The 522,598-nt window shown below is 45.8% G+C and overlaps 3 protein-coding genes and 2 long non-coding RNA genes across 6 annotated transcripts; 4 read left to right on the forward strand and 1 right to left on the reverse strand.

The window, feature by feature from the left end:
* The first annotated feature begins 23,851 nt into the window (after window positions 1-23,851).
* Window positions 23,852-219,532, forward strand: HLCS (holocarboxylase synthetase). 2 transcript variants are annotated; one of them, XM_022552978.3, is made up of 11 exons: window positions 23,852-24,166; window positions 28,380-28,517; window positions 41,437-41,599; window positions 43,173-44,119; window positions 49,100-49,282; window positions 78,837-79,108; window positions 206,165-206,232; window positions 207,712-207,872; window positions 213,365-213,479; window positions 215,643-215,856; window positions 217,756-219,532. In XM_022552978.3, the coding sequence occupies exons 1-11, from the start codon at window positions 23,972-23,974 to the stop codon at window positions 217,925-217,927; spliced, it is 2,628 nt and encodes an 875-aa protein (XP_022408686.2). In that variant the 5' UTR covers window positions 23,852-23,971; the 3' UTR covers window positions 217,928-219,532. The 2 variants fall into 2 exon arrangements, with proteins under 2 accessions (XP_022408686.2, XP_022408688.2); XM_022552980.3 differs by having other exon boundaries at window positions 43,173-43,957.
* Window positions 219,533-220,493: 961 nt separating this feature from the next.
* On the reverse strand, window positions 220,494-270,889 carry SIM2 (SIM bHLH transcription factor 2). Its single transcript, XM_022552922.3, has 12 exons — window positions 270,120-270,889; window positions 268,644-269,282; window positions 260,218-260,300; window positions 257,124-257,213; window positions 250,049-250,157; window positions 246,624-246,709; window positions 244,392-244,591; window positions 239,764-239,870; window positions 229,482-229,629; window positions 227,974-228,142; window positions 227,028-227,436; window positions 220,494-224,802 (listed from the first exon to the last, which is right to left on the reverse strand). Exons 2-12 carry the CDS (start codon window positions 268,816-268,818, stop codon window positions 224,363-224,365), a joined length of 2,016 nt encoding a protein of 671 aa, XP_022408630.2. The 5' UTR covers window positions 268,819-269,282; window positions 270,120-270,889; the 3' UTR covers window positions 220,494-224,362.
* Window positions 269,367-290,285, forward strand: LOC115802348 (uncharacterized). The gene is made up of 3 exons (XR_004022805.2): window positions 269,367-269,669; window positions 288,298-288,406; window positions 289,446-290,285. It is a non-coding gene; the product is annotated as an uncharacterized LOC115802348 (long non-coding RNA).
* A 30-nt stretch (window positions 290,286-290,315) lies between these two features.
* LOC149749267 (uncharacterized) lies at window positions 290,316-337,345 on the forward strand. The gene is made up of 3 exons (XR_016392949.1): window positions 290,316-300,065; window positions 305,700-323,898; window positions 328,526-337,345. It is a non-coding gene; the product is annotated as an uncharacterized LOC149749267 (long non-coding RNA).
* A 146,735-nt stretch (window positions 337,346-484,080) lies between these two features.
* CLDN14 (claudin 14) lies at window positions 484,081-484,871 on the forward strand. The gene has a single exon (XM_022553065.2). It carries the CDS (start codon window positions 484,125-484,127, stop codon window positions 484,833-484,835), a length of 711 nt encoding a protein of 236 aa, XP_022408773.1. The 5' UTR covers window positions 484,081-484,124; the 3' UTR covers window positions 484,836-484,871.
* The last annotated feature ends 37,727 nt before the right edge of the window (window positions 484,872-522,598 follow it).

The following is a 522,598-nucleotide window of genomic DNA, read 5'->3' on the forward strand; positions in this document are numbered from 1 at the left end:
GGGGACCAGGTCACATCACTTCCTTTGCAGCTGTGGCAGGTGGAGTTTTTTCTCACACTCCCTTTGTGTCTGATACATGTGTATCACTGTGGCACCTCAATATCACAGTCTTTCCTCAACTGTCAGCATACAGGTGACTATGTATCGATATGTAACAACAAAGTGGTCACTTAAAAGTTCTCTCTCTATGCCTTTTAAACAGGTAGGTCTTAAAAATTGAAGGGCCTTTTTTTCTTATTTTTATTTATATATTTATTTATTTAGGCCACACTGAGTGGCACACGGGTTCTTATTTCCCCGATCAGGGATCGAACCCGTACCCCTTGCATTGGAAGCATGGACTCTTAACCATTGGACAGCCAGGAAAGTCCCAAAGGGCCTTTTTCTCTAAAGTTTATTTTTGAAAATAAACTATATTTTTAGAATAGTTTTAGATTTACAGGAAATTTGCAAGATAGTGCAGTGTTCCTTTAACCAGTTTCCCGTTATTATTTTCTATTGAGGTATAATTGATGGTTAATGTTGTATTAGTTTCAGGTGTATTACATAACGAGTCATTATTTGTATACACCAGTTTCTCATTACTAATATCTTACATAAGTATGGTATGTTTGTTGCAATTAATAAAACCATATTGATACATTTTTTAAAGCTATAGTCCATGCTGTATTTAGATTTCCTGTTTTCTCTAATGTCCTTTCTCTATCCCAGGATTCCATCTAGATACCACATTAAATTTAACCATTTCCGTCCTCTTGGCTGTGAAGTTCTCAGATTCTGCTTCTTATGGATGACCTCGACAATTAGAATTTGGCTAACGTTTTCCTCATGATTAACGGGTTAAGGGTTTGCGGGAATGCGGTACAATAAAAAATATATTTGGTCTTTGCCCCCAATTCCTGGTACTGATCTCCTAAAGTCCTGGGAATTCCCTGAGTGATAAGAGCGTCTTTGTGATTCATAATAAGCCCCTTTCAATGGAATCTGAGTTTATGCTAATGAGGTGATAATTGGTGAACCCCTAGCTGGCTTAGGTTGGGGGCTGGTAGCCAGAGGAGCCAAGCGTGTGAAGGTTTGGCCCTTTCCCCGGCCCGCGTAAAGAAACCTCCCAAAAAACCTTGAAACAAAGGGGTTCAGAGGTCAGTGCTGTCAGGGTGGCCCCCGGGGGAGTGCGCGGAACCTCTGTGTCCCCCACCTCCTTCTGTGCATCGCAAACCGGAAACAGTAAGTACAGCGCTTTGCTGAGTTCTCTGTGTTCTGGGGGATTATCGAACCTGAAGGGTTCGGTGGTGGGAAACCTTGCGTTTGTAGTCGGCCGGGCTTTAGAAATGCGGGTAGCCTGGGTACCGTACCATTCGTGGCTGGCGTCTGAAGTGGAGGGAGAGTATTGGAGAACTGGTTGTTGGTGTTGGAAAGGACACCATGTATTTGGTGTGTGTACGGGGTGAGACTAGAGAAGGCAAGCGGAGGGCCTATATTTTTGCTGAGCATCTTGAGATAAGGATTTATAAAGCTGGAATAAGGGGGTGAGAGACTGGAGGGCTGCAGGAAGGAGGGTTAGAAAAATAAAAGGTCCACAAGGGGCACGTGGTGGGGAGAGAAAACTCATGGAAGAGAAGCCTCGGTGGGCCTTCTGTCTCCCCTGAGTGTGGTCCCAGCATCTAACGCTAGAGAAGGCTCCGGGCGCCGCCGAAATCCGGGTGTTTGCAAGCCTTCCCTGTGGCCCCAGCCCGCGCTGTGGTCGGGCGGCCACGAGGGGGCGCAGCGCGGGGCGGGGACACGAGGACGAACCCCGGGCGGAGGAGCCGGCCGGCCTTCCCTCAGAAGTATTCCGGCCGCCGCGTGGGTCACGGCGGGGGTCGGGGTCGGATGGGACACGCTGAGCGCCGAACCGCGGATGGCCGTGTCGTTGGTCACGGCCGCGGCTTTACAGCGCAGAAGGCCTGCCGACCAGCTCCAGCCAGCGAGAGGGGGTGGGGCTTCCGGAAAGGCCGGGAAGGGATACTAAGAGGACCAACAGCGCCGACGCACTCACGCGCCTCCCCTCTGGACCCCGGCGGGTTCGGCCCTCCCTAGTCAGTGCGCATGCGCGGCCGAGGCTGCCTGCGTGCCTTCATTCCAGCCCCCGCCCCCGGCCCCGCCGGGCTCCTGGACCCGCCCCCGGCCCTGCCGGGCTCCGGGCCCCGCCCACGGCCCCGCCGGGCTCTTGGACCCGTCCCAGGCGCAGTATCCCAAATGCGAGTATTAGGACAGGGCAACTAGCTGTCAGAAAACGTGGGCGAATTCTTACGTAACCTGGGTGTGGGCAGTGGCTTTCTAATGACCCAGTATCCAGATGCAAGGAAGAAAAAAACCAGACATTGCTACGTTAGAGTACATTGAAGAACAAAAGCGTGTAGCCAAGCTGAAACCGCACTCCTCAGACGGGCCTCTAACCCAGCCAAAACTCAGGTTGGGACTCCAACCCACAATCCCTGGCTTAGGAGGGACTAGAACCCACTGTCATTTAATGGAAACCACTCACCTGGTGTCAGGACTTACTGAAGCTCATGTTCTTTTGTCTCGTTGCAGAAAGAATTAAGCTTGAGGCAAAGCGATGGGCAAAGAGTGAGTTTATTAGCATAGGAGCTTGTGAGAGATACCAGCGGGCCGGCAATGGGTCACAGCCCTGAGAACAAAGAGGGCTACATTAAAAAAAAAAAAATTATTTTATGTATTTGGCTTTGCCAGGTCTTAGTTGCATTATGCGAACTCTTAGCTGCGGCACGCATGTGGGATCTAGTTCCCCAACCAGGGCTCGAACCCGCGCCCCCTGCACTGGGAGTGGAGTCTTAGCCACTGGACCACCAGGGAAGTCCAGAGGGCTACATTTTTATAATCAACGAAAAAGTGGGGAGGAGACAAGACCATCTTTTTCCTCATTTTTGGGCCGATGTCAAGGCTTACATCATTAGTTCCTCCCTTGACCCTATATGGTATAACTGGGACTCTCACGGCACTATTTAAATCATATGTATGTTAGCAAAAGGGTGGTGACAAATACTAAAATATGGTAATTCATCTCAGGTTTTGTATAATGTCCCCTTTCACCTAATTTCTTTGCCCTTTCACCGATATTCCTGTCTTGGCTACATGTATAAACGCTATTCTTCAAGGGCCATAAACTCCCTGACTTCATGTAACAGGATTTGGACCCCATATCTATTGTCTTGTGTTTTAACTAGCACAAGACTTGTGGCTTGAGTGTGCCTGGCACTTGAATGTGCCTGGTCTTCCTTCAGGGTAGTCTAGATTGTTGCTAGGTTACTGGATTCTTTTCTTGTGGTCATTAGCTTACAGCAGTCTCCCAAACTGCCTTAAAATTCCCTTTTTGTCTTTAATCCCCTAGTGGGATTTCTAAACTATTTAATTATTCTACTCTATCCGTATCAAAACCAACCAACAGACTCATACCATATATAAAGTAAAAGCCTGGCAACATATGTCACAGGTAAAGGGTTAATATCCAAATATGTAAATAACTCAAAGATTGAGGGAACCAAAGACCAAAATCCAATTTTTAAAAAGGCAAGAGACAGGAATGGGCATTCTGCAAAAAAATATTTGTGAGGCCATAAAATAATATCCCTTAAACAAATGAAAAGATGTTTAATTCCTCTCCTAATGAGGGAAATGCTCATTACTCTGAGATATCACTTCTAACCTACCCAACTTGCAAACAGCCAAAGCAACAGGACAGACTGTGGGAAAACAGGCATTCTGCTATATTGCTGGTGAGAATGCAAGATGGTTCAACTCCGATAAAGGGGAATTTGGAAATACCTAACAAAACTTAAAGTGCATTTACCCTTGACCTGGCAATTTCACAGGTAGGAACTTAGCTGAAGAAACACCTACACCCACATAGAAGTATATATATGTACAAGGCTATGTATCACAGCACTGTGTGCAATGACAAAATTTTGGAAACAGCCTCAGTGACAATACATCAGCAATTGGTTGAATAAACCCTGGTACACTGACACAATGGAGTACTATGCAGTTGTAAAAAAGAGCAAGGAAGATCTTCTATGAATGGATATGGAGTGATTCTAGGATATACTGAAAAGTGAAAAAGGTAAATACAAGAGGATACAAATATTATGCCGTTTTTTTGTGTAAAACAAGGGGAAATAGTAAAATACTGAAGTATTTTCCTATTTTTGCAAAGAAAAAAAAACCCAAACAAACCCATGGGGAAGAGTAAACTAGAAACTAATAAATTGGCTACTTACAGTGAATGGGTAGGAATGGGGTGAAAGGCTAGGAGAAATGACAATTATTCGAGCATACTTTTTTTTTTCTTTTTTGGTAGTTTTGACTTTTAGAGACGTGAATGTTTTAATATTAAAAAAATAAAATTTAATTCAACAAAGATGGGGGAAAAGAAACCTAAAACTGAATATAAAAAGTAAACAAATGAACTAAACTGCATAGTAAATTAACCACAGGGAAGAAAAGTAAACCCAAATTACTTTTAAACAGAGCTCTTTTTTTTTTTTTTTTTTTTTTTGCGGTACGCGGGACTATCACTGTTGTGGCCTCTCCTGTTGCGGAGCACAGGCTGTGGACGCGAAGGCTCAGCGACCATGGCTCACGGACCTAGCCGCTCCGCGGGATGTGGGATCTTCCTGGACTGGGGCACGAACCCGTGTCCCCTGCATCGGCAAGCGGACTCTCAACCACTGTGCCACCAGGGAAGCCCTCTTTTCTTTCTCTAATTGAAATATAGTTGATTTACAAAGTTGTGTTAGTTTCAGGTGTACAGAAAAAGTGATTCGGTTGTACATATATATTTATATTCTTTTTCAGATTAAAAAAAATTTATTGGAGTATAGTTGATTTACAATGTAGTGTTGTTTTATTTTATTTTTTGCGGTACGCGGGCCTCTCACTGTTGTGACCTTTCCCGTTGCGGAGCACAGGCTCCAGACGCGCAGGCTCAGCGGCCTTGGCTCACGGGCCCAGCCACTCCGCGGCATGTGGGATCTTCCCGGACCGGGGCACAAACCCGTGTCGCCTGCATTGGCAGGCGGACTCTCAACCACTGTGCCACCAGGGAAGCCCCTTGTTTTATTTAAAAAAATATATTTATTTATTTATTTATTTAGGCTGCGCTGGGTCTTAGTTGTGGCACCCAGGATCTTCGTTGCGGCATGTGGGATCTTTAGTTGCATAGTTGCAGCATGCGGGATCTTTAGTTGCAGCATGCGGGATCTTTAGTTGCAGCATGCATGTGGGATCTTGTTCCCTGACCAGGGCCCCCTGCATTGTAAGCGTGGAGTCTTACCCACTGGCCCACCAGGGAAGTCCCTTGTTTTTCAGATTCTTTCCATTAGAGGTTATTATAAGATAGTGAATATAGTTCCGTGTGCTATACAGTTTATCTGTTTTATATACAGTGTGTATATGTTAATCCTAAACTCCCAGTTTATCCCTCCCCCCACTTTCCCCTTTGGTAACCATAAGTTTGTTTTCTGTGTCTATGTTGAACAGAACTCTTGACTATATGCTTTCTGTGTGTAAGCTAGCAAATAAAACTACAAAGAAATTTCGAACTTCACTTAGTTGGTACTAGTCTGTCCTAGCAGTTCTGAAACTACTTTCTGTGTACTGTGGGATTAAGCAAGTTAGTAACTATCATGGTATTGCTGGGAGTGAAGATTCTCACTGTGGGTGAAGGGTGATACAAATCTGGAGGGAGGGAACGCAAGGAAGAGCTCTGTGGATTGGACTCTATTTCCTAGATCTGTCTGCTGAAAGAGCCTTGGGAGGGCCACCCCAGTAGCCCATTCCCAGTGTTCATATTTTGGTTTCTAAATCCCATTCTCCAGAGTTGCTTGGAGAAATAACTCACTCAGGAGGGGCAGGGCAAGTGAAAGATGAGCCAGGAATAGCTTGTGGTGCCAGCTGAAAGCAAGGAGGTGCTCAAAGAATGATGGGGACGTCAAACAGTGATGAGGACCCAGGGGCCAGCTCGACAACGCTTCCAGTGGACAAATTTGTAACAATTTGAGCATCAAAATGAGTAATGACAATAATGAATTCTCACATTAAATAAAAAGAATCCATGTATATTAACACATATATGTGGAATCTAGAAAAATGGTATAGATGATCTTTTTTGCAAAGCAGATATAGAGACACAGACATAGAGAACAAATGTATGGATACCAAAGGGGAAGGGGGGGGATGAATTGGGAGATGGGATTGACATATATACACTACTATGTATAAAACAGAAAACTAATGAGAACCTACTGTATAGCACAGGGAACTCTACTCAATGTTCTGTGGTGACCTAAATGGGAAGGAAATCCAAAAAAGGGGATACATGTATATGTATAGCTGATTCACTTTGCTGTATAGCAGAAACTAACACAACATTGTAAAGCAACTATACTCCAATAAAAATTAATAAAAAATAAAAGTAGAACAAAAAGAAACCATGAATCCAGAGGGATACTAAAAAGCAAATAAACTTATAAACAAATAGAGGTAAAAGAGACAGTTCTTTACCGTAATATGTCAACTAATAAATGCTGAAGAAACAAAGAGTTAGAAAAGTCACCTCATTGCAACTATTATAACAGTAGCTGATCCAGGCAGGATACTAAAACCACTGGTGGAAGCTTGTTGGGGAATAAGATATTACACAGTCTCAAAGGATCACTCCATAGATTATTTATTTATTATAAAGGTAAAAACGGAAGCTTTATAGTGGGAAAATCTGGTGGATACCACCTTAACCACATGACCAAAATCAGCATGATGCAGAATGACGTCATGTGCCAACAATGCATTACATCCAGCAAACTTAAATTGAGAGACAGGCTACAAAATAATGGTCCTGACTCTTAAAAAATGTCGAAGTCACGAAAGACAAAGACTAAGGGACTGTTCCAGATTAAAGATGAATAAAGAGACATGACAACTAAGTGAAAGGTGTGACTTTGAATTGGGAAAAATAATATTGCATAAAGGATGTTATTGGGACAATTGGCCAAATGTGAATATGGACTCTGTTGTACATATTAGCATTGGATCAATGTTAATTTTTCTGAATTCGATCACTGCAGTGTGGTTACCTAAGAGAGCCTTCCCGTTCTTGGGAAATAATCCCTGAAGTACTTAGGGGTGCAGAGTCATGATTTCTGCAACTTAATCTCAAATGGTTCAGGGATGAAAAAAAGTCTCTGTTATGCTTTGTACCACTGAGTACATATTCCACAATTTGCACTATATGTTCCCTATTGTTGAACAGTTTTCCAGTTTAAAAAATCACTCTTACAATGTTGCTATTAACATCTTTACAAATATAATTTCTTCTTTATTTTAAATTTTATTTTTATTTATTTATTTTTGGCTGCATTGGGTCTTTGTTGCTGCACGTGGGCTTTCTCTAGTTGCAGCGAGCGGGGGCTACTCTTTGTTGTGGTGCGCGGGCTTCTCATTGCGGTGGCTTCTCTTGTTGCGGAGCACAGGCTCTAGGCGCGCGGGCTTCAGTTGTTGTGTCACGTAGGCTCAGTAGTTGTGGCTCGCGGGCTCTAGAGCGCAGGCTCAGTAGTTGTGGTGCACGGGCTTAGTTGTTTGGCGGCATGTGGGATCTTCCTGGACCAGGGCTCTAACCCATGTCCCCTGTGTTGGCAGGCAGGCTCTTAACCACCGCACCACCAGGGAAGCCCTCTTTCTTCTTTTGTTACCATTTTTAGGATAAATGCTCAGAATTATGAATACCAAATCAAAGAGTGTAAATGTTTGGATGGCCTTTAAGTAGAGAGTAGTAATTTAAGATTCCAAGAGTGGCTGATTTAAATAGAAGTTTGTATGTAAAATGGGAGGAGAACACAGAGCTACAAATAGCAGGACATTCTGAAAGCAGCTGCTCATGCAAAGGACTCTCTCCCATTGCTGGAAAACTCCCCACACCATGCTTACAAAAGACTTTTTAGTTAGTAACACCCCTGCCGTCGTCCTGGGATCCATGGGTCTAATACAAGCCACCATGGCCTAAATTTAGACATTGGACAATAAGGGATTTGTGATTAGCTGACTCAATTGTTTCTGGAGGATTCTGCTGATCAAGAACCACAATGTGATGTTTTGTGTTCAAGAACCTCATGATTCTCCAAGACAGTTGTGAAAATCGGTATAAATCTAAAATAAAAAGAAAGAGCATTTGGCCTAAAAGATACTGAGTTGAAACAAAAACCACTGGTAATGGGAATGTAAATTGCTATAACTACTTTGGAAAACAGTTTAGTATTATCTTTTAACACTGAACATTAACTCGATCCAGTAATTCCTGTCCTAGGTCTGTTCCCAGAGAAACACTTGCCCATGGGCCCTGCAGACAAGTAAGGGGATGCTCGGAGCAGCATTGTTTGTCAGAGTGAACAAGCTGGAAATAACCCAGTGTCCATCAATAGGACAATGGCTAACCAAATTATGGTACAGTCATATAGCACGATATTATATCGAAGTGAAAATGAATACACACAGTTATATGTGTGAATCTTAGAAACAATGATCGGAAAAAATGCAAGGCTCAGAAGTTTACTTTTTGAATAATATTATTTTTATAAAGCTAAAAAACCCACAATGTACGTGTAGGGATGTATTCATTTGTATTAAGACATTTTTATTTTTTGGCTGCTCCAAGTGGCATTTAGGAACTTAGTTCCCCGACCAGGGATTGAACCCACACCCCCTGCAGTGGAAGCATGGAGTCTTAACCACTGGACCCCCAGGGAAGTCCCTGTATTAAGATTTATTTTTTAAAGCATGGGAATTAAAAATGTAAAATTGAGGAAAGGGAGGCAGGGGGATGGGGTAGACAAGAAGTACAGAGTTATTGGCATTATTCTAGTTTTTTCCTTTCTCCCTTCCTTTCTTTTCTTTTTTAAATGTGCACTGTAAAGTGTTCAAGAGGGATATCCAGGATGGAGTATTCATCAAAGAGTTTATCACTTGATTTGATTTGATTTCCAAGCTTCTCCAGGGGAGATGCTGCCTTTCATGGGTGATGTAAATCTAGGAGGGTAGCTTAATAGTTAGGATGGCAGATCCCAGCTGGCTGGATCCAAGGGGTGCAGTCAACAGGATACACTTTAACAGGAATCAACATGTTGACATTGGTTTTAAATATCAGCAGCAGAAGTATAGATAGAATTAGGATTCGTGAGTTTTAGAAAAAAGAAAGTTTTTAGGATTTTATATGAATGCAAGTTCATAAGCTATCAAGCACATTTGGCGATATTCTAGTTCTTACGTTGAGGGGTAGGTACACAATGTTCATCTTATTACTAGACTTTGTACCTTACATATGTTACAGAAATTCTATTGAATGTGTTGAATAACAGGTTAAAATTTAAAACATCACTGGTATCTACTGTTTTTGTATGTCGAATTTGAAAATAGCAATGTAGATAAAATCAGGAAACTTATAATTTTATAATTGGAAGAGGCCTTCAAGATGATGGTCTAATCCGAAATGTAACCATTTAAAAATTATAAGTACTAGGGAATGTTTATAGGTTGGGAAATTGGGGAGGACTCTCTAAACATCAAAACAATGGAAAAAGTCATGAAAAAATTGAGGTTTTATTTAATTAAAATGTAAAAATGGTACATTAAAAATCATCTTAAATAAAATTAAAAGGCAAATGACAAACTGGGTTAAATATATGCCACAAGTGGGACTTCCCTGGTGGTGCAGTGGTTAAGAATCTGCCTGCTAATGCAGAGGACACAGGTTCAAGCCCTGGTCCGGGAAGATCCCACGTGCCATGGAGCAACTAAGCCTGTGTGCCACAACTACTGAGCCTGCGCTCTAGAGCCCATTAGCCACAATTACTGAGCCCATGTGCCACAACTACTGAGCCCATGTGCCACAACTACTGAAGCCCACATGCCTAGAGCCTGTGCTCCACAACAAGAGAAGCCACCACAATGAGAAGTCTGCGCACCACAACGAATAGTAGCCCCCGCTCGCTGCAACTAGAGAAAACCCATGCACAGCCAAGAAAAAGAGACCCAACACAGCCAAAAAAAAAGACCCAACACAGCTAAAAAAGAAAAAAAAATGCCACAAGTATTTGCCAGCCTAGAGTTAATGTCCTTAATATATAAAGAACCCATAAAGTCAACAAGAAACACACCAAAATTGAAAAATGGCAATGGACTTTAGCACAATGAAGGAAACTTATCAGCAAAACAAGAAAGTAGCCTACAGAATGGGGGAAGATATTTGCAAGCAATATGTCTGATTAGGAGTTAATATCCAACAGAGGTAAACAGCTCATAGAACTCAACATCAAAAAAACGAACAACCAAGGACTCCCCTGGCGGTCCAGTGGTTAAGACTCTGTGCTCCCAATGCAGGGGGCACAGTCAGGGAACTAAGTTCCCACATGCCGCTCAGCCAAAACAAAAACAAACAACCTGATTCAAAAATGGGCAGAGGACTTGAATAGACTTTTTTCCAAAGAAGACATACAGATGGCCAACAGACATATGAAAAGATGTTCTACATCACTAATCATCAGGGAATTATAAATCAAAACCACAGTGAGATATCACCTCATACCTGTCAGAAAGACTATCATAAAAAAGACAATAAGTAAGCATTAGTGGAGATGTGGAGAAAAGGGAACTCGTACTCTACACTGTTGGTGGGGATGAAAATTGGTGCAGCTACTATGGAAAACAGCATGGAGGTGTCTCAAAAAACTAAAAATAGAACTACTGTATGATCCAGCGATTCCACTGGAGTATTTACCTGAGGGAAACAAATACACTAATTTGAAAAGATATATGCATGCCAATGTTCATTGCAGTACTATTTACAACAGCCAATATATGGAAGCAACCTAAGTGTCCATCATTAGATGAATGGATAAAGAAGATATGGTATATATATATATATATATATATATATATACACACACACATACACACAATGGAATATTACAGGCATTAGAAAGAGAAATCTTGCCATTTGGGACAACATGGATGGAGCTAGAGGGTATTACACTAAGTGAAGTAAGTCAGACAAAGAAAGACAAATACCGAATGATCTCATATATGTGGAATCTAAAAAACAAAACAAAATGAGAAAAGACTCATGGATACAGCAAACAAATGGGGGGGGTGGGGCAAAATAGGTCAAGGGGATTAAGAGGTACAAACCTCCGGTTATGAAATAAGTAAGCCAATGGGACGTAATATATAGCATAAGAAATATGGTCAGTAATTTTGCAATAACTTTCTATGAGGATAGATGGTTACTAGACTTATACTGGGATCATTTCATAATGTATGCAAATATCAAATCATATGTAGTACACCTGAGGCTAACATAATATTGTATGTCAACTATATTTCAATAACAAAAGAAAAAATGGCAATGGATATGAACAGATAATTCATAAAGAAATCCAATGACCAGAGAAAAACAAATACCGTATGCTAACACATATATATGGAATCTAAAAAACAATGGTTATGGGCTTCCCTGGTGGCACAGTGGTTGAGAGTCCGCCTGCCGATGCAGGGGACACGGGTTCGTGCCCCGGTCCGGGAGGATCCCGCATGCCGCGGAGCGGCTGGGCCCGTGAACCATGGTCGCTGGACCTGCCCGTCCGGAGCCTGTGCTCCGCAGCGGGAGAGGCCACGGCAGTGAGAGGCCCGCGTACGGAAAGAAAAAAAAAAAAAAAGGTTTTTCGAGCTTCCCTGGTGGCGCAGCAGTTGAGAGTCCGCCTGCTGATGCAGGGGACACGGGTTCGTGCCCCGGTCCGGGAGGATCCCACATGCCGCGGAGCGGCTAGGCCCGTGAGCCATGGCCACTGAGCCTGCACGTCCCGAGCCTGTGCTCCGCAACGGGAGAGGCCACAACAGTGAGAGGCCCATGTACCGCAAAAAACAAACAAAGAAACAAAAAACAATGGTTATGAAGAACCTAGGGGCAGGACAGGAATACAGACGCAGATGTAGAGAATGGACTTGAGGACACCGGGAGGGGGAAGGGTAAGTTGGGATGAAGTGAGAGAGTGGTATGGACTTATATATACACTACCAAATGTAAAATAGATAGCTTGAAGCAGCTGCATAGCACAGGGAGATCAGCTCGGTGCTTTGTGATCACCTGGAGGGGTGGGATAGGGAGGGTGGGAGGGAGGGAGACGCAAGAGGGAAGAGATATGGGGATATACGTATATGTATAGCTGATTCACTTTGTTATAAAGCAGAAACTAACACACCATTGTAAAGCAACTATAATTACTCCAATAAAGATGTTAAAAAAAAAAAAGAAATCCAATGACCAGTAAAACAATGGAAAAAACAAGTTTTTCTAATAAAACAAACAAGTGTATATAACAAAACATAGACTCATAGAGAATAAACTAGTGGTTTACTAGTGGGGAGAGGAAACGGGGGGCAGGATAGGGGTAGGAGATACAAACTATAAAATACATAAGCAAGAAGGATGTGTTGTACAGCACAGCGAAATATAGCCATCATTTTGTAATAACTTTAGGTGGAGTATAATCTATTAAAAATATGAATTGCTATGTTGTACACCTGAAACAAATATATTGTAAGTCAACTATACTTCAAACAAAACTAACATAAAAAGGTTTTTCTGGGGCTTCCCTGGTGGCGCAGTGGTTGGGAGTCCGCCTGCCGATGCAGGGGACACGGGTTCGTGCCCCGGTCCGGGAGGATCCCGCATGCCGCGGAGCGGCTGGGCCCGTGAACCATGGTCGCTGGACCTGCCCGTCCGGAGCCTGTGCTCCGCAGCGGGAGAGGCCACGGCAGTGAGAGGCCCGCGTACGGAAAGAAAAAAAAAAAAAAGGTTTTTCGAGCTTCCCTGGTGGTGCAGCAGTTGAGAGTCCGCCTGCTGATGCAGGGGACACGGGTTCGTGCCCCGGTCCGGGAGGATCCCACATGCCGCGGAGCGGCTAGGCCCGTGAGCCATGGCCACTGAGCCTGCACGTCCCGAGCCTGTGCTCCACAACGGGAGAGGCCACAGCAGTGAGAGCCTCGCGTACTGCAAAAAAAAAAAAAAAAAAAAGGTTTTTCTAGTAATTCAAAAGGAAAGAAAAACTAATCTTTTAAAGAGATAGTTTTCATTAATCAAAATAGCAAAGATTTAAAAAAACTTGTATTAGAGCACTTGATATTGACAAAGGGTGTGCTAAAATAAGCCCTCAGTCTTTTATTACAAGATAAAATTATACAGCATTTGAGGTAAGAAGTTTGGCTTTATATTTCAATAGTCTTAGAAAGGTTCATATCCTCTGACCCAATAAAGTTACTTATAGGATCACAGGAATATATCCTAAACAATTACCAGAGAGGTGGCTTTAAAGTTTTGTACAGGACTGTTCTAAAACAGTCCCAACAACATAAGAATGGCTACACAAATCATGGACACCCAAACGTGGAATATTTCGTAGCTGTCAAAAATCATGTCATTTGGGGCTTCCCTGGTGGCGCAGTGGTTGAGAGTCTGCCTGCCGATGCAGGGGACACAGGTTCGTGCCCCGGTCCAGGAAGATCCCACATGCCGCGGAGCGGCTGGGCCTGCGCGTCCGGAGCCTGTGCTCCGCAACGGGAGAGGCCACAGCAGTGAGAGGCCCGCATACTGCAAAAAAAAAAAAAAAAAAAAAAAAAAAAATCATGTGATTTGAAGATGTTGATTCTGATTACCCCTGAATTTCAGCCCTCTTATTTATCAGCAGTGATGGAGATTTTAAATTGAGGTTTTTCTCTGAGCTGGAGTTATTCCGTGGACCATCCATAAGCACACGATTCTTTTCCCTTTTGGGGGAGTATTCTAATTGATACCATGCATCAGTCTGCGCTCCACCACAGAATCATGAATTCCCTATTCCCCAGCAGAGGAAACCTTAAGTCCTTGCTTGAAATTGCTGTGTTGGAAGTGAAGAATTCAGGGTTCAAATGGCAGAGTCCCTCATCCCTAGGGCAGCAGTGGAAATCCGGTGTTGCTTTTACTTAGTAAAGGAAAAGGAAGAGTTAAATCCAGCTCTCAGTCGCTCCTGTAATGAAGGAAGGAGTAACACCGGGAAGAGAAATCCACTGAGTCAACAATTCAAGCCCCATCCTCTGCCCCTTCCTCAGCAAACATCCTACCGAGAGTAGTCCAATTTGGCTACTTTTCTCTCTCACTCAGTAAGCAAAACCTTCAGCCACCTTCACTTAAGAGCTGGGAATCCAGCCAGATCCGGCCCCTGCCCCCCAGGGTTTCCAGCCTCCAGGGCAAGGCAGACCCTTTGTATCAGCAGTGCAAGGTGGCTGAGCGTTGTTACAGGGCAGTGTGGAAGGGGGCCTTCCGCCACCCCCAGGAGGTGACATTTTGACATTTAAGGCAAGACCTAATGTTTCAGTTGTTCAGGTAGGAGGATGTTGGGGAAGGCGAGGCGCAGTGTTCCAAGCCGCCCAGTAGAGGAGAGAGCAGCGGGAAGGGTGCTCTGGAACAGACAGAAGCCCACGCCAGGGTGGCCAGCGGTGGCCGGAGCGGGCTGGGGAGCGGTCAGTATTTGGGGTTGTGCCGCGGCAGCGGGGCCCCACCGAGGGGGGTATCCCGACCCGGCCTTTCCCACCGTCTGCTTCCCACGCCCCCGCTGCCACCTGCTCTGTCCTTAGTGTTGAAGCCTCTGCCCTCCTCGGGTACATTTCGGCGGCGGCCTCCCACTCCGTCGGCCGCGCTGCACCGCGGGGCGCAGGTGCTGGGGCCCGGAGGCCTGGAGAGCACCCGCGGGGTCCCGAGCTCGGCCCACGGGCACGTGCTCCCTGGGCTCCCTCCTGCCAGGTAAAGGGCTGGGGCGCCGGGGGCCGAGGGGCACGCTGGTGGGTGGGTTCCCCGAGAAAGGGCTCGGGTTTCCTGCCTTGATCATGCTGTTTATGCCCTTAGAGGGAGTTCTTTATAGAAAGGAGTAGTTTAATCACGGCTTGCTCTTCTGCTTTTGCTCTTTTCATTTTCAAGATGCCTGATGGGGGCTGGATGCAGTCAGCTTTCCAGAGCTGGAATCTTGTTCACTGCGGGCTGCTTAAAGCTGTTCCAATTCGGCTGCATCACCTGCTCTTGGCTTCTCCAGGAGACGGCTCTTTCTCTGTTCAGGGCTTTACAAGCATTTTATAAACACAGAACATAGCAGCCCTGTGGTTACTGAGATGCTTCTTCCTTTTCTACAGTCTGAATTTCTCTTTTTATTCCACCAGATTTACTGTTATTTTATTATAAACTTTTAGCTTTGGGGGCTAAGAAGCAGGGTCTGCATAAAGGCCTTTTAAAAATCAAAGGTTGACTGCAAAGCAAGGGACATCAACAAGGGGCACTGCAGCTTCGCCTCTATGGAGACTGGATAGTGGTGCTTCTATGGAAACATAAATTCAGTGAAAACAAGGAAGCAAAGCCCAGGTTGGGAATGTAAGGGGTTGTATGAATGCTCCCAGTTTCCCATTGATTCTTTCCATGAAACTTCCCTTTCCAGACCCATGAAATTTCCAGTAGGCAAAGGTTTATAATAGGTATGACTTTTTTTTTTCACTGTTTGGTTTTCTCTAATCACCGAAGTTTCAGCTCCTAGGGGAAAATGTTCAGGTTGGCTGAGAGCAAAGAGAAAATTATTATGTGACTCATCAGTCCCTTTCTGTGGAGCTTTCAGCCACAAGGAGAGGACGTATCTGTCCTTGGTGTTACTGCAGTATCCACCATTTCAGGCTGAGTCTGCTTTTTGAATCAGTCTTTTTCACCTGTGCTTTGCTGGGTGACACGCACACTCACAGGGCACTCTGGTTTAGGACCCTTTTAGTTTTTGATCCTTCAGTTCCTTTACTTTCCTAGTTCTCCCTTGATGTCCCTCTGCTTGTCCCTTTGTTCTTCCTTGCCCCCTTCTCAGGGCTCAGATATGCCCTGTCTGGGATGCTCACACAGGCTCAGCCCTAGGCTGCTGCGGGGGTGCGCTGCTAACGATGATTTGCATTTTAATTGTAAACGTTTTAGTCATCTTCCCCATTCATTCCTTTGACCTTAGTAACTGGCCCTTTATTTTATTTATTAAAAAAATTTTTTTGGCCGCGCCTCAAGGCTTATGGGATTTTAGTTCCCCCACCAGGGATTGAACCTGCACAGTGAAAGCGTGGAGTCCCAACCACTGGACCGTCAGGTAATCCCCCAACTGGCCCTTTCCAAGAGAGATCTTTGTTCAGAAAATGGGACAGGTTGCTAGGAAGACAAACTCTCCTCTAAGGATGGGGTTTCACCTGTTTGCTGTTCATTCTCCCATCTGCTGAGGTGGTTTAGACTTCATTTGCTTGTGAATGTGTGTGTGGCGTTTTCTGGCCTTCTGGAAACTTAAGGTACTAGTCACCCTAACTGCAGGTCCTATCTGACGGGCAGGTAATTGCTCACAGATGGTGACTCCCCTCCCCAATGAGGAAAACCTTTACGTGCCTGGGATGTAAAGGACCACTCCCCTCTGCTGGATGAAGATAAATTTGCTTTCTGCGGAGAAAATTTTGAGTACTTCGCTCTGTAGTGGCCAACTGGGTAAAAGAGTTAACAGTTGTACTTCACGCTACAGATACTAGAGGTATGAGCCAGTTTAGCTTCAAGAAACTTTTATGCAGCACCTACTGTGCTATACCGCAGTGCTGAATGCTGGGCATGTGGAGGTGAATGAGGTCACTGCAAATCAAATCCTTGCAAACTGAATCATGGTGTAAATGTATTAGGATCTGAGAATTTCAGAGCTTGAAGGGGAAGTTAGAGATGATCTGGTTTGTGTCCCTCCTACTTTTTAAAATAGTTGAAAAACTGGGGTCCAGAGAGATGAAATGATGTGCTTAATTAAGACCACATGGCTAGGGACTTCCCTGGTGGTCCAGTGGTTAAGACTCCACACTCCCAATGCAGGGAACCCTGGTTGGATCCCAGGTCAGGGAACTAAATCCCACATGCCTCAGCTAAGGCCCAGGGCAGCCAAATAAATATTAAAAAAAAAAAAAAAAAAAAAAAAAAGACCACATAACCAGTTAGGGACAAGGGAAAAAATGCCATTGAAATTCTGTGGAAGGTCACCGTTTAATTTTCATAACTTATTTTGAAATACTTTTGGACTTACAAACAGGTTGCAAAAATAGTACAGAGTTCTTTTACCTAGCTTCCTCCAGTGTTGATATCTTATACAACCATGGATTTATCAAAACACACAGGATAAACAACAAGGTGCTACTGTTCCTACAGGGAACCATGCTCAATCTCCTGGGATAAACCATAATGGAAAAGAATATAAAAAAGAATGTATACATGTGTGTAACTGAGTCACTTTGCTATACAGCAGAGACTGGTACAACACTGTAAATCAACTATAGTTCAATAAAAAAAAGCCACCAAAAACCAAAACAGAAACCTCATAACATTAACATTATTAGTACAATACTATTAACTAAACTACAGACTTCAGATTTCACCAGTTTTTCCACTACAGTCCTTTTGCTGTTCCAGGATCCAATTCAGGATACCACATTGCATTTATTTATTTACTTACTTACCACATTGCATTTAGACTCGAGTTTTTAACTCTGGATTTTCCTATACTTAAAACAGTAATGAATTAGTGACATTCAGCTGTTGTACAGAAACTGTATCAGAAGCCCCCTGTGTCTACTGACGTATGCTTTGTGTTTCCAGAATCAGCTGTTTGCCCTGGTGCTCCTGATGAAATCCCACAGCAGCTTTGTGCGTGTGTCTAAACTCTGGACAGTTCCAGCCTATCTGATCTGGGTACCAAAGGCGGTCTTCAGGGCTCCCAGTGGCACACCCTGAACCTTCTGCCACCCGTTCCCTCCTGGATCTTGAGTCCCATTTCTGTTTATTGATCATTGTGCATATGGCATTCTTTGCTCCCGGTTTGCCCAGTTTATCAAGTAAGACTTTGGAGCCAGAAAGTCATAAATTCAGCCCCCAGCTTCCCAAATATCCAGTAGTTGTGAGACCTTAAGCAAGTCACTTAATTGCTCTAAAATTCAATTTCCTCCTCTGCAAGATGGGGACAGCAGCGCCCATACAGAGAGGGTTAAATGGAGGGACATGCACAGTGGCAAGCAGTGCTGGGTGCGCAGTAGATGTGAAATAAGGGAATGGATGGCACTAAGGGGGGTCCTGAGTACCAGGCAGGAGCCCCTGCACTTGCTGGTGGTGAGGGGCGGGCACTGAAGGGTTTGAGAAGGGGAGTGGCGGCACTGGGGCTGCACTGGAGAAAGTCAAATGGAGGAGTGCCGGTGTAAGCAGGGCAGCGGGAAACAAGAGGCCTGCAGGGAATTAGCGAGGAGGCTATCATGCTCGTTCCCGTGGAGCAGAATGGGGGCCTGGAGTGGAGACTCCTGAGACAGTGTGTGGTGGTACCATCAACTGAAACAGAAATAAACAGGATGCAGGAATGGAGAGGAGTAGGGACTCCAAGATGACTAAGTTCTAGGTCCAGGTGAAAAGGAGAATGTGATGTCATTAACAGAGGCAGAGAAATCAAGATGAAGAGGGAATCTGTGGGAGAAAAATGCATTTGGTTTTATTCCTGTTGCTCCTGAGATACCAAGAGACCATCCACATAGAGATATGCAGAAGCAATAATTGTGGCACTGGAGCCTGGGAGAGGCCAGAGGATCTGAGCAATGTGGCCAGAGCGGTGGCCACTGAAACCAAGAGCAAATGGGACCACCAAGGAAGAGAACGTAGGTGAGGCCAGAAGTTGGGGGCAAAGACTCACTTGTGCCCGATGGTTCAAAGAAGGGTAAGAGAGACAGAAGAGTTACTGAGAGCTACGATGTATGAGTCAGCTCTGGCTGCTGTAACAAAGTACCACAGACTGGCTTAAACAACAGAAATTGATTTCCTCACAGTCTGGAGGCCAGAAGTCCAAGGTTAAGGTGTTCACAGAGTTGGTTTCTTCTGAGGACTCCCTCCTTGGCCTGTGGATGGCCTTTTTCTCACTGTATCTTCACATGGTCTTCCCTCTGTGTCCTAATCTCTTAAAGGATTCTAGTCATACTGGACCAGGGCCCACCCATATGACCTCATCTTACTTGAATCATCACTTTAAAGGCCCTATCTCCAAAAAGAGTCACATTCTGAGGTACTAAGGTTCATGACCTCAATGTAAGAATTTTTGTCATCGGGGCATGGGGGTCGCCACAAATCAGCCCATACATAACACAGTTACAAACAGAAAATGAGTGGTCCCTCCCCACTCCCCCATCCCCACCAAGTGAATTTTGAAAGAGCTCCAGGAAAGGGTTTCAGAAAGGATGGGGACTGGCTACTTGCCTGTTTTCTCTCAGATCCCCTCCCACCCTCTGCAAGGAGTCCCCTCTCTCCAGTGATTCCCAAGGAAGGAGGTTCTTTGATGCTCCTTGCTGTGTGGCTTCCAGAGAGGTTCAGCCACGGGACAGCAGAAGCCAGAGGAATGGAGAAGCCGGTGGAACTTCCCCTTCTCTCCAGCTCCGGCAGCATCCACGGCAGCAGCTGTTTTTTCCCTGTGGCTCCATCTGGCTTCCCCCAGGCACTCCTGCCTCCTGGGCTGAGGTCACCCCACCTTCCTGCAGGCGGGTAGCAGCTTTCTGCTGTTTCTGTTCTCTCCATCGCCTCCCTGTCCGTGTTTGGTGAGTCAGCACCTTCAGAGTGTCTGTAGCCAACTCTCGGTATTAAATCCTCCATCAGTGGTTTCTATTTCCCTGACTGGTAGAGACAGAGACACCATTAGCCAGGGAGGCAAATGGTGCGGAAAAATGGGCGGGATGAAAACTGAGAATGGTTAGATCTTTGAGCAATGAGGGGAGAAGCCACGGTTTTAGGTATTAAGAAGGGAATCTCTGCCAGTCTGTTGGGCATATACCAATTCCCGTTGAGGTTTTAATTTGCAGGTGCTTTGGAGATTGAGCACCTTTTCACGTTTATCTGCCAAATGGTTTTTTTAAAAAATAAATTTATTTATTTACTTATTTATTTTTGGCTGCATTGGGTCTTCGCTGCTGTGCGCAGGCTTTCTCTAGTTGTGGTGAGCGGGGTCTACTCTTCGTTGCGGTGCGCGGGCTTCTCGTTGCGGAGGCTTCTCTTGTTGCAGAGCTTGGGCTCTAGGCACGTGGGCTTCAGTAGTTGTGGCATGCTGGATTATTTGGTACAAAATTAATTTTTGACCAAGGGTAGCGGTGGTGGTGGTTGGTTTGATCCCTGCCTTTATAGGGCCTGGGCATTTGCTAATCAGCAAGATTTAAATAACAATTGTTTCCCTCTGAGGCCCTGATCCCGGCCCAAGCCTCTGATCTATTCTTTGGCTAGTAGCTTATTTCTATCTATACGTTTTCCTTTTTGAGTGTAAACCAATAATAAAAAGGACTATTGGTTTAAAAAGTTTAATTCACTTGATTTTTAACTGCATATGTGTATGCAGATAACCATACTGACATTTTCCAGACAGTCAAATATTCAAAGAAAAGCTCTTCACATTTTATACTTTTTACCAACAAAACCTCAGGATTTAAATTAAATATCTGGGGAATTCCCTGGTGGTCCAGTGGTTAAGGCTCTGTTTTTTCACTGCTGAGGGCTCAGGTTCAATCCCTCGTTGGGGAACTAATATCCCGCAAGTCCCAGGGCATGGCAGGCGGGAAAAAAATCAAGTATCTATTTATTTTTTTGGAGGCCAACTTTTCAAATAGATGGCCATTCTTGACTCTGGGGATCTCTGAACATCATTTGTTTTTAGCAGTCCAACACTGTTGTGGAGGGAACAGTTTTCTTTTATCTACAAAATAGAGACTATGTACTTTAACTGCTAAAAGTGAACTGTTTACAGTTCAGCTACTTATTTATTTTGGCTGCACCGGGTCTTAGTTGTGGCACTCGGGACCTTTGGTTGCGGCATGCGGGCTCATAGTTGCGGCACGTATGCCGGATCTAGTTCCGTGAGCTGGGATCAAACCTGGGCCCCCCTGCATTGGGATCAAGGAGTCTTACCCACTGGACCACCAGGGAAGTCCCTACAGTTCGGCTATTTAAATTTCAGTGTCTACTCAAGTTTCCTACTAGACTCGGGTTATTTCAAAAACAAACTATCCTTCCCAGCTCTGGTCATTTGACTTATTAGCGTTCTGAATGCTTTCCAAGTTCAGACAGAGCTGATGTCAGTATAACAGGCTTCCCCTGGGGAGGAGCAGTCATCTATTTAATGGGGGCAGGACAGCTTTCCCTAGAGGAGTAATATTCTTTTGGCTTACACTCTGCCCTGTCCCCAAACCATCATTTCCAGGGCATGTCTCCTAAGGGCTGGAGACTAGAGACCGATTATGGGAAAGTAGTTGTTCTTTTTTGGTGGTGCTGCATGACATGCCTGATCTAGTTCCCCGACCTGGGATCGAACCCGTGCCCCCTGCAGTAGAAATGTGGAGTCCTAACCACTGGACCACCAGTTTAGTCCCAGGGAAGGCTGTTGTTAGAGAAAGCCAATCATTCTGACGGATTACTACTGAGGTGGTCTTCAGTCATTTGGCTGTCAAGCAGTGCCTTCCTTCCTGTAGTGACGTTCCTATGAATCACAGAGTCTTGCTTTTAAATTCCTACTCTGGTCTTTTTCTCTGCAACAATTTGGAAGAGGCTTGTTACGAGTCTAGAGCAACCCAGATGCAGGGAATGACAGAGGTGACTTTAGCACTGCTTCTTGAACTTTGTGAATCACCTGGGCATTTTGTTAAAGTGCAGGTACTGATTTGGTGGTTCCGGGGTGGGGCACGGGATCCTGCATTTCTAGCAAGTCCCCAGGTGATCCCAATACATCCAAGGACCAAATTTTGAGTAGTGACGGACTACAGGATGTGAATCAGGGACATCTACAGTAAGATCCCCTGATGTCTTATTTTTACATCTTTCCCCTTTGCTATCTGGGGATGATGAACCTAAGCTCCATCCCTGAGCCTTTTCACATCATTTTATGTGGGATCATAAACAGGGCCTACTGTGTGACTTCTCTTATTCCTCTCCTTCTACCTGCCTTACTGTATTCCTTCCTGGGCGTAAATGGTATCAGTGTTCCTCAATCCAAGGGTCCGGAAGGGACCTTACCCCCTTCTCAGTTCATACTGACCCACTATGGTCCCCATCCTTTGTAACCGAGAACTGGTTGATCCTCACGTTTTCCCATGATGTTTTCTGAGACCATGACATCCTGAAGCATCTAAGGGCAAACCTGGAAAGTTCCCATCTGGCCAGATGGAGTTATGGTGTCTGTGGGAAGTAGAGGGTGCAAAGCTCTTAAGGAACTTGGAAAAACTAGGGATGCTTGTCTCCTTCAGGTAGAAGAGATGACCTCTCCATTCCTAGCTGGGCGGGGAGGAGAGGCTGGTCCTTAGAGCCATAATTTAGCAAACTCCAAGAAGGCTATGTGAAGTGCTCTTCCAGGAGAACATTAGGGTGAATCACTCTGTTAAGCCTTTTCATTTTCTCAATTCCTGACTGCTTAGCCCTGTGTTATCGTGGATGGGAGGAGTCCCTCCTCAGATGAGACTCTTGCTCATTTTTTCCTCCAGTGACACAATTTTAGGTCTTGTTACTGCGCCAGAATCTACTTCCCAACTGCTGCTGCCCTGCAGGCACATGTAGGATGTGGCTTCAGCCCTGCTCATCGCTTCCTGTCTTTTTACAATTTTTGGTCCACTTGATGCTTATCTTGTTTTTGAGTCCAGTTATTTCCTTTTGGTTTCTCTCTCTTTTTAAATGTATTGTTGGTATATGCAACGAGAAGAATTTTCTGTGTCATCTGAGAGGAAGCCTGAGGGTCTGAAAGTGGGCTTCCTATACTGCTGTTTTAAAGCAGATGAATAAATGGTCAGGGTACTTAAAAATCAGCCCTGGGATTAAGAAAGACTTGGGAGTGGCCTCCCTGACTGCTTTTACTGCAGTATGCCATCCACTTACATCGAATGCCAGAACAGGAAGCAACCTAGGGAAAACCTCTGCTCTGCGTCAGAGCTGCTGAGGACCCTGTTCTTTACCTACTGCCTTTAAAAAAAAAAATGAGGTTCCGGGGAGAAACCTCTGTCAGCATGAGGAATCATGATGCCTCTTTCAGGGGACAAGAACACTGAATCCTGTTTCACTTTCTCTACTGATCTTAGGATATCACAGTGAAACTGGTGACCCGTGTATTCAAGAGCACCAGGCCGCCTTTTCAGTGCTCCTCTGTCTTCAACTTGTTCCCTGTCCTTACTTTAAGAGTCCAGAAATACACTTATTATTGCACTGTATGAATTTATGTCATTTATCTTAAAGTCCTTTTTGCATGAAGGCCTAGTATAACCTAATAAAAACAGCCTCACCTCATCTTCCCACTTGGACTGGGCAGCGGTTGTGTGTATCGGCACACTTTGGCTCCTGGTACGGTGCTGGCTGGCTAATGTCGGCTGCTGACGTTATAAACATATACACGACCCCTTCCTCATTCCGCCTCCCACCCCTCAAGCAAAGGAGGCCAGACTCTGGCTTAAGCGGGCTACCGGGCTTACCCCCCAGGTCCCCAACCTACCTCACCGCCCGCCTTCTCCCTCCATCACGTTACCTCCACCCTCCACCCTGAGTGGCCTCCCCGATCCCCTCCCACTCACCTCCCCGGGCACGGCCTCTCTTCTCCCTCCATCACCTCCCTTCCCCACACCCCTCCCTCCAGTCCAGGCCTCCCATCTCCCTCCATACAAACGTCCCCCTCCCCCGCCACCCCGCGGCCTTCTCCAGCCGGCGCGGCCTCTCCCCGGCGGCGCGGCCTCTTCCGGCCGGCGGGAGGGCGGGGCCGAGCGCTCTGGCGGGCCGGCCGGTGGTGCGAGCGTCCCGGGCTCGCGCTCCGCCGCCGGCCGGCCGGCCATGCTCATCACGCTGTGCTACCTGTACCTGTGGGCGCGCTGGGGGCGCGGGCCCGCCGCGCTAGTGCGCACCACGGTGCAGCAGCTGCGGGCCTCGCGCTGCTCCTTCACCTTCTGCCGCGCGGCCGCGCAGCCCCGGGGCGCCCGCGTGTGCCTGAGCCGCGGCGGCCGCGTCTTCTGCGTCGGCGAGAGCCAGGTGGGCGGGCGAGCGCGGGCGCCGGGGGGCGCGGAAGGCGGGGCCGGACGGGGCGGGGGCGCGGCCTCGGGGTCTGCCCGGTGCCGGAAGCGCCCCCGGGACCCCGCGCTCCGCCCTGGGCTGTGCAGCCCGGGGGCACCCTCTGCGCCGCCGGGAGGTCGCGAGCGTGGGGTCTGGGGAGCGGCAGGCTCCGGGGCTCCACTGCACGCGATGCCCATGGAAGCCTGGATGAGACCGAAACTGTGACAGGCGATCTGGTCTCCTCTCCACGGGGTGCCGGCGCGAGCGTATGGTCGCCTGGCTCTTGGCGGTGCAAAGTAGGCTTGTGCCTGTGTGCCTGTGCGAAGTCGATTAGCACCTGAGCAGTGCCCACCTAGAGCCCCTTTCCTGACATCCTCTCCCGCCTACCCTGTGGGCTGGAGTTTGGTTGAACCTGATTTCAGAGAAAGACAGCAAATCCTCAGCTTTCTGTCAGGTGTTCCCGAGGTGACAAAAACTGCCCTGTCCCCGGCTCCTGTCAGCTGCGTCATTTACCAGTCGGGCACCTACTGATTATCTCTGAATCTTTTTAGTTTCGGTTTGCACACAATCTTGTCTTTTGGCCCAATACTTAGCCTGGTGGCTATAAGGCTGTAAGTTCAACCGGCTCTGTCACCCCCAGTGTGACCTGGGGCTGCCGTTTGATCTCTGCAAAACCTCAGCTCTCTTACTGTGAATGGGAACAATAGTTCTTCCCACTCAGCTATCAGAAATGGGCTTCACAGTGCAGTTCTGTGCAAATTTCCATTGACTTCACCCACTTTGTCATTAACATTTAAAAGTGTTTTGCTTTTGATGGGTTTCTTGTCCTTTCCTCTTCCTTCTGGAAAGTTCGATCACTTATAGCATTAAAATGAGATTTTCTTTGTGTGTAAAACCATACACCATGTGGGAATTAACTTATCTCAGGTTTGAATATTTTGTTGAGGTTATGCTTAGACATGGGATTATACTTTGATGCTACAAATCAAAAATACCCATCTGGGACTTCCCTGGTGACGCAGTGGTTAAGAATCTGCCTGACAATGCAGGGGACATAGGTTCGAGCCCCAGTCCGGGAGGACCCCGCATGCTGAGGAGCAACTAAGCCCGCGCGCCACAACTACTGAAGCCTGCGCGCCTAGAGCCCGTGCTCCGCAACAAGAGAAGCCACCGCAATGAGAAGCCCGCGCACTGCGACGAAGTGTAGCCCCTGCTCGCCGCAACTAGAAAAAGTCCGCAAAAGCCCGCGGGCAGCAACGAAGACCCAACGCAACCAAAAATAAAAAAATAAATAAATTTATTTATTTATTTATTTATTTTTAAAAAATACCCATCCTTGTTGGTATACTGTATAACACAGAATATGATAAGTTCTAAGAGAGTGCATATGTAATATCGCCTAGGTGTTCATTCATTACATACAATGGACTCCTGAGGGAAGGAGGGCTTAATTCTTGTTAGGAACCCTGACTGAGAAAGATAATAAAATGAGGAAAAATTGAGGGGTGGATTTTTTTATAGTAGTGGTTTCCAAACTGGATTCATTTACTTAAAAAATAACCTCTAGGGACTTTCCTGGTGGGGCAGTGGTTAAGAATCTGCCTGCCAATGCAGGGAACACGGGTTCGATCCCTGATCGGGGAAGATCCCACATGCCACGGAGCAACTAAGCCCATGCGTCACAACTACTGAGCCTGCGCTTTAGAGCCCGCGAGCCACAACTGCCAAAGTCCCCACGCCTAGAGCCCGTGCTCCACAACAGGAGAGGCCACCTTGATGAGAAGCCCACACAGCTCAAGGAAGAGCAGCCCCCCCCGCTGGCTGCAACCAGAGAAAGCCCGCACGCGCAACGAAGACCCAACGCAGCCAATCAATCAATCAATTTATTTAAAAAAAAACACCTCTAAGAGATTTAGATTAGAATAGAAATAATGAACATCCAAAAAATAATGAGATGCAAATGTCTTTAATTCTCTTGGGAGACAGTTTTACTTTTGCACATCTCCATGACTTTATTGGGCTTCTGTTAGCTTTGATAACTGTAACTAATGCTCTTCAGCCCTTGCTGACTGCTCCAGCAGGGTGTAGGGACACCTGGGCCAAACCGGCTTTGGGCTTTCGGGGTTTTTGTAACTTGCTGTCCTCCTTAGAGCTTTGCCCAGAAATCACTGTCTCACAGAGATGTCCCTGAGTTTCCAGACTAGATGTGACCAGCCAGCTCTGTATCCTCATAGACTTTAAATTGCACTTCATATTTCCAGTTTTTATTTTTTTTATTGTGACATTATTTTTTTTCACTTTTTAAATTGAAGTATAGTTGATTTACAATGTTGTGCTAATTTCTGCTGTACAGCAGAGTGGTTCAGTTATGTGTATATATATATATATATATATATTCTTTTCCATTATGTCCGGTTTTTATCCTTTTCTCCCTAGGAACTGGGTCTGTTTAGCTAAGCAGCTTGACCTGTAGTAGTTACTCAGTATTTCAGCAAATGAAGTAGTGGTTGTTGAGTTTAAGCTCTGATGTTCGAGGCCTACAATTGGAAAGTTTGACTATTTGTGATTAGCTACTGTTACTTAAGATTGCAGATATCGTGGGGCTGGTGATTTGGTTCGGTATATACCTATTGTTAGTCTACCTGGGCTGAAGTAACTTTATAGAACTGAATCTTATGCCTTTGCTGTCTCCATACCTTATGTACTTAAAATCATATGCAGAAGTACTGAAAGTGTATGTTTATATAATTGAAGGTCCCCCAAGAACTGGTATCACCAAAGAGAGTTTATACAAACTGGAAATTTTAAGCTTTTTGTTTAATATACACATTTTCTATGAGTCAAGTGGACAGTCTGTTTTTTGTTTTTAACTATTATATCGATAATTATGTTTACCCACAGGAGGGGGTTTGTTCTCCCTCATTTTCCTTCATTAATTGGTTCAGCAGATATTTGTTAAGCTTCTGCTTTGTGCCAGGTTGCTAGGCCTGGTGAGAATACTTTCTGATCTTCCCATCAAGGGCAGATTTGAACTGATAAGCAACTATGGAGCTTGACCCAAATGCCTTTTTTTCTTGCGGGGGCAGGGTGATGATAAGCCCCTCCCCCACGGGCAGCCCTAGATTTCAGCTTTTTCTGCTAAGGATGTGTGCTGTTTTTAGTGTAGATTAATGTACAGTCCTTTTAGAGAAATTTCAGGAGAAGAGCAGAGACTAATGGACACATCCAATCTGCTAAACAATCTTTTTTTAAAATTTAAAAAAAAATTAATTTATTTTTGGTTGTGTTGGGTCTTTGTTGCTACGCGAGGGCTTTCTCTAGTTGTGGTGAGCGGGAGCTACTCTCAGTTGCTGTGCGCGGGCTTCTCATTGTGGTGGCTTCTCTTGTTGTGGAGCACGGGTTCTAGGTGCGCGGGCTTCAGTAGTTGTGGCACGTGGGCTCAGTAGTTGTGGCTCGTGGGCTCTAGAGCGCAGGCTCAGTAGTTGTGGTGCACGGGCGTAGTTGCCCTGCGGCATGTGGGATCTTCAGGACCAGGGCTCGCACCCGTGTCCCCTGCATTGGCAGGCGGATTCTTAACCACTGCGCCACCAGGGAAGTCCCTGCTAACCAATCTTGATGCTGTAATGGCTGGAGGAAAAGGAGGAATAGCCCTTCGGGCATCTGTCAGTAACAGGCTTCTGCTGACCATCATGCACTTCTGAGCCACCTCATCTTTTTCTTTCTTTTTGGCCATGCTGAGCAGCATGTGGGATCTTAGTTCCCCGACCAGGGATCAAACCCGTGCCCTCTGCAGTGGAAGCACGGAGTCTTAATCACTGGACCGCCAGGGAAGTCCCTGAGCTGCCTCATCTTTAAATGTGCTTCCAAGTTGTAATTTGGAAGGTTCCTACATGCTCTCAGCAGTAAGGAATGGTGGGAATAAGTTTCAGAATTAATTGCTTGATAAGAAATGTCTAGAGATTTAAAAACTGTCATGAGACATTGAGGGATGTTGCAGCTGTTTAAACAGTCACAGTTAAACAAAAAAATGCAGGGTTAATGTGGTCTATAGGAAAGCATCCAATGACCTTATTTATTTAGATGCCACCTGGAATTGCAGAGGCGGGGTTGTCCTGGCTGTTGATATAAATAGCAGTTGTGGTTCGAAGTCATATTGAATCCTTCCTTTTTGTGTTTCTTTCCCTCTATCCAGTCCATTGATGACTTGAACAAATGGGCCCTGTTTCTGGTTTCTCCTTTTATACTTGAAGCAGAACACATAGCATTTGTGACAGAGAGCATTTGGGTGCAAGGTGACACTTTACAGAGACCGTCGTCCTCTTCGGAAACTGTGAGTACCGTGTTTTTCATTTGTGTATCATAATCAAAACTAATTTGGTATTTTTATGAGTGCTCTTTCCTGGCCTTTGTGATTGATTCCCTTTCTTTTCTGATATTTTGGGTTAAATAAAAATATATTGGTAGGGAATTCCCGGTGGTTAGGATTCGGCACTCTCACTTTCTCACTGCTGGGCCCAAGTTTACTCCCTGGTCAGGGAACTAAGATCCCGCAGGCTGTGTAGCACGGCCGGGGGAAAAAAAATTATAATATGTATGTATGTAAAATTACTTTCACCTGTTTCTTTTTATCTTTTTTTTTTTTTTTTCCGTACGCGGGCCTCTCACTGCTGTGGCCTCTCCCGTTGCGGAGCACAGGCCCTGGACGCACAGGCCCAGCAGCCACTGCCCACGGGCCCAGCTGCTCCGCGGCACGCGGGACCCTCCCGGACCAGGGCATGAACGCGCGTCCCCTGAGTCGGCAGGCGGACTCTCAACCACCGCGCCACCAGGGAAGCCCTCTTTTTATCTTTTTAATGTGACTGCTAGATTTAAACCTACCTGTGTTTTGGGACTTCCCTGGCAGTCCAGTGGTTAAGACCCTGTGCTTCCACTCTACACTGCAGGGGGCACGGGTTTGATCCCTGGTTGGTGAACTAAGATCCTGCATGCAATGCGGTGCAGCCAAAAAAGAAAAAGAGAAAAGCTGCCTGTGTTTTAAGTTGTTTTGTGGCTTGAGGTATGTTATTGCGCAGTGCTGCTCAAGTCTCTCCGCAGGTCATAGGCTCCCGCCCCACAACTTATTGCTTCCAAAATCAGATGGTTTATATTGCCGCGTACTTCCTGGAGATTTCACCCCAAGTATTCTGAAAGCACTTCAAACTCAGTAATGTGTCCCACACTGGTTGTTTATATTCCTCTGCTGGAAAAAAAGAAAATCTCAGGTGAACACCCCAAACTGTGCTTCCTTTCACCCCCTCCTGCATCCTTCCTGCCATTCGGTTAGGAGTTCTACTAATTCCACTCCCCAGGTGTCCCCAGGCTTTACTCCTTCACTTCCCTCCCTCCTCATTCCATTCTCTTCTTCATTATCTTTTTGTTGAAACTGTGAAGATGTCATCCCATCTTGGGTGCCTTCAGTGCGGTTTCCTCTGGATGGCCAGTTATCTTTCTAGACACACATCCAGTGGGGTTGTACTCTGGCGTAAGCTCTCCATGGATGCCTTCTGACCAAAGCCAGCACCTCTCAGGTTCATGGAAATCTGACCCTAACCCCCCTTGTGTGCTGCTTCTGCTCGGGTGTCTGTGATGAGTCCTTTCTGCCTTCACTCACCCACCGGATGTTCCCCGCCTGCCGCGTTCATAGTCCAGGAGGGGTTTTGCTGATGACAGAAAGCCATAGTCACTGGACCTCCATCTCACAAACACTGTCTTTAAGACATTGTATTGGGGACTTCCCTGGTAGTCCATTGGTAAAGAATCCGCCTTACAGTGCAGGGGACGAGGGTTCGACCCCTGGTCAGGGAACTGAGATCCCACATGCCGCGGGGCAACTGAGCCCGTGTGCCACAACTACTGAGCTCGCGTGCCACAACTACGGAGCTCGCCTGCCTCAGCTGGAGCCCAGGCATCACAGCTACAGAGTCCCCGCGCCCTGGAGCCTGTGCGACACAACTAGAAATAGAAAAACCGCTCGCCACAACTAGAGAAGCCTGTGCGCCTCATCGAAGATCCTGAGTACCACAACTAAGACCCGACGCAGCCAAAAATAAATTAATTAAATATTAAAAAAAAAAAAGACATTGGATTTGGATGAACAAAAAGGAAGAGAGGAATAAGACTGGAAATAATTGACTACAACTCAAGGTGGATAGAAATGAGAGTTAGGAGATAGGTGAAGTAAAGGAGAGCAGGAAACTCTCCTTTGTTTGGGGCTCGGGAGGGGGCGTAGGATTTGGCAGGTAGCCTGAGAATAGCCTAGTATGCTACGACATTATGTTTTCTCCTGCAGGTTCCTACTGTTTTATTAACCTTATATATACTTATGATAATAATGATAAAATTTATTGAGCCCCTGCTTGGCATGTATATGTATTACCTGTAATGCTTACAATTCTACAAGATATTATTGTAATTTGTTTTTTTTTTTTTGGCTGTGGTGTGTGGCATGTGGGATCTTAGTTCCCCAGCCAGAGATCGAACCCGTGCCCCCTTCAGTGGAATCGTGGAGTCTTAACCACTGGACTGCCAGGAAAGTCCATTATTGTCATTTTTAAAGATAAGAAAACTGAAGTTATCAGATTAAAAGTTGAAGTTTTCTTTTTTAAAAAAAATTTATTTATTTATTTATTTATTTTTGGCTGCGTTGGGTCTTTGTTGCTGTGTGTGGGCTTTCTCTAGTTGTGGCGAGCGGGGGCTACTCTTTGTTGCCGTGCGCGGGTTTCTCATTGCGGTGGCTTCTCTTGCGGAGCATGGACCCTAGGCGTACGGGCTTCAGTAGTTGTGGTGCAGGGGCTTAGTTGCTCTGCGGCATGTGGGATCTTTCTGGACCAGGGCTCAAACCCGTGTCCCCTGCATTGGCAGGCGGATTCTCAACCACTGTGCCACCAGGGAAGCCCTTGAAGTTTTCTTATATATTCTAATGCTATATATATTTAGTAAGATTTCAATTTAAAATGAGGGCCAGAACTTCTAAAATATTGCAATTACATAAAATATTAAATATGCACGGATTCCTTTTTAACACAAAAATATGACTGCTGTGCTCTTAATTTCCTAAATTGTTGTTACTTAGTGTATATCTTTATACACATAGCATTTAAAATATTTTATTTATTTATTTATTGTTTTGGCCATGCTTTGTGGCACGTGGGATCTTAGTTCCCCGACCGGGGATCGAATCCTTCGGTGGAAGCACGGAGTCTTAACCACTGGACTGCCAGGGAAGTCCGCACATAGCATCTTAAGCAGCACAGTTACTGTATTATGTAACGTACAGGCTAAGCTGTTGTAACAAGTGATACCCAGCCCACAGTGGTTCAGAGAAGAAGTTTACTCATCTCTGAAGGCGTGGTCTTGCTCTGGAAGGCCATCCAGGGACCCAGCTCCCTTCTATCTTGTTGCTCTGTTGTCTCCCCTCTGCCATCCTTCTTCTCTCTCTTGGTGGAGGCTGGTTCCTGCTACCCCCCCCCCGCCCCCCTACTGACAACCTCATCCACATCCCAGCCCTCAGAATGGGGAACGAAGAAGGACGGTAGGGACCAATCAGGTTCCTCTTTAAAACTGTGATCTAGAACTTTCACTTGTCGCTTCTGCTCCCATCACTTAGCTGCAGGGGAGGCTGAGAAATGCAGTCCATAGCTGGACAGCCATGGATTCGGTAGAAACCTGGAGTTCTGTTATTACAAGGGAGAAAAAAAGGCTAGATATTGGCAGATAATTAGCATTTCTGTCACAGTTATTTAATTTACCTTCTAAGGGTAATTTAATTAAGATCTCGCTTAATGGCGGTTACTTAATTCTTAATTTTCTGGGGGTAAAAGGATGCCTACCCACCAAGGGTACTATCCGGTTAACTCATCTTTTTTGTGATCAGAGGGTTTGGTGGGTCTTGCAGCCAGGAGCTGGAGATGTCTAGAGCCATATGTTGGACCACTCTGGCTATTACACAGAGCTCCATTTTGTAAACTGGGCTTCAGATATTTTTAAAAAAAATAAATTTATTTTTATTTATTTATTTCTGGCTGCATTGGGTCTTCGTTGCTGTGCAAGGGCTTTCTCTAGTTGCGGTGAGCGGGGGCTACTCTTCATTGCAGTGTGCGGGCTTCTCGTTGCGGTGGCTTCTCCTGTTGCGGAGCACGGTCTCTAGGTCCGCGGGCTTCAGTAGCTGTGGCACGTGGGCTCAGTAGTTGTGACTCGTGAGCTCTAGAGCACAGGCTCAGTAGTTGTGGCACACGGGCTTAGTTGCTCCGCGGCATGTGGGATCTTCCCGGACCAGGGCACGAACCCGTGTCCCCTGCATTGGCGGGCAGATTCTTAACTACTGCACCCCAGGGAAGTCCCTGGGCTTCAGATCTTAAAAAGGAGTTGATTTCACAGGTCTCTGCCTTCTCGGTCTGCTGTTACCCTTCAGGTTGATTGTTTGATGGGATTTTGCAGCTTGGGGGCTCTTATGACTCTATGTATTTTTCACTTAACTCTAAAGTCATTTGAATTTGACAGGATCCTAAGATATTTAACAGCAAATACATTATGGAGGAAAGACTTTTGAACTTGTTGAGACCTTACATTCTTTCCCATTTTTAGGATTGTACAATACCATGCTTACAGATGCAATACCGTTCTTACAGATGTCAGAAAATGACATCTTTTGAAAACTTTGGATATCTCAGATGGCTTGCATCTGTGGTTTTTCTACACACCCCCAACAGCAAATGAATGAATCTCAGGAATTAAGTTTAAAAAATGTAGCATTCACATATTCCTATTTTCACTTAGTCATTCTTTCACTAACAGATATTTATTGCACAGCAGACTGTGTTCTAATTATTTTGTTAGGTGCCATAGTAGATACCAATGGGCTGTGGCAGATTCAGCTCAATTTTCAGTATCTTCTGTGCTTACATTAGCAGTCCCGTTCTGTACGAATCTCTGACCCAAAGAACTTATACAGTTCTCTTATTGCAGAAAATTCACTCATGTCCCTATTGTTCTATCAAGGCCTTCATTCATTCCTCCATCCAGGGTTTACTGAGTGCCTATTATGTGCCAGATTGTGTACTAGGGCTGGAGGTATGTTGTATGGAGATGAAAGATGCATTTAGAGACGACAGTCACGGTCATCTTAAGGAGCTCACAGTGTCAGGGAGAAGACAGCTAAGGAAAGGGACAATTAAAGTTCATTGTGGGGCTTCCCTGGTGGCGCAGTGGTTGAGAGTCCGCCTGCCGATGCAGGGGACACGGGTTCATGCCCCGGTCGCGGAAGATCCCACATGCCGCGGAGTGGCTGGGCCCGTGAGCCATGGCCACTGAGCCTGCGCTTCCGGAGCCTGTGCTCTGCAACGGGAGAGGCCACAACAGTGAGGGGCCTGCGTGCCGGAAAAAAAAAAAAAAGTTCATGTGAAAAGTGCTCTGGGAAAGCAAGTATGGGGGTGATGGTGAATCTATCCAGATGTGGTGGCGTCAGGAAGGATGTTCCAGGGGCGGGAAGTAATATCTGAGTTAAAAAAAATTTTTTTTTTGCGGTACGCGCGGGCCTCTCACTGTTGTGGCCTCTCCCGTTGCAGAGCACAGATTTTAAAAGTTACAGATTGTAAAAGTTTTCTTTGCACTAATTAGGAATTTGGACTTTATCCTATGGACAGTAGGCTAAAACATTTTTCTTTTCTTTTTTAAAAAAATTATTATTCTTTTTTGGTTTTCTTTTCCCTTTAAAAAAATTTTTTTTAGCAGAATTAGCAGATTTGTATGTTAGAAAGATCACAATTCAGGCAGATTGGAGACCGGATTGGAGGGAGGCAAACCTGGAACAGATTGTACTCCATGTGGGAACGGAGACGAGCCTCACAGAGTATTGGTAATAGGAAGGGGAGACGGGGACAGATGTAGGAACTTTTTATGAGATGATGAGGGATTTGGGGGTGGATGGTGGGTCATTCCTGGAGACAGGGAATATGGCAGGAGGGGCTGGTGGAGGGACCCCTGTAAAGAATGCAGTTTTGCACATTGTTTTAGTCAGCTTTGCTGAAATAACAGGTGACCTCAGAATTTCAGTGGCTTCTAACAGCAAATCTTTGTTTTTGCTCATGTCACACGTAGGCTGAGCAGGTTTGCTGCTGCTGTTTCAAGCTGCGACTTCTCTAGGCTCTGCTCCACACACCTTTCCCTTGCAGGGACCAGACCAGAGGAGAATGTCCGTCTCACACAGAGTGGAGGAGTGAGAGAGCTGGCTGAAACTCAGTGTAGTGGGTTTAAGATGGCTGCAAATTCCTGTCTCTTATTGAGAGGCCGAGTCTTATACCCCTCTCTTGAATCTAGGCTGACCTTGGTGATTTGTTTATCTAATAGGATGTGGTAGAAGAGACATTCTGGGGCCTCCAAGGCTAGATCATAAGAAACCTTGCAGCTTCCACCTGGGTTCTTGGAACCCAGCTCCCATGCTGTGAGGAAGCTCAAGCTGCCCTGTGGCAAGGTTCCCATGAAGAAGAACTGAGGTCCTCAGTGGACCGTCCTAGTTGAGTTCCCAGCTGGCAGGCGGCTCCAGCTTGCCAGCTGTGTGAGGAAGCCACCTTGGAAGTGGATCGTCCAGGCCCAGTTGAACCATCCTAGCTGATGCCCTGTGGAGCAGAGTTGAGCCGTCCTTGTTAAGCTCTGCCCACATTGAGATCTGTGAGCAAAATAAATGATGAGTGTAAGCCACTAAATTTTGGGGTGGTTTGTTACCAGCAGTGGATAACCAGAACACTTGGGATGTCTGTTAAAACTTCTCCTCTTCCTCGGGTTACCAACATAAGTGGGGCAGGGATATAAAGTGAACAATTGGGGATGCTAGTGCAGTACACTGTAGACATTGGGTCTCAGGTGCTTATGGAGCATCTAAAGAACACACATGATAGGGACTTCCCTGGCAGTCCAGTGGTTAGTGCTTCCATTGCAGGGGGCATGGGTTCGATCCCTGGTCTGGGAACTAAGACCCTGTGAGCTGCGTGGCCAAAAAGAAAAAAGTTAAAAAAAAAAGAAGAACACACATAATAGAAAAAGGTTATGACAACAAGGGTATTTCTATTATTTTCTGATTAGCTCTCATTTATTCAGAAAATTAGAACACCTAGACCACCCTTTTTCTTGAGTTTCTGGTCAGTTACGGTTTTGCAGAACCACCTTAAGTCTCACCTGGGTCACTTTATTATTTCAGCTCTTGCTTGCTGTGGACTTGTCATATCCCTTACACTGTCACTTGATTTTCCAACACCCTTCTCTTAAGAGCACCATGGGGCATAGTATCTTTTTAAATAATAGAGTGAAAATGAATTTTGTAGTACTCCTGTATCCTTTCTGTTTTCAAACCCAAAAGGCATTGAGAATAACCGAAAGTAAGAAATAACCTCTTCCCCTTACTCCCCTGGTTTCAGATTCTTCACATCTCTGAGTGTCTAGCCTTCCTTCATTCAATTCATTACTAGATGTTTAAAAACCTAGCATGTAATTACACTGATTTGTAAGAGGAGAAACAAAGAGCCAGAAAATTAGCAGTGTCGATGCTGTGACATTGATCTTATTCAGGGTAACTGATTGTAACTTGTATTTATCTGGGTTCTCTTGAGAAACAGAATAGGGTGTGTGTGTGTGTGTGCGTGTGCATGCATTATACATACACACATACATATACATATATGTGTACATATATAGGGAGAGAGAGGGAGGAAGTGGCGGGGGAGAGAAACAGAAAGAAAGAGATTATTTTAAGGAATTGGCTCATGTGATTGTGGTGTCAAATCTGCAGGGCAGGCGGGAGGCTGGAAACTCAGGGGAGATAGATGTTGCAGCTTGAGTGTGAAGGCAGTCTAGAGGCAGAATTCCCTCTTCCCCTGGGAACCTCAGTCTTTTTCTTGTAAGGCCTTCAACTGATTAGATGCGGCTCATCCACATTACAGAGGATAATCTACTCAAAGCTGACTCATTTTAAATGTGAACCACATCTAAAAAATATCTTCACAGTCACCTCTGGACTGATGTTTGGCCAAATGTCCAGGTACCGTGGCCTAGCTGAGTTGGCACATAGATTAACCATCACCTAACTGGTTGTTGGGATTCCCATTGCCCGATTAGCTGCAGAACTTCAGCTCCACACCTGCTGCAGGCGGCCTTGGGAAGGGCAATTTGTTGTAGAGAGTTTAACCCCATCCCGTTGGTCCCTGGATCCCCTTCCTGGTGCACGTGTGTGTTGAGTTGAGTAGAGTGGGCACATCAGTGTAGTCACTGCAGCCTCAAGTCCAAAGCTCGGGTTATGGAAGGGCTTTCTGCAGGCTGCACAGGAGAGGAGGACATCCCCTTGTTTAGGGATGACCAGGGCTTCTTTGCCTTTGATCTTGGGGAGTAAGCCTTTTGCTTGACTTCCCCTTTCTTCCTCTGTCCCTTTGTCTCCAGTTGGAAGTGCATATGGGAAGTGGCCTGTTTGCTTTTAGCCACCGGGCGGATGGCAGACACCCTGGATGAGTCCCGGTGACACTGCGGCTTTGCTTTGATCGGGGCCGCAGCGCTGCTTGGAGGAGTTTGCATGGTCTGTGGTTCACGGACCACGTTCCTAGAAAAAGGAAATGCACTGAGGTGAGGAAACAGCCGGCCTAGTTGAGAAACTTGATCAGGGACGTGTGTATATATTGTTCTCTGGCTGCTTCCTGTCCTTCCCCCCTTGCTTTATCTCCTGCGTCTCTCCTGGGTGTGAGGATTTCATTGTTGGCTCCTTTTACAGGAAGTGCTTACTTTGAGGCACAGCTCCACGCCAGTGCCCGCTGCAGCAGGGTGCTACATCAACGTCTGAACAACTAAATTCTGGGCTGTATCTCCACTGGCTGAGTATTTGTCCTTATTCTCTGCCAGCGATAGCGCTGAGAACAAAGCTGCTTTTAGCCTCATGCAGGAGGTTGCATTGCTTCTTTTCATGTTTCCCATTCACCCTCATCTGAAAAGTCAGCTCTTGCCAAGGCGATACTTTATCTTCTCATCCTCCTGAGCTGACATCCTTCCTGCATTCTCAAAGCTGGGAATCAACTAAATATTTGTCTGAATTGTAGACTTCAACTCTTCACCCTGGATCAAAGGTGTCCTATTTGAAACGCAGAGTCCAACGGAAGCGTTGGTCAGGCTGGCCCCTCCAGGTGAATCCTCCTCACTCTGGCTGGATGTCTGGGAGGAGGTGGGAGAAGTAGGTGGTAAAAGGGAGGGAAAGCTACATGTAGAGCTAAGAACTCTGAGGTTTCTCTTTCTCGAAACAGGCTAGACTGATTAGTGAGTTTCGACCTTTTGACCATAAAGGCTTGCATTTATTATTTTTCCCTCGAAGACACTGTTTCTCAACTTTAAAAATTATTGTTTGCCTAAGGAGAAAAGTTAAATTCAGTTTGAATTCTCTTTAAGGAGAAAAATGAAATACTAAGGCATAATGATTCCGTGGGGTAGTGTTGAACCTTGGAGGACTCCAGACTCTTTTCTTTTTCCTTTTAAAATTGAGATACAATTCACATACCATGAATTTCATCCTTTTAAAGTGTATAATTACAATTCAGTAGTTGTGCAGTCATCACCACCATCTAATTCTGGAACATATTTATCACCCCCGCCCAAAAAAAAATGTGTATCTATTTGCAGTCACTCTCCAGTGGTCCTGTCCCTGGGAGCCACTAATCTACTTTCCATCTCTACAGATTTGTCTGATTTGAATATTTCACATAAATAGAATCATATAATATGTGACCTTTAGTGATTGGCTTCCTAGACTTAGCATAATGTATTCTAGATTCAGCTACATTGTAACATGTATCAGTACTTCATTCCCTTTCATGGCTGAATAATATCCCATTGTATGGATATATACATTTTATTTATCCATTTATCTGTTGATGGACATTTGGGGTATTTCTACTCTTCGGCTATTATGAATAATACTGCTATGAACACTTGTGTACCTGTGTTGTGTGTAGATGTATATTTTTAGTTCTCTTAGGTATATACCTAGGAGTGGAATTTCTGGGTCCTTTGGAAACTCTGTTTAGCTTTTTGAGGAACTGATGAACTCTTCCAAGGAGGGTGCAGCCTGTTACATTTCTACCAGCAGTGTACTGGGGTTCTGATTTCTCAACATCCTCAACATTTGTTATTGTCCATCTTTTTTTTTTTTTGGCCATGCTTCATGGCATGTGAGATATTAGTTCCCTGACAGGGACTGAACCAGATTGGCAGTGAAAGCGTGGAGTCCTAACCACTGGACCACCAGGGAATTCCCTATTGTCCATCTTTTTGATTTTAGCCATCCTAGTAGAGGATGAAGTATCTCATTGTAGTGTTTTGTTTTGTTTTGTTTTTTTAATTTATTTTTGACTGCGTTGGGTCTTCGTTGCTGCACACGGGCTTTCTCTAGTTGCGATGAGCGGGGGCTACTCTTTGTTGCGGTGCACAGTCTTCTTATTGTGGTGGCTTCTCTTATTGCGGATCACGGGCTCTAGGCACATGGGCTTCAGTAGTTGTGGCTCTTGGGCTCTAGAGCGTAGGCTCAGTAGTTGTGGTGCACGGGCTTAGTTGCTCTGTGGCATGTGGGATCTTCCTGGACCAGGGCTCTAACCCGTGTCGCCTGCATTGGCAGGAGGATTCTTAACCACTGTGCCGCCAGGGAAGTCCCACTCAAAAATTTTGATGAAGTCCAATTTATTTATTTTTTTCTTTTGTTGCTTGTACTTTTGGTGTCTTATCTGAGAAACCAGTGCCTGATCCAAGGTCATGACGATTTACATCTATGTTTTCTTCAAATAGTTTTGTAGTTTTAGCTCTTACATTGAGGATTTGATCCATTTTCAGTTAATTTTGTACCTGGTAATACATGTTATGAGATAGGGGTACATCTTCATTCTTCTGCATGTGGATATCTGGTTGTACCAGCATAGTTGTTGAAAAGATGATTCTTTCCCTTTGAGTTGTCTTGGGAACCTTGTCCAAAACCAATTGTCTACAAATGTATATGTTTATTTCTATACTCTCAGTTCTATTCCATTGATCTATATGTTTATCTTGATGCCAGTTGTACCCTGACTTTAATTAATTAATTAATTAATTTATGGGCCCTGACTTTTAAATCCCAGGTTTCCTGGATAAGAAGTAACCTCAGGGCCAAAGTTCCTTGGCTTGTGGGAATTCCTCTTACCTCTGTAGGTTCAGGATTTACCCTGGCATTTGGCCCGGAAGTTCTTCATTATCTAGTCAATTGTCCAGTGCTTTTAAAATGATGTTTTCTTTATTTATCCAGCATTTACTTATTTATTTATTTATTGCTGAGTCGGGTCTTAGTTGTGGCACTTGGGCTCTGTAGTTGTGGCACGGACTCAGTAATTGCAGCACGAGGGCTTAGTTGCCCCGTGACATGTGGGATCTTGGTTCCCTGATCAGGGATTGAATCTGCGTCCTCTGCATTGGAAGGCAGATTCTTAACCACTGGACCACCAGGGAAGTCCATATCCAGCATTTTAAAATTGTTTTCAGCAAGAGTTAGTTCTAAAAACCTAACCTAACAATATAAAAAATGGAATTCAAAAGTATATATCTCTGATCATGAAATTTGGGGCAGGACATCCCTGAGAAGATTTTGGGAAGTAGGGAAATTATTCATGGCATCTTGGAAAAGGACCACTATATTCAATATTGCTTTTAAAGCCACACTCTAATAATAGCAGTTTCCATTAATTAAACACTTTTTCTGTCCCAAGCTTTCTACTGGGGGCATTACATAAACTTTTAAATTTCATTAACATAACAAACCTATACAATGATGGGTACTATCATTATTCCTGTTTTATGAAATGAAGAAGCTGAGACTTGAGAGGTTCTGAGACGATTAGCAGAGTTTGACCCAGACCCAGATCTAGGGCTCCAGAGCCAGGCTCCCAACCCCAAGGGGCTCCCCTTCTTGTCCCAGTCTCAAATGTTTTCATAAACACCGGAAGGCTTAAAGCAGGGGCTCCCAACCCTTGGGCCACGGACCGGTACTGGTCCATTGCCTGTTAGGAACCAGGCCACACAGCAGGAGGTGAGCGAGCGGTGGATGGGCGAGTGAAGCTTCATCTGTATTTATAGCCGCTCCCCGCCGCTTGCATTACTGCCTGAGCTCCGCCTCCTGTCAGCATTAGGGTGAGTTGTATAATTATCTCATTATCTATTACCGTGTAATAATAATAGAAATAAAGTGCACAATAACTGTAATGTGCTTCAGTCATCCCGAAACCATCCCCCCTACTCCGGTCCGTGGAAAAATTGTCTTCCACGAAACTGGTCCCTGGTGCCAAAAAGTTTGGGGACCGCTGGCTTAAAGGACTGAGCTTTGTCTACTCTCATTTTCCCTGTCCCCCTTGTGGTGGAAATGTGAACTGCGACAGGCCGGAGCTCTCTGGAGACAGTTGCTCTCACATTCAGGAATCAATGGGAAGCATGTTTAAACTTCTGATTCCTGGGCTGCAACTCCAGAGAGTCTGAAGCACCAGCCAGAGAGTAGTGCCCAGAAACATGAAGTTTTCATCTGCTCCCGGGGAGTTCTGTTGTAGTGGGTCTTGGACCGCACTTTGAGAAAAGCTGATCTAAGGGTGAATGAATATCCACGAATCATTGGATATTGCGGGTTTGTTCTTTCCTATTTCCTGTTAGTGAAGGGCAAGTTTATGTCTTTCCAGTATGTAGGGAATGGCCCTTTCCCCTTTTAGTCCCTTGAAAAGCAGTTAAGACTTCAATTACTTTTACTTTTTTTTTTTGTGGTACGCCGGCCTCTCACCGTTGTGGCCTCTTCCCGTTGCAGAGCACAGGCTCCAGATGCGCAGGCTCAGTGGCCATGGCTCACTGGCCTAGCTGCTCTGCGGCATGTGGGATCTTCCCGGACCGGGGCACGAACCCGTGTCCCCTGCATCGGCAGGCGGACTCTCAACCACTGCGCCACCAGGGAAGCCCTTCAATTACTTTTAAATGAGAGAGTACATCTAGTGCTTTGTAAGCCCTGTTAAGTAGAAATGAGAATGTTTGAACCAGGACATCTTTGATGTTAAAATGTACTATCCAGTAATTCATTGTTTGACTGTAATATAGTGGTGGGAGTTGAAGGGAAAAGTAAAGTATCTGGTTATTTTAGAGAAGAAAAATCTCATCCTGCCTTTCTTCCTCCTCCCTCACCCACTTCTTCTCAGATTGTGAAGTGGTCGGATTGTTGCTTGCCGTTAGCTTGCAGACCTGGGGATCCTTATCAGTTAATCGCCAAAGCAAGTGTGGATGACTTCAGCAAGCTGGGAGTGGCGTTCCTTGAAGATAGACTCCAGGTGGCTAATGGACTGATACCCCAAAAGATCGTTTGTAAGTCTTCTTAGGAAATGTTTTCATCATAGCAGTATGCCATTAGTTATGAGCTTAAGGACTGTTGTTTGGTATGACTTAAGGGCAATGCTTATGTGCAGCTTAATTCAGCCAGCAGTTTGCATAGAACCATAATAGTATAACATTCATACATGTGTCAGTTTTTTTTTTGAGGTGCTTATCCCTGACTATATCATTAGTGCTTTTCAAATTCTTAAACAAGGATTTCCCATAATTGCATTGTTCATGAAATGGCATGCAAATTTAGAACCCATATAATATTTATTTCACACATTCTAATACAGTATAACTGGTTTCTAGACCATAGTTCAACTGAATGGAAGGCATAGCCAGTGTTACTATGAAGTTCTAAATCTAACAGTTTTTTTAACTTAAAACATATATACTACATCATTTTGGGACACATCTTTTTTCAGGAAACACGCAAAATTTTCTTCCTTAATTAGGCTTAAAAGTAGGCTTTCCATGTCCATGTAAGTCTTTTTTATGTATATGTATACACATATATAATTTTAATTAATTAATTAATCAATTAATTTCACTCCCGGTGGCGTTGGGTCTTCGTTGCTGCGCACAGGCTTTCTCCAGTTGCGGAGAGCAGGGGCCACTCCCCACTGCGGTGCACGGGCCCCTCACTGTGGTGGTCCCCCCACCATTGCGGAGCACGGGGTTCAGGCACATGGGCCCCAGCGGTTGTGGAACGCAGGCTCAGTAGTTGTGGCTCGCGGGCTCTAGAGCGCAGGCTCAGTAGTTGTGGCTCATGGGCTTAGTTGCTCCATGGCATGTGGGATCCTCCCGGACCAGGGCTCAAACCCATGTCCCCTGCACTGACAGGTGGACTCCCAACCACTGCACCCCCAGGGAAGCCAATGTACACATATACTTTTAAAATTTTATTTTATTGAAGTATAATTGACTTACAAGGAAGTTTTCATTTGTATCTTGAGCCAATGAGTGTCACCAGCTCTGGAAATTTGAGAAAATCACTTCATTTCCCCATTGGCCATGTGCATGTGCCTAATACCATGCCAGATGTTTAGCAAGTGCTCAGTTAATGTTTTTTGAATCAGTGATTGTAAACTTATATTCCATACCTGGGTCAAGATACTGGCAAGATCCTTCTCCCCGGTTGATCCAATGAAGTGTCCTGAGAGTGGCTTTTTCCTGGGGCATGCGTGGATAGACTCTAGCTATGTGCCTTGTTTTTGAGTTTCATTATCATATAGGAGATTGATAGCCACAAAATTGAATCTATAAGCAAGTGGACAGAATCACCTCTCCGAATCTCACTTTCTTCACCAGACAATAAGGGGGTCTGAGGTTTTCCGGTCTGTACAGGAAAGGTGTGGAAACGTGCGAGTTTACTCGGGATTGTCAGGGGCACTCTCCTAGCAGGTGGGAGCAGTTACGTGGTTCCCAAAGGAGGCCTCAGAGTTGGGGGTGGGGGGAATGAGGGCTGCCCTGGAATGTAGGTCGTGCAGCGCAGAGAGCGCTCTGAGGTTCTGAGCTGAGCTGCGGAGGGTTAATGGATTGTCTTCTCTGTTCTCTTTAGCTGTCCACTTGCACGACTCTGCTCTGAAGGAACTTAAGGATCAGGCCTCAGACACGCCAGCCCAGCTCCTAGAGCCCCAGCCTGAACCTTCTGTTGAGAGCAAGCCTGAGCTGGAGGCTATGGAGCACGTTGGTAGAGAGGACCACCAGGTTCTGGGTTCCGCACCCACGCAGGGGCAAGGCGGGGCCCTTGGGGGCGAGCCTGCCGGGGAGAGCGACAGAGGCGTGGGCTCCGTCGAGCACTGTCACCTCCATCTTTCTAGCTGCCACGAGTGTTTGGAGCTTGAGAACAGCACCATCGAATCCGTCAAGTTTGCCTCTGCAGAGAACATTCCAGATCTTCCCTACGACTACAGCAGTGGTTTGGAGGGTATCGCGTATGACCTCTGCCCCAAGAGAGAACAGAGGAGGGTCAACCTCACGGGAAAGGCACCCAACATCCTTCTCTACGTGGGGTCTGACTCCCAGGACGCCCTGGACCGGCTCCAGCAAGTCCGGTCAGCTCTGGCCGACTGCGTGGACACCAACTGTTACACTCTCTACCACCTGCCGCTGGAAAGTGCTCTCAGGGACCCATGGCCAGACAACTGCCTGTTGGTGGTCATTGCCACGAGGGAGTCCGTCCCTGAGGACCTGTCCCGGAGGTTCATGGCCTATCTTTCTCAGGGAGGGAAGGTCCTGGGCCTGTCATCGCCCTTCACGCTTGCTGGCTTCCAGGTGACCAGGAAGGCCGCACTGCAGGACACAGTCCAGAGCTTGGTTTTCTGCAAGGCGGACTGGAGCCAGGTGAGGCTCAGCGTGCTGAGCAGCGGCTGCGTTTACGAGGGGGGCCCCGGGGAGCCGCTCAGCCTGGGCAAGCTCCAGGGCCACCTGGACAACAAGGACGAGGACAGGATGATTGTGCAGGTGCCTTTCGGAACCCGTGGAGGAGAAGCTGTTCTTTGCCAGGTACGCAGGCCGGCATCCGTGTCAGGATCTTTGGGTCTCTTTGATTGGGTACGCTCTCGAAGGACGGACTTTGCAAGGTTGGAGAGTCTGTGTGCTGGGGGGGTACTTCTGGCTTTTGGCTGGGAATTTCTGCTGCTGGTGAGTAGCAGGCTTTCCTGTGGATATCCTGCTTCACCAAAATACTTGTGATGGAGGAACGAGGCAGAAGGTATTATGGCTAATTAAAGATTGCTGGTTAACCAAGAATTAGCCAAAACTTGTTTCTTGTCTTGATCTATACACTGGTAATACTCTTTCTAAAATCCATCAGTCCCCACTCTCTTGCCTCAAAGCACACTTGAGTTAATATAATCGAACTGTTATTTAATGAAGGGAATTGAGTGCCTTGGGGTGGTAATTGCAAACAGTAGTAACTATCGCATTAAAATATTGTCAGCGGTTTCTCTGAATGCTCGCCAGCTGCTGGGATAGAGAGAGTGGAAAACACCTTCAGGTCCTCAATTCCTTTATGATTTGTCAGCCTTAAAATCTAAGTGCTGAGAGCAGTTTCAAAGAAGAGAATATTGAAGTGATTTCGATTTATAGCAAATGAATACGTAGGTAAGAAAAAATGGAAACAGAGATAAAAGGAAAATCTTACTTCCCTTCCCCTGCTAAGGGGGCTCCTTTGGTTCATCTGCTGTTTCTCTCTCCCCCCACCCCCACCCCGCCTTCTTTTTCTTTTGAGCTTTCTGTTTGTTTAAGCAAATGGTAGCAGGATAGACTACTTCAGAATTCTTGATCATTTACTGCAAATCTTTTAATGCCTTTGGGCAAAAGTTTTTTTTTTTCCTTTTTGAATATTTACTTATTTAGCTGCTCTGGGTCTTAGTTGTGGCATGCAGGATCTTTTAGTGGTGGCATGCGGGATATAGTTCCCTGACCAGGGGTTGAACCTGGGCCCCCTGAATTGGGAGTGCGGAGTCCCTGACGATCTGATGAGAAGACTAAGAAGATGTGGATAGTTTGCCCAGGATGGCTTCCAGGATGAGTGTAACGGATTTTATTTTGTTATAGGGATCTTTTTATTGAGTTAGCGAATTGTTTCCTTTTTTTTTTTTTTTTTTTTTGGTATGGTTTCATTTCATATGCTGTACGTCTCTCCAGCCCTCCTAGAAATTAAGTCTCTTGGGTTTTCTGACCAAACATTCTTTAAGGGGGCATGAACATGTTCGCAGATGAACACGTACAACGCAAGCAGGTTTCATATGGGCTGCAAACTACATGAATTAGTTTTTGGAGGCCTAATAAAGTTCCTCTTATCTTTTTGTCTGCAAATATGGTAACTATACTAACTCAGAAAATCCACTTAAAAACCTGACTTCCTAGAGCCGCATTTCAGCTTTCAGCAGTGAATTTTACCACCCCTGTGCACAGACTTGTACTAGAAAATTGATTCGGCACTGTTGGCGATCCATTTCTCTGAGTTACACAGCAAATCTGCTTGCTGTGCCATTTAAATTGACCCCGTTACTGTCATAAAATTTGATATGCATGCATTGCCCTAGGATAAAAGGCAATATGATGCAGCTTCAAAAATCAGATGCAGGGGATTAGAATGTCATTTTTGATTTTAAATGACTTCCAGTCTCTGTGTGACAGGGTCACTGTTTTCTCCTCAGGCCTGTGTCACTACCATACCTTGCTGCCGAGATCAACCAATAAATATTAGCACAGGCTGGTTAGTTTCCTCTTTCCCTGTTCAATTTCATAGTCTTCATTTTTGTAATAAATGGGGCAATGATGTAACCCAGTAAGAGGACGACTTCAAGGACAAAACAAACCACAGCTGCTCAGTAGGTGGCGGTCTCACAGCCAGGGAGCTGACACTGAGACCTTAGGCAAGGCATTCATTGTCGTACAGAAAGAGGAAATTCTGATGGACTGTTCCGCTGATCAGATTTGCAGGGAAAGTTTAAGGCTGTGGGTTAATGCTGACATTCGATTTATCAAATGGACCAGGAGTTTGGCATGAAGTTGTGCAAATAGAGCCTGTGAAATGGATTTGAAATATTTTGTGTTCTTAATTAGCTTAGCACATAGCAGAAGTGGTTCTACTTTTATAGCAGAGTTTCTCAACCATGGCACTGTTGAGATTTCGGACCGGTTCCTTCTTTGTTGTGGGGTCGTTGGCAGCACTGCCTGCTAGACGCCAGTAGCACCCGCCATCCTGCCTGTGACTGGAGACGTTTTTAGTTTTGGCTTTGGGGCTTGTCTAAATGCCTTAATTTTAGACGAAGCCAAGTTACAGAAATGGGCTTATCACTATGGTAACAGCATCACAGCCAGAGGACCAGGAGGGTGGGTGTGGCACACACATGCGCTGGTGGCCGTTTTTTTTAAGAAGATGTAGGGGGTAGGAGTTTATTAATTTTATTTATTTATTTTTGCTGTGTTGGGTCTTCGTTTCTGTGCGAGGGCTTTCTCTAGTTGTGGCAAGCGGGGGCCACTCTTCATCGCGGTGCGTGGGCCTCTCTTGTTGAGGAGCACAGGCTCCAGACGCGCAGGCTCAGTAGTTGTGGCTCACGGGCCTAGTTGCTCTGCGGCATGTGGGATCCTCCCAGACCAGAGCTCGATCCCGTGTCCCCTGCATTAGCAGGCAGATTCTCAACCACTGCGCCACCAGGCAAGCCCTGGTGGCCGTTTTGAGGTGCAGAGCCAGACGGCCTCTCTTCTCGCTGCTGTTGTAGAAGCACCTAACCTTGAAAACGACAATCACACTTCGCCCACAATGTCGACAGCTGTGCTTTCTCTCACCTCCTGGAATCCGGAGGCCTGCTCGTAGCGGGAGCTCTCCTTTTCATCCTCGGCATCTCTCACTTGTGACAGGGACTTCTGTAGCACCCTACCCTGGGTGTATTCACTCAGCCCAGGGAGTACATTGGCCATTAACCACACTCACCCCCCTCCTTAGGCCCAGGTGGGGACAGAACTTGGCTCTTTTGACTTCTGCCACATGTAAGAGGTAATCTCCGGACAGTCACGTGCTCAGGTGAATTAAACGTGACCCGTTGCCATGCTGACCGTCTGTCCCAGCACTGGCTTTGACCCCTGGAGATGAGAGGCACACGTTTTGGATAAGAATGCACGGTAGAAGGACACACAGTAGGATTCATATACCTTAAAGGAGTTCGCTTTTATGCCTCCTTCCTTTTCTAGGGCTGTTTAGAGGACAGACTCCCCTGCTGCTCGTGGGCAACAGGCTCAGTTGTGGGTGAAGCAGGCAGCCCTCAGCTGGCCCGCTGGAATGTGGGGACTCTGCTGGACAGTCCTCTGCAAACTTTTCAGATTGGCTTCAACTTTCAACAATCGGACTGTTTTAGACAGTATATTTGGGCAGTATTTTTGTTTTGGTTAAGGCTTGAGTGGGAATTGAGAGATTTTAAGTTGCCTGAAGGCTGGCACTATACTTTTTATAAAAAATTAATTAATTAATTAATTAATTGTTGGCTGCATTAGGTCTTTGGTGCTGCGCGCGGGCTTTTCTTTAGTTGTGTCGAGCGGGGGCTACTCTTCGTTGCAGTGCATGGGCTTCTCATCGCGGTGGCTTCTCTTGTTGTGGAGCACGGGCTCTAGGTGCGCGGGCTTCAGTAGTTGTGGCTCACGGGCTCTAGAACGCAGGCTCAGTAGTTGTGACGCACGGGCTTAGTTGCTCCGCGGCATGTGGGATCTTCCCGGACCAGGGCTCAAGCCCCTGTCCCCTGCATTGGCAGGTGGATTCCTAACCACTGCACCATCAGGGAAGCCCCTAGCACTATACTTTTCATTTTATTATAATGTTCTTATAACGTCAGCCGGGTGCTCTGCAGGCAGTAGAATCCCACAGCTGACCCCTGGCAAAAGTGAAGTAAAACAAAACATGGTCAGTTTGCCCTTCTGAGTACTGAGTATTCTGGCATCCTCCAGGCGCTAATGCCCAGTTAAAATCTCATCTCAACAGAGCCAAAAGTTCTAGTACCTTCCTTCGTACCAAAACACAGACCATTGATAGGAAGGTTCTAGTTTGAGTCAGCTAGAAGTTCTGGTATGTTGGGATCTTAGTTCCCTGGCCAGGGATCGAACCCACGCCCCCTGCAGTGGAAGTGTGGAGTCTTAATCACTGGACTGCCAGGGAAGTCCCAGAACTACTCTAATTTTAACTGTACAGCAAAGCCTGAACTAAATACATGAAATTCCAAGTCTTATCAGGTGAAGGAGGGAGGTGGGGCAGCCCTTTCTCGAGTCCGCCAAACCCCACTCCTCTATGTGTATTCCTGCAAACACTCTTAAAGTGGTGACTAAGGCCACTCCTGTCCCCAGGAGTTATGACCAGTAGGTGGAATAGAAGCTTCGAGCATGACGCACTGTGCCTCCCCCAGTTCAGCAGCAACTGTACTTGGGTGCTCAGCACAACCATGTTCCTAAACGTTTGTTGTCGTATAACCGCGTTAAGTGACTCGCCCAAGGTCCCATGACTGATTAGTGATAAAATTCGGGACCTGGAAAGTTACTATCCGGGGTCATTTCCACCAGACCTTTTCAGCCATGATTTTAATGGGCTCCCTCGATTTTTTTTTTTTTTTTTTTTTTTTTTGCGGTACGCGGGCCTCTCACTGTTGTGGCCTCTCCCTTTGCGGAGCACAGGCTCCGGGCGCGCAGGCTCAGCGGCCACAGCTCACGGGCCCAGCCGCTCCGCGGCATGTGGGATCTTCCCGGACCGGGCCACGAACCCGCATCCCCTGCATCGGCAGGTGGACTCTCAACCACTGCGCCACCAGGGAAGCCCCCCTCGAATCTTTTTATTGCTTGTTGTTCCTTACCAAATATTCAGGTTCCAGGTTTATATACTGTTGATAATTAGAAGGATTCATGTTCAAGTTTTCAGAAAAAGTAGTAAAGCCACTGCTTTTCTTTATGTCGCTAAGTGCCTCTGATTTACATCGTGGTGTCTTTTTCCCTCAGGTGCACCTGGAACTACCTCCCAGCTCTCCAGTAGTGCAAACACAGGAGGATTTTAACCTGCTCAAATCAAGCAATTTTAGAAGATACGAAGTCCTTAAGGAGATCCTGACGACGCTTGGCCTAAGCTGTGACGCAAAACATGTTCCTGCCTTAACGCCTCTTTACTTGCTGTCGGCAGCTGAGGTGAGTGTATGCTCGGCTGGGAAGGGACCTCCTCAGGTGCCCGTCTTCAGAACGGTGACCCCTCAGTCGTTGCCTTGCAGTGGATTTCAGTTTTGTTTTCTGTTTTGATTTTCCATTTCTATTTTGACTTCAGGTTTTGAAACCGTCTTAAAGTTGTCCAAGTAGAACTAATTTCTTTGGTGTTTTATGTAAGGGAGGGAGAGAAGAACATTGGAGTTTAGAGGGAGTTGTGTCTTAAAGTTATGTGGCCCTTTCCACTTGAGGGGGGAAAAGGTCACTCTTCTATGTGTCAAGAGTGTATTTGGAAACCGCAGTTTATTCAGTTGGGATTAAAAGCCTTTGTTTTGATTTGGACCTTCCTCGGGGAATCTTTGGATGGGGAAATCACAACTTTTGTTTCTTTTGTGCTGAAGTCTGCCATCTTGTGGCAAAAGGGGCTCTGGATTTCAGTTGATATCTTTTACTTTTGTGTAAAGGGAAAATGTCATGGAGTTGGGATCCCATGTATTCAGGAATTTTCCTGGCCTTTTGTCTGCATTTGATGCCTGTGGCTGCTACCTGGTTGGGCAGGTTGCCACATTCTCCAGGTGTGTCTTCTCAATCTTTTTGCTTTGCCAAGCTGTCAAATTCTTGTTGATTGTGGCAAATTATTTTGTGGGACTATCTCTGTTTGTCTCCCCTAAATGGGGAAATTTGTGAGTTTAGTGACGTAACTGTATAGTTTCAGCAAATACCTAATAGTCCAGGTGACTCTAAACACCAAACTTCCCTGCTTTACCTGGAAAAGAACAAATTATACCCTCTATCCGAACCGTTTTAAAAGAGGAGGAATTCTCTTTTGGGTTATTCTCTGTCCCTTGGCAAACTTACTTTTCAGAAGAGACTAGGGCTATGAGTTCTCTGCGTGGGATGTGCTCACTTGGGGAAGACATATAGAATCTGAGAGCGTTTAGGATTTGGATACCTTACAGAATTATTTGACGACTAGATGAAAATGTATATATGGAAGTTCTGTGTAAATTGTATTATTTAAACCTTAGTCCAGGGACTTCCCTGGTGGTGCAGTGGCTAAGAATCTGCCTGCCAATGCAGGAGACATGGGTTCAATCCTTGGTCCAGGAATATCCCACATGCCACAAAGCAACTAAGCCCGTGCGCCACAACTACTGAGCCTGCGCTCTGGAGCCCATGAGCCACAACTACTGAGCCCACGTGCCACAACTACTGAAGCCCGTGTGCCTAGAGCCCGTGCTCTGCAACAGGAGAAGCCACTGCAATGAGAAGGCCACGCACCGCAACGAAGAGTATCCCCCGCTCGCTGCAACTAGAGAAAGCCAGTGCACGGCAACAAAGACCCAACACGGCCACAAACAAACAAACAAACAAAAAACCCCATTAAACACCTTAGTGCAATTATTATTATTATGTTATTGGTGTTGTTGGGAGATTGAATAAGTTAAAAGTGTATAATGTGCCTAATAACGGTCTGGTGCCTGGTCTAAAACGACTAAGTAATTTTTGCTAAATTTTTAAATTTTATTTTACTTATTTTATCTTTGGCTATGTTGGGTCTTCGTTGCTGTGCGTGGGCTTTTCTCTGGTTGCAGCGAGCGGGGGCTACTCTTCGTTGCTGTGCGCAGGCTTCTCATTGCGGTGGCTTCTCTTGTTGTGGAGCACGGGCTCTAGGCGCACGGGTTTCAGTAGTTGTGGCACGTGGGCTCAGTAGCTGTGGCTTGTGGGCTCTAGAGCGCAGGCTCAGTAGTTGTGGCACACGGGCTTAGTTGCTCTGCGGCATGTGGGATCTTCCCGGACCAGGGCTTGAACCCATGTCCCCTGCATTGGCAGGCGGATTCTTAACGACTGCGCCACCAGCGAAGCCCTGCCCTCTTCTTAATGGATGTTCTTGGGGATTAATGGTATGACTTTTGTTTGCACCTTCATCTCAGGTCTCAAAGCTCCACATCATTTATCTCTGTTTTATGTGTTAATAGAAGGAGAAGCAACAGCTCTGTTCTATGACTTATTAAAAAGTATCAAAATAAAGCCAGTCCTCAGAGTTTCAACACTTAAAGAGGACCCATTTATAGACCCCCCCCCCACCTTGGAGGGATGGGGCAGAGCCTTTAGGGTGAGGGTTTCTGGTCCCTAGGGGAGGTGGCTGTCACTCTCCTAGACCTTCTCTCTCCCTCCTTTCCTGAGCGTGGAGGGCTGAGGCTGGACTTGTGAGGGGTGCCTGCCTGCTCCAAGGTCAGGGAGCAGGCTAGACCCAGGCTCACCCCTGGCAGCGCTCCCTGACCTTTCCCGTGAGTTCTTGTCATCATGCTGGTCTTGGGACTTGGGCCTCCTGACTCTTGGACGTCGCAATGGAGAGGAAAGAGTGACCTGCTCTCTTGTTATTGTCCTGTGAGCAGAGGCTTGGAATTCTAGGTTTTTCCATCTCCTTTAGAATGGGCATAACCTGAAATACCTAAGGCTTTGTATTGTGTGTCTGTGTATATTACCATACACAGTAGATGCTTCATATTTTTGTCCTTCTGGCTCTTTAAACTGCCTGGGGGTGGGAGGATACATTTTCTCCTATTCATTGGTAACCCCCATTCACAAACCATGGGAATGCAAAGCTTGAACAATATTAAAGCAAATATTTATTCTATATACACATACACAAACACGCCACACAGACCCCAAGCCGACCAAGCCCTTTATTATATAAACACTTTGGAAAAGTGTAATTTTGAGCGATGTTCACTTCTCATTTTGGGCCCTCCATTTGGTCTGGTTGATCTTAGGTATCCATCCTATGGACTACTTTCCCTCCCAACTGCTTCTCTCTGAATTCTGCTTTACTGTGGGAGCCCAAGGAACTGAGTGCGTGAATGAAAGTATGATTGTTACATATGTATGTCCTTATTTCTTAATGTTTATTAACTCCTCTTAGAAGACCCTGAATCTGCTGTAGAAGGAAGTGCAAGAATTCAGGGTTTTAGAAGTGTGTTTTCCTGGAATACAAGTGCTCTGAAGGATTATTGTGCAAGTGTAAAGGTGGCCACTCACCAGCTGTGCTGGTCTTTCTGGAGGCAGCTGGGCGAGTCCTCCACGTCTTTCTGATGCCGAGACATTTCGGAACACCTTCTCGTCATTGTGCTGGTGGCTGAGTATTATAGATACGGATGCCAGATTGGGAATGGAATTGGATCGTGCTTTCTATTCTGAGCCTTCTTAATCGATCTCTTTGCTCCCCATGGAATTAAGTTACACGGAGAGGATCCTGGCATCCCGTCACCTGTTACATGCGGCCCATCTTTAGGTTTCTCACCTGCCTTTTGGATTAGATGCCTGTGCTGGCTGTTCTTTTTCTTTCTTTTTTTTCCTCACATCTTTATTGGAGTATAATTACAATGGTGTGTTAGTTTCTGCTGTATAACAAAGTGAATCAGCTATACATATACATATATCCCCATATCTCCTCTCTCTTGCGTCTCCCTCCCTCCCACCCTATCCCACCCCTCTAGGTGGTCACAAAGCACCGAGCTGATCTCCCTGTGCTATGAGGCTGCTTCCCACTAGCTATCTATTTTACGTTTGGTAGTGTATATATGTCCATGCCACTCTCATTTCATCCCAGCTTACCCTCCCTCCCCCACCCCACCTCGTGCCCTCAAGTCCATTCTCTACGTCTGCGTCTTTATTCCTGTTCTGCCCCTAGGTTCTTCAGAACCATTTTTTTTAATTCCATATATATGCGTTAGCATATGGTATTTGTTTTTCTCTTTCTGACTTAATTCATCTGTGTGACAGATTCTAGGTCCATCCACCTCCCTGGCTCTCTGCTTCTTGCTTCCTGTAAAATACTCTGTGCTTTTGGGGATCAGAGATCTCTCACCACACGGTGTCGCTGCTGAGCCAGGCTGCCCGGTGAGCATGCAGAACTATATCCTAGAACTATAAAGTAGCTCTTCAGAGACTTGCTTTTTTTTCCTCTATACGTCAGTTTTGCATAGTATAATTTAGTAATTTTCCATTATATCGGTGGCACTTTTCCTGGGCCTGTAGAAATTATTTCATAGTCACAGTTAATAACATTCATCTTTCATTAAACATTTACTGTGTACTAGGTACTATTATAGGATAGACTGTGGAAGAACAAAATAAACACTAGTTATCTAAATAGTTTTACTGCATACCAGCTGTGTTTATACAGTTTGGTGCCTGGAGACTCGCTCTTTATACCAAATAGCACAGAAGATTTATGAGGCATCTATGTGCTTCCATATTACAGCGATATAAATGGAAAAAAGATAGCATGTGATCCAAGTAGAAAAAAAAATATTCACCCAAAGTACAGTCAGCCCTTGGCATTTGCTGGAGGTGTGTTTCTGAGACCTTCGCTGACACCCAGGCACCACAGGAGCATGTGATTTCGCTATAAAATCCAGTCACATGTGACTTCATAAGTGTCACCGTGCATGACACCATGGGGAAACAAGGCTCCACTGAGGTGCAGACGCTGGGCGGCCCAGCTGGACTTCTCTGACCGAGGTCTTCCCATTTAATCGAATCTCCCAGGGGCAGGACTGAAATTCAGGCTTCCACAAAATTATGATATGCTGTAAACCATAAAATGCATGAGCACACATACACCACACACATATGTCCATAGAAAAAAGACTGGAAGGAAATACAGTATATATGGGGGATATATTTCAACAGGCTCTGAATATCTGATTTCCTATCTATTCCACTGTGGTCTGGGTTTCCTTTGGTGAGATTCAGGCTCAAGTTTTAGCAAAATGTCAGCAGTCTATGGTGACACATCAGCCTCATTTACGAAAAGGAGATACTAAAACAGTGACAGTATTTTTTTTCTAAGCTCTTTTACAAATTCATGGTTTTTTTTTTTTTTGCGGTACGCAGGCCTCTCACTGTTGTGGGCTCTCCCGTTGCGGAGCACAGGCTCCGGATGCGCAGGCTCAGCGGCCATGGCTCACGGGCCCAGCCGCTCCGGGGCATGAACCCCTGCATCGGCAGGCGGACTCTCAACCACTGCGCCACCAGGGAAACCCCAAATTTATGTTTTTTTGTTGTTTTTTTTTTGTTTTTTATGAAATGAGCTCTTTGAGAAATGTAACCTCATCCCTGCAGTTTTCTTCTAAGTGTATTCATTTGGGAGCAAACTGCAGTCACTCACAGGAGTCCCATTTGATGTCAGGAGGCATCACTTTAAACCTTCTGATGCCATGGACAGGTCCATCTGTCTCGTCAAAAGTTGGATGCTAAGTGCATAACTTACACAAGGAAGTGTATGTAACCTTTGTTGATTTGCCTAACCATAAAATCTTGTTGCTATTTTGTAGCAACAAAATAGCATTAAATCTTGGAGACTTAACGGTGATTTTATTAAATTTTAAAAATTTCTTTGTACTTTCCAAATACTCTGTTATGAACATGTATTAATTTTATAATGAGCAAAACCAGTTATTAAAAATTAAAAAACAAATTACTGTATGTCATTGGACTTTGAAGGCATCCCATAAATGGTCAAAACTTGAATGTTAAAAGGCAAGGACCCTCGTGTAGATATTGATATTTTATTTAATATTTGACACCTATATTAATTATTTTAAAAGGGTTGGCTTTGTTAGTAAATGGCTTTACTCTGGCTATGACTATTAGGTTTACTTTTGAGCCCTCAGGTCGGCATGTGTGCGTCTCAGGGCCTCAGCCGTCCATTCGCTCCCGCAGCTGGAAGGTGGCTACTGGTGGTTGTTCCTAATTCTAGCGTCCCCACCCCTGCTTGGATGTAGCACTTTCTTGACTATCGAACTATTTTGAACCGTTTGTCAAAGGAGACCATGTATGTATGCTGACATCTCCGGGGTGAGCGCTTTCAAACAGATAACTTCCTTTCTGGAGGTGTGACTAGAGCCAGAGACTCAAGAGCCACTCAGGGGCCCCAGGGTCTGTGGAGCGGGATTGCTGGGCGGCCACTACTCCCTCCCACCATCGGTGGTGACCGTAAGTTAGGAAGGATACACCTTTCCTGCGGGGGACACCTGCGTGTTTGTGAGCGATGCTGATTTTATAGAAAAGCCACAGTTCTTCCCCTGGCAGAACCTAAAGTCCAGCTGGTCCAGAAACTCACCCTCTTGTTTCCGTTTCTCTGGGCTCTGTTGCTATTTTTATCTCAGCCAGGGAAATGGCAGAAAGAAGGAGGCTGGTCACAGGGGTTTGTGCCGAGAGGGGCAGCTGGTGGATTTGGGCAGGCTGGGACAGAGCCGAGGCACCCCTCCACCCCACCCACTGCCAGCGGGTCCCTTTCCACCCCCCGGGGCAGGAGGAGGGGCCGCTGTGCACAGCCCTCTGCTGAGGCCACCAGCGGGGGGACTGGGCCTTCCCTCTTATCCTGGGGCATCGCCGCTTGGGTCTGGGGGACACAGGCTTCTTTCTGAAGCAGTAAAGCTGGGATTCTTTTGGGCGTTCCTCACAGCTCGTAGCTAGTGGCATGGAGGAGACCTGAGCGTCCGAAGCCAGCAGGACATAGTCAGGGAATCCTGCCAGAGGGTGTGTGGTTCCTTTGCCTCGGGGTCAAGATGGAACCATAATAAGAAGTGACAACTGGGTTTGTTATTAAAGAAACTGGGCAGAAATCACCACGTTGTGTGTGTGTGTGATTTTGGTGGTGTGGAACTGTGGGGCGGATCGTGTATGCTTAAAAACAAAACCTGGTGCAACATTTCATTTTGAGTCAACCCCAAATTATTTGTTGTGAAACTTTTCCCACCCTGCCCAAACAGGTTTTTTGTTTGTTTGTTTGTTTCCAGGGAGGATTTTCTTTTTTGAATTTTATTTTATTTTATATAGCAGGTTCTTATTAGAAGGCGGGGGGCGGGTGGTGGTGGGATGAACTGGGAGACTGGGACTGACATGTATACACTGATATGTATAAAGTAGATAACTAACCAAACAGGTATTGTTGATAAGGATAGTTTTGATATCTGCAAATGTGTCGAAAACTGTATTGTCCCTTCCCCCTAGGGAATTACTTTTTCGATGTTGGTTGCTTTATGAAGAAACTTAGACGAAGTCATACCACATGATGCTTACCCTTCCTTCTCTAGCCGACCACTTCATTTAGCAAACATCCGAGCGCCTGCTAAGTGTGAGACCTTGCTGTGGAAGTTTCTGGAAAACAAGAGACGATTTCTCATCTTGCTCACACGCTCTATAGTTAACCAAGGGCCTTCCCAGGTGTCAGGATCTCATCTGAGTCTCAAGTGGTCCTGCCAGTGCGGGGAGGGTAGGGAGGGGGTCCTTGCCCCTCAGAGGAGCAAACTGGATTGTGGAGCAGTGAAGGGTCTCATGTATTTTTCTGAGTCAATTAGACTTCTCCAATTAAGAAAAAAAATCTTTGCTTTCCTTTGTTTTAGCATAGTTATTTGGCACGGAATCTTCCCTCCCTCCACCTTTAATCCTCGTTCTGAATCTTGAATGTACAGCGAGGCAGAAACTTCTAGTGTTCCTCTAGAATACAGCTTAAAACATAGTTTTTAGAGATCCGAATTAGAGAGAAACCCAGGTGTGCCCTGAATAGCTTTTTTTTTTTTTTTTTGCCCAGGAAGAGGGAATATTTACTTTCTTTCTTACTTACATACAGCCATCAGTATTTTTGTCTGTGGGGTGTAGGCTCTGATCCAGTTTTTGTTTTTCAAGTAACAGAGTCTTTTTCTTTAGCAAGAATATGAGGAAGTAACTTACATCGTTATTTATTAAAATATACAGATTTTCCAAACGTATGCCCTTTCTCCTCTTGGCAATTCCCACCCACCACTCAATAAAATCATCTTTCAAAGGTCATTGTTTGTTATTTTCTTCTTTTAAACACACTATTCAGAGAAAAAAAATCACCGGGGATTCACATTATTCAAAACAATATATGAGGAAGTCTGTCTGGTTGTATTTCCCAGTAGAAAGGACTGGGGCATTATTAAATGATTTGTTATTGTTTTCTTCTGTAGACATCAAAAGATGAGACAGAAAAATCAAAGTTAATTAAGTAAAAGCAATCAAGTTTTTTTTTTATGGCAGTATTTACTTTATTTCAGTGGTCTAGAACAAAACCTACACTATCTCCAAGGTATGCCTATACATTAAATGTGTACAATTTTCTGTATGTCAATTATACCTCTGTAGAGCTAAAAAAAAAAAGTCAATAAAAGAATTGAAAGAGAAAAAAAATAGAGGTTAACAGACTGTGTCTCTACAGAAATGAGTATCTCTTCCTATACCTCCACACTGTTCAACAAATATTTATAGAATAGTATAGGCACTATGGTAAGGGCCGAGAGAGTGGCATGGACATATATACACTACCAAACGTAAAATAGGTAGCTAGTGGGAAGTAGCCGCATAGCACAGGGAGATCAGCTAGGTGGTTTGTGACCACCTAGAGGGGTGGGATAGGGAGAGCGGGAGGGAGGGAGACGCAAGAGGGAAGAGATATGGGAACATATGTATATGTATAATTGATTCACTTTGTTATACAGCAGAAACTAACACGCCATTATAAAGCAATTATACTCCAATAAAGATGTTAAAAAAAAGAGACTTTGGACTTAGCCTTGCTTTACCATTGGCATGACATGGCTGTTCTCCACAGACCTCATTATTCTTCTAATAGCATCAGCGTCAGTATCCACGAGTTACTCATCTGTGGATTCAACCAACCATGGATGGATTCAGAACTTGCAGGTACAGCTACTGGACCACACCATTTTATATAAGGGACTTGAATATACATAGATTTTAGTATCCTGGGCGTCCTGGAACTGATCCCCCATGGATACCGAGGGATGACTGTAGTTTTCTAAAGGATTCCATTAAGCCATAAATTCTTTCTTAACAAAAACCAGGGTGTTCCTGAGTTAAGGGTATACCTCCTTTTTTCCTCATACTTCAACACCGGCTTGAATGTACTTTGTGAGGCTTTCCATGTATCGTTTCTCATAAACCCAATCACTGCCATCTTTATGAGTCTATCAAATTTTGTTCATTCTAATAGGGCATTACGGATCATCAGACCAGATGTTTACTGATCTGTCTCTCTAATAGACTGTCTGAGCAATTCTTGTTGGGAGAGAATGGTTTCTTCAGTCCTGAATAGATTTTGACTTGTGGCTGACGCGGTGTCGGGGGCAGCTGTTTTACAATACGGCACCAGCTAAAGAGCAGATGGCAGATTAAAGCAAACATTTAAAAGCTTTTATAGCTATGAAGGCTTTTAAGGGTCTTTCATATACCTCTTTCTCTCCTTTCTTTCTTCCTTTGCCCTTCACCTAAACTAGAAATTTTTGCTTCATTTTAACCGACTTCCTGTTATCAAACATAATACCTATGGCAAAGGTGACATGATGAGCTTGATGTTGAAATGCAAAAGAAATAATACTTGGAATGTTTTCCTTTGCTGCCTTCATTTTATTTTATTTTATTTTATTTTTTGTGGGTGGGGAGAGGCTTTTCAGCTACTGTACGTGCTGTATTTTTACTTGAATCTCGGTTGCACAAGAAAGTTTCAAGGTTGCTCTGGGGTGAATGCTTCTGGCTACAATCAAGGCAGAGACTGATAATGCACTGGGGGAAATGCAGACAGATACAAATTTGGTTGCTCTCTGCTTTTAATTGGCGTTGTCACGGTTTGGGTTTTCTCTGTGCTGCAGCTCTTGCTGACTGACCTGGGGAAGGGGTAGCGCCTTGGAAGGAGCATCTCCTCTGCAGTTTCCTTCTGGGGATGGGAAGTACCCTGTTGAGAGAGGGTGGTTTTATTTCCTCAGACTATTTATATCCACTGCTTATGCAGTCACAGATTTGTGGATGGGAAACAGGCTCTTTTGGAATAAAAAATCCTCCCAGACCAAATGCTTTTTGTCTTCTATACCAGCTCCCTAATAGCTGCCATGTGTGAGGGGGTATGGATTATGGCGTTACCTCCTGGGGAAGTCGATTGAAGCTGTCTCTAGGAAGGCTTGCAACATTCTTTAGAACAGATTTTGGTCTCCCAGGTCTAAAAAATACATCCCAGGGAATAAGCCCACACTGGTACCGGGTTTGGGGGCACAGTCAAAGGCCCCTTGTGATCAGGTTCCGAGCCAAGGCCGGGATGAAATGGGCACGGCGGCAAGGCGGCCCGTGGTCACAGCAGATCCATCGGTTTGTGGCTCTCCCAGCTGCTGAGCCGGCAGTCAGGCCAGGAATGTGGGGTTCTGAGGCCTGAATCCTGTTTGATAAATGTTCTAGTTCAGTTTTCTGGGATGTGAATTATAGCCGGGGAACTGGTTTTGTTTCCGTTCATGCTAATAATCTGAGAATGTTGCTCCGAGGGTTGTGCAGAAAATGTTTGAGAAAATGTTTATAGTATTTCAGGATTTCAAAACTGACATGCAGTTTGTGGACCCAAATGGTGTTTAATCCTCCGTTTCCCCTGCCCGAGCGGGAAGGGTTCAGCGTCGCTGTGTTCCTGTGTCGGATCTCAGCAGGGAGGCTGGGTCAGTACAGGGCAACCTTTCTTTGGCCAAATTGGCAACAGGAAAGCTCGGCCAAGGTTAGTCTGTCTGTCTGTCCATCAGTCACTTTCTCTTGGAGATAAGGAGGGAATGCTGATCACTTACTTGGTTGTGGTCCTGTTTCGGCCCCTCAGTGGCTGCCTGTGAGTAGGTGCATCTTTCTAGGCACTGCTGTGTCACCCACAGCTTTCTAGATCTTGTATGTTTCTAAGACTTTCAGTTCTGTATGATCCCTCTGCTTGCTTTGTCAGTATTTTTCTTTCCTAAAGTGTTTTCAGGCTTTGTTTTATTAATAATATATTTAATAATATAATCATTGGAAGAAATACTGGCATGTGGACTATAATTTTGTTCTTATTAATTGTTGGAGATACTATCCCTCATAGAGAATTCTAGAGATCAAACCCCATTAGATCAGTTGAGGAACATGGCTTTAAATGAAATAATTTAGTCATTAGAATATTCGTTTTAACTGATTTTCTAGTGGCATTCAAGTCTTTACAATTTTAAGCATAGTGAATTACTTTCACTGAACCTTTAAGAGAAAACGCTTTAAGATTGCTGAATTAGGACCTTTCTTGACGGAGAGGTGTTTTCCCCATTTACCCCCGAGGATGAGAGAAGACTTAGGTTATAATACCTAGACATTTCTGCTAAAAATGAAATGTTCTTTCCCATTGACACATGGAGATTTACAACATCATTTTGTTGTGTCTCCTGTGTGTATGTCCAAGTGTGGAGAGGTAGGGGTTATTGGCAAAGAGAAGGATTGTGTTAGTCAGCTCCTGTACCTCCAAGATTTAAATTCGGATTCCCAATAGAATCTCTTTCAAAGGAGGAGTGCCATCCACCATCACCAGTCAGCAGGATTGCCCAGTTCTGAATGGACACGTTGCCAAGCCATTAGTCAGTATCACTTACCACGAGCCTTTCCTGAGCCCTGAACTGTAAAAACTGTTAGTTTAAATCTACTTGACTTCTGCAGGCAAAGTAAAAGTTTGAAAAATTAAAATTAAAAGTGAATTTTCTTCTAAGAATACTTGTAAAGGTTTGCTTTTCTTTGCCGTAGGAAAGTATTTGACAGTTTGTTTTCTGGTCTTTGAGGAAAAGTGAATCCTACACACAGCAGTTACTAGGGAGTAACTGAACGATGGCACCACTAATGCCCCTTCCTGTTTTGAACCTCAGTAAATAAGGAAAGACATCTTTTAAAAGAAAACATCAAATTGTGGTTTCATACATTTAAAAATGATGGTTCATTTTTGTGGAGGTGGGGGGGTGGTGAGTGGGGAATGCCCAGGCTCTCTCTGCCCAGAATTGCCTAGATTATTACTCTAGATTGTTGCCTTCCAGAGACAGCTTTGAGATATGCGATGATTTAAGTTTTTCTGTGGCTTTTCAGCCCGTAAAATGCTTTAAATGTCAAAGGTCCGTACTTTTGAAGCGTCTCCTCTTTGTATTTTCCCTTCTTGGTGATGGGATTAGGTCTGGTGTCTCAGACTGGCCAAGTGAGTTTGTCACAGAAGATGGCTTTTTAAAGGACACCGAATTCTCATTACCAAACCCCCTCTATTCTGTCTGGGGAGGGTAGATGAAATGACCTTTCACATCCTTTCTAGGGCTCTGTAGTATTTATGCTGGTCCCAGCAAAGCAATTGGATGTGGAAAAATAAATTGTTTTTTTAAAACTTTTAAAGCAGTTCCTTTGAATGCATTCTTTTGTAAGAATTTGTGACTATTACCATTTCAACTTTATACTAGAACAATATGAAGTCATTGATAGATACTTTTTCATAGTTAATTTAAGCACAGTGAAAGAATGTTTTGCTTTCTGCTTTATGTATTTGAGACTCTCAAATTAATTTTCCTGTTAGTTTAAGAACTAACAATGCAATATATAGGAGCCTCAAATTTACAAACAAGTTGTGTTTTCAAAGTCTGTGTGCTAAATTGGCTGTTTTCAAAATATGGTCCCCGTTATTTATGTCAGCTGGGTTTTCTTACTAGTTCATGTATGTCCTTATACTCCATAATGCAGTTAAACTGTGGAATGCCATCTAGTGGTACCGTTTTGGTCAGATTCTGGCTTGGTGGGTCATGAACTCAGTGGGGACACACTAAACATCTCTTTCTATTTCTCCAGTGTCAACTCAGAATGAATTTAACAGCTTTATTTCAGGCATTGCTCGAAAACAGCCATGCTGGAGACCTAGTAATACCGTGGTGTATGGATATCCTTATGGAGAATTAATGAATTTGTACTGGTAGGTTAATACTTTCCTTATATTTAAGAAAACATTTTTTTCTTTCGTAGCAACTGTTGAACCGTGCATACAAGTAAAAGAAAATATTTTGTAGAAATTTTCAAATATACAAAAGTAAACAAAATAATGTAATGAACCCCATATGAATTCATCAGTCTGCTTCACAGTTTTCCATTCTGGTCAATCTCATTTTATCTGTTCCTACCCATGCCTCCTCCTGTATTATTTTGAAGCAAATCCCAGATCAGATCTCTCATCTGTAAATATTTCAGTATGTGTCTCTGAGATAAGAACTCTGTTTAAAAATATAAGCAGTGGGATTTCACTGTCACACCTACAATAAAACAATTTCCTTCATATAATCTCTTAGTCAGTGTTCCAGTTACTAAATAGACATTTAAAGATGTGTTATATTATCCATGCATTGTGTATAAGCCTGTTGGTTCTTTTACAAAACAAATGCAAGAAGGAAGCAACTAGATATAAACTGTTGTAACTTTTTGGGGGAAGTGATCTGAAAGTTGATTTCTGTATGTTTTGAAGGCCATATTTTAGCTCCTGTTCCGAAAATAGTGGCAAATAACCATTCGTAATAACATGCAAAACAGCCCTTATGAGATACGAGTTTGCTGCCCTTTCCCGGGTTTCTTTAGCAGGGACGGTATTGATTTTTGCTCGTATGCTTTCGGTTCGGGTTGATGTTTAGCCTTTGACCCAGCCACTTTCTTACAATAAACAGTTTGTTGATGAGAGCAGCTGCCCAGCAGATTGTTTCCAGATTGTTCTCTCCTGGCTGAGGACGGAGTGCACCTTACGAAAAAGTCGGCTTGAAGCTTGCGGCTTCTACTTCCTATGGCTGTCTGCCTTTGAAGCCAACTGTCAGCCTCTGAACATTCTTCTATTTATAGCCAGTGAAGTGGGTGAATCTGTGGCACTGGAAATGAGGCTTCACTTACTATCTTGACTATTTTATTCCCTGAATGAATATAGCAGCCTCTTCTAGAAGTTTCTGCCATATGAGCAATTCCTGATATTACAGTAGGAATTCCCAGCGTTGGGTATGTGGAAATGAGTGTACTGGGTGGTGCTGTGTAGGGAAGTAGACAGAACATGCTTTATGTTGTGTAGGAATCCATGCTCCTGGAATATTTAAAGATTTCCTACATAATTAAGGAGTGAGGTAACTTTCAAACCAAGGTAAGTATTATCTGCCTCGTGTTATTATCTTGGCCTTTTAAAATAAATTTTCATATTTATCCTCCTTTCAAAAGACTACTTCTTTTTGTTGTTATTCTTTTTTTTTTTTAAGATGCTGGGGGTAGGAATTTATTTATTTATTTATTTTTGGCTGTGTTGGGTCTTCGTTTCTGTGCGAGGGCTTTCTCTAGCTGCGGCCAGCGGGGGCCACTCTTCATCGTGGTGCGCGGGCCTCCCACCATCGCGGCCTCTCTTGTTGCAGAGCACAGGCTCCAGACGTGCAGGCTCAGTAATTGTGGCTCACGGGCCTAGTTGCTCTGCAGCATGTGGGATCCTCCCAGACCAGGGCTCGAACCCGTGTCCCCTGCACTAGCAGGCAGACTCTCAACCACTGCGCCACCAGGGAAGCCCAGTTGTTGTTATTCTTAATGCAAGTGACTGGTACCCTAAGGATTTGGCAATTTATGTGACTCAAAGGCGCACCTTGGTTTGGATTTTTGCTGCTTCCCTAATCACCGCCCCGTTGTTACCTAGAATGGCCTGTCTGCTTGCAGCAACCTTCATTAAGGCAAGGTCGGAACTTTCCGCATCAGAGCCAACACTTTTTACTCAACTGGCCACCAGGGGCTGCTGTCAGAATGGTGCGGCTGAGCTCACCTCCCTAGAGGCAAGTTTACTTTTTCTACAACCAGTAAATTTTGTTAAGCTACCAATCCTGGTTTCAAAACTCAGGTCTCACTACACAGCCTCCAGTTACCAAACATGCTTATGGCTGTATCCCTTCCAGCCAGTTATTACGTAGAACCTGGACCCGATTCAAGACCTAAGATTAAGATTTGTGTGTTTTTCATTCAGTGCCAATAAGCTGTTATTAATACACTGATTCCACGTAGACTGAAAAACTCCATGAAACGCACTGGCGTTTGTGCTCAGGGAAGAATGTCCTGCGTTTGGACTGTTCGAGATCGGGGCCTCTGGAGGCACGGCCTGTGACAATTAAAATCGGGTTTTTGAGGGTGGTGTTCTTGCCTGAAATGACCTTCATTACCCTAGTGCAGGCAGCATGAAGGGTTGTGCTGATTCAACTAAGATGTGAATGCTAGAAGGTATTCTTGGTAGTAGTCATTTGGTTTTTCTTTTCTTTTTTTTAAACAAAGGCTGCATCTTTGATGATTCCAGGATTAACGGCAGAACAAAAATATCCAGTGAATGTTGGAGCTGGCAGAGGCCTTAGAGAGCTTCTGGAGCAAATCCCTTCGTTTCTCCTCAACTTTTTATTAAAAAAAATTAAAACCTAAGCAAGGGTGAAAGAATAGCACACAACCCCCATGTAGCCTTCACCTGGATTCACCACTGGTTAACGTTTTACCACAATTTGATAAAGAGGGTTTGTTTTTTTCAAAAGATGTGTATGCTACTGTCTTCAAGTAAAACACAAAGCACAGAACTTATTGTAAGTTATTTATGAGAGTATGAGTCTTCCACATTTTTGTTTCTAGGAGTTGGCAAGAGAGTGGCACTAGTTTCCACTTGGCCCTGGGCTCGTTTTCTTTATTTGAAGTAAAACCAGTAGCCTACTGGTTTGTAATGGTTCTGGATAGCTGGTTGTCACCCTACTGGGCTGTGGGCACATTCCATCTTCACATGGGCCAGCATGTGTAAAATTCTTAGAATATATCTTAAAAGTCCTAAATTTTAGAACATAAAACATCTTAGATCCACATGCTATGAGGACAACTAGTTGATCTTTTATGCCCAACAAAGGAATTCTACCAACCCTGATTTAGGAAAATTCCACTGATGACCATGTTATGTATATAGGATTTACAATTTTTCTTTCAGTTTTCCAACCCAAGTATTGTGACTTGGAACCTTAGACCTGACTGGTTACTTTTATATGAACGTTAAAAAACATTTTTTTTTTTTAGGGTTTCCCTGGTGGCACAGTGGTTGGGAGTCTGCCTGCCGATGCCGGGGACACGGGTTCGTGCCCCGGTCCGGGAGGATCCCACATGCCGCGGAGCGGCTGGGCCCGTGGGCCATGGCCGCTGGGCCTGCGCGTCCGGAGCCTGTGCTCCACAGCGGGAGAGGCCACAACAGTGAGAGGCCCGCATACTGCAAAAAAAAAAAAAAAATTTTTTTTTTTGTAAAATAGTGTACAAATGCTGTTGTATTATGTGAATATCTGCCTACCCCATTAAACTGTAATACAAGATCATCTGAAGGCAAGGAACATATGTTGTTAATACTTGTATCCCTTTTCCAGTATTTTGCCTATAGTAGGCGTTTAGTAAGTGTGTTTTGTTCGAAAACTTAAAAACATTTTGGCATTTCCCACTCAAGTATTGTGAAACGCTTCCTCCATTCCTCTGTCTGGGAGACTTGAGGGGCCTCAGGGGACGGGCCAGTAGTAAACAGCCCATGGGGCTTCGACTGGCTGCCCAGTCCAATCTAGCTGTCACCCTTTATCTAGCTGTCACCCTTTATAACGGGGTTTCGTAAACATCATGTTAGACATTTTAAAAGAATCAGCTGTTGATGTACCCGAGGAAAAGTGACAAGATGGAGCTTCATAAAAAAGTTGGAATAGTTTTGCAGAGCTGCCCTCTCCTTGTAGGACAGGTCAAGGGGACACCGTCGCTTCTCTAGACTATTGGAAAGCTTTCTGCCTTCCCTGAATCCTCCTCGTAGTGGCCACCTCTCTCTTTGCAGGTAACATGTATATCTTAATTTTGGAATCCTAGAGATGATGTTACAGTTTTAACTGAGCATTTTAGCATTTGGGATGAAGCACCGAATCTTGAATGTTAAAGCTAAAAGGAGGATTTGCAGTTTTCTCGGTTTTTATTTATTTTTTAATTTAATTATTTTTGGCTGCGTTGTGTCTTTGTTGCTTTGCGCGGGCTTTTTCTAGTTGTGGCGAGCAGGGGCCACTCTTCGTTGCAGTGCACGGGCTTCTCATTGCAATGGCTTCTATTGTTGTGGAGCACAGGCTGTAGGCGCACGGGCTTCAGTAGTTGTGGCTCGTGGGTTCTAGAGCGCAGGCTCTGTAGTTGTGGTGCCCGGGTTTAGCTGCTCCGCGGCACGTGGGATCTTCCTGGACCTGGGCTTGAACCCTTGTGCCCTGCATTGGCAGGCGGATTCTTAAACCACTGCGCCACCAGGCAAGTCCCAGTTTTCTCTTTTTTAAAAATGAGGACTAGGCAGGGCCTCCCCGCTAGTTGGGAGCAGAGCTGTTGACCAGATTCTGTGCTGGCGTCTCCTGCCCCCACGCTCCAGAGTGGCCAAGGCCAGGCTGCGGATGACACAGGTACTTAGTTTAGGATGGGTGGGGCCTTCTGACGACAAAAAGCTGAGCGCTCCAAGCCTGCGGCTGGCTCAGCATGGCGGACGGTCACATCTGTGCGTGCGCATGCGTGCGTGCGTGTGCTTGCGTGCGTGTGCTTGCGTGCCTGCGTGAGTGTGCGCCAGCCAGGACGTGCCCCCTCAGGGTGAGGCGCACCGGGCTGCCCCGCAAGCGCTCCCACTGGAGCGCTGCGCTCACCGCCCAGAGCTTTCTTGGCTTCGCAGCCTACGCTCTTCACTCCGGCAGGAACCTGTTTGTGTTGGCCTCCGACAAATGGAGGGCGTTTTACACGGGCAGGCTTAATGAAAGCCCTGGAGACTTCTACGGATGTTGAACCCAAACCCACAGGCCCTGTCAGTGTAAGTTAGCGCCTCTCGAGTAGGAGCGATGGTTGAGCTCCGACCCGGAATGCCTCCCTTTCTTTTAGAGCTGGCCATGGCTCTACTTTTGGTCTCCGCCCTTGCAGAATAGATTTCATCTCTAAAATGAGCCCATTTGGCCCAGCGGATTACCTCTGTTTTACGGGTCCACCCCAGCCTTTTGTGGTCTTCGCTAGTTGGCAGGTAACAAAAAATGCAGTAAATCGTGGCTTTTCAAAGCCGGAGCCTGAGGGAAACCTTTACATAATAAAAGGAATACAGTTTAACAGACATTTATTGAGTGCCTACTGTGTCCCAGGCATTGGGGACTGGAAATGACTGACAAGTTCAGCTGGGGGGGGGGGGTGGGCGGGGAACCTCCCATTCCTGGGGTTTAGATATCGGATGCCTTTTGTCATAAATCCTTTGGAGTTGCGGAGTTACCATTCCAAGTTTGGTCTGATCACTATGAAAGATCAGGATGTGTGGAAGTTCATCTTGTTGCTGGGCATAGGTTGTGCCCCAGGGCAGAGATGTGAGAGGCAGTCACATCAGAGCGGGACCCCCCCTTCCCCTTGGGTCCTCCCTGAGCAGTTGTGTCGGGCACTGTCCACTTTACCCTGTGCCCTTGTTCTCTGCCCCTTCCCAGGCTCTGGTTACGCTGGCAGGAGGTGAGAGAGGTGGACGAATTTCCTCTCCACCCTCTCTGCTTACAGCCCCTGTGGGTAGCTCTGTCCTCTTGCTCCTCCAAGCTGGTTGCTGGTCCAGGTGCTTCCCCACCCCTGCTCATTAATTCTCTTAACTCTGCTCACAGTTCCTTAAGTAGCCCTTCCGTTGAAGTTTTTTTTTTGTTTGTTTGTTTTTTGCTGCGGTACGCGGGCCTCTCACTGCTGCGGCCTCTCCCGCTGCGGAGCACAGGCTCTGGACACGCAGGCCCAGCGGCCATGGCTCACGGGCCCAGCCGCTCCGCGGCATGCGGGATCCTCCCGGACCGGGACATGAACCCATGTCCCCTGCGTCGGCAGGCGGACTCTCAACTACTGCGCCACCAGGGAAGCCCCCATTGAAGTCTTGAATATGCCGTCTCTTTCTGGCTGAAACCGGAGAGAGGTGAACGGTAACTCACTTAAAATGATAAAAATTCACTTATTTGTGAAAAATGTCTTCGTCTGGGCTTGCCTAAGTAGAACACAGTTGATAGTAGTAGACCCAAGCTTCAGATTTCAGTTTCTCTTACCAAAGTTGAGAAACTTTGCCCACTACCTCTCTTTCTGCAACCCCACCCCAGCTCCAAGCCGCGTGGATCTATTTTATCACTATTTCATAGTTGCGTATCATATATTGAGTTTATACCTTTCTTTGTGTTGCCTTAGGCATTTTGATAACAGTAAACAGGCTTTTCCTATGTTGCTGCATTTTGGGTTAGCTTCTCTAGCTGAGGACCGTGGGATAGGAATTAGAGCAAGGATTTGGGACCCAGACAGATTTGGTTTCGTGGGTTCAAATTCCAGCTCTGCAACTTACTGTCTGTGTGGTTTGGGCATCATTAACGCTGTCTTGTTCCGTTTCTTCTTCTGTAGATGGTGATGACAGTTCTGTGGAATTGCTGTGTGAGGGATGGGGTCCTGGTCTAAAGCACGAGTGTTCCACATGGAGTGAGTGTGCAATAAATGGTAGCGTTCATACCGTGGATGTAGCCTAGTGCCTGATGGAAACAACTTAAAATCATTTATAAAGAGACATTGCCAGCTATTTGTCCGCCTAGGTGGAAAGTCACTTGGGAAAAGTCTTGTTGTGAGAAGTCACCTTAGTAGCTTCCCTTGGTGATTTGCAGGTAAGTCAGGGAGGTATGCTGGGAAAAGCGTAGTCAGGCCCCGTGGTTAATGTGCCGGCTGCCCCTCCACTTCCTCTATGTATGCGGGGTGATTCGGCAGGGGGCTAGTGGCCTGATTGCAGAGAGAACAGGGAGCCTCTGGGGAGGAAACAGCTTGAGATTTTGAGCCCCCTCTCTTTTTTTTAAAGTGAAATTAATTTCATTCACAATGTTGTGCAACCACACCACTGTCTATTTCCAAAACTTTTTCATCACCCCAAACAGAAACTCTATACCCGATAATCAGTAACTTCTCATTCTCTCCCTCATCAGCTCCTGGTAACCTCTATTCTACTTTCTGTTTCTGTGAATTTACTTATTCTAGATATTTCACGTAAGTGGAATCATACAGCATTTGTCCTTTTGAGTCTGGCTTCTTTCACTTGGCATAATGTTTTCAAGGTTCATTTTTGTCATAGCATCTTTCAGAACTTTATTTCTTTTTATGCTTGAATAATATTCCATTGTATATATATACCACATTTTGTTTAACCATTCATCTGTCCGTTCATCTGTCGACTGACGTGCGTTATTTCCAGCTCTTGGCTGTTGTGAACAATGTTGTTCTGAACATTGGTGTTCAAGTACCTGTTCCTGTTTTCAGCTCTTTTGGGTATATACCAGGGAATCGCTGGGTTATGTGTTAATTCACTTTTTTGAGGAACTGCCAAATTGAACCCCTTGTTTTTTGTGTTTTTTTTTTGCGGTACGCGGGCCTCTCACTGTTGTGGCCTCTCCTGTTGCGGAGCACAGGCTCCGGACGCGCAGGCTCAGCGGCCATGGCTCACGGGCCCAGCCGCTCCGCGGCATGTGGGATCTTCCCGGACCGGGTCACGAATCCATGTCCCCCGCGTCGGCAGGCGGACTCTCAACCACTGCGCCACCAGGGAAGCCCGAACCCCTTGTATTTTTGAGAGTCAGCGTCACCAGGCTCACTCTGATGAATTAATATGGACCTAACTGGAAAGAAGCATCCTCAAGGGCCCCATGGGAGATCTTGCTGGCTTGGTGCCAGACTTGATACGGGGTCCAGCATGGGTGGTCTCAATCCCAGATGCCTAGGAGCAGAGAGGTGGTACACAAGAGTCCAGCTGGAGAGTCTGTCCCCGTATAGTGAGGGTCGTGCTTCTTGGCCCAGCCAGTTATTGCCATGTGGGAAGGAGTTTCTGTTTCTTCAAAAGAAGCAGGATGTGAAATATCCTGATTTTTAAGTGTTAGCAACTAGTTCAAAATGGGTGGGCCAAGTAGAACATTTCTCTGGGTTCATTTTGGCCCTTGGGTATCTGTTGGTGACAGTTGACCTGGATATTTGTGGGGATGGACTGCTTTTAGCAGTGTGTCATCACTGAACCTAGAAGCCCCTCTAGGTCCATTCATTCCAGAGTGAGAGTGCTTGGGATCAGTGGCTGAGCATATTTGGGGAAGCAGGAAGGCAGGGGCCTTGGGAATCCATGCTGGGGTGCAGTACCATCCAAGGAGGAATCTGGACAAGTTAGGCAAGGGTTGATCAGACTGCAGTGGGTCCATTGGAACTGAGACAGAAGTGTCTGCATGGGGAACCAATCAGAACACACTCATCTCAGACCCTGCCTGAGGCTCTGCTCTGCTTGGTTCTGGTGCTCAGAATAAAAGTTCACCCTGAAGGCTGCCGCATGAACAATCCCAGCCTTAAATGAGGTCAGGACCAAAAACAGTCCCGCTCTTTCAGGAGTGTCATCTTTTGATTGTAAAGATCTGCTGTGCTATGTGCCTTCATCACTTCCTTGAAGACACTGAGTGAATGTGAAATTGGTTGTGAATATTTTGTTTGTAAAATACCAGTAGTAAGAACTTTTTTTTTTTTGGTATAAATTTTCATATAAATTCTTCTACTCCTGTTTCCTCTCATATTTAACTGAGATGAAAACACCCATAAAAAGAGCTTGTATTCTATGTCTTTGTAGATTCATTTTCTGATTTACCCACTTGTAAACTTATAATGTTGCCTAGAAACTTATAATGTTATGACTGAAGCGCAACTCATCTGATTATTTACAATGAGGCAAATGTGTCTCTGAGATGGAAAACCTTTAAAAGTTATGATCAATTATTTGGTGTTTCTTGGGAAAAGGAGCACCAAAACACAAACAGAGTTGGCAATAAATATTTTGAATCCAATGCTGAATCAGAGGTATGGCTATGTTTCACCCATTGAATCTTGTTTAGATGGATAAAATTTAGCAGATAAGACAAGTGATGGGGTGGAATGGCTCTAATGTGACTGGACATAGCATACTGTACATCTCTGTACGTCTGCTACACTCCCCGTATGACATGTTAACTAACCATGGAGTAGCCACTTGTGTGTATTTGCACTAAATATAAATTTAAGCATGAATTTCTTCAGAAGTAGGGACACTGGCGTTCTTTTTGGACATTAGTGGATATAGAGTCTCCTGGACTTCGGTCATTGTTTAGTGTTGCACAAGATTGTTGCTATTTGCTTTAAAAAATCAACTTTGGGATGACATATTCAAGAAAATGCACTTAATTATGTGTAGGGTTTGATAAACATATACGCTGGAGTAACCGTCGTTGCTATCAAGATAGAGACCATTTGCAGAATCCCACAAAATTCTCTTACTCTGTTTCTCATTCAGTCCTCATCCACTCTCCCACCCCCATGCTCATCCTTGGGCAATCACTGATCTGCATTCTATCATTATAGATTAGGTTGGTCTTTTCTGGAACTTCATCTAAATGGAATCATACAGTACATACTCTTCTGTCTTTTTAAATTTTATTTTATTTATTAAATTTAAAAAAAATTTATTTTAATCAGCCTTGTGTTTTTAAGATTCATTCATTTTGTTGCCTATATGGGTAGTTAATTCCTTTTTTATTGCCAAGTAGTGTTCCATTGTATAGCTATGCCATAACTTACCTATTCTCCTGTTAGTGGGCATTGGGTTGTTTGCATTTTTTGGATATTATGAGTAAAGTTTGTACGACCATTCGTGTATAAGTCTTTGTTTGGATGTGTGTTTTCGTTTCTCTTGGTTAAATACCTAGGAATAGAATTGCTGGGTCATGTGGCAAGTGTATGTTTAATTTGATAAGAAACTGCCAAACTGTCTTCCAGAATTGTTGCACCATTTTATGTTCCCACCAGTGATGTATGAGAGCTCCAGCTACTTCACATCTTTGCAACACTAGATATTGTCAGAATTCAGAAATTTGTTCTTCTCTTTCTGGCTTACTTCACTCTGTATGACAGACTCATACAGAGTGAAGTAAGCCGGAAAGAGAAAAACTAATATCGTATATTAACTCATATATGTGGAATCTAGAAACATGGTACAGATGAACCCGTTTGCAAGGCAGAAATAGAGACACAGATGTAGAGAACAAACGTATGGACGTATGGGGGGAAAGCAGGGAAGGGGATGGTGGTGGTCGTGGGATGAATTGGGAGGTTGGGATTGACATATATACAGTAATATGTATAAAATAGATAACTAATAAGAATCTGCTGTATAAAAAAATAAATAAATTTAATTTAAAAAAAGAATGAAAAACTTAACCATTCTAACAGGTGTGTTTTCATTTCTATTTCCCTGGTGACAAATGATGTTGAGCACTTTTCATGTGCTTATTGGCCATCTGATGTTTTCATTTGGCCATATCTTCTTGCTGATGTTCTAAGTTGAATTGTTTTCTTATAATTACGTTTTAAGAGTTTTTTTTTTTTCTTCATTCTGGATACAAGTCCTTTGTCAGATATGTGTATTAAGAATAGTTTCTCTCAGTTTGTTGTCTTTTCATTTTCATTAACATTAACCCTTGAAGAGCAGCAGTTCTTAGAGTTCTTAATTTTTATAATGTCCAGCTTATCATTTTTTAAAAAAATAAATTTATTTATTTATTTATTTTTGGCTGTGTTGGGTCTTCGTTTCTGTGCGAGAACTTTCTCTAGTTGTGGCGAGCCGGGGCCACTCTTCATCGCGGTGCGCAGGCCTCTCACTGTCGCGGCCTCTTGTTGCAGAGCACAGGCTCCAAACGCGCAGGCTCAGTAGTTGTGGCTCATGGGCCCAGTTGCTCCGTGGCCTGTGGGATCTTCCCAGACCAGGGCTCGAACCCACGTCCCCTGCATTGGCAGGCAGATTCTCAACCACTGCGCCACCAGGAAAGCCCTATCATTTTTTTTAATTTGATGGTTCATGTTTCTTTTGTTGTATCTGAGAAAAGATTTACCTATCCTAAGATCAGAAAGTTTTTCTCCTGTATTTTATTTTAGAAGTTTTATATTTTTACATTTAGGTCTGTGATTCATTTCAAGTTACTTTTGGTATACATGTAAGGGTCAAGGTGTTTTGGGTTTTTTTTTGTTTTTTTGCCTATGTGTGTCCCATTTTTTCAGCACCATGTATTGAAAAGAAGATTTTTTTCAGGTGAATTACCTTGTTGAAAATCAACTGAACATATATGTGTGGCACTATTTCTGGACTCTGTTCTGTTTTTAGAAATATATGTCTGTCTGTAAGGAAATACCATACTGTCTTGATCCCTGCAGCTTTATAATAAATCTTGAAGTCAGATAAGGTAAATCTTCCAACTTTTTTCTTCCCGAAATTGTTTTGGTCATTCTAGGCCTATTCTATATCTATGTAAGTTTTAGAAGGAGCTTGCTAGGATTTTGATTCGAATTGCATCGATTCCATAGATCAATTTGGAGAAGAATTGACGTCAATAATATTGAGTGTTCTGATCCATGAACATGGTATATCTCTTCAGTTATTTAGGACTTCTTTAATTTTAAATTCAGTAGTGTTTGTAGTTTTCAGTGTACAGTTCTGGCACATACTTTCTTTAATTTATTCCTAAATGTTTCAGATCTATTGATGCCATTGAAAATGGTATTTAAAAAAATTCAGACTCCAGATATTCATGGCTAGAAATAAACCCAGTTTTTGTATATTGACCTTGTATTTTGCAACCTTGCTAAAAGTACTAGTTCTAGTACTTTTTTGGTGGATTCCTTGGGGTTTTCATGTTGTGTGCAACATGTCCCAATAGGAAACAAAGGCACATTCACTTTCCTTGAGAATAGCTAGTGTTTCCCTAGTGCTGTGGCTGGTTCAAAGGGGCCAACATTTATGTGACTATAAAATGTTGTTTTTGGTTCCACCTAAATTGTATTTAATTAGCCTGAAATCTTAGAGAAAGGTAAGTACTAAATTCTTGAAGTTCAAATGTTTAAAAAAATAACATTAATTAGAAGGTTTTAATGAATTTCATTGGAGTGGAATTTGATAGCAGTTGTCTTATTTTCAACAGGACTGATTTGACTTTAACGATTTCATATTTCTTTTTGATGCTGTGTATCCATTTCAAGGCCATCTCTTAGTTTGCCTTTTCTGGGCTTTCCCTCTTGATATACCTAGTTATGTTTCTTACTTGTGGGATGTGTTTGGTAAGGAATTTAATATGCATTTATATGATGAACGCTTATTAAGCATGCAGCATTTGCCAGACTTGGTACCGGGTGCCATGGATACAGTGTGAGCCAGACAGAAGCGTGCATTTGCTGTCTTTATGGAGCTTACATTCTAGCAAGACAGTGGGACATTGAGTAAATGATTATGCAAACTATGGAATTACAATTTGAAAAGTGCTATAAAGCCACTAAGTTTATGAAAGAGAGTCCTAACTTAGACTGGGACAGGCTGTGGGTCGGAGAAATCTTTCCTGAAGCAGTGACATTTTTGCATGCTCCGATAGTTGTGTTTATAGAGTTAGGTAGACTTGAGAGTAGGGGGTTGGTAATACTACTTATGCCAACCCATTTACCTTGATATATATGCTCCAAACTTTTTTCTTCACTAGCATTTCTACACCGCCTTAGTGGTCATTGGTAGAGTTAAACCAAGAATCAAGAATTAATTCCTTTTACTTTTATGATAGCAGCTAATTCTGTAGCTCTGAAGTCATCATTGTAACTTAAGTCCATTTGAGAGGACATACAAGGCAGATTTGCATCAAACAGGTAGTAATTTTGATACTTCTTGTGACCAGAGTTTTATTCTCCTGTCTAGGGATAACGGGGATGGGCGACCCATGTGTACTCGGTTTTACTTGACGGCTTACAGTTGCATTTGACTATTGAGAATATAAATATTTAGGAGAATTATAGGTGGTATACAGTTATATTTCTTAATAAGTTCCATGCCTTGTTTTATATCTTTTTAGATTCTCTTTTTTCTGAATAACTTACTTGGCTCTGATTAAGTCCTGAAAGATTATATGAAAGAAGTATTAAAAAAAAAAACTCTCATATACCTTGCTTACATCAATTTTAATTTATTTTGCATATTTGTGCATCTCTAAGTGTTGCTTTCAAAAACAAACAATTTATTAGTTGAATGATATATAGATGGCCAGTTGGATAATTTGCTCCATAGGAAATTCCCTGCTTTATTCCTGTCTGAAAGGTCTACCTGGTGCTAGCTGTTTCTTTTTGGTTTTATCTTGATTTTCATAGACTTTGAATGGGGGATTCACATTGCCTACGCCTGCTGAATAACTGTTTAACTCTTGCTTTAATGTTAGTGAAAACTGTTAATGAAACAGTTAATGAGTTAATGAAAACTCTTAATGAAACAGTTAATGAGTTAATGAAAACTGAAGTTAGTTAAGAAGTGTTTATTGTTCAGAGTATTTCCCTCTCTTTTTTTATGATTTAACCTATTCCCTGATGTATCTTTAGCCTGTGCAGTGCCCTTGTGAAATCCAGCTGTCCTGGGGAATGTGATGAAGGAAATTTGGATTTGTTCGCTTTATACTTTAAGGGCATTGACTAAAGTTTAAGGAGCAGAGTTGGTTATAACTAATGGCCAGGTTTGAGGTTTGGGGGTGTCTTAGTCAATACAGGCTGCTAAAACAGGATAGCATAGACTGGGCAGCTTATAAACAACAGACACTTATTTTTCATACTTTTGGTGGCTGGAGGTCTGAGATCAGTGTGCCAGCATGGTTGTTCTGGTGAGGGCCCTCTCCCAGGTTGCAGGCAAACATCTTTTTGCTATGTCCTCACTTGGTGGAGAGGGTGAAGGATCTCTCTGGGATTGCCTTTTTTTCAAAAAAATAAATTTATTTATTTATGGCTGCGTTGGGTCTTCGTTGCTGCATGCAGGCTTTCTCTAGTTTCGGTGAGCGGGGCTACTCTTCGTTGCGGCGTGTGGGCTTCTCATTGCAGTCGCTTCTCTTGTTGTGGAGCACGGGCTCTAGGTGCACGGGCTTCAGTAGTTGTGGCTCGCGGGCTACAGAGCGCAGGCTCAGTAGTTGTGGCGCACGGGTTTAGTTGTCCTGCGGCATGTGGGATCTTCCCGGGCCAGGGCTTGAACGTGTGTCCCCTGCATTGGCAGGCGTATTCTTAACCACTGCGCCACTAGGGAAGTCCTGGGATTGGTTTTTATTTTATTTTATTTTTATTTATTTATTTTTTTTGTGGTACGCGGGCTTCTCACTGTTGTGACCTCTCCCGTTGTGGAGCACAGGCTCCGGACGCGCAGGCTCAGCGGCCATGGCTCACGGGCCTAGCCGCTCTGCGGCATGTGGGATCCTCCCGGACCTGGGCACGAACCCGTGTCCCCTGCATCGGCAGGCGGACTCTCAACCACTGCGCCACCAGGGAAGCCCCCTGGGATTGGTTTTTTAAAGGTACTATCCCATTCATGAGGGCTCCACCCTCATGACTTAATCATACCCAAAGGCCCCACCTCCAAATACCATCGCCTTGGGGATTAATTAGAATTTCAACACATGGATTTTTGGGATACAAACATTCAGCACATAATAGGGGGTTACTTTTATAATTTATTCATTTTTATTCTTACTCCAGTAGAGTGTATATTAAAGAATTAATGGTGAACAGGGAATATTCCATTTAAAATTTTTCTTGGTTCTTTGTGCAAGGATGGAAAGTTAGTGCTGTAACTCCTGGTGGCTCACTTCAGCTTGACCTCTTCCAATGACTTTTCTGGTGCTCGTTCAAGCAGGATCACCCCTGTGCCTGTCTCATATAGCATGTAGCTGTGTGTGGCTGCAGAAAAGCAGAAAATCATGCCGACTGCTCACTCTGAATTCAGAAGCACTAACCTTAGATGAACCTTGAATGCTTCTGCTTGCGCATACGATTTTCCCTGCTTCCTTCATTTTCTCACTCTCCTTTCTCAAACCTCCAGCACCTCCTTCCTCCTTTTCACTCTTGGCTGAGCCTCTTTCTTCCTATTTATAGAGAAGATAGAAGGAATCAGAAGATGATATCACCAGCACCCAGCGCCAGGACTCCCAACTGTGGGTGGCTTTGGAGCAGGGTGGTGGCAGTGTAGATCAATTCCCAGGGCTGGCTGTGTAGCCAGCAAGGGGTGAGGGAGGGCTGCGATCCAGTGGGGAAGCTGGGCTGATGTCCCCAGAGGTGATATGAATCCTGCCCATCCCAATGGATAAAGAGCTCTGCTTTCAAGGCCGACCTCTCAGCTTGATCATTAGGCCCCACCCCTTACCTGTTTACCTGTTTTCTTTTCTCCATAGGATCGCTCACACTGTCATAAAAAAAAAAAAAAATCGTGCTGTTATTTCTCTCGTTTAATAACCAAACAAAACCTGTTTTGACTTCATTCCTCCCTGTAGCCACTGTCCCATTCTTCCTTTTCCTTGAGAGGAAATTCCTTGGCAGTGTTTTGTCCTCGGGGTCTACAGTTTCTCTCCTTCCCCAGAGAGGCTGTTGGTTACTTCTCAGTCCTCTTTTTACTGCCCTGTCATCCTCTTCTGCCTCCTTGCCGCCTGCAGAAGTGGACTCCCAGGACTGACTGGACGCTCTGCGCCAGCACGTGCGTGTGTGTGCGTGCACACACACACACACACTTGAAGATTCTTGTGCTGTAATATGTCTCACCCTCTGGGTTTCTTCTGATCACTTCCTTTGAAGCCATTTAACTTGTTCCTCTAACCTGTGTATTTTCTGCAAATTGGAAGTGAATTTTAAAGCTTCATTAATAGAATTTAGCTAAATGACATTTCATCTTTGAAGCTGCTTCTCTTAGGCACGTGGAGCTTTGGGACAGACTCCTGATATTAACAGAAGGACCCATCTCCTCTTTGGAAGTGCCTGGCATTTGCATGAAGGTGGCCCAGGAGTCCAGATCAGCATTTACTGTGACTGACAGATTCTAGTATGTTTTGCTCTGGCCTCTCAGGATGCTGACTCCCCCCAACCCCCTGATGCTCCACCCCAGGAGGAGGCCCCTGGGGCTTTCAGGGTGCAAGAGGAAGTTGCAGCCTCTTGGGAGGGTGGGTAGAGAGCTCTGTACTAGGTTAGATAATATCTCCTGTAGTTCTGCCCTCCCCTCCTTGGGGAGGCAAAGAGAAAAGCCTCTTTGGGTACCCCGTTACTTTCACTGTTGGTAACCCGTCAGTGGCTGGTGATGGTCAGCTTGTCTATGAGAGGAGGTGGAGGTCCTGCAGAGGCTGAGAGCGAATTCTCTAGTATCTTAGTACTTTGTCTTCTGTGACTTTTCACCTAGGTTTTTATTTCCCCAGATGAGATAATGAATTTCCTTGAGGGTGGAAATATAAAGTTATAAATTTTCTGTAAAATTCATAGAGGACTAGAGAATCACTAATGAACTCTAGAACTGGAGAGGACTTTTGAGAATTTAGGATATAGTTAGTGTAGGATAGAAATGTACTTATTTCCCTGGATCTTGGTTTCTGAATAGTTTAATTTTATAATATAGGTATATTTAGTTACTTATTGTCTATTGTATAATAGTTTATATGTTCAGACTATGTTAATCTAGCTTTTATTGGTCATGAATTAGGACGTTCTTATATTACCAAAATGGCATTTTAAGGAAAAGCTACCATCGTCTAACATAATGCCAAATTACGACCTTTCCATTTCTTTCTTTATGACACAGGAAATCCGGGATCCTCTTATGCAGTGGCTGGGGAAACATGTGGATGCTGAAGGAGTAATAAAATCTAGCAAGCTCTCCCTTAAATTCGTTTCATCCTACACGTTTGAAATAGAAATCACCCCATCTGCTATACCTGTGGTGACTGACATAGAGACCTTCTCATCAGAAAATTTTAACTTTGAGATCTACCAACAAAATTTGCAGACAAAGAAACTTGGAAAAGTAATTCTGTTTGCTGAAGTGACAACCACCACAATGAGTCTTCTGGACGGGTAAGTTCTGGCCAGGCTGGCTTCTCTACCTGCTTGGAGGAATCCAGTTATGTTGATCGTTCTCTCTAACCAGTGCTGGGTGAGAGGGATAGAGATTTAGAACGATAACTCTTAATAAAGCGCTAGCAAGATGGGAGTACCCTGTCCTAGAGGAGTTAAAATGTAGGAAAAGAAATTAAAGTTCTTTGGTCAAAGATTTGTGTTTTAAAGAATGGGGGATTTTTGTGCCTTGTGACTCTCTTCCTTTAATCTGGCCTTTCAGAATGTCTTTGGAAAGAAGAACATTAGGAAAAAAGATGTTTAGCAGGTGGCACGGGTGTTCATGTTACCGCTTTACATTTGTGTTGTTATAATCAGTGTTAAGATGTTATAACCAGTTTAAGATGTTTTGCAGGAGCATTAGGATAGCAAATTTGAATGACATGTAAGCTGTGTTAAATTAAATAAATTAGAGCTTTGTACTTTGAAAACCTGTTTTGGTATGTTCCTATCCAATGCATTTTTAAAGCGCTCTGTAATCCCATTTGGATGTTCAAAATTTACTCTTATTGCAACTTTTCCTTTTTATTCCTTCTGTTTCATGGACTTTGATTAAAGGTTTAAAAATGGAAAACAGATGAAAGGAATTTTTAAACTCCAAATTAGTCAGTATTAGGTAATACTCTTATGTTGAGATAGATAGTTTAAAAAGGAGGGTTATAGAGGGAGTGAATAAGAAAAGCATCTTCCTTCAACATGGGACTAATATTTAAGGAATGTAAGACTCCACCCCCCCAGCCCCCCATTTAGTTTCTAGACACTTCCACCTGCGGGACTGCACAATTAGACAGATACATAGTTCAACATATGGAACGTGTGGAAGTATTTTGGCTTCTTAACAATAATTTCTGGATTTGCTAGTATGTTGATAGAAACTGATGAGATCATTTTAGGATTTCATGACTGTCATACTCACAGTCATGGAAATGGCAATTTTAGTGTACGTATAGGATGTAGGAAAAGCATTAGTATTATGGGGGAATTAGCAGAGTGAGGAGGTGAAGTAAGAAGGGGAATGTGAGCAATGGTAATGAACAGTTCTTGTTGCCCGAGTTGTGTCGTGTTGTCATAGGTACTTTTTTTTTTTTCCAGTGTTCCCATCCTCTCCTGCCTCTACTCCCCTCCCCCTGCCAATCCCTTGAATCCCTGTAGAGAAGAAAACACCTGTATTTGTATGGAGCAGTTATTACTCGCTTGTACAAATTCTGTGATAATCTTTTGTTACTGCAGTGAACTATATCGAAAAGGTGACCCATTATAATCATATTTTCCAAATAAAAAATGAGACACAATATTTAACAAGAGATTTTGGGAGGTGAAATTCAGATGGAAAAGCGTTGGCGCTTCCAGACCATTTTGGCTGTTTTTGTGGACAACAGTGAAGAATATTTTGTGTTGGGGAAATCTTGAAACTTTGAGATTATCGCTATTGAGTTTGGGCAGTGTATTACCAAGAGGGCTGTGAGTGCCTTGCTAGGGTGGGTAGACCGAGGCTCCTGTGTAATCGTATGGTTGGGTTTCCTTATACCCCGGTGAGGCTGTGTTGTGGGATGGAAAAGAAATGCCGTGTAAATAACAGTTTTATTACGCTTGACTATCTGTAAGTTCAGTTTTGATATTGAACTTTTTTTGAAAAATGAAAATTCCACCTTAAGCAACTTGGGTCTGTAAAAGTGTGCTTGAGCTCGACAATAGTGGAGTTGGGAAACTTCTGTAGGGTTAAAGCTTGTTATTTTTACAAAAGAGAAACATTTCAGCTTTTCCAAAGAGCATTTAGGAATCTTTGTTTCTTTTCTTGTCTAGTCTCCAGAGTGTGGGTGGTAAAATGGCTTTGATGATTACTGATGAAGCTCTGCTTCGCACAGAGCAGGCGGTGAATAAGCAGGCGCCTTCCACCATGACTTAGCATAGATGTCCTCTTCCACCGCACACGTGGGTTCCTTCCTAACACTAAGAGAAAGGTACTCACTGCAGCCTACTGAGTCAGCGAGGCTGGGGAGAGGTTCCTGGGCGGCTGTAGCCTTTTTTACAAGGAACTTGAAGAGGTCACCTTGGTGTCAAAAAGCTCCCAGAATTATCCACAAAGGGGTCAGGAGATAGGTAAATGAAACATTATTATTTTCTAAGAGGAAGAGTGAAGACATTTCTACAGCTAACATTATATTTGATCCTATAAATGAGCTACTCTTATGGAAACAGTATATTGTTGTGGTTATAACAACAATAATAGTAGCTAATAGGTATTGAAAGCTTTTATATTCCATACACTGCTTTTATGTACTTTATATGTATCGACTAATTTCATACATCACACCAGTGTGTAGAATGCTAGGTAACAGAATTTATAGTATGTGGAATTGTTCCTATTTCTGATAAACACTGACATTTTGTTTTCAGAGCTTTTCCCTATGATGATACAGCTTCTAACAGACGTGTGGTCTACCTCCCAAGCTACCGAAGGCCAGGCCTCGATTGAATGCTTTGCTGCTGCATGACAGTGTTCATTAGCGGTGAACCTGTGAGACCCATGTCCTTGCCAGCTGCCCCCGCCCAGATCCCATCTGCATTTTTAGGCCTGTTTCTTATGATGAGCACAAGATCTAAGCCCTAGCACATCCCATTCAGGTACCAATTTCTAGGTCAGTTGGGGTTAGGTTCAGCTGTGTGAGACAGTGATCCCCCAAATTAAAGTGGCTTAAATAGGATTGAAGTTTTTTACTGTATATGAGATGGACTGAGATGGACAGCCTAGGGCCGAGTGTGGCTCACAGTGTCCAGGACCCAGTTGAGTTGCTCTGTCACCCTCAGCAAGTGGTCCAAGAGGCGACCCACTCATTTATATTCCCTCTCATTGTAGCCGGTAAGCAGAAGGAGAGGGGATAGTAGCGTGTGCCCCCATTCTTTTTTTTTTTAATATTTTTTAAAAATTTATTTTTTATTTATTTTTGGCCACATTGGGTCTTCGTTGCTGCACACGGTCTTTCTCTAGTTGTGGCCAGCGCAGGCTACTCTTCGTTGTGGAGCACTGGCTTCTCACTGCAGTGGCTTCTCTTGTTGTGGAGCACGGGCTTTAGGCACGGGCTTCAGTAGTTGTGGCACGCAGGCTCAGTAGTTGTGGTTCGTGGGCTCTAGAGCACAGGCTCAGTAGTTGTGGCGCACGGGCTTAGTTGCTCCGCCGCATGTGGGATCTTCCCGGACCAGGGCTCGAACCCGTGTCCCCTGCATTGGCAGGCAGATTCTTAACCACTTTGCCACCAGGGAAACCCACCCCCATTCTTTATGGACTCTTTCAGAAGTTGCTCATGATATTTTTGTTTATATCCCAGGGCTAGAACCTAGTTACATGACCATATTAACCTACAAAGAAGGCTAAGAAATAACTGTGGTCTTTATACTTGGCACCCATGAATCCACTGGATATTAGGGTTCTGTTACCAAGGAGGAGAGGAGGTAGGTAGTAGAGGATGCTTAGAAGTCTTTGAAACAAGCATGTACTTTCTGTGTGTTGGACTCCTAAAAAAATAGCAGGAGGCCTTTAGGTAGCATATACATTATGATGGCCCCAATGCTTGCAAAATTTAAAATCATAGGTAGAAATAATTATTTGACAGGTAACTCTGGTTTTATTTCACTGCTTGTTCAGTGCCATTACAGGTCTTTTTCTTGTGTTATTATAAATCCAGGAGGATTTGGAAATTTTTCTTTTAACAAATTATTGGAGGATATATTTTCTTCTTTGACCACAAACCCAGCTTAAACTACTGTGGCACTGAGGTGGCATTGAAAGCTTTCATTTGATCTCTGGATAAGGGAGCGTGCTGGTCTTGAAGACATGAACCACCACTACCATCACCTCCTGCCCCACCCTGTGAATTTTAAAGCTATGTTAGTGGTTCTGTGGAGGGGAAAGAGCTCTGGTGGGGAGGAGTGGTGGAAGGAAGTACGGGAGTTGCTTGCCGATTACGTCAAGGTACTGTGGACTCCCCCTCCAAAAATAAAAAGCGAAAACCATGTGAATGAGTGATGTTTCCTCGATAGTCTGACTTGGCTGTGCCACCCAACCAAGTCTGGTTGGAAGAGGTAATTTTACCCTGTATCCCGCATCCCAGTCCTTTTTTCTGACACATATTTCTGACCATGAAATGCATTTTCTACTCTGTTGTCAGGGTAACACCTTTTGGATGAAATGCTGGTTTTGATTGACTTAGGCGGTCTTTCTTTTTTTTCCTCCTGTGTTATTTCCTGGTAGGTTTCCCTCTGACCAGTTAGCTCAGCTGGCTGGTAGAGACCCAGGGGTATGGGTTTAGTACACTGTCTGGACCAGTGAACTTTACTGTGTTCCATGGTCAGTCCTATAGCTACAGACCCAGGAAGCCATTTGAAACTGTGAGCTGTTGTTGGTCGGGCCTTCCAGACAAGGGGGTGTGGATGGGCCACTGCTCATCCCTCGTCACTCCTGGACAAGCACCTCCAGGTGCCCCCTGCCCTGGTTTGGTCAGGAGTGCTGCACATCTTGTTCAATCTCCTGATGAGTGATGATTGGCCCTCATCTGTGGGGAAGGCGGGAAGGGGGAAAGCTAGACCTTGGAGCACTGGGTTTAGGGTAACTGAGTCATTGTGACAGTTGTGGAATCGTCTTTTATTTGACTGATAGTATCTTTTTTTTTTTTCGGTACGCGGGCCTCTCACTGTTGTGGCCTCTCCCGTTGCGGAGCACAGGCTCCGGACATGCAGGCTCAGCAGCCATGGCTGGCGGGCCCAGCCGCTCCGCGGCATGTGGGATCTTCCCGGACCGGGGCACGAACCCGTGTCCCCTGCATCGGCAGGCGGACTCTCAACCACTGCGCCACCGGGGAAGCCCAATAGCGTCTTTTTTGACGACTTGCACCAAGCCTCTGTCGGGTATCGAAGCAACTTATGTGTGAAGCCACAGTGTGTGGTGAGCCAGATGAACACAAACTTGTTTATACTGATTCCCTTTGCATACTTGTACATCCCGACTAAACTGGCCACGGATGGGCTACTTTTTATTTGTAAAGAGTAACTTAGATTCCTTTATTACGGAAGTTTATCTTCTAACCATTGTTTTAAGTCCTTTGATTTTTCAGGCTTAAGTTTGCCTTCATCATACATGGAATAAGCATTTACGGAGCGCCTGCCGTACGCCAGGCACTGTGTTAGGCACTGGAGAGAGAATGATGGGGAGTGTACTGTCCTTGCCTCACAGTACGTTGGAAGATGCAGATCCCAGTGCACAGTGAGTTCATACAGGTCTCTGCACCCTTGGTCTGAGCCTGGTAGTTCGGGCAGAAAGAGAGAAGTAGGCACAGCAGAGAGCACGTTGCTGGGAGAGAAGTAGACTGATCAGTGAAGTTTTTGGAGCAGTTACTGTGTCAGGCATTGTCCCTAATGCCTAAAGCTCACAGTCTGGTAGGGAAATGCTGGAACTTAAGACTTTATCACCAACTATCTATGTAACCTTGACAGTCTCAGCCTCCTGGGCCTTGCTTTTCTTAACTGTGAGACCTGGGCGCTAGACACACCCCAGGCCCTTTGATCAAATGATCCTGGAGTCAGAATTCTATACCCCGCCAAGCCTTTCTGGCTCTCAGTAGCCTCCAGTGCCTTTAGAGGGCTGAAATGGTTTTGTGAACTAGCTTCATGTTAGTTGAGGAAAACTTGCTTTGGAAACAGTTGACTTTCTACAAGCAAAGGGAAAGAAATGGAAAGCAGTCCCATAAAGTCATTAAAAATATATTCGGGGGAAATTGCACTGGGGAGAATAGCCAGCATCATTTAAGAGAGACGGTATTTTTGTTTCACAATTTGGGGCCAGTCCCAGGTTTTCACCTCTATGCATACGTGTCTAGTCAGTCCCAAACATCTCTTTCTGCCTTTCTTCCCTTCTGATTCTGCTCCCCTAACTCGCTCTACTGTGCACCCTCCTCCCCAGAAGTTGAGGCCTGAGAGGACAGAAATTGGACTGGAACTAATTTAATGGCTGAGTGACCTCACAGTAGAGAAACAGCCGGATCCTAATAGGGGTCTTTGTCTACATTTCCACCCTGGCTGGTAGCATGCCAGTCAAGAGTCAAGCTGGAGACACAGGTGGAAGCGATTAGACCTGTCATAAGGTTTGAAAAATTGATTCTGGAGGCGGAGTGAGTAGATTGAACTTGACAGTGTTGTCCTAGAGATTCTAAGGGAAAATTCTGTAGTTTAATTTGAAATCCCTTGATTATTCATTAGCTTTCCAGATGGCTTTTGTTGATGTTTTACATATTAATGCCTGTATTGTGTTATTGGTGCACTCTTAATGTGCACATAGGTAATGAGCAAAGAATAAATACATTGGTAAGTGTCCCAAATTAATGGGATGTTAGCCTAATTGTGAAATAAAGGGTTTTTAAGAAGTTGATTGCTTTGGAATAATTAGTGTGAGCTTTTTATAGGCCAATTTGGTACTTTTAAAGTGAAAATTATTGGAGAGTTTTAAAGAAACCTTCATTTTAATGTTTACTTCTAAATTAAGGTTTAGAATATAACTCCAGCCTTTGACTCTAGTGGTCATGACTAAAGAGTTATTCTGGCCAGTTCTCTATCAAATGCTTTTTTTTGGTCTCAATTCCACACCTGAATAAGTTAACCTTTCACATGCCAAGCTCCTGGAATTGAATTATAAAATGGCCTGTTATTTTCCTGAAATGTCTCCATATTACTTTTTAGTGTTCTAGGATGTTTATTTTTACATTTTTGTAACTAATTTTTTTTAAGTAAGGCAAACATTATGATGCTTGCCGTTTTGTGATGGCTAACAGTGTGTTCTATTAAGATAGCATCTTCATTAGAATTGGACCTTCTTTCTGTCTTTCTCTCAATGTTGAACAACGTTTAACAACCTGAAAGGTCCCAAGTTTTACGGTACGGAAGAGTGAGACCGAATGTGACCATCAAGCTGATGCCGTGCGGGTGATGAAACCCTTCAGGGGCACTTGGACAAGCCACCCAGCCATCGTTCTGGTTCTCCTGTGGTCCGGAACACAGTGGAAGCCCTTCCCCTGGAACCGTTCTCCAAACTCCCAGCACAGTCTTTTGCACGTTCTCAGTGGTGGGTGACTGTCTTAATCTTTCAAGGGTATACCAGACTTTTAGGTAAAAAATAGATCCTATGGTAGGGTATCCATTGTGGGAGGTATTTGTAGAAACTGCGTAGTTCCCCACGTTCACTCGTTTCACATGACTGAGGATGAAGTATCTTGGTTTGACCTAGGGGCTTAGAGCTTAGGATGGAGTATTGCTGCCCTGGATTGGAATCCCAGTTCCACCTTTTACTGCATGAATAACCTTGGGCAAATCAGTAACCTTTCAAGCTTCCATTTCCTTATCTGTATGAAGTAGCTGGCAATAGTCTCAGCTTTTTAATTTTCTTTCCTTTCCAAGTTCAGTCACTCTGCTAATTTCTCTTCAGCACCAGCTATGTGCAGGACTCTGCACTAGGCCCTGGCACCCAGTGGGGATACAGTAGATGTGGGACCTTCCCTCCAGAAGCCTGCATTCCACTCCAGGATAGGGTGAGGCTGTACTGAAATACATCTGCAAAGCTCTTAGAGCATAGCTCATATTTATTGATCTCTCTTTATTATTTAAGCTTTAGATACTATTCTTTTTTTCTTTTTGACCTTTTTTGACCAATGCATTGTTCCAGTGGCGGTGCTGTGAGCACCCGTGAAACAAATCAGTGTCAACTTGGCTCAAGAGCGTGATGTGCGTTTTCTTGGGGTTGAGCTTTTGTTGAAGATTTTGACAATTTTTTCTCATCATACTAGCAGCACAATGGCTCATCACTGGTTATTGTTTTGGGAAAAATGTTTTGTTTGAGTCCAGCTTTTCTTGAAAGATCAGAAAACATAGTTGACTGTCTCTGTGTTTCCCTTAAAATATGTGCAGCCAGTTCTCTCTCTCTCTTTTTTTAACCTAACTTTTTATTTAGAACTTAATATTTTATCATTTTCATAGGTAACAAGTGTCAGCTCAAAAGAGCCAAAACTTCAGCAATTTGAATGTAATTATCAGTCCCATGGGTATGCCTTGTGCATTACCTATATCTTCCTCGAGAGCCCTAAACCTTTTGTGTCAGTCAGAACGCATGGATTTGATATTGTTTCATTCTCTTGAATTTCCTTAAACATCTCTGATATTTATTACTCTGTAGGAGTGCTTGATTTTATATTTGATATAGTCTAAATGTCTCTGTTATAGTTAAACAGTAATAAAAGACCACAAAAGGTAATGCAAGGTAAAGCAAGGTCTGTGGCTAGAAAAGGCAGTCAATAAAGATGGCGACAGGCAAGTTTCTTTTCCTCAGTCTGGATTTATCTTAGGGAGAAAGCCAAGACTATTAACTATAGTTTAGAAGGGAGTTGAGTCTTCTGATGGGTGGGGCGTTTTCTGCTGCAGTTGTAGAGTGCAAAGGAGTTATTTCTTAGCCACAGGGCCATTTAAATGACGTTGGGGTACCCAGAGTGAGCTTCTTAGAATATGCCTTACACTGGGCGGGCCAGCATGGGCTGCTGACAGCAGCACAGGCCTTGGCTACTGGCCTGGACGAATTTCATGACTTCTTATCTTAAAATGTATAAACTGTAGTGATGCCCATTCAGGGGTGCCACTCATGTCGCAGGGGTCAAAGGGAATAGTGAAGTGTAAAGCCTGTCGAACAGCTTCTGACATGGACTGGGTGGGTGGTCAGCAAGTGCTGGTTTAATCTCCCCTTTGCCTACCGACTAAGATGGGCGCTTTTCCCGTATGGAGACTGCTGATGGCCACCTGTTTGGAAATAGCAAAAATGAAGACTGAGAATATGTTCCAAGGTTCTAACGCAGCAAGAGATGTACGACAAGAAAACAGCATTTTAAAAACTTGGTTCGATGACAATATGGCTAGACCTTGAGGACATTATGCTAAGTGAGGTCAGTCAGACAGAGGAAGTCAAGTACTGTATGATATCACTTATATGTGGAATCTAAAAAAGCCAAACTCATAAGAACAGAGAGTAAAGTGGTGGTTACCAGGAGCTGGAGGGTGGGGGGCTGTAGAGTGGATGCTTCTTAAGGATATAGACTTGCACCGAGTAGAGGTCTAACGCACAGTATAGTAGATGTAGACAACAATATTGTATTATAATCATCAAACTTGCAAGAGACCAGAACCTAATTATTCCAGTCGCTAAAAAGAAATGATAATTAGGTAACATGATAGAGGTGCTAATAATTGCTACAATGGCAGTGATACTACAATATATAAATGTGTCAAATTAACATGTACACCTTGATTTTACACAGTGTTATGTCTCAAATATATATCAATTAAAAATTAAACACTTTGCTAAACACAGAAAAAACCCAAAAACTCAGTTTATGAATTAACATTAATTTATATGTGGAAAAAAATTTAAATATTATTAGAATTTAATGTTCAAGATAATTCAAGTCTGCCTGCTCACTGGTATACATGTGGTGAGAAGATGGAGGCTGAGCTCTGGGTTAAAAAATGTATCTTGGTAAAAATCTGTAAATGTGTTAGACAATCAAGCAGCTATCTCTTTGCCCCTATTCAGCATCCCTCTCCCCTATTACCATTTCTCCCCTGACTTTGCTTTGTGATTTACTTAGAAGAACTTCTGTTTTTCTTTCAAATAAAACACTTACCTGTTTTCGAGGTGAGGGTTGATTTGCGTTCATCTGCTCCTTTAAAATCTTTTGCACACCTACCATTTGGCCAGACATACTTGAAGCTCTGAAACACCCTTGTTTTTGCTTTTTTTGTTTTGGGTAGAAGCATGTTCTGTTTCTGCATGAGGGGTATTCCATCACGTTGAGATCCCAAACACCACATTTTTTCTGCATTGCACAGGGAGTCATTCATCATTTTCATTTTTTGTTTGGCTCTGCCACAAGAGTATTCAAATTAGTGAGAAGGAAAGTGATGAAGTCATCGCCTGGCAGGGAAGTATTTCCTTGAGATGTGCGAAGGGTAGGGGAGACAAGAGAAGGGGAAGGAATTATGGTGAGGTCTGCACCTACCTTTTTCCAGAGGTCACCTGGGTGCTAATGTAGTTTTCACAGTTTAAAATTGGATAATATGAGTATATAGAATTTACTTAAAAATGAAACTACACAGTAGGATGGCAGTGTCAACAACCCTGGAAACTTAGGCTGTAACTTTGTCATTTTGACGCACCAGCTTTGTGACGTTGGGTGGAGCACTCAACCTCTCTGGGCCTCTGTAAAATGGGAGGGTTGTACTAGATCCATGGCTTAATTTTCTTTTCAAAGCAATAAAGCCCCTTTCAAATGAAATACCCTGCTGTGCAAATGGGGCTGGGGAGCCTAGGTTCCTTAGGGCATGGGTGTCAAGACCACTGGCCAAAGTCCTTAGAACCAACACTCAGGCCCAGCTGACTGGGGAGAGTTATATCTTTTATTTTTCTTAATAGGCATATGCTTTATTTTTTATTTCTTTAATTTTTATTGGAGTATAGTTGCTTTACAATGTTGAGTTAGTTCCTACTGTACAACAAAGTGAATTAGCTATACAGATACATATATCCCCTCTTTTTTGAATTTCCTTCCCATTTAGGTCACCACAGTGCATTGAGTAGAGTTCCTTGTGCGATACAGTAGGTTCTCATTAGTTATCTATTTTATACATAGTATCACTAATGTATATATGTCAATCCCAATCTCCCAATTCATCCCCCTGCCCCCCCTTCCCCCTGGTATCCATTCGTTTGTTCTCTGTGTCTGGAGTTATATCTTAATGGCAGGCCGACTGGTTGGTCTTCTTATACCCTGCCTCATTCCCAAAGGATTTAAGGCAGGGGGGACTTAAGTTTATCTCTCATGAGATAAGTTCTTTATGCTTTCTGTAGGAGTACCGTGCAGTCAAATGGATTACACCATGTTTCTTTGGTTGTTAGGTGTCACGTCAAAGTATATGTGTATTATTCATAAAACTCAGCATCATTCAGAATTTCAAGACTTCTCCAGACTAATAATTGTGGTGACTGAGTAACTGTGGTTCCCTTCTGGAACCCAGAGAAACCTGGGTGGGTTCCATACGCTTGTTAAACTAAGCAGCTTTTGTCGTGGGGGGGGGTGATCATCCAGGTGGTTATTCAAATGTCTCCAATTAGAGATGAGCAGTATTTGAGAGGAAAAATCTCTGCTGGGATTGCTTCCATTTCAAACACCTAGAATCTAAGAGCCAGATGACACCATGGAATGAAGAACTCAGCTGTGATGAATGCCCCTCTGTTCACCAAAGCCTTAGGTGTGCTTGGGGAGGTGCAGTGGGTGGAGCGGCAGTGGTGGGCGTGGCAGAGGAGGAGTTGGACAGGTATGTAGTTGTCCCGGATGAGGTCTTGGCCAACATTTTAGATTTTGAAGTTTCTTGAAAGCTTGCTTGGCTCATTAATAGAGAGAGTGTAGAATCTGCCCTGGAAGGGAAGTATGGACCACCTTTGCTTGAACGACCGTGGGGGGTCTGAGGTGGAGGATTTATACAAGCTGTGGCTTTCTCCCAGCTTTCCTGGAGTTTTAAATTTGTAATCTTTAGTGCCCATCCTACTTCTGAAAATATGTTACGGCACCTTCTCGTTTTAGAATTTAAACAAAATGAAATGTAATTTGATTTTTGACATTCTGTGTTACTTGTGGAGGTAATACAAGAAACCTGGATGTTGCCAACCAGGCTTGTGAATGTAGTATGTGGAGCTTGTCTTACAGGAAATTGGTTTTTGTTTTTGCTTAGAAGCTCAATTAAAATGCCCCCTGTAGTTCTTAGTTCACGTTTTGTTTGTTCCTCTGTTCCCTTGCCTTGTCTTCTCTTCTCTTCTTTTTGATGCAAAGCATAAGTACCTCCCAAGTGTTTAAGGTCCTTAGAGATCTTCTTGGAGCACTCCCTCCAGGTCCTTGTAAGATTATAGGCAGTTTCACTTTTTTACTGTGGCACCTGGAAAACTGCCACGAAACAGGAAAACATTTTCCAGCACGATATTGTCATAATTGGGATAGAATGAAGATTTGACACCAACTAAGCCTGAAATCAGACCAAGAGTGTATCACAAAACTCTTAGAACTGGGAGGTGCCTGAAAGGCCAGTCTCTCCTTCCTGCCCAGAGGCCCTCTTCGGGGATGTCTGAGCACCCTGATGGTGAGCAGATTGCTGCCATTCATTTCAGTTAATGAATATGTATTGGTCTCTTATAACTTGAGGCAGCTCATTCCAGTCACCATAGGATAGTGCTATCTCCCAGGAAGGGTCCTTTTAAACCCATCTTATTACAAACAAAAAGGAAATCTGGCCATGGATCCAGATAGAGAAAACTTACATTTCTCCCGGATGACAGTTAAGATATTTGTTAATTAGTTAAGATAGTTTAAGATATTTATAGATAGCTATTATGGCCTTCCTTATTTCCATGCCATCTTTTTTCTAAGCATCTTCAGTAATAAACATTTCTTTATATCTCCATGGTGGAGATCAAAATTTTAGGTTTGAAGGACCAGAAACCTTGATAGAAAGCCAGTCACGATGCATAAAACTACTCAAATTTATTTTTCTCAAAATATTTTTCAACTATAAAAGAATTCTTTTTCATTATAGAAAACTTAGAAATATAATAACTTATAATAAGGGGATGAAAATTATCTGTAACCTCACCACCTATAAGAGATCATATTAGGACTTCCCTGGTGGTGCAGTGGTTAAGAATCCGCCTGCCAATGCAGGGGACATGGGTTCAATCCCTGGTCCGGGAAGATCCCACATGCCGCGGAGCAACTAAGCCTGTGTGCCACAACTACTGAGCCTGCTCTCCAGAGCCTGTGAGCCACAACTACTGAGCTCACGTGCCACAACTACTGAAGCCCACGTGTCTGGAGCCTGTGCTCCGCAACAGGAGAAGCCATTGCAATGAGAAGCCCGTGCACTGCCATGAAGAGTAGCCCCCGCTCACTGCAACTAGAGAAAGCCCATGTGCAAAAATGAAGGCCCAATGTAGACATAAATAAATAAATTCATTAAAAAAAGAGATCATATTAATCTTTTGCTGTATTTCATAGTAGTCTTTTATCCTCCTACACACATATGTAAAATCGTGATTATATTGTATATGAAATAAGCATTTCTCATTCAATCAAATGGTTTGCTGAAAACATGTCTTTCACTGGGTGCATATAGTTTGACCGTAATTTATTTAATCAATCTCCTATGAATGCATTCCTGTTATTTCCAGTGTTTTCCTATTATAAATAATAAGCATATTTCTTTTTGAGCCAACAGTTCTGTATAAATCTTTAGTGATTCCATTACAATATTTCTTTTCTAGAAGAAAGTTGGAAAAAATTGGAAAATTGAACAGGATGAGGCTAATAATATTATTATTTATAGTATTTCATTATGTTATATAATTATTTTACATTTATTTCATCTTTGTCCACAGAGATGTTGTAATAATACCTAACATTAATATGGCATTTACTACATGGCAGGTACTGTGCATTTTTCCTATTCAGTCCTTACCAAAACCCTATGAGATATACATATGTTATAGTTTCCATTTTAAGAGGTGAGGGAGCTATTGCTTAGAGAATTTAAATGGCTTGGCCAGAGCCACAAAAAGTGTTAAATGGCAGAAGCAGCATTTAAAAGATTTGTCTCAAGAGCCTTAAGTCTTAGCCCCAAATACTATACCTCCAACAGATACTGCTGAAATCCTAATATACTAGCTCCCCCGTACTTCTGACATCTACGTATATACTAATGGTGTTAAAAAAAGAAATCAGACTGGCTGACATGTTAATTCTTAGTGATTTTCTAAGAAAAATTGTAAATGAGATGTACGGTGGAAAGTGCTGTAATAGGAGTCCTAAGTTCAAGTTTTTGAGCTTACTAGTGAGACCGCTTACTTAACTTGGTTGTTCCTCTGTACTATTAAAATATGGGCAATAATACCTGTATGAATGAGTTGTGATCTGGATTAAATTAAATGGTATATATGAAAATGCCAGTGTAGTTCCTTACTATACTGGTGTCAATAGTAGTAATATGTGCTCAACCATAGTAATTTCCGTATTTCCTTGAATTTCATCTGGTATATAGGTCATCTCTCATTAGTACAGTTTCCTTTGAAGATTAGACTGGCATGTCTCTTTTAGGTTTTGTCTAGTTTGCAATAACCCATCAAAGATGGCCATAATAAATTTAATTATATATTCCCCATGTTCTCAGGTTCTCTGAACTTGAAAATAGAACAGTAATAATTATCCAATTTGAAGAAGAGAGAAAAAGATTGAAGAAAAATAAGCTGAGCCTCAGGAACCTGTGGGATGAGATCAAAATGTCTAGTATATGTGTAATTGGACTTCCAGAAGGAGAAAAATGACAGAACGGGGCAGAAAAAAATATTTGAGGAAATAATGGCTAAATGATCCCCCAGTTTGGTGAAAGACATTATAAATTGACAGGTTCAAGAAGTTCAGCAAACCCCAAGGAGGATAAATATGATGAAAATAGACCTATTTACATCATTAGACAAACCACTAAAGGCCAAAGATAAAGGGAACATACTGAAAGCAATCTGAGGAAAGTGACACTTTACATTCAGAGGAACAATAATTTGAATGTTCGTGGATTTCTCTTTAGAAAGTATGGATACCAGAAGAGAGTGGAACAATGTTTTTAAAGCGCACAAAGGAAAAAAACCATGCCAACCCAGAGTTCTGTACCCAGCAAAAATATGCTTCAACAATGAAGGCAAAATACATTTTCAGATAAAAGAATGCTAATACAATTTGTAATAGTGAAGGTCTGCTGGAAAGAAATGCCAAAGGGCGGGCGTTCCAGACGGTGAAGGGAAATACAGCAAATGGAATGTTGTACCTTCAGGAAGGAATGAAGTGGCAAATATCTGAATAAATTTAAAATACTTTTTTATACTTAATTTCTTTAAAATATATATGACTGTTTAAAGTGGAAATTATAACATCACCCTGCATAATCTTGTGTTATATTGATGTCATCATATGACAAGTCTAGCATAAAGGACAGGGAGGGGTGGTAAATGGACCTATGTAATTGCAACATTACTGCATCGAACGTGAAATAGTATAATACAGGGGTCCCCATCCCGTCTTAGGAACTGGGCTGCACAGGAGGAGGTGAGCAGCAGGCGAGCGAGCGAAGCTTCATCTGCTGCTCCCCATCGCTCACATCACCGCCCGAACCATCCCCCACCCCCACCCCCGTCCATGCAAAAATTGTCTTCCACGAAACCAGCCCCTGGTGCCAAAAAGGTTGGGGACCGCTGGCATAATATATACTTGGCAGATACATAAATTAAGTACATATATTTTAATCTTTAGAATAACCACTAAAAACATGGCAAAGAGTTATATTTAAGAAGCCAATAGATAAAATATCCAAATAATCTAAAAGAAGGCAGCAAAAAAGAAGAAAGAAAAAGGAATAGAGAAACAAAAAAATAGAAGGGAAAAAACAAAAATGTACAAAATGGTAGACCATCATTAAATGGTAATGGACTAAGTTAGAATGGATTTTAAAGGAAAAAGCAAGACCTGAGTATATGTTCTCTTTAAGAAACACTTTAATTATAAAGACAGGTTAAAAGTAAAAGGATAGGAAAAGATATAGCATGCCAACACTAAGGTTATGAAGGCTGGAGTGACTTCATTAATTTCCAATAAAACAGACTTCAAGACAGAATTAGGAAAGCTAAAGAGGGATATTTCTTTTTTTTTAAATTAAATTAAATTTTTTTATACAGCAGGTTCTTATTAGTTATCTGTTTTATACATATTAGTGTATGTATGTCAGTCTCAATCTCCCAATTCATCTCTCCCCCTTCTCCCCCCCCACCGCTTTCCCCCCTTGGTGTCCATATGTTTATTCTCTACATCTGTGTCTCTCTTTCTGCCTTGCAAACCGGTTCATCTGTACCATTTTTCTAGATTACACATATATGCGTTAATATATGATTTTTGTTTTTCTCTTTCTGGCTTACTTCACTCTGTATGACAGTCTAGGTCCATCCACGTCTCTACAAATGACTGAATTTCGTTCCTTTTTATGGCTGAGTAATATTCCGTCATATATATATATACCACATCTTCTTTATCCATTTGTCTGTCGATGGGCATTTAGGTTACTTCCATGACCTGGCTATTGTAAATAGTGCTGCTGCAATAAACATTGGGGTGCATGTGTCTTTTTGAATTATGGTTTTCTCTGGGTATATGCCCAGGTGTGGGATTGCTGGGTTGTATGGTAGTTCTATTTTTAGTTTTTTAAGGAACCTCTATACTGTTCTCCATAGTGGCTGTATCAATTTACATTGCCACCAACGGTACAAGAGGGTTCCCTTTTCTCCACACCCTCTCCAGCATTTGTTGTTTGTAGATTTTCTGATGATGCCCATTCTAACTGGTGTGAGGTGATACCTCGTGGTAGTTTTGATTTGCATTTCTCTAATAATTAGTGATGTTGAGCAACTTTTCACGTGCTTCTTGGCCATCTGTATGTCTTCTTTGGAGAAATGTCTATTTAGGTCTTCTGCCCATTTTTTGATTGGGGTGTTTGTTTTTTAAATATTGAGCTGCATGAGCTGTTTATATATTTTGGAGATTAATCCTTTGTCCGTTGATTCGTTTGCAAATATTTTCTCCCATTCTGAGGGTTGTCTTTTCGTCTTGTTTATAGTTTCCTTTGCTGTGCAAAAGCTTTGAAGTTTCATTAGGTCCCATTTGTTTATTTTTGTTTTTATTTCCATTTCTCTAGGAGGTGGGTCAAAAAAGATCTTGCTGTGATTTACGTCAAAGAGTATTCTTCCTATGTTTTCCTCTAAGAGTTTTATAGTGTCCGGTCTTATATTTATGTCTTTAATCCATTTTGAGTTTATTTTTGTGTATGGAGTTTGGGAGTGTTCTAATTTCATTCTTTTACATTAGCTGTCCAGTTTTCCCAGTGCCACTTATTGAAAGAGGCTGTCTTTTCTCCATTGCATATCCTCGCTTCCTTGTCATAGATGAGGTGACCAAAGGTCATGGGTTTATCTCTGGGCTTTCTATCCTGTTCCATTGATCTATATATCTGTTTTTGTGCCAGTACCATATTGTCTTGATTACTGTAGCTTTGTAGTATAGTCTGAAGTCAGGGAGCCTGATTCCTGCAGCTCCATTTTTTTTTTTTTCCATCAAGATTGCTTTGGCCATTCGGGGTCCTTTGTGTCTCCATACAAATATTAAGATTTTTTGTTCTAGTTCTGTAAAAATTGCCATTGGTAGTTTGATAGGGATTGCATTGAATCTGTAGATTGCTTTGGGTGATATAGTCATTTTCACAATAAGGAGTCTTCCAAACCAAGAACATGGTGTATCTCTCCATCTGTTTGGTTCATCTTTGATTCTTTCATCAGTGTCTTATGGTTTTCTCACCATGCACTATAAAGAGGGATATTTCATAATGATAAAACGGTCAAGTCATTGACTAGACATAACAGTGTGTGTTTACCTAATAAGAGCTTCAAAATACATGAAGCAAAAATTGACAGAGTTAAAAGAGAAAAATAGACAAGTCCACAGTCATAGTTGAGAAATTTAACACCACTTTTAACAGGTGATGGAACAGCTAAGCAAAAATCATGAAAGACAAAAAGGATCTGAATAACACTATCCACCACTTGCACCTAATTGATGTATAGAACACTATACCTAGTTGAATGCATGTTCTTTTCAGGTTCATATTCACCTAGGGAGACTGTATGCTGGGACATAAAACAAGCCTCTGTAAAAATACAGTGAAATCACATAGAGTATATTCTCTATCCACAACAGAATTAAATTAGAAATTAGTAACAAAAAATGTATCTAGGAAGATCACAAATATTTCAAAATTAAAGAACACACATCTAAATAATCTATGGGTCAAGGAAGAAATCACAAGAGAAATTAGAAAGTATTTTGAGATTAAGGAAAATCTCAATAAATAAAGATACCATGGTCATGTATCAGAAGTTGTTAAGGTTCCAGTTTGCTTTAAATTGATTTATGAATTCAGTGCAAATTTAAGAAAAATCACAGCAGTAGTATCAGTAGAAATGTATGAACTCCTTATAAAATTGACATATAAGAGTTCTACAATTGAAAATAACTTTGAACAAGAACAAAGTTGAAGGACTTCCCTGGTGGTGTAGTGGTTAAGAATCCGCCTGTCAATGCAGGGGATATGGGTTCAATCCCTGGTCTGAGAAGATCCCACATGCCGTGGGACAACTAAGCCTGTGTGCCACAACTACTGAGCCTACGTTCTAGAGCCCACGAGCTACAACTACTGAACCCACGTGCCACAACTACTGAAGTTCGTGCGCCTAGAGCCCGTGCTCCGCAACAAGAGAAGTCACTGTAGTGAGAAGCCCATGCACAGCAACAAAGAGTAGCCCCCGCTTGCTGCAACTAGAGGAAGTCCACAAGAAGCAATGAAGACCCAACACAGCCAAAAAATTGAAAAAAAAAACAAAGTTGAAGTCACATTATCTGACTTTTAAAATTTACTGTAAATCTGTGATAAGCAAAGCTGGGTGGTATTGGCATTAATAAAAAGAATAGATCAGTAGAACAGAATACCCCAGGAATAGACCTGCCCTTAATTGGCCGTTTGATTTTTGACACAGATGTCAAAGCAGTCCAATGGAGAATGGAAAGTCTTTTCAAGAAACAGTGCTGGCATAATTAGATATAAGCTCATATAGGAAAATAAATGAGTCTTGATCCCTACCTTACATCATACATTAAAATTGGCTTGAGATGGATCATAGACCTTAATACAAAGCAAAAATTATAAAGCTTGTAAAGGAAAATAGAAATCTTCATGACCTGGGGGTGGTCAGAGGTTTCAAACACTGGTTAGAGAATGCAGTAACCATAGAAGAAAAAAATTGACAAATTAGTCTTCACAAAAATGAAAATATTCTGCTCATCAGAAGATACTGATTAAAAATGAATAGACAAGTCACACTGGGAGATAATATTTTCAAAACATATATCTTACAAAAACTGGTATATGTAATATATAAAGAACTTCTGCAACTCAATAATAAAATGACAAACAGCCCAATTAAAATATTTCAACAACACTTCACAAAATAAGAATGCCAGCAGCCAAATAAGCACATGAAAAGATCCTCGACATTTTCTGTCTTCAGAAAAATGCAAATTAAAATCACGAGATATGCATACCCACCAGAGTAGCTAAGAATAAAAAGATTAACCACACCAAATAATGGCAAGGCTGTGGAATAACTCAAAATTTCCAAATATCACATCACTGGTGAGAATGTAAAATGGTATGACCACTTTGACGAAACGGTATGTCAGTTTGTTTTCTAAAAGCAAACATGTACTTTTCCTTCTGACCCAACAGTCCTACTCCTAGTTATTTGCTTAAATGAAAATATGTGTCTACACAAAGACTTGTACATCATTATTCATGGCAGCTTTATTTGTAATAGCTAAAAATCTGGAACAACCCAAAAGTCCATCAACAGATGAATGGACAGGATACACTGTAGCAGATTCGTACAATTGAATACCACTACACAACAAAAAAGAACAGACTACTGATACGTGCATCAACTTGCACGAATTTCAGAAGTTTTATGCGTAGTAAAGGAACCCTTCCACAAAATAGTACCTGCTGTATGTCTGTGTGTTATGAAGTTCTAGAACAGGCAAGTTTAATACCTCGTGGGAGGAAATCAGGAGAGTGATTGTCTCTGGCGGGGTAGGGGTGGAAATCAACTGGGAAAAGCCCTGGGCAGCCCCGTGAGTGATGGTAGTGTTTCTTATTTTACCAAAACGGGTAAAACAGGTGTAGACATTTGTCAAACCCCAGCAGATCTTATAATAAACACCACTCCAGGTAAATTTTATATAAAAACTAAAATATAGAGCTCTAGTTAAATGCTGGCTTAAGTATCAACAGGGAATATCTGCAGTTCATGTTGAAATGCATAAAGTAATAAGTGGGTGGATAGAATATTAATGGTAGAATCTAGCTGATGTGTATATGAGCGTTGACTCTAAAATTTCATCCTTGCTATAATGTATCAGTATTTTTCAAATTTTTAATTTCAGTGTAGTCGATTTACAATGTCGTGTTAGTTTCTGCTCTACAGTAAAGTGAATACAGCCATATACATATATCCACTCTCTTCTAAATTCCATTCCCATACAGGTCATTAGAGAGCACAGAATAGAGTTCCCTGTGCTATACAGTAGGTTCTTATTAGTTATCTTTTATATACAGTAGCGTGTATGTGTCAATCCAGTCTCCCAATTTATCATCCCCCCCTTCCCTCTTGGTAACCATAAGTTTGTTTTCTACATCTGTGACTCAATTTCTGTTTTGTAAATAGGTTCACTTGTACCATTTTTTTAGATTCCACATATAAGCGATATCATACGATATTTGTCTTTCTCTGACTTTCTTCACTCAGTATGACAATCTCTAGGTCCATCCATGTTGCTGCAGATGGCATTATTAATATTCCACGGTATATATGTACGACATGTTTTTTTTTAACTTTTTATTTTATATTGGACTATAGTTGATTAACAATGTGGTGTTAGTTTCAGGTGTACAGCAAAGTGATTTCAGTTATACATGCCTCCATTCTTTTTCAAATTATTTTCCCATTTAGGTTTTTACATAATATTGAGCAGATTCCCTGTGCTGTACAGTAGGTCCTGGTTGGTTATCCGTTTTAAATATAGCAGTGTGTACATGTCTATCCCAAACTCCCTAACTATCCCCCCCCACCCATCCCCCTGGTAACCGTAAATTCCTCGTCTAAATCTGTGAGTCTGTTTTGTAAATAAGTTCATTTGTATCCTTTTTTTAAAAAAGATTCTGCATATAAGCGATATCATACGATATTTCTCCTTCTTTGTCTGACTTACCTCACTCAGTATGACAATTTCTAGGTCCATCCATGTTGCTGCAAATGGCATTATTTCATTCTTTTTAATAGCTGGGTAATATTCCATTGTATATATGTACCACATCTTCTTTATCCGTTCCTCCGTCGATGGACACTTAGGTTGCTTCCATGTCCTGGCTATTGTAAATAGTGCTGCAGTGAACATTGGGGTACATGTATCCTTTCGAATTATGGTTTTCTCCAGATATATGCCCAGGAGTGGGATTGCTGGATCATATGGTAGCTCTATTTTTAGTTTTTTAAGGAGCCTCCATACTGTTCTCCATAGCTGCTGTACCAATTTACATTCCCACCAACAGTGTAGGAGGGTTCCCCTTTCTCCACACGCTCTCCAGGGTAGATTTTTTTTTTTATTGGAGTATAATTGCTTTACAATATTGTGTTATTTTCTGCTATACAATGAAGTGAATCAGCTATATGTGATAAGTAATTCAGGATACCTATATCCCCTCCCTCTTGGACCCCCCCCCCATCCCACCCATCTAGGTCATCACAGAGCACCAAGCCGAGCTCCCTGTGCTTTATAGCATGTTTCCACTAGCTAGCTGTTTTACACATAGTAGTGTATACATGTCAATCCTGATCTCCCAGTTCGTCCCACCCTCCCCTTCCCTCCTGTGTCCACATATCTGTTCTCTATGTCTGCGTCTCTATTCCTGCCCTGGAAGTAGGTTCATCTGTACCATTTTTCTAGATTCCACATATATGTGTTAATATACAATATTTGTTTTACTCTTTCTGGCTTTCTTCACTCTGCATGACAGACTTTAGGTGCATACACATCTCTACAAATGACCCAATTTTGTTCCTTTTTATGGCTGAGTAATATTCCATTGTACATATGTACCACATCTTCTTTATCCATTCATCTGTGGTTGGACGTTTAGGTTTTTGATGATGGCTATTGTGATTGGTGTGAGGTGATACCTCATTGTAGTTTTTTTTTTTCTTAATTTTTTATTGGGCTATAGGAGATGTGTTGGGAACTCATTGTAGTTTTGATGTGTATTTCTCTAATAATTAGTGTTGTTGAACATCTTTTCATGTGCCTCTTGGCCATCTGTATGTCTTCTTTGGAGAAATGTCTGTTTAGATCTTCTGCCCTTTTTAAAAAAAATAAATTTATTTACTTGTTTGTTTATTTTTGGCTGGGTTGAGGCTTGGTTGCTGAGCGGGGGCTATTCTTCGTTGCAGTGCTCAGGCTTCTCATTGTGGTGGCTTCTCTTTGTTGCAGAGCACAGCCTCTAGGCGTGCAGATTCAGTAGTTTTGGCACGCTGGCTCAGCAGCGTGGCTCGTGGACTCTAGAGGACAGGCTCAGTAGTTGTGGTGCTCGGGCTTACTTGCTCCCCAGCATGTGGGATCTTCCTGGACCAGGGCTCGAATCCATGTCCCCTGCACTGTCAGGCGGATTCTTAACCACTGCACCACCAGCGCAGTCCCTTTTGCCCATTTTTTGATTGGTTTTTTTTTTTGATATTCAGCTGCATGAGCTGTTATCAATATTTTTATAAGTAAATTACTGTGGAAGATTTTTAAAAACATCCATGATAGTATATTTAAAATGAATTTAAATTCATAAAAACTGGGTTTATGTAACCTCTTGGTATCCCCAATTGTATGTCAAGCCCGCCTCATAAAAGGAAATATATGTTTTCCTACATTCATACATTTTTCTTTGTCTTCTTTCTCCTACTTAAATCCACAAAAATTTCCCCCTTGAACAAAATAGCTTAAGGTATATGAAATGTATGCAATTAAAATTAAAGTGTTACTTTTTGTGACTAGCTGGATTATTTACTCCTTTGGTATTGGGTATTCTCAGTACTAAAATGTAAAACAAAAATCACAGTCTGTATTCTCATTTTCTGAAATCCCAGTGGTCTAATTTCTTTCTATTTATGCCCCTAGTGAAAATATTAAAAAAATCTTAATTTGTCTGCACATAAAGTTTTCATTTCTCACACCTCCTATCACCCAGCCTGCTGTCATGGCCATTCCGAGTGTGTGAGGAGTAGGCGGCTCCCTGCTGAGCACGCTGGGAGTCTCAGGCTTGCCGTCAAGTGTTTGACTTCCTGTTAAACAGGGAAGATATAATTAGCTGTGTTCTCATTATTTAAAATATTCTCATTAATGTATATTCTGATGTAAGTTTACTCCATAATTGCTCAAAAGATACTCTCCAAGGCTCTAGGCAGGGGTGGGGTGGGCGGGGTCGGTGTCAGTTTCTCTCCCTAAGATGCTATTTTCCAGACCATTCTGCCCGGCTCGTTTAAAACCGTCGTAGTGAGCCCGTGAGGAGTTAGCTTTCTTCTCTTAGTGTTTGGATTTTAGTCTTCTTTATCTCTAGCTCATAATTTTATTGAAAAGTCTTCTTGTTATCCAGTCATTAAGATATTTTCCCCAACGTGATGTTTTGTCCTAAGCCCCTCTTTAAGATTTTCCGCTTATTTTTAGGGATACTTTCAGCTATGATTCCTTAACAGTGACCTCTCGTATGGGAACTGAGGTAAAAACCCTCATATCTCCAAATTTACCAATAACTGATGGAATGGTAACATAGGTAGTAATGCAGTTTCTTTCTACTTACTGATAATCTAGTTTTAAAATTAATAGTTAATTATTATCTGGGTAGATATTTTAAGAAATGGGAAGGGAAAGCTTGCTCATAGGTGAAAATCACTGCTAATGATAACTAATAAAAATAATGAGTTAATAGCTGCTAACCATTGGAGAGTAACTATTGCATTTGCTAAGTCTGTGTATGGTGCCCAGTGATAAGAACTTTCTGTATATTAGCTTTTACCCTTCCCCGCGCCCATCTGTGGTAATAAGGACCCTGATGTGCATCCAGGGAGGCTCAGCGATCCAGGTGCTGGCTCCTGGCGGCCGCGGGTTTCGAGTGCTGGCCCGTGGTGGCCAGAGGCTGTGCTCCTTACTGCAGTACTGGCGAGGAAAACAAAAGCCGCCAGATCTTGCCACTGACCCAGTCTTTCAGTATCAATTTCTGGCGTCTCTTAAATGAAAAACACACATGCTTCATTGTGGAATTACTTTTAAAATTGTGGCAGACAACTTTTATTCTTCAGATTCTGTGCAATTTGAGCATGTCATGAATAGGGTTCACAGGTTTTCTTTAAAGGTGGTTGTCCGCTGTCCTATTCTTGTTGCACTCCTAAAAGATTCCAAAACAGCAGTCTAGGGGTAACCCAGAAGTTAAGTTCCCTTATTGTTCATGAAATGATCCTAGCTGGGATGACCTCCCTCCTTTTTTAAAAAAATGAAGGCATTGGATTTGATCCCTGGGGTACTGCTGAAGTTCTGAGAGCTGTGGATTTTACTCGGGTGATATAAACACAAGATTAAGGATGTCAGCAAGTTTAAAGTGAAGGATTCACAAAATGAGGATATGGTGTATCAGAGAGCAACATTCTCATCGGCTGGATAATTTCATAGGACTAAGTGAGTCTGGTAAATATGAGAATTATTGAAGGTAGAATTTTGTTTCCTCTGAGTTTTATGAAACTTCTTAAGCATGTCTTATGTTCTCATATTGCTTTTTTTTAAATCAAAGGACATTTTGGAAATACAAAATGCAGTTAGTGTGGGTAATCCTTAGGAAAGAAATAAGATTGAAAATGAAAATTTCTTTTCTGGCATATAATGATATGGCTGAAAGAAACTCATGTAAAATTCATTATTTTTCCCTTAATAAATTGACTCAGATCATTAAAAAAAAAAAGTTGTAATTTTCCCCTTAGAACATTCCAGCTGAGGCTTGAATCCAAGGAGTTAGAGCTCAGGTACAACCTATACAGTTTCTCGATTTTCCATGGGAAGAAACTGCAGCCTAGAGAGAGGAAGCACTGCTCCAAAACTCACGACTCTCAGGAGGCAGAAGGGGACATCCTTCGTTCTTCACCCCAACTGCTGCCTAGTCTAGTGCTCTCCTGGCCTGTGGGGGAGGCTGCCCCTGGGTTCTGGAGGTCCTGAAGTGGAGGTACACTGTCAAGGCTCACGTGGTAGCCTGGGGGAAGAACACATGTACAGGACACACTCCTTCAAGACAAAGTTCTCTGGTTGCACCAGCCAGTTGTTTTGTATCCCTGTGAAGGTGTGGGTGGCAGGCAAACAATGTTTTTTATTTATTTATTTGGTTGTGTGGGGTCTTAGTTGCGGCTCGCTGTCTCCTTATTTGAGGGACGCGAACTCTTAGTTGCGACACGCAAACTCCTAGTTGTGGCATGCATGTGGAATCTAGTTCCCTGACCAGGGATCGAACCCGGGTCCCCTGCATTGGGCGTGTGCAGTCTTATCCACTGCGCCACCAGGGAAGTCCCAAACAATGTTTTCTTGATGCTTTTTCTCCATTATAATTTGTACTTTGGTCATCATTTATTTCTACTTTGTGGAAGGATGTATTTCCTGGAATTAAATTAGAATCAAAATACGAGCTCAGTGCAAAATTTAGAAGAAAACTGGAATTGGTATTTAAAATCATAAAATCCTATACAGATCTACCTCGACTTACAATGGGGTTATACATCCTGATAAACCCACTGTAAGCTGAAAGTGTCGTTAAATCGAAAATGCAGTTAATACACCTAACCTACCAAACATCCTAGCTTACCCTAGCCTACCTTCACTGTGCTCAGAAGACTTACATTAGCCTACCACTGGGCAAAATCATCTAACGCAAAGCCTATTTTGTAATAAAGTGTTGAATTTCTCATGTAATTTGTTGAATACTGATAGTGTAAAAAAGAATGGTTGTCTGGGTACAGAATGGTTGTACGTGTCTTGGCTGTTTACCCTCATGATCGTGTGAGTGACAGGGAGCTGTGGTTTATTGCTGCTTCCCAGTATCACAAGAGAATATTGTACTGCATATTGCTGGCCTGGGAAAGGGTAAAAGTTCAAAATCTGAAGTATGGCTTCTGCTGAGTGCATATTGCTTTTGCACCATTGTAAAGTCAAAACAATTGTAAGTTGAACGAACCATCCTAAGTCGGGGACCATCTATAGATTGTTATCAGTTATACAGGTAACACGTGAATATTTTTTGCTTTCATAAAATTAAAAATTACAACTAATATTAACATTCACCCCAGTTCTATTTGTCTCCTTTACCTCCACCCTCCCATTCCTCATTGCCACCTCTTTAATCACTGTTGGGAGGTTGATTTGTTTTTTTCTAGGACTTTTAAATATAATATTATTTAAAGATACCTTACTGTATCTTTTTTTCTACATTGGGATAAAAGATTAAGTTGCTAAATAGCAAGAGACCAAATAATAATTTGGCTTTAAGAGAAAAGCATTCAGTTCTACCTCATGTGACAGTCCAGGATAAGTAGTCTAGGTCTTTGGGCTGCAGTGTTCCATGAGGTCATTTGAGGTCCCAGGCTGACAGTGGCTTGGCATCTTTAACATGTCGCTTCCTAGGTCAGTCTGGTCATTGCTATTCCAGCCAGCAAGGAGGACAACAGGGTGGAAAGAGTGGGCCAGAGATTTTCTCCTTAACAGGTGCGGGTGCAGTGGTACACTCTCACCTTACGTTGTCAGAAGCATGCGCCCAGCCAGCCCACCTAAGAGGAGGAGGGCGAGGAGATGCATGACATAGCCAAGAAGGGGAGAGCAGATCTGGGTGGGCTGCTGTCTGTCTTTGCTACTGCATTTTTCTGTCATTCAGCTGTGCATCTCGGAGACTTCCTGTTACCGCAAATTGATATAGTTCATTCCTTTTAACAACTGCATAATATCCCACAGCAGGAGCATACCACTCTATTTAGCAATTTCCTTCTTAATGGATAGCTAACTGGTTTCCACCGTTTGCTACTAGAATCGGTGTTGTAAATGCCTATGTGGCACACTGCTCACTGCGGACATGTGTGGTGTTTCTCTTCTATGGGAAATGGGTCATCACGGATGTGTCTTTAGTTTGGATAGCCATTGTTAAACTACCTGCCAACCTAGCGGATATACCCAACTTCACTTGGGGTTTGAGAGAACCTGTTTCCCTACAATGGTTGGGGGGCTGATTCTTGCATCTTAATTTGACAGTAAGGGAGAGTAACCACCACCACCATCGCCCCCCCCCCAAAAAAAAAGAGAAACGAAGAATGAAACACTATAATGTAAGTTCTTTGGAGAAATGTGTATTACTGAGTACATTCATTAGAGCAGAACACTTTTTAAAAAAAACTACTCAAGTTCTTGGCTTTGTTTTATAGCCAGCATCTAATACTACTTTATTTCTACTTAGTTACCCAATTGAGTAACAGTTTAAAAATCTGTGGTTGAAGATGATGGTTAAAGATGAAACAAAATTATTTATAGGAAATGAAAGTTACCTTTTGATTTAGAACCAGCTGCCTTAGTGCAAGATTGCTTTTGAGGAATTTATGATGGAAGGAATGTGATCCCCATGTTTCTGCTATGGATTTGCTCAAATCATGAAAACAGTCATCTAAATTACAGGGACTCCACCTTTCATTGACTAGAAGGGGAGACCTAGTGCTAATGCAACAACTTATATTTAGTCAGATACACGATTACAAATTTGAACTTGCAAAAATCTGTACCATTTTGGTAGACACACTTTTACACCAATGTCATATAAAGTGTAGTAACGTGGTTGAAATGGTTATTTCTTTAATTATAAGACAATGTTTATAATCATCTATGTGTTAGTATATTTATTTCTGAGTGTATCTCCTTTTAAATCATGTTTCATTTTTGAAAAGAGATGAATTTATCCAAGTCATGGGTTATTGATTTAATTTTAAGCATTTCTGCCCTTCCCTTTACCATTCCCTTCCCCCAACCATTATCCAGAAACTTCAATGTACTTTTACTTTGCACTACTAAGCAAACTAGTTTTGTCCAGATTGAAAGGTTATAAAATTTATACAATTCAGGCTCACAAAATAAGACAGCACATGTGAATTCAAGAAGCTGTTAGTTATGAAGCGCTTTTCCTTTCTGAAAGGAAAGTAGTTTTAAGCTTCATTGAACGGATCTATGAAAAAGTTTGAGTATTATTTTACAATAATTTTAGACTTTCATGACTGGAAATTAAATACAGCAGTTTTAGAGGTATATTTTACTTGAACGTTTACAAGCTTAGGCCATGTTTTTATTAAAAAATCGGACTCAGCACCTTATATGGAGTACAATACCAGATGTGAGATATAGGAGAGATTGCTGGGGCCACCTGCTTACTGTGTATTAAAAACTTGTGTGGTAGCTGATGTCATATAAAGTGCATATGATAGGGAATAATTTTGAGTTATTAGACCATATCGGAATAGTAAGGATCAATGGTGGTGGAATGTTTCAAAATTTCTAACACATTTTACTGTTTGTTTGGAAAAGCTTGGGTTGAAATGATAGCCCTTTGCTTTGAAAACAGCAACAGCAAAAAACAAGTGCAAAAACAGAAGAGATTCTATGGATGCTTCTAGGGAGAAGCAAGAGCTGGGAAGAAGCTAGTTGAAAAAATAAACTTAATTTGATGGACTTGGTGTGGCAAGGGTTCTAATTTGCAGATCTTTTCTCTATTAACCTTTTTCTTTTTCTAACATTTTCCATCCTTTCTCACCTTTGCTTCATTCTTGCTTTCCTGTCCTTTCTTGGTTTTGATAGGGACAAAGCTTCCAGTTCAAGGTTTAAGCAGAGTGGAAGACCCAGGAATCTGCAGGTATGTGCCTTGGAGCACTGGTCTTTAAACTGGGGGTTGCATTTTGGGGTACATGTGGGGGACGGTTTAGTTTTCAGACCCTCAGCTTGTATAGGGGCACTTTCCTGAAATTGTTTGCCTGAGGAAATGCCTGTGGTGGGGTATCAAGCCTGTTTTATTCTCCCACCCTCCATAATGCCCTGTATAATTGCCCTTTTCACCCGTCCATAATCTTATTATGGATGGAGCCTTGTCTGAGATGGAGCAACCTCTGGAGTGGCAAACAAAAGGATGGTGTGAAATATTGTTGTGAGAAAGCAAATGACACTGGGCAGCAATTCCTTTTGCATGTCAGGTGGTTTCCAATTCTTTAGACTGAGTTGAAGAAAGGTCTAACATCTGTCAGCTGAAGGATCATTAAAAATTACTTTTGATGATAGATACGGGTGTGGTTTTTGACAAATATGTTGGAAGGAATTTAAGGAATTGAGTGACAGTGCTGTAATAAAAACTCCTGCTATTGCCTTGTACTTATGTATGTGAATGAGGTTTCCTAGTGTTTACATCTAAAAAATGGAAAGTAGGAATAGAATTGATATTGGCCCCTGTCTCATTCTAACAATAAGTAATATTCATTTATGAATACCATTTTAAAAAAAGGACCTATTCATCTCTTTAAGAGCTATATTTCCAATGGATTTCAAGTTTATATGTGTAATATTTTTATTAAAATTTGAAACAGTTGTATTTTGGTCAGTTCTTTACTAGTGATAATTCTAACTGTAAATCAGTCCACAAGAAAAACATTTTAGTACTTAGAGCCTTATGGTCATAGGAAATAAAACGATTAAAAATGTCAATTTTTACATACTTTTAAATTTGTAAACAAGTAAATCAGGGAGGTTAAGACTTTCAGACAAAATGATTGTTAGGGTGAAATTTTGGGGATGAAGTGACATTTTGTTGAAGGAGAAAAGGAATGAAATTTTTTGACTAAAGAAGTTTATTCAGGTACGTTTAAAATTAATGATGGTGGGTAACACATTTATATGGTACTTCAATTCCTTTGAATACATTTTTAAAAAGAGCAATGTAATAGTTTTTTTTTTAATTAATTAATTTTATTTATTTATTTTTGGCCGCGTTGGGTCTTCGTTGCTGTGCATGGGCTTTCTCTAGTTGCGGTGAGCAGGGGCTACTCTTTGTTGCCATGCGTGGGCTTCTCACTGCAGTGGCTTCTCTTGTTGTGGAGCACAGGCTCTAGGCACGCGGGCTTCACTAGTTGTGGCACACGGGCTTCGTTGCTCCGCGGCATGTGGGATCTTCCGGGACCAGGGCTCGAACCCGTGTCCCCTGCATTGGCAGGCGGATTCTTAACCACTGTGCCACCAGGCAAGCCCGAGCAATGTAATAGTTTTATTTAAAATATCAATGTCTGCCCCAAGCCAGAAATTCCATCCTTTGCAACTATCCAAATTTATATGCCAACTTAAAAATATGCAAGGCTTTCATAGTTTTTTTGCAGTTCATTTAGGCGGTATGCAAGACCTAGGTTTGAAGACCACTGCTTTGGGGCACACAGCAGAGTTCCACATGATATGGTAACGCTTTTTAACCCCATCATAGGGGGTTCAGATGGGCTCTTGGGCCTTGAGCAGCAAAAGTTCCCTCAGAAGAAATAGTACAGTGAGAATCTTGAGCAAGTTTCAGTGTTGTTTTATAGTAGTTTTCAATTTTCATAACTTGCTGGAAAAAATCTATCTGTATGATGTTCAGGGACACTGTCACTTGGGTGAGCTCTTTAAGTGCACATCTGATCACGTCCCTTTTTATCTCAAAAGCTCACAGGTTTTACATTTCCTAATCTAGACAGTCCCAGCCCTTAGCATGCCAGAGAAGACAACCACTTGGCTCTAACCTTTTTTTCCCAGCCTTGGGTCTGCCTGTGACCCTGATCCTTTTTGTTTCAGTTTCACCGCACACCTTCTATGAAGTGGAACTTTGAATGCGCTGCTCCCACTGCCTGAGTATTTTGCCCACCATTTTCCATCTGATTCATTCCCACTGGGTAGTCTTGGTGAGTTCTGTCCTCTGGACACCTCATTCATGTCTTCAGGTAGAGTCAGTAGCTCTCTACCTGCATCGCTCTGGTGCTTGTGTGTGCCATGTCTCCCCACTGGCTGTGCATACCCAGAGGCCTGCAGGATTATTGTTTTGTTTGTGCCATGCCATGCTGGGCACATGAGAAGAGTGGGCACGCATATTTATGATTGCACGTACATTGTTGGCTCATGTGGGATTTGGGGAATTTGTGGCAGTTAAGAAATGGCAAGTGTTGAATTAGGGGCATGGCATGGCTTAGTGGAAAGAATAGTCCAGAGACCTTGGGGCTCCATTTCAGCCATCACTGAATGGCTTTCACTTTGGCAAGCCACCGGGCCTTTCCCGTGCTTCCTTCTCTGGTCTGTCAAACTTATAAGTACTGGATTAGAGGTTCTTTCATCCCCTTCCAGGCCTGGAAGCTGAGCTATAGGCTCTGTAGGGCTAGTCAGCATCAGTGAATGGGACGGTCACCCAGGCAGGCACACCACAGGGAACAAGAGGGTGAGAGGAGCAGATGCCAAGCGTTTCTGAACTGGTAGGGCAGAATGTGAAATTTGAAAGAACATTTTGTGAGGGAAAACAGATGTGCTCATAAAGCACATGAAAAGATGCCCAACATCAGCCATCAGGGAAATGCGAATCAAAACCACAACAAATTACTACCTCCTACACATTAAGATGGCTATGAAGGAAAAGACACAGTAATAATTGTTGTTGAAGATACGGAGAAATTGGAACCCTCTTATACTGCTGATGGCAATGTAACATGGTGCAACAGCTTTGGAAGACTGGAGTTTTCTCAAAAGGTTAAATAAACATAGAGTTACTATATGACCCATCATTTCTACTTCTAGGTATCAACCCTGGAGAAGTGAAACATATGTCCACATACAAACTTGTGCGTGGACATTTGTAGCAGCATTATTCATGGTAGCCAAAAGGAGAGAGCAGCCCAATAGATGAATGGGTCAACAAAATGTGGTCTGTCCATACAATGGAGTAGTATTCAGCCATAGAAAGAAATGAGGCACTCATATGTGATCCAGCATCGGTGAACCTTGAAAACATTATGCTAAGCAAAAGAAGCCTGTCACAGAAGACTGCGTATTATATGATTTCGTTTATACGAAATGCCCAGAATAGGCTAATCTATAGAGACACAAAGTAAGATTGGTAGTTGCCAGGGGGTGGCAGTTGGGGGAGATGGGGATTGATGGATAATGGGTAGGGGGTTATTTTGGGAGGAGTTGATAAAAATGTTCAACTTTGAGAATATACTATAGCTAACTAGTGTGTGTACACACATAACAACTTATCGGTGTTATTTTCCAAATGCTTGAATGCATTAATTGGTTCTAGTTTTCCTTTCCAGCAGCCATCTTCTAGGCCTGGAGCACCACTGTCATTTGGAATGTCCCCTTAGCCACCATCCTGGGACAGTACTGTCTCTTTTGTTGTGTTCCCTCTTCACGGATGCCTTGGCATCCTCCGTTTTGGCTTACTCCCTAGTTTTGCAGGAGTTAGCCAGCTAAAAGATATCTATTGAGCACTTTGTACCAAGGGCCTTTCCCACACCTCCTCTCTCCCCCTTCTTGTGCAAGTGAAGAAAATGAAGCCAGAGAAGCTTCATTTCTTACAATTAATTATTATGCCTCCCCAGTTTCTACCCTCCTACCATAGGGCACAGAGCCCATCCAGAGATGCAGTTCTCAGTCTCCAGATATGGGCCCTCTGCACTGACCTGGCGAAACAGCATCCCTGCCCAGCCCCATCTCCTCCTCTGTCAGGGTCTGCGGGTGGGTCACGCCTTCTCCTGGATGGCCACCAGGGCCTTCTCTAACATCTGGTGTGGGTTCGCATGGCAGCAACCTCATGTCTCTTACTCCCTTTTGTCTTGGACACTTTTAATTCTTCATTGCGTGGCTCTGTGTTCTCACATACTACCCCAGCTCCATCTGGTCTTGGGCAGGCTGTCCGTCCCCCAATGCTCTGTCTTGCTCTTGCTGCTGTGCAGGGGACTGCTGTTAGTATGACTCTACAGTTAGGCTGTCATGGGCGGCAGGCTAATCTTCTTGAGGATTTCATTGCTTCCCATTTTCCATTTCCATTTCGCAATAGTTGTAGCAATCCTTTAAACTTTGATTTTGAAATAAAGATGAATATAAAAACTGACCTAACAGTTTGCTACATTTAGTTTTTCTCTCTCACTCAGTGAAGAAATTAATATACACATACACACATATGTTGTGTGTATGTGTATATTTTGAGCCATTTGACTCAGTTGCAGCCATCATGCCCCCATGGCCCTCAGCGCTAATAAGACCTTCTCTTATGTAACTTCAGCACAATTATAAAATTTAGCCAGTTTAACATTGGCATAATGCCGTTACCTAACAATGGATATTTACATGTTGCCAGTTGTCCTGATCATGTTCGCTGTGGTCCTTTCCCCCTGTTCCAAGATGGCCCAATTGCATTTACTTGTCATGCCCCCGGAATCTCCTTTAACCTGGAGCATTACCCCAGCCTGCCTTCGCCATAGATGGCATTGCCATTTTGAGGAATACTGGATTTGATTCAGGCAGTTTGGGGCAGGAACTTAGCACGTGGGATGTTGTGTCCTCAGAGCAGTGCATCAGGAGGCTCAGAATGTCAGTTGTCCTGTACCTGCAGGGTTAACATTTATCACTTGGTGAAGGTGGGGTACAGAGATCACCATTTTCCTTTTGTACCAAATAAGTAATCTATGGGGAGATACTTTGAGGCTAGTTTCAAACTTTCACCCAATAGTTTTATTATGACTCTTGCATGAATCAGGTGGCAAAATAGCGAGCTTCTAACTCATTTCTTTAACATTTATCTGTTGACATTCTGTGTAAGAAATAGCTTTCCTTTCTCATTCTTTATTTATGTCAGTACAAATGTGTGGATTTTTGTTTTATTCAATGGTTTATAATGTATTGATGCTAGATGTCATTATTTATTTTTGTGCTCAAAGTATCCCAGATTTTCCCAGTGGCAGCCCCTGCAGGGTAATTCCCATCTCCTTTTGACAGACCACAGCATTTCTTGAACCATTGCTCATTTTCTGGCACAACAAGAATCAACTCCTCTTTATAAATATGTTGTCTTGTTTTATGTTACTGCCTATCCCAGTATGATGTAGCATCTTTTTTTTTTTGCCGCACGCGGGCCTCTCACTGTTGCGGCCTCTCCCGTTGCGGAGCACAGGCTCCGGACGCGCAGGCTCAGCGGCCATGGCTCACGGGCCCAGCCGCTCCGCGGCATGTGGGATCCTCCCGGACCGGGGCACGAACCCGCGTCCCCTGCATCGACAGGCGGACTCTCAACTACTGCGCCACCAGGGAAGCCCGGTGTAGCATCTTTATGAGCTCTGTTGGTTTATACTTCATTTTTCCATCATTAGTTTCAGACAGAAAGTTTTACTGGTACAGGGGTAGCGCTATTATCCACAGTTGAAGTGTGATCACTGAAGCTTGTGAGACCCATTAAGTCGACGTAACTTTTCGAAAACCTGCTTCCCCCACAGTCATGGCTGTGGTATTACCCCAAACTACCTGCTTCCCCCACAGTCATGGCTGTGGTATTACCCCAAACTACCTGCTTCCCCCACAGTCATGGCTGTGGTATTACCCCAAACTACCTGCTTCCCCCACAGTCATGGCTGTGGTATTACCCCAAACTATTTCTCCACGGCCTTCTGGGGAAAGCGACTGATGGGTGAGAAACCTGTGAGGGGCAAAGAAGAGTTGTTATTTTTATAACTGATTGTTTTTCTTGGGAAGGGAGAATTCTTAGGAATTTTATTTTTATTCTTTATGCTTCTCTGTTTTTTCCAAATTTTGTACCAAATTCTCCACGTGAATTACTTGTGGAGTAAGAAAAAGTAATTAACCTTTGAAACCAATTTTTTTTAACATAGTTACAGGTTATGCAAAAATAGAATTTCTGTAAAATTTCCACCCAGCTTCCCCTTATGTTAAATCTGACACAGTTACAGTACATTTATCAAAAGCAAGAAATTAACTTTGGTACAATTATTGTATTGGGGGTCTCCAAGACCACCCTCAGATTCACTGATTTATTAGGGGGACCCACAGGACATGTAGTCGTACTCATGGCTGTGACTTATTACAACAGAAGGATACAAAGCAAAATCAGCAAAGGAAAAAGGCACAGGGTGAAGCCTGGAGGAAATCGGGTGCATGCTTCCGAGACTCTTCTCCCTGTGGTTCACACTTAATTCCCCCAGCAATGAGCAGTGGCAACAGATACAAAGTGCTGTCTACCAGGGAAGCTCACTCAGGACACAGTGCCCAGGGTTTTTATTGGGGGCTGATCATGTAGGCACCCACTGCCTAGCCCATGCCAAAATTTTAGACTGCCAGAAGGAAAGTGATGCTCAGCATACACATTGAACAGACAGTGTAGGCACAGTGCGCCCCCCTCATCAGTTAGGAAATGATGAGAATATTCCTAGTACCCAGTTCCCAGAAGCCAGTCACGGAACACCTCGCAGCAGGTCTTTCTAAGGATAAGCACAAGGGCCACTGTGGTAACTCTTTCCTGCACAACTGTTAACCAAATCTGCAGAACTTATTTGGTTTTACTAGTCTTTTCACAGATGTCATTTTTCTGTTTGAGATCCAGTCCAGGATATCACCTTGCAATTATTTGTCATGTTTCCTTCCAGGCTGTGACAATTCCTCTGTCTATCCTTGTCTTTTATGACCTTGACACTTTTGAAGAGTACTGGTCAGGTATTTTGTAGAATGTCCCTTACTTTGAGTCTGTCTGATGTTTTCTCATGATTACATTGAGCTTGTGTGTTTTGGGGATGAATACCACAGAGGTGATAGGCTCTTCTTGTTGCACCATCTCGGGGGTACATGATATTAACCTTGACTCGGGGGGCGGGGGCTACATGATGTTAATCCTAGGCTAGGGTAGTGTCTGCCAGGATTCTCCACTGTAAACTTAGTATTTCCCTTTTTGTAATTAGTAAATATTTTGAGGGAGATAGTTTGAGACTGTAATTTACTTTTTAGTATAGAAAATCTCAGATCTATATATAGAGGTTGACAGAATATTACAGGGGATGCTCAGGTATTTATCAGTTACCATCAACAGTTACCAGATTCTGGCTAATCTTATTTCATTTACAGTCTCACTCCCTTTCCAACCTCCATTCTATAGTTTTTTGAAGGAAATCCCAAAGAAGATGAGCTTTTTGGATGCTGAGAAAGGATTGGAGAATTACCCCTCTCTGTGCATCTTGCATTTTCACTCCTGGATGTCCCTGTTTCCATCTCTTTAACAGCAAAGTTGCATCTGGTTCCTGGAATTAGCAGTAGGTGTCAGTGGCTCATTCATTCCTTGGAGTTTGGCTGCTCGGCTGTGACAGACTGACTTCACTCCCTAGGCAGAGTGCAGGAGTATCTAACTTCACTGAGCTTCAGTTTTCTTGATTGTAGATTAGAAAAAGAATACCTAATTTACAGTTGTTGTATAGGTTAAATGAGCTATGTGAAGCTCCAGGACAATACCAGGCAAACTGTCCATTCTCAGCTTAAGTATTACACAGAAGGCACCATGGAGAAAAAGTTTGTTCTTTACTTCATAGGAAGATCACAACCAATATTTCAAATCATTTTAAGTACCTAACTGTACAAATGTACGTCTTTATTCCTTCATACAAGCAGAGACGGTATTGCTTTGGTGGGGAAGCAATTGAGTCAGGAGGCTGGGCATGAGCTTTTGGAGCTTGGAGGGAGCCCTTGCACCCTCCAGCAGCACAGACCTTCCTTCCTTTCTCCGCTGCAGCAGGGCACGATGATACTGACCGCTTTAAAGATGAGTGGTACCCACAGGGGGATCCACGTCAGCCCCGCTGGAACAGCCAAAACAAAAGAGATAGGTGATGGGAAGTGCTGGTGAGGATGCAGAGAAATTAGAACCCTCATACCTTGATGGTGGGAATGTAAAATGGTGCAGCCACTTTGGAAACAATCTGTTAGCTTCAAAAGGTCAGACATGGAGTTACCATGCTCTTCAGCAAGCCTACTCCCAGATATCTACCCAAGAGAAATGGAACACATGTCCACACAAAAACTTGTGCACACACCTCACTATTCACAGTAGCCAAACAACCCAAGTGTGCATCAGTGGATGAATGGATAGATAAAAATGTGGTCTGTTTGTACAATGGAATATTATTAAGCCATAAAAAGGAATGAAGTACTGATACGTGGTACAACATGGATGAACCATGAAAACGTTATGCTAAGTGGAAGAAGCCAGACCCAAAAGACCACATATTGTATGGTTTCATTTATACGAAATGCCCAGAACAGACAAATCCACAGAGATACAGAGTAAGTGAGTGGTTGCCTGGAATGGGGTGGGGAATTGGGGAGGGATTACTAATGGGTAAGTGGCTTCTTTTTGGGGTGATGAAGATGTTCTGGAATTAGATAGTGATGCTGGTTGTATAACTGTGAATACACTAAGACGACTGAATCTTACAGTTTAAAAGGGTGAACTTATGGTATTTGGGTCATAACTCAATAAAGCTGTTGTTAAAAAGATAGGTGGTACAGAAATTTAGAAATGCATGTCAGAAGTAGGTAGGTAGTGTTTAAAAATAAAATGTAATAAACATCTCTTGATGAAAAGGTATTTCCTCATCTGGAAGCAGCTGAGTAGCTCGACAAACCACATAGAATAGCAGCTCTAACCAAACACAGGTAAATTATGTGGGCAAAGTGCAGAGGGTTTTGAGTTGGGGGCAGAAAGAGGGAGTTGTTGAGATTGGTGGGTCGAGAATTTCCCTATATTCGCCTTCATTTGGGCTATAGGGACATAGCCCGTGTTGTAAGGTAGGTTATATGTGCTTTTTAATGACCGGAGACCACATTTCATTCCTCTTTGTCATATCCTGTCCCTGAGCCCTTAGCACAGAACCTGGTTAGCATTCCACAAATGTCAGTTGGAATAAAATGAAGTAATTTTTCTGTCAACATATCCACCATTGGGAGAGGTGAAAAATTGAGAAAATGAATAGAATGTGTTTAACTTATTTTCACACTCGCTTTATTGAAGCTCTCTGTAAAAATAAACTCATGTGGATGGTAATTGATTGAGTGCTAATCTCTAAGTAGCAGAGTGTTAAAGTAGATAAGTGCCTCCTACTGTGGAGAAATGGGCAAAGTCTGAACCGCTGAGGTGTTTATTTAACACTGGGAAACATTCATTACTCTACACTTGTTTCCATTCACACACAGCATCTATCATACCAGATGTGCCATGTCTAAACTAGACATGGTTTGAAAAATGCAGTAATCCCTGTATCAGGTGAATTTCTAAGAGAAATAATTTTTCCTTTTTATTTATTGCCTGTTTCTTCAGCCTCTTTTCCTTGTAAAATAAAGCTGAAGTTGTAATTTGACTTGGTGTATTTGACTTACATGATAATGCTTATGTTAATTTTTGTGTATTTTTCTCAATTAAAAAAAGCTTACAATTAAAATTGGAATATCTCCAAATAACACTTGAACTTGGGGTCTAATTAACAGTGAGACATCAGCAGCTTTCCCTGCACATTGGTCTGACTCGTCCTTCCCACTTCATTGATTCAAACTTTGTCTTAGGTGGCCAGTTTGGGGAAGGAGCATGGCTTCCGGGAGGGCGTGGCTTTGGAGTCTGATGAACCTGGCTTGAGTCCTGCTTCACCAGTTACTACCTGAGTGACCCTGAGGAAGTTATATGACTCCTCTCTGTTTAGTTCCCTCATCTGAAAAATCAGGACTAATTATGCCTACTCAGAATAAGATGAGATCCAAAAACTAAATTCGATACCAGGGAGAGAGCGGGTGCTCAGTGAAAGCCCCTCCCCCTACAGGTATTACATACAAGGCACATGTGTGCATGAACGCAAGGACACTCATGCATTCTTGCCCTGCTCCTTCTGACCTGGAACCTGCCATATAGTGGCAATAAAGTTCAAGCCACAAACTGCATGGGAACTTCAGCAGATCACAGCCTGCTGCAGGCACTCGGAGCCAGGCAAAGGTCATCGGAGAGGAGGGGTCTCGAGCAGGCTCACTCGGGAAGTGGGTGTTTTATAGACCTTTGTTGTGTGCTCTGTACGCTGTCCCTTCACTGGAAGGCCCTGCCCTGCACGTGTGCATGGTCTTCCTTTGCACCCCTGCTTGGATGTCCCCATGGCGGACGTCCCCATGGCAGGGTCGGCTCCTACCATTGTGACACACCCTCTGTCCACACCTCTTCCTGGCCTGGATTTTGTTTGTGGAAACTCAAACTTAACAAAGTCAGCAACTTGTTTACTGCTGTGTCCCTTGAGCCTGGGCGAGGCAGGGGCTTAGTAAATAAATGTTTGTTGAAAGACTGGATGCATTGAGAAGACACATTTAAGGCTGTTTTGATTGTTTCCCCTCAATCCTCTGTTTTTTATTAGAGACTGATCTTTCCAACCTCACTTTCGCCAGTTGTGGTTCCACTTAGAGACGAAGCTTGGTGGTTAGGGAAAGAGTTCCAACTTTATATTTCAAGTAATGCTTAGCCAGTAGTTACTTTTGGTCTTTTGGAGATGTATCAGAAATTCCAGATGGATTAAAGAATTAAATATAAAAACATGAAAAAGGAGAAGACAGGAAGTGGAGATTTAGCCATGCTTTTGATGAGATAAGAATTCATAAGTTTAAGGGCAATGAGTGAGATTTTTATGTAAGCTTTTAATGACTTTAGATATTTAATGAAAATATTTAAAATAATTAATAAATTAAGAAAAACCAAGGCCCCCAAAATAAATGACAACCAGCTAAGAACTGGGATTTCCAGAAAAAACAAGACCACCCTGACGTACAATGGAGTACTACTCAGCCATAAAAAGGATGAAATAATACAATTTGCAACAACATGGATGCAACTAGAGATTATCACATTAAGTGAAGTAAGTCAGAAAGAAAAAGACAAATAGCATATGATATCACTTATATGTGGAGTCTAAAATATGACACAAATGAACCTATCTAGGAAACAGAAACAGACTCACAGACATAGAGAACAGACTTGTGGTTGCCAAGGGAGAGTGGACTGGGGGAGGGAAGGAATGAGAGTTTGGGATTAGCAGGTGCAAAGTATTATATGTAGAATGGATAAACAAGGTCCTACTGTATAGCAGTATATACAGGGAACTATATTCAATATCCTGTGATAAACCATATTGGAAAAGAATATTTGAAAAAATGTATGTGTGTAACTGAGTCACTTTGCTGTACAGTGGAGACTGGTACAACATTGTAAATCAACTATAGTTCAATAAAAAATTCAATTAAATAAAAAAAAAAAAACAGGCCCACTCTACTTTGACTAGGGGAACTTGAACTTGTATGAAGCAACCAGAAGGCGGGCCCCTGAGATGCCAGTGTGGGGTGGGAGCTCTGAGAAGCCAGGGCGCCCCAGGAGGTTCTGGGTGGGCGAGCAAAGGAGGGTTGATGCTGGGGCTTTGGCGCTACGGCTCATTGTTTTTCCAAGGCCTCACCCAGGCTGGCTGGCCTCCCTCAAGTACACACAGATAAAAGTACAAACAACGTGAATCATTGCAGGCTTCTGCGGAACAGGGCTGGTGTGATGAGAGGGCATAGTAAGGAGATGGCGGTTCTTTGTATTTCTCCCGCCCCACCTCTGCCTTCTGTCTTCCAGCCTCCAGCTTTGGGATTGGGTGGGACAGGAAGAAAGGTTAAAGAAAAGGAAGGAGAAAATATCTCGAGGATTGTTCATTGTCCCATTCTGGAGTACCGCTGAAGCACCAGTGTGGAACTGGAATAGCTCGTGTGCCTGGGGTATGAAATGGCAGTTTGGAACAAGAGGTAAACCATCCTGGACGAGGCTTTAAGTGAAGTCCCATATTAGTGTGAAGACTTTTAAAAACATCGCTTGGGTCATTTGTAGAGACGTGGATTGATCTAGAGACTGTCATACAGAGTGAAGTAAGTCAGAAAGAGAAAAACAAATATCGTATATTAACGCATATATGTGGAACCTAGAAAAATGGTGCAGATGAACCGGTTTGCAGGGCAGAAATTGAGACAACAGATGTAGAGGACTAACATATGGACACCAAGGGGGGAAAGTGGCGGCGGTGGTGGTGGTAGTGTGATGAATTGGGAGATTGGGATTGATGTGTATACAACAATATGTATTAAATGGCCAAGTGACCTCACTTGGCATGGTTTGTGAGGACGCGGTTCCCACATGGATGAATTTCAGTTAACATGGTACCATGCAAAGTGGAAATGGCCTATATTAATAAATTAATAAATTTAAGGTAATCAAAGTATGCTACCACCAGGAAAACGTGCATGGGGTGTGTCTGCATGCGTGCGTGTGTGTGTCTGCGTGCGTGTGTGGTTTCAGTGCAAAGCAGAGCTCCTTTGCACTGCTTTTCTGATTTCAAAATACATCAGCCACTTCATGCTCTGGCTCATACCCACCTCATAACTAGAGGTAAGGGAACATGATCCCTAGATGTGGTTTTCTCTTAACTAGGTGATTATTGGTGGTGGGTGCTATTTGGGCATTCATGTATTTTTTTCCTTCTGTTTTTGTTTTTGTTGCCCTGGGGACTGTGTTACGGTGCCTGATGATATACTTCCTAGAGCGGGTTATGTTTTAATGCTTTTTCAGTGTGTTAATTGGGTCTGGAGTGTTTCAAAGGACTACTATTGGTATAGCATATGTTATTTATGTCTTTCTGACCCATAGAAGCCATGGTATTTACTTGTAATCTGAGACAGAGTTCTATTTTAGAAAGTCTCACCTAAGATTATTGCCATTTGTACGTCTTTTAAAACTAAAGCCATCCACAGCCTAGATGCCAGAAGTGCCCTGTCACTTCCCAGCACCGTCTGACACTGCAGGAGTCCCACCAGGATGTTCTGGCCTGCCTTTCCTTCCGTGTGAGTGCCTCGGAATAGAGTAGTGGTTTCCAAGCAGATTAGACCCATACTTCTCTCTTTTTCTTTAAACAGCTTTTTTTTGAGATACAATTTGCATCCTATACAATTCAACACTTGAAGTGTACAATTAATTCAGTGGGTTTTCGAATATTCACACTTGTGCAACCATCACTACAGTCAAATGTACAGCATTTTCATCACCCCAGAGAGAAACCCTGCACCCATTAGCAGTCACTCCTTCCCCCCCGACACCCCGTGTCCCCTGCCCCCTCCCCCCAACCCCTATTCTAGCCCTAAGCAACCACTATCTACTTTTTTCCCTCTTTAGATTTGCCTAATCTGGACATGTCACATAAATGGAATCATATCACGTGGCCTTTTTTGGTCTGGTTTCTCTCACTTAGTATAAGTGAAAGGTTCATTCATGTTGTGCCATGTCCGTACCTCTTTTTATAACAAATATTTTGTAATACCATCTTTTTTTTTTTTTTTTTTTTTTTTTTTTTTGCGGTACACGGGCCTCTCACCGCTGCGGCCTCTCCCGTTGCGGAGCACAGGCTCTGGACGCGCAGGCTCAGCGGCCATGGCTCAGGGGCCCAGCCGCTCCGCGGCATGTGGGATCTTCCCGGACCGGGGCACGAACCCGTGTCCCCTGCATCGGCAGGCGAACTCTCAACCACTGTGCCACCAGGGAAGCCCTGTAATGCCATCTTTAACCTCTTGAAGTTAAATTCATAGACTATATAAGCAAGCTTCAGATGTAGTTTAAAGAAATCGATATAATATTCCAAGCATAATAAAAAGGAGAAATAAAAAGAAAGGCAAAATATTATGCATCTTAATATGTGTTCATATCTGACTGTTCAGGAAAACATGAAGTATTTATTTATTTACATTACAAATTCTTTTTTTAAGATTTGTTTTTTTGATGTGGACCGTTTTTAAAGTCTTCATTGAATTTGTTACAGTATTGCTTCTGTTTTATGTTTTGGTTTTTTGGCTGCGAGGCATGTGGGATCTTAGCTCCCAGACCAGGGATCGAACCTGCACCCCCTGCATTGGAAGGCGAAGTCTTAACCACGGGGCCGCCAGGGAAGTCCCCATATGAAGTATTTAGATGTTTGTACCTGTACGTGAATATGATGGCTGCTGGATAGACTAATAAAGATGTGTTGCATTGGATAATTCAGACAGCATGAGTGCTGTTGCCTTGGATGACACGATTTTTGATAATGGGAAACAGCTATGTACTTTGTTTGTACTTTACCCATCCTCCGTTGATTTACATGGCAGTAACATCCTTGGAATAATAAAACTGTACAGAAAGTGCTTTTTGTTTTTATGTAAAAATAAAATTAGATTCTCATGTCAGATAATTATGAACAGGTTTCACATCTACATGAGTGACCAGAGGGGCATTAAAAATTTGTTTCAGTGGGTGGGAGAGTAGTTGCTCATTGTAGGACAGCATGAGGCCCTGGGCCCTCTGAGAGCTAAATTCTAGCCATTGTGACAAGCAAAAAAAAAAAAAAAAAGTTCTGAGATGTCCCCTGCGGGCAGTCCTGCACCCATAGATGACCTCTTCTCTGGGGTCTACCTTGTGACATTGGCTTCATCGATGCAATATCTCTTACGAAGCTTTCTTTTCCCTCCTTGAACTGTTCAAATTATTGGCCGTATTCTCATAGACAGGAAGGAAGCTGGTACCTTCTTCATGCATGGGGAGAAAGGGCTACTACTCTTGGTCTGATTCTCCGCGCCCACCCCGACCCTGCAATCCCCTACGCCCCAAGATCCTGCTTAAGTTCCACTTCTGTCCTGAGATGTTGCGTTATCCGAGCGATCCCAAGACGTCACTGCTTCTGCAGACCTCTGAGGCTTTTTTTTTTTTTTTTACTGTCGTCAGTGTTTGGCATTACTCTTTGTTACCCCTGTGGAAGGTTTTTTGTTTTTTGTTTGTTTGTGTTTTTTTTGCGGTACGCGGGCCTCTCACTGTTGTGGCCTCTCCCGTTGCGGAGCACAGGCTCCGGACGCGCAGACTCAGCGGCCATGGCTCACGGGCCTAGCCGCTCCGCGGCATGTGGGATCTTCCCGGACCGGGGCACGAACCCGTGTCCCCTGCATCGGCAGGCGGACTCTCAACCACTGCGCCACCAGGGAAGCCCCACTATGGAAGGTTTTTACATTCTGGGCTGTGCTACAGTTAGACCCAAGGAGGGTAAGAGATATTTCTTTTTTTGTCATGTTGGGAGGGAGGCAGGCATTTCAGGGGAGGTTTAAACGTAGAGCTTGTGTGTGCCCAGACCTCCAAGCCCATTGTGAAATAGACGTGTCTTAGGAAAGAACGCATATGGAAAGTTGAAGCTCTGGGGATTGTTTTCTCTTAGAACTGTTCCTGCTTACATGCCCTCTTGGAAAGACGTTTTGCCCTAGTTAGAAGATGGCTGTATTTTAGGACATTTTCAATTCTCATTAACCATGAGAATCTTGCAGCGATGGTGTGCACTGTGTCCTAGAGAGCCAAAGGATGTTTAAGAAAGTTGTGCTTGCATTTGAAAGTTAGAGAATTCGTGCTTTTCCTCTCTTCCTTTCTTTCCCTCCCTTTCTTCTGCCTTTCTCTGTTCCAGAAGTTATTTAAGGCAGTTTTTAAGTATGTTAATCAGTGTATGCAGTAGAATCTATCAGCTTCTGAATTAAAATTGGGAGGGACAAAAGGAGAAGCAATGGTAGAGATAGAGTGGCTGGGGAAAAATATTGAAAGCAGTGGTAGGAATGAATAAAAATGATGCACAAAATAAAGACTTAGATGTCTGTGACTGAGGTTGGCCCCTTTGTAGAAGGCACTTCTTGTGTACCAGGACTTGGATGGGGTCTCAAGGCCACAGGGGATGACTTAAGAAACAGGTTGTAGAGGGAAACTTAACCAGCTGAAGTTCAGGTCCCCCATCCGTCTGGTACTTGTTAGGGAGGTGTCCCTGGCACCGTGCTGGAAGGCAGTGGGTATATGTCCTGGGGAAGGACTCTTGTTTCCCTCTTGCTTATTACTGCGTAAAGACAAGTGAAAGCCCTTGTCAGTGGGACAGCAGATAGCCTGCCACCGAGCAGCAGGACGGCGTTTATGGCTATTTACAGGTGTTGTCTCAGGCGCAAAGGAGGCTGGGGTGACCCTTTCCACCAGGAGAGGAGTCCTCTGGTTTCAGAGGAAGCTGAAAGAAGGGATGAACCCCCCCCGCATCCCATGTGACTTGTAGCCCAGATAATCCAGAGGAACTCATGGGTAATTTCCTGTTAACCCTATTTGTCCCAGTTATAAAGTTTTTCCTTAGAATGACTAACAGCAAAGGGTAAAATCTGCTCTGTTGAACTAGTTGCAGATGAAAAGTGGAAACGCTTAGAGTAAATAGAATTATTCTTCTGATCTTCATAAAAGAAAGCTGTGTGAGGGTGAACAGCAGCCCCAGGAGCATCTTCACTTAGGAGCGCTGACAAGTTTCCTGGGCTGGCACTGTAGTATATACTGTTAGCTTCAAAAACTCTTCGAAATTCACCTAGGAATCAATACCAAAAAGTGTAGTGAATCTAGTTTTACCTTTTCTACTTTTTAATTTTTCACATACATGTTTCTGAAATGCAGAAGGCTCTTAACCTAATTGTTGAAATAGCTTGCTTGACTCCGTAGCAGGTTTTCTTTTACGGAGGGTGGGGGTGAGGTGTGGTACAAAAAGGCTTTTGCTAAGAGAAAATACAGCCAGTTTCAGGGCACCTGGTTCCCAGCCCACCCACCCATCACCCCCGGCCATAGGACTGTACCCCTCAGTGTCCACACGTCCCCTCTGGGAAGAGAGCAGTGGGGGACCTGCCGACACCCGGATGTGCTGGGAGGGGTGTCCTGAGAAGTCACCTTTTGCCCATTCCCCTGATTCCTGGCCAGCCTGGGGAATCTGAGCACCCCACGCTGGGGGACTCCTCATTGGAGTTGGGGGTGAAGGGATATAGAAAACACAGTAAGAACATTTGAGGGTGAGCATGCAAACACGACTTTCATAGTTGTTGACCGATGGCGCCCTGCTGTTCCCCAGTCCCAAAATCTCCAGAGGTGGCTACAGACAAAACCCACCCCAAGGGCATCTGTCCCTTTTCTGTGCCCTTCCATGAGGAAGGGAGCTGGGAGGACCCGGGACCTAAAGGCTCAGTGTGCTGAGGAGAGGCATGCGCACGTGTCCCCTCTCTTGTGCAGCATGGACCTTCCTGAGTTCATGCTCAGTCTCTGGGAGGGGGCTTCCTGGGTCACCCCTGCAAGCCTGGTGAGGGTCAGGAGTGCTGAGGTTCATGATGGAGAGCAGTCGCCTCTATTTTCCCCAACTGCTCGGCTAGGGCAGAGTTTCTGCAGCACAGAGCCTCCACCTGTGCTACAGTCTGCTAAATGCTAAAGGGAAGGTCCCACGGAGGGGTGAGCTGACCTGGGTCACCACTGCATCATCCTTTTGCCCACTCTTTTCTCCAAGTCCCTTCATTGCCCTGAGAGAGAATACATAGGTATTGAAATGTACACAAGAATGTTAAGGTGCAAATCCACATCTGACTCACTTTTTAATATATTTATAGGAAGAAAAAAGTTAAGCCTCTAACAGTGATGCTACTGGAGAGCTGCTGCCACCATATAAATATTTTCTGAAAAGTAATAGGAAATTGACCAATTTCCCCATTTTCTTCCCATCTCTGGTCTCCCCACCTCATCTCTCCCACTAGACCCATTTTAGGGATGGGTGTTGAGCATGAAGAGAAGAAAGTGAAAGGAACAAAATTTAGGTGTAAAACCGTGTGAGATGTACTGGGAAAGAAAGAGCTGAAAAAAGGTAGCTTTTTCATAGGGTAAGCAAACTTCAGGGCTACGGACATTTTGCATCAAAGCCAGCTCTCCCTGAGTTTTAATTTTTACTTTGTGTCAGAAACTACTGAGTTTTTTACATGTCAAGACTTATGTGACTTGAGCAGAGAAGAAATGTGTTGGAGGCTGATGTTGGGTAACTCAGAGAATTAAGGAGAAGGTTGGAGGATGGAGCTGGGAAAGCTAGTTAGAGAGTGAAGGCAGGCAGAGCCAGGTGTAGTCTCAGGTAGAGTCTGGGGAGACGCTGCTGGGCACCCCCTACCCCGCACTCCCCGTGGGCGCAGGGGTTCTAGCCTGTTGGTCTGGGCAAGTCTCTGGCTTCCTCCCACCCAGGTGCCCCCAGGGGTTCCATCTCCACCCACTGGAAGGAGGTGCAGAGGCTTGGCCAAAAGCTGCCAAACTCATTCTTTTCTGTTGGACCCTGATGAGATTCTGATTATGTTTAATGAGTAGAAAAATGAACCAAATTTAACAGATTTTTAAAACTTTTTGAAATAAGTAAAACTTATGTGAACATGCACATATGTTCCTATATGATCTCTTTATAAACAATGTACGCATTAGCCTATTGGCACATAATTATTGATTAATTGGCCTCAGACAAAAAGGTCTTTTCCAGGTATGTTACTGAGACCCTGTGGTTCTCTAAGTGGGTATTATCCTCCCCAAACTGGGCACATAACAAACTACTTTATAGTTCCAACATTTTCTGGGTCGTTGTTAGAATAACATCGCTTAAATGGAATTTATTCACAGTGCTGTTATATCAATATGTGCTTTATTATTTTAGGGTTAAATTTCCGCGTATAACAAGAATGTTGTTATTGTCTTCAGAGGGGATTTTATTATTACCATTCTAGAATGGACCTTTTATTCCTTCACCATCTCCATTTTCTCCTTCATTAACTAAGAAGCAAATTAGACTTGCATTTAGCCGATGTCTGCCAAATGTTATTTTTAGAAGCCTTCTCACTTCTTTCTCACTCCCTCGAGATTTCTTCTTTCTTTCCTTAACTGTGTTTTGCCCTCTCAATCATTGCAATCAAAATCAGTGCTCTCCCAATATTAGTTCAATATGTAAAACCTATTGTTTATTTGCTTTTGGCCTAGGAAAGGCCTTGCTAGCCTAAAAATCCAAGGAAAAATGCTAAAAGAAAAAGATAGGTTTCTGTAGAATAATAAATTTCTGTATGTCAAGAAACACTGTGAAATAGTCAGGTGACCAATGGAGAAAAAATATTTGGAACAATAAATAGGAAGCAAAGGGTTAATATTTTCAATACACAAAAAGTTTTACGTTGAAAAATGGGTAAAGGAAGTGAGCAGTCCGTTCCCAATGGAAGCAGTCAGGTGACCAGTAAAAGTGTGGGAAAACATCTGAATATCATTATTAATAAAAGTGGGAAAATATATAATTTTTTGCACCCTAAATTGTGAGCAAAGGTGTGGGTTAAAGGGTATTCTCACACTGCTGGCACAGAATTAATACAACCTTTCTGGCGTGAATTGTGTGACACATGATTTAAAATGTGCATCTATTTTGATACGATCATTCAGTTTGTAGGAATTTGAACCAAGAAGACACAGTGGGCACAAAGATATGTATATCTGCATGTTCACTGCTCCACTGTGTAAAATACAGAAAAACAGAGACTGTTTCAGTGCCTAATAATAGGAAGTTAAACTTTATATCCATTTGATTAACTGTACAGTTGTTAGAACTATTTGTATATCTATTAAAAACAATAAACCCCATAAAAACAGATGAAAAAACAATACCCCAAGTATGACCCAATTTTTGTTTTAAAAAAGTAAAGAAATCAGCTTTGTGCGTACATTGAAAGAAGGCGAGAAAAGTTCACCAGAATATATTCAAGGCAGTGCTCTGTGGGGAATGGAATTACAGGAGGACTCCCACCCCACCCCAGCCCCACCTTGTGATTTTTCTGAATTTTAAAGAATTTCTTCTTTGAATATGTATCGCTGCTGTCAACAGGGAAAAAAAACAAATCCTACTGAAAGAACTAGAGTGTCCGTGCTTTAGCATATGGAATATTAGGAAGAGGATTCTCTTTATGCTGGTTTTTTCTTTCTAGCTCAGTGATATTTCAGCTCTTTGGAGTTTCAAGCCAAGGGTTATTTTGGTTTTACAGTTTACCATATGCAATATCTTAAAGAAAAATTACTTTTGAGACATTAAAAAATTGAGGTACTTTAGATATCAGTTACTTAGCTTAATATGCAATTCTAGCAAATTGAGAGCCACCAGTAGGATAGTGAATAAGATGCTGTTTATACTTACCAGAAGAAAGTATAAATATATATGAGAGAGATAGATAGATATTGGTATTTACTGTTAATGCTTACTGTAACTTTCTGTGCTGATGTTGTTAGCACGATGAAATTCCTTTTAAATGATTCCTAGAAATGAGTTTGTACTAGATCTTGATTTCAGTGTGCTGCGATGATACCAGCTCTTATTTCTTTATTGGTCACTTTTTATTCTATATGTCCTATGCTAAACCCTTGAGTTTTTCGAAAAAGGAAATTTTGCCCTCCAAACTTTTATTTTGATATTAAAAAGATTTTCAGCATCTGGTGCTGTTTGTATATTATGAACCCCAGGTAGTTTTTCTTAAGGTTTCTGCCTGAAGTTTTTCAATCATAAAACGATGGTAATTTGTTGCAAATGAGAAAAATACAATCATTTTATATTGTGGCAGTGGCGGTGTTCCCAACGTCACTATTTACAAAAGGGAGATTTTAAAATTAGTTTAAGCTGGGTAGTTGAAACAGTGAGCCAAATGAATTAGATTTCTGTGTTTTTGAAAAGGCTGCAAAGATCGTGAGAGCTGTTCTTATAATGGCCTTTTGAAAATCCCCTTGCGTGCTGGACGAGGGATGAGCGGACAGCTCTAAATCTGGCATTGTTGGACCAGTCGAGCAAAGACGGGTTTATTGACAGGAACGTTGCTGAAGAACCACATGAGTTGAGCTGTTTGCTTTCAGATTTAGCCGTTGTTTAGACAAGCAGAACTCTTTATTCTTGCTCAGACCTGAGTGAGCTGAGCCTCAAGGTTGAAAAGTAAAAAGGGAACATAAGAAAGAGTTCTTTCTTAACTTAGATTTCTGTGTGTTATATTGACTTTCCTTCAGAATTTTCTTCGTTCTTAGTATTATTTCTTCCATCCTGCTCCCAAAAGGATTTCTTTTCTTAGAACTTAAAGTGCATACTTTCGTTATCCACTCTCTTTTTTGTTTTACTAAAAACAAAGCAAGGACAACATCAACAGCTCTAAAACTGAATAGACCTTCCCCCAAATAAACAAACAAATAGAAACTCAAGAGAACTGTGTCTCCCCGAACCCCCTCCTTAGGAACACAGCTCAAAGCCCCTAGGAGTGTCTTGGTGGAGAGCCTGCAGGTCTCAGAAGAAGGTCAGAAACTCAGCATTTACTGACTGCCTACTATGTGTCAACATTTAACGCTTTGGAAGGTGGCAGTATTCCCATTTTATAGATGAGGAAACAAACCCTGAGGTCCCTCAGCTAGCAAGTACAGAATTTGAATTTGAACCTAGGTCTGCCTAAGCTTGCTTTTTTTGGTCTCTCTGTCTCTCTCTCTATATATAAAGAGAATAAAACAGTGGTGTGGGCCACCAAAAAATTTGCCATCTCTCTGAGCTCGTGGGATAGAAGGTAGGTCAGGTTTATTTCTTATTCCCATCAAAGCAGGCCATTTTGGGGCTTCTTGGACATTTATATCTACTTAGTGACCCTAAAAATCAAGCTATTAAGCTTTCAGCTTAAAAAAAAATTACCGGGCTTCCCTGGTGGCGCAGTGGTTGAGAGTCCGCCTGCCGATGCAGGGGACGCGGGGTTTGTGCCCCGGTCCGGGGGGATCCCGCGTGCCGCGGAGCGGCTGGGCCCGTGAGCCATGGCCGCTGAGCCTGCGCGTCCGGAGCCTGTGCTCCGCGGCGGGAGAGGCCACAGCAGTGAGAGGCCCGCGTACCGCAAAAAAAAAAAATTACCTGTTAATGTTTGGGGTGGAAACCCTGCCTGTTCTCTGACCTTGCACCTCCCTCTGAGTCTCACTCCACCCCGTGCCAGCCTTTAAGCAGGAAACCAGCCTTGGTCTTTGAAGCACTGCCTAGAATTTCCTGGGAGGGCCTTCCTCATGTTATCTCTGACTGGCGTGAGCTTTTCTTCCCGAGGGACAATTAAGGGTGGTGAAGATGCCTACAGTAGAAATAGCAAATTCTCCTGGTTGCAATGTCAGCGACGCTCAGACCACTGTTAAATCACAGATCATAGTAGTGACCCTTCTGGAGGTGATGCTTGCCCTTGTTCATTCTGGTTATCGGTTGCCTCCCTGGGAACCTGCAGCAGTGTGGACCCCCTTTGCAGGGAGCCGAGCAGCAGGCGGTGAGGATGGAGGGGGAGGGGGGGACACCCAACGGGTCATCATGAAAGAAGAGGTGTGCAGTCAGTGCCTTGAACAGAAAGTTTGTTGCAAGTTTAAAAAAAATCACAATCAAAATGGGCAAAAGTTGTTATTAAACCCATTTCCTGTGTTTAAAAAAAAAATTGTGGTTGAAGAAAATAGAAGCATAAAAAATCAAGTCCATGTAAGCTTGAAAAGAAACCTGCAGTGGTGGATTTGCACATCGGCCTTAATTGGCCCAATTGACCTTCTCTGCTGTATTTACAATTGCCTTAAAATTGTAAGCAGATGTTTGAAACCCCTTCTTTAATAGGTCTGCAACATCTGTTTCACCAACGCTGCTGCCCACCAAAGCAGTCGTAATTAGGGAGCACCTAATGCATACATCTTTCCTTATGGACCCAATCGATCGGATTTCTCCCTGAGGTATTAAAGTCAACCCTTATTCTTGCTTTTATTTGAATACACTTTGTATTATATTTTCTTACACAGAAGAGCAGTATGCCAGCCCAGTTAAAACAAAAAACAAAAAAACAAAACTAAGATAGTTATTCTCCATAATGAATTTTTAAAATTGTGTCTATATAGTTACTAGTAATGGGTGAAAAATGTTTGAGTATTTAATTGTAAACCCTTGAAAATGTATGAAAGCTTTGGTCCTTTCCTGCTGCTTTTGTGTTCTCAAATGGGTGTTTCCTGCAAAACCAGCAAAGTGAAATGTGGCAATCTTAAAAGCTGGGAAGGACCATTATTTATTTATTTTTATTTTTTAATTAATAGCCTTCAATTCTTAGAGCAGCTTTAGGTTTATAGAAACATTGAGTAGAAGGTACAGCGTTCCCATAATATTCCTTCTCCTGCCTGTCCTAGTTCTCCTGTGATTCATATCGTGGTGTGCTACGTTTGTTACAGCTGATGAACCTGTATCTATTGATACATTATTGTAGTTACAAGTGCATCATTTACATTAGGGTTCACTCTTTGTGTTGTACATTCTGTGGGTTTGGACAAATCTCTCATGACGTGTATCTACCATCACAGTATCTTACAGAATAGTTTCACTGCCTTAAAAAATCCCCTGTGTTCCACTGATGGGAGGGAGTATCACTGACTGAAATATTCTTTTATGATGATATGTTTACTTTAAAAAGAAATTATTTCTCATGTATAATGGTCCAGAGAAACAGTCATTTTGATGTCTTAAAATTGAATGTACAAAATTTCAGAGAACAATTTTTTTATGTGCTTTATTTTTAAAATAATATTTCAGATACCTTATAAATTTTACTAAGGTTGATATGGTATGATGTACACCTGATAATTAGAAAATCCTATAAATTGCTAACGTTCATTTCAGTTGCTTGCAAATAAATGATTCTTTTACGGGTTAATTTCTTTAAAATTGTATCTTTAATGTGGACACTTATTTTAAATGACTTGCCTGAGGTAAGATATGTTTACTGGAAAGAGTTCGATGTCAGTAAGTTCATTTCAGCTGTTTCCTGAAGTATGTGTTTTACCTGAAGATTCCTCCCATATAGATGATAGCCAAAGTCTAGAAGAGAAGAGCTATGCCAGGGAAAAGCACCCAGTTTCAAACATGTGAAAAGCAACAGAGAAATGCCAGCCTTAGCACTGAGTGAAGAAATCATGGGTGGGAGAGAGAGTTGCATCTGACCCATGTACCCCCTTGACAAGTGGTTAGGCTGATACAGGTCTGTGGCCTTCAGGGCCAGGGATTAGAGTGGTTGGGCTGTCCTGGGTACATGGCCTTGGGCAGGGCGCAGACTTTTTGTTTTTGTCAGCAGTAGAGGTCGATTTTTTAAAAAAAGTTTTAGTGAAGTATAATATGTGTACAGGAAAGTGTATATATCCTAAGGGTGCAGCATTTGAATTTTTACAGATTAAACTAGTACATGTAACCAGATCAAGAAATACAGCCATCTTGTACCCCAGAGTCACCTATTATGGTCCCTTCTGGTCACTGTCCTCCTCTGAGGGGCACTATCCTGACTTCTAGCACCATCTCAGTTTTGCCTGTTACCGTACTTGATAGAAATGGAAACATATACGATGGACTCTTGTGTCCATCCGCGTCACTGCATGGGTGAGTTTGTTCATCCTTAATACTCCATCTGATGAATACTCCACAATTTGCTTGTCTGTTCTAGTATTGATAAGCATTCAGGTTGTCTCTGGTTTGGGGCTTTTATGAATAGTGCTGTTATCAACAGTCTGGTTCTTTTGGTGAACATATGTAATCATTTCTGTAGAATATATTCCTAGGAGCCCACTTGCTGTGTTGTAAGGTACGCATATGTCAACCCGAGTAGAGTTTTACTCAGCCTGACAAACTGATTTCCAACCAGCCATGTATGAGAGTTCGGGGTCAGCAGACTTTCAAGAACGGCACTCACATTCTTCCTTGATGACCCAGTGTTATCAACAACAAGCATTTCTAGGGTGCCTAGCCTAACCTGTAGCTATGGAACAGAGCCAAGGCAACTAAGGGGCACAACTAACATTTGTAATTGCCCACCCTGGGCCAGGCATTGTGCCTGTTGCTTTCACGTGGCTTAGTGCACAAGAACCATACATTGTATTATCCCCACTTTACAGATGAGAAGACTGCAACTAAGATGATGTAATTTGTGCAAGGTCTTAAAGGCAGTAGTAGATTTGGGTTTACTAAAGATAGGCCCCAAACCAGAGCCCTGTGTTCTTAGCTGCCACATTGTATAGCCCTTGCCTTTGTATTTAGGCACTGACTAAATCCTCTTGATTTCCAGAGAAGCTGCATCCTATGACTTCTAGATAACGTGATGGAGGCCATTAACTTTATCCCCCTCCATAACATTTTACTGTTACTGTAAATAATCCTAATGGTAAATAATGTACTGATGGTTTGAGACTATTTATTATCAAACTTTAGTGAACTCTAGATCTTTACACACATTATAAATTGTTCCTAATATTTGGACAGTGGCTTATTTTTTTGTTTGTTTTGTTTGTAGATGGAACAATGACAGCAAAAGCCAACAGAATACGCTTTGTTGATGCATCCAGTCCATTAAAATTTAAGTGTAAGCCAACTGAGTAAATATTTTTGGCAAATTAAGAAACACCTTTAATTTAAGGCAGTATGATGGGCTATAAATAAATGCCTCCCAGACTTTTTTTGTGGTGTGTGCCCAAGTCTTTCTCACTTTTTTACTGAGATATAATTCACATACTATAAAATTAACCCTCCTTAAACAGTTTTATCTTTCTGTTGCTTCCCCATCCCTCTCTGAAAATGAAAATCTTAATGGATTTTTAAAAATGAAATTACAAATTTAATCTAAAAGCAATATTGTAATTTAGCCTATATTTCTTTCTCATCATTTAGGAGCACTATTTTATAACCTCCTCCTATCTTTACCATGATGACAAGTCATTACTTTTTTTAAAAACATAATTAATAAATTAATTTACTTATTTACGGCTACGTCGGGTCTTAGTTGAGGCACGTGGGATCTTTCGTTGTGGTGCGCAGGCTCAGTAATTGTGGCGCGTGGGCTCTCTAGTTGTGGTGCACAGGCTCAGTAGTTGCAGCAAGCGGGCTTAGTCGCCCTGCAGCACGTGGGATCTTAGTTCCCTGACCAGGGATGGAACCTGCGTCCCCGGCATTGGAAGGCAGATTCTTAACCACTGGACCACCAGGGAAGTCCCACCACTTAGTGTTAATTTTAAAATATATGAGACATTTATCATTTCTGCATATCATAATTCCACTGTATGCAATCTAAAAATACTTTAAAGGAAATTATCAATATTAATCAATTATATCTTAATATGCTAATATTCAGATGAAAAAAATGTTTGATATTAGAATATTTTTCCATGGAGAGTATTTTTCAAGTTTTCATCAATAGTTATGGAAGCAATACTGATTCAACAGTAAAGGTAGACTGAATTTATTTTTAATATCTACCCATTTCTTCTAGAGATAGGTAATTTTTATATTTGGGACTAGTAATTTTTACCTTAAACCAAATGTAAGTGTTGGACAATGTGCCTACCTCAGTTCTATGATTATGTAAAGGTTAGTGATGAAATTTATACTAGGGTAAGTAAATCTATAAGATTTTACAGGTTTCTTAAATCAATCCAGGCATATTTCTCTGTTTATGAGCTATTTAAGATCCATCCTTAACCTTTTACAGTAATGGAGTCTTATTGAAGACGAGAGTTTGTTTATATGTTGAGTGTTTTTTTCCCCCCCTTGAAAGCACTTCTAAAGTTGTGCTAGCAAATTACAAGTGGACCATTTATAAGCTAAAGAACACTTTTGGTCTTCAGTAGTCTTGGCATTCAGTTAAATAAATGTTACTTTTACAATTCATCATTCAAGTTAGTAAGCATTTTGAGGTTTACTTGTGTTAATGTAGTTAGGTTGGAAGACACACTTATGTTGCAGAACATCCTTACAGGTCAGTATTTGGGTATGAGGAGTCTCCTTGTATCTTAAAACATTGTGAAAATTTGAAAAACATGCACGTGAGATATTAATAGTGAACTGTACCATCTTCCTGTGAACTTCTGACTTAGGTCTTTTCCGTGATGTGTCTATTAATTTCCTTTGCCCACATTTTGAGCATTGTCTTTGAAGATCTTCTGTCTTGTCATGCACGTCCTGTCCTCTTAGGCGTTCAGTGGTCCCCCGCTGCCATCTGTTCTCTTACAGTTCTTTCTTCCCAGAGCAGCTACCTATCTCTTCTACCCCCTTTTTAAAAAACTGAAGTATAGTTGATTTATAATGTGTTAGTTTCAGGTTGGAACATAGTGATTCAGTGTTTTTACGGATTATACTCCATTAAAAGTTATTACAAGATAATGGCTACAGTTTCCTGTGCTATACAATATATCTTTGTTGCTTATCTTTTTTATACGTAGTTGTTTGTATCTCTTAATCCCATACCCCTAATTTTCCCCTCTCCCCTTTGGTAACCACTAGTTTGTTTTCTATATCTGTGAGTCTGGTTTTTCTTTTACGTCCTTTTGAGAATTACACTCTATAATAAAGCTGAAGTGTGGTTGTATTTCTGTATAGGAAGGAAAGCAAATTCTCACAAAATAATGAGTCATTAAAATGTGTGAGAGAGATTTTAGAGCCAGGCATCTTCCCAACCTGCTTCCTAACATGTGAATCTAAGGAAGATGGTCAACAATTTCAGATTTATTTCTGAAAGAGCCATCTGCCTTTGACTGAAACAAGCTTTCTCCCTTTTAATCCATATTTACTAAAGCAATACTGAAAAATGTCTTTTTTTTCTTTTTCTTGAAGTGAACATGCTAATTCTGTCCATCAGCCTCTTGTGTCGTTTCTATGGGTATTTGCACGGTATTGAATATGTGAAGCAGTGCCTGTGTTCAGTCTTATTTAACATAACTATAGAGACCAAATGCTTAGATTGCTCTAAAGATGTGACGTTGGTCCCGTTACTGTTCACGTAATGTTAGAAATGAGAATACTTTATCTGTGTATCTGGAATGTATTAGTTTCCTGTGGCTGCTGAAACCAATGACCACAAACTGGGTGGCTTAAAACAATAGAAAATTATTCTCTCACAGTTCTGGAGGCCAGACGTCCATCATCAGGGTGTCGGCAGGGCCACGCTTCCTCTGGAGGTTCTGGGGGAGGATCTTTGCATCTTCCAGCCTCTGGTAGTTCCTGGCGTTCTGTGGCTTGTAGAGGTATCGTTCCAGTCTCTGCCTTTGTCTTCACGTGACCTTCTCCTCTGTGTCTGTATCTTCTTCCGTCTGTCTCAAAAGGACATATATCATTGGATTTAGAGCCCACCCTGGGAATCATACCTCAAGACCTTTAATTACATCTCCAAAGACCCTTTTTCCAAGTAAGAAAACATTCCCAAGGTCTGGGTATCAGGACATGGACATATATTTGCGGGGAGGGAGGACCATTATTAACCCACTACCAAAGGAAGGAAAACTTGTGTTACCAAGAAGCTGACAGCAGGAAGGGAGATGGAATATCACTGGCCAGTTTCCTGGGAGGGCGGAGGCTTGCATCCTGGCACTGGTGCGCGGAGAACTCAGGCATGTCTTCCACTGCAGCTTTGAAATGAAACTACCGCCTAGGTTACACAAGTCAACTAAAAATGGGATGAAATGACCTAAAAATAGTTCTGAGTAATCTCTGGCTTTAAAATTGGACCAGATCTCCATGTTACTTAAAAAGGGTGGAAAGAAAAACTTGGAAAACTGTCAGCTGCATAAATGGTCATTACCTAAGGATTATTCAGATTTTGGCTTTGTTTCAGGAAACATATTCATTTTGTTTTCAATTTATATTTTTTTGCTGTTCCCTCACCCCAACCCCACACCCCCAGTGTAAGAGATTGGTTAGCTGCACAGCATGTCAGGGTTTTAACAGGGGCTGGGCTGCACTGAGCCCATGAAGACAAAAGGGGCTTTTTCATTATCGAGCTTGACACAAGGTTCCTGATCGCAGCTGACTCACACATTTCTCTAAAATTATACTTTTATGAAAAACCAACTCTTCCAGTGTGTAAAAATTACCGCTCATTTCTTCCCATTTGACCGCTGTGGATCTTACCAATGTTTGCTCTTCTATGGAGTAACATTACTGGGAAAGAATTTTTTTTTTTTTAAAGAAAAACAAGTATCATTCCATTTCTGCTGATACTTTTGTGTGTTTGAGAGTAAGGAGTTGTGATACTAGCACCCACTAGATAAGTTAAACATTAATGCCCTCTTGATTAATAGAGTTTTGTGGGGTTTTTTGCTGGGATTTTTAATTCAGCTTCAGCCTCTTTCATTCCGTTTGGACTTTTCCTGACGTGGACATGGCCAAGATGCTGTCTTTGTGTTGTATTTTTAAATGTCTAAAGTTTGTTACAGTTTGTATTTGGGTGGATTTTGAGTTATGTACCAGAGGTTTCTATTTACAAAAGATCCTCAGATTATAAAAACTTGTGTAACATAGTGCACAGTTTTTGTAATGCTTTAGGTCTTCACAAAACCTTTATTCTTTTATTTTTTATTATTTATTTATTTTTTTATGGCTGTGTTGGGTCTTCGTTGCTGCTTCTCTTGTTGCAGAGCACGGGCTCTAGGCACGCAGGCTTCAGTAGTTGTCGCACGTGGGCTCAGTAGTTGTGGCTTGTGAGCTCTAGAGTGCAGGCTCAGTAGTTGTGGCGCACGGGCTTAGTTGCTCCGTGGCATGTGGGATATTCCCGGACCAGGGCTTGAACCCGTGTCCCCTGCATTGGCAGGCGGATTCTTAACCACCGCGCCACCAGGGAAGCCCACAAAACCTTTATAAATAGCTTTCTGAACAATAAGCATAGCAAATCCCAGTGCTAAGAACTTCGAGGTCCATCCAGTTTGTGTATGTTTATCACCATTCCACAAACATTTTTGGTATAGTGCCTACTACTTGAGGGAAAAAATGCTTACTTAGCTCATTCCTTAACACTTAATGCCATTTTTTTCTTTCTTTTTTTTTTTAGCACCTGGATTTTCGCTGAACTAGTAAGCAAAATAGTAATCTTAGCCTCAGGGTGAGCATAGTTCTTGATCCTGTTTTGCAATGGGAGAAGCAGATTAATTTGCCTGGATAGAAGGCTTGCCTGTGGAGAACTGTCAGCCCCTCTGAGCTTGGAGCAGGGCTGTGTTCCAGAAAAATCTTGTGATAGTGGCTAGGAGGAGTGGTGGATTGACTTGAGGGTTTTTTGGAGACTGTGTCACTAATCCAAGCAAACCATAGTAAGGATGGGAATTCAGACAGTGGCACTGGGATTAGGAGTCAGGAAGAGGTCACGGGCATATTTGCATGGCATTACTGAGTAAGAAGACTAGTTAGATGTGGGCATGGTCAGCTAGCAGATGAATATAAGCCAGGTGACTTCTGGTTGGATTAAAAAATAAATGGGAATCAGCTCTTTGTGGCAGTGACTGAAGCACGAGCGGCACACAGAAAGAGGGCGCCACCTCTGAAGGGATATTTTCATGTCTAAAAATGACTTGGTACTGACTATTGCTGGCAAAATATGATACCCTTATAGCGGCTAATTAGACCACTCCAGGGGCATGTCTGCCCTTTAACAGCTGATGCAGGGCATGCAGGAGCACAGTACTCCTGTGACACCTGATCCCGGCCCTGGACTGGGAGACACGCCCAGGTCCATAAACAGGCGGGAGCAGGGAGCCCTGGCGTAGCCCTGCTGGGGGAGTGGGACCCCAGAGAAAGGAGCACGTCCCCAGGGTCTTGCACTGAGCAGGATAGCACCCGCATTGAGTGGGATATCACCCTGTAGTTCAGAGAGACTGTCTGAACTATATTTGGATTTATGGGCTAGGGAGGGGCCGAGTTATAAAATTACTGCTTCCAGCTGTAATCTAGAGAAATTATGACTTTACAGCTTTGACATATGCTCTGGATTTGATCTTACTGCTAATAAAATATGTTTTCGTTGTCAGTTGGTTTTAATCAAAATTTTGACCCAAAAGGTGATAGCTATGATTGCTGCTTTTGCCGTCTGATTTCTGTGGGATTCATATAGGAGTATTCAGTACTGGAAAGCTTCTTGGCGCCATAAAACTCTTGACATAATATGAAATTAAAGTCTTTGTCACAATTTTTAGGAAAGACAAAACTGTAAGTTGCTTTACTGATAATATGAGTCAGACGTCTTGAAATCCCCTGGCTTTAAATCTTGGAAGCAATTGCTTGCTCTGTTGGAAATGGCTTCTCCCCAGCCCTTGGGTTCCCTGTGGGGTTCCATAAGGCCAGGGCACTGAGGATGGGTGAGACAAGGCTGAAGACCTTCATCCAGGTATTGAGGATAGTGGTCTCCTTGAGAAGACTTCCACTGGACAAGGTGGTGCTTCACTGGTCCTTGATCCCAGGCAACTCCTGATGGATAATTACTCTTTTTCAAAGAACTTGTTCTTGTTTCTCAACCTGAAAATTTATTGTTGAACTCAGAACTTAGAAGTATTTGCGGGAAGAGTCTCTTTATACATAGCCACCATCTGCTGGACCACCCAAAGCCCTAGGACATACTGGGTCATGCTTGTGCTTAGCCTCGCTCACGATATTCTCGCGATGGGTCACGCTCGCCCTTGCGTATTCTCGCAGTTAGTCACTCATGCTTGGTCTGTTTTGTGATGGGTCATGCTCGCACTTGGTTGCTCTTACACTCAGTCACTCTTGCAATGGGTCACTCTCTGACTCTTGGTGCCTCCCATAATTGGGCACACCCATGCTCAGTTGCTGTCTTTTTTCTCTCATATACACCCACTCACAACTAGAGAAGAAAACTCACTTCTACATTTGGAACCAGATAACCTCAATGTGAAGAAACTCTGTGACTACTGAGTATTAATGAAGAGCCACAATGTGTCCAAAGATAAATACTAAATACTAGCAAATTCTCTTCGTTCTAGACAGATATGTGAAGGAGACTCTTCTCAAAACTTAAGTCCACAGTTTGTGGGCCAATTTTGATCACTACAAATACTATCAAGATGCAATTATTTCAGTTATGTAAAGCTGCAGTAATTTTGGTGTGGGAGTCTTTGGCACCTATACCACTTTCTTTCTTATTTTGGAATCTTTCCCTTTGTTTTATCTGGTTTATCCTTCTGGCTTGGCTAACGCCCCATCCTCTTCTTTTTACCGTAGGTATTTCCATATCGTGTCCTGCCTTTACTGAGTATTAAAATCTCCATATAGAATCAGTGTCCAAGTCAAATATTTTAAGATAAATTTGTTTCAAAAGGCTTGTCAAAAGGCTTCCTATTTTGGGAGGGTTCTGTGTACCCTCTGTGTCTCATGGTATCCTCCAAGGGGAGAAAGTTCACTTTTTTTTGCTCTTCCAGAAACTGGAAAATAAAGAGCAAACTCCTGTGCTTACTTTAGTCATCCAACTATTGAAACCAAAAATTGGGTGCTAAGAAGGTGGCTGTAAATCTGGTAATGCTTCACAGTCCTTTCAAGGTTCATGCTTCCATGAGGGCTATCTTTTGAGGGAACATGTTTTTTTTCCTACCTACATTTGAGGACATATTCTGTTGACTCTTGAGTTAGCATAGTCTTCATTTCTTAAATGAGAGAAAGCAATTTAAAGGTAATGTTTTGGGAAACAATGAACAAGGAGTTAGGGAACAATTGTCAGTGTTAGGTTTGAGGCTCTGTGTAACTTACTAGCTGTGTGAGTTTGGGCAAGTTACTTAACCTCTCTGTGCCTCATTCTCCTTATCTGCAAAGCAAAGATAATATGAGTATGAAATGAGCAATGGCTGTAAAGTGCTCGGAACTATGCCTGGCATGCACTAATCTATCTGTGGCCACAGGAATCCTTGTCTAGGCTGCAAGGGGGGTTGGGGAGCTCTAGCCATCACTTACTTTGCTGTTTCGTGTTTAACCAACTCTCTTCATACATTAACTGAGTCCGCTGTTAAGGAGAAGAGCTTCGCAGTTGTGTGCTCTATGCTAGATCCTTCATTGGGATTCTCTCGTATGATAGCCTGCCTGCTGGGAGTCCAGTCAAGTAGACGGTAAGGTAAAGCCTTGTGTTCTTTTCTTTCCTTCCTCTTCCTCCTCATCAGGTATTTCTTTCACCTTTTGCACTTTCATTAGGTTACAGCTCTGAGCGCAAAAAAGCCAGACGGCCACTTGCCAAGCAGTAGATTGGACATAGATGAGAGGGGCCGATGCATATGTAGCAGCAGTAACCTGTCTGCCTGGGACTTCCTTGCTTGGCTTTAAAGAACCAGGCCTTCAGTATCTAATTGAGCCTAAATGCCAATTTATGTGCAAGAACACATCTCTTAGGGAATTGCGAGGATTTTCCCCCCCTTCCACTGTGGTGGTAGAAAGGCAGAAAACCTGAGCTGTAAAAGCATGGCTGCATCCTGTATCTTGGGCTGCTTGTCTTATGTCTAATCAATTATCTTGATGCTGTTAGACGAGGGCAAGTCATTGGGGGAGCATTCCTAGTGAGATTCCTGAGAGTTGATGATTCAGAGACCAGTTCTGGAACAGAATGTAAGAAACTGTATCTTATAAAAGTTTAAAATATATTCCCTTCTGGGCTTCCCTGGTGGCGCAGTGGTTGAGAGTCCGCCTGCCGATGCAGGGGACACGGGTTCGTGCCCCGGTACGGGAAGATCCCACGTGCCGCGGAGCGGCTAGGCTCGTGAGCCATGGCCGCTGAGCCTGCGCGTCCGGAGCCTGTGCTCTGCAGCGGGAGGGGCCACAGCAGTGAGAGGCCCGCGTACCACACACACAAACACACACACACACACACACACTATATATATATATATATATATATTCCCTTCTACCTCCTAAGAACATCTGAATCCAAAAAATTCAGTACCTAAATATAACATTTTTCGGTTTCCGGACAAAGTAGTTCTTTTGATAAAAGAACTTTATTTCTTCTTCTTCTTCTTTTTTTAACATCTTTATTGGAGTATAATTGCTTTACAATGGTGTGTTAGTCCTGCTTTATAACATATACATATGTTCCCGTATCTCTTCCCTCTTGCATCTCCCTCCCTCCCACCCTCCCTATTCCACCCCTCTAGGTGGTCACAAAACACCAAGCTGATCTCCCTGTGCTATGCGGCTGCTCCCCACTAGCTATTTACCTTACATTTGGTAGTGTATATATGTCCATGCCACTCTCTCATTTTGTCCCAGCTCACCCTTCCCCCTCCCCGTGTCCTCAAGTCCATTCACTAGTAGGTCTGTGTCTTTATTCCCGTCCTGCCCCTAGGTTCTTCATGACCACTTTTTTTTGGATTCCATATGTATATGTTAGCATACGGTATTTGTTTTTCTCTTTCTGACTTACTTCACTCTGTATGACAGAGTCTAGGTCCATCCACCTCAGAACTTTATTTCTATATGCTGAAAGTTTTGACTTCTTTCCTACCCTTAGGCTGTCCTCAAAGATTTCTATTTCTTCAATTTTCCTTAAAAATTTTCAGTAGAGCTTGTAAAAAGTTTTGAAAAGGAAGTTTTGTAGAACTTGTCATGTGTTCATTTAGCTATGTGAGAATGTTAATTGTAGTTAACTCTGGGTCTCTTATTCGATATCAGGAAACAATATTCAAGAAAAACTATTGGCACCTCTAGTTTAAGATGGCAGTCTGCACACCTGTTCATCTTTTCCCTTCTTGAGCCCCCATTAAAATGACTGTATGAGAGTAAGAGTTAAATATCTACAACATCAAAGAAAGTAGGAGATGGTTATCACCAGATGATAATTAAGCCATTTTCTGGAAGATGGAAAACAGATGGAGGAATCATGGCTGGTGCAGCCTAGGGTACACACGGAGCTCTGAAGTTATGGAGGGAGACTCAGCAGAATCCTTACAGGCTCTGAACTTAGGATGTATCTATCGTGGAGGGCTGAAAACATAGGGCCCGGTTACATGCTTAGGTCGTTTTACCCAAGTAAAATATTTATCTTTAAAGAAAGAAGTTAGTGTGGTACTGGTACCTCAAAGAAGCATATGTCTATATATAGATATAGACATATTTTGACAAGAAACACGAAATTTCTGAATCGGAGAACAGACCTCGTGTTACTTGCAGAGCTTCATAGTGCTCACTCCCCGTGGGATGATGCAGTAAGAGGCTGATGGTACCCTGTGTATTAGTTTGCCAGGGCTACCATAACGAGGTATCACTGGCTAGGTGGCTTAAACAACAGAAATTTATTTTCTCACAGTTTTGCAGCCTGGAAGTCTGAGATCAAGGTGTGGGCAGGGCTGGTTCCTTTTGAAAGCCATGAGGGAAGGCCTCTCCCTATGGCTTGTAGATGCTCATCTTCTCCCTGTGTCTTCCTGTTGCCTTCCCTCTGTATGTGTGTGTCCAGATTTCCTCTTCTTATAAGGACACCAGTCATACTGGATTAAGGCCCATCCTAATGACCTTATTTTAACTTAATCACATCTGTAAAAACCTTGTCTCCAAATATAGTCGCATTCTAAGATACTGGGGGTTGCGATTTCAACATTACGAAAACAGATGGTCCAGGGAGATACATCTACATCTCTCTGGAGCAATGTACATACCACCTCTAGCTTCCAAGGCATACTTTCTTTTTCCCTTTTTACTTTATTTATTTATTATTTTTTTATTGAGGTGTAGCTGCTGTACACCAAGGCATATTTTCTAGTCCGTCATCCTTTAATCAAATTGGCTAGTGCTCTTCGCTGTGAATGCCTGGATTGTGCAAAAATGTGAAAATATTCCTGGAGAATTGTGTCCCAACACTCATCAATCTTTATATTACCACTTGAATATGAATGGAAAGCCAGGCATTACCAAGAATGTTATTAAAACTTACAATGAAAAAGGCCAAGATAAACAGGAAAACTGACGACCAAGGAAAAACAGCTAATTCAAGGAAATGAATAGAATTGAAAACATCTAATTAGGATGTGAATCTGCAGTCACGAATATTTCCTTCTTAAAACAAGAATAAGATTCTATTAGTTACAGGGAATTCCCTGGCAGTCAAGTAGTTAGGACTCGGAGCTTTCACTGCTGGGACCCGGGTTCTATATCTGGTCGGGGAACTGAGATCCTGCAAGCCGAGTGGCGTTGCCATGGGGGAAAAAAAAGTGTTACAATATTGAAAATATATGATTGCCAAATTTTAAAAAAATTAATAAAGAGGCTAGATAAAGATATAGCCAAGAAAATGTTTTAGCTAAGGACTAAAAATATACAAGTATGGGGAATATGGGAGAAGAGAAGTCCTAAAGGTCTAACTGACCTCCCTAGCTGCATATGGGCATTTAATTTAAATTAATAAAAATGAAATTAAAAATTCAGTTCCTTAGTGACACTAATCCCATTTCAGTTGCTCAGTAGCCATATGTATCTGACAGCTATTGGGCAGTGCAGATATATAGAAAATTTCCATCATTGCCCTGGCAATGTTTGAAGTTGAGATAGCCCTGGCAACTGGTAAGGGAGACTAGAGAAATAGAGGTGGGGGAGGGGAGGGACTGTCCAGATAAATCATACCATGACTCTTGATGTTGAAAGGTCTTACATACAGCCAAGAAGAGTGGATTTTAGGTAGATATATCTAGACATATCCTTGCAACATTCTCTTGGAACCAAGGATAAAGGGAGTATTCTAAAAACTTTAAGAGAGGGATGAATACAGATATCTACGAGGGAAAGAAAATGAGCAGTGTGCTGTATTTCTGAGGGAGGATGATTTTAAGTCTACAGTCGTTTCCACCAAATAATCAGTGATTTGGGGACATTACACTGAAAGTCTCAGAAAGATAGCTTTATGAGTGTCTTTTCTTAGGAAGTTACTTGAGGATACTCTTTGGCCAAATAAGAAAGGAAACCAAGAAAGATGAAAACATGAGATCCAGGAAACAGTGGGTCCAATTTATCGAAGCAGCTAAGGAGGTCCTGAGAAGACAATTAGAAAGGAAGCCTAGATTAACCCATTCCAAGTGGAATGAGACAGAGCACTCCAGGAGGAGAATCTCTGGAAGAGAAAGGAAATTGCTAGTATGTGTACTGCGATTAAGAGCTTAGTAAAACCTGGACATAGATATTAGTTTCCTGTGGCTTTTATAGCTTTTGAGGCCAGAAGTCTGAACTCAAAGTGTCATCAAGGCGGTGTTCCTTCTGGAGCCTCCAGGGGGAGAACACAGTCTCTTTCAGCTTCTGGTGGTGGCCAGCTTCCTTGGCTTGTGGCCTCATCACTCCAGTCTCTGCCTTTATCTTCCTCTGTGTGTGTCTTTTCTTCTTCCTTCTCTTATAAGGGCACTTGTCTTTGGACCTAGGGCCCACCTGGGTAATCCCGGATGATCTCATCTTAAGATCTTTAATTAAATCTGCAAAGAACCTTTTCCAAAGAAGGCAGGATTCCAGGGATTAGGACATGGGCATGTCTTTTGGACAGGCTGCCATTCAACCTACTATATAACTGTATCTGTTAGAGCAGGAAAAAAAGAGTATCTTCTTTATTTATTTTGTGGTACGGGGGCCTCTCACTGTTGTGGCCTCTCCCGTTGCAGAGCACAGGCTCTGGATGCGCAGGCTCAGCGGCCATGGCTCACGGGCCCAGCGGCTCCACAGCATGTGGGATCTTCCTGGACCGGGGCACGAACCCGTGTCCCCTGCATCGGCAGGCGGACTCTCAACCACTGCGCCACCAGGGAAGCCCTCTTCTTTATTTTAATACTAGTAATACTCTCCATTGAATGACACAGTGAACCCATTGAGAAGGAAGTGTAATCCCAGCATACTGTTTGGCTCTGTAATAAATAATATCTCTACAGTTAGTAATGTAATCCGTGTGTCATTAAGTAAAAGTTGGTATGTATCAACTTTTAGAATGAATCTATAGACAATAGAAGATACAACAGTTGCTGCTGAACTGAGTAGAAATGTCCTTAGATTGGATAATGTAATTGGTGGCAGAGGTGGGAGGAGAAGCAGAGGAGAAATGGAATGAAGAGTTGAGTACTGATGTGCTTCTCTCACAAACTGAGCAGCACGACATACTTTCCGGAAGATAAAACAGTCAGTGGGGTTGTTGGTGTGTTATCTGAAGTTTCACAGGCGTTCAGTAGAACTGGCAAAAGATGCATAACTACGAAATGGATGATGGGTGAGTTAGTTAGATCCTCATAGCAGGAAGCCAAAGGAGAACGTACAAAGTTGCCAAACCATAAAAACCAGTCAGGGGCCGTTGGAACCAGTTAAATAAGGCATGCTGCATTTTTGAGAGCATTTTTTGTAGTAGTTGCGGAGCTTGGCTACACCCAAGGAGCTTTTTAATCACATATTTTCTGTGATTAGCAGTATGGTCTGATAATCGCACGTTTGTCTTCCATGAATGTTTCAAAATTTTAAAATAGGCGTATTGTCTTTTTCTGGAAACTAAGTTCCAGAGCAATACTTTTATTACATTTTCTTTTCCAGTAGTTGAGAGTAAAGGAGTGATCCTGAAAATTATGCTTATGGTGGACTTAAGTAAAAAGGATTTATGCAATCAAATTTACAGATTGTTTTTTATTGATCACAACTTTTATGCTAGGGGTCAGTTTTAATCTGCTTGGCATGGTTAATTGCTTATCCACTTAAAAAATTAACTCTGGTGGATGGAAGAGGCCCTACTAATGTGAATTGTTTTTGCTGTTAGTGAAAATATGGTATTATGTTATATGTTATAATTAGAAAAAAAAGAAAAAAAGTGCTGAATAAGCCATTACCCCTTTGTAAAAAAGGAAGAATGAAGGAAAGAGAAGTCCTCCCCTTGAGTGAGTTTTGTCCTGCACATTCTCTAATATTTCCAGGGTGTTGATCCTGCCTACTGTAGTGAAGCATAGCCGTTCATTCATTCCACACACTTCTGAGTCCCATCTACCAAGTGCTGAGCTCTTAGGAGATACAAGTATGAACATTCTTTCAAGAAATTCAGTCTTGCTAGTAATGTTCCACCCCCTTGCTGATATGTTCTATCCTGATTCCTGGTTTTATTCAGTTCCTTCTGAACCTACTGAAGGAACATACAACAAAATTTAATCCTTTCTCCAATCCTCAGAACATGGAAAAACTGTAAAAAGATTACTCATCACTGAGTTTCTTTCTGCCTTCGGAATGATGCGCTTCTCCCTTCTAGCAACACAGTATTTTGCATTTCCCAGTTGAGTACACTCATTGAAGAATTCTTGGTGACCTTTAGTACTTTTCTTAAGTTTATGCCTCTCATCCTTTTTTATGCTCAAAACAGACTCAAGTATATGCTCCTCATGGACTCTACGAGGCACCTCCATTCCCAACCTGCCACCGGCCATCTGTATTCTCCCCTCTGAGGTGTCCTTAGTGCACCATCCGTTCTGCCCACAGCCCTCCCTACTACTTGTCTACACTACTGGATCTACTGTTAGAACTCTTTATCCACACATTTGACTATCCTTTTTCTGCTCTTCTTTATTCCTTTTGCCTGTAAACATACCCAAATCATAGTTGTACTTATTAAGCCTACACTGGTCCCTCTGTTGTCTCCATTTCCTACCTTTCTCTCATTTGAATATTTGTCCTATATTCACGATGAAAACTTTTACTGGGAGGCAGTATAGCAGAATGGATTCCCAGTTCTATTGTTAACTGTGTAAAGATGGACAAGCCTCCTCATTGTAAAATGGGAGTAATGATATGTATTTCATTTGTGGTGTTGTGGAAGTTCACCAACAGTGTGTGGCATGGCGTACAACTTGATGTAGCCGTCCAGGAAAATGTCACAACATAGAACATTACTGGTTTACTTAGTACGAGTTGGAGATGAAGGAGGACACACTGTAGGCATGATAGTCAGGGTTTGATTCCAGGTCTTTTGAGCAGAAAGGGGTGAATGTAGGAAATTGGGTACTTGGGAGATCAATGAGAGGGCTGTAGATGCTGACTCTGGGCTGACTTCAAGGATGACCTAGGAAAGCCCTTGAAGTGGCCCACCGATAAGGAAGGGGAAGAGTCAGGGGAGCCACTGGAACTGCTGACTTTAGGAGTGGCTGAGACCAGAGGTCAGGCCGCCACTGCCTTTGCACCTACTTGCAGCACCCAGGAATCTTGGGCCTTGGGATACTCGATCTGCCTGTTCCCACCAGGCTGGGGACTGGACACACAGTGGCCCCAGCAGCAGGAGGGGGGTCTGTGCCTCTCTTCCTTCTTCCAAATTTATGAGTGCATCTAACTGGCCAACTTATGTCAGTTTCCTCCAAAGCCTTACCTTCAGGGAGCCTGGGAATGCTGTTTCTCTACTTGTCATGATCAACTCCTCCTTCCTCTTCCAGCTTCTCACTTCTAGCCCCAAAGTTCATCTTCGCCCCCTCCTGTTGGTCTGTCGCCTCTAGAACCCTCATTTTCATCCTCAACTCTTCTTCTGAGGTAGTTCCTCTGTGAAGTGTCACAGAGATCTTCCAGCCAGCCCTGGACCAAATCCAAGCTCCACTTTTTATTTTTAAAGACTCTTCATGTAGGCACCGGAGATCTATCACTTCCTGTGTTTTTTCCTTCGCGAACTTAGCTCAGCTCTTCCTTTCATCTCAGGCTCAACCACTTAATGACTCTTTCATGTGCCTGCTTGCCGTTGCCTTTGTGTCCTCCTGGAAACAGCGTCATCATGTTCCTGGAATGGTCTTTCCTCATCAGCCCACCAGACAGCCTTTGCAGCTTCTGAGACCCTCTTCTAGGGGAAGACTTTCCATATGAGCACTGCTGTTCTCTTTGTATCACAGTCAGTAAGGACTACATTCCATTTTATATTTTTTTAGTTATATTTTAGTAAATATTTTCCTGCCAAATTATAAACAAACTTGCATGGGGATCCACTTGTTTGTCACTTAAAAAGTTAAAATTGGTGTTTGGCATATGCCTTTGATGTATTGCTATTTGGACAAAACATCCCATCAGCAACATAGTAGAATGGAAAGTAGAGGAATTAAGAAGAAAAACAGACACCAAATGTTAAAGATCAAGAAGGAAAAATTCACTATGTGATAATCAGAGAAGCTCTTTCTGTCATGTGCCCGGCCTCTCTTATTGGAAATATCAACTCCTAGAACATAACAAAAGAATGGAGCAGGGAGATTAAAAGGTTCATCAGGGACTTCCCTGGCAGTCTGCGCGGCCAAAATAATAATTTAAAGGAAAAAAAAAAGGCTCACTCATTGGAAAAAGTACCTAAATCATTAGTAGTAAAGGTGATTATGTATTTTAAATATTGGATTAAAACAAGTGAAATTTTTGTAGGCTTGTCAAGAATTATTTCATAAAGTGTGTAGTGTAATGCAAAGTCATAGTTTTTGATCGATTTCCCATCGTCACTCTTACGTTAGAATCATAGCTCACAGGATGGAAGTTGGTGGGATTCTTTCATTTTTCCTAATATTTTTATATCACTCTATTCTAACTCCTTGTGCCGGGTGAGAACACATCCTCCCCCTTCCAGGTATTTCCAGCCCTCAATTGTTTAGAGAAGATGGCCCTCACCATCTCTGCCGTTTGTTCCCTGTCCCCTCTGAGGTTGTGGGCTGGCAGCCTGCCAGATTTCTAGTTCTCTCTTCATTGTTTAAAGTCACATTTCATCAGTTGGCATCTATTATCCTTGAAATCGTGCTGATTCCACCTTGCCACTTGTTCCCTGGTAGCTACTTCCCCAGGGCTGTGCTGTGGCATCACAGAGGTTACACATGCCGTCTGTGGATGACGGTCAGGGTTGCTGATAGCGCTGTCATTCACACTAGCTGTGCTTGTAGAGGGATGGAATCCTGAGGCTGGGAGGGACCTGCGGACTCCACAGGATCTAGACCAACACTGGTAGAACCGGAACCACCACCTGCATTTTAATTGAATCAAGAAGTCAAACTGATTTGGAAAATGAATGAAGCTCGTCTCCTTAAAAGTCGCTTAGTACTGTATATATGCATATGTTTGTACACATACACACAGACCTGCACACGTGCATGAGAACTAAACCAATCTGAAGAATTGGTTGACACAAAGGCTATCGTTACTTTTTTTTTTTTTTATCGTTACTTTTAATACAAAACTAAAGGAACTTGAAATCTAGGCAGTACAATGTTCAGAGTTTTATCATGGTTGATTACTTATGATTTTTTTTTTTTTACCCTTAAAACAATAGGGTGATTATCAGAAATAGTCATCTTGGAAGCTTTCCAGGATCAGTAAAATTTCAGAATCCTTGAGCTAGACCAGTCTTTAGAGATCCTGGCTGGTTAAAATTTTTAAAGTTTCATACTTATTGTACAAACTGTATTGTAATGAAAATAACATAAAAGACAAAAGCTCCATTATCACATTAAGTTAATATATCAGTTGTTTCCATTTTTGCAGAAGTTTAAAGGCCACGTCCGTAAGCAAAAATCAGTTTATGGTGTTCTCATTTCAGTGTGGAAAGAATTTTGGGTGTTTTTTTTCCACCAAATTTTTTTTTTTTTTTGCGGTACGCGGGCCTCTCACTGTTGTGGCCTCTCCCGTTGCGGAGCACAGGCTCCGGACGCGCAGGCTCAGCGGCCATGGCTCACGGGCCCAGCCGCTCCGCGGCATGTGGGATCTTCCCAGACCGGGTCACGAATCCGTGTCCCCTGCATCGGCAGGCGGACTCTCAACCACTGCGCCACCAGGGAAGCCCATCCACCAAATTTTATACTAGAAGTGTGTTTCAGTGTTGGCATGTCGCCTTTATAGTTTAAAAATTACAGCAAAGATGTATTGGATTCCTCTAGTGCCCACCTTCTCCCCAGGCCCTTGCTTCCGCGGCCAGCTTCATGCAGCTACAGTCTGACTACATCTCCCACAGCTTGCTTTGTGCCTGCTGCTGCCCCACCTCATGCAACGTGGGAGCCTGCTGGCACCCACCTGCCGTTCATACAGGCATGCCTGGGAAGAGAGTTCCCACTGGCCACACCTTGACCAGTAGGGATGGGAGCTAGTGGGTAAACGCTCCCTTGGGCACACAGTCTGAGGCATGTTCTAGAGCACTCCTCTGAAGTCTCCCTAGTTCGCACTCACCTTCATTTTCTAAAATAAGCCATCTGCACTGAAGCTCTCGCCTCAGGCTCCTTTCTTGGAAGAGCTGTGGCTAAGATAGCTGGCAGAGTTGCCAAGTGTGATTTCTCTAGTGGTCTCTGTGCTGTTGGATATTTAGTTCGTTTCAGATTCCTGTGGTTCTGAAGCTACGTTGAATATTTTTATGTGAACTCTTTTCTTTCTTTCGAAAAGAAGTTTTAGGACAAACTCTAAGAGCACGGCCACCAGGTTAAAGACCATAAACTTGTTCACAACTGGCTGTTCATCACTGCTGTGTCGCTTCCCTAAAAGGTTGTGTTAACTTAAAGCACCACCAACGTGTGTGTGTGTGTGTGTGTGTGTGTGTGTGTGTGTGTAATCATTCAACCACCATGTCTTCAGTGATTTAAATCTGGCCCCTTGAATAGGAGGAAAATATGTCACCCTTTATTTTAATTTGTTTCTTTCATGGCTAAGAGGGTTGTGCATGTGTCTTCATTCTCGTTTGCTGTGTTTGTACCTTTTACCTAGGTTTTGCCTTTGGTTCTGTGTCCCCTGTGGAGGAAGTCTCCACATAGCATGGTGCAAGAAAGCCTAGAAGAAGGAGAAATTCTGGATGAGATAACAGAGGTGGCTTTAACCATACTGTATGGCATCCTATAGCATGGCAGGGAAGCCTGGTGAGGAGGGCAGAGGGTCAGCGGTCCATGGGCTGAGATGCCTCTTTGACAGCCTGTTAGTGGGCTTTCATCAATAACTTCCAAGAAGATTTCTCTCTCCACCTGTGTTGCCAGGGAGCCTGCAGGTTTAGTGGCCTGTTTATGGATTTCTGACAACCTGACATCGTCCCTGTTGTTTCTGCTGAGAATTGATGATATGTTAGTACCAGCTCTGTCCATTGTCCTGCATCCTCCTTGTCGATGTTCCAGCAAGCATGGTGTCAGTGCTCTTTTGTTTCTCTTGATGTCATAGTGTTAGATACACAGAGAATTTCTGAAGACAACAAATTGAATTTTGTCCCCTATGGATGGGAGGGGAGAGTAGCTAAATAGGCCTGGTCTTCATAGTTCAAATGCAGAGAAGTGTTTGTCTAGATAATGCAAACACAAAAACCCAGTTAGGTCTAATTTATACTGACTCTGTAAATCTGGTAGTAGGGGACCTATAAAGTAAATTACATAGCACGTGTCTTGCCCTGAAGCACATCTGTGCATACCTGCGCACGTACCATCTCCCTGCCCTATGCAGAGAAAGAGCACATACACATCCTGTACATCTGAAGCTGGTAAATGGACTGTTGTTAGTCTTATCCTAGACGAAGTTCACACATGCACGTATTTGCAAGTCCACAGTACATGAAAGGATTCGATATGTCTTCTTGAATCCTTGAAGGAAGTTAAATTAGTATTTCTAGTTTACGTGGAAGTTGTCATGCATAGTGAAGAGGTATCCAAATGACTGAACTGATTTTTCTTTACAACAAAGGAGAAGGGAGAGGGGTGTCCCAGGTATGGGCAAGTACAGAGGGGAGAGAAGATGGTTTGTCAGCAAACTGCAAGTAATTTCTTGTTAACAGATGAGTGTTACCTTCCAGACCATCCATTGATCCAGTAAATATTTACCTAGTTCTCAGTCTCTGCCTGGCATTGTGCATCATTACCCAAATAGTAGGAAACGTAGTTTTGGTTGTCTTGGGCTTAACTTGATTACTGTTTCATCAGTTCTAAAACACACATTTGAACACCTCTGAAACTGGCGTGTGTACTACGATCAGTGGAATCTCAGATTAGATTAAAAAGCTATTAGTCATTATTGTACTTGGAAGTGCTTTTAAAAAAAAAAAAAAGACAGAGCAATCTAGGCTCACACACAGGTCAAGAAAACCTGCGTGGTTATGTCCTGATCTATAGAACAGGTAAGTCTAGTAAGTGATATGTTAACTTTTACTTGGGTGTTTTCATTTCTTTTAACCTTACTCTGGATTAAGTGCTATTTCTATTGGTAGTTAAAAAAAAAAGTTATCTTTTTAAAAAACTCATTACCCTGCTATGACTAAACATAAACAATTAGATCTTGTCCTGTTATTGTTTTATTTTCTGCACGTTTTCTGGGCATGGATAATTGCCTTATATAACCATATTTTTGTAATACCACAAGAGGTAAAATTCATAGTAGTATCTAGATATTGTATCTACATCCAAGTCTTTATCTATATATCCCCAAACAAGTTGTTGATTGCTTGATTGGAGAGGCCATGTGTAGAAGTGCTGGTGGCCATCACTTGCACTAAGCCCATCACAAAGAAAACCACTGTGGTTGCCATATGTTAAAAAACAATGTAAATATAAAATATTCCAAAATTAAAAATTGATTTTAAAAAAAGCATCATTCAGATGTGCCTTGTGCACTCTGTTGCTTCATCCATTAGATGAGGATTGAACCTTGATCACCACATGATACTTACAAGAAAGATGATATCAGCAGTAGTTAACATCACTTGCACATGGCTTGACATTGCTCACTGGTGGACATGGGTAGGTGAGGACAGCTGGCTTCAGCTCTGTGCTCATCAGGGAGGCCCCTTGATGCTTCTTGTGCTTCTCGTGGGACCCTGCACCCAGGTGCCAGTTTCCCTTCTCCATCTTCTGCCTCCACCTCTCCTCTCCCCTTCCTCTTCTTCCTCTCTCCTCCTTTCTCTTTCCTTATTTCATTTTGGCCACAATTCTAGACTTTGTATCTTAAAACTTATGTCAGTTTTAGTATAATCACTGTTTTTGTACTGAAAACTCAGCAACAAGCCTTAAATCTTCAGATTAAGTACTTGAAGTTTTTTTCTCCCCCTTTAAACAAATGTTTAAATATCATGTAAGACATTAATGAGGTGCTGAGGAGGTGACAGTGTGAAGACTCAGGCTAGAGACGTACTGAAGCCTTGTTTTAAAATCATGACAGCAAGGTCACACTAGAGAAAGATGCTGAACATGAGATTTGGGGAGGAGGGTTCTGCAGAGTTGGCACAGGCCAATTCTTTCTGTCGTTATTTTTTGGTGAGTGTGACAGTGCTCATCTTAGCTGGGGATGCCAGTTAACTGGATGAATGAATGAATGAATGAATGGGTGCATGAGTGTCTACCAATTTAAGTCAACTCACATTTATAAGTCTTCTTGGCAGTGATTTAACAAAACCATTGAAATACAGTTGTTTTCTCTGTTCTTCCTAATGCTCATGAGCTCTTACTATGCACAAAAGGCAGATGGAAATAAAGGCAAATCTGCAGAAGGAAACATTATACAGGATGCAGTGTCCAGCCCACCCCTCACAATGCCACCCTTCCTAAGGTGATATAAAAGCATTGTGAAATAAAACTACCAACACCTGGTGGACTCTATCCTGCGTCACGGTCCTTTGTGCTGTAAGGTGACCATTTGGTTTGTTTCACCCTTTATTGCGTGGGGATTGTGCCTCCCTGAGTGGAATGTACATGACGGATGCCAGATATTTTGGGGTGTAAGGGATTCAGTCTAGTTTCACTCAAATCCTCGTGTGAGGTGGTAGAAGTACTAGTGAATTTTTAAAATTCTGTTACCCATATTTTGTTTTTCTACAATAGACAGCTCTTTTCTTTGTAGAGAATTGGAAAGAGCTTGGATTTTCGAGTCTGACAGACCTCAGTTCACTTCCCTCTCTGGTGCCTGCTAGTTGTGTGACCTTTAACAGTGAACTTGCCCTTTCTGAGTTTCAGGTTTCCATCTGTAAAACAAGGATGCCACCTACCTGAAGGATTGTGAGGATTAAAGATAATTTATGTAAAACAGGTGCTTATTTGAAGCTCTCCATAAATGGTACTATTAGTATCACAGCATGATTATTATTATGTTCAGATGCAACATAGTTTAGACAGATAGATGGTTTATAGTAGGTTTGATTAAATCAGAAAGAAGTAATAGACGCTTATGTGAAAATGAAAGGTCAGAGGAAATGACTATTAATTTCAAATTTTTCAGTGTAATATTTAATTCACACAATAGAATAAATGCAGCACATATGTAAGTTGTGAAGCACAGAAACAAAGTGGATGTGATCACACCTCCATCTGTGCTTTTCCCACCCTCCTACCCACCTACCCCCCCCCCCCCACACACACACACCAGCCTGGCCCACTGAACCTTGTGTGTCATGCCAAGGATGAACTTTTGCAAAACATAAGCCGATTGAGTTGCCATAAATGTCCTGAGCCCAACAGCCAAGTTCAACTCCATTCTTTCGTTAATCATTTAACAAATACTTCTCGTGGAGTCCTCCCATTTCTAGGTGTGCTTTCCTCCTCTGTGTTTTTGTCTTTCAGAGCCCCCTCACCTGCTGCTTCCTTTCAGTTCTGTACTGTCTCAAGTGTTTAATTCTTGGCATTTCTGTTGTTAGAACTGATACTGTTTTGTAATTTGTTGTAGTCATTCTTGAGGGTAGTCCAGTTTTTTCCTATGCATGTTGACAGGGACTAAAAACTAAGTCATCAAGATGTAATTTCTAGTTAGTATTAGGCCCACTGCTAGTAACTATCTTACAGAGATAGTTACAGAGTTTTGCCTGTTAGAAAAGCTGTACTAAATGCCTCTATAAATGCTCAGCCTCAACTACGTCGTGATAAATGGCTAAATTATCTCTTAATTGAGTACAAGCAAAATACAATGGGAGAAAAAGAGAAGTGTTCAAACACTGCAGCTTCTTCAAGGGAAATTGAATAAGTGCTCTTTCACGTCTGATTTTTTAAAAGTGGGTTTAATGATGCTGTTGTGTGGCTAATGCCATGGAAGCACATATCCTCCTCTGAGTGTAGGTGCATAATAACGGTATTTAAGCTAGCCCGTGGAAAAGGCCTTCCCTTTCCATTTCATGTGTTTCCCATGTGATTACTTGGACAACCTAATGTAAAAATATTTTGGCTGCAGGTGTCACAAGTGACACACTGGACCCTTTCTCCCTAATGTGTAGGGACAAAAGCATGTTCTTTGAGACCAGCACTTTTAATGAACCATCTCATTGTAGACACTCAGAATCTAATAGTGTGCCTTTTGGTGAAGTTGTTGAGAATTTTAATGCATTTTAGTTCTCATTCATCACGGCCTATGTGCTCCTAGCGGGAGGGTCTTTAGAAATAGGATTAACTTCTAGAGGAATGCATTAGCCATGCCACAGAAGTAGGCAATGTGCTAACTAGTCTGATAGATTACTCCAACCTTCAAATCCTTCTGGCTACCCCCATCCCCGACTTTCTTCCCTTTATTGACAGCTTCTCATTGAATGGCTGGAAGCATTAGTGTATTTAGGAGTTAGATGTTTTGTATGATCCTAGGCTGATCTCATATTCCCTTTCTGAAATTAATTCGACACTGCTTTACATGTTAATCCGCAAAGGATTGATTTGGAGAAGGTCAGAGCAGTGCAGCCTCAGAAAATGGAAGAAAAGCTCCACTTAGAACAGCTCATTTCAGTTCCCAGACGTAAGCCTAGCTGCCTTTTCATTGTGCCACTTAGACAGCTGTAGGCGCCTTGGACACCTCGCAGAATACATCAAACAGTTGGGTTTGATGTGGGCTGTAGGATCGTTGGGCTAATTAAGTTTAGCTTGGTTAACCAATTGCAGTTTGCAAATTGAACAATTGCACTTTGAAAGCTTCTGACACAATAGGACACAGAATCTTCTTTTTGGGCATAAACATTCCCAATAATGGAGTAGTACTTTTTCAAAGAAGCTTATACCAAATCCACAATTTGGAGGTCTCTAATGTAAAGTTCGTTTCATTGGTAACAAAACTCCAGTCTCCTTTATTCAGGGAATTGTATGATGTCAAATGCAAGAAGCCCCAGTGTAGCGGGTGGGGAAGGAGGTGGAGTGGGGTGAGGGAGAGAAATACCCCGTGGGTGCAGAATAGCTGAGTGTTTGTGAATTAAGAGGTTTAAATTCTTCTTCTTTTATAAAATTTAAAAATCTTGAGCCATAGTCAAAACAAATATTGGAGAACTGATAACAACTATGGTACAAGCAGTGGTTTCTAGTTGAAAACACTATAAACCCAGAAAATCAAATTAAGACAAATGTAGGGTCATTTGGAGAAAAGATTCAATTTTATAGGGAAGGGCAGAGAAACCCCTATTAAGTCCAGACTGAGCAAAGACACAAATACTAAGAGCAGAGTAATTTTAAATGCTAGTAAAAAAGGAAAGTTTAGTGTTTATAATCTACCTTTATATCAAAGGGTTCCATGTTAGTAGTCTTTTCATTTTGAAAATAATATGGTATGTGTTGCATCCTTCTATCCAACGCTTAATCTTTCATTTTAATCTAATCTTTATCTGTATCAAGTGCTTACTCTTTGCTCTGGAAAGTTCCTACAGCAGTCATGGTGTATTGCAGACAAACAAGTTTGCTCTGCATGATTGCCAGGAAAGAGGAAAGCCAGCTTTAATTTTTGCTAATGGAAGTCTTACTGGGATCTGAGCAGTGGCAACAGCTGACTTCTCTGATCCTTTGCTTCGGTAATTAGTATAATTGTCAGAGTTTTGGAAAAAGGTTGCTAATCATGGAAAAGCAAATATTACCACCTATTAAATCTCACATGTGTGGATATAAAACAAAGAGCGTTAAGTGGGGAGCGCTTAGATTACTACTGGCGGCTGTGGCCTTCCTGCCTTTGGCAACGTCATTGTGATACGTGAGAATGTAGTCATGTTCTGACCCTCATCTGGGGTCAGCTAAGGTCCTGGTGCCTCTCTCGAATGCCAGGCCATCCCTTACACCAGTATTAGCTTCCGGGGACGTAGTTAAATTTGAGTTTCAGGTAAATAAGAGAAATTTTTCGTATAAGTATTACTGTGAAATTTGGGACATACTTTACTAATAAATTATCTGTTGTTTATCTGAAATTCACATTTAGCTGGGCATTCTGTATTTTTATTTGCAAAATCTGGCAACCCTAGTTGGAAGAAAATGAAAGTATAACCCTTTTGGGAGGAAAGTGATAGTATACAAGTTAAACAAGTGATTTTAGAGTGGGAGCCTGGAGAGTCACCCATTCACCTTCCTACCTTTGACCTGGCTAATACTTTCAAAGGGATGGGATTTGAGATTTTGAGTGAGAATTCAGCGGCATCATTCCCCTGACCTAGGTTGTGGGTGTGAAGTGTGTTGGGGGCTGGGGAGGACGAGGACAGGGGACATCAAAGAAAACAATACCTTATTCTTTCTGAGCCTCCTAAGACTATCAAAATAAGTCATACTCTGGAAAAACCCACACCAGCCTAGAATTGGGGACACATTTTTCCACTAGGTGGCTTTAGGTGAGGGAGCTGGCAGAGTTGAACAGCAAAATTTGGAAGAGAAAATGCCCTCCATGTGAGTATTTTCATTTATACAGGGTTTGAATCTGGGCTTATTTTAAATATATTATTATATTATTAAAACCGTTAAGTTTTCCTATTCGATGAGGAACGTGAAGTTCTTGTTTATTCGCCTTGTTAGGTGAAGGTATTGCAGGTGTTACTAAAACAGCTTGTGACCTAATGCATGTATTCTTATTGTTAGGTACTTCCAGATGATGGAGTTTGACTCGAATGCCCTAAAGCAATGAATCATAGATTTAAGGTTTCAGTTTGCTTTTTATGCCACTTAGTAAGTTGTACATACACATTCTAAGGGAAATTATGAGCTGCCTCATTCATTACACATTTTTCCAACTTGTAATTGTGTTGGCAATATTTGAAAGAAATTGGCATATTAGTTGATCTTTGTAAATCTCCCAGTGCTTTTAACTAAAAATGGCATTAGAACCATTGTCTTTAAAATTTGTTTTTTTTACATTATCCCTACTTGGGAAGTAAGCAGTGGTGGTAGAATTCTTTCAGGACTCATTCTGTAAGTTCAGCCTTTCCAGAATGGGTCTTCCTGCTATTGGCATACTGACCTGAAAATCATAAATAAAAATGTCTTTGGAACTCAGGCATGAATGAAATTATTACAGGAAATTATGTCATGGAAGAAATGGAAGTTAGAATAATAAAACATTGGTTGTTTGGCAGTGTGTTTGCATTGCTTAGTATCACAAAGTAGGTTGTACAGAGGAATGCTGATGAAATTTATAATCTGGTAAAAGAATATTCCTAGCTGCAACAAAATTATCCATGAGGTTTATGTATTTGCAAATATATGTATTATAATTTTGCCGGAAAACGGAAATTCAAGACTCCTTGTATATCTGATTTTTTTTTTAATTAATTAACTTATTTATTTATTTTTGGCTGTGTTGGGTCTTCGTTTCTGTGCGAGGGCTTTCTCCAGTTGCGGCGAGTGGGGGCTACTCTTCATCGCGGTGCGCGGGCCTCTCACTGTCGCGGCCTCTCTTGTTGCAGAGCACAAGCTCCAGATGCGCAGGCTCAGTAGTTGTGGCTCAGTAGTTGTGCTCTGCGGTGTGTGGGATCCTCCCAGACCAGGGCTCGAACCTGTGTCCCCTGCATTGGCAGGCAGATTCTCAACTACTGCGCCACCAGGGAAGCCCGTTTTTTTTTTTGATTTGTTTTTATTTTTGAGAGAAAGAAAAGTCAAATGAAAATCTTAATGATTTTCTTTCTCCATCTATTCTGTATGGTCTTTCACTTGTATGGTGTTTCACTCTGTATGGTCTTTGGTCTTTCACTCTGTATGGTCTTTCACTTTCACTTTCCTTTTTTTTTTTTTTTTTTTTTTTGCGGTACGCGGGCCTCTCACTGTTGTGGCCTCTCCGGTTGCGGAGCACAGGCTCCGGATGCGCAGGCTCAGCGGCCATGGCTCACGGGCCTAGCCGCTCTGCGGCATGTGGGATCTTTCCGGACCGGGGCACGAACCCGTGTCCCCTGCATCGGCAGGCGGACTCTCAACCACTGCATCACCAGGGAAGCCCTATAATTTCTTATTTTAAACTCACTTATTTGACAAATAGTATTTGTTTGTTGAGGAAATAAATTTCTTAACAATTTAAACAAATATTTGGAGTCAAAATAATGAGAGCTACATTTGGGAGCTTATGAAGCCTCACATCACAATTTTAAAACTTATTTTAATATTTAAAATTGTAAGATATAACTTGGTAGATTTCAGTATTAGGCAGCCTTATTCTGCAACTAATAGTTGATCAAAAATCAAAGTATAAAGTATAGCATGAATGATATAAAGGATATAGAACTTTAAAATGTTGTTAGTTAACATACTCTGTGTGTTATAAAAATTGTAAATAATACCATAGAAGGTAGATGTTTTCTTCCCTCTCTATGAAATACATTAAGAACCCATTACCTCCCAATTTGAGCAGACTTTAAGAAGGTTAGAGGCAGGAGACACCTACTAAGTAGATCTTAGATACAGAGTTGATTGTAAAGGCACTCAGTAGTTTTCACCTTGACCTGACTATGCAAATACCTTGTCCTTTGTAGAAGGACATCTTTCCTTGTGTTCATGAGGCTAGTTTGTGTCCCTTGCAATTTTCTACTTACGCAGAATGATCATAGTAGGGTGGAAGGAGCTGTCCAATGTTCTAGGTGCCCCAGCCATTTCTAGAATAGTAAAGAATCACAGAGTGTCAGAGAAAGAAGGGGCCTTAACAAGCTCTTCCTCAACCCTCTGGTTTTACAGGTTAAGAAACCAAGACTCAGCGGTGTGTAGTCATCTCTCTCTCTACTCACCTGGTTGATAGCCAGTCCACACTAGCTGCATGGCTCCCAAATCCTTGTCTTATGCCTTTTCTGCTATCTCAAACCATCTCATGCTGCTGGGCTTCTTCAGGCATCATGTTCAGGAGTATGTGGGAACACTGAAAGCAAGCATTTTGAAAGTTTAGAGATTAATTATTACTATTTTGATTCATTGGTGTCATAAGTGGGAAAGAGGTCTCTGTAAATTATTTGACTTTTGAACTACATTTCTCTAAGACCACTACAAAATTGATAATATTTTCATACTTAGTTTTATGAGTCAAACCATGTTATCTCCCAATTTCCAGACTGTAAAGCTGAGACTCTGGTTCTCCTAATATTCTAGATGATATGTTCATTATAGAGGCAGTGGGAATGGTATGCTGGCTTAGTAACAATGCTATGTTTGGGCCTTCCTTGCTCCTTAGCCCTTGAGGCACTGTTTCAGCCTACTGAGTGCAGAGGTTTCTGCCTCTCTGGTCTCACCCGACCTGCAGTGGGTTAGTTTTTGAAGATCAATTTCTAAAAATGAGGAGATGCATACTATTCATTGTCCTGCAAGATAAGCAGGTCACTACTAGCTTGAATGGCGATTGACTAGATAATAAAAATTTAAAGGGCTTGGTAGTTATATCATTAAAGGGGTGAAAGTGTGCCCTCCCTGGATAGAATCCCATAAGTCAGGGACTAGATGTTTGGCAGTTGGAAGTGTGAAAACTAGAAAACATTATGAATGGCATTTAAGAGATAATTTGTTAAGATGTAAGACAGTTACATTACACACTCTATGACGTGTACTGTTTTAAAGTCTATCACAAACTGTCTTAAATGGGAGCAATCTGTACCCCATCGCTACCTGGGTCAGCTGTGAAAAGAATATTCAGTTCACAGTCCAAATGTGATTATGTTTATGTTTTTTGTATACATTTAACCAAATTTTTTGGTTTCGAAATTAACATTTGTTCCAGTTATCTATTGCTTCAATTAATAACCACCCCAAACCTTAATGGCTTATAACAGCAACACTTTTATTATATTCTGTAATTTTCTGGGTTAGAAATTTGGTCAAGCCTCAGCTGGGTTATTCTGCTCTGTGCGGTATTCGCTGAGGTCACATGGTGATACTCACTGGTGGATGGGCTGGTCTGAAGAGGCTAAAATGACTTTACTCACATGTCTGTCACCTTGGTGGGGAGGGCTGGAAGGCTGTGCTCAGGTGGAACTATTGGCCTCTCCAGAATGGCGGTCTCAAGGCTCTCAGACTTTTTACATGGCAACTCAAAACTCCCAGAGAAAGTGCCCCAAGAAACAGGCAGTGACAGCCCCCAATCTCTACAGGCTTGGGCCAGGAAATTGTTCCACTGTATTCCACTGGTCATAATATTTACGGAGTCCCCCCAGGTTCATGGGGAGGTGACATAGACGCCTCACCTCTCCATGGAAGGAGTGTTTAGGAATCTCTAGCCATCCTTAATATGCAACAAAGCCTTTAAACATTTTAAATGACAGAATGAGTTGATGGAGCTCTTAGATACGATTAAGGGAAGTCACAAAAATAGAGTACTTACCATCTTCAGGAGTAAGATCTTTTAGGCTTTTTGACTTCTCTTGATGATTGTAATAATAATAATTCTTTAGGATATCGTTCTCCATCTTGATTTCTGGAATCAACCAAAGTTCCCTGGTAGTAAGTAGCCTTCTCAGAATCACAAGAATATCAATTTCTAGCTGGGAGTCATTGTGATATTTGAGTCACATATAATTTAGGGGCACACATTCAGATGTTAACAGTTTGATCTGGTTTCAGGTCTGTAATTGGAAGGCGATAAGGCCAGGGTGAGGAATTTGGAAAGGCCAGGGCTACTGTTGTGTAGACACGGTGTACGGTTTATATTTCATGCATGTATATGTTGTTTTAGTCAACAGATTTAAAAATTGTTTAAATATTGCATAAAATTAATAGTTTAAAATTAATATAAAATATAATTTTTCAAATTATATTGACTCAGGGATGCGTAATTTAAAGGGATCTTATGTCGAGTGTTTGGATTTTGGAATTCTATGTGACTAGAGCATAGGGCTGGAAGCCCACTGGAGATGACAGAGAGAAATGAAGACATACATAAGTAGGCACCTTCTGGGTGAATGTGGGGGATGTTAACACAATCTACCTTTCCTTCCCCTTCTCTACATGGGTCCTTGGGCTTTGCTCACTATTGGCATCCATGAATTCCATCTCATCAGAGTTAATTGTATGTGTATTTAGCTCCCTGCTAGGTTGTGACCAATTTGAAAATAACGACCATATTTGGTTAGCTCTGTATTCCCTGCAATAAATGTTGACTAAATGAATGAACATTGAATTTAGTTAAGGAGACTTTTGTCAGGTTTGCTCTTACACTGGAAGACAATGTACATTCTTTTCCAAAGCCTCTGACTTGGTAAGGAGAGCCCATGATTTGTTACCAAACTCTAGGTAAGAAATGCCATACATCGTGGATATTGATGTGTGGGTGTATATATATATTCTGGTTTGAGGTAAATATACCCTTTCAGTTCTTAAATAGCCTATTTCAAAATAAGAGAATGTGGCCAGGATTGAGCCTTCCGTGTGTAGGTGGGGCCCATGTGTCTTCTCCTTAAGTCTGGGTAGGCTCTGTGACTGCTTGGGCCAGTAAAGTGTGGTAGAAGTGACACGGTACTGGTTTCTGGGCCCAGGCCTCAGCGTATTGGTGGCTTCCACTTCTTGTCTCTCAGAACACTTGCTCTTGAACCTAGTCATCATGCTGTGAGAAAGCCCAGGTGGCTGTATGGAGAAGAGCCGAGTTCCTGGGTCAGCTTCAGGTGAACTCCCAGCTAGCACCAACCGGCCAGCCATGTGCGCTCTCTATCTTGGCAGTAGCTCCTCTATGCCCAGTGGAGCTGCCCCAGCTGACACTACTGCTCACATCTGCCCAGATTGCAAATCTGTGAGCAAATTAAATGACGGGGTATTGAAGTCACTAACCTTTGCAGGTGGTTTGTTGTGCCACACTAGATAATCCGAACTGAGGCCTGTGTGAGCAGCACCGTTATCTGAAGTGCTGGCGGGGACCAGGGAGCGCATGGGTAATGGAGATGTATTTATTTGTTTACTAAACACGGACTGTGCACCTGATATGTGGGCCTGGAACTGCACTGTATCCTGACAGTGGCAGGAAGCTGTCAGTCAACTAGATTTTCTTGCAGGAGATCTGAGTGGTACCTCCCCATGGCTACCACAGTGCTGGTAAGAGGTGCATGCAGAAGAGGTGCATGCTGAATAAATAAATAAATATTTATTCATTCTTTCTCTTTTTCTTTCTTCCTTCCTTCCTTCCTTCCTTCCTTCCTTCCTTCCTCCCTTCCTTCCTTCCTTCCTTCCTTCCTCTCTCTCTCCCCCTCTCTCCCCCTCTCTCCCCCTCTCTCCCCCTCTCTCCCCCTCTCTCCCCCTCTCTCCCCCTCTCTCCCCCTCTCTCCCTTCCTCCCTCCCTCCCTTCCTTCCTTTCTCTTCCCCTGACCCTTCTTGTTTTGCTCTCGAGTTCTCTCCTTGACTCCTGTTTATTCTACTGACTTGTCCTGGCCTGTTTTCTTCTCTCTCTCTGACTACACTGTATTTCCTTGAGGGCTGGGGTATATGTCCAGTGTTTCACCCAGCATCTGACATATTCCAGGCCAATTGGTGAATATTGTGAATATGTGAATTAACAGAATTGAAACCTCACTTTTATCCAGTGATCCCTCCCTCCTCAGAGGTGCTGCATTTTATTTTCCCAGTGTCTTGGGTCAAGAAGTTATTGACTGTACTGAGGGACAGGAATTACCTACCGATCACTCTTCTCTAAGCTGCTTTCAGAGTACACAGTGCCAGTGGTTGGCTTGTCACCTAGATACCATTACAAGATTGACCACAAAAATCACTTTCATCTGAATTGAATCTCACAACCATGTGAAAGAGTGGACTAGAATTTTTCTCCAAATTTTTATTATGAAAAAATTTAAATACACTGGAAAGTTGAAGAAATACAGTGAGTACTGGTATATCCAACATCTACTTTCAGCTATTGTTTATGTTTTGTCCTTTTTTTCTTTATTTGTCTTTTTTCCTTTGGGTGCAACATTTGAAAGTAAGTTGTAGACATCTTTTCACGTCACCCCTAAAGGCTTCAGCATGCGCCTCTTACCAGTAAAGATTTTCTCCTACATAAGCACAATGCCAATATTTCTTATAAACATTAATTCAGTACTATCCATTTTGTATTCAAATCTCCTCAGGTGTCTTGTGTTGCTGCTTATTTCCAACCAGGATGCCGTCACAGTTGTGCATTGTACTTGTTTATTATGTTTCTTTCATCCTCTTAAAAATTACATCAGGGTTTTGGAGCGACCAGGCCAGTTTTCTTAAAGAATGTCCCACATTCTGGATTTGACTATTTTCTCATGGTGACATTTTTGTCCCTCTAGCCCCTGGATTTCTTGTAAATTGGAAGTTAGGTCTAAAAACTTGATTTGATTTAGATTAAACATTTGGGGCAAGAACACTCCATCAGTGATACTGTGTACTTCATATTGCCTCACATCGTATTGACCATTCGTAGAGATGCGAAGTTTGATCCCTTGGCGAGCTGCTCACTTGCCTGCTCTTTCCATCATGAAAGTCTTTTCCTGTAAGTAATCTATGGAGCATTACTTTGGCAACAGGCAATAAATATTCTGTTCTCCAGTAACCTTAGTGATTCTTGCCTGAATCAATTCTCTAAGGTTTGCAAAATGGTGAATTTTCTTTTCTCTTTTTCCTTGTGCGTTTATTAGTTGGCATTATTCTGTAAAGAATCATTTTCAGAGTAGGAAGTTGATATCATAGTCACTCTAGAACAACAGCTGAATGACTTCTCTTTCTTCCTCTCCCTTGCTCTCTCTCAGCCAGCACTATGGATTTATGAATTATTATTTTCTAATCAATTATAGTGCTTATCCTCTGCTATGTTGTCCCAGATTTGGCTAGTGGTATCCCTTCCAAACAGATTTCCATGTCCTTTAGACTCCTGCATCCTCTCATTGTCTTTGAGCGCTTTCTTATTCTCTGGTCCAACAAGATGTCACAGGCACACCTTGTACCTGGCTCTAGAATTGACCATTTTTATATTTTACATTTGTATAAGGAACTCTGGTTCCTTTTGGTGTAGAATGTTATTTAGAAACCAAGATCTTGGGGCTTCCCTGGTGGCGCAGTGGTTAAGAATCCGCCTGCCAATGCGGGGGACACGGGTTCGAGCCCTGGTCTGGAAAGACCCTACATGCCGCGGAGCAACGAAGCCCGTGTGCCACAACTACTGAGCCTGTGTTCTAGAGCCCGTGAGCCACAACTACTGAGCCTGCGTGCCTAGAGCCCATGCTCCACAATGAGAAGCCCGTGCACCGCAACAGAAGAGTAGCCCCCGCTCCCCGCAACTAGAGGAAGCCCGCTCACAGCAACGAAGACCCAAGGCAGCCGTAAATAAATAAATAAATTAATTAATTAAATTTTTTAAGAAAGAAAAACATTTATTAGTATGGGGAAAACACTCCCAGTGCTCTGTTAAGTGGAAAAAGCAGTATATTCAGCTGCTGTCATAGGACAGTTTTTTAAAAATATGATGATACATTCACACTCCCACACAATATAGAAAAAAGGTTAAAGGATATGTACCAAAATGTCTTTTGGTGGTAGAATCATAGGTGACTTCGTGTCTTATTAGTCTTACTTTCTTACATTTCCTATATTTTCTACAGTGAGCATAGTTTATCATAAAATCTATTTTAGCTATTGCTAGTACATAGTCATACAATAACACTTAGTTTTTTTATATTCTCATTGTGTATAGTACTTTACTAAGTTTAATTTTTTTCTAATAGCTTTTCACTGATTTTTTAAAAGCATTTAGTCATGTGATATGTACATAGTACAGCCATTCAGTCTCTTAATGTCTGTCTACCCTAATGCAACAGGGAATCCCCAGGAGCTAGTCATCACCTAGTCACACTGATTGGTGGATCCCTAACTGTGGGAAGTTATGCCTCCTGGTTGACATCCCTGCTTCCTCAGCTATAGAGAAGGTTCATTGTAAGTGTTAAAGGTGATGATGGATATAAAGTCTTGACTCAGTACTTGGCCATTATACACTCTCAACAAATGTTAGTAGTTATTATTGTGAGGATGTGTCTCTTGGTACATACTCTCTTGAAGGGTGCAGAGCTCAGCCCAGGTAGCCACCATAGTCTGTGGGCAGGTCACATGAAAGGAAGAGCCACTGACAGCACCCCAGGCAGCCAGTTCCAGGCAGCTGTGCCTAAAAGCAACATCAGTCCTGCATGTGTGTTCCATTTTCCTTATGTTTACAACTCCACACCTTAGATAAAGATCTCCTCGCTTGTATGAGAATAAGTGATGAATGTGAAGATGACGGTGCTAATGCATAGCCCAGTTGTATAGTCTGAAGAGGCTAACTATGGAAGAACTAATCTCTAGGTTTATCCAAGGAGTAAGGAATCTCTCTGGTAAGCAGCCTTGGGGTGATCCCAGTACCCTCTGCCTTTGGGTGTTCATGCTCTTCCGTAAGCCCCTCTGCTTGAGCATGGGCTGGACCTGATGGCTCGCTTTTAACAAATGGAATATGGCAGAAGTAATGGAATGTCACTTCTGAGCTTAGGTTTCAAAAAAGACCGTGACTTCTGTCCTGCTAGCTTTTTCTCACCCTCTTTGTCTTTTGGAGCCGTCACTGTGGGAGGAGCGAGCTGATGTGCTGGGAGGAGCCCTGTGACAAGGCTCACGTGGCAAGAAGCTATTGTTTGTTTCCATGGGAGGCTGAGGCCTCTTGGCACCCATGTGAGTGAACTTGGAAGTGGACCGTCTCCCAGTCAAGCCTTGAAATGACCATAGCCCCAGCTGACACCTTGCTTGCAACCTGTGGGAGATATTGAGCTAAAAGCGGTCAGCTGTGCCACTCCCAGACTCCTGACCCTCAGAAACTAGGAGACAATAAGTGTGTGCTGTCTTAAGCTGCTCAGTTTGGGTTATTTGCTGTGCAACCATAGGTACCTAATACACTCTTTCAAGCAATTAAGTATCTTTCCTGACTCCTCCCACTTCACACCTCCTTCCACCTTTGGTTCTTGGGGAAATTATTATAGTTTCTCCGCAGCACCCTTTTATTTTTTAAAAAAATATTTATTTTATTTATTTATTTTCCTTATTTATTTATTTATTTTTTTTCACTGCGTTGGGTCTTGGTTGTGGCACACGGGATCTTTGTTGAGGCATGTGGGATCTTCTCATTACGGCGCTCAGTCTGCTCGGGTTTCTCGCGGGTTTTCTCTTCTCTAGTTGTGGGATGCGGGGTCCAGAGCGCCTGGGCTCTATAGTTTGTGGCACATGGGCTCTCTCGTTGAGGCGTACAAGCTCAGTAGTTGTGGCGTGCGGGCTTCGTTGCCCTGCGGCATGTGGGACCTTAGCTCCCCGACCAGGAGTCAAACGTATGTCCCCCACAGTGGAAGGTGGATTCTTTACCACTGGACCACCAGGGAAGTCCCGAGCACCCTTTTATTTTTAAATTTTTTCATCAGGGCATCAAATGCCTTTTCTGCCTATTTCTTCAACTTTCCCTGTGCTTCCAGCCCAGTCACCACTTTTTGATGTGTTAGCGAAAGATGATAAACTGACTATTGCAGTCATTTAATCCTTTTCTTTGGAGACCTCCCCTGTGCCTTTCAAAAATCATAGAGAGATGTGGCTTCATTGTGATGTAGGCTCCAGAGTCATGGTCTGCAGCCTGCTTTCTTTGTCCCTTTGTCACTTCTCAAGGAGTTTGTCACCTTCAAGAGCCACACTTAGAGTTGTTCTCTGTGGGCCAGTGCAGTGAGGCTGTGACCAAGCCCGCTCTCCAGCCTCCTGGCCCCAAGCTCTCTCCATCACCACCTGCTGCAAGTTGACCTCCTGAGATTAAATGGTGGAGAATTCTCTGACCAGAGTGTGCAAAACTGAGGAGCGAGACTCCTGGATTCTGGTCCCACCTGAGCTGCAGCTTTGCTGTGTGAACCAGAACATATCTATCTAGTTTCTATGTCTGGAAAGTCCAGACAATAATAACCACTATTTTCCTCTTATTAAACAGAGCTTTGGGGAAAGACTTCCTCTATAAGTGCTAGAAAATGAGTGTTTAATATTTTAAACCTGAGCAGCATGATTGTACAGTTTGCACACCATAACAGAAGCCTCCATTGTCCCTAGACCTGTGAAGAACTATGGGGAAAAGAGCACCTCTCACCTCAGGAAAATATTTGCCAATTGAAAATTAGTTTCTCAAACATTGCCTCTATTGTTTTAGCTCATACTCAATAAAGTGGACGTTCCGTTATGAACTTCTCAGTGCTCTCCCTGTGGCCATCGGCCTATTCACACCATTCCTGGCTGCACTAAATATCTCCAGTGCAGAGAATTAAGTCGCGGTAAAAGTATACTCTGGATTTTACCAAGAGGTCACGGAGAGCCCCTCTTCCCTTGGCAGTCAGCAACATTGTTATTACACTTCATTTATCTACTTGGGAGGACTCGGGAGGACCAGCTGGGCCCCTGTCTGCACTCATCAAGAGTTAATTTCTGAGTGAGGTGCTGTGGTCATGAACAAGTGAAGAAGGTACCCCGGTGGTCCTGCCAGACAACAGGGGCCCTTAATTAGCAGCAACGTTCAATCAGGCTGCTTAACCTGCCACGGGGCTTAGGTGGTCATGTCCTTCATGCGGCCTCCCATAAACGTAGAACCCACAGCCGGGCTCAGATGTCTTTGTGGCCTGAGATGAGGAAGACAGCACAGACCCGGGCCTGACACAGGTCCAGGGGATACCCAAACATTGCTTTTATTTATGATGGAGTAGTGAAGGTTAACCGAGATATTTTTTTCCCTTTAAAATTTGGAAGCATCTTTTTGTCTTTCCCTCCTTCATATTTCCCAAGCTGGACATCATGCTGACTTTCTTTGGTATTAAAAGCAACCTCTTGTTGCCTTGTTTCTGGCATGGCTGAGGGCTCACAGTGGATGTTGCGATAGATGGTGTGGTTAAAGTCAGAATACCTCACTAGCTCTGAGGCCTGTTTTCATCTCTCCTCATTGTAGTTTGGTCAGCTGCAAAATGGAGGTGGTTCTACCCACCTCCCATATAGAAACAGTTTGTAAACTGTCAAATATTATTCAAATCTTAGGTGATATTATTGAATGTCAGGGTTGGGTTGCTTTTAGTTGACTCTTTCATTCTAACCAAGGTAGGTATTTATTTTAATGGTCACATAGAGAATACCAAAACCTGGTAATGTTGGTAGATGCCTTATATTTTCCTAGAAATTCTATTTAATATTGCCACATTTAATTGGTAGCAAATAAACATAAGTACGTCTTTAAAATCTGGCCAAGAGACTCTAATGCATATTAAGGACCATTTCAGACAGAGGGGGTCAGTGTGGGAGGAGGTGTAGCAGGGGAGGATTTCTTAGCTCAGTGTGAGTTCTCATTTAGTCACGAGACCCTCCAGGCTGGGTTTAAGAAACTGAAGGTGGGCTGTTTCATTTCATCACTTCAGTGGCTCATGGCCAGTAATTTTGGGATGGTCCTCTGAGTCCTCGAGTAGATCCCTTGATTACTTGTGGGCGAGCGAGCCTTGCTTCTGTTGGCTTATGACAAGCCTAGCGTCTTTGCTGACTCAAATGAGTAACTGGATTTACTTACCTCAAGTGGCTTGGAATTCTTTCTGGTGATCAAATAAAATAGCCCACAAAACAAAAGTGGAGGCAGCTCCCCATGCTCTTGTTGGCGATGCAGAGTGTATTGCGGGGTGTTTAAATGGGTGGCAGTTACAGCACCTGCTGGGAGCATTGCACTGAGCTGGGGGACCGCCCAGGAGGAACTAACGGGCCTCGTGGAAGGCCAGTGGAGCCTCAGCCACCGGAAGGGGTCGGTAGAACACACATTCATTTAAGGTGGAAATGCTTCGCATTTTAAATGTTACTGTACATTTTAAGCTGTGTTCTTTATTTACCTGGCAGATTGGAGAGTGCTGTGTCTTGGTGTAATGAAGCATTATGTTGGTATAGCGAAAATGAAACTGCCCTCCTGACAGGAATTCAGTCTCACTAGAAGCCCATGGTCTGGTGCGGGGGATCGCCTGGGAGTGGATGTGTGTATGTGTGTGTGTGCAGGCGTTGTTCCTGATGGGAAAGTCGAGACCAAATTCCCATTACATCGCCTAATTCCACCTGATGTTTTCCTGAAATGAATGTTGGATAGCAAATCCTTCCCTGTTTGTGGGCTTTTTTTTTTAACCTCGGATTTTTTTTTTTTTTTTAACTTGTGGGGTTTTGTTTTGTTTTTTCCCTACTTTTGCTTTGGAAACGTGGAAATGATTTGCGTAGAATTATTTTGATGAAGAGAAAAGAAATTGTGGAGTAAATCAGTCACCAGATAGTTACTGCAGCCAAAACCCATTGGAGCTGAAAGCTGCTGCAGCATCTGGAACCTTGCTCTGGGCCTGGTGGGCATAAACTGGAACCTTGGCAATAAACTTCTGGACACAAGGTCACCCTTTGCCAGGGTTTCTGGAATCCAGATTTAATACTGCACATTCTTCCTTGTTTTGAAAGGAGAAGGCATTACTTTAAACGCTGGGAAAATCTGTTCCATCCTGAACATGGAAATATTGATCCTAGACACAGAATATGGAACAGGAAACTGTGGGCAGTTCATCTGCCTGGCTTCTGGCCAACAAGTATGAATCTAGTTCTCTAAAGTTGTGCTTTGAACTCTTACATCAAGAAGGCCATCTTGTCGTTGGAAGACGGTGTGCCAGATAGCTACCCCTATGGCAAGCTCTGGGTGCCTTGGGCTGAGTGCCTAGCAGTGTGTTCTGACCTGTCTTCAAGTGCCATCCAGCTCGCTGTCGCCATGGCAACCAATGTTAGGTGCGGGATTCACTTTTAGTTAAAGGTATAGTGTTAGGAACTTGACTCTGTTCTTTTTCCACATCATTCATTTTCAATTTAACCATACTTACCCATATCTGTTCCTGTGTCTGGATCTCCAAAATAGGAATTAGAGGTCACATTTTGGGTTCTTTGCCATGTTAATTCCCATTTTATTTTTCAAACACTCCCTGAAATAACTAATACATGACTGCTTACTAGTCAAATGTGGTTTGCTGCTCAAACTGTTCTACTGATTCCACCTTTAAGAATTGTAGGGCTTCCCTGGTGGCGCAGTGGTTGAGAGTCCGCCTGCCGATGCAGGGGACACGGGTTCGTGCCCCGGTCTGGGAAGATCCCACATGCCGCAGAGTGGCTGGGCCCGTGAGCCATGGCCGCTGAGCCTGCGCGTCCGGAGCCTGTGCTCCGCAACGGGAGAGGCCACAACAGTGAGTAGGCCCGCGTACAGCAAAAAAAAAAAAAAAAAAGAATTGTATAGTGATGGTACCTCTTTCATGAGATTATATTATACTGAATTACAGTGAGGTGAAAATGAAAAGGTAACCGAGTTCTGCTGTAAATCTGTTCTATCACGGTTACTCCATTGTTTTGTTTTTGTTTTTTTGAATTTTATTTTTATATAGCAGGTTCTCATTAGTTATCTATTTTATACATATTAGTGTATACACGTCAATCCCAATCCCACAATTCATCCCACCACCACCACCCCTACCCCTGCTTTCCCCGCTTGGTGTCCATACGTTTGTTCTCTACATCTGTGTCTCTATTTCTTTTTTTGTTGTTGTTATTGCAGTACACGGGCCTCTCACTGTTGTGGCCTCTCCCATTGCGGAGCACAGGCTCCGGATGCGCAGGCTCAGCGGCCATGGCTCACGGGCCCAGCCACTCTGCGGCATGTGGGATCTTCCCGGAGCCGGGCACAAACCCGTGTCCCCTGCATCGGCAGGCGGACTCTCAACCACTGCGCCACCAGGGAAGCCCCTGTGTCTCTATTTCTGCCTTGCAAACTGGTTCATCTGTACCATTTTTCTACGTTACACATATATGCATTAATATACGATATTTGTCTTTCTCTTTCTGACTTACTGCACTCTGTATGACAGACTCTAGGTCCATCCACATCTCTACAAATGACCCAGTTTTGTTCCTTTTTTTTTTTAAACATCTTTATTGGAGTATAATTGCTTTACAATGGTATGTTAGTTTCAGCTTCACAACAAAATGAATCAGTTATATATATACATATATTCCCATATCTCTTCCCGCTTGCATCTCCCTCCCTTCCACCCTCCCTATCCCACCCCTCCAGGCGGTCACAAAGCACCGAGCTGATCTCCCTGTGCTATGCGGCTGCTTCCCACTAGCTATCTACCTTACGTTTGGTAGTGTATATATGTCCATGCCTCTCTCTCGCTTTGTCACAGTTTACCCTTCCCCCTCCCCATAGCCTCAAGTCCATTCTCTAGTAAGTCTGTGTCTTTATTCCTGTTTCACCCCTAGGTTCTTCATGACATTTTTTTTTCTTAAATTCCATATATATGTGTTAGCATACGGTATTTGTCTCTCTCTTTCTGACTTACTTCACTCTGTATGACAAACTCTAGGTCTATCCACCTCATTACAAATAGCTCAATTTCGTTTCTTTTTATGGCTGAGTAATATTCCATTGTATATATGTGCCACATCTTCTTTATCCATTCATCCGATGATGGACACTCAGGTTGTTTCCATCTCCGGGCTATTGTAAATAGAGCTGCAATGAACATTTTGGTACATGACTCTTTTTGAATTATGGTTTTCTCAGGGTATATGCCCAGCAGTGGGATTGCTGGGTCATATGGTAGTTCTATTTGTAGTTTTTTTAAGGAACCTCCATACTGTTCTCCACAGTGGCTGTATCAATTTACATTCCCACCAACAGTGCAAGAGGGTTCCGTTTTCTCCACACCCTCTCCAGCATTTATTGTTTCTAGATTTTTTTTTTTTTTTGCGGTATGTGGGCCTCTCACTGATGTGGCCTCTCCCGTTGCGGACCACAGGCTCCAGACACACAGGCCCAGCGGCCATGGCTCATGGGCCTATCCACTCCGCAGCATGTGGGATCTTCCTGGACCGGGGCACGAACCTGTGTCCCCTGCATTGGCAGGCGGACTCTCAACCACTGAGCCACCAGGGAAGCCCTGTTTCTAGATTTTTTGATGATGGCCATTCTGACTGGTGTGAGATGATATCTCATTGTAGTTTTGATTTGCATTTCTCTAATGATTAGTGATGTAGAGCATTCTTTCATGTGTTTGTTGGCAGTCTGTATATCTTCTTTGGAGAAATGTCTATTTAGGTCTTCTGCCCATTTTTGGATTGGGTTGTTTGTTTTTTTGTTATTAAGCTGCATGAGCTGCTTATAAATTTTGGAGATTAATCCTTTGTCAGTTGCTTCATTTGCAAATATTTTCTCCCATTCTGAGGGTTGTCTTTTGGTCTTGTTTATGGTTTCCTTTGCTGCGCAAAAGCTTTTAAGTTTCATTAGGTCCCATTTGTTTATTTTTGTTTTTATTTCCATTTCTCTAGGAGGTGGGTCAAAAAGGACCTTGCTGTGATTTATGTCATAGAGTGTCCTGCCTATGTTTTCCTCTAAGAGTTTGATAGTTTCTGGCCTTACATTTAGGTCTTTAATCCACCTTGAGCTTATCTTTGTGCATGGTGTTAGGGAGTGATCCAATCTCATACTTTTACATGTAGCTGTCCAGTTTTCCCAGCACCACTTATTGAAGAGGCTGTCCTTTCTCCATTGTACATTCCTGCCTCCTTTATCAAAGATAAGGTGACCATATGTGCGTGGGTTTATCTCTGGGCTTTCTATCCTGGTCCATTGATCTATATTTCTGTTTTTGTGCCAGTACCATACTGTCTTGATTACTGTAGCTTTGTAGTATAGTCTGAAGTCAGGAAGCCTGAAGCCTTTTTATGGCTAATATTCCGTTGTATATATATACCACATCTTCTTTATCCATTCATCTGTTGATGGACACTTAGGTTGCTTCCATGACCTGGCTATTGTAAATAGTGCTGCAGTGAACATTGGGGTGCATGTGTCTTTTTGAATTATGGTTTTCTCTGGGTATATGCCCAGTAGTGGGATTGCTGGATCATACGGTAGTTCTATTTTTAGTTTTTTAAGGAAGCTCCATTCTGTTCTCCATAGTGGCTGTATCAATTTACATTCCCACCAACAGTGCAAGAGGGTTCCCTTTTCTCCACACCCTCTCCAGCATTTGTTGTTTGTAGATTTTCTGATGATGCCCATTCTGACTGGTGTGAGGTGATACCTCACTGTAGTTTGATTTGCATTTCTCTAATGATTAGTGATGTTGAGCAGCTTTTCATGTGCTTCTTGGCCATCTGTATGTCCTCTTTGGAGAAATGCGTGTTTAGGTCTTCTGCCCATTTTTTGATTGGGGTGTTTGTATTTTAAATATTGAGCTGCATGAGCTGTTTATATATTTTGGAGATTAATCCTTTGTCCGTTGATCCATTTGCAAATATTTCCTCCCATTCTGAGGGTTGTCTTTCCGTCTTGTTTATAGTTTCCTTTGCTGTGCTGTGTTTTCCTCTAAGAGTTTTTTTTTTTCTTTTCTGGTATGCGGGCCTCTCACTGTTGTGGCCTCTCCGGTTGCGGAGCACAGGCTCCAGACGCGCAGGCTCAGCGGCCATGGCTCACGGGCCCAGCCACTCCGCGGCATGTGGGATCTTCCCAGACCAGGGCACGAACCCGTGTCCCCTGCATCGGCAGGCGGACTCTCAACCACTGCGCCACCAGGGAAGCCCCATCCTCTAAGAGTTTTATAGTGTCCGGTCTTACATTTAGGTCTTTAATCCATTTTGGGTTTGTTTTTGTGTATGGTGTTAGGGAGTGTTCTAATTTAATTCTTTTGCATGAAAGGAACACTCCCAAACTCATTCTTCGAGGCCACCACTACTCCATTGTTCTTAAAGTTTAGTATGATGCAAAGAATAGTGGCACGGCCTTGATTTGCACTTGTGCATTTGCATCCACAGGGCAGGAATGTGTGTGTTTGCTGCATCCCTCACCTGCTTGGAGACTAAATGACTTCTGCAAGCCTCAGTTTCTTCATCTGTAAAATGGCAATAACAATGGCAACTTTTCAACTTACTAGTGATGAGTAAATAAGACATCATCACAAGTGTAATGTAAACATTAGTAAAATACAAGGCAAGTGTTAATTGCATATGTAGAGAATATTTGTGGCAGAGAAAATATTACATGATTCCTAATCCTGTTTCATTTTCCTCCTGGGCACACAGGCCTTCTTTAGCAGCTTGGTTGGTGTTGTGTGGGTGGCCAGTGGATGGGATGGACATGAAGTATGCATGTTCCCTCCAGGCCTGGCCCAGAAGAATCTCCCATTCTCCCTTTCTACTGTTATTTTGGACGTCATGTGGGAAAATGGTGGTGTCAGAAGTTGGAAGAGGCCTGTCCCTGAGTCCCCACTTGGAGGAGAGCCGTCTGACTAGTGCCATTGCACTTGGAGTTGTTTAAGCTAATATTAGCCTACCCGAATTAATCACAATTTTGGAAGAGAATATTATTTGCTACCGTTAACGTATAATTGTATTTTTATGTACCTTGTGTTATATATATTATAAATATAACATTCTGTTGTTTAAGGCTATTTATATCATATATGATATTAGTATGAAAAGTACAAATGAAAACCTATTTGCTATTTTTAATATAGGACATAATTGCTCACAGTGAAGCAAGTCCATATCTTAAGTTTTACTAAATTTTTGTATGTATCTTTTTTTTAATATAAATTTATTTATTTATTTATTTTCGGTGCGTTGGGTCTTCGTCTCTGCGTGCGGGCTCTCTCTAGTTGCAGCAAGCGGGGACTCCTTTTCATTGCAGTGCACAGGTTTCTCATTTCGGTGGCTTCTATTCTTGCAGAGCACAGGCTCTAGGCGCACGGGCTTCGGTAGTTGTGGCACGTGGGCTCAGTAGTTGCGGCTCTCCGGCTCTAAAGCGCAGGCTCAGTAGTTGTGGCGCACGGGCTTAGTTGCTCCGCAGCCTGTGGGATCTTCGTGGACCAGCACTCAAACCCGTGTCCCCTGCATTGGCAGGCGGATTCTTAACCACTGTGCCACCAGGGAAGTCCAATTTTTGTACATATCTTGACCAACAAGGGAAGTTAATAGACCCAGTGAGAGGTGAATTCCTGCTAGAAACATTAATGATAATAAAATAATATTAACTGCCATTGATTAAGCACTTACCGTGTGCAGACATGATAGAAATGTGCCTTGAAATGAGGCTTTTTTTTTTCAAATTATTTTCGTACTTGTTAAGATTGAATTATGAGACTAAAGCTTGTTTTTTCCTTTTCGAGATTGTCATACCCCCTTCCCCATTGTTATAATAGAATGTGGCTCAGATGAATTGAGTTGGGAGCTAATTACATATGAGAAATCTGATTTCTAAGATGTCATAGGGCAGGCAGCTACTAAAATCAGTTTCTAGTAGATTGTTGCAGGTTGAAAAATTACATGTATCTCTGCTGTGAACTGGGTGTGTTTTGGCTGGTGTGCATAACAAGAATAAATATTCAGGGGGCATTCATGGTTTAGCAATGACTTACCAGTGTGTTCTTTAATTTTCTTGTGTAAATATGTCCAGCCAAATATCGTTTCCTGCCTGTTTCGTCCATCTGAATTAAGCATCCAAGCACAATAGCCATAATATAAATTTCCACTGAGGCAAATGCTGCCAGCGATGATATGGCCACAGCAGCTACAAATGCTTTATGATGAACTGATTTCAAGTTTTGAATCTTAACTCTTTCCTTCAGCCATTCTCTACTCCCAAAAGTAATGGACAGAATTCACACCCCAAAGTAAAGAAATTGCAGCCAACACTGAACTTAACATTCTTGGTGGATTCCATTATAACTGGGCTTGTGTTCTGAATTTGTGTGAGTTAGGTGGTATTAAGATGACAAATGATGGAAAAGGAAATTTCAGATAACCGTCTCATACTTGAGGTGAGGGAAGCTTTCTGAAGACAGACATTGTGGCTGGGAACCCCATAGCCAGATCCCTTGGGTTCAGGTCCCAGCCCTGCCACTTACGTGGATCTTTGTTTCCGTATCTGTAAAGTGGAAATAATTTGAGTGCCTTTCTGTCTCTTTGCTCTGCAGTAAAAACGGTATTAATAATCGTACTGCCTCCTAAGATTAATGAGTCATTTCTGTGAAACGCTGAGAATGGTACGTGCAGGGAGTGAGCATTCTGCCGCTCGTGTAATCGTTTTTCTACGACTGCATCTGTTCCATATGCAATGTCAATTTTCACTTTATCAGAAAACTTGATACAGATTCTCTATTTTCTTGGCTTATTATACAAGTATCTATTGTTTTTTGTGTGTCTGTTTGTTCAGAAAGGTACTGTTTATGCAGTACCTGCTCTATGCTAGGTATGTATATACCTGCTGTATGTGCCAGGAGTGTATTCCAGGTATTTCCATGTCTGTATTATCTATTTCCAGTAGGAAGTCCTCTGCTGTGGTGACCTCTGTCACGTCAGCATGGAGTCTTGCTCACCCTTTAGGCACTCACCGTGATCCTCAGTTGATGTAGTCATGGGGTCAATCTGGCCTCAGAGTCTGTGGGGTCATTTGGGCTCAAGATGACCTGTCCAGAAATTGTTAGCATGTGTCCTCCGCAGCTGATACTAAGCACAGTCAGGAAGTATGGAAATGAACTGTATGAAGCTCAGACACCCTTCAGTAGGAGGAAAGATGGCTGTACTTTCCTCATGAGGCTATTTCTAAATGTTTACATTTTATTGTAGTTAGTTGTTCACAAGCAACCCTGTGATTTGGGCTAGTTACTGTACTGCCATGTTTCCAAATTTGAGAGCTGAGACTTTGGAAACTGGAGTGACTTCCTGAGCCTCTGGGCTGAATCTGGGGCTCTGATTCATAGGGTTCAGTTTTTTGGTCCTTGGAAATCTGGCAGCTCCAAATTAGAGTTGTATTGGACCCTGTTGGCACTGCTAGGGATAGGAACCTAACTGCTTACAGATCAGAGAGGTTGGGGAGACTGTACTTTATTAGCACAAGCTGACCAAAGTGTGATAATGGGGACAAACCTTGGGGAATGTCCCCCAATCCCCTGCTTTAAATATCATCTCTAAACAGATGCAAATTTGTATCTCCAATCCCTCCCCTGATCTTCAGATTCTCACATTTATTTGCTGACTGGATATATGAATAAACTAAAATTAGACTTAGATAACTAATTTTTACATTTCCAAGAGACATCTTAAAATTACTTTGCCCCAGTAATCGAGATAGTGTCTGGTGGTATAAGGGTAGAGGTATAGATTAATGGAACAGAGTCCAGAAATAGACTCACATTTATATGGCCAATTGATTTTTTTTTTTTCCCTTTGCGGTATGCGGGCCTCTCACCGCTGTGGCCTCTCCCGCTGTGGAGCACAGGCTCTGGACGCGCAGGCTCAGCGGCCATGGCTCACGGGCCCAGCCGCTCCGCGGCATGTGGGATCTTCCCGGACCGGGGCACGAACCCGTGTCCCCTGCATCGGCAGGCGGACTCTCAACCACTGCGCCACCAGGGAAGCCCTGGCCAACTGATTTTTAATAAAGGTGCCAAGGTCATTCCGTGGGGAAAAGGTAATCATTTTAATAAGTGATGCTCGAACAACTGGATATCTGTATGGAAAAAAGAAACAAATCTCAACTTTTTCCTGATACCATACAGAAGAATTAACTCAAAATGGATCATAGACCTAAATATGAGAGCTAAAACTCTTAAACTTGTAGAAGAAACCATAGGAGAAAAAGTTTATGACTTTGGAGTAGGGAAAGATTTCTTAAATAAGACATAAAAAGCATGAATTGTAAAAGAAAAAATGTGATTAAAATGGGCTTAGTTTCATCAGAAAAACTTTTGTTCTTTATAAGACACAGTTGAGAAAACAGGCAAGCCACAGATGGGGAGAAAATATTTACAAAACATATATCTGACAAAGGACTTGCAGTCAGAATATGTAAAGAACCTTACAACTCAGTATTAAGAAGACAACCCAATTTTTCTTTTTTAAAGGCAGAAGATCTGAAAAGCCACTTCACCAAAGAAAATATATGAATGCCAGGAAGCACATGAGAAGATGCCCAATATCAGTAGTCTTTAGGAAAATTCAAGTTAAATTACAATGAAATATACCATTATGCACCCATTAGTAGGGCTAACCTAGCTACGCATGATACCACGTGTTGGCAGGGGTGCAGAGAAACTGGAACTCTCGTATATTGCTGGCGGGAATGCAAAAGGATACAGCCACTTCTGAAAACATTCTGGCAATATCTTATGAAATTAAATATACACTCACTATACGACCCAGCAACATTACTCCTGGGGATTTGTCCCAGACAAATGAAAACATATGTCCCCACAAAGACTTGTATCCAGATGTTCATAGCAGCTTTATTCATAATAGCTCCAAATGGGAGACAACCCAGATATTCATGAATTTGTCAATTGATAAACAAATTGCTGGAATACTGCTCAGCAAGTTAAAGGTGCAGAATAGTAGTAAATGCAACAACATGAGTGGCCCTCAGAAATATTATGCTAAATGAAAAGTCATGGTTCTTACCTGCCTGGAAGTCCTGCATGATTGTGTGTCCCCCCTGCCCCTTTCTTCCACACATACATGCACATGTGGGTGTCAGGCCTCCGAAATGGCAAGCACATTCCCTACTTCAGGTCCTCCCCTGTCTAGACAGTTCCTCCCCCAGATATCTTTCCCGCTCTCACTTCCTTCAGGTCTCTGCTCACATATGAACTTTTGAGAGAGGCCTTCCCTAGCCATCCTTTATAAAATATAAAACAGCATCCACTACTCCTCCTCTAACCCCCTTACCTAATATATAATGTATTTATTGCATATTTGTTTAGTATCTGCCTCCTTCCAGAATTAAGCCTGTTGTATTTACTGTTGTATTTCTTGGTCCCTAGAAACTAGTGTTAAGTTTATAAATTCTCAATAAAGAATTGCTAAGTAAACAATGTAAATGTACACAATTCAGAATGCAGGCACAAGGATATGATGAGACTTCAGATTTTGTGTGCCCTGTCAAGGATACATGCCACTGCGTTGTGTTAGCAGCTTTCCCTTTGCTTTTTCATTCGTCCATGTGCTGGACAGGCCCTGGCTCTGTTTAGGTTTGGAAAACTGATGAAATGCACACCAGGAATGAGTGCAGGTGCATTTAAGACCTCATTTAATGTGTTAAAATGGGAAATCCTTACATTTTTGCAAAGGTATTAAGATAGAGCTTTTTACACAAGAAACAACTTAAATAATGTATAGCATACTGATTATTAGTTAGTCTTCGTCATGCCCCTGCCCCGTTTATACAAATTAAAATGTAAGGCAAAACTAGGAGAAAATAATTCTACTAATATTTATAAAATGGATTTAAATGCTATTGAAGGGACTGTGTATATAGAACCAATACTGTTTACTGGCATTATTACTCCATTCTGTTGCAGAAGATTTGTTTGTTAGTTTCTTTTAATGCCAGATTAGATGTTAGACATAGCACAAAATACTGCCTTTGAGTGGCACAGCCATAAATTATGTAGGGATAGTGTTAAGAGAGATTGTGATCAAATTGCTGTGGTAATATCTTAAATAGTAAAAAGAAACATGCCTTTGCGAATCAAAAAATTTTATAAATTCAGGAACTTGATCATCTGACTAATAGGTCATTTGGAGAACTGACCTAGATCTACTGACATTTATCATCTATCTCTTCTGTATCTGTTGAGACAGTCACATGATTTTACTCATTTGCCCACTTGTGATGCATTGCATTGACACATTTTTTCTGACATTAAACCATCCTTGCATTTCTGGGATGAACACTACTTGATTATAATGTATTATACATAAGATGCACCATTGAATTCAGTTAGCCAGCATTGCATTTAGGATTTTCACATCTATGTTTATAAATGAAGAGGGCCTATTATTTTGTTTTCTTACTTACTTAGAATTGAGATTATACTAGAATCATGAAACGAATCAGGCAGCTTTTCCTCTTCTTCTCATTTGTGGAACATAATGGAATGTTTCCAGAGTTACAAATTGCAGCTGTTTTGAACCCCAGTTGTGCTTGGTTTACTTAAGCCACCAAAATATTTTTTAAAACCTTGTCCTTAATTAACCTTTTAAATTAAAAAGATACTTTTCTAGTTTCACTGTTTTTCTTTTTTCCAGTGAGTGACCTGAATTAACTGTCCAGTTAATTTTTAATGAATATTTATTTCACTCATTCATTCGACATTCATTTAGATTTATTAGGTATTTGCTCTGCACAGGGCATTATCCCAGGCACTGGGGGAGAAATGAATGGCAAGTGCCATGCCCTCATTTCTTCCAGAAGGGAACCAGAGCTCACTCACAAGTTATTACTACCCCAGGCAGCACATCTCATTCTGTGAAAGGAGGGGGTTGAACCACTTGGGATATCTGTGTCTCATGAAATAGTAATTTTGGATATTTATTGAGCTGTAAAGGAGTCATGGTCCCAAATTTTCTAGTTTCAGTTAGAAATATACATATCATTCATTCATCAGGTGTTTAGAAAGTACCTGCAGTATGCTTGGGAATGTGTGTGGTATAGAAACTGAAATCGACTTCAGTAGTTTGTGTCAAAGGTTGTCAGTACTTTAGAAGATGCATATTGTCATCATTTACTCCCATTTTGAATATGTTAAAAGTGTGTTTGAAGGTATCAGCTGCTCAGGAGGGGACCCCTGTGTTCCCTTGTCCCTTCACCCCCGCTCTGCTCACGAGCATACAGATGTTTGTCATTGAGCACCGTCCATGCCTCTTAGCATAGGAGGAGATGCATTCTATCTTTTTCCCCTGTTTGCAGCTCAGGTGTGATGACATGCCATGGTCACCATGCTTTGTGTTCTTCAAAAAGAAATCAGGGGTCTCTAAATCCTTAACCTGATGCCTTTGCCAGAGAAGCAAAGTCAATTTAATTGGATGTCTTCCCTTCCCTAGACTGACTCTTTCCCCAGCTGACCTTCCATGGCTCTAAGTACCATCTCCATGATAATGGTTTCCAAATGAGGACCTCGCCCAGACCTTCCTCTTAAACTCCAGACTATTGTTTCAATTCACTGGGCTGTCTGGTAGGCAGCTCACACTCGCCACATCCAAACCCAGCACCTGATTCCTCCCTCCACCGGTTCAGATCCTGGCTTCCTCCTTTCAGCAAATGGCACATTTCTTTTTTTCTAGTTGTGCAGGCCAGAAATCTTCTCATCCTTGACCCCTGTCTTTCTTTCAGGAACCCAATCCATCATTGAACCCTGTTGGTTCCACTTTCAGAATATCTAGACTGCATGCACTCCTCCAGCTTCTGACACTGCCCCCCCACTGCCCCCCGCAGTGCATGCACCATGGAGTCTCGTCTGCATCATTGCAGGGCCTCCTAGCTGGTTTCACCCGACCACTGCCCCCAGGCTGTTTTCCATATAACACCATGTGAACCACCTTTAAAAATGCGAAGTCAGGTCGTATCATCCCTCTGCTTAGGATGCCTCAGAATTGCTTCTTTTATTCAGTATAAAATCCAGAATCCAGACCTACAAAGCCCTAAATCTGCCTCCAGCTCACATTCCTGTTCACCCTCCTCCCCCAAACCCCCCCTCCCCGCAATGTACCTAGCCACCTTGGTCACTCTGTTCTTCCTCAAACCCACTCTGCACCTTTGGCCTTTCTGTCCCCCCTGCCTGGAACACTCCTCTCTTAGATACCTCCGTGGCATACTCTCTTACTTCCTTCTGCTCTCTGATCAAACGTATGACCAGAGGGGTCTTCCTTGACCATTCAGCACAAAACCAACACCCCATCCATGTCCCTTCCTTTCCCTGTTACTCTGTTTCATTTTGTTTTTGCCACATTGCCAGTTTCTGTACTTACCCGTTAATTTGCCCCCGCGCCCTGCTGCCCCACCCCAGAATGCTCCCTGGGAGCAAAGACAGAGCATTTTCCCTGTAACAGCCCTAGAGCTTAGATGAGGGCCTGGCACATGGCAGGTGTTCACTGAATTATATGTATCCTGGATGATGCGATCCAAGGAGCTTAAGGAGATCACCCCTTGGGGAAACTTGCTCCAGGGAGTCCGGGGTGTGTGGCCGAGTTTGCATCACCAGCTCATCCTTAGCAGAAGCTCAGACTCCAGGGTGAGTCTGAAAATACGTTCTGTGGAGAAGCATGCTGCTTTTTATACCAGGGTGTCATGGGCTTCTAGGCAGCTGTCCATGTAGATCCTAACTTAGTGGACGCTCATAACAACCCTATGCATGAGGCAGCAATTAGCCCCATTTGATAGCCGAAGTACCTGAGGCTCAGTGAAGTTAAGTAATTGCCCATGGTTCTTGACTGGAAACGTTGGACACAAGAGAGAAACTGACCATCGTGTTCTAGCAGTATCTTTTCTCAGTACGGGCATATTTCTTTGGAGTCCAATTAATCTTTAACATTTTTGCAAATTTTCCATGATTTCTACTCCATAATTCTGGTGTGTATTTGTTTCAATATAGAAATAATAACCTATCTATTTGCTTATTCAGCATTTTTGCTTCTCAGAGTAAAACTATTGCACTAGTGAGGGTGCATCCTGTTATTGTGTTTTTGTGAGCCCTCTGATGGGCATAAGCCTCTGGATGTTCTTACAGCTTGTGAGAAGCAGGGGCCGTAGAGGAGGTAATTGTTCCTAAGGTAATGTCCAGAAGTGAATGGAACATTAGAAAGGATAATTTAAAAAAAAAAACTTTTTTTAATTGAGGTATCGTTGATGTTGAGTTGTATGAGCTGTTTATATATTTTGGATATTACCCCCTTATCCGTCATACCACTTGCAAATATTTTCTCCCATTCAGTAGGTTGTCTTTTTCTTTTGCTTATAGTTTTCCTTTGCTGTGCAGTAGCTTTTAATTAGGTGAAAAGCGCAATTTAAAGATCTCAACACTTTTAACTTTTTATTTACCCAAATAAAGTCAAGGATTCTCTTTGTAGAAACCAACTGAGCCTGTGAACAGGTCATTTAATTAGAGATAAAAATATATTAGGGATTCAAGTTCGACTGTGAAGATTTCTACAAAGATATGTGAGTGCAAAGTTCAATAGTGATGGAATGAAGGGGAATTACTTCACATTTCCCTCCGCTTCCAGTATTGGTAAGCAGACAGGTTCTGGATAGTCTTAGATGCAGTTACTACAAGGTCGTTCAGCATGTGACTTCACAGGAAATAAAAGGATAACCATTATAGTTAGGGTGTAGATAGGATTTTCCGTCTGAGTCATTGTGAGAAGGCTTCTCTTCCCAGAGCACTTCTGCCGTCTTCCTTTTCCTGCCCTTGGCTGCAGTTCCAAGAGGCACCACGGGTCTTCATAGCGCTGTGGTTTTGAGATGAGACGTTGGCTGTTGGTTTCACTATTCGGGAGCAGTTGTTTGTTGTGGGTACCAGACAAGCCTCTTACTAGCTGAGTGACTCTGGATGAGTAACTTCAGTTGCCTCCTCTGCAAGTGGGGTTGTGCTGTTCTCCACCTTGGAGCACTGTCCTGAGGCTTGAGTAAAATCAAAAGCAGGAGGAGCTCACCTGGGCTGACCTAATGAAATCAGCTGGTGATGATTCTCCTCCTCCTTCGTTGGAATCACAGGAAGGTGCCATTTTTGCAGGTCTAAAACAGTGGAATGTCTGTGATTTCCTGTGGTTCCACCTGGTACTTCTGCTCAGACCCTACTACAATGAGCAGTTTGTGAGCAGGTGGCAGCTGGTCCCAAACTGAGCTCGTTCTCCTGCTGTGTAACAGAAGAAAAGGCTGCCTGTCCCCAGGGATTGGCACTGGCAGCCTTCAGAGTGGCTGCCAGGTGATTTAACCGGGATCCTTTTATAGGTTTCACTACTGGCACCTGGTTAATGGGATAGGGATTTAGGGACCTGGTACTGAGATTGTCTTTTCCTGTTCTGTGCAGCAGTGTCCTGAGTGCCGTGACGACAGGCAGCACGTCTGCCCCCTGGGTTTTAAGGCGCGCACTCCTTTCCATGACTGGCCCGTGCCTTACTGGACACTGGTGTTATCTTGCTGCTTTTCCTCCGGGGGTCACAGCAGAAACCTGCTCCATCCATACTAACCGGCCCTTTCTTTCTTTCTTTCTTTTTTTTTTTAAGATAACTAGAGGGATGCTTCTTTTTTTCTTTGGCTGTGTTGGGTCTTCGTTGCCACGTGCAGCCTTTCTCTAGTTGCGGCCAGCAGGGGCTACTCTTCGTTGCGGTGCGCGGGCTTCTCACTGCGGTGGCTTGTTTTTTTTGTGGAGCACGGGCTCTAGGCGTGCAAGCTTCAGTAGTTTGGCACACGGGCTCAGTAGTTGTGACACTCGAGCTCTAGAGCGCAGGCTCAGTAGCTGTGGCACACGGGCTTAGTTGCTCCGCAGCATGTGGGGTCTTCCCGGACCAGGGCTCGAAGCCGTGTCCCCTGCATGGGCAGGCGGATTCTTAACCACTGCACCACCAGGGAAGTCCTCCCTCTAGTAATCAATAGGGAATTTGTGGGAACATACTTCGAGGTTACATAGATATCCTGTTCCTCCATCCATCCTAACTGGCCCTTTGTAAGTGGTGAGAGGACACCGCATTCTAACCTGGGTTTTCTTTTTTCTTATCTTTCCCCCTCTTTTCTTTCCCTTTTCCTCTTCCCTTTGCAAAGATTGTTTTTTGGGGAGGCCTCCCCACAAGGTTTCTAAAGCCACGAAACATAATCCTCGTGCTTCTAGCAAACAGGCCCCTCTGAAACAGACACATTCCACATGGCCCTGTGGCCCCCTGCTTATGTGGCACAGTGAGGGCCCCGCTTTCCAGGGCGCTGGTGCTGGGCTCAGCCCCAGCCTGCCTATTGGCATTTTCCCCGTCACTCTCTATTTGTTTCATATGGTACAAACCCACGTAGAATAGGTTACATTTAATGGGGTGAGAAAAATCCACACTGTAAGAGCAAAGTCACAGGTGAGGTCAAGCTGCTTCCTCCCGTGAGGGAGAATGATTTTCTCCTCTGTGGCTCCCCGTACTGAAAATTCATACAAAGGCGGTCTTTTTATGTTTGATGTATTGCTTTTAGAAAACAAATCCTTCATGTTTTCTCATTTCTGGTTCCTACCTCTTGGCCGACCCAGCAGGAATTTGGCAGTTGAACGTGCTGCTTCTTGCAGAGGCTAAAAGCTGCCTTGCTGAGAGTCACTGGGTGCTGGGAAGACTGGACTCCTGGCAAGGAGGGCGGGGTGAACAGTGGGAGTGGCATTCCCGTTTGTAAAAATTAAAGGGCTTAATCCACTGCTGACGCTGATAGCGTGGAGTGTGGGCTCCTTACACCGTCCTTGCCGGCTGTAAGTATGTTTGGAAGTTTTTATAATCAAAAGTGTTTTTCAGGGTTACCCAAGGCACAGCAAGGTGTGTATGGATTTTGTTTTGGACAAGCCCATACCTTGCTTTTTTCCCAATGTGAAATCTTTTCTATTATGATTCATGTTCCAGAAGATTTTCGATAAGTTATATTTAACCCACTGTAAATATAAGCAAGCTCAAACTAAGGCACACCTTAATTTATTACTTCATTTTATTCTGTTTACAAAGCACATTATCCAACACCTGAATTCTTTCCTTTAAAAAAATCAGAAGCCACACCAGTGCCAAATCAACACGGATAGGCAGTGGTGGTAAACGGAATGACTTAAAATTCTGCTGACTCCATGATTTTTTTTTTAATGGAGAGAACACCAGAATTTGTCATCTCGTGCTTCTGGAAACTCAAGGGCTCTGCAGGCAGACCGAATTGATGGTTTGCCAGAAGGGTTATATAGCGTCGCCTGACCCTCCTTCCAGGGCAGACAGCCCCCCTTGCTTGTCTGAGTCTTGACAGACCAGATTGGAGCATTCCTGCTGCCTTCTGGATCTTTCTCCGTGGATGAACAGAAACATAAGACTCGGAGAAAAGCAGCCAAACACACAATACGTCTTTGTGATTTTTTTTTTTTTTTTGCGGTACGCGGGCCTCTCACTGTTGTGGCCTCTCCTGTTGCGGAGCACAGGCTCCAGACGCGCAGGCTCAGCAGCCATGGCTCACGGGCCCAGCCGCTCCGCGGCACGTGGGATCCTCCCGGACCGGGGCACGAACCCGTGTCCCCTGCATCGGCAGGTGGACTCCCAACCACTGCGCCACCAGGGAAGCCCTGTGATTATTTTTGTCTTTACTCAGAATATAGGAGCCAAGAGGACATCATAGGACAATGATGAATGAATTCACAATTCATTGAGCATCATTTTCACCCACTAAATTAGCCAAAAACCAAACCAAAAATGTTATTTTAACTGCATTTTATTTTATTTGTTGGTTTGTTTGTTTATGGCTGCATTGGGTCTTTGTTGCTGCGCACGGGCTTTCTCTAGTTGTGGCGAGCGGGGGCTACTCTTTTTTGCGGTACGTGGGCTTCTCATTGCGGTGGCTTCTCTTGTGCGCAGCACGAGCTCTAGGCGTGCGGGCTTCAGTAGTTGTGGCTCACGGGCTCTTCTAGAGTGCAGGCTCAATAGCTGTGGTGCACAGGCTTAGTTGCTCCGAGGCATGTGGGATCTTCCTGGACCAGGGCTCGAACCTGTGACCCCTGCATTGGCAGGCAGAATCTTTAACCACTGTGCAACCAGGGAAGCCCCCAAAAACATGTTTTTAAATGATCTCCAAGACGGGGAAGGATATAATAAAACAGATACAGATACTCCTACACCTTGTTTAAATCTTGGTGGGAGTGTAAACTGGAAAACCCTTTTGAAAAGCAATTTGGAAGTAGTTATCAGGAATCATAAGTTCATATCCTTTGACCCAACAATCCTACTTCCAGTAACCTACCCTTAAAAATAATCAGATATATGGGAAAATCTATACTCTGGAAGATTTATAATTAAATACGTTGTATACAATCACTTGGAATACTATCCATCAACAGAAAGACTAACAATATAGAGAAATGGCCAGATCAATTAAAAAAGCAGGTTAAAATAAATTATAGTTAGTAGATTAAAGCCTTTTAAAACGTACATTTAGGGCTTCCCTGGTGGCGCAGTGGTGGAGAGTCCGCCTGCCGATGCAGGGGACGCAGGTTCGTGCCCCGGTCCGGGAAGATCCCACATGCAGTGGAGCGGCTGGGCCCGTGAGCCATGGACGCTGAGCCTGTGCGTCCGGAGCCTGTGCTCCGCAACGGGAGAGGCCACAGCAGTGAGAGGCCCACGTACTGCAAAAAAAATAAACAAAAAAACATACATCTGAGAAGGGAGTAGAAAATATGGAAAAGTGATAATAGTTGTTAGGATGAATGATTAAAGCTTTCATTTCTGGTTTTCAAACTACCTGTATAGTATGATTATTGCTCTCATAAATTAAATATCCTACATACTTCTAACCATGTGTAAAGGAAAACAATCTAACCTCCTTGAATTCAGAATTTATGATTATCTGAACAGAGATAAAATTGGAATTTCCTTTGTTGATGGGCACAAGCAAAATTATAGGCAAAATATTTAAATTACTTTAGTAGTTCAAGCCCAAAGTCATTCTTTAGCATACTTTAATTAATTGAATGCATTTGAAAAAAGTAGAACTGCATTAGAGAACTTTTTTCCCACCACACCAGACTACAGTTGTCAGACTCAAAGATGTCATTCTCTTTGTGACAACTAATTGAGGAGGTGGTGCACACTGTTTAAGAAGCGTAAACAAATTATGTCAGGTGGCTTGTGTGGCTGCAGGAGACGGTTTATTTTGTTGCCTTTTTCTAACAGGATAATCAGTGCACTCATTTGCTAACTGGAGGGACTTTCTCATACCCACTAGAACTTTCTTAATCAAAGAATATATTCCTCGTCTTACACACACACACACACACACACACACACAGTGCCCTACGAAAACAACAAAATCCAACTACTAGCGATTAAAGAACTCCTGCGTATGACTGCACCCCAGGCTATAGGAAATGGGGTGACTGCACTCGGAGCTCCCCCTTGCTCCAGAGTATTATGAATTCTTCATCTTTACGAAAGAACTTATTCATCCTCACTGAAAATCCTCTGAGTTTTTATAACTTCAGGATACCTTTAATAACACACTCATTTTCTATAATGATCTCCGGCTGTAACGCAGTGCATAAACCTCTCTTCCAGACCCCGCCCTCAAGTCTTCCTCTGCCTCATTACAGACAGGGTCTGCAGGAGGAACTTTCATCTTCCTCTTTGCGTTTGCATTTTAATGCTTATTGTAAAAAGCGGTAAGAGAAGTTCCAGGTAGTTTCACTATGTGAAAGCACAGCCAGCAATCGCGATTTCATTAGAATGTTAAGTTCTGTTCACTGTGCTTGGCTTGCTGAGGGTCATTCACTGCGACAGCGTGAGCAGTGGGTCGAAAGGTGTGTCAGTACCCACGTTCCGCAGGAGAATTCACTCTGGTCCCCTGTCCTGCGCTGCTTTGCTCTGCGCACGCGCATGCCCGGCCCAGCTGCATCATGGACCCCGCACACGGGTATGGTGGGTAATCAGCTGTGCCCCTCAGATTTGCTGGCTGCGTGTGTTCCCCAGAGGCATTCTGCTGGGCGCTCCACGGGGCATTTAGTATGGGTGCAAAGGGGATGCGTTCACAGTACAGCTTCTGGAACACAAACTGCTATCTCTAGGATATGCCATGGTTTTATGGGGAATGGTCACCACATGTTTACTAGAGGGAGTTGAGTGAATCCAGCAGAATGGAAACAGAAAGTAAACCTATGACCAAACTCCAGCCAACCCGAGAAATAACAAGTAAAAGAAACAAGCACGAGGCCGCTACATTGCATCAGGAGCCCTGACAACCATTTGGTTGATGGGCCAACAGCAGAGGCATCTTCTGGCCTGGTCATCAGCACAGGTGGTCCGGATCTTTATCAGCCAGGAGACAATAACAACCACCAGCATTACTCAGCACTTGATAGCTTTATCAGGTGTTTTCACAGGTCTTTTAATCTTCCTTACCGTCACGGGAGGTAGAATGGAGACAGACACAAGATGGTTCCTCTTTTTCCAGAATGTCCTTGTGATAGAGCATCTCCAGCTAGGGTGAAGTGTGCCCTGTGTTAATCTGGAGTGCCGGAGTTGCCTCCTGTCCTAGAGGAGATACCGCCCAGGAGCCATCCATCCCTTCCACTGGGTCAGTTAACTAGATGCCGGCAGTGTGCCAGGCACTCTGCTCAGGGTGCCCGTGCAGGGCGACCTGTTTCTTCCTCACGAGGCCCTGTGAGTTTAAGGGGTAGAGTCCAGTTTTATCTACGAAGAGATGGGGCCTTGGCATAGGTAGGTGACCCCCAGAGATGCCCCCAGCAAAGCATCTCCATTGGGTTTTCTCTGACCCCCTGCTGTGGCAGAGGATCCCTGCTCCAGCAGCCCCTCAGTCTGGTGAGACCAAGTGCCTGCTGAATGGTGGCTGTGCTGGAGTTGGAATGGCCCAGGACTCTCCCAAAGATACACACTTAATTGCCAATTTCCTGTTAAGATTAGAGTGGTGCCTCATCCCACCTGGCCCTGGGGGATGCTCTTAGAAGAGCATCCAAAGCTGAGCTACACCAGGACTTGGAGTGGAAGTGACAGTGCCCTAGGCAAACCAAGGCGAGCTTATTTTCCACACGTGTTCACATCTTTAAATGTGATTCGGGTTTGCTCTGCCCTGACCTCTCCCCCTCCCCCGCCACTCTTCCCTGCATGAAGTGCGCTGTTTCCCCCTTAACCCTGACACCTCTTACTGTCCTTATGACTTAGGTGACACACGGGGCCTTGTATTGCTGATTATCCGTACTGTCCTTTCCCCCGGCTTGATCAAACCTTCAGTGAGAATGCACCTTTACTTAAGATTTCTTTGCATATATCTCCCATATATCTAACGTGGCATTTTAATTAATAGGAAATGTATATGTATATTACAGTAAATATATATATTTATTATTAAAAACTCCACCCCCCTGGACTTACTCTGTCCTTGTTTCCAATGGTTCAGGATACCTTAAAACACTTGGGTTTTTTTGAAGGAAAATGAAACAAAAAGCATGGGAAAGATTTATGTATTTACTTGGGGGAGGGGGAAATTAAACTTCTCATAATAGTTTTTAAATTAAATTTCATACTCGTCCAAATTCTTTCCTTCTCCACCCCTTCCTCTGATATTCCCTCACTCATTAAAGCACAGGATTTTGACGGTATTCACAGGGAAGCTCATTTACTGGAATAAAGAAGTTCTTTAAGTTTTAAATTTTGGAACATTACCAGTGGGTCTGAGCCTGGGTTTCAGATTTTACTGGCATTTTGTTGGCAGAGCAGGCTTTGCAGCCCGTCCTTATTTGAGCATGTTTCCTGACACCTTCAGCGGTATGGTCCTATGTTTTTTAGATTAAAAAAAAAAAAAAAAAAGTTTAAATAGAAAAGAATATATAAACATATAAAGAAGATTGATTCTATAACATCGAGCAAAATAAAAGGGCAGTAAAAACTCTCAAAAATTAACAAATGGGAAGCACTTTCTTTTTAAAGAGGCAGGACGAAGACAAAGCTACGAGGAGAGAAATGTTTCAGGAAACCCCAGGAAAAGCTGCCTTTTCCTCTGTGCTCATTCTCCTCTCCACTCACAAGTGTCCTGTTGAAATAGGGTTGAGAATACTGTACTTCCACTGCACTGGGCACATGGTGGGTACCTGAGGTCATCCAACTGAGGTGAAGGGAAAGCTTAGGGAGGCGAGGGCAGGGCGACAGAACCCTACGTGTGGGGTGTCTCCAGAGACTGGCCACAGAGGGAATCCTTTGCCACCTCTGGGTCTGAAGGGGCAAGGGAGGAAATAGTATTTCCCAGAGCCCCCTGGAGGATCTGTGAGAGCAGAAAACAAGGCCCAATGTTGGGAAAGTGAGAGTGATTCTCTGAGACCCAGAGCTAGTGTCCTACTTAATTGGGGAAATCCTAAGAGCATTTCCCGAAGGCTGGGAGCAAGGGCGGGATACTCAGCTTCTGTTTAACATCATCCTAGAACTATTAGCCCATTCAGATAGATAAGAAAAGTCAATTAGAGGCATACAAATTGAAAAAGAAGTAAAACTATCTCCATTTGCGGTTGATATGATGGCACACCTGGGAAATCTTAGAGAATCAAAGATAAAACTAACTGAAACAATAGTGGAATTCAGTAAGGGAGCTGGGTATAAAATGTTCTGCTAGCAGGGAGCCCAACCAGAAGCCGGCCTCAGGGGGTCAACAGAGTTGGGCAGAAAATGGGATTGGGGAGGGAGGATTGGAAAATAACCATCTGAACGAAAATCTGTTCTAGAATTGGATTCTGAACAGGTTTAGTTCATGAGGGCCGTAAACCCAGCATGTCATGGAGCAAAGCCCCGCATTAAAGAAAGAGGCCCCTTGTCCCACTGAGTGAAGATTTCAGCTGGTGCTAAGCTTCCTGGTAGAGCAAGCTCTGGCATGTTGCTTGATCTGTGCCGGGCGGGGCGCAGCGAAGCCACTGGAGAGAGGTCTGAGCCTGAGAGGGAAAGAGGAAGGCTGATATCTAGGGCAGCAAGGTGGTGAAAGAAGCAATGGTTTGGGGGCCAGCTGGTAGGGGTAGGGAATTTTTCCTCATAATTACCCTTGAAATGGCAATGGTATTGGGGTGGAAAAACAGGGCCCGTAAGTGGCAGGGTGGAGCTTCCCTTTCTAGAGGAAGAACTTCATTGCCTTCACAATGCTCTGCCTGTCCAGATGTTTCAGCAGCCACGTGGCTCTGTAGGTAGGGAAACTGCTTATTATAGTATTGATGTTTTATGGAAAATTGGTTAGGAACGACCAGCATATTTGAAACTGAATGTGTATAGAGCAGGGGAAATACCTCTTCAGACATGCAAGGCAGAGGTAATAAACTTTGGGACAAGTGTGGTGGTATTTAATTTTTAAAAGTTTTGGTCAACTCTATTTCCATTCTTATAAAAGTAAGGACCCCATTTCGTCTTACTCTGAGTATAAATTTTCATAACTTTTCAGAAAAAAGTATACTTGAACAAATGTAAGACACTCCTTGCTCATAGATAGGACAACTGAACACCACAAAGATGTCAGTTCTCTCCAAGATAATTTATAAATTATGCACTTTTACTAAAAATGCTTTTTGTTTTTGGTTTTTATTTGGTTTGTTTCTTTTAAGTGCAGGCAGACAAGTAGATGCTAAAATTCATTTGAAAAAATATATATGTGCAAGAAAACAATGAAAAAAAAATATATCCAGGAAACAATGGAAAAGAAGAGCCATGAGGGGGCCCTAGGCTTGATAGATTTTAAACACACTACAAAGCCTCTGTAATTAAAACGGTGCTTTACTGGCACATGAATAAATGGAGAGAGCAGCAGAAAGGAATAGGAAGTACGGAAATAGACCCAAGTACATACAGAAATTTAGTATATAATGAAGGTGGCATCTCAAGTTCCTAGGGCAAAGGTATAATTTTTAACAAATGGTCCTGGGACAGTTTGAGAGACATTTGGGAAAAAAAGATAACATCAGTTCCATACCTTTCACCATATACAAAAATAAGCTCCAAACGGATCAGAGTTCTAAATTTAAAAAGTGAAGCCCTTTAAGTACTAGAAATAAGTGAATGAGTTCCTGCATAACTTGGGTATAGGGAAAGGCTCTGAAGACACAAAAACAAGAGGCAGTAAAAGAAAAAAATCGATACATTTGACTATTTAAAAAGAAAAAGTAAATTGTGGTATGACAAAAACCACCATCAATAAACTCAAAAGACAGTTAACTTGGAGAAAATATTGGCAAGGTAACACAGATAAAGCGTTAATATTTCCTAATATATTAGAAACTCTTAAAAATAGGCAAAAGACACGAACAGGTAATTCACTATACGTGTGTGTGTGTGTGTGTGTGTGTGTAAGTGTAATGAAAACTGCACATACAAGAGAAATGCAGAGTACAACTACAGTGAAACACCACTCTTACATATCAGATTGGCAAAAACTAAAAAGTGTGCTATCACACTCTATGGTAGTATCTCATGAAGTTAAATATGCAGTTACTTATCCTCTGACCCAGAATCGCACTTCTAGGAATTTACCATGAAGATACATTGCCAACAGTACAAAAATACGTGTGAACAAGGGTATACATTATACATACTGTCATTTTTGGAAACTACCTAAATGCACATAGAAGAGTGGTTGAATAAACTATGCTCCATCCATCAATGCGACACAATGCAGCAGCTTTAGAAAAGAACAAGGAATAGCTCTATGAATGTCTAAACAGTGTTTTCAGGTTATATTAAATTAAAAAACCCAAAAGACAGTAGAATACAAAATGGTAACTTTCTGTAAAGAAGCAAGAGAAATGAGAAAATATGCAAGTATCTATGCATTTGTTCAGAAAGAAACACAGGAAGAATAAACCAGAAAGTAGTGAGATTAGTTCAATTGTCAATTATAGAAAAGAGTTTGATGGGGAAACTTAGAAGGGATAAGTGGGGGGAAATGTGACCCTTCTCAGAGTTTACTTTTCTGTACAGTTTTGTTTTTAATAAATTTATTTATTTAATTTATTTTTGGCTGCGTTGGGTCTTCCTTGCTGCGTGTGGGCTTTTCTCTAGTTGCGGCGAGCAAGGGATACTTTTTGTTGTGGTGCGTGGTCATCTCATTGTGGTGGCTTCTCTTGTTGTGGACCCCTGGCTCTGGGCACACGGGCTTCAGTAGTTGTGGCGCGCGGGCTCAGTAACTGTGGCTCGCAGGCTCTAGAGTGCAGGCTCAGTAGTTGTGGTGCACAGGCTTAGTTGTTCCACGGCATGTGGGATCTTTGCGGACCAGGGATTGAACCCGTGTCCCCTGCATTGGCAGGCGGATTCTTTTTCTTTTAAAGATTTTCAAAGTCTTCACTGAATTTGTTACAATATTGCTGCTGTTTTATTTTTTGGGCGTGAGGCATGTGGGATCTTAGCTAACCGACCAGGGATTGAACCTGCACCGCCTGCATTGGAAGGCGAAGACTTAACCACTGGACTGCCAGGGAAGTCCTGGCAGGCGGATTCTTAACCGCTCTGTCATTGGGAAGTCCCTCTGTACGGTTCTGACTCTTGGAACCAAGTTAAAGAATAAGAAACAAGGAGGGAGGGGAGCACGACCCTATAATGGAATACGGAAGTACAGTTAAACCTCACCTTATTTCAGAAGACTAACATAACCACACTCAGGTAAGAGAGAAAAAGAACAAACCCTAAAAACTTTAAAACACAATATTTGACTATATAGCCTTAGGCTAAAGACAGAAAAAAACTATAGATAAATATTGAACCCTAGTTAGTTTGTTTTTCACAGCAGCATGGGTCAGCAATTGTGAAACCACTTTTTGCATGTTAGAGTATTGAGCAAATAAGTCAATATATTTGAGATAATGAGAGCCAGACCTCATTATTGGAGAAGGAAGTTACAAATATAAAAAGGGGGAGAATAAGTGGACCTAGTGCTGTTGGATTGGAACTGGGAGTTTTCAATGAATTCGTGGTTTTTAAGTTGGATGGATGGATGGATGGATAGATGGAAAGAAGGAAGGAAACACACATACTTTATTGTTCTTTCCTAACACCCAGATTTGTTTTTTAAATACCATTCTCCAGGAAAAGGAACCAGAGCTCCTTGGAGAAAAGGCCAATTCCAGGGGCTGGTTCTGAGAAAGTTCAAGATGGTTGTGGAACCTCTTCTTAGGCCAAAAAAGTAAGGAAGTGCTGAAAGATGACAGGCACTTGTCAGTAGGAGACAGACACCAGCTTGAAGGAGCTTCTACTTGCCAAATCTGCCATAATATTAGCATCAGAATAAATAATGATAGGAAATTAAATATTCTCTTGGATAAATAAGGCTCCACAACTCCATTCTGCTGTAAAGAAAGGAAGAAAGAAAAGTAAGTGCGGGGAGAAGAAAAGGCTCTTCCTTATAGTAGCATCCCAACAAGTACACATGGAAGAAATGATGGAATCAGAAGAACCACTCTTCGGCAACCATCAAACAAATAATTGATTCAAGTAAAATCCTCCACAGATGCTAACACTAGTAGATGAAATTTCATGAGGAACATGATATGTATTTTATCTCCCCAGAAGTACTTAATTAACTACAGTGGAAAAACAATAACTTTACAGTGGAAAAGCTAGCACACACCACCCTACCCAAGTGGCTCAAAGTTAACTCACCAATACTGGGACAAGGCAACACTGTGTGCTTCCTGATACCATGCACTGAGAAGGATACACTCTCACTAATGTGTGTTTCTGCCAAAATGCTAATTTGAGTCTAATCATGAGATTTCAGATCATCTAAATTGAAGGACAGGGACTTCCCTGGTGGTCCAGTGGCCAAGACTCCACGCTCCCAATGCAGTGGGCGCGGGTTCAATCCCTGGTTGGGGAACTAGATCCCCCATGCCACAACTAAGAAGTCCGCATGCTGCAACTGAAAAAAAAGATTCCACGTGCCGCAACTAAGACCCGGCACAGCCAAAATAAATAAATACATAAATATTAAACAATAAATAAATACATAAATAAATTGAAGGACATTTCATAAAATAACTGCCTCCACTCTTCAATAAATGTCTAGGTCATGAAAGACAAAATGAAGAACAGAACCAGATTAGAGAGACTAAGGAGACATGGCAACTAAATGCAACACATGATCCTGGATTAGATCCTCAACCAGAAGGCAGATTGTGTGTTACTGTGAAGGGCCTTGTTGGGACAATGGATGAAACTTGACCAAATTCCGTAGATTAGATCATGCGTTGGCAGACTATGGCCTGCTACCAGTTTTTGTACCACCTAAGCACGCAGAATTTTGTTTTTACATTTTTAAATGGTTGGAAAAAAATTTTTTAAAGTAAAATGTCTATGACATCTTGGGAAAGGCAAAACTATAGAGACAGTATAAAGATCAGTGGCTGCCAGGGGTGAGGGAAGGAAAAGAAGGATGAATAGGTGGAGCACAGGGGATTTTTTACGGCAGTGAAACTATTTTATATGATACTGTAGTGGTGGATAGATGTCATTATACATTTGTCAAAAAACCCATGAAACTGTACAATACAAAGAGTGAATCCTACTATTAAACTATGGGCTTTAGTTAATAACAATGTATTAATATACAATTATATCAATTATAGCAAATGTACCACACTAATATAAGATGTCAATTGTAGGGAAACTGGGATGGGGTGGGCGTTGAGGGAGTATATGGGAACCCTGTACATTCTGCTCGGGTTTTCCTTTTCTGGTTTTTTTGGGGGGGCTGTTTGTTTGTTTTGGCCACGCTGCACGGCATGCGCGATCTTAGTTCCCCGACAGGACTCGAGCCATGGCCCCCTGCAGTGGAAGCATGGAGTCCTAACCACTGGACTGCCAGGGAATTCCCTGCTCAGTTTTTCTATAAACCTAAAGCCGCTCAAAAAAGAAAGTCTGTTAATTAAAATAAATTCTGTATTGTGACACATGAGCATTATATGAAATTCAAATTTCTGTGTCTATAAAGTTTTGTTGAAACGCAGCCAGATTTATTTATTTACATATTGTCTACAGTTGCTTTTTTGCTCAGACAGCAGGGTTGAATGGTTGCAACAGAAACCATAGGGCTCACAAAAGACTAAAATATTTACTATCTGGCCTTTACGGAAAAAGTTTGCTGACCCCCGGATTAGATAGCCGTGTTGTATCAATGGTAAGTTCCTGATTTTGATAATTGTACTCTGATTATATAAAACAATACCCTTAATTTTTAGGAAAGACACACTGAAGTATATAGGGATAAAGAGACATTATGGCTGCAACTTACTCTCACATAGTTCAGAAAAAAGAATTATGGACAGGCAGACAGATATGGAGAAGCCTATTCGGTAAAAAGTTAACAGTTGGGAAATCTGGGTGCTGGGTGAAGGGCATGTAGGAATTCTTTAGACTATATCCTTGCAAGTTTTCTGTAAGTCTGATATTATTTCAAAGTAAAAGGTTAAAAACAAAATGAAAAACAAAATATCATCGGTCTTAGAACCAACCAGAGCTTGATTTGAATTCCTGATTTGCTGACTCAGTGGCCTATTTATAGAAGTGGTTTTGCCTTTCCAAGCCTGTGTCCTCATCTGACTTGTAAAGCTTAGATGAGATAATGCATGTAAAGTGCAGAAAATGGGCACTGATTCCAGGTGACCGAGTTGAAACATCTACAGTGCCTTCAGGAAAATGATTCCCAGATGTCTGCTTGGAGACAGACATGGTCAAGATGAGCCAGTGTCCATCTTCTGAAATGGCAGCTGCATTTCAAAACAGAAGGCCCTCTGTTGGGATAAATGAGCCATGGTGATGGCTCCATGGTGGAGCCCCTCCACACCCAGTTGAAGATGATGGACTCTGAGAAGTGGGTTGAGAAGATCCTGTGATCTAGGGACTCCTAGTGGAGGGGTTAGACATGATCTGAGTTCCCAATTTTGGTGGCAAGTTTAACTATGCCGAGGATCTAGGGTCAGGACTGTCTTGTAGGCTTGGCCTCGGAGGTAGCTGTGGGTGCCATAGTTCAGTCTACACAAGTTTAGCTGTCCGTCTGTGAATTCTGCAACAGCACTGGTCTAAGGTAGGAGGTGATGCTCAGACATCCAGTATTTATGGTGCAGTGTCAGGGGTAAGAAACAATAGTTTGTATTCATCTTGAATAATACAGACCAACATCAACAAATGCCTGATGTACTAGCAAGGTGCCTCATTCTGGAAGCTGAACCCACAGGACTCTCTCCCTGTGAGCAGTTAAATGATTTAGCAGTAGTGTAGATGCTGTTCTGTATGATGTTGGAAATGGGGAAGATTAGATGAAAATCTATGAATGATTGGTATGCTAGGAGATATGGAAATCTAACAGAGCATCTGACCCACAGACATCCTTCAGCAGAAATACAGGTGGGGCCTCTGCTTCTGGGGAACACCCAGGGGGAAGGTGGTGATGGTTCTGCTCTTGAGCAGTCCAAATTCCCGCTTCGCCTCTGACTGAAATGCGCATCCTCTTATACAGAAAACACAAAGGAATATGATCTAAAGCTTACTTATTTGACAGCGTTCCAAAAAGGTGGATTGATGACAGGTCACTGTAGTTTTAAGTGTCCAACCCAGAAGCTAATGGAAGAATATATTAGTAAAACTGTTGTGCCGCTGTGTATAAGTGACCAAAGCTATTTGTAAGCAACAACCTAAATAATGTGTTATTTTTAAAAAGCCAGATAGCTAGTTCAACCAACGGTTTATAGCTTTGCTGAGTGGGTTCAGAGACCCTAGAACTGGAAGTGAGGATTCTGCAACCCAGCTGTGTTCATCTAAGAGCTTTTTAGTCCGGGTTCAGATCACGTTAGTGTGTGTGTAGGTAAGAGAGATGGGGGAGGCGGGCGAGAGGTACAGAGAAGAGGCATTTCCTCTAGAATTTGTGAAGGGTCCCGAAACATACACTTTGCACCACTGTTCTCCTCCCCATCTTCTCTCTGACCATCCTTTTTATCTCCAAGAAGAGGAAATTGAAGGCCTTCTGGGATCTACACAACAAAGAGCAGCTGATACATTTAAGCCCCTACCCTGTGTCAAAGCGTCTTGTGTATTCCTTCACGCTCCAATCTTTCGGAGAGCGAGACCATTTCCTAGGTGACTGAAGAGGGGGAGAGACATGCCCCTTAGTCAGTGTTAGCTCGTATCAACAACGGGGTTTGAATTCAGATCTGTCCCATTTCCTGTCTGAGTCATCTCCACCGCAATGTTTCTCAAGTTCCTCTGGAACCTGTCCTTTCCTGCCAGGAGCAATCTCAGCTTTGCCCCCCACATGGCTAGCTCTCCGTTCAGAAGTCACTGGTCGGGGTCCAGCACCTTCCACCCTAGACCACAGCCCCATGCATGGCAGAGCCCTCCCGCCCTCTTTGCTCCAGTCTGCGTGTTCTTGGGAGCAGAAAACACTACTCAGTTACTTTCAGAAAACAATCCTGTGCATTCTTGAATAGAAGGCGACTGTTTAAAAAATTGATTGTACTGTTAGAGTAAGACGCTTTAAAAAATAAAATATCTTTATATTTTAGCTTGTTAACTTTTTAAAAACTGATGCCCAAATATAATAGTTGGTGTTCACAATCTGATACATTTGAAAGAAATAGTTTTTGAAATGAAGTTTAACACAGTTTCCTTTGAACTACACAGAAGTAAATACAGTTATGAATAGTGAGAGTTCATCTTCCAGCTAAGGTTTTCAAAATCAGAAATAAGTTGTTAGCCATCAGTGTGTGACTGCCTGGGTCCTGTTCTCCTTCCACCTCATCCCTACCCCCCGTATTGGGTCTTTTTTTCACATAGAAAACATGGAGGGGTGGGGGATTCTCTGAGAATGTCTTTCTGAAGCCTTGGGAGAGGGAGAGTCTCAACTGAGAAGACTGGGGGGAGACGACAGGGCACAGCACAGGCACCAGCGTGAGTTGATGAAGCTCCTCAGGGCTCCCAGGGTGGAGACCCCCAAGGATGCTGGCAGCCTTCTGCATGCCATCTCCCCAGCTCTGAGGGAGCCTGTGCATGGACGGTGACTGGACCCAGCCTGCCACCTCACACAAGCCACATGCTCCACCAGGGAATGAGTGTGAGGGACAGGCATCGCCGTTCGTGCATTACAGGAGGATTCGTACGGTGAGCCTGGTAAAGCTCAGACAGTGGGCTGCTCTTGCGTTGCAGATCTGCGATCTCTCAGAAAGGAGGAGGTTTTTCTGCTACTGAGCTGTAGGTTAAAGAAAAGTTGGATTTTAATAAATCTTTTCTTTAATAGCATTTTTCCTGATTTTAAAATGAATGCACTCCAAATATAGAAATAGTGGAAAATTCAGAAAAGTATAAAGAAAATAAACACTTGAAATCTTACCACCCAGAGATTACTTAGAATAGCATAATGAAGAAATTTAAATCATCACATAATTGTGCTTCCACTTTCTGGAGATAACCACTGTTAATAGGTGTCCTGTGTTCTTCTATATATGCACGTAGGAATACATAGTTTACATAGATGGGATCATACCATGATGCTATTTTTAAGCCTTTTTTATTATCAACGTAATAAAAATGTGTCCATAACTAAATATCTACATTATTTTAAGAGTTCCAAAATAAGCCATTTTTCCAGTCATCAGGAACTTTTTTTGTAAAATATATCGTGTGCGTGTATAGCATTTTTTAAGGGGAAAAAGTATAGAAGAACATACATTTCTAATGAGAAGAAGGACTTCTTTGGATGACTTTTCTGCTTTGTAGTTTGCTGTATTTTTCCAATAATTACACTCCTTAAAGTAACCACAGCTAATATTTTGGTATATTTCCTAACAATTTTTAAAAGTATATTTTAAAGCATCATTGGAATCGTGCTGTATATAGGATTTTCTACCCTCTTTAAGTCACCTAGTGGTGTTCAATGGACATTTGCCTGTATCACTGGTGGCTATATGATGTTTTTTCATGTGGGGATACTATGATTTTTTTTTTCTTTCCTCTGTCATGGACAGTTTGTACTATTTATGATTTTTTTCACTGTGTAATGCTGTGATGAATAGTTGTGTCCCTGAATTATTTTGTTTCCCTGTCTGAATACTCCTTAGAATTCAATCTTAGGAGTATAGTCACTGAGTCAGAAGGTGTAAAACGTTTAAGGCTCCCATTGCATACGAACAGACTGGCTTTAAGAGTTTCTGCTCATTAATTACTTATCAAATAAGGTCTTGCTCATTGGTTATAATAAAATGTGTGCTGAAGGTGACTGTTATTATCTTATTTTTAAAGCAGATCTTTCAGTCCTATTCATTGAAATATTTACAAATATTATATTTAAACATAAAAACCATGCTTCTTTCCCCCAAATTTTTCAAAAGTATTTTAAAATTAAAGGTAAGCAGTCATCTTAAAGAAAGTTTAAAAAAATAAAGAAAAAAATCATCCTAATGTAGCCACAGTTATTGTTTTGTCAAATCTCCTTCCTCCCTTTTTCTGTGAATTTTACACATTTGGGATAAAAGTATATGTAGTTTTCGTATCCTGCTTTTTAAATTGAACATTCTATTGAAAGCATTTCTTCCGTGTTGCTATGTAGTCTTCATAACTATCATTTTTAATGATTACAAATTATTCCACTGACCTCATGTAATGTAATTTACGTAACCATTCCCTACTGAACTCTTATGTAATTTCCAGTCTTTTACTTTTATAACACAGTGGTGAATGTGGGCTATTTCCTTAGGTTTGAATCCTCAAAGTGGATTGACTGGGTCTGGATTTAAACTTTTGTTCATTCAGAATTTTCACTAACTCATAGTGGCCTGTCTTCTTGGTTAGTTTTTTTAAAAAATAAGTTTATTTATTTATTTTTGGGCTGCATTGGGTCTTTCTTGCTGTGCGCGGGCTTTCTCTAGTTGCGGCGAGCAGGGGCTACTCTTCCTTACAGTGCACGGGCTTCTTATTGCGGTGGCTTCTCTTGGTGTGGAGCACGGGCTCTAGGCGCACGGGCTTCAGTAGTTGTGGCACGTGGGCTCAGTAGTTGTGACTCGCGGGCTCTAGAGCGCAGGCTCAGTGGTTGTGGCGCACAGGCTTAGTTGCTCCACGGCATGTGGGATCTACCCAGACCAAGGCTCGAACCTGTGTGCCCTGCATTGGCAGGCGGATTCTTAACCACTGCACCTCCAGGGAAGTCCCTTGGTTAGTTTTAATTATTGAAACTTAATTCCAACAACAACGTGAAATTCAGGACGTTCAGGTTGGCAGGGAACCCAGTAGGAACTGTGATGTCCTTAGTAACAAAGTGGTCAGGACGCTGTCCTGTTTGCCAAGTGAGCCTTGGGAGCTCTGGATGTTTCAGACCAAAGGGAAGTGTACAAAAACAGAGCACTTTCCTCGCGTGCCCTGTCGGTATACAGTGCATGCCCTCTGCTGCCACTCACAGAAACCATTTATTAAGCAGCCTTTGCCAACAAGGAGAAAAAGCACAGAGGCAGGGAGGTAGTCATTATGTAACCCCCTCCTTTTTTTTTTTATTCTATTTTTCCCTCCTTTTTCTATTTCCTTTTGTGAGAATGACATCAACTCGGGATGGAAATGCATTTATGGTGTCTCCTTTCTGCTAAAGTAACCTAGAGACTTCATCTAGGTTGAGATTTTGCAAACGTTCATAAATACTTCTTTGTTGACCGTGAGCCGTGTGGTTTGGCCCCCAGAGTTATCTTCGATAGCACAAATAAATCTGGCGGCCTCCACTGGCCTCAAACTAAGCATTACACCAACCCCCGTCCCCCGCCCCCCCATTGTCTCCCTCCTTTCAGAATTTCCTCTTGGCCTTCAGCAGCACAAGCTCAGTCTTCTCATCAATTGCCCTGTTAACTGCTGCCAAAGCTCCAGCAGTTTAGCGCATATGTTCCCTTCATCATTTCTCTTTGTTCTAGAAAAGGCTGTGCTTGGTTTCTGAACCTCCCCGCCTCCCCTCGCCTAATTCCACCATCACCACCGCTTCCTAGAGACATGACCTTCTACTGTCTACATGTTCATTTACAGAACATCCTAGATTTCTGCCATGGAGAGAGCCTTCACAATCTGCTCACACGTGCAAAATCATCCCCCGCACCCCTTCCCACAGAAAAATTTGTTAGGCGTCCTCGCCCCAGAGCTCGTGCCGTAGGAGCCCAGGTGAAGGGCTGCTGGGTCTCTCTGGTAAGCAAGAGGCTCCTAGGAGACAATGTTACCTCCCTGCGTAGATAAAGATTCCTTCTTAGGGTTTTCTGCCGCTCCAACGCAAGAAAAGGACGCTTTATTCTTGGAGCCCAACAGTGTATAGGCAGAGTCGATCTCAATGGGTTATTCATGGTGTCCAAGAGAAATACTTCTGGAGCTGTATTTCATGTGAAATGGAAGTGGGCTTGGCACCCAGACAGGGGGGCTGGCTGCTCGCTGGGAATGCCCCGTGGCTGTCAGACCAGCCCGGCCCCTGCCTGATGTGGCCAGGCTCTTCTTAGCAAGTCAAGGGGGCTCCTGGCTCCTCCCCACCGGGCCTGCCTGCGCCCTGCGAGGCTCTGCCAGCCCGCGTGCGTGCGCAGAGACCCCCTGGTTGTTTTGGCCTTTAAGTATTTTCTGTCTCTTACCATGTGTAAAGTTCCACCCCGTTCCCCGAGCCGGGAGGAGAGGATGAAGGGCTATCAGAGCGTGGTCCCTCTCCTCAGCACGGGGGTGCTGTGGAAACCCTGGAATCGTTCGTGGAAACTTTGTTTGTGCAAAATACCACCTCGCTGTCATTCCTGCCCTTGCCACTTCCCTCCCCCAGAAAAGTATTTCAAAGAGGCCTCTGCAGCGGCACTGACCGTGGACAAACCTGATGTTTCGCTTTGTCTGATAAACCTGCTCAGTACCTGGTCAGCAACTCCTGGGAAGGCACAGGAAAACCTTCCTAACGTGGAGTTAAATGTGTAGAATGGAACTGGGAGGAAATTCTCAGAGTGAGGGATTTTTTTCCCTTTCCTTTTCTGGGGAAAAAAGAGAGAAAAGAAAAAAAAGTTAATGTCGACTCATTTGGTGGAGATATAGTGCACTTTTCTAACTATCCCCCAAAGGGAAGTTTGTATTCTTTTAAATAAAACCATTTTAAAAGCAGAACTCAAGCCTAAAAGGATCCAAGGTTCTCCTGAGTTCTCAGAAGGTGTAGATTTATTTACTATAGTTAAAACATAATTAGTTCTCAGGGGATAGTGTGTGTTTTAAACAGCTTTATTGCCACCATATTAGTTTTCTGAATAATCAGAAACTTCTGCTATGATTATGTTCTAGTGTTCAGACAGAAACGCACTGTAAGTAGAAACAAATGTCAGGAATTGCTAGTTGTCATTCGAAGAAGGGACACCACGTCAGCGGGGGAAGAAAGAATTTGATAGGATATTCCAAGGAAATGTAATCTAACAATGTCTTGAATAAACCTAATGACAGCTTGGGCAGGTACACGTGCACACACACTGCCCCCCCCCCAACCATCTTTTTTTATATTAAATGGTGTTTTCTTTGTCCCTTTTCCATCATTCTCACTACAGAGGCTGGGAATGGGGTCAGTATCCCTTGAAACCCGTAAGATGGCTCTTCCTTACTAACACATTCACAAATGAGTGCAAACAGTGTCCCCCACTTTCAGCTCTCGGTTCTCATGTCGTGTCACTGTTCTGGCTGACTGGTCTTTCCCACCATTTGCAGGTTGATGTTTGAGATGCCACAGGAAATGGGTTTAATCGCCATCGCAGTCCACCAAACGCAGGGCAAAGGTCAGTCATCTTTTGTTACTGTTTCTGTGGTTTTTGTTTTCTAAAATCTGTGACTCTCCTGGCCAGAGAGCCAATTGATTGCATGTGCTGATCATCGACATGACTCGAGTCAGAAGTTGTTTTCACACACCCCTAAAATGGAGAAGAGGGAGGAAAATCAATTAGAAGATTGAACCTTAGAAGAATTAAAGCATTCTCTTAAACTGAGATGTTTAATTAATTGACGTCCGCTTGTGATGGTTTTAATGTTCATTTACCTACGTCTTGTAAATTCTTCTTTCTGACACATTCTAGGCATTGCAGTGTGTGAATAATAACTATGTTATAGAGACGTTTATTTTCCTGAAGGTTCTCTGTGAGGTGCCTTCTGTGTCTATACCGAGTGTCTCATGGAGGGGTCTTTCGTCTGCCAGCTGGCACTGGAATTTGCACAGAGTGGGCACTCGATCAACGATCAATGCATATTCACAGAATGACCATAAAGAAGCCAAAGGCTGCCCAGAGCTTCCAACACCTGCTGACTCTCGGAGGCAAGAGCCCACATCCTCCCAGAATCCATCTGGGGTCCAGACGCAAGCAGATTCGTGCTCAGTGGTCATACGGGGAGCGATTGGCCCCTGTCTCTCCCCACCCCCAGCTGGCAGCAGGCCGACCCAAACGTCCTTTTAACTCTCAGAGGCTCTTATGCCTTTCTCAGAAGAAGCAATGAAATAAGAAATCCACTGTTTTCGCTTCTTTCTCTTGAGCATGTCTTTTGAACATAACTCAAAGAGAGAAAAAAATTTATTTTATTCAAGGCTGTGGTGCTCAATAAGGTGGTTTAAAAAAAGACATGGAAGAAGTTTGATTATACCTCTCGTTTTGATTATGTTATTTTCTTGACTTGTATTTTTTAAGAAAAATAACTCAGAGAGTTAATATCAGGGATCATTTTTCAAATTCAGCTTCCTTTAAAAAAAAAAAAAACAACAGCAAGATATAATTCACATACCATACAGTCCCCCAATTTAAAGTGTACCATTCTGTGGTTTTTAATGTATTCACAGCGTTGTGGGACCATCACAGTAGGGATCACTTCTAGCAGATGGCTTCCAGGACCTCTCCTGGACCAGTATAGATTCGGTCCAGTTTCCCCACTGTCTCTGTTTTCACCTGCACATTGCCGTGTGGTGAGAATTAAACAGAGTGATGTTCAGACACTGTGTAAGACTTTATCATCAAAGTATAAATGATATGCTCACAGAGGGAGGACATTATGCTAATTATTGGAAACTTGTTCAGCAACAGAGCTTCAGATTTTAAAAAGCTTCTCTGTTGTTGAGGTAAGCCCAGAATAACCAAGCATGTTCATCCGTCATTCAGGTGGGACAGGTCTTTAGTGTGTGGCTCTGAGGCCTCAGCAGTTTTTCTGGCATTATGTGCATCTGAGTCTGTTCATGGTGCAGAATGGCCGGTTTCCTGATGGCGCTTGTGTTCCAGGGCGGGGAAGGAATGCTTGGCTGAGCCCCGTGGGGAGCGCTCTTTCTACCCTGCTCGTCTCCATCCCACTGAGATCCCAGCTGGGACAGAGGATTCCGTTTGTCCAGCATCTGATGTCTCTGGCTGTCGTGGAGGCTGTAAGGTCCATTCCTGGGTACCAGGTACGTGCAGTTCATCACCGTCACATCCCCACCACGCATGCACATCTCAGTTCAGGTGTGTTTGTAGTACGCGTCTGAATGATTCCTTCATGTGGAGCCTCAGCCTGCTTTTGCAAAGCTGGCAGCAGAATGCTCTTGGAGGTTTAAAAGCACCGTCAGGTTTATAGCTGCCTCAGGCTTGCTGCAAGGTTTATAGCGGCTTCAGGCTTGCTGCAAGGTTTATAGCGGCTTCAGGCTTGCTGCAAGGTTTATAGCTGCTTCAGGCTTGCTGCAAGGTTTATAGCGGCTTCAGGCTTGCTGCAAGGTTTACAGCTGCTTCAGGCTTGCTGCAAGGTTTATAGCGGCTTCAGGCTTGCTGCAAGGTTTATAGCTGCCCAGGCTTGCTGCAAGGTTATAGCGGCTTCAGGCTTGCTGCAAGGTATAGCTGCTCAGGCTTGCTGCAAGGTTTATAGCGGCTTCAGGCTTGCTGCAAGGTTTATAGCGGCTTCAGGCTTGCTGCAAGGTTTATAGCTGCTTCAGGCTTGCTGCAAGGTTTATAGCTGCTTCAGGCTTGCTGCAAGGTTTATAGTGGCTTCAGGCTTGCTGCAAGGTTTATAGCTGCTTCAGGCTTGCTGCAAGGTTTATAGCTGCTTCAGGCTTGCTGCAAGGTTTATAGCTGCTTCAGGCTTGCTGTGATTATTTTCCAGAATTCCCTTCCTGTCCTTTTGTCATATTTGTCAAATGTCCTAGTAAGGGCAAGCCTCTTATTCCTTTCTGCCTCCCTCCCTCCCTCCCTCTCTTTTCTCTCTTTCCTTCCTTGCTTCCTTCCTTCCTTCCTTCCTTCCTTCCTCCCTCCCTCCCTCCCTTCCTTCCTTCCTTTCTTTCTTTCTTATTGAACTGGATGGGTCTATTTATCTGTGGTGCTTTCTGGTGAAAAGGATTATTTTATAGGCCTAAACAAACCTTCTCATTTCCTACCTTCATTTACCACAGGCTGTGCTCAGCAAAGCTATCCCTTGTCTGTGGCTGCCTGAGTTCAATGTGCATGTTCGTTTAGGGCCATTTGCACCCAGCTGTAGGGACAGATGTGCCTGCTACATCAGTACTTTTGAACGCTTTGGTGTCAGTTATTAAGAAGACAAGGAAAAGAGAGCAGTTAACACAGTCATGAAGCCTTTCTCCCATTCCCCAGCCTCCACTTGCTGTATCCCCCTCCTCCTTTTCCTGGAAGAATTTCTTATGGATATAAAAAGGGGGTTCTTGGGACTTCCCTGGTGGCGCAGTGGTTAAGAATACGCCTGCCAATGCAGGGGACGTGGGTTCAAGCCCTGGTCGGGGAAGATCCCACATGCTGCAGAGCAACTAAGCCCATGTGCCACAACTTCTGAGCCTGTGCTCTAGAGCCCGCGAGCCACAACTGCTGAAGCCTGTGCTCCGCAACAAGAGAAGCCACAGCAATGAGAAGACTGCACACCGCAAGGAAGAGCAGCCCCCGCTCGCAGCAACTAGAGAAAGCCTGCGCGCAGCAATGAAGACCCAACGCAGCCAACAATAAATAAATAAATAAAAATTTAAAAAAAAAAGATTCATTCATCTAAAACAATTAAACATATAAAATAAACATAAGGGGGTTCCTTCCCAGCCTCCCTCCCCACCTACAGCTCTTAACGTCAGGCTAAAAACAATTATTGTATTAATTCGTGAAGCAAGATGCTAAGATCATGACTTTGAAAGGGGGTCTGTCATGAGTGCTTCAATGGAGAAGCAGTCCTCTCCACTGCCCCCTAAGCTCCTCCAATGTGGCCATGTCCTCATAGTCATGGTATGTGGGACCAGGGTACATGTTTCCCGTATTACGTCAAGTCATTGGCATGTATGCCGAAGCGTGAGATTTGTTACTGGGCGCTCAGCATCCTTGCTGTGTCTCATGGGCCTGGGCTCATCAGACTGTCACCAGCCTTCACAGGCCCAGCGTGCAGCCCCTGAACTGGACACTTCACCTTGCACTAAGCAGTTGAGAAGATAAAATTCTGTTGTGGGGAAAATATTTTTAACCCTAGCAACAGGTTAATTAGTCTTAGGAAAATAAAGTAAAAATTTAAATTAGTCTGTTTAGCTTTTTCATGGCTTTAACTTTGACCTTGTAGCCTCACTTGTTAACTTAGCAAGCACTTTCTGAGTGCCCGCTGTGCGTGAAGGCTCTGCCAGGTGCTGGGGTAGCGGGTGGGGAGGTGGAAAGCTTGCCCTCAACAATGGACCCGGGGGTGTGTCCCCATTCTCCTTAAGAAGCTCCCACCAAAGTTCCTATCCCATTTCTGCAGCTGTCCAGCTCAGCCTTATCTTCTTTTTTTTTTTTTTGCGGTACATGGGCCTCTCACTGTTGTGGCCTCTCCCGTTGCGGAGCACAGGCTCCGGATGCGCAGGCTCAGCGGCCATGGCTCACGGGCCCAGCCGCTCTGCGGCGTGTGGGATCTTCCCGGACCGGGGCACGAACCCGTGTCCCCTGCATCGGCAGGCGGACTCTCCACCACTGCGCCACCAGGGAAGCCCTATCTTCTTATCTGTATGGTTTTGGATTGGCTTCATTCCTATTTTATCTTCAGTCTTATTGAGATGTAAATGGCATACTGCAGTGTGTAAGTTGAAGGTGTGCAGCGTAATGACTTGACATGCGTATATTGTAAGATGATCTCCACAGGAGGTTTTATTAACATATATCACCTCATATAGTTATTAAAAAAATTTTTTCCCCTGTGATGAGAACTTTTAGGATCTACTCTCTTAGTATTAGGTTGGCCAAAAAGTTCGTTTGTAGCAGCTTACAGAAAAACACGAACGAACTTTTTGGCTAACCGAATATTGATTTATTGATTGATTGCGGTACATGGGCCTCTCATTGTTGCAGCCTCTCCCGTTGCGGAGCACAGGCTCCGGACGCGTAGGCTCAGTGGCCATGGCTCATGGGCCTAGCCGCTCCGCGGCATGTGGGATCTTCCCAGACCAGGGCTCGAACCATGTCCCCTGCATTGGCAGGCAGATTCTGAACCACTGCGCCACCAGGGAGGTCCTGAATATTCATTTTTCACCGAGTCTAATTAGCTTACACACTACAGCTCCAGGGTGGTTGAAATAGGCCCCCCGTTGTGCTGGGTTGGCCTCTCTTCCATCCTGCCCTTCTTGTCCCCGGCCAGATGTCACCATCTGCACACGAACCATACCCAGCCTGGTCGGACCGGGGGCAGTGCGGTGGCCTGTGTGCCGTCCCTTCCGGAACCTGTGCTGGGCTGCCCGCCCTTGCTCCTGCTGCTCTTCTGTCCTCGAGGTCCTGCTGGATGGACTTCTGCAGCCTCCCCCCACCCGTGTATCCCGCTCCTGTTCTCTTCTCTGCACCTCCAGGTCCTATTTGCCCTGAGAGTCCTGGCTCAAATGCCTTTCCTGGAAACTGCTAGCTACAAACTCTCCCTCCTCCGATGCCATGCAGTGCTTTAAAATGTCTAGGCCACTTTTAGGGTACCTCCCATGGATTGCTTGAAGCCGGGTTATTTGTGCTCCGGTTCTAACTCCTACAAAGTAACCAGATCTTGGAACACAGGATTGGTTTTATTTTGGTCTTCAAAGAGCCTAGCGTAGTGCTTTATACCTGGAAGGCCTGTAGTAGCTGTCTGAATAAAAGGTTGAGACAATGAAAAATAAACACCTGGACTTTCTCTTCATCTTGGAATAGATGTCCTGTTCACCTGGGTGAGAACCCAGAATTTCACAGACTGCATCATTAACTAACTAGACCTGAAAATGTGAAGTGAAACAGGAGCCCGAAAGCAGGGGCAGCTCAGAAGTAAGCAGCGGCCCCTGTAGTGGAGAAGCTGTTTCTGAGCTCTGGCCAGGACTGTGCTGGCCACCGTGGGACGTGGGTAGGCAAGAGAGGAGAAAGAAGGGGAATTGCGAGAGTGACCAGGACCGTGGTCTCCAAGGTGCAGATTTTCTAGACCAGCGTTTCTCACTCCCAGCACTGTTAACATCTGGGCCCCTCCATCTTGGTTGTGGGCCCATCCTGGGCATTATGGGCGGTGGCGCAGCATCAGTGGCCTTTCCCCACTAGATGCAAGTAGGATTCCTTCAAGCTGTGACAAGCACAAATGCCTCCCAATATTGCCAGATGTCCCCTGGGGGACAGACTTCCCACCCCACCTCCACCCATCCCCCCGAACCTTATTTTAGTCAGAAAAGTAATATGACGTTTCCCTATCATAGAGCAGATGAGCTTTTAAAGGACAGAAACATGTTCTAACTGGCCAAGGTGAAAAGAAGTCCTGCTGGAGGGAGGGAAGAGGATTGCTAGGAAGCGGCAGGCTGCATAGCATAGGGTTAAGCTCCCAGGGGTTGGTGTCAGAAAGCCCTGGGTGTGTATCCCAGCTCTGCCACTTGCAGGTGGCGCAAACTCAGGCAAGCCAGGCAGTGTCTCTAAGCTTCAGTCCTCCCTTTGTTAAATAGAGATGATACTAGTAGCAACACATGGGCTTGGTATAAGTGACATGCAGGCTAGCACCGAGTTGGGGCTTGGTGCTGTGCCTGCCCCCAGTGAAGAAAGAGCCAGCCCTCTGGGACTGAGGCCATTATCTACTCTCTGGTCTCTTGGTTTTATTTTGCTGAGTGTCTCTCTTCCAGCCTCATGTGTCCAGATGGGCTTCCTTCTACCCACACCTGCCTGCCAGTCCCAGACCCAGGAGCCCTGGCAGTTCTGGTGCCCACTGGGTCTCACCCAGTCTGTGTGCCCCAACTTCACAGTCATGGCAGGAGGTGGGGGTCTGGGTGGCCCAGTTCAAGGCAGTGTCCACCCTTGGCCCGTTCCACTGAGACCAGGCACAGGCAGGGTTGCCCAGGCCACATCCTTCAGGATGGAGAGGCAGCAGGCCACTGGACAAGTCTATTTCTCTTTCCCGAGTTGACTGGTGGCAGTTCATGGAGACCTTCTCTAATAACTCAGTAAAACGAGGTGCTCCTCGGTATCTCCATAGCATTCTGCTGGCACATTTCTCCCTGACTTTTAGGACGTTGGTTAATTCAGGGCCATTCGTCTCTCTCTTGAGCAGAAGCTCCTTAAGGGAAAAGAGCCCTGAGAGTATTATTCTCTCCCTGCCCCCTGTCCCCAGCACACAGTGGTACTCTGTGGTGTGGTTGTTGATATTGGGATAATGAACTTAATTCCCAAGGTAGGTGTCTTCGGAGAGTGTTTTTGATGATGAACAGTGATGGGGGTGGGGAGAATGCTGGGATTCCTGTTGAGTGTGTTCTCTAGGTCTCCTTCCCTCTAGCCCCACCAGGTACTTTAATACTGGATTGTTCCAAAGCGGTGATTAGCTGTCTCAAAAAGAAGAGAGGATGAGACTCCCTGTTCCATTTGTTTCAAGAGTATTCTGTTCATCTTTTTTCTTTTGTTTTATTTTAGCTGGATGACCTCTTCTGGTCCCTTTGTGTCTTCTGACTGCTTGATTAATATGTAGATTTTCCTTTAGGATATCAACTTACGAGTGAAGTGGCCCAACGATATTTATTACAGTGACCTCATGAAGCTTGGTGGAGTTCTGGTTAACTCAACACTTATGGGAGAAACATTTTATATACTTATTGGTAAGTTTTTAAAGCCTTCCCCCAGAATTTTTAGATTAATAAAAATAAAAGTGGTTCACACATGGCTATATTGGGGGGAGTGGATTATCATATGGGATTACTTTTTCTTTGAGTCTTGAGTTATAGAACACAATATGTGTGCACAACAGGCCAGATTGGTAGAAAGCCCTTCAAAGGGTTTAGTGTTCCTATCTATGGCCATGGAAACCACCGAATTGGCATCTCATCAAACAGGCGTTTTCTTATACCTCTCCACACTCCTGCTTCTCAATGAATTAGAAACAGTGAAAGTAAACATTTACTGTATTATTTGGTAATAAGAAAAGAAAGCTAATTTCAAGGATGGGTGTCCTGGCAGTCTTTCTTGTATTCTTAATCTGACCTTCCCAGTCCCTGGAAAAGTTGCCTTCTTTTTGACCTCAGAAGAAACTCCAGGCTGGTCAAGGTGGGGTAAAGAATCCCTGTTTCACATCAGCACATCCGTATCAGGCAAGGAGATGGATCTGAAGTGGCTTCAGAAGTTCCTCGGCACCTGGTCATCTAAGCATCAGCTTCTCCCTAATGCCCAGGAGAGCTTGATTGGTGTTCAGAAATCAGTAACGGAGAGAAAACATGCGATTGTGTGTTAGAAGCGCCAGCCAAAGAATACAAGGTGTATGCTTCCAGCTCTGCTACCAACAGGCAATATTATTCTAGGCAAGCTTCTTCATACCCTCCAAGTTCCGTTTGCCATCTGTAAATGAGTAACTGGGCTAGGTGCAGAGATTCCTAATAGGGCCCACAGATACTGAGGAGGCCCAGTGCTGGGTTTCCTTCGGGGAGCTAGGGAATTTTGTCAGTGTGGGGGGAATGAAACATTTTCCTGCGGGGAGAATCCATAGCCTTCTTCAGGCGTTGGGACGTCGGGGAGGGGGACAGGGGGGCATTTTTGGGGAAAGATTCAAGGTCACCGTCAGGGGTGCTTGCTGGTCTTTAGAAAGACGCAGCCTAAGTTGACAGTAGTTCATGTAGCTATTTTCCCAGCACTTTGGATTTCTGAATACAGGGGAGCTTTTTCAGTGCTATATACACTTAATTGAATGCTTTATATGCCACAGGTGCTTCAGCTATTGTGTATGTTGTCCAATGAAAGAACAAATGAACAACTGCAGATTCTGCCCCTGTTGCTCTAGTTACTTGTTTTTTACATTGCTTTGTATTTTAATAGCCAGTATATTTAAAAAAATAATAATCTGAGGCCAGTCAGCCCTTCCCTTAACACTGAAAGTGGCGCAGAATATTTACCAAAAAGTAGTTATTGTAAATACCGTTGTTCTATCTGAGGCAAGTATTTTGGGAATTTTTTTCCCAGAGGCCCTGAAAAAAACGATAGTCTTTCTGCCTAGTTCTTGCAGTATTTTATTCCTTATTGAAGACCTCTTTGAGGTTGGTTCAGGGCCCTGCTGAAAACCAAGGTCCGGCTTTTCTAAAGTCTCCCCTCTCCTGCAGAGGACAGTGGTGTTAAGTAACAGCAGAGATAAGCCAGAAACTCGCTCTCCTGAAGCCTTGGTTTAGGGGCTTGTGAAAGAGCCACTAAACATGGGTTGGCCTTTTGCCAACAGTGTAACCCTAGCACCAAAGACTTCCAAGGATAAAGCATTAAAAGATGTGTTTTAGGGTTAAGTCATGACCAAGGTTGGAAATCTCTGAATCCAGAGGTTACTTCTTAAGACCTGAATAAAATTCTTTATATGTAAGCATGTGTTCCATTATTTAAATAGAAAAAGAAACAAGAGATTTTATTTTACATCCGGCTCAGTGCAGAGCTCCAATTCTTGGCTAGACCACAGGAGGTGGTCGTTTCAGAAGCAACTCTGTTTTGTCCCATTCGTAGCTTCTGCTTAATTGAATCAAATCTGGCTTGCTTTTTTTCCCCAGCTAATTTGTAATAAATCTGGAATGGTTCTGGTTTGATGGGGATAGTGAGGGAAGGGTGAGAAAGGAAGATGGGCTTAAAGACGTAAGTCTTTCTCTAAGTGGCCAGAGACAATAAACTCAAAATGAGGACAAGGAAGCAGGAAGTTGACAGTAAAAACTGTAACTTTTTCCAGGTGGTTGAGAGAAACGTGTGATGTCGTCAGTAGGTTGAGCTACTCGTGTTTTCAATTGTTTGTTTTTGTCCAGGCTGTGGATTTAACGTGACTAACAGCAACCCTACCATATGCATCAACGATCTCATCACAGAATACAATAAGCAACACGGGGCCGAACTAAAGCCCTTAAGAGCTGACTATCTCATCGCCAGAAGTGTGACTGTGCTGGAGAAGCTGATCGACACATTTCAGGACGAAGGGCCCAATGGCGTTCTTCCTCTCTATTATAAATATTGGCTACACAGGTCAGTGCTGGCTTGTCTTCATTCTTTTAAAATTCCTTTATTAAATCAGTAGTTTAATATCTTAAAACGAGAAACTAAACACTGGTCTAGATCATTATCTTTTACTTTACTGATGGATAAACCTGGTGGATACCACCTTGAGCAAGTTAGCATCTCCAGTCATTGGGACAAACGGGCAGCCCGTGCCTCCTGGTGGGATGCCCTGGGAAAGACACAACATCACTGGAGATTTTCCTGCCCAGCATGTTTAAGCTGAATCTAATTGTGAGGAAACAGGCAAATCTAAAATGTGGAACGTTCTTGATAACAGTCATCTTCAAAGTGAGATCTCCCAGCAGCAGTGGCAGCCTTACCTGAGAACTTGTTAGAAACGCAGATTCTTGACTTCCAACCTGGACTTCCTAAATCAGAAACTCTGAGGCTGGGGCCCAGCATTGTGTTTTAACAAAGGCTCCAGGGGATTCTCAGGCACTTCAATTTGAGAAGCACTGATGTCTACCAATAGGCCTCTACCCTTCAACAATGGCAGTGTCTTAAAGACAAAGAGAAGGTGGGAGTTTTGTGATTAAAGAAGACTAAGGAGGCATGACAGTTAAATGCAATACGTGATTCATAATCAGATCCTGGAAGGGAGGAAATAGCCACAAAGAATATTAATAATTAATATTAATGAGGCAATGGGGACATTTGAACAGGGAGTGTATATTAAACAATGTTATTGTATCAAGATCAAATTTCTTCTTCTTTTTTTTTTTTTTTTTTTTTTTGCGGTACGCGGGCCTCTCACTGTTGTGGCCTCTCCCGTTGCGGAGCGCAGGCTCAGCGGCCATGGCTCATGGGCCCACAATGCCTGCAACTTACTTTTAAATATCAGCAAAAACCACCCCCACAAAACTGTAGGTGTGTGTGTGTGTAAAGAGAGCAAACATGGGAGATGTTACCAGTTGGTGTGAATGTAAGTGAAGGGGGAATATGAGGTTCATTGTACTATTTTTCACCTTTTCTGTAGGTTTGAAATTCTTCAAAATAAAAATTGGGGAGGTACAGAGTCCATACTTTTAAAACTGTTAACAAGGATGTAACTCAACAGTTGCGTTTGGAAACTGTTCTAAAGAAGTAAAATTAGAATGAGTTTAACTTACAATTGATGCTACCCAACTTGATAAAGAGTTTTGAACACAGCCAGAAAGCAGCCAGTGTCAGCCAAAAAACCTAGAGGGTTGCACAGTGTTTCTTTAAAGTAGCTAGAGGGACTTCCCTGGTGGCACAGTGGTTAAGAATCCGCCTACCAATGCAGGGGACACGGGTTCGAGCCCTGGTCTGGGAAGATCCCACATGCCGCAGAGCAGCTAAGCCCGTGTGCCACAACTACTGAGCCTGCACTCTAGAGCCCGCGAGCCACAACTACTGAGCCCGTGTGCCACAACTACTGAAGCCCGCGCGCCTAGAGCCTGTGCTCCGCAACAAGAGAAGCCACAGCAATGAGAAGCCTGCGCACCGCAACAAAGAGTAGCCCCCGCTCGCCACAACCAGAGAAAGCCTGTGTACAGCAACAAAGTCCCAATGCAGCAATAAATAAATAAAAATTAAAGTAGCTAGAGGGTGAGGAAGTGGTGCAAATAATCATTCCAGATGATCAGAATGAGGAGTGACGTCCTTTATAAGGGAAGCAATTCCTAACTCCCTAGTGGACTTTCCTTCGCCCTGGTTATGCGGGTAGTTTTCAGGACAATTCAGGGGAGACCAGTGGAAGTCAGAGCTCAGGCTCAGATTCATTTTAACTATATCCATCCCAGCCCACCCCAGAATCCTTTCGCATAATGCACAATTGCTGAACTAATTGTCTCAAGCAGCAGCATTACATTTCCCTGGTGACTGGGGGCTGTTCTTCATTTTCAGTGCCCAGCAAGTCCGCCTGGGAAGTGCTGAGGGACCAAAGGTGTGGATAGTCGGCCTAGATGATTCCGGGTTCCTTCTGGTTCACCAGGAAAACGGCGAAGTGGTAACTGTGCATCCAGACGGCAACTCCTTCGACATGCTGGGAAACCTCATAATCCCCAAACAGCCGTAGTCCTGTCTGGAGTGTCTGCTGGGCCCCGGGCCACAGCTGGGATGAGCTGGGACAGACGGAAGGGCAGAACGGCCGCAGGAGCGTTGCACGTCGATTTCTGCCGCTTTTCCTAGCCCATGATCTGGAAAACGAATTCGGAGTTGTAGGCAAATGTTTTCTCCCTCCACTTAACCTGTTAATTCTTTAATTTTGTTCTGTTGTCATTTTATTTGGTGTTTGAAGATGCTGGGGGTGGAGGGTTGACAAGTGGAAGATTTAATTCAGGTATAAGCCCTGGCATAGGGTGTGAAATTCTTCTCCCCTCTTGGAATTGGATGCATCTTAATTGGGGAGGGGGGTAGTTTTTACATGGAAACAGCAATGGCGTAATTCAAATGTTTTCCCAGTAGTGGAGGTTTCTACCCCTAGACTATTAAAAACAGATTTTAAAAAAGTTTTCGGGCCCAGACCATTGGTGAGTTAGAGGTATGGTAACACTGTTTACAAGCATCCAGGGAGGTGTTTTCCTACAGGAACATATATTGGCACTTAGTTATCATTTTATTGTTTTATTAGTGAAGAAAAGAGAAGGTAGATTTCTAGTATCAGTGTCATCCTGTGGTTTGTGGTCCAATAACAAAGTCTGAACGGAACAGAGGCCGGTATGCTTGCAGTGACCTTGTAGAGGAAATCAGTTCATTACTTTGACATTAATTAATGAGCTCTCCTTTCATAAGTTTAAATTTACTGCATATGCTGAAGTGATGGGATCAAGTTCAGGGTCCTGAAAACGTTGATCAGGCAGTTACGTGGATGCGAGGTGGATGATTTGGGCCTAACAGCTAGGGATGAAGTCTCTCATTCCACACGCAAAGGAGGATGTGGCGCCTGTAAGCCAGCTTCAGGCTCGCTTCGAAATCCTGCGGAACTGTGCAGTGCACACCCTATAGAAGTACATGGCATTTTATTTGTAAGTCACATTTTTTTGCCCCCTTTTCATATTGCCAAAAAAGAAAATGTTATTGCTACTGAATGCCGTCAGTTAAGAGGATGGGTGTGTGTGTGTGTGTGAGAGAGAGAGAGAAACTTTAAAAGAAGATGTTCCAAATATGATGCCCTAAGAGTCTGCATGGAAGAACAAAAGAAAGGAAGCCTTTTGATATACATTTGCTATTTCCAGATGTATTCCATGCTTTTTCCATGTAACTCCTATCTCTGTTGAACTTGAGAATCATACACATTACTTTTCAGCCTGAAAAGGCCAATTTTTGTCCACTTTTCTCTCTTCCTGCCAATCCCAACTGAAATTAGTGGCAAGAAAACTTGATGAGGCTCTCAGCTTTGAACAAAATCCCCTTATTGTGCGCTAGCACCCTCTTCATCCAGCTTTACCCAGTCAGGCTAACTCCAGAAGCTTGTGGGTTTCAGTATAAAATCTGCCTACCTGTAGCCAGGCACAGGCAGCCACATAGGAAGGAAACAAATAACACGTTTAGTTAAGTCCACTAACCCAATATGTGTGTTTTGGAAATGTAACTTGAAAAGAACTTCAGAAGTAATTTTTGTAAATAAGGCTTCAATTAGAATTATCCTTCAAAAAAAAAAAAGCAAAAACAAAAACACCACTCTCTCCTAAATGCCCAAGTCTAAATACAAGTTTAAAGTCCACAGCACCCCAAAATTACAAAATGGTCTCACCCTTGAGAGGGCATCTGCAAAATATCATCAAGAAGAAAGATCTCAGGCTAATGTTGCAAGTTTCATTTCTCAAACTCTGTAATATAAGGCAAGTCATCTCTCAGAGCTGCCATCATTACTTTTCGAATTTCTTTGGGGGGTTATTTAATGAGAAACATGCTATGATTTGTTTTAAGCTGAAGTCCTATTCTAGACAGTCTGCTTTGGGGGAAAAAAAAATGTTATCATTTAATTTCCTTTTGGTAAATTAAAACTAATGAAGTGTGGCCATGTCAAAGCAGAGGGAGATGTTCCGGGCGTATCACTTTGCCTCTGTGCTTTTAAGACTGTTCTTACTTGTGCCGACACCCAGCTGTCTTGAGGGAGACAACATAGGCTTGGAGCAGATGCTGCGTTTTTCATAAACCTGATTTTGCCTCAGAGGAACCAAAGACTTTTGAAATTCTGCTTCATACAGAACAGCTGAATAAAGGCATTTTCCTTACAGCTGTTAGCACTAGGGAAACTTGCTGTACTGCACTCATCAATTTGGGGCGTTTATGCACCCGGCAATCGATGACCTCAAGGAGCTTTAAAGTCTTGACGGGAACTTTGCATTTTCTTCTTAATCTTTAAAACACGGCACCTAAACTCAGGATTGGCGTGTGCTCTTAGGATATTTGAATTGTGCCCCAGTTCAGAGGCTGCGCATTGAACATCTCTACCAGGTTATGTAAAGGGCAAGATGTCATCCCTTCTGGGCTGGTAGCAAATTTCAGAAGAACTCTTGAGGAAGTGCCCCCTAAAATAGGACACAGCAATACCTGGGCTTCCGGGGCACGCACGCGCGCATGCACACACGCACACACACCCCCCTCAGCAGTGCTCCTCGGCACTGTTCATCCTGGCAGCGTTTACAGCGTGGAGGCAAAGCCGAAAGGATTTGTGTCCGGTGTGGGGCTCGCTGCTGCAGCCCCCTGACTGCTGTGGGTGGGTGCGCAGGCCCAGACCCGCGTAGCATGCAACCGCACCCCTACTCCTACACACACAGGGGGGCTGCATGGCCGCCTCTCAGCCGAGAGTCTGGGAGCCAGGAGAGAAGCAGACTCACCCAACCGTTTCAGAGTGCATAAAGGAGACATTTTAGGCTTACAGTCCATAGATCTGTTTGCTCGTAACAGACAAAGAATGGAGAGTCGGTATTCCTGGGTAACTACTATGCGTATTTGAAATAAAAGAAAGTGTGAAACCTCTGCATTTTTAGCTTTTCAAAGAATCATCTCTGAAAAGGAATTAATTTAAACCAATTACTGTAAAAAGCAAGTCTATCAAAATAAACTTTAAGACTTTCTATATAGTTAGGGCTCATTGTTATTTTTACCACATCTCATTTGTAAAAATAAGCAACTACTTTTGGTTACAGTGTTTTTATTCATATTTAAACATTTTTTAAAAATAGTTTAACATAGGAATATGTATGTATTTCTAAGTATTAAGAAGCTGGTGGCTTTTTAAATGTATTTTTGAAAAATGTATTATGTATCATACAAAAGAGAGATCATATTACTCCAAAGAATGAAAGTCAGCAAACTGAAAAGTTAAAAAAAAAAAAAAAAAAAAACTGAGGTGAGAAATAAATTTACTAATGTCAATTTTTAATTTGAAAATTAATTGAGTATAACAACAAATTTAATATAAGAACAGATTCTGTTGTTGTCGAATTGTTCTCTTTTGTGGAAACTGCTTGACTTTTGTCTCGACAGTTTTTCCCCAAGATTTTAACCGTATTTATCATACTTCAGTTTAGGAAGAGCTTGAGTAACACACCTTAGATAACCCAAGGGCTACTATTCACTAAGATTTTAAGCTACTGTAATTTTATGGAATTTATTTTAAAGTGTTCTTTCATTTGTACCAGCCCCCAAAGTCTACCTTAACTGTCTCACAGTTACAATAAATTACAGTAGACTCGAAACAGGATTCGTTGAAGGATTACACCTCCCCCACCCTTAGGATCCAAAGGAGGAAGGCCTGGCCCATCGAACTTTAAAATGACAAAAGGGGTCGGGGTAAGGGAGCAGAAAATACAGGCTCTTGCAGATTTCCTCCGAGCAGCCCTTCACACCCTGTTCACTTCTCTACAAAGGTATGAGTGGAATGGCTTTTCTAGAAAGGGCTTCAATGAACATAAAGGAATTCCTTTCTCTGGGAGGCCCAGTGGAGGGAGGGCCGAGTCAGTCTTGAACTGGGCTGATCTCTCAAATCCATTTGATCTGGCATTTTTATCAACATGTTAGGACCCACTACAATTTTTTTCTTCTTTTTTTGTGAAAGAGATGCATATTTATTAAAATGCTTCCTCGTCCTCTTCCAGAGCCCCACAGAAGTCAGGAAACGATATCCCCAGCTTAAATGTGCAGACTAAAAGATGGAGGTAATCATATCAGGTTGCCATAGTAACTGCTCTGTTAACTTTTCTCCGAGCTGCTGGCTGCCTGGAAGCCGGCTTGCAGAGGAATCTTCCTTCATGTTCTAGGCTATGAAAACTGTGATGTTTGTTTAGGCAAGGAAGTTTTTCCTAGTACACATTTTATTTTTCAAGTACATATATACACTCATCGTTAAGCCTATTTATGTTCTCATTTATAAATCTATAACGCTCTTCTTTCCTAACAGTAACCTTTGATCTTAAACTGCTCCGAAAGCCTTCGTGGTTTGTATTTATTTATACAGCCCCCAATGGTTAATGACAAGGTAGACACACAAGCATTTTACAGTACTTTATTGAAAAATGTCAGGTGAATCTCCTGCTCATCAAACCTGCACCTTCCTGGAATCATGGTTTAATTACGGGTCTCGACAGCACAAAAATAATACCCCAGGTTTATTTTATGTGTGCACACACAGCACGCTGCTCATGAGGTATGGCTAAGTGCTGTGTAGGGGTGTGTGCCTATAATTCTTCTGACGCTGTCTCTTCACTGCAAGACACATGTTCCTAAATTTGCAAATTGTACCATAAGGCAACTGACACCTACGGAATGAGGCAGGTCCTCATAGTGACACTGGGTGGGCAACAGGTCCTTTCACATTTTAAGAACAGTTGACGTAGGTGCACTTTGATTCTAGAACAGTGAGTTAAAGACATTTGTGAACAACCTTTCCACTCAGAAAGGTGGACATAGTTTCCTAAAAGTAAACCATTTTTGAAAAAGCAGCAAAATGAGGGAGCGTTTATCGTGTGGAGCAGATTGAAAAAAGGGCAGCTCAATGCATTGATCCACTGCAGAACCATGATAGGATTTTTAAATGGTGAAATCTTGAAGCAAAAGTATAAAAATAAAACAAAAATTAATGGAAGTTTATTTTAAAAACACTGCTGGTGCTTTTTTTAAAAAACATTTATTTGGTTGTGCCGGGTCTTAGTTGCTGCACGTGGGCTCCTTAGTTGTGGCATGTGAACTCTTAGTTGCAGCATGCATGTGGGATCTAGTTCCCTGTCCAGGGATTGAACCCCGGGCCCCCTGCATTGGGAGCACGGAGTCTTAGCCACTGCGCCACCAGGGAAGTCCCTGCTGGTTCTTTATAAAAAGATTTCTGTTTACCTGTTATACACATGACATATTCATATGGAGTTTCCTTGCTCTGTATAAAATGCAGAAAACGCTGAAGACAACATGTACATCATTTTCATTACATCCCCTTAGCATGTTTTCTTCCACAAGGCGCAGTCCATTGACAATCTTCCATATTGCACATGCAATGTAACTAACTTTATTAGCACTACTTGTAGCAAACACGAGCCTAGGGAATTACAGGTCTGTGTGGCCAGAGGGATTTTGCCTTGTCATCAAACTTGACAGGGGTAGCCAATCCACTGGGCACCGAAATCATCCACATGTCATTCTCATAAAATATCTGGCTATATATATATATATATATATATATATATATATTTGCATTTAATGCCTATTCCATATATTTCTGAAGGTGCTGTTCTCAAGAGTTCATGGGGTAGGAGGGAATAAGAGCTTGTGAACGCACTCGTGAAGCGCACCCACGTTCACCCCCTTGTCTGGGCTTGTTGATGTTTGTATTAAGGAAAGGGTTAAATTAAAACAACAGCTTTTAATTAGACTCATGAATGACTTTTAAAGACAACGGAGTTGTCCGTTCATGGGACTTAAATCATCGCATTCTGCCTTGACTTAATCTAAAAGGGCTCTGGATACAGGAAGCTTCCAGGTCGGCCACCCACCGGCACCCCTGACTGCATCAGGGGGGGGTTTCCTCCGCAAAGTTGAGGGTATCTGAGGAGCGGAGCCTCCTCCAAGCCCCCAGAGGGACTGTTACTGAACATTGGGGACACGCAAGGCGCGCAAGCCTGATTTCAAGGTGAGGAAACCAAGTCCCCCCAAAGACGGAGTCGTTGAGGCCACACGTGGGCGGTCGGGGACGCTCAGCTACGCCCTTTCAGAAAATCCGGCTCTTGCGGAACAAAGGTCGGGCGATCACGTCTCCCCAACGTCGCCGTGTCTCTGTCCTCTACACGGACGGTTATGGCATCTACGGTAAAAATCTAAAAGTCGGCGGTGGAGTTCTGGTAAAATAGTTGTCTCTGTATAAATTAATTTAAATCGTGCATATACATCTCGTCCCTCTTGACTCGGCTGGACTTGGTAAAATGGGAGCCAAAGAGGCTGGCCTATGGCTTCTCCCCGCGGGCAGCCCCGCGCGAGGCGGGGCGGCCCCAGGACTCCGCGGTCCGGCCCGGGCGGGTCACCTGCCGTTGGTAATGATGACCGAGGCGCCCAGGTAGTGCGGCAGGGGCGCGCCGGGCGGCGAGGCGGCGGCGGCGGGGTCGGGGGCCCGGGGTCGCAGCGCGCCGGCCCCCGCATCGGGGGCGCCGGGGCCGCCGGCGAGGGCGGGGGCGGCGGGCGCAGCGCCCCCCAGCGGCCCGCGGCGGGCCAGCACGCGGTGGTAGTTGAGCAGCACGAAGGGCAGCTGCGCCGGCGTGCCCGGCGGCTCGGGGGCCGGCGGCGCGCAGCACTCGGGGGCCGCGCGGGCCAGCGCCAGCCGCGCCCCGTCGCGGGCGGCCTGGCGGGCGGCCTTGGCCGGGCCCAGCGCCGGCTCCTCGCGGTAGTGCCCGCAGCTCGGGAAGCTCGGCAGCGGTGGCGCGGTGTCCTCGCCGAACCTGCGCGCGGCGGCGGCGGCGGGCGCTGCGGGGACAGGCGACACGTTAGACGCCCGCGCGGGGGAGGAAGGGGACATGCCCAGAGCGACACCAAGCCGGGGGGCCCTGGGGCCGCCACCACCCCTGGGCCACCCCTGCCGCCCGCGCGCTCGAGCCCCGGAGCCGCCCTCGCCCCTTCCCGCGTGCGTGCCGGGCCCGCGAGGTCCAATCACAGGATGCCAGTTGCAGTGTTCTAGCAGCCACAGGAAAAAGTGAAGAGAGACAGATGGAGTTAGTGTTAGTAAGATGCTTAATTTAATGCAGCACAGCTAGACTATTATTTCAGTGTGTAATTAATATAAAAATCGGGGAGAAATTGTATTCTTTGTTTCTGTCTTTGAAATGCAGTGCAGACACTCCGAGCACATCTCATTGCACTGGCCGAACGGGGCTGGTGGCTACCATATTGGACAGCGTTGGTCCAGAGGCTTCCTCGGCCTTAGTGTTAGGTGACCCCAGGCTGCCGTGCGCTTTCTTGCTTTCACCTCAGTGGGGAGGGTGGAGCGGTTATCACCCTGCTCCCTTTAGTCATAATTAAAGTAATGACCATCGTCACTAATTAGATGTCTGCAATCAATTGGCTCCCCTCACCTCTCTTTTTTTTAAATATTTATTTATTTACTTATTTGGTTGCACGGGGTCTTAGTTGTGGCATGCAGGATCTAGTTCCCTGACCTCGGATCGAACCCAGGTCCCCTGCATTGGGAGCGTGGAGTCTGAACCTCTGGACCACCAGGGAAGTCTTTTTTTTTTTTTTTTTTTTTTTTTTTTTTAACCTTAAGACATCCTTCCTCTTCCTTTAATATCAAAAAGTCTAGGAAGTCGATCACAAACTGCCCCCAGTTGGCATCTTTGGTCCGTTTTTTACCAAGTGACTGACAAATGAAGTGGTTATTAAGCTCTTTCACTTTCAAAATAGCAATTTAAAAAATCAAATACTGTGTTATCTCATTGGTCAACTCCCACACACACACAAAAATAATCTTTTCAACTCAGTCTCAAGTGGATAGTATTTTCAGCTGTTATGAAAACCCTTTGCTTTGTTTTTTTCCCTTGGCCCTTCCTTGGTTATTTGAGGGATCCTATGCGCTGATGGGTGCTGGGGATTCAAATCTCTGGACTGCCTGAGGCCAGAAGGCAGAGCTGCACTGCCCTGGCTGCTGGTATGTTCTTTTTTAAACTGGCTACTTTTGAGAAACATGTCCTGTTAATCTCCAAGAAGGTTAGATTTCTCCTGGGATCTAGCCCTCTTCTTGTCTGTGGAGACCAAATTTATCTCACAGGCTTGTAAAGACTGGGTCACAGCACAAAGCAAGAGGTTCACAAAGCAGCCCTAGGAGCAGCAGAGAGCCCCAGCTGCCTGCAAAGAGAGAAAGGTGGGAGGGGGACTCCAGGGAGCTCTCCTTACACAGGTGACTCTTCTCTGGAATTTAGTGGTCCCCGCAGGACATCTGCACAAACCTCGTCTACAGTCTGAGCAGTAGTTAGGTCTGGGTGAAACAGGAACACACCCCGCTGAGCTAACCCTCAATCCCCACCTTCTACCCTCTGCCTGGGATTGTCCCAAGGAGCAGGCAGGAGACTGCTGGGCCTGGGGCAGCTGGTGGCACCTCCACAGAGGACCTCTGCTTGCCTGCCCCCAGGAGGAGCTGGCTGTGGTAGGCAATTGACATGGCCTATGTTCCTGTCTTACAGATGAAGAAACTGAGTCCTGGAGGGTTTGTGCTATTTGCCCCGGGGTGGTGAGTGGCGTTTCCGTCCCTGAGCCTGTGATTTTCCACCACCGCTTCCCACACTTCGAAAACTGGCATGGGAAGAAAACCAATTGTGTTCCATGTTCATTTCTGGGTGGAGTAGAAAGTAATCTTATAAAATAAATATAGCTGGGGGTTCTCAGTACATAGGAAAATCAGTTTGCTTCCCTTTTGGGGAGTAAACGGGGCCAGGATTTTTATGGAGGGTGGCCGAACACCCAGTTTCCTCTGCCCTTTACACTGTCCCTGGTGCCACGAGGCACACCGGCTCAGTTGCCCAGCTTTCAGCACCCTCGTGAAGCGCTCTCAGTGAGGGCAGGAAAGCACAGCCATTCCCACTTAGAAGCAGAAAAAAAGGGAAAGTTTGCCCACAGTGTGAGGGTTCTTTTTCCATCTGCCACCCACCGACAGCGCTGTGCACAGCCCTGCCCCTTTCCCTCGTGCAAACATGACCCACCTTCGTAGTTTGGCACGAGGCTGTGCCGAGCAGGGTTCACCGGCGGCTCGGAAAGGCTTTTAGCTGGAGACTGGCTGCCCGGCACTAGGGGGTTGGCATAGTGCCACTGGCACTCGCCGCTGGCTGGCAGCGTGCTCAGCAGAAAGCGTGCCACCTCGCACGGGGATCCTTGGGGCTGCCCGAACTTGGCCGGCAACATTGGCTTTTTGCTGCTGAAGACGTGAGAGTCCAGAGGGAAGTGTCCGTAATGGTAGGAGAAGGGCAGGCTGTAGGACGGGGCGTACAGAAGGTCGCCGCCTTCTGAATGGAGCTGCTGTTCTGGGGGAACTGGGGTGTGGACGGGGGGGCTGGCTCTCCAGCTTCCGAGCTGGCCGCATTCCAGTTTGTCCATTTGGAACGAGCTGTATTGCTGCCGAGCAAAGAAGACGGATGAAGGGCTCACCGAGGGGCCGGCAGCCAACTGCTTTCCGATCCTGTAGTGCCCGCCCCATCCCAGGGCTGGGCCCACCCCGGCCACCAGCGTGAGGTCCCACCGGGGACAGGTGCCCAGGAGACAGCACCCCAGCGACCCACCCTCTGGGTGGAAAGAGATCTCCTCACCCCAAGTGACAACACACCAGATACATGCAGCCACTTGTGCCTTCTGAGAGCTTGCAAAAGACTTTAAGAGAGAGGGAAGGTTTCCATTAAAATCAAATGCTATGGAAACACGAGGCACCAGTGTTCTGAGCCACGTTTACATGGATTCTAGCTGCTGATCAGCCTCCCCAGTGTAGTCTGTTTCCTAGGTCTGACTCATCCCCCTGGATGTTAGCTCTGCCTGCCTTCCCCAGGCCGCGTCTCCACCCTGTGGGCGGGACATCCCAGGGAAACTCCCGGGCTGGGAGACCCCTGAGTGCGATCAGAGGTGCCCAGGTGCCCCGAGCCCCTGCAGGTGGTGTGTTACCTGTGGGGGGTAAGGGTTTGTTCTCAGCTTTGTCTTCATCTTCGTGTTTTTGGGTTTAGCTAATTTCCTAGTTTCTTGTGAGGTAGACAAGGCGGTCCTCCAGGAGTCCTGGGACTTGGACGTGGACACCTGGTCCAGGGACAACTGCAGTTCCTTGTATTCGATGTCCCTGAGGAACAAAAGAGCGGGACAGGTCATGTCCACGGGCTGTGAGGAAGGGCGGGCTCCGGGACCGTCCCCAGGGCGAGTTCATTCGAGAAGCTCCACTGTGTCGTTTCCACTAAGTGGATGGGGCTGGGGCTCGAGGGACGGCCCACCCTCGTTATAAAAGCCACCCCACAGCCTCGAGCTCAGAGGCCCCGGGAGATGCCGAGTGACGTCAGTGTTCTTCGGCAGGAAGAGAGGGAGCGCAGTATGGCTCTCTCCCACCGCGTGAGCCCCACGCACGTTTCCTGCGGACACCATTCGCCACTAGGCAGGGTGTCAGGGCACAAAGGAAAAGACAGAAATGCTACTGATCAGTGTAAGTGTCTGTGGCCCAGCTGCTTCCCTGTTTAGCTCCAGGGAGGTGTGAGTGGGGACCCTTGGCGGTCCAGGAGCCTGGCTTCCAGCCTTGTCCACTTCCACACCAGGGGCCCATTCCTGCCCTAAAGAGCCAACTCGGCACCGTCAGATTCTCAGGAGGGGAAGTTGCCCAGAGCCCCAGCCCCAGCCCACGTGGGCCTGTTTGCTCAGGTAGAACCATTAAGGGACTAAAAATGCTTTCTCCCGTACAGTTTTGCTAAAATCACTCTAGCCCTAAAAAAAAAACCACCACCTACCTCTCACCCCGCCCCAAACCCCCAGGAACCTGGCACTCACTCTGTGAAAGAACGGAGAGCCTAAAACCTCACTGCATTAGAGAGGACCCTGTTCAGGGTGGGGCTGGGTGCAAAGTGATTTAACACATAATAGCCACGTTGGGTGGAGAGGAACATATGGTCCCAGGTAGACTTAGGTCCTGTTGCTTCTACTGGTCTTAACTGCGACTGAACTTAACGTTCTGGAGTTTTAAAGGCGCTAAATATTCACAATCATTTACAACAGGCTACGTAGGAAGACAAGGAGAAAATGGGAGATAGCCCCTGTCTCAAATGGCAGAAGCAGCAGGATGACCTAAATGTCTGTGGCCCCAAAGAGTATAAATTTGTATTCTTGGTCCGGGATGTGCATCCCCTTTCCATCCTGTTCAAGGTGGGGGGCATCGCCCGCCCGCCCTCTGCCCACTCACCCCCCTCACCCGGGGCCGTCCGATCCCATCCTCAGCCTCGGGGCACACCCGGCCCTCAGTGCTGATACAGGAATCCTTCAGCCCTTCCCAGACAACCAGATTGTTCAGTAAAACAAAACAGGAGACAAATGAACAGTTCCAGAAAGACAGAGGGAGAGAGATATGGTGCTTCTGGGAGCGATCTGATGAGGGCCGGGGAAGGAGAGAGCAAGGAGAGAAACAAATGCGTCTGACTTACGTGAGGACATAATTGACACTCACGATGCAGTGGGGCCGGGACGAGCGGCTGTTGTGCACGACGGTGGCGCAGCTCTGCACCCACACCCAGCCGCCAAGCTTGGACAGCAGCCGGTAGTACTTGGTGGTGACCTGGCCCTTCACCAGCACTGCAAGCACAAGGTGACATGAGTCCTGGGGAACGATTAGGCGGCCCTTCACCCGCCTTGGAGGAGGCTGCCCCCGCGGCTGACCTCCAGCCCAGGTTCTGGACCTTTCTGGGGTCAAGGACACCTTTGAGAACTTGACTAAGGGAGTGGGATTTCTCCACAGGAAGGTGCTCACACGCACGTGCACACACGCAAGATTTTTGCCTACAATTTCGCGGGGTCCATGGAGCAACTTCTCCCCTCCCCTGTGAAGAACTCGAATTTAATTGTCACTGCTTTCACTGGGAGAAGCAATTAGTCCCCAGACAACACTGGCACCTGGCAGAGTGATAATATTGGTTTTGTTTTTTAGTTTCCAAAATGCCATAATTACGTTATAATCCCCCAAACTCATAATAGGTAGAAGGAAGGGTGTGTGTGTGTGTGATGTAGTTATTTAAACCCAATAGTAAGTTAAGTGCATTCAACGGAGTGTCACATTGTTGCTGATTTTTGCCGTTCCCCAGAACATGTGTGTACTCACAGTGAAACTGTTTGTTACTCTATTGCCATTTATACTTCTTCCCATTAACCCTAGTTTTCCCTGGGCCCACGAATTTCCTATGATGCTCACGTAGGAGAGACCTCTACATGGCTATGTAATTTCTGAAAGCTGGGCCTGCAGGCCCATCTTCTATGCAGGGCTACAAACTCTGGACCTCTGGGCAGCCCACTTGCAAAGCCTCCAGGGGCACCTAAACTGCACTGATTCCCCTCAGGGCCTTCGGGAGAGCAGGGGGCGTGCTGTGGGGAGGAAGGTGAATTGGTGAGGTCCTTCTGGATCCACAGCTCATACCCATTGACACACCAATTTCATATCTAGGAGTTACTCCTATGCGAATTATGAGTAATGCAAAGAAAGACTCAAGGGCAAAGAGATTCCTTGAAGTCCTGCTTATAATTCAGGAGAAAAGGAAGGGGAGACTTACCTGTCTAATAATAGGGAAGAGGGTATATAAGTGATGGGGTACCAAGCAGTCACTAACATGATGATTGATAAGAATTTGTAATATGACGGGGAATACATATGACACAACGTTAAATGAAGGAAAGACAAGACTCAACTGCATAACGTATAATCCTAATTATGAAAAAGTGTGCGCGTGCACACACACACACACACACACACACACATATACGCGCCCAACTAACTATGTGATCTTGGACAAGTTACTAACTCCCTGTGCCTCGGTTTCCCCGACTATAACAGGAAGATAATCACAGTCCCTACACCATCGGTTGCTGTGAGGGTTAGAGCGTTCGTGTGAAGATTTAGAACGGTGGCAGACTTGCGCGAAGGACTCGACATACTAGCTGTCGTTTATCAGACTGATGAAATTACAGGTAGTTTTCATTTTCTTTTCTTGATTTTCTGAATTTCCAACAAGGAGGGGGTATTCGTTTTATAATCAGAATGAAATTTTAGTTAATTTTCACATGGGTAAGCAGTCTGTCTGGGAGTGGGAAGTGGAAATACAACGTCTATGAGGCCCCACACCCCCTAGGGACGAAGCCAGGGTCAAACGTGTAACCACCGTCCAGCCCAGACGCCGAGGCCGGGCTCTGGAACAGCGCAGGACCAGATCTTTTCTTCCCAGGCTTACCATCGGCACGTCCCTGGACTCAGCTGGCAGAAGTAAGACCATGCTGAAGAGCGCAGCCCATGCTGGTAGGAGAGAGCCTCTACAGCGCCTCTTTTCCTTGTGAGGATTGCTTTTTTAACAACGAAATACAAGGTTCCTATTTGCAGCTCATTTTCGCATACACTGCCTCATTTACCCCCCTACACGCACCCGTGGCAGGTGGGCATCACCAGGAAAACGGAGCTCGAGGACATGGCTGGGGCCCAAGCCACGTCCGCTGACTCCCATTTCTCAGGGGCCATTGTGTGAGGAGGGGGCAGCGGCCTCTCGAAGTTTCTGTGTAGCTACTTACGGGGGTGGGTGTGGGCCAATGTTTAGGGGAGACCCAGTTAACCAATTTGCTTATGGCCCCCAAAGAGAGGCAACATGATCAAACTGAGGTCCCATCTGTGGATTTCCCGAGATGTCATTCTTTCTTCAACAGAAACACCTGTTAATCTCTTTGGCTTTGATCTCAAGGATCTCTATTCCTTGCAGTGTTCGTAAGGCCCCTGGGACTATGACATTATACTTTTCCTTTTTCTTATACTTCCCCTTATCTCTTACAATATTCCTGAAATCTCTCCATAATCGTCTTAAGCTGACTGCCATGACTACTGGAATATTTTTATCCCAAATATTTTATATCAGGATTCGAATGGCAGGATTTGCAGAGATTTTATTAGCGCTGACCCTCCCTGAGTCTTCTACGATGAAGCTTTAGATACAGAGACCAAACAAACATAGATGTAGTTTTTTGTTTGTTTGCTTGTTTGTTTTGCGGTACGCGGGCCTCTCCCTGTTGTGGCCTCTCCCATTGCGGAGCACAGGCTCCGGACGCGCAGGCCCAGCGGCCATGGCTCACGGGCCCAGCCGCTCCGCGGCATGTGGGATCTTCCCGGACCGGGGCACGAACCCGTGTCCCCCGCATCGGCAGGCGGACTCTCAACCACTGCGCCACCAGGGAAGCCCGATGTAGTTTTTTTTTAATTTTTTGGTTTTTTTTTTTTTTGCTTCTCTGTGACCCATGGCAATAATCAGCATATCAGTCCAAGGTGAAATCCTAGACACTTAGTCACAACATTCTTCGGTTTGCTCTAGCTCCTCATCCCATCTGTTGAATGTAATAATCTGTCTGAAGGATCCCAGGCCAGAGTGCTAAGAAGCAAGGCCCTGCTTGCGGTAGTTAGTGGTGCATGGGGGCAGGGAGGAGATGTTCCCTAAGCTGTCAGCTCCTGCAGGCAGAGGCCCTGCCCTTGCACCTTCCTCTGGGATGCAGCATCTCTGACATCCAGGGGATCCACGCCCAGATGAGAGCCAGTGGTCACAGTTTTCCGAGGCCACTCTGGAATGGAACGTCTACTTCCACAAATACACTATCCAGAAAAATAGATGGCTTTCCTGGTTCTTCCAGAATTCCTCCTGGTTCCAGAATCTTTCCTGGAGGCATAGCCACGTCAACGAGCTGGCCTCTGGAAGGAAAGGAAACTTTGGCCTCAAGCATAATATCCATTTCTGTTTTGAATTTTAAGAGCTGAAAAGGACACCAAAAATGCCTGTCGTGGGTTGAATAGTGTCCCCCCAAAAGACATGTTCTAGATTCTAACCCCTAGAACATGCAAATGTGACCATATTTGGGAAAACGGTCTTTGTAGATGTAATTAAGGATCTCAAGGTGCTATCATTATAATAACAAGTGTCCCTATAAGAGACAGAAAAGGAAAAGACACAGACACACAGAGGGAGATGGAGGCAGAGACCGGGGTTTGTGGCCACAAGCCAAGGACCACTGGCAGTCACCAGAAGCTGGAGGAATCAGGAAGGCTCGTCTCCCAGAAGCTCCATAGGAAGCATGACCCTGCTGACACGTTGACCTCCAGGACTGTGAGCCAGTACACTGCTGCTGTTTCACGCCACTCAGCTTGTGGTATTTGGTTACGGCCGCCACAGGAAACTAACCACCCCTGTGGGGAAGATGTAAGTGCAATCCCCGTGCTCTTCCTGGCTCTCGTCTCTGCCAGCAGAGCCTCAGGGAGAGCACAGTCAGCGAGACTGGAGACAAGCCACGTGGTCCTTTGGGGAGTGGGTCTCGGTGTCCTTGACCCCCCCATGCCCCTGCTCTACACCTGGGGCTGGAGGGAGTTTGGTCACTGAGACCTGGAAAGCCCGGGGGGTGGGGAAGAACTTCCAGGGGGCTGCACTGTGCAACATCTGCAAAGTGACACTGACCACAGAAGATGGGCTCAGCCAGACCCATCAAGCCACACCTATAAATGTCCAAACTGCTCCCAGGGAGCAGGACAGCGTGTAGATCGCACTGTGCTTTCTAGTATCGATTATTTCCCGTTTCATTGCTCATGGCTCCCCCCTTAATGCACAGGCTCCCTGCAACTTCGTCAGGAAGACAAAGCTGCTTCTACCTCCAGACTCTTTCAGAGGGGAGCATCTAGAAAGGATCTGCATATGAATTAAACTCCATCATCCATTTCCAGTCCAGAGGCAAGAGAGGCCAGTGGCGGAAGCCAGCCTTCCTGTGAATGTCAATCAAAACTCCTCACGGTAGATTGGAAACTTCTTTCAACTGTATTTTCTATTTGAAGACCTTTGTCCCTGTTCCACAGTTGTGCTACAGAGTGGTTGCAAGCTGACACCCCATGGACTGCATGTGTCCACAGATGTGCTTTGCTGGTGGCATGGTGTTGCTGTTACCCAGAATGCCTTTGGCTGGGTCATGTGTTCTCCAGTTAGGCACAAGCTCCACCACTCCATATTGCCCCATCTGCACCCACTCATACATTCATGTTACATGTCCGGCCCCATAAACATTTGAGTTTGTGGCCCCTGTACGTCATTTAAAGTGCGTTTTCCACGGGTCTACACCAGCCGTCCTATAATTTTGTTATAACAGTTATTGCTTGAAATATGTGGACCACATATTCAGGCTCCAAAGCCTTTCTGTGACATTGAAATGTTTTCATAGCTGGACACAGCCTGTGTTCTCTTTGGCATTTGGGCTTGGCCCACTCTGGACAGGGTCCTACCTGGAGAACTAGGTGAAATTCATAACTACTTCGGATGAACAGCCGTGCAGACATCATGGTTCTTCTAAAACACTGTTGTCCACAAGAATCCTGCCTGGTGTCCCTGACACACATCTTCAAGTTTACAGATATTGATCCCCTCCCCGGCCTGTGCACCAGGCTGCCCCCTGCCCACCCCGAGGACCTGCAGGTCAAGCCCCCCATATACAAAAGTCTCCCAAATGCTTTGCAAAGGGAGCAGGGAGACAGGGAGGCAGGCCCCAGCTGGGAGGACCTTCCCAAGGCCACGGGACAGGGCTGCTAGGGCCTCCCCTCAGCCACCAGGAGGCAGTGAGCCGGGAACGAGCTGGGAGGGTCCAAGACATCCCCTAGAGGATCCCCTAGAGGATCTCCTTACAGAAGGTTCTGGGGAAAGCCCTGGCACAGACTCACTTGGAGAGCTCAGCTGGGAATGCCCAGGACCTCACTGACCAGAGGCTGAGGTGCCGGGGCCATCCCAGCCCCCATCTAGCTGCCCTGGAAGCCTGTGCTCCCCCAGACCACAAGGGCCAGCCCCACTCCTGTTCACGAGGCTGACTTTCTGGAAGGCGCTGATTCCCTGTCTTGCGGGGCTGAGCTTTCTTCGGACCTCGTGGACGCCTGCTGCCGGTTAAGATAACGTTTTGAAGAATGTGTGGAAACCATATGGCTGACCACGGTCCTGCAGAACCACCACTTGTTACGTCCAATGAGGCCTCTAGCAGAGCCCTTCGCCTGGCTCCTGGGTTTCGGACACCGGTGTGGAGAAAGCGTGGCCCGGGCAAACCGCACAGTGAGCTTCCTTGGGTCCTGGGTGTCGGCAACTGTTCGTTTTCTTCCTGAGCCGAGTTACCTGATCAATTGCCAAGACAGTCGGTCTGTACGTTTCACAGGACCAGGAGGCTCCCTGGGGGCCTTGGAGGCCTGAGGGGCCCAGCGGGTGGGTCACCGTGGCCGCCTTCGGCTGTGGTACATGGAGGGGAAGCAGTCAAAGCCGCGTGGGTGCCCAGGCCCCGGGGGCAGCCCCCAGGCCAGCTCCGGCTGTGGTCGGATTGAAGGACTCGAGGTCCAGTCGCCAGGGGCCACTGCGGGGGCCCGAGGGGAGCCTGCAGGGCGGGAGGCTCGGCCGGGCCCCTGAGCCACCAGAGCAGCCAGCAACAGGACCGAAAAGTCACCTTGTGAAGGGACGCGTCCCACCTTCTCGGTCCCCTCACCTGCCCTCCCCAAGCCGGGATGTCCAGCTAAGCTGTGGGGATGGGACCGTGCCCACCACTCAGGCGAGGCTGAATTACGTCCTCTTCTCAAATTCACATGTTCACATCCCAACCCCAGGACCTCAGGACACGGCTGCGTCTGGAGACGGGGCCTTCAAAGAGGTCATCAGGTGAAATGAAGCCACGTGGGTGGGCCCTGACCCAGTATGACTGTGTCCTTAGAAGAAGAGGAGAATGCGACCCAGACACACACGGAAGGGAGAGCACGTGAGGACACAGGCCGGGCGTCTACACAGCAAGGAGAGCAAAGAAACCAGCCCTGCCGACTTCTTGACCTTAAGCCCGGTCTGTAGCGTTTCGTTCTGCAGCCTGCGCTGACTGGCAGACCGCACAGCACGTGGGCAGCACGAGGGAAAGCGCTGTCCGGAAGCAAGAGGCCGGCCCCGCCTGGGCACCGAGCCGGGGGTGGAAACAGAACCGGACAGAGTGCGGGGCTCGCCTCAGCCCTCACGGGGCGGGAGCTTCAGTGTGGACGACGCTCCGGCCACCCAGCAGGGGCCCTGCACAGTGGGAGCAACAGGCCCCCAGAGAGGGCACAGCCATGCGCGCAAGGACAGGCGAGGGGCAGCCTGTGGAGGGACGGTGCCTCACGGAGCCAGGGAGGGGACGAAGCTGAGGACACGCAGTGAAGAGGTGGACCTTCACTCGGGACTGGCCGCCTCACACCCCTCCCCCCACCACAGATGCCCCAGAAACTTCCAGAGGCCCCACCTCCAGCCCAGGCTCCCCCCACCTGGCCTCAGGCCCCCCAGCCTGGCCTCAGGCCCCCCTCCCCGCTGAGGCCCCATCTCCACCCTGAGGCCCCATCTCCATCCTGAGTCCCCATTTCCACCCTGAGGCCCCACCTCTACCCTGAGGCCCCATCTCCACCCTGAGGCCCCACCTCCACCCTGAGTCCCCATCTCCACCCTGAGGCCCCACATCCACCCTGAGGCCCCGCTTCCCCCCGAGGCTGTTCTTTGGCTGAGCCCCTGGCAGATAAGGGGTACAACACCCCAAGAGCAGCCTCAGCCAATGCCTGGAGTGTATAAATACCCCCACTCCCTCTCTCCTCAGTGCCACAGCTGAGGCGGGTGTCCTGCCTGGCCTCCTAGGGTCCCCGGGGGATTGAGGGCCGGTGGCCTGTGGCAGCAGCCGCCAGACACGCCCCTTCGATGGCTCCCTCCCTTCTGCACCTCACTTCCCATTCGCTGCCCCTGCTTCAGCCACTGTCCAAATAAACTACTGCCCTTGAACCTCAGACTCAGCTCCTGTGTTTTAAGGAAATTAAACAGGTGCCAAGCAGCCCTGGGCGGGGGGAGGCAGGAACGGGAAGCCCGGGAAGGAGAGTGAAGCCACAGGGACCACCGGACAGAGAGATTTCAAAATCTCCCGAACAGCACGCCCTGAAGACCCGCCTCCAAACACCCACCCTGGTTGCAGACTGTCTTCCCTTTCCTCGTCCAGCTCTGGAGGGGAAGTAACGTTCTGGGAAGCGTGTCGGCTGCCCTGAGGGACGTCTGGAGACGGTTCCAAGGCTGGAGCCGAGGCTGAGCTCCGGGAGACCCACTCCCACCCGACGCGTGGGTAGAGGCCTCGGCTGTTTCCGGCTGTCACTCGGCTTTCGTTGACATGGGGGGGGCAGGGAAGCTGGTGGAGGGGAGACGGGTGGAATCCGAGGCCACAGCCGCCGTCCCCTGGCCTCGCCGCCCTGTGCTCTGCACCTGCTGCCCCCGCGGTGGTTTCTCGGCCACAGTGAAGGTCAGAGTCACGGCACAGTAGCAATCATTGCCAAGACTGCTATTTTCTGTTTTCTCTGATTCACCAATTCTAGCTCATCTGGCAAAGCCGTGCTCCCTCTGGTGTGTAAACCCTCCGCCTTTTCTGCGTGTCCCTTGGAAGCCCGTGTGCGCCTTCCCTCTCAGGGACCTTGCAATAATCGCAAAGTCTGGAAATCCCCGATTCCAAATGAAGTGAGGCGAATTCATCACGTGAATCACAGGAGACCTCTCGAATAAACCCCCCCGGCAGGTTTAGGAAGTCAGATGAGCTCAGGAAGACGGGGGCCCCCGGTGGACAAGTTGAAGACCCATCGTGTGGTCAGGACCACTGAAGGCCTGAGCACCCAATGGCCTGTCCCACCCACAGACAGGCCTCTCCACCTCCCAGCCTCACCTGGCCCACCTGGCCCAGCTCCCCTCTGGTTCCTATGCGAAAAGCATCTGGTCCATGTCAGGGACACGGCAGCCTCCCACCGGCCACCACCATGGGCTTCATTACATTTCCAAAACACAAGTTCAATTTGTTCCCCCTGAAAAACCCTGTGCTCCTCTGTTAGCCATGCAATGCAAGAGATGAAAAGTGGTATTTGAAACAAAGACTAGTTCCGTGAGCTTCCTTTCTCTGCGCTTACAGGCTACTTTCCCACAGTGCAGCCCTGCTTTGAAAAATAACTCTCCCTTCGTGTAATTCAAGGGTTTGCATTCAACTCCTGTGCTGGAGAGAGAGGCTCACCGTGCTCCTGCTTCAGGGGACGGGGCTGGGACCCCCAGGGCTGGGGCTTTTCCTCGGACACCCTGACAGTGGCAGGGAGGTGTGGAGCTGTGAAGCCTCCCATTTGCTCCCCTGCCCACGCCCCCCCCCCCACTGCCTGTCCTTCCCTCTAGACTGTTCCGTGGTGCACAGCCTCCAGGAGGTGCCTCTTCCACCCACCTTACTCCAGAGCACACGTTCCCAGCGGCTCCCCTCTACCGCCCGCCCTGCCTTTCAGGTCTCCCGAAGACCTAATTCTGTAATTGACACTTCCTACCCCGTTTACACAAGGAAGATTTCTAGCTCCCGTATCAGCGACCTGACCTACGGAGCCCTTCTAAACACTAGGCAGCTGCTTCCTACCAAACTGGGCTTCGAGAAGGTCAGGGACGTTTACATGAGATCATGATTTGGCCATTTTTTTAAAAAAAGACATAAAAAGCTGCTCACAACTCCACGTATTTCCATGCACAGGGGCTTTTCCATGCTGTTGTGAATTACAAGGAGCAGAAAAAAGCTGATGGCGTCTGCCCAGCCAACCTCCTGGTTGTCACAGGTTTCTGCCCTTAGTGACTCGCGAGGAGAGCGATACCCTAGTAACTGCCGGGCTAACTGAGTCCCAGTTGTCACCAAACGGCCAGGCAGATGGCGTGGCCGAGGATCGAGCAGCCCTGGGACCCGTCGCCCAGCTGCAACCAACACCAGCATCTTGTCCTCTGATGCCTCTTAGTCAACACACAGCAAGAAGGAGGACGTGCCACCCGGGCCACATTGCAGAAGATCTGGCTCCCCCAGCCCCCTGTACCCCGTTAACAAGCACCCCTGGACCGGCCATTAGCATGGTGGGGCTGGACGGCGGGAAGATGAGGTATTCTACTGCATCCCAGTTATTTGCTGCCTCGATTTGGTTCTACAAGAAAAGTGTTACTTCTTTCACCATTTCAGTGACGAGCACCTCCACCCTCCCATCCAGATGTTCCCCAAACTTCCTCTGTTGACAAATGGAATACTGTTGGTTTTCTCTTTCTACGTGGACTTCTCCCATCCTAGAAACCTGTGGTCTCCCTGAGCTTCCCAACCGATGACGGACAGCGGTTGGAGGCCGAATTCACTGGATTCAGCTCCCAGCTATGTCGCCTCCTTGCTGTGTGACCATAGGCAAGTGGCTTAACCTCTCTGAACCTCGGCATCCTCAACAGCAAAGGGAGGATCGTGAACATGAGAACCTCCCTCACTTGGTTGGTAATGGATTTAATCACTTAAACAAACAAGTGCCGGACGTTAGTAAGGGCCCTGTAAGTATCAGTTCTTCTACTGCTGTTGTCGTTATCCACAACTGCTATCCAGACGTCATAGAGAAATTTAGGTTCCAAATCCATAATCTATTGAATAGAATCCAGCAACTTCCACATCATCCCACACCTGCCAGGGTTTCACTGGATAGTTGAGAAGTGGCAATGAGTGCCTGTGCTGAAAGCAAGGGCTACCTGGAGACAGGCTTGATGTTTAAGATTCGTGGGTACACGATGGGTAGTTATTGCATCAAACAAGGGACGCTGCCCCCACTCTGTCCTCGGTGCTCCCTCCCAGGCTGCCAGGGCTCCTGGCCAGGGTGAGCACAGTACTCACAGAGGTGGTGCGCATATCGCAGGTGGAAGACGTCGCAGCCGTGCACGTGATGGTACAGGGTCTTCTCGATCAGGTCCTGTGGCTCGTACCCAGTCAGCTCGGTCACCCTGGGGGAGGGCAGTGGCTCCGTGAATTACAATGCCCTGCAGATTGCATTTCATTTAAACTAACATTGGTTTTTCCAACTAATCAAGTGCTAAAAGGCTTGGGGGGTGGGTGGAGAGAGTGTTGATTTTGGAAACTGAGAATGATCTTTTTTTTACAAGAAAGTCTATGAGCTCCAGCCCAGTGCACGACACAGCACTCGTCATGAGCAGGAATGTCCTTCTGAAGCCACTGGCTGGAAGGTTTGGGATGGCTCAAAACGGTCAATACCTTTTCAAGGTGAAGCCTATCAGAAGATGCTTAAGAGTGGACTTGATACTGATACTGGGAGGAGCTACCAAGGTGAGACAGAGCCCACTCGCTGGGGGTTTTTTGGGGCAAAGTCCGGTGTGAAAGTTTTAAAAATTATTCTGGTAAAATATGCATGACATAAAATTTACCATTTTAACCATTTTAAAGTGTAAAATTCACTTGTATGACCATCACCACTTCCATTTCCAGAACATTTTCATCACCCCGAACAGAAACTCTGCACCCATTAAACAATAACCCCCCCCACTTCCCCCTCCCCAAGTCCCTGGCAACCTACCTCTTCTACATTCTATCTCTAGTAATTTGTGTCCTCTAGATATTTCCTCTGAGTGGAGGGATGCAATATTTGACCTTTTGTGCCTGGCGTCTTTCCCTTAACATGTTCTCAAGGTTCATCCATGTTGTAGCATCTACCAGAATGTCGTTCCTTTTTTATGGCTGCATAATATCCTGTTTTATGTAGATGCCGCATTTTTTTTCATCCTTTCACCTGATGATGAAAACTTGGGTTGGTTCCACATCCTGCCTGTTGTGTGTGCGAACCTGTAACCCTCCATTCCACACTGGACACTGTTACCTGGCACAGTTGGTCTCAGGACGATGCTCTGATGATTGGGTGATTCCTGCAGATGCGATTTAGGGAGTAACTGGAGACATTTAAGACTCCTATCGGTGGAGGACTGTTTTCCCCCAGAAAATAGTATAATGATACCCCAAACTCTTGTGACTGAAGGTAAGGCTTATTGAGCTCGCTGTGGGAATGGAAGCATTCTCCCTGTGCTTATTCACCATTGCCCAGTTTTTATTCTTATCAAGCCCCAGGTGTATTCATTTCCCACTTCAGTTCTTTGAAGAAGAGTGGCTCTCAGCATCCAAGACGGCATCATCGCTAGCATCTGGATCACTCCACCCTTAGGTGAAAATTGCATGTGGCCGTGGTATCGATTCCCAGGCCATGGATAACGGTGCTGGGAGCCACGCCCTCAGAGGAGGTGGCCCTAACATCTTGGTGACAGATATTCAAGAACAGATGAAAGTGGAGACAAGAGGGGATTCCAAAGGAGGTGAGGCCATGGTGAGAAGTCAGTGGGGACTGAGGGTGACAGGGCCTAGGGGCCCTGCTGGCCCAGATCTGAAATGTTAGCTGTAAATTAAAGGGGGAAACTTGACCTCACTTTCATTCCCTAACCCGCTACCCTTTCTGTGGAGCTCTGCACAGGCTTTGGGTCGTAAATCTCCGTGAGCCTCATATTTCCACGGAATCACTCACTATTTGGTGTACACATTTCCATGGTGTTCCTCCAGGGCAGGAAGGAGCTGGGGCTGGAGGTGGGTAGAAAGGGAATTTGCACAGGCCAGAGCCTCTCAGGGCTCGGGGGACCTGTCCAAGGGCCACCTAGAACTTCAGGCCCCACTGGAGTCTAACTCCGTGTGGCAGGAAAATTGAGACGTCTGGCTTCCCCCCAAAAGAAAACCAGGCATCTCTACGGTGTGGGGATGAAAGAGGCTTCCCAGACCCTTTGGACGTAAAGTTTCAGAACAACGGCCCCGAATGTGTAAATGAATCAGAAACACATGTATTAAGTTTCTCATCAAAGTACACACTGGCTTTAAAAATTAAAGGAGAAGGGAAGGGTTTGGCAGGCTGCCCTCTTGTTTTTTTCCAACCCTCTAGTGTCTGAAGACCTGTCAGAGGGATTTGCCAAACCCCAAACATCGCCGGGTTCACCCATCCTTAGCAAAAGCACCAGCTACAGTTTCAAAGTGAAATACCACAAAACCCCCATGAACCAGATTTCAGGTTACGCCGAGTTCAGTTTTGTCTGGGATTATGCTGGCGGGGGGGCACCAGCTGGGCCCTCCTGCCAGGACTCCCACCCTGGCCCCTGTGACTTTGGGGCTGCTGGGCTTCAGGCCAACCCCTTGCCGTGGCTTCTGGGGTTTGGATGTGGGAGTTGACATCACCCTGCCAGGCCTTTCTACTGACCCTCTGGCACTGGGCCAGTTCTGTCCCCCAGCCCAGTGGCCTTTCAAAGACCATCGAGCTGCAACCGACTGCAGACCAGAGTGTGAAGAATTCTTCAGGGCCTCCTAGACGACGGGGGTTCAGAAAAGACCTCAAGGCTTTGCTAAAAGCTTCCTGGTACTTAGTAGGAAGAACTTCACGGGCTTCTGTAGAGACAGGAAGTCCTCCTCGAGATGGCCACCTTGCTTTACTACTCACCTCGGGGGTATGGCCCTTACACCCAGAAGCAGAGGCTCCCTTCAGGAGCAAGCTGGCCTCTGAGCTAAACTCACATAACCTCCTCCGTAAAGCTCCCTGATTTGCCCCTCACGTTTCAAAGCTGAGTGGATTAAACAACTCGAGAAGACCTGAAATCTCTCCTCTGGGGAGATGCCCCTCTTTCCTCTTCTAGAGGATTCACCAAGCCTCAGAGGCTTTTCCCAGGATGGTCAAAGAAAAACTGGGAGATAAAACAAGGGAGAAACCCGTCGTATCCTCCCAAATTTCTAAAATAATGAACATGGACAGTCAGATTTTCTTGCAGTCCACTTTTTTTTTTTTTTTTTTTTGCGGTACGCGGGCCTCTCACTGTTGTGGCCTCTCCCGTTGCGGAGCACAGGCTCCGGACGCACAGGCTCAGCGGCCATGGCTCACGGGCAGCCACTCCGCCACATGTCGGATCTTCCCAGACCGGGGCACGAACCCGTGTTCCCTGCATCGGCAGGCGGACTCTCAACCACTGCGCCACCAGGGAAGAAGCCCCTGCAGTCCACTTTTCGAAGTGGCTCCTAAGTCTGGAGAGAGCTTCTCTGTCCCTGCGTGCTGCAAGGCCTACCCCACGCCCGGCTCTGGAGCAGCTCCCAGCCTCCCAGCTCCTCCCTGCAGGTGCCTCTGTCTTTACTGCAAGAAAACAGCCCTTGCCAGCGTCTGGCCCTCCCAAGAGGTGCTGGCATCTTTCCCCCAAGGGGTTATATTTCCTCTTTGCTTGGAGTTTCTGGGAGCATGATGATGACCCCGTAAGGCCAACCCTTGTCATTTCTCTACCTCTGAATGGTTCTGAGATGCATTCACGATGAGCTAGACTAGTGTCTTCACCTCTTATCCGTAACCAGGTAAGTTTATTTTTATTCCATAAATGGGTAAGAGGATCAATTTTACATCATGTATATTTTACCACAATTTTTAAAAAGTGAAAAAAAATCAATACATCCTAGCTTCAGGACATACAGGAAAATGTGTGTGTGTGTGTGTGTGTGTGTGTAAAACTTTTCTCCCAGAAAGCTCAGCTACACACACCAAAAGTCAGGAGTTGGGTCTCTGAACACTCATTTCCGTCTGTACAGTTGAGGAATCTTGAAGGCCAAGAGGCACAACGACTCACCTTCCAGGTATATTAGGCTTTTCACCTTTACAAATGCTTCCCATCTACTATGTAGCTTCATCTTTCCTAACATCCTTGTGAGTAGCCAAATGGGCAAAGGAAATGGAAGCCCAGGGAGGCCCCGCAGGCCTGCAGCCTGCCTCAGGGGACACACAGACGCCTCCCCAGGCCCAGTGAAACAACAGGTCAGTGCCTCTGCCTCATCCACCCTCCCTCCTCTCTCTGAGAGGAGATTCTCAAATTGCTGGGCCTCGCCAAGTGGGAGACAGTTCTGGGGACGCTGCAGCCTCGCCCTCCCCGTCAGCCGGAGGTGCCCTCCCAGCCCAGCTGCCGACAGGCACCTGTGGGTCCAGCCTTCACCCCAGAGAAGGCCCCCTCTCTGCTCGCTGCCTCAGCCCTGCAGGGACCGCAGAGCTCGGCTTCCCGCCAGCTGGAGCTGGAAGCCCTCGCAGTAACACACACCGCTCAGAGTGGAGACTTTCTGTTTGTTTTAAAGTCCTACCAACTTGACGGAGACACAAGGCAGAATCCTGACCTCATGGGTCTTCAAAAGGCTAACTTTTGCCCACAACATATATTTCCAGTTCAAACTCCAGTGAGACGATGAAAATATAAACAAATAAAACAAGTACCTATAAGCTGGAGAGGCCAGCCACTCCTGGACGATTAAGGTCGATACTAATTCTTTCACTAAATCTCTTTCTAATTCATATTCTTAGTATAGCTTATTGCTTGCTACATGTCGGTTTAATAGTGTAGCTTTCAGGGGCCAGTTTCCACCATCAGAATCTTCCGGAACTCCGCAGCAGCAGGTGCCAAGCTCACCTGGAATCCAGGAATATCAGCTTCAGGTCGAGGCTGGCCCTGAACATGAACATGTTGCTGTGCAGCTTGATCTCAGTGATGGCGCTGGGCGGCAGTGACTGGCCCACGGCCACCAGCCCCACGATCTGGTAGCATGAGTCGTACAGGGACATGTCCAGCATATACTGCCTGATCTTCAGGTAGCCGCTGCAGTGTATGACCTGGGAAAGCACAGGCAGGGTCAGCTGGCGGTGCCCCAGAGGTCAGGCTGGTACCCACCGCTCCTGGCTCTGGGCCTGCTTCTCTTCTGGAACAGGTTGGAATATTCCCCCAGCCCAGCCTCTACTGAGCCGTGCAGCGAACATGCTGACAGACATCTGATTCACTGCTCGGAAGAAATGAACTATGCTTCTTTCTTAGGAAACAATATCGTCATAAAATATAAGAGTTATCTTATGCAATTGACTATGCCCAATAACTCCACAAGTGAAGACTCTCTACTATATAATGGATTTATGCATAATTAACTCATGGCCATTGCAATTAGATGGCACAACAATGGCATTTTGGGGAGCTGAGCATTTGTTCCATAATGTTCACTTCAGTAACTATAAAGCTCATCTCCCAATGAGATTGAATTTCGCAATTGCTAACTTGACATTTAAATAGTTTGACAAGCTGTATCACTCCAGTAAATGAAGAGTTCTTTCAGTACAATCAAAAAAGTCCTCATTTTTTTTTTTCCAGCTGTGAGGCATGCGGGATCTTAGTTCCCCGACCAGGGATCGAACCCGTGCCCCCTGCAGTGGAAGTGTGGAGTCCTAACCACTGGACTGCCAGGGAATTCCCTTAAAAAAAAGTCCTCATTTTGAACGTCTGCTTATTTTATTTTATTTACTTTATTTATAATTCAAGATTTTATCCACTTGTAATAAACAAAAATCCAGCGTGGCTATATAGAAACACTTCTAATTGTTATAGCCAAGAACCATATAGGAGAAAATGTATAGTGTTCCAAATATCAAACGGAAACATTTGTACAGCCCTAAGCTTCAATATTGAAGCATTTACACCAGTTACAGTCAGTAAAATTTTTTTTTTTTTTTTTTTTGCGGTACGCGGGCCTCTCACTGTTGTGGCCTCTCCCGTTGCGGAGCACAGGCTCCGGACGCGCAGGCTCAGCGGCCATGGCTCGTGGGCCCAGCCGCTCTGCGGCATGTGGGATCTTCCCGGACCGGGGCACGAACCTGTGTCCCCTGCATAGGCAGGCGGACTCCCAACCACTGCGCCACCAGGGAAGCCCAGTAAAATCTTTGAAAGGATCACGATCATCATAACAGCAGTGATGAACAGCTAACATCTTAAATCCTCTTTTCAAAAACTTTCCTCAGGATTCCTGAATACACTCACAGTCTTTAGGGCTGGAACAAATCTTAGGATCTTTGGAGTCTATTCTCCCATTTTACTGATGAGGAAACTGAGGACAAGGTAGGTGATGGGTTTTACTTAAGATCAGACAGTTGGATGGTTAGTAAGTGTCAGAAACATCTCAGGACCCAAGTATCCAGAAGAGTATCTACAGGGTGCAGGGTGGTGCTGGAGGCTTCCACCTCTGAGGTTTAGGGTCTGGGACAGCAAATAAGAAAAGTATCTCCCAATCTATGAAACAGAGTGAGGTAATGGTCAAAGGGAAGAGCTGGCATTGAGGCTCAAAGGAGCAGGGCTGAGGAGAGGCTGAGGGAAGGCGGACCCTGGGATGGGTAGGAGGGGGGAGGGGCATTCCAGAAAGACAGGACAAAGAGCAAAGGCACAGGACCCTCCCCTCTCTCTTCACCCCACCCCTCCCTCCTTTTATACAAATTCTCCCGCAAAAAGGCTCCCGTCCGCCTCTAGCCCCAGAGTGGTGGGCTGATGACCCTCTCTCCTCTGAGGCAGGAGGAAGTCGAGGCGCGGCTGCTCCAGCGGTCCTGCCCTGCGTGCAGTGTAGAACCTGAAGGTGCCAAGGTCAAATTCTACCCTTAGCCCCATTGATTCCTGGCCTCAGACAATGAAATCCAGCCTGCCTGGAATATCCCTGTAAGATTCCAGCTCTCACACTTGCCATGAGTAGCGTCCCTAGAAAGTTCTACATTAGGCAGCGGTGCCTTCCTGTCTGCAGACGTTCCTGAACGTGAAGCAAAGCACAAACCACAGCGAAGACCCACCGACCCACCACTGCCCCCTTCCCGCCCGCAAGCCCTTGGCTCCCGGTACCTTGTATCCGCTGCAGGTCAGGCCGGCGTTTCTTTTCGCCAAGACACACTTCATTCGAAGAAAGAACGACCTCTCGATCTCATACTCTGAAAGCAGGCGTGAGGTTAGATTGGCAAACTGTCCCACGATGCTTCCCCTGACTTTATCCCAACACTCCCAATAAACCCTCTGGACCAGATCACGCAGCCAGAGGCCTTGGCCCAGTCCACCCAGAACCCCACCCGGAGAGGCGGTGGCCAGGACCCAGCGCAGCTTCCACGTGCTCCAGAAAGGGGGAGCCCGAAATATGGCTACAGCAAGACCTTGCTAAACGCCAACCTGGGGCCAAGGTGAGGATCCATGCGCAGCAACCCAGCCCTGCTCAACCTGCCGTTGTCCCCTGATGGTGGCCACAGAGAGGCCTGGTGCCAGGAACATCGCCTTGGCCAGCCCTGGGCGGGTGCCGAGCCTGCCAGGAAGCCCAGAAATATCTGATGTCCCCCCTCTGACTGACTGAGTCAGAAGTGCAGGCCTTTCCCTGGCAGAGGGAGCCAGCCCCAGGGCCCCTCGTGCCAGTGCGCCCACTGCCATGGGCACCGAGACTTCCCTGCATCATGGGATGCGGCAAAGGACCCAGCAGACCCACTGGGCCAGATCAAAGCTTTCACCCTCAGTTACAGCCCTGGATGGATGCCCACCCCCCTGCCCCTTTCTCTGGCCCAAAGCATTTCCTTCATTCCCATCGCAGGCCTCACACACGAATCTCCGACCTCACTACTGCAAATGCAAACGTCCCCCAAGGAAACACCCTCTGCTTTAGTGAGCAGACACCAGCTCTCTGGGCACGGATGGCAGACTGTCCTCGCCCCAGGGTGAGAGCGAGGTCATTCCACTCTAAATAAACAGCTCTTTGGTGGTGGTTAATAAATTAATTTTTAAAGAAAGGTTACCACTAGGAATGGAAGCAAGGCCTTCCACCCCTCCCTGAGGGCACTGCCCAGTGGAGATAAGGGCATCACCTCAGAGGCCCCCCTCCCCTAGTTGGAGGGGCTGCCATATTTACCCACAATTTCTCTGCACAGCTGGGGTCTGGAGGCAGAAGGCTTCCCTCTAACATGGTGGCCTGTCTACCCCATTTCCAGAAGAGCACGCTCAGGTGTAAAAACCATCACCCAGTAATTAACTATCCAGTTCTGGGGAGGGCCCACTTCTCACACAATTACCATAAAACAAGGAGGCCAGCTCAGACACAGAAAACCAACTCTGCAGGTGAGGTGAAAACCAGGTGCTGTGAACCTCAGAGCCTGAACACTCGGTTGGCTGTGGAAATGAGTCAGTGGGAGACCCCACGTCTCCCAGACCTTCTCCTCCTGTACTGTTGGCCCACCTTAGACGTGGACCCCGCAGGAAACTGGACGGGTTTCCGGATACTCCCATTTGCTGTCATTTTCTAAATACTTTTTAAAAGGCTAAGACATGGAAGGGTGAAATGAAACCGGAGCTACTGGCAGAAAGCCCATTCCCGTGCAATTAACACACTGTAACTCTTTAAAACAATAACAACACATTCAATATCTTGTAAAAGCCTATAGTGGAAAAGAATCTGACAAAGAATATGTATAAAACCGAATCACTTTGCTGTACACCTGAAACTAATAGAACATTGTGAATCAACTATACTTCAATTAAACACACACACACACACACACACACACACACACACACATACACACCCCACAATGTTCTGAGGAATTCTCTAAGATTCCAGCTGTCTTTGTCCGACTTTAAACAACCCCAAAGTGAAAGCATTAGATTCGGAAGCAATGTGCTCTCCTAGCCCTTATTTTGTTGGAAATTATTTCTTCAGAGTCGTATTCCTGTTCATTTATGCAGCCGGACCATTTCCAAGGACTTAAGCACCACAGGCCATAGCTACAACTAAGCCCCCATCTCATTTCAGAAAGCAACATACCAGTCTCCCTCCTTGGTAGACACATGGTGACTATTTCTGGGGCTAGAACATGGGGGCCACAGAGCTGGATCTGCAAGGTTTTTTTTTTTTTTTTTTTTTTTTTTTGCGGCATGTGAGATCTTCCTGGACCGGGGCACGAACCCGTGTCCCCTGCATCGGCAGGCGGACTCTCAACCACAGCACCACCAAGGAAGCCCTGCAAGGGGTTTTAAAACTGAGTGTGCTATATGTGTTCTCTCCTCCTAGCCTCAGAATGACCCATCTCAGGAGGAAGCAATAAGAATGGAACCCTTTTTTTTTTTTTTTCTGTGGCTGGCTACCCCATTCTCATCACTTTTGACACTTCTTCTTTGGCATTTTGTCTCACTAGGAGATTTTGGCCGAGTTGGGATACCGTAGTCCAAAGCAGACAAGAGACCCTTTGGTCAGCATACTGGTTGGTCTCATTGGGCCATCAGAGGGAGTTAGAAGGCCAGGGCCCCTGGAATAAGTTCTTCTGTGTCCTCCTAGCACACGTGGCAATTGTAAATTAAGGAGTCATTTGTGTGAAGACATGTTCCACACCCTTACTAAACAGCCATGCCACAACTCTTCTAACAGGGTGCTTAAAACAGTGGGGACCACGTTAATACGTGCTAAATGTTGAGACTGTCGAGAGAAAACTCCTGTCGCCAAATGGAGCCAGGTCAGCAAGACGGACCTGCCTCATCCGTCTAGACCAAGGCTTCTTAACTGACTCGTGCTGTGGCACAAAACCTGCAGATCCCCACCAGAATAACGTTTCTGAGCGCATAAAATATATGAGATTACAAAGGGGATCAGCTGTATTGAAAAACATCAAAATATTCCAACAAGTGGTGCTGTGGTTATAAATGTGCTACTTTATTAACACATTAAATAACAAGATCCTGTAGCAGACTCACAGCTCCTGAAATTTCAAAGTAGTGGTGAGCATAACCGATATGTTTAAATACCTGAAACAACCATAAGGTGAAATGAAAATATCTGTGAATCTTGTTGTAGGCAAAGCCACAGGCACTCGTGATAGTAAGATGGCTTACTGTCTACAATCTACAAGCAAAGGAAGTGCTAGATTTCACCTAGAGGGAATAAAGACGTAATTTTCCCCATGCAATTTCATGCCCCGCCCCGAGTTTTATCCTCGGACGCTCTGGTTAAGAAGCCCAGGTCTAGACCTGTGTCGCTGGCATTCTAAACCAAGAGCACCTCGAGGTGGAAGCCTTGGACCACTTTTCTCTGTCTCCTACCGTGCACCTCACACAGTCTCTGGCACGTGAAAGGGGATCAGTAGTTGCTTTAAAGAACAGAAGCATAAAAACAAATCCCCAGTTGGTGGGCCCTGCATGTTTGCTGGAGAGGCCTGGCTGGGCATCATGGGAAACTAAGCCCTAGGGTCACAGCAAAGAGCATCGTCCGGCGTTCATTCTGGTTTCTTTTCGTCTGGAGGAAATACCTTGGAGCAGGTGATGGTGAAGAGGCTGGTGGGCTGTCAGGACAGCAGTCATCTCATCGTGGTCGGAAGGATGGATGTACTCGTAAATGCTGTTGCCCGTGAGCTCCACCTGCCGCGGAAAGGAAGGGAGGGGTCAGGAATCTTCTCTAGGACTTCGGGGAGGTGGAGAGGTGAAGGTGTAAGGTGTATTATAGGTACGCACCTGCCAGGGAGAGACAGGACCTTGATCTCTGTGCACAGCCCACGCCTTACCCTCACACATAAACGTTTGCCTTTTCTCAGTCAGCACCCAGCTGTCTCCAAACAAGGCCAGGGGGGCGTCCTGAGCAGGAGTGAAGTATGGAAAAGGTGCACTGTGGACCGGGGGACCCCCCTGGCCTGGGGAGCATCCTTCACACGGGAGGCGGCTTAAATCAGACTGGAGCCAGCCCCATCCTTCACCTGCTGCCTGTGGGGACTGATGGCCAGGAGGCCAGTGGCCACGTCCACAGCAGGGTCCCTGCAACAGCTCGTGCACACGGAGGCTGAGCACAGGAGCCTCGGGGGCACCCTGTGCTCGAGGAAGACTCGCCCCCAGCAAGGTCCTTTCCTTCGGACCCTGCTGGGCCTTTCACGTGGGCAGAAACCTGTCTGTGGCCTTCCTGGTCCAGGGTGCCTGTGCTAAATCCACGGCTCCCGCCCTTAGGTGCGGCTGGGTGGCTGAGTGACCTCTGGGAGGCTGTGGGTCACTCCAGAGAGCCACATGACCTTGGTGCTGCTCCCCCGACATTCGGACACCACCTACTTCCAGACACACCCCACAGAGGACAGCACGCAGGCCTAGAGGCCATGTCCTTGTTGGACTGGACCCTGCTTTGCAGGCATGGGCGTTTCCAAGAAAGCACCATAGTTACGATCTTTCCACAGAGGTCCCCGGAGACTCAGGTCCTAACCTTGAGAATTTTTGATTGTTCTCCCAAACACAAGTGTCATGATAGGGGATGACAGAGATTCTCAGGACCTGGGCCCCTCACCCATCGGAAGATGGGCAGTGGCATAGAATGTTCCAGAAACTACCACCAACGGTGCAGCCTTCTGAGAAGTGGTGGTGGTGGTGGGGGGATCCTTTTTCAGAGATCAACAGTGCAGACAATGTCAGTGAGTCAGCGTCAGCGCACCTAGAGTACTGGAGGTGGGGGCAGTGATGGTACTCCTACTGCAGCCAGTGAGAGCCCCACAGCCCGGTTCAGGAAGATGCTGAGAGCGTGAGGAACTGCCTTGGCGTGGCACAGAGCCTTGGGTGGGTCTGGGGACTTTCTCAGCCCCGCCCCCAGGGGACAGGGCGAGATCAGAGAGCAAAGCCAGGCTTGTCCCAATCACCCCCTCGTTATTTTTAAGTGTGTCTTGTCGCCTGTTTTTTTGGCTGCTCTCAATCAGAGCAGAGACTCAATCCTCGGTAAAGGGGCAGCCCCGACGGTGCCGTCTCACACAGCAGGGCAGCCCCAGCCAGGCCGTTTAATGGAGAGGTTCTCCCAGGAGCCACCGTTCCAAATCAGCGTCAAGGCCATAATCTCTTTACTCGGGGCCAGGGGGCCGCAGAGAGGTGAAGTCAGTCCCACTCCGCCCAGCCACTTCTCCCAATGTGTTAAGATGTGTGAGTTGCCTTTCAATTCAGGACAAGTTATGTTTCTGGCCTAAGTAATCTTGTCCCTAAAACAGGTTTCACAGTTCTATTTTCTGCATTATTCATGGAATGTTTTTCCCAATATTATACAGAGCAACAGAGAGAATCCTCTTGCAGAAATGTTCCCTCTCTACCTCCCCAGCCTGCCACTTTGCTAATGACCCAAATGGATATTTGTCTATGTAAAAAGTTACTATAGGATTTCATTAAAAATAAAAGAATAAAAACGAAATATCCTTCTTTTAAGTCAGTCCTGTTAATCCTTAAAAAGTTTAAATAAATCAGCAACACTTATGTCAGGCATTTGGGACCGGAACAATCTCCTTTTTCCTGAGGGCAGCCCTAGAGATGCTGTCCGGTGGGGAGTGATAGAGGCTAATAAATAAGGGAGCTATTGTTTAAGTTGATTCACAATTTCAATGGTTTATTTTAAAAACGAAAAAATAAAAAATAGAATTTTTGTGCGTGTTGGCCTATCATTTCTCCCTTACCCAGGTTTTTAGGGAAAAATGACAATTCTGGTTTGCTCCAAGTTCTCTTTGAGAAAAAAGTAACTGATGTCTTTTTAGAGAAACACCTTCGTACATTCGCAAAAAGACTTGCATCTGGGCTCATAGGGATCCGATTTGCGTTTTAATCCCAAAGTAGCTTTATCTGTTTCCAAAGATCCCATTCTCATCACATGCCTTTGGAGAGTGAGAAGAGTGAAGGTCCATGAATTAAAGGCTTGATTTTCTGAATACTCAGGTTAGTGATAAACCTCTAAGGCTGTCTAGCAAGTAAAGTAGTCTTCAAGTAACGGAAATGTTTTTAAAGACAAATTTTGGAATGATAAAACAGCACTGACCTTGACTTAAAATTACGGTTGACATGGTGTTTCCTGTATTGGCATATCTATTCGTGCTTTTGAATGTTGAAAGAAATGTGACTACCTCACCAAAAAAAAAAAAAAAAAAAATTATGGTTGTTGCTATAAAACTCCCCAGCTCCCATACAACAACCTTATTAAAAGAGACCTTCAATGTGATATTTTAGTATCTGTAAAACCCAGCTAACTACAAAATGAATTGCTTTCCTACTAAGAGCTTTTTTATGTTTTGCTGAATAGCTTTTCTTCCTGCCAAGAAAACTACATATAATAAATACAGCACTAAATGGATATATTCTGGGTCAGAAGGGGAAACTCACCCAGTACTCTGGAAACACACATTCCTCTGCTTTGGGTGTTTTGCTGACTATGGTAAATTAACCATTTTAAAAAAAGATGGTTTGGGTTTCAGGGTTCAAGTTATGTCAACAAACATTAAACGCCGGTTCTTTCTCTTTATTTCAAAAGTGAAAGGATTAGGTCTTATGGCCCCAAACAACACCGTGGTTATTTTTACAGTCGTGCTTCCGGCCACACTCTCAAATATTACATTTTCCTTTATGTATCTCGTGAACAGCTATTTCATACATATCTATATTACGTGAGAATGTATACGAGTTACCTAGATGTTATATACCATATGCAACTTCCGGAAGGAAATTTAAACCACAAGGATACTTTAAAATGTTTGAAGAAATACACAGCAGGTATGCAGGGCTTTTTTCCTTCTTCAAATATAAGTTAATGACGTTAACCAAAAAACCATGAAACTAAATCATTTAATAAACTTGGTGGATAAAAAGTGCTTCCCCAACTCTACATCTTCCAAGTAGATGTGGGTCTATATGGATTATTTTGTATTACGCATACGCCAAATAGAATTTTCAAGCAGATGGCTGACTCTTTTCCCAACTTGCACTATGGGCTGAGGAGACAATTAGCATTTTGTGGTTCTCCCTGTCACTTTTTGGTACCAAAGTCTGACAGCCAGGATTGCTGCATTTACTAATTTAAAAGGAAAAATAAATTAATAAACTCTACCATATGAAGTAGACTTCTTATTCCAATACATGCTTTTAAAAAAGTTCAGTAAAAGGCCCTGAATTGGGATGGGCTTATAACACATAAAGAATCGTTTTTATATTCTCAAACAGTTCAGGAAGTTATTTAGATAGTGCAGATTAAAAAAACAAAAAACCACCAGTTTGCTATGAATTATCACACAATTATGGCAAACCTAGGAGCTTAGGTTCCCTAGGAGCTGCTAACATAGAGTTTAACCCCGAATTAATGTGAAAAATGTCGTTACTTAGAGATATCGTTATAGAGAATAATTGAAAGTTCTTGGAACACAGAAGGGCGTTACGTAAATATAAGCTATTACTGCCCTTATTCATCAGAAAACCTGTTTAAAAGGTTACTCTGACTAGTGGGTAAAATTTTATTAACACTTTTATCTCTGGTGATTAAAAAAAATCTTGAAGCCTATTTTAATTAAAGTTTTCATGTTTGATATGTTTGTCTGACTTATACTACTACTAGTAAAAATAATCTAAAAGGTGCAAAAAAATTCTTTTATACAGAAGTTGGGTATTTGACATTCTTTTCAATACCTTATTTTACTATTTAAGAAGACAGAAAAAAATACACATTGTGATTCTGCCTAGGTTTCCTTCTGCAGAGTTAACTGGGAAGAGGAGGCAGATTTGAGGGAAAAGTTTGTTGTTGCTTATTTAAACAGTTCACCATGAAACACTCCCCAGACATCAGCGTGAAGGTGTTTTTGTAGCTGGAGACTGATAGTGAGATAGTCCCGCCAGGAGATCAGAAAAAAATTAGCCGTCCTACACGGACAGGCAGTTTGACTTATTTTAAATTGACACTTCTCCTGGCAACATACAGACAAAAGGCATCTTTACAATTTTTTTGGAAAATACAAAATTATGATATACAAAGTTTTACGTCTGCATTAGGACGAAAAGGAAATATAATTTAAATTCCAATTCTGCTTAAATTTCCTTTCTTGGTCATTTGTAGAGACGTGGATGGATCTAGAGACTGTCACACAGAGTGAAATAAGTCAGAAAGAGAAAAACAAATATCGTGTATTAATGCATATATGTGGAACCTAGAAAAATGGTACAGATGAACCGGTTTGCAGGGCAGAAAGTGAGACACAGATGTAGAGAACAAACGTATGGACACCAAGGGGGGAAAGCTGTGGCGGGGTAGTGGGATGAATTGGGAGATTGGGATTGACATGTATACACTAATATGTATAAAATAGGTAACTAATAAGAACCTGCTGTATAAAAAAATAAATTAAATTCAAAAATCCAAAGAAAAAAAAATTTCCTTTCGTGGTGTTTATCATGAACAGGAGATATATTTGTTACCTATCCAATGTTTTGGTCATTCTTAATTATTGTGTTCAAAAACAATCATTTTTATTTCCCATGTGAAAAGAGAAAAAATGACAGAGAGCGAAAGAGAGATGTAGAATGCCAGACTGAGCAGCCTGACAGAATGAACTGGAAGGTCCTGATATGTGCACAGTGCCTTATGATGTGCCAGAACATTCCCCATAACTAATTATCCCTAATATGTGCCCACCAAAGGATGCTATTTGAAGCGACTTTTGTGCTATTTGAAGTACAGTTCTAATGAAACTTACAATGCCTGGTTTTGTGGAGCTCCCTATAGTTTATAAATCACATGGGCCCCTGGTATGTTTCTCACCATGCTCCTAAAAGAGTAGTAGAGCGGGCATTATTTTCTTATTTAAGTTATGGTACAGAGAGGTCAATTGCCTGCCCGTATCAGACAATGAAAACCATACAACAAAATGCATTTCCCTTTTTGCTTTGACTGCTAGGGAGCTCAGATCTAAATTTAATATTCAGTAAAGGTGACTCTATCAATTTTAAAGTATGTTTGACCAGTCATTTTCTTTTTTGACCAGCCATTTTTAAAGTATGTGAAATGTTTTGTCTTGTTTGTGACATTATTATAAGACTTATCAAGGTTTTATAAGTTACAATTTAAAAAGTTAAGGAATCTGATCAAGGGCACTCAGCCACAAATCAAGTCAGGAGTAGAAACCAGGCTGGGTCTAACTAAAGGGCCTTAAATAATTCTAAATATTCAGAGAATAATAATTTTGGAAAATATAAAAAGAGAAAATTTCATATTTCCAATAGTATTTCCCATTCTACAAGTACACTAATCCCATGAGTCACATAGGTGAAAGAGACAAGCCTTAATAAATCTCATCTGGGAGACCTGGTATCATAAAAGAAGAGAAGAGGAAGAGAACAGAAAACGCCAAACAACTTTAATATGTGATTCGCTTTAGAAGACTTTGCAGAAGAAAACACACAGGCGCAGAAACCCACTTGGACATGGATAAGGATATACATCCATTGAAAAGAAGGTTGTAAACAAATGAAAAGTTTAAAAAAACATCTTGGCAGAAAAAGAAGAGGAATACGCCAGATGCAGGTTTCCAAATTGGTAATTTTGTTTTTCAATGAGAAAGCCCAAGCCACTTTAATTGGCATGTTTTATTTTGGCTTAACTACAGGAGGAGGCTGGTGCAGCACAGATTATTCATGTGCCTCCTGGGAGCCCATTTCCTGGATCTAATTAATTCTAGTGTGTCTTCAGTTGTAATGAAGAAAAGCACTCTGATAATTCACAACGTAAAGAAACATTTAGCCCCTATATGTATAAAACAATGTGACTCTTAGAATCATGATCCATGCTTGTGAAATCAGAAATGTGCAACTATCAGTAGACTCTCCCACCATCCAGACTGGCCACAGCCCGGACAAGTAGCCAAGTCCTCTACCAAACCCTTGGCTTGACAGGCTGGAGAAAACAGTGCACCTCTCTCCTCTAGGGAATGAACCCCTTTTAGAAGACAGTTTCAGAAAAATAGGTAATATTTAAATGTTCTAAAGAAACCAGGACCTTGCTGTGCAAAACAGTAGTAAACTGAGTTTTATGAGTTTCTATCACAAGCATATAAAATGCTTTACTGAAACGACCACTGAACTGGAAAAACTCAGGAAAAATTACCCTGAATTCCATGTGAACACTCATAAATCTACCCCCCCCTTTTCTCTCTCCCCAAAGCACATTCTGCATAAAATCCATGTTCTACATCAGCTTGCCTCTCTTTCATAGCAACTCACAATACCACGTGCAGACCATCAAGCGTGGACTGAAAAATCTCCCTTTGTGAAGCTCTTGTTAGCGGCAGAGAACTTTACTGTATAAGCGGAGTCCAGGCTATTGCACAAGGCTGACTGTTGCAAAGACATTACGAGGCATTAGCCCCAAAGGAAAAAGAAAGTAGAAAAGTGAAACATAACACGGAGAAGAAAAGCCCCGCGGGCCGGCCGAAAAAGACGATTTTGGATTACGTTCAGGCACAAAAGTAGACATTAGGACAGACTCATTTTCAAGTTGGGTAAGGCTGTCAAGATCCGCCAACGCTTAACTTATTATTTTGGTTGTACATAAAATTAGTCAATACCCACCTGGGACAAGCCTAAATGTACAGAAGCTGTTTCCGAAATATACATGATTTTGCCGTCAGATGCTACCACAAAAACAAATCCATCCAAAGTCTGTAAAAGAAAAAGCATCAGGGTAAGAGATAATAGACATTAGAGTTAAATCTGATCATTGTACCGGCACTGGGATGGAGAAATGTATAAAGTATTCAATCAACGTATATTGTTAAATGCAGAAACGGCGCCCCGGGGCCAAGAGAAGGACTATAGGTTTAGTTCCCCAGCCAGGCTCTCAAATGCTTTTAAAGGACTTTAAGAACAGTCTTACATCTACATCACAAAAATCATGCAAAACATTTGAGAATTTCTATCATGCTCAGTTTAAACGTAGTAGCTTTATTGTTGGGGTTATTTTAGCACTTAGCACAAATCCGGAGTTCTATGGTACTTAGGGGAAATCTACCACTGTGTAGACCATTTCATATCATAATTGGCCCCTGTTTATACCACTAGAACATACGCTTCATTTGCCACAATTTTCTAATTATCCCTAAGTACCATTTGAATAATAAATTCCGAACACTACCACTCCCCAGAAAATAAAATACCTGGTTATTTTTAACAGACTATGTCTACAAAATTAATCATTTAGAATCTGCAAGAGATCAAACAACCTTTGCAAAATTCAAGGAGAAAAAGTATCAATTTCTGAAAAATTAAAGCTACCTAAATGATATTCTGATTTTGCCTAACTTGGCTAGCCCTCAAAAAAAAAAGTAAAATTATAAGAGGTAATTAAGTCAAATAAAGGGTAATGATCATATTTATGTGTGACAAGGATAAAAAGACTAAATTATTTTTGAAGAAAGGAAACTGCATTTTATTTACTCATTCATATTTTAGATCCAGAACCAAAGAAAAGCAATAAAGTTGGTGAAAGACCCATACAACCCACAACATTGCCCCCATAAAAAAATATTCCAAATTAATTTCTGGCCACAAATTCTATTTTTACAGCATGTAATTGAAACCAGATTACCTTTGGTTTTTCTAAATCCGCCCCCTCTTTGGAGGGGGGCCTAAAAAGAATGTAGAAGTGAAACCTGAAAGATATCCTTACATTCTGCGTCTCAAATACAGTTTTGCTGCAAAATCTTCTTTGCCAGCTAAGCTATCATTAGCTTTCCCTGTGCTGAGGTTGAAATCAACATCTTGATTATAAGCCCGACTTTCATGTTTCTAACTCAGCTACAAAATATTTCCCCAACTAAACTGCTTTTCAAAGATATAAACTATTCAGCAATTTCTGAAGTTATCCACGTTTTGGCACATTTTGCATTCTTGCTTAACTCTGAAATAATTAAAGAGATACATTTAATGAAATAGTATCAGACAGCCAGCCATATGAGTAAAAGAGAAAAAGTTATCAAAATTAAATTCTGAAGGTTGCCAGTGGTAGCTTAAAAAATAATACTCTTAATGGAAAATGTTGGTTATGCTTTCATAGCTGCAAACGACCTAATGCGCTTGCGAGTATATTAACTGCAAAGCCGCCCATCCACAGACACACTCTGGAATTAAATAAATGTACAGTGGAGAAAACTTGGGGGCATTGACTTTGCCGCCAGGTTTTCACTGGAACTCCCTGGCACTTAGTTGTCTCTGATATTAGTGTCACTTATAATATGTAGGAACATCAAACACTTAAAATACCGCGCACGGAGCTGGACCCGAGCTTGCGGGCAGAGCAAAGGGCGTGCGGGAAGGGCTCCAAGAGCACCATTTCCCGGCCGGCTCCCACACCACTAGCTTTATGTTGTAAAAGCCTCGGGCTTCAAATACATCCCGGGATCTTCTCTTCCCCAGCTCATGCATTTAAAAAAATAAATCACGCTAGGGCATTTGGGGCAAGAGAGTTTTGAAAAGATCTGCTTTTGCGAAGCGCGGAGCCGACTCGCTGACCCAAGACACAGAGTTCCATAGCCAACTTTTTTTTTCCCCCTTATAAAGAAAACACAAAATAGAAGGAGGAAATGCAAAATAGCTCTCGGTAGGCATTTTTCGGTGGCAGAGACAAATGACGGGAGGGGGAATGAATCGGGTCGTTGATGAGGCTCTGTAAAGGGCATTTGAAAGATTCCGAGACACGAGGCGTTTCTGTGCCCACCTAGCGCCAGCCGCGGACTTGGAAGTGGCCGGTCGTGCGCACGGTTACCCCACCCGAGCCCCAGACACCGTGAAGGAAATCCGAGGTCAGGGGCGGTTTAGTAACCGCGGACTGAATGGCTCCGGGCTGGGGCGCTAAGCGGCTGACACAAACCAAGCAAGGACTTCCTCCGTGAGCCAGGTGACCCCGGAGGTCGCACCATGCTGTAAGCTGGACCACTTGAGTTGAACAAGGCTCCACCACTGGCTGTGGAACCTCAGGCATGTTGCTTACCCTTTCTGTGCCTCAACTTCTTGCTCTGAAAAAAATGCAGTTAAAAATAGAACACACTCTAGGTGGCTGGTGAAGAGAGATGATATAGTAAGATTTAGAACAGCTGGTCGGTAGCAAACTCTCAGTAAATGTCAACTGCTAATACTCAATTATTGATGCTGTCTCTCCTCTATTGCAACCTCTCCAGACACACACAATTGTCAGACGCTTTAGGCTCTGCCTCCCTCTGGCTCAGAGCAGCCGGATCACTCCTTCTCTGGCTCCGGCGCCTGGCACAGCATCTGGCACAGAGCAAGAGCTCCATAAAAGTTTGCCAAAGGAAGTAAGGTTGGAGAGGACTGAACCACACCCAGGGGCGCGCTTCGGCCTAGGTCTCGTGGGCTAGAGAGTCCTGGGGCTGGGGCGGGGAAGAGGGTGCCAGGTGTGGGGTTGATGGGGGGCTGGTTGAGCGGAATCCACCCGCAGTCCCGGCCCTCCGAGGGGAGTTGGGGGGAATTGGCCCGAAGTCCGATCGCTGCCTCAGGAGACCTCTACAGCCTGGGGGCGGCTTGTGGATCCGCCCAGGGTTCCTTGAGGAGGGACCCCTGGAGACTGGGACGCTGGGGTCGGAAGGGAGCCCCTACCCGGGCGGGCCAGGGCCGTTGGTGGCGGCTTTTCACCCCGCGGCGGTCCTACTACCTGCAGCAGGTGCGATCCCAGCTCCTTGGCGACGCTGTCCAGGGGCCCCGCGCGGCTCGGCTGTCCCCATGCGTCTCCTAAACCTGGACGGGGGATAAAGCAAACCGGTAAACAGCAGCGCCCAGCTAGGGGCCTCGGCACCCAGCGCCCCGCCGGCCGTCGCCCCTTTGCCTTCGATTAAAAAGGAAAAGGCCAGAGGAGAAATTCCCACCGAGGCCTTGGGTCCAAGCCGGCCAGGCCCACAGCTCCCGTGGGTCGCCCACGTGCTCACGGCTCTGAAATTGCCGCTTTATTTGAAATGCCACAGAGTAATCTAATCTGCTGAAATCGGCCATCCTCGTGGCCAAACGGGGATATCGATTTGACCAGTAAATATTCCCCCCAGGGTCCTTCCTCTCTCCCTTCCCTGCGCCGCCGGCAGCCATGCACTTTCCCAAAGACAGAGAGGCCCGAACGTAAAGCCCTCGCCGTCCTGGAGGCAGCTTTTCCGGCATTAAAACGACAAAACAAACAAACAAACCAAAAAACCAAAACTTTCCCAACCCCCTGTAATCTCTCCCCTCCCCCGCCCCGGACTCTCCAGCCCTCACAGGGGCCCCAGGAGCGCCCACACTCTTCCAATCCAAGAGCTACAGCCTGGGAAGGGGTTACCTGGGGGCTTCCAGAAGGTGAACTCCTAAGTCGCCAGCGGCGGGTGGGGTACGGGCCGAAGGCGGGGAGAGCCGTGTGTATACTAGACGGTAACTGGGAGGTGTTTGTTGGCGCATAATTGGGGTCTCGCAGCCCCTCCGCTTAACTGTCCCTCCAAGGCCTCCGTTGCTCCCCCACCACCTCCCCGAAGGCCACAGGTGTTACAGAAGGCGCACCAGGGCCAAGGCAGCCCAGCTCGAGAGAACATCTCTCTCCTGCGCCCTCGGCTCAGCTGCCGTGTCCCCGGAGATCCCAGGCTTTGCCTGCACGCCCGGGAAGAAGCAGGAAAGCCGGGTGAGATTGCGGCGCTAAACGCCAGCTGGGAGAACCCCAGCCGCTCCCAGGCGTCCTGCTGGCGGCCTGGCCCGAAACCCTCCAGCGAGCGCCGCGGGCCGGGCGCGAGGCCGCAAAGACCGGGGACCGCTGCGCTAGCAACGCGCCCCCCCATCCCCCGCGAAGAACGCCCCCCAGGCTCTAGGCCCCTCGCGCGCCTCCCACCAGGGCTGCGACCCTGCGGGTAAGCTGTGGGTCGCGCGGGCGCGTCCGTCTCCCCTCCCGCCAGAATTGCGGGTCTGACCGGCCCCCTGCCCACTGCTCCGGGAGTGTGCGACCAGGGACCAGAGCGAATCCGAGGCCCACTCCCAAGACCGAAAAGCCCCTCCAAGCATGCGGCAGCGAGTGGGTTTCCGGAGAGGGTCGCGCAGGCACACTGGGTCTCCCCACTGTCCTTGGGGCGCCCGGGGCATCGCGACTTCTGGAACCCTCGATCCTAGCAGGCGGAAAATGCACCTCCAGGCCCAGGGCCCCCACAGAGACATTGGAGACCCTTCTTTCGGCAATTTCTATTATGCAACTAATAAAGGGATGGCCTTTAATTCTTCTCCTGGGCTCTAGAATTAGAGGTTTATCCTGGTCTCCCCATAAGGAAGTGGCTAATTTCCACATATTCTGATCTCCCAAATATGATCGCAGCCCCACACCCCCCAGATTCCAGAACGTGAACGGAGGTGTCTCGTTAACCCCAGGAAATCACTGCCCACCCCACTCTCACTCCCAAGGATGACCACAGTGACCCTATTATAGGGCCGCTGGCTCTCACGGCAGGTCCTTCCTCCCCAGCACCCAAGAGGCTGGCCTACTGGTGGTGGCGTTGACTCCATTTAACCAGAAATGGAAAGAACCAAAATTTAGAAGCCTCCGGGCCCTGAATGGAGAAAAAACATAATAAGGGCCCAGGAATTCTGGTGTCTGAAAACGGACAAAGGCGCCCCTATAACTGTCCTTTACTCTGCTCCTGGGCCCGTCCCCTGGTTTGGGCCAAGCCACCTTTGCCCGGCTTTCTGTTGACAGTGAGCACCGCCTCCAGCCTTGGCTCCTGACAGCACCTGGGGCTGAGTGACCTGGGGGAAATCTGCACCTTCTTTGGGAATGACCCCCAAACCAAACTCCCCTGCCTGGGTCTCCCAAAAGCCTTGTCGAAAGCTCTGGCCTCACATGCAAAAAGTGCATTGGCTGCACAGGACAATTTTTCCGTATGATTCAAAGCCTGTCTCTTACATCATTATAATTTTTCATTTTATTTCTTGATGCCTCCGCTTTGCCAGCGGGGATTTGGACCTGACACAAGGGGGAGCAGATGGTGGGGAGGCTCTCCTTAAGCATCCCTACCCCCACGCCACCTCACAGGGTGATAGTGCTGCCAGCTCTTCCATTAGAAACCTCTATGGGCGAGACTTTTCCCCTGGGCCCATAAAAATCTACTTTGGGCTGAATGCAGAGACTAAATAAAGGAAGGTTTGTAACAAAAAAATCATCTTGTTACTATAAAGCCATACATACTCCTGAAAAAGTGAGGCACTAGGCCTGTGGCCCTTATCTGGACCTCACAAAGGGCTTTATTTGTTAGAAAAATGAGGGCAGGAGTGTAAGAAGAGACTGCGCTAAGCTCCTCCAAGGTTATCAGCCGTTGGTGGTCTGTTTGGCCTGATTCTGGGAAATCCCCACCCCACCCCATCCCAGTGACTGCAGGGGAGCAAGACAGGGGAGGTTCCAACCCTGGCCTGTAGTTTCCGGCCAGGGTTTGGGGTCCTGCTTGCCCTACATGTGTCAATAGGGGAATCAGATGGGCACTCCCTGCTACTGGGAATCCAGCTGGCCAGGTCACTGGGGAGGGGGTCAGCCACTAGGTCAGAGGGAAAGGGAGCCAAGTGCCCCCTTTTCCCCTCTGCCTCCAAGGGTTCGTGGGTGCTTGCACTTGTACCCACACTCGGCGAGCGGGCTGTTTGGTTTAAACCCCGTCAGGCCCTGCCCACCACAGAAGCTATCTAAATATGGTCCCTCCTCTCTGGGTGCTCAGTGAGTCAGTCAACAAACAGCTCTTGGGTGCCTGCTGTACCAGGTCCTCAGCCAGGTGCAGGTCACAGACCATAAACATCAAATCACACAAACGATCTGATTTCCCAGTAAAGGGGACAGTGTGCAGGGGTTCCCTCACTGTGAGATAGGGTCACCCTCTCAGGTGAGGGGGACACACGAGTTGAGACCTGAAGGAGGCAGTTAGGTTCGCTCCTTCCTCTGGACCCGTGAGCAGGACTTACTGTGGCCAGTGACCAATGGGTCCTGCCCCAGAGAAGGGTCTAGACTCGGCTAAGAACTTCCAGGATGGACAGCGGTTCTCACACTTCCCCGAGGGCAACCTTGGGTATCTAAAATGGTGGTAATTCAGTCCTCTTCTGGCTTTGGAATGGTTCGCGGTCACTGGGTCCCTGAAAAGCCCGGCCCTTGCACCCTTTTAGAAACCCACAGCTGCACAGCGGCCCAGAGGGTGTGTGAAGGGGGTGGTAGGTAGAGATGCCCCGACAGGGTTTGGCTCTGGGTGGGGGAAGGGAGGGGATTCCAGCCCGGCCTGCCTGGCCATGGGCCAGTGTTGTACATGCAGAGACCACGGACGACGCAAGCGCCCGGAGACCTGGTCGCCTGATGCTTAGACCTTGCAGGATGGGAGGGTGCCTCGGCCGAGTCCGCGCTCAGGAGCGCGCGTGGCCAGCGCCGCGCCGGCCAGGCTTCAGTCCGCGCCCCGGAGCGCCCCGAGCCGGTCTTGGGCGCTGGCCTCCGGGAGCTGAATCTGCGGCGCCCGCGCTCTACATCCTCGCTCCCACCTCCAGGGCCCCCGCAGTTCTGGGGTTCCCATCGCCACTGCCGAGCTTCCCGCTCCGCCTCTGTGAACTTTCCCTCCCGGACCCGGCGCACAGCCTGGCAGGCTTCCAAGTAGAGACGGGGAGAGGGTTGTAAAAACCCACTTTATTCTAAAAAATAAGTCTACTTAAAAAAAAAAAAACTACATTATTTCGGGCTGCGGCAGGGAAAGGCCTCGGATCTGTGACTCCATGTCGGGTTAGGGCGAGTTTCTCCTCACCAAACCCTCTAAGTCAAAGCGTTTCCATTCCCGACAACAATTTCTAGGACCGCCCTGACCCCCGCACCTCCCCTTGGCACTCAGGGGTGTGTGTGTGTGTGTGTGTGTGTGTGAGCGCGCGCGCGCACGCACACGCGCACTGAGTGGGAAGGACTCTGCCTGAATGTAAACCCAGACAAATCCAGCCACTGGAATAATTCAGGCCTCCAACCCCATTTACTGTGCGTGTGACATGTTCACTTCTTTGCAGTAAAAAGTTGTGGTGAGTGTTGCAGTCCCTGCCTCTCTCTCGCCCACACCTGTCTGGGATCTTGGTGGGAAGCGGGAAGAGGGGCTCTGTTCTCTTCCCACGATCGGCCTCAGCTTCCAGCTCCACTCCTGAGCTGGCACCTGCAGCCAGTCCCTCCTCGAGCCCTTTCGGTACAAATGCCCAGAGGGGAGGCCACCCTCTGCCCCACAGCTGGGCACAGGAACCCCAGCTCCTAGGAAGAGGCCTAACCCTGGTGACTGGCCGGGGAGCTCCTGCAGCTCTGACTCGTACCTCCTGGGGCCCGGCGTGGATCACCAGATGGGGGAGCTTGCCCTGCATCCTGCCCAGCGTGGTCACCACGCAGCTATGGCCAGAGAGCAGCAGACTTCTCCCACCCCGGGTGCTTCTGTGTTTCCACAGTGCCCCCTCTCCAGAAGTGAAGGCCACGCTGCAAAGAGGGCAGGGAGACCCTGGGCCCCAGCGTTTCCCTGAGCCCTGTGAGTAGCAGGCCTTCCCAACCACATTAACTCACCAAGCTTTCAGTTCCGAGTCCACTGCCGGAGCCAGCCTTGCTCTCCTGCCCTCTTCCCTGCCCTTCTACCTTCCACTTCTCAGTTCGCAGTTAAAGGGGAGAAAACGGTGGGAACCCCGAAAACAGCTCAGCTTCCAACTCCAGGCAGTGAGTCCTGGAGATCCACCGAGTGGGGCGCGCCACCGTTAAGGTCGCATCTGGCCCAAGGAAGGCGGCGAGCTCACAGGAAGGACTGACTGGAGTAAGAACACAGTGGATTTCCACCTGCGCCCGCCTGCTTCCTCATACCTGATCCCGGGAGCCCTGCGCAGCGATGGAGTTGCTAATGGGCCCATTTTACATACAAGAAGACCGAGGCCCAGCGGGGCAGCTTGACAGAGCCGAGCCTTGAACCGGCTGTCTGGCTTGCCAGCACCCCCAAGCTTGCGGACTGGCCTCTCCGCGGAGTGTCCACCTGGCTCCAGTCGCCTCTCTGCCCCTGCCCTGGGGCTTCTCCGAGCTCCTCTTTCTCTCCTCCTGCCTGGGGGTCTCGGGATGAAAGGAGCCGAGGCCAGCGGCCTCTCCTGCGCACAGAAGCACAGGCGACACACCGGCCTTCCCGCCTGCCCTGCCCTCGCGGGGGACCTTGAGAAAGGCCCGCCCCTCTCAGGCCTCAATTTCCTCAAATAGTGAGGGTTAGTCTGGCGATTCCTGTGGTTCCTTGGACTGTGCTCTTCGTTTTCTAACTCCCAAAGCCCTAACTTGGCTTCTAGATTCTTCTTCACCCAGGGATCCGGCTTGGCTATCACACAGCGAGGCCGCGCTGGGCACATCGGGTCCGCTCGGTATCTTTCCGTTCGCTGCCGAGAGCCGGATTAGGTCCAGGAGTTCCCGCCGTGGCGCAGGACCGGGTTGGCCGCTAAAGCCTCCCTGACGCCCGCGTCCGGACCCTCGCGGCTCCGCCAGGCCCCGTCCGCCTCCCGCACCGCCTCCCTGGCGCAGTCTCCTGAGAACAGGTTAAATCAGTTTCGGATGCTGCTTCCGCGCTCCCACCGTTCGTCCTTCAGAGCCACGGGAGGGGCGAACGAGTCATTTTGCGTAATTGAGGTCTTTCTAAACGCTTCTTTTCCTCTGCCCCAGGCACCCACCCAGCTCCTCTTCTCTCCGATCGCAGACCGACTGGAGGGGGAAGGTCTGCAGGCCCCAGGCCTCCGAGCTCAGGGAGGCGTCTGGAAGCTGCTGGCCCACCGTGCAGGCGAGCGCCCCTGCTCCCAGCTTCAGCGCTGCAGGAAGCGCTGCGGTCTAGATCACCGCCTGCTCCCCATTTTGGAGGAATCGGGACCCCCTTAGGTTCGGGACTATTTCCAAAACTCTAGGGCCACATAGCTCTCCCCGACCCCGCCTGGAGTTCCAGTCTCAATGGTCACGCCCAGGAGACGCCCAGGCCGCCCCTCAACTAGACCACTAGGAACAAAGCACAGGGGCCTGGTGCTCAAGGGCCAGACCACAGCCAGCGCACCCCTGCAACCTGCTCAGGGCCAAGCAATTCGGGGTCCCAAGGCCTGCAGCCTCGCTTCGCAGCGCTGGAACCTACAGACCCAGTTTAATGTTTGCAGGAGCATATACACGCCACTTTCCAGTTTTTAGCCGCTTTCCTGGAAAGCCCCAAACAACAAGTGGCTAGCAATTAGCCCCTTTCTCCAGGCCTCAATTTCTGGCTCACTTGAAATCATTTAATCTTCTGATCATGTCTTTGTAATTTGTATTTCCAGTGGGGTGGGAGGGGGACAGGAGAGAAGGCTTATGTCCTGTCTGGGCTCCACACCTGCTTTGCAGTATGTGGATTAAGAAACGGTTCACCCGAGCAAACCAGTTACCATCCCTCCTCCCAGGGTTGGAAGGAGACTCGGCTCTTATGAAACCCAATTCTCCTTTAATTTTCACTGAAAACTTCAGTAGGGGAGGAATCATCTCTACGTCGCTGGAGGGCCGACAAATAGCGTCCACTGGGCCGCGGCTCCCAGCGGGACGGGCAGGAGCGGGGAGGGGGGCCCCCTCGGTTGATCGGGCTGGGAAAGGAAAAGAACTTTCCCTTCTAAGAGCTCTGGGCTGTGGCAGCCAGGTCACAGGCTCCTGCTCCAGGGAGGAAAGTGCCCGCCTGGCCGCACAGCGCAGCTGGAAGGCTCCGGCGAGGACAGGCCACCGCTTCTGGCCCCCTCAGCTCCCTGTCCAGTGGCGCTCAGCTCCCCAGCCAGCACACTGCCGAGCTGGAGGCCACGCGGGGGCCGGGCCCCAGGAGCTCCAGCCGGGAGGTGGTGTACAGGGCAGTTTATGGCCCAGAGACGATTACAAATAACGGGCTTAGGGGCGCCCACCGCAAAGAGGGCGAGTTTACTGACTTTAGGTCGATTGCCTGGCCTGGAGCTGCCTTAAGGGAGGTGCCCTGGGCTGGAGAGACACCTGTCGCGGCTCTGCAGCGACCCTCCCCGTGCCCTGTGGCTAAAGTTGTCTCCCTAGTCGTGCACCGGCTTCTGATGCTCCAGAGGCTGCCACAGCTCTAGTGGCTCCTCGGCCTTCAGGTTGGGGGGTACCCATCAGGTGCTGGAGCAGAGGGTCTCAGACAAGCGCCCTAGTCCCTTCCGCCAGGCCGCGGCCAACGTGGCTGGGGACAGAGACATCGGAAGGTGGTCGGTTCAGAACCACCGGGACACCAAAAGGGATGCTGTGGTGATCGGGCCTCCTCCAGCCCTGCTGCTCAGAGGTGCCCGCCTGGCAGCTACTGTCACACACGGGCCGTGTCCTGGCAGGGAATGCCCACCCAGTGCGCCACCACTTCTGACCGCTGAGAGCCTGCTGGGCCTGTGGGTCCTGGCGACCCTTGCCCACTATGGCACCTGCTCCTCCGGGATTATAATCCAATCTAGAAAAGAAGACTATGCTCAGGCCCGCCTGCCATTTCCGAATTAACCGCCTCCCTTTCTCTCCTGCCCCATCTCGGCTCACCTGTTTGAGGTGGGTCTCTCCCACCCGGACCTCCAGAGCCCCAGCCCCAAGAACGGCGAGCAGAGAAGAGGCCACCTGAGAGGCCTGAGTCTGAGGCCCAAGTCCCTGCAAGTGTTCTGCTGGGAGCTGGGGCCTGCAGGACCTGGGCCTCCTGGTGTGCTCCACTCTCTCCCAGGGACCAGCAAGCACCCTCAACCTCCGGCCCGGGTGCGCTGTGCTTCCCCTCCACGGAAAGAAAGTAAGAAGGAAAAGAATAAAAGGGGGAGTTAAAGAAATGAAGAAAGGAAGGAAGGAAAGAAGAAAGACCAGATTGGACTAGTACGCTCATGGAACGATCCCTGGTTCGCCCCCCCACCCCCCAGCCCTGGGCCAGAAGATGGCCTGGTGTCTCTGGCACCAGGGCCCTGGCCCCTCTCTCCAGGAGGAGCCGATGTTCCCGGAGCGACCTCCCCAAGATGTTTTGGCACCAGCTGGAAGGCTCAGGCAGCCCCTCCGGGCCAGCTCTGGCTCCCCGCCTGGGCCCCCTAGCGCTCCCGGCCGCCCACCTGCGGCCTCACCTTCGGGAAAGACAGCGCGCATCTTCAGGTAGCTCGTGGTGAGTCGGATGATGGACGCCTTGTCCAGCTGCGAGGTGATGGCCGAGGGCAGCGGGAGCAGCTTGGCCAGCTCATAAAACTCGCCATTTTCCTTCTCCCTCCTGGTCTTGGCCGCATTCTTCGACTTCTCCTTCATCGCGCCTCGGCTCCGGGCATATTAGACCCGGCCGTGCTCCAGGCCCGCGGAGCTCCGCTCTGGCTGCAGCGGCGGCGATGGGGAAGGGGGCCCCGCAGACCAGGTGAGCGTGGGGCGCCGGCTGCGGGCAGGTGCGTGAGGCCGACCAGGGGCACCAAGGCGCCTTTCTGCAGCCGTGGGCGGGGAGCTGGGCGCAACACGGGGACACCGCCCCGCGCTCCTCCCGCCACCGCCCCGGGCGCAGCCTCCTCCGGGCCGGACTGTCCCGCGGCGACCCAAGCCCTGGCTTCCCGCTCGCTTCGGCTCGCTCTTCCTTCCTCTCTCTTGTCTCCCCTGCCTCGGCTTTCCTTAGGGGTGGAGAGTGGCCGGCGAGGAGGCGGCGGTGCTGTTTAGTCCTTGGCCGGGTGTTCGTACCCGCTGCCGTGAGGCCCCTCCAGGCTGGAGGACGGCACGGGCGGCTGCGGCTGCGGAGCCATGGAGCGGGAGGTGAGCGGACGCGGCTGGGGCCCGGCCCGGGTGCGCTCTCCTGCCCTCCCTGGCGGTTCCCTGTGCCTGGTGATGCGGCGCCCAGAGCCCGCGATCTGTCGCGAGGCGCAGAAGCTCAGCGGTCCACGTGCAACCGAGCCGCGTTTGTTTATGGCGGACCCGCCTTCGGGCGGAGCACTCGGCCGCCGCGGCCCGGGGAGGAGGGGGGGCAGGAAGGGGGGGAGGGACCGCGGCGGGGGCGGGGGCGGGCAACCTCGCCTACCGACCCCACCGCGGCCCCGGAGTCACAGGCGCGCCTCCCTGTCGCTGCCTCCAGGGACTCTCCCGGGCGAGACCCGCGCGCTCCCGGCCTGGAGGAAATCGCGGTGAGTGCACAGGGCGCGCGGCGGGGACCGACTCTGGCGAGCGGGTCGCGGGACCTGGGCGCTAGGAGGAGCGGCGGGGAGGGGCGGAGGAGGAAGCGAGGGAGGAAGCGGTACGGAGACCTCGTCTGTGGCTCCGGCGCAGGTACTGCGCGGGCGCTGCCTGAGTGCCCTGCGGAGGAGGACTGAGTCCTCCGAGCCCGCGCGGGCCCCGAGCCCTCGCTCTCCCCAGTTTGCAGGTCCGAGAGCCGAAAGTGGTGGCGGTGGGGAGGCCAGAGGGGAAGGACCACCCCCTCCCCAGGAAGCGGCGCGAGTAGGGCTCGGAAGTGACCCTTATGCTCTTTCTCTCCTGTAAACAAGAGAGCGAAAGGAGATTGGCGCCTTCCCCGGAGGGGTTGGAGGCCGCGGGGACGCGCGGATCGGACGGAGAGAGGGGCGGGGAGCCGAACCTACCGGTGAGGCCTTGCCCTGGGCAGCGGCGGGTACAGGGCCCAATAGTACCCGCCCCTGCAGCCCGATCCAGTGCGGCAGGAATTTCAAGGAAGCCGGCTGGGGCGGGTGCTTCAGGGCGAGGAGCACCGAGCGAGGATCATCGGACAAGCGTTCGTGGTGGCCAGGGTGATGGGGGCAGGAAGCAGCTGGCGCAGGGAGGCGCAGTCGGAGACTGCGGCCGGCCGTAGGGCGTCCCGGCGCCTTCCCTCAGGGCCACACTGGACCTCGAGTCCTCTTGTGTACCCCACCTCACTGTCGGTGACTGCAACCCCGGAGGATCCTCCTAGCTACCCCGGCCACGAGGTAGCCCCCATCCCTTCCCTTCTAGAAGCCCGAACCCTCCGGACGCGGTGTGGACGCATGCACTGGGAGGACCCCAGCTTCCTGGCGCGCGGGGTCAGAGGGCAGCCGCAGTGGACGCAGGGCGCGGGGTCCTGGGGTCCCTCGGACGTGTGCCGAGGCTGTAGGCTGTGGGGGCCTGATCTGGAGGTCAGCTCGGGAGGGGAGACGCCGGAGCCTTGGGGCCCAGCGCTAGGATCTCCGTTCTAGGTGCCTTCTCTCTCCCCCGGCCCTGGAGGAGCCTGCGGCTCCGCGCGCTCACTGCCATTACAATGACTTGGTGCTCGCCTCCCTCCCCCGCGTCTGGAGGGCAGGGCCTACGGCGACCTCGTCGGCAGCAGGCGCTCCTGACCCCTTTCCAGGGACCTCTTTGAAGGTCAGAAGTTCGATGGCGTTGGAGGCGTCGTAGTTCCCTCTGTGGGCAGGACATCGTGCGCAGACCCGGGCTCGGCCTCACCTGCCCCGGCGCCCTGCGGAACCCACAGCCGTGGCCTTGCTCGAAACCACCGAGCCGCGCGAGCTTCGGAGTTGGTGCCTCCCCACCAAATGCCGGGCGCATGTAGGAACCAGCGCTTTTCCTTGGGGTTTCGGATCCAGGAGCGCTTTCCTTTTTCCAGCCGTGAGCACAGAGGGTCGGGGGTGGGGCGCGCGAGCGGCTCGGGTACGTAGTGGCCAAACGCAAGGCTCCCGGCCCGCTTCCCCGCCCGGAGTCCCGCACCCCGCTGCGGGGACAGCCGTGGTCTCCCGGCTTCCGGGAGAAGGAGCTCCAGGGGGGAAGGGATTGCCGGCTGGGCCCCGCCGCCGCTTGCTCAGGCCGCCCCCGTGTGCGCTCCGGGGCACCTTCCTGGCTTCGGGAGGATTTAAGGCTTCCCTCACCCCCACGATTTCCGATCCTCAATTATGGACCCGGGAGAATTCCTCCTGGGCTTGAAAGGGATTACCCAGATCGCAGAAACATGGTTAAGTGCAAGTGGGAGAAACTCGACAAGTAACAGGAACAGAAACGTTCCTTAAACCAAAGTTCCCGGATTTCACGGGAAATTGTACTTGAGATCTCGATACCCGGTCTTCAGCAGTGGCAGCCGCTGTTGCATCTGCGAGACATGTTCGAATCGCGTGGTGTGAGACGTAGCATAACGGAGCGTTGGAAGATTCGCAGATGTTTGGCTGTGGGGCATTTTAGGGCCCACAGTGTGCTCCAGCAAATGCCCAAGTGGGCCTTTTATCACCTTTCCCCCAACACATTCATTCAACACACACACACAGCGCGCGGAGATGGGCCTGGGCTCCCGCACAGCACCACCGAAAGAACACAAAGTACTTCGGCGCGAACTTCGAGGTTTCCCCAGTTGGGAAGAATAGTGATGTCTGCGTGGAATGGCGAAGGAAGAACCCCTGAGCTTGGATGGGGTCATCCTAGGGCTCTCCCTGCCGAAGGGAAAGCCTGAGGCCCTTAGGACACCCACAGGAGAGAAGCTCTGTGTAAATTGGAAAAAGCACTACACGCGTGCTAATTGGAGTGATCAGAAGCCGGTGGCCGCCGGTTGGGACACCTACTGCGTAGTCCTTGCTCCAGGCTCCTGGTGCAGGGAGTACCTCCTAGTCTATACTTTGAGTCGAAAGTCGAGCGCTTCGCGCAGAGCACGGAGACGGGCCCGCAGGGGAGAAGCATAGGGCAACGAAAGACTTCTCAGCCCCGGACATCACCCAGAAACGGCGGTTCTCCTACTGGCCCGGAAGGAGTTGGCAGAATCTAGAATGACGAGAGGCCGGGGGCAGGAAGAGGGCAGGTGGAAAGAGGGGTCGGACACCGTGAGTCCAATAAGCTTTTGCCGCGCTTGCGGGACACCACCAGCCCCAGTCTGTCCTGCTTCCCAGCGCCTAGGCGCACTCCGAGGCGCACGAGCAAGCTTCCGCATACCCCCCACCTCTTAGAAATCTTCCATTAGGAAACTGATCTGGAAGAAATTGAGGCCCTAAGAGGAAAGGGGCGGGGCCCGGCCGCCCCACATCTGCTTGGATTTTCCGCTTCAGATGTTCCGCAACTGTTTTTCCCCGGGGCCGCCCCCGGCGCCTACCTGAGGCCCATCCTCCGCGGAAACCGACTTTTGCGTGAGATCAAGGGGAAAACGCGCAGATGTTCCACTAGGGATGGGCTGCTGCGGTGCAGAAGGGAATCAGAGACTTTGTCCCTAAGGAGGTGGGGAGGGGAGGACTTCTCCCAGGCCTAGCACTAGATTTGGGGGAAGGGGTTGGAACCTCTGAAGTGGTGTTTAAGGAGAACTTCAACCGCCCAAACAAGCCGAGACAGCAGGAAACCCAGGACTATGGACATGTGAACCTATTCGATTTATAAACTCTTGTCTACACAGGCAATTAGCATGATGTGGTTACTTCAGAAAATCCCGCTTGGGTTCAGTATCACAAATGTGAGTATTTCAAGGCTGGGAGGCGCGTTTGGTCTGAGCTATCTGAAAAGGTACTTCGATTTTTCACTCCTTTCCTTCTGTAAGACCAGTGGAGATATCATCAACTTTTTCTGGGGTCATTGCTACTCCCAGAAAGGCTCGGACAACAGTTAACAATATAACTACCCACTGTATAAAAGTAATTACAGATATCCAGAGCCATTTCGTAATGATTCGTTCCTTGAGAGGTCGAGACAGTAACTCGCTCTGCTCACACGTTCCTAAGTAGTAGAGGGAGAGAAGTTTATTTCTTTTCGTTTTGTTTTGCTTTTAATAAGTTATTTCACTGGAAGTTACCCCTTAGGAGAAAGTGTTTGCTTTTAGGTTGGTCGGCTTCTATCTGATTATTTGATTACATCACAGTAACTAGGGCAGATCCGCCCTCCTGCACAGGGTCCTGGGGTCCCTTGGTGCTTGTGTGTTCGGTCCTCGGCAGGGTGCCCCAAGTGGCTCTGCGGGGGGGGAGGTGGTGCAGGGAGGGGAGGGAAGGAGGCACCACCCAGTGGGGGATCATTCCCACCTCCCAGTCGCCTATCCCGGCCTGCTCGAGGCTGACTCTGCTCCCTGGGGTTCCGAAAAGAGCGCAGTCTTTCTCGGACTTGGTTGTCCGGGACGACTTCGGGTTCTGGGATTGCGGGCTTGAGGGGGCCCGCCGGCGCAGCGCCTCCTATCCGAGGGACAGAGTAGCTACCGCGTACTTCTCTCCCTCACTCAAGGCGATGCATTTAGGGATCAAAATCAGTGTCACCGGTAATTAATTATAGTGATTAGCACAGTCCCCAGCGAGGGCCACAGGGAGCCACTGAAGCCGCGCCAGGTTTGGGGAAACGGCCACACGTTTCTTCTAATTTTACCTGGGGGGCGGGAGGCGGTGGTGAGAGGGCCGCCCTTTCCTCTGCACTCCTTCGCTGTCTCCCAGCCCCGCTTTCTCCTCCGTCTCTGAGAAAGTGCCCGGGACTTTGGCACCCCTCCCCGTTGCACACACATCCAGCGTCCTCCGGAGAGAGCGAGGATTCTATTCTGTTGGAGCGCACGCAGCGCCCGGCGCCCAGGAGCGGCGCTCAGGGACCGGCCAGGGATCCGGGCCGAAGGAGAGGGGAGCCGAGTGTCCTGCGCCGACCTCCTGCGCCCTTTCTACGACCCGGCGGCACGAAGCCTCCGCAGCCCGCTCCCAGAGTGCTCTCGCTCCGGCTTAACAGAAACGTCGCCTCAAAGTCCTGGTTCGGGGAGAGGCAGCCCATCCGCTCCCCGGCAGAACCTCGCTTTTCGCCTCCAGCGAGCCCGCGGTCGTGTCTGGAAACCCTTGAGCTGGAGGAGTCTTTGCAGTCTGGTGTGCGCTGAAATTCCTCAGTGGTTATATCAATGACATGCCGCCTTGAAATCCGAAAACTAATTAGTTCATTAACGACGGCGCTGAAACCGCCTTTCAAAAAACATCAACCAAAACTTTTCCTTAAAAAAAAAATCTACCCACCAGAGACATATTTCTGCACATCAAAGAAAGCACAAACATGATAGGCTTAATTTTCTTTTTCTAGCAGGTAATAATAGTAACAGCCAACCCTTAATGTAAGGCTGACTGTAATATAGGGCTATTACAATGCTTTAAAGACACAAACTCGTTTTATTTAATTAATATAATTATTAATATAATGTTCGCAAAGCAAAGCGAACATTGAGGGAAACCTCCCTAATCTAAACAAATCTGTAGGAAGAGGTACGCTAATTCATTCGCGGTTTAGTAGAGAAAGTTACAGAAAGGCCAGCGGGCAGGCGGGCCGGCTGGATCGGCTCCCTCCAGCCTGGCCTGAGCGCGCGCAGCCGTCCCAACCCGGGGCGTGAGCATCTTCCTGCTTCGCGCAGATTTTTATTTTTTTCTTTAGTTTTAAGGGCTGGCATGGAAGGCGGGTTTCCTGAGAGGTGTGTATCCGGGAACACACTCTTCCATCCGTGGAGAAGGAGGAGACGCCCACAGCAGAGGGCCGTCCCGCGTCAGAGGTTTTGGGCGCGCCAAAGCCAGATTTCAGAGCGACGGGGGACCACGCCGGTAGGGGGACCGCACCCCATCCGGCATGGCACGCAGGCGATGGCGGGGCCCCCTCGCCGGCTCTCCCTGTCCTGGGACGAAATCCGGCTTTGGAACCCGCGGGTCCCACTCGGGGACTCGGGCCGAGCTTCAGGCTTCCCCGTCGCCAGAGGTCTTCTCAATTCCGCAGAAGAGACTCGGGACTCCTACTCCCCGCGCTGGGTGAGGGCCCAGAAGGAGATTGTTTCCGACAGACTTTGCGGTGTGGTTCCCGCCTTTTGCGCTCTGAGTCTCGGGATCGCCCGCGTGGTTAGAAACGCGGCCTGGGCAGGTTGGCGGAAGGGGGCGCAATGCGCACGGCCACTGGAGAGGCTCAGTAAACACGGAGGGGTCAGGGGCCTCGGTGCGCACGGAGCTGGCTTAGTGCAAGAGGGAGTGGGGAACTCGAGAGCACGCGTGCGCGCAGCGTTCACGGGTGGGGCGCAGTGTACACTGGAGAGGGCCTCGGTCCGCACATAGCCAGGCGGGCGGGGAGCTGGAGCGGACGCGGCTGTGCGCGCTGGGAGGTGTGCGGCACGCTCACTTGCGTGAGTGGGGCCGTGCGGACCTCGTCTGGTGCTAGCCGGTCTCCCGTGCTCCCTGTACACGCTCGGCCTCGTCTTCGCTCCTCCCCCCAGATTTTTTCCACGTGGGAAGTAGGGACCAGAGGGACCCGGGGTCCGCGTGAGGTCTGGGGAGTGGGTGAGAGCTGGTGTATGTGGATGAAGGGAAGTCTGGTGGAAATTAAGGGGCCCGTACTTTCATCTTGGCGTCGCCAAAGATCCCTGAGCCGTCCCCAGCTCGCGCGCTCTTAGACCGAATGTGGAGTCGAGTTCTCACGCTGGCGGCTCAGCTTTCTTGGAGGGAGATCCGGCGTGGTTCCCAGATCGAGGGAGAAGGTCCAGCTCCCCTCCGCCGTTCTTCTCCCCCTCTTAACTGCCCCAAGACAGAATTCCTTTTAGGTGCCAGAGCAAATACCCTGGAGGAGGAGGTACGGGGTAGAGCACGTTTTCGTATAAAAGGAGAACTTTAAATTTAACACTTTTCCTCAATTCAAGAATATTTTCCCTGGCAAAAGTATCGGTTAGCTGATAAACTACAGGGTGGATTCAAGCTGTGTGGCTTATGAATATTTTTGGCCCCAACTCCAGCACCGTCTTCATTTTTTAGAGAGCGGAAACAAAATAATCTTGGTTATAGCACCAACGTTCTTTTCGCCCAGCGGGTGTAGACAAAGACATTATTTAATCTGACTACGGAATTCTCTGTACTTCTCTCCCAGAAGCTTTTGAACCAGGCGGGGTGAGCCTTCGGGGTCCGGGCAGATTTTCACGTTCAGGGGCACTTTGTCTTCGCTTTCCATTTTATGGGAGGGGTGGTCAGGGTCACTGCGCGTGGCTTCATGGAGTTGTGCAAATGCTACGCCGTTCCCAAGATCAAAGCTCATTAAACCGCTTTATTATGGTGGTGTGAGACTTAGTTTGAATCTTGCATTTCATTTTGAAGCGTTCCTACCAATTGCCGGGCCCTGAGCAGGGCGTGGGGGGCGGGGGAAGGTGGATGCTTGGAAGAGTTTATTGCGAAATCTAACTTTTGAATAAATAGCAAGACGGCGTGGGGAAAGAAATGGGCGGTGGTGAACGCCGTCGGAGGGGAGTGGCCCGGTGACCTGGCGAGGCAACAGGCGCCAGGTGCCACGTCTTTTGGGGCTCTCAGCACGGTCTGGACGGAAAGCGAGAGCCTCAAACACTTGTTGAACACTTTAAACACGGTAGTGAGCACTGGAAAGCGCCTGTGTGAGTCTGCTTTACTCCCTGGACCGTTGGGGGCCAGGGAGGGAAAAGCCCAGCGCCATGGCTCCCCATGCACAAATAATTTTAGTGTTTATTGATGTCTACTTAAAGTAATTGACCAGAAAATACCTCCCTGTTTAAGCAACATAAAGAGTGCTCCTTTGAAAGCTAATTGACCTATTTATATTTCTGTTTAGCTTGATGTCTACATCGTTATTTTTGCAGAAGCTGTCAACTCTGCCAAAGGAAGGAAAGTGGAAGCCGGGGAAGCTGCACCTGTAGAAAGTTCTAGAATTTCCAGGCTAACCCCGCCCAACTGTCATTTAAGAGTACTTGGACCTTACCTGATTGTTTGAGATCCAGCAGTTGGATTTTCCTAAGTAAATCCCAGAAATGGAAATTTGTGCTCGTTATCGTGCACAAACACTTGAATTTCTGAGTGGCCTGAATGGATCCAGCAGGCAAAGATCCTTCCTGCGGTGGACATAGCAGATCCTGTAAAAGCTGAAAACTTTCAGCCGAGGGTAGAAAGGCAATAATTTAGACACACAGAGAAAATCCCTAGCTAGGAGAAAAGAAAAAATGCTCCAAGTGAAGTTAGAAAATTTATATTTGTACAAAAATCCTTTGAACCTTATTTGACAGTAAATGTATTTTGCTAGTTATGTGGGTGGATCTGGATTTCTCAGCGACCCTTTGCATGTGTGAACCTGAGAGTCACTCTCTGCAAAGACGACTAATGGATCTTTTAGGAATCTATGCCTTGAAGTTGGTTTTCTGCATTGGTTGTGGAAGCAGCTTCACTTTAGATACTTTATGAGATGGTTGTCAAGGGAACCTTGGGTAAAATTTCTCAGGAGTGTCTCTAAAAACCATAATTCATAATTAAAAAGTGACTCATAGAAATCACCAGAAAAATTATGGCAAGCTATGTTCAAAAATATTTTTAGGCCATGTGGAATAAATAAAATCATTAAGGTCTGGTTGGGTAAGACCGCCTCTCAGCCTTCCTCTGACTGTGCCAGGAGGACCTGATATAGTTTCATAGACAGGAGAGCAGCCTGTGGAATGTGGGACAAATGGCATCTGCATTTCCTCCAGGTATTTCCTATATTGATAATACAAGTTATAATTCCATCCCTTTAAAGACCCCTGCATAGTATAGTACAAGAAGTGGGTAAGGTAACACTAAAAGGAGTATCTTTAATAACCGAAGGGTTTGGGTTTTTTTTAAGGGGCAGTAAAGACTGGGGAAAACCCCATGTGCTAGAGTCTGAAAGAACGAACCCATTGGAACATAGACCCACCTGATTACAGGTCAGATGAGGTTGTTTGGCGCCTGAGTGGTGAAATTCTCAAGACAGGCCCTCTTGCCACCAAACTGCTCTGCAGGAAAAAGCAGTTCATTGAGATCCCAAGGTTTTTGCAGTGCAAACCTCTTTAGCTGGTTGTGATATGGGTACAACTGTTTCCTGGTGGAGAAGTAGGGCCGGGCTTGTCAAGGCAACTTCGTGGCCTGCACTGGTTAATACAGCTTCCAGAGGCATTGGGTTTACAGTCTAACTTATTTTGGGCATTGGTGAACTGTGACTGTGTATGTCAGTTGCTAATATTTATATGGAGAATCAGCATTTACTAGGGAAGTTATTAAATAATCCAAACAGAAACAGTTGCACTTGCTAAAAAATGCTCCCACTGAACTACTACCTAATAGATGCAATTTCCAACCCCGTGTGTGGTCACCCAGATGCGCCGTGGTGTGACTTATTAAGTCATTTTTGACCTCCTCGCAGTCAACTAAATCAGGGGACTGTGTGGTGAGTCACCTGGCGTGTGCAGGTGGCTAAAGCAGACAGATGGAGGGCTGCGTGTTCCAGGCGCTCATTATTCTTGTGTAGTCTAGAGCTGGCCTCACTTAGGAGCTTGTACATCATGTATCAAAAGGAGTGCAGTTCTTTGCACTGGGGAGCCCTCCCACTCTCCTGCTCGCAAACACGCTGTTACTCATTCAGGAGATATCCCTGGGTGGCCACAGTGTGCCAGGCGCAGAGCCAGGCATTCGCATGATAAAAGTGAGTCCCTGCCATGGAGGCATTCTCCATCCTGATGATGACCTTGACTGAGAATCTGGCCTTCTAATGTGCATCAAGGTTCTTAGAAATGTCCACAGCTTTTGAGCTAGTAATTCTATTTCTCATCAACTGAGAGATAAGAAACGATGTCCTATGGAAATCATTTCTAATGTGAAAAATGCCTTTTTACACTTAGCATGACGTTTTCACAGCTCATCCATGTTGTGGGATGTATTGGGACTTCATTCCTTTTTACAGCTGAATAATATTCCATTGCATGGATATACCGCATTTTCTTTATCCATTCATTCGTTGATGGTCATTTGAGTTGTTTCCACCTTTTGGCTGTAGTGGATAATATGCCTCCAACTTTTATTTTTGCCTTGCAACAAGTTTATGATAAATATTTAATAAATTTTATAACAAGGAAAATCTGGCCTGGGTAACTAGTACATTTGAGTTTGGCGGTAAGGAGAGGGCAAGAGTGTAGATTTCATCCTTGGATCGGCCAGTTAGCTTAGTACACGTTAAAACTCTGTTCTAAGTCATATTTACGGGCTTCATCTGTACGCCCACGTCCAGCAGACTAGTTTATAAGTAGTGTTCTTGGTCACCAGAAGAATGAGACTATAAGCTCATCTCCACTAGTCAGAAATCAGCTCTGTGGCTGGTAGCACTGATTGTGGTAACCTATCAGAGGCCCTGAGATTTGGGTTTTGGTATTTTCACTTTAAAAATTATATCTACTGGGTGCTGGAAATGTTCTGTATCTTGATCTGGGTTGTGGTTACATGAGATTCATGGGAAAAATTCATCAAGCCCCATACTTAAGATTTGTGTAAGTTACAATATTTAACTATATGAAAGTTACACTCTGGTTAAAGAAAAGAAGAAATGATAACCAAGCCAACTCTCAGATCTCCCTTTCACTCACCCACTCCCAACTGCTGCTTCTTCCTTTCTGGCCATTTCTAAATGACCACAGGCTCATGCCACACAGCTGGTAAGGGACAGAGCTGGGATTTAATCCAGCTCTTACTCACTTGGTGTGGAGTGTTGCTTTCACTAGGAACTCTTCCAGTGCCTAGAATCTACTTGATTTTTGACACTTGGCCCCAAACCACATGGCTAATGAGTACTGAGGCTGGTCTAGGGGGCCAGATCTTCTGGATCTGGGGTGCATGCTTTGTCTGTCCTGTGTACCTCTTTACCCCCAGCACCCGGCATCATACTGGGCATGTAGTGGATGGCCAATAAATATTTGTTGAGTCGGTGTTACCAAAGCAGAGTTATCACCAAAGGCCAAGCAGACTGCCCACTTTGCAGTTGCTGGAAAAACCAAGGCAGGAAATTCAATTCTTATTTTTTCCCCATGGCAACACCAGTGGATGCTGGTCTGTCACAAGCACATGGAAAGTTCCCACTGGAGGTATCAGAGCTCTCTGGCAAGACCCGTGAGTGTTAATTTTAGCTTTCAGTGACTGATGCCCTTGTATAACTTAATGGGTCAGTAGGAACATGAGCTAAAGCCAAGATTAGTTGCTCCGAGAGCTTTCCTTTCAGGTCGAGTACTTGCTGAGTTATTCAGTTTGTAGAAGACTTGCTACAGTTTGTAGAAGACTTGCTACTTGCACATTTATCTGGAGAGAGTTTCTGCTGTTTTGAGTCTAGCCTAATAATTGTAAGCGATTCCTTAAACATATTAGCAATCTATCCTATCTATCAAATTTTCCCCGAGTTCATGCATTAAACATGAGTTCAACTCACAATGTCAAATGCCAAAAGGCTATAGCAATGACCATAAAACAAACAAAATACTTGCATGTCCCTAGATATACTGAGTTGAAAGATACATAGGTTGAATGTCAATTACTTGGACTAAGGAAGTGAATATCCGCAGGGGTCTCCATGTCTACCCAATTTTCCTCCTTGAGTCCCGGTAGGAAGTGAGGACGTTCTATGTAGAGAGGAGACGCCTGTGCTTCCGGAGGGATAATATCTCAGCCGCCATTTGCAGCTGCCCTGAGGTCACTGGGGACAGAAGGACTCTCTAGCTGAGCACAGATGCACGCGTTTGATTTTGTGTATTGTCTGCTCACGTACTGTACGTAAGCCATCACACTGGACCTCAGGTGCGTTAGCTGATGAAGGACCTTTTCTCAACTGTGCCTGGTGGCGGTCCCCGCTGGCCCATAGTGCAGCTTCAGAAGGTTGTGTTCTTTTCTTAGGGTATGATAATGATATTGTAGTTAACCTTGTGAAAAAAAGGTTCTTATCTTTTAGAAAGAGACCAAATTATTTACAAATACCAAACTATTTTTATTTATTTAATTATTAAAATATTTTTTTAATTAGAGTGTAGTTGCTTTACACTGTTGTGTTCGTTTCTGCCGTGCAGCAAAGTGAATCAGCCATACTTACACATATATCCCCTCTTTTTTGGATTTTCTTCCCATTTAGGTCAGAGCACTGAGTAGAGTTCCCTGTGCTATACAGTAGGTTCTCATTAGTTATCTATTTTATACATAGTAGTGTATATATGTCAATCCCAGTTTCGCAGTTCATCCCACCCCAATACCAAACTATTTACAAATTTTAAAATATATCTAAAGGAGAAAGTGTAAGTTAGGATCTTATAAGAATTTTTCTCCAAGGGTACCTCTGCTATTCCAACCTCTCAGGTTTGACCCCAGTGCGTGGTCTCAGGAGTGCATTATAGACGAAAGCCAGGAGCTACAAAGGGGACTCGGCCAGTTCTGTGATCTTCTGACCTACTCAAGAGGACAGCCTCACATGTGTTTCCCTCAGCATCTCCTCTCCCCTCCTCCTCTATTATCACTGAGACTTTACCTGGTCTAAGCTGTGCCTTGAGGTATAAAGGGAAGCAGGGCCATCTACATAATTTGCACGGCACAAGGTAAAATGAAAATGTGAGGTTTCTTCAAAAACAGAAAAAAAAGTGACATCGAAGGTATTAACATATAAAACTTTTCTTTTTTCTGTGGTCTCTCTCTCAACCTGTCATCATGTTTTTGTATTGCTATTTAATGTCACTCCCCGCACCCCAGTCGTGAGGATGCTTTCAAGGTGAGCACAGACCTTCACAGGTGTCCAAGGGCCCCATTGTGGGGCTTAGTGCGCCTGCATGCAGCCCACCAGCTGCTGGTTCCCCCTCCTACCTGCCCCGACACTGATACAGTCTGACCTGGCCAGAGGCAGCTAAGTCAAGCCAGGGATATCTCCTTCCCACAGCCTGTGGGCAGCCCCAAAGAATTATAATCTCTGCTCCAGGACACATCTCTATACCTGCAACAGGGATGGATGAGAGGGCTTTTCTACCAGGTTGTCCAAAGAACATGCCGTGTTGTCTGCAAATAATCACAGTTTTATTTCTTGCTTCACAATCACCGTATCTTTTAGTTTATTTGTTTATTGCCTTATGGTGCTGACTAGACCTCCAATGCAATTTGGAGGAGAAGTCGTTAGAACAGACATCCTTTCCTCATTTCTGATCTCAAGAGGAAAGCTTGATTTCAGCATTAAATATCATGTTTGCTGCAGGGGTTTCTTTTGTTTTTTTTTTTGCGGTACGCGGGCCTCTCACTGTTGTGGCCTCTCCCGTTGCGGAGCACAGGCTCCGGACGCGCAGGCTCAGCGGCCATGGCTCACGGGCCCAGCCGCTCTGCGGCATGTGGGATCTTCCCGGACCGGGGCACGAACCCGCATCCCCTGCATCGGCAGGCGGGCTCTCAACCACTGCGCCACCAGGGAAGCCATGCTGCAGGTTTTTAATAGATACTCCTTTTCCTGCAGACTGAGCAGTTTCCTTCCTATTTCATTGTCTTCTGGCTTCTATTGCTCCTGTTGAGAAGTCAGTTGTTGGTCTCGTTGTTACTCCTTTGAATGTCGTGTATTTTTTCTTTTCTCTAACTGCTTTTAAGATTTTTTTTTGTCTTTGGTTTCCATTAGTTTTACTGATTTGCCTAGAAACAATTTTCTTTGTATGTATCCTGCTTGACTCTGTGGTTTAATGTCTTTTGTCATTTTGGAAAATTCTCAGCTAGTAAATCTTCAAATATCACTTCTTTTGGTTCCCTCCATCATCTTGTCTGCATTCCAGTTATACCTATGTTAGATTTTTACACTAAGTTCCACATGTTTCATATGCATGTTTCTGCATTGTTCACCCTTGAGATTTAGTCTGGTGTTCAGACTCAATCTGATTTCCCTTTCTCTCAGGTCCTGAGATCCTGAGATCCCAGTCAAATGCTTTTGAAGCCTCAAGGCTCCTCCTCTCTGGCAGGCCTTAGATTCTAACTTTTGCATCTCTAGCAGCATGGCTTGTATTAGTTTCCTAGCATTGCCATAACAAATTACCACAAACTTGGTGGCTTAAAAACAACAGAAACTTATTCTCCCATAGCTCTGGAGGTCAGGAATCAAGGTGTCATCAGGGCCATGCTCTCTCTGAAGGCTCTAGGGAAGGATCCTTCCACGCCTCTTCTATCTTCTGGTGACCCCAAGCATTCCTGGATTTGTGGCTGCATCACTCCAGTCTCTGGCTCTGTTGTCATATGGTCTTCCCGTGTGTCTCTGTGTCCTTGTCTCTTCCTTTAAGCATGCCAGTCATTGAATTTAGGGCCCACTCTGAATCAGGATAATTTTATCTCAAGATAACAACTAATTACATATCCAAATAAGGTCACTTGCTGAAGTTCTCGGAATTTGGGGCTATACTATTTGCTGCTCTGATTCTACTGCCCACATATGTCTTTTTTTTCAATTGTTTGTTTTCTACCTATCATGTTAGAGGCCAGGTCATGTTAGAATGCTAGGGAAGAAAAGTCTGTAACATGATGTTAGAGGATGGTGTCTAATATGAAACAGATCATAGAACAAGAACAGAAAGCAAAGCAAACAAGCAAAGACAAGGGAAAGATCTCGGTCTGTCCACAGGTCAGAGAATGGGCCTGATTGGAAGCTCTAAGCAGTTTGGAAGGACGTGTGGGCATCTGGGCTTCCCTGTGGGGTGATTGAGAGGCTATCTGTTTTTTTCACTGGGGTCCCCAACTATGAGTATCTATAAGTGTTTTAACTGGGGCCATTTAGTTTCTTTTTGGTCAAATCCTCCCATTTCTTTCCTGGGGAAAAAACACCTCATTCCAGTGTTCTGGGAAGTGAGTGGGAGAACTTGGCTGCTCAGCATATAGATGTTCACTTAATTCTCCTACTTTCCATCCAGGGTCCTGCTCCCACCTTCTACTCTGCCTGTTGTCTCTGAGTTCAGGGCCTCTATAAATGGAAGATTTGGAGACAAAAGCATTTCGAAAAGAAGCATACTTTAAAAAGATCTGTAGGGCTTCCCTGGTGGCGCAGTGGTTGAGAGTCCGCCTTCTGATGCAGGGGACACGGGTTCGTGCCCTGGTCCAGGAGGATCCCGCATGCCGCGGAGCGGCTGGGCCTGTGAGCCATGGCCGCTGGGCCTGCGCGTCCGGAGCCTGTGCTCCGCGGCGGGAGAGGCCACGGCGGTGAGAGACCCGCGTACCGCAAAAAAAAAAAAAAAAAAAAAAAAAAGAGATCTGTAAAGAGTCTCCAGGGGCTAGAAGGACTAGATCATCAAATAAAAATACAAAAAGGTATCTAAAGGAAAAAGAAATCCACAAAATTACCAAGGTTACTGAGATTACAGTTAAGTCTGTGCATGGCAGAAAACAGCAAATTCATCACGATTGTCATATCCACAAAGGTCCTGGTAAATCTCCAAACAGCAGCATTGCCAAAGTCTGGGATAAAGTTGTTTTTGCTAGGGAGCTAGTAACTTACAGGAAGGGCTCAAGATTTCCTTCATTTTTCTGACCCTGTTTTGTCTGTTTGTCTCAGGTACGATGTTTTTTCCTTTCTGACTACGGGATGAGATGTGCGTGATTACCCAAAATGAGATGCCACTTTGCTTCTACAGTTCCACCTGGTGGTCAAATTTCTGGTCCTGAGGCACATATTTAACCACATGAGTTTGTTTTAATGATTTTTTAATTCAATATTTATTCATTTGATGTTTTGCTTTATTTAATGAGTAGTTTTATCTACATAGGTAAAAAAGAGGTGAATAATAATAACAATACACTCCTTGTGTATGGTTAACAAAACTAGAGTCATATGCTACTAAGACCCAAGAGTTAACTTTGCCTGTGAACTTCCTACTCATTCATGTCTGAATAGTTTATTATTATCAGCTCATCTACTGAGAATAGGAACTAAGAACCAACCATTCATCTTTACCTGGTTTTGCCTGCAACACCTATATCTGTCAGGACATCTCTTACTCAAATTTGTCAATGCCTCGTTGGCCCGTGATTCTGTGAGTTGACTGGGATCGGCTGGGTGGTTCTTCTGCTGCCTGGGGCTGCAGTCATCTTGGGGCTCGACTGGGCTGGGACATCCAAGATAGCTCATCCACCTGTGACAAGAAGCCCCGGGCAAGACTACGTCTGGTGGAGTGCCTCGGGATTGAGAAGGCACGAAGGGCTCTCGTCCTGAGAACCAGGCTCTGGAAGGGGACAGGAGGGAGGCAAAGCCAGAAGCCAGCTCCAGAGTGTTGGGTGGCAGGGACATCTAGACAGCTGGGCTGGCTGGAATGCTGGATAGTGGGGCCTTTCTTCCTCCATCGAGTCCCAGGGCTCCCCTCTCTCTGCTCTGGTTTCTCCATGGGCTCTTTACAGCAGGTAGCTGCATATCTCACGAGGCAGATCAAGGCTCCCAAAAGCATAAAAGCAGAATCTGCCAGGGCTTCCGAAGTCTTAGCCTGGACCTGGCACAGCATCACTCCTGCCATATTCTATTGGTTAAAACAACCACGGGCCAACCCAGATTCCAGAGGAGGGGGGATAAATAACATCTCTTAGTATGGAGAATGGAGAATGCAGAAAAATTTAGAATCATCTGTATTCTACCACACTAAACAAAATCTGTGTCACTTGCCTGGGACTGCTGTAACAAATTACCACAAACTTGGTGGCTTGAAACAACAGAAATTTATTCTCTCACAGGTCTGGAGGACAGAATCCAAAATAAAGGTGTCAGCAGGGCTGCACTCCCTCCAAAGGCTCTAGAGAAGGATCCTTCCTTGCCCCTCCCAGCTTCAGATGGCTCCAGGCATTCCTTGGCTTGTGGCTGCATCCCTCCAATCTCTGCCTCTGTCTTGACATGGCCTTCTTCCCTGTGTCTGTATCACTAATATCTTTCCCCTTTCTCTCTCTCTCTCTTTTCTCCTTTTTCTTTGTAAGACACTAACAATTGAATTTAGGGCCCATCTCAAATTCAGGATGATCTCACTCAAGATTCTTATCTTGGGACTTCCCTGGCACTCAGTGGTTAAGACTCCACGTTTCCTATGCAGGGAGCGAAGGTTCAATCCCTGGTCGGGAAACGAAGATCCCACATGCTGTGTGGCATGGCCTTAAGAAAAAATTCTTAACTTGATTATGTTTGCAAAGACCCTATTTCCAAATAAGGTCATATTCACAGGTACTGGGGTTAGGACTTGGATGTATCTCTTTGAGGGACAAAATTCAACCTGTAATGCAAGCACAACTCTTTTTATTTATCCTGCTTGGAATATGTTGTACTCTCTGGCGATGTGGCTACGTGTTTTAAATAGTTCTGGAAAATTTAGTCATTCTCTTTTAAAATATTACCTTTCTTTCTTTTTCTCCAAATTTTCCTCCTGGGTTCCCAGTCATGTATGTACTAGACCAGGGGTAATTTTTTTTTTTTCTGTAAAAAGCCAGTGAGTAAATATTTTAGGCTTTGGAGGCCATATGGTCTCTGTCACAACTACTCAGCTCTATCGTATTGTAAAAAAAGCCATGGGCAATACACAATCAAATGAGTGTGGTGGTTCCAATAAAACTTTATTTACAAAAACAGGTGGCTGGATGAATTTGACACACAGGCCATAGTTTGCCAAGCTCTTTGCTAGATCTTCTTGTTCTTTTTCCATATCTTTAATACTTTTTCATATCTTTCTCTCTTTCTCTCTGCTGTATTCTGGATACGTTATTCAGATATATTTTCCAGTTCATGAATTCTCTCTTTAACAGTGTAATCTACTGTTTAACTTACCCATTGAGGGTTTTTTTCCATTGGTACAGAAACATTTGTTTTATTAAAAATAATCACAGGGCTTCCCTGGTGGCACAGTGGTTGGGAGTCCACCTGCCGATGCAGGGGACACGGGTTCGTGCCCTGGTCCGGAAGGATCCCACATGCCGCGGAGCGGCTGGGCCCGTGAGCCATGGCCGCTGAGCCTACACTCCGCGATGGGAGAGGCCACAACAGTGAGAGGCCCACGTACCGCAAAAAAAAAAAAAAAAAAAATCAATAATCTGTGTGAATTTTGCAAAGAATATAAAAAAGTGACTGACAAAGTACTAGATGCAAATTTAAATGAGAACTCCCTCCACTGGTGAATAATACATAAAAGGGTGACTTCTTCAGTATTTATATCCATTGCGTTTTTCTCCAACAGTTTTGTTATTAATTTTTAAAAGATCGATTTCTTTTTCTCCCTGATTCTACCAATTGATGCCTAATGTTTTCCTGTTGTTTATTCATACATTATAAGTGTATCCATTCTTTAGATGTTTTATACTTCACAGTTCTGCATGCTGTTGCAACAATAGAAACATCTGTAGTCCTCGGGGGTCTACAGCTGCTGTTTCTTGTTTCTTTTGGCTTTTGTTCATAGTGACTTGCCTTCCCAAGTATTTGTTGATTTTTGTTCGTGAGGTTGTGCTTGATTTTAATTTGTGGGATTCCTGCAAACTAACTTGAGAAGCCTTTCCTCCAAAGAGGGTCTATATCTCCTTTTACCCATAGATGCTAAAGCCCCCTCTTTTCCATACGGTTCACCCCAGAATCCTTCAAAGATATTTTCTTAGAGTAAGAATCTCAGATTTCGGTCCCCCTACGGGATTCTACCTCAGGACAGCCCTACCGCCTCCCTGTTGCCATAGGTTCAGGCCAGTTCCCGCCATGCAGATACCTGGTTACTGCAGCCCTGTCTCCCTCCTGGCCTCTCAGCCAGCTCCTGACCACTCCTGTCCTAGTTCTTGGTGATTCCTGCTCAGCTTCTGGTCAAAGAAACCTGGAGAACCCCACCTCCCTCCTTTCCTCCCTGCCCCCTCTCAGACTCAGCTTTCCTCTGTCTACATGTCTGTCTGTCTATTTTGTGGCCGCTCTGGAGATCTCTTCCATCTCCAGAAATATGTCGTGTCTGAGATCTTGTTGTGAAGCAAGCCAGCCCCAAAGCACTAGTTTCTCAGGGTCTAGAGACAGTTCTTTTGTGAAACTTAACTTGACACAGACATATACACTTTGGTAACTTGTCTGGTGTCACTTTAGGTGGGAACAAACTGACTTATAAATGGAGGAGCTTTGGTGCCTACCCCACAGGTGGATGTGAGGATTAAATGAGATCACCTATAAGGAAGATCGCATCCCTGGACACAAGGTAGGCACTTAATACATTTAGTTCAACTGTAAAATGAGAAGCACAAGGGACCTTCTCAGGGATTCAACCCTGCATGTGATCAGTCACCTTCCCCTTAATCGTGTCTCCCTGTCCCATCCAACGGATTATCCTGCATTCCCACCATAACCCTTGCTCTGAGAAAATGCTAGGATAAATGTATACGTGAACCCTGCTTAAAAGTGTGGCCCCTTCCAGCAATATTAGTGTTTTGACCATGGGCAGGTCCAAAGGAAGGAAGCTCTAATTGTAGAATTTGGGACATTGACCTAGTTGTTTTGCAAGGTCAGAGGGGAGAGGTATTGGGGCTCTAAGCCTTGCTGGCTCCCCTGAAATCACACTAAAAGTGTTCATCGGCCACTTGCTTAATCTGACGGTAGAGACTGCTGCATTTGGAGAAAGGCCTGTAATTATTCCTGGCCTTATTAACATGAACAGCTGAAAGAATATGATGCAAAATCCTCCTACATAGAAAAAACAACCAACTGAAAAAACAACCAACCTACTACACACTCACATTTATTTAAATCTCTGAACAGAGTTGTTCTCTGCCGAGTTATAATGAGGAGTGAGTTTTCCGAGGGTGTGATTTATGAGCCTTTCACAGATGGGTTTTAAATGGGGCCACTGACAGTTCCACTCCAGCTATGGCTGGGCTGGGGGCTTTGGGGCCCAAAGGAGCCAAAAAGAGCTGGCGGGAGGCCAGAGAGGGGCTGGGTGGGCGCGTCCCATTGCCACGGGCCAGGGGCATGCAGCCAACCCCGGCTCTTCCACTTGTGAGCTGTTCCACTCGGCGATGCTGGATTATTCAGTTTTGTTTCTCTCGAGGAAGAAACAACACGTGTTGACATGAAGATTGAAAGTGGGATCTCTCCTGTGCCCCAGTCGGCACCAGAAATGGAAACATTAGCACTTTTTTCCTGCTTATGCTTCTCTCTCCCTAGAACTGTTTGGTGGTAAAGTTAGCGTTTCACTTGATTTTCTTTTTTTTTTCTTTCTCTCTACTGCATATTCCAACCAGGAAAGTGAGGATGGTATGGTCGATTGGAAAGTGCCCGCCCCCCTCAAGATATGTCGACAGCCTAATCCCTGGAACCTGTGAATGAGACCTTGTTTGGAAAAAGGACTTTGCAGATGTGATTAAGTTGGAGATCCTGAGATGAGGCGCTCATCCTGGATTATCCAGGCAGGCCCTAAACACCATCACAGGTGTCCTTTACAGGAGGGATGCAGATGGAGATTAGGCAGATGCACAGAGGAGACGCGATGCAAAGATGGAGGGATGCAGCCACAAGCCAAGGAGCGCAGAGAAGTGCCAGCAGCTACCAGAAGCTAGAAGAGGAAAGGAAGGCTTCTCCCCCAGAGCCTGGGGAGGGAGTGCAGCCCTGCCAGTACCTTGATCTCAGACTTGTGGCCTCCAGAACCGTGAGAGAATAAATTTTGGTTATTTTAAGCCAACCAGTTTGTGGTAATTTGTTACAGCAGTCCTAGGAAACGGATATAACTGACTATGCCTCAAACACCCATTCCAGGGAATGGATAAGATTGTAGTTTACATCCCAGTGTGCAGCCCCTCACTGCTCTGCTGTGGGGTGCCCATCTTCTGGGGCAAGGCTTGTCTGGGAGCCCTAGAAAACGGAGCCTGCAGCAAAGCTTGTGTACTAATACTTTTTTGGGGTGGGGAGTGGTAGTGCAATCCCAAGGAAGCCAGAGTGAGGGAGAAAGGGGAGTAAGGCAGAAAGAGAGGGAAGGAAACACAGACAAATGGCCACAGTTTCTTAGGGGATACGGCTGCGTGGCCCTGTGAGACACCTCAGGAGAGGCCGTATGTAACCACTCTACTTGGAACAGGCTGGGTGGGGGTGGGGGTGGGAGGGGCCAGGAAGGGCAAGCAATTATCTGCTGTTCTCTCCTGGCAAAGATTGCCCTATCCTTCTAGATTGTATCTCCTAGCACTTGCTAGAACCTTCGTGGGTTGGGTCAGGCCAGACCTGGGTGCCGGAGCTATGGCAATTCCTACCTTGGGAGGCACAATGGAGGCTGTGATAGGGTCTCACCCCTGGGGGAGGCTAAGAGGAGCTTGGTGATGGTGGGAACGGCACGAGACCACTCTGGAGCCATTCCAGCTGGGACGGCGGACAGGAGGCTGGCGGGGATGGGTCGATCAGGGGACCATGTAAACTGAGTCAGGTATCACGGAGGCTCTGGGCTGGTGGCCAGCACCAGTGTCCTCTTGCTTTATGGACTTCCAGAAATGGGGGTGACCTAAAGGCTTACACACAGCCTGCCTAGGTCCCCAGTGCCTGTGATTCTGTTTGCCATCAACCTCCCACTCGGTTCATTGTTTCTTCTGCTCCCCTGCTTGTCACCATGACTGCTTGGCCTTTTCTGTTTTCCTCTCATCCTTTTGTCTGCATAGATATCCTCTCCCATCCTGTCTAAATGCGTATCCAACCCTGCTCTCCCTGGGGGTTCAAGCTCTCTCTCCTATTTCGGCGTTTGATCAGACATCGTCAAGAGAAATTCCCTTTAGGTTTACAGCACGTGGATACAGAGTTGGGAAGGAGAAAAAGATTCTTTAACAGACAAAACAGGCACCAGGGACGCTGTTCTCTTTAGACATGACAAGTGGAAGAAAAGACTCATTAGGGAGAACGGACCTTAGGCGGTTGTCAAATTGAATTTTGCTGGATGAGGGATGGATCGAGGTCATGCATGTAGGTAACCCTCGTGCATACAGCCAAGCTGTGGGACCCCTCCTGGGGTCTCATGTTTGGTCCACAAAACCAGACATGAGAAATGGCCTCTTTGTGAAGACAAAACACTGAAGCCTCTAGGATGTGGAGGCGGGCAAGAGAGAAGGTGACCGTGTCCCCGGCCCTGAACGGAGCCCTGGAGTCCCCCTCTGTAGCCCAATGGGGAATGGGTGAGGAGTGAGTATTTCGGTGCCTGGGAAGGAGGTTTGCACAATGCCGGGCACCAGGTCCCCGAGGGGAGGCGGCCTTGTAGACAGAGGCCACAGGATTGGAAACCAGATTGGATGGATTGGAAACCAGACCCAGACAGACAGGGGTGGAATTGTTGCTGGGTCATCAACACCAGGAAAAGGAATGACCAGAGTGGACAGACAGGGAGCAGAAGCTCCTGGAATCACCTAAGACTTAAGTGTGGAATTGACCTGAGAACCTGAATTATCTGAAGAGATACTTCAAGGTGACTTCATTTTAAATGGCGACTACCTGGACTTTAACTTGACTTGGCAAGATTAATATATCCTGCCACCAACAGAACTGAGGGCTTGAGAGCTAAGTGAAGTTACAGTAAAAGGAAAATCTGTGCCCTGCCCTCCATCTGCAAACACAAACCAAGCCAGTGTCAGCGGGGATCTATACTCACTGCACAAGCCTGCTTCACAGCCCCTCGGAGCAGCTCTGTCCCGACTGCAGGCAGGTTGTTGGCTGGGTCTGAGGACCAGGGAGGCCAGAGGAAATCCCACAGGCTGAAGATTCGGGTTTTCACAGTGCCTTAGAGACAACACAGTGGCAGGGAGCGTGGGGTAGTCCACGTGGCCACACAAAAAGCCCTGCATGATGGCAGCTGGGCTTTTTGTGGCAAGGTTGATGGCCACGGTCTTTGCAGAGATGGCTCTGTCGGGACCTGTGGTCGGCAGTTCTGTACCAAAGAGGATGACAGTGAATGTATAATGGGCCCCTTTCCTCCTCCTCAATCTATCATTAATTGTATTGGGTACCCATTTAATTCAGACTTTGATAATACCAAAACGTCACTTGATCTTCAGGTGATCAAGCCATCAAAATGCCCCCCACCCCCGGCCCTAACAGCTTTGGCCTGGGGGGGCAGCTGGCTCATTTCACAACAGAAAGAGCACTAGTGGTTGATACACTGACTTCCGGGGGCCAGAGACCCTCCACGAGACGCTGAGAATCGACATGAATGATGCTTCTCACAAACACATTAGCCCCTCTGGCTTTCAAATGTGTACAGATGATGGAATTAAATGCACATCTATTTCAAGACCTTTCGGGAATTCACAGATCATTTTTTTTGTCACGGTAAATTCTCTTAACCAATGGGCACTATCACCGTGACTTGTATCATATGAGTGTGTGATAGATGCCGTCAGTCCCCCATCTGTGTCCCTCTCTGTGCTTTGGCTGACTTTCAGTTGCCTGAGGGCTCACCGGCCCCACCAGCCTTCTGGTCAGTAGTGCCAGGACATTTGCACCTGTTCCTGGTTGCCCAGAGATAACATCACATTCCACAGGCTGAGGGCTCAGTCCCACAAGACTGCTCCCATGTTACTTCAGAGGCCAATTGCCAGGGGTAGGTCCCCAGGTTACCTACAACTTCTGTCTGATTTGGCTACAGATCAGAGTTCCCACAACCCCCCTCCTCATGTTTGATTAATTTGCTAGAGTGGCTCAAAGAACTCAGGGAAACACTTACTTACATTTACCAGTTTGTTGAAGAGTATGATAAAGGATACAGATGACCAGCCAGCTGAAGAGAGGAGGGTAAGTGGGAAGGGTGGAGGGTTTCCATGCGCTCTGCGAGAACCTCCACGTGTTCACCAACCCAGAAGCTCTCCGAAGCCTGTGCTTTTGAGATTTGGGGATTTTTATGGAGGCTTCATCACATGGGCATGATCGATCACTAACTCCATTTACAGCCCTTCTCCCTTCTCAAGAGACTGGGGGGAGGGGCTGAAAATCCCAAGCTTCTAACCATGGTTTGTTCTTTCTGTGACCAGCCCCCATCCAGGAGCCCACCCAGAATCACCCGTCAGAACAAACGACAGTCCTATCACCCAGGAAATTACAAGGGTTTCAGGAGCTCTGAGCCAGGAATGGGGGTCAGGGACCAGTATACATATTTTCCATGATCTCACAAGTGCTCTTTGACCTCCAAAATAATAAACCATGTGCCTCTAAACCTGGTCTCAGGATCTGCCTCAGGAGAACCCAAACCAGACAGGAGATATCTGAGCAAATATCCCCCCCCTTTTTACTGAGGTTTAAATTACATACAGTCATGTACGCAAATACTAAGCAAACAACTCGACAACTATCTCTATTTGTATATCCCTCTGTAAATACCACTCAGATCCAACTACAGAGCATTTCTAACTCCCCAGCAGGCTCGCCCACCCACCCCACTATCAATAGCAAGCTAAAGAGTAACTTCTTGCTGTAGATCCGCTTTGCCTGTCTTTGAACTTCATATAAATGGAATCCCACAGTATGTACTTTCTGGGGTATGGCTTCTTTTGTCCAACATTATGTCTGTGAAATCTTTCTGCCTGTAGAAATAGTTTGCTGTTTTTTACTACTGTTAAGTTCCATTGTATGACTATCAGATAATTTAAAAATTCATTTCAACTCTTGGACATTTGGGTTGTTTTCTGCCTCAGGCTATTGTGGATAAAGCTGCTGTGAACCTTCTTGTGCACGTATGTTGCTACACCCAAGCACTTGCTTCCTCTGGGTGTATGTCCAGGAGGGGAATTGCCGGGACACAGACCATGCAGGTTTAGCTTGGGTAGATGCTGCCACACATTTTCTAACATGGTTGTAACAATTTACATTTCCCACTAGTGATGTGAGAGTCCTAGTTGCTCCAATCTTTGGCAACACTTGATACCGTCAGTCCTTTAAATTTTAGCCATACTGGTAGCTCTGTGCAAAAAAATTTGGCCATTCCTGGAGATATGACACAATCCCTGGCCATCTGTAATTTGCTCTGTGATCTTGGAAAAGGGATAAACTCCCTGTAAACTCTATCTCTCCATCAGGAAATTGAGTAGATTACACTTGGCACCTCTGTCTACCCTGAAGATGCCTGGAGTTGCTGGGTTTTTTTTTTTGTTTTTATTTTTGGCTGCGTTGGGTCTTTGCCACTGCACGTGGGCCCTCTCTAGATGCGGTGAGCGGGGCCCACTCCTCACTGCAGTGCGCGGGCCTCTCACTGCAGTGGCTTCTCTTGTTGCGTAGCATGGGCTCTAGGCGCGCGGGCTTCAGTAGTTGTGGCATGAGGGCTCAGTAGTTGTGGCTCACGGGCTTAGTTGCTCTGCAGCATGTGGGACCTTCCCAGCCCAGGAATCGAACCCATGTCCCCTGCATTGGCAGGCAGATTCTCAACCACTGCGCCACCAGGGAAGCCCCTGGAGTTGCTGATTTAAGTAGGAGATGCTGATTAGAAGCTTGGTGACCTTTTGACTGTTCTAGCCTTCAGAGCCTGTCCCTTCTCTGGATCTGTGTGTGGCCTTAGAGAGCCCTTCTTCCCAGCTATACTCTTTGGTGGCAGGACCATAGTTTAGACAGCCTGTGTCTTGCACAGCACCCAGTACAACTAGGGCACTTAGCAGGTGTCCAACCACTACACACTGGGTCAGTCCTCTGGCTCATAGAGACCAAAGACTCTCCTTCGGGTTGGTTATCCTTGCTTCCCAGGTATCTGTTGCCTCCCCCAGTGATGCCACAGGTGGGGTCAGCATGACCGTACCAGGCAGAATCCAGTCAGGAAAACAGGACAGGGAGGGTTATCAGAATAGAAGCTGGGAGGAAGGACCATGGATTAAGGGCTCAGAGCCCTGAGGAGGGTCCTCGTTTGCTCGTGCTGACCCCGGGAGTGGGTACAACGAACCTGGTCCTGGGAGCGTGGAAGAGGCAGGAACCAACTGCTTCAGCAGGACTGAAGGGCGTGTGCTGATGTAGCACCATCAGGAACAGCCAGCAGGAAGGAGCAGGTCCCCAGTCCTTCTACGAGCCTTGGGGTCGCCCATTGGCAGAGCCTGATAGAGCCCCACAGTGAAGAAGAAAAGGAATCCACAGAGCCCTGTGCCAGCATCAAAAAGCACAGCGTAAAGGGAGGTGTAGAGCTGAGAGGAAAAGCTTAATACCTGGCACAGAGACCCAATTTCTACCGGGTCATTCATGGCGCCCGCCTCCCTACACAGGACGTCCAGGCCATGCAGAGTCCTGGGCTATGGCTGGGTTTCCCCGAAGGAGGTACCATTCTGTGTCCCCCGCACCCTGGCCTCCCCGTGCCATCTGCAGCCCACAGTCCACTAGATGGAGGTGCTTCTTCACGTCGCCCCTGCTGGTGCCTTCTTTGAAGGTGCGTGTCTGGGCCAAGGGTGCCTTCTTTGTGTGGCCCCAACCGCTGTCTCCAAGGAACCAGCGAGGGTGCTCATTTCCTGCAGGTGACAGAAGATGCCTCCTCTGCTAAGCCTGGCTGCAGCGTCACCGGGGCTGTAGCCATCAGCTTTTGCTACTGGTATGTTGTGGTAACAGACAACCCCTAAAATGGTAGATGCTTCCAACAATAAAGGTTTACTGCTTGTGCACACTATTTTCACTCTGCCCCATATCGCCCTCATCCTGGGACCCAGGCTGAAGATCCAGGGCCCAGCTTCCTCCAGGACAAGCTGGTTCTGTGGCAGAAGGGGAGAAGCAAATGGCCTCACAGAGCAATGGCTCTTAAAGCTTCATCTCAGAAGCGTCACCCATCACTCACATTTCACTGGTCACGCCCAGTGTCCATGGGGTGAGGAGGTGTAATCCTTCCCCAGCGAGGGCAGCAAATACCTCAACTAACAACACAATGGGGCCTTGAAGGCATACAACCCAGGCTCAGAATCTCACAGTGTCAACACGCCTCTCCACTGGGACGCAAACCAGCTCAGAAGACTGGGAGAGGTAGTTCTCTGCTGGGTCCTGCGCTCTCCTCACCCTTCTCCTGTTCTTCTCTCCTGCAAACCCCTGCACAACACTCCTCCCGCCCCCAGAGGCTAGAAAGTGCTCGTGCATGTTAACACATGGGGATCCGGTGAGAAAACCAGGGCTCGCCAGTTTTGAAAGGGACCAAACTATGAATTCCACACTGCGAGTTTAGGAACGCCTTCCCCTCCAAGGCTACACCACACTTTGCAAATGCCAGTAGGTGGGGTGGGGTAACCCCTACACCCCCGTTCAGGGAGCGTGTTTCCCACTTGCCTAGCCCTCAGCTGGGTCCAGTGCTCTGAGTCTCTCTGGCTTGATGGGTCAGAGAGGAAACTTCTAGTCTGCTGAAGGGGTGGGCAGGGAGCAGAGATTCCGAGAGAGGGTGCATAGCACGCCATTCAGGTGCAGAACCCTAAACGTGCAGTGGAGGAAGGGACTTGCGGATCCCCCCACTCCTGCGCGGTCTTTCAACCAGTCCTCGGGTTTTCAGCATGACGTGTTACCCTCGCCTTCAGAAATAACTGCTGCTCCCGATTCTGGAGCCTGTCCGTGGCTCTGCAGGAATCGTTTTGTTTCTTATGAGGGCCCTCCCGCCACCTCCCTCCAGCAGGTAGGGTGCATCTTTCTCCCTGCTGCTAAGTCAGATACCATTTGCCCACTCACTTTGCACCTCACAAAACTCTTCTTCTCTTCTAATGCTTCTTCTCCTGACCTTTCTGTCCTTGGGAGACATTCCTTAGTTTTTCTGCCATTTTAGTGGGATGTGAGGAGAGTGCAGAGATAATCACGTGTGCGTTCCAGCCCTGAGGTTCAACCAGAAGCCCATCTACAATACCTCCATGTCTAGGAAAACCCAGGCTGGCTCCTAGATGGAGGAGGCTTTTTCCTAAGGGGCTTAAGGGCCAGGAGTGGGCCAGGGAGGGAGCAGTGGGGGTCCTGGAGGCCAAGCAAAGTGCTAAGGTGCACACTTACCTAGGTCACACCCCTGTAGCTTCACAGGGGCCCGGAGAACCAAAGCAATCTCTGCAGCCCACAGCCAGTCGGCAAAGTGACAGAGCTGCATACTTGGTGGGAAAGAATGAGGCGGGGGTGTGGCCAGGGCCCACGAGGACTGGGCGTGGTCAGGGAGAACCAGTCAGCGCCTTCTGTGGAACAGGGTTGCCCTTCAGCCTTGGTGTTACTTCCACTCTTTTAGAAATCGCTGCAATTAATTAACAATTAATTTAATTTAATTAATTAATGTAAATGAAATGAAATTTCTCAAATATAAAATGCAATATACTTTTCCTTTCTTTCCTCCAACAATATACCAGAATTGTAGTCCTGCCCCTTTTTAAAATTCTAATATGCAAGTGCTTCCCCCACTCTGCGTGTGTGCGTGTGTGTGTGTGTGTGTGTGTGTGTGTGTGTGTATTTAAGGAAGAGAAAGGCTATTGGCTCTGGAAAAAGTAACTAGACTGACACCGAAGCCCAAACTCCCGTCCTCCGGAAGACTGGGAGGTGGCTGTTCTCTGCTGGGTTCTCCCTTTCATCTTCTTCCTCCAAAGCCCTCCACCCGCGCCCCCAGCTTGGCCCCCTTCTTTCCTACCCACCCCAGGTTCTTTCACTTTCTCTCTGGCCTCCCCGCGTCTGCGCACGCGGGTCTCTGCCCGAAAAACTCTTCTCTCCCTTCCCCCCTCCCCGGTGAACTCGGGCTCCCCCTGGAGCTCAGAGGCAGCTCCCGAGTCTGCAGCCGGGGAAGCCAGGTGGGGTGCGGGGCGGTCGCCGCTAAGGCTCGGCTCGCCCGGAATCGCCCCTCCTCTGCCTCCTGGCCCTGGTCCACATAACCGTTCTGACTCCCCCCGAGTCCATGGGCTCCGGGAAGGCAGGGACCCTTTTGCACTAGTGTCTGCAGGGTCCCTGGGCCACCGTAAGCGCTGCGCGAATACTCAAAGAATGAACCAAAGAATGAGGGGGTGGAATTCATCATACTAATTCTGCATTTCCGCAGCTCGAGTCCCGCCTTTCAGATCATATTCAAGTTCTCATCTGTTTCTTTATTAAAAAGTGTTATCATGGAAATTTATTTGGGCTATTGTCATTTCCTTTCAGTTGACTGTTGGGGTATTTTGGCACAAAAATAACTCTTTGAGTGAGCGATGAGCAAAGCCATTAGGTAAAATTAATTGGAGTAATTAAAAGTAAATCGTTTTCCTGGGAAAACTAGATTTTAAGAGCGGGTCCAGGGCAGCTCTGCTGGGGACCCGCGCCCCTGGGGTTTACCCCGCGCTGCTCCCGGCTTTGTTCCCCGGCTGCTGGCGGCTCTCACTGGTAGCCGCTGTTAGTGACGGTGACACTTTAATTGAACCTCACTACTTCCAGGTGTGTGGCACACTCCGGGGTCACCAGTGCAGGGGGGGGTTCATGTGTATTCAATTACGGCGTCGAGATGAAGGAATGCAGCATGTCATACGTTAAAGTGTCAATTACCACCCCTTATGGGGCTGCCCGCAAACTAAACCAATCAGCCCCCTCCCCTGCGGAGCGTGTTGTTTGGGCTGGAAGCACTGTAAACCCTGTGCGTGTTGGGGAGAAACAGGGAGGAAACAGAGAACTGAGAGGGGAAAGGCTAAAGGGCTGCAAAATTCGTCTTGAAAATACAGGCATTGTTCCCACTTGTTTCGAGAGTGCACTATGGGATGTTGCAGGACATAGGATCGGAAGCCATGGCTGCATGGAGAAATTCACTCCAGAATACAGCCATCTATGAGGGGCCCAGGGATGCTGATGAAATATCCACCACTATGTAAAGCTGAGTTACTGTAGGAGGCTAATTTATGACCTTTACATTTTAAATGTTTTTATTTAGCATTTACGAAAATGAAGACGTGCGCTTACGAGAAAGTTTTGGCTCTGATATATTAATCTAAAACTGTGCTAATTTGACAATCAAAACACGAAATTAATTTATGTAAGAAGAATTTTTTTTTAAAGAATACTTTCTTTGCCTGCTGTGGCTGTTGTGACCTGTAACCAAGACTTTTCCCCTTTGGATTTATTCAGAAGAGCGTAAGGCCATGACACCCTATGACTGCCCCATGAGACCCTCTTTGGGTGGAATTTTTCTTTCCTTCCTTCCTTTTTCTAAAAGGCATTTTTCTTAGAAGCCAGGAATGGTCATCATAATTAGTATTTATTACACCGTCTTCCTTCCCCAAACTCGCAGTGATCAATCATGTTTACCCCCTTCAGCACTGCCCTGTATGGAATAAGTATTATCCCCCTTTCTCATTGCAACAAAAAGAGGGTTAACAGTCTCATTCAAGGTCACCTGACAAATTATTCCACATTGGAAACCACGATTGCTTAAGCTCCACGAGTGCTTAGACAAACAATCCATGTTTTTACTCTCAGTCCTTTCATTTTGGGGTGCTGGTAGCCCTCTTCCCTATGTTGACCTTTGTGTCCATTCATCAGTCATCAAGTACTTGTTAAATACCTACTTTTAAACGTGTTAATTGTAGGAATAAGATTCTTTGGTTGAAGGAATACAGATCAAATTTCAAACCTCAAAACCACACTGAACTCTTATTACTAAGAAAAGAGGTCATTGTTGGTACCATTTAACTTAATGCCCATTTCTCTTCCTTTTCCTCTCTTCCTGCATCTCTTCTTCTAGCACTTACCTTCTCAAGGCCTCTTGCTTACTTCTGTTGCTTTCTCTTCCAGAATTTGGACCTTGGCTGTCAAATACACTGAACTGTATGAAACTGATATTCAATCATTTTTGACTTACAAAACTGGTCATATGATTCAACCCAACGCAAGGCTGCTACACAGGTTTGTGGCTTTTGCAGTTACAATCAAACTGCACAATACCTGGAAAAGAATTTTGAAAATGGCGTGATGCTACATCTAAGGTATATGGTTCTGTTTTTATTATTAAAGGAAGGATCTATTGGCTCCTGGATTTAATTGATAATTTACTTATGAGAGCCCTCAATTGGGATCTTCTAAAAGGAGCCACGCTCTTCCCTCTTTTTGTGGGACGGTGAGCGGGGCCTGGCCAAGAGGGAGCACAGCCAGGCTTGTGCCCTCATGAATTCTTCCAGGGACAGAAGTAAGATGAAACCCCTACTGTGGATCAGCCTACTTCAGAGAGAGAGCAGGTGTGCCCAGAGGGCAGGCCTTCTGCCTGTCCATCTGACTCACATACCTTGTTTTGACCATATTTTCATCATTGCATGAGAGCAAAACTCTTTTCTATGTGACCACATCTGTATGAATTATTTTAAAATAGCACAAGGCAAGGAAGAGAAAATGTTCTAATGCTTTGCCCTTGATTGAGTTTCTTGGCTGAGTCTGGGCAGCTAAAGAAGACTCAGCCCTAGACAAAGGGGCGGCTGGGAGCAGGGCTTTCTGGACTCTCCCACTGGGACTGCACAGAGCCCAGAGAGGTGAGCTGGTGTGTGGGGCCCACAGCCTGGTGCCCCTGCTTCTCTGAGGACCTGGACTCCCAGGTGTAACTGGCGTGACCACGTGTCTTAATCAGCTTGGGCTGTTACGACAAAATGCCAGAGACTGGGTGGCTTAAACAACAGCAATTTATCTCTCACAGCTCTGGAGGCCAGAAGTGCTGGCTGGTTGGGTTCCTGGTGAGAGCCCATTTCCTGGACTGTAGAATGCTCCCTCCTGGCTGTGTCCTCATGAGGCAGAAAGAGAGAGAAAGCAAGCTCTCTTGTGACTCTTCTTAAAAGGGCACTAAAAAAATCAGGTACTTCTCCAAAATCTTGCTCTGTCACTGGCCTCACTTAGTATCCGCACTGCAGGAGGGATCCAGCAGGAGACAGTGCTGAAGAAGCACTGCCAGACTTTAAAAAACAACCTAATAAAAACTAATAGCCTTATAGGACTTCCCTGGTGGCGCAGTGGTTAAGAACCCGCCTGCCAATGCAGGGGACACGGGTTCGAGCCCTGGTCCGGGAAGATCCCACATGCCGCAGAGCAACTTAAGCCCGTGTGCCACAACTACTGAGCCTGCACTCTAGAGCCCGTGAACCACAATTACTGAAGCCTGTGCACCTAGAACCCTGGCTCCGCAACAGGAGAAGCCACCGAAATGAGAAGCCCACGCACCACAATGAAGAGTAGCCCCCGCTCGCTGCAACTAGAGAAAGCCTGCACGCAGCAACAAAGACCCAATGCCCGCCAAAAAAAAAAAAAAAAAAAATGCACTAATCCTATTCAGGATAGCTCCACCCGCATGGCCTGATTACCTCCCTGAAGTCCTACTTCCAAATACCATCACGTTGGGGGTTAGACTTTCAGCATATGAGTTTGGGGCAGAGGGTGGGGGACACAGACATTCAGTCCATAGCACCATGTTAACCAGGTAGTTTAATGAAATCAACTGAATGGACTCATGAACAATCTTGGCGTCTCTTTCACAATCTCAATTCAGGAGGTGTTTTCTCTGTTCTTCAACTTGTGCATCTTTAAAATAACCAGTCTTGGTCCAGGTTCCCTAGAAAACCCAGCCTAAAGCAGAGATTCAGTACTAACGCTTTATTTGGGAGGTACAGTCTCAGGGCAGTGAGTGAGGGAAGGGGAATCCAAGACAAGGAGGGTGGGAAGCAAGGCATCGAACCATGAAGACGGAACTAGCTGGTCAGCAGACGTGCTTTTCAGCTCTGTGGGTTGTCACTGTGTCTAAGAGTAGTCCACTGCAGGGAGAGAGAGAGAGAGAGAGAGAGAAGACATCTATCATCGATCTGGCGTCTTCCAATCTCCTGCTTCCGCTTGGTCCATGTTAACTCCTTTGGGGAGTTAACTCCCCTGTACGATCAACTGGCACATCCAGCTCCTTCCCAGCCAGACAGAAGTCAGAGCCCAGGCCCTGTGGTGTGCATTTCATCCTTTTTTGCTGAGTCCATAAGAGTCCGGAGGAGCCAGAGCTCCGGGGGACGTGGAGCTGGTTGGCCTCAGCCAGTAGAACCTCGAGGGCCCAAGGAAGCTGGTCCGCCTCTGAGGCCGAGCAAGCAGCTGCGGTGAGGGGGTGGGCTGGTTGGGTATGGGAGGTGTGGGAGAGGAAGAGAATGGTGAGCTGAGAGAGCCCGACGGGTACATTAGGTGCGTCTAATACACATGCCCATCCACATGTTGCTTAATAAATAGTTATTAATGCCTCCTTGGCTCAGGGCCCACCAGGATGAATCACACCAGGGGCATAATTACACACGTCATCAGGGGGATTCCACCCTGGCCTAAGATATACACCTAAGCCCGCAAATAAAGATTCATGGTATCCAGGGGAGGGGGGACCTTTGTTTCAAAAATGTCGATGACATTCACAAGTTTACAAATGCTTATGAGCTTTATGAGTTTGACGGTTTAGCAGCTAGAGCTCTCAAGGTGTTATTGAACCTGATTTTAAGTAACAGAAATAAAGGCATTTCTAGATGTTGCTTCCTCTGTCACTGATTCAACAGAGATTTGCTGTTGAACTTACATAGAACTTACTATGGCGTGGCCACATGCTGGGTGCTTTCTTGAATTGTCTTATTCTGAACTCACCATGGTCCTGTGGAATAAGGTTATAACCTCTATTTCACCCAAGTTAGGTTACATGCCCAAGGTCATGGTCACGCAGCTTTCAGGTAGCAAAGCTGGGAATTTTTTCCAAGTTTCTGACTTCAAGTCCATTGCTGTTTTGTTGGCTGTGTGGTATGAGGAAGAGAACATGGGTGCAGTAAATGCCCAGTGGACAGTTAAGCCATTTGCGAGGGTGTGTTGAGTAAGGCGTCTGGGACCTCAAGCCCCATGAGCAGTGAGCCTCCGTGGCACACAGGTGATCCAAAGAATAGATGGTTTAAAATCTAAATTGCTGCTGGCCTGTGCTTGACGTTTTGTTTTTTTAAAGTAGATCACTGTTCTTAGGTTTCGTTTAATCAGCATTAAATGGGACTGTCGTGTTGAGGTTTGGTAGCCCAGGTTTGCTTGATGGAGGTGAGTATGGGGTGAAGGGTGGTATGGTGTGGCGCTAGCCTGCTGGCGGAACAGAGCTGGACAGGGACAAACCAGAGCTGATGGCACAGGATGAACTTGGAGCTGTTGTTGGTGAGGTCTGTTCTGCGACCTGGGAGGCCACACGGGGATGGAGAGCGGGGGCAGACAAACAGGGTTTCCTAAGACACCAAGAGTCATTGCAGGGAAGACAGAGGCACCCATAAGGCCCAGACAAATCTGAGCCCCAAACTGGAGTGGAGTAGAGGTGAGCAGGGGTTCAGGGAGTTTAGATATGCTTTGAAGACCTCCTTTCGAAATATTGTCCTGCCTTAGATGCCTCCCAGCTTCAAGAGTTAGAAGACGAATCTGAATAGGGATCAAAATGCACAGAACAGGAGGCCCTTTGGGGGCTAATGGAGAGATATCAGGTTTGCAGAGGGGTCTTCGGGTGCATGGTGCTTTGTGAACCAACCCAGGGTAGGAGGTCAAAGCGTTCGCAACATGCACTCCATCCCCCACCCTCCCTTCTTAGAAACAGGTATTTCTCTTGGTCAATCCTTATTAAATCCAATACTTGTTTTGTCCTAGACAGGGGCGCAAGTGCTCTCATATCAGCCACGTTACGGAAAGCAAGGAACTCCAGTCCATCCAAGTGCATTTGGAATGTCGTTTCTGAATCACTGGAATTTCCCAGGGACTTGGGCAGGAGAGGGGGATAGAATCGGGAGAGAAACTCATGACGCCACTTTATCCGTTGCCCTGAGGATAACCCACTTCCAGAGCCCTGGATTTTATTTGCGACTTGCTTCTTCTCTTTCTCGCTTCCCCAGAAGGTGATCTGGGCACGTCCCCATCGCCCCAGGCTGGCTCGAGATCAAGCTTGGAGTCGGGACGCCCCTCCTTTCAGAATCACAGAGCCCCTTCCTTGGAGCCCACTCCCCCTTGACAAATAAAACCAGGGCATGGAGATCATTACGACGCACATTATTAGGCAAAATTGGATTAATTAACCTCGTCTGGCCTCTCAGCTTGGGAGACAGAAAAAAACCGAGGTCTGGTTCAAATGCAGCATTTTGAAAATGTCAGCCATGGCTCGCTGATAAATATTTATAAATATATATGCCGCATATCAACAGGGTGGCCAGTGTATTTTTACATGTAAGTACACAAAGACACTCTGTTGCTAACACGCATTCAAAGCAGCAGCCTTGAAAGGGCCATTATAGCTTGCACTATGAATGTTTATTAAGAATAATATGCAAAACGGGGCTCCATCTGAATGGGCCCATTGATTGGGTATCAGAGAGGCCAGGGCTGGGATGGCGGATTGTCAGGAATGATAATAATGTCCCTAACAGAACTTGCCCCGGCCCGAGAGAGTGGTGTGGTGTGTCAGCGGCCCTGGCCACTTCTGGTTGTGGGTGTTTGTTCTGGAAACATTGACTTAAGGCTCAAGCAGGTCCTTAAACCATGGCGCTCAGGCCTTGAGTCATGGAGCCATGTGAACGATTTTCCCTCTTGAATTGAGTTCCAAGTAGTAATTCGAGTTTTTGATGTGCATCCCAACCAAATCCTTTACTCCTCCCCATGCTCTGAGTAGAGCATTTCCTGCGGATTTTTCCATGTCGGCCCCTTTCCAGTCTCTCTCCTGCTTTTTTTAGTTGAGCCGCTTTCAGCTTAATGCCCTCTGGGCATCCCAGGATCCCTTCCATGTTTTAGCGGTCTCTTCATTTATTCAGTCAATGTTTACTGAGTGCTTACTATGTGCCCAGCCTGGACCAAATGCTGGGGCTGCAGTGAGGGATAAGAGAGACACGGTCCCTACCCATCCTCCTGGGAGGAGACATGAAAAAATCAAGTTGACAAAGAACAAGGATGACTTCAGAGAGGGATGTGGCATTTAAAATCGTGCAGGGTCACGTTAGGGAGGGTTTCAGTTGGGTGGGGTGAGAACTGACTGGCAGGAAGGATCCAGCTTCCCACAGCCTCATGAACATCTGAGGCCAGAAGCACCTTCCCAGGCAGAAGGAACAGCAAGGGCGGAAGGCCGATGCGGTATGAATGTGACGTGTTCAAGGATCAGAAATGTAGAAAGGTTAGTGAGGCAAAAGCCAGAGAGCAATGGGCAGTTGGCCAGAGCACCAGAGGATGTCCACCCTGGACTTTAGTCTTGGGAAACTGAAAATGGCTCTTGTAACATGGGCTCCTCTCAATCTGTAGTTGCTCACGCCTCCATTGCTAAGAACACTTGGGGAAGCCAGGAGGTGTTTGTCAGTTTGTTGATCCAAAATCGTCCTTGTTGATTTTCCTGGGGAAAAAACCGTGGTCCACAGATTTTGGGTATTTTCCCCTACGCTGTATTTGGGTTTGAGCTTGACTCCGTCTGCCATGACATTTTTCATCACAGAGCTTGAAGATCCCTCTTTTTTATTTTTTTAAAAACGTCTTTATTGGAGTATAATTGCTTTACATTGTTGTGTTAGTTTCTGCTGTATAACAAAGTGAATCAGCTATACGTATACTTATATCCGCGTATCCCATCCCTCCAGGTGGTCACAAAGCTCCAAGCTGATCTCCCTGTGCTATGCGGCTGCTTCCCACTAGCTATTGAAGATCCCTCTTTATTTGATCCCGGTTCACCTGGAGGCCTGCAAGGTAACTGATTTCCCCTCAGGTACTCCTTGGCTCACTTATTGCTCAGCATGGTTGAAGGATAAAATTCAAAGACTCACCTTTATTTATTATTCCAAGAATAGTTGACATCACGATCAATATATCCGGACAGAAGCTATTAACATTTTAATGAGTTACTCAGTAATATTCCAAAGATGTGTCAACAAGTCATGGCCCCTTTGATTAAGGATGTACTTCAGAAACTACTGTAAATATATATAAGAAAGGCTCAGAATGAGGAAGTGTCACCCATCAATCCTGGGAAGAAGAGTGAGGACTCATGAATAAAGAAGCTCACAAGGTGACTGTCCCCGGGTTACACAGTTTACTGTAAGAGCAATAACCTTTTCAAGTGCCATTGGTCTCCACTAGATGACACACAAAGATGTCTGCCTTTGTCAACTGTCAGGTATATGTGTGTTGGCGGGGGCGGAGAGGAGGTGCAATGTGGAATGGTGATGCTGAGGGTAAGGTAGAGAAGAAATGTCTGCACATCTTTCTTTTAGATCCAGATCTGGGACATCAAATAAGGGAGGGATAAAGCTTCGGAGGGGAAAACAAACCTAGGAAAGGGGAAAGTTATTGGAAAAGAGAAGCCTGGGCAGCTCTGAGGAGGAAGGAGGGGGTGACAGAGGCCAGCAGAAGGATGTGTGCGCAGATGGTTCCAGTCTGGTGTGCTGAATGCTTTGGTATGAAGACTCTTTCGAGTACGCTCTCCCCTCATTCATCCGATTCCCTAAAATTTCTTGGACAGGTGCTCTTGAGGTCTCCCTTGATCTGATTGGGCTCTAGACTGCTGGCTTTATACTACTGCTGGTGGGTAGTGGAATCCGATTCTGACACTGGCCTCTCCCTGGGACTGTGGTCTCAGGAAGGCAAACTTATTGATAGTTCTGTGTTTGTGCTAAGAAGAAGAGGCCCCCTCGTGTGTGAACTTGGGGTGAAGGCATACCACAAGATGCAGCTTACCTTCTGGTACAGACACGGACCCCAGGGTTTGCTCTTGTGCTAGACTTGGGCTTGGGGGAGGGGTGGGAGACTAGAAGAAATGAGAGGGCACTTCTGATATTCATCACCCTGTGATCTTTCCAGTGATGAGCCATGTGACTCCTGAACCAGAGCATGGGAAGTTATGAGCTTCAGCAACTTGAATCTAGAGCAGGGAAAAGCAGTTGGTAAGTGGGGGTAAGGTAGGGATGAGGGTAAGCCCGGAAAAGCACCCCAAAACTTTAATGACTTTAAGTCATCCTTGTTCTTTGTCAACCTGATTTTTTTTATGTGTCCTCCTAGAAGGAGGAGGTAGAGGTACGATGGGGAAGGACTGAAGTAAATGAACCAGAGTGCTGTGTTCTCACGACATGGTGCCTGTGAACACCAAGGACATTTAAATCAAAAGAGATCCAGCATTTTCTATCCACTTTGCCATTTTGCTTTAATTTCTCTTTCCTGAAAACAGGCAGACTTTGAAGTGTGAATGACCTGAGTTCAATCCCAGCGCGCCTGTTCATTAGCTGTGAATTTACTTCTCTGGATCACACAGGTTCAGCATTTGTCAAGCGTGACCGATAATACTGCTGCTACCTTACAGAATTATAATGAACATCCAATGAGATAATGTGTATAAGCACTTACCACAGTCTGGTGCGTGGTGAATAAATGCTGTCTAGGATGGCAATCTGTATTGTTGCTAATGGCAGTGATACTGGGCTGTTCTTACCTCTTAGTTGATGAGGGCCAACTCATAAGCCAAATAGGAAAGGAAAAGATGGGTGGCACCTGTAATGTTTTCCATATTATCTTTCAAATAGTTGGAGAACAATAGGGTTGGTAGGCAACCTAACCATGGCTCTTCACTTCCTCTGAGATGACAGGTCGTTGCTGAATTTCTCTATTATTCAGAATTTTGACGATGGTCCTACTGAGTGTCTACGATGCACTTCTGGTTTTGGCAACATGGTGGACCAGGCTGATACGGAACAGATCTGGATACAAATGCCTGTAAAAGCTGGATAGCTAAATCAATTAAAAAGTCATAGGTGAAAGAAAGGGGAAATCCCAGTGCTAGAAACACAGAGGAAACTAGAAGCCAGAGGAAATGGAGCCATCTGTCATGCAACTGGAGCTTCCAGGGTGGAGTCTCACCACAATTAGGTCTTAGCACTTGGCTTTAACACCCACTTAAGGGCCGGGGACCTGCGTCTCAGACCCCCTGCATTAAGACCCTCCAAAGGCAACAACACCCTCTGTGAATGGAGGACCCAGAAGCCAAGAGGTTTTTTTTTTTTTTTTTTTCACATCCAAGGTTCTAAGTGGGGAAAAAAAGTTATTCTTTTTTTGCCTGCGCCATGCAGCATGCGGGATCTTAGTTCCCCGACCAGGGATCGAACCCATGCCCCCTGCAGTGGAAAGGAGGAGTCTTAACCACTGGACTGCCAGGGAAGTCCCTGGTGAGTGATTCTTAATCTGAGAACTTACCTGAAATTGCTTCCACAAACCAGGCAACAAAGAATCCCCTCAGAAGAAATCCCAGATGAAGACAAGCTCATAAGAACTCTGGGACACGAGAGGAGCCATCGTGAGCGTGGGCTGGCAGCAGAGTCGGCAAGACGGGCCCATCGTGTGCCAAGTGTTGTACCAGGAGCTGGGGATCATGCGATCTGTGCAGGGTACACAGAAGGTTCTGGAACCTGGAGGGCGGACCTCAAATAATGGCCCACCACAGTCCACCCTGTAGATGTTTCTGAATGTTCTTTCTGACCAGAAAAGATGATAGTCATATATAACTCTTTCAAGATACAAACTTTATAAGAGGTGTTGAAGTCCCCCCAGAAAGTTTACCAGTGTAGAGAACATCTGTGGCTTTAGTCTAACCAGCATGCTTTCTCCCTGCCTCCTGGTAAAAGCCAGCCCCTTGTCTGGGTTCTGGGTAGACTGCCAATCACATACCCTTCTCCTAGGCACAGCTGTGGACACATGATGCCTGCTTGGTCAATCCTAGTATCCCACCCCTGGCCACAGTGAGTACCCCAGACATGGGCATGTGACTCAGGCCAGGGCATCTGAGTGTCCTTTCCTGAGGTTTTATGCGTGGATGATGGGAAGAGTGACTCTCTGTCCTTTAGGTTTGCTCAGGTGCAATAGCATAGGGCTGGAGCTGCCTATGGCTGATCCTCTCCCACCCCACCCACACCAGCCACATGCAAAGAGCCCACCTACAGTGATAATAGTGAGAACTGACATTTATGGAACAACTGCTATGTTCCAGGTGCTGTTCTGAGTGCTTTACAAGAATAACTCAATCTTCACATCAGTCTTATGAGATAGTTTATTATCCCCATTTTGCAGATGGAGAAACTGAGGCACAGAGAGTTTAAGTAAATTGCCCCAAGGCCACATAACTATAGGTTATGAAATCTGGACTTGAACCTCAATAGTCTGGCTTTAGAGACTTGTGCCTTAGAAATGAATAGATAGAAGCAGGACCGTGAGAAAGACAGATGTACGGGTGGGTGGCTGGCTGGCTGGCTGGCTGGCTGGATCAGTAGTTAACCAAATAGACAGATGGGAGATCTGGTGATACATGTGGGTTTCTGGACTCTCTGAACCTAGCTCTAGTCTAGGATTCCCAGTTTTTCATGCAGTTATGTTTCCTTTTTTGCATGACTTAGCTTGAGTTGCTGCAGATCACTTTGATTTACTTTCTGTGCATGCAACACGCTTTTCCACTGCCCTTCTGGTTGCAGCATATACTTTGCCTTTGGGAACCATCCCCTATTCCCTGCAGTTTCTGATGGAGCTGTCAATCAAGCTGCCTCACCCTCTCCTGGCCACATGGGTGGAGCACATGACCCAGACCTGACCAATCAGAGTACCCGGTCCCCTGGCCACAGTGACTGGTTCAGGGATGGGCATGTGTCAGAAGCTGGGTCCATTGGTGTCCCTTGGGAATTTTATTCAGCAGAGAATGGGGGAGATGATCTCTGTTGGACTTGCTGTGCCAGGGGGATGGGCAGTGGGGCTGCTGGGTGACTCCAGGTTAGGGGCTGTTCTGTTTCCCACAGCTGACTTCTCCACTGGGATGTCCCACCATCCCCTCATGCTCAGCGTATTCCAATCTCAGCTCACCAGCTCCTCCCCTAACCTGCCTTCTCTCACCATTTCGGGGGATGGAAGTCTGGGCTTGGAACACAGAAGATGAATCCACCCAGTTTTAGGTACTGTTCCTAGAACTTGGGACCCCTTAACTCAGGATGAAGATTGGATATTTAGAGTTTCTTGTATATCAACCTTCCTGCCACCCGCACGGCCTCACCAGCATCAGAGGCCTAGACCTGTGCAATCCCAAGGGCCACCGTGCTTAGAAGGGCCTGTGCTTGCTTTAAAGCTCTTCTAGCACCATCTTGAAATTCTCAACGATCTTTTTAAACAATATTTACTTTTAAATTTTATTTATTTATTTGGCTGCGCTGGGTGTTAGTTGCGGCTCATAGGCTTCTCTCTAGTTGTGGCGCATGGACTCTAGAGCGCACGGGCTTAGTTGCCCCGCAGCATGTGGGATCTTTGTTCCCTGACCAGGGATCAAACCTGCATCCCCTGCAGTGGAAGGCAGATTCTTAACCACTGGACCACCAGGGAAGTCCCTCGACAATTTTTTAATAAGGGTCCCTGCATTTTCATTTTGCACTGGGCCCTGCCAATTATGTAGCCTCCCTCCCGATTCAAATGTTCTCCTGTTCCTGGAGGGAAAGCAGCAGAAAGGGCTTTTGATTTTCTCTCCCTTTGGCTAACTTGCCTGTGTCCTCTGGCAGAGGTGCTATCAGCCAGACAGGAGTAGAGGAAGGGGAGGGGAAGGAATCAAGAGCCCAGAATTAGGGCTTCCCTGGTGGCGCAGTGGTTGAGAGCCCGCCTGCCAATGCAGGGGACGCGGGTTCGTGCCCCGGTCCGGGAAGATCCCACATGCCGCGGAGCGGCTGGGCCCGTGAGCCATGGCCGCTGAGCCTGCGCGTCCGGAGCCTGTGCTCCGCAACGGGAGAGGCCACAACAGTGAGAGGCCCGCGTACCGCAAAAAAAAAAAAAAGAGCCCAGAATTAGTCCCAAACTGGGTAAGTCAGCTTTGGAATAATTGACGGTAGATGAGGGTGGTGGACCCTCATTGGACACAGGTGTGTGAGCCGTGAGCTTCTTTGGCATGAGTTAGGGCAGGAGCCCTGGGACAGCAGTGAGACAAGGCAAGGTCCCCAGGCAGGACCTGTGATTAGCTCCTCAAATGCCATCAGCCCCCAGGCTGCATGGGAAATGACTCCAGCCTCAGAGGACAGGCGTCGGTACTTGAGGCTCACCCTGGAAATGGCAGAAACAAAAAACCTGACTGATAAAAATAACTCTCAGCCAATAGTTTGTTTCTACAAAATTGCAATTAAGCAGCCACTGGCACTTCCAAATAAACATGGTACCAATATCCATCTCTTTGAGGCTTTATTTAATGCTTTGTGACATCTGACACCCCATGTCACTCGTCAAGCACCAAAACAAGAACCTCATGTCACCCAACCCCTAACGCAGATGTGGAAAGCAATCGGCAAAGTCTGTCATTACGACCACATGCTACTAAAGAGACATCAGTGCATTGGGACCACAGGCTGGGCGGGAACTCCCCAAAATATATGTTCTTCCCTAAAAACCCCCATTTCTGAGCTGACGTTTCTCCTAGAGAGGAGAGATCCACATGTTCCAGAATTGCCCTCCTTTATCCCCTCGAGCAAATTATTCTTATCAAGACTTGTCAGTGTATGACTCCATTGCAGATACACCAGATCTCAGCCCCTATACCAGATGTTACTCCTCTTTTTAAAAAAATATTATCAAAATCCAAGAATGTGTCTTGTGTTTATAACGGAAGGAGTTTCATTATTAAGACACATGTACGACTTACAGAAGACATCCAGGTGACATCAAAAGGTTAAAATCATAGCCTCTTTTCAGGTTGCCGGTAATGAGTGTATGTATGTTTATTGAGGGAAAATGCACATAACATAAAATTAGCCATTTTAAAATGAAAAACTCAGTGGCATTTAGCACACTGACAGTGTTGTGCAACCACACCCGTATCTAGTTCCAAAACAGTTTCCTTACCCCAAAAGGACACTGATTAAGAAGTTGCATCCCGTTTCTGCTCTCTCCCCAGCTCCCCCAATCCACTTTCTGTCTCTGTAGATTTGCCTGCTCTGGATAATTCGTATAAACGCCATCATACCACGTGTGGTCTTTTGCATCTGGCTTCTCTGACTCAGCATAATACCTTCAAGGTTCATGGCACGGCAGCGGGTACCAGCGTGCACCATTCCTTTCCATGGCTGGGTAATATTCCACTGTATGTTCACTGAGCACGTGGGAGTTCTTTTTTTTTTTTTTTTTTTTTTTGCGGTACGCGGGCCTCTCACCGCTGTGGCCTCTCCCGTTGCGGAGCACAGGCTCCGGACGCGCAGGCTCAGCGGCCACGGCTCACGGGCCCAGCCGCTCCGCGGCATGTGGGATTTTCCCGGACCGGGGCACGAACCCGTGTCCCCTGCATCGGCAGGCGGACTCTCAACCACTTGCGCCACCAGGGAAGCCCGGGGGTTCTTTTTTTAAGAAGTCACTTTGAGTCTTTTCCCTTGGTTATCTGTGACCAGGTAAGTCTTGTTGGCACTGGCTTAAGCACGATTTTATGCACATGGCAAAAGGTGGCTCCCTGGCAGAGAAGTGATGCAATGGCACTGTGAAATTCCCTTCCACCTCCTCCCTGCAACCACAACAGGGCAGAGAAAGATCGCCAAGAAACGTCTGCAGCGACACACGAAGGGCGGGTCAGGAACAAGCGAAAAACTGTGCTCAGGTGAGGCTTGGGCTGCAGGTGTTTGGAACCTGCATCCACTGCTGGAAATAGAGTTTCGACCCCTCAAAGTTACGCAAATAGTAATCAGAGAAATAAATTTGAGGCTGGAGTCTTGGCTGGTTAGGGAAATGGTAATTCAGTTAGTGTTCTTGGGGTGGGGTCCTAAACGAAACGATTTGGGGAACTCTCTCGCTGGTGTGGCATTACATAAATGGAGTCTCTCATATCTACAGTGGAATATTACTGAGCCATTAAAAAGAATGAAATGATGCCATTTGCAGCAATGTGGATGGACCTGGACATTACCATGCTAAATGAAGTAAGTCAGAAAGAGAAAGGCAAATGCCATATGATATCTCTTATATGCAGAATCTAAAAACAATGATACAAATGAACTTATTTACAAAACAGAAACAGACTCACAGACTTAGAGAATGAAATTATGGTTACCAGGGGGGAAGGATGATGGGGAGGGATAGATTGTGAGTTTGGGATTGACATGTACACACTGCTGTATTTAAAATAGATAACCAGCAAGGAAATACTGTATAGCCCAGGGAACTGCTCAATATTCTCTTATAATCTAAATGGGAAAAGAATTTGAAAAAGAATAGATACATGTATATGTATAACCGAATCACTTGGCTGTACACCTGAAACTAATACAACATTGTTTTCTTGTTCTGTTTTGTTTTTTTAATTTCTCAAAGTATCAGTGTCCATTTTTTTTTAAACATCTTTATTGGAGTATAATTGCTTTACAATGGTGTTTTAGTTTCTGCTGTATAACAAAGTGAATCAGCTATACATATACATATATCCCCATATCCCCTCCCTCTTGCGTCCCCCTCCCACCCTCCCTATCCCGCCCCTCTAGGCGGTCACAAAGCACTGAGCTGATCTCCGTGTGCTATGTGGCTGCTTCCCACTAGCTATCTATTTTACATTTGGTAGTGTATATATGTCCATGCCACTCTCTCACTTCGTCCCAGCTTACCCTTCCCCCTCCCCGTGTCCTCAAGTCCATTCTCTACGTCTGACTCTTTATTCCTGTCCTGCCCCCTAGGTTCTTCAGAACCTTTTTTTTTTTTTTAGATTCCATATACATGTGTTAGCATACGGTATCTGTTTTTCTCTTTCTGACTTACTTCACTCTGTATGACAGATCTAGGTCCATCCACCTCACTACAAATAACTCAATTACGTTTCTTTTTATGGCTAATATTCCATTGTATATACGTGCCACATCTTCTTTATCCATTCATCTGTCGATGGACACTTAGGTTGCTTCCATAACACAACATTGTTAATCAACTATACTCCAATATAAAATAAAAATTTTTTAAAATGGAGTCTCTCTCATTGGAAAGGAAGGTCCCTCACTTTGGGCTACTTGTAAGGCTGTTCTTAAACCTATGTCACTGTGACAATGCAGGATTTCCCTCAACTTTTCAGTGTCCTGCTCAGAATTTCCTGCAGAACCCCCCTCCTCCCAGGCACCCTCACTCCTGTGCTCTGTAAACGCTCTCAGATAATACCCACGCCTGGACCCCTTCCAGTCAGATAAAGTATGAAAGTTGAGGCTTCTCTATCCTCTCAGATTTGATGGAATGGCCACTAAAGTCTCTTTAGCATTTTTTCTTTTTTTTGACCGAGAAGCGTAAGTGTGCGTTTGAGATGAAGATAGATGATTCTTGAGTGAAATGGGATTTTATAAATGGGGGTGTTTGTTTATGGGTTTGAAACATTAAAAAACAATACTGTACCGACTCTCACAAGGAAAAGGAGTTATTCTCTCTCCCTGATGAAGTGTTTGGGATGATTGTTGGGGAAATCAGTGAAGGAGGTTTGTTTTTTAATGGTTCCTACTGGGCGTGTCAGGAGCAATTCTCTCACGCGTGCTCCCTCTTTTTCTCTCTTGTTCTCACTCACACGTATGCAGTTTAAAACCTTGCTTGAGTTTTTCTCTGTGACCAGGACTCTGAAGCTATCAAAATCCCCCAAATAAATCTGATTCCCACCTGCCTCCTGTCGGGAGGGCAGGGCTGTGTTTGCTCGGCTCCTAACACAGGGGCTGGCACACAGTAGCTGCTTAGTAAATGCTGACATTTACTCCTTGGCTGTATCAGTATTTTCCGGGTTCTGGCAGGATGGGGGTTTTCTGTAAGCCTTTCATGTCGGCTCGCGCGTGGGGATGGCGAGAGGTGAGCATTGTCAGCCTGACTAGCCGGGGCAGGGAAGGGATATCCTGATGGGATGAATTCAGCAGCCTCGCTGGGGCACGAGGAGTCCCACGTTGCCCTCTGGGACCCCTGACAGGCCCTTCCCTGTAAGGGCAACAGTGAGCCAATCAGGGGTGTCCTGTGATAAGCGCCAGTCTCTGCAGTGCCAAAGCCAAAGTGGAAAAAAAAACGTAGCTTGTCCCAGAGTGACAAATGATGCTCCTGGTGGGGATGCCGTGGGTGCCTCACAGACTGAGTTCCCGCCAGGCATTGATATGTTTTGTGAGAAGCAGAACAGGAAAGGCAGACCCCGGGGTCTGTGGCTGGGCCTACTGACTCAGCAAACCCTGGTTATGCCTCACCCAGCACTTTGGTTATGTGGGGAATGCGTCTCTTCATTGTTTACACCGTGTGGAATTAGGCCTTCATTCTTCATTTATTGAACGATTGCTTTGTGAGCACCATTTATGTGCCTGGAATTGCATGTATTGTAGCAGGGAGAAAGACTGTTAAACAATAAACATGATAAGTAAGTAACGGAAATATTAGGTGAGTGTAAATAGGGCGGTCAGGGGAGGTCTTATGGAGAAGGTGACGTTCAAGTCCAAAGCATCATGATTAACTCCCTCTGTGAAGTCTAATGAAGTAACACTTTCTGAAATGCATGATTCGAGCTCTTTCCAGCAAAGGTTCCTTTAAATAAGTGGTTCTCAGGTGCAGGCGGTTTGCCCCTCCCTCCCAGGGACACTTGGCAATATATGGAGATTTTTTTTTTTTTTGCGTTATGCAGGCCTCTCACTGTTGTGGCCTCTCCCATTGCGGAGCACAGGCTCTGGACGCACAGGCTCAGCGGCCATGGCTCACGGGCCCAGCCGCTCCGCGGCATGTGGGATCTTCCCGGACGGGGGCACGAACCCGCGTCCCCTGCATCGGCAGGCGGACTCTCAACCACTGCACCACCAGGGAAGCCCTATATGGAGATATTTTTGATCATCACAACTGAAGGGGTTGCTACTGGCATCTAGTGGGTAGAGGCCAGACAAGGCCCAGGACAGTCCGCCCATGACAAAGAATTGGGCCCAAAGTGTGACGAGCGCTGAGGTTGAGAAGCCTGGTCTAGACAGGCAGACTGGCTTTCGTAGACACTGGGAAAGCATGGTGGATCCGTCTGCACATTCGTTGGCTGAAGGGTGGACCACACAGCATTCGGCAGAGCAGATGCAAACGCCTGGTGCGCTCGAATCCTGCAGCCCCGGCACATTCTGCCGAGATGAGGGTAATAAAGAGAAAGATGATGATCTGCACTAACTGGTGTAACCTACCACCAAATCTCAAGGGAAAGAAAGTGAAACACAGCCCGAGAAGCTCTGTTTATGGTGCAGGAAGGGTTTAGTGACTTGAGCGCTCAGATTACCATTTGGATATCAGTTTCATCACCATCAACCTCCAATTTCCTGTTTTGCTTGTCTTAGAATTACTTTTTTTCTTTTTCTTTTTTTTTTTATGTTTGCACAATCCATATGGCTTTGGCTTCAAGTTGATTAGATATGGAACTGGTTTATAATGGATTAGAATGCAGGATTTGTTTGCTTTGTAATATTTTAAGAAAGAAATGAAAGAAGCTATAATGATGGAGAGAGATATTGTATATTTACAGTCTTATTCTTTTTTCATTACTGGAAATGACAACCTATTTAGAAATGTGGATTATGGCTCTTGGTCACTTTTTAATTTGTGTTTCACTTTAGGGTTTTCCTGAGTTACAAATCCCTGCTGCTTTGTGAGACTTAAGAGGTACACGTGTACATTTATTTTTCCTTTTAGCCTTTTTCTTTTTTGTCCCCCCTGGGGTTGTTTTTTTCTTTCCCCCTCCATTTATATGTTTTCCTATAAGCCAATCCGTGTGCCACGTTTTCCTGCATGGCCTGTACAGTTGGAAACGTTATTTGAATCAGCCCTGTGAAACCGGCGGCCCCAGCTGTTAAACACTGATCCACGGTGCGTTGACACTCAGCGCCCGGGCATCCTAGTTCAGCTCATGTTTCAGTCAATATATATTTTCTTGATCATTTCAAACTACCATGCAAAGCCACATCCTGCCGTCTGTTAGATCCTTAGAGCAGTGCGATATGCCCCTGACGGCTCTGTAGGCTGCAGAGGAAGGTTGCACGGGCTGGATCCGTGGCCAGGAGACCATCAGGGCAGTCTCCACACACCCTAGTGACCCAGAAGATGGGCCGATTTGGGGACCAGGACTAAGAGCTTAGATTCTTGGGGTTTTCTGAGCCTCAAGGTTAGAGGTCTTTGGCAGATTTCAACATAACCAACCTTTAGGATCCTTTAATGTCATTGTTAGAAACAGTGTGCATAGTCACAGGCTGAGAACTTGGGATCAGGATCTAGGACGTTTTGTCTGATAGCCCTGGATCCCCACCTTCTGTGATGTAACCAGACCAATGTTTGTGGGATTAGGTAGGCAGTTGTTGTGGGTTGGGTTCCCTTCAAAAGATATGTTCAAGTACCTGGGAATGTGACCTTATTTGAAAATAGGGTCTTGGGACTTCCCTGGTGGTCCAGTGAGTAAGACTCTGTGCTCCCAGTGCGGGGGGCTCAGGTTTGATTCCTGGTCGGGAACTAGATTCCACACGCATGCAGCAACTAAGAGTCCACATGCCACAGCTAAAGATTCCACATGCCGCAACTAAAAAGATCCCGCGTGCCGTAACGAAGATCGCATGTGCCGCAACTAAGACGCGGCACAGCCAAAAACAAATAAATAAATAAATAATGAGTAAATAAATGTTTTTTAAAAAAGAAAAGAAAATAGGGTCTTTGCAGATGTAACTAAGATGTAAGTTATAAGAAGAGAAGGATGAACACAGAGATACATACAACAGACACCATCATGTGAAGGCACAGACGTATGGAGGGAAGACAGTCATGTGACAACTGAGGCCGAGATGAGAATTATGCAGCTACAAGCCAAGGAACTCCAAGGATTGCCAGTAACCACTGCAAATTAGGACAGAGGCATGGAGCAGACGTTTTCTTTCTGAGCCCCCAAGAAAGAGCCAATCCCGCCTACACTTTAATTTTGTATTTCTGGCCCATAGAACTGGGAGAGAATGAATTTCTGTTGTTTTAAGCCACCCAGTTTGCGGTACTTTGTTATGGAAACCCTAGGAAAGTAATACGGTAGTGTTAGTTCATTATTACTATTATAGTAGCTCATTAAGAGAAACAAAAGGATTCTTCAACTTTGAATTTCTAGGAGAAACTGAGAGCCAAACATATTTAATGCAGAATAATTAAATTGAACCTATTTTTAAAAAAATGAATGGGAAAACTTATCAGTGGTGGTCAACTGGATCCCATGAATTAGTCAATAAAGGGGGTTGGGAGTTGAATACAGGTATTTGTATTTTTACTCAGAGCAAAGAACTAAGGAAGGCACAGGTATGGCTCTTACTCTTGATTCAGTCTCTGGTGTTTGCTAGTTTAGCTGGAGAACTAGTCAGCCGGGACAAGGCATGCAGATCAACTTTGAATTCCTTGGTTGCACAGAGTTCAAAACGTTCTTGTTTTACCACTGCCATTGAAACCAATGGATTTTTTTTTTTTAACTCTTTCTTTGGAAAATCCTTCTTGAACAGCATTCTTTCTTTTGCTTCTCATAGTTAACTTGAATATAATTCTACAGTAAAGTTGACAGTAAATTAGTTCGTTGATAGTAACTGACCTGTACTCTGTCCCCACTGCAGCCCCCTCAGAGTGGAAAATGTATCCAACTATCTTTCATGTTAATCACAGGAATGTGTTGGCTGCTGGAAATAGCTTTCTGGTTCCCAGGAATAGTTCTGTCTATCTCCAGCCCTCAGTTTGTTTTGATCCTGTTATATACAAAGGCAGAAAGAAATGAAAATAGCATTTCTGCTTCAGGCATGAATCTAGGACTATGAGTCTTCCATACTAATGCCTTAAGTCTCAATACCCAGGATCCACTTCGATCTCTGTGGGCAGTCCGGCAGTGCCCTAAAGGTTCTCCAGGGACCAGTGTACCAAATGGACTCCTTATACTGGGCAGTTAGGTTATGCCACATCCAGATATGGGATGTGCAGACACCAGCAGACTGTACAGGCTACTTTGAGCCGCTTGGGTGCATTAACTTCAGGGCTTCTAACACCCTGTCCACAGAATGCTGGTACTAACTTGGGACGAGCAACATGTATCTACCGGACACCTGGGAAATGAGATAACCTGGCACTAAGGCGGTGTCCTTGGGAAGTGATCCAATGCTGCCAAGACCTTTGCAGAGCTATTTTAGGCTGGTTCACACTGTAGGTGTTGACTTGTTGCAGTCGTTGGATGGACTAGTGGCTGGGGGTTGGGAGCCAGGGAGAGAAGAATCCAGTAGAGGGAAAGAGTGAGTGGTCTATGTGGGGAGAAGGGGAGAGGGAGAGGTGATGGATATGAGAGGATTGAGGACAAATTCTCCACAATTCCCAGCTAGCCCATCCAGGCAGTTGGTCCAGCCTACACGATAACAGAAAATAGCTACCTGTACTAACCAACCCTGTCTTTTGATGTATAAATATGAACGGCAACCAAGGAGCACCATACGTTCAAAGGGAAAATAAGCCCAAGCAGGAGGACCAAAATGATAAACAAAATAGCTGATGCCAGAGAAAGAATCAATAAACTAGTCCACAGATAAGAACTCAAAACAAAATTTCTCTCCAACTTGCAATAAGAATCTTGGAGGAGTTTGCGAAGATATTGCATTTATAAAATGAGAGTAGTTGCTCTGAAAAAGGAGCACTTAGAGAATAAAGAAGAGTTCTTGAAAATTAAAAATATTATTATCAAAATGAAACCTGTAATAAAAGACTTAGAAGCAAGCATAAAGGCACTCTTCCAGAATAAAAAGATGGAAAAAAGAAAGAAAATGTAGATGACATAAAGGATCAATTCAGTAAGTCCAGTATTTTATCAGACAGCAGTTCCAAAAATACAGAAGAAGAAAATTGAAAGGAGGAAATATTCAGAAAAAATAATAGAAGGAAATTACCAGAGCTTAAAATAAACCTATCAGAGCTAAAGAGAAACAAAAGCTCAACTAAAGTGTTCAACAAATATTGGGCACGTTGAATAGGTCAAATTTCATACCTAGACAGGTCCTTGTAAAATTTCCGAACACCAAACATAAAGAGAAGACCTTAAAAACTCACAGATGCAAAGAAAGGTTATATACAAAGGGAAAAGAATCACATTTTCATTGAATTTCTCATCAACAACACTGAATATTAGAAAACAGTAAGACAATGCCTTCAAAGTTCTGAAGGAAAGTGATTTCAAACATAGAACTTTATATCTAGCAACTTGTCAATCAACTGAGAAGGCAAAATAAAGACATTTCATACATGAAAAGACTCAGAAAGTTTTACCTTCCATGTAATCTGTCTGGAAAAATTACTTAAGGATATACTCTAGTAAAATAATGACAATAACAGCCAGCAATTATCAAGGGCTTACAAAATACCAAGCATGGTTTTAAACACTTGATATGCACGAACTAATTTTATCCTCACAGTTCCCTGGAGTTAAGTCACTATATTTATCATTATAATCCCATTTTATATACTGGAAACTGAAGTATAGGAGGATTAGGGAACTGATCCAGGGTCACGCAGCTACTATGTGGTGGGCCTGAAGTTGCACCGAGAGTCCAGCACTTCACCAACAGAATGTACCACCTCTTGGAGCTAGAAAGAATCCAGTGAAGGGCAGGGAAGGCTGCAGGCACAAATGAACCTAACCCAGGAGAAAACAGAAAATAGGTGTCAGGATGCGAGCCACTCAGTGGATGTAGGAAGCAAGCATTCCAAATTAGGAAGAGAAGAACAGACTTCAGGGAGCACAGCTTTAAGGTGGAACTAGATTCTCTGAACAAAGAGTGTGATTAAGAAAGCTGGGTGAGGGCTTCCCTGGTGGCGCAGTTGAGAGTCCGCCTGCCGATGCGGGGGACACGGGTTCGTGCCCCGGTCCGGGAAGATCCCACGTGCCACGGAGCGGCTGGGCCCGTGAGCCATGGCTGCTGAGCCTGAGTGTCCGGAGCCTGTGCTCCTCAACGGGAGAGGCCACAGCAGTGAGAGGCCCGCGTATCGCAAAAAAAAAAAAAAAAAAAAAAAAAAAAGAAAGCTGGGTGATCTTATGATGGGCTGAAAGAATATGCTTCTTTTGTGAACAAATGTTTAAACTCCATCAAACCCAAGAAACTGCACAAGGATGTCATGGTCCAAACATGAAGGAAACTAAAGTGGGGCATGACTGGAGCTGGTGATGAGGTGTAAGAAGAAAGAATCCAGTTGACTCTGACACCTGGCTCTGTCTCCTTGGAGGGGCCCAAGCTGGGGGCAAAGCACGGTATTTCCTGCTTCATGGGTTGAATCACATCACATGGTTCAGAGATCAATATTTACATAGTCATGGTGTTGTAAACACTGTTGGTTGGGTTTTGTATTTAAGAACCAACCTTTGGACCAAATTCTCAGTTTTCACTCTAAGTAGAATGTGGATGATCAAACCTTGGCATGGCTGAAAGAGAGGGAAGAGATGGAATGGAGGAGACAGGCCACATGTCTTCATCACAGAGGATGAAGCAAAGCCCAGTAGTGTCTAAGGTTGATGGACCAGAGGTTTGAATGTATTGTTTAAAGCAGGGTTTCTCAACCTCGGCACTGTTATGGTTTGGGCTGGAGAAATCTCTGTTTTGGGGTTTGTCCTGTGCATTGTAAGATGTTTAGCAGCATTGTTAGCCTCTACCTAGACGTCAACCTCACCCCCAAGTTGTAACAACCTAACACTGTTTCCGGGCATCGCCAAATACACGCACCCCACAACACACACCCAAGGGGATTGCCCTGGGTGAGAACTACTAGTTGAGAGTTATGAATATAACCAGTGGAAGAACTAAGAGTAAAATAAAATTAACAAAAATGCGGAGAAGTTGGAGGTGTTGGGGATTAGTATAGTAAGCTAAATCACTCATCTCTCATAGCTATAAGTTATAAGATTGTGATCTAAAGTTGGTAAATCGAGATAAAGCACTATCATTTTGATGTGGCAGCATTCTGAAAATTATGTATGATAAAGTAAAAAATGAACCTACTGGTAGTTAGGCTGTGAGAGAAAACAGAATGGAAATAGAAGCCACCGCTTACAAAACTGCGCTATATCCCCAAACAATAAACCTATTAAACCATGACACAGGAGACAAACCAAGCTTGTTCAGACCTATGTTCTCAACAAGACTACAGACAAGCTGACCTCAGGTAACTGCTGGGACTCATGTGTTCTTCACCTGTTCTAAAGATAAGACGTTGTTCCGGCCACTTGCCTTGATTACAAATCACCCTACGATGAGCCTATGGAAGGGTCTGCGTAAGTTTCTGATCACCCCCATTTGAGACGCTCTGCGGTTTCCCCACTGTTCCCCTTTCCAAGCTAATACACCTAACTGTGACTACAAGTATGCTCCAGGTAGCCTTGGGCTGGTGAGTTTTAACATTTGAAACTTATTTTAAAATTTAAAATTTTAATTTAAAATTACATTAAAATTGATTTTACTTGGTTTTAATTGGTAACAAACCCTGTCGGTTACCTTTGCTCTGGCCTGCCCAAAATATCCACCGTTGGATTTGTTACAGAAGCTACAATGATAAAAGGGGAATTGACCTTACAGCTTACGTTCCTAATTCCTTAATCACTGCCCTCTTTCCTATTCCGAGGGCAAGCCTGGAGGACCCAGATTTGAGAAGCAGTGAAGCCAAGACACCCCTTCTGCCTTCGAAGAGGGAAGCCTATTTGTTCCCTGCTCTAAGAAGGACTGTCACAAGCTTCAGTTCTTTGATCTTTACGATAACAGAAGTGGCCCTGGTATTCTTTGTTGTGCGGGAGAAGATGAAGTTGGAGAGATTCAGCCACCTGTCCCAGGCCTCCTTCCCAGGAAGTAGCCTGTGGGCCGCTATGTGTCCAACACCGGTTCCTCGACTCTCCCCTGGGCCAGCCTGGGCCAGGGAGGGCAGGTGGGACGTGAGGTGTAAGGTGGGGCGAGATGGGCCACCTGCGGCTCCACGGAGGCTTGGGGTGCGGGTCGATGAGCCAACGGCTGGTGGGGACCGAGTTCTCCTGACGGGGTGCTCGCGGCGGGCCGGTGCCCTGGCACTCAGAGGCCACGTGGCTGACATCTCTACCAGCTCCGGGAGTGGCACCAGGAAGACCTGCTTCCCCTTCCCTTCTTCCCCACGCCCACCTCCCCACAGGCTGTGTTCCAGCAGGTGCAGGGCAGGGTCACACAGCACTCACGGCCATCAGGCACCCCTGCTGAGACCGGCAACCACTCAGGCCCAGCAGCCTGGCTTGCTCCTTCCAGGACGCCACCTGGAAATTTCTGCCAAGAGTTGGGGCCCCTAAACTGGGCCAGGAAGTCAGCCCCTTCCATCCACACAGGTGGGGTTCAGGGGTCCCAGAGATGAAGGGCCAAGAATAGCCTGAGATTACGATGCAGTGCTTCCCGCACAAGCTCAGGCCGGGGTTAGCTTCTGGGACAAAGATTTCAGGTCCCTGGATCTTCTCTCCCACGCATCAGCTTCCGCCCTTCTTGGGGAAAAAACACCACCAACCACCCCGAGCACCCATGCCGTTCCTCTTCAGATAATTCCCACCAGAACGCTCTCATTGCCTTTGTCTGTCTCACGCAAAGCCTTGCCTGCAGGACCAGATGACTGCACCAATGCGGGCCCCTCGTCTTGGGTAAGCTGGCGGAGGAAGAGCGCGTCCAGGTGTCTTGGATTCTCTGCGTGTTTGTCATGGTGGAGAGGCAGCCTTCACGTCGCGGGGAAATGTGCAGCACGACTGCCGTCAGCCTGGCTGCCCGATTCCTCAGACGATCAGTTCCAAGAGAAGAGGTCATTTCTCTTGTAAGTTTCTGGTTCTCAGACTCGCTAAGAATCAGTCATTCGTACTCACCCATGTTAGCTCTGTCTTTTGAGACTACGGAGCCGCGGAATTTCTAATCCAGAGACATCACCCCTGCCGGCGCTTCTCCAAAATGGAATAGTGGGTGGTGGGGCGGGGAAAGAGAAGGGAGACGCTGCAAAACAGCAGGTGATTCCTGCCAATGCCTTTTCCTTTTAAATGTCACAACATGGCTTTTTTTTTTTGGATTACAGGGCAAGATGAACTCTTTGTAGGTTGATCAAACTCACTAAAGGATAAAACCCCATATTTGTCCATCTATTGATAGAAAAAAGAAGCTATTCTTATTCCAGGTCAGGAAATGGTAAAAGGGACAACATTCGTAAGCACCTTGCTCTTATCAACAGCAGCAGAAAGCTAAACATTAGTCTTCCGGTTAATGGGTTTTCGCAACTCAAACATCAACGCAGGTCAACTTGCAACGTCACCTGCTCCACCGCCACGCCTTTTCATCTCTCCCAGGAGCTCTGGTGCAGACCAAATAAGACTTTTTCCTGATCTGGGCCGCCTACCCTCCAGGCGGGCCCTGTATTGGCTGGGGGTTGGCTGCTGACCAACCCTCCAGCCTGAGATCCGTAGGCAGTAAGAGTGTTTTCTAAACCCAGTGGCTCTCAAAAGATTATTGTCCAGGTAGAAAAGGCAGTCTGACAGCTGGTGTTAAGTCATGGAAGTGTCTGGGGCAGGTCCGTGGCTTTGGGGACAATGCAAAGACCATCAGGATCCTTGGTTTCCAAAAGCGTGGCTCTCGGACTGGCGTCAACCCCAGCCCTCCTTTCTCCCTGCTCTGTGTACCTCCCCTCCCCCCCCCAATCCCCCGCCCCTCCCCCCCCATCCTATTTGGGTCCTGACCTCAGGCGGAGCGCTTGCCCTACTTTCAGGAGCCTGGCTTCTCAAGTTGCTCCTCCGCCAGTCCACTTCTGAAAACTTGCGCCTTCCTTTTTCTTCAGAGACACAATTCCTTTCTACCATCTGGGCCAGGATGCTAGTTGAGGTCTTGCTCTCAGGGCAGCTGCCCCTAGGCTGGTGAGCTTCGCAGTCTATCCGTGGGAGACCTGGCCTTGCGCACCATCACGCCCCCTCTGCCTGGGCCTGACGTTTCCTTCCTGAACTGTCGGCCTGTGGCCAGCCATAGCCGTCTCCCAGCCCACCTGCCTGCCTCTCTAGATCCCGGACCCTATTCTCCTGGGTCCCTGCCAGACTCCCCAGTCCTGCACAGTGGTGGACTGGCCTCTTCCTGCTGGTCTGGACTCCCTCCCTTCCTGGCTCTGCTCCCAGGCTGGCACTCTCTCCCACCCCGGGGCTCGCCTGCCCCTCACCCCCTGCCCTTCCCGGGGCACAGGGCTCAGCCGTCCCAGCCTGCCCTGCCCAGCTGCATGCCATGCTTGGTCTCACATGTCAAGACCAAGAGCTGCCCACCGCTGCTGGGGCCCAGGAGCCTCCCACCAGCCCTTTGGGGAAAATGGTTCTCATTTTTTGCCTCAGTGGGTTAGAATTTCCCAAGAGAAGGGGTCTCCTCTTTTCCTTTGAAGAACAGAATAAAATTAGAATATTTGTACAGAATGCTGTGCATCCAAGAAGATCCATGTTCTCATGGACAACTGCTACTCCAGGGCTGAACTCAGGATCCAAAGGGCCCTCGCTCACTGACCAGCAGACATGTAGACGCCATGGTGAGCTTCAGAAGGTGCCCTGACGTCCTTTTCGCATCAGGGTGCGACATGTGGTCCAGTTGCCAGCACTGTGGCTGCGTATGGCAGGCCTTCCCTTAGCGTTGGCTGAATGGAGAAACCCCCAAGGGATCCAAGAAGAAAAGGGGGAGGGGAAGGAAGGGGGTACAGGGCTCTTCCACACCCGCCTCCCCCAACCCACCATGAAAAGCAGAGTCATTAGCCACCAGTGGAGCTGTGTAACTGCCCTTTAGGAATTAAGCATGTCTCTAGTTGAGGGTACTGGGGGCAAATGCAGTTCTTTAGGACAGAGGATTGGGAGATGTCTGAGGGCACTTGGTAAGTGCCCCTCCGTTACACAGTGTCATAAACTGGGTGTGGCTTCAATAACAGAAACGTCTTGCAGCTCTGGAGACTAGAAGTCTGAAGTCAAGGTGTCGGCAGGGTTGGTGTCTTCTGAGGCCTCTCTCCTTGGCTTGTAGACGGTGGTCCTCTCCCTATGTCTTCATATCAGCTTCCCTTTCTGCATGTCTGTGTCCAATTTCCCCTTTTTATAAAGACACCAGTCATCTTGGATTAAGGGCCACCCTATTCCAGTCTGACCTCATCTTAATTAATTACATCTGCAATGACTCTATTGGCCAAATATGGTCACATTCTGAGGTCCAGGGGGTTAGGACTTCAACATATGAAATTCAACCCATAGCAGGGGACCTTGGGGTCTTTGACAGCAGAGGTGATGGGGGAGGGGCATGGGTGTTCTGGGGACAGTACTCACCATCACAGTGAACTTGTCACTTTATTTCCTTCTATTCAATATTTCTTAAAGAGATTCATGTTTCACTTGAAGGAGGAAAAAATGTGCCCCAAGAGCTGAAATCTACCATCCTACTTCCATGTTCTTGGTGGGACTCTGGTCCACCGTGAGGCTGGTTGCTGGGCCCACTCCTGTAGTGGCGGCTGGGAGGGGTGGGCAGCGGTGCTGCCGTGGTGCCCTAGGGTGGCTCCCACCAGGTTCAGGTTTCAAGAACAGGAAGGCGGGAGACAGGATGCTGCACAGATGACAGGTCATAGCCTGCTCCAGGACCCGTCAGCCTTCCAGAGAAGGAGAGAACACATTCTCTGTGGAGGTGAGCTTGACGCTGGGCCAGTGATTGGAAGGGTTGGATTAGGGAAGCTTGAGGGCACTGGGGAAGGAGGGAAGGAGAAGGACAGGGCTGGGTGTGTTGAAGGATGTGAGTGGTCCAGGTTGGCAGAAGCATAGGTTGCCTGCAGGGGCACGTGTGCTGGGCTCCCCATAAGGAGAGCTGCCCTGCCAAGGAGCCAGACATTATTCTGGAGTCAGTCCAGTGCCATCAGGGGTTTCTGACATGAGGCGTGCCTGTGAAAGTGAGGTTTTCAGACCACTAGTCTGCGTGAGTGACACAGATCTGGGTGATGAGAGGTGGGCTGGGGCAGCCAGAAGGGAGAGGGAAGAAGGTGGAAGAGGCCTGGGGCTGGGCCTGGGCGTGGCCCAGTCAGAGGGAGCCATCAAGGCACCTATGTGCCACATAGGTTCTCCGCTCTACGGGAGAACAGGGTTATATCGATGGGAATAGAGGTGCTTGGAGGGAGGAAGGCCTTTGCCTCGGCAGGAGGCCCCAGGAGGAATCATGGAGCAAACAGAGAAGGCAGGTCTGAAAGAGAGGAGACAGGAAAAGGATGGAGTTGTAGACTTGGGGGTTGTTCCTGTTACAGAAGCTTCAAGGGGCAGAGGGAGCAGTGGGAGATCCCACAGCTATTTAGTGGGATGAGGAAGGAAGGAGGAGAGACAAGCTAGTAGAAGATCATAAGCTCCCTGGGGCAGGGACTGTCTGTCACTGCAGCCAAAGCCCTGGGCCTAGCAGTGTCCCCGGCACATAGTAGGTGCTTAGCAAATACTTGTTTAGTGAGTGAAGGAAAAAAGCTGGGGTAGAGCCTCAGCAGCCAAGTTTGAAGAGTATTTTAGGAAGGGACAGCGGTCAACCTTGGAGCAGCACATGTAGACCTTTTATATCGTATCAGTTTCCTGGGCAGCTGCACAGTTGGCCACAAACTGCGTGCCTTAAAACAACAGAAATTTATTCCCTCACAGTTGTGGAGACCAGAGGTCTGAAATTAAGGTGTCGGCAAGCCACACTCCTTCTAAAGGCTCCAGGGGAGAATACTTCCTTGCCAGTTCCAGCTCTTGGTGGCCCCTGGCACTCCTTGGCTTGTGGCAGCGTCACTCCAAATTTCACCTCCATCTACACATGGCCTTCTCTGTGTCTCTCCTTGTGTCTTTTCCCTTTCTAACTCTTCCAGGGACACGTGTCATTGGATTTAGGGCTCACCATCATCCCGGATGATTTCATCTTGAGATCCTTACCTTAATTACATCTGCCAAGACCCTTATTCCAAATAAGGTCACAGTCTGAGGTTCCAAGTGGATGTGAATTTTGGTAGGGCCACCACTCAACCCACAGTGACCATTGACTGACATTTTTGAGAGTGAAAGAAGAGAAAAAAATATATAAAAGTTAACGGTCGGTTTCAGTCTTTGTTTGGAAGTACCAGAGAAAGAGAGGAGAAAAAAGTTTGGAGATGTTAGAAGGGCAGGAGGTGACTGAGAAACAGTTATTCCATGGAGCAAATTTGGAGATAATTGGCAAGGCTGCCTCATGTTCAGTGTTAGCAAGAGCAAAGCAACACTGATTGAGGAAGGAAAACAAAACATTGACTGAGTTGTTTTCCAAAATTGTGGTGACCTGGGGTGTTCCATCATGTTGTATGCAAACACTCCCACCCTCATTTCACTTTCAATATTGGATTAGTTTCCCCGGGGTTGCTGTAGCAAAGTGCCACCAACTGGGGGACTTAAACAACATAATTTATTCTCTTACAGTTTGGAGGCCAGAAGTTGAAAATCACAGTGTCAGCACCTGAAACCTGTAGAGGAGAATCCTTCCTGCCTCTTCCAGCTGCTGGTGTTGCCGGCACTCCTCGGTGGTCCTTGGCTTGTAGAGCATCACTCCAACCTCTGCCTCTGTCATCACATGGCCTTCTATCTGTGTCTGTGTCTATGTCCTAATATCCTCTTCTTATAAGGACACTAGTCGTATTGGATTAAGGGCCCACCCTAATGACCTCCTCTTAACATAACCAATTACATCTGCAATGACTCCAATGATTTCCAAATAACTTCACATTCACGGATACTGATGGTTAAAATTTCAACATATCTTTTTGAGGGAAAAACAATCCATAACAAACATATTCTACAGAGCTGGGGAAGTTCTTCAAAAGCCTTAGAAATAGCACCCCCAGGAATCCAAGAAACTTCAGTGGAAGCATGTGGAATCTGGTGTCTGAGTGTAATTATACCCAGAGAATTCCCATGTGGTGTGAGATTCCAGCCACAAATAGAGTGGCCGAAACAGCATATTTTTTCCATGGTTGACTATGGCCCCCATGAGAGGAGATGCATTCAGGACATCTTGGAAGAATAGCATGGGCACACCTCTCCCCACTCCTCTGGCCCCTGGCCCCCTTCCCATCACCCAGGACCCTCCTTGACCACCGCCTCTAAATCACAGCTGTCATGCTGGCCTTGAGCCCACTTCTCAGCAACCAGGGGTTGAGGGCAAGAGACAGACCTTTTTTTCAACTTCAACCAGCTTCCAGATTCTTGGCTTCTGGTGGATCATAAGTGAATGAACTGAAAAGTTTCCCACATAGGCAGCTGGCCCCAAACTACCAAATGCCAGAAACTTCAGAAACGTAGCATCGTCCAGACCAGCTGCTCAGAGGTGGGGATAAATTGCAAAACAGGTTTGGTAGAGGAGATGGTGCCATTCTACCCTAACCCCTAGGAGGACCTCCCATCCTTGGATGCCAGGAATCCTTTCAGGACTGGATGGGAAAACTGGGGTCACCCCACCTGCCCACAGTTTGTCCTGACCCCCGGGCCGCTGTTTGCAGTGAATCAGGCGCCCCCTGGTGGACATTTTGAATACTCCCCTTAGAGAGGCGCGTGCTGGCCGTTGGAGGAATGGTTGGTTCCCCCAGGACGCTTCCCTGGCTGTCCACTGGTTAGGTCTCCGCGCTTCCACTTCAAGGGACACGGGTTCGATCCCTGGCTGGGGAGTAAAGATCCCACATGCCGCCTGGCGCAGTCAAAAAAAAAAAAAAAAAGGCTCACAGTAAGAGAAGGCATTAAGATTGTCCAAGACATGTCTCTGGTTTCAAAGATAAGAAAATGGAGGCCGAGAAGAAAGGTGACATTTCCACTGTCTTAGAGCTATTAAAGGCAGAGCAGACTTCTCCATTCTTTAACCACTGAAGAAAGCTTGTGCTGTTGCAGTCTCAAAAAGAAAAGAAAAAAGAAAAAGAAAAAGGCAAAGCAGCTTAGAACCCTTGGTTATCTAACAGGACACCAAGGATAATTTAACACCATGCAGAACTGGGTCATTTGTGCCTCTTCATGTCCTTAAGTGGAAAAATGTTCACTTGGGGGTGGGGTAAATCTCCTCCCCAGATCCTGTGTGTGATTGACAGTAGGTTAGTTATTATGTGGTGTCATGGAAAATAGGGAAAACCATAATGTGGTTTTTTTTTTCAATTATTTATTTATTTAGGCTGTGTTGGGTCTTTTGTTGCCGTGCACGGGCTTTCTCTAGTTGCGGTGAGCAGGGGCCACTCTTCGTTGCAGTGCACGGGCTTCTCATTGCGATGGCTTCTCTTGTTGCAGAGCACGGGCTCTAGGCACATGGGCTTCAGTAGCTGTGGCACACGGGCTCTAGAGCACAGGCTCAGTAGTTGTGGTGTACGGGCTCAGCTGCTCCGCAGCATGTGGGATCTTCCCAGACCAGGGCTTGAACCCGTGTCCCCTGCATTGGCAGGCGGATTCTTAACCACTGCGCCACCAGGGAAGCCCAAACCATAATGTTTTAATCACCTTTTTAAGAGTCTTATGCTTTAGTGTGCTAGTTATCTTCTAGAAACGGGGTTTTTTTTTGTTTATTTAGTCATTTTTTATAGTTTTTTTTAATTGAATGAAAGACTCTTTACAATTTTCAAAAGTTCCACACACATAATAACCCTTTTTTCCCCTTACCCCTCTATTGCCCCTCCTCCCTTCCCTCTCCCCACTGGTAACTACTAATTTGTTCTCTGTATCAGTGAGTCTACTTCCTCTTTTTGAAAAACTGTTTTTCTTCAATCAGTGACAATGTAGAGTTTCTAACTAGGAATTTTAAAAAATGGAATATTCTGGGGAGGGGTGAAGTGAGGGTACTCTCTTACAGAAAATGTTGCTTATAGAAAGTACGGCAGCCTGTCCCATCATTTCCCAGGATTGGGTGGGGCAATGCCATTTTCAAAAGACTTGTCGGTGTTTGCCCTCCAGTCACAGAATCAGTTTCTGCATTAAGCTAACAGGGATTCCTTTTCCCCACACTTCTAGGATTTGCAAATGTCTTAGAGACTTTAATCAGTGGGGTCTGCCCACGGTGCTGTGGAAGTGTCTCCAGAAAATGCAGGTGATTCCTGCACACGTACAGAGCTAAGCTTGTTTACAGAGCTAGCAATATCTAGCATTATTTTTTTCCTTTTTAAAAGATTTTTATTTTATATCGGAGCATAGTTGATTAACAATGTTGTGTCAGTTTCAGGTGTACAGCAAAGTGATTCAGTTATACATATACATGTATCTGTTCTTTTTCAAATTCTTTTTCCATTTAGGTTATTACAGAATAATGAGCAGAGTTCCCTGTGCTATACAGTAGGTCCTTGTTGGTTATCTATTTTAAATATAGCAGTGTGTACATGTCAATCCCAAACTCCCAACCTATCCCTCCCCCTGCTTCCCCCCTGGTAACCATAAGTCCATTCTCTAAGTCTGAGTCTGTTTCTGCTTTGTAAATAAGTTCATTTGTATCATTTTTTAAAGATTCTGCATATAAGCGATATCTTATGATATTTGTTTTTCTCTTTTTGACTTACTTCACTCTGTATGACAGTCTCTAGGTCTATCCACGTCTCTGCGAATTGCACTATTTCGTTCCTTTTTATGGCTGAGTAATATTCCATTGTATATATAAATGCCACATCTTCTTTATCCATTCACCTGTTGATGGACATTTAGGTTGTTTCCATGTTCTGGCTAATTGCAAATAATGCTGCAATGAACATTGGGGTGTACGTATATTTTTGAATTACGGTTTTCTCCTGGTATATGCCCAGGAGCGGGATTGCTGGATCATATGGTAGCTCTATTTTTAGTTTTTTTTGTTTTCTTTTTTTTTTTTTTGCAGTACGCGGGCCTCCCACTGCTGTGGCCTCCGCCATTGCGGAGCACAGGCTCCAGACGCGCAGGCTCAGCGGCCACGGCTCACAGGCCCAGCCACTCCACGGCACGTGGGATCCTCCTGGACTAGGGCACGAACCTGAGTCCCCTGCATCGGCAGGCGGACTCCCAACCACTGCACCACCAGGGAAACCCCTATTTTTAGTTTTTTAAGGAACCTCCATACTGTTCTCCATAGTGGCTATACGAATTTACATTCCCACCAACAGTCTAGGAGGGTTCCCTTTTCTCCATACGCTCTCCAGCATTTTTTGTTTGTAGATTTTTTGATGATGGCCATTCTGACTGGTGTGAGGTGATATCTCATTGTAGTTTTGATTTGCATTTCTCTAATGATTAGAAATGTTGAGCATCTTTTCATGTGCCTCTTGGCCATCTGTACGTCTTCTTTGGAAAAATGTCTGTTTAGGTCTTCTGCCCATTTTTTGATTGGATTGTTTGTTTTTTGGATATTGAGCCACATGAGCTGTTTGTATATTTTGGAAATTATGCCCTTGTGGACTGCATCGTCTACAAATATTTTCTCCCAATCTATGGCTTGTCTTTTTATTTTGTCTATGGTTTCCTTTGCTGCACAAAGGCTTTTGAGTTTAATTAGGGGCATTATTTATTTATACTCTATCTCCTTCCAAAAACCTTGGAAGCTGCTATACACAAAGCCAAATAATATATATGGCAATGTTAATGTAACAACAAACCCAAGACCTTGCAAAGGAGAAGGAAGCAGATACAGTAGGCAGAGCCCAGATAATTCTGAGACTTATCCTTGAATTTGGCTCTGAACTTCCTAGCAGCCACTAGGTTGCATAATATTCATTTTAGAAAAAGGGGAGTCAGCAATCTTTTAAGTGGTTTTTCCCCTATGGCATTATATTCTAAAAAATTTTTAATCTTTCCATGGACCTTCTATTGGGTTCACTGGGTGACAAAATGAGCCCCACCCTTGACAATCATTTCAGCCCCAATGCAGAAGCAATTCTCATCCAGCTGCTTATTGTAATGACCTCAGTGAAATCTAAGGGCAGAACCATAAACGCGAACACACTGAAGCAATTCGTCAAGGGCCAAAGTTATGGAGTCCAGATAGGCGCTTTCCTCGTAGGCAACCGTCATGAAGGGATGGGACGTAAGTCCATTTAGGACTGGAGACCATCGCCGGGCGAGGCCTAGCAGATGGCAGAAGTCCTGAGTGGCACAAAGCATTCCTGGGGAGCACAGCTTCAGCACCTCCCCACACAAAAGTGTGCTGATGCTTCAAAGTCTTCCTCACGGCTGGTCCAAGCGGATGCTGGCAGGGTGATCGCCTCCCCGCGTTGTCTTCGGGGCAGCCTTCACTTAGGGACATAGGAACACAGCAACTAGCCTGCTCTTATGTGCTGGGCGTGCAGAGTCTTCGTCGCCTATAAGCACCAGTGAGAGTTGTAGCTGCGAGGACATCCACCCTTCTGCGTGCGCCTGTGTCAGAAAGCCAGGCTCACCTCTGAGGATGATGTGAAGCTGCTGTCTTCACTGACCTGCAGAAAGATCTCAGGAAGCAAGTATTTTCTTACTGCCCTTCAGAAAGATCAGCACTGAGCCCAGGTTGGTGGTTTACGAACCCCTTGTGTTACTGAGTCTAAGCTTCTGCTCACCGCACAACAGGCCAATAATCGAGAGACGACTTGCCGGGGCAAGGCATAATGACTCTGTTCGGAAAGCCAGCAGACCGAGAAGATGGTGGACTCATGCCCCAAAGAACCATCTTGCCTGAGTTAGAATCCAGGCTCCTTGTATACTAAAAGGCGGGGAGTAAAGTCAAACACTTCCTGGTTCCCATCAGCCTCCGGAGGGGATGTGTTAATTTCTTCCTCCCTGCAGTCATTCACAGGTGGGCCTGGTCAGGGTATTTCCTGTGAGCTGAACAAAGTTATTTTAGCTTAATGCTCATTACCTGGGAGGCAGGGTTCCCAGAAATGGGCCACTATGTATAATTTAGGCTTATAGGCAACATCCCTTTAATCTTGTAATTCTATTACAAGATTAACTTGTGATACAACACAAAGGGTTTTTCCCTATTACACTTACTGTTATGGAAACAGAACGGATGTGCTGAGCAGGGGCGGTGAGGATGGCGCCCTGGGCGTCACCTTGGCGCGTTCAGGGTTCTTCTGACAAAGCGGATGCTGGGACCCCGATAACCATCCATAAGGCATTTCAGCGTTTTGTGATCTCCTGCGGGTCAGTTAAGTAGCTAATTGATTCTGGCTGCTTCCCCTCCAGCAGGGAGGAAAAGCAAGTGGCTTACGCTTGTTGCCACAATACACCCTGCAGTCCTGTCCCACGGAGTCCAGTTTCAGGAGGACGGTGCACCCAGGGACCCGAGGGGACGCCTGCAGGAGTGGGGACAGTGGGGGAGCTGTGGCATGAGGCGTGTGGGCTCCAGGGGCCTGCCCGGCACAACTGCATTTTGTCGCCCTGTGCTCTCCAGGATGAGACTGCTGGCACAGAGGGCTGAGGGGCTGTGTGCCCTCATTAAATGTCATTTTCTCCTTCAGAAAAACAATGGCTCACTGTCCGCAGCGAGGCCAGAAGGTGGATGGACCCCAGCAGTTAGTGGAGGCCTCCAGCTCGCTCAGGTGTGGACGTGGGGATGCCAGGCCTCTGGGCTCACAGAATGAAACCCACAGGTTCCCCAAGCAGGCCCAGACAGAGATGGAGGCCTGACTGAACTCTCTTCTCCAAACGATTTTTACTCTTTCTCACAACTGTCATAGAAGCAGGGTGTCTGGGATGTGAAGGGAGCACTGAGGAGAAAAGAAACCCCTGTGTTATTTGAAGAAGACTGTGATCTGACAGAACAAAAATTTGGCTGGACTTTTCTTTTGACACCACACCTAAAAGATTTAGATTATTTAAAATATATTTTCAATACTATCGGAAAACAACCTGAAATCTTAGATTTGGTGCAGGCCACAAATAAAAATGACAAATGACTTCATCCTGGAATGGTAATAGAAATATTCTGCGAATCTATGAATGTTCTCTAAGCGGTATATATGTGTACGTGTATATATATATATATACACATACATACATACATATGCTGGCGGTGTATTAGTCAGTGTTGCTGCAGGAACAAACATCCCTACATAGTCAATGTTTGGTCCTGGGTAGAAAGGCCACATCGTGGCAGTGTGGGGTCACAGTCACGGTGACACGTTGAGATGAAGACGACGAGGTCCTCCAGTCCCATGTGGCTCTGATGCCACCTGTCCCCCCTTATCCCCACTTCCTGGGGTACAGCAGCCCAGGCTGTCTCTGCCCTGTCTGGTGTCCTAGATGCATGGGGCTCCTTTAGGCCAATGTCCGTCTCCAGCAGCTGAAGGGCCTTAGAGATATTTGCACCAGGAGCGGCCAGGGAACTGCAGGTGTTTGACACGGAGAAGAGAAGCTTGGGAGGAAGATGATCGTCTTGACATACTTGAAGGGATGGTCATGGAACAGAGGAATAAGACTCATTTTCTCCTTCCCCAAGGGATGGAAATTGTAGGGAAGTGTGTCTTGGTTGCACATAAAGAACAGTTCTATACCTCCCAATCTATCCCAAGGAAGGAGTCTGTCCTGGGTCCTGTGCTGTGACCTGGAGGGACATATCAGAGAGGACCCAGGCCCTGGGTGAGCTGGTTGGTGGCTTTCAGGCCTCTTCGAACCCAGGAGTTTGTGATCTGTGGGGCTGCCTGCCTGAGAGCCTTGGAAAAAGGAGCTGACCCTCCCGGCCTGGGTTACCATCTATTTGAGTATGTCAGAGAATTCTTTTAAGGGGTGACTGCAGTGTATTTCACAGTTTTATTTTTGAGCTATTTGAATAGGATTTTACTTTGTGAAGCCTTTGACAAAACCGTATAAAGCTGATTTTAATTTCACATATGTTGCTGATCAAAAGATTCATCATGGAAAAAAAATACCCTAATGATTTGAGATGATCTAATTGCTGTGCCTTTTTCAGAATAGCTCCATGGTCCCAACTGGAGGCCCTTTATGACCGCTTGGGATGTCTTGAGAATGACATGTGTTGCCATTATCACACCAAAGCACACGTTTTCATTTTGTTAAAACATATTTTTATGGTTGAGAAATGATACATAACATTTGTTGTCTTTATCAAAGAAACAAAAAAGAAGACGTAGTAGATAGACAAACACATTTTCCAGAGACCTATGATTCATCCACCAAAGACTTTATGAAGATCAGTTTCATTACATTTATTACATTTTTGGCTACAACTGAAAAAAGAAAGGAAAGTGGAAAAAAATAATCACAATTAATGATGGCCTCACAAAGTTATGTGAACTTTCTAAAAGTGAAAGCTGTGTCTGTTTCTAAGCTGTGAAGAATTTATAGGAAGGTTATGTGTTTTTAAAAACATTCCTTATAGCAATGCAAAACTTTAAGTTTCAAGTTGCTGATGGTGAATTAGAGTCCATTTGATTAGCTGGCATGGTGCTGCTGTGTTTCGCAATGTGTTCCCAGTAGGGCTACCTCTCCAAACTGCTCCTCAGCTGGTTCTGTGGGTTCTGGGGTCAAAAAAGTCAGAAAAAGCTAGAATCCACTTCCCTAATTGGCAGAGTCATAAATCTCAATGGCATATTAAAGGCTCTGAGATGTCTTACAATAAAGACCCTCGTTAATATCTCTTGGAACATATTTTGGGAAACTCTGAGGGTAGGATTAAGACCATTGGGTGATTGCCAGAGATTCGGTGCTAGCCCTGGTTCTGCTGCTACCTGGTGTGTAGACTTGGGCAAGCCACTTCCCCCCCCGCCCCGGTGCCTCAGTTTCCTCAGGTGTGTAACAGAGTTAGGGATGTGCTGTCTGCCGTACTTAGAGTTGGCGTTCACAGTGAATCACTCTCCCCTCCCTTGTTAAAGGATTAGACATCCCTGCCCTGTTGACTTTGGGCTTATCCATGGGGTATCTTTTGGCCAATGGAACGTGAATCCAGGGACTTAAGCCACGTGTGAGCATACCCTCTTTCTAGGAGGCACTGTGGGAGTGTCTGCCCACTCTCCTGCTCTCTTCCTCTGCCTTGAGAGCCAGAAGAGGCTGTTTCTTGAGCCTGTGTCCTGGGATGAGAAGATGGGCAGACCAGGGCCACAGCAGTGGACCCGATAACGTAGTGAGAAAGACGTCTTTGCTGTTGTAGCCACAGAGAATTTAGAGATGTTTGTTACTGCAGTAATGCTGACCTATACACCAGCTCAGGTCCCCTCCAGCCCTGACACTCCAACGTTCTTAAATGCATCTGACCCTAGCCCTGAGTTGTCCTCTCAAGTCTCCCCATCCTTGTCAGCCTCGGACACATGGAGATGCCCATGTTACTCCTCCCCACAAAATCTCCATGTGGTCTTTTGTCACTCCCAAGGGACAGAGGTTCAACAGTCTGTGGTGGGGACGCAGCAAGAACCCGAGCCTGCTGACTCTAGGATGTTGCTGGCTTTGGGCATTTCTGAAGCCTGTCGGTGCTTGAGTCAGGAGTCTAGTGGTCTGGAGGCCTGAGCGCTCCCTTGGAAAGAACCCATCCACAGGTAAGAGCTAGCAGATCTTCCAGTCTGGCTGAGCATACTAATACTGTCCCTGCATGTGGGTTCTGGAATCTTCCAGGCCTGCCTAGCTCTGGGGTCTGTGGACAGAGACAGCAGGAGCCAAGGCAGTGCCGAGCTTGGCCTGTAGGTGGCAGAGCTGGGGAAGGACTTTGCTCTTCCCCCATCAGCTTGGAGACCTGCAGCACCAGAGGTGGGAGGCGGGCCCTCAGCACGGAGAACTGGGTTGCTGACATCTCACAAGATGGGTGCAGGGAAAGTGAGCAGAAGAAAGCTGTAGGGTGACCTAGAGGCCCATGTCCTGCTCCTTAGAATTTAGGGGGGACACTTCAAGGAGGTTTGGGGGTCCCACATGGTGGGCCTGGATAAGCCAAGAATGCAGGTTGTATTGTTACTGTGATGTGGACGTTTTACTCGCAAAGGGCGTGGCCCAGAATGACATGCTTAATGACACCCTTCTTTTAAAACCTGCCCTGTAAATCCATCCTGAGGAAATACTGCAAGACACGGGACGATACATGAACATTTCCCAAACTCGGGGGTGTCTGCATATCACGACATTGGAAACAACCTGCAAACTTGTCGAAGGAAGTGTTGAATCAGGGTCCATGTGTTGATGGAGCACACTACAGCCCTAAAAAAGGATGAGCTACCTGGGACGGTGTCGCCATGGAAAGACACCTGAGGGCCAAAGCCAAGTGAAAAGGCAGGTACACAACAGTGCATGTTGTGTGGATTCTTGGTTCTAACTGTGCACAAGTGCCTACAGTGATTCTTGCAGAGCAGGGAGAGGATTTATTGAGGCTCTTTGGTCATTTTATAATGAACATGCACTTCCTTAAAAATAAAACAATAAGATACTTCCATTCTGAAAAAAAAAAAAAAAAAAGCTTTTTCCTAAAGAATTGGCCACGGTTACCTAGGAGTGACATCTTGGCTTCCTGGCCTCTTGCTACTATGAGGTCATCCTGCCTCATTTTTCCAGTTGATATTGGGGTGAAAACCCTACAGGGGGAGTCACTTTTGGATCCATGGTAACTTACTCATAAATCTTTTCAGTAGAAAATTTTCCACCTTGGTGCAAACACAATGGATCCCCAGGGCATGTTACTGAAACTTTGGGGGCAGCATCGCAGTCACACAAATACGGGTTTGATTTCTGGGATCGCGACTTCCAGGCTGTGAGCAGTACCTGGGCTGTGGGCCTCAGTTTCCTTGGATGACAAAGAGACCATCACAGTTCCCCCAGTGTGGCTGTCAGAACTTCACGTGTGACCGTCCTAGGAGCTTGGCATGTGCTCACGCAGCGGACAAACGTAATGATCGAAGCACTTCTGCATCTTATGTCTTCTCTGTGCTTCTCATCCTGTTCTTTTTTCCTTTTTAAGACATTTTGCTCTTGTGTCTCATTTTTGTTCAACTGCTCAGGCTCAGGCCAACTTTCTCCCATAAGTTCTTTGTATCCAGATGGACGACAACCCTTCCCTTTCCTGCTCATAGTAACCAAGAGACCAAATGTCCTGGTATTTGTTGTTCTACATCCAGGGTAGCAGCCATCAGCCACATGAGATGTGAAATCTTAGCATGTGAAATGTGGCTAGTGTGAACTGAGAGATGCTCTAAGTATAAAATACACACCGATTTAAAGACTTAAAAAGAAAAAAGTAATGACAAATATCTCAATAATTTTTGTATAATATTCATATGATTACAAGTTGAAACGATAATGCTTCAGATATATCAGGTTTAAATAGAACAGAGTTCTAAATTTTTTCCACCTGTTTCCTTTTATCTTTTTAATGTGGCTGCTGGAAATTTTTTTTTTTTTAATTTATTTATTTATTTTTGGCTGTGTTGGGTCTTCGTTTCTGTGTGAGGGCTTTCTCTAGTTGTGGCAAGCAGGGGCCGCTCTTCATCGCGGTGCGTGGGCCTCTCACTGTCGCGGCCTCTCTTGCTGCGGAGCACAGGCTCCAGACGCGCAGGCTCAGTAGTTGTGGCTCATGGGCCCAGTTGCTCCGCGGCATGTGGGATCTTCCCGGACCAGGGCTCGAACCCGTGTCCCCTGCATTGGCAGGCAGACTCTCAACCACTGCGCCACCAGGGAAGCCCGGGAAAATTTTAAATTACATCTGTGGTGTGACTGACACTTCTATCGGGCGGGGCCGTTCTAAATCTACCACATTAATTTTTTTCTCTCAATTCACCTCTCATTTGTTCCCTGCTTGTTCCACAGACCTCTGTGCACCTGTGTGTCAGTCGTGGGGACAGTGGGCCTGCACGTGGATGGTGGCACAGAGGACACCCAGCGTGGTGCTTCTCCAACGAGCAGGAACCCTCTGGAAACTCAAGCTCCGACAGCCACTCCTGCCACAGAAACTCCCCAGGTATGCACAGAAATATTGGCCTAATAGACATGTTCTTCTGAGCAAACGTGACTCCCCAGCCCAAAGATGCATGAAAAAGGAGGGTCTCAAGAAGGAAGGAAAGCAGGGAAAGTGTTGTTAATTTATAGAAAAAAATGAATCATAAGCCTCCTTAAAAACGTAAATGTCCTAAAGCATTTAAAATACCATTTGATCCGCTGTGGTGACTTTCCCGGCACAGGGGGGCCGGGGAGGGGGGGAGGTTATCTAATCTTATATTTGAGTTTTCTCTCTGTCTTTGACTCCTGAACAAAAACAGGCTCCTAAGAGCAGGACATGTGCATTAAATGGCTCCCATTAACCGGCTGAGGGTGGGAGGAGGTGAGAAACCTCTCACAGGGTTGAATCGTATGAAGGACTTGGACTTGGGCAGCCTGGGTCTGAACCCTGCCTCTGTCCCTTATTAGCTGCACCTGTGTTTTAACTTAAATCCTGTATATTGACTATATTTTCTTATTTTCTGTATTCTTAATGCTCTGGCATTTGGGGTCTTGAACCTGGAGAGACTGCCCCTCCCAGGGCTAGCTAATTCTTACATAGCAAAGCTCCCCTGCAAGTGTGCCTTTGATATACAAGCCAACCAATCCAGAGCCCACATCTCAGCAATCCCCTGTGTTTAACTGTCACATGTCACGTCAATATTCTCCCTGCCCTAAATCACCCCGGGGCCAGGAACCAGACAACCAGGGACAGACAACCAGGCAACCCTATGGCCCAGAGCCTGCGGTAATTATTCAAACTTACCAGTCCTAAACTGTTTCCTCTGCCCGGCCTTTCCTTCTCACGAAAACGTCAGTAAAGGCTGTGGACCGAGCTCCCCTTCCCCTGCCCTCTGCCCCTGACCGACCCCTCTGCTTCCCCGGGTGGTCCGGCAAGGCACTCCGTGCCTCCTGTTTCTCGGGGGCTGTGAGTATAAACTCCTTCCTCTGTGATAATCATTTCTGCGTTTTCGTGTCTTACCACACCTGATTAAAACAAACACATCTTTGGAACATCCCGGCTTCTCTGGGTCTCGACTTCCTCATCTGTAAACCGTGGGTGACAGAGTCCCCTCCACAAGGAGATCCTGTGTGTGAAAGTCCCTCAGCACCTGTCCTGCCCCGCAGAGCTCAAAACATGGGGAGGGACTTTCAAAAAGAAGGTGCCCCCTGTGATTTCATTCCCTCTTTCTCTTTGGTTACTTGTTTTACTGTTATGCCTTTTTTTTTTTTTTTAATGTTCTGGCCACACCGTGCAACGTGTGGGACCTTAGTTCCCTGACCAGGGATTGAACCTGTGCCCCCTGCAGTGGAAGCGCAGTCTTAACCACTCGACCGCCCTGTTATTAAACAAACAAAAATAATAATAAAAGCCCCTCAACCTCAGATGCTATAGTCGCCAGAGTCCAGGCTCCAGCAGCATTGGGGTGGCCCGGGTGTAGGTGCAGGTGGACACGCCCACCCCCTCCTCAGCCCCAGCTCCACCCCTCAGCTCCCAGTGGAAACCAGCTTCTAAGGCCCCCTTCCACCCTTAGCACCAATGGGCCTGACACCCACCCAGGGAATGAGCTTCCTCTCCCCCGAGTCGCCGCTTCCCTAAACCTGGTCTACCTGGTGTTGCCAGTTCAGGAATATGTCAGCCAGAGGGCTGGTGGGCAGTGTATCTTCTCAACCATGAGGCAGTTAAAGGGGACCATGTAATCCAGATGTTGTCCCCACCCACACCTGAACACAGGCAGGATGGAGGGGCCATGCGGGTGCCTGTTTCCACCCCGATGCCATAGCATTTCTCCTCTCCTTCTTTCTCCAGAATCTGTCCATCCATTCAGGAAATGACGGCAATGGCCAGTAGAGGGGAATTGACCTCATGGCCACAGATGGCCATGGAGCCCCACCAAAGCCTGACCAGAGAATATGCAAACTCAGCTCTGCTATGGATACAGGCAAGAGTTTATTTATAAAACTGATATAAAAGAATGACACTTGAATATTGAGTAAATCACAGGAACATCGTTTTTAAGTGGCTTGTGGAAGGAAAAAATTGAAAGCGATGTGCCTCAATGTTGAAGGAAGTGAAATAATGAAACCGGCACCTCAGATTGGGACTTGACCCCAAGTGCCAGAACTCGAACCCAGCCAAAACCCAGGTTGGGACTTGACCCCACATGGCTGGGACTCGAACCCGGCCAAAACCCACAGTCTTCCAACTGAGATCACACACCTGGTTTCAGGACTTAAATGAAGCTCAGGTTCTTGATGTCTCATCGCAGAAAGAATTCAGTGAGAGACAAAGTAATAGGTAAGAAGTGGATTTATTTAGAGAGAAACACACTCCACAGACAGAGTGTAGGCCATCGCAGAAAGTGAGATAGGCACCAGGGTATGGTGTTGTCAGTTTTTATACGGGCGGGTAATTTCATAGGCTAATGAGTGGGAGGAGTATTCCAGCTATTTCGGGAAGGGGCGGGGATTTCCAGGAATTGGGCCACCGCCCACTTTTTGATCCTCATGGATCCTCGGAACTGTCGTGGTGCCTGTGGGTGTGTCATTTAGCTTGCTGATGTGTTACAGTGAGCATATACTGAGGCTCAAGGTCTAAGGGAAGTCGACTTGTCCGCCATCTTGGACCCATTTGGTTTTAATCAGTTTATGTCATGTCCTCGGGCTGTGTCATTCTTTCAGAGGCTGTGCCCTGCCCCCTTCCCTCCTGTTTCAATAACAAGTGGAAGGACCCTGGGAGGGGTCAGGGCAGAAGACCCTCCGTGCTACAGGCAAAGGCACCGACCTCAGAGGTGATCCAAACTTGCTGATTGTCCAGGTTTGCCTGTGCAAAACATTTCTTCTGCATAATCTATACGATGACATCGGATTTCCTGGTGGTTCACAAGAAATGAAAACACTATATATTAGCTGTAATTTACAAGGTCCAAAGGAAATTTTTGGACAGATACTTAACTGTATTCAATTACTAGAAACGTCTGTTTGTTGTAAAATAAGGTAATCATCTTGAATAACTCTCTTTAAAATGAAAAAGAGGATTTCAAAACTTTTTTCCGTTTACATCAGAACGTCTTTAGCCAAATAAGAAGTTGAATCAGCCTTTCATGATTATATATTTCAGTTAGCTGCCTTAAACCCTTTCTGGAACAAGGCAGGGTACAATAAATAATATATATTTTAAAGTTAAGTCTGGAATATATCACAGTGAGCCTGCTAGTTAGGACCTGGGCTGCCATAGGTGTTCAACCGAGAACCTAGAAATGGTTGCAGCTTTTGTCAGGCAAGGAGTGGTTTGCATTGTTTTTTTAAGAAAAAGCAGAGACTTCCCTGGTGGTCCAGTGGTTAAGACTCAGCACTCCCCATGCAGGGGGCATGGGTTCGATCCTGGTTGGGAAACTAAGATCCTGCATGTGGCACAGTGCAGCCAAAAAAAAAAAAAAGCAGGTTTAAGACCTCACCCAATCCATTTGCTTTCAGTCTTTCAAGAGCTCTGCTTCTACCTCTCTGGTTTCCGCTTAGATCAGCTGACATCCAGAAGACCCCAAGGGGAATGCCAGAGGTATGTAGACATCGGAGCTTCTGAGGCCAGACTTGGTAAACCCTTTCTCTTGTAAACAAAGCATTCTCCTCTTTTAGGACCACCTTCCCCCAGAGAAAGAAGGTGACCCTCTCCGTAAGGTTTGCCCCAGGAGAGGAAGGAAAATCTCGACCCTGCCATTGCTTTAGGGGAAAAATTCTGTTGGAGAGTCTCCAAGGCTAACCTAACTAATTCTGTGGCACTTGAAGGATGGGGTTAAAATATAACAGGGAGGGGCATCCGTGGCAGACGGGAGAGCCACAGGGACTGGATTAGACACAAGACAAAAGGCAGAAGGAAATAATCTTTGTGTTTTTCAGCCAAGGACTAAAGCTCAAAAACCCATCTTTGATAAGGGATTATAAACCATGATCAATGGCAGAAAGAGGACAGTTTCATTCTGATCAATTGATGGCAACATAACGAAACGGTAGGGAAGTAAGGGCATGGAGTTTTGCACAGATAGACTCTGATGAATTTTCATCTACTTAACCCATGCTTTCCTGCCAAAGAGCTATAACCTATGTCGATCGAACAAAAACACATTTGAGAACATGCCGGGCACCTCTTAAACTGACAAAGGAGACAAGAAAGTTGAAACATTAAGGTTTAAAATAAATGTTGGTCGGTGGGACCATTAATAAAAAACTCACTGCATTTGGGGTGGATTTGTCCCACTCTCTTATTCTGACTTGAAAACACTAATAAAAAAATAATGTAGCTCTGAATGTAAAAACCATATTACCCCAGTCTTAAAGATTTCTCCTGTCAGGAAACCCCAGGGAGTTGTCAAAAATAAATAAAATCTAAGCTAAAGAGAAAGTTATTGAGAAGGCGGGTTATGGTAAGAACTTTACGTGTGGCAGCCAGGAATGCTGGGTTGACAGATGTAGCTAATTCTGAAAGAATAACTTCCTATTCAAATAACAAGTAAAAGGTGTTTAAAGAGAGAAAGGTTATATTTTACCTCAGCAAGTACAGCTTTTGGTGAGTGTTACATAAATATTGATTAAAAGCTCTGCGTCCTTTCCTTCACTTTGACAGATAGAAAGACTTATCGGGTCATCAGAGTTTTTCCTCCTTGGCTGGTATACTACAGACATTGGATTCACCGAGGCTCCTCTGCTATATTCAGGGGAAATAGGAGTTTAGATTTTATATAATTTTAATTCAAAAAGCGTGTGTGGGGGGTTGTGCTCGTTCGTTTGTCTTGCATTTTGCAGCAAAAGCAAATGGTCGTTTGATGATGACCATTGGTGTGGTAGTGTTTACTATGTACGGAGTTTAATTCATTCTTCGGGGTCAGATCACACAGGATGAGTAATTTTCCTGGGGGTTGAGTCCTGAAGAACCAAGTAATAGGAGTGTTTCTGTAGCTTCCTACAGGGCAGTTTACCAGCCGGAAACAGTTAGTGTAAGACACATCAGAGAGTCCCAGGCCGGACATTGGGAGGGATGACCAACCCAGAAGACTAGTTGTGTTCACAACTCACCTGGTCAAACCATTTTAACTCTCTGTCCTTTTATTTCCTGCTCTGTTAGGAAAGCACAGTCCTACCTGTCTTATCAGTCTTTTAATGTTGACACTGATAACAGTAGTAATAGTAACTAATAATAGAAGTAATTATTCTAGTCACATTCCAGTGTCTACTGCTGTGTAACAAACTACCCCAACCCCAGGAGGCTTAAAATGATCACTGTTGGGCTTCCCTGCTGGCGCAGTGGTTGAGAGTCCGCCTGCCGATGCAGGGGACACGGGTTTGTGCCCTGGTCCGGGAAGATCCCACATGCCGCGGAGCGGCTTGGCCCGTGAGCCATGGCCGCTGAGCCTGCGCATCTGGAGTCTGTGCTCCGCAACGGGAGAGGCCACAACAGTGAGAGGCCTGCATACTGCAAACGAAAAAAAAAAAAAATCACTGTTGTATTTTAGTGCCCAATTTTGTTAGTCATGAATTCAGGCGGGGCTTGGCTGGTCGATTCTTCTGTTGCACGTGGTGTTGAGGGAGGGAGGTGCTTAGTGGCACTCAGCTGGCAGATGGGCTGGTCTGGAGGAACTGTGATGTCTGACACCTTGGCAGGGAGAACTGGAAGGCTTCACTCAGCTGGACTGTGGACCAGAGTGCCTCCACAAGGCCTGTCTCAGGGTGGGTCATCTTATTTGCTGGCTCAGGGTTCCAAGAGTGAGTGTTCCCGGTGAACAAGGAACGGGCATGGCCTTTCATGACTCAGCCTTGGAAGTCACACTTTTCCTGTCTCCTAGTGGTCAAGGCAGTCAGAGAGCCTGCCCAGATTCGAGCATGGGGGATGTGGACTTTCTCTCCTCTGCCCGCCCTGACCCTGCAAAGGGAGGAGTGAAAAAGTTTTGCAGCCCTGTTTTAAAACTACCACAAGCAGTAATAGCTAACATTTATTGAGTACTTCTTATGTGCCAACCAATCTCTATGAACTTTATTTGTGTTAAGTTAATCCTTACAACAATCCTGGGACTTCCCTGGTGGCTCAGTGGTTAAGAATCCACCTTCCAATGCAGGGGACACGAGTTCGATCCCTGGTCCGGGAAGATCCCACATGCTGTGGAGCAACTAAACCTGCTAGCCACAACTACTGAGCCTGCAAGCCACAACTACTGAGCCCGTGTGCCAAAGCTACTGAAGCTCACCTGCCTAGAGCCCATGCTCTGCAACAAGAAAAGCCACCGCAATGGGAAGCCCGTGCACCACAACGAAGAGTAGCCCCCGCTGGCTACCACTAGAGAAAGCCCACACGCAGCAACAAAGACCCAACACAGCCAAAAATAAATACATAAAATACATAAACTTATTAAAAAACAAACAAACAACAATCCTATCAGATAGATGTAGGCCCCCTCCTCCCCACCCAACCCCACCCCAGCTTGGGCTTGCAGGTCGTAGGGTCCAACCCACACTTGTTCAATGAATGAATGAGTAGTCTGTCAGAATCTGCTCAGATGGTAAGATACAGTTAATTGGAAATTTTCATTTTTTCAGGAGAACTCTGGCAGACGTTTGGTCCTTGCTTTCTTCCTGGCCAACAGAATACCAACTCTGTCCCAGTGACGGGCAAGCCCAGAGGAAGGGGGTGAATCATGACAGGGATCCCAGGCCTCTTTCCAGTCATTGACCTAGCGGTGAGTGTGTGACCTAAGACACAAGGGCAGTGTGCTGGGGCTTCTGGAGGAGATGCCCTTCCATGATGAAAGAGGTCCAGGTGGTGACCAACTTGTCCCAGTCTGCTTGGGAACTACCAGGGAAACTCCCCTTTAGTCCTGGGCAAAGGGGGATGGCTGGTCACCCTGGCAGTCGACCACCTTTTCTTCCCTGTTTGAAATGTTGTGTCTGCAGCTGCAGAGGCATCTTAGGACCGCGAGGTGTTGCATTTAAGGATGAAAAACTAACTTACTGAGAACAACTAAGCAGAAAAAGAGTCCTCAATGACATGCCTGAGCCACGTGAGAACAACCATGGCATTTTCTACTTCTCACTTCTTGTGATGTGGCATAATCAATTGTCTTTATTGCTTGGGCCACTCTTAGGTGGGTTGGCCATTACTTGCAGCTAAAACAATCCTAACTGATACAATCAGTGGAGTGCAGGGGAAAGTGTCAGCAAAAATAAGGCCAGTGGAGTCTCAGTGATGCACAAGGCAGGAAGGACCTCTGAGTTCTCCACGTCGCACAAACGCATCGGCCAACAGTGGGAGACCTCGGGATCCGGCTCTCAGGCTGGAAACCGCTCAGGCCTCTTGCTGTCATAGGTGCCGCCCTACATGCCCTCTGTTCAAATATTGTCCAACAGAGAAATCCTGTGTTGAAAAACTCCTGCACAATTCAACTTCGCGTTTTACTTGCTGCAACAGGCAGAGCCATTCTTTGAGAATTTCCACTAAACAAATAAGCCTTCACATTTCGTTTGGTAAGCCGTGTGTGCCGTGCACATGAAAAGCTGAATCACGTGCGTTATTTTGTCTTGATGTGCACATTTTCACGGCCCAATAGAGGTGTGTGTGGTTTGGCTCCGTTAAAAAAATTCCCCACCCTTCCTTGTAAGCTTCGAAACAAAAGTGCTCTCTTTACATCTCTCTCATCGACCTCTCGTCCAGAGCCTTCCTGTGAGCTGGATTGAATGAGTGCTCTGAGTTTCAAAGGGAGGCTCCCAGAGACGCTCTGGGCCTCCTGCACCCCAATTCGTTTGCAATTATGGTGTCGTGTACCTTTTGTCTCCTCTCCAAGTTAGAAGTTTCCTCTCGTTCTCCATTCCTCATGCCTCGGATGATCTTGGCAGCTTCCCTGGACAAAAAGGAAGAGCAGAAGTTGTCACCCTGGAGTTCAAATCAAACGGATGGATCAGCTCGAAGATGCACGCCGTGATCCACGCCTACATGTGTTACGGAACCCTCGCAGGGCGTCCACCCTCGGCGCTATTGACACTTGGGACTCGATCATTCTTAGTGGGAGGCTGTCCTGTGCACTGTAGCATGCTTAGCAGCACCCCTGGCCTCCACCCGCTAAAAGCCAGTAGCGCTCCTCCCCCCGGATTGTGACAACCACAAATATTTCCAGATATGGTCCCCTGAGGGGAGAGATCACCCGTGCTTGGTTGAGAACCACAGATTTAGGGGAACATAGAAGTTATAACCCAGAAGTTACAAGGTTCATCGAAGCTCACTGCTCCCATACTAGGGCTGGGGATGCACATTTGGGAGAGGTTAAGGTAAGTGATTGGTCAGGATGCCCAGTCAGCTCAGTTTTGGGTGACTGGGGGGAAAAGGGGAGGTCATTTTGCAAGTCCTCCAACATGTTTGATGAAGAACGTCCCCATAAGTCCCAACCCATTTTGTTTGCGTTTGATTTGGGGAATGATCTCCTGAGGTAAGCGTCCATGGGGTTGTTGGCACAGAGGAATCAGACATGGTCAGGCTGAGGCTCAAGTTCACCGCTGAAGCCTCTGCTAGGCTGGCTTTGGGAGCCCCGCACACATCAGAGACGCAGCAGTATCGCAGGTTAGAGAGGGGAGTGTGGAAGGCCTGGGCCTGCTCTCTAAAGGGAGCCAATCATTGGGGTAAACAGCATGGGAAGGCGTCTGTTGCCCAATTATGAGCTCTCTGGGTGCCGGGACCAGGAAGGCTGGGGCCAGGAGACAGAAAAGGGCAACACAAGGGCAGCCCAGTGGGCTGGAGGTGATGCTATGGGGGTCTGAAGGGGGCCGGGCAAGCACGCCCAGAGGGGCCCGCACGGAGCTGGCGAGGGCGTGTGAGGACCCTAGGACAAGAGGGGGCAGGGCGGGGATGGGGCCACACTGGCCTAGGCAAAGGGGCTGAGGTGGTAGTTCAGTGTCCTTTCCAGAAATAGTGACTGAGCTGGGAGGGGGCACCCCATCCATTTGGGGGGCTGGTGGGAGACGAAATGGAGAGGTAGGGGGAGGGAGCGTGGAGGAGGCCAAGGTCCCGATGTGGCATCAGGCAGGGGACCGCCGAAGGGCTTCTGCACAGCATCCAGCTTTGCGAACACCAGTGACCAAGCGAGTGGGGTTTGGGCCGGACGGCAGGGGTCCCACAGGGGGCCAGGCCGCACTCAGCTTACACCCGCCGGCTTCCCACCCCTAGGAGCCTCCTGCTGTTCACCGGCACCCTCGAACCTCCTGCTTGTGTTCTGTTCACTTTAATGGCGGTGAACAAAACACTCCTCCACAAAGGCCCTCAGCGCCACACCACATTTATCCTGGGAGGACGATGTGATCGATGCAGACACGAGGGATCCGGAGTAATTAGGTAAAAAGCCCCTCTGTCTCTTAAGCACCACTTGGCTGGGGCTGTTTCTGCCGAAATCATCTGGAGATCGGCCTGGGCTCTGCAGGCCCCTGGATGTGGGGTGTGGGAGGGCCTGGCAGCGGCTCCTCCCACCTCTGGGGAGGCCAAGGTGGGACCCCAAGGGCAGGTATTCTGCAGGGCAGTGGGCTGGGAGGCAGCTCTGCGTCTAGGGGTCAAGTCCTGGGGTGTGTTTGGAAAGTGCCTCCTCTGTCCCGCCTCCAAGTCCCTGGACCCCATGGTGCTAGGGTGACGGCACACATCTGTGGGACAGGCACCCAGGATCACCGCTTCCTCTGATGCCTGGCTCTGTGCTGTGAGCAGCTGGTCCCTGCATACCCCCAGGAGATGCTTCTTTCCAGGGAAGATGTTGGGTCCCTAGCGCTCATCCCTACCAGCTTCCAGATGCAGCGAGAGCAGGGTGTCCACTCCGTGGGATCAGCTGTCTCTGTCATAACCACACAGAGAGGGTTTCCTCCCAGCTGTGGACGCCACGCTTGCCCAGCTTTGGGGTCTTGGTGGGGTTTCTCTGTAACCCTCCTGTGAGCGGATACGCCACTTCATTATTGTTTCTTTTCTTTTTCTTCTTAAAAACTTTTTTTCACTTTCTACTTTATATTGGAGTGGAGTTGATTAACATTGTTGTGTTAGTTTCCCGTGTATGACAAAGTGATTCAATTATGCATATATGTGTATCTATTCTTTTTCAAATTCTTTTCCCAGTTAGGTTGTTACAGAATATTGAGCAGAGATGATGGGCCACCTCAGTAAATCCTCCACATTCAAAGCAGTTTTTAGGGCCCACAGGCCAGACAATGTCCTAGAGGCTGGGTGCGAAGGTCACTGAAACGCAGCCTCAGGCCTCCCAGCGCGGGGAACGAGGTGGGAAGCAGACGGGCACTCGAACAGGATGCAGTGCAGGTTGGCGAGGGCTTCGCGGGCAGCGGTGCATCTACCTGCAGGGTTAGAGCGGGCACCCCAAGAAGGCAACCTGCGGGCTACATCAGGACGGCTACGGGAGCCTTCCTCACTAGGAAGGGGGGCATCGTCGGAGGAAAGGTCGGACGCACGTAGGTCGGAAAGGGCCCGGAACCCTGTGGGGTGGAAGGGGAGGGACAGAGGAAGGGAACCATTTCCACCTTGGAGCCCCGCTGCTCACAATTCAGGTTCCCGGAGAGAGACTCCCACGGGCCAGCTCCCACCCATCCTGTGCCCAGCTCTCGGTCTTGGGAGGGCACTTAGATCAGCAGTCAGGGTCGCTGCAAAGGTGAGGGTGATTCCCCAAGAGAACAATCCTGGGTGCTATTGGCAAGGGGGGTGGGTGGAGGGTGGAGTGTTGGTTATGGGGGAACAGAGGGGCAGGGCGTTTGTCCCCCAGGCCTGGGGAGTGACGGGACATGAAGAGTGGGCAGCCCGTTGGCCATACCAGCAGGAGAGCCCGGGTACCAAGGAGGCAGGAGATAGTGGTGGGGTGGAGGCAGGGGCATGGCCTGGCTCTTCCCCTGGGGTCTTCCTCCCAGGACGTGCTGGTGTTAGCTTCTTTTACTGAGAACAAGCCGATTTACTAAGGGGCTTTAATGCACTGCCTGGTGACTCTTCACAATTCCACGAGGCCAGAGATCTTTCCTCACTTTATGATGGAACCTGGAGTCTTCAAGTTCCTTCCCTCCGTCCTCATGGCTCTGAGATCCCCTTGACACCTACACATCCCTGCTGAAACTATTGGCTGCTCTTCTAGATGGGCTATTTAACTCATTTAGCAATAAATCGGTAAACTCAAATGTTTCCAAAATTTTTACAATACCCTTTTTACGGGAACTGTGTTGGGGCCCAGGCAGTGTCTTAAAACCAGAGCTACGACATACCCTACGAGCCAGGGGGCGCTGCTCTTCACCACCACACCTGGCAAGGCCCCCTGGCCAGGGTAGAGGAGGTGGCCAAGGAACCCAAGTGGACTGGAGATGCAATAAACAGCATCATTCTTATTCTATTTTAAAATTAACTTTTTTTTGGCGGGGGGGGGGGAGAGTCTGGGTACCAGAGCTACGTGGTTGAAAAACCAAAAGAACACAGAAAGTAGGAAGTGAAAACTGGCCTCCCTCCTTCCCCCTCCCCCTCCCTCCTTTTCTTCTGTACCTCTCCAGAGTTCCTTTAGAAAGCATCATTTCCAGACTTTTCTCATTCGCCTTCTAGGCTGCACATCACCTACTCAGGAAACCCAGCATGTTTAGTACATGTCAAATACACTCTTCAACTCAGAGAAAAATCTCTCTCTAAGCCCCTTGAAGGAGTTTTAAAATCCTGGTCTGAAGAATCTTTGCTGAGGGAAAAACATTAGGCTCAAACCTTTGTTCATCGGATAAATTAAATCAAGACCTAAAGTCTCCTTGGAAATGTAATCTATCATCTAGGAAGACACCCCCTGTTTCTTTGGCTTCAAAACACTGCTGTTTTGTCTAACAGTCAGAAAATAGATTCATAAAGCCCAAGGAATCCTTTGTGTTTGGAATTGCCTCTGTAATAACAAGATCTCCAGATGGCCCGTCTCTGCCCTTTTGTCACTGGTGTTAGCCACCGGAGCTGGTCCCATTGGGCTGCTGAAGACGGCACCAGAATGCCCACGAGTGCGGGAGATTATGCTTTTCTATGAAACAAAAGGAACCAAATCTCCTCTCTCTGCATCTTGACAGGCTTGGCATTTGCTCAGCAAGAGGTAGTAATAAAACATTTTCAAAATGGGGCCAGTTCCTGAGAGCTCATAAAAGACACAGAAAGGAGCACACTCGCTTAAGGGAGGTTCTGGATTTCTAACAAGCAGCAGTGAGCTCTGAGGAGTTTGCAGGGAAAGAGGAACTGTCTTGCCAGCATTCAAGACTTGGAGGCCGCTGTGACCGACAGAGCAGTATGAGGCCCAGCTGCCTTCCTTGGGGTGTAGAAATTAAGAAGAGCCCAAGTGACTCGGCTGGGAAAATGGAAAGGGAGCCTGTGTGGTCCTTCAGCGATTCCAACAGAAAAGCTTCTGCCCTTTTAGATTCCTTAACCTCAAAGGCCAGCAGCTGGCAAACTATGACCTATAGGTCAAATCTGGCCCGCTACATGTTTTTATCAATAAAGTTTTATTGGAACACAGCCACACCCATCCACAATTGTGACAGAGACCCCTGTATAGCCTACAAAACCCCAAATAGTCACTGTCAGGCTCTTTACAGAAAGTTTGCTACTTATTGTAGGCAGTAAAGAGGGGCATTGCCTGTAAGGAAATCTGTGAGGCATTTTCCTGGGCTGCGAGGTTACCTGAGGAGTGCGGACAGAAAGAAATATGGCAGGTTGTTTCCCACGGAAATAGAGAAGGAAGAAGCCAAGAACAGAGCCCCACAGACTCCACAGCTGAACTGTTTGAAGGAGACCCCAGCCCAGAGAGGCCAGCCTGTGGCCATGGACTTGGCCTGGATATGCGGGTGGGGCTGGGAATTACAAGAGGGTCACCAGGGCTGCTTCAGGGGCACCTGGCACCAGAGACCCCTCAGAGCTGTCATGTCTCCAGGGGAGACGACAGATGTGCAGCACTTTAACCCCAGCCACCTGGGGGTCCTCAGAAGATGGGCTCTGGGTGCCAATGTCTCAGGCAAGTTCAGCCATAGACCATCCCCCAAACACACTCCTCCTCATTCTTCCAGGAGCTTCCGTGGCCAAGGGGACGGTCCCCACCCACAGCCGACCGGAGTCTCTGAGGGTTTTACCCTCTGCCTGAGTACGGAGGAGGCGACCCCTTAGGCCAAAAGAGGGTTGCAGGACAGCCCAGCTCTCCTCGGGAGGGGGGACCCACTGCTGAGCTGGTGACCCTCCAGGGCTGGGTCCGTCCACTTGAAGAGCATCGTGTGCTGGCCTCACGCCTCCATCTCATGCTTCTCCCATTTGGGTAATTACAGACCCTCTTTCATTTTTTTGTCTTCTAAAAAATTAACTACATATTTATTTAATTATGTCTATAGATACCAGTATTACTATGTGTCATGAACTGTTCTGAGTGTTTAACCAAAAAATAACTAAATTAACCTCCTACCCATCAGGGTGAAGAGATGGCATTGGTGCTGCCGAGGAACACAGGAGGAAGAGGGAGGCAAAAGAAGACACGGCAGGACTTCCTTGGTGGCACAGTGGTTAAGAATCCACCTGCCGATGCAGGGAACACGGGTTCAAGCCCTGGGCTGAGAAGATCCCACATGCCGTGGAGCGACTAAGCCCATGTGCCACAACTACTGAGCCTGTCCTCTAGAGCCTGCGAGTCACAACTACTGAGCCCGCGAGCCACAACTACTGAGTCTGCGTGCCACAACTACTGAAGCCCGTGCTCCTAGAGCCTGTGCTCAGCAACTAGAGAAGCCACCGCAATGAGAAGCCCGTGCACCGCAACGAAGTGTAGCCCCTGCTCGCCGCAACAAGAGAAAGCCCGCTCATAGCAATGGAGACCCAATGCAGCCCAAAATCAGTCAATCAATCAATCAAAAAAAAAAGACACGGCAGGGGAGAACTGGAAGGTGAGAAGTAAAGGAGAGAATGAAGAGGAAGGAGAGGAAGAAATACAGAGCCGGGAAGGGAGTGAAGGGGGGAAAGTTGTACTTTTCACGAATGAAGCCGTGAGACCCCAACTGTAGAAGCTGTGACACTCTCAAGCCCACAGATGTGATGATTCCTGACATAATGATGATCTCTTGGTTATGAACAAAACAAAAGACAGTCTTCCCTCGATTTACATGGTGGTCACATTCCTGGAAAACACAGAAGAAGATTCACTTTTTGCTCATATGGAGATAGTTTCTAGGCCGACTTGCAAGCAGGTTTCCATTTACATGATGGCGTGTGGGACAGGGGACAACTTTTTGTTGAGAGCTACTCTCTTGTACCTGGCGGGTCCCCTAGATGCTTGGAAGGCCCCTTCCCCCTCCCCCTTCCTCCTCCCCTCCCTCCTCCTCCCTCCCCCCCCCCCAAGGTGCCAATCAAAAATGCCTCCTCCAATCTCCAAAACAGCCCCTAGGGGGCAGTACCGCCCCTGTTGGGATCAGGTACCTATTGGACTATCTATCACGTATCTACTCTGTGTGTGTGCCAGGCTGGGGAGGGGGAGGGGGAGGGGAGGGGGAGGGGAGGGGGAAGGAGGGCTGGGAGCATGAATGAATGAGCCTTAGTGTCCTACCCCATGAAGCAGGTACTCTCCTTAAGTTAGGGGTGCCAGATTTAACAAAGAAAAATATTGCATGGGATACACTTATGCTAAAAACTATTTGTTGTTTATTTGAAATTCAGATTTAACTGGATGTCCTGTTTTTTTACCTGGTAACCCTACTGATAATACCAAGATCAGGGGGACATGATGGGTGGTGCCTGCTTAAGGACCGAGGGGACCCAGAGGAGGGGTCTGCAGGGAAGGAGACTTGGAGAGTGTTTCAAGCATTGTCGTGGCCTCTGCCATTTGCACAGTTCGCCATATGTGGTAGCTCCTCGAATGCTCACACTGATCTGTGGTGGACATCATTATCCCCAGCTGGCCAGTGAGGCCACTGAAGTGCTAAGAGGTCATGTGACTTCCTCCAGACACACATCCAGTAGGGGCAGGAGAGGGGTCGCTGATGTGACTCTCCCCACAACTGTTTGCGGGAGCCCTTGCACCCCAGGGTTGGGTGAGGTGTGTCAGAGAAACCTGCTGCTGGACGTGGTGTCCACAGGGAGATCCAGTGTCAGGGATCCTGGCTTAGAATTGGGGTTTAGCGAGTGTGGCTTCGAAGGGGGTGATGGTCTGCGTGGCTATACAGACCTGAGCTGCCTGGGGTGTGAGAAGTAAATTGCTTTCAAGGAGTCTGGCCCACCTGGAAGAGAAAAGGATAAAAAGTGTGTACTTGTTCTCAGGAAAAAGCGCAGGTGCCTACAGCACAGTGCAGCACCCATCGCCCTGCACACTTGGCTCCCCGGCCCTATCCCGCTGCCCCCCCACCCCCGCCTTAGCAGCCCCTTCCTCTGCAGGGGCAGGACGAGACAAGGATGTCCTCTCGAGATGGACAGGGAAGACACTGGAATCAGCAGCCTTCGTGCTTAGCAGGCTTAACTGGACTGGCTTCCAATGAAACTCACATTTCATATCTTTAGGGGATGAGTTCACAGTTAGTGCAGTGTTTTCTCAACTAACAGCAGGAGAGGGAGAAACTGGCCTGGGACCTGTTGCGAGTAACCGCGTCCTGTCCCGTGGGGACCCAGCAGCCCCAGAGCGGGGTGGGAATTCGGTGGAGGTTATCCTTGACTCCCCAGGAAGAGCAGGGAGAAGTTTAAAGGAGCTGTAGGCTCAGTTAAAGCCTCTCATTTCTCTCTTCAGAATGTTCCAGGGAAAAACCAGACTGGATTGGTGAACAGCCTGAGTGCAGAAAGAAGTAGAATAGATTTTGTTTCTTTATGAAAAAATAATGTCAACTTTCCCCTGATTATAAAAGCCTTTTAGAAATGCCGGCATTACAACACTCTGCTTGCTGAAGAAAATTTAGGAAAAATATAGTAAAGTAAATCACGGGAAATAAAAATCACCTGTAATCTTGCTAGACAGAGTAAGTTCATTTTCTTCTTTTTTTAAAAATAAATTTATTTACTTATTTGTTTTTGGCTGCTCTGGGTTTTAGTTGCTGTGCATGGGTTTTCTCTAGTTGTGGTGAGCGAGGGCTACTCTTCATTGTGGTGCACGGGCGTCTCATTGCAGTGGCTTCTCTTGCTGCGGAGCACGGGCTTCAGTAGTTGTGGCTCGTGGGCTCTAGAGCTCAGGCTCAGTAGTTGTGGTGCACGGGCTTAGTTGCTCTGCGGCATGTGGGATCTTCTTGGACCACGGCTCGAACCCCTGTCCCTTGCATTGGCAGGCAGATTCTTAACCACTGTGCCACCAGGGAAGTCCCCCAGAGTAAGTTCATTTTCTAAGTAAAAAGAAGAACTTAAACTAACCGCTAACAAAACATTGCCAGCTCAGTCAGCCCCCTGTGGGTGAGTAGATGACAATCATTTGTTATCAACAAATGGTTTGTATAAAAATAGATACAGAGCTGGTTTTAAAAGATTCTTGAAGACATTGATATCTCCTTTTAGTCTCCTTACCTATGAGTTTTCTTAAGCCCTTTTTTTAAAAAAAAATTTATTTATTTATTTATTTATTTATGGCTGTGTTGGGTCTTCGTTTCTATGCGAGGGCTTTCTCTAGTTGCGGCAAGCGGGGGCCACTCTTCATCGCGGTGCGTGGGCCTCTCACTATCGCGGCCTCTCTTGTTGCGGAGCACAGGCTCCAGACGCGCAGGCTCAGGAGTTGTGGCTCACGGGCCTAGTTGCTCCGCGGCATGTGGGAACTTCCCAGACCAGGGCTCGAATCTGTGTCCCCTGCATTGGCAGGCAGATTCTCAACCACTGCACCACCAGGGAAGCCCAAGCCCTTTTTTTTTTTTTTTCCATAGGTGTTCTAAAGGTAAACTTTAGTGCAGCTCTTGTTAAAATAATTAAAAAGCAATGAAGTTTTGCTATATGACTCCTAACATAAGGCTCCATATTTCAAAAATAGATAAAAAATTGCTCTACTCAGCCATAAAAAAGAATGAAATAATGCCATTTGCAGCATGGACCTAGAGATTATCATACTAAGCGAAATAAGTCAGAGAAAGACAAATATCATATGATATCACCTACATGTGGACTCTAAAAAAGTGATACAAATGAACTTATTTACAAAACAGAAATAGACCCACAGACATGGGAAACAAATTTGTGGTTACCTAAGGGGAAAGGAGGGGGAAGGGATAATTAGGAGTTTGGGATGAACAGATTCTCACTGCTATATATAAAATAGGTAAACAGCAAGGACCTACTGTCTAGCACAGGGAACTCTACTCAATACCTTGTAATAACCTACAGTGGAAAAGAATCTGAAAAAGAATTTACATATACAGATATATGTATATATATACACAACTGAATCACTTGGGGGTACAGAGGAAACTAACACAGCATTGTAAATCAACTTACACTTCAAAAATAAATTAATTAATTAATTAATTTAAAAATTTTTACATAACCGGGATGGGAGGCCTGGGGGAAGCAATGAAACCTCACTCACGGTCATTCTCCAGCTTGGTCAAGCGTTAGCCAACAGCCAGGACATTTAAACCTCAGTTTCCTTTTCTGTGGAGATACATCAGAATCGCCCAGCAGAGGATGCCCATGAGAACCACACTGGTGAGCTTTTAAAAATACACATGCGGGGCTTCCCTGGTGGCGCAGTGGTTGGGGGTCCGCCTGCCGATGCAGGGGACGGGGGTTCGTGCCCCGGTCCGGGAAGATCCCACATGCCGCGGAGCGGCTGGGCCCGTGAGCCATGGCCGCTGAGCCTGCGCGTCCGGAGCCTGTGCTCCGCAACGGGAGAGGCCACAGCAGTGAGAGGCCCGCGTACCCCACCCCCACAAAAAAATACGCATGCGCAGTCCCTACTCGGGGGATTCTGGCTCCGTGGGTGGGCCTGGGGCAATTGTGGAGTAGGAGAGAGAGGGGGTCTTGGTATTTCCAAAAATTAAAATATATAAGCTTACAACTAAATAAATGACATTTAAAACAAAGGTTGCGGGACTTCTCTGGCAGTCCAGTGGTTGAGACTTCACCTTTCAATGCAGTGGGTGTGGGTTCAATCCCTGGTCTGGGAGCTAAGATCCCACATGCCTTGGGGCCAAAAAGCCAAAATATAACACAGAAGGATTAGTGTAACAAATTCAATAGAGACTTTAAAAATGGTCCACATCAAAAAAAATCTTTAAAAAAAAAAAGGTCATACATCCTGGCAACTCACAATTTCCTACCTATTTTAGTACATTTTACTATTCCCTGTGCTGAGACGTCATTTGTGTCTGTTGCATCTGTACGCGGCACTGGCAGCAGCTCCAACTCCCCCTTCCGTGAGCCACACCGGTATCTTGAAATCAGCTGCCTTGGGAGTTTTTACACCACAGAAATTGGCAGATGCTACAGATCTTCTCCCCCTTGGCAATCCAGTTGTTCAACACTCCCCAGCACCCCACTGTCCCCAGTGTGATGCAGGGTTAATTCAGAACACTGTTAATAATCAGGGTTTTTACAATGATCACTGACTCATTTTTTAAAACCCTTGACCTGAAGATTAGGTTTCTCGTTTTCACTTGCTGAGATGGGAGTGCCTCCGGGGGAGACTGGCTCCGAGGCTGCAGTGTCTCTTTCGCCGCACTTTTCTTTTAAAGACAGATGTTTGCTCTTGTCGGGCGCTGAAGAAGCAGGTGTGTTTGTTCAGGTCTTTAAGGCATCTTTAAAGCAAATAGGCTTGATAAAGTCTTTTCTTTTCTCTTTCCTTCATTCTCCTGTTACTCATATAGATCCAGGTCTTTCCTCGGGCACAGAGCATGCTGGCTGTGTTTGTACATTTCGGCAAAGAGATAATCGTGGAAGCCTGGTGTATAGAAATGGGCCCTGTTATGATGAACTGTAGCCCAGGGGGTGGTCAGCTACTTCCTCTCCTTTGAGATTTTGGTGTTTGGAAGATTTTCACTTAAACTCCCTTCCCCAGCTTGGCCTGGCTCCTTTGTTGCCTTATTTGGAAAGTATACCAGCTATTGTGGAGTAATAATACCGGAGGAGAAATCAATTCCCTCCTTGGCCTTCTGTGGAGAGTTCAACCTTGCCTGGGGTTGGGCCCTCTGCTTTTCAGCCTCAGGTATATTTTGTGGCACATTAAGGGCTGATGTGAGTGGATTGTTTGTAAAGTGCTAAGTTAATTGGTGTTCAAAGTGAGCCGTTTCTGGGGTGCCCCCCAAATGGCCCACTCTTCCCTGCCCTGATTCTGAACCAATTGAGAGATGAAATGAAGGGGTAAGTGGTCCCAAAGACCACCTTTATAGCTGATAAAGGCCAGGTTGAAGATATGGCTTGTATCTGTGAGCAAATAAATTCCCTAATACGAAGACCAAATTGAGCAGGGATGTGTGGTGGATCTGGGCACCCCATGGAGGTACAGCGCACGCCACGGAGGTACAGAGCACTCCAAAGAGGGGATCTCTCACTGCTCATGACCAGTTTCTCCTTCTAAACGCACCAGCCGGGAAGGAAAGTGAGCGACGGGCAGAGAGAGCCGGGAGTTAGGCCAACGCGCCCCCTCACCTGGAAGGAATCCTGAGGGGCTTCCCACAGGCACCCCCAGCCTGGCCTGGCCAGCAACTACAGCTGACACACATCCTTGCCTTGTAGTCACTCTGGAAAACTCCTTTACGTGAAAGCTCTGCTGTGCCTGTGCTAGACCAGATTTACCGAATGGAAAGGGGAGACCCCTGGTCATTTCAGAGTGCTTTGGGCGGAAAAGGGGATACTGTAATAAAAGTTAGCTATACCTACAAACTTAAACGTTCTGGCTTCTTTTACTGGGTTGAGTAGTATCCTCTCAAAACTCCTGTCTCAAAAGGAGCCTCGGAATGTGGCCTGATTTGGAAATAGTGTCTTTGCAGATGTGATCAAGGTAAGGTAAGAACATCCTGCATTAAGGTGGGCCCTAAAGCCAAGATGACCAGTGTCCTTAGAAGAGGGAAATGTGGACACAGAGACACAGACACAGGGAGACGGCCATGTGATGACGAAGACAGAGACTGGAGTTGTGCTGCCACAGGCCAAACAGCACCAAGGATGCCCGCGAACGGCTGAGCTAGACGAAGCCAGCAAGGATTCTTCCCTGGAGCTTTCAGAATGGCAAGGCCAGCATGGAGGCCCTCGAAGCAGCAGGAGGTAGGTTTTCTTTGGTGGAGAGAAGATGAAGGAATGGCCAGGATCAGGTGTCACTGGACCCGTACAAGGTGATGGCAGGGGGTGGGATGCCCTATGGCTTAACTTCTAGCGAAGCCCTGCATCGCCTAGATACTTGCAGCCCTCCCCAGTCTGTCAATCACATCCCTGATGGGAGCGATTTGCCTGTGGAAATACCTAGCTTCCTCCTGGGTTGCTGTGAAGAGTGGCCACACAGGCCTCCAAAGGCTGTTCAGGACCCTCGAGGGCGCTTTCCCTGCGTGTGTTGCGTAATAGGAGGGGTTGCCTTCCATCCTCCCTCCAGCCCAGAATCCTGACTCTCTTCCCAAGCTTAGCCTTGGCAGGAGGGGAAACCTGGCTGAGACTTTTGTTTTTGTAACTTTCTGTTCAGCTGTTTTTTTTGTTTTTGTTTTTTTAATCGGAGCATAATTGCTTTACAATGTTGTGTTAGTTTCTGCTACACAGGGAAGTGAATCAGCCAGATGAGATCACACATCCCCTCCCTCTTGGACCTCCCTCCCATCCCCCATCGCACCCAACTAGGCCATCACACGGCACAGAGCTAAGCTCCCTGTGCTATACAGCAGGTTCCCACCAGCTATCTATTTTACACATGGTAGTGTATTTATGTCAAACCTAATCTCCCAATTCATTAACCCCAACCATTGGAGGGCTGTAAGGGACTTCCCTTTATGGACCAAGCCGGTTTGGGGATCATTGAACAGTCATTAAAGACACAGGGACCTTCCAGATGCTACTGAGGAGCTGACAGCTCACTCAAGGCCTTGGCCAGGTACTGTGCTGTCACCCTTGACATCATGGGGGGCTGGGGACAGGGGACCTGAGCTACAGATCTTGCTACGTCATTACCAAGTTTAATTTTCAAGATCATGGAAGGTACTGCAAAGAGAAGCTTCCATTGCTAGAGACCTAAAACCCTTTCCTTACAGCTTGTTTGTTGTAGGTAGAACACGTGTCGAATTCCCCGTCTGAGGCCAAGCGGAGTGTGTTCGTCAGCAATGGGTGGAGACAAAACTGGTCCACGCTGGCGGGCTGACGAGCTGCCTCTTGGAACCAGTCCCTGTGTGGAGGCGAGGCAGGGATTAAGAGACTGAATTTGACCTTGGACATTCAAATTCTCAGCCCTCAGCGCTGGCCTGATTCTCATCTCAGCTTTATGCTTTCTCCTCTGGGGAATCAATGCCTGCCTTTGGAGTCTGTTTTCCATCCTAAATTCTGACCACTGAGAGAGAGGACATTTATTAGGTTTTCCCCCCAAAATGGTCTGATTCTATTGCTGAAAAATTACCATGGCCATTCTCAAGCGGAATATATTTCCTCGGAGAGTTCTTGCCTCTTGGTTAAAGGGGGGAAAGATGCATTTTTCTACCTAATCCTGCTGTGAAAATTTTTCTGCATTCAATGTATTCATTCAGATAACACCTCTCAGCCTTCACATTTCTCACTCCTAATCTTTTATTTATCTTTTTTGAGATTTATAACTTACATATGCATCTGTCCCTTTCTTTAAATTTATTGCATTGCCTCATCCTCCTTCCCATCATGCCTCTGCAACCAATCCTGCATGCCCACTAGGAATCCTTGGTGGAGCCCACACACTCAGCGCACGCTCTGCTGCCCTCTCCCTCCCTTTGCCCAGCGCATTCCATTTTTCTAGTTAAAACATCACCTTCTATTGATATATGAGGTTTGTTTTGTTTTGTTTTTTTGGCCACACCATGCGGCTTACAGCATCTTAGTTCCCTAACCAGGGTTCGAACCCGCACCCCCAGCAGTGAAAGCGTGGAGGCCTAACCGCTGGACAACCAGGGAATTCCCAAAATGTCACCTTCTAAAAGGTCTTCCCTCTACTCAGAAATGATGTTCATTTTTTTAAAAAATTCACTACTTCTGGTATGTTTTGAAAACAAAGCAGATTCTAACAGTCATGAAATAAAAACCACCTTCTTTCCTTTCATCTCTAATCAAGGGCATTTATACTTGAAACAACAGATATATAAAATATGAATGATCTTTGCTAGAGCCTTTTTTTAAAGTACTAGGAAAATCAGCAGTTTCACCGTCATTTCTCTTATTGAATCTGCAATGTGTGTTTGTTCTTGTGTTTAAGACTCTTCTATTTTGCTAGAGAAAATAAGAGAAATGAATAAGGAGGATAGATGAAACCGTGCATAGAAGCAAGTAGCTTGTGATACCCGTTAGCCATAGATAAAGTAAAGCATTTGTGCGTTGAATGGAGTTAGAAGGGATGAAAGCAAATATACGTGAGGAACTCAGTATTCAAGAGGTCTTAACTCAGCCACCCATTAGGGACAACTTCTCTGGTTCTACGTGTGCTTCGCCCCCAGAAATGCAGGTAAATCCTGCAGCCGTTCAACAGGCTAATTGATGAGCTGCAGCTATTGGCCCAGTGAACTTGCTCCTGTGATTCTTCAAAGAGCAAGGTCACCTGCCGTCTGCTGAGCCTCCTGGTTCAACTATAGGCTGGTCCCATAACCACACCATCAGCAGGGAAGGCTGACGTGGCAGATAGAGAGGTTGTGTGAACGCTGCATAGTCTAGGATTCAGGTGTGTGGTCCTTCCATCCCACCAGCATCTGATCCTGAGTCAGTCAGCCAACCCCATACCTCTCCCCTTGTTTTTTGCTGCGTGTTTTGAGTTGATTTAATAAACTGTGTGGTTGGAGCATCTTGGCTTGGTCTGTGAGCCTTTCTGTTCCATGACAGCCTGCCCAGAGGGGCTTTTGGAGGCTAGCACTGCATCAGTGACAGGATCCTTCATCAGGCTGAGACAGCAGATATTGCATGGATGTTCCCCAACTGTTCTGTGGACACTGGTCCAGAATGTATCAATCAGTGTTCTCCAGAGAAACAGAACCAATAGGATGTGTATTTATATATTGTGATAGTTAATTTTATGTGTCACACTTGACTGGACGAATGGATGCCCAGACTAGCTGGTGAAACATTATTCTGGGTGTGTCTGTAAGGGGGTTTCTGGAAGAGATCAGCATTTGAATTGGTAGACTGAGTAAAGCAGATTGTAATCACCAGAGCAGGTGGGCATTATCCAATCCACTGAGGGTCCAAAGAGAACAAAAATGCAGAAGAGGGCTTCCCTGGTGGCGCAGTGGTTGAGAGTACGCCTGCCGATGCAGGGGACACGGGTTCGTGCCCCGGTCCGGGAAGATCCCACATGCCGCAGAGCGGCTGGGCCCGTGAGCCATGGCCGCTGAGCCTGCGTGTCCGGAGCCTGTGCTCCGCGACGGGAGAGGCCACAACGGTGAGAGGCCCGTGTACCGCAAAAACAAAACCAAAAACAAACAAACAAACAAAAAATGGAGAAAGAGGGCAAATTTGCTCTCTGCTTGAGCTGGGACGCCCCTTTTCCCCTGGCCTTCAACAACAGCACTCCTGGTTCTTAGGCCTTTGGACCTGGACTGGAATTACACCACTGGCTCTGCTGGGCCTCCAGCTTGCAGATAGCAGGTCACGGGACTTAGCCGTCATAATCTCATGAGTCAATTCCTATAATAAAGCTCTTTCTATATGTTCATAGACTGGAATATATTGGACATACTGCCTATTCACTTCCAGGCCAATGAAATAAAGCTAATATTGCAATAAAGCGTCACATTTATTGTTTGGTTTCCGGGTGCATATAAAAGGTATGTTTACACTCTACTGTATTAAGTGTGCCATAGCATTATGTCAAAAAAACCCAATGCACGTACCTAATTAAAAAATGGTTTATTGTTTAAAAATGCTAACCATCATTCATCTTCAGCAAATCATAACACTTTTGCTGATGGAAGGTCTTGCCTTGACGTTGTTGTTTGTTTTAATTTTATGTTATGTGGGTTTTTATTTTATTTTAAATTTATTTATTTATTTATTTTTGGCTGTGTTGGGTCTTCGTTGCTGAGCGTGGGCTTTTCTCCAGTTGCAGAGAGCAGGGGCTACTCTTTGTTGCGGTGAGCAGGCTTCTCATTGCGGTGGCTTCTCTTGTTGCGGAGCACGGGCTCTAGGCACATGGGCTTCAGTAGTTGCAGCACGTGGGCTCAGTAGTTGTGGCTCGTGGGCTCTGGATCACAGGCTCAGTAGTTGTGGTGCACGGGCTTCAGTAGTTGTGGCTTGTGGGCTCTAGAGCGCAGGCTCAGTAGTTGCGGCACATGGGCTTAGCTGCTCTGCGGCATGTGGGATCTTCCCGGACCAGGTCTCAAACCCATGTCCTCTGCATTGGCAGGTGGATTCTTAACCGCTGTGCCACCAGGGAAGTCCCTTGCCTTGATGTTGATGGCTGCTGACTGATCAGGGTGGTGTTTGCTGAGGGCTGGGGTGGGTATGGCCGTTTCTTAAAATAAGACAACCATGAAGTTTGCCACATTAATTAACTCTTCCTTTCAAGAATGATTTCTCTGTAGCATGTAATGCTGTTTGATAGTATTTTACCTACAGTAGAACTTCTTTCAAAATTGGAGTCAATCCTGTCAAACCCTGATGCTGCTTTATCAACTAAATTTATGTAATCCTTCTAAATCCTTAACAATCTTCACAGCATCTTCACCATGAGTAGTTTCCATCTCAGGAAACTACTTTCTTTGCTCATCTGTAAGAAGCAACTCCTCATTTGTTAAAGTTTTATCATGAGATTATAGCAATTCAGTCACATCTTCAGGCTCCACTTCTAGTTTCCACCACACCTGCAGTTACTTCCTCGGCTGAAGTCTTAAACCCATCAAAGTCACCCATGAGGGTTGGAATCAGCTTCTTCCACACCCCTGTTAACCTCTTCCCATGAACCACAAATGTTTTTAATGGCATCTAGAATGGTGAATCCTTTCCAGAGGTTTCCAATTTACTTGGCCTAGATCCATCAGAGGAATCACTGTGTATGGCAGCTATAGCCTTACAAAGTGTATTTCTTGAATAATAAAACTTGAAAGTCAAAATGATTACTTGATCCGTGGACTGCAGGTTGGAGGCTGTGTTAGCAGGCATGAAAACAACATTAACCTCATTGTACATCTCCATCAGAGCTCTTGGGTGACCAGGTGTATTGTCAATGAGTAGTAATATTTTTTTTCTGAGCAGTAGGTCTCAACAGTGGGCTTAAAACATTCAGTAAGCCATGTTGTAAATAGATGTGCTGTCATCCAGGCTTTGTTGTTCCATTTAGAGAGCACAGGCAGAGAAGATTGAGCATAATTCTTAAGGGCCTTAGGATTTGGGGAATGGTAAATGAGCATTGGCTTCAACTTAAAGGCACCAGCTGCACTAGCCCCCAGCAAGAGAGTCAGCCTGTCCTTTGAAGCTTTGAAGCCAGGTGTTGACTTCTCCTCTCCAGCTATGAAAGTCCTAGGTGGCATCTTCTTCCAATATAAGGCTGTTTCATCTATACTGAAAATCTGTTGCTTAGTGTAGCCACCTTCATTAATGATCTTAGCTAGATCTTCTGGGTAATTTGCTGCAGCTTCTACATCAGCACTCGTTGCTTTACCTTGTGTTTTTGTGCTATGGAGACAGCTTATACCTCATACCTCATGAACCAACGTCTGCTGGCCTCAAACTTTTCTCCTGCAGCTTCCTCACCACTCTCAGTCTTCATAGAATTGAAGAGAGTTGGATCTTGCTCTGGATTAGACTTTGGCTTAAGGGAATGCTGTGGCTGGTTTGATCTTCTAACCAGATCACTAAAACTTTCTCCAGATCAGCAATAAGGCTGCTCTGCTTTTTTATCATTTGTGTGTTCACTGGAGTAGCCCTTTCAATTTCCTTCAAGAACTTTTCCTTTGCCAGCACAACCTGGCTAGCTGATACAAGAGGTCTCGCTATTGGCCCATCTCAGTTTTGACATGCCTTCCTCACACTGTGCTTAATCATTTCTAACTTTTGGGGTTTTTTTCTGTTAGTCAAAGTGCAATTTTATTCAGGAAAAAACATAACAATGATCATACTTTCAACTTTTGATTAACTGTAGCAATCACACATAGTGAGTCATGGCAAGTTTACACTATACCATTCATTCAGTTTATCAGCATGCCTCTCTAGCCCTGGTCTTATAAAAAAAACTAATGATACCCTCATGTCCTTGGTTTATGGTTTTACACATTATTTCCCTTAAACTACCCTCTTGCTCCTTATTTTATTCTATTTTTTATTTTTTTTTTACAGTAGGTCCTTGTTGGTTATCTATTTTAAATATAGCAGTGTGTGCATGTCAATCCCAACCTCCCAATCCATCCCTCCCACCAACCCTTCCCTGCTGGTAACCATAAGTTCCTTCTCTAAGTCTGTGAGTGTTTCTGTTTTGTAAAGTTTAAATAAATTTTAATAAGTTCATGTGTATCCGTTGTTTTTTTTTTAGATTCCACATACAAGCGATATCATATGATATTTGTCTTTCTCTGTCTGACTGACTTCACTTAGTATGATAATCCCCAGGTCCATCCATGTTGCTGCAAATGGCATTATTTCATTCTTTTTAATGTCTGAGTAATATTCCACTGTATATATGTACCACATCTTCTTTATCCATTCATCTGCCTATGGACATTTAGGTTGCTTCCATGTCTTGACTCTTGTAAACAGTGCTTCAGTGAACATTGGGGTGCATGTATCCTTTCGAACCATGTTTATCTCTGGATATATGCCCAGGAGTGGGATTACTGGATCATATGGTAGCTTTATTCTCATGTTTTTAAGGAACCTCCATACTGTTCTCCATAGTGGCTGTACCAATTTACATTCCCACCAACAGTGTAGGAGTGTTCCCTTTTCTCCACACCCTCTCCAGCATTTATTGTTTGTAGATTTTTTGATGATGGCCATTCTGACTGGTGTGAGGCGATATCTCTAACTTTTGATTTAAAGTGAGAGACACATGACTCTTCCTGATGCTTATAGGCCATTGTAGGGTTATTCATTGGCCCAATTTCAATATTTCTGTGTCTCAGGGAATATGCAGGTCTGAGGAGAGGGAAAGAGATGGGAGAAAGCCAATTGGTGAAGCATTCAGAACACACACATACACACACACACTCACGCTCACACACACACACACACACCTCCACACCATTTATCAAGTTTGCCATCTCATAGGGGCATGGTTTGTGGTGCCCCAATACAATTACAATAGTAATATCAAAGACCACTGATCACCATAACAAATATAAAATAATGAAAAAGTTTGAAATATTGTGAGAATCATCAAAATGTGACAGAGACATGAAGTGAGCAAATGCCGTTGGAAAAACGGCACCAGTAAACTTGCTTTGACGTAGGGCTGCCACACACCTTCAGTCTGTAAAAAAACACAATATGTATGAAGGGCAATAATGCAGAGCACAATAAAAAAAGTATGCCTGTATATGTTATTGGTTCTGTTTCTCTGGAGAACCCCGACTAAGAGATAGGTAGATAGATGCTTTAAGGAATTGGCTCACATAATTATGGAGGCTGGCGAGTCCAAATACCTGCAGGGTGGCCCAGCAGGCTGGAGGCTCAGGAAAGGCAGATATAACAGCTGAAGTCTGAGGGTCAGCTGCTGGTAGAATTTTCTCTTTCTCGAGGGAGGTCAGCCCCTTTTTGCTCTATCCAGGCCTTCAACTGATTGGGTAAGGCCCACCCACATCACAGAGGATCACCTGCTTTTCTTTCAAAGTCCATCCACCTAAATGTAAATGCCATCCAAACCCACCCTCATAGAAACATCTAGAAAAATGTTTGACCAAATATCTGAGCACCGTGGTCCCGCTAAGTTGACACATAAAATCAACCATCATAGGAGGAGGGCTTGCAAATGTGCTGTAGCACCCGGTAAAAGGGTTCTGTGCTCAAATGAGTTTAGGAAAGACTGGGTTAAGCAAAATTATACTGGTCTTATTTTATGAAAGGACTTCTCAGCATCTTTAATGGGCAGGATAGAATAGGACATGTTTCACAAACTCTGTTCCTGGAACCCTCTTTTACAGAGCATTCCTTGGGACAGGTGTTCCTCAGAACTCACTCTGGGGAATGTGGGTCTAAGGCCACTCAGGAAACCAGGCAAGAACTTTAGGGGGTCTGGGCGAGAAAGGCCAGGTGGGTTTCCAGATGCTGCTGTCCCAGCTGTGCTCTTCGTTGGAATGCACTTCCTCAGGCAAGAATAGCATGGATGCAGCCAGAACGAATGGACCTCAGCACTCCTGACTGCTGGGTCATCATTACTTGTGTCGCACCCAGAAAACTATGTCTTTCCCTAAGATCTCCCATAGAGGTAGAAGGGAAGATTGCAACATGCAATATTTGGGACATACTCATACTAAGAAATTATTCATTCTTTATCTGAAATTCAAATTTAACGGAGTGTCCTGTATTTTACCTGGCAATCCTGTTCCTTGCTGATACTCAGCTACACCAAACCCACTCACCTCAGGGCCTTTGCATGTGCTCTTCCCTGAGACTGACCTGCCCCTCCCCTAGCACCCTCACTTCTTGTTGCCCCCCTCCTTTAGGTCTTTATCCAAACACCACCTTCTCAGCAAAGACTTCCTTCTCTTGTCATTCTCTCTAAAGGGGTAACAGCCTCAGATCTTCCTATCCTGTTCCCTGTGTTATTTTTCTCCTCAGCATTTATCACTGTCAAAGCTGCCTTGCAGTTTGCACCTTCATCTTGTGATTGTCTCTCTCCCCCACTAGGGCAAGGATTCCTTTTCTGCTCGCTTCCCTGCTGTATCCTCTGGGCCTAGAACAGCGCCTGGCACATACCAATGCTCAGTCAAAACTTGCTGAGTGAGGGACCTGCAGCCCAAACTAGATGACAGAGATGAGTGAAAGGTTCATATTTACACTTCCGTGCTTGTGTCTTTGCCACAGTGATTTGTTACCAAAGCACCTCTTGACTTCCTTGGTCTCCTTCCATATTATCAAAGTGCCTCAGGGTTTTGTTGTCTGCTTGTGGCTTTTTCTCCTACACTTTCTCCCGGGTGTCCTACCTTACCTGTACTCACCAAACCATTGCCAGGTCTCCGCCTTCGTCTGCGCTGTCAGGGCAGCCTGACAGTAAGGAAATAAGCTGTAGGTTCTAATGCCAAGTGTGGCCCTGGATCAGATGTCCAGCCTACAGACCTTCCCAGGATCTGTCACCCAGGCACCTGGCCACGACCTTGCTTCTTCTAGACTCCTTCTCAGCCTTTCTTCACATCGCTGGCTTTCCCTCTCCCTCCCCTCTGTCCCCGATTCCTCTAGAATCTCTACTCTTTGGTGTTTACTTCTTTGGGGCTAGTTCAGCCACACTGTTATGCTCTGTGACCTGAACACGGACCCTAAGTTCACCTGGCATTAGTGAGCCAAGTGAACTTGCAGAGATCTCCTCACTTCTCTGACCCTCAACAGATGCTGTGGCTGTGATTTCACAGGGCAGGGGTGGGGGTCGGGAGAATAACCCCCTTCCCCGTGGTCATGATGCTCCCATGGGGCAGTGTGGCAGGCACCGTGCGAGCAGCAAAGGCCATCACAACACAGGGATGCACATTCCTCAGTCGCCTGCTCTCGTATTGTCTCTGCAAAGAACCAGCTTCACACAAATACTGTGGAGGGCACAGGGTACCTGTTTTGAGAATTTGGAGTCAGGGAGGTGGCCCTGGAGGTGTTCAGACACCAAGGCAGGTTTGGGGATGGCTCCCACCTGCTCTGTGATTTTTTTTATTGTAAAATACACACAACATAAAATTTACCATTTTAACTATTTTTAGGTGTACAATTCAGTGGCATTAAGTACATACATTCATAAAGTTGAGCTCCCATCTCCAGAACTTTTTCACCTTCCTAAAGAGGAACTCTGTACCCACTAGCTGTCCACTCCCACGTCCCCTGACCCCTGGCAGCCACCATTCTACTCTCTGTGTCTATGAATTTGCCTCTTCTAGGTACCTCGTATAAGTGGAATCATACACTATTTGTCCTTTTGTGTTTGGCTTATTTCACTCATTATGTCTTCATGGTTCATCCATGCTATAGCATGTGTCAGGATTTCATTCTTTTTTAAGGCCAAGTAATATTCCATTGTATGGTTGTACCACTATTTTAATCCATTCATCTGTCAGTGGACGTTTGGGTTGCTTCCACCTGTCACCTATTGTGAATGATGCTCTGGACATTGATGTACAAGCATCCATTTGAGTCCCTGCTTTCAACTCTTCGGGGTAGTATATACCTAGGAGTGGAGTTGCTGGATCATGTGGTATCTCTGTTTAATTTTTTTAGGAGTTACCATACTGTTTTCCACAGTGGACACACCATTTTACATTTCCTCCTAGAATGCACAGGGGTTCCAATTCTCCACATCCTCACAATTACTTATTTTCTGTTCTTTTGATATATTTTCTGTTCCTAATGGGTGAGAAGTGTGCTCTGTTATTTTTAATGCTTTATGGCTTCTTCTGCTTCCTTGTAGTTTCTGCTTCCTCATAATTTTAGTCCGTGTTTGAACGCTTGAGGGCTCTGGTCCAAGTTTTACAACAGCGATTCCCACTCCCACCTGGCCCCTTTCCTCTAAGACAGAGAGAATCTGATTGGCTGAACACACCTTGCAGTACCAAGCCATACATCATAGGCTACTGGCCAATAAATGGGTTGACAGTCCTTGGGTCAGTGGACCACCAACTAAGACCAGGAAGAGGAGGGTCACTGTGGCCACGTACATGGCTTTCTGGGGAGGACCTCCCCAGGTTATCTTCCCTTAGGAGGGGCCATGGGAGTGAGTCACAATCAACATGTCCACCGTACGAGGAGAAAGATGCTGGGGGTTAAGGTGCATCTCACCTAAGTTGTCAGATGGAGGAAACTGGCCCCCTGCACATGTCATCTCTTATCTAGAAGCTTCTCTCTCTCTCTTTACCCTCTGGGGTCTTCAGTAAGCACACCCAGGTCATTCTCACTTTCATTGGCTCTCAACCATGGTGCTGCATTTTAATAGAACATTCTTGAGAATAAAAATCCCTTTAATGCCCAAAGAAATGGAACCATTCTAGTGGAAAGACTGGTCCACAGGTTGCTAGCCATCCTGTCTAGCGACTACTCCTTCATTGAATAAGGCTGAGAAGAAAATTTGTTCAAATCATCATTCTCTCCAGTCTTGAACCATGGGCCAATGCTGAGGATGGACTTGTAACTTCTTGTTTTAGCTGTAAGATGCTGTTTTTTCACATTTTATGAGAAAGCTTGTGGAAAACCTGTCTGTGTTGAGAGCTAGCCACTGGGTAGTTCTGTTTTTCCTGAGTTTATGGACATGAACTTTTGTGATTGTCCAGGTTTTCCTTTGAGTGTTGGGAAGCTTAAAGCAAACTGATTTTCTACTGCGACGGGCTGAACTGTGGTGCCCCCTGCCCCCATTGTCCCGTCAAATTCACGGGTTGAATCCCTAACTCCCAGGACCTCAGAATGTGACTGTATTTGGAGACAAAGCCTTTAGAAAGGTAATGAAGCTAAAATGAGGTCATTAGTTTGGGTCTTAATCCCATACAACTGGTGTCCTTATAATAAGAGAAAATTTGGATACAGATGCACAGAGGAAAGACTATGTAAAGATACAAGATACGAGGAGAAGATAGCCATCTAGAAGCTAAGGAAAGAGGCCTTAGATGGAACCAACCCTGTCAACACATTGATCTTGTACTTCTAGCCTCTAGGACTGTCAGAAAATAAATTTCTGTTGTTTAAACCACCCAGTCAGTGTACTTCGTTATGACAACCCTTGCAGACTAGTATACCTACCCCAAACCATCGTTTAGATATTTATGTTTGCATTTGGTTTTTTCGCTCTGCACTTAGTTTCTTTTTTTTTGCATCTTTATTGGAGTATAATTGCTTTACAATGGTGTGTTAGTTTCTGCTTTATAACTAAGTGAATCAGTTATACATATATCCCCATACCTCTTCCCTCTTGTGTCTCCCTCCCTCCCACCCTCCCTATCCCACCCCTCTAGATGGTCACAAAACACTGAGCTGATCTCCCTGTGCTATGCAGCTGCTTCCCAGTAGCTATCTATTTTACATTTGATAGTGTATATATGTCCATGTCACTCTCTCACTTTGTCCCAGCTTACCCTTGCCCCTCCCCGTGTCCTCAAGTCCATTCTCTAGTAGGTCTGCATCTTTATTCCTGTCTTGCCCCTAGGTTCTTCGTGACCTTTTTTTTCTCTTCTTCTTAGATTGCATATATATGTGTTGGCATACGGTATTTGTCTTTCTCTTTCTGACTAACTTCACTCTGTATGACAGACTCTAGGTCCATCCACCTCACTACAAATAACTCAGTTTCATTCCTTTTTATGGCTGAGTAATATTCCATTGTATATATGTGCCACATCTTCTTTAGCCATTCATCTGTTGATGGACACTTAGGTTGCTTCCATGTCCTGGTATTGTAAATAGAGCTGCAGTGAACATTGTGGTACATGACTCTTTTTTAGAGCTTTTTTTTTTTTGCGGCACACGGGCCTCTCACTGTTGTGGCCTCTCCCGTTGCGGAGCACAGGCTCCGGACACGCAGACCCAGCAGCCATGGCCCACAGGCCCAGCCGCTCCGAGGCATGTGGGATCCTCCCGGACCAGGGCATGAACCCGTGTCCCGTACATCGGCAGGCGGGCTCTCAACCACTGCGCCACCAGGGAAGCCCCATGACTCTTTTTGAATGATGGTTTTCTCAGGGTATATGCCCAGTAATGGGATTGCTGGGTCATATGGTAGTTCTATTTTTAGTTTTTTAAGGAACATCCATACTATTCTCCATAGTGGCTGTATCAATTTACATTCCCACCAACAGCGCAAGAGTGTTCCCTTTTCTCCACACCCTCTCCAGCATTTATTGTTTGTAGATATTTTGATGATGGCCATTCTGACTGGTGTGAGATGATATATCTCATTGTAGTTTTGATTTGCATTTCTCTAATGATTAATGATGTTGAGCATTCTCTCATGTGTTTGTTGGCAATCTGTATATCTTCTTTGGAGAAATGTGTATTTAGGTCTTCTGCCCATTTTTGGATTGGGTTGTTTGTTTTTTTGGCTGCTTGTAAATTTTGGAGATTAATCCTTTGTCAGTTGCTTCATTTGCAAATATTTTCTCCCATTCTGAGGGTTGTCTTTTAGCCTTGTTTATGGTTTCCTTTGCTGTGCAAAAGCTTTTAAGTTTCATTAGGTCTCATTTGTTTATATTTGTTTTTATTTCCATTTCTCTAGGAGGTGGGTCAAAAAGGATCTTGCAGTGATTTATGTCATGGAGTGTTCTGTCTATGTTTTCCTCTAAGAGTTTAATAGTGTCTGGCCTTACATTTAGGTCTTTAATCCATTTTGAGTTTATTTTTGTGTATGGTGTTAGGGAGTGTTCTAATTTCATCCTTTTACATGTAGCGGTCCAGTTTTCCCAGCACGACTTATTGAAGAGGCTGTCTTTTCTCCACTGTATATTCTTGCCTCCTTTATCAAAGATAAGGTGACCATATGTGCATGGGTTTATCTCTGGGCTTTCTATCCTGTTCCATTGATCTATATTTCTGTTTTTGTGCCAGTACCATACTGTCTTGATTACTGTAGCTTTGTAGTATAGTCTGAAGTCAGGGAGCCTGATTCCTCCAGCTCCATTTTTCTTTCTCAAGATTGCTTTGGCTGTTTGGGGTCTTTTTTATTTCCATACAAATTGTGAGATTTTTTGTTCCAGTTCTGTGAAAAATGCCAGTGGTAGTTTGATAGGGATTGCATTGAATCTGTAGATTGCTTTGGGTAGTAGAGTCACTTTCACAATGTTGATTCTTCCATTCCAAGAACATGGTATATCTCTCCATCTATTTGTATCATCTTTAATTTCTTTCATCAGTGTCTTATAATTTTCTGCATACAGGTCTTGTGTCTCCTTAGGTAGGTTTATTCCTAGATATTTTATTCTTTTTGTTGCAATGGTAAATAGGAGTGTTTTCTTAATTTCACTTTCAGATTTTTCATCATTGGTGTATAGGAATGCAAGAGATTTCTGTGCATTAATTTTGTATCCTGCTACTTTACCAAATTCATTCATTAGCTCTAGGAGTTTTCTGGTAGCATCTTTAGGATTCTCTATGTATAGTATCATGTCATCTGCAAACAGTGACAGTTTTACTTCTTTTCTGATTTGGATTCCTTTTATTTCTTTTTCTTCTCTGATTGCTGTGGCTAAAACTTCCAAAACTATGTTGAATAAGAGTGGTGAGAGTGGGCAACCTTGTTTTGTTCCTGATCTTAGTGGAAATGGTTTCAGTTTTTCACCACTGAGAACGATGTTGGTTGTGGGTTTGTCATATATGGCCTTTATTATGTTGAGGAAAGTTCCCTCTATGCCTACTTTCTGGAGAGTTTTTATCATAACTGGGTGTTGAATTTTGTCGAAAGCTTTCTCTGCATCTATTGAGATGATCATATGGTTTTTCTCCTTCAATTTGTTAATATGGTGTATCACATTGATTGATTTGTGAATATTGAAGAATCCTTGCATTACTGGGATAAACCCCACTTGGTCATGGTGTATGATCTTTTTAATGTGCTGTTGGATTCTGTTTGCCAGTATTTTGTTGAGGATTTTTGCATCTATATTCATCAGTGATATTGGCCTGTAGTTTTCTTTGTTTGTGACATCTTTGTCTGGTTTTGGCATCAGGGTGATGGTGGCCTCGTAGAATGAGTTTGCGAGTGTTCCTCTCTCTGCTATATTTTGGAAGAGTTTGAGAAGGATAGGTGTTAGTTCTTCTCTAAATGTTTGATAGAATTCGCCTGTGAAGCCATCTGGTCCTGGGCTTTTGTTTGTTGGAAGATTTTTAATCACACTTTCAATTTCAGTGCTTGTGATTGTTCTGTTCACATTTTCTATTTATTCCTGGTTCAGTCTCAGAAGGTTGTGCATTTCTAAGAATTTGTCCATTTCTTCTAGCTTGTCCATTTTTTTGGCATATAGTTGCTTGTAGTAATCTCTCATGATCCTTTGTATTTCTGCAGGGTCAGTTGTTACTTCTCCTTTTTCGTTTCTAATTCTATTGATTTGAGTCTTCTCCCTTTTTTTCTTGATGAGTCTGGCTAATGGTTTATCAATTTTGTTTGTCTTCTTAAAGAGCCAGGTTTTAGTTTTATTGATCTTTGCTATCGTTTCCTTCATTTCTTTTTCCTTTATTTCTTATCTGATTTTTATGATTTCTTTCCTTTTGCTAACTTTGAGGTTTTTTCATTCTTCTTTCTCTAATTGCTTTAGGTGTAAGGTTAGGTTGTTTATCTGAGATGTTTCTTGTTTCTTGAGGTAGAATTGTATTGCTATAAACTTCCCTCTTAGAACTGCTTTTGCTGCATCCCATAGGTTTTGGGTCGTCATGTTTTCATTGTCATTTGTTTCTAGGTATTTTTTGATTTCCTGTTTGATTTCTTCAGTGATCTCTTGGTTATTAAGTAGTGTATTGTTTAACCTCCGTGTGTTTGTATTTTTTACAGATTTTTTCCTGTAATTGATATCTAGTCTCATAGCATTGTGGTCGGAAAAGATACTTGATACGATTTCAATTTTCTTAAATTTACCAAGGCTTGATTTGTGACCCAAGATATGATCTATCCTGGAGAATGTCCCATGAGCACTTGAGAAGAAAGTGTACTCTGTTGTTTTTGGATGGAATGTCCTAAAAATATCAATTAAGTCCATCTTGTTTAATGTATCATTTAAAGCTTGTGTTTCCTTATTTATTTTCATTTTGGATGATCTGTTCCTTAGTTTCATTTTATGTCTCCCACACTTGCATTTTCTCCTTTTACCTATTTTTAACTAATGCTGTTTGATTGTGTTTTAGTATCCTTTTAAGCTTTCTGGATTCAGGTACAGTAAAAATAACTTTTAAAAATTATTCAAATGGTACCTACTGGCCATCTCTGGTGTTTAAGACTCTGTCCTGGGTACCAGGGAGATCCATAATGGCAGACTGGGATGCACCTAGTAGTGTGACTGTTGTTAATAAGATCTTAAAAAATACCGGCTATTATTGCCAGGTACAAGCTGCTGTTAGCTTTTGCTGTGTAACAAACAACTCCCAAATTTATTGGCTTAAAATAGCAAACATTTATTGTATCTCATGATTCTGTGGGTTGAGTGAGCTGTTCTTCTGGTCTGAGCCAGCTCAGTTATGGCTGAATGGTCTGGTTTGGCCTTTTTTCCATGTCTGGTTTTTCAGGTGGAAGGCTGAGATGGCTGGTGTCTCTCCCCACACAGTCCCTCATCCCCCAGGATGCCAGCCTGCCCTTGTTATGTGGTGGCTAATGGATTCCCAGCAGCAGGAGAAGGCAAGCCCCAGTACACACACCATCAGATCTCTGATGGTGTCACATTTTCTAATGTCCCATTGGCCAAAGCAAGTCACTTCACAAAGCCCGGATCAAAGGATGGAGAAATCAACTCCAAGTTCTGATGGGAAGATATGCTATGTCACGTGGCAAGGGGGTGGTAGGTGTGATAAGAAATGTATTTGGTGTTTGTCCCAGTTCCTGGCACAGAGCTCGTCATACCCTTGGAACTCCTGAGTCATAAGAGTTGGCTTTGTCATTCATGAGAAGTTTCTCTTGAGCTTGTGCTAGTGATGACTTAGGGTGGGGCCCCAGGATGGGGCTGGTCACCAGAAAAACCTAGTGATTAGAGGGTTGGAAATTTCAGCTCCACCCATCAAGCTCTGGGAAGCAGCAATGCCTGCCTGACTTTGTCATTAGGATGAGGTCCTTATGGGAAAATGGAAGTAGACAGGCTTTAGAAAGTTACCTGGCCAGAAAAACACACGGAGGGAAGTTCCTTTCCCTTTCCCTTTCCCAGACAACAAAACAGCTTTAACCCTGATCTTTAAGTTCCACTCTTTCTTTCTTTTCTTTTCTTTTTTTAATTTTTAAATGGTCTTTTTGTCCTTTCCTGGCCTTCCCTTTCCTTAGGGAATCACTTTCCACATGTATTTCTCCTCACCTCTTGGTGGACTTCACCCACTGGCTACTTCTTCCCTCCTCTTTGGGCCTCAGTGCTGCCTTTCTGCAGTATTTCTTCCATGGCCCCTCTTCACCCCCTCGCTTTTCTTCCAGATCTCTTCCTGTTTCCTAATGCCACTCTTAGCCTGGGCTTTCTTCTGAATTTGAACACCAAGAGGCATCAGCGGTGACCGGCAACAATGAGGCCTAAGAAAACAGGTCATTTGAGCCGGGAGAGACGTCAGTGAAACCACTTTAGTACTTGATTGGCCTTTTGTTAAGAGAATAGTGACTCTAAATTTAAGCTGGGCCCGAGAGACACTGGTCCCTTTTTAGAGTGGACAGAGTTGGAATGGCAGGTACCCAAAGGGCAGCATTGAGAGCTGAAACTGGGTGTGCCACAGGCCTGGATTACCGGGAGGTCTGAGAGACATCCATGCAGGAGCGGGCCAGGCACCAGCTGAGAGTTCAGCGGCCCTAGGAAGGACAAGCAAAGTGCGGCCCGACCGGAGGCCAGGTGGATCTAGTTGGTGGTGAGGTCATGCTGGGGGAAGCTACCGAGAGCAGCAACCTGGCCAGATGAAAGTCCGGAGTTGAGGGGCACCTGGGAAAGAGGCTGAGTAAGATGTTTAAGAGGAGCCTGGAAGAGCATTCAGATGTAGAGCCGGACCAGGCTGGGGACACGCCAACACGGTGAGTTGCACTATAGTTTGTCAATTACATCTCTGCCTAATTTTATCTTGAGGTTGGAGTCTCTGCCAGCCACGGAAGGTTAAAATAATAAGAACAGACAGGAGATCTGGGAGTAGGACGGGCAAAGAGGTTAAAAAAGGCAAGAAAGATGGAAGGAAGACAAGGATGAGAAATTTCTGTTTCTTAATGAGTAGATTAGATGATTGGGGAGTAATTCAATAGCTTGTTTTATTAAGTGGCTCTGACTGCGTGGAATCTAGACACACACACATATATATATATATATCTAGAATCTAGACAGATTCTGTATTCCATATATCTGTCTAGAGTCTAGATATATATATCTGGACTCTGAGGATGTCAGCAAAACATAGTCCTGTTTTTACCTTCCTTTGGTAAGAAGGGATCGTTTGGTTTGTTTGCCTTTTAATCACTGAGTACATGGAAATGCGATAGTAATTTTGGGACACACAGATTTTCATGTCGATTAATAGCAAGATCAGTTTCCAAAGGAAAGAAACTCCAGTGCATTTCCGGACTGTGTAGGGGTCTCCAGGAGAGCGACTGCAGAAATATCATTGCATTCTCCGTTACGGAATTCTAGAGAGGCTTGTTCTCAGGGTCTACGAGCTCATTTCACCAGAGAGGTGGTGATGTTCTTTATGCTTTAAAAGCAAGATGGCTCCTTCTAGGGAGTGAGTGAAACCGGGTATAAATCCAGAGGCACTTCATCAACAGCTGCAAAATGATAAGATTCAAGTCCGTTAACATCTTTGAAATCATGAGATTGTGTTTGGGAACGTCCATCTATGCCAATAAATCTTGTTTGCACTTCTTGTGAACAAGGTGCCCACTCCCAAGACTGTCTCCATTATCAAACACCACGCACAGCAGTATCACCTGCTTCTGGTTTTATTTGTTCCCTTTTGCTAAAGCATTAGTGAGGTTGCATGAGATGGTGGCTAAGAAAATGGATTCTGGGGCAAACCACCTGGATTCAGACCCCAGCTCATCTACTTACTAGACATAAGTTATGTAACCTTTCTGTGCCTCAGGCCCCCCATCTGTAAAATGGGGGTTCATGATAGTCCTACCTCAGGACAGTATGTGGAAACAAACATTAATATGTCAGTGCCTGGCATATAGTAAGGGCTCAATTCATGGATGAGTTATTCTTGGCTGACTATCACAGTTTGACATCACTAAGCGTCAGGGTCAGTTAAAGCCGATGGACCCAAGAGAACAGCCGGGAGTAAACCCAAGGCGGACCCTGCACATTGCCTGACGGCGAATGAGATAACAACCAAAGAGCACGACCGGCATTAGTAATCTCAATTTCTTTGCAGAAATAGAAACTTCAATTCTGTGATGTCCCTGCTGGCACAGTGGATAAGACTCCGCACTCCCAGGGCAGGGAGTTCCAGGTTTGATCCCTAGTCAGGGAACTGGATCCCACATGCATGCCGCTACTAAAAGTTAGCATGCCACAACTAAAGAACCCTCATGCCACAACTAAGGGCCACACATGCCGCAACAAAGGAGCTGGCGAGCTGCAACTAAGGAGCACTGGCGCCACAGCTAAGGAGCCTGCCTGCGGCAACTAAGACCTGGTGCAACCAAATAAATACATAAATAACTTCAATTCTATAGAAAGAGAATATGGTATAGAGAATGCTATAAGAAGATAATATGGTGACATGCTCTACCCAGTTTTATTCTTAGGGAGAGACAGGGATGTCTGTTTTCCAGTTTGATTTTTCTTACTAAATATGATTTTATTTCTTAAAACTGTCCCTACCAGTAACTAAAGATGGTGGGGCTGGGGATAGAGGGGAAGGAAGCAAAACATTGGGAACTGGCTTTAAAGACTTTCATTCCCTGTGTCCTCTGGAAGTTTAATGGGAATGTAAAAAAATTGAATCGAAGCCTTGTCATTTAACTTAAGTAGAAAAGTGAGTTTCTTTGGGTTAGAAACTATCGCACCACAAACAATATAAAGTATTCTATTGTGTTTTCATTACTTGAAACAGCTTCATGTGAAAAGAATTCTAAAAATTCAAATAGGGCTACAGTCTAAGAAGTCATATCATATGATCCATACCACCATATACATGAGTTTTTTGTACTAGCGTGTAGAGCAATGTAGAACAGATATGAAAGCAGTTCACTAACTAAACATTTCCTGCCCTAATAATTTTTCATTTCTTTAGAAATTTTTATTTAGATATAATTCATGTAAGTTAAATGTACAGATATTAGGCGTCTGATTCAACAAGCTTTGAGAATAGCATACACTTTGGTAATCACCACTCAAAATAAGATATGGAACATTTTTAATCATACCAGGAATTTCCCTCAAGCTTTCTCCAGTTCTGACTTTTTTATAGATTACATATAGAGATTAGTTTTATCTTTACTTGGATTTCCTATGAACGGAGTCAAAGTGTATGTGCTCCCTTGATTTTAGCTTCTTTTGTTTGACATACTGTATTTGGGAATCATCCGTGTTGTTGCATATATCAATAGTTCATTCTTTTTTTATTGTTGAATAGTATTTCATTGTATAAATGTGACATATTTAGTTCTAGCAATATTTATTATAAAAACTTTTCTTTCTTCATTGATTTACTTTGGCATCTTTGTGGAAAATCAATGGACTGTCTATGTGTCAGTCTACCAATCAACTCTCTGTTTCATTCAATTGATTTATATGTATATCTTCATGTCAATTCTCTACTGCCTTGACTTCTGTAGGTTTATAATATACCTTGAAGTCACATAGTGTAAGTCCCCTGAGTTTGTATTTCTTTTTCCAAATCATTTTGGATATTCTAGATCCTTTTGGAATCAGCTCATTTATTTCTTAAAAAAAAGCCTCCTGGAAATTTTTACAGTGATTGTGTTAAACAAATACATAATTTTAGGGAAACTAGACATCTTAACAGTTTTGAGTCTTCCAGTCAATGAACATGAAAATATTCCATTTAGTTAGGTCTCTTTCATTTTTTCTTAGGAATGCTTTGTAGTTTTTACATATAGGTTTTATACATCTTTCAGTAGATTTATGTCTTGGTATTTGAACTTTGGAATGACATTATAAATGGTGCTGATTTTTTAAAAAATTTATTTTGTTGAAGTGTAGCTGATTGACAAGTTTGTGTTCATTTCTGCTGTACAGCAAAGTGATTCAGTTATACATATATATATTGTTTCTCACAATATTGCCTCTTCGATCCCTGGTCACCATGGGGAACTGTGTGAGGGGTGTGGAGCGCCATGGCTGGTGCAAAAACACGAACCCAGCCTCTGCAGAGGGCAGCTTGCCCACGGTGCCATATGACATGGGCCACAAGCTGAGTTAGAAGGCTGCGTGGTGCACCCCTGAGGTGCTCCCTGCTACTTGGGGAGTACATCCAGTTCACAAGCCCACAAACTACGCAAAGCCCCCTACACAGATACAGATGACACCAGGACTGGAATTACATAGTGACCCCCCAAACAAAACAAACCCAACCACAGGCAGTAAAAGCCTGAGGTAACAATCCCAGAGGGCATGGCTCCAGGACTGCACGGGGTTCCCCTGCACACGGCTGATTACAGAATCATAAAGAGACGCTTGTAAAACAAAGCCTGTTGTGCTTCAGCGCAGACTCAACTTGGCAAACCTGCTGCTGTATCTGATTTCACTGAGGGAGGAGGGAGTCCTTGAGAAATGGGCTTGAGATGATTCAGTCGGACTCCATCCATCCTCTGCACATTCCTCCCATTGCAATCCATCGCGATGTTTTTATGATTATTTAAGTGTCCTATATGATGACCTTTACCCTTCACACCTTAGACACGTAGAGGTGAGGAGAGTACTTTATAACTCCTGGTGACATTCCAAGAAAGTGTCACTCACCAGTACCAGCACTATCCTGGAATTTCCAGTCTGCAGAATGGAATTTGGCAGGGTCCTTCCACATCAATCAGGGCACCTGGACGTAATGGTATGTTCTTCAGCTCCAAAAGGCATTCCATTCCAAGAATCTCCATCTTTTCAGTCTGCGGTTGGGTTTGAAGCTCACTCCTTCACGGTTGGAAGCCTTCCAACCCAAAGGCCTGCTCTGAACCCTGGGGTCCATAACCTTCAAAGTGGAGTGAGATGACATCACTAGTGGGAAGCAGCCGCATAGCACAGGGAGATCAGCTCGGTGCTTTGTGACCACCTAGAGGGGTGGGATAGGGAGGGTGGGAGGGAGGGAGACGCAAGAGGGAGGAGACATGGGGATATATGTGTATGTATAACTGATTCACTTTGTTATACAGCAGAAACTAACGCACCATTGTAAAGCAATTATACTCCAATAAAGATGTTAAAAAAAACAAAAAAAACCACTGAGGCACCATGCTGCTGGGATCTTTTATGCCACTCTGAACACCACTGACCATGTTGTAGACAAAGAACAGAGCAGAAACAACAGTTAGCAAACCTTCGTATTACACTGAATAAGCTCTCCATGATAAGAGATACGGGAGAAGGTTTTAAAAGCACTTTAATTATACTACCTTGCATAATATTAACCACACTCGACATAATTACTTTCTTTAATATACTGCAGTAAGGGAGCTATAGCGACTATGCTGTGCATTTCTGTTCTCTGAATGGCTTATTTTTCCAACTTGAATTGTTTCTGAACTGGGTCAGTAATATCATCGTTTTCACAAAACCCTTGAGAATATGCAGCTTTCTACACAGAGCCATTAAAATACATGATGGGGCTTCCCTGGTGGCGCAGTGGTTGAGAGTCCGCCTGCCGATGCAGGGGACACGGGTTCGTGCCCCGGTCCGGGAAGATCCCACATGCCGCGGAGCGGCTGGGCCTGTGAGCCATGGCCGCTGAGCCTGCGCGTCCGGAGCCTGTGCTCCACAATGGGAGGGGCCACAGTAGTGAGAGGCCCGCGTACCGCAAAAAACAAACAAAAAAACATGGTGAACAGTAGGTGTATTCTCTAGAAGCTTTCATCTTAAATGTTTTGTCTTTCAGCATCTCCCTTTTCTACTTTATATTGTTAAATATACAGAAAAAGAAGAGAATGTAGTGTAATGAACAACCATGTATTCACCATCCAGGTTTAACAATTGTTAGTATTATACCACGTTGTGGTAATCTGTTGTGTTGTTTTTGTAATTCAAAAGAAATTACAGACATTACTACAATAACAGTAATGACACTACATTACTATGTATGTTAGTAAACACTCTACAAAATAAGAATATATTCCGCCATGGCCTGTATCACATTTGCTGTCTTCACTGGCAAACCGTTAGCCCCTGTTACTTCCTGTACACTGGCGGTTAGAGCTTAAGGATTGGTTAATTTCAGGTTAAACATTTTTTGCCAAGAAACCTTCACTGTTGGTGCTGTGTACTTCATATGGTATCACATCAGGCTAGGTCACCCCACTCTTAGTGATGTGAAGTTCGATTCCTGGGTTATGCGGGTGCCCACGGATCTCTCTCTCCATTATAAAGTTATCTGTTCACTCTTGCGACTAATAAGTCATCTGTGGATTATTAGTTTCCCTATCAACTCTTCCCTGAATACTTCTATCATCCATCAACGATCGTTGACTGAATCAATTATTTCATTCAAGGTTATAAAATGGTGGTTTTCTAATTTGATCACTTATTTGATATTTATTAGCTTGCATCATTTCATAATGAAGAGTCTTTCTCAAAATTAGGGCTATTTTATAACCCTGATGTAGGGCCCAACACTTTCCCTTTAGTTACCAATTTTTAGAATAAGTCGGCTTAATATCCGGAAATTTTGAAATAAAATATTTCATGGCCCTTATATTGTAAATGCCATGTTATTTGTAGTTTACTGATATAAATGGCTTTAGCATATTCATATAATTTCAGTCTTTAATTTCAGGTCTATATGACAACAGAGCACTGGTAAATTCGAAATCACTTAATTCAGCAATAAAAAAAGTCAAATTGATTAATTGAGTAAGTTGATTGGTTACTGGATTCAAATGGCAGTCAGTTCCATAAAATGTCTTGTCCGGTAGCATCACAGTGACATAGTCTCAGTGTCCGTAAAGGAATAATAGGGAAGGGATGTTTGTGAGAAGAGGAAAGGGGTGTAGAAAGATGGATTCTCGCCCATAGTTTCACGTATTGGGATTTTGAAATTTTGCGTTGTCATCAGTCAAAAGCATCTGCGTGGCCACTATGTTCAAATCCCCCCACCCATGCCAGGGGCCCTAGGGGAGCCCCAAAGGGAGTCCAGAGCACAGACCGCCCATTAGAGGAGTCCCACGGTGGGTGGCAAGGCCTGAGACTTTGTGCCTCCTTCTTATGAGCCATTGGCTGGGGGAGCACCAAGAACAGTGTGACCTCGGCTTGCAAGGCCAGGCAGTGAGGTCTTTCTTGCAGGGGTTCAGAGCAGTGCATCCCAAGTCATACACACGCACAGAGGACCCTTCGTCTATCTCACCAGCCCCGTTCCTACCACCCCGTGCTCCATCCAGCCCAGGCTGCCTGCGGTTCCTTGGAGTGGCCGAGTTCCCTCTTGGGTCCAAGTGGGCTCACCTCTCCACCTGGCCAAATCCCACTTGCCCCTCAATATTCGATATTCTATTGCCCCTCATTAGAGCTCCAGGGTCCTCTAGTCCTAGAAGCATTTCCTAGTTGCCTTAACCCAAGGCCTCTCACTCTACCATAATTACAGGTTTTCTCACTTGCCTCCCCTACTAGACTGTGAACTCATGTGAAAAGCAGGAAATCTTATTTCTTTCCGAATGTCTCCTGCCTAGCATGGACCTGCCACATAGTAGGTGCTAAGTAAACGTCCCCTGAGTGAAACAAATGGATGGGAAACAAAAATGAGTGACTTAGGCTTATCCTAAGGAGTGCACTGATTTCCCTCCTTCCCTCCTCCATAAATGAAATGGCTGAGTGGATTTTGCTCAAACCATCCTGAGTACAATACACCTGGGATTGGGGTGCATGAGGCCTGGGCAATTTCAGGCTCAGAGGAAGAAAATAGCTTGCATATTAAGAAGAGCCAAGAAGGGACTTCCCGGGTGGTCCAGTGGTTAAGACACTGCACTTCCATTGCAGGGGGCACAGGTTCAGTCCCTGGTTGGGGAACTAAGATCCTGCATGCCACACGGTGAGGCCAAAAAAAAAAAGAATAGCCAAGGTTGTGGAACTAGAGAAGGGAGACCCGGAGGGGACTGGCTGGAAACTGTTCTCAGTTAACAAAAATGCTTTCACCAAGAGCATTGTAATAAAGAGCTAAGTTATTAAAGCTCAGACAAATATACAGACCCTCTCACCTCCGTCCCCCCAAATGAGAGTGCTCATGTGATCCTGCTATGATTAAGGAATGCCCATGAGTTAAACGCTTCGGAATACGCGAATAGACATAAATCAGCAGTTTGCCGGCTTCGAATGCAGCATTCTTCAACATCCATTAATCTGCGGCTGGCTCATCTTGAAACCCCTGGGCCCCTCTGGGCTTCTCTATCTCTTAATTGAAGCGGTGTGCCTTGGAGAATTATTGCCTTCCTACACCAACTTTCCCTTCCAAGGGTGGATTGCAAAACAAACACGGAAGAAAGAACTGGATTCAATTTCTAGGCAAGAACTGCATGTGTCTGTATGGACGCGCACGCCCTCAAAGTTCCAACTTGAGGCAGGGCAGGCCTCTCCGATCAGGTCTCCTAATTGTTGGTGGATACGAGATGTCAGGCTGTCTCTCCAGGCTGACTGTGAGGTATTATGCAGTTGATGAAATCCAGGGCTGCAGATCAATTCACAATGGGATGAAGATGTGCTCTGGAAAATGTAGCTCCAGCATCTTTAATGTCCGCCTTTCCTTTCATCCCAAACTTGCCACTCCTGGGAGCTTTAGAGTTTGTAGTCAGCCGGGTGGCTGCAAGCACCTCCTTCTCCCCGCTGGCAGACAGATGTCTTCCGGCCTCCGCGCCCTTCAACGGGAGCGCCCTGATTTATAATCCTGAAGCAAGCGAACAGGGCCTGCTGAGGCCAGACCGTCACCTGGTTTTTGGAATGAATTTGGAGAGGAACGCGGAGCCTGTAGGGAAGGGGCTACCTCATTTAAGTTTGTGCTGTGTGGTTGTGCAAATAAGAAAGTGCTTGGGCATGTGGCAGCCTGCTGGTGCCCACATTTGGAAGGGAAGGCACCAAGGCCGTCTAAATCATGCAGAGAGCAGCTGCACGGGGTGTCTCATAAACTGTAACGGCCAGAGTTTATGCATATGTGCTGCTGGGACCGTGCGGCCCCAGGAGCCCAACTCGGAGGGCAGAGTCACTGCGAATGTCCAATTTCAATTAAATGGAAAAAAAAAAAAAGCTTCGGTAAAAAGCTGCAAAGGAGAAATTGTTTGGTTATGCCATGATTTGTGTTTATAGTGTTGAATGATATTTAACTAAGTTCCAAGTCAAAGACCTCTTAAGTTCTCAATTTCTATTTATTTATTTATTTATTTTGGCCACGCTGCGCAGCATGTGGGATATTAGCTCCCTGACCAGGGATTGAACCCGCGCCCCCTGCATTGGAAGCGCGGAGTCTTAACCACTGGACCACCGGGGAAGTCTAAGTTATCAATTTTTTAAAGTCATATTTATTTGCTTAACAAAGAGCAAACACTTCTAAAGCACCCACCGTGAGTCTAAGTGCTTAACAAATATTAACTCGCATCTTCTTTCTAACAATCTGATGAGGTAGGTACTCCTGTTTCCTTTCTTGTATACCTGATTGAAAGTAATGGTCGTGTTATTAAGTACATATGATATCTCCTGTATGTGTGTTAAAATTCCTCTGACAAGCTGGTTTAAGTATTTCATACCAAATTACTAACTAATAGACCTGGTACAGTCAGTGATAGAAATGAGACTGACTAGTCCTCTCAGGTATGATGGCTATAAAATGAGACACACTAATCTGATCAAAGGTCTCCTAATAATTTCCCTGAGACTGACGGTTTCAGGTTTCAGTGGTTTTCAAATACCTTATAAAATCAGACTAGACTGAAGAATAACTGTAAAAAGGAAAAAAGAACCCTAGAAAGCCCACTCCAGAGTTGAAACTGGGATTGACCATGGTGACCAGGGTCTTTTTTTTTTTTTTGCGGTACGCGGGCCTCTCACTGTTGTGGCCTCTCCCGTTGCGGAGCACAGGCTCTGGACGCGTAGGCTCGGCGGCCATGGCTCACGGGCCCAGCCTCTCCGCGGCATGTGGGATCTTCCTGGACCGGGGCACGAACCCATGTCCCCTGCATCGGCAGGCGGACTCTCAACCACTGCGCCACCAGGGAAGCCCATGACCAGCGTCTTTAATCAGCTCCTGGCTGCTTGTGACTCTGCTCTTTGGCTCTTCAGAATTCCCCTTGGTCCTGAGCAGCTGCAGCAGGGAGATGAGGGCATTTAGTTACAGGATCAGCTGTAAAACAAAGAACAACTGCTTTGAAAGAGTCCACAGTGCTGTTTACAGGAAGGGTCAAACTGTTAAGTGTGCTGTGCTTTCTGAAAACTCAGGACCCCTGCACTTCAATAGCTCCCTGGGCAGGGGAGGGGTGTGGTTTGGACATGCTTTGGGGTACGCTGGAGCCTGCCCAGTCCAGTCTGTGAACATCTCGTCCCTCCCCTGCATTCAGGGACTTTAAGCTGGGAGCTTGACATCAGCCCTGGTGGAAATATTTACACCATGGAAATTGGCAAACGCTATAGCAGAGCTGCTTTGCCACTCCCAGAACTGGCTGACCAGCACAGCACCAGGGAAGGAGGTCTGAAACTTATGGATCCTTCCAACAAAGCATATGAAAAGACTTTTTTAAAGAAAGAGGCACTGGGAAAAATGGAAACCATGGCACTCTAAGAAGATTACAGGGTTGCTTCTGAAGAACCAACGGCCCTGGTGTTCCGAACAGCCACCTTTCCAAAGAACCAGGCAGAGAATCTGGTGACCTTGTGCCTGTCCCCACAAGCCTCAGGGAGAGGCAGAGAGAGAGAGACAAACCGCTTACCCGCCTGCTACCTCAGATCCATCCTTGCCCACTTTTATGCAGATGCTGGGCATCACCAGTTGCTGCTCTAAACCTCTGTTCCCACTTGACTTGCCATGATTCTGAGAACAGCAAAAGAAGCTCTTTTGTAACTTGTTTCAATTAGAGGAAAATATTGAGGCAACTGTGTTCATTTCCTATTGCTGCTGTAATAAATTACCAGAAAGTGCCTTAAAAGAAGACCAATTTATTATTTTACGGTTCTAGAGGTCAGAGATGGGTCTGGTTGGGCTAAAATCCCGGTGTTGGCAGGGTTGCATTCCTTTCTGGAGGCTATAGGGTAGAATCCATTTCTTTTGCCTTTTCCAGCCTCTAGCTTTCTTTCCGCCTGCATCCTTGGCTCTATCATCACCAACACTGGCAATGGACAGTAAAGTCTGTCACATCACATCCCTCTGACACTGACCATCTGCCTCCGTCTTCTACATTTAAGGACCCTTGAGATTACATTGTGCCCACCCAGATAATCCACACTAATCTTTTTTTTTTAATTAGGAAAAGCGTATTTTATTTTACTATTTTTTTAACTTTTTATTTTATATTGGAGTATAGTTTATTAACAATGTTGTGTTAGTTTCAGGTGTACAGCAAAGTGATTCAGTTATACATACACATGTATCTTTTCTTTTTCCAAATCTTTTCCCAATTAGGTTGTTACATAGTATTGAGCAGAGTTCCCTGTGCTGTACAGTAGGTCCTTGTTGGTTATCCATTTTAAATATAGCAATGTGTACAAGGCAATCCGCACTAATCTTGTTATATTATAAGGTCAGCTTGTTAGCAACCTTAACTAACACTTGCCACGTGACATGACATGTTCATAGGGTCTGGAGGTTAGGACGTGGACGTCTTTGGTGGGAAATTATCTTGCCTGTCATAGCAACACATGCCACCGATGTCTTCAGTGAAACAGCCTGGAAATGACTCTAGAATTACGTCTATCTTTTTTATGGAGGGACGTAACCGAAGTCACTACAACCCAGCCTCTCTCCTCAGTGATGACCAAGGAAATGCGGGGTGAAACCACATCTGTCCTAGATACTGGGAACAGATTTTTCTGGTAGTTCTGTAGTCCTAAGGACCACAATCAGAGTGTTCTCCTTCCCCAAATGATTATTGTATCCAAACTCCTTTAAATCGTGTCCTTAGTTCCTAGCTCTGCTTGGCTTGGGTACAGCTGGAAGTTCTTGGACACCTGCCACCCTTGGTCACGTGTTAAAGCCCCACACAGAGCAAGCATACCTAACTTGGAGAATCAGGCATTCTTCTTGACACATAACACGGACTGTGTAACGCAAGGTTCGTATATGAATGCAGGAAAGAACTGTGCTGACCTTGGGGGACTTGGAGGTGGACCTGGACTCCTCCTTTGGAGTCAGACTTTCTTCTCAAGGAGGCAGTTTCCAACCTGCTTCGTCTTTGGCATTTCCAAGGACCCCAAAAACAGGGTGGCGCTGGCTGGAGAGGAGGGACGTCAGACTTAAGAAACACAGCTTTCAGTTCATCAAATGTGCTTTCCCAGGACTTGCCTGGCGGTCCAGTGCTTAAGACTCCGTGCTTCCACTGTAGGGGTCACGGGTTTGATCCCCTGGTCAGGGAGCTAAGATTCCACGGGCCGCGCGGGCCCGGACAAAAGATTTAAAAAAAAAAAAGTGCTCTCTCACCAGGGAAGGGGAACATTTCCTTGGAGTCTGGGGAATCGGAATTGAGCCAACGCCTGTCTCTCAATTACATAATTCAAGGGCGGTGTATTAGCACCGAGGAGAGGGCGTGGATTTCAGGATGATTAGCGCCACTGCTCTGGGATAGGTCCCCAAGGAGACCCAGCCCAACAAATTGCTGAACCTATTTGGGTTTGCAGAGCCCTGTCACCCATGATGAGGCCTCCTCCCCAAACCCCCAAACCACCCTGTGAGCCAGCATTTTCTAATAATCATTTCCTACATAAAATCAACAAGGGGAAAAATTCCTCTTCAAGCACATGTCTAGATGATTAGATTTCTCTTTGACAGAGAATGATCAGTGACGGCCCCATGGCTCCTGAGACTGTAGACGTTGTAAACCTCTGATTAATGGGGTAAGACAGTTTGTTGATATTCATGGAATTCAATATTCTAACCTCAGACCCATGTTTACAGCACATTGACTTGGAACTTTGAAAAAATCCCTGCTTTTTTTTCTGTTTGGTTATTAGGAGAGGGCTCTAGAGCAAGGAAACCAGGCCAAGATGTCTGGTTGGGGAGCCTAAATGAGACCATATATTTTATGTGGTGATTTAGAATTTAAAATCCACACAGACATAGAAAACAAACTTATGGTTACCAAAGGGGAAAGGTGGGGGGAGGGATAAATTAGGAATTTGGGATTAACAGATATACACTACTATTTAGTAAGTAGATAAACAACAAGGACCTACTCTATGGCACAGGGAACTATATTCAATATCTTATAATAACCTATAATGGAAAAGAATCTAAAAAAATATATATATATATAAACTTTGCTGTACACCTGAAACATTGTAAATCAACTTCAGTTTAGAAATAAATTTTAAAAATTAATTAAAAAATTAAAATCCAAATTATGCCTGGAGATACACAATATTTTTCCTATTGTACCTGCAGCCGGGCCTGATGAAACCAAACGTGCCCTGTGATGAACTTTTCAAAGCAGTGTGGCACTTTTTTCCCTCTAACAAGTGATAGGGAATGTAACCCATGTATCCCAGGCTGCAATCGTTTATTTTTTTCTTTACTTCTTTTTTTTTTTTTAAAGTGAGTAAAACACAGAGCTCTTCATGAAATCCAACTCCCCTGAAGAATGATAACATTTCATTCTGCATTTGTGCAGCCCCCAAGTTCATGGTTAGATGAAGGTGACCACTTTCATTCTCATCATCTTGTTATGGCTTCTAAATCATGCTGTGTTATTATTTGTCCCATTTTGCAGAGGAGCTAAATGAAGAACAGGACGAATAGCTTACCCCAAATTACCCATGAAGCCAGGGTTATTAGCATTCCCGGGCCAGTGGGCTCACCGCAAAACTACACTGCTTGACAGATAGACATCGTGGGGAGAGCAAGCTAAGTCTCCATCCTACATGATCCCTGTTTACTCACCAGGCAGGAAAGAAGCCAGGTGTAATTTGTTCATGCAAAAAGAATGGGCAGTGGTCATTTGAATATTTTAGAGATAAGAGAGAAAGCATTTCTTTAGAGGTTACTGAAAATTATTTTTTTTAAGCAAAACTGATGAATAAATTATAAACACAAGGTGACACGTGGGTTGGAAGCTGTCCGCTATGGAGAATTGGTGGGGTTTACGATAGGGAGGAAAATGGGCCCTTTTCCGCAGGAATGCTTCAGAAGACGTTTTATGTTTTTAGAACCGGGAAGTGGGAGTAAGTTTAGAATTCAGCTGAAGGATGAACCAGAGGATAATTATGAAGTGGGTGAAGTTTATCTTTGTGCTTTTCCCATTTCCCCTGGGGTCCCACCTCCTTGCTATAGCCTATTCCTGTCCTTGTGTCCTCCTGGTGACTCATGTCGGCTAAAAAGGCCCCAAGATGCAGGCCATTGTCTCAGATGTACATCCCCACCAGCATCAAATATTATCCATCCTAGTCCTACCACAGACTTTGTTTCCCTGCAGGAAAATGGATGGGGGTAGATTAATCAGAGAAAGGATCCTTATGAATACATTAGCTGGATGGTATGTCACCTCTCATACATGATCATGATGACAGTAATCACAATGTCATTTTTCACTGCATTTTCATTCATCAAGAGATTTGAGAGTATCATGGAAGGATTGCAAAGAAAATGAAAAAATAATATTCCGCTTCTGCCATTCAAAACAGGATTTTGCAGCAAAACCGTAAACTTGAAAGTCAGGCATTTTTGAGAGAAAGGATCTCCTTGATTCTCTTTTATCCACTGGCATACCAAAAGCCCGGCATGGAAGACTAAACCATAGAGTTTTATATTCAGGAGGAAGGAGAGAGTGGTATCTGCTCCTTCCAGCCCTGGACGAGTGTGGGACGCAGGCTGCCAGCAGAAGGAAGAGTTAGTGGTGAGATGTGTGGGTCCCAACCCACCTCTCCTGGCAGAGACCCAGAGAGGGAAGTGCATTTGCTAAGTCGAAGGGAACTCAGAAGGCAGAGGAGGGGTTTGTGCTATGCTCTTTACTTGGGGGACATCCCTCTGCTGGGTGGTTCCTCACAAACACAGAGGGCCCTTGAGGAGCCAGGAGGATGGAAGGGCATCGTCTAGCAGAGTCTAGTGGCACCAGGCTCGCACTGTGGTGGGAGCCAAGTGACCTGCATCGTAGGGTGCCCAGAGGCAGACGGAGGCCATGGCAGAATCCCAGAGGGTTCCCTGCCCTCTTCCAAGCCGTGGGACTGGCCACCTGGTCCTGACTGGTCAAGAAGGACTAGCCGGGCTTCCCTGGTGGCGCAGTGATTGAGAGTCCGCCTGCCGATGCAGGGGACGCGGGTTCGTGTCCTGGTCCGGGAGGATCCCACATGCCGCGGAGTGGCTGGGCCCGTGAGCCACGGCCGCTGAGCCTGCGCGTCCGGAGCCTGTGCTCCGCAACGGGAGAGGCCACAGCATTGAGAGGCCCGCGTACCGCAAAAAAAAAAAAAAGAAGGACTAGCCTTTGGTTTCATCAGCCATGGACATCAGCTGGCCAACTCTACCCCTGGGGGACAACTGGTGCCACCCACAGCTGTGTAGTAGTGCCAGGTCATTTCCATAGTGTCCCCAGGGCACATGAGCCCCCACCCCCCTTTCCTCCGTTTGCCCAGACACCACCTTGGCGGGGGCAACGCGGTGAGGACGAAATCAAACAGGTCAAATTACATCTTTGGACACGGTTGAAATTAGTGCCACTGAGCCTGGGCCTGCGGACTGGGGCTGGATTCTCAAGCTGTTTGTGGCGGCACGGGATGATAAAAGCATTGAAATTGAGGGGAGGCGTTCAGAAGCTCTTGTAGCAACTTGACAACATGGTTTCACGTTTACCGAAATCAATCATAAAAGATTTGGTTTGTATGTCTTCTTAAATTTTATTTTCCAGTTATCCATTTCTATTGGATTTTATGAAAGCATCTACAATGGGTTGGAAATTAAAAACAAAGCAAAAAAGGGTCCCCTTACCACAGACAGTTAGAGAAGGACTGGATGATGGATGGGGCTAGGTCTGAAGCCAGTCAAAATATATCTTTTCCCTTCAGTCCAGGGAATAGGGACTTATAGAAGAAGATCAGGTTTGTATGGGAAAAAAAGAAGCAACATGACAAAGTTTCCTGCACGTGTGAATTGTAATGAGAATGAATATTTGCCCATTTTTACCCCCGCTGCATCTCTCGAGGCTTCCTTTTGGCCTCAGGACATGTGGCACCTTCAGGGAAAATATCTGTAGAGTGGCTCAGAGGAAGGCCCTGGTGTCTTTATCCTCCTGGGGAGCACCCCACTGCCACACCCCCAGACTGCATGAACCCGCTAAGAGGTGCATTCCCCGGGTTGCGTGAACCCCCCAACAGGTACGTACTTAGGGGGACTTTGAGACAGACAGGCTGCAAAGTTTGACTTTGAAGACGTGAGAGCTGGCCCAACTGGAGGAGAATGTTCGAGCACATGAGTCTGGTGTCCCAGCAAAGATCAATATCAAGACCAAGTTCTGGGGCTTCCCTGGAGGCGCAGTGGTTAAGAATCCGCCTGCCGATGCAGGGGACATGGGTTTGAGCCCTGGTCTGGGAAGATCCCACATGCCGCGGAGCAACTAAGCTCGTGCGCCACAACTACTGAGCTCCTGAGCCACAACTACTGAGCCCGCGTGCCACAACTACTGAAGACCGTGTGCCTAGAGCCTGTGCTCCGCCACAAGAGAAGCCACCGCAATGAGAAGCCCACGCACGGCAAAGAAGAGTAGCCCCCGCTCGCCGCAACTAGAGAAAGCCCGCGCACAGCAACAAAGACCCAATGCAGCCAAAAATAAATTAAATAAAATAAATTAATTTATAAGCTTTTTTTAAAAAGCTTTAAAAAAAAAAAAAGACCAAGTTCTGGGTTCAGGAAGCTTACATTCCAGGACACCATGGTCATGATCTCGGCCTTGTCGTTGGGATCATTTTAAAGACAAATGTCTGCACATAGAGCCCATGAAGGAAAATCCACACTTTACCAGACCTGTCCTTTCAGAGGAATATTCTTGAATTTTGAGGATGCTTCACTTTTCAGATAGATCTACTGACGTCAGGTTCCCTTAAAGTGTGACCTACGCAAACACATACAAGTGGTGTGTTGGGGATAATTAACTTAATTCTCCCAGAGGTGAGGGAAAGATTGCACATAAACACAGAGGAAGAGCCTCTTCGACTGAAACTCAACTGGAAACAAGATATTCGGCGAAAATCTGCATAAGCTAATGGGAATGCAATTTCATTTACTGCGAATTTTTTTTCAGGAGGACAGCTATGGATAAAGAGAATTCTTAGTAACTGGTACCTCTCATTCATGTGACGCGATTCTAAGTGCTTTTCTATTGGTCATCTGGTTTCATGGTAACAGCCATCAGCTGGGCCAACATCTCTCTCCACGGAGGGAGGAGCCCACAGAGAGCTGAAGTGGGGAATTTGCCAAAGATCACACACCCAGGAGGGGCAGAGCTTAACTTCCAACCCAGGCTGTTGGACTCAAAAGCTTCGGGCTTCTGATCACCCCATAGTCTGATGACTGTGAGACCTCAAGCAAAGGGATCGGATTGAGTAGACTGCAGGGTCCACAGCCGCCGCGGGCAGCACCCTCGCTGCTTCTCTCTTGCTGTGTAGACTTTGCCTCCGATGACGTAGGAGGTGAGTCTGATCCAAAGGGAAGATTTTCCTACCTGGAATGTAGTCTGTTTTAACTAAAAACTACTGGAGAACACACCTTATCCATTGAGGACTCCAGAGCAGCAAGCACCAAGTCCCTTTGCTCTGAGGACTGCAAAGTGGAAGATGAAAGGGTCCCCGGAGGTGAGCTGCGACTGCCGCCCTCATCTGTCAGCTGATAAACAAGGCAGCCTCCCTCAGCATCAGGAAGTGAACTAATGAAATTCCTCACCATTGACCAGACAGCTCGGACCCCTGCAAAGTGCCCCGGGAGGAACACTGAGATTTGAGGCTGTTTGCAGAGTAACTCCTCTGGGGATATCACTGGAGATGAGGCATGGGAAATGATCAAAGTGAAACTTCTTCCAATTCCTTATCCTAGGGCAGGGCCGCCAACATCAGATTTGCCGCGCAAAGTGACCTGTGAGTGTGTGTATGCACGCATGCACACACACACACACCGACCTACAAAAAAGCAAGCGAAGCCTGGTTGTGTGTGTCCACATCTGCAGTCTTGGAAGCTTCTGTTAAGGCTGAAGATGCCAGGTGGGCCCTAGAGATCTTTGGAGATCGTCACTCACACCAGCTATAACTGCACAGCCTTTGCTCGGGACTAAGAGAAACTGACTGGAGCCCGTGGAGCAGTAATGAGCGGGCTTTGAAGACGGCAGGAAAACTTCCTCACAAACTCCACATATATCCATCACCCCAGCAAGCCCCAGTGGGCTCCTGCCCCTCTCCAGTTTTATAAAACACTGGAAACATTTGAACGTTGGAGAAAACTTACCACCTTGGAACACGTTGCCTGTTTTCTTACAACTTAATGAGGCTAAATCGTTGATAAGTTCTGTTCTGAAGCCTAAGAGTGCACCCCTGGGCAGGGCGCAGCGAGCCAAATCCTTCTCTCTTCGACGGGGTCCTGCGCTCAGCAGTGTGTGTGAGGGTCGTCACCTGCAGCCCCCTCCTCTGGCTCGTATTCTCCAGTGATTTCTGGCAAAGCCACGGCGGTTTTAGCCTGATGTATCTTGGCAATTTATTTGAAACCTCTCCTAATATATTCCAAATACTAGGAAAGCAGCCCTCTCTCCATTAGGCAGAGTTGTTATGGGCATTCAAGAAAAGCAGCCCTGTTGGAACCTCAGAGTTGGGCAGAGCTAGAGGGGTTCATTCATTCATTTGACAAACATCATCGACGGCTCATGGCCTGCCTGGCCTCTGGCTGGCCCAGTGGACCCCAGAGGGATATAAGAGAGGCTGACATTTGCTCTCAAGGGGCCCACGGTGAGCTGGGATGCCCAGCAAATGAGGAAACAATTGTATAAACATTGAGGAGTTGGGCAAAAGGCATTTGTGTCTGTGATTTGGGGGAGGCTTCAGAGGTTACAGGGGACACGTCAGATTTTGCATATCCTTCCCAGGCTGCCTCAGGCCCCTCAATCCTGAGGAGGTAGGGGCAGAACATAATCAGGATTTATGAAGTGCTTCCTCGATGATACTACATCCTGTGGAGGAGAAATATGGCTCCCCTGTCCTCCAGGAACTTAAACTGTGGTTGGGGAGGTCTGACATCGTAGGCCTGTCCTGCTGGAAATACTGGAATGTAGTGGGTAAAACCCCGGAATATCGGTTCTCATTTCAGGTCTCAGCTGTGTGACTTTGGGCAAGTTTCTTAACTTCTCTGTGCCTCACTTTCCCCATTTGTGAAATGGCAATAAGGATAGAATCTATCTTCCATGAATGTTGTCAGGAATAAGTGAGTGGAACACTCAGAACAAGGTGGGCCCGGTTCACACCAAGCACTTACTGTGTGCAACCACTTATATTATCACCCTGGCCCTTTACCCACTCCCCTCTCTGCCCCCAGGGGCACCTCTAACCCTGACCTGCAGTTCTATGCACACACGTCCACGTTTGGAGGCAGGGTCTGTGTGGCAGGGGTGCAGGGACCAGGCCTGCCCCAGAAGCCATGTTCCTGGAAGAGAGGATTGTCGGTACTGCAGGAGATGGCATGACAGGTGGTCTTGGCTTCACACATGGGAAGGCTTTGCATGGAAAGGTGTGTCTGGCCATGTTTCCTCAGTCCTTTGGACACAATAGCCTTAACCAGGAGGGGAGTGAGAATACCTTCCTCCAGGTGCTATTGGCTGTAGCAGGGTCCCTCCAGGGGCTGACCAGTGAGACCAGCATCCTGCCCATGGTGGGGGGAGGTTGACTGACCACAAGGAGAGGGCTGTCCCCACTCACAGGTGTCCCAAGCCTGGTCCTTCCTAAAACATCACCAGGGGGCTTCCCTGGTAGCACAGTGGTTAAGAATCCCCCTGCCAATGTAGGCGACACAGGTTCGAGCCCTGGTCCGGGAAGATCCCACATGCTACAGAGCAACTAAGCCCGTGCGCCACAACTACTGAGCCCACGTGTCACAACTACTGAACCCATGAGCCACAACTACTGAAGCCCGCGTGCCTAGAGCCCGTGCTCAGCAACAAGAGAAGCCACCGCAATGAGAAGCCCGCTCACCACAATGAAGAGTAGCCCCGGCTTGCCTCAACTAGAGAAAGCCCGTGCGCAGCAATGAAGACCCAATGCTGCCAAAAATAAATAAATAAATTTATTTAAAAAAAAAAAAGACACATCACCAGGGCGCTGGGGAAGGTGGGGCAGGAAGTGGGGAGAAGAGGCTCTAGGGTGCTGGACTGGGCTGTCAGCGTTCCCGAGTATTGGCCCAGGAGGGGGCACCAAGCAGAAAAGTGCTAGAAGTTGCATCCTGCACGTGCCCAGGAACGGCAGCTGGGACGGAGACCCCTGGGCATCTGTCCCACTGGAGGGGCCGCTGTCTCTCAGGAGCTGCCAGCCTCCACTGGGTGGAAACCCGCCCCCATTGGCATTTTCACCCTCGCCTTCCTCTCGCCCCTGCGCCTTTTAGTTCAGGAAAGCAGGAGGCCATAGAAGGAAGAAGGAAGACCACAGCAGGCACTGCCATTCCCCCCAGGTCAGCTGGAAGGGGGTCCTCCCGCCGACGGGGTCCTCTGTCGCAGCAACCTTGTGATGATGCAATGCCTCGGTCTCAGCGCAGCAGAGAGGGTGCACGTCCAGCCGGTGCTGGATTAGCTCCCGTTGTGCTAACCACTGTGCTACAGGGCCTGGCCTGGGGCTTGGCATGTCTCATCTCAACCAGCCCTGGGGCAGCAGGACAGCTGAGTTATTCTGCTTAGGGACGGGATGGGGAGGTCTCTGCACCCCAAAGCCCAGGCAGGTACAAGGACACACCCAAAAAACAGCATCAGTCCCAGAATCAGTCAGAACCTCCACAGCAGGACGTGGTCCCGCTCAGAGCGGGGAGGCGGGGGGAACAAAGCTTCCTTCCAGCGGGGAGACCAAGGCTCCAAAGAAGAGACTGTTCTGAGGATGCCGGGCATCCCAACACAGGCGTGTCAGGAAATGCACAGGTCCTTTCCGGTTCAGAAAGGTGCTTTGTTTTTGTCTCATTCTGTGATAGGGATTCGAATTGAGTTTACGTCCTAAGTCAATAAAAAACTAATTTGGCCAAAGTAGGGTTGATTTTTTTGGCTCAGGCATGAGTCTTCACCCAGTTCGATCATGGCCATTTCTAGAAGGCCAGAGCGAGAGTATCTGGGGCATTGACTTCCAGCAGATGTCATTAGTGACCCTTTTAGGGGAATGAATTCTGCAGCAGGTCAACTGGGCTTGGCCATGAGCGTAACCCAGAGCCCCACACGCCCACAAGTCCACCTGGTCGGCACAACCATCAGCTCCCTTTTCCCCATGGGACATCTGTTAACGATGACAGGGGTTCAGAAAGTCCATCTGAGGCAGCAAAAGCACACGCATCTTTACAGTTGCCAAGACCATTTCAATTTTATTTTTATTATTAATTTTGTAAAGCAACGCTGGATGCTTTGCTGCTGAGAAGAGCAACTACCGGTCTCCAGATCTTTCTTATTACTTGGGAGAATGTTTTCTCTGAGTGTCTTTCCGAGGTACCTTCTCCTTTTCCTGCATTTGGTTCGTGCCAGCAGGCCGCTTCCCAGGATACCTCATGACTCAGCGCCAGCTCAGAGGAGCGTAATCGGTTGCAAATGTTTCGGGGTGGATGCCTGATGAATGTAGTAACTTTATCACTTCTCCCGTTTTTTACTGTTAGCAAACTGTAGAAATCTCACACGAGACAACCTCCTCCCCTACTCCCCCATCTCCCACCCCCAACAGTCCTTTAAAAATGATGAAAACAGAAGGATGGTTGTCTGCGGCCGAGAAGGCAGGACTGACAGGGTCAGGCCGAACTCTCATCTGGGCCAACAGGACAGAACTGGTTGAACGGCGCTGCTGTCGGTTTCAGTGTTCTCCAACAGCAAGGGGGAATTTTCTCTTTTCACGTAAAAATTTGTCCCCCTGGGGTGTGGTCCCATGAGGGATCGAGCCTGGCACATCTGGGGTCTCCAGGAGGGGCCGTTATGACAGAGCTAGTTCAGAGGTACACCCCCCCCCCCACACCTAGGTTGTGTCTCAGACCCAGATCAGAAAAGCATCAATAGCTTCCCTGGCGGCTATGACCCATCTCCTCCCTGTAACGTGTGGCTACAGTCCAAAAGCTATTTGCAGTGCTCTACTCTGTGTCAGGCACCCTGCCCAAAGCTGGGAGCCAGTCTGTGGGCTGAAGGGAGAAATCAGATGAGAAAACCGGACGCTTAGAAAGAGCGTTAAGTGCAATGGCGGGCTGCAGACAGGGTTCTACGGGTCAGCTCACGCGAGGAGGCCCAGGATATAAAGCCTGTCTCAGGGTAAACAGCATATCTGCCAGGACATCTCCGTGGGCTCCACACCCTCCTCCCAGGGGGGAGGCCCAAGGGAGATCGGCCAGACCATGCTGACCGAGGATGCACAAGCCACCCACATGGGTTGGCAGGTCCCTCTCTCAGCATCCGAGCTCCCACTTTGGGGAAGTGAAAACCCCGGGTCATTTAGATTCAAGGTGCATTTCAGTACATTCACACAAAGGAAGTAAAGTTACAAGATTTATTACTCACAGATCCCAACAAAGGAGAGGCGCAATGAGCCACAGGAAGGGCCATCGTCCTTCCCAGGTCACGGCGAGCAGGACGCAAGGCACCTATGACTTTTAAGGAGGTTGGGACAGAGGTCACCCACTTTTCTCAGGCTCAACCCTAAGTGGTTATTTTAAAAGTTTCCCTGGGAAAAACAAAGGGGGAGGGAACTTGGGGTGAGAATTCTAACCTCAGGTCCTGATCTAAATGTCCAGACTCGGTGTGAGCAGGGCTGTGTCACTCTGTGAAATGCTCAGGGAGCAACTCAGAGGAGCTGTTTTCTCATCACAGAGCTCACTGCCCAGCCCACCATGGTCTCCATAGGGAGCGTGGCTGGGGGCACGTGTATCTCACTTAGCACGGGGGCCATTGCTGGCTTAAGGAAGAAGCAGAGAGAGAGTAGATGGGTCACCAAGGACTGGAGAAGGCCAGTGGTGAAGACCAAGACCTGCAGGATGGAGCCGGGAAGGACGAGGGAAGTGAGAGCAGACGGCCCAGGGCCCCCTTTGGAGATGAGATGGGAAATGGGGCCAGCTGTGTGTAAAGGGCAGAAATGGATGAGCTCTGGGCACTCAAGTGCCATGGACCCAACTTCCCAGATACCACATGAGAAACCCCAGCAAAGAAGGGGTCTGGTCACCCCCCTAGATCTCTCTTGATGGGATGACTTTCAGCAAACTACTTACTTTAGGGTGCCTCAAATTCTCCCTCCACGTGTAATTACCAAAACTCTGCCCTGAGGTTCTTGGGTGTAGTCTAGCTAGAAAACGAAGTTTATAGAATATCTACTTCCACACCAATGAAGAGGAAGAGTTTATTCAACCTTTTGGGTCCCAGTAACAGGCGTTAAGCTGTAGTCGTTGCTGTAACAATGGCCAAGTCTGCTGAATGCTATCTCAGGGTCACTTGTAAAACAGTATATTCTCAGAAGGAAAGTACTTTTATTTACTTTTTAAAATTTAATTTATTTGTCTATTTTTGGTTGCATTGGGTCTTCGTTGCTGCACACAGGCTTTCTCTAGTTGTGGCAAGCGGGGGCTACTCTTGGTTGTGGTGCACAGGCTTCTCATTGCAGTGGCTTCTCTTGTTGCGGAGCACAGGCTCTAGGTGCGCGGGCTTTAGTAGTTGTGTCACGTAGGCTCAGTAGTTGTGGCTCGTGGGCTCTAGAGCGCAGGCTCAGTAGTTGTGGCTCGCGGGCTCTAGAGCACGGGCTCAGTAGTTATGGCGCACGGGCTTAGTTGCTCCGTGGCACGTGGGATCTTCCCAGACCAGGGATTGAAGCTGTGTCCCCTGCATTGGCAGGCGGATTCTTAGCCACTACACCACCAGGGAAGCCCAGAAAAGCACTTTTAATTCACTGAAATTTAAACATAGGTGGGACCACCTAGTGCTTTGGGGCATTTAGGGAGGCAGTATTTTTAAATGAATCAGAATACAGGATCGTCATCATACCAAAAGGCGGCCTTCATTCATTCTCTCAGCCATTCAATAGATACCTGGTTCACACCTGTCAGGCATTATTCTGGATGCTGGGGAGAGAGGCACAGGCAGTGCAGGTGAGGGTCTCATTAGAGCTTACAGTTCAGGAGGGACTTTGGGGGTCATCTGTGTTTAGGGGAACAATTAAATACAGCGGGGAGGGACCGTGTGCATGGTGAGGCTTTGGGAAGCTGTGCGAAGCCGGCCATCGGAGGGTTCCCCGAGAAGGTGACACTTGAGTGATGACTTGAAGGAGGAGAGGAAGCTCTCTGACTCGAGTTCATCCTTGGCTTCAGCATCCTTACCTGGCGCAGGTGACTTCCTCTAGCTGCCACAAGAGCCTAGAGCCCGCACTTAAAAGCAGCTGCGTGGTTGACCGGAGTCTCTGAGAGCAGCCTCTGTGTTCCCCACTCAGCGTGTGGATGGTGCAACCCCCAGAAGTGATTCCCACCTCGCCTGCCCTTCCTCTGGGAAGCAGTCTAGAGGAGGTTTGGTCTCTGTAGGAAGTGAGTGAAGGAGGAATGTCCTCCACGGCATCTGCAGGGGTCTCCAGGGGAGGCCCACACACCTGTCAGTGGGTCTTCACTCCGGCCGTGTCTCCTGGGCAGCTCGTCTAACCCAGGAGCCCACACATTACCTCTCCTCATCAATTCACTTTTCAACACCAAATACATCTTTCTCACTTTACAGCATTTTCTTATACTTCTACCACTGTTGGCTTCAACAAGAATTCTCGTGTGTGTGTGCATGTGTTTAATGAACACCTGAAGGAATAGAAAAGTCTTGCTTGAAGCAAACCCCCTTTCTTTCAGTCTCCACTTCTCGTGCTGACAGAAACTGTGGCAAGATGAACAAGTCTTTTCTTTTTTTTTTTTAAATCACCAGAAATTAACCCTCTAGGCATGATGACACATGATAAAGTGGGAAGCCCATTTACTCAGTACCTTGATCACGGAGGCATTGCACATGGTTTGGGAATTAAAAGGAAGGAGGGAAAAAACCCTGCATTCTGGCTCTCGAGGGCTCACACCTCGTTGGGCACCAGACATAAACAAGGTGACCATCACCATCGCTAAGCAACTGGAATATGCCCAGGACCTCATGGGAGCCCAGAGACGGGCATCCAACACAGTCTGGGGTCATCGTAGCCAGGAAGGTGAGAATCTCTCACTCCTCTCCAAGGTCAACTGAAAGGGGGTTCCTCATTTTCCCCAGGTCATCCTGGAGAATCTCTTAGCTCTTCCAGTACTGGGATCCCACATCTACTGACCAACCTCAGAGGGTCACTAATTCATCATTTGAGCGCCATCGACAGCAGGTGGGAAAGAAGAGAAACAGAAGATGCTGAGTTGTGTTCGAGGTAACAATTCAGAGAGCTGACCTGGCCACACCCAGGCCCTCACCCCTAGCGAAGACACAGAAGATTCCAGGATGTGAGGGTCCCCTTCTCCCGCAGCTTGGAGGCCCCTGAATTCCTCCCAGCTCTCCTGCTCTTCCAGGAAAGGCTTGACAAGTTCTTGGCGGTCACACACCTGGGACAACGTCATTTCTATTACTCATTGGGTCACTTGGTCAACAGGTACTTGAGTCCCAAGTATGTACCAGGTGCTGTGCCAGGGTCTAGACTCAGACTCTGCCTCCATGGAGGTCAGAGACCAGAGAGGAGACAGACATTTGTCACATAATTACACAGTCTGAAGACATATCTCTCCAAGGGCTGGGAGAGAGAGGTCCCAGACTGGACATCCTATAAGAAGGGGATCTGACCTACGACGGGAGTCAAGGGGTGCTTCCACCCCTTGAATCATGAGTAGACACTAACCAGGAGAGAGGGGAAGGAATAGTGTGCCTGGTAGAAGGAACAGCATGTGCAAAGGCCCTGTGGTAGAGGGGAGCTTGGTGAATACGAGGGACTCACACAAAGCCTTGGGAGCCGGAGCTGAGAGGGCAGGGGAGCCTGGAGGAAGAGGAGAATGGAGAGGTGGGAGGGTCTGCAAACCCATCCAGAGTACAGCTCTTTGCTGGAACTGCTGGAGACCTGCTTTCTTTGAAAGAAGCCAGGAGTTCACCTCACTTCCATCACCGCTTAGAACTCATCACAGTCATATCCTCCAGAAGATCAGGCCGAGGGAGAGTGACTCCCCTGGGGCACGTGGCCACAAGCCAGCGGGAGCAGGGCTCAACCTCTGGGCTTGAGGCCACTCCCTCCCTGTACTGCTGGTAGGCAAGGCTACCGGGCGTCCCCACCCCTCCCCGCCTGCCCGGAGACCCACTCCCTGAGTTGAGGGCTCATTAGTGTCAGAGGCTTGGCATGGGGACCATCTCGTTTAACTTCGCTCTCCCGAAATTGATACATCATGCGGGGACCAGACGGCCGCCCCTCCACGTGTTTCTGATTCATTTAATGGCCCTGGGCTCTGCTGAGCAGCCCTCAGTGTCTGACAGGCTCAAGGTACTCTGGAAAGCCCTTTCGGAAGGTTCTTTCTAGTCTCCTTATACAACCATTTTAAAAGTTTTTTTTTTAAATAAGAATTTTGTGTTTTCTCATCCTTTGAAAACAGTCATGTAGTCCATATTATGCAAATGTACTACTTCAAATAGGTAAGACACATGTACATTATAAAATATAAAAGACGTGAACAGATACACAGTAAAAAGCAAATCTTATAGAAAATAAACTTACGGTCACCAAAGAGGAAAGGGGGAAGGGGGGAGAGATAAATTGGGAATTTGGGATCAACAGATACACACTACTATAAATAAAATAGATGAACAACAAGGTCCAACTGTATAGCACAGGGAACTATATTCAGTATCTTGTAATAACCTATAATGGAAAAGAATCTGAAAAAGAATATATATATTATATATATAAAGAATATATTACGTATATATAACTGAGTCACTTCGTTGTACGCCTGAGACATTGTATATCAACTATACTTCAATTTAAAGAAAAAACCTTACAGATCTATTAGTAAAGTGAAATAAAAAGCAAGTCTTTACGCTGCGCCATCCTCCAGCCACCCAGCTCCCCTCCCTGGACACAACCACCGTGAACCAGTTTTTCACTGGTGTTCTAGCGTATGTACCAGGAATGTGCGATAAACCATCAAACCTATGGTATTTCAAATAGTTCTCAACTTGAAAACGCAGTTTTTGCTTTACTCACACTCAACTTCCTAGGACTATTCTAGCTTGAAAAATACTTTTCATTTAGCACAAAATCTCTCAGCCTCGGTACTACTGGCGTTTGGGGCCGGATCACTGTGCCGAGGGGGCCATCCTGATCATCCCCAGCTCTACATGCTAGATGTCAATGCAACACTGCCCTCCGCCCAGCTGTGACAACCAAAAATGTCCTGATATTTCCAATGTCCTCGAAGGGGGACTGGAAGTGGAAGGGGAGGCGCAAAATCACCTCCATGCGAGACCAACTGACTTACTGTGGTGATTTAGAATGTACTTTCCGTCTCATTAGAAAAAGGATTTGAGGGACTTACAAAGATGCAAAACTCCAATAAGAGTAAAAACAAATATTAAAGATTGACTCTAAGTTGAAAATTATTGAAGCCTGGTGATGGCTATATGAGGGTTCATTACAGTACACTGGCTCTTCTTGTGTATGTTTGAAATTTTTCATAATAAAAAAGGTAAGGGTATATTTTAAGGAAAGTGTGACAGAAGGGAGACAAAGGCAGAAATGAGAATATGAACATAAAGTACACGTGCTAAGTAAGATCTTATCCATTGGAATCTGGAATTCTTGCAGTTGACCCAAAGATATAACATGATCAGTTAGAAGCACCAGAGTCTAGTGATAAAAAATAAACCGGTTGCTCAGAATAAGCACAGCTCTTCCTAACAATGAAACCTGAAGGAAATGTGACAGGACAATGCCACTGACTCAAAGAATCAGCAGAGACACAGCTTTTCTCGAGCTCCCCTGGAAATGCTCCATCAGACCATAGGATGGGACCTGAGAATTTGCTTTCTTACTTCTTTAGAAGTGGGCCAATGAGATAAGACTAATGTGGGATTTAGTAAGAGTAATTCTACAAGGAATTAAAACAATGCACGCCCATTTGCAGGTCTCTGAAGATCTGAATTAAACCAAGAACACACTTCAGAGGAGCTAGAGGTGGACGGCCTCAGAAACACTATTTTTCTCCAAACTTTTAGTAGGTCCAAGGTTATAACCTCTAACTTTCCTGGAAGGCAGCTGTTCAGGGGATCCCGTTTAGGCCGGCCCCACTGGCCCTCCCTTTCGCAGCTGGAGGCAGGGCTTAAGGACTCTTGGAAAAATTGACCATCCTCAGTGAGGTGGGACTGTAAGAAGAGTTCAAGGTGCCCCCACTCACCCCTCCTCCACTCAGCCTCCCATCAGCTATCCAGACATCTTTGGGGATGGTCCAGCAAAAGCATACTTGGTCTTTTAAAACTCTGAAATTTCAGGCTATTATCATTTTAATTGGAAAAAATAGTTAACCTGCTCATTGCAATGCTAAAAACATCACAATAAAGTACCAACAGACCTCCCAACTTTTGTAATTGCAGCTTCCCCTTGAGATATGGTCAGAGTGGAGGTAGATACAAACACATTTAAAAAAGAATTACTGGGCTTCCCTGGTGGCGCAGTGGTTGAGAGTCCGCCTGCCGATGCAGGGGACGCGGGTTCGTGCCCCGGTCCGGGAGGATCCCACATGCCGCGGAGTGGCTGGGTCCGTGAGCCATGGCCGCTGAGCCTACGCGTCTGGAGCCTGTGCTCCGCAACGGGAGAGGCCACAGCAGTGAGAGGCCCGCGTACCAAAGAATGTAAAAAAAGAATTACTTTGGCCTCTCTTTTCTGAATATTTCAGAGAGAACAAAAATGATGCTTGAATGATCCAAAATCCTTGAAGACCTGGGCAACTTTAAGAGAAATGTAGGCTCAAAGAGACCATCTACTTAGGGAACTTGCAGTCCTTTGTGTTTTGGTGAGTTATTGAAGGTGATATATTTGATGGTTGTCTTTGATCTTCTGTGGGGATAAAGGTTCTTCTCCAAACATACTGCATTTACTCCTGATACCAGGGCACAGTACCTAATGTCTGATGAGGAATCATCGGTCACAAGCAGCCCCCAAAAGACTTGGGCACCCAAAGACCAAAGACTCTTTACCCAACTCAAGAAGGGATCCCTGAATCTACTTGTTACCTCATACCTACACATTCAAACTTGACTCCAAAAGCCTCTTTAAAATATGGCATTTGGGGGCTTCCCGGGGGCTTCCCTGGTGGCGCAGTGGTTGAGAATCTGCCTGCTAATGCAGGGGACACGGGTTCGAGCCCTGGTCTGGGAGGATCCCACATGCCGCGGAGCAACTGGGCCCGTGAGCCACAACTACTGAGCCTGCGCGTCTGGAGCCCGTGCTCCGCAACAAGAGAGGCCGCCATAGTGAGAGGCCCGCGCACCGCGATGAAGAGTGGCCCCCGCTCGCCACAACTAGAGAAAGCCCTCGCACAGAAACGAAGACCCAACACAGCCAAAAATAAATTAATTAATTAATAAACTCCTACCCCCAACATCTTCTTTAAAAAAAATAATAATAAAATAAAATATGGCATTTGAATCTCCACTTGTTAAAAATCAATTCCCAAGCCTCCAAAACCTAAGCAGCTCCCATCACTCTAGTTTAAACGGAGAAAGTGTAAAAGAAGCTGAATAGGAAGAGAGAGTCACAGCAGGCGAGAGGGCCCCGCCTCCTTCCTTTCTCTCTCTGCATAGGTTTAAGAAATACCTCAAACCCCTAGGGCCCCCTGAATTGGTTTCAGGTCGGAGAGTCATTTACTTTTCAATTACCAAAAGCCAAGCGAGCTTCTTCGCTGGATATCTGCAAACACTGCTCACTGGCCTGATATTTACAATCCCTCCAGCAAGCAAAATGCAATTGGCACCCACCTCGGTAGCCAGGATTAATAGTGGAGAGCATTGTGGTTTTGCTATTAAGTTACTTTTGGCAATTAGTAAATTTATTGTCCTAACTGTTTTCACATGGCCGGCTCCATGCACATGTCTTACTTCGAGCATGTCCTTACAGTCGTGCCCCTGTCATCATATTTCAGCATGATCACTGCCCATCTCCCCAAACTGTCCAACCCCATCAAAAGCTAATTTGCAGTCGGGTCAGCAGGAAGGAGTAAGAGTTCATTCCAAAGTCCACGGCATATTTGGGTAAAACACGGAGAAATTTTGTTTCGGATTATTGGGCGTCTGAGGGTGCACTCCAGGGGGAGGGAATGGCTGTCTGTGGTTACGCACAGCCAAGTCCAAATGCTCCCAAGCTTCAAATGTGCTGCTCTTTCCAAATCCCAACTCCAACCCCTCTTAATCCTCCTGTGGAAACGGTCAGGTGGTGGGGCAGGGATGACTTCCTGGGTCCTGGGAGAACTTTGTTCTCATGTCAGGGGCGCTAAGATTTCTAGGACGCCCAGAATCCAGCCTTACCTGCACTGTGGATGGGGTCGAGGTGCTCGGGAGTCTTGGGTGATCCCTGGCTCTGCACTAAGGGGCTTGATTCCCGGGCTCCCCTGACTCCGAGAAAAGGCCATTGTCCCTAGTGCTGCCCATCTCATGAACAGACGTGGATGGAAGCAGAGAGGGACCCACTGCAAGACCTGACCAGGGCATAGTGGGATCCTGCCCGTCTCCCACTGGTTCCTGGAGGGCACCCACTGCCCACCTGGCTGGTAGGCAGCACACCTGTAATGGAAACCTGGTTGGCAGGAGTCAGGAGCTGGTGTGACCACTGTCTTCTCGAGTGTCACCCACTGGGTCCCCTGGCCACTAGATCACAGCCAGAGCAGGTGCAGCTCAGCATAGCAGGCAGGATTGGTGACACAGGCCACCTGTCTGCTGGCAGGTTGGGGACCCTTGGGTGATTTAGTTTCCTCACCTAGTAAACGGTCCCAATTATCATGCATTTTCTGGCCCTCATTAGGAATCAACTAGAAATTTAGGCAAGAACAAGGAGTCACACCGTGTAATGGGGGTGTTCCTTTACTTTTCAAAGCGCTTTTATGCATATTAGGTTATTTTTGGCCTCATCACATATTTGGAAAGGAGTGGAAATATATATATATATATATATATTAAAGCACTTATCATCATGCTTGATAAGTAGTATCAGCAAATAATAACATAGTTATTAAATGACAGTAAGAATCCAAGAAGAGCTTGAGAGGAGTATCTCTTCAGCATCTTGAATAACTTCCCATCACTCTCCTTGCCCTTTCTGGGTAATTGCTCTTATCCGCCCCCCCCACTATGTTATTTCTTTATTGTCTGTCTCCCCTCCCCACCACATGGAAGCTCCATGAAAGCAGGGACTTGTTTTGTTCTCGGCTGTATCCTCCCCCACTCCCAACACAACCCTGGTGCATAGTAGATGCTCAATGAATATCTGTTGGGGAAAAAACTGAATGAAAGGTACTTCCCTGGCGGTCCAGTGGTTGAGACTTCCCCTTCCAATGCAGGGAGTGAGGGTTCTACCCCTGGTCGGGGAGCTAAGATCCCACATGGCTCAGGGCCAAAAACCCAAAACATAAAACAGAAGCAATATTGTAACATATTCAATAAAGACTTTGAAAATGGTCCACACCTAAAAAACCTTTTTTAAACGAATGAAAAAGGGCAGAGAATAGAGGAGCAGCCAGCCGCTCTCTGAGCGCCTCAGTTTGGAAGCTGGGGCTCCCTCCACCCCAGAGGGCAACTCCAGCCCCGGCAGATGGGTCCCTCGGCCCTCCCTTGGGGTGGGGGGGCGGCGTTTTCACACCCCTCCCGCCAGGTTGTGCTCATTAATCCTCTCTGTTATGCGCACACCTGTGAACCTGAAATGCAGTATGCAAATGTGTTCCCAGCCAGAAGACAGTGCACTTTGCCGAGCGGTCAAGGGCGTCTTCGAAAGAGAGCAGTGTTCTCCAGGTTGGCGGCCCCGGCAGCCGCAGGACAGGGGTGGCCTGCGCGGGACCCAACCGCAGGGGTAATTCCACTCCGCCGCCTCAATTAGTCAATTATTCATCCCGCGCAGCACGCGTGCAGGGCCACCTGCGGGCCGTTGAGGCCCCAGCGCTCCGAGACTGCCCCGGGGCTCACGACTGCTTCCGAGAAGGGAAGAGGAGGGAACGGGGCGCCACTGTACCCAGCTGCAGACCCATGAACGGCCATGAGCCGGGGTGAAGCCGCCCAGGAGGGGTGAGTTCGGGTGCCAGGGGCTTGGCCATCCCAGGCGCCTCCTGTGTGCGTCCAACTCAGCCGGAGGGCGGGGGGGGGGGCTTTTCTCTCTCCCAGCCTCGGGTCATTTAGAATGGAATCTGGTTCAGGCTGGCCCCAGGGAGCTCACAGTCCCCGGGGTGCCCCAAGAAGTAGGCTGTGATGTAAGAGGGGGCTCCCTGGCTGTCACAGGGCGGTCAGTTGAGCAAAGGACAGAAACAAGGAGTTTATGCGCCTTTTTTTCCCTTACGATACGGAAAAGGTCTGGAAACTTGTGTGAGGCTTGCTCTCCCAAAGCAAGTGATGTTGGAATTTTCCTGATGGGGGAGAGGAGGGGGAGTGTGTGAGGTGTATTAAAACGTCTTAGAAAGTATGCAACTAACTCTCAAAAGGTACACACACACACACACACACACACACACACACACATCTTCAGAGAGAGAGACTCACAAAAGATGTACATCCTAAGACAAAAGAAACTACTTAAATCAGCGGATACCAAAAGAACCATCACAGTGACACCTTTAAAAACAAAACCAAAGACCTGTGTCCTTGGCCAATGCCCCCTGTGGCACATTCTACTGGGCATTTGGGCTGTCTTTTAGCTTTTATATAGAAAGTCTTTGTATTTTGTGTTAATTTGTTTTTGAGGACTTCCCTGGTGGCCCAGTGGGTAAGACTCTGCACTGCCATTGCAGGGGGCACAGGTTCGATCCCTGGTCGGAGAACTAATATCCCGCATGCTGTGTGGCACGGCCAAAAAGGAAAATTGTTATTGACGGAACTTTTTGCCATATTGATCATTGGCCCTTAGAGAAGCTATATAGTGATAAAAATGCTTTAGAGAATAAACATAGTTTTATTTCTCCACCTAAGCCAGAAAGCTTCCTGTTATTAGACAATGACCTCTACAAAACTCACATTTCCCTTTTTTCTTTGGCTGCTGGGAAGCTGAGAGCTAAGTTTTGTGTTTTCGATCAAAGCAGATTCTTTTAGAATTAAGACTCAGATATGATTATTTCCATCCTTTTGTTACTTGCCTCTTGTACTTTCACACACAAAAAAAACTTTTCAATAGTTTTTTTGTACTTGTGACTTTTTTTTTTTTTTTTTTTTTTTTTGCGGTACGCGGGCCTCCCTCTGCTGCGGCCTCTCCCGTTGCAGAGCACAGGCTCCGGACGCGCAGGCCCAGCGGCCATGGCCCACAGGCCCAGCCGCTCTGCGGCATGTGGGATCCTCCCAGACCGGGGCACGAACCCGCGTCTCCTGCATCGGCAGGCGGACTCCCAAACACTGCACCACCAGGGAAGCCCAGGATAGTGTTTTAAAATGCGTCACAGGCTTCCTTGGTGGCACAGTGGTTAAGAATCCACCTGCCAATGCAGGGGACACGGGTTCAAGCCCTTGTCCGGGAAGATTCCACATGCCGTGGAGCAACTAAGCTCGTGCACCACAACTACTGAGCCTGCGCTCTAGAGCCCACGAGCCACAACTACTAAGGCTGCATGCCACAACTACAGAAGCCTAGAGCCCATGCTCAGCAACAAGAGAAGCCACCGCAATGAGAAGCCTGCGCACCGCAACAAAGAGTAGCCCCCACTCGCCACAACTAGAGAAAGGCCATGCGCAGCAACTAAGACCCGATGCAACCAAAAATAAGTAAGTAAAGATAAATAAAAATTTTAAAATAAATAAAACCTAAGTCATGTCATGTCCATCCACTGCTTAAAATGATTCAGTGGCCCTCCATCCACTTAGAATAAATGCAAAGCTGCTTAGTGCCACCTACAAAGTCTGACCTGATGTCATCTCTCCAGGTGCATTTTGGGTCATTCTCCTCCACCCAACCTGGCCCACCTCACGTGGCTTCTGCACCTGGCCCCCTCCTCCCCCAGCTCTCACCTGCGCTGACTCCCTCCTTCCCCTCCTCTAGGACTCGACCTCAAGTCCCTTCCACAGAGACACCCTCTTGAACCTCGCTGCCCACACTGCTCTCGTTCATGCAGAAAGGGATGGGATTTCAGGGGGTGATGCTACCCAATGTCCAACATCAGTGGGAGAGATAAAAGCCATCATTCAGCTGGACCCCATGTATTTTCTTTAGAGAACAAATCAATTGTATTTAGATATATTTATAAAATACATATAAACACACACATTTGTTTGCTTATTTCATTACTTATATTTCCCACTAGACCATAGACACCATGAGTACAAGAACCTTATCTGATTTATTCACAAGTGTGTGTTCTTATCTGCCACAGTGCCTGGCACATAGTAGGTGCTCGACAGATGTTCTTTTTTTTTAATTAACTTTATTTGTAGCTTATTTTTGGCTGCGTTGGGTCTTCATTGCTGTGCGCGGGTTGCTTCTAGTTGCAGCGAGTGGAGGCTATTCTTCATTGCAGTGCGCGGGCTTCTCATGGCAGTGGCTTCTCTTGTTGTGGAGCACGGGCTCTAGGTGCGCGGGCTTCAGTAGCTGTGGCACATGGGCTCAGTAGTTGCGGCGCACGGGCTTGGTTGCTCCGCAGCATGTGGGATCTTCCCGGACCAGGGATCGAACCCGTGTCCCCTGCACTGGCAGGCGGATTCTTAACCACTGCGCCACCAGGGAAGTCCCCTCAACAGATGTTCTTGAACAGATGAATAAATGATTCAAAGCTCATTCTCAGCATCCCTTAGATTGATATGAGTAGCAACAGAGACTCATATCAGTTTGCAGTGGGATCAACGTAAGATGTCTGGTTCCAAATCCATGGTTAAAAGCTTAGGTCGGAGAGTTTCACAGGTCAGCCACCCTCCGTGTGTGGGGTGGAACTGGGAGGGACACAACTGGGACTTTTGCAGCCTTTAAAGTGGTGCTGGTGGTCAGGTGCCAGGGGCTTCCTCCTGCTTCTACTTGTGCCCATATTTGGGTTTGGGTGATGGCCACAGTTCTAGGTCCATGAATGTCTTGGTTCTGGCTGGGTTGCACATGTGAAATAAACCTGTCCATGCAGACTATGGAAATAAATAGGTTTTAATAGAAATAGCTTCTTTGGAACTGTAGCATCCTGATTCTGATGCATGTGTCTTATTGGACCACCCGAGAGACCCACGACCTGTCCTCCACGCTGTGACAATGGTGAAACTGTGGTGGTGGTGATTTTCCCTTTTTCTTGCTAAATTTATGAGTGTTCCTTGAATCCCCCTTAATGTTTGCCCCAATTGTTTAAGTTTGGGATAGCTGGGATTCCAGAAAAGGATTTGCCACCAGGTTTAAAACATCTCTGGTTGATCTATAAGTGTTGGAGTTTTGTATATCTCTGCCCAACGTACTGTGAAAATTTTCCAACACACAGCAAAGATCAAAGAATTAGTACAATGAACTGTCTGCCTGCAGCTAGCAATTGTTTACATTTTGCCATATTTGTTCTCTCTCTGCATAATACACACTCACACACACACACGTTTTGTTTCATTTTTCTTATCCATTTAAAAGTATATTGTAAACAATCATGACACTTCACAATAAATAGTTCACTCTCTGAAAAACGTTTTCCTATCTATCCACAATACCATTAACACACCTATTAAAATTCACTTTAACATCATCTACTATCCAGTTCATATTCAAAATTTCCCAATTGCATCAAAAATGTCTTTTATAGCTGTTTTTTTTTTTTTTTTCTTGAACCAGGATCCAATCAAAGGTCAGCCTGTTGGTTGTTGTGTCTCTCTCCATCTAGCACAGTCTCTCAGCCTTTTTTATTATGGCTTTGACTTTTGAACTGCCTGGTCCAGTTGTTGTATAGAAAGCCATATTCTGGATTTGTCCTGGCTGTGGATTTGTTTTTGGTTAAACAAGGTTAACAACCTTGTTTAATGTACATAGCTGGGTCTCTGCCAATGGTCGATTTCCTCAACATATGGTGCTATGCAGGTTTATTTATAAACTGTCTCCTCCTAGAAAGAATTGAAGGCCATTTACAGTGAAATAGAAAGTCTGTTGAATAAAAGAAAATGTTTTTAGTATGTAGAAGGATGGTGGAGGGGAAAGAGGGGGCCAATATGCCATAAACACATATTAGTGTTAGTGTGACGAGATGTGAGTTTTAACTTTGAGTTTCTGGCTGCCAAAGCACAAATGAAAAAAAAAAGTTAAAAAAATCATCTTCAGGAAATATGAGCTTTACTCACCCTAGATTTATAAAAATAATTTGTCCCATAGATCCTTAGACAAATGACATCAAACAAAGTAATGAGCAGCTCCTTTAATAGCTCCATAAAATGATTCAGGAATATTCTTCATTGAGCTGCTTCTGTAATACAGACAGTCAAAGCCGGGGACACAGCATTAAAATGTAACTCACTGTAGTCATTTTTTTTTTTTTTTGCGTTACGCGGGCCTCTCACTGGTGTGGCCTCTCCCGTTGCGGAGCACAGGCTCCGGACGCGCAGGCTCAGCGGCCATGGCTCACGGGCCCAGCCGCTCCGCGGCATGTGGGATCTTCCCGGACCGGGGCACGATCCCGTGTCCCCTGCATCGGCAGGCAGACCCTCAACCACTGCGCCACCAGGGTAGCCCTGTAGTCATTTTTTAAAGTGAGTCCAGTCTAGGTACATTGATGTCTGAATCTAACCTAACACAAGGAGAGAGGTGGCGCGCCCTGAGGATGGGTGAGTTGCCCGGCCCTGACTCTTGTCCTCAGTTCCCTACTGTCTCTGCTGGCCAGCCCTCGACAGGTCCTCAGTAGCAGACGGGTCTCAGCTGGACCCTCCATCCCAGCTGGACTCTGGGGGCAGAAACATAGCAAGTGTAAGGCAGGCCCTCTGGGATGAAGCTGACAGCCTAGCTGTGGGCTCCCCGAGATGGACCGACCCCCGACATCTGACAGCCTGTGCGCAGAGGTAGCCACAGCTTAATTTACAAGCTCCGCCAAGATTTTCTGATAAATTATTTTCCTTCTGCTTGAGTGCCCAACGAGAGCTCTGAACAGCACAGCCATGCTGCTTTCCTCCCTCCCCGGGAAAATGTTTAGAGAAGCTGTAATAGTGAGGCTGGGTTCCCGTTCTCCAGGCTTCGTGAGGAGCGAGGGCCTCAGTCTGACCCCCTTGAGGCCATCCTGCCTCCACCTCCAGCCAGGCCACCAGGGTGAGTTAGCTGCCAAATGTGCTCCTCAGAACCTGTGTGGTTTAGTTTGTCCACTTGAACTTTGGAAAGTGTCTGCGAGAAACCAAAGTGCATGCTCTCTCACATGATAATTTTGCAATTACATATTATATATGACATCATATAAATTTTTGGCAGTAGAGAAAAAAAATCCCCCATGATCCCACCACTTCTGAAAATCGACTAAGGCACTTGCTCAGGGAGACTGTCCATTCTCTGTCAGTGCATGTGTTAATTCCCTTCTACAATACAACTTGTGATTATACATGTATTTATACTTAGATGTATATGTGTAGACACATCTATATTTGTATTCCTTTCCAGCCTTTAAAGATATTTTTTATATTTATTATAATCTGTATATAATTTTGTATGGTATCTTTTCTCACTTAATTTTGTATCATGTGCTTTTTTTCCATTACTGCATCGCCTTTACAAAGTCATTTTTAAAAAATAGATAAGTGGTTTTCCATTGAATGGATGTGCTGCCCTATTTTCGTACAGTCTATCGTTTCGCCCCGTCCTTTTCATCCTACATAAATCACACTTCTATGGCTATAATTATATATACAATAAGAGCATGGCTTCCTGCTATACTTCCTGGCTTGGGATGGTTCAATTCTGCCGTCATCGGCGGGGGAAAGTGATGGCATTTCCTCTTGCTGTTACTGGCTGAGGTGCAGCCAGCACATCTAAAGTTGTATCATGTTATTGAAATATAAGTGTTGGGAGAGGGACGAGGACACGGGCCGTAGCATGAAGAAACCCAGAGCTGGGTGGCATCATGAAAACGGGACACTGGGGCTGGCGATGGCAGATAAATTAGAGTCTGCTCGCTCCTGGTGTAGGACGTTGGGCAGGCATGGCCATACCTGCAGTTGGCCGGGAAGGAGTCTGTGGGTTGTCTTGGTGGGATAGCGCTCTCATGATCCGTCTCTCTCTAATGCATTTGCACCTAGCGCACAATGTATATTCAGTTAGAAGAGGGACCTCCGGGTGTCGGCCGCACTGGAAGATGTGGTCCTGTGAGTTGCCAGGAAGCCATATGTTTATATCATCCTGTACTTGTCAAAGCGCTTTGAAGTTCATGATTTGCTCTAGCTCCCCCCGGGGGGTTTGTCCTGTGTTTCTATCATAACCCTTTTCACGGTTGACCTGGTGTTGGATTCCTAGTCACTCCCACGCCTCCCCCAGGACTTTGGGATTGCTAAAAAGCAGGGATTGTGTCTTTACAGGATTAATTTTCATCAGTATAACTTCCAATAATATAGTATAAAATTAAGCATTTCCATTCATAGAATGGAATTTTTGTTTTTTGTTTTGTTTTGTTTTTGCGGTACGCGGGCCTCTCACTGTTGTGGCCTCTCCCGTTGCGGAGCACAGGCTCCGGACGCGCAGGCTCAGCGGCCATGGCTCACGGGCCCAGTCGCTCCGCGGCATGTGGGATCTTCCCAGACCGGGGCACGAACCCGCGTCCCCTGCATCGGCAGGCGGACTTTTAACCACTGCGCCACCAGGGAAGCCCTAGAATGGAAATTTTTTTTGAAAGAAACACTCACCCTAGTAAGTTGAACCACTACTCTTTTTCTGTGTTCACCTCTGGCCCTGGGTTACACGTGCACGTCAGGTTTTATCAATTTATTACCACAGTATTGCTGCCCGGATTCCTTCTGCTCTTTGTCTGGCTTAGTCTGACCGTCGTCAGTATTTTCCCACGATGGCTCAATGTCTGTGGACCCATCATTTTTAAAGACTCCGTGATACTCCAGAGACGGGTGGGCCTTACTGAACTCTCCCCCGTGCTGGACACAGAGCTGAGTCCACGACTGTAAGCTGTGAGCACCTTCGAACACAGCCTCAGCACACGGGGTATGAGTGGTCGTGCCCCATCTCAATGCTCCAGTACCTAAGAGGTGACTGGTAGCACCCCACTGCAGGGGAAAGAGCAGAGCCCTCCCCGGCCCTCTGTGCCCAGCTGGACTCCGGCGCCCCAGCTTCCTTCTTCCCACACTTGATTGGGGAAGGTGCAGCCAGATGTGCGGTCTCGCCTGAGATAAGCCCCGCTCCATTACCGACCAGCCCCTCCGAATGCGTTTTCTGGACAGTTGGTTGCTATGCTCTGGAATTTCAGACCATGCTGAATTTACTGGTTTTATGGCTCGGAATTTCAGGAGCGGCACCACAGATGTTAAACGTGTGAGTCTCTCGGTGCTAGTAAAATAAACCTTAATCAAACAGGGGTGTTGTGACTCAAAGAGTTCGATAGCCCTGAATACATTATGTCAATCACCAATACAGATGTGGGGAGTTGAGTCATCGGGCAGCATGGTAACTTTATATGGTCAGAGAGCCAGCTGTGAATATTTAAGGGGGGAAAACCCTTTTTCATTTCTAGACAAATATAGTTCTGATCATAACTTAAATATTTTCTTTAGTCAAAATACTGATTTCTCTTTCTCACCAAATTCTCCAGAGAAGCCCTTGTGTTTTTCAGCTCCACCACATGCAAGGTTAGATTAGAAGCTCACTTTTGAAATAAGTTTTGAAGCACATTTTTTTTAAGGCTAGCATTTTATCCTCACAGATAAATGTCCTCCCCACCCATCCTTGCTGTGAATGGAGTAATAGTATCCCCGGAGGGCTCAGAAAATCCCCGGTGCTGGGATGGAGACACTGAGGTTGGCTTATGTCAAGGTCACATGGTGGCTTCTGGGCAGAACTTAACCTGCTGACTCCTGACCCAATTGCTAGTATGTTAACACTCAAGGCTTGTACTCGAGCAACGCTTTTCAGAGAAAATGGCTTTTGTGGCTGGGCAAATGAATTGTGGTGGAAAAAAAGCATTTTAATGTAGCTTTCATGGCTGCCTGGAGGACTTAAAGGCAACAATAACTTTTCCATGAATTATTTTACCTACCTTTTCCTGGGCTTATAAATAAAAAGACCCCAAGAAACCCGCGTTTCCTCATTTGTAAAAGAAGGGAATTAGACTCTGTGAACTCTAGGTTTTATGGATCAGTAATTCTGTTTTCCCAGAATCCATTTGACTTAGGAATACCAAACCTAGACGTAGATGGACATAATGTAATATCTGTAAGTGCCATGTGTTATAATGAAAAGTAAACAGATTATTGATTTAATTTTTTAAAAGTATATTCTAATTGTGTAGGTATTACAGAATATATTCTCCTTAATTGCAAAGAAAAACAAACATTACAGGGAAAAACTACAGTCCACTCAGACACCCCACCCCCCAATCCTAATTCCCTCCTGCTTCTCCTAGAGACTGTTATTGCTTTGGGATACATACATAATAGAGACCTTTTAAAACTGCATTTACAGCCAGGGGCTTTCATATATACCCCTAAAATACATATAGTATTGTTTTTAGTGTTGTGGGGTTTTTTTTAATGTAAATTGTTTCACATCTTGACTTTTCAGTCAACAGTCTGTCTTGGAGATCTTTCCATGTTCATGTGTATAGATTTAGCCCTTACTTCTTTATTTGGGCTGTTGGGAGGTTTGCTCTGGTCTCCCATCTCCCCTCGTCCACGCTGTCTTCCTTCACTTCACCAGGTGCATCTAAAACATAATCTCCTCCCACTGTTTGAAAGAGCGCCCCCTTCAAAGCTCTGTCAGCCATCAGCAGCACTGGGGGCTCTCCCTGCCCCTCCACCTCTCAGAATTCCTCATTCCCTCACACTCTGTCACCTACGTTTGTATGTGTTATTACTTGGATTTTACTTACGTTTTTATCGTCACATGGACTTCCCTTAATTATAATTAACCTAACTCTAACCTAATCAATATTTGTTTCTATGCTGTCTGCTCACCAAATTACCTCTGTGAAGACCAGGAGGACGTTTACGTTTATTGATCCCTGCAGCCGTGTGCAAGGTCTGGCACACAGTAGGTGCTCGTAAAGGTGGGCCGGCCTGCCCGAGGCGGGGCATGTGGGAGGGTACTGCCCCATCAGGTGAGGGAGGGAGAAGGCAGGGTTGCCGCAGACCCTCCCATGGCCAGGATCACCATGCAGGGGGGATAGTCCCCTCAGAGCCCCCGAAACACTTTTTCATTAGGGAGATTGAAGCCTGCTTCTTCATTTGCAGAACAGTCTGTGGCCGAAATGGAATCTGCAAACCAGTTCCCACGGTGCTTCTGCTCCTGTTAAAAATAAACCCGACTCTATCTAGGAGGGTTTGTTTAAAAAAAAAAAAAAAAAAATTCCACGTCCCTCCCAAACCGGCCTTTGAGCAAAAGCCCGATGCAAAGATTTAATCTTTAACTGAAATGCAGGGTGCAACATAAACTAATAAAGGCAGTGCTAACCTTTTAAATCGTCCTATCAAAACCCACCTCCCTGGGAGTCGCCCGCTCAGGTACTTATTATGCTGGGTCCATGGGAAGGGAACAGTTAGCTGGCATTGCTCAGACACTAACGTAATATCAAAACTGTACAGCAGTATTTTGCTCTGCATAAAGCATGCCTTTATATTTATTTCAGATGTCGGGTAATGCTAATTTTTTTAGGCTAACATAAGAAATAAGAAAAATATTATGGGAAAATTTCTAGATCTCATATTTCACATATCAGGTGATGCTAATTTTTTAGATTAACAAATAGAAATAAGAGATGGGGAAATAGTGAAGGAAGTCAGACACAGAAAGACAAATATCATATGATATCACTTATATGCGGAACCTTAAAAGAAGCGCACAAATGAGCCTACTTACAAAACAGAAGTAGCGTCACGAATGTAGAAAACAAAACTTATGGTCACCAGGGGATAAGGGGGAAGGGATAAACTGGGAGATTGGGATTGACACACACACACTACTATATACAAAATAGACAGCTAATAAGAACCTGCTGTGTAGCACAGGGAACTTTACTCAATACTGTGTTATGGCCTATATGGGAAAAGAATCTAAAAACTAAAAGTGGATATATGTATACATATAACTGCTTCTTCACTTTGTGGCACACCTGAAACTAGCACAACATTGTAAATCAACTATACTCCAATCAAAATTTATTTAAAAAAAGAGATAAGGGGAAATATTATGGAAAAATCTCGTAGTTGTCGATTCCTGAGAACCTCACGCAAGTTACCAAGGAAGCCTGTGATTACAGGCGTGCATATATGCGATAAGGATTTGAATTTTTCGCCTGCAGGGGAGGTGGGAATGAGATGAGGAAACAAAGCAAGCTGTTCATTCTGAGTTAGCAACCACTATTAGACATAAGTACATATCAGGGAGCTCTTTTCTATTTAAGAAAACCCTTTGTATGGAAAGATACATCCTTTCAAACATGATTAATATGTCTTGCCTGGAGCTTTCTACTCAAATTATTTGTAATTCTAGTGAGGAGGAAGCATTTCTTTCTAGCCAAAACAGCCGTCTGGATGAATACAAATGAGTTTGTAAAAGGCTTGTGTTACTAACGGGGTAAACTCCCGCAGGTGACCTTCTTTGTTTGAGTTCTGTTGTTGAAGGCTGCTCTCAGCCGCCTTGCGTTCTCTTTGGGCTAGATGGATGGAGGGCCATGGCAACGCTGAGGCTCACTCTGGAGCACATTCTGCCTGTGGCAGAGATGGGGGAGAGAAGGAGAGCGGAAGCCGTTTCCAGAACCTTCCACCGCTTCCAGAACCTTCTGCCATCTCCAACGTGCAGGTTATTTCTCTGAGCAAAATCGATTTGCCAGCAGCCAACATGGGTCCCAGGGTGAATCACTCATCTCCAGGACAGGACAGGGACAGATGCTCCCTGCATGGATGGACAGCTCGGGGGACCCACATTCTTCAGGATCAGCTGATGGGGAAGGAATCCCAGCTCAGCTCTCCAGCGAGAAGCAGCCAGGAGGAGACCTGCAGCCCAGTGGGAAGAGCAGAAACCTGGAAGTAACTAAGTTGCCTTCTTTCTGAGTAGGGAAAGGTTAAAATGTTCCAGGAAGAAGAGCTGCCTAGCGCTTGGCTTCCCAGTGCACAGAGGTTAAAAGCTTGAAATCAGATTTGTGGGTTCAAATCCCACTCAAGCCGTGGGACCTGGGCAGTTAGGTTCCTCTCCAGCTTCCCTTACCTTACCTGGAAAAAGATGGTAAATAATATCAATAGTACTTGCCCCAAAGGACAGTGGTGACAATTACATGACTTAAGTGTGGAATACTCTTACCGCATAGCCTGGCACATGTTAAAGATGGAAGAAATGTTAGTTTTAATTATATATTCTTTATGAGTACGTTTATCGTTATTAGTTACTCATCTTTAACAATAGTTAAAGGGAGTGATAACTAAAAAAATTTACCTCCTGAGGTTGAGGCGAGAGAAGCTGAAAACCAAGGCTGATCTTAACGGTATTGACAACATTGTGTCAAACCGTGAAGAGGAATAACTAATATTTTAAAAAGCAAAAATTTTTGCTGGCCCGTTCGAGTCCGTTTACATGATAAGATTGGACTTTTTTCCACTGATTTTTGCTATCTCAGCTCTGCGTCAGACCAGTGTCTGGAAAAGAGATGTCCCAGCGATGGGACAAAAACCAGGTGTCTGAGGATCCCTTCTAAAACCTGAGCTTAAATGTTTTAAGCAGCAAAAATAAGTGTCCCCCCGACAAGTAACAGAAAAATAAGCAACGAGGGAAAGAAAAGAAATTAGGAAATTAAATTGAGATGTCCTGCTAAATGCCTAAGCAGTGACAATTACTTTTTCCTGCCAAACATGGTGAACTGCTTTTTCTCCTATTTTCTCCCTAGAGAGTGAAGAAATTATTGCATGATAAGTCATTTATCTTCAGTGCAGGTACAACAGGATATAACCACATATTACCCAAAATGGGGAATTCACGTCACATTATTTTCCATCGGTGAGTAATAGACGGGAAATGGGAAATGTCACTACAAGGCTGGCTGGCCATCTGGTCAAAGCCTCTCTATGAATACGGCAGCTGACCTACATGGAAATATTAAAGCAACAAAGTCCGAATCTGTTTTGCTTCTCCAGGGAACTTCAGTTCATGCATGGAAGGAAGGCAATAAAGTCCAATTATTCTGGATGGGGCTACGCAAGGCATATGAAAATTATCTCATGTTGGGTAACTCTAAAGCTAAGTATTTTTTAAAATAGCCATCAGTCACTCCAAGTAACAAAATGAAACAAACTGATCAATCTCTGAGGAGCTACACATTAATCAAAAGATGGTGGTGAGATGTTGGCAATTTTTCATTATTCCACGTGTAATATTTTACGTCTGACATGCTGACAGGGTGGTCTGAATAGATGAAATTATCACGTCCGAAAGGAAGGACAGTTCAGCTTCGTGTGTTGGACCATCCAGGCATTGCCTGTTGAATACGGATCCCCAAGTTTTCCCTTTTAAAGTGTTTGCTTTCCTCTTATTTGGGGTGCACGGTCCCTGTAGGTGACAGTGACAATAATAAGGGGCTCTTACTTGGAGCATGGGGAAACCCAGCGCCTCTCTAGTGGTCCTCAGAGCCAAGGTTCTGTCCATCAACGTCCCATGTCTCAGGAGGTCAGTGGATTGGCCCCGCCATGCACAGGAGGAGCCTGTCTGACTTTGGAGGTGAGATGGATTGTACTACGCAGTAGGTGATGATCAGACGCAGAGGAGAGATTAGTTAGAATCAAACTGGAGTGAAGTCTGTCTCAGGCATGACTGCTCAGGCCAGCCTCACGAGTGTGGTGTGTTCATCAACTTAAAGTTGATTTGAATGAACACACCTAAAAAGTACTGATAAAGTCCTTCATCTGTTTTTATTTTTTCTACCTCAGTGAAAACATAAACATCCCAATGGGTCCCTCTGGACTTTCAGATCTCTGAGTCTTTGGTCAAGTCAGTCCATTTCTCTAGGGCTCAACTTCATTATCTGTGACATGAGAGTGAACGCTAGATCAGGGGCGGCAGGCTAGGACCGTGGGCCAGACCCGGCCCTCCACCTGTTTTTGTAAATAAAGTTTTATTGGAACACAGCTATGCCCTGTGCTTCTGTGTCATCATGGCTGCTTTCACACTACAAGGGCAGAGTTAAGCAGTTGTAACAGAGACTGTGTGGCCAGCAAAGCCTAACATATGTACTGTCTGGCCCGTTACAGTAAGAGTTTGCTGGCCCCTGGGCCAGGTGATTCCCACAGAGGTTCCTTCCAGCCCTGAAATCTGTGATTCTGAGAAGAAGGAAAGAATAGGAGGCCTTTGGGTACCTGAGTGGAAGGGACAGCACTGAGGAGAGGAAAGGTCAGAAGGGGACGCTGCATGGGCCAAAATAAACACTCCTTTTCCCTCGTGATGTTGCTTCCCTCTGGCCCACAGGCCATGCTTTGGGGGCCCAGAGTGGAAGTGGGGCGGGGCACAGAGAGCGGCCCCAGCTCACGTTTTCAAGATGAGACAACCCTGTAGCAGCAGACAATTCCCAATAAGGAAATTGATGATGCCAGGGGCTCCCCACGCCTTGCAAGGGCCTGACCCTCCACGTGCAGGACAATGTGCAACTGGGGGTCATACTGGGGATCTTGTGGGTGGCCCCTCGCCAGCAGGGCCTGATTCCACCCCGAGGGCATCTGCTCTTGTCTGCTTTGCTCTGGGCACCCCACGTGTGGCTGCCAGACCTGGCCGACCCTCCCCAGCCTGTCACTTGTCTGCTCAGGAAGTCACCGTTCAAAGCTTCTGCCAAGTTTCCCCCTCAGTCTGGCCTCATGCCAGCTTCTCTGCTGTTCCCCGCCTTCCCTGCCTCGGCCTGGGGCCTCCTCTCCATCCTCTGACCGCCTGCAGCAACCCCCTGACCACTGTGCTGCTCCTCCAGCCCCAGATCCTCCTCTTTCTCCCCACCCTTAGTTTCAGTGCCTTCATCCCTCAAGGCTCAGCTCAGTGTTCATCTCCTCCAGGAAGCCCACCAGTCTCTCCTGTCCCCCCAACTCCCCTAGCATATTTCAGCAGACCAGCAGCTACTCATTCTGTGCACTTCAGTTCCGTCTCTGTGCACAACCACATGCGCTTGACATCAGGGTCTCCGTCTCATATTTCTCTTGAGGTCACAGGATCGGGCCTTGACTAGGAGTCAGTGCTTAATTGATTCTCGAGTGGTCTGGGCAGCCCTGCCAAGGAGGGCCTGGCGTTTACTCTCCGCATATTTCACAGAGCTCCTGCGTGTAGGTGGAGGGTTCTGCTCAGCTGTATAAGGTCCACAGAGCAGCTTCCAAGGGCAGCAGGAGATGAAGAAGGCTCTCAAAGGTCCCAGAACTCCAAGGGCGTGAGTCAAGATGGCCCAGCAGCCCAGGGAGGGCCAAAGCGAGGGCACCTTGCATCTGTGCCTTGCATCCCCAGCGTGCGCCAGAATGACGTGAGAGAAGATGGGCGTCCTGGACCCTCACTCACCCCGGGTCCCAGTTCCAGTCCCGCTGTGTGTCACAGCCTGGTGCAGACGACGTGGGACAGGACATCTCCACACGGGTCCTGTTTCCCGTCCCACCAAGTGCCTACTGGTCCTGCCAGAAAGTGGCCAGCGGCTGAACCTGAATGTGACATTTGAACGCCAAGTGACTGCATTCGCCCTAGTGGGCCCAGGTCCAGCAGGTTCTGGGTATACGATCCTGGCTATTGCATGGCATCAGGCAGACCATTCCCCTGGCTGCTGGGCCTCCACCACGGTCACGTGAAGCCTCACCAGAAGGGAGGGGAGCTTAGTTCTCACTGTAACTGGCTCTCCTATTTCCCTCGTGCAGCGTAAAATTCAAGGCAGATGAATGTTGCCAGCAGCTTGCACTGCTGAGGAAGTGGGGGGCGGGATGGAGCTACAGGAGGATTTCTTGTGCTCGTGGAGGGCAGTCAGGCCCCGGTGTGGAGGTCACGTGCCTCCCCATACTGTCATGTTACCGCTCTACTGTCCTGGACGTAATGCTCCAGGGGCAGCAGGATGGGAGCATCTCAGAGCAGGCAATCGAGTGATGGGGACGTCCCTTCCCATTTGTCATTTGGGAGGGTGCCTAATCCACTTTCCACCCAAACTGGGAAACTTCCTAGATTATTTTCTAAATCATTAAAGTTTAAGTCCTGAGTTCAGTCCCTCGTTTGCAAAAGTTTGGGTGAACACAGATATCTAAACAATTTAGCTTAAGAATGTTCCTTTTGGCACACACACACACACACACACACACGCACGCACACGCACACACACACACACCATTTATCTGTGTCCAGATGAAGTTTCAAGAGATGGATCTGTGCTTTCCAAAATGTGATTTCCTGCAAGATGTGCAGGAAACCAACCTATTATTTGAAGCCATCTGTTTGCTCTGTACAAAGGCAATGAAAAGAAATACACACAGAGGACAATAGAGACTGTAGCCCTCACGTGTCGGGTATACTGGGTGTGCTCAGGCTTGCGCCTTGCTCCCTGGAGCTGGGAGGGTGGAAGCATAGGGTAGGTACATTGAGGACAGTGAGTGACACTGGACGGAACAGTGTGGGGAGGGGGACGGTCCCCGCCGAGTGCCCTGGTTGGTCTCAGGCTTGGTCTCTGCAATGACATGGGTGCCTGCCCACATCATCTAGTATGTGTGTACCATCTCATCTCTCCCTTTTCCTAACAAACTCCTCTGCTCCCAGGAAGATCACGCACGAACACCAGGGATCTGTGGCTGGCGGTGCCAGGGTGGTAGAGGCAAGGTCCTCTCTGCTCGTGACCTAGTCACCGAGGCCGACATACTCCCTGTTTGGCGGGGACCCAGCAGGTGATTGAAATGGAATGGGGAAAAGTTATCTCAGGGTAAAAGCTACACTCCTCTCAAACTTACCTTGAGTCCAAAAGGCCAAAGTTTGCAAAAGAGAGAAATGACAATACTTCCCTTCAAATTGGAAATTGTGGTTTGTAATTTATGTGTGGAATTCCAGGGCACAGGGCATCCTCTTGCACTGTTCTCGGGTTACCTTCCCCCGTGCATCTGTATCCTGTTCTCTGGAAGGGACCATATATCACAGCATCCTCCAGATGCCATCGCATGGAGTTGGTGAAATCCAGGGCAACCGGAATGGTCAGGGCTGCATTTCTGTCTCCAAAGGGGCTGGGCTGGGGACGGGGGAGTGCAGGGCCCGGCTTCTCCCGCCTTTGCCTTTGCTGGCCTTGGGGCAGGAATGTTTGCAAAGCCTTCACCCCATCCTGGGGATCTCTCAGTGTCTCCCAGAGTTAATAAGTGAGGACAGGAAGGACGCACGTGTGCCAAGCCAGGATGCACAGTTCGGGTCTGAGTCACTCCCCTGTGGTCCTGATGCGCTTTATTTCAAGACAGGCTCTGAGCCCACCAGGGTAATTACACATGTTCTCGTATAGAGTAGGCTCTGGAATTGGGAAAGAAAGGCCAGGCTGGCTGAGTGTGGGGTGTGGCTGGCTTGATTATATTGGACGTGAAAAGAAGATGAATTTTCTAATAAGCGTAGGTGCCAGTGAGCCCGCCATTATCTTAGTTTGAGACTCTAAGATAATTTATCCACAGGAGGAATGCAGAGATTTTGCTGGGAGGTGCAGGCCCTTATTTTTCAAGTTTAAGGCATGAATAAATTTCCTATAATAACTTGATAGGGATTTTTTAGCTGACATTTCACCATTGATAGAACATTCTAAAGCCTAAGAGCTTTAATACAACACTAAATATTCTCCAACATGATTTTTTAGTTGGGAAATCACGACAATGCCGCCAGTTCCCTTGAGAAGTAAGGGACGGGGATGACAGATGCAGTCCTCAGTCCTTACCCCGCTGCTCCCCCATCAGCCAGCCTGGGGTCCCAGCCCAGCACTGTCTCGGCATCAGGGCTGAATCGTTCTCTCCAGTCAGCATTCCAGCCCCCCACTGCCACCCCCAGCAGTGACCACCAGCTTTGGGCCTCACTGCGTTGCTCCCAAGACATCTGCCCACACAGATGCACCTCTGACGCGTGGAAGCTTATTTCCTTGGCAAAAAAAATTCCAACCCATTTACAGGACTCGATTTCAGGATTTTCTTGGAATGTTGTGAAAATCTGTGTCTTGGCCATGAGAACATTTAGAAGTGGAGGTCTGTGTGGCTCTGGTTACAGTATGGTATGTCTGTCCTAAATAGATACTCGGCAGGCCACCGAGCTCTCCTCTCCTGTGTATCAGTGAGCTGGGAAAGGAGGGAACCACCTTTAGAAAAGGTTCCCACCCACCCACTACCTTTGTTCTTTTCTCCCTCTCCATCCTTCTCCAAGCGGGTACCAGAAGGGGCCATGTGATACCCCCTGCAGCTCCCAAAGCCAGCCGCCAGCCACTTCCACGGCGTGGCTCACCTGCTGCCAAGAGCCTGTAGCATGGCCTGGTGATTTAAGAAGAAGCTGGTCTTTACAAAACAGCCTCTGCTTTCAGACATTTTGTGGTCATAGCCAAGTTTTTAAATCTTTGCTACCCAGTGCCTATCCCCCCAAAAGGTGGACTTTTCTCTTCCCTTCTGAAATGGCAGCTTTTCAAGACAGTCTGGCCTTCCCCCAAGTCTGGCCACTGCCATGCTGGGCCTTCTGCTGTGCGCAGCTCGAAAACTGAAGTGAGCCACTGCTCAGACCACAGCGTCTGGCCTTCCACGGTCCCGCGAAAGTCGCTCTGCAAAACCTCATCCATGGGGAGAACGGAGAAGAGGGTAGCGTTGTAAGAGACATACCAGCTCCCTCCGGCCAAACGTCTAAGAAAAAGGCACAACTTGGGGCTTCCCTGGTGGCGCAGTGGTTGAGAGTCCGCCTGCCGATGCAGGGGATGCGGGTTCGTGCCCCGGTCCGCGAAGATCCCACATGCCGCGGAGTGGCTGGGCCCGTGAGCCATGGCCGCTGAGCCTGCGCGTCCGGAGCCTGTGCTCCGCGACGGGAGAGGCCACAACAGTAAGAGGCCCGCGTACCGCAAAAAAAAAAAAAAAAAAAAGCACAACTTGTTTTCCATTCCCTGCCCGAGTGCCACGGGAGGCTCCTGTGATGGCACCATGTGGGCTGAACAGGCCTTGGAAAGAGATGTTTTACTTCGGGTCATCGTGGCTTCTGGTGGATCGTTAGGATGTGTGGAGTCTGCAGCTCCTGTGAGTTGACTGGTGTCTCCCCAATCACTACCTGCGACTGCGACCTTGTTTGGTAACAGGGTCTTTGCAGATATAATTAAGATGAGGTCATGCTGGAGTCGGGTGGGTCCTAATCCATTGACTGGTGTGTCCTTAAAAGAAGAGGAAAATTTGGACTCACAGACACACGGAGGGAAGACGGCCTCGTGAAGACGGAAGCAGACACTGGAGTGATGTGTCTACCAGCCAAGGCGTGCCAAGGATGACGGACGACCCCCAGAAGCTGGAGGAGGCGAGGAAGAATCCTCCCCTAGAGGCTTTGGAGGAGTGTGGCCATGCTGCCACCTTGATTGCAGCCTTCCAGCCTCCAGAACTGTGAGCAAATACAGTAAGTCCCCTACATACGAACCAACCTTCAAGTTGCAAACTTTCAAAGATGCTAACACGCGTTCCATCAACGTCAGGCATGAGTGACATTGCAGCCTGCCCTCCGTCTCCTATTGCTGACGACCCTTCCGTTCTCCCGTCTCCCACCTCCTCTCCCTCCTCCAGTCATAACTCTTCTTGCCTGTTCACTCGATGCCAGCCCCTGGATGCCAGCTGTTGTATGGTACTACTGTACTTTTCAAGGTACTGTACTGTAAGGTTAAAAATGTTTTATTTTTTATGTTTGTTTTTTATATATTATTTGTGTGGAAAATATTATAAACCTATTACAGTACAGTACTACATAGCCTATTGTGTTAGTTGGGTACCTAGGAGAACTTTGTTGGACTTACAAACAAATTGGACTTACAAACATGCTCTCGGAATGGAACTCCTTCGTATGTAGGGGATTTACTGTAAACGGTTGTTTTAAGCCCCCCAGTTTGTGGTCATTGGTGATGGCAGCCCTAGGAGATGCAACACCATCTCTGATGTCTGTGGTTCTTACAGCTGAATCACCTCCTCCTACGACCCTTTACCTGGTGAACTCTGGTATAAGTACTGAACCGAGTGGTTGGAAGTAAGGGAGAAGCTGCCACACCCGGGTAAAAATGGGGTGTATAACCAGTGTGGTTAGTATCTTCCTTTTCAGCAGCTGAACTGGGGAGAGATCCTCATGGTATAAAGCTGGTAGAGTTCAGAGATCAGAATTTGGACCCAGGGCTTGTCTCTTACTGGACTTGGTGGGAAACCAGAGAAGCTCATGGCTTTTCCTTATAATGCCTGGGAGAGAAATAGCCCAGAAGGGAAAAGGAAAATAAAAGTCAGTTTTGTCAGTGTCAAAGTTGCATTGGTTGGAGTTATGATCTTTTCCTACGAGAAGCACTTCCTCAAGCCCCAATTTGTACCCCTGTGAAGAGACTTCTCGGTGCTGGTCTGGCATTAACTGTGTACCTGTCAGTCTTCCCCAAATTTTGGATAAATGCGGACAGAGACTATATTTTATCTTTGCCTTACTCCCTAAATGCAGCTACCAAATGTGGCACTGGTATTCAATTAAACCCTTCATTGTTGAATTAAAGTCCTGGGAGCAGGCATATGAGAGATTTTTTTATCATTTGATAAGATGAAATTTGCAATGTCATATCATTTTTTGAAATTTTTGAAATTTTGAAAAAGAGGTGAAATTTGCAAAGCACAGGACTAGGTAGCCTGAAAACCACTTTCAGACCAGAAATGGAAAAATTGGGGTAATAGTATTAGTCAGAAACAGAACCCACAGGATGTGTGTGTATACACACACACACACACACACATATTTATTTTAAGGAATTGATTGGCTCACATGACTGCAGAGGCTTGGCAAGTCCCAAATCTACAGCATAGGCCATCAGGCTGGAGACTCAGGGAGGAGCTGCAGTTCAAGTCCAAAGGCTGTCTGCTGGCAAAAGTCCTTCTTGCTCAGGGAGGTCAGTCTTTGTACTATTAAGGCCTTCGACTGATTGGGTGAGGCCCACCCCCATGATGCAGAGCAATCTGCTTTACTCGAAGTCCACTGATTTAAATGTTAATCTCATCCAACACACACCTGCACAGACACATCCAGAATAACATTTGACCAAATATCTGGGCTCCATGGCCCAATCAAGTCAATACATAAAATTAACCATCACAGTAATTGTCTCGTTACTGTTTCTCAATGGATGTGCCACTGATGTTTGAGGCAGAACAATTCTCCACTGTGCAGGGATGTCCCATCCATTGTGGGATGTTTAACATCTTTAGTCCCTGTCCACTCAACACCCATGATGTCCCCATCATTGTAACAATAAAAGTTGTGCCCGCACATTTCTGAACGTCCCCTCAGGGCATCTCCTGCCCAGGCCGGAGGACCACTGATTGAGATGGACTAAGTGGTAACATTGCAGAAATGTTAGCAACATCAAGATGAATGGTAGGTTTCTCAGGTCTTGATGTTCACATTTCACATGGATACAGCCATTGTCTAATCCAAACTTTTTCTGTGAAGGGCCAGATAGCAAATATTCTAGGCTTTGGCACTACATGGTCTTCATCAGAACTACTCAACTCTGCACTGGTACGGCAAAACCAGCCACGGACAACATATATAAATGAATGAATGTGGCTGTGTTCCAATAAAACTTTATTTAGAGACACTGAAATTGGAATATAATTTTTCATGTGCCATGAAATATTATTCTTGACTTTTCCCCAACCACTTAAAATGTGAGAACCATTCTTAGCTTGCAGGCAATCTGAATTTAACTTTTACTTTTATGCCCCATGAACTCACTGTGTGTTCAGCTAATAATTGAATGAAGGCTTCAATAAATGTTCATTGAATTGAGTGAAATGGGAATTGATCAAATACAGTGCTTTTCAAACTTTATTTTTATCAGCAGAAACTTGGAATTTGAATCTTAGAGAAACCCCAATGTTTGAAACAAACAGTATTTTATTAGTAAAGTTTTATTTTATGAGTTCAAATGGATAACATTTGTATATTTTGATGGATACAAAAATCAAGTGGAGAACTTTCCTGGTGGCGCAGTGGTTAAGAATCCGCCTGCCAATGCAGGGGACACGGGTTCGAGCCCTGGTCCGGGAAGATCCCACATGCCGCGGAGCAACTAAGCCCGTTCACCACAACTCCTGAGCCCGCGTGCCACAGCTACAGAAGCCTGCACGCCTAGAGCCCATGCTCCACAACAAGAGAAGCCACCGCAGTGAGAAGCCCGTGCACCGCAACGAAGAGTAGTGCCCGCTCACCATAACTAGAGAAAGCCCGCACAGCAATGAAGACCCAACACAACCAAAAATTAAAAAAAAAAAAAAAAAAAATCAAGGGGAAACTCCAGATGGCTGTGTCAAGATGCTCTTTGATTAAACTGTCCAGATGATTGAAAAAAGAGAGAAAGGGAAGTCTCTCTTCCAAAGCAGAGCCACCGACGATATCTAATGGTGGTTTATATTCTTACTCATAAATATAGAAGTCAGACAAGAAGCATCAAAAACTTTGAATAGGGCTTCCCTGGTGCCGCAGTGGTTGAGAGTCCGCCTGCCGATGCGGGGGACACGGGTTCGTGCCCCAGTCCGGGAGGATCCCGCATGCCGCGGAGCAGCTGGGCCCGTGAGCCATGCCCTCTGAGCCTGCGCGTCCAGAGCCTGTGCTCCGCAACGGGAGAGGCCACAACAGTGAGAGGCCCGCGTACCACAAAAACAAAACAAAACAAAACAAAACAAAAACTTTGAATAGATGACAAATGCAATCTCGTGGTTGGGCATGTCACAAGGTGTTTTTACACAATGGGCTCCTATGGCTGTGAGGTTATAGCTCTGCTCCCACAATTTTATGTAACTGGATAAAGGCAAGTCTGAACTTTTAAAAGATCAATGCAGGAGATAGAAACTTCGGGCCCCTGGCACATTAGCAATAAATGCAGATCCCTCAGAGAAATGCTGGAAGAAGCTTGATTCCCAGGAGGGCACAAAGAGAAAGCAAAAGGAAGCCCAATTTAACACACAGGTGGTCTCCCATGTCTGAACAATTCATGTGTATTTGAGTATCTGAAAGTTTATGATGTTTTTATTACGGTTTTTTAGTAATTAGAATTTTGTTAATATTTTTTAAATTGTGGTAAAATATATGTAACATAAAACTTATCGTTTTAATCATTTTTAAGTGTGGAATTCAGTGACATTAAGTACATTCATATTGTGTAACCATCACCACTGTCCGTTTTCCAGACTTTTCACCATCCCAAACAGAAACTCTGTAGGCATGAAACACACTTATTCCTCCCTCCCCCAGCCCCCGGCAGCCACTACCCTACTTTCTGTCTCTATGAATTCGACAATTCTAGCTACCTCATACACGTGGAATCATACAGTATTTGTCATTTTGTCATACTTCACTTAGCCTAATGCTTTCAAGGTTCATCCATGTTGTTGTGTGTATCACAGCTTTATTCCTTTTTAAGCCTGAATAATATTCCATTGTATGGACAGAACACATTTTATCCATTCATCTATCAATGGACGCTTGGGTTGTTTTCACCTTTTGGCTTTTGTGAATAATGCTGCTATGAACATGGCTGTTTGTATCTGTTTGAGTCCTTGCTTTCAGTTCTTTGTGATATATATCTAGGAGTGGAATTGCTAAATCTTATGTTTAATTTTTTTGAGGAATCTTCATACTGGGTTCCAGTTTCTCCACATCCCTACCAACACTTGTTTCCTGTTTTTTGATTTTGTCTTGTTTCTCATGTGAATCAGGAAAGTTTTTAAATGAGATTTGAGTTGTGTGTTTGCAGCCCCTGAAGCACTTTCATGTCACTTTTAAGTTCCACCGATTAGTTCAAAACCTGGTGCTGGTTTATTGTTTTTACCCCCTCTCAGAGTTTGTGATTTAAGAGTAAGCCTTCCTTGACCTCACTCTAAGAAGTGAGCGGGGTGACTGATTTCAAGCTGAAGGTGAGACTGGGAAAGGAAACACATATCTGCATGCGAGGGCTGGTGTTCAGAGCCCATGTGGAGACCAGCCACCCACCGCTTTAGGATCAGGTTAAATGAGAAACCACTGGGTCCTTCTCCCTCTCTCTCCCCGGGTCTCTCTCTTTGTCTCTGCCTCTGTTTCTGTCAGTCTCTGTCTCTCTTTATCTGTCTCTCTCTGTCTGTCTCTGTCTCTCGCTCTCCCCCTCGCTCCCCCAGGCAACCACGATAAGTCAGACTTCATTTCCCTGTTCTGCCTTTATGGACTCAGCACCAACAATGCAGTGTTTAAACTCCAGTTTAGAACATTTTACATCAATAGCAGTTTGGGGTCCCTGGAGTTTGATTCAGGTAGACTCCGCTACAGACCAATCAAAAGCATCACCACTTCTGGGGAAATTCGTGGTGGATGCTGGGAACACTGCAGGCGGCCGTCTTCCGGGCTTTCTCGCCTCTTCCCCACTGCAAGGTGGTGTGGAGCCACCTCCAAACTGCTGCGACTCCACTGCCGCCCGCACGGGGCTGGGCTGGTCGCGGCCCCTGCAGCCCACACTCAGCTCGGCAAGGCTGCGGCTCTGCTCCGGGCAGGGTTGCCCCACCACACGCTGGTTCTAGCCCTCAGGAGGCTGCTAAGGTGTAGAAGCTGGGGCTTCCTGCTCCAGGGGAAGTAAATGTTCCCTCCAAACAGCCTGAGGTTGTGATGGCTCTTCTGACCTCCCAAGTGCAGCTCCTGCCTCTGTTAGGGGCTCGTATCAAATGCCCAAGGTCCAGACTGAGGAGCCACTTGTCTGACAACCTCCTACCCCACACCTGCCGCCCAGCTCTCCCCCCGAGATGCCAGGGGAATGAGTGCCCCTGTCACAGGATGGGTTCCCTGCCTCCCCAAAACTCCTTCTCTCCTTCCAGCCACAAGGCTCATGACCTCTTCTCCATTCTGGAGTATATTCCAGTGCCCAGGAGGCATGGTCCTAGGACCCAAAGATCCCCCTAGATGTGCCCAAGGAGCTTGAGACCTCATAATCAGATGGGGCCCCTGCTGACTGCTATGTCAGTTAGGATGCATTGGGCTGCAAGTAACAGATAATCCCACCTCAACAGAAAGAACAATCTGCCCTCTCACTGAGCAGAAGTCCCAAGGTAGAGCAGCTCTGGGGTAGGTTGATTCAGTGGCTCCATAAGGTCTTCAAAGACTCAGGTTTTCCCATCTTTCTAGCAGCATTCTCAAAGTTTGGCTTGGTCCCCAGGGTAGCTCCCCAAAGAACAAAATGGTTGCTGCACCGCTAGGCACCACATCCAGACACTATATCCAGCAGAAGGGAGAAGATGTGCTTTCTCTTCTTCATTCCTCCTTTTAAGAGCAAGGAAGCTTTACCCAGCAGCCCCCTGGATATCCCCTTAAATCCCATTGGCCACAATTATATCACGTGATCAAGGAATCACTGCAGAGGGATGGGACCACATGATTACCTTGGGTGGAGTCACGTATCTATCGCGTACTTGCTTTGTTATATTTTTCACTCTTTCCTTTTATGTAAGAAATATATAGATATTTTCTTGTCCTAAATAATTTATTCAATACAGAAGTATGTTGAGTAAAAATATGAAAAGTGTCCTTTACAGCCTTCCCCAATCTCACTTTCCTCCTCAGAAGGAAACGGTCTCTATTTGGGCGTGTCCTCTTCCTGTCCCCTTTATGCATTTGCATATATGTGTATGTTCATACACACATAGACACTTTGCTTTATTTTTTACATAGATGGTATTTTGTTCAGCTACCAGCCTTTTTCCACTTAGCTCTCAGTACTTACAGATTTACTTCATTCACTTCAGTGGCAGAATATTATTCCATTGCTTTGCATTTTAACTCATTATTGATGGGGGGATTTTTTGCAGCAACTAATGCCTGTGGCCAGCGATTTGTTATGTAAATGAATATTGAAACGTCTCTGGTCAATAATTTTCAGGTAACAAAAGACATATTAATAGCTTTTCAATCTTGTGTCTTATCCCCCAGCTAGATTATAAACATCCTGAGGGCGCATTTTTCTTTCTACCTCCAAGCACTTAACACAATATTTTCCTACAAAGTGAAAGTCAATTAACAGTTACTGATGGAAAGATTCTCTCTCTTGCCACGTAAGAGTTCTCTTAGCACTTCTGACTGCTCGAGGTGGAGCCCTTTTCTGAGCCAGTAGAAGGGACACACATCCATCATATATCAGTTTGTCACTCTTTTATCTATCAACAGTGACCAGTCAATCTACTGACCAGGGAGAGTTGATAATTTTCCGCTTTCCTTTGGCAATGTTTTCTGGGTTCATTGCAGTCTCCCTGGCAGGTTGTCAATTCAGAGCACTTGGGCTACTTGCAACGTTATACGCTGTTCGGCTCACATAGGAGTATCAGGGCAGAGTTCTTAACAGCCTGCACTTCCTGGAGAACCGTTTCAAGGGCTACTAATGGTGTTCACAGATGGTTGAGCTGGAACAGTTATCCATATGCCTAGACATACACTCTTAATAACCTTTTCCAGGTTTCTCGAGGCAGCACAACTACATAAAATTGGTTACAACTGAACCTATTCTAGACCCTCTGGTGGGGAGAAATTACTTCAATATGAGGCTATCACCTCAAAACAGATCAACCAAATTTAGGACTGGATGAACTTCTCCGAGCAATCACTCTCGAAGCAGATGTTGGCATTCAGACCTGTTGATAGCATCAGTGAATATCATCTTGGGCTTTGGTGGGGCTCCTTGTACTTCTGAATCTGCTGAGCTTCCTGTAGTAGCCGAAAAAATTACCATTGTGAATGAGCAAAGAAAAGAAACACATGTCTCCCAGATGTGCTCTTGCACTGGAGAGCACTCTCAAAATTTGGACCTTAACAGGAAACCTGGAACGATGAAAGGAAATCAAGCAATAGGAATGAGACTGAAATTAGTTTATGTCCCTCAGCTGGTAACACACAAGGGGAAACTTCTGGATCAATCATTTTAATTACTCTTGGTTATGAAAACTATGGTCCCAACCGCTAAGAAGTCTACAATTGAATTGGGGAAAGAGGGCATCCACATATGAAAAACTGGACAATGATACAAGGCCACACAAGATCGAGACTAAACAAATGCCTATTAGGGGTTTGGAGGAAGAATCCACTGAGAGAGTAAGGCTTCCAAACAGGGCTGGTTATCTGTCTTGATACACTCTGAGAGGATCATGCTTGACCATGCCTGTTCACTTATTTTGTAAACAAGCAATTTTCTCTGGGGACACTGCGCGGATTTCTTTGCCAGCTTGGGTGCTTCTAGATGTGTCTTCGGCTGCTGAGGTTGAAAGGTTCCCAGCCCACCTCCCTCTGTGTTCCTACCACCACCCTTTCCTTGAAATAGCCATGGCCATTGAAGACCTTGATTACCTTTCTCTCTTCACCCACACCTCCTACCTCACCCTAATTTGTTGAGAAAAATATTGCTGGCAGATAGAGAAGACAGAATCAGGAGAAAACCTAGATACCTCTTGTTAAAAGGGGTTAAGAGGGTTCATAATAAACAGGTCATGAGCCCAGCTGGAGGGATCTGGTTGAGGATTCCCATGCAGGCTCCACCCCCATGCCCGGGCACTGGGATCCCCAACACCCCGTGTGGGTGTTTCTGTAGACAAATATTTTTTTCAGGCCGACATTGGATTACATGACTGCAGACCTTGGGATTCAAAAGGGAAAGATGAAACCTTCACAGCAACTTGGGTTTTCTTTCAAGGGGCGTTTCCTCTACAGACGGTTTTGTTTTAACTGGTAATTAAAGGTGGGCAAAACAGTCCTGGAGAACTGGGTTTTCCTCCTCTTCAAGCCTGTCTCTCCAAGAGAAACAGACACAGGCAAGGCCACAGGGCCCGCCCTCCTAATTAGAGCCAACTGCTCCTGTGAGTTTATGGTCTGGTCTGCTTCAATTTCTCATGTGTTGCCTTTCTAGGGGCTGCGAGGCCCAGCAATCTGGACACAGGCCAAGAAGTCAAGAACTGCTGGAGTCCAGGCCTCCGCTCTTGTGTCGACACCAGTGACCACCCAGCCCAGCCAAATCGTATGGCCCTGTTTTCCTGATGTATAAGGTGCGTAGAATGCTCTCCCCACCAAAAGAGGACTCCAAGGGATTAATTAAACTCTGTAAACATGTATCATTATAATTGTTATTCCAGTTTCTAGTTAAAACCAAACTGGCCAAAAGGAAAGAAAATACCAGCACTGCCTCTGAGAGCAGCTACCTTTGCTTTTCCGGTATTTCCAGTCTGGCTGGTAGGAGAAGGTCCTGGGAAGCTCAGTCCTTGCTGGGCCTGAGCCTGGAGCTGTGCTCACCACGTTTGAGGATGAGGAGGTCAAGAATCCAACTAAGCCCTGGATACAACTGGGCTGTGATTGTTCAGACCATTCCCTCTAGCAGAGGCCAGACATCTCTCGTGAGACCCAGATGCAGTATGTCTACAGTAGGGCCCTGAGTCTGTAGGTTCTGTGGGGATAGACAGGTTGTGTAGGTGATCATAAACAGATGCTTGGTTTCTAAGGTGTTACTCTAAAACCAGTGCCTCTGAGGGAGGGACTACTGCTTTCCTCAAGAGAAGACACTCTGGACCTCGGAGGCTGTTACGTGGAGAAAAGTCCTGCATGGTAGGGCAGGCCTCCCCTCCACAGCGACTCGGCCCTGACCATACTGTCTTCTTCATGGGAGACCCTCAATGGACCTCAGGCAACTCAGCACAGCTCCCTTTCTCTGGGTCTAAATAAATCCACCCCATTCCAACTCCTGCTTCCAAGTAGGAAACACCACACCCAAACATCTACCTTTCTCCGAACGTAGCAGAAACTAGCGCCGCAGGCCTCTCTCCCCGTGGACTTCCGGTCTGAGCCAAGATGGCCGACACCGGAAGTGCCTTCAGGCACGGGGCAGGAGCTCCTCCCACTCCGCCAAGGAAGTCAGGGCGTAAGGCAGGAAGCATAGCAGCCGTGCCCGGGGCCAGCTGGAGACAGGATAACAATTTGCCACTGTCGAAATGGGTGGTTTTAAAATATTTGTTCAGTATTTACTTGGAGGAAAGGCTGAGTCCTCGAAATAAAATAAGGAAGGGCCCAACAGGAGAAAAGGTCCTCAGGAGGGAGTCTCAGCCTGTCCCCCACCTCCAGGGAATTCGTTTCTGGCCCCAAATTTGCAGCCCACCCCCTCTGCAAAACAGAAGCCCCACAGTTAAGGGTACCCACCTGTCTCAGAAGACACTGTCCCGCACAGGCCCCTCAGAACCCCTCATTCAAGTATTCCTTCCCTTTCCCCCCGCTATTTTCCCTCAAGGCAGATCTGGAAAAGACTGTTGTCTCTCTGTCCTGCTACTGTTTTCAGTAATGCTGCAACTGTTGGGCTGCCCGCCCCCCCCCTCCGCCGCCCAGGGCTAAAAGGAAATGTGGTTTCTTTCCAAGTGCACTGGGAGGCCTGAGTGCTCTGGTGTGTCTGTAGCGGGGGCTCTGTGCCTGCGCACCCCCTGCGCACCACTCCTGGCAACCCGGGCCCCCCAGTGTATGTCAGACTGGCCATGACATAGAAGGTTCACAGAAGTTAGGAAGGATTGCTCTCGGGGTCTTTAGAAGGTTAATTCTGGCTTCTGCCTTGACACCCCCTTCACATGCCCTCGGTCATCTCTCCCAAGCCCACAGGGCTGCTTGGGGTGCTCACTACAATTGCAGAGGACTTCATCTGTCCCCAGGAGCTCTCTGACCTTCACCCTCTGCTTCCTCCACCATTTCCATGAAGGCAACTTGAGCTGCCTGGAAACTGGCTTTCTGACATCGAGCATAATAGTCTTCCTTCGTCCTCTGAGGCAAGTCCAGAAAAATCACCCGAACACCTTTTCCTTGGAACTATGGGTCAAAACTGTCACCTGCAACATGAAATAAGTGGCAGAAAGAAAGCCCAACGCAGAGTAAGCAGTGTGTTTTGCAGAACACACTCACTTCGGGAGGGCACTGAAAATACTCGTTAGCCAGGAGCGCAGGGCTGAAGGCCCCAAGGTGGCCTGGGAGCCTCCCTCCCAGCTCTCATCCTGCGAGTACAGAGCGCGGTGGGGGGTGTGGGTGTGTAGTAATTACATGTAACTGAAGGTAAGTATTTCTGAGACCAGTGTTATCAGAATGAACCGGCACTGTGCAAGGTAGAAATAAACAAGAAGTGTGCGTCCCATTTGCAAATGGTAACAGCATTGCTGGTAGCCGAGACACTCCCTCTATTTGTGAAGCGGGCCAGGCAACCCGTTTTTTATTTAGTTAACCAACCGCAATCCCTTTCCATTTCCACATAGTAATTAAATCCTCGAGCAGTTGTCTCAGGGCTTTGTCACCGGGTGGTAGCCATGATGCCTGCGAGCCTTGCGTCCCCTGCCACGTGGTCCGCTGGGTTTTAGGCAGCCCCTCAGGCTGATATTGCCTGTCGCTAAAAATATTCGCCAGTCATGGGTGAGAACAATCTCGGAGTTGTGGTTTCTTCGTGGTCGATGTCAGTCAATTTCTCCTGACCTTTAGGGCATGGCTGTTGTATGCAACCCCTATTTTTGGCTGACTAATGTTTGTTGCCGTTTCTTGTAGCTCTCGATATTCTGCAATAGACACTTTGTTCCATATTAAATTAATACTTATTTTTACTTGAAAAAACAAAATAAAAGAGCGTGATATTAGAAATGAAAGTGCTTCTCCCTAGTCTCAACCCTTAGCTCTACTTCCCAGAGGTGACCCCTGTGGACAGATACAGCCTCGGAAGGATTCTCTGCATGATCAAAGTGCATGTGTTGCTTTTTAACACAAATAGGATCATACCGTACCCACTGGATTTCAACTTGCTTCCTTTACTTAAAATTGTATCTTGGAACTCTTTGCACATTAGAACCTTCAGAAGCATTTACTCTTTCAGTGGGGTGTCCTAGTGCAGTTTATGGATGCTATCCCCCTTAGCTTGTCTCTTATCAAGGACATTTAGCTTTTATCTAGTTGTGGTTTTTTTCTCCCACAAAGAGTCAATGAGTATTGGATATTGTACTGTGTGTCTTTGCATGCTTTAAGAGTATAACTGTGGGATGAATTTCTACAGCTGGGTTAAAGAGTAGTCACAATTTACGCCTCGATAATTATTACCAAATTGCTTTCCAAAAAAGACACCGACAGTGTGATAATGCAACAGGGCAGTTTTTAGAGAAGCAAAATGGCCAACTCAATTATCCATAAATGGACACGGACGGTGCATTAAGCCTCCCTTCCATCAAAGCCAGGTGATTTGGGCCGGATTAAGCCAGGAAAGAATTTAACTATGGACTTCTCTCTGCGTTTCTCTTCTGGAGCTAAATATATAAGATATGGGCAATTCTGACTGGTTTTGTATTTTCTTTTCACTGCAGCCCCTGAGTTCCTCTTGTCCCAAGGTCAATTTGCTGTGTGTGTGCATTGGGCAAAGGGCCAGCTCAGGGGTGATGCTGCAGGGTCTCTGAGCCTTTGTAGAGCTGGGGGTGTTCTGGGGTGAGCTGCCAACTGTGGGTTCAGAGGCTGGGGCTCCCTGAGGTGTGCTGCTTTAGGATTTCTTTTTACCTCTCTAGTCATCCTATCCTTCACAATCCAAGTGTTCCTGTTCTTTGGCCCTTTTCTGCCTGTATTGTCCACTAGAAAATTATTAAGGGGGTTGGTAGGGTCATAGTTCTGGAGTCCCCTCCTTTGGCAGCTCAGGGTGGGCTTCTCTGCAGTGTTTCTCAAGCTATCTGGGGTGAAGGCCTACTCTTTTTATTGTAAATTTCCAGTCTGTTATGGACCGATACTTTTGCAAAATATTAGAAAAGTTGAATTACTAGAAAAATGAAATTAAAAAACAGGCGTACAAAACACAAGCCCAATTTCTTTTTCTTACATTTAACAGACATAACATTACTTTATTGATATTTTGCTGTAAAAGTGTTTTGACATGTTTACCCCCAGTTTCTGTTCTCATCTCACTGGAGAGCTGGGGAACAGTTTGAGTTGCACTGCTCAAAGCATATCTCCAGAAGCTTCTGCAGGCTTCCTTTCCACCCTAAGTCCTCTATCATTTTGCTGGGAGAGGGATTCTCATCCAATAAGGGAAGTTGTCCCGGTTTTCAGCCATGGAGGCCCTGGGTCAATCCCCACGGTTAACGTTGCATTTGGGTTTAAGCTCAGGGCTCTGCCCCACTGACCCCGGTCCTCTCCCCAACCCCAGCTTTTCCTGTGTGGGAAGCAGTAACTCCTGTGTGCAGGGTCCCCTAATCTGCTGGCTACAAACCAGGAGACATCATATTCGTTCCTTCACATTTTACTTTCAATTTCATTTAAGTCAAACATCAACCTTCCCATCAGTATTACTGCCCCTTCTCTATAACCCGCTGCAGAAAGGCGAGACGTGAAATCTGAGGATACTGATAAAAGGGAAGCGATAGTTTTTTCTATCAAGCCTTTAAAACGTCTCAATTCACTTTTTAACTAATTTTACACTTTGTGAGATACTTAGGATGGATCTTAATAGAAGGGAAATTATGAACAACAACTCCTCAAAATATGAGATTTTAAGTCTTTTGTCTTTAAAGGGGCAGACTGTTTCAATTTTAAATACTCAGAAAATTGGTTTTCCGATTTCCTTTTGGAACCTGAAGTAGCAGATCACAGCGGCATCTAGTGGACATTAGTGGTACAACAGATGGAGTAGCCGGCAGAAAAATTAAAAAACAATAATTTTTAAGTACTGTATTTCCTTAATTATAAGACTCAGATTTTTTCGCATTTTGAACATTTTTGAAGTTGAGTTGTGGATTTTAATATATGGCACATCACATTTTAATTAAAACTTTTAATTAAAACTTTTCTTTTCTCTGTCTTACAATCGATAACATCTTAGTTTTGTCAAAATATGATTTTTCATATGAAACTTTGCAGGATGTTCATCCAGTCATCTTCTCAGTAATGTTATTGAACATCTACTTTATATCTGTAACTTACTGATTTATTGCATGTATTATATTCACCACATATATTTTAATTGCATTATATTCCAAACTGTTACTTGTAAAGCATAATGCAGACCTTTCTCCTTTTTGATACATTAATGCTTTGATATTAGTCAGGCCTAATGCCATGTATTTAAAAATTCATTATTGCTTAGGCCCAGTAGTTCTCAACACTGGCCACATTTAGAATTGCCTGCAGAATTTTCTAAACTATACCTAGCCAGACAGCACCTCTCAGGGATCTTATCTAATTGGTCTAAAGGTGAGGCCAACACATTTGGAGCTTATAAAAGCGTCCGAAGCTTTTAAATTCTAACGTGCCGCCTGAGCTGAGAACTTTTTCCTGCATTTAAGTCAGATGCTTTTGAGATCATAAGGATTTTTTTAATAGCTGAGAAATATTTGGTATTTTGTTTTATAGTAAAGAACTCATTTCTTATAACTATCATAATTATGAGTGCCAAGAAAATCTACTTTTAAAGCAATAGTGGATAACGCTACACCCATGGTATTCAAGAAAAATTCTTTCCTAAAGACATCATCATTTAGCGTATCATTAAATGATGTACAACTTGCATCTGATTCTTACACACTGACTCACAAAATATTATTTGAAGTGAATACCACAATGAGATCAGGAATGCTGAGTAAGTGTAGAACAGTAGCTATAAAATGTACAAGATGTCACAGTAAATATATCTTTAATATACCACAAGCCTCTCAAGGAATGTCTACCAGCTAAAGAAAAAAAAGAGTCTAAGATATCATTTCCTTGGATACTCTTTTCTTGCCTGAGAGTAAGCTCTGCTAATTCCGGGACTGACCCCAGAGCCCACTACAGGGATGGCATAATTCCTGTTGACCCCCTGCCTAGCGCAGTAGTAGAATGTGATACCCCATCAGGCCACAGCAGGGATGAGAACAGTATTTCATGGGAGGCAGCTTAAAGAAGAAAGGACCTCGTTCATTTCTGGGCCCTACCAATTGCTAACTTTATAATCTTGTACAAATGACTGAACTCGTCAGATCTCTTATTTCTCAGCACACAGGCTTAGGATAATAATGCCAACGTCAGCCGCTGCAAGTATTAGAGTTAGAATATGTAAACGTGAAATGCACAGTGGGCAGCAAATAGAACAGCAATTACGATTATTCATCGTGGTTTCTTCTTAGTCCTTTTAGCTCATTGCAAAAAGTCAGAAGATGGTGTTTTCCAGAATACTCAAGGCTGCATACTACCATTTACCCCCTCCAGCCCGCCTCGTCCAGCCTCTAGGAACTGAGATCCATGTTTAAACAATAGCTTAGCCTCTTTGAGGTTCCTTGGATTCAATCAATAACTGGGCGTTTTTAATTCATAGGACTCTTTTTTCCTATCCTCGAGTGTTCTCTCAAGGCCTGAGTAACATAGTCCTAAAATATTCTCACTTCAATCCCTCTTTCCCCCAAAAGCAGCCTCTACCCAGGGCCAGCGACTGACTGGGAGCCTACCGTGTGTCCCTTCAAGTAGAGAGAACCATGGGTCCTTGAACGAAGGCCAGGCTGCTGATAAGAGAGATTAACAGAGGCTGAAGTCTCTGACGATCAAAGTGACCCTGTGGGTTTGGGACAGGAGAGCTGCGACCATGTCAACACAGTAGAAACTATGGAAGGGAAACAGGAAGAAGAAGATCTTCAAACAGGAAATTTGGGGGTTCATGGGCCCATTCCCTAAAGCCCACAAGTTCCAGTTTAGTTTCACTCAGCCCCAAATGTCCCAGATTCCACCCAGCACGACCCTCCCTGGATCGGAGGATGGTGGCCACATCCCAAGGGTCCTGTTTATGTTCTGACTGGATTTCAAACTCTTTCTACCACCCACACTAGTGAATCTCAATCATGCTTTCCACTTTTGTGAAAAAGAAATGTGACATGGACAGAAACTCCCGTTAATACTGTATTTTAATGCCTTGCAGACATGTCACTAGAAACCCATAACTTTCTTCAGTTTTCATTTTGCTGATATAAACTGGGCTGATACACTTAATGCAAATAGGAGCCAGACTTAGGTGAAATCTGTCAGCCCTCAGTAAACCATTGTTTGTTCCTTCTTCAAGGCGAGGAAAGAAGGTTCCGGCTGGGGTAGGTCATCACCAAGTGGTGCGCCCTCCTGTTACTGAGAAGGCGTGATCCCTGGAACTACTATCCCTGCTCCCTCCTCCTTCAATAGCTGGGTCACCTCAGGCCACTCAGTCTCTCCGAGTTTGCTTTCTCATCATTAAGTGGGACCTAATAATACCCTCCGCGTAGAACTTTGTGCGGATTAAATGAAATGATGTAAATGGAATAGCTGGCACAGTGACGGTGATTATTACCCACATGTAATGTGGCATCAGATTGAAACTTGAGAGTAAACTTCGAGAGGGACCAGCTATCGAAAGTCAGTTGAACTTTTTGAAAGATGAGAAAATATGTAAGCAAAATTTTAGGAGCTAAAAATGGAATACCTCTCCTTCCTGGGAAATAACCCTTCAGATCCTGTGTTGGGCAGGCAGTGGCTGGATGTGCCCCAGAGTTCCAAGGCATCACTGGACAGCACATGCTGGAGGCTGCAAAGCCCGATGCCCACGCTGACCTCAGGTTAGCTCCAGGCCAAGAAGCGGACATGGGGAAGCGCCCTCCAGCCCTCCCCACGTTTGATTTCATTTGCCCCCTGGTTTCTGTTAGAACTAGTGTTAGGCTCCCGCATCTGGGGCCGTGTGCTAACTTGCAATAAACAGACTAAAAAGGGGGAACTTTACAGCCAAGCCAAGTCAAACACAGCTCTGAAAACCTATCCTGAGTTGCCCTGAGGTGTTTCCAAAAGCAAGACAAACATTAGCACTGAACAGCACGCTCTAATTCTCTGCCTGGGGCAGGGGGCTGGCAGGGGGGAACCAACATGGGAAGACAGGTACACTCTTTGTGGCTGGGCTCAGCACTGCCCAGGGGTCACTCCAAAGACCCCTCAGATTCTCCTGCTGGGCCCCTGATTTTGTGAAATGTCACTGTACCTCGGGAGACAATGGTGGCCCTTGAAACGACTGGTCAACTAGGAAGAAATGAATCATTTTTGGCTTTGCCCCAGCTGGCTCTATGAGCTGTAATAAGTCACTAGTTTATCTTCAGCTCTGCTAGCCCATTTAGAATCAATATTTATTGTTCACGTGTCTAGATCAGTGATTCTCAACTTTACCATGCATAAGAATCACCCGGACAGGGGCCAGGGCTGACCTAAAAACACAATTCTCGGACCCACCTCCTAAAGTTCTGAATCAACAGATCTGGGTCGGGGCCCTGGAACCTACCTTTTAGCAAGCCATCCTGCAGGCTCTGAAACAGGCAGCCCTGAGGCCCACCTTCAGAAACTCTAAACACATCCTATACAGCAATTAAATTCTAATCCTGATCGTGTTGTGTTAACATCCCAAACTGACTCAACCCTTAATAAGTAATCCTCTGTGGACACCCAGGCCCATAAAGCCAAATGGCTGCATTTGTGCAAGTTCGAAGTGAAAATTTATTGCGTGTTCTCGGTTCCTGGATTACGCCAGGAGGACCAAAGCAAAGACAGGTCACGGTCTTCAAAAAGCCTAAAATCTAGCTGGGGAGATGGCTTGTTAGTGAAACACCAGCGAACCGACGAGGTCATGAACAGGTCGGGGTGGAGCAACTGCTGGGCTGTCAAGGCTCTCAGGTGCTCGAAACGTGGGATGTGAGCGCGGCTTAGAGAGCTCGGCGGCGACGCAAGGAATCCCATGCGATGCAGCAAGCGCGAACTGAGGCCTATTGTGCGCTGGCTCCACCATCCGGGAGTGGGCCCTGCTGGAAGGAGGGGACGGCGAGAGGAAGCAGGACAGCAGCCTGACCAGGGCTGGGCAGGCTGAGAGCAGAGAAAGGCGGGGTATAGGACATGGGCTGACTGGCAACCACTTCGACAGTAGGGGGATGCGTGTCGGGGGGTAAGGAGACACGGTGAAAAGTCAGGTGCAGGAGTTTAGACGGTTAAATAGGTAAAGGTCAAATGGATTCCTTAGAGCATAATATGAAGAGAAGGGCTTCTTCTGGAGAGAAGAAGAGAAACTGCGGGGACAGGCACAGTCAGAGACCAGCTGAGCTGTGAGGCTGGGAGCTTCCACGGATGAATTCTGCGGAATTCTAGGGATTGAGTTCCATGGATTCCGGTGTCAGTGGCGGGTGGGGGTGGACTGGGTTGAACAGTGTCTCCCTCCCCAAGTTCACGTCCTTCCTAGACTCTCAGAATGCGACCTTATCTGGACACAGGGCCACTGCAGATGCGATCAGCAGAGCTAAGATGAGGCCACACTGAGGAAAAGGGGACTCTTCATCCATTCTGACTGGCATCCTTATAAGACGAGAAAAGACACACAGACACAGAGGACGATGGCAGAGGCAGAGACTGGAGTGCCGGCTGTCAGCAGAAGCTGGAGAGGTGCATGGGCAGATTCTCCCTCTGAACCCACAAGAAGGGACCAACCCTGCCCACACCTTGATTTTGGACTTCCAGCCTCCTAAAGGGTGAGAGAATACATTTCTGTTGTTGTAGCCCACCCCACCCCGTCTGTTGTTGTCAGACAGCCCTAAGAAACTAATACAGGGGGCTCGAGGAAGAAAAGAAGCTGAAGGGGCTTCCCTGGTGGTGCAGTGGCTGGGAGTCCGCCTGCTGATGCAGGGGACACGGGTTCGTGCCCCGGTCCGGGAAGATCCCACATGCCGCGGAGTGGCTGGGCCCGTGAGCCATGGCCGCTGAGCCTGCGTGTCCGGAGCCTGTGCTCCGCAACGGGCGAGGCCACAACAGTGAGAGGCCCACATACCGCAAAAAAAGGAAAGAAAAGAAGCTGAAGACAGGTCTCTAGGGAGCGCAGGATGGCCAGGTGATGGCCAAGAGTCGGCTGAGACAGGGCTGGAGCCCCAGGGAGCCTGGCAGTCACTGCCTTTCCCTCCATCATCGTCCAAGGAAGACACGGGGCAAAGTTTTCGGAGGAGGAAGCGGGTAGACACAGCAGCTGCCCTGCTCTGCACTCCATGCATATCTTCTGATTCCCTCTTCCATGTGTTTCCTGAACAGTTATCACAGTGAGGGACTTCCCTGGCAGTCCAGTGGTTAAGACTCCACTCTCCCAATGCAGGGGACATGGGTTCGATCCCTGGTCGGGGAACTAAGATCCTGCATGCCACACGATGCAGCCAAAACCAAACCAAACCAGATCAGAACAGTTACACAGTGGCCAGGTGCTCAGGCAAGGTTCCTGAGCCACCCCCAGGACTTAAAGGATTTTTCTGGTTATTATGTGTACCAAATGATTGTCAAGAGCAGGCCTTGTTTTCCCACGCAGGCATTGGGTCGTTTCAAAGAGAAAACACAATGCCCCCATTTTCCTCACTAGATTCCCCTGTAAAATCAAAATTGGAGAAAGCTGAAGACAGAATGGCCCCATTCACACGAAAACTCTAAAGGATAGTTTCCCATGAGTTGGGGGGTTCATTGGCCCCCGCAAACTAGGGTGTTATGTCACATACTTCTCAAGGTTTACCATCCTTGAAATCATCTCTCTCGCCCTCCCTCGGTGAAATTTCCTAAAAGCGGCTGCACAAAGGCCACTCTTCTGTCAGATCAGGGCCACTCAGTGCCCCAAGCTGTGCAAAGTGGAAAAAAAGGTGCCTTATCCAGGAGGATGGATTGCAAAAAAGTGCCCCTGCTGAGTGAGCCACTTAGAGGAAAATGACGTGACCCCCGGGGCGGGAACAAGGCTTGGCCAGTGGGGCCCTGGTTGGATCTCAGCTCCCACGAGGCCCACGTTTGCACAGGGCTGACACTGCCCGGACAGATGCGGCCAGCCGTGTCCCAGGGCACAACCGAGGCTCATTTTACCATCTCTTTATGGAGCCGAAGGACCCTGCTGAGGGGCGATCCCACCTCTCTGGGGGCTGCCGGACGCTACAGCTGCTTCCTGTGTCTTTTCCCGGGTGGCCCGGAGGAAGGCTTTGCTCTCCATCTTATCCATTTTCACATTTCCATCCCCAAAACAGTGCTCAGTCATGGCATATACTCCCAAGGTGTCTGTGGAACATAAGTGCACGTGTCCAATTCAAGACTGGAAGCCTCTTCTGTTGCTCAACCAAGCTGCTACCAGAAGTATTTTTCCCATCAGCTGTTTTGTTGGTCTTTAATAGCTAAATCCATTCAAGAGATGTAAAATAAAATTCCATGGAGAAGGAAAGGTCAACTTCAAATCCTCCAGGACCAGAGAAAAGGCATTATTATTATTATTATTGTTATTTTCCTGTTTTCCTTCTCTCTCTGCCCACACTTCTCCCAGCTCACAAAGGCATTCCCTCCCCGTCCACAATGTCACTGTGCCGTCGCCTCCAGTGGCCAAGATTAAGACTCACCACCACGGAGTACCATCACTTCCACCCATTTCCTTTGAAACGACCCTGGAAGCAGCAAAGGAAATCTAACCACAGCCTTGACGAGGCCGCCCCAGCCATTGCTCTCCTGGAATAACGTCCAAGCCACTGGCAGCAGACCTGGAGCGCAGCTCGTAACTCAGCCCTTGGAGGGTGGGTCATGCAGGTGTCTCGAGGTGGTTGGGGCCCCCGTGGGGGCAGTGAAGGTGACAGGCGAAATAAGGAATGATTTCTCGGCCTCGTGCCGGCTTTCCTGGGCTCAGGTCAGGCCTTTAAGATGAGTTGTGCAAAACCTGTGAAGTTTGGTGATTTCACAGCTCACACTGGGCCTGCTTGAATTCGCTGAAAGATAAGAGTTATTGGAGAGATGAAAGATCAATCTGAAGGGAAGAGAAAAGAAAACAGACTCGGGGCCACGGCCTGTTGGAAAGCAAAGAAAACCTGTGTTCTCCACCATCTCTCTTCCTTCCGTCCCCGGATTCCTTCTCCATCAGACGGGAGGGAGCCCTGAATGGACTCAAGCATTTGCTCTTTGGGCTCCAGGTCAGATGATTTAAACCAGGAAGGGGGAACGAGGGATGCTCGGGGAGGTGCCCTGTGACCTCCTGTGACCCCAATTCACCACGTGGTCTAAATCTGGAGGAATTTGCCCTCAGGGGAAACGTTTCTAAATCTGCCTGGATGGAGCGAGGTCCTTCTGAATGCTTGATCTCTATAAAGTCGTGTATTTTAGCTTCCTAGGACTGTAGTAACAAAGTACCACAAATTAGATGAGTTAAAACAACTGAAATATACTCACAGTTCTGGAGGCTGAAAGTCCACAATTAAGTGGTCGGCAGGGCCACGCTCTCTCTGAAGGGTCCACAATTAAGTGGTCGGCAGGGCCACGCTCTCTCTGAAGGGTCCACAATTAAGTGGTCGGCAGGGCCACGCTCTCTCTGAAGGGTCCACAATTAAGTGGTCGGCAGGGCCACGCTCTCTCTGAAGGGTCCACAATTAAGTGGTCGGCAGGGCCAGGCTCTCTCTGAAGGGTCCACAATTAAGTGGTCGGCAGGGCCACGCTCTCTCTGAAGGGTCCACAATTAAGTGGTCGGCAGGGCCACGCTCTCTCTGAAGGGTCCACAATTAAGTGGTCGGCAGGGCCACGCTTTCTCTGAAGGGTCCACAATTAAGTGGTCGGCAGGGCCAGGCTCTCTCTGAAGGGTCCACAATTAAGTGGTCGGCAGGGCCACGCTCTCTCTGAAGGGTCCACAATTAAGTGGTCGGCAGGGCCAGGCTCTCTCTGAAGGGTCCACAATTAAGTGGTCGGCAGGGCCACGCTCTCTCTGAAGGGTCCACAATTAAGTGGTCGGCAGGGCCACGCTCTCTCTGAAGGGTCCACAATTAAGTGGTCGGCAGGGCCACGCTCTCTCTGAAGGCTCTAGGGGAGAGTCCTTCCTTGCCTCTTCCAGCTTTTGCTTATTGCCGGTGATCTCTCCATCCCTTGGCGTACGGCAGCATGCCTCCAATCTCTGCCTCTGTCTTCACATGGCTTCCTTCTGTGTGTCCTCTCTGTAACCTGTGTCTAAGGACGACAATCATATTGGATTAGGGCCCCCCCCCATATGACCTCATTTTACTTTGGTCACCTCTTTAAAGACCCGATCTCCAAATACAGTCACGTTCTGAGCTGCTGGGGGTTAGGGCTTCAACACAGGAATTTTGGCGAGGGACACAGTTCAGCCATAACCCTCATCCTTCCATGGCCAAGGTGGTGAGAACTCAGACTCACTTCCACCATTCAGGAGTGCAGGAGCCACAAAACCTCCTTCATTCTCTTCCACGTGAGCCCCTCTCCCACAGGTAGCAGAGGGGAGTGATTTGTCATTAATATTATCTCTGGGTCCTCTGGTTGAAACAATCACCTTCTATGGAAACAGGCTCCATCAGGAAATACTTATTGGTAGATTTCAGCTCTCATCAGTGCGGTTCTCTCCTCCCCACGCTCATACCCAAGATGGCAGCCAGCGCACAGGGAAGCTTGTGGTCCCCATGGGGAGGAGACAGGTCTCCTGGTCTTGTCCCGTCCCTGCACCGGCCCCTTCTGCCAGGCAGCTGTGCTGGTCCTGGTGAGTGTGCTGAGAGGTATCCACTCAGAGGCATGTGGGCTGGGTCGGCCTTTTGGGCATCCAGCTGATGTCCCTGCTAACGGCAAGGGTCTGAGGGCCTAGGCTTGGGAGCTCTCACGTGTGACCAAGTCACCTTGGAGATCCCCACGTCTGGTGGGATGTCCACTCCATCCCTGGCCAAGGTGGGCCCCTCACAGCCACTGGCTCCCAGCAGACCTTGGTTACATGCTGCACTGATGTGGGAGACATAAGAGGACCCCTGGGTCCCCTCCATGCTGCAGAGGAGATGAAGGCGTCCAGGAATCCTGGTCCCACGCATTCACCCCATCTCCCTGCAACCACCTTGGGCTCCCCAACACCCACGTGCCTCTGTACTGGGATGGGGGTCATCTCCTCCAAGGTCCCAAACAGGGAGCAAAAGAAAAGCTCATCTTCCTTGGGCTCCCACCTGGAACATTCAGCCTGGGGGGAATGGGGCAAACTATGTGACCACTGGCTTCCCCTTCCTCAGCTCCCCTTCCCATCCTCATCCACCCTATTCCTCGTGGCAGAAACTTGCACGCAATGTCCTGCGTGTTCTGGATTACAAGAACCTCAGAGATCACATCTCTGGGCCTGGATCTGTATATGGTAATAGGAGCTAAAGGAATTTTGAAAGTCATCTCTTGTCAATGCCTGGCCTTCAACAACACTGTCTTGCTACTGGAGATCAGAAGCCAAAAGCTAGTCCTTCGGCTACTTCTCCTCCATGCCCCGCCTCATTGGAAGTCAGAGGGGCAGCTGTCTCTACTCACAGACCTCCAGCTCAGCTGGGACTTTTAGGGTGACCCTGCCTGTCCATGGAGCTGACCCTGAAGGTCACTCTGAGGCTGTCTTCTTACTCCTTGAGCCCAGAAGAGTCTCCATCTCTCCTCTGGTGGAAGGAAAACAAACAACAACAACAAAAAACTAGCCCAACAACTATTATTTCAAGATCAGCTCTGCCCTGGACCTCAGCTCCTAACTTAGGGGCCAAGGATTGGACCACGTTCTTGGTCCTAATATGCCCAATCCCTTCCAGCCTAAACCGTTCCCGGCCACAAGGGGGCTGCATGAGTTTCCTGGGGCTGCCATAATAAATCGTCACAAACTAGGAGGCTTAAAGCAACAGAACTTTATCCTCTCATAGTTCTTGAGGCCAGAAGTCCAAAATCAAGATGTGAGCAGAGCCGTCCTCCCCGAAGGCTCTGAAGGCTGTAGGGGAGAATCCTTCCTTGCCTCTTCCAGCCTCTGCTGGCTCCTGGCATATTCCTCAGCATTCCTTGGAGAGGAGGTGCAATCACCCCAACCTCTCTCTCCGTCTTCACATGGTTTTTTTCTCTTCTGTGTGTCTCTTCTCTCCCTTTAAGGACTCCAGACATTAGGTTTAGGGCCCACCCTAATCTAGTATGACCTCATCTGAACTTAATTACCTCTGCAAAGACTGTTTCCAAATAAGGTCACCTTCTGAGGTTCCAAGCGGACATGAGTCTGGGGGCCACTGTTCAGTCCACTGCAGGGACTCATGGGTTAGTTCTTCCTATTAGCATTCTTACTCCTGTGACAAAACCCCAAGCACAAAGTGGGGGCCTGGGAAGAGAGTGGTGCCTTTTCCTCCTCATCCATCCTCCCAAACATACCATATATCCTTGAATACCGTGTGTGTTTTCATACTGTCCGGACACATCCCTTCGGAAGTCAGCAGCTCCTGCAAATACTGGCCTTTAGGGCTTCCCTGGTGGCACAGTGGTTGAGAGTCCGCCTGCCGATGCAGGGGACATGGGTTTGTGCCCCAGTCCGGGAGGATCCCATGTGCCGCGGAGCGGCTGGGCCTGTGAGCCATGGCCGCTGAGCCTGCGCGTCCGGAGCCTGTGCCCCTCAACGGGAGAGGCCACAACAGTGAGAGGCCCGCGTAACGCAAAAAAAAAAGAAAAAATACTGGCCTTTAGCACTTGCTCTGGATTCACACCCACTCCTCTGAAACAGCCATCCCCCTTCCCCTTGGTCTTCCATGACCATTTGCTTATTTGTTTATACCCCTTCTTGTTCCAAAAAGGACTTCAGGCAGACGGTTTTTATTACCGGGCTAAACGAACACAGCAAGATCCTGTAGCAAACAGTCTTCACCACAAACGTAAATTTCCATGAAACAAACATGAAAAAATCCCAAAGCACTTGGAAATTAAAATGATCGTGTTAAGTTTGACACTGGCCCCCCTTCTTTATTTTCGTGGACTCTCTGAAACAGAACATTCCCTGCCGTTCTGCCTTTGCAAGCTTCACGCACATGGTCTTATGTTCTGGCGAAACCCTTTATGGAAGAGGCCTCTGGCTGAGGAGGGAGATTCCAGCCTATTAAGAGCCTAAGACAGCAATGCAAGTGCCTTGTTTTAGGACACAGGCCTCAGAAAGGAGGCTGTGAGGGGGTCCCTCGTTCAAGGACTGGAAATGTGCCCTGTGGTCCCCACGTGGCCCTGATAATTTTGCCCAGGGGAGCCACCAGCCAGCATCTGGGACTGAAAATGGTGAAGGACCTGCAGCCCCCTCATTTCCCGTGATAAAGGAAGCTCCTTCTCTAGCTCAGTTATTCTCCTTTTTTACCTTAGTTACAGGGAATTGGGAAGATTCGGCTTTGCTGCTGCCAAAAGTCATTTTGAGAAAAAGTGTGGGCCTGTGTGTGTGTGCCTGCACGTGTGTGCATTGTGTGTCCGTGGGCATGCATGTGCACACACGTGTGTGCGTACGTGTGTGGAAACGGGAGAGGTTGGAGCAGGAAGCAGAGGCGGAGGGGAGAGTGCAGACAAACACCCCTCCCGGCTTATCAAACTGAATATTCAACAGTATTCCTCGCCCTTTGGAAAAGGGCCTGATAGACTCTGAATGTGTCTCAGGAGCCTCTGACTTTGCCATCCATATGCTGCCTGATTCAGGGCAACCAAGATATTTTGAAGGTGTTTCAAGCCAGGCCCCGGCCAAGTCATCCCTGTGATGACCATGACGGATGTAAGCTAGGATCGGGGTGGAGGAAAGACCTTTCAGGAAACTTTGCTGAGATCCACACTTGTTCATTCAGCGAATCTCCATCGAGGTTCTCGGCGCCCGCTTGCAGAGCTCCACCTTGAACCCAGTTGCTCGTAACAACTGGCTTTTCTAACAGCCGGAGGGAGGGTTGGTGACACTGGGCCAGCAGCTTGTGGAGGAGAGAACTGCGGGCTGAGATCAGAGGCCCGGCTCTTTCTCTGACTGGCTGTGAGGACTGGATCAGATGCCTGACCATGATAATAGCTGCCTCACCGAGGCGTCTGCGTGATTAAATAAGAGTCTGCAGAAAAGCACTTAGTAAATTACAAGGCGTGAGGCACCCCGGAGGTGTGACACCTGGCGTCAGGGGCCTTTCTGTGTGTTAAGGGGTAGCGATTAGGAGGAATCCAGGGCTGGCTGGGCCTTTGTCCTGAATGGCAGGTGGATGACCTGGTGGTCTTCTCCAGCCCCAGAAGATGCTACCCACCCACTGGGTCCTGCAGTCGGCATCCCGGCTACATGTTGCCTCCTTGTGGGTTGCCGGGCCTGCCCGCCCCAGGCTGAGCGGTGTAACCACTGTGCAAGCACGGCGCGCCCTCGAGGAAGGAAGCGTTTGCTGCAGGAAGGTCACAGTCTCATGGCCTTAAATCCTCTGACAGCGGTTCATCTTGCCAGGTGGGCCAGGATCTAGATTTGGCATTTGGCTCTCAGAATTAGCTAGAAGAGAGATGTTGCCGAACCAAGTTTGGCAGTACTGAACCCTCCGGCATGCAGTAAAGCCAACCTACGGACACCCAGGTTGCGGTGAAGGAAAGCGCAGCGTTTATTGTGGGGTGCTGTACAAGGAGTCCGGGACAGCTTGTGCTCAAAAAGCCCGAACTCCCGGGCTTCCCTGGTGGCGCAGTAGTTGAGAGTCTGCCTGCCGATGCAGGGCACACGGGTTCGTGCCCCGGTCCGGGAAGATCCCACATGCCGCGGAGCAGCTGGGCCCGTGAGCCATGGCCGCTGAACCTGTGCGTCCGGAGCCTGTGCTCCGCAACGGGAGAGGCCACAACAGTGAGAGGCCCGGGTACCGCAAAAAAAAAAAAAAAAAAAAGCCCGAACTCCCCGATGGGTTTCAGGGAAGCCTTCTTAAAGCCCAGGTGAGGGAGGGGAGTCACAGGGTATGTGATGAGCTCGGGTACAACTCTCTGATTGGCTGATGGTGAGGTAACAGGGTGGTGTCACAGGGGTTAACCTTATCCTTAGGCTCCAGTAGGGCTGGGGGCTATGTGCTCATGGACATCAAGTAGTTAACTTCTTCCGTTTGGTGGTGGTGGTAGCACCTGTAAAACAACTCAGGAAAGGAGCTAAACTCAGAGAGGAGCTAAAGCAGAGGAAAAGGGGGAGGGGTGTCTGTCCCGGGAAGGCCCCACAGGGTCCTGCTTGGTTCCAGAGATAGGAGGAAAGTGTTATGTGGATTAATATCTGGGAACATTTGTTTTTTCCAATGAAGTTCCTTACATGTAAACGAATGGGCTGCTCCAAGACCACTGGATAGGCGGCCCAACTCAGAAGGGCTAAAATCAGACCAGTATGTTCTCTCGTTTTTCTGTGTGTTTGTTTTATTGTGGTAAGATTCATAACATAAAACTTACCATTTTAACCATTTTTAGGTGTACAGTTCAGTGGCGCTAAGTCCAGTCACACTGTGTAACCATCACCCCATCCATCTCCAGAACTTTTTCGTCTTCCTCAAATGAAACTCTGTACCCACTAAACACTAACTCCCCACACTTTTCTTCCCTCAGCCCCTGGCCACCACCACTACTTTCTGTTTCTATGAATCTGACTACGCTAGGGACCTTATATAAGCAGAACCGTACAATATTTGACCTCTTGTGACTGGATTATTTCACTTAACGTAATGTCTTCAAAGTTTATCCACATTGTAGCATATATCAGAATTTCAATCCTTTTTAAGGCTACATAATATTCCATTGTACGGAGAGACCACATTTTGCTTATCCATTTATCCATCGATGGACGTTTGGGTTATTTCCATCTTTTGGCTATTATAAATAATGAACTTGGGTGTACAGATTTCTCTTTGAGTGCCCACTTTCCATTCTTTTGTCCTCTTTATAGTTTAAGACATAACGTTTTGGTTGTCACTTATCAGATGATCCCTGGTTCTTTGGCTGGAAAGTTACTGGTATCTATCTCGTCCAAAAGGTTAAATCTTCCCATGTCCAGAGTACAAAAGAGCAATTAGCAAATACAGGATTATGTTGAAATGTCTGTTGCTGACATTGTTGTCAGCTAAATTATGGACACCAGATAAGTCAAACTGGGGTCCTATTTCACAAATGTGTTGTTTGAATTTTAGAAACTTCTCATACCAGCTGACTAGCATTAGCCAACATATTTATGCTCTGACAGCCCAAAGAGGCCCTGCCTGAACTAAGATATACCTCACTTTTGCAAATAAAACTGTAAACTGGAACATATTTAATTCATTTCCCCACTGTTTTTGCCTGTTAAGTACATTTGCCATCAATTAACTTTTCTATTCTCTATTTGGAAATGTCCTTACTAAGTAAAATTCTATCCGACCCTCCTTCTAACTGGACTAGTAGGCACTATTATAATGACTAATGACATTAGTCATTTATGAAGGATTATTGCAAGAAACATGCAAATATTATAATTGATAGTTGATGAGAAATGAGGGATTCTTCCACAGTAGGTTGTGTGATTTCCAGACAGTTACTTGGTTTACCTTTAATGTCACTTTGTTGTCATTTATCTCGGGATGAGAGGGTGTCCCAAGGCAGCCAAAGGGACAGCGTCAGAAAACAAAACAAAGCGTAAGATTAGGGGAGCATCTTCCTTTTGGTTTGTATTTGGACGTGCATTTGACTGCTGCAAATACTGATGTAGGATCTTTGGTTCTGTCGATTCAAGCTGTGTTCAAGTCTCTGTTGACAGATGAGATTTTCCTGGTCCTAATGAAAATCACAGTCTCATTGCACATAACAGCAATAGTAGTAAGTAGTGAGCCACGTATAGCACTAGCTTTTGTGGGTTGAATTTTGAACCCCCCAAAAAGACATGTTCAAGTTCTAATCACTGGTACCTGTGAATGTGACCTTATTTGGAAATAGGGTCTTTGCAGATGTAATAAGTTAAGATGAGGTCAGACTGGAGGACGGTGGGCCCCTAATCCGATATGACTGGTGTCCTTAGAAAAGTGCCATGTGAAGAGAGAGACACAGGGAGAGTGCCATGTGAGGACAGAGGCACAGATTGGAGGGATGCAGCTACCAGACAAGGAACACAAGGATTGCCGGCCACCAGCAGAAGCTGGAAAATGCAGGAAGGATTTTACCAATAGTCCCAGAGGGATCCCGGCCCTGCCAACACCTTGATTTTGGACTTCTGGCCTTCAGAGCTGTGAGAATAAATTTTTGTAATTGTAGCCCACCCAGTTTGTGGTACATTATTACAGAAGCCCCAAGAAACTAATATACTGGCAAAATTTTAAGGCTACTCGCTTGATGAAAAAGTAATACTCCTCCAAGTCTGATTTTACAATTCATTCTTTAGGTCAGGAAGTACAATCTGAAACCCCAAAATATGGAGCTTTCAAATCCAGAATCTAACAGACATTCACATGTAAATGATCAGATTCTCACCCTCTTCTGACCTCACTTGTCTTTGGGACAGTTCCATTGTATTTTCTTTTTTTTGTTTTGATTTTTATTTATTTTTTTATGCAGCAGGTTCTTATTAGTTATCTATTTTATACATATTAGTGTATATATCTCAACCCCAATCCCCCAATTCATCCCACCACCACCACATAGTATTTTCCTAAAGAAAATATCTTTTTGCAGAATAGTCCTAGGCCCCCAATTCTAAATCCAGAATGTGTCTGAGATGGACGGTCTGCCTTGCCCTTAACCTCCTCCACCTGGCGGGTCAGCAAGTCCTGAGGCCTCCTCAGTGATGAGATGAGAGTGCCCATCCCTGCGATGGATACGGCCCTGCCCTGGTACCTGTCCCCGCCCCCTCCGCCCCTTGCAGGATGGGGATGGCCATGAGGTCAGTTGTTTCTTCGTTGGCTGCAGTTGGGCTTGTCCTGGCTTCTCGTCCCACCTAAGCCAACAGCAGGCAGGGAAGGAGTCTCCCCCACCAAGATGGTCCTGCCCCAGATAAGGCCATCATAAACGCCAGGATCCCAAAATGTCCCAAGCCCCCAAACCAGCACCTTAGCAACCTGGTGCCCACCACAGCCCTCTCCACAAAGGGATGACGAAACTGTCTTTCGGTGATCCCTGTGCTGGACAAGGTGTTGTCCATCAACTCATTCAATCACATCCTCACCAAACCCTGAGCTCATGTTCTTTTAACCAAAGACGGGGGCTTCCTTTCCAAGGCTGACCTGTGCTCCCCAATTGTGCATAAGTAGAGAAGAATCCCCCTGTCCTTCACCGGGTGGCTCCAAACAGGTCTCAGAAGGGGCAGCTGCCTAGAGCTCTGCTCTCTGGACCTCACTGGACACAGACCCTGGGACCCCAGACAGAAAGTTGGGAACAGTCCCAGGCCCAGCCGGGCAGTTCCTATGAAGGCAGATCCATGGTTTGATAGCGAGCGATGCCTCCCTGCTCACCGTGCAGCCTGAGGGCTATGACATGCAAAGCCGGCAAGGGACTCAGCTTCCCCACAGGCCCCCTGAACGCAGCTGAGATGGAGGCAGAGCGGAGACAGAAACAAATCCACCTGTCCATGCAGACGGGTGGGTGATGCTGAGCTGTGCAGGCTGTGGCAGGGGTTCGAGGAGAGCTTGCAGCTGCCAGCTAATCTTCAGCATGGCACACACACAGTTGTCCCTTGGTATCTGCAGGGAACTGTTCCAGCTTCCCCCCCCAAACCAAAATCCGAGGATGCTCAGTGCAGAATTTCCATATATAACCTACGCACATCCTCCCGTATACTTTATTTATTTATTTTTTGGCCACACTGCATAGCTTGTGGGATCTTAGTTCCCTGGGCCCCTGGGCAACGAGAGCTCAGAGTCCTAACCACTGAACCGCCAGGGAGTTCCCATCTCCCGTATACATTAGATCATCTCTAGCTTCCTTATAATACCTAATACAATGTAAATACTATGTAAATAGTTGCCAGCACATGGCAAATGCAAGTTTTGCATTTTGGAATTTTTTGGAAATTTTTTTTTACATCTTTATTGGAGTATAATTGTTTTACAATGGCGTGTTAGTTTCTGCTTTATAACAAAGTGAATCAGTTATACATATAATGTTCCCATATCTCTTCCCTCTTGCATCTCCCTCCCTCCCACCCTCCCTATCCCACCCCTCTAGGTGGTCACAAAGCACCGAGTTGATCCCCCTGTGCTATGCGGCTGCTTCCCACTAGCTATCTACCTTACGTTTGGTAGTGTATATATGTCCATGCCTCTCTCTCGCTTTGTCACAGCTTACTCTTCCCCCTCCCCGTGTCCTCAAGTCCATTCCCTAGTAGGTCTGTGTCTTTATTCCCGTATTATCCCTAGGTTCTTCATGACATTTTTTTTTCTCTTAGATTCCATATATATGTGTTACCATACGGTATTCATCTTTCTCTTTCTGACTTACTTCACTCTGTATGACAGACTCTAGGTCCATCCACCTCACTACAAATAACTCAATTTCGTTTCTTTTCATGGCTGAGTAATATTCCATTGTATATATGTGCCACATCTTCTTTACCCATTCATCCGATGATGGACACTTAGGTTGTTTCCATCTCCTGGCTATTGTAAATAGAGCTGCAATGAACACTGTAGTACATGACTCTTTTTGAATTATGGTTTTCTCAGGGTATATACCCAGTAGTGGGATTGCTGGGTCATATGGTAGTTCTATTTGTAGTTTTTTAAGGAAACACCATACTGTTCTCCATAGTGGCTGAACCAATTCACATTCCCACCAGTACTGCAAGAGGGTTCCCTTTTCTCCACACCCTCTCCAGCATTTATTGTTTCTAGATTTTTTGATGATGGCCATTCTGACCGGTGTGAGATGATATCTCATTGTAGTTTTGATTTGCATTTCTCTAATGATTAATGATGTTGAGCATTCTTTCATGTGTTTGTTGGCGATCTGTATATCTTCTTTGGAGAAATGTCTATTTAGGTCTTCTACCCATTTTTGGATTCAGTTGTTTTTTTTTTGTTATTGAGCTGCATGACCTGCTTGTAAATTTTGGAGATTAATCCTTTGTCAGTTGCTTCATTTGCAAATATTTTCTCGCATTCTGAGGGTTGTCTTTTGGTCTTGTTTATGGTTTCCTTTGCTGTGCAAAAGCTTTTAAGTTTCATTAGATCCCATTTGTTTATTTTTGTTTTTATTTCCATTTCTCTAGGAGGTGGGTCAGAAAGGATCTTGCTGTGATTTATGTCATAGAGTTTCTGCCTATGTTTTCCTCTAAGAGTTTGATAGTTTCTGGCCTTACATTTAGGTCGTTAATGCATTTTGAGCTTATTTTTGTGTATGGTGTTAGGGAGTGTTCTAATCTCATACTTTTATGTGTACCTGTCCAGTTTTCCCAGCACCACTTATTGAAGAGGCTGTCCTTTCTCCACTGTACATTCCTGCCTCCTTTATCAAAGATAAGTTGACCATATGTGCATGGGTTTATCTCTGGGCTTTCTATCCTGTCCCATTGATCTATATTTCTGTTTTTGTGCTAGTACCATACTGTCTTTCTTTTTTTTTTTTTTTTTTGTGGTACGTGAGCCTCTCACTGTTGTGGCCTCTCCCGTTGCGGAGCACAGGCTCCAGATGCACAGGCTCAGCAGCCATGGCTCATGGGCCCAGCCACTCTGCAGCATGTGGGATCTTCCCGGACCAGGGCATGAACCCGTGTTGCCTGCATTAGCAGGCGGACTCTCAACCACTGCGCGACCAGGGAAGCCCCATACTGTCTTGATTACTGTAGCTTTGTAGTATAGTCTGAATTCAGGGAGCCTGATTCCTCCAGCTCCACTTTTCGTTCGCAAGATTGCTTTGGCTATTTGGGGTCTTTTGTGTTTCCATACAAATTGTGAAAATTTTGGTTCTAGCTCTGTGAAAAATGGCAGTGGTAGTTTGATAGGGATTGCATTGAATCTGTAGATTGCTTTGGGTAGTAGAGTCATTTTCACAATGTTGATTCTTCCAATCCAAGAACATGGTATATCTCTCCATCTATTTGTATCATCTTTAATTTCTTTCATCAGTGTCTTATAATTTTCTGCATACAGGTCTTTTGTCTCCTTAGGTAGGTTTATTCCTAGATATTTTATTCTTTTTGTTGCAATGGTAAATGGGACTGTTTTCTTAATTTCACTTTCAGATTTTTCATCATTAGTGTATAGGAATGCAAGAGACTTCTGTGCATAAATTTTGTATCCTGCTACTTTACCAAATTCATTCAATAGCTCTAGGAGTTTTCTGGTAGCATCTTTAGGATTCTCTATGTATAGTATCATGTCATCTGCAAACAGTGACAGCTTTACTTCTTTTCCGATTTGGATTCCTTTTATTTCCTTTTCTTCTCTGATTGCTGTGGCTAAAACTTCCAAAACTATGTTGAATAAGAGTGGTGAGAGTGGGCAACCTTGTCTTGTTCCTGATCTTCATGGGAATGGTTTCAGTTTTTCACCATTGAGGATGATGTTGGCTGTGGGTTTGTCATATATGGCCTTTATTATGTTGAGGAAAGTTCCCTATATGCCTACTTTCTGCAGGGTTTTTATCATAAATGGGTGTTGAATTTTGTCAAAAGCTTTCTCTGCATCTATTGAGATGATTATATGGTTTTTCTCCTTCAATTTGTTAATATGGTGTATCACGTTGATTGATTTGTGTATATTGAAGAATCCTTGCATTCCTGGAATAAACCCCACTTGATCATGGTGTATGATATTTTTAATGTGCTGTTGGATTCTGTTTGCTAGTATTTTGTTGAGGATTTTTGCATCTATGTTCAGTGATATTGGCCTTAGTTTTCTTTCTTTGTGACATCCTTGTCTGGTTTTGGTATCAGGGTGATGGTGGCCTCCTAGAATGAGTTTGGGAGTGTTCCTCCCTCTGCTATATTTTGGAAGAGTTTGAGAAGGATAGGTGTTAGCTCTTCTCTAAATGTTTGATAGAATTCGCCTGTGAAGCCATCTGGTCCTGGGCTTTTGTTTGTTGGAAGATTTTTAATCACAGTTTCAATTTCAGTGCTTATGATTGGTCTGTTCATATTTTCTATTTCTTCCTGATTCAGTCTTAGCAGGCTGTGCATTTCTAAGAATTTGTCCGTTTCTTCCAGGTTGTCCATTTTATTGGCATAGAGTTTCTTGTAGTAATCTCTCATGATCTTTTGTATTTCTGCAGTGTCAGTTGTTACTTCTCCTTTTTCATTTCTAATTCTATTGATTTGAGTCTTCTCCCCTTTTTTCTTGATGAGTCTCACTAATGGTTTATCAATTTTGTCTATCTTCTCAAAGAACCAGCTTTTAATTTTATTAATCTTTGCTATCGTTTCCTTCATTTCATTTTCATTTCTTTCTGATCTGATCTTTATGATTTCTTTCCTTCTGCTAACTTTGGGGTATTTTTGTTCTTCTTTCTCTAATTGCTTTAGGTGCAAGGTTAGGTTATTTATTCGAGATGTTTCCTGTTTCTTAAGGTAGGATTGTATTGCTATAGACTTCCCTCTTAGAACTGCTTTTGCTGCATCCCATAGGTTTTGGGTCGTCGTGTCTCCATTGTCATTTGTTTCTAAGTATTTTTTTATTTCCTCTTTGATTTCTTCAGTGATCACTTGGTTATTAAGTAGTGTATTGTTTAGCCTCCATGTGTTTGAATTTTTTACAGATCTTTTCCTGTAATTGATACCTAGTCTCATAGCGTTGTGGTCAGAAAAGATACTTGATGCGATTTCAATTTTCTTAAATTTACCAAGGCTTGATTTGTGACCCAAGATATGATCTATCCTGGAGAATGTTCCATGAGCACTTGAGAACAATGTGTATTCTGTTGTTTTTGGATGGAATGTCCTATAAATATCAATTAAGTCCATCTTGTTTAATGTATCATTTAAAGCTTGTGTTTCCTTATTTATTTTCATTTTGGATGATCTGTCCATTGGTGGAAGTGGGGTGTTAAAGACCCCTACTACGAATGTGTTAGATTTCCCCTTTTATGGCTGTTAGCATTTGCCTTATGTATTGAGGTGCTCCTATGTTGGGTGCATAAATATTTACAATTTTTATATCTTCTTCTTGGATCAATCCCTTGATCATTATGTAGTGTCCTTCTTTGTCTCTTGTAATAGTCTTTATTTTAAAGTCTATTTTGTCTGATATGAGAATTGCTACTCCAGCTTTCTTTTGATTTCCATTTGCATGGAATATCTTTTTCCATCCCTCACTTTCAGTCTGTATGTGTCCCTAGGTCTGAAGTGAGTCTCTTGTAGACAGCATATATATGGGTCTTGTTTTTGTATCCATTCAGCCAGTCTGTGTCTTTTGGTGGGAGCATTTAATCCATTTACATTTAAGGTATTATTGATATGTATGTTCCTATTACCATTTTCTTAATTGTTTTGGGTTTGTTATTGTAGGTCTTTTCCTTCTCTTGTGTTTCTTGCCTAGGGAAGTTCCTTTAGCAGTTGTTGTAAAGCTGGTTTGGTGGTGCTGAACTCTCTCAGCTTTTCCTTTGTAAAGGTTTTAATTTCCCTGTCGAATCTGAATGAGATCCTTGCTGGGTAGAGTAATCTTGGTTGTAGGTTTTTCTCCTTCATCACTTTAAATATGTCCTGGCACTCCCTTCTGGCTTGCAGAATTTCTGCTGAAAGATCAGCTGTTAACCTTATGGGGATTCCCTTGTGTGTTATTTGTTGTTTTTCCCTTGCTGCTTTTAATATGTTTTCTTTGTATTTAATTTTTGATAGTTTGATTAATATGTGTCTTGGCGTGTTTCTCCTTGGATTTATCCTGTATGAGACTCTCTGTGCTTTCTGGACTTGATTAACTATTTCCTTTCCCATATTAGGGAAGTTTTCAACTATAATCTCTTCAAATATTTTCTCAGTCCCTTTCTTTTTCTCTTCTTCTTCTGGGACCCCTATAATTCGAATGTTGGTGCGTTTAATGTTGTCCCAGAGGTCTCTGAGACTGTCCTCAGTTCTTCTCATTCTTTTTTCTTTATTCTGCTCTGCAGTAGTTATTTCCACTATTTTATCTTCCAGGTCACTTATCCGTTCTTCTGCCTCAGTTATTCTGCTATTGATCCCTTCTAGAGTATTTTTAATTTCATTTATTGTGTTGTTCATCATTGCTTGTTTCCTCTTTAGTTCTTCTAGGTCCTTGTTAAATGTTTCTTGCATTTTCTCTTTTCTATTTCCAAGATTTTGGATCATCTTTACTATCATTATTCTGAATTCTTTTTCAGGTAGACTGCCTATTTCCTCTTCATTTGTTAGGTCTGGTGGGTTTTTATCTTGCTCCTTCATCTGTTGTGTGTTTTTCTGTCTTCTCATTTTGCTTATCTTACTGTGTTAGGGGTCTCCTTTTTGCAGGCTGCAGGTTCGTAGTTCCCATTGTTTTTGGTGTCTGTCCCCAGTGGCTAAAGTTGGTTCAGTGGGTTGTGTAGGCTTCCCGGTGGAGGGGACTAGTGCCTGTGTTCTGGGGATGAGGCTGGATCTTGTCTTTCTGGTGGGCAGGTCCACGTCTGGTGGTGTGTTTTGGGTTGTCTGTGGACTTATTATGATTTTAGGCAGCCTGTCTGCTAATGGGTGGGGTTGTGTTCCTGTCTTGCTAGTTGTTTGGCATAGGGTGTCCAGCACTGTAGCTTGCTGGTCGTTGAGTGAAGCTGGGTGTTGGTGTTGAGATGGAGATCTCTGGGAGTTTTTCACCGTTTGATATTACGTGGAGCTGGGAGGTCTCTTGTGTACCAGTGTCCTGAAGTTGGCTCTCCCACCTCAGAAGCACAGCACTGACTCTTGGCTGCAGCACCAAAAGCCTTTCATCCACACGGCTCAGAATAAAAGGGAGAAAAAGTAGAAAGAAAGAAGGAAAGAGGATAAAATAAAGTAAAATAAAATAAAGTTATTAAAATAAAAAATAATTATTAAGAAAAAAAAATTTTAAGTAAAAAAAAACCCAAAAAACGGACAGACAGAACCCTAGGACAAATGGTGAAAGCAAAGCTATACAGACAAAATCTCACACAGAAGCATATACACATACACACTCACAAAAAGAGGAAAAGGGGAAAAAATAATATATGTTGCTCTCAAAGTCCACCTCCTCAATTTGGGATGATTCATTGTCTATTCAGGTATTCCACAGATGCTGGTACATCAGGTTGATTGTGGAGAGTTAATCCGCTGCTTCTGAGGCTGCTGGGAGAGATTTCCCTTTCTCTTCTTTGTTCGCACAGCTCCCGGGGCTCAGCTTTGGATGTGGCCCCGCCTCTGCGTGTAGGTCGCCGGAGGGCATCTGTTCTTCGCTCAGACAGGACGGGGTTAAAGGAGCCGCTGATTCGGGGGCTCTGGCTCACTCAGGCCGGGGGGAGGGAGGGGCACGGAGTGCGGGGCGAGCCTGCGGCGGCAGAGGCCGGCCTGACGCTGCACCAGCCTGAGGAGCGCCGTGCGTTCTCCCGGGGAAGTTGTCCCTGGATCCCGGGAACCTGGCAGTGGCGGGCTGCACAGGCTCCCCGGAAGGGGGGTGTGGAGAGTGACCTGTGCTCGCACACAGGCTTCTTGGTGGCGGCAGCAGCAGCCTTAGCGTCTCATGCCCGTCTCTGGGGTCCGCGCTGATAGCCGTGGCTCGCGCCCGTCGCTGGAGCTCCTTTAAGCGGCGCTGTTAATCCGCTCTCCTCGCGCACCCTGAAACAATGGTCTCTTGCCTCTTCGGCAGGTCCAGACTTCTCCCGGACTCCCTCCCGGCCAGCCGTGGCGCACTAACCCTCTTCAGGCTGTGTTCACTCCGCCAACCCCAGTCCTCTCCCTGCGCGCCGACCGAAGCCCGAGGCTCAGCTCGCAGCCCCTGCCCACCCCGGCGGGTGAGCAGACAAGCCTCTCGGGCTGGTGAGTGCCGGTCGGCACCGATCCTCCGTGCGGGAATCTCTCCGCTTTGCCCTCCGCACCCCTGTTGCTGTGCACTCCTCCGCGGCTCCGAAGCTCCCCCCCTCCGACACCCGCAGTCTCCGCCTACGAAGGGGCTTCCTAGTGTGTGGGAACCTTTCCTGCTTCACGGCTCCCTCCCACTGGTGCAGGTCCCGTCCCTATCCTTTTGTCTCTGTTTATTCTTTTTTCTTTTGCCCTACCCAGGTACGTGGGGACTTTCTTGCCTTTTGGGAGGTCTGAGGTCTTCTGCCAGCGTCCAGTAGGTGTTCTGTAGGAGTGGTTCCACGTGTAGATGTATTTCTGATGTATCTGTGGGAGGAAGGTGATATCTGCGTCTTACTCTTCCGCCATCTTCCTCAACTCCTGGAAAATTTTTTTCGACTATTTTTGATCCATGGTGGATTGAATCAGCTGATGCAGAACCCACAGATAGCGAGGGCCGACTCTGTAGTGTTATGGGCGCAGACGCTGAGGTCACTCTGACTGCGTTCAAATCCGACCTCCACCACTTAGTATGACCTTGAGCAGGTTACTTAACCCCTCAGAGCCTCCATGTCCCCGTCCATAAAATTGGTGGGCAGGTGTTAATAGTAGTACCTAAAGCAAAGCGCTGTTTTTAGGATAAAATTAGTAAACATATGTGATGTGCTTAAAACGAAAACTAGCCCACAATGAGTTCCGTACAATTGTTATCATTGCTATTTTTAATACCAGGAATTCTCTGAAAGTCGGACCTCTGCAAAGTTAACGTGAAACCACACAGAAAGGATTCCATGGAAGTCTTGTGTGTCTGACAGGTTATGCTGTCGATAAATTGAACAAGGTCAAGTATTACAGTGGCCTCCATCCCATCAAGATAGCTGAATCTGCTCACTCAGACTCAAGTTGCTGGTGTGTGTCTCAAATCAAAGGGGACCCAAAATAGTAACCGAAAATTATAACATTCCTTTTACTAACTCATTATTCTACAAACTTCAACCGACTTCCTAATGTGTGTCAGACCCTAGCCTGGCTCTACGAGGAATGAAAAAAATGAATCAAGCTTCAAAGGCCAGTTGAGATAGAATATAGAGGATCTATTCATGCATCATCTATCCATCCATCATCCATCTGTCCATCCATTTAATTTGAAATATCTACTGGCTTCCATTGTATCCATAAGGACAGAGGTTGCCCTAACTCAGTGAAATGACTGGGGGTGTTAGGAAAATGCTCGCCACCCTCCTTCCCCAAATCCTCCTTTACACCCTGAGTGGTGCTTGAAATTTCACTGTTAAATCTTTATCCCTTAGACTCAAAAATACCTCCTGGGAGGGACAAAATGTTAAACCATTATTAGTCATTTATACCTTAGAGTTAAAAAAGATCTAAGGGCGGACTTTGATGGCAGGTGGGAGGAGCAAGGATGAGGGTCCTGGGTGGGAGGGGAGGGCTGGAGCGCCAAGCCTAGCCTCCCTGCCTCCACTAGTGCGGTGACTCCATGTACCTGAAGAGGCAGGGGCAGTGTCTGTCTTCTCACCAAGCACCCTGTTGCTCACAAGTGCTGGAGTTCAAGCAATATTCAATGAATGAATATTTCCCTGGCGATCCAGTGGTTAAGACTCCATGCTCCCAATGCAGGGGGCCGGGGTTCGATCCCTGGTCAGGGAACTAGATCCCACATGCTGCAACTAAGAGCCCACATGCCACAACTAAAGATCCTGCGTGCCGCAACCAAAAGATCCTGCGTGCCGCAACCAAAAGATCCCACGTGCTGCAACTAAGACCTGGGGCAGCCAAATAAATAAATTAATTAAATATTTTTTTTAAAAATAAAAAAATTTTTTAAATGAATCGATACCTTTATACTTCAGTTGAGTCACTGAGAAGCCCTGTGACTTTGCCCTCTGGCCCAGGAAGGGCTCTTTTGTCCATGAGGAGCCACAGGCCAGGGCCACCGGCCTGGGAGCTTTCACACTTCAGCCCAGAATAGGAATGAATTGTTCCAGAGAAAATCAAGCTTTAACAAAACGGTACAACACATAACATCATGTCCACTTCATTGTTAAATGCAGTATTCCTAAAAATATCATGATATTTTACCAGAATTGGGGGTTTACATTTACTCTCTCTACAAGACTGACCAAGAATACACAATCAATATCAAGAAATCAAAGGCAGGGCTTCCCTGGTGGCGCAGTGGTTGAGAGTCCGCCTGCCGATGCAGGGGACACGGGTTCATGCCCCGGTCCGGGAAGATCCCACATGCCGCGGAGCGGCTGGGCCCGTGAGCCATGGCCGCTGAGCCTGCGCGTCCGGAGCCTGTGCTCCTCAACGGGAGAGGCCACAGCAGTGAGAGGCCCGCATACCGCAAAAAAAAAAAAAAAAGAAATCAAAGGCAGTTGTGAATTAAATGTATGACTTGTAGCCAAACCATCCCAAAAGCAAAAGTATAAAAATAATTTCAAAAACTCCCAGCATAAAATTATAGGTAACGTGGGTGCATTTTAATATATAAGATGTAGTGGGAAACCTCTAAATAGAAGAGGATCAGGGCCTATGAATGACCCTGAACTAAAGATGATCTTGTTTAAGACAGTTATTTCCAGAGAAGAGACTAAATAAATAAAACTATGTGGATTGGGGTTGTCAACCCTCAGTGATATTTAACAGACACTTCTGAACCCCTGCTCCAAACACCCAGCCACAAAATGCTCCCATCTCTGTCACCCCAAGCCCGTTGCCAGGGACACAGGGACAGGCTCGGGTCCACACGCAGGGCCATTCGCCCACACCTGAGTTCCTTCACTGTGTCTTTTTCTAAGCACCAACCAGAGCCACACAGATTGAGGAGCTGCGGAAGGAACCCAGGAGCCGAGCTGCTGCCCTTAGAGCATCCGTGATGGAGTTGAGGAGGAAGGGACAGATGTGTGTGACAAGTTAGTTGTGGTTCTCAGCCACTCTGGATCCCAGCCCAGTCCACAGCACACTGGAAGTAGCTGGAGGCATCCCAGCACGGCCCAGTTCCCTCGGCCAGCCTTGTGCGCAGTCCTAGATTTCAGAATAACACTCCCAGCCCCACTGGGTTCTCAAGTCATACCTGAACGTCCCCCCAAAGCCACCTTCTTCATGATGTCTCTCATCTCAAAGTAATAGCAACCCATTCCTTTTGCCACCTGTGCCCGGGACCCACCCAGCTCACACTCCCCACGACAGACATCACCCAACCACCCATATCTGCAATTGTAGCCAAAAAACAAAACAAAAAAGAGTTGCACATTGATCAAAACTCACTGGCATGCGCCCAGAGCCCCCAGCAGCCTGCAGGGTCAGAAATTCTGTGTTGCTCAATAGCACAAAAGTCCAAAGCAGCGTGGAGACAACGGCCGGGTGACGGGCTCAGAGCAGGCTGGGTGGGAAGAGGAGGGGTTCCGTGTGGGTCACCAGCAGGGATTGGGCGGCCTGCTGGGGGGTCATGAACAAGGAAGTGGAGAAACAAGGATGCAGAGAGTGGGCCAGCGGGCCAGGCTGGACCGCAGATGGCCTTCAACCCCCGGCTGGGCAGTCCAGCTTCGTCCTGCCAGTCCAGGAGAGTCACCAGAGGGTGTTTCAGGGAGGAGATGACGATGCTCACATGTATCAGGCATTTTTCCAAAGTGCAGAGATGACATTTCTGGTTGGTCCTGAATGTCTGCCTTGGCCCAGCAGTCTTATCCTGTGCATGGGGCAGTTGGATGGTTAACTCATCCAACCAAATGACACGTGTGCCCACGCAGGCCCTTCCCAAAGGACCCAGTAATTGTCTGGTCACTAGCCTCTCAAGTGCCCTGGCCTTGAAGCTTCCAGTCGGTGGAAGAGGGAAGACTGGAGGGTGGCAGCATCCCTGGGGAGTCCGTGGGTCACGCCGCCCGGCGCCCAGCCCATTCCCAGAGCAGCCAGGGACCTGGTGAGGCAGCTGGGTCGCCAGGACCTCTGCATGTGGGTGTGAGACGAGGCGACAAGTCGGGAGGGTTTGGGGTTGGTGGCCGTCGTTTGTCCGGGGGTCTGCGTGCGGGCGGGGTTTCTCCAGGTGGATGACATCACCCCCTGCAGAAGGGCACCTGGGCCTTGGGGGCCCTGGGGAACCCAGCACCAGGTATGGGGACAGCCAGCCTCCTAATGAGCCAGGAGGGACAGAGTCCATTTCCTGAGTGTTTGGGCAGAACTCTTTCATCGCTGGCGGGGCCTTGGGCTGGGAGGACCGGATCTGTGGGTGTTGGGAGACGGTCAGCTTGGGGCACTTGCTGTCACTGCCCCTCTGTGCACTGTGAGGGTCCAGAGCCTCCAGACACGGGAGCCGTATCCTCCCCCCAGCCCTCCCCCTCCCCCCAACGCACACAGACACTGGAGAAGGGGAGGGAAAGTGCTAGCTCTCTCTTAATGAGGGCAAAAAATGGTACCGAAGAGGGGAAATCCCATGCAATCTGACCCGTGAGTTGATCCTTCAGCTACCTTGAATCCCACACCCCCAGTGGCTGCTGCGGGCTTCCCAGAATGCACGGGAGGGCTTTGGGCTGAACGTTCCCACCGAGAGATTTCATTCCTGCCGCTTTCAAGGCCAAAAATCTCTTTGATTTTTTTTTTTTTTGATGTGGACCATATTTTTAAAGTCTTTATTGAATTTGTTACAATACTGCTTCTGTTTTATGTTTTCTGGTTTTTTGGCTGCGAGGCATGTGGGACCTCAGCTCCCCGACCAGGGATCAAACCCGCACTCCCTGCATTGGAAGGTGAAGTCTCAACCACTGGACCGTCAGGGAAGCCCCAAGGCCAAAAATCTCTTAATCACTAAGTTTAAAGTCTTGGGAAACCAGAGCACAACCCTGTCATCAAGTTCTCCCAGCATCTCAGCTGCTGGTCTCCTGCTGGGTTGGCTTCCGTGGAGTCGGAACAGGTTTATCTCTAATAATGATAAAACTTCAATAGCACACACCTTGCCTTACTGGGCGTCCTTCCTCACAGGGCTTACAGGTTTATACATATATTATCTTAGCATCTTCTAAACAGCTCTGGGAAGCAGCTGTTACGATGTTGATGGTCAAGTGAGTCATATACGGCTGAGCTGTTTGCCCAAAAATCAGTCTGAGCGGAAGCCAGCCTCCATTCTTATCTGGCTCCATCTGCTTCGCACATCTCTAAAGCTTACCGTGCTTGACTTATCCATCTATATCATAGGACCAGTGCTTCTTAAGCACCTGCAAAGATATCTACAAAAAGGAAGAGACAGTTTCTTCCTTCAGTGCCGTGAAAATATTACTATATTTCCTGCTTTCCGGTTAGTCTTTTTTTAAAGGTCAACAAAATCGAATACATCAAATTTTTTGGTTTTAAAAAAAATTTTCTTGCTTATATCAGAGGATATCTTGCATGACGCAGAACAAGAAGTCTAAAAGCCTATTTTCAAGGCTTCTCCTGACGTCTTTTTTAAAAATTCGGACAGTCAATCTTGCCAGGTCAGGAGTGATTCTTGGCACTTTTAAACTCCAACATTCCTCCCTCCAGCTGATGTTCCTAATTCTCACTCCGGGGCAAGTCCTTACACTGTCTGCAGGACAAGCGGCTGCCAGAGTCATAGGCCTTTTGCTGGGAGGCCAACAGCAGCCAGCCGTGCACAGGAATTTTCCACGGGGGGCTATTTGCTGGGAGGGCGCCCCGAGCCTGCCCTAAGAGACCCTTCCCCCGTGGGGCGAAGGCAAGAAGGGAGCAGATGGGACTCCCATACCTCATCCTCTTCTCTCCCTGGGGCTGGGGTCCCCCGCCAGGGTGCAGGGAGGCTATGAGCAGAGTCCCTGGGGTGAAGACCCAAGCCACCCAGAGGCAGCGGTTCACCCCGGACTTGGATGTACACACACCCCCACACACCTACAGCTTCCCCGGAGCAAGAGAGAAATGGAAGCTGAGGTTGAGAACCCCGGGTCTGTTTCTGTTGGCCGCCTCTCTTGGGTACAGGAGACCAGCAATAGCTTTGTTTTCCAAAGGCTGCTCCTTGGCAGACACTTGCAGAGGCATCTGGGCTACACTTAAATGAAGAAAAAACAAACATATGAAACCATATTTTTCTTTCTGCAGAACACTGCTGAAGTGTCTCTTTTTCCTTTCAGCGTTCAAATTAGATGTACTCTTTGGTTTAAGGGAGGAAAGTCTCAGCGTCCAGGCTGCATGGGCCTGCCACCTGTGCGGCCGCGTGGGACCCTGGGCTGGGGAGGGCGCCTGCCTGGTTTGATGCTCTGCAGTCGCCATCTTGAAATTCTTAATAATTTTTGAACAAGGGGCCCCATGTTTTCATCTTGCACTGTTTCATCTTCAAGGCTCTCATGAGGGCTTCTGCAAGCTGAACTCTCAGACTTGACCCAATTCATTCTAAACTTCTTAAACGTTTTCAAAACACATACATCAAAGTAGCACTGGCCTCCCTCCAGGACTGACCCCTACCGTGTTCTTGCCACTGCGAGCATCACTCTTTGGAGCCAGCGAGAGTTTTGTTTTCAAGGGCCAGCCAGGAAAATATAAATGCCCCGTGGGGTAACTTCTTGGCCGATATTAACACATGAGGTGGGCCGAGTGCCCAAGAAGGACTGAAAGAGGACCCAGCTGGTAAGAACAGGTTTGGGTGGAGGGTGAAGTGCTGGGAGGGCAGGAGTCAGATGGCAGAGGGGTGAACAGGGAATCTGCCTCTTTCTAGATGCTTGGCTGTCGAAGAAGAAGTATGGGGGTAGATGGAGGTGCGGAGTCAAGGATGGGTGTGGGACTCGAGCACAGGTACGACTTGTGGATGGAGAGGAGGTTCTGATGCAGAGGCGGTGTGAGGGCAAAGGCTTGTGAGTAGATGAGCCCAACTGTCCCCATCTTGGGAGACCCCAGAGAAGGCCCAAAGTCAACCGGCAGAGCCAGCAAGCAGAGCAGACGTTGGTACTGTGACTCTTGGCTAAACAGTTTCAAACTGTTTTTTTTTGTGGGGTGGGTGGGTGGATTTTGGTAAATTTAACTTTGTATTTCTTTTTTTTTTTATTGTCCATTAACAATGTTATGTTAGTTTCAGGCGTGCAGCAAAGAGATTCAGTTATACATATACATGTATCTATTCTTTTTCAAATTCTTTTCCTATTTAGATGATTACAGAGTATTGAGAAGAGTTCCCTGTGCTAGACAGTAGGTCCTTGTTAGTTACCTATTTTAAATATAGCAGAAACTCTTTTAAAGCTCCTGATAGGACCTTTACAAGTCACGTCAATTAAGACAGCGGTTCTCAGACCTGGCTGTACATCCAAGTCACCCAGGGGTGTGAGTGGGGCTCCAGAGTCCCCATATGCAGACCCCACCCCAATCAGTGAATCATGCTCTCTGGGGTCGCTGGGGCATCAGGGTCTTTTTAAAGCTCTCCAAGGGATGCTGACGCATTAGAAGAGTGGACAGCTGCTGAATTCGGGTTCCTTGGCTGGAATACGCAGAGCTGGGGGACCAGGAGGGTGAAACCAGAGCAGAGCTGCCTCCCACCTGGCTGAGGTCCAGACACCGCTCACACACACCAGGAAGCTCCCTTCCTGCAGAGACCTGCCCCACAATTTACTTGTCGAGTTATCTGGGGTCACGCATACCAGCACTCAGTGTGTGCGCTTCCTGGCTAGGTTCTGGTATAATTCCTCTCCACTGTGTCTCAGAGTCTATCCTCAAAAGTGCAAAGCTACAACCTTGCATTTCTCTCCCACTCTACAGAGAAGAACAGGGTGTTGGGGGACAAGAAAGAGGGTGGCTTATGAAAAAAACGATGTTGAAGACTGAATTCTGGGAACAATATGTGTATCACACGGCAGTCCTGTGGGTGAAAGACATAAAGGGCAGAACTGAGAGCTCGGCCAAGATTGACTTGACCGTGACAGACAGGGTACTTAGCAGGCATTCAACTTGTGTGCCGTTCCTCTTTCTGGCCCTGCTTCTCTTTCTCTCACCTTCACGGGTGGAAAATAAGTCAGTGATCAGAGAGATGTAACCTCTCAAACAATAGTGAAACAATCAGATCACAAACTACTCTAAGGAATTCATGGTGGTTCCATATCCACGGTGGTCCTTTTCTTCCACCCTCCCCGGTGGTCCCACACTTTCCCACTGTCTACTCTACTGCTCACCGTTGCCCACCAAGGTCACAGTGACACGTGTCCCAGTCTCCAGCCACCATCTCCTGTCCTTGCAGCTCATTCCTTCCCATCCTCCCTTCCCTCCTCCCCAGCATCACCCACCATTACACTAACTCCTCTGTGTACACACCAATCTCCCTTCCACTCTCCCTTCACCATTTCTCCTAGAAAAATCCCCACTGAGTTGTGTCCAGCCCTTTGCCCACTCCGGGGCCATATGGTCCCGCTGGCTGTGCTGGAGAAGGCTGTCCAGCGGCTTGTGGTCACTGAAGCTTCATGACCACTGGCTTCACACGGGCATCTCCTGCTGGCCTTGTCTTACAAGGTCCACTGAGCTCCCGTTCTCCGAGGCGACCACAGCATCCCTTGTCTCTCCACTCAAACCTTCAACACCTTCTCCCCCATCTTCCTTCTCAACACATCAGACTGCTTCCTCTTTCCCTGAGAAAATTGGGATAATCTGAGAACATCGCCGACTGCTCCCTGCCACGTCCGCCAGGCTCCCCGCGTTGGCCTCCTTCCTGCTCCGGTCTGAACTGGCCTCTCCAGTTGTGTGCACAGTTGTGTGCACAGGTCCCTCCTGTGCTCTGTTCAAGGACATCTCCTCAACATCGTCAATGTTTCCCTTCCTACCAGATCATTTCCAAAGGCAGGCAAACGTGCTTCGGGTTCTCTCATCTTCAAATCAGCAACAGAACAAAACAAAGGTCCTCTCTTGACCACACATCCCGTTGGCAGAGGTGCTTAACTATTTTGTTTTTGTTCTTTTGTTGTTGAGGTTGCTGTTGTTTACTGGGCTGTTGTTTGTTTTGCCTTGGATCCCTTTGGCAATCTAGTGAAGCCTATGTTTATCTTCTCCAAACAATGCTTTTATTTATTTATTTTAGTATTTATTTATTTATTTGGCTGCATCGGGTCTTAGTTGCGGCACGCGGGATCTTCGTTGTGGCGTGCGGGCTTCTCTCTAGTTGTGGCTCGCGGGCTCTAGAGTGCCCGGGCTCAGTAGTTGTGGCTCGCGGGCTCTAGAGCGCCCGGGGTCAGTAGTTGTGGCGCACGGGCTAAGTTGCCCCGCGGCATGTGGGATCTTAGTTCCCTGACCAGGGATCGAACCCGCGTCCCCTGCATTGGAAGGTGGATTCTTTACCACTGGACCACCAGGCAAGTACCTGAACAGTACTTTTAAATGTATAAAATAATACGCAGGGTTATAAAGGAAGCCAATTATATTGAAATACAGTTACCGAAATATTTTTAAATCATTTTGTTCATAGTAACTTATGTGATTCTCTATCAATGCATTACATTACCAGACCTTATAACTACCATAGTTTTGAAATAGCAACGATGGTAAATGATCTGCAACACCTGTAAAGCAATGCAAACTCTGAGTGATTCCTATCGGTGATCAGCTCACAGGCACCGTTAAGATCGCTGTAGGTGGCTGCCTTTATTCATAACACAAGGACAGGCTTTTCAGGGAGAAGCTGATGAAATAAATCATGCAACTTTTTTTTCTATCCAAGTTGACAGGTACCCTGAATTCTATGGGCCCTGGACCCCAGATTAAGAGCCCCCACCCTACAAACTGCTGCGTCATCTCCTGGTTCCTCTTGATGGTCCAAGTCTTTGAAGGAGTTCTCTGGGCTCACTATGTCCTGTGTCCCTATCCCAACCCTCTGTTGAAGCCACTCCCATCATGCTGCTGAAACTGTGCTGCTCAAGGCCTCCAATGCCCTTCCTGTTGCCAACCATCATTTCCATGCTCAGATGACGTGATTTATCTGATGATTTGACACTCCCTCCAACTGGGATCTCTGTCATCGCTCACCGCTCTCCCTCTGGGCTGTCTCCTCCCTCCCGGCCACTCCCTGGGCCCATGGCTGGTTCCTCCTCAGCACCCCCACCTCTGATGTTGGATGGTTCCTGCAATCAGTCGTCAGGCACCTGTTCCTCTACAGAGGAGTCTACACTCACTCCCTAGGGGCTCTTACCCAGTCTCACAGCTTGCAATCCTGTCTCTCTCTTTTTTTTTGTTTTGTTTTGCGGGATCTTATTTCCCCAACCAGGAATTGAACCCAGGCCACGGCAGTGAAAGCACCAAGTCCTAACCCCTGGACTGCCAGGGAATTCCCTCGATCCTGTCTCTATGTTGTTGAGTCCCAAGTGGACTTCTCCACTTCTGTGCTGTCCCCAGACTCTGCACTTATACATCCAACCACAGTATCCCCCTCCCCACCCTGGGTGGGGATAGCCATCTCAACCCAGCATGTCTAAAACAAGACGACTCTTGTCTGCCCTCACCCTCCAAACCCAGATCCTCCCACTTCCCACTGTCTTCACCCTCAATAAATGGCAACTCCATTCCTCCAGTTGCCCAAGACCTTGGAGCCATGATTGACCCCTGTCTCTCACACCCCACAGCTAAGCCGTCAGCAAACCCTACCTGTCTCACTTCCAAATGTACCTAGAAACCAACCTCTTCTCAGCATCTACCTTTGTCACTGCCAGCATCTCTCACCTGGGTGATCACAGGACTCTCCTATTAGGATCCCTGGTTCAGCCCAGGTGTGACCTTGGACAAGTTACTTAACCTCTCTAAGCCTCAGTTCCTCCGTCTGTAAACAAGGACAACGACATGCACATCGTAGATTTGTTGAAGGATTAAATAAGTTAGCGCCAGTGGAAGCACTTAGCACAGGTCTGGCATATCACAAACACTCAGAACATTTAGCTGTGATTGTTTTTATTCTTATCATTAATAGCTCACAGCTTCTGTGCACCTGGGCTTGAAAGGCTAAATTTACAGAGAATGAGCATTAAACATCATTTTTTAGCTGTATTTTATTTAGCATTTGTAAGTCTCAGTCTTATGTTTTCATTTGACACCATATTTTTAGTCACTGCTATATAATCCCAGTTCAGTACTCAAATAAATCATTTTCACAGGCTTACAAAATCCATCAAATAGTTATCTTATTCATGGGGGTTTCCAGCCCAGCTGAGACAATGTCCTGTTACTTCATTTCTGTTTTGATGTAAGTCCTAAAGGGAGGTCCCACTGAGCTCTACTGGATTTCCAAGGGAAAGCCTGGGCAACCATCTGAGTTGCCTTATCCAAACCTGCCAGCACCCCAAATTTGGGTTTTTATGGTCTGTGAAACCAAAACATGTTGATTTAAGAAAACCAGACATCCAGCCTGAAAAGGTCTGCCACGTCTCTGGATGCAGCCCAGCCAATTCCATACAAAGTGGAGAACTGAGCCCCTCAAACCCTTTGGGGGATCGGTGGATTCATACACTTTTCCAGTCTGGAGAAGCTGAGTCATCTGATCACCGTATGGGTTACTTACTGTAGTTGGCACTCGCTCTTGAGTTTTTACAGCTACAGAAGGCCTTCCAAATTCCTCTTTCCCTGTGTTCTCTCCCTCTCCCTGGATTCTATCCTCCACACTTTCAGACATGCAGCTGACCAATGCCTTGCTGTTTTCTGTGGCGGATGTGAAGCCATCAGACCATGCTCAGTGCCTGCTCTGGAAGGGAACCCACTTCTCATGTTCAGACATGAGTGTTTTTTTCTGTACTCCCCTAGGCCACCATTCAGTGATCCCCTGCATTGGTTTACTAGGGCTGCCATAGCAAAGCACCGCAAACTAGGTGACTTAGAACAATAGAAATGTATTCTGTCACAGTTCTAGGGGCCAGAGGTCCAAAATCAAGGGGTCATCAGGATTGGTTCCTTCTGAGGGCCGTGAGGAACCATCTGTTCCAGGCTCCTCTCCTAGCTTCTTCTCCTAGCTGCTGGCCCTCCTTGGCACTCGTTGGCCTGTAGCAGCATCACTCCAATCTCTGCCTCCATCTTCATATGGTGTCTTCCCTATGTCTTTGTCTTCACATAGCCGTCTTCTCATAAACACACCAGTCTTATCGGTTTAGCGATATACCCTACTCCAGTATGCCCTCATCTTAACTAAAAATTACCTCTGCAGTGACCCTATTTCCAAATAATAAGGTCACTTTCTGAGGCATTAGGGGTTATGATCTCAACACACATTTTTGGAGAGACACAATTCAACCCGTTGCATCCCTTATATAAAGACTTCCTAGAGAACACTTTAACTATTAGTCATCTAATCATCATTTAACACTTTTGAAAAAAACCTTACAACCTATGGGGTGTTTTTTCCTTTTCTAATCTTCTTCTTGCACAGATTTTTAGTCACCTGTCCCCTGAAAACTGAAAACAACATAGCAAAGCAAATTTACACAGCTATCTTGTCAGAGAAAACACGTATGCAAAGGCACCAGGGTTTTTTATTCAATGAAATTCAATCATTTCATTTTAACATGTTGATCTACTGCATTTTTAATGGATTCGAATGAAATTCTGGTGAGTTGAAATTAGACAGATAATGCCTCCTGGGAAATGGTTTAGAATTTTTATGGTTGTGGTAACTTAAGCTTGTAGTTTTCACTAAATCAATAGTTTGTTCAATCTCGTTGAGTTGAAAACGGCCTCTGCAAGCAGTTAACCACATACCATGATTTTCATACAGTATTAACACAGGCTTTTCCCCAAACCAGCTCTTGTGATGAAAAATAGATTTTTCTTTACTCATCCAAAGTAGAGGGGAAGTTTTAACCTATAAATTGTCATTTCTATATGATTTGTACAAGATATCTCACATTGGTTTTCCTGAATAATATTAGCAAGCCCCAACTATCATGGCAGTAATAAGTTAATTATATAGTCATTCTGTCTCTGCCTCATGGAAAGACTGCAGTTCTTCCACACCGTGTGTAGATGGCATAGAAGTCCTCATAAATTTAAAATACAGATGCCTGCCAGTCTGAAAAATAACCCAAGGAAAGTTACAGAAAGCTTGGAATAATATGGAAGGAAACTTCATTTTTAGAGCCAAAAGACCCACAGTCCAGCCCATCCTAAATGAATATGAAATGGTTTTTCCAAGGTATTACTTGATCACTTTGTCATAATTCTTATATATTTGTATAAAAAGATGTACTAAAATAGCACCTCTGGAGTATACCTAAGCTTCTAGGAAAGAGATCCACTCACTTTGTACACATGTCATTTAGGAATTACTGGCTGGAGTTATTTTATACTGATAGAGCATAAAGGTCCTTTTTTCTTTTCTCCTGTTGGGTAGTGTTGCTAATGTAGCTCATTTAGATGAATCCAAATCTCCCTTGAGTTTATCCTTAGTTCCCAAGGTCTAGCATTTATGAAGTATCTGAACTACTGATATAATGAGGTGACAAGGAGGACATGACAGGTTTTGGTGAAATTTTTTATTTTATACTGGAGTAGAGTTGATTAATAATATTGTGTTAGTTTCAGGTGTACAGCCAAGTGATTCAGTTATACATATACATGTATCTATTCTTTTTCAAATTCTTTTCCCATTTAGATTATTACAGAGTGTTAAGCAGAGTTCCCCGTGCTAGACAGTAGACCCTCGTTGGTCATCTTTTTTAAATATAGCAGTGTATACATGTCAATCCCAAACTCCTAATCTATCCCTCTCAGCATTACAACTTTTTGAACCAGACATTTTCTTCAATTGTTGAACATCAAAGTTGAGGCAACTCTGCATTCTTTCAAAGTCCAATGACCATCTTCCTTAAAATGCAGCTCTTGGGCTTTGCTGGTGGCGCAGTGGTTGGGAGTCCGCCTGCCAATGCAGGGGACACAAGTTCGTGCACCGGTCTGGGAAGATCCCACATGCCGCGGAGTGGCTGGGCCTGTGAGCCATGGCCACTGAGCCTGCGCGTCCGGAGCCTGTGCTCCGCAACGGGAGAGGCCACAACAGTGAGAGGTCCGTGTACCGCAAAAAAAAAAAAGGCAGCTCTTCATTTTTCCGATAAAGCTCTAGGAAACAAAGTCCCAGCTGTCTCCACAGTGGATCCAACACGTGTCAGGAGGCCGTGGGGCAGCCATACATGGGATGGCCCATTCCCAACCGGCTCTAAATCCACTCCAACTGCAGGCTGGTCAGAAGCTGAAATGAGGTTCGAGAGGCCAAATCATCCAACTCTTCTGCCCAGGTGGTTGTGGGTATAGAACCTTCCACACACCTGGCTGGGCCCCTGTCTCTCAAGGTACAACCTGCTCCTGCCCCGGGGCTGACATTCCATTCAGCAGTGTGTGTGGAAAAGACAAAGGACACACGTGTCCATAGCAGAGCTCTTCATCGTAGGGCCGAGGGACACGGGGCAGTAGAGAAGCAGGAGCAGGCCTCGGGCAAACAACCCATCTGTCCCCCATCCCGGTGAGGCTCTCCCCACCGGCCACTGCTGTTGAAATGATGCCTAATTCAGAGGCAAAGCTCCAAAGTTGACACAGCTGGGGTCCAGGCAGGCTGGAAGAAAATCCACCATGTGCTCTGGGTTCCTGCCTCGTTTTCTTTGTTTTGTTTTGTTTGTTTTGAATTCCTTCCTTTAAAAAAATGTAGCTCATGGACAACAGAGGAAGGAGACAACATAAAAGTTTATATGGAAAAAAAAAAAACCTCGCCTTTCAGATCTGGTGCTCATAAAACCAGATCCAGTGTAAGGGGGCCACAGCAGCCCTGGTACTTTTCACAGCTGCCCTTCACAGATTTTCACATTAGTTTACAGCCCTGGGGTTTGCTGAGACTCTACTGGGGGCACATCAGAGCATCTTGCTGGCCGTCCTACTTGTGCTCATTCAACCCTCCTCAAAATCAAAATTCTTTTTTTTTTTTTTTAATCAACCCTATCTCATCATTGCTGCATTAAACTTGCAACAGACTTCCATCCTCTAAGTCCACTTGCCAAAGTGATTTGACTTTAAGCTGTCCTTTGGCAAGGTCGGGGGAGGACGTCTCCAGTCAAATAAGCTTAGGAAATGCCACATGCGAGACTTTTCTGGGAGATTCCCAATTATGTTTGCATATTACCAGCGATGAGAAGTCCTACAGTTACCCGATTTTCTCCAACCTAGCTGGCATTTCTGTCTTCCACAAGACTTCCTGCCAGCATGGCGTCCTGAGAAGCAGTCACTGGGAAGGACTGCCCTAAATCCTGCTCACAGGTGTGACAGCCATATACTGCCCACCCAGGAGAGTGCTTCGGGGGCTCTGTGAACCCAAACGCAAGGCCCGATGTCCATTCCTGCAATGTGTCGTCTTGTTACACGCAGCCCCACCCACCCAGCCTGTCGAGGTCTTTTTTTGGACCCTGATTCTTAGAACCATATTTGTCTTGGACGCCCATCTCTCTAGCAAATGTTTCCACGAGCACATGCACGTCTGCAGGAAAAGGGCAGCCCGTGGACGAAGCCAACTGCAGGCCAGCTGGACCCTCCAAGCTCTGCCCATGCTGGAGGCCATGCTTGGGCAAGTTCCTTCCGAAGCATCAGCGATGAGTTTTATGTGGTTTCCAAGGAGATTCGTTCGCTTGAGGTTGTTTTTCCATCGAATGGCCCCAAAGTGAAAAGTGGTTGCTGGGAAGTTGAATTATGACCTAATACCAGTAGCAGCTTATGGTAACTAGGGGGAAAGGGATGGGGGGCTGGGGGCTGGGAGTTGGGGGCTCATTAACACTCACTTCTTAAATTAGCAAATCCTTCAAGCACAAGTTTAAATATAGCAACCTAATGGTTTCTAAAATTAGCAGTCGTTGCTCTCCATAAATATTTAGACAACCAATAAACTTCTGGTCCACTTCCCTAGACTAATGGGGTCAGCAGGCTTAGCTTTTATGCCACATTCTTTAGGCTCAGTGGGCTTAATGATTGACCTTGACAAGCAAGAGCTGTGAGGGGGCCTCAGAAGGCCCTGGCCAGGGACAGACAGCGGGGCCACCAGGCTGGAGGTGGCCTTCAGGCGTTACTGAAGGGATCTCAGAGGCCACCTGGAGAAATCCGCAGCTCCACGCTCCCTGGAGGAACCGACCGTCCTGGTTTGCCTGGGACTGTCCCAATTTCAGCACTGAAAGTCCCTCACCCTGGCCACCTGAACCGCTGTAAAAGGACATCTTCGTTGGGGGAGAGTCAACTTCCCCAGGATACACCGAGGATACCACCCCTAGGCCCTCACGCTAACTTCAGTCCTACCGCGTTCGGAAAGGAAGAATTAAACCGGGGAAAATACTAGCCAGGCCAGAAGAAGAACCTTCACCCCTGCACCCAGTCTCCCCACGTGGAAAACAGGGGAGGTCACAGCTGCTGCTTCACTGGGTAGCTGCGGGGAACAAACTGGGAGGCACGTGTGAGCGCTCAGCCTAGGCCCGAACATCATTCAGGCCCAGTAAACTGGCGCTTTTGGTGTCAGCTCTGCTCGGGTGCCCAGTGCATCCAGGAGGTGGGCGGCAGCAGCTCTGGTGCCGCACATCAGAGCGGCCCGCTCTGTGTGCCCCGCCGCCTGCCCGGCGGTGACCACAGGACAGTTGCCCCTCCCTGGGCAGCAGGGACTGTGGGGTCTCCCCCCACTGCCCCACCCCGCAAGCCCAGCACCTGCACTGACTGCTTGCTGAATGGAGGGAAGAAGGCTTCCTAAGGAAAGACAGCTTCGCAAGACGCATGTGGCCAATCAGCTGGAGGTGTGAGTGAAGAACGCAGGGTCCTGAGCAAACAGTCATTTTTAGCATCAGCAACACCCCCGAGCTCGTCCCCCCCGAGACCACTGATGTCCTGTCCAGCACCACGCTGTCTCACCGGTATCTCGTTTGTCTGTTAAGCCGGACAGATCTAAAGATGATCTCCAATGCCTCCAATGGAAGCATCACCCGTTACTAACCAAATCCCTCATCGTGATTTAGTGGGAGATTTCTTTACAGCGGACCCAGGATTAAAGCCAAGAGGGCCTGGGGCACCCCAAAAACCGCTCGCAGGAGAATCTGCATTGGGCGACGCCCTCCGGGCCCACTGTGGCTACCTGCAGCCCTTCCTGTGCTTAACTGCAGAGCACTGCTCCGAGAAAGAAGGAAGAAGCGGGTTTTGCCTTGCGAACTCTTACCAGTTTGGGTCCCTGAAGTGACTTGGCACCAGCAGAGAAGCTTCCCTTTTCCTCCCTTCAGAATCAGAAGACACTCTGGGGCCATGAAGTCCAGCTCCCTTGTTTTGTTTTTTTTTTTTCGGTACGCGGGCCTCTCACCGTTGTGGCCTCTCCCGTTGCGGAGCACAGGCTCCAGACGCGCAGGCTCAGCGGCCATGGCTCACAGGCCCAGCTGCTCCGCGGCATGTGGGATCTTCCCGGACCGGGGCACGAACCCGTGTCCCCTGCATCGACAGGCAGACTCTCAACCACTGCGCCACCAGGGAAGCTCCCAGCTCCCTTGTTTTGAAGACAGAGAGGCCCCGAGTCACGCAGAGGGTGGGATTCTCTTCTTCTGTCCCTTACTCTGCTCCCAGCAGCAGAGAGGAGCTAGTGGTGTCCACTCGGGCAGTTCTGGTCTCCCTCCCTTTCCCCCTTCCTTCCTCTCCCCCTTCCATCCTCCTTTCCTCCGTCCCCCACTCCCCGACTCTCTCCTTCCTCCCTCCCAATATTTCCCGAGTATCCCCGATACACCTGGCACTACACACCACATACGTGCTGGGTCCTTTTCCCCAAGAAGTGTTTGAGATTTTGCCATGGTTACAATGTTCAGTAGCAGCCTGTCTTGTAGTAAGCCCACCCCTCTTCAGAGTGGTGTGAGAGGAGGTACCCTGCCCGCAGGGGAGGGTCACTGGTTCGTGGTCCTGGCTGCAGCACCTAAGGAGTTGATGACCTTGGTCATTCCTCTCCCCTGGCGTCAGTGGATAATCTCTAAGGTCACATCTGGGATTCTGGAAGGCAGCGTCTGACCCGCCTATGGTGCCAAACCCCCTCCTATGAGCACATAGGGAAGTCTCCCACTTTCAGAAAATGTTTCATCCTGACAGGCAGTCTAAGCTATCTTCTAAGTCATAAACAGCACACGCCTTAAGACTTGCCAGTCCATTTGTTGATTTAACAACCTTAGTGATTACTGATCAAACAGAATGAAGTGAGACTCAAATGCAGCAGAGTCTGAGGGTAGACACAAGACAAAACTTCCCACATGGGGTTGGTAAGTACTGAGAGAAGTGGGGTCTCTGGAGTGTCCTTCCCTGGGGTCCTGGGAAAGCACAGCCCAGCCAGATGTCGGCTGTCACCCCTCCTAGCTCTGGCCTTCCAGGGAAAGCGTCTTAGGCGAGCCGCTCGTTCGTTCACCCAATCAAGTCTCAGAAACTATTTTTAAAAACATGTTAATCGTGGTACCAACTGCCTATGGAAATCGCCGTTTCGGTGGCAGAAATAAATGCATCGAGATAATCGTTAACCCGTTTCCTCTCCCCCCGCCCCGCCTCCCGGCTTCATTAGGACTCCTGCGGGCGCCTGAGCGAGCGGCAACCGCCAGCAAGGTCATGGCCAGCGCAGCCGTGCAGCTCATGGGCTTCCTGCTCAGCTTCCTGGGCATGGTGGGCACACTCATCACCACCATCCTGCCGCACTGGCGCCGGACGGCGCACGTGGGCACCAACATCCTGACGGCCGTGTCCTACCTGAAGGGGCTGTGGATGGAGTGCGTGTGGCACAGCACGGGCATCTACCAGTGCCAGATCTACCGCTCGCTGCTGGCGCTGCCCCGCGACCTGCAGGCGGCCCGCGCGCTCATGGTCATCTCCTGCCTGCTGTCGGGCGTGGCCTGCGCCTGCGCCGTGGTCGGCATGAAGTGCACGCGCTGCGCCAAGGGCACCCCCGCCAAGACCACGTTCGCCGTGCTGGGCGGCGTGTTCTTCATCCTGGCCGGCCTGCTCTGCATGGTGGCCGTCTCCTGGACCACCAACGACGTGGTGCAGAACTTCTACAACCCGCTGCTGCCCAGCGGCATGAAGTTCGAGATCGGGCAGGCCCTGTACCTCGGCTTCATCTCCTCGTCCCTGTCGCTCATCGGCGGCACGCTGCTCCTCCTGGCCTGCCAGGAAGAGGCGCCCTCCAGGCCCTACCAGGCTCAGCCCCGGGCCGGCACGGCCACCGCGCCCTCCTACCGGCCCCCCGACGCCTACAAGGACAATCGGGCCCCGTCGGCCACCTCGGCCTCGCACAACGGGTACAGGCTGAACGACTATGTGTGAGTCCCCACGGCCTGTCCCTCCCCAGGCCCCCAAGAGGCGCCGGGACCCAGGCTGCCGACCGCTTCAAGGTCCGGGCACCAAGTTTACTTCTGGGCTGCTTTGGTGTCCAAAGGAATAATGTGAACCTGAGGAAATGGGCTTAGGATGCAGGGAAGGCGGGGAAAGAAGTTGAGGAGAAAAGCGCTACATACCAAAGACTAAAAAAAAAAAAAAAAAAAAAAATCCTTCCTGTTTTTGTATTTATTATATGTATTTCTGTGGGTGATTTAATGACAGGTGAATAAAAAGCGACTTGGGAGTTTGGTCAGTGGGGTTTGTTTGCAAGCCAGGAATAAACCTTTTGGATGAGGTTGTCTCTGAAACTGACAATATCCGTGTCTGTTTCCAGACCCTTCTTCTTGTCTGCTAAGATGCTGGTAACCATAGTCAGCACACCTCCGGGCACCGCCCACACAGGACAGGAAAATCAGAGGAGGGCTGGGCGGATGTTCATCCAGAAGATGCTGGAGCAACATCACCAAAAACTGTCGCCCTATCCTGGCTCCATCTCAGAGGCAAGGCAGGGAGTACAGGGCTTCCTTGAAAAAGAGATAATTGCCATACGCCGCAAAAGGACAATGTCATTTTCTACCGGTGAGCAGTCGGCCCCCACTAGCAAGGCAGCAAAAGTCAGAAGAAAAAAAAGGCAAAGTGAAACACGCCTGTTCGCTTGGCTCTCCAGGCATTGACAAGAGGCCCAGTTAGGAAGGCTGCTCACCCCAAGCACAGAATGTCACTGGCTTCTTTTCTGGGAATAGAAGTATGATGGCAGCTGACATCAGAGCAGGTACAAGGGCTGCTCACTGCTCCTTGAGCTGGAAAGAACTGCTGCGAGGGCCAGGTGAGGCCTCACCTCTTTAAGGACACTGATGTTGCTTTCGGGGCTGTGATCTAAATCTCACACACACACACACACACACACGCTGCTCCCCCGTTAGCCCAGGGAGTCTGCTCATGCCTCTGCCCCAGCCTCAGGCTGTGAACACGGAAGGAAATAACCCTGCCGTGTGGAAGGGCTGAGTCTGAGGTCTGCTACGTGAAGCCCCACCATTCTCAAGGGGTCTTAGAATAGGACCACCAAGGGCTCCATCTGTCACTGTCTGCAGGGAAGCGAGCCACAGAGGGTTAGCCACACGTGGCTGGGCTTACTGGCGTGGCGTGGCCTGGTGAGACTCTGGCCCCGGGATCAGGGAGGTGGAAGGGGAGGCTCCCGGGCAAGGATTAGGAGGTCAGACGGGCCTCAGCCCTGCAACTCTGGATCCAGCAAGGCTGGAAGTTGCTTGATCTCCCCTGACTTCATGCCTCCTCCTGACCGGGTCCTCCGGGCCACCGAGATGGTGACAAGAAGCCCAGCTGCCACGTGCTTCCCACGTAGGCAGAGGCTCTCACCAGTAATGTGCGTACACCCCACGATCCTCTTCTGATTCCTTTAAGCCTCACCAGTTACACCTAATAAACTGCACCATTGATGAGATCTAGCAACAGGAGAATCTTCTAGCAACATTGAAAAGTCAGGGTTTAAGGAACAATCCTACACATACATATTTCTTTTCTATTTTGTGCTGACCTCTAGACCCCAAGCAACAGGGGCCACTTCTGTTTGGAAGGAGGGGGTACCACATGTTTTAGCCTCTGTCTAGCCCCGCAGAAGCTAAGAGGGCTGGGATGTGCCATCCTATTTAGGTCAGGGATTTAGATCAGAAAGGTCACCATTTATTTATGATGAAACAAGCAATTTTAACCTACTCTTTAAATTATAAAAACAAACCTGAATCTATAAAGAAGAGAAACAAAATCTTAAAACGAAATGATATTCTGTCAGTCCTTACTTGATGGTCACAATCTAGAATGTGTTTAGTGAAGTTATTCTAGTTAATAGACCGATTACAAATTTAAAGATAAAATAGCTTTTTAAAATTAGAAGTATAGTTGATTTACAATATTTTATTAGTTTCAGGTGTCTAGCAAAGTGATTCAGTTATATTTTTTTCAGATTATTTTCCATTATGGGTTATTATAAGATATTGAACATAGTTCCCTGTGCTATACAGTAAATCCTTGTTGCTTATCTATTTTATGTATCGTAGTTTGTATCTGTTAACCCCAAACTCCTAATTTGTCTCCCCCCTTCCCTTTGATAACCATAAGTTTGTTTTCTGTGTCTGTGAGTCTGTTTTGTATATAGATTTGTTTGTATTTTTTTTTGGATTCCACATATAAGTGACATTGTATAATATTTGTCTTTGTCTGACTTACTTCACTTAGTATGATAATCTCTAGGCCCATCCGTGTTGCTGCAAATGGCGTTATTTCTTTCTAAAATAGCTCTTATCAAACTCTTTCTCTGAATTCTGTCACTACTAAAGTAAAGTATGTTCCTGTCTCCTACTCAGGTGAAAGACTAATAATAATAGTGATTACAATTTATTAAGCACTTACTATGTTCCAGGAATACCTTTTACTTACTAATTTGGTCCAAAGAGATACATGAGAACCCAATGAGATAAAATACTCATTTTAACCCCATTTTACAAAGGAGGAAATCAAAGTGCATAGAGATTAAATTATTTGCCCAGGGTCACAGAGCTAGTGAGCAAAAGACCCAGGATTTGAACCCAGACAGGTAAGCAGGGAGGAAATACATTCACTCAAGTAGAAGCATGACCTATAAGCTAATTAATTTCATGTCCAGACTATTCCCAAATAGTTAAGTGAATTGTTTCATGACCATATTTAGTTCTTTCTAGAACCATCACTCCACAAAGCTTCTGTTAACTGGGTTCTGGCTGGATTAGAGGAAATGTGATATCAGACCCATAGGTCCAAGTTTGAATCCCCATAGAAAGCAGGAAGTGACACACAGGAAGTGACACACGGATGGCTCTGACCTACAGCTGGCCCACCAACTGTAGGAAGTAGATTCCAAATAAGACCTTCATTCCCTCCTTCAAGATACAGGGTGTAAGAACGCTGTTCCCAGTTTCCTCTGGCTCTTTTGCTCTCATTCACCCCTAAGACAAGAGCTCAGGTCCTGTGATCCCCTTCTTCATCACATTACAATCACCAGGGCCATCAGGTAGATGCCTGCCTCTGCCCATCTCTTTGGGACTAGGCAGTCATAACCAAGGCTGTTTTGAACAAAGTATGGTCTCCTTTCGAGGTACAACATGTAACCCCAAATTTCAAAATAAAAAGGAAACATGAGTCAGATTCTGATGTTTTCCAGGAAACTGTTGTCATGAATGTAAATTACAATATGATCCTCACGGGATAAAGAATGCTGTATGTCTTTGCTTCCCTAAATCAAATCAAATTTGGCTCTGATCCAGAGGTCTAAAGCCAGCCACGTTTCCTTGTTCCCTCCCCAGCATTTAGGAGGGCTCAGGGCCCCAGCACGAATGGAGGCCCTGGACTTGGGGAAGGGGTGAGGCCCAGCCTTTAGTCCTTGGGGTCGCTCTGGTTACCTGCTGACTGCCAGGTGCTGGTTCCTTCACAGCATGGGGCCCCTGATGCTGCTCCCAGGCCACAGCCCACCACCCTCACAGTCACCCATGTCATGCCCCAGCCCCTCCCAGGCCGTGTGTGTGAATGGGCACTTCTACCCTGAGGAACCCTTAGTCCCAGGCTCAGTCTCTGGGAAGCCACTTCCTGAAACGGATCCACGCCTCTCCTATACTCAAAGCACCAGAATGTCCCCCTTCTTGGATAAGACACCCTGATTGCTTTCCTGGGTTAAGTCTTTTGAAATCAAAAGGCTCTGAAATCCCCCAGAGAATCCTACTTCCGTAGCAGTCACTGTTGCCCTAAGTGGAAATAATTTGAAAACTACGGCACATTCACCATTTGTATAATAGTCCATTACTTGATAGTTATAAACCAAAGATGGGGCCAGGATCTGCACCCTAAATGCCCGGCCCCAAAGCCCCAAAGCGTTGCCACATGCCTCCCTGCTTCTCCCTGCCGTGGACCCTCTGTGCTTGTTTGCTTCCAGGTAGAGGGAACAGAGTGGATGGTGACAGTCGGGCATGAGATGGAGATCTGGACTAAGAGGCAGCCGTGGAGGTGGGAAGAGGTTGGGACGTGCCTGAAGGTAGAGTTGATCAAATTTACCGATGGCTTGGTTGTGGGGTGTGAAAAGAAAGAGGCTTAAATGTTGATGCCAAGATTTGGGACTGGATCAACTGGAAGAATGGGTTCGCCGTCTTCTGAAAGAAGGAGATTCTGGAAAGAAAGTGTTCTGGTAAGGTAGATTTTGTTTGTTTTCCATGTGTTTGGTCTGAGCCGCCTCAAGTGGAGATGGCGATCGGGGCGCTTAGATGTGTGAAGCTGGAGTTGAGGGACAGATTAATGTGGGAGCCTCAGCCCAGGACACAGTTAGCCATGCAGCTAGAAAGGGTCTCAGGGGGTGTGAACACAGATAAGCCAAGGGCTGCTGAGGGTTTCACATTCGAGGCTGGGAGGATGGGGGCGTCCAGCAAGGCAACCAGAAGAGGAACACCCCGTGAGCAAGGAGGACCAAACTGGGAGGTTCTGGAAGCCGAGGAGAAGGGAGCGGTGTTCAGTCACCTCTTTGTATCTTCACAGTAACTTAGGCAGTATGAGCAGCTGCATTGAACAGATGAGGAAATGGGGCTTCGGAAAGAAAGGCACTGGCTGAGGACTGCTCCGTGGAAGGAGTAGACTGCTGGGCAGGGAAACTTAACACACATTAGAAAATTCTCATTTCCAGTCTGTAAGGTCGCAATAACGCTTACAGAAAAACATGCATGTTCCTGCTCTTTCTGTGTAAACATTAAGACAACCCTAGTTACAGATTTCTCCTTGGATAATAGAACGGGGTCTTCTCGCCGAGGTTTATACTATGCACCCCTAGAGAGGTGTGGTGATTATGGACTCACCTCAGATTAATACTTTTCATATAAAGGGAAAAAGGTAAATGTGTACGATTTCAAGAGGAAACCATTATACTGAAATGTGTTATCGAAATATTTCAAAACGATGGTATAGTAATATTTGTGCTCCTTTACTAATGCACAAAATGACATTATCCAGCAGGGGAAGTCTACTAAATACTGCAATTTCAAAGCAATAATAAGCATAAAGGATATTTTAAGAAATTTGCAACAACTGTAATTTGATGTGAAAATATCTGTAATTTTCAAAGTTACAAGGGTTGAAATACCAAAAAAAAAAAAAAGAAAAAAAGTAAAGCAACTTGCTCAGGTGACTTGAAGACACTTAAAGCCCCCTGAGGATGAGAAGACATTCATGCGACCGGAAGTTCAATTTTCCTTCTGCGCATGAGTGATAGTTCATTAAAATAATCTCTAATTGCTCCCCGGGGACCCAGAGGGTGTTAAGTGTGTACATCTGGGATGGGGACTGCAGGACAGCAGGGTGAAACTGAGCCCCATTCCTGAAGACAGCAGAAGCCTGGGTCTTCCATTAATTCTCAGAACACCCCTTCCTCTATGTGTCCAGTGAACACAGTGATAAACCTGGAACTTCTGTCATTTGTGCAGGAAGCGCCATCTCAGTGCCCTGAGGGGATGAATTGTACCTCTCCTGTCAAAAACCAAAATCCAACCGAGTAAATTTGAAAGATCTAATCGGTTTTATTAGGCGATTCATGAGTTAGGCAGCATCCCAGCTAGCAACTAGAAGCACGCTCAGAGGGATTGTACATAATGGAAGGCTTTTATAGGAAGAAGGATGGAGTGAGGGAGCTATTAGCAAGAGAAAAGAAAGGATTCTTTTTAAGTCAGTACATCTTTAGAGGGGGGGCGATGACAAGGTTTGTGGGTTTTTTATTTTTATTTTCATTGGAGTATAGTTGCTTTACAATGTTGTGTTAGTTTCTACCGTACAGCAAAGTGAATCAGCTATATGGATACATATATCCCCTCTTTTTTTGGATTTCCTTCCCATTTAGGTCACCACAGAGCATTGGATGACAAGGGTTTGATCACACAGATTGCCTCTTCTTCCTCTGGGGAGGGTTGGAGGGGAATGAAGAGGACCCACGTGATGGTGCTGACCAGCTTTGGTATCATGGGCTTTTAGCACAAGTGATGCTATCTGGGGCCTGTGGCTTTCCTTTTAACACCCCAAAGGCACTGTTCCCATCAGTGATAAACCGAACAGGGAGCTCCTCCCGGTGGCCGGAGAAGCACCAGGCACCTGATACCCAAGTCGTGGGTTTCAGGCCAGGGACCACTGGCTGCGGTTTACTTGGTCCTCTCACAGGAGGGATGGAGAGGCAGCTTGCTAAACCAAAGTAGGCCGACAGCAAAGGCAAACCCATCACACGTTTCTTATTCAGGAAACGTCCATTTCAGACAAATGAGATTCGAGCTGGCAATGCTCTGAAGCTGAACAGTCAGAGTGGGGAGCGGGGGCAGCAAGATGAGGATGTCCCGGTGGCAGGGGCTGGAGTGGGGGACAAGTGAGGGAAACAGGTTTAACTAAGACTTCGAGGATTAAAAGGAAAAGCCACCTCGCTTCTGCTATAGTACCCTCACTCCCACCCAAGAGACACAGGAGTGTGTGTGTGTGTGTCTGAGTCTGTGAGAGAGAGAGAGAGAGAGAGAGAGAGAGAGATTGAAATCTGAGGTCCTGTAATATTTGAAGCCTTTTCTTGAATCAAAAAGCACAAAGCCATTTTCTGGGCAAGTACCCAAAGAAAAACACAGAAATTTCATTCTAGTAAATTATTTTAAAGTACCACCAACTGGCTTTCACAGGTGTGTGCGGCGGGGGAAAGGCATTAACAAACAGCCCATTTCCTGCCTGAGAAAGGCCAGTGGAGGTCACCCTGTCAATCAGGGAGGACCCAGCCCCTGGGGGGGGATCACCTGGGATGCTGATGGCACCTCTTGCTGTGCCAGCTTTGCCCCAGGAAAGCTCAGCACAACATACTCCTTAATTCTTTTCTCCTGAGGGACTTTCTATTCAATAGCTCGCCACCCTCCCATCCCTGCTGAGTAAATGATTGGCAGGCTGGAGCTTTCCATCCCACCAGGGCTCCTGCAGCTCGGGGGAGGTCTGGGGCTGTTTTAGTCAGCCCAGGCATTTTTCCAAAATAAAGCATTTGCATAGGTTTCCTATCCAGCATAATAAATAGCAAGAAGCCAGGACTTAATCACTGGAGAGTTTTGGTCTAGTGGCTTCACCAGGTGTCTGGGGAAGCTGGCGCCTGCCTTGGGGAAGAGCTCATTGTGACCTTGCTGAACATGGGCAGCGGGGTCCCGGGACAGTGAAGAGGTTGTGGGAAAGGAGAGACCCAGTGATGCACTTGGGAGTCCTTGAGCCCCGCCCTCTGCCCAGACAACCCTCTCAGCAGGAGGGATGGTCTCTTTTCCATCCATAGCTCCATAGATATTTCTGCCATGAAATTCATCATTCACCTTTGTAGGCGTTATGAATTGCTCTATAATACCCAAGCGTAAGAATAACACCTGCCTTTGCTTTTTTTAAAAATCAAACCTGGTTCTGTTTCAACCACAATGAGATACCGCTACCTGTGAACACCTAAAAGTTAAAGGATTGACGATATCAAGTGTGACGGTGGTGGTGGGCACAGCTGAGAATACAGGTGGAGAGTCTACAGTTAAGAAGAAGGGCCCCAGGGGTTTGAGCGCAGGGCCCGACGGTCCGGAAAGCTGGAACTGAGGGTGCGGAACATGTCGGATTCAGAGCTCAGCAGGAAGTGGGACCGGTGCTTGGCAGATGCCATCGGGAAGATAGGTACTGGTTTTGGCTTAGGACTTGTTTTCTCACTTACCTTCTTTAAAAGAAGAATGTGGCCATTAGCCTTTGGTTCTGGAATGGGGTTGGGAATGGTCTGCTCCAACTGTCAGTGTGATTTTCAGGCTCCATATATATATATATTTTTTTTTTTTTTTTGTCAGTTGAACACATTTTAATACATTTAAGTGGCATTTTAACCTCTTTTATTTTTAATTTATTTTTTTATACAGCAGGTTCTTATTAGGCATCCATTTTAAACACATCAGTGTATACATGTCAATCCCAATCTCCCAATTCATCCCACCACCACCACCCCCTGCTGCTGCAGGTTCCATATCTTCTACATGGAAAATATGTCAAAGAGCAGCAGCAGTGACTTAACATCTGAGAACATCCCAGTGGGAGGGAAAGAGCAATCACGTTTATCCCTCAGGAATACTGAAGCGCCCTGGAGTGAGCTGACACTCTTTTGGAACAATGTTATCAGTAATGCTTTAAACTCCAGCACACTGTTTATGTATTTGAAACCAAGTCTGTTTCTTGTTTTGTATTTTCTCTCTGGAAATTGCAAGGAGGTGGTCTTAAAAGAAATAAATTAAACAAAAATAGGCCAAAAAAAAAAGAAAAAAAGATGGACCTGACCTAGGGCAGACCCTAGGGATATTCAACATGAAGGCCGACAAAGAGCAGAAGATGAGGAAGAGGAGAGTGGAGGTGAAAATGCAAAATGCAAGGGGGTTACTTGTTTATTGACTCCCCCCAGCCCTACCACACACATACAGAAGGTTCTCCTCAAGCAAGTGAACAAACTGTCTGGGGAGAGAATGATTACCTGGGAAGAGGCAGGTCGTGTAGGTGTCAGCTTCTACTTCAGGCATTTGAGAAGTCCTTGGGATAAAACCAGCTTCATATTCCATCTGGGTAAAGGGAAGCTTTCCTCTCGATAAACCCAGCTTATGTAAGTAGCACTCCCTGCCAGTTTCTGTATTGCCTTACACTTCAGAGAAGCACCAGACATTTGAGGAAAGCCTGCAGCATGAAAGAGAGAGAAAAGATAAACAAGGAGAAAAAAACTGACACCTGAGAAAACTGATAGTTCAGGGAAGAGAAGAGAAGGTTTTAAAATCTGTATTCTCTATTCTCAGAGAATTCAGGATGTTATTTCATCCATCACAACAGAATGCCATGAGAAAGATGAGAAAGTGGAAAAGGCTCTCAAGTTAAAATTTTTCTAATATTACATTTTTAACATTTAAGTAGAGGGATTGGAACATATAGTAGAGAAAATGTTCCAGAGTGTAGCAAAGATTAAAATACAAACAAAAGGGCACCATGAACTAGAAAACATCGTATAAAATGTATGAAAGACACAAAACATCATTGTAGGAGGTCAAACATCTGACAAATAGGAGTTCCTGAAAGCAATAAAGAAAATGGATGAGTGGGAAACAATGATGAAAAAAATTTCCTGGAACTGAAGGGAGACATGAATTTCCAAATTTGAAAGGGCTTAACAAGTGTCCCATAGAATGAATAAATGAAAATGTACACTATTAAATGAGATACATCCCCATGAAATTTCAGAACATCAAAGTAAAAGAAGCAAAGACCTTAAAAAAAAATTCCCAGAGAGAAAAAACAATCCAGATCATATAGAAAGGATAACTGGCTCCTTCTCATCCAAAGCAGCCCTATATCCTTGTTAGTCTCTGTCTCAGCACACTGTGAACTCCTCTCATAGGCCTCCTCAGAATGTGTGATTGTTTTCTTAATTTGCACATGCATTTTTTCTTGACTCCTCTGTTAGACTCCAGGTCCTTCAGGACAGAGATTTTGCCCATCTCATTCACTGTCATGTGTGTGAGACCTGGCACAGCCCTAGGCTGAAAATATGTCTGTGTTTTAATTGGAGGGGAGCAGGGAAGGCAGGAGGCATGAGTACCTCCCTGGAAAGTCAGCAAACCAGCATTGATTCATACTACCATGTAAATGACTGCTACCTCAGCAACTTCAAGTACCTGAGTGTGGAGGGAACAGGGCACCAAGAGTTACTTGGGTCCTACACCACTTGGTAGCCTACCCAACTGAAGAACATTCTTGGGAGAGGCCTCAGCCCAAAAGCTGTCTTTGGAGCTTGAGTTAAATTCAGTCTCTTGTCTGCCCTTCCATGTCGGCCAGGCTACATTGGCATAGCAATCCTCCTCTTTTATGTGCTTTTTCCATTCCAGCCATCTACTTTTTCCACTCCTGAAATACGACACTGCAAAGCCAAAGCAGTGTATGAGAGCTCAGGTCTTACAGGATTAAGAAACTCTACCAGCAAACACCTTAGAGTCCATGGGTTCTATGAGAGCATTTCAAGTAGGTGAGACTGGATAATTGAGAAAGTGTGAAATGATGGATGGGAATCTTACAGGAAGCCACAGAAAATTGTAACCAACACATTTTGAAGAGAAGAGAATCCTTCTAATTAAAATGTAATAATGACCCAGCAATTTCACTCCTAGGTATACACCCAAAGTAACTGAAAATAGATAAAAAAAAAAAAAGAAAAGAAAACAGATAAACAAATCTTTGTACATGAATGTTCATAGCAGCATTACTCACAGTGGCCAAAATGTGGAAACAATCCAAATGTCCATTAACAGATGAATAGATAAACAAAATATGGTATGTTTGTACAGTGGAGTATTACTCAGACACAAAAAGGAATAAGGTAGGAATACATGCTTCAATGTGGTTGAACCTCAAAGAAAACATGCTAAGTAAAAGAAGCCAGACACAAAAGGTCACATATTGTATGATTGCATTTAAATGAAAGTGCATGATGGCTTCAAGATTCATCCACATTGGGCATGTATCAGAACTTCATTCCTTTTTATGGCCAAATAATATTCCATTGTATAGATAGACCACATGTGCTGTGTGTGTCCCCTGCTGGACCAGCCCACTCAGATTGGAGGTTCCCAGGGATTGTGGGGGAGAAGAACAGGGAGTGACTGCTTAGAATGTTCTACCATCGCAGATCAGCATCAAGGCTTAAAGAAAAGGCTCTCAACTAAAGCAGCATCAAGCTTTTTTCACAGCTCTGGACTTCTTTATCTGCTGCTCCTTCTACCTGGAATGCTCTCTCCCTAAATCTTCAAATGGCTTATTCCTTTCCTTCATTCATGCTCCTTCTCAAATGTCAGCTCCTCAAAGATGCCCTCCTTTCCTCACTAGGAAGATCTGGAAGCTGCAGACAAGTGGCAACTGTTGGATAAAATAAGTGCTAATAGACAGAAGAAAAATCTTACAAACCAGCCTACAAGGCATCACTCCAACTCAACTTCTCAGACCAATGCAGAAGAGCAAACTGAAATCCAAGGGTAACCCCACATGCACAGAGCAAGAGAAGACATCAACCCAGCTTCCAGTAGAGTCAACAAGTTCAGAGAGAAACCACAGGGCCAGAGTTTCCAGAATGCAGCTGTACATAACCTTGGTCCTCCTTCCAAATCCTCAAGCAGCTGAAGATCTAAACAGAGAATAGAAATTATTAGCATCTCACATTCCAAAATAAATGCTAAAGGGAAGGTTCAAATAGTGCTCAGGAACACAGGAAAGAGAAATTCCACCAATATTATTTTTGAACAATCAAGATAATAAGCATCTCCAAAAATTTAGTCATGCCTCTGTGCAATCTATCCCTCTCTACACCCTCATCCCCAAGTAACTACTATACGGTCCCCTTTATAGAAAACTCTAGGCAGATCTTAATGTTCTCACCACACACACAAAAAAATACAATTATGTGATATGTCGAGGTGTTAGCTAGAGCTATGGTGGTAATCATATTGCAATATATAAATGTATCAAATCAAATCAACATGTATACCTTAAACTTATACAGTGTTGTATGTTATACATATACACTGTATATGTATTGTTATATGGTATACATATACATTGTATATTGTTATACATATACAATGTTATATGAAAATACAAACAGGGATAATTATACTTTGTCACTTCTTATCATCATGCCTTCATGTCCTTTTCTTGCTTTATTGCAACGTGTGTAACCTCCAGAACAATGTTGAATAGAATTGTTGAAAGTGAGAATCCTTGCTTTATTCCCAATCTCAGAGAAATCAGCTTTCACCATTTTATATGATGTTAGCTTCGGTCAAGTATATTTTAGAGAAGACCATATGAATGATATAATTCATGGATTCTTGACCATTTGATAACATATTTCTGTTGCCTTGTCATAACAATGATAACTTGACTGGGTATGGAAAATTGGGTCATACACAACCCCTCAAACAAAACACTCATTAGACAGTGCTCCAGTTTCTTCTTTCATTTAAAATTGCTAAGGAGAAATCTGAAGTTAGACTAATTTTCTTTTAGTATATAACTTTATTTTCGCCGTATTTCCTTTAACCTTGCCCTTTCAGTAATTTCACTCAGAGTTTACAGTTCTTTATTATTTTTGTCCTAAATAATGAAGGACACTATTGATGTTCAAATGTATGTTTTCCTTCATTTCAGGAAATTCTGGGTTTTATTATACCTTTTAGTTTTTTATCTACTCATTTTGTTCTACTATATTTTTTAGGTCTACAAAATTAACTGTATATTGGATATTTGGGTTGTCAGTCCTCCGTATTGAGCATTGCTTTTTTTCAGATGGAAAGGGTTGTCATCTTGATCACACACAGTGTGTGTGTGTACATAGACTGATCTTGTATACTTTATATATATGCAGTTTGGTGTACTTCAATTATACCTCAATAAAATTGCAAAAAAATTTACTTGAAAATGTAATCTGAGAGTTAAATAAAAATAAATAACTCAGAAGTGGGGAAGTCATAGGATGAAATATCAGTTTTGAGTCTTGAATCTATTCAACATAAATTACATCTAAATAAGACAGACATTCTAATTACAGGAATTCTAATTCCTGGAAAAGAGGAAGCTAATTATTTTTAATTGACAATGGTATAAAGTAGGACAATAACTCCAGAACAAGCAAATAAAATTGGGGAAGAAGAGAATAGCTGGTCCAAAAGCGCTAATTTTCTCATCTTTCATATGAGAAAATAAAGAGGGATGATTGTGTTACTGAAATTGATATATTGTGAAAAATAGGCTTAAGTCTACTTTATAACTTTAAAGTTATTTAAAGTTATAAAGGTAAATACTGGAACCCAAACAGGCTATATGCCTTCTAAATTCAAAGGAGAAAAAAATGTTAACATAGCAAATGTTTAGAAACAGAAAAAGTAGAAAGGAAATATTAAAAATACACTCACATATGTTTTCAGTTAAATGTAATCATTTAGGGCTTCCGTGGTGGCGCAGTGGTTGAGAGTCCGCCTGCCGATGCAAGGGACACGGGTTCGTGCCCCGGTCCGGGAAGATCCCACATGCCACGGAGCGGCTGGGCCCGTGAGCCATGGCCGCTGAGCCTGCGCGTCCGGAGCCTGTGCTCCGCAACGGGAGAGGCCACAACAGTGAGAGGCCCGGGTACCACAAAAAAAAAAAAAAAAAAAATGTAATCATTTATAATATAAACAGATAACCTTACTAAAAGGTGAGAATTCTCATATTGGATTTGAAAAAATCCAGACTTCCCTGGTGGCACAGTCGTTAAGAATCTGCCTACCAATGCAGGGGACATGGGTTCGAGCCCTGGTCCGGGAAGATCCCACATGCCGCAGAGCAACTAAGCCTGTGTGGCACAACTACTGAGCCTGCACTCTAGAACCTGTAAGCCACAACTACTGAGCCCACAAGCCACCACTACTGAGCCCTCGTGCCACAACTACTGGAGCCCACATGCCACAACTCCTGAAGCCCTCGTGCCTAGAGCTCGTGCTCTGCAACAAGAGAAGCCACCGCAATGAGAAGCCCGCGCACCACCACAAAGAGTAGCCCCTGCTCGCCGCAACTAGAGAAAGCCCGCGTGCAGCAACAAAGACCCAATACAGCCAAAAATAAATAAATAAATATTTTAAAAATCTAAGCATATGCCCATGTATTAAAACAAAATGACTTAGAGAAGATGAAAATAAAATTACAAACAAAATGATAGGTAAATGGTGAGTAAAATGATGACAAAAAGAAAGCAAGCGAAGGTGTATAATATTAAAACCAAAGAAAATTGCATTCAAGGAAAACTCACTAAGTTATACATAAGGGTCACTTCATCATGATGAATTTTATAATCCACAATGAAAAGATCTTTCTCACGAACAGGAAAAAACTGGCAGAAACACATTAATGGCAAGATATTTTAACTCACTATCATCAAGTAAGACCAAACAAAATAAAACAAAAAAAAGCAAAAAAACCCCAAAAAAAACAAAAAAAAAAACCCAGATATAAATGGTCTGAATAATAGGATGAACAAGGTTGATCGTATACAGGTATGTCTAATTCTTCGTCCTGAAACAAAAGAGAAAATATAGCACACTGTCTTTTCAAAAACAATAGCAAACTTATACAATTTTACAATATATTAGATCACAAAGAAAACCTCAATAATTTCCAAGAAGTGAAATAGGAACCACATTCTAAAGCTATAATAAAACTAAAAATAATAAAGTTGAAGTAAAAAAATATTAATACCCAAGCTATCGGAAATGTTAAAAAAAAAAAAAAGTCTGTTTTTCCTTGTTTCAAAAAGGAAATCAAACTAGAACTGCAGACTATCTAGGAAATTACAATAATGAGGATATTATATATCAAACCCCAGGGGATAGGGTCAAAGTTGAAGGCAAAGTAACAATCATATCCTTAAACACTTCATGCAAAAATGAATCGAGCATTTGGGTGGGGGAGGGACGAGAAAAATTAATACAAAACTTAATGAAAACATAAGGGGAAAGAAACAGAAGAGTTGATAATGAATTCAAGATTTAGGGTTTTTGAAAAGCAAAGTAAAAAGACCACAAACTAGCTTGATCACTTTTTAGAAAAAAGACAGGGATGGGAGAGCACAAATGCATAAAATCGGGATCAAGTATGGGAAGCAATTATAAAACAATACTTTTAGCAACTCTTGCCAGTTAATGGTCTTCTGGGAAAGTACATCTTACTGAAATTGGACTGAAGAAAAGGTGGGAAGGCTAGCTCAGTAATTTGGGTAAAAATTGTAAAAGCTGTCAGTGAACTGTTCCCCCACAAAAGCCTCATGCTCAGATGGTTTAATGGCAATTCTTTCAAACTTTGAAATAACAGGCAGTTTTGAGGCTATTTAAACTCTTCAAAGGCATGAATGGATGGTGGTACCTTCCACTAAAGTAAATTGTGTGTGTGGAGGATAAAGAGAGGTAGAGTTCCTGTTGAAACTCACCAGCGTGTTTGAATTTGGAAATGCTTTCTCAGCTATAGGTTCTGATCTCAGAAGACCCATGTGAGCCAGAGACAGAGCTTGGGAGATGTGAGCATACAAGCCGTAGGTGACGCCTTAGGTAGGTGATCTACTAGCTCACCATTGAGAAATGCACAGAGGAAAAAGGGAAAGGAAACATCAACACAGAAGGGTGGGTGGAAGAAAAATAGCCCAAGAAAGAAATGAAGGAGGGCTCGCCAGAGATTTAGATACATGTCAGTGAAAGACAGACCCAGGGAAAGTGACCAACCGTCAAATGCTGATGTGGGCCATTCAGTAGAGAGGTCAGGGCGACGGTGAGAACACAGCCAGTGAACCAAAAATAGGAAGTATTCATTTCACAAATAGTTACTGAACATCTACTAGAGACTAGGCACAGAGGAAAAAGAAAAGGATGTAAATGTTATGCCCCTTAACATTAACAAACAGGAACAATTCAAATTATTCATTACTTTAAAAAAACTATTCAAGGCCATGGAGAAAGAAAGCCTCCAGACTCTCTCAGGTGTTAATTATTCACCTACCATTTCTCAGGTCTAAAGCTACCCTTTTGTGGTCGGCTAGATAGAGGGCAGCCAAAAATAAAATAAATAAATTTATTAAAATAAAAAAAAGAACAAATAAATAGATAGATGATAGGTAGGTAGATAGGGATAGATTTTAAACTTTCATATAACAAGCAATAACCATTGTATTAAGATCAGGCAGGATCTAGTTAAGAATACACAGACTACACCAGTTATTATAAGAGAGTAGTTGATATAAGGAATTAGTTTAACAGGTATTAGAGAATGGAAAAAGTGAAAAGGGAACTGTGGTAAGCAAAAGAAAGTCCCCCCAAAGACGTCCACTTCGTAATACCCAGAACCTGTAAAGGTGGAGGGTTACAAGGCAAGGGGGAACTGGGGTTGCAGGTGGAGTTAACGTTGTTAATCAGGTGACCCAAAGTAGGGAGAGTAGCCTGGATTATCCAGGTGGGCCCAATGAATTCACCAGGGCCTTTATAAGTGGGCAGGGAGGGGGAAGGGGAGGGCGCAGAAGAGGCGCCACCAGAGAGATGACGGCGTGAGACAGACTTAGCTCAGTGTTGCTGCTGGCTTTTTGAAGATGGACAAGGGGCCGTGAGCCCAGGAAGGCAGGCAGCCCCTGGAAGCTGGAAAAGGCAAGGAAATGGATTCTCCTCCCCTAGAGCCTCCGGGAGGAGCCAGCTCTGCCTACACCTTGGTTTCAGCCCAGGGAGAGCAGCATTGGACTCCTAACCTCCAGAGCTGTAAGATAATAACTTTGTTTTAAGCCACTATGTTTGTGATGATTTGTTATATAGCAGCCACAGGAAATCAATATGGGGACACTGAATACATACAGAGAAAGTAATTTCAGGAAGCAGCTGTCTCCTGTAGGGCTGGGAAGCACGGGAAGAGCTGAGAGGTTTGGAAGCTCAGAGGACAGATCTGCAGAGCTGTGGCCCAGAACTTCGGGGTCTGAGCTGTTACTCTGGGACCTCTAAGGGGAGGGGGCTGGACCAGGGAGTACAGACTGGCACCAACCACCCTGTGAGGGTGAGGGCCCAGCTAGGCGATGCCAACAGGACGTCAAGCAGAGGACGGTGCAAGTTCGCCCCCCTCTAGCCTGGCAGTCTCCTCTGTGCTGCTGGTCCCGGAACCCAGTGCACAGTCAGCTTTCAAAGGAGAAACGTAAGAGGGGACATCCTTGCCTCGTTCCTAATCATAGACGAAAAGCTTTCCATTTTTCTCCATTGAGTAAATGTTCCTTGTGGGTTTGTTGTAGACGGCCTTTATTATGTTAATGTACATTCCTTCTATACCCAATCTGTTGAGGGTTTTTATAGGAAACGGTGTTGTATTTTATCAAATGCTTTTTCTGCATCTACTGAGATGATCGTGAGATTTTTAACTTTCATTTTATTAATGTGATGTATTACGCTTGTTGATTTGCATATGTTGCATCCCAGGGATGAATTCTATTGGGTCATGGTGTATAATCCTTTCTGTGATGTTCTTGAGTTCGGTTTGCTAATATTTTGTTGATAATTTTGGCCTCTATATTCATCAGGGATATTGGTCTATAGTTGTTTTTTCTTGTGATGTCCTTATCTGGCTTTGGTGTCAGGGTAATGCCGGCCTCGTGGAATGAGTTTGGAGGTATTCCCTCCTCCTCACTTTTATGGAAGAGTTTGAGAAGAATCGGCGTGAATTCTCATTTGACGTTTGGTAGAATGTGCCCGTGAAGCCGTCTGGTCCTGAGGTTCTCTGTGTTGGGAGGTTTTTGACTTCTGGTTTAAGCTCTCTGCTCTTTTGGTCTCAGCACTCTTACTTGATACAGTGTTAGAAGTGCTAGCTAGATCAGTTAGGCAAGACAAAGAAAACAAAAAGCCATCCAAATCGGGAAGGAAGAAGTAAAACTGTTATTTGCAGATGGTATGATTCTGTATACAGAAATCCCAAGACTCGGTGAAAAAAACTGTTGGAACAATGTAGAGAACAAACGTATGGACACCAGGGGGGGGAAAGTGCGGAAGCGGGGGTGGTGTGATGAATTGGGAGACTGGGATTGACATATATACACTAATATGTATAAAATAGATAACTAATAAGAACCTGCTGTATAAGAAAATTAATTAAATTAAATTTAAAATAACTGTTGGAACTAATCGATCATTTCAGTAAAGTTGCAGGATACAAAATCAACATGCGGAAATCAGTTTGAGGTGGATTTTTCCATTACTGGCAACAGAAACACACCCTAACTGATACATAAAACTGCAATTATTAAAACAGTAACTGTCTCCACAGTAGACAAATTCATGGATAGATTTATAGGACAAAAGAGAACAGAGAAAGAGATTCATCGACATATGGAAATGTATTAAATAATAAAAGTGACTTCAGGGACTTCCCTGGCAGTCCAGTGGTTAAGACTCCGTGCTTCCAATACGGGGGGTGCAGGTTCGATCCCAGGTCAGGGAGCTAAGATCCCACATACCCCAAGGCACGACCAAAAAAAAAAAGTGACTTCAGATTAATTGGGGAAAAGTAAATTACTCAGGAAAAGGTGTTGAAGTGGCTGGCCAGCTATTTGGAAAATGAAGCTTGACTTTCAACCTCACTTCTGTCACCGAAATAAAATAAGTCTCATAGAGCTCAAGGATTCACTCTTAAAGAAACTATAAAACCTAGAAGAAAAAGGGTGAATATTTTTATAGTCTTGGGGTGACAAATGCCTTTCTAAGCAGAAAGGAAAAGAACAAGAAATTTAACTATATACAATGTAGAATTTAAAGTTACCAGAAATAACACTTAAAACATCAAAACAAACTAGAAAAAATTGTAATACATATATAAAGGAGCTCTGATAAATTGATAAGAAAAAAACTGATAAGAAAAATGGGGAAAAGATAGGCATACAAATGGCCAATTACAAAAAAAAAGGGCTTCGCTGGTGGCGCAGTGGTTGAGAGTCCACCTGCCGATGCAGGGAACATGGGTTCGTGCCCCGGTCCGGGAAGATCCCACATGCTGCGGTGCGCCTGGGCCCGTGAGCCATGGCCGCTGAGCCTGTGTGTCCGGAGCCTCTGCTCCGCAGTGGGAGAGGCCACAACAGTGAGAGGCCCGCGTACCGCAAAAAAAAAAAAAAAAAAAAAAGAAATTAATGGAGATTCCAAATGAAAACAAGATATTTTTCAACTACCAGCTTACCAAAGATTTCACTTTATGTTAAACTGACACATACACTGTTGGTGGGAGTGTAAATCAGTATAATCACTTAGTAGACATTTGACAATACAGATTACACCTTGACATATGCATATATCTTGACTCAGTGGTTTCTAGGCCTTATCCAAAAGGAATACTTTCACATGGTAGCAAAAATAGTTGCACAAGATATACCTTGTAGCATTGTCTTCATTAGCAAAAAAGAAAAGGAGGGAGCTTCCCTGGTGGCGCAGGGGTTGAGCGTCTGCCTGCCGATGCAGGGGACACGGGTTCGTGCCCCGGTCCGGCAAGATCCCACATGCCGAGGAGCGGCTGGGCCCGTGAGCCTATGGCCTCTGAGCCTGTGCGTCCAGAGCCTGTGCTCCACAACGGGAGAGGCCACAGCAGTGAGAGGCCCGCGTACCGCAAAAAAAAAAAGAAAAGAAAAGGAAAAAAGTGAAAAAACGACTCGGGGGTGCATGATTGGGGGAATGATTAAGGAAATAGGCTAAGTCCACTAGGCACGTAATAAAACCTCTTCCCAGGGTCGCAAAGGGCCTCTACTTTGCCAAAACCACTGGTCATCTTACCTCTCGGCAGCTGTGTGACTCGCAGACCACCCCCTCCTCCTGGAAGCCTCTTCCTCAGGCCCGAGGACACGTGGTCACATGGTCCTCCTCCCACTCACCGCTTTCCCTCCTGCAGTGTCTCTGCGCTTCTTCCCTCCCAGACCCAGATCTCTGTCCTTGACCTTTTTTCTCTTCCTTGACTGGTGAGATCATTCAGTCCATGATTTTAAAATTTCATTCATATGCTGCTCTTTCTTAAACCTGTATCTCTCCAGAGCACCGGGTATGACTATTCCATACGTCCTCCATGTCTCTACTCACAAGTTCCCTAGCATCTCCAGCAACATGGCTGAAAGAGAAACCAATGTTTCCTCCCAAACCCCAAGGTCCCCCATCTCAGCCCCTGGTATCGTTGGCCTCTCAGTCCTAGAACCTAGTGTCATTCTTGTTTCCATCTTTGCACAACAATTAGGCAGTAAGACACTGGGAAAATTCTACTAGCTGTGGACCTGTTATCCGTTCTACCGTTTTTTCTTACTAACAGAACTCCAGTTTTCTTTGGGGGTAGCAATGTACTCAGATAAACACATTTATATTTCCTAGCCTCCCTTACATCTAGATTTGGGCCAATTAAATATAAGCGGAGTTGCTAAGGCCTCCAGGAAGTCATTTTAGCAGCTTTTTGTCAATGCCTGGAACACAGATGTGACACTGGAGCTATGCAGCCGCTTTATGACCACAAGGCAGCATACATGAAGTACTTGACTTTTATGTTTAAATCCTTGTGGCCTACACTCCAGGTCTGGCTTCTCTCGCCACCTAAATTGGAAATTAGGGAATTCCCTGGCAGTCCAGTGGTTAGGATGCCGCACTTCCACTACAGGGGGCCTAGGTTCAATCTCTGGTCAGAAAACAAACAAACAAGCAAACAAAAAATTGGAAATTAGCTGCAAACAGGCTTATCAGTGTCCCCAAGGCTCAGCAAACCGTAAGATCCTCTCCTGTTCCCTTAACCTTCCTGAATGTTTTTCTGCTGCAGAGTGATTTTTTTTAAAGGAACAAAAGAAAATTCATAAATCTGAGAGCTGTCTGACCATCTAACAGTTGACACCATCTCTGATCCCCAGGTTGGAAAACAGGGATCCAATAACAGACATATACAGGAGAAGCTGCCACTGTAACTGGTTATGTAGCTCGTAAATATGCACAGCCAGGCACCTGGTGAGACGGCTGTCGCTGTGTTTCAGAATGTCATTGCAAATGGGGCCCACTTGGAAAAACACTTTTTCCACTGAGCATTAGCACCACCAAGAGGGGGCTCAATCCCTTGGACTTGTTACAAAGGAACAAAAAAACGGACCTTTCAACTAGGCATTTTATTGACTTTTAAAACATACAGGTCACTGCCTTTTGGTTTTTTGCGTTTCCACAGTAATTTCCTCTCTCTACCCCACTTCTTAATCTCTAAAGGTACATTTTTTTCCCTAAATGGACTACATAAATAAGTGTGAAAGGGTTGAATTCATAGCAGGATATGGGGGACATGTTGGCCGCGGGGCAGGAAATGTACTTACCAGAGAATCGATAAAGCAATCTCTCTTTTGAGGGTATGCTTTTGAATTTGGGAAACAGCCTGAGTTTGTCTGGCAAGAGGAGTAACATTCAGCAGCCCCAGCCCTCTGCAGGATGCTTCGATGCAGACGCAAGTCTCAGCAGGACAGCCTAGAAGGTGCTAGTGATACACTGAGAGCCTGGGGAGAGGTAGAGCCCCCGTTACAACTGCCGATTACTGGGACTCGTTGCACCCTTCCACCACCTGGCTAATTCTTGGAAACTTCTCTCTCCTGAACTCGGACTTTGGCTTCCGTTTGATCTGGACCCTTCCAGAAGGGGCTATCTAGGGATAAGCCAGTGCAAATTAAAACCCCAGATTGCATCAATTGACTTATTCAGCAGTTGTCCTCCTTGTGTTTAAGGCACGAAGAAAATAATCCTCTTTGCTCCCAGCGGGCAGGGCAAGTATGCACGTGCTGTCTCTAGTCTGGGTGTCATGTAAAGGAAAGGGAAGCCCCGCAGGTAGCAGAATCGTGTCCCCTCTGAGGCAGGCTCGCCCCCCCCCCCCCCGAGCTTCCGGCTGGATGCTGGTAACAGTAGCTCCTGGCTTAGTTGAGATGCTGGGGCTCGGGTTTCCTCCTCTGTAACTGAGGGCACCGACTGAGCAATTCTGCAGTCCCAGCCAACTCTCTTCGTTCTATGGCTGCAAACACTTCTTATTTCATCCTAGGGGTCAAGGAGAAGAGTAACAGTGGTGGGGTGCAGGGAGCAGTTCCAAGGGCCCATTAAGGTGCTCTGCATCTCTCTCTGTGGGTGGGAGATTGTCAAGCACAGAATCACTGGGTCCAGACAGACAGATCCACAGGCTGACCTTTGGAATAACCAAACCTGCAGCTGGGCCTCAGGCTGCCTTCGTCCCCAAGTCGGCGGGGTCTGGAGGGAAACATCAGAAGTCTCCTCATTTTTTTGAATGCAGGTAACCTTCCTCTTAGGATGCCTTGAATGGGAACTGACCTAAGCAAACTACTGCTCCCGCTGGAGTAGTTTGTTCAGAGCCAACAGGGGCCACATGACCCAAGCACCAGGAACGGGAACCTGGGTAGGTTGGCAGTAAGGGAATGGGTGATGCAAGGTGAGAGGTAGACGAATAGGTTGGGGAGAGGGGATGGTTATACGGCAGGTAGATGGTGCACAGATGGATGGACGGATTGATGGGAATGGTGGCTACGTCATGGTAGGTGGGTAGGCGGGCGGATGAGTGAGTGGCTACAATACAGAGGCCATTTTCGGGACTTCCCCGGTGGTCCAGTGGTTAAGAATCCGTCTTCCAATGCAGGGGACGCAGGTTCAATCCCTGGTCCAGGAACTAAGATCCCACATGCCACGGGACAACTAAGTCCGAGCGCCGCAACTACAGAGCACGCAAGCTCCAACTAGAGAGAAGCCCGTGGGCCACAGGGAAGAGCCTGCGCGATGCAACTAAGACTCTATGCAGCGGCTTCCCTGGTGGCGCAGTGGTTGAGAGTCCGCCTGCCGATGCAGGGGACGCGGGTTCGTGCCCCGGTCCTGGAAGATCCCACATGCCGCGGAGCGGCTGGGCCCGTGAGCCATGGCCGCTGAGCCTGCGCGTCTGGAGCCTGTGCTCCGCAACGGGAGAGGCCACAACAATGAGAGGCCCGCGTACCGCAAAAAAAAAAGACTCTATGCAGCCAAAAGTAAAAAATAAAATTAAAAAGAAAGAGACCATTTTCGTAATAGCTTTTAGATAGAAATGATCAGTGTTTACAATGATTCCAGAAAATCCTCTGGCTAAAGAGCAGGTTGAGAGACAAGTGTTCCTCGTTGGTTTAATGCTTTCCAGCTTGTGAGTTCACTTTTCACAGAACCTGGCTCTTTCAGCCAAGTTTTTATTATTTCTCAGCTGTCTTTTATAGAGTCACACCACAATGCCTTTCTTATCTTAATGGATCATTCATTCATTCAACAGCTATTTATTCATTGTCTAGCTTTTGTCGGGCACCATACAATGCGTTGTTTCTATTTTTTTTCCAAATAAAAGGGAAATGCTGACATTCTAGAGTAAGCAGACAAAAAGCATACAAGAAATGAATTTATAATCATACACTGTGATCAATGCTGTGAAGAAAATGAGCGTGAAGTCGCGAGAGAATGATAGGTAGGTCTCAGCCAAAAAGAGGTCCGCAGGGGCCTCCCCAGGAGAAGAGGTTGAAGTCAAGACCTGAGGGCCAGCAAAGAGCCAGGTGGGAGGGGAGCAGGGAAGGGGCCTCCAGGCACAGGACAGGGTGTGTGCAAAGGCCCCGCGCAGGGAAAGAGCTGGGTGTTCAGGGGCAGGGGCGAAGTGTGATGACCAGGCTGACCTCACATCCTGGTGCGCTGGGACCATCCCAGGTCACACCTGTTATCCCAGTGTATCTGCCCAAAATGCCCTGGTTTGGGCAATCTATTTCACGGTCACCCTGATGATAAGGAAGAAGGAAACGATAAGAAACAAGTCAGAGAGGAGTGTGGGAGCCAAGCGCACAGGCTGTGCAAGGAATTCTGTCTATTCTATGCACACTGAGAAGCCACTGGATGCCGCTTCTGTAACCTTCCCCACATACACTTAACAAAGGCAGCTGGGAAGCTCGAGACCAGGAACTTCCATCCATTCATAAATCAAAATATATTTATTGAGCATATCAGACACTGTGCTATGCACTGGAGATTTAAAAATGAAAAAGAGGGACTTCCCTGGTGGTTCAGTGGTTGAGACTCCGAGCTCCCAATGCAGAGGGCACAGGTTCAATCCCTGGTCAGGGCACTAGATCCCACGTGCCACAACTAAATATCCCGCATGCTGCAACTAAGACCCAGTGCAGCCAAATAAACAAATACATATTTTTAAAAATTTTTTAAAAATAAAAATGAAAAAGAGAAAGGAGTTCCCTGGTGAGCTAGTGGAGAGGATTCCAGGCTTTCACTGCCATGGCATAGGTTCAATCCCTGGTTGGGGAACTGAGATCCCACAAGCCGCATGGCACGGCCAAATAAAAAATAAAATAAAAAATAAGAGAGGATATACAAATGGCCAATAAGCACGTGAAAAGATGCTCAGCGTCATTAGTCCTTATGTAATGTAAATCAAGATAACAATGAAGGCTTCCCTGGTGGCGCAGTGGTTGGGAGTCCACCTGCCGATGCAGGGGACGCGGGTTCGTGCCCAGGTCCGGGAAGGTCCCACATGCCGCGGAGTGGCTGGGCCCGTGAGCCATGGCCACTGAGCCTGCGCGTCCGGAGCCTGTGCTCCGCAACGGGAGAGGCCACAGCAGTGAGAGGCCCACGTACCACAAAAGAAAAAAAACAAAAAAAAAAGATAACAATGAGAATTACCACATGTATTCGTTTCTTAGGGCTGCCATAACAAAGTACCACAAACTGGGTAGGTTAGACAACAGAAATGTATTGTCTCCTGGTTCTGGAGGCTGGAATTCCAACATCATGGTGTGGGCAGGGTTGGTCTTGTCTGAGGGCTCTGAGGGAGCATGTGCTCCAGGCCTCTCTCCTGGGCTTCTCTATGGTCATCTTCTCCCTGTGTCTTCACCTTGTCTCCCCGCTGTGCATGTCCATCCCTGTGTCCAGATTGGATAAAGTCCCACATTAATGGCCTCATTTTGACTTGATTATCTCTGTAAAGATCCTATTTCTAAATAAAATTACATTCTGAGGTACTGGGGATTAGGACTTCAACATATCTTTTTGGGGGGACATAATTCAATCCATTATGTCATATGACCCAACAATTCCACTACTAGGTATATACCCACAAAGAATTAATAACAGACTAAAATATAGATACTTGTACACAGTGTTCATAGCAACATTATTCACAATAGCCAAAAAGTGGAAACAATTCAAGTGTTCATAAACAAATGAATGGATAAACCCAATGTGGTATATCCATACAGTGGAATATTATTTGGTCATAAGAAGGATTTAAGTTCTGATACATGCTGCAACATGGATGAACCCAAGAAATATTATGCTAAGTGAAATAAGCCAGTCACAAGAAGAACAGATAGTGTACAGTTCCACTTACATGAAATATATAGAGTAGGCAAATTCATATAGACAGGGTAGAATAGAGGTTACCAGGGGCTGTGTGGTGAGTGGATAGGGAGTTGGTGTTTAATGGGTATGGAGTTTCTGTTTGGAGTGATGAAAAAGATCTGGAGATAGATGGTGGTGCTGGTAACAACATAATGAATGTAATTAACGTCACTGTGTTGTACACTTTAAAATGGGGCTTCCCTGGTGGCACAGTGGTTAAAGAATCCGCCTGCCAGTGCAGGGGACATGGGTTCAAGCCCTGGTCTGGGAAGATCCCACATGCCGCAGAACAACTAAGCCCGTGCACCACAACTACTGAGCCCACGTGCCACAACTACTGAAGCCTGCGCACCTAGAGCCCGTGCTCCGCAGCAAGAGAAGCCACTGCAATGGGAAGCCCGCACACCGCCATGAAGAGTAGCCTCCGCTCGCTGCAACTAGAAAAAGCCCGCATGCAGCAACAAAGCCGCAAAGCAGCCAAAAATATTTAAATAAATAAACTTATTTTTTAAAAATAAAATAAAAGCAAAACACTGTTGATGAAAAAAATTAATTGATCTAAGAAAGAAATGGAAAATATTATTTGAACCAACCTGAGGATTATAACCTGGGAGACAGTCTTTCAGAGAGCTCTGAGGACTGTTCTGCTTGTCATAAGACAAAGGGTTATACATCAAACAGCATATTATCAACAGTTTACACAATCCAGATCTACACGTACAAAGTAAGTAGTGGGTCGTGGGTCACTGTGGCCCCTTAAAGATTAAGAAGGAAGGTTATTTCTTAAGGAGTTGTGACCCTTTATGAGATTAAGAAGGAGTGTTATCTCCAAAGGAGGTCTGGTTAATGCAGCATAACATCAATACATGCTAAAGGGGAGGGAGGACGCCCAAATGGGCAGAGTAAATTTTTATGTTTAAATTTTCTTGTCTTGACATAAAATATGAATTTTATTTCATCAGTTTTCTCCTTTAGATCATTAATCTTTCAATAGAAAGCACTAGGTGATCAAATATTTGGTCCCTCGATATGTTAGAATGCTTGCTTACCTGCCCTGGGTCCATCTTGTCCCTTGATGTTGGTTCTTAATAACCTGGTTCTTTCTTTCCTTTTAGGGGGTTGTACTAATAAGATGTCTGGCAAGGGCTAACAGTCAATTCCAAGTTGTCCAATAGGACTTCTGCCAATTTTACCTTGCCTGTGCACTGTGCATGTTCATTAATTATATAGAGAACTATAGATGTGATCAAAATTGACAATAGGAGTAACAAAGTAATTAGTAAAGTTTTCTTTTTTTATTGAAGTATAGTTCATTTACAGTATTGTGTTTCAGGTGTACAGCAGAGTGATTCAGTTATATATATATATTTTTTTCAGATTATTTTCCATTATAGTTTATTATAAGATATTGAATATATTTCCCTGTGTTATACAGTAAATCCTTGATGCTTATCTATTTTATGTATAGTAGTTGGTATCTGTTAATCCCACACTCCTAATTTATCCCTCCCCTGCTCCCTCTCCCCTTTGGTAACCGTAAGTTTGTCTTCTATGTTTGTGAGTCTGTTTCTGTTTTGTATATAGATTCATTTGTATTGTTTTTTAGGTTCTACATTTAAGTGATATAATATTTGTCTTTCTCTGTCTGACTTACTCAATTAGTATGCAATTCTCTAGGTCCATCCATGTTGCTGCAAATGGCAGTATTTCATTCTTTTTTATGGTTGAGTAATATTCCATTGTATATAGACAGCACATCTTCTTAAGCCAATCATCTGTTGATGGGCACTTGGGTTGCTTCCACGTCCTGGCTATTGTAAATAGTGCTGCTGTGAACATGGGGGTGTATGCGTCTTCTTGAATTAGAATTTTCACTTTTTCCAGATATATACCCAGGAGTGGAACTGCTGCATCATATGGTAGCTCTATTATTAGTTTTTAAGGAAACTCCATGCTGTTCTCCTTAGTGGCTGCACCAGTTTAAATACGTCCTCACCCACAGCATACAAGGGTTCCCTTTTCTTCACGTCCTCTTATTGTTCGTAGACATTTTTAGGATAGCCATTCTGACCAGTGTGAAGTAATACCTCATTGTGGTTTCAATTTGCATTTCTCTAATAATTAGCAATGCTGAGCACATTTTCATGTGCCTCTTGGCCATCTGTATGTCTTCTTTGGAAAAACGCCTATTTAGGTCTTCTGCCCATTTTTTGATTGGGTTGTTTGGGGTTTTTTAGATATTGAGTTGTATGAGCTGTTTGTGTATTTTGGATACTAACCCCTTGTTGGTTGCATCAAAACTAGAATTTAACCCTGGTGGTCCAGTGGTTAAGAATCCACGTTCCAGTGCAGGGGATGCAGGTTCAATCCCTGGTCCGGGAACTAAGACCCCACATGATGCAGGGCAACTAAGCCTGCACTGCACAAATACTGAGCATGCGAGCCCCACTAGAGAGCCCACGTGCTGCAGACTACAGAGCCCACACATTCTGCAGCCCACGCGCCACAACTAGAGAGAAGCCTGTGCACTGCAACGAACATCCAGTGTGCCGCAACTAAGACCCGTCACAGCCAAATAAATAAATAAATAGAATTTAAGATTTTGGATATTAATCCCTTGTCAGTCACATCAAAAATAGAATTTAATATCCACTGAAACATAATCTTTTTTCTCTCTAAAATTACCCTAATTTCTACCAAATGTAGCCAAATTAAGACTAATTTGTTTGCCAAGTAAGTCTGGTTAATGACCACATAGACCCTTTTAAATTGTCTGTGCTGGAACTTTTCATAAGGAATCTCAGATTGAATCTTTAAAAGGCCAGGAAAGCCACGCCAAGGACTTGTCACAGATTCCACCTGTGATATCCATGGATATGGATGAATTCCTCTCTTTTCAAGGTTCCCATAATACCTTGAGATTCTTGTATCTTAGGAGGTGGCCTTTCTTATTTACCTGATAAGACTGCTGGGAACCTAAGAGTTTCCAGTTTCAGGAGGGATCAGGTAAAGAGAAAAGATAAATGTTCCAGTTTCACTTACAAAGATATAATTTATCAAATTGCCATTAAGTCATAATTAGCTTGAGGGGAAAGATTTCCTTATATCTGGAAAACACAGATTAAAAACCAGTCATATTTCAGACAAATAACCAAAGAATTATAACCATATTAATGAGTTCACTCAGTCTTATGTAACTAATTTTTTTTCCATTGAAGTACAGTTGATTTACAGTATTGTGTTAGTTTCAGGTGCACAGCGAAGTGATTCAGTTATATATATTTTTTCAGATTATTTTCCCTTATAGGTTATTACAAGATATTGAATATAATTCCCTGTGCTATACTATGGGACTAATTCTTTATCTTAATCCTCTATTAACAGTTTTATGAAGCCATCAGTATTTCCATTAGAATTCTTTAGTTTCTTACCCAGTTCAGCAGTATGATCTGAAAGTTATCAGAAACTCGTACTTGTCAAAAAGTCCTTTCTATGGATCTTTTTGAAGATGAAGCCTTTTTTTTTTTGCAAAAGCATCAGGTGAGACAATTATTATCTACCTGATTATAACGCAATTGACAAAGAAACTTGGTTATTGCTCTGACAAATATTTAAGATCATTGCTAGCATTATGACTGATAACGTTTTACAAGGACATTTTCAACTTTTAGAAATTTCATATAATTTCTAGAACGTTCATATTAATGGCACTTACCCATACAATGTATCCTAAGGTTTATCACCACTCATTTGACAATGCTTCCCGTGTAATTTAACATACCAAATAAGTCCAATTAGTTTAATATTCTTCTCTCTGAGATGCTTCAGGGGCCCTCTCTGAATGTTTAGGACTATTAATGAATATGTTTGGTGCCACACTAAGACATTTTCTGTTTGGAAGAACAAACAAGTAAATGTTTTCTAGAAACCATAAATAGTATTTATAAGTTTTTAGTTTCTCTGTAAAAGGAAGCCTATGTTCAGTAACTAATGTTCCAGTATCTTATTTGAAAACGATCTGAATATTCAATGAATTCCCATTATTTAATTTAGAAAAACTCTGAAGTTTCGAGTTACCAAAATCTGGAGAGACTATTTTGGATAGACATTCCCAAAACATAATTATTTCTAAAGAGTTTACCTATAGGCTCTTATCTCATTTACCTCTATTTTATTTACCTAAAATTTTCATCATACCAAGTTATTTTTCTTGCTGACAAATTTTGAAACAGGAATAATAAGATCTTATTTGATTTCTAGTAAACCTAGTTACAGTAAAAGTAATATACTTAATGTTGATGACTCTAAAGACATGTCTATATTAATTAAACCAACAAACTTGTTTTCTTTCATTAAAATTAATCCTAGATCATGTGATTCTGAAATTCATTTGGGTTAATTTCTTTTATATTCTGAGTATTTATATAAGCGCTTAACTTCCTTTAAGCCAATTAAACAGAGCTCTTTTACAAATTAATTTTGGCAATACTATACATCTACAACACACATGCATAGATACATACAAACATACAGACAGACACAGAGACCCCATAGTTCCCAGTCCAAAATTTCAGCCATGATTCAGGTACAGTAATACAAAACCCATCAGTTACAAGAGGCTGGATTCAAACTGGGTTTCTGGCAGATGGAACAAATCAAGGTCACCTGCTTAGATGGCTAAATCCTTTTTACTAATATTAATAGAGAAGACACTTAAGATCTGTATTTGTCCTTGACAAGTTCCAAATAACCTATCCCACTTTTGTTTTTTCTTTCCATAAGAGTTTACCTTCCTGAAATTTGCATTTAAAAAGATGGCCTAGATAAGAGTACATTTGCCTCTCAAAGGCATAGGAGGGAAAATTCAAGTTCTTAAGGCCAGAATTTTTTTTCAATACTTAAAATCCTCTTAAGATAAATAGGGGAGGGACTTTCCTGGTGGTCCAGAGGTTAAGAATCTGCCATCCAATGCAGGGAACAAGGGTTCGACCCCTGGTTGGGGAACTAAGATCCCACATGCCGTGGGGCAACTAAACCCATGTGCTCTGGAGCCCAAGTGCCACAACTAGAGAGCCCGCAAGCTGCAACTAAAAGACTCCACACGCCACAACAAAGATCCTGTGTGCTGCAACTAAGACCCAATGCAGCCAAATAAATAAATATATATATATTTTAAAAGATAAATGGGGGAGGGCTTGGGAGTGGTAAAAGAATAGGTGGGCCTTTGGTCCTGGAGCCACACCACTGGTCCTGTAAAGATTAGATTTGTAAAACAAGGATAGCTGTTCTTAATTCCTCAAAGAGTAGGGCGGCCACCTCAATGATGTCAAAAGACTGGCATATCTATTCACCTATGTTGAAATGTTTTACTTTCTCTCGTTTACTTTAAGCAAGAAGGCAAAAAAAAAAAATTCCTATCAGGCTCTGGATATCAGCTTTGGTCAGTTTGCTCAAACCAGTGTCCTCCTTGGGAATGTAAGAAGATAGGGTGCAGGGTCCCTGGAGAAAGAGAACCAGGCATGGGTTTCTTTACAGGAAAGCCTAAGCTATTTTGTGATCTAAGCCTGGCCACAATGCTTGTCCTTGAACAGGTCTCAGTAACTAATGATCTTAAGGAAACAAAAAGAATGCAGAAACAAATGACCGCTATCAGGCTGTGAATGAAAAAACGTTGCTGCCACATCAGTAAACAAAGGATGTTGCAGCCATCAAGCCATCACATTACAGCCACCCCCCCAATGGCGAGCCCTGAGGGGACTCAGCATAGAACCAGGATGCCTGCCATCAAGCCATCAGTCACTGCAGCCACCCCCAAAGGCGTACCCTGAGGAGACTCAGAATGGGGAAGAACAGAATACTGGCCCTGGATAGCTGAGGTACAGATCAAAGGAATGATTTCAGTGAGCCCAGACTCTTGCCTCTTTCCATACATAGAAAAGCACTAAATTCCTCTGGTCTTCTTTAATTAACAGTAACCTTTTGATGTTCCCACTACCTGGTCTTTGTTGCAGAAACTATTATAGATCCTGGCTCCTCCCTGACCTCTTTGGACCAGTTCCTCAGAGCTATCTGAGAGGCTGTATCCCAGGCTTGAAGTCCTCAGGACATCCGTGGAATAAAACATACTTCTCAACTTTTAGGTCGTCCATTTTTTTTTTTTTTTTTTCAGTTGACAGGCAAGAGAAATAACAATTCCAAAGACAACATGTCAGTTGTAAAGAGTCCCAGTTCTGTTTCAATGGTAAAGATAAGCCTGAAGCTCAACCACCAGATCAACTGGAAGCTAAGGGAGGAGGACATTGACCTTTTCTGACCCTCATGACTTCAATAGAATAAAGCTTGGACACTGTCACGGCCCAAGCCCCTTCATGAATATGCATGTACCCTTAACTTAAAACTTCCCCAATTTTGCTGTTCGGACAGATACTGCTTTAGGAAAGAGCCCTGGTCTTCTCCTTACATGCTGCAAGTAATATTAAATCCTTCCTTCTCCCATCCTCGGCTTGATTGTGTATTTTGGCTCAGCACCCACCAAGAGGCAAACCCAGTTTTCGGGTAACAGTAACCCATTTACAAAAGTTTTTGAGGACCCTCTGTGGGGTTAAGAAACTGTGGCCCTCAGTTCCATCTTTGATCTGAAGAGGCTCACCTACGGCTTCAGGTGGTCCCATTTCTAAAGGTAACTAGTTAAATAGTCTCTTCAGAGTGGAAAGGCAGTTCAGACAGACGATTACTAGAATGTGCACTTGAATAAAGGAGGATAGAGGGGAGAAGTAATTAAAGTTTAAGTACCTTTTGTAACATTAATCTTGCATCAGCTTTCTACAGGTCTTTCAATGAGGCTGTTTTGGAATTTTGAAAACTTTTGGGGCTGTAACTGAGCAGGGCCCTGTGGGGCTCCTGTGCACAAAGCCTTTCTGTGTCCCCCATTTCTTTGATTATAGGAAACAGCCTTCATTCAGCCTCCATGACCTTCCCTGAGTTCCAACAGGCAGCTTCAAGCAGTTGTTAATTAGGGAAGGGAGGGGATGCCAGACAAGAGAGAGACAAATAGTCAAGAGAAACAATAGTGCAGCCTTGGGGCAGGGTCCTGGTTCCCCATCAAGGGATACCCACAACAATATCTTTGAGCTGTTTTGCAGATAAACCGCCCCCCCACCAGGTGGAAGAAGTTAATGGTTAACGATGGTATGCTGCCCGCAAGCACTAGACCCCAGACCAGCTGGAACCAGAAGGTTGGTGATGCTGGCTCCCACTTACCTCACCACCAACCAATCAGAAGAATGTCCACAAGCTGATCACGCCCTCTTTGAACCATTAGTATAAAATTTCTCACTACCCTCTCCAGGTTGGGACACAGTTTTGAGGGCATCAGCCCGCTGTGGCCCCCTTTGCCTGGCAAAGCAATAAAGCTATTCTTTTCTACTTCACCAAACCTCTGTCTCCAAGATTGAATTCAGTGTCGGGGTACAGAGGCTAGATTTGGCTTCAGGGCTTCCGCATACCACCAATTAAAATAGGTACAATGTTTCAAGATGAGAGGCTTCTAAAATTTTAACAATTTTAGAATTCTTTCCAATTCAAAGAATCCTAGAAGCTAGCCCTATAAATATTCTCTCCTGCTAATCTAATTTTAGAAATTTACCACTCTAGTTTCCAGGAGACTCTGCAGGCAGGGATCCAGGAGATGGACATCCCCATCTTGGCCATTTCAGGGCAGAATTTTCTTTAATTCCCAACTAAGTACTTGCGACATACATAAACCCAGCTGGTATCCCCATAGGTGGCGGTCTGTCCACAAACTGTTTGGACTTTGAGGCACAATTTCCCATTATCAACTTCGTAGCGTAATTCAGATATGAGATACGATCTGAACAACTTTCTGAGGACAGTGTGGTGGATGTGGGCTGCTTCTGACTCCAGCTCCCTACGTAGTTACTTTTGGGTCAGTTTGACTCTCTTTTTTTTTTGGCTAAGCCAGATGACTTGCAGGATCTTAGTTCCCCAGCCAGGGATTGAACCCGCACCCTTGACAGTGAAAGCTCGTAGTCCTAACCACTGGACTGCCAGGGAATTCCCCAGTTTGACTCTCTTATGTGACTTGGTTTCTTCCTCCAATGGTGTAAAACTTCTGTGGTCTTTATGTTATATGTCCCTGGAAGAGCAGTATTTACCTAATGGTTGTAGTGGGGTTTGCCTGTAGGACCCCTATGCATCACAAGGATTGATCCTCAGACACTTCCACTTCAACCACCTGAGAACACCTTGTGCCCAGAAGGAGCAGATGTCTCTTATTCTTCAGAGCTGAATTAATTCAGTTTCTCATTTTATTAGCAAAAGTTTTGTTCAGACCATATGTCAACTTTTTTTTTTTTTCAATTTAAGCCAAATTTAACAAAACCCCAGCCACCTATGTTTCCCTGGGCCTCCTACCCAAATCCCCCTAGGTCCCAGCCAAGGAAATGCACTGCTACCCCTCAAGACTCCAAGTCTTAAGTAAAAGGAGCTGGAATAAAATTTGGGGTATCATCACTTAAAATGCGGATATCAGGAGAACTCACTAGAACACCTGAGGAGTACCAAGAAGCCAGTGGGGCCCATGCTGGCACCAAGTGCCAATTCGGGGTAGACTCCAGGTGTCCTCTGGTGGGTGTCTCTAATATCCTGCCTATGCCATGCAGATGTCAATGAAAAAAATTAATCAGTATTCAATCTAAGAAAGAAATGGAAAATTTTATTTATGTCAATGAAAAAAATCAGTATTCAATCTAAGAAAGAAATGGAAAATTTTATTCATATCAACCTGAGGTTTATAACCTGGGAGACAGTCTTTCAGAAAGTACCAAGGACTGTTCCACCCATTAGAGGTCAAAGCACAGTTGTATTAAGTTTTTGAGACAAAGGTTTCTGCATCAAATGATGTATTATTGACAGTTTACACAATCTAGATCTACCCGTACAAAGCAAGTAGTGGGTCATCATGACCCCATAGGAGATTAAGAAGGAAGGTTATCTCCTAAGGAGATCTGGTTCATGCAGCATGATACACACTAAAGAGGAAGAGGCCCAAATGGGCAGAGAACATTTTTATGTTTAAATTTTCTTGTCTTGCCATAAAATATGAATTTTGTTTCACCAACACTGATGCTCAGTGAGCACTTACTACACAGAAAGCCCTGCACTGTCTCATTTCCTCCTTACGGAACCGAGGAGATAAGAGCTGTCTGCAACCCCATCTTTCCTGAGGGAAACCAAGGTGCAGTGAGGCCACGTAACTCGTCCACGGCCACCATTGTTCCCTGGTGGGGCTGGGACTCGGGGCCAGTTCTCTGGGCCCAGGACCGCCCCCTTTCTGCCAAGGAGACCCCAGCAGATCCATCCTAGCAGGCGGGAAGGGGTCTCTGGCCAGGCCAGGCAGGGGGTTGCGAGCTCCATCTCTCCCTTGTGATCCCACCGAGTGTGTTCACAGTCACACAGAGCACTCTGGGCTCTGCAGAGCTCACCCCAGGACCTCCAGCACATTCCGCCAGCGCTAAGGTCTGAAGTGGGCACGGCCAGGGACAGAAAGGAGACCCCGCGTAGAATGACCAGGCCCAACTCCTCCAGCATCGCAGAGCTGAGCCCTCAATGGTTCGTGCCCAGAGAAACCGACTTCCCTCCCAAAGGCACCTGGGGCGCGTCTCCACCGAGGCCCTACTTTGAATTCTCTCGTTTAGTTAAGTGCAGTACGACACCTCCACGTTGCGTTGGAAAAGAGAGCTCTGGTTGCACAATTCCCCACGCTGCTGAGCAGACGGGCACAAGAAACCAACCAGAAGATGAAGGTAAAGGCCACACAGTGCCCAAGACCACGAGAGCGCAGAGATGGTGTCCGCCTGCCCCGCTGAGCTCGCCGCCAGCATCCCCCCGACGCCCAGGCCTCTGGATGGCCAGATCCTGTTTCTTCCATCTGCTTCATCAGCCAGGAAGCAGGAGCCCCCGATTAAGCCGAAGCTCTGGACTTAGAAGTAAAAATAGCCAGTGACTCACGGCTGGAGCTGAGATCAGACAGACCCGGTTTTGTCACTCGGGCCAGGCTGCTCCACGAAGCTTTCATTTCTTCCACGGCTGCCGCAGTTTCCACCACCCAGGGCAGGGCGGTGGTTTGGCAACCCGCACGATGGAGGTCCTGCTCTTTCTGAAATGCATTTAGCCTGGAAAAGAGAGCCCCGAACAAGAAGGTGGTGTTCCGTGAAATACTGGAAAGAGGGTGCGGGCTACTCTGTGTGGACATGACCAGAGCCGGGTTTGAGTCCATAGATGGGAGATCTGTCTACCTAGGCTGAGCGGAAATGGAACAGGCATCCTCACAAGATTGAGGGCTGAGCTCCCCGTCCCTGGAAGGGTCCAAGCTGAGGCTGAGGGAGATGAAGCAGCAATGCACGGTATCCCCAGCTGGGAGGAGGGGGAATTATATGAGCAGAACTGTCAGTGGTGGTCAGGGGCCTGGCCCCAGGGTTCCGGAAGCCAGTTTGGCATCTGCCCCTCATACAGCCCAGTGTGGGCACCTACCGTCCCGGGCTTCGGTCTCTCCTTTTCCTGTAAGAAGGGAAATTGGACAGACACGAGGGATCTCACCAGGCTGGCTGCTTCCGGCTCTGAAACTCAAATCTCTAAGGCCCTCCTGAGAGTGCAGTCTTAGAATTTCACATCATCAGTAAATAACTACAGTAATGAGAGCCCGAGTCACTGCCGTTGTCGTCTTGATCTCCAAATTGCTCCTCAAGTGTGGCCCCCTGACCGCACGCCAACCTTCTGGCGCAGGCCCATCACCCCTGCCTGGACTATTGCAGTAGCCCCCTGACTGGGATTCCCTGCACAACCCATTTTCTGCACAGCGTGCAGAGGGCCCTTTCTAAAACACAGGGGAGAGCAGGTCCCTGCAAGGGGTTCTCCTTTGCACTTTAAGTATATTCAGGCTCCTCTCCACAGCCCCTGCCCTGTGTTTAACCTCATCACACACCATCTACTGGCTAGTTTGCAAAGCTCCAGCCACACGGGTGTCTGTCTGTCCGTCCATTCCTGAAATAGGCCATGCCTTCCCACCTTGGGGCCTTTCTGGCTGTTTCCTCTGCCCACGCCTCCTCCTATTTCAAATCTTGGCTTAAATATCATCCCTCAAGTCAGACTATATGAACACACTTTGAAAAACAGGCCCTCTCTCCCCGACCCCTACCCCCGCCCCTGCCCTTCCCCACTGTAAAGCCCTGTGGTCCGTGCTGCCGTAGAGGAGGGGTCACGCTCAGTGGTAAAGGTGTCAGACATCTGGAAAGGAGAAGTAACGGCTGATGTGTTTTTTTGTTTGTTTGTTTTTATTTTATTTATTGATTTTTGGCTGCATTGGGTCTTTGTTGCTGCGTGAGGGCTTTCTCTAGTTGTGGCGAGCGGGGGCTACTCTTTGTTGCCGTGTGCGGGCTTCTCATTGCGGTGGCTCCTCTTGTTGCAGAGCACGGACTCTAGGCACGTGGGCTTCAGTAGTTGTGGCTCGTGGGCTCAGTAGTTGTGGCTCACGGGCTATAGAGCACAGTCTCAGTAGTTGTGGCGCACAGGCTTAGTTGTTCCGCGGCATGTGGGATCTTCCCGGACCAGGGCTCAAACCCATGTCCCCTGCATTGGCAGGCGGATTCTTAACCACTGTGCCACAAGGGAAGCCCGGCTGATGTGTTTTGAGGCTCAATGGGGGGCACCCTGCACCGTGCGGTCCACCCACGGCTTCCCATTAAATCCGTATTGTAAGTCCATGAGGCAGGGGCTCTCTGTGATCTCATGTTACAGGTGAGAAAGAGACAGGCAAGGCTCAGCAAGGCTAAGCAACAAACCCTTGGCCACACAGCAAGTGGTAGAGCCAGGGTTCAAGCCCAGGCAGGCTGGCTGGCTGGCCCCAGAGCCTGTGACCTTCAAGCCCTGCAGTTGCCAAGAACCTGTGTTCTGCTGGGTTCAGCTACGCACACATACTATTGGTTATATATACGCACACATACTATTGGTTCAGCTACCACAGGTTAACTCACTGGTGCTTCTGGTTGTACCTTCTCATACGAACCACTTCCATGCTTTTTCCAAAGTTCCTGTATTGTTCTTTTAGGAGTTCTCAGAGTATCGTGTATTCTCATTTTGTAGATTAGGATATTTGACTGAAGAGAGGGCATTCTATACTAAACGTCTTAGAGACCAAATTAACCATCAATTAGGGATCTGGACCCACTGCTGTTCAGAGTCCAGTCTGCTGGTCAGCTCACCAGGCCATGGGCGTTCTCAGTTCCCAGGGTTGGCTCGAATTGGTGGTTGTGATGCTTAATTTTTTTATGTGAATTAATTTATTTTTTATTGACGTATAGTTGATTTCCAATGTTGTGTTAGCTTCAGGTGTACAGCCAAGTGATTCAGTTATACATATACATACTCTTTTCCATTATAGGTTGTTACAAGATATTAAATATAGTTCCCTGTGTTGTACAGTAGGTCCTTGTTGTTTATGTGATGGTTAATTTTAAGTGTCCATTTAGAGAGTGTTTTTGGGTGAGGCTACATTTAAATCTGTGGACTTTGAGTAAACAGATGGGATGAGGCCCACCCGGTTTAGGGAGAGCAATCAGTTGGAGGCCT

This window comes from Delphinapterus leucas, chromosome 4 (genome assembly GCF_059928025.1).
Source record: "Delphinapterus leucas isolate spDelLeu-1000000601 "Yukka" chromosome 4, BTC_Dleu_Yukka2, whole genome shotgun sequence".
Lineage (NCBI taxonomy): Eukaryota > Metazoa > Chordata > Mammalia > Artiodactyla > Monodontidae > Delphinapterus > Delphinapterus leucas.

Excerpts from the sequence above, each read along its gene's own strand:
- HLCS (XM_022552978.3), top strand. The coding sequence starts at position 23,972 with ATGCTCATCACGCTGTGCTACCTGTACCTGTGGGCGCGCTGGGGGCGC. Across the intron at positions 206,233-207,711 it reads CCACCAAACGCAGGGCAAAG|GGCGGGGAAGGAATGCTTGG; the intron begins GTCAGTCATCTT and ends CTTGTGTTCCAG. Across the intron at positions 215,857-217,755 it reads TATAAATATTGGCTACACAG|TGCCCAGCAAGTCCGCCTGG; the intron begins GTCAGTGCTGGC and ends CTTCATTTTCAG.
- SIM2 (XM_022552922.3), bottom strand. The coding sequence starts at position 268,818 with ATGAAGGAGAAGTCGAAGAATGCGGCCAAGACCAGGAGGGAGAAGGAA. Across the intron at positions 239,871-244,391 it reads CTGATATTCCTGGATTCCAG|GGTGACCGAGCTGACTGGGT; the intron begins GTGAGCTTGGCA and ends GCCCTCCCCCAG. Across the intron at positions 229,630-239,763 it reads GCGATATGCGCACCACCTCT|TGCTGGTGAAGGGCCAGGTC; the intron begins GTGAGTACTGTG and ends TTGTGCTTGCAG.
- CLDN14 (XM_022553065.2), top strand. The coding sequence starts at position 484,125 with ATGGCCAGCGCAGCCGTGCAGCTCATGGGCTTCCTGCTCAGCTTCCTG.